The sequence below is a fragment of the Mustelus asterias genome, chromosome 4 (assembly GCF_964213995.1).
Source record: "Mustelus asterias chromosome 4, sMusAst1.hap1.1, whole genome shotgun sequence".
In the NCBI taxonomy this organism is placed as follows: Eukaryota; Metazoa; Chordata; class Chondrichthyes; order Carcharhiniformes; family Triakidae; genus Mustelus; species Mustelus asterias.
Genome location: NC_135804.1, coordinates 79118602 through 79695317, shown reverse-complemented (window position 1 = coordinate 79695317; position 576716 = coordinate 79118602). Strand labels below are relative to the sequence as shown.

The 576716-nt window shown below is 45.2% G+C and overlaps 3 protein-coding genes across 7 annotated transcripts; 1 reads left to right on the top strand and 2 right to left on the bottom strand.

Moving 5' to 3' along the window:
• Window positions 1–100642: 100642 nt before the first annotated feature.
• LOC144492805 (interleukin-13 receptor subunit alpha-1-like) lies at window positions 100643–140188 on the bottom strand. Of its 5 annotated transcripts, none has more exons than XM_078211261.1 (11): window positions 139959–140188; window positions 130139–130290; window positions 126349–126496; window positions 120348–120468; window positions 120069–120256; window positions 113786–113937; window positions 109859–110003; window positions 107992–108094; window positions 106261–106345; window positions 102962–103159; window positions 100643–101538 (listed from the first exon to the last, which is right to left on the bottom strand). In XM_078211261.1, the coding sequence occupies exons 1-11, from the start codon at window positions 140047–140049 to the stop codon at window positions 101506–101508; spliced, it is 1416 nt and encodes a 471-aa protein (XP_078067387.1). In that variant the 5' UTR covers window positions 140050–140188; the 3' UTR covers window positions 100643–101505. The 5 variants fall into 5 exon arrangements, with proteins under 5 accessions (XP_078067387.1, XP_078067388.1, XP_078067389.1 ...); XM_078211262.1 differs by having other exon boundaries at window positions 102962–103162; window positions 109859–109988; XM_078211263.1 differs by having other exon boundaries at window positions 109859–109988.
• Window positions 140189–168768: 28580 nt separating this feature from the next.
• Window positions 168769–467640, bottom strand: LOC144492799 (dedicator of cytokinesis protein 11-like). The gene is given in 54 exon segments (XM_078211239.1): window positions 168769–170131; window positions 189567–189705; window positions 190313–190413; window positions 195102–195292; window positions 196187–196397; window positions 206728–206874; window positions 209400–209513; window positions 212476–212598; window positions 226907–227013; window positions 243688–243745; window positions 252532–252747; window positions 255397–255510; window positions 257338–257520; window positions 261313–261447; window positions 261676–261791; window positions 264987–265129; window positions 266376–266423; window positions 268230–268296; window positions 270786–270903; window positions 271976–272094; window positions 274060–274156; window positions 277074–277190; window positions 287004–287182; window positions 290074–290185; window positions 290933–291016; window positions 292752–292898; window positions 300024–300095; window positions 303193–303318; window positions 309250–309319; window positions 309741–309856; window positions 331564–331653; window positions 333953–334039; window positions 342675–342689; window positions 342691–342797; window positions 344454–344577; window positions 344684–344776; window positions 346916–346981; window positions 347223–347410; window positions 347512–347591; window positions 358675–358797; window positions 359725–359807; window positions 363943–364065; window positions 364911–365132; window positions 372320–372460; window positions 378439–378522; window positions 379528–379607; window positions 383952–384135; window positions 386891–387025; window positions 389433–389528; window positions 392714–392783; window positions 395857–395939; window positions 404929–405018; window positions 407016–407132; window positions 467501–467640. Coding segments are annotated over 54 exon segments (6264 nt in total). The 5' UTR covers window positions 467603–467640; the 3' UTR covers window positions 168769–170020.
• Window positions 467641–548528: 80888 nt separating this feature from the next.
• Window positions 548529–571158, top strand: LOC144492337 (regulator of cell cycle RGCC-like). The gene is made up of 5 exons (XM_078210331.1): window positions 548529–548620; window positions 551540–551704; window positions 563547–563624; window positions 568018–568080; window positions 570770–571158. The coding sequence occupies exons 1-5, from the start codon at window positions 548593–548595 to the stop codon at window positions 570778–570780; spliced, it is 345 nt and encodes a 114-aa protein (XP_078066457.1). The 5' UTR covers window positions 548529–548592; the 3' UTR covers window positions 570781–571158.
• Window positions 571159–576716: the final 5558 nt, after the last annotated feature.

The following is a 576716-nucleotide window of genomic DNA, read 5'->3' as shown; positions in this document are numbered from 1 at the left end:
AGGTAGAACACCCCAACCCTAACCCCAACAGTAACAACAGTAACATATGTACAAGTACCCATAGTGCTAACCATCTATGGTTCAGTACCCATAGTGGTAACCATCTATGGTTCACCACACCGATTATGAATCCACCTTATCAGATCACCCTGTATCCCATGTACATTTGCCTCCTTAATAAGTCTCCCATGTGGAACTTTGTCAAAGGCTTTGCTGAAATCCATGTAAACTACATCAACCACACTACCCTCATCCACACACATGGTTACATGCTCAAAAAAATTCAACCAAATTTGTTAGGCATGACCTTCCTCTGACAAAACCATGCTGACTATCTCTGATCAAACCTTGCCTCTCCAAATGGAGATATATTCTCTCCTTCAGATTCTTCTCCAGTAGTTTCCCAACCATAGACGTGAGACTCACTGGTCTGTAGTTTCCTGGCCTGTCTCTACAACATTTAAAAAATATTGGGACCACATCTGCTGTTCTCCAGTCATCTGGCACCTTCTCAGTGGCCAGCGAAGAATTAAAAATTTGGGTCGGAGCCCCTGCAATTTCCTCCCTTGCCTCCCACAACTGCCTGGGATACAATTCATCCGGATCTGGAGATTTGTCCACTTTTAAGCCCACCAATACCTTGTCACTTCCTATGACAATTTGCTCTAGGACCTCACGGTCTCTCTCCCCGAGTTCCATAACTACCTTCTCATTCTCCTGGGTGAAATATTTATTTAACACCCTACCAATGTCCTCTGCCTCCACCCACAGATTTCCCCTTTGGTCCTTAATGGGCCCTACTCTTTTCCTGGTTATCCTCTTCCCATTGATATACTTACAGAATATCTTAGGATTTTCCCTACTTCTACCAGCCAGAGCTTTCTCAAATCCCCTCTTTGCTCTCTTAATTGATTTCTTAAGCTCCACCCTGCACTTTCTGTACTCCACTAATACCTACGTAGACTTACTACCCTTATGCTTGTTAAAAGCCACTCTTTTCCTTCTCATAGTATTCTGAATGTCTCTGGTCATCCATGGTTCTCTGGGTTTGTTGCACCTTCCTATTACCCTAGAGGGAACATGTTGGATCTGTACCCTTTCCATTTCATCTTTGAATGCCACCCATAAGTAACTCGTCCCAGTCTACCTTGGCCAGATCCTGTCTTACTTTGTTAAAGTCTGCTCTCCCCCAATCCAAAACCTTTTTCTGCAACATGTCTATTTCTTTGTCCATAACAAATTTGAATTGAACCATGTTGTGGTCGCTATCATCAAAATGATCCCCACCAACTCATCACCCATCTGTCCGGCTTCATTCCCCAGAATTAGGTCCAGCATTGCGCCATCCCTTGTTGGATCCTCTACATATTGACCTAAACATTTTCCTGTATATATTTTAAGAACTCTACTCTCAACCCTTAACATGATGACTATCCCAATTAATGTTGGGAAAGTTGAAATCACCTAATATAATTACCTTCTTATTATTTTTACACCCCTCTGTGAATTGCGCACATATTTACTCTTCAATTTCCCGTTGACTATCTGGGGGTCTATAATAAACACCTAGCAACGTAGCTGTCCCTTTTTTATTCCTAAGCTCTACGCGCAAAGCTTCATTTGATGCTCCCTCCAAGATATCATCCCTCCTTACCACAGTAACTACCTCCTTAAGTAATGATGCAATGCCTCCTCCTCTTTTACCCCCCCCCCCCCCCCCCCCCCCGTCTTGCCTGAAGATTCCATATCCCAGGATGTTGAGCTTCCAATCCTGCCCCTCACTCAACCATGCCTCTGTGATGGCTATTATATCATAATTAAATGTGCCAATCCTCGCCCTTTACTCATCCATTTTACCTTTAATACTCCTGGCATTGAAGTAGAGGCCCTCCAGCCTTGTCTTACTCCCTTGAAACGTACTACTGCTGTATTCCCTTTGACCTGATCGCTTTTCTATGTTATACTGTGTCCCGATTCTGCTAACCCCTCCCCCTATTAAACTAGTTTAAACGCTTCCCAACAAACCTACCAGCAAGGATGTTAGTCCCGCTCTGGTTCAGATGTAGACCATCCTGCTTGTACAGGTCCCACCTTCCCCAAAAATGGTCCCAGTCGTCCAGGAATCTAAAACCCTCCCTCCTGCACCAACTCTTAAGCCACGTATTCATCTTTGCTATTCTCCTATTTCTGTGCTCACCAGCTCATGGCATGGAGTAATCCAGAGATTACAACCCGAGAGGTCTTGCTCCTTAGTCTATTGCCTAACTCGTTGGACTGGGGTTGGACAAAGTCTAACATTTAGCTTCTAAATGAAATTATAACATCACATTTGAGAGATAGTGCAGAACTCTCTCAGACCTACGCTGGAATCTCAACACTCAATATATACAACATGATCTAGTGTCTGGTGCAATCCTTCAATATCTAGTCTGCTGAGGTGTGAGTGAGTCATAGAAAGTTTATGGCAGAGAAAGAGGCCACTTGGCCCATCAGGTCAGTGCTGGCTCAAAAATGAGCCACCCAGACTAATCCCACTTTGGTCTGTAGCCCTGCAGGTTACTGCATTCAAGGTGCATCTTTTAAATAGTTGAGGGTTTGTGCCTCTATTCCCCTTCCACGTAGTGAGTTCCAGACCCCCACAACTCTCTGGGTGAAAAAAAACTTTCCTCATTTCTCCTCTAATCTTTCTACCAATCACTGCCAATCCAAGCCCACTTTTCACTGACCTCTCTGCTAAAGTAAACAGGCCCTTCCCATTCATCCTATCCAAGCCACTCACAATTTTGTACATTTCAATCTAATCTCCCCTCAGCCTCCCCTGATCCAAGGAGAACACCCCCAGCCTATCCAATCTTTCCTCATAGCTGCAGCTTTCCAGTTATGGCTGAGTGTGACCACAAAACTGGTATTGACAAACAGAAATGCACTCATAATGGTCATTTTAATGGAAAATTGAGGGAATCACAAAATTTTGACAAGACCCACAAATCCTCCTTGGAAAAACAGTTAGAAATCCTCAAATCCCTCATAATAAAAGAAACGACTTTGAATTATTCAATTGCTAAACCAGTGGGCTTGATTACAGATGAATGGGAATATGGAATGTAATCCTCAAAATAACAGCTAAAATTCCTGGAATGCCACATAACTAAAAAGGATTTCCCTTTACAAAAGGAAAATCCTGTGGATATTTGGAATTTGCTCCCCTTTCCCTCCCTCGATCCTTTTTCAAAACCTGTTAGATTTCTGACTTTCCTCAGTTCTGGTGAAAGGTCACAATCTGAAATGTTAACTCTGTTTCTCTCTCCGCAGATGCTGCCAGGCCTGCTGAGTGATTTTTGTATGTTCAGTCTTTGCTTTAACTTTCAGATTAGGAATTTCTTTGACCTAAAATTGACTCAGCTGCCCTGCTAATAACATAACTATTTGCTGATTGAATGGAATACGTTATCAAGGCATTGAGGAGAATTACAGCCATAGGCTGGAATTTTACTGCCTCGCCCATCACGGGAATTGGAGCGGGCAAGGGGCGGACAATAGGAAGGTCCGTTCACCTCGGGCGGGATTTTACTGTTTCAGGATGAGTGAGGCAGTAAAATCCTGCCCATTTATAGTGTAATCCTGCCCATTTATAGGATAAATGCATAAACATATAACTATTATAAATGTTGCAAGTATTTAATGCTTCATCCAGTTCAATGCAGTCATCATGCCATAGCTATACCATTTCTTAATGGAAAAAAAATCTGTGTAGCTAAATATCAGAGGTGTAAATGTTAAAAATGTAGAACATCTGAAATCAAAGTGTTTGCCTTTAAGCGAGACAGGAGATATATAACTTCTCACTTACTTTACTGCCCTGTTAATGTATGGAACATAAAGCAGTGTCATAAAACAAGAAAAGGGCGCTATCATTTTCATTAACTACGACAACAACCTGTATTTATACAGCACGCTCAGCACAGTAAAATGTCTGCAGACACTTCACAAGAACACAATCAGACAGATGCCAATTAAGATGTTAGGATAAATTACAAGCTTGGTGAAAGAGGTTTTACGCAGTAGCTTAAGGGAGGTGTGAGGTGAGCAGGTGAAAGAGGTTTTGAGGAATAAATTCTGAAAATTAGGGCCCAGACCACTGAAGGCATGGCTGCTGAAGGTGGGACAATGGAAGGGGCGGCTGCATGAAAGGTCAGAATGACAGGAGTGCGATGATCTGGGAGCTGGAGAAGACCACAGTAACAGGGGGATGGTTAATATTAAAAGATTTACATTTGTCGGTTCTGGAGTACATACACCTAAACCATACTGACACAAATACTGATTCCATCCTTAGCTTTTGCTGAGTTGATTGTTCTTTAGCCACTATATCACCATGAATTGGATCAGGGAGAAGAAAAATTAGGGTGGAAAAAGGCAAATTATATGGCTCCTTATCACATCTCTAAGAAGCAGAACATCAGTGAACTTTACATACAGAAAATGAATCACTTTCAAGGGCAGTGACTGGTCTTATCAGCAACAATAACAACAGTTTGCATTTATACAGCGCCTTTGATGTAGTAAAACGTCCTGGGACATTTCAAAGGAATGTGATCAGAGCAGAACTGACTGAGAGCCAAAGAGGGTGACATCAGGTCAGCTTGCCAAATACTTGGTGAAAGAGTCAGGTTACAAGAAGATTTTTTTGAGGAGAGATGGCTGCTGAAATGAAAAGGTTCAGGAAGAACATTCCAGAATTTGAGCTGAGACTGCTGAATGCAGGTGTTTTGTGTAGAGCAAGATCACACACATCAGCAAGGAGATGCATGGCCAAATAGTTAGCCCTTTGGTGAGAATTGAGAACAGTATTTAACTCTCCTCGGTGAGATGGCTTGGCAGATGAGTGAGGGATTGGGAGATGCTTGGAGTGGGGGGTGGTAAAATTGGGTATGATGCCAATGGTGACTTTCCTAGAACCTACCCACACAACCTAACCACAATTTTTCACAAAGCAAGGGAGACGTGGGCCAACAGATGCCCTTATCTGGAATTACAATTTTCCCCACTATGGCCAAAAGAAGGAGCCCAGTTTGAAGCCCACCAGGGCACACTCTCAGGCTATTGGCAGGAAAGTGGGGGAGTACTTCAAATACAGCCCACTGGGCCAATTGGAAATCCTCCACAAAATCTGCCCACAACCCCCAAGATTCCATGGCCTATGCATTCTGGCTCCCACACGTCCTCTCGCACCAGTTTCCTAGCCTAACCTCGCTGAGGAGCCCTACTAGCTTACCACTCCATCTGCCTCCAGCAATGATCTATTTTGGGGCCAGCCGCAGTCTCAGAAGTAGCTACCACACCAGGTGGCGCCCTTGGAACCAGAGATCTGCTGCGCCATTTTATTGGCTGGCAGCTCTCAGAGGCAGGACTTCCTCCAGAAGGGGGCAGAAGTCTCAGCCTGTGCCAATTAACGCCCCTCTGAGCGGGTCCAACATCGAAGTTTCCATTAGGGTTGGGGGATGGGGGCAGGAAACCCAGCAACATGTAAAGTTCTGCCCCAGGAGAATACCCTACACAAAGCTGGTGTCATGGAATCAGGAATATGTAAGTAGAACATGCTACCTAATGGATATAGCTCAAACATGTGGTGCTCCCTCAATGTCTTAGAGTCAGAGTTATTGGCAAGGATTTTCCCAAAACAACTCTAAGTGCCGAATTCACGTAAAAACTAGAGTAACTCCTGCTGTTTTTTTTAGCAGGATTTTCAAAATGTATCTCCCATACTCTGCACACTGCAGAGTGCCTCAGAGATTCATGCTGAAAATCCGGGGGCGGGGAGTTAGGAAGGCAAATGCAATGTTAGCATTCATGTCGAGAGGGCTAGAATACAAGAGCAGGGATGTACCTCTGAGGCTGTACAAGGCTCTGGTCAGACACCATTTGGAGTACTGTGAGCAGTTTTGGGCCCTGTATCTAAGGAAGGATGTGCTGGCCTTGGAAAGGGTCCAGAGGAGGTTCACAAGCATGATCCCTGGAATGAAGAGCCTGTCGTATGAGGAATGGTTGAGGATTCTGGGTCTGTGCTCATTGGAGTTTAGAAGGATGAGGGGGGATCTTATTAAAGCTTACAGGATACTGCGAGGCCTGGATAGAGTGGATGTGGAGAGAATGTTTCCACTAGTAGGAAAAACTAAAACCAGAGGGCACAACCTCAGGCTAAAGGGACAATTCTTTAAAATAGAGATGAGAAGGAATTTCTTCAGCCAGAGAGTGGTGAATCTGTGGAACTCTTTGGCACAGAAGGCTGTGGAGGCCAGGTTATTGAGTGTTTTTAAGACAGCGATAGATAGGTTCTTGATTAATAAGGGACCAAGGGTTATGGGGAAAAGGCAGGAGCAGACACAATGGGCCGAGTGGCCTAATTCTGCTCCTATGTCCTATGGTCTTATGGTCTTATGGGGCCTATTCCCGTTGGAGGGGCCGGCAGCATAGTGCTGACCAGGCCACAGTGCATGCACCGATTTGTCAGCGCAGAGACCGGCATATATGCAGTAGCTCCACATTGCCGGCCTCCCGATCGCTGGCCAGTTCAATCTCTGGCCAGCACAGCAACCCTCCATCGCTGACTTGTAGAGTCCCCCATCTCCTAATTGCTGGCCTCCCGGACGTCTCTAGTCTAGCCCCGACATTCCCCACTCCAGCCTGCCTCGATCTCCCCGACCTTCTCCCCACACCCTCCGGCAGTCCTGATCTTCCTGATCCTGCCCCCCCCTCCCTCCACCCACCGCCCCCCAACATGGCCAGCCTTAATCAGCCCCTCCCCTCCCTCTGCCACTGTTCCTGATCCAGAGTGGCAGCGGGACCCCCCCACCACTACCAATCACACCCCCATAGGCCCTGCCTCCAATAAGCCCCGCCCTCCTCTGGACACATCCCTTTAGCGCTGCCCGATGCCCGATGGGCAGTGCCAAGGTATTTTGCCCCTTGGGCAGTGCTAGGGGGCCAAGCGAGCACTGCCAGGCTGGCAATGCCCAGGGGGCACCCCCCTTTACCCCTGACCTCCTGGAGAGCCTCTATGGCCTCCCCTTCACTCCAGCGGGGTCAAGCTGCCAGCTCTCCATTAGTGGGGTGCTGTTGTAAACCCTACTGAATTGAACCACTCCTGGTGGGGAGGGGAGAGGCTCACAGGCCTGGAGATTTCAATCCCAGGCCCACTAATAAAATTTAAATAGGGATTTACATATTCAATTCAGCTCCATGCCAACTTCCAATTTTGAATATGGAAATCTCTAGTTAAATCGCCCGGAGATGCGTGGAGGCCGTGGCACCCAGCATGGAATCCGCTAAACAGCCTCCGCTGGTGTTTTCTGGCTGGGGGAATCGCCCCCATTATGGTACATAAGGAGGCCATTTGGCCCACCAAATCCATGCTGGCTTTCTTTAGAGCAATTCAATCAGTTCAATTTCCCTGCTCTATTCCATTCCCCTGCAAGTTTATCTCATCCAGATAAACTTGGATGTTGCCATCCAGTTGCCTTTTGAAATTATTGATTACCTTCGCTTCCACCACCCTCATAGACAGTGAGTGAGCTCCAGATCATTACCACTCACTGTGTAAAAAGGATTCTTTCTCACACCACGCCTGTACCAAGTGCCCAAAACCTTAAACCCGGGTTGCCTACTCCTTCATTGCACCACCAGCTAATGGGAACATTTTTTCAATGACAACCTTATCCAGGCCTGTTGGTCTAGATCACATGCTGAAGTCCCTGGGTGGGCCTCAAATTCATGCCTGCCTGAAATGACATGCTACAAACTCAGCCAAGCTCGTACCTTAAATCCATTATTTGCTCCTCAGACAACCAAACCCAACCCCTCTGCTCCATACAAGCCCTCTACCAGAACCACTGGAAAATGCACGGGGTGAATGTTGGCCAAGGACTGAATAACACAGAATCTACTTCACAGATACAAACCATTTGGCCACATAGCTTATACATGAGCCTCCTGCCAATCCCAAGGCAACATGAATTGAAGCCCAGAAGAGTGGTGGGGAAAGCTCAGTAAAGGAAAAGCACAGGGCTCCACACATTAATATTAAAGTCGATAGCTTGGAATATATCTAAGTGCCCAACATCATTCAGGTTAGGCTCCCGTTCATAAGACCCTTAAGCTTCAGTGGCACTATTCAAAGAACTGAGTTCTATCCTAGCCATTATAATGTGTCCTGTGCAATGAATGATAATGTTAATCATACTAAGTAGGCCTATGCGTTTATACTTGGGAGATCAATTCTGATACAATTGCTTTGCAACCTTGAGAATTGTCCAGTCAGTACATATAAGAAACCTCTAATTAGCAGGGCAGATCTTGTTTCGTGCTTCAGATTACAGTTACAAACAGCAATATCAGTGTGTTTCTCTCAGTTGTCCAACCCATGGTCACACCACGTGGTTGGTCTCGGGTGACCGGGGACTGCAGCTGTGAATGACTGACTCCTCCTCATTTATGTTGATGTGGAGATGCCGGCGTTAGACTGGTGCTACTCCTTTTCCTGATGAAGGAGCAGTGTGTCAAAAGCTCATGATTCCAAATAAACATGTTGGACTTTAACCTGGTGTTATGAGACTTCTTACTGTGTTCATTTATGTCGTGAGGTTCTCACATAAATGCATGATTCATCACAGCAGGCACTGAATGGCAAAATAGCAGCAGGATCCCCCATTAATATTTCTTTTCATTTTCTTCACCCAACAAGACTGAGGTCAGTTGGAGTATCCATGTAGTCTTTTGGGGAGACATCAGATAATTTACCATCAGCCCAAGAACAGAATCATAGAAGATAGGAGCAGGAGTAGGCTATTTAGCCCTCCCAGCCTGCCCATTCAACATGATCATGGCTGATCCTCTATCTCTATGTCATACTCTAGCTCTCTCCCTATACTCCTCAACACCTTTAGAGTCTTAAAATCTATTTGTTTCCTTCTTAAATATATTCTGTGGATGTAGGGCTTGTGACTACATTAGGGGGGATTCTCTGGCCTCTCCATGATATGCATGGCGGAAGGCAGCGCGCCTCTTGCTAGTGGCAGTATCTTCTGGTCCCACTGCTGTCAATGGGATTTCTCAATGATTCCACACCATGCTGCTGAGAAACCCACAGCGGAAGTGCACCATTGTGAACGGCTGGAGAATTCGTTATTGTCTCATTCATTGACCTTCAGGATATCCAACAAGGACATTTGAGGACCCATTACAAATAATTATAAGATCTCCCTGTTTTTCATGCAAAGAGCAGTGGAAATCTGAATCTATGCCCCAGTAGACTGTGGATCCATTAGAACTTTCAACAGATCAATCGATTTTTGTAAGGTAAGAGAATCACAGGATAGGGAGCGAATGTGGAATTTAGCCACTATCTAATTGAATGGTGAACCCAGCCCTGAGGGGCTGAATGGCCTCCTCCTGTTCTTTCTTTTTCTCTGTAGTTATTCTAAAGAATGGGAATATGAAAGTTCTCATTTTGAATTAGCTGGACCAGCTCCCTCGATCCATACCAAATAAATTCCACTGCTTTGGTACAATTGCATTCTGAGAATTTCATTCGGATGTTGTGCCTGGAATCGGGAGCTAACTGCCATTGTATGAAAGCAGGGCATTTCCTCTCTCAGCTATTTTAACAAAGCTATTAAACCCATTTGTAATTGAATTGGCAGTAAGAGAAGGCATTTGATACAAGCCTGTAAACATTGTGAGTTGTCGTGGCCAACATTTCTGCCCCAGTGAGTGTGCAGAATTTTAACTCAAGCCCATCTCATTTATAGTGAAGGGCAGAGAAGTGGACGTTGCAAAAACAATAAAGGAGCTGCCTGTTAGCCACTCAAAGAAGCTGTAAGTGATTGAAGCAAACACTTTTATTTTGAGTTTTGTGCATTTCAGGTCAACAGGCACATGGACATCCAGTAATCCCACCTGAAACAGACAGCAGCCAGTGCATAACTGTGAACCCCACCATCTCCCATTGCAATGTACCGTACTGTACCAATGACTGGTATACCTTCTAAGCACACCTCACCCCTTGGGTTTGACCTCGAGCTATGTAACCAGAGCTTTCAAAAGAGAGGTCACTCACTAAACAGGCATTAAAAACAATTCTGTATGTTTATGTGGGTTGAGAAGGAGTGCAAATGCTCCCTTTGTCTCAGACATTCCTTGACTGGGAGCAATGGCACTATGAATAGGAAGGATGCTCATATCAGGAGCAAATGTGACACCATGGATGCAAACAGAATGGTTTACTCTCAGACTGTCACCACAGAGAGGAATGGTGCATCGGAACAGGTACAGAACATGGTTTATTGCTAGGGAATGGAGTTTGGAACAGGTACAGAAAATAGTGGCTGCAATCATCCAAATAGTTAACTGGAGGAAATTGCTGCTCATCCACAACTGGGTGTCGGATAAGCAGTCAATTAATATAGTACCAGTGGAAGAGTTGAAAGAGGTAGTGCTGACGTAGAGGTTGGTGTCAAAATTCTCATGCTTCCTTTTAAATCCCTCCGTAGCCTTGCCGCTTCCCATCTCAGTAATCTCCTTCAGCCCCACAACTACCTGAGATATGTGCCCCCCCTCTCATTTTGCATCTTTCTCCTCTCACTTTCCCCCTTAAGAGAATCTGTAAAACTGACCTTGTTAACCAAACTTTTAGTCACCTGACCTAATATCTCCTAATGTGGCTCTGTATCATTCTTCATTTTATAATGTTCCTGTGAATGTTTCATTACGTTAGAGGTGCTATATGAGTTGTTACTATTGTCTCCAAAATGCACTTTCAATGGAATGTTCCCTTTGGAGTGTTTTCCTTCTCTCCCAATATTCTATCCAAGGCTGCACTGACTGGCTGATTACCAGCACCCCACCACTGCCTCCCAACATTTGTGACACTAAATTGTGGAGCTGTCTGTCACTTGATTGCATTAATGGATAGAGTAGACAGAAACGATTTCCCTCGGTGGGGACCCCTAAATAAGTGGGCATGATCTTTAAATTAACACTGTGCCACCTAGGGGTGCTGTCCGGAAGCAATCCTTCCCACAAAAAAATGTGGAAATCTGGAACTCGCTCCCCTAAAACACTATTGAGCCTGGAAATCAATTGAAAATTTCAAATCAAGTTTGATCATTATTTTTGATATTACTGATTACAGAGCTAAAATGGGCTGGTGAAATCAAGACACAGATCAGTCATGGGGTGCCATAGGGTACAGTCCTCGGGCCCCAGTTATTTACAATCTATATTAATGGCATAGATGCAGGGATTGTAGGTAGCAAAGCCAAATTTGCAGATGACACTAAAATAGGCAGGATAGTAAGTTACGATAATGAAATAAACAATTTACAAAGGGTTATGGATAGGTTAAGTGAATGGGGCAAAACTTGGCAGATGGCTTTTAATGTGGGAAAGAAGTGTGAGGTTATCCATTTTGGTAGGAAAAATACAAAGGCAAATTATTATCTAAATGGAGAGAAAATTTGGAGTACTGCGGTGCAGAGAGATCTGAGTGTCTTTGTACATGAATCGCAGAGAGCTAGCATGAAGGTCCAGCAGATAATAAGGATGGCAAATGGAATCTTGGCATTTATTGCTGAAGGAATAGAATATAAAAGCAGTGAAGCTACTGCTATACAAAGCATTAGTGAGACTACACTTAGAATATTAGTTTAGGTTCCCTTACTTGAAGAGGTATGTAGTTGTATTTACCATTTATATAGACGATCTGGAGGAGGGGACTGAATGGAGGGTAACAAAGTTTGCAGACGACACAAAGATAAGTGGAAAAGTGAATCGTGTGGAGGGCGTAGAAGGTCTGCAGAGAGATTTGGACAGGCTGAGTGAGTGGGCGAGGATCTGGCAGATGGAGTATAACGTTAACAAATGCAAGGTTATTCACTTTGGAAGAAATAATAGCAAATTGGATGATTATCTAAATGGAAAGAAATTACAACATGCTGCTGTGCAGAGGGACCTGGGGGTCCTTGTGCATGAGACGCAAAAACCCAGTCTGCAGGTGCAACAGGTGATCAAGAAGGCAAATGGGATGTTGGCCTATATCGCAAGGGGGATAGAATATGAAAGCAGAGATGTCTTGCTGCATCTGTACAAGGCATTGGTGAGGCCGCAGCTGGAATACTGTGTGCAGTATTGGTCCCCTTATTTGCGGAAGGATGTATTGGCCTTGGAGGGAGTGCAGAGAAGGTTCACCAGGTTGATACCAGAGATGAGGGGTGTTGATTTTGAGGAGAGACTGAGCAGATTGGGTTTGTATTCGTTGGAATTTAGAAGGCTGAGGGGGGATCTTATAGAGACCTATAAGATAATGAAGGGGCTGGATAGGGTAGAGATGGAGAGATTCTTTCCACTTAGAAAGGAAACTAGAACTAGAGGGCACAGCCTCAAAATAAAGGGGGGTCAGTTTAGGACAGAGTTGAGGAGGAACTTCTTCTCTCAGAGGGTGGTGAATCTCTGGAATTCTCTGCCCACTGAAGTGGTGGAGGCTACCTTGTTGAATATGTTTAAATCACGGATAGATGGATTCCTGATCGGTAAGGGAATTAGGGGTTATAGGGATCAGGCGGGTAAGTGGAACTGATCCACTTCAGATCAGCCATGATCTTATTGAATGGCGGGGCAGGCTCAAGGGGCTAGATGGCCTACTCCTGCTCCTATTTCTTATGTTCTTATGTTCTTATGTATTGGAGGCAGTTCAGAGGAGGTTCACGAGATTGATTCCGGGGATGAGCGGTTTGCCTCATGAAGAGAGATTGGGCATTTCAGGCTATACTCCCTGTAGTTTAGAAGAATGAGAAGAGATCTAATTGAGGTGTGCAAGAGGATAAGGGATTGACAAAGTAGATGTAAAAAGGATGTTTCTTCTTGTAGGACAAGCTAGAACAAGAGGTTACAGTTTTAGGATAAGGGGTGGCAGATTTAAAACAGAGATGAGGAAAAATTACTTCTCTCAAATGGTGGTGAGTCTGTAGAATTCACTACCCCAGACCATGGTGGGTGCCAAGACTTTGAGTAAATTTAAGGAAGAGGTGGAAAGATTTTTAATTAGTAATGAGTTGAAGGGCTATGGTGAACGGGTAGGATAGTGATGTTGGAGCCGAGATGAGATCCGTCATGATTATTGAATGGTGGAGCAGGCTCGAGGGGCTGAATTGCTGACTCCTGCTCCTAGTTCTTATGATTCTTATGATCTTATTGAATGATGGAACAAGCTCGAGGGGCTAAATAGTCTCCTCCTGTTCCGATCTTCCTAAGCTAGCACTCACTGAAAGTTTGCCAACTGATGGTTCTAAAGCAATTAAAACTTCCAATGTTTCATTGTTGGTAATAGATGAGTAACAAGTTATTTTCACCCATTGCCTTCCCTCCTTCCTGACCACCCATCCAATATGCTCAAAAATCATCTCCATGGTTTTAGTAAACAAAGGAGAAATTCCAAAGTCAGTTCTGAGTTTCCAAGGAAGGCTTCATAGGAAATGCTTTTTTAAAATTCATGAGTGGGACATGGGCATCACTGGCTGGCCAGCATTTGAGAAGGTGGTGGTGAGCTGCCTTCTTGAATCGCTGCAGTCCATGTGGTGTGGGTTGACCCACAATGCCGTTAGGGAGGGAATTCCAGGATTTTGACCCAGCGAGTGCGAAGGAATGGCGATATACTTCCAAGTCAGTGGCTTGGAAGGGAACCTGCAGGCGGTGGTGTTCCCATGTATCTGCTGCCCTTGTCCTCCTAGAGGGAAGTGGTCGTGGTTTGGAAGGTGCTGTCTAAGGATCTTTGGTGAATTGCTACAGTGCATCTTGCAGTACACACTGCTGCTACTGAGCGTTAGTAGTGGAGGAATTGAATGTTTGTAGATGTGGTGCCAATCAAGCGGGCCGCTTTGTGTTGGATGATGTCAAGCTTCTTGAGTGTTGTTGGAGCTGCATGCATCCAGGCAAGTGGGGAGTATTCCATCACACTCCTGACTTGTGCCTTGTAGATGGTGGATAGGCTTTGGGGAGTCAGGAGGTGAGTTACTCGCAGCAGTATTCCTAGCCTCTGATCTGCTCTTGCAGCCACTGTGTTTATGTGGTGAGTCCAATTGAATGGTAACCCCAAGGATGTTGACAGTGGGGGATTCAATGATGGTTACACCATTAAATGTCAAGGGATGGTGGTTCGAGTGTCTCTTATTTGTGATGCTCATTGCCTGGCATTGTGTGGCACGAATGTTACTTGTCACTTGTCAGCCCAACCCTGGATATTGCATTTGAATATGTACTGCTTCACTAACTGAGGAGTCACGAATAGTGCGGAACATTGTGCAATCATTGGCGAACATCCCCACTTCTGACCTTATGACAGAGGGAAGGTCATTGATGAAGCAGCTGAAGATTGTTGGGCCTGGGACACTACCCTGAGGGACTCCTACAGAGATGCCCTGGAGCTAAGATGACTGAACCTCCACAACCACAACCATTTTCATATGTACCAGGTATGACTCCAACTAGTGGAGAGTTTGCCTCCTGATAGCTATTGATTCCAGTTTCAATCAGTCGAATGCGGCCTTGATGTCAATTGCTATCACTCTCACCTCAGCCCTGGAATTCAGCTCTTTTGTCAATGTTTGAATCAAAGCTGTAATGAAGTCAGGAGCTCAGTGACCCTGGCAAAACCCAAACAGGTTATTGCTGAACAGGTGCTGCTTGATAACACTGTCGATGACTCCTTCCATCACTTTACTAATGATCGAGAGTAGACTGATTGGGTGATAATTGGCTGGGTTGGATTTGTCCTAGCCTGTGATTTTCCATGGATTGCTCACTGGGAATCTAGAATTGGATTTTTATTGTCTCAATGTCAAACCAGAACATACTTAAATTCAGTGACAAGATTGCTATCAAAATAATCATTGAAAAGCTAGACTGCTTTACCACAGACAGATTGCATGCTCAGTGAACAATCCGCACTATCACATCTTTTGAATCTCTGTGTTAAACCCAGGGCACATTGCCTGTTTGGTGGTAGATTTAGACATTAAAGATCCCATGGCACTATTTCAACTTGACTATGATGATCTTCTGGAGTTCTGGCTCATATTCTCTCCTTCAACAACATAAAAAAATAGATTATCTCATCACTTATCTCTTTGCTGTTTGTGGGATAATACTGTGGGCAAATTGGCCACCACCTTTGCCCACATGGCAACAGTGACCACACTTCAAAGTAAATTAATTGGTTGTGAAGTATTTCTGACATCTGGAAGTTGTGATAAGGGGCTAAATAAATACAGGTGCTTCCTCATGATAACACTGTGGAACCTTTAACTAAGATGAGTGACTCAAATTATCTTGCTGAACCTTGAGCATCCAAGAAGAAAGCAACATCATTGTAGGCCTAACTAGGCCAATTGGAGTCTGTTGGAAATAAATCAGGTGACTAGGCAAAGGAACAGGAGTCAACCATTCAGCCCCTTGAACTGATCGCTCATTCATGGCTGATGTATATCTTAACTCCATTTTCCAGATTCTCTGTATCTGCCCTATCAAATTCTGTTATCAATTTATACATAATTAGATCATATTTAACATTCTATGTTCAGAGAATACAAAAAGATCTGACAGGCATCATCATATTTTAACCCTTTAAGAGCTGTTATATTGATGAATCTGCTCATTCCCCCCCAAAGCCAATATCTTCTCCCTGAGGTGCAGTATCCAAAAGTGATTGTTTTTAAGTTAATTCATGAGAGGTGGACGTTGCTGGCTGCTCAGAATTTATTGCCCATCCCGAATCGCCCTCAAACTGAGGGCATTTACAAGTCAACGACATTGCTATGAGTCTGGAGTCACATATAGACCAGACCAGGTAAGGACACCAGGTAGCCATTCCTAAAGGACATCAGTGAACCAGATGGGTTTTAAGAACAATCAACAATGGTTCATCATCATCAATAGACTTTGAATTCCAGATTTTTTATTGAATACAAAAGTCATCAGTTGTTGTGGTGAGACTTGAAGCCGGGTCCCAGAGCATTCCACTGGGGCCTGAATTTTCCAGCCCTTCCCACTGGCAGGACCTTCCGGTGATGGTGACCCCCCTGTGGTGGATTCTCAGTGGTGCAATTGGCGAACAACACAAAACATCTGTGACACCAGCAGGACCGGGAGATCCCACCACCAGCCAATTGCATGTCACCTGCGCCACCAGAAAACACGCCATTGGGGAAGGGGGTGTCTAGAAAATGTCACCCTGAGTCTCTGACTTATTAGTCCAGTGACAACGCCACAGCCTCCCCAATACAGAATTGCAGATAAGATCTGACCAATGCCTCCAAATGCCTTCACCAGCCACAAGGCCAAAGTCAAGAGTATGATGAAATACCCATCATTCATTTGGATGGGTATAGCTGGAACAGCAATTGAGAAACTCAAACTCTGTCCAGGGCGCTTCACTCGATTGCTCCCTCTGTCTCTAAGTCTTCTACTCATCCCTCCAGTGGTGGGCAACCTGTCTCCCAGGGACCACATTTGGCCCATCTGGGTTCTAAATGTGATCCACAAGACAGCTCGCGCCCTATTTTACCATTTTTATTCTAATTGCTGGGCGGACTTGAAACTGGGAGTGTTTCTGTGGTGAACCATAGATGGTTACCACTATGGGTACTGAACCATAGATGGTTACCACTATGGGTACTTGTACATATGTTACTCTTGTTACTGTTGGGGTTAGGGTTGGGGTGTTCCACCTGTTATTATTGTTCTGTGGTACACTCCGGTTGGCTCCGCCTTCCTATAGGAGTATAAAGGTCACTGCACTTCCTAGTGACCCTTTAGTCTGGGATTGTATTGTTAAGCAGTATGCTCTATTCTTGTTGCGAATAAAAGCCTTTATTCCCGGGTACGATCTAGCCTCCCGAGTGGATTAATCGCGCATCAATTTTATTCGCAACAAATTTTGTTCTGAAAAAAATATGGAGCAGATGCTGAAACCCGATCGGCTAACCTTAGATCCGCGTGCCGCTGGAGCATCGAACACTTTCGACCATTGGTTGAAGTGTTTCCAGGATTATATCGACGCCTCAACAGCAGTCCAAAACGACGCTGACAGATTGCGGGTCCTCCACGCAAAGGTAAGCGACACTGTGTATGCAACAATCCGTGATTCCCAAGACTACAAAGAGGCCATCGAATTACTCAAGAAGCTATACCATAAACCGCCAAACGAGATTCATGCTCATCACCTACTAGCCACTCGACGGCGGCAGCCCAGCGAAACGACGGGACAGTACCTGCGCGAACTTCAGCAGCTAGCCAGAGCCTGCAATTGCAAGCCAGTGTCGGCTACTCAATACACTAACGATCTGATCCGAGATGCGTTCGTGGTGGGAATCGGCTCATCCTATATTCGCCTGCGGCTGCTAGAGCAAGGTAACTTGGACCTAGCTAAGACGGTAGAATTGGCTGATGCGATGGAAACGGCCTCCAGGAGTCTTGAAACTTACCCCACCAACCACGTGGGAACATCGTGGCAAGTCCAGCCACCGACTCAACTCTACCCAGCGGCTCCTAGGAACTGCGCGATCGTGCTTTCAACCTCGGACCTGACAGCTGCGGCAGCTCCAGGTGGCCCACGGTGCTATTTCTGTGGATTGGCAAAGCACCCTCGCCAGAGATGTCCGGCCAGGATGGTATTTTGCTCCGCTTGTGGGAAGAAAGGGCACTATGCTAAAGTGTGCCGAGCAAAGCCCCCTTCGAAGCCAAGCAGTGCTGCGTGTGACTCCCCAGGATCCGTCTCCTCGTCTCCAGCTTCGTCGATGTCTTCAACCACATGCGACCTGCGGGTGCCGCCATTTTTAACACCATTGACCACGTGCGATCCATGGGCGCAGCCATTTTGGTCAACACCGGCCGCAGACGACCAGCAGGGGTCCTCATCGTCGACCATCTCAGCTGCCTGCAGTTGCACTCGGGATCCAACAGTGGCATCAATCATCCTGGACCAGGCCAAGCCTCACAGACTCGACAAGTCCATGATGGACATAGAGGTAAACGGATGCCTGATACATTGCCTGTTTGACAGCGGGAGCACGGAGAGTTTCATTCATCCTGACACCGTGAAACGGTGCGTACTCCGCGTAAAAACTGTCAGGCAGACAATCTCTATGGTGTCGAGGTCCCGATCTGGTACCGTTCTTGGGAGCTGCGTGGTAACTCTAACGGTGCGGGGCACAGTTTATGAGAACTTCAGGCTCCTCGTGTTACCGCACCTTTGCGCTCCGGTACTCCTGGGGCTAGACTTTATGGTCCACCTGAGGAGTGTGACCCTGCAGTGCGATGGGCCACTCCCTCCACTTTCAGTGGGAGAACAGCAGCCTCCAAATTGCCCAGCGCGCTCCACGTGCAGTCTCTCGACACTCAAAGTTACCCCGCCTTCCTTATTTGAAAATCTCGTGCCAGGCTGCAAGCCCATCGCAACTAAGAGCAGGCGTTACAGCGCTGAGGATCGGATCTTTATTCGATCTGAGGTTCAGCGGCTCCTCAGGGAAGGGATCATTCAACCTAGCACTAGCCCATGGAGAGCACAAGTCGTGGTGGTCAAGACTGGAGACAAGCCCCGGATGGTCATAGACTATAGTCAGACCATTAATAGGTACACGCAGCTGGACGCGTACCCTCTCCCGTGCATATCTGACATGGTCAACCAGATTGCGCAGTACTGGGTGTTCTCCACCATCGACTTGAAGTCAGCCTACCACCAGCTCCCCATTCCCCCAGAGGACCGAAAATACACGGCCTTTGAGGCGGATGGCCATCTCTACCACTTCTTAAGGGTCCCTTTTGTCGTCACTAATGGGGTCTCGGTCTTCCAGCGTGAGATGGACCGAATGGTGGACCAAAATGGGCTACGGGCTACCTTCCCGTACCTGAACAACGTCATTATCTGCGGCCATGACCAGCAGGACCACGACGCCAACCTCCTGAAGTTTTTATGCACTGCGTCTCGCCTGAATCTGACCTATAACAGGGAGAAGTGTGTATTCAGCAAGCACCGCCTAGCAATCCTCGGATACGTGGTGGAAAACGGGGTCATCGGCCCCGATCCAGACCGTATGCGTCCCCTCCTTGAACTTCCCATACCCACTAGCATCAAAGCACTGAGAAGATGCTTAGGCTTCTTTTCGTATTACGCACAGTGGGTTCCCAATTATGCGGACAATGCCCGTCCGCTCATAAAATCTACCTCTTTTCCCCTGGCAGCAGAGGCTCGCTTAGCCTTTGAAGGGATAAAAGCTGACATCGCGAAAGCCACGATGCACGCTGTCGATGAGTCCATCCCCTTCCAGGTGGAGAGTGATGCATCTGATTTCGCCCTGGCCGCCACACTTAACCAGGCGGGCAGGCCCGTCGCCTTTTTCTCTCGCACCCTCCAAGGCCCTGAAATTCGGCACTCCGCTGTGGAAAAAGAGGCTCAGGCCATTGTGGAGGCCGTCCGGTATTGGCGCCATTACTTGGCTGGAAAACGATTCACCCTGCTCACGGACCAGCGGTCCGTGGCGTTCATGTTCAACAACACGTTAAGGGGTAAGATCAAAAATGATAAAATCTTGAGGTGGAGAATCGAACTCTCCACCTACAACTATGATATCATGTACCGTCCGGGGAAGCTCAATGAGCCCTCAGATGCCCTGTCGCGTGGAACATGTGCCAGTGTGCAGGAGGAATGGCTACAGGCCCTCCACAATGATCTCTGCCATCCGGGGATCACTCGGCTCTTCCATTTTGTAAAGGCCCGGAATCTGCCCTACTCCATAGAGGATGTCAGGTCGATAACTCGAAGCTGCCAGGTATGTGCTGAATGCAAGCCGCACTTCTAACGACCTGACAGGGCACACCTCATTCAGGCCACTCGCCCTTTTGAACGACTGAGTGTTGATTTCAAGGGCCCCCTTCCTTCGACAGATCGGAATGTGTACTTCCTCAACGTGGTTGACGAGTACTCCTGATTCCCTTTTGCCATTCCCTGTTCAGACATGTCCGCTGCCACGGTCATCAAAGCCCTGCGGAGTCCTTTTACCCTGTTCGGCTACCCCAGTTATATCCACAGTGATAGGGGTTCGTCGTTTATGAGCGACGACTTGAGGCAATACCTGCTCTCTAAAGGAATTGCCTCAAGTAGGACTATGAGTTACAACCCCAGGGGTAACGGGCAGGTCGAAAGAGAAAACGCTACAGTCTGGAAGGCTGTCTTACTGGCGTTAAGGTCGAGGAGTCTTCCAGTCTCCCGTTGGCAAGAGGTACTTTCTGATGCGCTCCATTCAATCCGGTCCCTCCTGTGTACGGCAACCAATGCTACCCCACATGAGCGGATGTTTACCTTCCCTAGGAAGTCTTCCTCTGGGACCTCACTGCCGTCTTGGTTGACGTACTCAGGACCTGTCCTCCTGCGGCGGCATGTTAGGACCCGCAAGTCCGACCCTTTGGTTGAACAGGTCCATCTCCTCCATGCCAACCCTCAATATGCCTATGTGGCATATCCTGACGGGCGAGAGGACACGGTCTCTATCCGAGATCTGGCGCCTGCAGGAGACCTGGAAACCCCCGTCGCTCCCGCACCCCTGGTTAGGGTTCCTTTGCCCATTCTCTCCCCTCCTGACACGGCGCGGGCAGTATCGGGACCTCCACTTAATCCTCTTACTCCCGTGTACAGCTTGCCTAAGTCCAGGAGATTGTCGCCACCTCGAGGTCCACAGGTGTGTGAGGAACTGGAGGAGTCACTGGACACCACCTTGGAGAGAGGGTCACCACGGTCACCAGAACCGGCACTACCGCCAGTGCTGCGGAGGTCGCAGAGACGGTGCGGCCCTCCGATACGACTGAACTTGTGAATATATGGACAGTTCGTACTGTTTTTTTGCCCCACCGGCCTTTGTTTTTAAAGGAGGGGTGAATGTGGTGAACCATAGATGGTTACCACTATGGGTACTGAACCATAGATGGTTATCACTATGGGTACTTGTACATATGTTACTCTTGTTACTGTTGGGGTTAGGGTTGGGGTGTTCCACCTGTTATTATTGTTCTGTGGTACACTCCGGTTGGCTCCGCCTTCCTATAGGAGTATAAAGGTCACTGCACTTCCTAGTGACCCTTTAGTCTGGGATTGTATTGTTAAGCAGTATGCTCTATTCTTGTTGCGAATAAAAGCCTTTATTCCCGGGTACGATCTAGCCTCCCGAGTGGATTAATCGCGCATCAGTTTCAGATCCGACTTTTACACCCATTCTCAGGCGCCCCATACACACTCTGCCTGCAAAAATATCAACGATTCTGAATCGCGCTGCACAAGCCTGTGGGTGGGGCTTAACGCACCCAAAACCCTGCATCTCTGATCGGCGTCTCTAACACCACATGCGCAGAAAAAAAAAGATAGAATGCTGCTCCCCTGCCACATCCCTCCCAGGCCGGATAATGCCTCCCCCTGGCCCCCACAGATATTGCACCACAACCACAACATTACTGACCTCCTTATCCCCCCATCCCCTCACTACCGAGACCAATCGCGGGCCCCTCCCCCTTCCCCGCACCAATCTCAGGCAGAGTGGCAGTGGATCCCCCCTTTTCCCCCACCAATCTCAGACAGAGTGGCAGCAGAACCCCCTTCTCCCACTGATCTCAGGCAAAGTGGCAGTGGACCCACCTCCCCCACCCCCCCACCCCAACTATCTCAAGCAGATAGCTGTCGGATGCTAGGCACCTACTCCTCATTAACTGGAGTGCCTGAATTGGACTTCTAGGGAGTCGCGCTAATTCTGGATGAGCGAACGTAAAGAGGGAAGTGCCGGTAAAGTTGGACATGCAGCCCATTAAGTCAATTTAAATGCAGACCTTGGTAAAGAGGGACCCAGCGTGGAGGCAAGCGCGGATCGCGCTACTCGCCCCACGCCTGACTTTACCAAGTTTTTGCGCCCGAAAAGGGGCGCAATGCAATGGTAAAATCAGGCCCCTTATTGACTGTTGCCCATACGTGGGGTTGCCACATGCCGCTGATTTCCATTCACTTAGTTTTTTTCCTACTTGTATGGCTGAACTGATATGCATGTAGAGCAAGGGCCAGTGAAGTGAGGTGCATGCTGGTTGCTCACAAGATTGACTGTGAGAGCTGTGCGCTCCCTCTGCATCCAACGTGTCAATATTGCTTTTGGTTTTACCATTTGAAGTTGATGATACTTCTATCAATATATAAATGATTGAGCATGTTCAATAAATTGTGATGAAATATTCAGTCTATATTAAATACATTTAATCTTATTCATGAGTTCATGGTTAGTGAACAAGACTGATTTCAATCTTGCAACACACTGAGATGAATGAGGGACCACTCATGTCGCCCACTCGCTGGTCTTGGTTGCCTGTCATTGCACTCTTTCCATCGCTGGCACACTGTGGCAGCAGTAAGTACACTGAACGGACCATTTGGTGGCAACTCCCCAGAGCTACTGGGGCAGAACCTCCCAGAACTGAGACCCCTCCAATATCACCTTAATATCAGTACTTAAAGTTTCTCCTTTAAGTCGCACGCAGTCTAACTTGAAAATGTTTATCCTCCATTGTGGGCGGGACAATTTTCTGGAGTTTTCTACTTAGCACATTCACTATGATTGAAATGCCCACCTTCACCACTTTAGGGACATAGGTATATTTTTCCTTGCTCTCTTTCCTCCTTGCAAGTTCCTCCAGTTGCCTGCCACTGTTGCGACCGTACCTACCGTCATATCTCATAGGCTTGACTTTCGATAAGGCAGACATGAAAGTCTAGAAATTTCTTGATCCCACTTATACCAAAATTATGCTAAATATATGTTTATCTGGCGGAATGAAACATTCCAGTAGAGGCAAAACATTTCTGTAACTACGTGACAAGTACAACTGCAGCACCATCAAGAAGTAAAGTTAATTTATTAGTTTCACAAGTAGGTTTACATTAACGCTGCAATGAAGTTACTGAGAAAATCCCCGAGTCACCATACTTCAACACCTGTTCGGATACACTGAGGGAGAATTTAACATGGCCAATGCACCTAACCAGCTTGTCTTTTGGACTGTGGGAGGAAACTGAAGAACCCGGAGGAAACCCATGCAGACACGGAGAGATCATGCAGACTCTGCACAGACAGTGACCCAAACCGGGAATCAAATCCCGGGCCCCTGACGCTGTGAGGCAGCAGCGCTAACCACTGTGCCATCGTGCCAGTGCAAGTGGATTGCTGCCTTTTGTTGTGGTGCTTCACTCTTGGCCATGATTTCACCTTTGGCCAGTGTTCCCGCACTCCAGCTCACCATAAATGTTGGGGTTGATCTCACCCCCGCTTTGGTGGTTTGCCCCATAGCAACTTAACGGTTGGCAGGTGATTAGGTGGCTAAAGGCGAGACTTCCATCTGAGAAGGAAGTCCTGTCTCTGAGAGCTAATTGGCTAATTAAATAGCTGACAACTCCCTGGTCCCAGCAGTGCTACCAGAGCAGTGGTCGCTACTTAGACTGCATCCAGTCCCCGATGGTGGTTGTCAATGGAACTGGATGCTGAGTAGAGTGAGGGATTATTTATGGGATCAAACCAGCAGGCCCTTTCTAAGCAAGTCAGGGAGGAAGGGAAATGAGGGAGGGGGGGAAAAAGACCTTGGGTGGCTTCGATTGGGCCCAAGTGGCCAATAAAGGAAGTATCCTCTCCTTGCCTGCCACCAGCCACGAATGATGTGGTAGGGCAGAAATCGGCCCTCTAGTCACCATTAATTAGCAACTATTGGCCTCAGTTGACCCACAAGTGGGATGGTCACCCTATGTCTCCACTACTGTATGTAGACCTTCAGCAGGGTAAGGGTGCGGGTTGGAGCAGCTGGGTGACTTGGTGCCAAACCACCTCCCAGAGAAGGGTAAGATTCAGCCCCTTCTTTCTAATGCCCCTCTTTGATTCTTACACAGCACAAGGAAATTCCACTGGGAAGCCGTTTGGAATGTCATATCCCAGAAAGCCAGACAATGAAGGAAAGTGGCATTAATTGTAGTACCTTTTATCATAGGAGGATGATCACACAACACAGAAGGCAATTTGGGACTAATGAAAATAAGGCTATATCCTTGCACCATCTGGATTGAACTCTTGATCTAAACCGCCCATGTCAAGACAATTGCTAACTTACAGTTTGGTTGATTAGCTAAATTTTTACATAGCATTTTATCGATCATCACATGAATGTGTTATTTGCTGAAAGAACGTTCAGCGGCAATATTCATCACCATAATATTAACAGCACGGTGGCACAGTGTTCAGCACTGCTGCATCACAGTGCCAGGGACCCGGGTTGAATTCCTGGCTTGGGTCACTGTCTGTGCGGAATTTGCACGTTCTTCTCGTGTCCCTGTGCACTCCCTCCGGGTGCTCCGGTTTCCTCCCACAGTCCAAAAGACGTGCTTGTTAGGTGGCCATGCTAAATTCACCCTCAGTGTACCCGAACAGGCACTGGAGTGTGGCGACTCGGGGATTTTCACTGCAGTGTTAATGTAAGCCTACTTGTGACACTAATAAATAAATAAATATGCTTTCACACATTGTCTGAACTCATGATTATCAAATTTCCCTCCACTATTAATCAGAAACTTCAGTGGTCATCAAAATCTAGTCCCTATTCATTTCTCTGGGATTTTTTCTGCAATAACCCTTTTGTCTTTAGAATCTATAGAATTTCCATAGAATCCCTACCATGCAGAAAGAAGTCATTTGGCCCATCAAGTCTGTACCGACTCTCTGAAAGACCATTACCCAGGTCCGCCCCTTCGCCCTATCCCCCTAACCCCATGCATTTGCAGTGGCTAATCCACCTAACCTGTACATCTTTGGACTGTTGGAGGAAACTGGAGGAAACCCATGCAGACACAGGGAGAATGTGAAAAATCCACACAGGCAGTCACCCAAGGCCGCAATTGAACCCGACTCCCTGGTACTCTGAGGCGGCAGTGTTAACCACTGTGCCAGCATGGCTTCCTGAGAATGTATTATTGCTGAAGGACTTAACCTGATAGTCAGGTTAATAAAATGTAGAAGGAAAATATTTCTGTCTTTGCCCCATTCCTTCAGATCCATGGTAACTAGCTTATTAATGTCACATGCTGATGGAATGTTTACAATCGGACACAATAGCACACAATGATAATTTTTACAGATTTTACCATTCTCACTAATTTCTTCTATAAGTCTTGGATAGTCTTTATGAACCACACAGAAAGCTTTCAAAATGATTTTTAACCATTGACAAATGTGAGGAAATCATCATTGTATCTTAAAGACATCTTCCTATTTTCCCACCTTGGACTGGAGCTCTATGTTTCTTGGCCAGACCTCCGACCCGCACCTCCTGGGAAATGTGCAGTGTGCCTGCTCTTGGAGTCCTTCAGTGCAGCATAGGAGCACGGGGGCAACAAAGCCAAGCTCCTTTTTACAGCACTAGCCGCTATATACCAGTAATTTTAAATGTCCCACCCATTTTGACAGGGGAGAGTGTGTAAGTGTGTAAGGGAAATGGGTGAGGGGGTAGTGTATGTCAAGGATGGGTAAGATAGTTGGGGGAAAGGTTGTGATCGGATGGTCAGATTGTCAGTAAGATGATCGGGTGGCCAGTGGGGGGAAGGGAGAGGATTGGGTGGTCAGGATTGGGTGGTCAGTAGATCAAGTGGTTGGGTAGCTGATTGAGGGAAGAAAGGGGATTGGGTGGTCGGAGGGGAGGGGTGGTCAAGTGATGGGGGGGAATATTGGGTGGCCGGGGTGGGGTGGTTTCTGGAAGGTGGGGGATATAGTCAAGGGGTACAGAAGGGAATCCAGTGGGCAATTGGAGGTCAGTAGTATAGTTACCCAGGAGTTAGAACTGGTTATAGTCCTTCTATTGTTTCCTAGTTAGCCATTCTGCTAAGTTATTCGGAACCATCTGAAATCTCTAACTTTATATTGGACATTTGGAGGATTCTAAATACAGTGTAATTGCCGAATGGAAGTTGAAGCTTCCTAGGCAATTACCATGTAGCCCTTGTGTGGGGACCTTTGAAGAGTCGCCTCGTGCATCTTCCATGGTACCTGTGAGGTACGACCCTCAGAGAATGGACAATCTGGGCCCATTTGTTTATTTCCTTTCTGATTCTTATCACCTGATGCCATTAATACTTGTCTAACATTCCGGTAAGAAACATCAGGTTTTATTAAGGAGACAAATAATCACTTGGTCATATAGAGCCTGAGTATTACAGAATGAAGAAACATGCTGTCAAAGGTTTTCCTCTTGCGCTCATCAGCATAGATTTGCAAGACTACAAATTGTAATCTGTACTGCATGGGAAAAGAGTGTTGGTTCGTTAGCAAGTGGTAGGGGCGTTGCCATGGAGAATGCACCAGGGAACAAACTGCAAAGATTTGTTTAAATTCAAACAAAACAGATCAACTCTGATTGGTCAAGACATTGCATGGGGCATGGCTGTCACCCAAGCTTTGTTTAGGTGAAAAAGGTGCAATGTATGGTCATGCTCCTTTCTGAAAAGGACAGGGCCCTATGTGTGTGTGTGAATATATTTTGCTTATAGCATGCATAAGGCTTGACCTCTTTGACAGCATGACACTTTTTTCAACAATACGTAGGGGATTAAATGATATCCTGACTGGGAAAACTGCAGATCAGCTGACTTCTGAAAAATAATTGCTTTATCGTTCTTCATATCAAGCTTCATTTGTGCCTTCTTTCATGGAAGGCTTACTTGACAACATCGGTATTTCACTAGGGACTTCATCAGTGCCTAGAAAATGGATTACTCCAGCTATTTTACATGGAATTGCATTTCTTTTTAGTAACCACAATGTGTTGTCATCACTAAACCTAAAGCAAGTAGTACTTAACCATTCATTGATCCTCATTACAGAGTGAATCAAGATAACATTGAAATCACTCTGTCCTGCATACTCCTGTCCTGCATGCTACCTGGGACTGCACAGTTAAATGAGTCAGGTGAACACACTTATCACAGGACTAAAACTCCTTGTGGTCAATACAATTTTCTCAGATTCATCATTATCTTCAACATCTTCCTCAGAATCCCTTTGGTCATGTCTCATTTATAGGGCCATGCCTCTCCGCTTAGAGCAATTCACCACAGAATTATACTTTGAGTCACACCTGTTAATTGCTCAATGGACATTCCTGGGATCCATTCACCTATTATTGCTGTTCCAATTTGTGTTGTGCTGTAATAGCCAGATCCACGAGAGGTGCTTTCATCCTCATTCTGTCTTTCTTTATGCCTTCTATTGTATTGTCATCTGGTCTGGTATCTGGACTATTTGAAATCTGGCAATCATTGTATCCTCTATTCTTTGTGCCACAACAGAATGTCACAATGAAGTCTGCAAGAACTTACTGTTCCCCTCAGAATTTTTTGAAGGCAGCAGGTATTTAATCCACTGGGTCTCCTTCTCTGAGAATGCACCACGAGTGAGAACCAGTTGCCTGTCCATATGAGACACCTTAATCCAATCTCGTAACTTAAATGCTAAGACCAATTCAGGGATACTCAAATTGAATGATTAATCATCTATACAACCTTCAAGGTCCATGATATATTCTTTCATGGGATGACCATCTGGCATCTTCCTTGAAAGATTAATCCAAGAACTCTAATGTAAGATCCCCACCAAATCTTCAGTCCTATCCAACTGATGGGCCTCTAATTCAAATACTTTCCCTCAATTTTACTTCTTATAGAAAGTGACAATGTCAAGGCCATATTTTATTTCCTCTTTGATAGGGACAATACACATGTCCACATATCCACTTCATTCTTTCACTAGTCAGTTGGCACTAGCATGACTTTGGTTGCAAAAAGTGCAGGTCCCAGTAATATGAAATCCTGGCAGTGAACATTGCCGGCAGGAAGTACACAGTGGGAATCTCAGCCAGTGATGGGTGAGGCTCTGGCATATATACTTGCACTTTGAATCTCTTTTGTTGTTATTCAACCAAAAAATGCCAGTCAGCCAGACTCACGTAAATAAAATAAATATGCTGCTGTCATGCAGTTGTGAAATAGTAGACTTTGATCTCATTTATATTGTGATATAGATAAAATGCAAATTAATGTTACTGTATTGTAACTTGGCTCAAATAATATATGTTAAAAACACTATTGCCTTAAACAACCTTATCACAGCAATGTCAATTGAAATTCTCTTCCTCTTCATTTACCAGAATTTAAGCCAATTGCAGGTAACGTATAAAAGTCTATCAATAAGAACAAACAAAGAACAATGAACAAAAAACAATACAGCACAGGAACAGGCCCTTCGGCCCTCCAAGCCCGCGCCGCTCCCTGGTCCAAACTAGACCATTCTTTTGTATCCCTCCATTCCCACTCCGTTCATATGGCTGTCTAGATAAGTCTTAAACATTCCCAGTGTGTCCGCCTCCACCACCTTGCCTGGCAGCGCATTCCAGGCCCCCACCACCCTCTGTGTAAAATATGTCCTTCTGATATCTGTGTTAAACCTCCCCCCCTTCACCTTGAACCTATGACCCCTCGTGAACGTCACCACCGACCTGGGGAAAAGCTTCCCACCGTTCACCCTATCTATGCCTTTCATAATTTTATACACCTCTATTAAGTCTCCCCTCATCCTCCGTCTTTCCAGTGAGAACAACCCCAGTTTACCCAATCTCTCCTCATAACTAAGCCCCTCCATACCAGGCAACATCCTGGTAAACCTCCTCTGTACTCTCTCCAAAGCCTCCACGTCCTTCTGGTAGTGTGGCGACCAGAACTGGACGCAGTATTCCAAATGCAGCCAAACCAACGTTCTATTCATCTGCAACATCAGACCCCAACTTTTATACTCTATGCCCCGTCCTATAAAGGCAAGCATGCCATATGCCTTCTTCACCACCTTCTCCACCTGTGATGTCACTTTCAAGGATCTGTGGACTTGCACACTCAGGTCCCTCTGCATATCTACACCCTTTATGGTTCTGCCATTTATCGTATAGCTCCTCCCTACATTATTTCTACCAAAATGCATCACTTCGCATTTATCAGGATTGAACTCCATCTGCCATTTCTTTGCCCAAATTTCCAGCCTATCTATCTCCTTCTGTAGCTTCTGACAATGCTCCTCACTATCTGCAAGTCCTGGCAATTTTGTGTCGTCCGCAAACTTACTGATCACCCCAGTTACACCTTCTTCCAGATCATTTATATAAATCACAAACAGCAGAGGTCCCAATACAGAGCCCTGCGGAACACCACTAGTCACAGGCATCCAGCCGGAAAAAGACCCTTCCACTACCACCCTCTGTCTTCTGTGACCAAGCCAGTTCTCCACCCATCTAGCCACCTCCCCCTTTATCCCATGAGATCCAACCTTTTTCACCAGCCTACCATGAGGGACTTTGTCAAACGCTTTACTAAAGTCCATTTAGACGACATCCACGGCCCTTCCCTCGTCAACCATTTTGGTCACTTCTTCAAAAAACTCCACCAGGTTAGTGAGGCATGACCTCCCTCTCACAAAACCATGCTGACTATCGTTAATGAGTTTATTCCTTTCTAAATGTGCATACATCCTATCTCTAAGAATCTTCTCCAACAACTTCCCCACCACGGACGTCAAGCTGACCGGCCTATAATTACCCGGGTTATCCATCCTACCCTTCTTAAATAACGGGACCACATTAGCTATCCTCCAATCCTCTGGGACCTCACCTGCGTCCAGTGACGAGACAAAGATTTGCGTCAGAGGCCCAGCGAGTTATCAGATCATCAAGCAGTGAGTCACAAACACAATGGCTTGGGCTGCTGATGTGGAATGCATGTATTTGCACATTTGCACGTTCAAATAGACAAAGCAAAAGCTATGAGTTTGGGGCCCAGACATTATTCTGTTCAAAGTGTGTACTGCCATTTTATTCAGATCACAAGAGGCTAATTTTTGATGAAGCATTGTCACTCCCAAATCTCCTGCTCACTTAATTCACTTGCGCAAAATATTCTCCCCACATTTACAAAGCTGACTCCATGCCCAAAAGAATAGCTCTCGCGAGTTTCCTGAATTAACTAACACAATTACTCAGCTGGTATAGATCTATGCCCAGAGCTATCTGATAGCAGTTTAACTGAGATGTTTGAAGTTTGACACTGATTTTGTTTGCTGTTTTGTTCTGGATTTACTCACCAGGATTTCCTCAAATCCTTTTACCATTTTCAATCCAAGCAGAAATGTGTGGCAGGATATATGGTGCAACATGAAGAGTTCATAGAATCATAGAATCCCTACAGTGCAGAAGGAGACCATTCAGCCCATCAAGTCTGCACCGACTCTCTGACAGAGTATCTTACCCGGATCCCAAAACCCTGTAACCCCACACATTTACTATTCCATCTCACCTACACATCTTTGGACACAGAGGGGAAATTTAGCATGGCCAATCCACCTAGCCAGCACATCTTTGGAGTGTGGGAAGAAACCGGAGCACCTAGAGGAAACCCACGCAGACACGGGGATAATGTGCAAACTCCACACAGTCACCTGAGGCCGGAATCGAACCTGGGTCCCTGGCTCTGTGAGGTGGCAGTGCTAAGCCCTGTGCCACCTGTTTCAGACACTTGGAGCACTGGGGACAGTTCCTGGGGAAGGGGCACCTGTAAAAGATAAGCAAGTTGCACCTGCACTGCCACATTTATCTCAACTGCTTGGCAGGGGAGCAAGGAGCCCATCTCCAGCCCAGCTGAATACACAGGGCTGTACCATGAAGGTTTAAGTTTATTTATTAGTCTCACAAGTATTCTTACATTAATACTGCAATGAAGTTACTGTGAAAATCCTCTAGTCGTCACATTTCGCCGCCTATTCAGATACACTGAGGGAGAATTTACCATGGCCAATGCACCTAACCAGCCCGTCTTTTGGACTGTGGGAGCAAACCGGAGCACCTGGAGGAAACCCATGCAGACACAAGGAGAATGTGCAGACCCCGCGTGGACAGAGACCCAAGCCAGAATTGAACCTCTGTCCCTGGTGCTATGAGGCAGCAGTGCTAACCATTGTGCCACCTTGCAATCCAGAGCCTAGTGCAGACAGATTAGAAAGGCATAGCAGTCGTTCACAGTGATTCAACATGGGTTTTGTCAGAGTGTGCCCCTTTAAGGGATGAGCTCTCAGAGGTCATGTGCCCTGGTCAGCCAATTGGGTTGGTGCGTGTAATTCCTGGGGCTAAGAGCAGGGTTTCCCTGGCTGCTAGGAGTCTGGAGTTGTGGAGTATGAAATCATAGAAATCATAGAAACCCTACAGTGCAGAAGGAGGCCATTCGGCCCATCGAGTCTGCACCGACCACAATCCCACCCAGGCCCTACCCCCACATATTTTACCCACTAATCCCTCTAACCTACGCATCTCAGGGCTCTAAGGGGCAATTTTTTTTTTTAACCTGGCCAATCAACCTAACCCGCACATCTTTGGAGTATGGTAGCCTTTATCTCACGATCTATAAATAGGTACTTTAGCAAACTGTTTATTCCTTGATCTATCTGGTGGTTGCCTGTATTCAGAAATACTACAGGTTTTACAACAATGTTCATGGCGTTAGTATATTCTTGTATCAATGAATCAAACACTTGATTAGAATAAACGTAAAATACTGCGGATGCTGGAATCTGAAACAAAAACAGAAAATGCTGGTAAATCTCAGCAGGTCAGACAGCATCTGTAGAGAGAGAATAGAGATACAGATCTCTCTCCACAGATTCTGTCAAACCTGCTGAGATTTTCCAGCATTTTCTGTTTTTGACTTGATGAGAATTCTTCATTTAGATGAGAGGTCACAAACGTCTTGGTCACATCTGGCTCCTCCTCCTCTTCTCCCTCCTCCTCCTCCTTGGAGGATTGCGATTGGTCTGTACTTTCTTTTTCCTGCAGCTATACCCCACTCTGCTGTGCAATGTTATACAAGATGCAGCAATCTACAACCATTCTGGAAATCCTGGTTTGGACATACTGAAGGTGACCCCAGATCTGTCCATGAACCTGAATCGCTTATGCAGCTACTCAAAGATTTGTCCTTTCTTTTGCCATCTGGCCCTGGTTTGACCTTTCCTCTGCAACAGTAGTAAGGCTCCTCACAGGATTCATGAGCCAGAGAGTTGTCCGAATCTCCACCAGATCATCTTGTGTGGAGATGCAAAAACCTGTGGGAGATGCGACTGTCACAGAATGAATGATCCATGTCAGCTCCCAGGATATCTTACACATCACGTTCCTGATAACCTTCCAGTGTATGAACTGAACACTAAAAGAATGGAATTCCATGCGAATAATTTTTTTGCAAAAATATTCTTTATTCATAAAATATCTGAAAGAACAAAACATTTCAAAATGATCATTACAGAAAATGCAATGATATCTAGGTTTTCTACCTAGATTTTGCACCCTGAGGTGCTTCAGTACAATTGTGATACATGCAATATACAGCCTGAACAGCACTCCAAGAAACTCCACTCAGTCCAGGACATTCCACTAGCATCCTGTGGCTTCAGTAAGTGCACTGTCCCCAGAACTACTTGGACAGCACCTCCCAACCCTGAGATCCCAACAACTGAGATATGAGCAGCAGGTTCTCCTTCAACATTTGGCTTGATTTGGAAATATATTGGCCGGAATTTTACCCTTCTGCCCGCCACAGGAATTGGAGTAGGTGAGGGGCAGACAATGGGAAAGTCCGTTGATGGGTGGCAGTTTACGGTTTCGGGATGTGCGAGGCCACAAAATCTCGCCTATTAAGTTTTTTTAAAGTTTATTTATTAATGTCACAATTAGGCTTACATTAACACTGCAATGAAGTTACTGTGAAAATCCCCTAGTCGCCACACTCCAGCACTTGTTCTGGTACATTGTGGAAGAATTAAGCATGGCCAAAGTGCCTAACCAGCACATCTTTCGATTGTGTGAGGAAACCAGGACACCTGGAGGAAACCCATGCAAACATGCAGAGGGCGTGCAGACTCCACACAGTGACCTAAACCAGGGACCTGGCGCTGTGAGGCAGCAGTGCTAAATATTGTGCCACCATGCTGCCCATTCAGGAATTTCTGACTTCGTAAGATGACCATATGGACTGTAATGATTGAAGGGTTCACCTCATTATACAGGAAAGCAGATGTTCATTGACAATTACACAGCATTGAGATTCATTCACAATTCTTTCAACAATACAGCAGCTCCAAAATCACCCATAGCAAGACTGAATACAGGTTTGGAATGACATTTGTAGCTGTTAAGTCTCAGACAATGACTGCACCACCCACAGCAGATGGTGAAATTTGAGTTCAGTAAAAATTTGGAATTATGAGTTTAATGATGATCATGAAACTATTGTCGATTGTCATAAAAACCCATTTGTTACACTAATGTCCTTTAGGGAAGGATTTTACCTACTGTCCTTACCTGGTCTGGCCTAGCTATGACTTCACAGCAATATGGTTGTCTCTTAAAAAAAATACACTCGATTCAAGGGCAAATAGGAATGGGCAATAAATGCTGGCCCAGTCAGAGATGCCCATATCCCATGAATGAATTCACAAACAGCGATGAAAATAAATAAAAACCGAAGATGCTGGAAATAATCAGCAAGTTAAGAAACATCTGTAGAGACAGAGAAAAAAGCAGAGGCCCATAACTTCTGAGCTCTGTAACAGGGGGATTCCCCAAAGATGCACTGGGGAATCCCCCCTAGAATTCCCAGCTAGGGATTACATGGCAATTGCACAGGAAATTCGAACTTCCGTTGGGCGGTACAATACAAATCACAAACTTCAGATGGTTCCCACTGTCTTACAGTAAAGATTACCTGGAAAAGGTTTGAAAAACTAAAACTAGTTCTAACTTTTGGGCAGCTACAGTATTGGTAACCACCCCACCAACCCCACACCGCCACTAACCACCCCTCTTGACCACTCAATGTCCCCAATGTCCATCCAACCCCAACCCAAATGAAATAACTGCCACGAGGCCAATGTCCCTTCACCAAATTCAGCCTTATTTACTAAGTTAGCAATACTCAGATGAGTATTTCCCAGTACAGAGTATACATCCTGAGTGCCAGTAACCTGGACACTCCACATTATAAACCTCTGAAAGGCTCCCAGATTGGGCAGCATTAACTGCATCAATCAGGGAGCTCATATTCTAACAGGTCCACCCCATTATTTCACCACCTTCCCCCATCCCCCCATTCATACTCATCTACCCTACAAACATATCTTCTCCCGAGCTTACCAAAGTGGCTCGACATTTAAACTTACCTGCTTTACGGCAGCTAGTGCCATAAGAAAGGAAGCATGGCTTTCTCACCTCTGATTCAATAGGCCTTGGGAACCAGCTGCCCTGCAACTTTCTCATCCACCCTGAGTCAGAGGTTTGGGTAAGTCTTTTGGCTAAGATGAAGTATAAGATCAAACCCAGGATGGGGTGTATCATCTTGTCAGATTGCATGTTGTTTGTTCCTCTCATGGGGGGACCATGAATTGGATTCAATTTGAATTTGGTGTTTTGTATGGAATAAAAAAATTTTTTAATTAAAAAAAGATTGGGTAAGAAAGAAGCCTCTCAGCCTTTTGGCCAAGATCAAGCCCAAGATGGGGTGTGATGCTTTATCTTGTCAGCTTGGATCTTGTATGTCTCTCATGGAGGGACAATGAATTGGATTCAATTGGATTTTGAATTTGGGTCTTTGGAACTAAGAAGGAATGGGTTTGGGTTTTCCCGGTCCACTCTGAGCATTGGCTTTGGAACTTTAAAGATGGAGTAATAAGACCATAAGACATAGGAGCAGAATTAGGCCACTCGGCCCATCGAGCCTGCTCTGCCATTCAATCATGGCTGATATTTTTCTCATCCCCATTCTCCTGCCTTTTCCCCATAACCCCTGATTCCCTTATTAATCAAGAACCTACCTATCTCTGTCTTAAAGACACTCTATGACCTGGCCACCACAGTCTTCTGTGGCAAAGAGTTCCACAGATTCACCACTCTCAGGCTGAAGAAATTCCTCCTCATCTCTGTTTTAAAGGATCGTCACTTTAGCCTGAGGTTGTGCCCTCTGGTTCTAGTTTTTCCTACTAGTGGAAGCATCCTCTCCATGTCCACTCTTTCCAGGCCTCGCAGTATCCTATAAGTTTCAATAAGATCCCTCCTCATCCTTTTAAACTCCAAAGAGTACAGACCCAGAGTCCTCAACCGTTCCTCATCTGACAAGCGCTTCATTCCAGGGATTATTCTTGTGAACCTCCTCTGGACCCTTTCCAAGGCAGCACATCCTTCCTTAAATACGGGGCCCAAAACTGTTCACAATACTCCAAATGGGATCTGACCTGAGCCTTATACAGCCTCAGAAGTACATCCCTGCTTTTGTATTCTAGCCTTCTGGACATGAATGCTAACATTGCATTTGCCTTCCTAACTGCCAACTGAACCTGCATGTTAACCTTAAGAGAATCTTGAACAAGGACTCCCATAATAATAATAATAATAATAATAATAATAACAATAATAAAGAAAGAAGCAGCTTAATTTCTCAGGAAGCATGTGGGAGTGGAGTAGCAATCTGACTCTGATTACCACTCCACGGAAGTTACAGACCAGAGTTGATGTTTAAGGTCAATGATCTTCTGTCAGGACCGGGAAAAATTTGAGATATTTATGGAGAGGTTTAAGCAAGTAGAGAAAGGGTGGGAGTAAAATAATAGAAAGTCTATGATGCAGTGGGAAACAGAAGAGATTGAATAAGAAGAGATTACAGTGCAAGGGAAAAAGGGAACCAGAGAGATTTTGAGGCAACGGCCAGACCAATCTGTAATACTGCAATCTGTCTCGTGTTGCACAGCTCAGCTAGGATAGATTGGCTTTGGAGAAATTGGAGTGTGGATTTCCCACACGACCAAGTCTTAAGGGTTAAGTTATAAAGATATTATATAAACTTTGCTTGTATTCTCTGAGTTTAGAAGCTTGACAGATGATCATAGATTCATAGAAACCTGCAGCACCACAGAAGAATGTCATTCAGGGCATTGGGTTTGTGCTAGTTCTTTGAAAGAGGAGTTGTGTTCAATCCCATGTCGCCATGTTTTATTTGTCATTCTGTAAATTGCTCATTCTCAAATACTTGTCTAACTTATTTCTGACACCAGCTTCTACCATTTTTGGGGGAGACTGTGGTGTAGTGGTAATGTCACTGGACTAGTAATCCAGCAGACCCAGACTCACCCTCTGGGGCACAGGTTCAAATCCCACAGCAGTTGGTGGGATTTTAAGTTAAATTAATATATCTGGAATGATAAATCTGGTCTCAGTAATAGTGACCCCGAGAGCCAAAACAATCATCAACTGTTTTAAAAGTTCATTTGATCCTTTAGGGAAGGAAATCTGCCATCCATTTCTAGTTTGGACTACATGTGACTCCAGACCCACAGCAACAAATGCACACCTTGCCAGCAATGCATCTCATGAAAGAGTAAAGGGAAAAATGAGTTCCCACTTCCATGTATCCTTTCTCCATCATAGATCTCATGACCCCAAAGCACATCTCTGCTAACCAAGAGCTGGATGGCACATTACTGCATACCAGTGAGATGCTGAGTCACCAAGGCGAGGCTTTGTTCCATCCTGTGTGAAGTAGTAGACATTATTTGCACGCTATTAGTCTGGAACAGCAGGAACTCAGATCCAATTCTCCATGCATGGCCACACTTTCTACAGAGATGCACAACAGCACAAATACCTGAATCATCATGGCACTCAAGCTAGAGATGGACTTCTCCAATCTTTCTGCAGGAGCTGAAAGAGGGGCATAGATTTCCATCGGTTCCCTATTTTAGGGATATCCCTCAAGGGTTAGGATTTACATCTTAGCTGATCTTGGAATGTTCCTTGCCCTCTGATGTTGTCTCCCATTGTTGGTTATGTCTCCAGTACTTGCTTCTGTTCAGATGTCATATACATGGATTTTAGTGTTGATGTCATATACGTGGATTTTAGTAAGGCGTTTGATAAGGTCCCCCATGGTCGGCTTATGATGAAAGTGAGGAGGTGTGGGATAGAGGGAAAGTTGGCCGATTGGATAGGTAACTGGCTGTCTGATTGAAGACAGAGGGTGGTGGTGGATGGAAAATTTTCGGATTGGAGGCAGGTTGCTAGCGGAGTGCCACAGGGATCAGTGCTTGGTCCTCTGCTTTTTGTGATTTTTATTAATGACTTAGAGGAGGGGGCTGAAGGGTGGATCAGTAAATTTGCTGATGACACCAAGATTGGTGGAGTAGTGGATGAGGTGGAGGGCTGTTGTAGGCTGCAAAGAGACATAGATAGGATGCAAGGCTGGGCTGAAAAATGGCAAATGGAGTTTAACCCTGATAAATGTGAGGTGATTCATTTTGGTAGGACTAATTTAAATGTGGATTACAGGGTCAAAGGTAGGGTTCTGAAGACTGTGGAGGAACAGAGAGATCTTGGGGTCCATATCCACAGATCTCTAAAGGTTGCCACTCAAGTGGATAGAGCTGTGAAGAAGGCCTATAGTGTGTTAGCTTTTATTAACAGGGGGGTTGGAGTTTAAGAGCCGTGGGGTTATGCTGCAACTGTACAGGACCTTGGTGAGACCACATTTGGAATATTGTGTGCAGTTCTGGTCACCTCACTATAAGAAGGATGTGGAAGCGCTGGAAAGAGTGCAGAGGAGATTTACCAGGATGCTGCCTGGTTTGTAGGGTAGGTCTTATGAGGAAAGGTTGAGGGAGCTAGGGCTGTTCTCTCTGGAGCGGAGGAGGCTGAGGGGAGACTTAATAGAGGTTTATAAAATGATGAAGGGGATAGATAGAGTGAACGTTCAAAGACTATTTCCTCGGGTGGATGGAGCTATTACAAGGGGGCATAACTATAAGGTTCATGGTGGGAGATATAGGAAGGATATCAGAGGTAGGTTCTTTACGCAGAGAGTGGTTGGGGTGTGGAATGGACTGCCTGCAGTGATAGTGGAGTCAGACACTTTAGGAACATTTAAGCGGTTATTGGATAGGCACATGGAGCACACCAGGATGATAGGGATAGCTTGATCTTGGTTTCAGATAAAGCTCGGCACAACATCGTGGGCCGAAGGGCCTGTTCTGTGCTGTACTGTTCTATGTTCTATGTGATGTGTACCTCATCTTGTGATGATCTAGCTATCTCTATCACCAAGGGTGTGTTTATGTTTTATTTATCCATTCATGGAATGTGGGCATTGCTAGCTGGGCTAACATTTATTGTTCATCCCTATTTGCCTTTGAGAAGGTAGGGATGGTGAGCAGCCTTCTCGATGCCTGCTGTCCATGTAGTGTAGGTACATCCATAGTGTTGTTAGGGAGGGAGTTCCAGGATTTTGACCCAGTGACCATGAAGGAACGGGAATATATTTCTAGGTCAGGATGGTGAGTGATTTGGAAGGGAACTTGCAGGTGCTGTAGGGAGCAGATGGGCAGTCCTAAGGGGGAGGTGTTTCTTGATAACGCATTGTGTACATATTATAAAAAGTGTAAATAAACCAGTTTTTAACGAGATAGCCTGATTTGCTGACAGCTCCTCCTTGCTAGAATCCTGACCGAGCACATTCTACAACATCACTCACCTTTCCTGCCTCATTAAGTCATTGAAACTTTTGCACTACAATCTGAGGTAGTATACTCCTACTGCTCATTATCTCAGTCATCTCCAGGCCAGTTTGGCTTGATTGTCTGATGGTTTCCTTCCTTTCCCTGGAAATGTACCTCCCTCCAATCCCTCTACAGTTTTTTCAGCCCTGTGTTTCTAGATGGTAGCGATTGTCTGTTTGGAAGGTGCTGTTGAAGGAGCTGTGGTAAGTTGCTGCTGTACATTTTGTAGATGACACACACTGCTACCACTGTATGCTGGCAGTGAAGGGACTGAATGTTTAAGGTGATGGATGAGGTGCCAATCAAGTGGGACGCTTTGTCCTGGGTGGTGTCGAGCTTTTGCAGTGGTGGAGGGTGCATCCGCAGACTGCTTGCCCTTCTCCATAGACACCTTGGCCTCCTCCTAATGTTTCTTCTCTATCACCTTGAAGGATCTAAGGGAGATAAAAGAGATGAGTTATTGCTGACATTGGGAAAAGATTCAAACACCATAATATGCACATAATGCCATCTCAGTTAGTGCCGACATTAATTCAGCATGAGTGACTGTTAGATGCCAAGTAGCGATATGATATCTAATGCTGTCACCAGGTATGTGGGAACCTCCGTCTCCGATCACCCACACCCATGAACTGCACCACGATGCCAATTTCCAGAGCAATGCTCAAATGTGCCAAGGACTCTTGGTCCATCCCCAGCTCTCTGTCTTTCCCTGGAGTTTTGTGCTCTCTTCCCCTGTAATGAGAGACAGCAGAGAATTCCGAGGTTGAGAGTGGATGATCTGGAAAGGATGGAATGAGAACATTTGTGGAGGGCTCGGAATGAGATGATGATGGGATTAGGGTGAATGTTCAGTTGGCTGTTCAGATGCGAAAGCTGGGCAGTGCCTGGAGAGAGGGTGGAATGAGCGGAGCTGCAAAGTGCATTGCACAGAGGAGTGCTGCAGAGGAGAATGTTGGGGGTGTCAGAGTGTGGGGATTGGAACATGAAAAGCATTGTGTCGCTTGGAGTATAAAGGGTTAACAGAATGGATGTGCTGATCTATGGGGTACATGATGGTGTGACATTGACATCAGGCAGCTGTGTGTACTAGATGCTGTAGGGAGCAGATGGGCAGTCCTAAGGGGGAGGTGTTTCTTGATAACTCATTGTGTACATATTATAAAAAGTGTAAATAAACCAGTTTTTAAATAGATAGCCTGATTTGCTGACAGCTCCTCCTTGCTAGAATCCTGACCGAGCACATTCTACAACATCACTCACCTTTCCTGCCTCATTAAGTCATTGAAACTTTTGCACTACAATCTGAGGTAGTATACACCTACTGCTCATTATCTCAGTCATCTCCAGGCCAATTTGGCTTGATTGTCTGATTGTTTCCTTCCTTACCCTGGAAATGTACCTCCCTCCAATCCCTCAACAGTTCAAGCATCCAAAGATGAGACAGAGAACCCCAGGGCAGCATTTCTATGTCTTTCTGTCATATTTCCTCTAGATTCTGCCTTCACAAAGCACGTTGATTGCATCCATCAGATCCCTGGTGGCGTTTCCTTAAATACAGAGCCTTCCATTGACAGTGTGTGGGTAACATCCTGCTAGCATTCTGACATTGGCTGAGAAACTGGGTGCTTCATTGACATGCTGAGTGAAGTGGAAACTGTAGAACTGGTTCCCAAGTCCCCACCCCACCCTTGCTAGTGCGAGTCTATTTCAATAAAATTTCATTATTGCGGCTGTGGATTGCACTTCCTGAGCAAGTGATTGAAAAAGAAATCATGACAACATTCATGAATAGATTGGATAGGTGGATGAAGGAAAAGAGATTGAAGGGCCAATGTGAAAAGAATGACTGGCCCCCTTAAGGAGTCAATGAAAGGTCGTCAATCTAAAACATCGGCCAAAAATCTCCCGTCTTGCCCACAGGACAGAAAATTTGGCGGACCATTTAAAGGTCCGTTGAGCTCAGGTGCGAATTTCTGGTCTTGGGGCACGCGTGGCCAGAGAATCCCGCCCATTAAGTCTGTTTCTCTCCCTACAGATGCTACCCGACCAGTTGAATATTTCCAGCAGTTATAGTTTTTATTTCAGCAGGAGGTCATGGGGCTGTACTATCGGTGCTGAAATGTTCCATGTAAATGGAAGAACAAATTGACAGGGATCATTGGTCTTTTCCTGCGTTATATTTTCTCTTTGTTTTTGTACTTAGCAACTTCTAATTTCCAGGTTTATCTGTTTGGTTAATGATCCACCCGAACTAACTTATATATGGGATGTTTTCAGGAAAAACACAAGATGGTTTTAGGTAAGGCAACTTTTGGTCCGGTTGATCTCATTATCTTATCTGTGTTTCTTTAGTGGGTCCAGCGTTCAACACATGTTGTTCTGATCGCAAGCTGTGCCAAAATATCATTTAATGGTGTCGCTGATAAACTTTCCCTTCACAACAATGAACCTATTCATTCTTCTTGGCCTGTTGCCTGAATGTCCCTGAAAGACCCACCTCCTCTATCTCATTAAATACCTTTATTACCTCAAGAATGTCTTTCCATAGGCTTGAAGTGGTGTGTTTACAAACTTATTTCTCAAAACTAATCCTTCTAATACTAGGCCTCAGGCTCCTCCAACTCGTCTATAGCTCCTGCATGATCTGAAATGCCCATTAATACCATGATAGCGAGGACACAATACTACGGCTGTCATGATGCTTGTAGATACTGGTAACTTTTTTAAAAGATATTTGAATTTCCAGTGGCTGACTGGAAGGATCACAGAACATGATTTCAAGTTTTATGACTTTACTGTGTTAAACAAACAAAAGGCAAGAATGCATAAGTATTATTATATTGTAAACTACAAAAAAATCCCTCATTGAACGTTTAAACCACAGAAAATCTCCCTCAGTACTTTACTTTGTGACCTAAATAGATACTTCATTTTCCAAGAGTGGCACAATGGTTAGCACTCCTGCCTCACAGCGCCAAGGACCTGGATTCAATTCCTGGCTTGGATCACTGTCTGTGTGGAGTCTGAATGTTCTCCCCGTATCTGCATGCATTTCCTCCAGGTGCTCTGGTTTCCTCCCATAGTTCAAAAGACATGCTGGTTAGATGCTTTGGCCGTGCTAAATTCTCCCTGAGTGTCCCTGTTGGAGTGAAATCGAAGTAAAGGACACATAATGGTTACCTGGCACAAAATGGACTCTGGGAAAGGACATTAAGAGGCACTGACTTTAGGCACAGACATTACACAAAGAGCTAAAACCTGTAGTGTTTAAATTACTGCAGGAAACAGGTCAGACCTTGTGGCACCTTAAACTTGAGATAAAAGCAGACCCAAAACAATGAGTTTGATAACGAGATCAGCCACTGATGGGGGACATAAATGCATAGATGTATATAACAACATCACTGTAAGAAGTCTCACAACACCAGGTTAAAGTCCAACAGGTTTATTTGGTAGCAAACGCCAGTAGCTTTTGGAGTGCTGCTCCTTCGTCAGGTGAGTGGGAGATCTGTTCACAAACAGGGCACATAAAGACACAAATTCAATTTACAGAATAATGATTGGAATGCGAGTCTTTACAACTAATCAAGTCTTAAAGGTACAGACAATGTGAGTGGAGAGAGCATTAAGCGTGTGTCGTGAAGGTTCAGCGGTCACGGGCATTCGGCCTCTGATCTTCGGGTAAGCGTTCTCCAAGGCAGCCTTCACGACAACGCAGAGTCGCTGAGCAGAGACTGACAGCCAAGTTCCGCACACATGAGGACGGCCTCAACCGGGATCTTGGGTTCATGTCACACTATCTGTAACCCCCACGACTTGCCTGGACTTGCAAAATCTCACTAACTGTCCTGTCTGGAGACAATGCACATCTCTTTAACCTGTGCTTAATGCTCTCTCCACTCACATTGTTCGTACCTTTAAGACTTGATTCCCTGTAAAGATCGCATTCCAATCATTATTCTGTAAATTGAGTTTGTGTCTTTATATGCCCTGTTTGTGAACAGATCTCCCACTCACCTGACGAAGGAGCAGCGCTCCGAAAGCTAGTGGCATTTGCTACCAAATAAACCTGTTGGACTTTAACCTGGTGTTGTGAGACTTCTTACTGTGTTTACCCCAGTCCAACGCCGGCATCTCCACATTATAACAAGATCAGCCATTGATAGAGGACATAACTGCATAAATGTATCTACTCTATGTACAATGATGTGTTAACTGTCGATGTCCGTACCTGTTTACTCAACTTGTAATGATGTGCTAACGGCTAATGTCCGCACTGTCTATTATCTAAAAAGTACAAAAGATGCTCAACTACCATTGTGTAGTTGAGAAGGTGACTGCCTGCACTGCAGAGTGCCAGCGCTTCTCCCAAAGCTTTGTCCGAATAAAACTGTTCGTTGATCCTCCAAGTCTGACTCCGAAGTGGTGAATTTCCCACAACAAAGGATCTCACTGCTGGTAAGTTCGATCGGTTGGCCTCGATCGGCGAACCGGGGTAGAGATCATTGGATCTGTGGGAGTCAGACTGAGTCAACAATACAGTTTAAAAGGGGTAAAAATTAAGGGGAATTTATGGTATAGATGGTATAGTAATAAGTATTGATTGACTGTTGCTTGTGCTGACTGACTAGAGGACAAGGAAGTGCCTGTCTCAAACGCGCAGCCTTAGACCGGTTGTTAAGAGGGGAAATCCCCCACGCGAAGGTCAGGACCCTGAAGTGGGTGCGGAGGCACAAGGGCACTTAGGATCATGAAGCACAAGTGGCAAAGGTCAGTTAACATCAAACTCTGTAGTGGCGAACAAATGCAGAGTTTGCCACCTGTTTGCATGAAAGTTTGTATAGTTGGGTACTGGATTGTCATGTTGTAAAGCGGTGCAGAAAAGGAGCTGATCAACTCTGATCTAGAGCCGGACTCTGGTGGAGAAACACATTGCCAAGGAGGCAATAGTGGCTGTGGGTATAAATAGAAACCCTTAATGGTGGAGAAACACGATGCGAGGGTAGTAATTGTGGCCGGGGGTAGTGAAGTCCCGAACGGTGGAGAAACACGTTGCTAGGAAGTAACCGTGGCCGTACGGTGGATAAAACACGTTGCCAAGGAGGCAATAGTGGCTGGGGGTAGTGAAGTCTGCGAGATGGCAGATAAAGAAATTAAGTGGGGACCTGCAGGATCTCTCATTGAAAAGTACATGACAGACAGACACGCGTTGATAAAGAGGATGCAAAGGGATGGCTGGGATGTTTCTCTGACCTGAGAACAGCAGAGAAAGTGGATAGATGGGGAAAAGAGAGACAAAACAAAGAAGGCAGGGGTATTATTAGTACATCAATTAGCGGGACTAATTGAACAAGTAGTCGCTTCCACTAAAAAATGGAGCGAAGACAAGGAGAAGATTAGAAAGTTAGAATCCAGAGTAAGGGAACTGGAGAAACGGAACCGAGTGTTAGAAGAGAATCAATGGGGAGGGGAAACTGGTCCTCTGCCCCCTTATTAGTCCACACGACAGGGACCAACCGCCCCTCCAGAGGAATGGGAAGCGCTAGAACACAACTTAGCGCCAGTAACCCGAGAGGGAACAGATGCGCAGCCAACAGCAAATTATAAACCATTCACCCCAGGCGAAAGACAGCAGATAATGGCTTCCCTGGGTAAACTACAACCTAGAAGCGCGAACACTAAATTCTGGGAAGAATTAGATACAGTATGGATAGGACACCAACTGCACCTGAGGGACATACGCCAACTGGTCAGGGCAGCATCTCCAGCGGATAAATGGAGGCAGGTAGCAGGAGGACCCGCCACTCCCCCAGCACAAGATTATAGTGGGGGACATTGGACACATGTAGTCACCCTAACAGCAGTAATAGATGCCCAACAGGCACCCTTCACCCAGTTTAAAACAGAAGTCCAGAGAGTTTTAGGAAATGCTCCAACTAACTGGAGCAGAATTACAATGACCAAGCAGCTAAAGGGGGAAGGAGCTTCTGAATACAGGGAATGGTTGTTCCTAGTATAGGAATGCTCAGGGCAAGGGAACCCAGACCGTGGGGATCGAGCCTTCATCCAGGCTTTCAAGGATGGGCTCTCTGGTGCTCACCAAACCATCCTAAAAATGGGAGTGATTATGTCCCAGGATTATGATGAACTAGTGGAATGGGCTAGAGGCGTACCAGGAGGCAGAGAGGAGAAATCCCAGAGAAGAGTAAGGCAAGAAAGAGTAGCCGCTTACAGTAGTGGGAGCAGAACTAAGTCCAAACTGACCTGCCACAATTGTGGCCGACAAGGGCACTTTGCGAGGGATTGCAGGGTCCCAAGGAAAGGAAACAAATTTGGAAGCAGTGGGAAACATTGTAATCACTGTAATAAAAATGGACACACAGAAGCAGTGTTTTGGGACAAACATGGGAGACCCCCGACCCGATCCATGACCACAGCGGAATCGGTGGAACTAAGGAACATCCGATCTCAGCAAGATTGACGGTCTGCAGCCCCCATTCATAAGGGTAAGAAGGAGGGAAGGATTTATGTGTCTGCACTGGTAGGGGGCAGACAATGTGAGATGCTGGTGGACACAGGAGCATCCATATCTGTCACCGACCTACCCTTACCCACTACAAGTAGGATGATTTACCGAACCGGGATAGGAGGGAACAAAACACCCGCCTACCTGAGTGAGACCACATTAGTAGAAATAAATAATTTGTATATACCTATGAAATTCTATGTGTGTATAAATAACGAGGGTACAATAATGGGAAATGATTCAATGAAAGAATATGAGATTTTGATAGACTGTGGAAAGGGAGAATTAATCTGGCCAAAACGGGACGGTTGGAAAACTAGAATAGGGAAACTCACAAGTCACCTCAAAACTATCAAGGTGGCCACAGCCACCACCAGAGATTGGGAATTAGAGACAGGAGGGTTCGGAGCCATCTGTGCCTCCGTCCCCGGAGTATGGGCTAAAACAAAATTAGATACTGGCTTAACTAAAATGGACCCGATAAAGGTACCTGTACCAGATCATAAGCCCCACAGACAATGCCCAATAAAACCAGAAGCAGAGGCAGCTGTTGTGGAGATAGTTAAAGGGTTAGTGGAAAAAGGAATTCTGAGGGAAACTATGAGCACCACTAACTCCCCAACCTGGCTGGTGAGCTAACCCGATGGAAGCTACAGGCTCACGATAGATTACACCGGTCTGAATAAAGTCACGTCCAGGTTGCACTCCATTGTAGCAAGCCCCTCGACAATCCTGAATGGACTGTCACCGGAGCACAAAATATTCACAGTATTGGATATAGCCAACGGATTCTGGTCCCTACCCTTGGATCCCAAATCCCAAGACAAATTCGCCTTTACAGTGGGAGACAAACAGTACACTTGGACTCGCCTACCGCAGGGATTCCACAACAGCCCCGCTATCTTCCATCGAGTAATGAGTGACATCCTGAACAGGGTAGAACTGCCAGAGGGCAGCACGATCCTACAATATGTAGATGACATCTTAATAGCTTCAGAATCCAAGTCAGGACATCAGGAAGCACTATATCTAGTATTAAACGAACTAAAAACCGCAGGGTTAAAGGTGAGCCCCAAAAAGGCACAAATCAGGAAAATGCCAACAGACCGAAAGAAGGCGGTACAACAAATGCCGCGGCCCGTCACCGTAAGAGGGGTCAGGAAGGTGCTGGGACTGTTTAACTATAGCCGAAGTTTTATCACGGGATTCGCAAAATTGGCAGAACCTATACAAAGTCTAGTCGAAGGGGGAAAACCAGCTTTAAACCCCGTAGAATGGGGACCTGAGCAGGAAGAGGCTTATAACAAATTAAAAACAGAACTGATGTCAATCCCTGGTTACTATTCAACCGCAGAAGGGCCGGTAGTCACCGGACTGCCAAGGTGCAGAGCCGCCTTGGATTGCGCCGCCTGGGCCGTAAAGGTTAGCGAGCCAATAATAATGACAGGGAATGTAATCCTTCACCAAACACACCTTGGTGGAAATGCTGAATACGGGAAAGTTAAGGTCCGTCTCAAACATGAGAAGGGCTAAGTGGGAAGCCGTCCTCCTACCTCCAAGCAAATCAGTTATAATAGTAAGGGAAACAGGAGATAACCCAGCAGAAGGAATTTTAGATACAGGAGAGCCACATAATTGTGGAGAAATAGACATGCATGTAGAAGAAGGTAGGATAAAGGATGTACCTTTAACAACAGCTGAAGAGACACACTTTGTAGATGGTTCATGCAAATATGTGGAAGGATCACCCCGGACAGGGTGGGCAGTAGTAAATGACAAATTAGAAACAGTAAGGTCAGGAAGGATTGACGGAGGTCTATCCGCACACGTGGCAGAACTAGTGGCACTCACAAAGGCACTAAAATTATCTGAAGGCAAGACGGTAAACATATATACCGATAGTCGGTACGCATTCGGGGTAATACACGATTATATGACAGCATGGGGTAGAAGGGGGTTCGTAACCACGGGAGGAACTCCTATTAAACACCAACAAAGGATCGAGGCATCACTAAAAGATAGTGAGAAACCCCGAGAAGCCGCAGTAATAAAAATTAAAGCGCACCAGAAAGAACCAGTAAGAGATAGCCCAGATTGGTTAAATTTCAAAAGGAACCAAGCCGCAGATAGAGCAGCACAGTTAGCCTTAGAGCAGGAGGCAGTTGGTGAGCTGCCAATGGCAGTAACGGACAGACAAGAGACGAAATAGATATTCGGGACTTACACGAAGATACCTCGAAAGAGGAAAAGGGGAAGTGGGAAGCACAGGGAGCGAGCAGAGGGACTGATAACGTTTGGAGACAAGATGATAAGGTAATGGCACCGGAATGCATACAAAACACCCTCTTGGAACTACACCATGGACTCTCGCATGCGGGAAGAGAGGCCATGGCAACTAGTATAGGAAAGGAATGGTGGTGGAAAGGAATGGGGAGAGACATAGCCCGACTTGTCACCGATGCGTGACATGCGCACAACACAACCCTGGTAGACCCACAAAAATTAAGATGGGACACCAGCCTCGACCAAAGGGGCCCTGGGAACATCTGCAAATAGATTTCACAGGGCCACTACCACAATCCCATGGCCAAACCTATTGTCTGGTTATGTTCATCAGGTGGGTAGAAGCGTTCCCTACTAAAAATTGTACTGCTACCACGGTGGCTAGAATATTGGCAGAGGAGGTAATCCCTCGATGGGGAGTACCCCTACAAATCGATTCAGATCAAGGGACGCACTTCTCCGGAAAGGTGGTAAAAACAGTGTGCCAACTGATGGGAGTAAAACAAAAGTTCCACATCCCTTACCACCCACAGAGTTCTGGAATGGTGGAACGTATGAACAGAACCCTTAAGAATGCCCTGGCTAAAGCCACACAAATGTCAGGAAAAATGTGGACAGAAGTATTGCCCACTATATCAATGAGGTTAAGAGTCACCACAAACCAGACAACCGGATTAACCCCTTGTGAGCTAATGACAGGACGGGAATGCAATTACCAGAAAGCATCATAACAGGTGGGACCGATGTAGGTCCACTAAAAGACAAAATCAAAAGATATGATTTGGAACTAAGCGCCGAACTAAAAGGGATGCGCAAATTAGTAAAAGATAATCAGGAAGAAAGAGACGCACAGAGAGAGCTTGAAATGCTCCCTGATGTTCCAACAGCGGGAAGTCGTGTCCTAGTAAAAACATTACCCGAAAAACCAGGGTTTGCACCAAAATGGAATGGGTCATATGAAGTTACAATTAGTGGAGACACCTGTGCCTGCCTAGACATAAGAGGGAAAGGTGTAGGGAAACATTGGACCCAGCTGAAATTACACAAAGAAATGAATGAATGAATTAAAGTGACCAGGGTGCTTTCCCCAAAACAGGTGATGACTGCAAGCAAGAGTAACTTATGCGTTCGGGTTGGCAATATAACCTTTGGAAAATTGTTAACATAAAGTAATAAGATTGATACTTGCCTGTTGCGGACATGTATGAAATCGCGTATGTAACTGCATTACTCTGTGTTGTCGGGATTGTAAAATTGACAGGGCTAGAGGATAACTTATTCTACAAGGCTCATGTACATTTACATGGGAATCGAACTGTATGTTACCCGTTAGCCCAATCTGTAGAAGCCCTATTTGTGGCCACCCCTGGGTGGACCCCCCATGATTTATATATGGCAGATGCCTCAGACGCACCCTGTAAAGGACAAATTGGCAGATATAAAAGGGGTATACAGGGAAGATGTGTGGATCTTATAAATCCCACATATCCTGTGTGCAGGGGGCTCCGGGGAGTGAAAGGGGGACTATGCACAATAATAGGAGACAAATGTATAACATATGCTACAGATGAATCTTACAATATCACCCAAGTCATTAATAACATAAGAAAGCAGCTTGATGACTTTAGACAGGGACCCAAGAAGGGGAGTAGCTGGTTTGAATGGCTTGTAGCGGGATCTTTCTTTTTACTCCACTTGCGGGCCGGTATTTGGGGGTCTGCCAAAATCTGTGAGAGTCTCTCTCCTACAAATTTCAAAGGATCGGGGAATGCCGCACTGGGGCAACTCCGCAGGAGAGAGTGCTGAACCAGGCTCACCGTTTATACCTGACCGGTAGCCTGATACTTATATCACACAGCTATACCAGAACGACCACCAAGGCCCGAGTGATTCTCTCCCTTGTCGGTGGGACAATAGCCACCCTGTACCCACTCCACTCAAGTGGGTTCCCAAGAGAGAGAAACAGAGAGACTCTGATCCTTTATCTCCTGACCAGCAGTCTCCCTGGAGTGAGCGGGTTCGAATCGCTCAGATCACCCTCGGTTCTAGACTCCGGATTTATGGTAATGGATATTGAAACTGTGACCTCGCCAGAGTGCGCTGATGAGAGAACAAGAGGCAAGACGACTCCAAAACGAGTTTCAAACTTACAGTGATTTATTTAACAATAGAATCAACCTCTCCAATGCCACACCACACATGAATAAAATTTATGCTTTATGCTATCACTATGGGAGAAATGCTAACGGACACAAGTAAAATCTTACTTTACACAGTTCAAACAAGATTACTGAACTTTAAAATTACAATACACCACCCCTCCCCTTTCCCTCAACCTCTATCCTATCTTTGGGAACTTCACAAGGTTGGCTGGGATACTCACAATCCAAAAAGGATTGTGGAGAGCTCGAACGTCTTAGTGCAGGGAGTTTGCGATTCTGGAAGAGGAGCTTGGCCTTGTTTGTCTGCTTTCTTAATCTTGACTTCTGCCCATTCGAACAGCCACGCTCTCCAGCTAACTTTTCCAAAACGGCTTTCAAGCACCACGACTCTGAAAACAACTCTGCAGTACCTGTGAGACCTGAAGCACTGAAGCACTCCTTCTGCCTTGAACCTGTATCTTTTAAGTCTTGACTTTTCAAAAGGGTCCGATCGACTCCGCCCCCGTAGATGCTTTCAAAGACAATGGGCTTTCGATCACCCACAGTCTTGGTTTAAATTGAGTCAAGTCCAAACACAAAAGGCTGAAGCTGCCTTGATTGATATTTTAATGTCCTTTTGATGTCCCTCCGGAGCTTCCTGAATGGTATCCCATTAGTGGGATGGGTCTTCTTGTCTTCTGGGGATGGGCCGATTTCCATGGCCATTGCCCCCCGCTGATTTGTTTACTTATTCATCTGCTGGTCTCCATCTGCCTTTGCTCCAATGATTAGATCACAGGTGTGTCTGCCTTTCTACTTCCACTGGCCGCTTGCATATTCAAGGCTGGCTCACACCTTTCCTTATCCCAGTCCGAGGCCGGCTATGCTTGTCCTGCCGAGCCTTCTGGGAAGCTTTCCATCAGGCAGCAGCCAGAGTTGGTCACTTTTAAACTGTCAAGATTTCTTCTGAGTCCTTTAACGTATGGAGGATCGCCCTGAAACTTACAGGCTAGTGGGGGGATCCTGGGGATCCTATATAATAAGAAGTCTCACAACACCAGGTTAAAGTCCAACAGGTTTATTTGGTAGCAAATACCATAAGCTTTCGGAGCAATGCTCCTTCATCAGATGGAGTCCTATATAATACATGGACTGATCATTCTCGTTGCAATAATAATTGTCCGTTGCCTAATTGTCGGATGTCTTAATGTCTGTTGCCAAGTAATGATGACTCAGATTGTGCCAGGAGCTAGTGTAATCATCAAAGAAGAATACCTGATGGGAACTCCCGAAGATATCAAGGACTACGAGGAAGGAAAAGGCGAGAAGGTGGACATCTACCTGTGAACGATGCTACTGTTGTTGGTCTGTGGATTATTAAATCATATTCCTGACCAAAAGGGAGAGTTGTTGGAGTGAAATCGAAGTAAAGGACACATAATGGTTACCTGGCACAAAATGGACTCTGGGAAAGGACATTAAGAGGCACTGACTTTGGGCACAGACATTACACAAAGAGCTAAAACCTGTAGTGTTTAAATTACTGCAGGAAACAGGTCAGACCTTGAGGCACCTTAAACTTGAGATAAAAGCAGACCCAAAACAATGAGTTTGATAACGAGATCAGCCACTGATGGGGGACATAAATGCATAGATGTATATAACAAGATCAGCCATTGTTAGAGGACATAACTGCATAAATGTATCTACTCTATGTACAATGATGTGATAACTGTCGATGTCCGTACTTGTCTATGTATAAGGATGTGTTAACTGTCGATGTCCGTACCTGTTTACTCAACTTGTAATGATGTGCTAACGGCTAATGTCCGCACTGTCTATTATCTAAAAAGTATAAAAGATGCTCAACTACCATTGTGTAGTTGAGAAGGTGACTGCCTGCACTGCGGAGTGCCAGCGCTTCTCCCAAAGCTTTGTCCGAATAAAACTGTTCGTTGATCCTCCAAGTCTGACTCTGAAGTGGTGAATTTCTCACAACAGTCCCCAAACAGGTGCCGGAGTGTGATGACTAGGGGATTTTCACAGTAGCTTCATTGCAGTGTTCGTGTAAGCCTACTTGCAACACTAATAAATAAACTTTAAAGCTATTCTTAGCTCCTGATGGTGAACTTTGTCTTTTTCCAGTGGGTAACTCTACTTCACCAAACTGACACTGGAGATCCCTCCCTCGAGCCAAAACAAGGCAAATCTTCAAAATCTTCTTCCTTAAATCCTCAGGGACACTGTCTCTTCAATCTGAGCATGAGCATCCACCTGTATTTCACATGGTGACAAACAGGGCTCAAATTATCTCACCTAAGGTATCGGACTAATGGTATCTATCTTTCACTGTTCTCTCTCTCTCTCTCTCTCTTTTGCACTCCCTCTCAGATTCTTGCAGACTGACCATGTCTGTATGGTTTAGGCATCTTTTAAGAAAAATTTTCTTCCCGAAGCTGCAATGGCTTCCTATGGAACTTTCCCCTCTCAAAGTCCATCTCTAAAGAAACATGAATAACATGGGTCTGTATCTTGATAGAAATGCTAATTAGTTATCCCCTAGATCCCCACTTCATTCTATCTTGGAATTAAATGGACAGTTTAAAATCTAACCATTTATAAAACCTGACACTCCTAACACCTTCCTGTAACTGAGACTAAGGCCAGAATTTTCACAGACTTGTGGATATGTCATTCCTTATTGAAAATGGTACTGCATCCCAGATCCAAAAGTCTTGTCCCCATTTCTGACAGATTCTATTCTTGCCAGTAGGGGAAAGGAGGCCAGATGTGATTCATGCATGTGGAAATTCAAACTCTGCAGAGTCATTGGAAATCAATGCTATATTCAAACAGACCCATTTTCACTTGATTGAGGCCAATATCTCATATGTTTGATTTTTAGCAGTAGACATGAATGCTCATAAAAGTTAGATAAGGTCTTGTAGAATTGTCAAGTCATCAAATTATATGAATAGCCAGCCCTTTACATTTTGGGAAAAAATAGTTTCTGTGTCAGTCAAATTGCCACTCATTCCTCTTATACCCAAGGTACAGCTCTGAATCTAAATGAGACTGAAGATACCCTCACGCCCTTAAAAGTGAATTAAAACATTGAGTGCTTGTGGTTACAAGAGCTGTTTGTTGACATGCCCATAAGGACTTTCATTAAAGTGACATTCTTGTTTGACTGCTTTCACAACCTATCATTATCATAGTGGGGGGTGTAAAATTCATAATTTAACATCTCTCAAAAGGTTGTAGTCTTACAAATACAAACTTTTGTTTTTATAAAGGATGAAGTTATTCAGTGGTTTTAAACATATTGAATCAGATTTTATCAATGAATGTATTTATATACGTAGTGATAGATACTTAGAGCTTTATTTTATTTCATCTCAGGATGGCTCCTGATGTCTGCACATAATGGATACTGGGTGAGTTGGCATAGAGGATGTAAGTGCAAAGGGTGACGGGTTTGGGCATGTATTGGTGCTAAGTTGACATAGAGGTTATAAGGGGTCAGAAGGATGAGTGGAGGTAATGGGTTGACATGCAGGGAATGAGGGGCCATTGGGGGGGTGTGGGGGAATGGGTTGGCATGGAATGTGAGTGGGAGTTTGGGGGGCTGAGAAAGTATGAGAGTTGAGGACTAAAGAGCCCAATATTGCGAGATGGTGGCGTAGTGGTAAGGTCACTGAACCAATCACCCAGAGACCCAGGCTAATAGTCTGTGAACATGGGTTCAAATCACACCATGGCAACTGGTGGAAATTAACTTCATTTAACAAATCTGGAATTGGAAGCTAGTCTCAGTAATAGTAACGATTGTTGGAAAAATCATCTGGTTCACTAATCTTCTTTCGGGAAGGAAATCTGCCATCCTTTCCTGGTCTGACCTGCATGTGACTCCAGATCCGCAGCAATCTGGTTGACTCTCTAAAATAATCTAGCAAGCCACTCAGTTTAAGGGCAATTAGGAATGACCTTAACAGCAATGTCCACATTATGTGGAAGACTACATTTTTAAAATATCAAATAAAACAACTGGGATGAAGTCGAGAGCCCTGGTGCAGGACTTCTAAACATCCAACCTTGGCACTTGGCAGCCTCTGAGGTTGGCTCCAAACTATTTCAGGAAACACCCTCACTCCATGAACTAAGATGCCGTTACAGGGGCAATTTTCCTCAAGGCAGATTTGGTGAGTGGGTAAATTCTCAGCTTTGGGAGTGAAGGTCTGAACCTAACATTCCCTCCACCAATTGCACAATTGCCCTGCTCATTGTTTACACGTATGAATATCTTGCACCTTCTTTGAATCAACCTGCCCCTCATGGCAAACAAGCCACCCAAGCTTATTGTCAAGCAGAATTAAGAACAGGTCACATAAATTCCCTTAATTCCTCCATTTTACCATAATTAATATGACAGTCCCAATCCCAAAACAACAATTTTACAATCTTGCGCTTGCAACGCGCACGTGTGTGTGTGTGTGTGTGTGTCAGAGGGGGATGGCGGTACCGGGGGGGGGGGGGCGGTGGGGGGGGGGGGGTGCGGGGGCAGTCTGTGATTCTCCCAAAAGAAACCTAAGTGCCCAACAGGCAGGAAAACAGGAGTTTCTCCCACCCGTTTTTTGGGCATACTTAGTTGAATGCAGTTCCGGCACTCTGTGGAGGTGGGGGTGGCTAATCTTATCTGAGAGGCGGGCATCAACTTGCTGAGTGGGCCACTGTGCATGCACCGATCTGTCAATGGGGAGAGTGGCGCATGCACATTGCCTCCCCACAGCCAGCCTCCCGATCACCGGCCTTCTGATTGCTTCCCAGGCCCTCCCATCCTGAACACTGGCTTCCCGACCTTCCCTCGCGATCGCTGGCCTCCACAACCCCCCCGAAACTCTGGGCCAGTCCTGACCGCCCCTCCCCACCCCATCCCACTCACCCTCATCAGCAGCTTTCCTGATTCCCCCTTCACCCAGGCCATCCCCAATTGCCAGCCCCAATCACCAGTCCCCCTGGCCAGCCCGACCATCAGCTACGTGCAGCCCCAATCCACCCACCCCATGTGCAAACCCAATCGCCCTCCTCCCTCTTCCAAGTTTCCCTAATGCAGTTTGTGCAGTTGGTCCCCCCCCCCCCGCCCCCCCCCCCCCCCCCCCCCCCCCCCCCACCACGACTGATCAGCCCTACCCCTCTGTAGACCCCACCCCTCTGGCTCTGCCCCCTTAACGCTGTCCAGTGCCTGGTGGGCAGTGCCAGGGTACCAGGCTGGCACTGCCAGGATATCAGGCTAGCACTGCCAGGCTGGCACTGCCCAAGGGGCGTTATCCATGATCTTGACCTCCCAGTGGAGCCTCAATGGCCCAGCAGGGTAATTATGTCAGGTAATTACATCAAGAAAATGGCCTGGGAAATTTGCGGTTGGCCGGACGCCGGCCGCGAGCCCCGTTACAGACCCCCTACTGATGTCTCCCGGCCCGCTGCGCTACTCAAGCAGCATAGCAGGCCGGGAGAATTGCACCGCGGTGCCTGATAATATCACAGGGCAGCTTCAGCATGACTTAGCAGATTTGATTGAATAAGCAACATTTTATATAGTTCCAGCATAACTCCTCTGCTCTTAAACTCTAGGAATTCTCTGGCTGTTCATGCCAATGGGATTCTCTAGTCCCACTGCAGTGAATAGAGATTTGGCTGAGCACCAAATTCTTTGTTCTTGCTTGCAGCGGTGGCAGGACATGAACAGCAGAGATTCCAGCCTATGTCTCGGCTAAAAAGGTGTATACGATATGCCTTCTTAACCACTTTATCCACCTGTCCTGCTACCTTATGGATTGGTGTTCATCCACACCAAGTTCCCACTGATCTTTGGTGCTGCCCAGGGTCTTGCCATTCATCGTGTATCCCCTTGCCTTGTTTGTCCTGCCCAAGTGCATCATCTCACACTTATCCAGATTGAATTCCACTTGCCACTGATCAGCCCTCTGACCAGCCCATTGATATCTTCCTGTAATCTAAAGCTACCCTCCTCACTGCTTATCACCCCACCAATTTTCACATTATCCACAAACTCACTGTGTGCTTCTGCATTATATATCATTGAGATTCGGATATTAATGTGTCAGTGGACCCTGTGCTTTAATGGTTTAATTGATGGACAGTACAGCCATCTGTTTAGCTTTTAAAATATGTGAACGGATGGCTAGCTTATTTGACTGACATCCCAGCCATCTGTTCAACCTTTGATGCATTGGAATGGAGAACCATCTGTTCATACTGGTTAAAATGTTTTAATAAGTTCAGTTCTTTGAGGTTTAGTTGATAGATTTATGCAATGGAATTTCATGGCTGAATGCTAATTGTGCTCAGTAGGAATTATTGAAACAATTGTCATAGAGACTGTGATCTTGATTTTGTGAGGACCTTTTTTATGAGGCAGTTTTATGAGGACCAATGAGGATTGTGTTTTTGAAATGGTTTTTGAATATTTATTTGTTCATTTTGACAGCTTGATCACCACGGCGGCATGGTAGCACAGTGGTTAGCACTGCTGTTTCACAGCTCCAGGGTCCCGGGTTCGATTCCCGGCTCGGGTCACTGTCTGTGTGGAGTTTGCACATTCTCCTCGTGTCTGCGTGGGTTTCCTCCGGGTGCTCTGGTTTCCTCCCACAGTCCAAAGATGTGTGGGTTAGGTTGATTGGCCAGGTTAAAAATTGCCCCTTAGAGTCCTGAGATGTGTAGGTTAGTGGGATTAGCAGGTAAATATGTGGGGGTAGGGTCTGGGTGGTATTGTGGTCGGTGCAGACTCGATGGGCCGAATGGCCTCCTTCTGCACTGTAGGGTTTCTATGATTCTATGACTTGATTGGATTAAAGATTATTCAACTGGACTTTGAATGGCAATATGTTTTGCTGCCTGATTTATGAGCTTAGATGAGAAGAAAGGATGTGAAGTTTTTTGTAGTATGTAGAGTTGAGATTTATTGGGACTTGTTCCAGAAATGGAGGGAATTACAGTTATGTGAACTGACTAGAGAAGCTGGAGTTGTTCTCCTTTGGGCAGTGAAGACTGAGGAGATTTAATCAAGGTTTTTAAAATCATAAAGGGTTCAGATGGAGTAAATAAAGAGAAACCATTTTGAAAGTCTGAAGGATCAATAACATTTGGGCCCAGAATTGGGAGGATTGGAATGGACTGCTTGATAGGGTGTTGGATACAAAAATCAATAGTAGCTTTGAATAGGGAGTTAGAAAAATACTTGATAGAGAAATATTGCAGGGACATGGGAAAGGGTGAGGAAGTGGGACTAAATGGATTGTTTTTTGAAGAGCTTCATTGGTATAGATCACAGCAGATTAGAGAAGCTTGAATTTACCCTGCATTCACAAATTTGTTTGTCTCAGTGTGTCACTTCAAGCTCTCTTTATTTATTCAATGTTAGGATCAGTGTAAATATCTGTCTCAGTGATTGTAAACTTCACCATTCTGAATAAAACCTTTCCCTTGATAAATTTGTTTCTGCATTTCCCATTTTCAGTTGTCCCTTTGAACTTTAAACAACTTAAGGGGCCTCGTACGCCAATCACATTAGACAGACCTCTCAAGGTCTTTTATAATGAGGAGTTAGTGTCATGATAACAACCAAGTCAGGCAAACCAACTGGAGTCAATGGGTTTTATGGAGAATTCTTGAAGAATTTTGGATCACAGGATGGAAGTGGCCAGACTGAACTCCAAACTCCTGGCGCCAATCCAAGATAATAGCCAAACCAGCAAAACCACTTGAATATCCACACAACCACTGCCTCATCAGCCTTCCCTCAACAACATAGAAGGTTCTGGAATACCTCCTGCTAAGCAAACTAACTCACAGCCTGCAAAAAGCTTTCTCTGGAAGCTTACTTCAGAAAACTTCAGGGCGGCACGGTAGCACAGTGGTTAGCACTGCTGCTTCACAGCTCCAGGGACCTGGGATCGATTCCCGGCTTGGGTCACTGTCTGTGTGGAGTTTGCACATTCTCCTCGTGTCTGCGTGGGTTTCCTCCGGGTGCTCCGGTTTCCTCCCACACTCCAAAGATGTGCGGGTTAGGTTGATTGGCCATGCTAAAAAATTGCCCCTTGGTGTCCTGGGATGCGTAGATTAGAGGGATTAGCGGGTAAAGTATGTAGGGATATGGGGGTGGGGCCTGGGTGGGATTGTGGTCGGTGCAGACTCAATGGGCCGAATGGCCTCTTTCTGTACTGTAGGGTTTCTATGATTCTCTGAAAATGGAGATTTCGACCAAGCATGCTAAGGCTGTTGTTTTGGCCTTCCATCTGAATGACTGAAAGGCCAGGGAAGAACTTCAAGTCCAGTTCTGTGGCTAAATACTCACTCATGAATCAATGTCAAAATATCTTGACATCACTCCTGACGATATGCCAACCTACCAGCAATACCTCCCAACATTGGAGCCAAGGACAAGATGAGAGTGGCTCTCATACAGAAACTGGTGAGTACTACCTGGAGCAGCAGAGCTAATGTACTGAACATTGCTTCACCTGCCCTGGCCTACCCAATGGCGGAGTGGCTCAGGAGCTGCCACATAAACACAGTGATGTCTATCCTTGGGAAGTCATAAGGATTATTTCTGGAATATTGCGACCAGCACAGCTTGAGTGGCTTCCTGCATTAGCATTTATTGAATCTCCTGATATCCACAAGGAAAACATCCTCCTCAAATGCACTCAACCTGCCGACAGTTAACAAAGCATTCTCATTCACACAGGACCTCAGAAAATTCAACTCAGCCAGCTGAAATCCCATACGGCTCATGGAATATACTCTACCAACTAACAATAGTCCCATCTCCCAATGGTACATGTCCTGGTTAACTAATAACGTCACCGACCACGACATTGCAACTGACCCAAGTGATAGAGTCCCAGGTTTCCACCTCCCACAGAAAATCTATACAGTCCTCAATTGCTTGAGGGGGGCCAGAAAATATGCTCCCACGTGTCACATGTGGAAAATGAGGAATAGTTCAACCTGTGACTGTGGACATTCAAGTCAGACCATTGCCCATATACTGAACTCCTTTCATATTAGATCCATGTCTGGTGGCATCACAGCCATTCACACTGCACCAGCTGGAGCTGTTGAATGGATTGTTAATCTTGACGTCAAACTGTAACTGCTTCCCCAGACATATGTATAAAATATACATTCACTGACAATCAGTCACTTTGCACCCTATTACATCCTGAAGACCTTCTGAAACAATTCAAATTTCACACTAAATTCTGTAAAGTTAAAACAATGCCCTCTGAAATAGTCCAACAAGCTGTTCAGTTGTATCAAATTGTTATGAAAAAGACAAAGAAGAATAAAACTGGATGCAGCAAAGGTACAATCCGACCAGGCAATCCTACAAAGTCCTCCCCATGATCACCTTGGGACTGGTATTAAAATTGGGAGAGCTATCCCACAGAGTAGTCAATGAGCCCGACATGTTCCTGCTCATTGAATCAAGCCTAACAGCCAGTGCCCAAGACTCCTCCAGCATCCACCCTGGCATGTCCTGTCCCAGAGATAAGACAGACCCACCAGAGGTGGCAGCAGCGCAGTGGTTATATAGTCAGGAAGGAATGGCCCTCAGAGTCCTCAAGTTCGGACTCCATGAAATCTCCTGACATCAGTCAAATATGCAGCAGAGTGTCCATTGTTCTTTACACACACTTAAAGCCATGAAAGGTGCTATGTAAGTGCAAATATTCCTTTTTTTCTGACATCCCAACACACTTTACAGCCAATTAATTACTTTTTAAGTGTAATCACAATAATGATGTGGAAAATGTGGCAGCCATTTTGTTTGAAAGTCAGTTGGCCTAATTCCTTTGCAATCTACATGTAAAGGGTTAAGCACGGGCAGTGAGTGACTGTTGTTCTTCTAAGTTCACAAAAACCCCTGTAATGGTCAGATTTGGTATTATAGGGGAATCAAATTTTATCCTTCCTCATGTAGCTGCATTGGACAGTTTATAGTTCTGTATCTGGTGTGTTACTACTGTCTGAGACATGACTGTTCACAGTATAGGGAGCTAATGAACACCATGGTAACAGTTGGGAGGTGGTCAGGAACCAGTCAAGGTTGGAAAAAAGGCCAATGTTTGTCATGTATTTTGTAACTGACATCTTGAAAATTTTAGAAAGTGAAACTACAGCTCGTCTGAATTGGAATGTTAAAGTTCATCCCTCCCAAACTACTGCAACTCACTTCCCACACCAGCCCCTTCTTCCCACTTCACTTTCCCATTTCATTGTATCCTCCTCTTCCTAATACATCCCACTCACTATGTAATGCTGAGCGGGTTTTCTGGTCCTGACTGCCGGTGGGATTTACCAATGCCACCGAAGTCTTAAGAACTTTTGGCTGGATCGCTGCATCAACCACAGGGGAACACACAGGTGAGACAGGGGGTGGAATATCCCACCCACTGTCTCAGACTGAACCAGACTTTAGTGACCTCAGTGCCTCTCAGCTGAACTTTTGATTCCAGGTCCACTCCATCACCATGATCCTTTATTTTCACCTCAAATATTGACATCGACTAGTCCCTGAATCTGAAATCCTTATCTGTGCCTTTGATACCTCTAGCACTGTCTATTCCAATGCTGTCTTGGCCGCGCTCTCACCTTGCATGTTCTGTGAACTTAATCTCATCCAAACCCTTTCATCTGTATGCAAACTTGCACCCAGCCCTGCTTACCCATCAATCTGTGATCACAGAGCCACACTGGCTCCCAGTCCATCACTGCCTTAGGTGTAATCTTCTTGCTTTCAAATCCCTCCCTGGTCCCGTTCTTCTCTATCTCCGTAACTAGCCCCGCCACACTCCCAAATCTCGGCATTTCCCCCAACCATAGACTTTTGAGGATTCCCCACTTACTTTGCTCCACTATTGGTGGCCATGCCTTCAGTTGCCCGAGCTGTAGATTCTGGAATTCCCTTCCAGAAACTTCTCCATCATTCTTTCCTCTTCTTCTTAAAATCTACCTCTTTGTCCAAGCTTTAGGTCACCTGTCCTAACAGCAGTTTATGTGGCCCAGTGTCTGGTTTTGTCTGATTACACCCTTTGAAACATTTTACTTTCTTCAATCTGCCACATCAATACGAGTTGTTGGTACAATCTTCCTCAGCGAGAAAGGAGCTCTGAGTGACCGCCCACTCTTGGGCACCTCGCCCACGGAAAGCTGCTCTCTGCTGCCACGACAGCAAATCAACCAATTATAAAAACTCATCTGCTTCATATGTTTGGCTTTATGCAGTCAGGCATCACCACATGACAACTTTATGTAACTAACCACAACATTTTCTCAGCAAAAAGGCATTCAGCTAATTGCCCTTGAATGTTGTCCAATTTGACCAGCCTTATAGAGTTTAAATAGAACGTTTGTCATTCATTCTCTGAACTCTATCCCTGGCCTAGAGTCATGGCACCATCTTATTGCATTGAAAGAAACTATTATTTTTTAGCTACCCACCGTGTTCACTGTGCAATGAAATCATTTAATTCTGTCCAGTTAAGTTACCGTCATCTTGTTGCTTGACTCTGAATTGTATTGCTTCACAAAAAAACACCCATTGCCCAAGGAAAAGAATATTCTTTGTCCAGTATCTGCTGGTATTACAGTAAATCTGGTCCAAAGTGATTCGCTTGATTTCCCTCTAAATGGAGGCTTTGACCCTGGTCCTGTGACGGTAGTCTCTTTGGTCACAGTGGGCTCTTTGATCTGCCCAATATGAATGACATTGACCAGATCATGCTGTACTAAGATTAAAAGAATAAAATCGACAGATTCCTAAAGAGGAAAGTGCAAACAATTGCTGCGTGGATCTATTCTATTGCACTCCATTGGACCTTTGTGTCTTTTAGAATATGCAATATATCCACTGCAAATTGATGGCTGGATCACTACACATGTCAGAAAAGACAGCAAATAAACGGCTCTGAGTATGCCAGCTAAACAGTTCAGAAAACATCCTTCCTCTGTTAATAATGGCATCTGACAGAGTTAAAAGCAGATCAGTCATGATCTTATTGAATGGTAGGACAGGCTTAAGGGGCTGAATGGCCTACACCCATTCTTAATGTGTTGCTGCATAGCAAAACCCACCAGAGCAGCATGGTAGCATAATGGTTAGCACTGCTGCCTCACAGGTTCGATTCCCAGCTTGGGAAGCATAGTGGTTAGCACTGCTGCCTCACAGGACCCGGGTTCGATTCCCAGCTTGGGTCACTATCTATGTGGAGTCTGCAGGTTCTCCCTGTGACTGTGTGGATTTCCTCCGGGTGTTGCAGTTTCCTCCCACAGTCCAAAAGTGCTGGTTAGGTGCATTGGCCATGTTAAATTTTCCCTCCGTGTACCCAAACAGACACTGGAGTGTGGCGACTAGGGGATTTTACACAGTAACTTCATTGCAGTATTAATGTAAGCCCATTTGTGATTAATAAATAAACTTAAGGTTAAACTTAGAACCTCTCTGATGCAGTCTCCTACTTTGAGTGATAGCTTTATGTGTTCATGTTAGGTAACTAGTTGCCTGGCATCTAGCAGAGCACTTTGGACTGAACAGAAATTCACATTAATACTCCAAGTGTGGGCGGAGTCTGAGAATCAGCTTCACACCAGAAGCAGAAATCCACAACTGAGGTCAACACTGACCTTTCCTTGGGAGATTCTCACTTAACTCCTTCCTAGGATCAGGCGTCCAGGCCTGATTTGGACTCCATTCCTGCTCTAGATCACCATTAGCTGAAATGGTTTTGTGCCCACATGACTATTGGAACATCAGCAGCCTCTGATGGCTTGAGAAGCTGCAGGAATATACACAATCTTTCTGAGCTCAAGCATGCTTCTGCCTCCCTTTTTGATCTCATTGTTCGGTATCCTTGGCCCTCATCTGCCATCCATACTGCCTCAGTTATCAGGTTATGTGTTTCACACAGTTTATCCGCTCTCCTTTTATTCTCTCACTTTAATATTTAAATATTATTCAGTTTTCTTTTGTCAATTCAATCCAGTTAAACAGTACCAACTTTCCATTACAGACTACCCAAGCACCGGATTGTTCAAAGACAAACATTGCTAAAGCTCCGCTTTTATTGTCACAGAGAGTAGGGATTGAGGCTTACGTTATGTTTAAAATTTCTCCCAGTCAAAGAGAACTATCTGCCCTCCTCACAATGGGCTGTGTTCCTCTGAATATTTTGAATAGGTGACCCGCGGCCTGGAAATTCAAGCACTCGAGGGTTCCATTTCCAAAGGTGAGGTTTGAAGTTCAGGGTGAGGTACTGCTTCATGGTGGGGTGGTGAGAAGACTAGTTCAGTTGGGAGGGATTGGCTCGAGGGGGGCTGGTCAGACAGGCTTCACATGGCAAAAAAAATGACAGGGATCAATGATTAGGCAGCATTAGTTCAAAGAGATGGATCGATTTGAAGAGGGGAGTGGAGTGAATGGTTTTCAGGAAGATGACCAATTCAGCGGGGTAGAAGGTTGATTATGTGGGGCGGGGGGGGGGGGGGGGGGGGGGGGGAGGAAGTGGAGAATCGGTCAAGAATTTTGGAGGACTGGTTAAGGGGGGTGAAAGACTTGTTAAAGGGCAGGTTAAAGGACTGGTTAAGAGGGATAGAGGACTGGTTAAAGGGGTTAGATGAGCGGTTAAAGGGAAAGGACTAGTTAAGACAGGAGGAAGAGTGGAGGAGGGGGTGCCAGGATTGCTTTGGGAAATATATGGGGTGACAGCTTTGGGGAAGGGGGAGGGAGGCGTTGTGCGTGTGGTAACTGAGTTGGGGAGAAAACCATTTTGGGTGATGGTGAGTCAGGATTGGGGATGTGAATGTTCCGGGTGGGACAGGGATCAGCAATTGAAGGGATGGGGTATGTAGTGCAAAGATGGTCAGGGGCATGTGCAGGTGACCTTTATTCTGGGTCATGAACTACATTCTTGTCTGAGGTCAAACCAATCTCAGACAGGCGACAGGCGTTGTCAAACAAATATTAGCCCTAGAATGCACATGGGAAGGAGCCTAATGCCTGAGCTTGGGAATAGTGGTGCTAAATTTTTGGCCTTTGTTAAATATGCAGTTCACATTCCTGGCATTGCCCTTTGTTTCGTTAACATTGTCTCTGCAGGTGTTCATTTGTCTTTGATCGCAAGACAAAATGGTGGTGTGGGTGCGGCTGGGGAGGGAGGGAGAGGGGGGAGGGCAGGGGGAGGTGTGGAGGGGGCGGGGTGGAGGCAGATTGCTGAACAAGAGAGTGAATGGGTAAATTACTGTTCCTCTGTTCCTATTACATTGATTTCAGGTCAGGCATCCAGCATCAGATTAACAGTGACAAATTAATCTCAGTAAACTCCAATTGACAACCATCCTGGATTGATTGCCTGGGTGTACACACTGAAAATTGTGGAAATATTCAGCAAGCCAGACAGGGTCTTTGTGACAAGTTAAATGTTCAGGTTGATGGGTTTTTTTAACGTCACAAATGGAAATTGTTAGAGATGTAATAGAGCCAGAGAAAGGGAGTGGGAGAAAGAAGAAATGGGAAGGTGTGAGATAGGGTAGAAGATAGAAAATATTAAATAACGAAAGGGATGATTGTAGAAGTTAACCAAAACAAGAGCTGTATCTGGAGGATGTGAAAATGGGTAAGGCAGAAACATCACCAACAGCTTCTGTCCAAAAGAAATAAAAGCAATGGTTCTGATCTGAAATCATTAAACTCATTGTTGAGCCCAGAAGGTTGTAAAGTGCTATTCTTCATGTCTATTGTCATAATTGAGTTATTTATGTTGCTGTGGTCATGTCTGATTGATGAGATCTTGCGGCTTGTAAGTTTAACTATAAACACCTTCATTAGTAGGCTTTAATTATTTATAGTTCCAAGTATGGTCTTGCGTGGTGTTGCTCCCACCATGCAGGCTACCTGCTTACAGGATGTTCTTCTGACTGTTCTTTGACTATGCGACCATATGCATCACACTGTGAGGGGCTCCACTGTCCAGTCCCATGTTAACTCTTGCTGTGATGAAGACCTTTACCTTATAATGCATGCAGGCACTTATCATCACACCCTCCTTTCTTTTTCAAAAAGTTTCCTCCCTTCTAATAGACAATACAATGTTTACTTCTGATCACAATACAACACGATCTTATGTCTTGTCAAAATTTCACATTTTGGTGTGTCCATGCGAAAGAATGGTAGTCCTCTGTTATTTGTGATTTTTATTAATGACTTAGAGGAGGGGGCTGAAGGGTGGATCAGTAAATTTGCTGATGACACCAAGATTGGTGGAGTAGTGGATGAGGTGGAGGGCTGTTGTAGGCTGCAAAGAGACATAGATAGGATGCAAAGCTGGGCTGAAAAATGGCAGATGGAGTTTAACCCTGATAAATGTGAGGTGATTCATTTTGGTAGGACAAATTTAAATGTGGATTATAGGGTCAAAGATAGGGTTCTGAAGGCTGTGGAGGAACAGAGAGATCTTGGGGTCCATATCCACAGATCTCTGAAGGTTACCACTCAAGTAGATAGAGCTGTGAAGAAGGCCTATAGTGTGTTAGCTTTTATTAACAGGGGGTTGGAGTTTAAGAGCCGTGGGGTTATGCTGCAACTGTACAGGACCTTGGTGAGACCACATTTGGAATATTGTGCGCAGTTCTGGTCACCTCACTATAAGAAGGATGTGGAAGCGCTGGAAAGAGTGCAAAGGAGATTTACCAGGATGCTGCCTGGTTTGGAGGGTAGGTCTTATGAGGAAAGGTTGAGGGAGCGAGGGCTGTTCTCTCTGGAGCAGAGGAGGTTGAGGGGAGGCTTAATAGAGGTTTATAAAATGATGAAGGGGATAGATAGAGTGAACGTTCAAAGACTATTTCCTCGGGTGGATGGAGCTATTACAAGGGGGCATAACTATAGGGTTCATGGTGGGAGATATAGGAAGGATGTCCGAGGTAGGTTCTTTACTCAGAGAGTGGTTGGGGTGTGGAATGGACTGCCTGCAGTGATAGTGGAGTCAGACACTTTAGGAACATTTAAGCGGTTATTGGATAGGCACATGGAGCACACCAGGATGATAGGGAGTGGGATAGCTTGATCTTGTTTTCAGATAAAGCTCGGCACAACATCATGGGCCGAAGGGCCTGTTCTATGTTCTATGTTCTAGTAGTACACGGTATTTCAGGTACATAGGTAATGTGATAAAGTTTATTTCTCTGTTAGCAGGATATTGTAATCTGAATATAACTTTTCATGCTTTTCTTTAACTCATCTTTCAAAGATTTGACTGTGCATTGTTTTAGTTTGCCCATCAAAAACTTTCTTTTCCTCAACTACTTTCTTAAATTCTTGTTTTATACATGAGAGTTCATCCCTGACAGACAATAGCTCAATTTCCAAAGAACTTTTTAGATAAGTTGATATTCAGTTCCTTTTCTTTCCAGCATTTCATTTCAGCAACTTTCTCATCAACATTTTTATCATAGTGTTCTTGTGCTTTTCTATTAGTGTGACCTTTTCAGCAATCTTGATCTGGCATGTAATCTTAGTTTCCTTCTCTGTCTGAATTGCTGATTCTGCTGTTAATTTCAATGCTTTTCCCACTTCAGTTAATATTTCATTGTCAAGATCCCCCCCATCTCCCCCCCCACACTTCCTTCTGAAGGCTCTGAATAATTTCTTCAGATTCCTTGTTGAGATTTGACAGTTCCAAATTCAATTGTTCTATTGCAGTTTTACAAGCACAGTGTTATTTAGTTTCTTCTATGAACTTCTTCTTCAACCTCTTATTCTTCTGATTCAAATCTTCACTTGATGTGTTCTTATTTTCTAGTTGCTTTTTCATGAAGTTCAGTTTGTTCTTCTCTGTCTTCATTGAATTCGTCTTCTTCTTAACTTCATTTTGTAGACTTTTGGAACTTCTCTTTTCTCCAAGTTTGCAGTCAGTCATTTCATCGTGTTGTTTTAATGTTTTCTCTTGAGTTTTCATTCTTTTTACTGATTATTTTGTGGTTTTTTTTAGTACTTCTATCTCTTCCATTGTTGATTCCTCTTTATGTCCAATAATTTCTAATTTCGTCTGGAAATCATTTGGTGTCCTCCCACTGGGTTCATTTGTTGCCCTTCCTTTGGGGTCTTTTGTTGCCCTCTCTCAGTGGTCTGCCATTGCTCTCCTTCTGAGGTCTTTCATTGCTCTCTTTCTGAGACCTCCTGTCTGGAGTCATTTGTTCCCTCTTCTTTGAGGTCTACACCATAGTTGCCTATAAACATTTTTTGACAGTTGTCCTCTTTTCTCCAATATTCCTGTCCATAGATATTCATTTATTTTTGCGGTTGCCACTTTAAGTGTATTACTTCTTTAAGGGTATTGCCAACTTAAGGATATTGCCGCTTTAAGTGTATTAACTCTTTAAGGCTTTTGCTGCTTTAAGTATATTAACTCCTTAAGGATATTGCCGCTTTAAGTGTATTAACTCTTTAAGGGTATTGCTGCTTTAAGTGTATTAACTCTTTGAATGTATTGCCGTTTTAAGTGTATTAAGTCTTTAAGGGTATTACTGCTTTAAAGGTATTGCTGCTATAAGTGCATTAACTTTTTAAGCGTCATATTGTTGCTTTAAGGGTATTGTTGCTTCAAGTGCATTACCTGTTTATGGATATTGCTGCTTTAAGGGTATTGCTGCTTTAAATGTATTACCTCTTTAAGGGTATTACCTCTTTAAGGATATTGTTGCTTTAAGTGTATTAACTCTTTAAGGGTATTGCTGCTTTAAGTGTATTAACTCTTTGAATGTATTGCCGTTTTAAGTGTATTAACTCTTTGAGGGTATTGCCTCTTTAACTGTATTAACTCTTTAAGGGTATTGCTGCTTTAAGTGTATTACCTCTTTAAGGGTATTGCTGATTTAAGTGTATTAACTCTTTGAGGATATTGCTGCTTTAAGACTGTCACCTTTTTTTTCATTCAATTGCCAGCAGCTGCCATTTTTTTCTATTATTTTCCATACTTTTTCAGGAGACCAGTAATCATGGCTGCTGTTTTCAAATTTTTTTAAATTGCCTATTGTTTCAAACCACTGCCTTTTTTAAAAATGTCCTATGCTGTGGGAGTTTGAGTAGGTGCACTTCCTTTTGAGATCGTGAGTATTGGTTTCTTCATGTCTTTGATCTTCCTGGCATTTGGTACTGTTCGTTTCGTATTTTGCTTATTCTTCTTGTGGATTCTGAGCCGAGGTCTTACAATGTTCCCTATGTTGCTCACCCATCTTGTAACTGCCCATGTTCTCTGACTTTACATTACTCAGAGTCTGAGAATATCACTTCTTAGGTGTATGTCTCTTCAGTGTTCCAGATCTTGGGATACTGTTCTGTGTTTCTGCATTTAGTTGCCACCTTCCTTATTGCTGTTGGTCACTATTGTTGATCAGCCTGGTACTGTCACCAAATCTTGGTCCAACACCATATCAGAATTGGGTTCTTTATGTTGCTGTGATGGTATCTCATTGATGAGATCTTGAGGCTTGTGTGATTAAACATAAACACTTTTAATGGTAGACTTGAACTATTTACAGTTCCACGTATGGTCTTGCATGCTGTTGCTTCCACCATGCAGGCTAACTGCTCACAAACTGTTCTTCTAGACTGTTCTCTGACCTTGTAACTACACACATCATGCCGTGGGTGGTGCCACCCTGCAGTCCCATGTTAACTCTTGCTCTGCACCTTTATATTACAATGCATACAGGCACGTGTCATCACAGTTATGTTGAGCTTCATTGAGACAATGCAGCACGTTGAGGACAGAGAGGTGAGAGTGGGTGTGGGTGGAGAATGGTTAGTCACTGAAAGGTTGGAGTCATGCTTATGGACTGAATGGAGATGTTCCACTCTGCCCACTGGAGAGGAGACTGCATTGTGAGCAGCAACTACAGAGTAGACTAGATTGAAAAAAGTACCTGTAAATTGTTGCTTCACCTAGAAGGAATGTTTGGGAGCTTGGATGGTGAAGAGATAAAATGGCAGATGTTGCATCTCTTGCACTTGCATGAAAAGGTGCTGTGGAAAGGGCGGGGGTGTTGGAGTTGATTGAGGATAAGTCTGTCATGGGAGGAAAAGTGCCTTCAAAATGCTGAAAGGGCAGGGGAGGTAAAGACATGTTTGGTGGTGGCATTGTGCTGGAGACGATGGAAATGCCATAGGATGATTTTTAAATACAGCAGATGATGGGTGGAAGGTGAGGGCAAGGGGAACTGTGGTAGCCTGGCCCCTTTATGGGGTGGTTGTTTGTGGCTCACATGACCTTCCTGGGCCTATCAGAAGGAAGCACGTGAATCGCCACCTATCAGGCATTCAGACATGTGCCCTGATAGGAGGGAATCTTCAGTGTGAGTCCTGAAGTTGGTGGGACTAGACCTGTATCTGTACTGAGCTCGTCTGTATATAGTTTTATCTTTCCTTCAATAAATCACTGTTGTGATTCAAGACTTCCTCGTTGTGATGCCTAACACTACAACAGGAACCATATCAAGTGGGAGGGGAAAGGGTGAGACAAGAAGTGTGGAAAATAGAATAGGCACAGTGTTCTTGGTTGAGGACAAAGGAAGATACAGGTTCCGGACCCTGTATCTGGCCTGCCAAAATCCGGAAACACCCGAAAGATGCGTTAATTCCTGAAAACCATAAATCCCATCAGACATTGCTGTCCAATATATCTGGGTCAGGGCACGCTGATCGCCTGCTGTTTGGCTCCAGGATTAACAGAAGAAGTCGGTCTGGTCCACCTCTCATCCCTTCCTTTTCCCATCCTGGCTGGATTCACATTGATGGAGAAATCAGCCTGGATTTAAATGATCCTATTCCCTCCACCCCAACACACAAAATCACACGAAGTCCCTATATCTGGCACGGGAATATCCGCTACCTGTACATCGAAGCATTGGTATGGAAGATTGTATCATCAAGTTGTTGACCTTTCCATAACATGAAACAATACAGGACTGGGCCAAGAAGGCAAGTTTTAGACAGGTTTCATTTTTCAATGAAAAAGAATTAGCCCGACAGGGGAAATCCTTGGAAATCAGTATCAACGTTAATTCAAACATTTTGAAATACTATGAGTTTGTGCCATCCCTATATTAAGTTCCCTGTTCAATCGGGAAAGACATCACCTTCCCAGAAGGAAAATACAGTTCAGGCTAGTATTCTTATTTCCCCATTTTACTGGTGTTCCATTTTAAAATATACATGACCAATATTCTTATTTCAGTGTTTTACAGGTGTTCCATTTTGAAGTATACAAGACCAGTATTCTTACTTCCACATTTTATTGTTTCTTGGGTTGCAAAATTTTAAAGCTGAATCTATTTTTAAATTTTGACCCCGTGTGTTTATTGTGGGATTTCAGAACTCGCTTCTTCTTCCTCTTCTTGTAATCCCTATAGATGACAGGAGATGGTGCTGCTGTAAACGGCAAGACTGAGACCCTGCTCTTGTTTATAATGAGGACACCTTCTGGTGTTTAATCTCAGATAGGTTCACTCCTCAATCCATTCAGTAGAGGGACACCCGTTAATTCTTTTCAGCTTGCCGACTTGTCACAGCATGCAACTGTCTGTTCAATTAATTCTCAAAGTAAGGGACTTGCTAACATTCCTAGCTTCATTCCTATTTCCCCTTGAGGAGGTGGTTGTGAGTTGTGTGGTGTAGGCACACCCACAGTGTTGTTAGGGACAGCATTTGAGAGTGCATTTGCTGCAGTGGTGGAGGTTGGGGCTTGGAAGATGCCAAGGACACTTGATCATTGACTGCAGTGTGTCTTGTAGATGGTACAAGATAGTGCTGCCACTGAGTGAATGTTTCCATTGACTCACTTGGCTCACTAGTAATACCTTTGCTTTGGAATAGTACAGATATGAGACATCATTGAACATGTCGTCCATTGGTTGAGATGCCAAACCAAGAATGTTGAATGAATGGTCATGAAGGCCATTCTGCCTGTCATGTTATTCTGCCTTATCGAATGGTTCTGAAAGATCCCATGAAAGGTTTGCATTTCTGTAGCACCTTTCACCACTTCAGAATGTCCCAAAGTGCTTTACAGCTGGAATCATATAGCGCAGAAGAGGCCATTGAGTCCACACCGACACATTGGAAACACCTAATCCCATCTGCCAACACCTAATCCCATCTGCCAACACTTGGCCCATAGCCCTGAATGTTATGATGTGCCAAGTGCTTATCCAGATACTTATTAAAGGATGTGTGGCAACCCGCCTCTACCACCCGCCCAGGCAGCACATTCCAGACCGTCACTACCCTCTGGGTAAAAAGGTTTTTCCTCATATCCCCCTGAAACCTCCTGCCCCTCACCTTGAACCTATGTCCTGTTGTGAATGACCCTTCAAATAAGATGAACAGCTGCCCCTTATCCACTCTGTCCATGTCTCTCATAATCTTGTACACCTTGATTAGGTCACCCCTCAGTCTTCTCTGCTCCAACGAAAACAACCCAAGTCTATCCAATCTCTCTTCATAACTTAAATGTTCTACCCAAAGCAGCATCCTGGTGAATCTGCACCCCCTCCAGTGCAATCACATCTTTCCAATAATATGGCGACAACAGTGGAACCATGGTTAGCACTGCTGCCTCACAGCACCAGGGACCTGGGTTCAATTCTCAGCTTGGGTCACTGTCTGTGGAGTCTGCGCGTTCTTCCCGTGTCTGCCACGGTTTCCTCCGGGTGCTCCGGTTTCCTCACATAGTCCGAAAGACGTGCTGGTTAGGTGCAATGGCCATGGTAAATTCTCCCTCAGTTTACGCGAACAGGCACCAGAGTGTGGTGACTCAGGGATTTTCACAGTAACTCTGTTACAGTGTTAATGTAAGCCTACTTGTGACTAATAAATAAACTTTAAAATCTTTTAACTTTAAAAACTCTATACGACGCCAACATGACTTCCCTGCTTTTGTAACCAATGCCTCAATTGATAAAGGCAAGTGTCCCATATGTCTTTTTCTCCACCCTGCTAACATGCCCTTCTGCTTTCAGAGATCTGTGGACAAACAGACCAATGTCCCTTTGTTCCACAGAACTCCCTAGTGTCATGCCATTCATTGAATACTTTCTTGTCAAATTACTCACACTTTTCAGGATTAAATTCTGTCTGCCACTTATCTGCCCATTTGATCATTCTGTCTATATCTTCTTGTAGCCCAAGACACTCCGCCTCATTGTTAACCACCCATCCAAGCTTTGTGTCATCTGCAAACTTACTAATCTTATTCCCCACATAGTCATCATTGTCATTTATATAAATGATGAATAATAGGGGGCAGGTACGCCACTGGACACTGGCTTCCAGTCACTAAAGCAGCCTTCTGTCATCACCTTCTGTCTCCTACAACTGAGCCAATTTTGAATGCATTTTATCAAATTACCCTGTAGCCAATTTGAATTTACATTCTTAACAAATCTCCCATGTGGGACCTTGTCAAAGGCTTTGCTGAAATCCATATAAACTACATCTGATGAAGTATATTGGTTATGCAGTCAATGGGCTCAAAGCCAGCAATGTGGCAGACAATGTGCGCACAGCAAGTTCCCACAAACCATAATTCTACTTTCTCAGTAGAAAATTTGGCATGTCCGCTACAATTCTCACCAATTTTTACAGGCACACCATAGCAAGCAACCTTTCCAGATGGATCATAGCTTGGTATGACTCCTGTTTTTCACTGGTTTGAACCCGTGTTCCTTGTTCTTAAATACTTCAGAATTGTATTCCTTTCAAAGGTCTGTATAAATGCAAATTATGCTCTTGCAATGTTGTTGGGAGTGATAGCCTGCACATATCTTTCCTGTACTATTAACTAGGCCTTGTACATTCCACTCATTCTCCACTCCCTTCAGGTGTCTGCATTCCTTCCTCATTCTGATCTTTTTTTTCTGAGTTTCCTGTTGCCTACAACTGGAAATCTGTCATCGGTTTCGGTATGAATCTCAGAAACCTTTGAACAAAAAACTGTCGGCAAATCCTTGACTCTAAGAAAATGAGAACACTTCCCTTTTTCCTTTCCCTATATGTTGAAAGAACTTTCTCCACAAAATCGCAGCCCCCTCCTCCCAAATCCCTACCCCTCCAAGTACACAATATGCTTGCTGCCTAGATTGTTCACCCTATCTGTCAACTCCGCCCTCAACCAGAATCAGCAGTCAATCTTTTCCACCATGGACTGATTTGCATGTGCCAAGGGTCACTCCTGGTTCACTGAGATAGAGCGGCAGTTTTTCATTGGTGACATGAAGTGTAGACATTGATCATGATGAATTTTATTGCAGAACGAAGGATCATAAACACACTGACAGATCAGCTAAAGTATTTAAGGTTGCTATTTTACCATTTCCTTTCCAAACGTATCAAAGCTTCGTATGACTCCTGCTCTGACCAAGACCGAAAAAAACTACAAAACGTTGTGAACATAGCCCAGTCCATCACGCACCAGCCTCCCATCCATTGACTCTGTCTTCATTTCCAGCTGCCTCTGAAAAGCAACTGGCATAATAAAGGATCCCACACACCCTGGATATACTCTCATCCACCTTCTTCCACCTGGAAAAAGATACAAAAGCTCGAGAGCACATGCGATTGGTGGGGGAAGGGGTGGGGCTGCTGCCACTCTGCCTGCGATCGGTTGGGGAGGGGGAAGGGGGGCCGCTGCCACTCTACCTGTAATCTGTGGGTGGGGGTGGGGGTGAAGGGGGGCCACTGCCACTCTGCCTGCGATCGGTTGGGGAGGGGGAAGATGGGCTGCTGCCACTCTACCTGTAATCAGTAGGGGGGGGGGGCGAAGGGGGTTCTGTTTCTGTGTGTGAGTGTGATGGAGCAGTGTGTGTGTGTGTGTCCACTCTGATGGAGCAGAGTGTGTGTGTGTGTGTGTGATGGAGCAGAGTGTGTGTGTGATGGAGCAGAGTGTGTGTGTGATGGAGCAGAGTGTGTGTGTGATGGAGCAGAGTGTGTGTGTGATGGAGCAGAGTGTGTGTGTGATGGAGCAGAGTGTGTGTGTGATGGAGCAGAGTGTGTGTGTGTGTGATGGAGCAGAGTGTGTGTGTGATGGAGCAGAGTGTGTGTGTGTGTGATGGAGCAGAGTGTGTGTGTGTGATGGAGCAGTGTGTGTGTGTGTGTGATGGAGCAGTGTGTGTGTGTGTGTGATGGAGCAGTGTGTGTGTGTGTGATGGAGCAGAGTGTGTGTGTGTGTGTGATGGAGCAGAGTGTGTGTGTGTGTGATGGAGCAGTGTGTGTGTGTGATGGAGCAGAGTGTGTGTGTGATGGAGCAGAGAGTGTGTGAGTGTGATGGAGCAGAGTGTGTGTGTGATGGAGCAGAGTGTGTGTGTGTGTTTGTGTGTGTGTGATGGAGCAGAGTGTGTGTGTGTGTGTTTGTGTGTGTGTGGTGACGGAGCAGTGTGTATGTGTGTGTCCACTCTGATAGAACAGAGTGTGTGTGTGTGTGTGTGTTTGTGATGGAGCAGAATGTTTGTCTGTGTGTGCTGCCACTCTGCCTGCGATCTAAGTGCTGGGCAGACTTGAAACGGGGAGTGTTTCAGATCCATTTTCTGGGCCCGTATTGAGGCCCTCCCCTTACGCACTCTGCCTGCAAAAATCCAGTCTGTGATTCCAAATCTTGCTGCACAAGCCTGTGGGCGGGGCTTAATGTGCCCAAAACCCTGCAGCTCTGATCGGAGTCACCAACTGCGCATGCGCAGAAAAAATATATAATAGAATGGTGCCTCTTGGCCACATCCCTCCCGGGCCAGATAGTGCCTCACGCTGGCCCCCAAGGACATTGCCCCCCTCAACATTACTGACCCCTATCCCCCCCTGCCACTCAGTCCAATCGTGGCCCCCTCCCATCCACCAATTACAGGAGAGTGGCAGCGGCCCCCCTTTTCCGCCCTCCCACTGATAGATTACAGAGTGGCAGCGGCGCCCCTTCCCCCTCCCCAACTGATTGCAGGCAAAATGACAATGCCCCCCCCCCCTTCCCCCTCCCCCACCAATTGCAGGCAGTGGAAGCGGCTCCCCATCAATCGCAGGTAGAGTGATCCCACCCCATTCCACCACCCATCTCAGGCAGAGTGAACTCTCCCTCCCCGCCAACCCCAGACCTTCCTGCACAAAGCCCCCATCTCCTACTGACTCCGATGGCTGTATGACACCTTCCTGTCTCTCCCTTGTCCCTAATCATAGAGGCACTGATCCACCCCGCCCCTTCCCCTCAATGCTAACAAGCAAACTGCATGTAACTTGCTGGAATTCTCTGCCAAACTGCCTGCAGCTGATCTGCCATAACAAGGGTCGGCTCCATAAAAACATGGACAGGCAGTCAGGAAGTACAGGAACAAATGACAAAACAGCCAGCACCGAGATTCATGGAAGGCAACCTTCGGGCACTCCCTTCCCCCCAGCAGGACACAGACCCAGGAGGGCTGATGACAATGCGGCCTGGGAGGCAGTTGCTGCCTCAGTTAGTGCCATGGCACTGGACCCCAGAACAGGGAAGCAGTGCCGCAAGAAGGTCAATGACCTCATCCATACAGCAAGGGTGAGTGCTTAACCTCATCTGGCACCTTCTTCCAGCACCCTGCATGTTTCCAGCCCCTGACACCCAAGGACCTCCTTCCCCCCCCCCACCCCTCCCCAAGAGTAGCACTGCACTTGCCCTCTGAGGGCCATCCCGATACTCTGCAGGAGTCACACCATCATTTCTTTCATCACTCCTTCAGTTCCCACAGGAGAAGATCAGCCATAGCACCTGAGTGAGGGTGAAGATGGGGTGGTGAGCCAAACCTCTGAGTCCTCACCCCCTTTGAGGAGTGAGCGCTGAAGCTGTACAGGGAAGGGAAGATGCGGGGTATCAGCGACAGCATTGTGCGGCTGGAGCCAAGAAGTCGGCACCTGTCAATCTTCCACTCAATTTGAGATCATTTCTAGGGGGCATGGGTTTTAGATACAAGGGCAAGGTTTAAAGGAGATGTACAAGGCATGGTTATTTATACAGATAGTGGTGGGTGCTTGGAACTCGCTGCCGGGGGGGTTGTGTACGGAGATATGAGAGTGACCTTTAAGGGGCGTCTTTACAGATATGTGAATGGGATGGAGATAGAGGCACATGGTCCCCAGAAGGGTAGGGGGTTACAATTCAGTTGGGCAGCTTGACCGCTGCAGGCTTGAAGGGCCGAAGGACCTGTTCCTGTGATGTAATCTTCTTTGTGCTTTGTTCTATGTTCAATGGAGAAATGTGAATCAACTTTTTTGCATCTCGGATTCCTCTCCCTCCCTTGCACTTAACCTTGTGTCCTGTGTTGTAGGAACAGATCCGAATACCCCAGGATCATCTGGCATCGCGGTCCCCACTGCAGCTTCTGCCTATCCTGCCCCAGACAGCTCGGACGGATCCTCGGAGGATATGGGTGAAGGAATCTCCGAGGATGGCATCCATTTTGGCGTCAGCTTCCACCTCACAGCTCACCATCCTAGATATCTCACATCGGTGGGTCCAGTTAGTGGTGAGGCTTCTGGGTCACCCTCTGAGCACGACACATCCAATAATGTACATTGGTGAAGGAGAGAACGTCCAAGGCCTCTGGCACGCGGGGTCCTGCCGGAGGTGAAGACTCAGCTGGTCCCAGGGTACATGTTGGTCCTCTGAGATCACTTCTCCCTCAGCTGCTGGAGATGCAGCAACAGAGCCAGGGAATGCAGGAGGGGCTGATGGCCAAACTGATCCGACTGCAAGGCTGTTGGGAGGAGTCCCAAAGCTTTCAGATGGACCAGCTATTACCAACCTTGCGTGGTTCCCAAGCCAACACTGCAAGGGTGGCATCCGCGGTGGAATCCTCCACATGAGTGGCAGGCTCCAAGCGATGGCTAAGTCACAGCAGACCACAGCGGAGTCCCAGAGGGCCAAGGCCAAGTCACAGCAGGCCATGGCTGAGGGACTCAACATGCTTCTTGAGGTTCTGTGGCCCATGGCTGAGAGCTTGCACAAGACCCAGCGGGACAGCGCTGAGATGCTGCAGCTTCTGGCACCTGGGCTGAGATGCTGCACCCATCTCAGGGCCCTGTATGGGGGTTTCAGATCCCTTACTCACTGCACAGATATTAGCCCAGGACAGCGCTGAGATGCTGCAGCTTCTGGAGCTCACTGCGGGGCAGCGGGATGAAGAGGGTGTCATGGAAATGTACCAGACACCTGGAAGCCGGCCAGGGCCCTCAAGGTCCAGGGCCTCCAGAAGATGCCCCCCACACGCATCACAGTGGGCTACGGCAGCAGCCCTTGAGAACGTGGCCCAGTCACAGAGGGTCATGGCTGATGGGCTACAGAGCGTGGCCCAGTGTCAGAGGGCACTTGCTGCTGCCATTGACAGGTGGCCATCATTGAGGGCTTGAGCACCATTGGTAGGACACAGGTGGTCCTCCAGGACTGGCAGGGCCAGGTGATGCTGCAGCTTCTGGAGCTCACTACAGGGGCAGCGGGATGAAGAGGGTGTCATGGAAATGTACCAGACACCTGGAAGCCGGCCAGGGCCCTCAAGGTCCAGGGCCTCCAGAAGATGCCCCCCACACGCATCACAGGCAACGGGGGGTGGTAGGCAGCTAGCCCCCTCTACCTCCGATGTACATTCTGGGGAGATAATGAGACGTAATGGTAGGCCACTAAGCTTAGGAAGTTGTAGTTGCAGGAAGTTGTAAGTGAAGGGCTGCACTAATTAGGTAGATTTTTAAGCACCTTAACGTTTTCTGTTCACACGTTTTTATGTTAGAACTTATTATTTAAACCCCTTAATCGTAATCATTAAATGTTTTTTCATCACCCACCTGTGACTACTTTGTCTCAGATTTGCCTCGAACAGGAATCCTCTTCCCTTGACGGTCGCTAGAGGGATGCTTCATGTTGATGTCAGTTGGGAGGCCCCTCAACGCTGTGTCACTGAGAAAATGAGGCCATTGCTTCCCCAGAATCCACGGGCGATTCCCTCCCCTCCCCCATCCCACCCATCTCAGGGCCCTGTATGGGGGTTTCAGATCCCTTACTCACTGCACAGACATTAGCCCAGGTGCCAGCATGCATGCGGAGCTCAGGTAGGAGTCAGACTAGTTTGCTTAGCAAGTTGTCACAGAGTACGCAGGCCCACTGCTCTGGTGTGATGATGTTGCAGGAGATAGAAAGACTTTGGGAGAGGAGGGGTGGAAGTGGAACCCACGTGCACAGATACAGGCCCCAAGTTAGCCGAGTGCCTGGTGATCAGGGCCTCCCCAGCCGCCCTCGCATGCCTCATTCAAGCTGCCAGCCTTCCAGCGCCTGGGTGGTGTCGCTCGGCGTGCTCCTCCTCCTCTTCTTCCTGCTGGGCAGCCTCCTCCCCAGCGATGCCCGGCTGGTCAGCCTCCACATCCTCCTCCTCCCCCTCCTCCAATAGGTCACCTCTCTGCTGTGCTAGGTTGTGTAGAGCACAGCACACTACCACAATGCAGGAAGAGATCAGAGGGCTGTACTGTTGGGCCCCACCAGAGCAGTCCAGGCACCAGAACTGCATTTTCAGGAGCCCTATGCACCTTTCCACTATAGAGGGGCCGCTACATGGGCCTCATTGTAGCGGGTTTCCGCCTCAGCCACAGGCCTCCACACAGGCGTCATCAGCCATGTCCGAAGCGGGTAACCCATGTCACCCATGAACCCTGCAGCCTGGACCCCTCCTCTGAGGGGTCAGAGGAGCTCCTCAGAATGAAGCTGTCATGCACGCTGCTTGGGTGTCTCAAGCAGATGTGCATAATGTACAGATTGTGGTCGCAAGCCAGTTGACATTTAGGAACCCCTTGCTATTGATGAATCTTCATGGATTCTGCAGCAGGGCCTTGAGTGCAATGTGGGTGCAGTCGATTAGGCATCCCGCAATGGCCGCAAACCCTGCAGCCCAACCTTCCTGATGGGCCTGGTCCAGGTGAAATTTGATGTATTGGCAACACCGACTCCCCCATTCCTGACCCACATGCCCCTCCGCAGCACAGACACCCGATTCCCCACCCACATGCCCCCAGCTAAGCCGACACCCACATTCTTCCCAGAAAAGCAGCTCCTTGAAAAATTCTGAGGCTGCAGCAGTGCAATTTGTAAGGGCTTTGTGCACATCCTTCAGCTGGAAAAGTGCTGAATGCACTAGGACCAAGCAGTATCCACAAGACCCGACATCAGTGCAGAGACCTGGATCCGTGCTGAGAATTGGACATTGGACACTCTGCTGTGCAACAGCCCCCCACCTCCCCACACACTTGCAGAGCTCCCCGACCTGAAAAATAACATGGCCACCACGAAATGAGCGCACGTAAGTAGCACAGAGCCATCCGATGGTTGGCACTTACCTCCTCACTAATCCTCACTGAGGGAGCGTCCAAATTGGACTTTTATGGAGCGCATCTGTTCCAGGCCGATTCTGGATTGGCGAACGCGGTGACAAAGGCAGACATGCTGGTAAAGTGGGGCGTGTAGCTCATTAAGTGGATTGAAATATGTGCAAATACATTTAAATGGCCGGCACGTCTGTTTTGGGCGGTTTCCCGATCTCGACCATTTTCAGGCCTTGATAAAGTGGGAACTGGCGTGGAGGTGGACACGCTTCACGCTCGACTTTACCAAATTTTCGCGACTGAAAATGGTCGCAACTTGATGCTAAAATTGCTCCCCAAAGGATTTCCTCTACATAGAGAGTGGTGAGAATAGGGAACTTGTTGTGGTACATTTTCCAGTGGGTGTAATGATGTTTTCTGCACTGAGATGGAAAATGATGTAATGTATCTTGTGATTCAGATTTAGCCTCTGTTTGCTCTGAGGAAATTACCAATTTAGATTGTCCAAAGGTCAAATTAAAAGTCTAATGATGACCATGAAACCGTTATCAATTGTTGTAAAATCCTGGCTGGTTTATTAATGTCCTTTAGGGAAGGACATCTAGGATGGTTTATTAATGTCCTTTAGGGTCAAAGAAGACAGAGGGTAGCAGTGGAAGGGTGCGTTTCTGAATGGAGGGCTGTGACAAGTGGTGTTCCTCAGGGATCAGTACTGGGGCCTTTGCTGTTTGTAATATATATAAATGATTTGGAGGAAAATGTAACTGGTTTGATTAGTAAGTTTGCGGACGACAAAGATTGGTGGATTTGCGGAAAGCGATGAGGACCATCAGAGGACACAGCAGGATATAGGTCAGTTGGAGACTTGGGCGGAGAGATGGCAGATGGAGTTTAATCCGGACAAATGTGAGGTAATGCATTTTGGGAGGTCTAATACAGATAGGAAATATGCAGTAAATGGCAGAACCCTTAAGAGTATTGATAGGCAAAGGGATCTGGGTGTACAGATACACAGGTCACTGAAAGTGGCAATGCAGGTGGAGAAGGTAGTCAAGAAGGCATACGACATGCTTGCCTTCATTGGCCAGGGCATTGAGTTTAAAAATTGGCAAGTCATGTTGCAGCTTTATAGAACCTTAGTTAGGCTGCACTTGGAATATAGTGTTCAATTCTGGTCGCCACCCTACCGGAAGAATGTGGAGGCTTTGGAGGGGGTACAGAAAAGATTTACCAGGATGTTGCCTGGTATGGAGGGCATTAGCTATGAGGAGAGGTTGGAGAAACTTGGTTTGTTCTCACTGGAACAACGGAGTTTGAGGGGAGACCTGATAGAAGTCTACAAGATTATGAGAGGCATGGACAGAGTGGATAGTCAGAAGCTTTTTCCCAGGGTGGAAGAGTCAATTACTAGGGGGCACAGGTTTAAGGTGCAAGGGACAAGGTTTAAAGGAGATGTACGAGGCAGATTTTTTACACAGAGTAGTGGGTGCCTGGAACCCGTTGCCGGGAGAGGTAGTGGAAGCGGATACGGTAGTGACTTTTATGGGGCGTCTTGACAAATACAGGATTGGATCATAGGATGGGAATAGAGGGATATGGTCTCCGGAAGGGTAGGGGGTTTTAGTTCAGTCGGGCAGCATGGTCGGTGCAGGCTTGGAGGGCTGAAGGGCCTGTTCCTGTGCTGTAATTTTCTTTGTTCTTAGTTTGTTCTTTGTTCTTTGAAATCTGCTATCCTTACCTGGTCTGGCTTACATGTGACTCCTGACCCACAGAAATATGGTTGACTCTTAACTCTCTGAAATAACCTGACAAGCCACTTACTTAGTTCAAGAGCAATTGGGGATGGGCAACAAATGCTGACCTTGCCAATGACGCCCACATCCCATGAAAGAATAAGATGTGTGTGTGCAAGATCTCCAACTGTGTAAGATCACCAGTAATTATTCAAATCCTTAATACATGTACCTACATATTTGTGTGTTCACCAATCCCTTATGCGCGGTCAGTGCTTTGAGGTTTACCTAAGCACAAGGTGAACTCTCTTTCTCAAATGACAGTGGAAGCAGTCTTTGAATATTTTTAAGGCAGAGCTAGATAGATTCTTGATGAACGAAAGGTTAGCAGGGATGGACAGGAATATGGAGTTGAGGTTAAAATTAGATCAGCCATGATCTCATTGAATAGCAAGCAGGCTCAAGAGGCTATGTGGCCTACTCCTGCCCCTAATTTGCATGTTCCTATGTAAAAATATAACAGAGCTCATTATATACTCCAGTACTTCAAGTAGCAATGTTGATGCATTTATGTTGATGCTAATACATAGATAAATGAGAGTGGGATTAGTTGCATTGGGGTAATTAGAGTTGGAAGAGGCTCATGTGGAGTATAAACATTGACATAAACCAATTGTGCCAAGTGACCAATCTGTGTTTGAAAGCTATACCCCCAGAGGCTGGTCACCCTCTCGCCTCAATCCAGCTATACACCCAGAGGCTGGCCACCAACAGGCCTCAATCCAGCTATACTCCCAGAGGCTGGCCACCAACAGGCCTCAATCCAGCTATACCCCAAGAGGCTGGTCACCCACTGGCTTCAACCCAGCTATACCCCATGAGGCCGGTCACCCTCTAGCCTTAACCCAGCTATACCCCCCAGAGGCTGGTCACCAACAGGCCTCAATCCAGCTATACCCCCAGAAACTTGTCATCCTCTCGCCTCAATCCAGCTATACTTCCAGAGGCTGGTCGCTAACAGGCCTCAATCCAGCTATATCCTCAGAGGCTGCTCATCCTCTCTCCTCAATCCACCTATACTCCCAGAGGCTGGTCACCAACAGGCTTCAATCCAGCTATACTCTGAAGATGCTGGTTACTAGTCTGAGTCCCAGAATTCAACCTGTGGGTCCCATTGGTCCTCTTCTCTCTGCCAATGGAGCTGTAATAGTTGTGTGAGCAACGACAGCTTGCAATCTTCATCGTGAACGGGAACGTCCACATATACTTTGTGTGGTTGATACTCCAGCCAGCCATGTTCATGCAGCAACATTCAGTGACTGTATGCTACATTTATATCCACCATCTTTACGTCGAACAACAATGGGTGAGAATTTCTTCACTAAGGTGTCGTATTCTCCCCAGAAATGCCTCAGAAACTTCATTTTTTATGCAATAATGGAGTTTCAGCCATATCTCCAATAAAGTATCAGGAAAAGATAGAGGTGCAGTTCGAAGGGAATTCGTAAACAGTCTGCTTACTGTGGAAAAAATAACTGATGAGGGATAGAGAATGTGTGTGTATTGTGGACTCTATACGACAGTCTACTCATAACCAATTAAGTGCTTATGAAGTTCAGTCACTTTTTTGTAATGTAGAAAACACCACTGCCACTTAATTTTTGTAATGATAATTGTATGTAGGTAAATTAACAATCGATTTGTGTACATCTTGAAATTAAGTGGTGTCTTTTTAGGGAAGTATGTTGACCAGGATATTAAAAGACATCCTTTCTCTTCCTGAATGGTGCCATCTGATTAGAAACTAGATCCGCCAGGACCCTGTAACTATGTTATAGTGACCATGAGATTAAAACTCCTATTTGTAACAGACTGGTTAAGGTTTCCAAACAGAGCTCCATAATGGCTGCAAAATCTTTTGGCCCCCTTAATTTTTAATTTATTTATTTAATATCACAAGTAGGCTTACATTAACACCGCAATGAAGTTACTGTGAAAATCCCCTAGTCGCCACACTCCGGCACCAGTTCAGGTACACTGAGGGAGAATTTAGCATGGCCGATGCACCTAACCAGCACATCTTTCAGGCTGTGGGAGGAAATTGGAGCACCCAGAGGAAACCCACGCAGACACGCGGAGAATGTGCAGACTCCGCACGGACAGTGACCCAAGCCGGGAATTGAATCCGGGTCCCTGGCGCTATGAGGCAGCAGTGCTAACCACTATACCAGCCACCCCCACCCCCCACCCCCTCCCCCCCCTCCCCTCCTTCCCGATTTTATTAAATAAATTTTTAAGTTCCACCTGCGACCATGGAATTTGAACTTGTGCCCCTAAAACTTCGGCCTCCAGGTAACCAGCATTCTGACATTATGCAACTACCTCACTGTAACATGATACCCACAAAGTCCAGATTACCCATTGCCCATAGCCTCTGTGCTCACTGACTAATTGGTTCCTGGTCTTGGAATAACCTGGTTTTACGGTTCCAATTCCCTCATATCTCTCTATCTCCCTAGCTCCTTCCAGCTGTAGAACTCTCTGAGACCTTTATAATGCTTCAGGTTTTACTTCTTGAACATGCCAAACTTCCATTAGCCATCATGCATTTGGCTGGCTAGATCCTAACCTCTGGAATTCCCTCTCCAAATCTCTCCCCCTCTACCTTCCTTACTCCCTTTAATTTGCTCCTTAAAAATAACGTCTTCGTCCTGCCCTAATATCTCCGTATGTCACTCGATGTCAAATGTTAACTTATACTCCAGTGAATTGTGACATTTTACTATGTTGAGCATTCAAAATAAAGGCAAGCTGTTGAGGGGTCTGCACAATTCTGATTCCCCCCCCCCACTCCCCTCCCCTCCCCTCCCCAAATGTCTGGGTCTCAAGCCACTGATGGCATCATCAAAGAGAAAGTTCCAGATTCTCTGAATGAGGTGGTGATAAATCTTAATCTAGGGTCTGATTTTTAAAAGAAAAGTGGTTTGTGAGAGGGAGGTATGGTGGGTGTTTAGAAAAAAGAGAGTCTCTACTTCAATAACTGTGAATCACAATGCAAAGGTGGATTCCTGGCACTGGGTTTTTTTGAACTGTAAAATGTTCCTGAAAGAAGTGATTATTTATTTTAGAGTTTGCTTTCAGATTACCACATTCAAGGTTGGTGAGTCACAAGTAAAGTTGCCAATGAGTAACTTAACTTCCTCGAATCTGATTGAGTCATAATGCTACTTGTTTTCTCTGTCGCACCCATCCAGTTTTTCCCATTGTTAGCTTTTATTGGCACACATTAAATAAAGCTATCAAAGAAAACCTACAGTGCAGAAACAGGCCATTCGGCCCATCAAGTCTGCACCGATCACAATCCCACCCAGGCCCTACTCCCATATCCCTACACATATTACCCGCTAATCCCTCTAACCTACACATCTCAGGACACTAAGGGGCAATTTTAGCACGGCCAATCAACCTAACCCGCACATCTTTGGACAGTGGGAGGAAACAGGAGCACCCGGAGGAAACCCACGCAGACACGAGGAGAATGTGCAAACTCCACACAGACAGTGACCCAAGCCAGGAATCGAACCCAGGTCCCTGGAGCTGTGAAGCAGCAGTGCTAACCACTGTGCTACCGTGCCGCTCATGTAATCAGATTTAGACAATAGGAAACAAACTTTGGAATGAAAAATCCTGATCATAGAATTTTACTGGCCTGCCTGCCACGGGAATCGGAGCAGGCGAGGGGCAGACCATGGGAAGGTCCGTTGACCTCGGGCGGGATTTTATGGTTTCAGGACAAGCGAAAGTAAAATCCCACTCATAGGGCCCGATTTTACCAACAATGTGCGCCCATTTTCGGGTGCGAAATCACGGTAAAATCAGGCATGAGGCCTTTATCACGATCTGCACCCATGTCCGAGCAAATCGTGACTTTACCGACACCCGATTCGGGCGCGGATCTGTTCTGTGCCCGAATCGGGCGGCCTGATGATTTAAATGCATTAACATGCATTTAAATCGATTTAATGAACCGCCAGCCCAACTCTACCATCAAATCCCATTTTATCTTCTTCTGTTCTGTTCTGGATCCGCGCTTTTAGCGACCTGCAAAATACAAATCCGAAGCCGATTTTTATTTTGCAGGGGAACCTCCGAAGCAGGTTCAGAGCCTGCAACGGCTCTCTGACCCAGATCATCCTCTGGGGGGGGGGAGCAGGTCAGATCATCCTCTAGGAGGGAGGCAGGTCGGATGGATCTCTGGCGGGGGGGGAGGAGGGAGGTGGGTCAGATGGATCTCTGGGGGGGCAGGGGGTATATAGTGGTTAGGACGTGCAGCCACTCCGGGAGGAGGGATTCGTTCCTCCGATGTGGAGGAGGGATCGTCCGCAGAGTGGCAGCGGACCTCCCTGCCCCCCCCCCCCCCCCCCCCCCGCAGAGATCCATCCGACCTGCCTCCCTCCTCCCCACCCCCCCCAGAGGATGATCCGACTTGCCCCCCCTCCTCCTCCCCCCCCTCCTCCTCCCCCCCCCGCAACCAGAGATACATCTGAGCCGTCCCTGTCCTCCTCCATCCCCTCCCCAGAGGATGATCTGTGTCAGAGAGCTGCTCTCTCTGCTTCCTGCTTTTTTTTTCCTGCAACTGGTTTTAATGATACATCACACAAACAACTAAATATATGCAAGTCAAATCTACACAAATGTAGTCAGGAACAGGAGGCACAGAATTAATGTGAATGGGTATTGTCTAATTAACATTCAAAGCATTTTCTCCTTGCGTTTAAGCCATATAATAGTAGAAATAAAAACATGAATCTGCTTTTTCATTCCCTATATCCTTCCTGTAGAAATACATTTTAATAAAATAAATGGATTAGATCATAAATAAAAAACACAACTTATTAATGACATCACAATAATATGTGCATTTGTCAAAGTTCCACTGATGTCAACACCAGTCAAGCAGTCCAGTGATGGTTTTTTCGAAAATCCAAAATTCTGAAGACTACTTTTTCTTCCAGAATTTGCTATAATTGTCAACTTTAAATTCATCTTCAAATTGCTTCAAATTATGGGCGGCACGGTAGCACAGTGGTTAGCACTGCTGCTTCAGAGCTCCAGGGTCCTGGGTTCGATTCCCGGCTCGGGTCACTGTCTGTGTGGAGTTTGCACATTCTCCTCGTGTTTGCGTGGGTTTCCTCCGGGTGCTCCGGTTTCCTCCCACAGTCCAAAGATGTGCGGGTTAGGTTGATTGGCCAGGTTAAAATTGCCCCTGAGATGCGTAGGTTAGAGGGATTAGCGGGTAAAATATGTGGGGGGTAGGGCCTGGGTGGGATTGTGGTCGGTGCAGACTCGATGGGCCGAATGGCCTCCTTCTGCACTGTAGGGTTTCTATGATTCTATGCTCCTCTTTCATTCCAGCTCTTTTGGGAACACGTTTGCGCATTCTTGCTTTCCTTTCAGCTTCTGGCAGAAGGGAAACATCAACTGGCATCATCATCATTTTTTTAGGCTCCTTGTATCGGGTATTGATAGTGGACCCATCAGGTCGAACCAGGAAAGCAGGATACAGCCTGGCATAGACCTGCCTTCCAAAGTGGACTACTGATGTTCTATTCGGATTGTTCTGCCTGGGTACGCTGGACACAGGATACACAGCAGGAAGCAATCTTTCAGAAACATTTAGCTGGAAAGAAGGCACAAACCGCCACAGCCGCGCGCTCCAGCCCAGCGCCCGGGCGCGCTTTTTCAATTTTTTTTCGAACTGTGCATGCGCAGTTCAGAACTCCAATCATTCCAGCAATGCTAAGCCCCGCCCACAGCGCGGATCGGACTGGAGCCGGCTGAAAGCGTATGGGCGCGCTGGAAAGCGAATTTCGAGGTCGGATCTGTACTTCGCCCAGATTCGGCACTTAGAATCAAAATGGTAAAATCGGGCCTATAGAGTCATATACTGCAGAAAGGCCCTTTAGCCCATCGAGTCTGCATTGACAATAACCACCATTAAAGGTGTGTTAATCCCATTTTCCAGCACTTGTCATAACATAAGAACATAAGAAATAGGAGCAGGAGTAGGCCATCTAGCCCCTCAAGCCTGCTCCACCATTCAATAAGATCATGGCTGATCTGATAGTGGGTTCAGTTCCACTTACCCGCCCGCTCCCCATAACCCTTAATTCCCTTAATGGTTAAAAATCTATCTATCTGTGACTTAAACACATTTAACGAGGTAGCCTCTACTGCTTCATTGGGCAGAGAATTCCAAACATTCACTACCCTCTGGGAGAAGAAGTTCCTCCTCAACTCTGTTCTAAATTGACTCCCCCGTATTTTGAGGCTATTCCCCCGGTTCTTGTTTCCATTGTAAGTGGAAATAACCTCGCTGCTTCTACCCTGTCTCGCCCCTTCATTATCTTATATGTCTCTATAAGATCTCCCCCCAACCTTCTAAACTCCAATGAGTACAGGCCCAGTCCACTCAATCTCTCCTCATAAGCTGACCCCCTCATCTCCGGAATCATCCTGGTAAACCTTCTCTGTACCCCCTCCAAAGCTAATATATCCTTTCTTAAATAAGGGGACCAAAATTGTACACAGTACTCTAGGTCCAGCCTCACCAGTACCCTGTACAGTTGCAGCATGACCTCCCTGCTTTTATACTCCATCCCTCTCGCGATAAAGGCCAACATTCCATTTGCCTTCTTGATTACCTGCTGCACCTGCAAACTGAGTTTTTGTGATTCATGCACAAGGACCCCCAGTAGCACAGTACTGCACAGTAGCGTGTTGTAATTTTTCACCGTTTAAATAATAGTCCATTTTACTATTATTCCTTCCAAAGTGGATAACCTCACACTTACTAATGTTATACTCCATCTGCCAGATCTTTGCCCACTCATTTAGCCTTTCCAAATCTCTCTGCAGACTCTCTGTGTCCTCCACGCAATTTGCTTTCCCACTCATCTTTGTGTCATCCGCAAACTTTGTTACCCTACACTCGGTCCCTTCCTCCAGATCGTCTATGTATATGGTAAATAGTTGAGGCCCCAGCACCGATCCCTGCGGCATGCCACTAGTCACTGATTGTCAACCGGAAAAGCACCCATTTCTTCCGACTCTCTGCTTTCTGTTAGATAGCCAATCCTCAATCCACGCTAACACTTTACCCCCAACTCCGTGTACCTTTATCTTATGCAGCAACCTTTTGTGAGGCACCTTATCGAATGCCTTCTGGAAATCTAAATACATCACATCCACCGGTTCCCCTCTGTCAACCGCATTCGTTATGTCCTCAAAAAATTCCAGTAAATTAGTCAAACATGACTTTCCCTTCTTGAATCCATGCTGCGTCTGCTTGATTGAACCATTCTTTTCCAGGTGTCCTGCTATTTCTTCCTTAATGATAGATTCCAGCATTTTCCCAACTACGGATGCTAAGCCAACCGGTTAATAGTTACCTGCCTTTTGTCAACCTCCTTTTTTAAACAGTGGTGTTACATTAGCTGTTTTCCAATCAGCTGGCACCTCCCCAGAGTCCAGTGAATTTTGATAAATTACAACTAATGCATTTGCTATTTCTTCTGCCGTTTCTTTTCGTACCCTGGGATGCATTGTCCCAATGTCATTGCTGACAAGGTTGCCATTTATTTTCCACCCTAAGTAGCCCTGAGAGTGCAATGGGCCTCTTGTGGTCAATTTACAACTCCAGTGGTCCTCTTGGTCACTTTGAGGAATTAAAAACTGGCATTTATAATGCTCATTTCATTTCCTCAGGATGTCGCAAAGTCTTCACAGCTAATGTTGTAATGGGATGGAAGCTGGTCTCCAATATGAGCACAGATAAGAGTTGATTGAGGGATAAATAACAGTCCTGAGCAGCTCCACCTCTGGTTCAGTGGCTAGCACTCTTACCTTTGAATTTCCTGTATTTGTTCCTGGCGTTTTAATGACATATATCGATGAACACCCAAGTATCTTTGGACCTTCACTCTTTCCAGCTTTATACCATTTAGCAAGTGTCCTATTCTATTCATTTAAATCTAAAGTGGATGACTTCACATTTTCCTGTAAGGAGATCCATTTGTCACAGTTTTGTCCATTCACTTACTCTGTAAGTGTAGAAACATAGAAACATAGAAAAACTACAGCACAATACAGGCCCTTCAGCCCACAAAGTTGTGCCGAACATGTCCCTACCTTAGCGATTACTAGGCTTACCTATAACCCTCTATCTTACTACATTCCATGTACTTATCTAAAAGTCTCTTAAAAGACTCTATCGAATCCGCCTCCACCACCGTTGCTGGCAGCCCATTCCACGCACCCACCACCCTCTGAGTGAAAAACTTACCCCTGACATCTCCTCTGTACCTACTCCCCAGCATCTTAAACCTGTGTCCTCTTGTGGCAACCATTTCAGCCCTGGGAAAAAGCCTCTGACTATCCACTCGATCAATACATCTCAACATCTTATACACCTTTATCAGGTCACCCCTCATCCTTCGTCTCTCCAAGGAGAAAAGGCTGAGCTCAGTCAACCTATCCTCATAAGGCATGCTCCCCAATCCAGGCGACATCCTTGTAAATCTCCTCTGCACCCTTTCTATGGCTTCCACATCCTTCCTGTAATGAGGGGACCAGAACTGAGCACAGTAGTCCAAGTGTGGTCTGACCAGGTCTTATATAGCTGCAACATTATCTCACGACTCCTAAACTCAATTCCTCGATTGATGAAGGCCAGTACACCATATGCCTTCCTAACCACAGCCTCAACCTGCACAGCTGTTTTGAGCGTCCTATGAACTCGGACCCCAAGATCCTTCTGATCTTCCACTCTGCCAAGAGTCCTACCATTAATACTATATTCCGCCATCCTATTTGACCTGCCAAAATGAACCACCTCACATTTATCTGGGTTGATTATCTGGGTTGATTCTCCACCCAGTCTTGCGTCCTATCAATGTCTCGCTGCAACTTCTGACATCCCTCCACACTATCCACAACACCTCCAACCTTTGTGTCATCAGCAAACTTACCAACCCATCTCTCAACTTCCTCATCCAGGTCATTTATAGAAATCACAAAGAGTAAGGGTCCAGAACAGATCCCTGGGGCACTCCACTGGTGACCAACCTCCATTCAGAATATGATCCATCTACAGACACTCTTTGCCTTCTGTGGGCAAGCCAGTTCCGGATCCACAAAGCAATGTCCCCTTGGATCCCATGCCCCCTCACTTTCTCAATAAGCCTTGCATGGGGCACCTTATCAAATGCCTTGCTGAAGTCCATATATACTACATCTACTGCTCTTCCTTCATCAATGTGTTTAGTCACATCCTCAAAAAATTCAATCAGGCTCGTAAGGCATGATCTGCCTTTGACAAAGCCATGCTGACTATTCTTAATCATATTATACCTCTCCAAATGTTCAAAAATCCTGCCTCTCAGGATCTTCCCCATCAAGTTACCAACCACTGAGGTTAGACTCACTGGTCTATAATTTCTAGGGCGATCTCTACTCCCTTTCTTGAATAAAGGAACAACATCCGCAATCCTCCAATCCTCTGGAACCTCTCCCGTCTCCATTGATGATGCAAAGATCATCGCCAGAGGCTTAGCAATCTCTTCCCTCGCCTCCCACAGTAGCCTGGGGTACATCTCATCTGGTCCCGGCGACTTATCTAACTTGATGCTTTTCAAAAGTTCCAACACATCCTCTTTCTTAATATCTACATGCTCAAGCTTTTCAGTCCACTGCAAGTCTGCACTACAACCACCAAGATCCTTTTCCATAGTGAATACTGAAGTAAAGTATTCATTAAGTACCTCTGCTATTTCTTCCGGTTCCGTACAAACTTTCCCACCGTCACACTTGATAGGTCCTATTCTTTCATGTCTTATCCTCTTGCTCTTCACATACTTGTAGAATGCCTTGGGGTTTTCCTTAATCCTGCCTGCCAAAGCCTTCTGATGACCCCTTCTGGCTCTCCTAATTACCTTCTTAAGATCCTTCCTATTTGCCGTATACTCTTCAAGATCTCTACCATTACCTAGCTCCCTGAACCTTTTGGAAGCTTTTCTTTTCTTCTTGACTAGATTCATTACAGCCTTTAGAACATAGAACATAGAACATTACAGCGCAGTACAGGCCCTTTGGCCCTCGATGTTGCGCCGACCAGTGAAACCAATCTAAAGCCCATCTAACCTACACTATTCCAATATCATCCATATGTTTATCCAATAACCATTTGAATGCTCTTAATGTTGACGAGTCTACTACTGCTGCAGGCAGGGCATTCCACGCCCTTACTACTCTCTGAGTAAAGAACCTACCTCTAACATCTGTCCTATATCTATCACCCCTCAATTTAAAGCTATGTCCCCTAGTGTTAGCCAGCACCATCCGAGGAAAAAGGCTCTCACTATCCACCCTATCTAATCCTCTGATCATCTTGTATGCCTCTATTAAGTCACCTCTTAACCTTCTCTCAAACGAAAACAACCTCAAGCCCCTCAGCCTTTCCTCATATGATTTTCCCACCATACCAGGCAACATCCTGGTAAATCTCCTCTGCACCCTTTCCAACACTTCCACATCCTTCCTATAATGCGGCGACCAGAACTGTACGCAATACTCCAAGTGCGGCTGCACCAGAGTTTTGTACAGTTGCAACATGACCTCCTGGCTCCGAAACTCAATCCCTCTACCAATAAAGGCTAACACACCGTACGCCTTCTTAACAACCCTATCAACCTGGGTGCCAACTTTCAGGGATCTATGCACATGGACACCCAGATCCCTCTGTTCACCCACACTACCAAGTATCTTACCATTAGCCCAGTACTCTGTATTCCTGTTACTCCTTCCAAAGTGAATCACTTCACACTTTTCGGCATTAAACTCCATTTGCCACCTCTCAGCCCAGCTCTGCAGCTTATCTATGTCCCTCTGTAACCTGCCACTTCCCTCCGCACTGTCTACAACTCCACCGACTTTAGTGTCATCCGCAAATTTACTAACCCATACTTCTACGCCCCCATCCAGGTCATTAATAAAAATGACAAACAGCAGTGGCCCTAAAACAGATCCTTGCGGTACACCACTGGTAACTGAACTCCAGGATGAATATTTCCCATCAACCACCACCCTCTGTTTTCTTCCAGCTAGCCAATTCCTGATCCAAACCACTAAATCACCCTCAATCCCATGTGTCCGTATTTTCTGCAAAAGCTTACCATGGGTACCACGGTTCCTGTAACCTACCATAACTTCCCTATCTCATTGGAACGTTGCTATGCAGAACTCCAGACAAATATTCCCTGAAAATCTGCCACATTTCTTCCATACATTTTCCCTGAGAAAACCTCTTTCCAATTTAAGCCTCCAATTTCCTGCCTGATAGCCTCATAATTCCCCTTACTCCAATTAAACACTTTTCTAACTTGTCTGATCCTATCTCTCTCCAATGCTATTTTGCAATTTTATGCTTCCATCTACACAGTTTACAATGCCACCTATCTCTGTGTCAGTTGTAAACATGAAAATGTGGCTTTTTGTCCCATCATCTAAATCATTAATGAACGTGGTGAATAGTTGAGGCCTCAACACAGATCCTTGTGGGACATCATGAGTCACATTCTGCCCCTAAGAGTGCCTGCCCATCAGTCCAAATCTATCTTCAGCCACTCGACCAATTTTCTAATTGGGCGAGAATTTGAATTCAATTGCATGAGTTTCAAATTTAACTAACAGTCTCTTAGGGAGGATGCTATCAAGTAGAATTATCTTCTATAGATAATCCCCTGACCTCGACTTTAATCGTTGCTTCAAAAATTCAATTAGATTTGTCAGAGCTGACTTACCCTTCACAAATCCATGCTGCCTCTTTCTGATCAACAGAAAATTTTTAAGTGTTTAGATAACCAGATCAATCATGATCTCATTGAATGGCAGAGCAGACTCAATGGGCCTCATGGCCTACTTCTACTCTTACATCTTATGGTCTTGTGGTCTTATACTCTGTAATTAATTAAAGATTCTAGTAGTATTTTCTGACAACAGCTGTTAGGTCCATAATTCACTGTTTTCTCTCTCTCAACTAAAAAGAAATGTAGAACCATCAATAACCTACAATGCAGAAAGTGGCCATTCGGCCCATCAGGTCTGCACCAACTCTCTAAAAGAGCATCTTACCCAGGCCCTCCTCTTAATCCCCGTACCCCCATGCATTTACACTGGCCAATCAACCTAACCTGCACATCTTTGGACTGTGGAGAGGAAACCAGAGCACCCGGAGGAAACCCACGCAGACACAGGGAGAACGTGCAAACTCCACACAGAAACTCACCCAAGGCCAGAATCAAACCTGGGTCTCTGGCGCTGTGAGGCAGCAGTGCTCACCACTGTGCCAGCATCCCATTGTAATAGTGAAAATTATAATTAGAAGGATTTTAACTAATCTCTGCAGCTGAGATCATGAATCCTGAAGGCTGTGTTGCTTGCCCAGTGCCATGGTTAAGGATATGTCTTCAGAGCTGGAGTGGGTGGGGAAGGATCCAGTTGTTATCATAGAATAGATCATAGAATCCCTACAGTGCAGAAGGAGGCCATTCGGCCCATATTTACCCTGCTAATTCCCCTGACATTAGGGTCAATTTAGCAAAGCCAATCAACCTAACTTGCACATCTTTGGACTGTGGGAGGAAACCGGAGCACCCGGAGGAAACCCACATAGACATGGGGAGAATGTACAAACTCCACATAGTGACCCGAGGCTGGAATTGAACCCAGGTCCCTGGCGCTGTGCTAAACACTGTGCCACCCTGCCGTCCCGGTCTTATAGTCCACATATATACCAAATACATAGGTAGGATGAAGCAAGATGTTCCATTGAGTGAGCATGAACAGTTAGGGGGTAAATAAAAAAGAATCACAAAAATAATAATTTCTGTATTACTACCTGAACTACAAGCAATTTGGCATAGGATGAATATGGCCAAATAGATCAAGCATGACACTAAAATTGGCATGGGAGAAATGGACTTTGATTTACAGAGCACCGGTACCAGTACTCAGGAAGGAGATAGCTATTCCTCTGGGATAGGTTTCACTTTAACTACGCTGGGACTCGATGGGCCGAATGGCCTCCTTCTGCACTGTAGGGATTCTATGATTCTATGACTTACCAGAGAATGTCACTAGCATCAAGTTCCCAACTTTTGCCTTTTGTCTATGATGAGAAATGTTTACTACTAGTCCTTGATTCTTGAATGTTGACTGCCTACTTCCATGATAGACAGCAGAAAACTCAAACCTTATTACCTTTCTATCTTTCTTCAGTTCTGATGAAAGATAATTGACCGGAATTGTTGTCGCTTCTCTCCCCAGATGCTGCCTGACCTGCTGAGATATTCCAGCATTTTCTGTTTTTATTTCAGATTCCCACTATCCTTTTATTTTTGTTTAATTATGAGATGTGGGAATAGCTGGCTAGGTAATTATTTTGATTGACTATCCCCAAGTTGCCCTTGAGAAAGTGGTGGTGAGCTGGCTTCTTGAACTGCTGCATTCCATGTGGTGTAGGTACACCCATAGTGCTGCTAGGGAGTTCCAGGATTTTGACTCAACGACAGTGAAGGAATGGTGGGGTCTGGACAGAGTAGAGAGGGAGAAACTATTCTCATTGACAGAAGGATCAAGAACCAGAGGGCATAGATTTAAGTTTATTGGCAAAAGAAGCAACAGTGACACGAGGGAAATGTTTTTACACACTGGATGCTCAGGACCTAGAATGCATTGCCTGAGCATGTGGTGGAGGGAGATGCAACTGTGGCTTTCAAAAGAGATCCGGATATGGGGGCTCGGGGTAAAGATTGAGGAGTGGGGATACATAAGTTACTCTTACAGAGAGCAGGCATAAAGTCAATAGGCTCCTTCTGTACTGTAACCATTCTATAAAATTCCTGATCAAGGAATCTGAAACCACACATATGCCAAAACCAAAAATAAATCTCACAATATAAAGTTGTTATCAATAAACATGTACCTTAGAGATATTGGATTATCATTAAAAATTGAAGTGCTTTGTGAATGTCTTTTGGGGAAGGAGGTTGTATCAAAACTTAGACAAATGTACATGGAGTGTTAAGGCTAGCCTCTCCACCTCCTGACAATAAATGCAAACAAAGACACAACCAAAACGCAGTGGGTTAGGTCAACTTGGGTAAATAAGAAGGACTTTTAAGAAGATATCAAAGGGGAGATCCAGGTTGGGGAGGCCGGGCACCATCAATCTAGGGTTCCATAGGCAGGGACAGTTGGATACAGTGATGGGCTCGTGCTTATGGTATACATGGGGTGACCGGGACCTTCCATCGGTGTTGGACGGTGTTCTCTCTTGTACCTAGGAGCTGTCCTAACTGTTGGAGCGGTGGTCCTGCTAGTCTCGGGGACCATGTATATGGTGGCGGGGGTCTCCTACAATCTCGGGCGAAGTGTCCTGGCTGCCCACAATTAAAACATGTCCCTCTCTCTCCCCGGGGCTGCTGTGTAAGGTGGAGCTGTACCTCTCTGGTATTGGTGATCCCCTCTACCCTCGTTTCTCCATACTGGACCCTGGCTAACCCTCATCGGAAGCATTCTCGCCTCCCTTTCTGAGCGTGACATTGAGGCTCCCTGAACTTCCTGTTCCCAGACTCGAGCTAAGCGTCGGAGAACCCATGCTTCATTGTGTGTGTCTCTGCGGGGTCAAAATTAGCGCAGGCGTTCTTGCCTTCCTCTGTGTTGTGCAAGACTAATGTCCGAGCCCATTTGGATGAATCAGCCTCATTTAATCTAGCCTGATCTAATTCCCCATGTGCTCCCGTGAAGTGGATCCACAAACGACCGGCAAAGGAAGTAGGATGTCCCCCTTTCCTCTGTCTACATTTATTTAACCGATCTACAGGATCCCCTTTATTAAATCCTACCGCCGTCAATATCGCTTCCTTAATTTCATTCAAGGTTTCTTCCTCGACATTTTGAGGTACTGACAGGGCAGACCGTACAGACTTGCTTAATCACATGACTATCAGCTTCACCACTTCCCTTTCATCTAGCCCATGCATTATCTTCTGCTGCTTAACATCCTCAAAGAAACTGTGTGGATTGGCCGATGGCTCAAAGGTTGTGATTTTATTTGTGATTTCGGCCAATTGTGCCACCGTAAACGGGGTCATGTATGTAACAGCTGGGCCCTGAGACTCTCCTACCCAACGTTCAGTCGTCACTGGGTGCATCGGTACCGGAGATGAAGCTGGGGGCGCAGTGGGTATGACTTCCCCTGGGAAAGATGGCGGTGGACCCCAATCCTCGATTCGCATAACGTACAGCTTAGCATTCTCTTTTAACTCTCCCCAATCCGCATTCTCTATCTCCTCTTCCTCTCCTGCCCCGAAGGTTCACATAAATCCGTTTTGAATCGATAATAGGGATTCCAGCCGTGAAATTTCTTGCTGGCATTTGGAGTGGTCAGCGGTTGCCTGTCTCTGTCTTCACTGGCTTGATATAATGCCTTTATTGCTGCCTGCAGATCAGTGCACTTAGCTTCCAATTGTGCTACTGCCTGCTCGGCTTCACCTTTGGCCAAGACAGTGCACTGGGCGTCTTCGTAAGCTCTCTCATACTGGGTTTGAAAATTGCCCAGATGTAATAAATTTGCCTGGTTGGTTCTCCTTAATTCATCTACCTCTCTGTCGTTTTCGGCTCTTATTTGCTCTATCCTCTCCTGCTTTTTTCCTTTAGTTTCTTAATTTCCTCCTCCTTTTCCTCCTGTGCCTGCTTCAATTCCTCCAGTTCCTTACGAACTGTGTTTAATTCCTTTTCTGTTACTAGCAGCTGTCCTAAGCAGCTCACAATGGCAGTCGCTTTCTCACATTTGTCTGCCCGTTTTCCATGAACTTTCCTCAGATCGTCCCAATACTTCTGCCCTAGGGATCCCGGTCCCGTCTCAGTATTGGCACAAGATTCTGCCCATAGGGGCCACCCTTTCTTCTTAATATATTCCCTGATTTTTGTTTCCCATATGGGACACTTCTCTGTCTCTGTGCTGTTTCCTGCCATTCTATATTCAACGACTGCGGGTACGGCTTTGGGCTATGTTCCGGTCCTAATCCCTCCGGATTCTAATGTAAATCTACAGAGTTTACCCTATCCTCCAATGCATGCACAATAAACAATTTCACGAAAGCAGTTGCCCAATAAGGAGTTTACACCTGCTGGCTCTGAGTTTTAAATAATCGTTTAATATAAATTCTGTGGGATTCGATATCGGAGCAACAAAGTTACTTCTTGTTGATGTCCCGGTGGACTCGCTAATTGTTGTGCCTGCCGCACAGTCTGTTTTAACGCTTATACGGTGGACAAATAACTGCGAGTAGATGTCTGGTTAGTTCAATCAATATTTATTTTAAGACACACAATCAATAATCACCCACCCAACCAACAATAAGTTATCTTACAGAAAATACTAGAGTTCAAGTCCAATTCAAGACCTTGACTTAACTTTGCGTGACTGGCAAGTATCCAAGCAGATATTGGCCTTTATTTGTGCATTGGTCTCGGTCGTCCTCTGTGTAGTCTGGTCCTCTGGTCTGGTCTGGCACTCTGGCTCTGGTCTTTCTTCCTTCTCAGGTGTGGTAGCTCTCCTCGTGCTGGTCGTCGCTGGCGATGGTCACCGTTGTTGTAGCTCATTCGTGGGGTCAGAGAGAGAGAGAGATTCTTGATTGTGCAGCAGCCTTTATACCCCGTTGGGTTTCGCGCTCCTTTTGGCCTTTGCTAATCAATCGATCAGGCCTTGATCACCCTAAGCGATAAAGTCCAATCGGGTGCTGCCACACCAATCTCTGGGTGTGTGTCCAATGGCCATGTCTGCAGGTGCTGGGGGCACATAGAGTTCACACCTCCCTCCCAAATAAGGGGTTATGTCTGGCAAACAACCCAGTTTGACCAGAAAGTCTCTTTTGCCCTGGAGATGACCCATATCCTGTGTATTCACTCATCTGGGTTGCAGCCTGTTTATCTCTGTCTTTTAGGCTGCAGCCTGTCATTTTAGTTCTTCCCCAATTGTCCCAGAGTGCTTTACAAATCACCATTTTAGATGGCCCGTTTGGCCACAAGTTATAAGGAGAGGCTGGATAGACTGGGACTTTTTTCTCTGGAGCGTAGAAGGCTTAGTGGTGATCTTCATAGAAACCCTACAGCACAGAAAGAGGCCATTCGGCCCATTGAGTCTGCACCAATCACAATCCCACCCAGGCCCTACCCCCATACCCCTACATATTTTACCCACTAATCCCTCTAACCTATGCATCTCAGGACACTGAGGGCAATTTTTTAGCATGGCCAAGCAACCTAACCTGCACATCTTTGGACTGTGGGAGGAAACCGGAATACCCGGAGGAAACCCACGCAGACACGAGGAGAATGTGCAAACTCCACACAGAGTGACCCAAGCCGGGAATCGAACCCAGGTCCTTGGAGCTGTGAAGCAGCAGTGCTAACCACTGTGCTACCGTGCCGCCCTATAGAGGTCTATAAAATAATGAGGGGCACAGATCAGCTAGATAGTCAATATCTTTTCCCAAAGGTAGTCTAAAACTAGAGGGCATAGGTTTAAAGTGAGAGGGGAGATACAAAAGTGTCCAGAGGGGTAATTTTTTCACACAGAGGGTAGTGAGTGTCTGGAACAAGCTGCCAGAAGTAGTAGTAGAGGCGGGTACAATTTTCTCTTTTAAAAAGCAGTTAGTTACATGGGTAAGATGGGTATAGAGGGATATGGGCCAAATGCGGGCAATTGGGATTAGCTTTGGGGTTTTAAAAAAGAAAGGGCGGCATGGACAAGTTGGGCCGAAGGACCTGTTTCCGTGCTGTAAACCTCTATGACTCTGAGGCGATGGCCTAGTGGTATTATCGTTTTGACTATTAATCCAGTAACTCAGCTAACATTCTGGGGACCCAGGTTCGTATCCCACCTCAGCAGATGGTGGAATTTGAATTCAATATAAAAGATCTAGAATAAAGAATCTAATTTCATAGAATCCCTACAGTGCAGAAGGAGGTCATTCGGCCCATCGAGCCTGCACCGACAACAATCCCACCCAGCCCCTATCCCCGCAACTCTGTGTATTTACCCTGCTTGTTCCTCCGACACAGTGGATGTCGTCTATATGGACTTTAGTAAAGCGTTTGACAAAGTCCCTCATGGTAGACTGGTGAAAAAGGTTGGATCTCATGGGATAAAGGGGGAGGTGGCTAGATGGGTGGAGAACTGGCTTGGTCACAGAAGACAGAGGGTGGTAGTGGGTCTTTTTCTGGCTGGAGGTCTGTGCTAGTGGTGTTCCACAGAGATCTGTATTGGGACCTCTGCTGTTTGTGATTTATATAAACGATCTGGAAGAAGGGGTAACTGGGGTGATCAGTAAGTTTGCGGACGACACAAAATTGGCACGACTTGCAGATAGTGAGGAGCATTGTCAGAGGCTACAGAAGGATGTAGATAGGCTGGAAATTTGGGCAAAGAAATGGCAGATGGAGTTCAATCCTGATAAATGCGAAGTGATGCATTTTGGTAGAAATAATGTAGGGAGGAGCTATACGATAAATGGCAGAACCATAAAGGGTGTAGATATGCAGAGGGACCTGGGTGTGCAAGTCCACAGAGCCTTGAAGGTGACGTCACAGGTGGAGAAGAAGGCATATGGCATGCTTGCCTTTATAGGACAGGGCATAGAGTATAAAAGTTGGGGTCTGATGTTGCAGATGTATAGAACGTTGGTTCAGCCGCATTTGGAATACTGCGTCTAGTTCTGGTCGCCACACTACCAGAAAGACGTGGAGGCTTTGGAGAGAGTACAGAGGAGGTTTACCAGGATGTTGTCTGGTATGGAGGGGCTTAGTTATGAGGAGAGATTGGGTAAACTGGGGTTGTTCTCCCTGGAAAGATGGAGGATGAGGGGAGACTTAATAGAGGTGTATAAAATTATGAAAGGCATAGATAGGGTGGGAAGCTTTTCCCCAGGTCGGTGGTGACGTTCACGAGGGGTCATAGGTTCAAGGTGAAGGGGGGGAGGTTTAACACAGATATCAGAAGGACATATTTTACACAGAGGGTGGTGGGGGCCTGGAATGCGCTGCCAAGCAAGGTGGTGGAGGCGGACACACTGGGAACGTTTAAGACTTATCTAGATAGCCAAATGAACGGAGTGGGAATGGAGGGATACAAAAGAATGGTCTAGTTTGGACCAGGGAGCGGCGCGGGCTTGGAGGGCCGAAGGGTCTGTTCCTGTGCTGTATTGTTCTTTGTTACTAAGGGGCAATTTAACATTGCCTATCAACCTAACCTGCACTTCTTTGGACTTTGGGAGAAAATTGGAGCACCTGGAGGAAACCCACGCAGACACGTGGAGAATGTGCAAACTCCTGAGGCTGGACTGAACCCATATCCCTGGTGCTGTGAGGCAGCAGTGCTAACCACTATGCCACCGTTACTATCTCATTGCTGTGTGTGGGAGCTCTCTGCGTACAAATTAACTGTCACATTGCTAAAACAACAGCAATGACAACACTTTGAAAGTACTGGACTGGCTGTAAAATCCTAGGGACTCGAAATGTACTATGTAAGTAGAAGTCCTTCTTTCTTTGTTCTTTCAATCCAGTAAACTCCCAAGGAGCAACTGCATTTGGAAATGAAAACAGTCAGCAGTGGTATATTTTTTATTAAAGATTTAACTGGTGTTGACTCGCACAATATATACAGTAAACATAAAGGTCAGTTGATCTGAATCATCAACTCATTGGAAAGTAAGATGTTTGGCACCATATTGTGCTCAAAGGTAAACAGGCCGAGTGTGAACACATCAATATAATGAGTGTGGTTCCTCCTGAGTATAGTAGCAATCTATAGCACACAAAGCCAGTTAATGCATGCACACAGAATTACATAACGCCTTTCAAAAATGAACACGAAAGTACACATTGCCAAAAGTACACTAGGGAGCCACATACATCGAACAGTCATCCTGACCTGTTTCTCTCCACAGATGCTGCCTGACCTGCTGAGCATTTCCAGCAATTTTTGTTTTCATTTTGTATATTCAGCATCTGCAGTATTTAACATTTGCTTTATTGAATGGGGCTCTGATTCACGAGGTAGAATTGTAGAATATTCCATTCAGTTTGAGTTGGAGGGATGTTCAAGCTGTGGAAACAACCCTCCCTTTGCTTTCCTCCCCTACCCCCAAAATGTTTACTCTGTTTTTGGTTGTTCCATTCAATCACTCAGTACAAACATGATGTTTTCTCCAGAACAAAGCAGCTTTCCCAATTCAGCCAGGTAAACAAATCAATTGGGCTTGTACTTTCGGTGTTCACTGGGATATTGCAGTGAATCATAGCAAAGTTATCAACAGATTAGTGGTACATTATCAAGGCTTGGTCTTAATACCTTGTGCTTTGGTCTGAGTACACAATTTCCTTTCATTTTCTTTATCTGAATTGTCAGGATCCTGGGAGTATTGATCTGTCTGTGATTTTTTTTTTGAAAATTGGACATTGTGAAGTGGCTTTACCATTCTGGCAAATTTTCATCCAGATAACTCTGAAAAAAACAATTCCATTTTACAGCATAGTTTAGAAGTTTAGTTTAGTTAATGCGTTTGAAGAAACATAAAGGGAGACTCTTATCTCCATCAAACTTGTTCAAACAAGTTGGAAAATCCCAAATTATATCTATCGACTGTTTGAGTGTGCACATGTATCTGCATGTTGGTGTGTGTCTCATATGCGAGCCTGTATCTGTGTGTGTGTTATTATGTTTTACCTATGTGTGTATGCTGATGCTTGCAGTGTGTTTGTGTCTGCTGTATGTATGTGCATGTGTGTGTGTGTCCCTTACTCTGTTTGCTTTCTGCATTTGTGTGTGTGCGATGTGTATGTGTGTATCATAGAATCATAGAAACCCTACAGTGCAGAAGGAGGCCATTCGGCCCATCGAGCCTGCACCGACCACAATCCCACCCAGGCCCTACCCCCACATATTTTACCCGCTAATCCCTCTAACCTACACATCTCAGGATTCTAAGGGGCAATTTTTAACCTGGCCAATCAACCTAACCCGCACATCTTTGGACTGTGTGTCTATGTGTCTGCTGTATGCATATGTCTGGTGTATGTATATGTTTCTTCTATTGTTGTATGTGTCTGCTATATGTATATGTTTCTTCTATATGTATCTGTGTGTGCACGTGTCTGCTGTGTGTGCACACATATGTGTGGTGCTACTGAACATATGGCTAGAACTCTACCACCTTGCTTGCCCAGAATTGGAGTGGGCAAGGGTCTGACAATGGAAATCTACGTTGACCTCGGTTGGGAATTTCCGGTCTCATATGAGCAAGGCCGTAAAGTCCCGCCCTGTGTGTTGGCTGTGGGTTTATGTCAACTAGAATGTTGATTTCTGATACATGAAGCTCTGTCATCCACAAATGGCAGTAAATGGTAATTAATGATCAGGTGAGATAACACACACATGAAAATCCTGTACCACAGGTGACAGTACTGCTATCTGACAGACTTGAATGACCTCAAAGTGCATAGTTTACACTCAATTGGCCAGTTCTTCTCAGGTGTCCATGGATGTCTGCTACGCAGGCAATTATTTAATGGAAAACTCTTAGCAGCTCACTCCTTTGGACTGGCAAACAAGAACACTGACTGGAGGGCAATTCATTGACTGACAGCCAACTACAACGTTTGGTGTGCAGGAGGTAAGTGGACTTGCAGTGATCTGTACTATATTGTTGGCATGCTTAATTGGAGTGGCCAGGATGGGGAACTGTTGGAAAATGCCAAAATCTGACAGCTCTATCAGTCATTGCTGGAATCCACCAACAAGCCACTGTCATGATTAGCTGAATATGAACATTTGTGAATGAGAATTTCCTATTTGTATGTGAGAAAAGTCACAAAGCTTCATCCATATCAGAACATAATGCTGAAAAAGGCTCCGCTCATGACATCACCAGGTCATAATGTAGGTCATCAGCTTCCTTTCCATCCATCACTACAATGAGACTGTCCTTTTCCACTGATCCCTCGTTCTCATCCAGCTTCTCCTCTTCTTGGGCCGGATACTTCAGTTGTTCCACAGTTGTCACTTTGCAGGTTATTTCTTCTTCTGCTTTGTAAATCAGGTTCCCTTTGGGTTGTTTATTCCACATCTGCTAAAAAAAACACGGGTTCAGTCTATTAACCTTGCTCGGTCCTTTTCCATTTCATCACAAGAGTTATACCATTCAGTCTCATCTCTTAAAAGCCCGCATGACATTACTTTGTAGATGAAAACAATGGGTCAAGGTGACTCCCACCAAATCTAAGTTTCAAAAGAAATGCTTGCATTTCTATAGCACCTTTCAAAAATCAAAGGGCTTTGCAGCCAATGGAGCACTTTTGAAATGCAGCTACTGTTGTAATACAGGAAACGCAGCAGCCATTCTGCACACAGCATGCTTCCACAAAGAGCATCTGATTGGAGCATCTGTTTTGGTAGTATTAGCTGAGTGTGAAATGTTGGCAGGGAACTCAGGGGAATTCTCAAGGTCTATAGAGCTTTTGTCTGAGACTAGAGGGCAGGCAGAGCTTCAGTTTCAGCTAAAAGATAGCACCATCAACAATGCAGCACTCCCTTAGAACTGTACTGAAGTATCAACCTGGACTCGGCCTTCAAGTCTGTCGTGAGATTGGAACCCATAACCTTACAATTCAAAAGTATAGTCTTACCCACTTTAGCCATTGCTGACACTTCTGCATTAAAAGGGAGAATACATGTTGAGAGACAATTTAGTTCATGCTCTTCTTGAATTCAATGGGTGGGATTTTCCACCTCCCTGCTGCATGTTTTGCAGCGACAAAGGTGGCCTGCCATTGGCTGGCGGTGGGATCGGCTGTCAACAGGGCTTTTCGTTGTTCAAACCCTCCACCTCTGGAGAACCCATGGTTTTACATTTGTCAGTGCAGAAGAGTCTGCATTGACAAAACTACACTAAATCTACACTAATCCCACTTTCCAGCACTTGGCTCAGAGCCTTCAATATTATAACGTTTCAAGTGCCCATAAAAGTACATTTTAAAGGTTGTGAGGTTTCCCGCCTCTACTACCCTACCAGGCAGTGCATTCTAGACTCTCCCACCCTCTGGGTGAAAAAATGTTTTCTCAAATACCCTCTAAACCTTCTGTCTCTCACCTTAAAATTATGCCCCCTCTTTACTGACCCTTAAAGGGAACAGCTGCTTCCTATCACTTCGACCAAACCCCTCATTATCTTATGTTCCCCTTCAACCTTCTTTGCTTTAAAGAAAATAATGATGTGGAGATGCCGGCGTTGGGCTGGGGTAAACACAGTAAGAAGTCTCACAACACCAGGTTAAAGTCCAACAGGTTTATTTGGTAGCAAATACCATAAGCTTTCGGAGCACTGCTCCTTCGTCAGATGGTGTGGAAATGTCGAAGGAGCAGTGCTCCGAAAGCTTATGGTATTTGCTACCAAATAAACCTGTTGGACTTTAACCTGGTGTTGTGAGACTTCTTACTAAAGAAAATAATCCAAGGTTTTCCAGCCTCTCTTCATGGATCAAATGCTCCAATATAGGCAGCATCCTGGTGAATCTCCTCTGCACCACCTCCAGTGAAATCATATCCTTCTTATAGTGAGGTGACCAGAACTGCACACAGTACCTCAGCTGTGGCCTAGTTTTATACAGCTCCAACATAACCTCCTTGCTCTTATAATCTAAATCACGACTGATAAAGGCAATTGTCCCGTATGCCTTCTTTAACTATCCTATTAACCTATTCTGCCACCTTCAGGGATCTGTGGACAAGCCTAAGATCCCTCTGTTTCTCTGAACTTCCTGGTGCCGTGCCATTCATTGAGTACTCCCTTGTCTTGTTACTTCTTCCAAAGATAAATTTCATCTGCCACTGATCCGCCCATCTGATCAACCCGTCTATATCTTCCTGCAACCTAAGACATTCCTCACTATTAACCACCTGCCAATCTTCATCCGCAAACATACTTCTCATTTGCCCCACCCCCACCCGCAATATTCTCATCTATATTGTTTATATATATCACGAGTTATAAGGGACCGAGCACTGATGCCTGTATACGCCACTGGACACTCGCCTCCTGTCACACAAACAGCCTTCTACCACCACAGACTGTCTCCTACCACTAAGCCAGTTTTGGATCCATCTTGACAAGTTACCCTCGATCCCATGTGCTTTTACTTTCTTTATCAGTCTCCAAAATGGGACCCTGCCAGAGGATTTGCTGAGCTCCATATAGACTACATCAACTGCACTACCTGCATCCACACGCCCGATCACCTCCTCGAAAAATTCAATTAAATTTGTTAGGCATGACCTCCCTCTGACGTTGATTATCCCTGATCAAATCTTGCTTCTCCAAGTGAAGATTCATTTGCTCCTTCAGAATTTTTTCCAATAGTTTCCCTACACTGACAGGAGATTCACTAGTCTGGACATCCTGGTTATCTCTACAACCCATCTTGAAAAGTGGAATCACGTTAGCTGTTCTCCAGTCCTCTGTCACCTCCCCTGTGCAGTAAGACGTCTCACAACACCAGGTTAAAGTCCCAACAGGTTTATTTGGTAGCACAAGCCACAAGCTTTCGGAGCACGGCCCCTTCATCGGGTGAGTGGGAGTTCTGTTCACAAACAGGGCATATATAGATACAAACTCAATTTACAAGATAATGGTTGGAATGCGAGTCTTTACAGGTAATCATGTCTTAAAGGTCACACCTCCTCTGTGGCCAGAGAGGAATTAAAAATTTGGGTCAGAGTCCCTGTAATCTCCTCCCTTACCTCCCACAGCAGCCTGGGACACAATTTATCCAGACCTGGACATTTGTCTACTTTTAAGCCCGCCAACACCTCCTCATTCCCTATGTCAAACTGTTTTGGAGGTCGACGTTGGCAGGACTCGATGACCTTCCTGCCGGGAACGGCCGGAAAATCCCTCCCAATCCATTTTGTCATTTATTACTGACTGACAGCTACACTGTGTTGTCGCCAGTGAGCTGAGTGGCTCACCTCACACAGCGCGTCAAGTCAATGGGCAAGCAAAGAATCAGTCAACTGCAAAATGGAACATTCATTCCTTCCCATCTCTGTCACCTCCTTCAGTCTTAGAACCCTCAGAGATCTCTGTACTCCTCTAATTAGGGCCTCTTGTGCACTGCTGATTTCCTATCCCATGGCACTGTTAAAGACTGAAACAACATATGTTGAACCTACTGTGTAATCTCCATTCGAGTCTCCAAACATGCCTTTAAAAAGTTTCCCCGGATCAGGAATTGGTGGAAGGATCAATATCTGAAGCCTTAAAAGTGAAAAATCAATTAACTGATTGGAAAGGAGACATTCAGCACACTAATCGGTCACAAATTGTCAAAGCTACTTCAGTAATATAATCCAACACAACATATGGTTAGTAAAGCTAACCAAAATAATTAGACTATTTTGTTTGTTTGTGTTCAATTAGTCCATTACATCAATTACAGCACAAAATGTGACACAGGATGAGGGTGTTCAACTCCCTGTTCAAATGATTAAATCACAGTTGCTCTAATCTCAGCCCTGCTGCTATCTGCTCTAATCTCAGCCCTGCTGCTATCTGCTCTAATCTCAGCCCTGCTGCTATCTGCTCTAATCTCAGTCCTGCTGCTATCTGCTCTAATCTCAGCCCTGCTGCTATCTGCTCTAATCTCATTCTTGTGGCTATGTGCTCTAATCTCAGCCCTGCTGCTATCTGCTCTAACCTCAGCCCTGCTGCTATCTGTTCTAATCTCAGCCCTGCTGCTATCTACTCTAATCTCAGCCCTGCTGCTATCTGCTCTAATCTCATTCCTGTGGCTATGTGCTCTAATCTCAGCCCTGCTGCTATCTGCTCTAATCTCAGCCCTGCTGCTATCTGCTCTAACCTCAGCCCTGCTGCTATCTGCTCTAATCTCAGCCCTGCTGCTATCTGTTCTAATCTCAGCCTTGCTGTTATCTTCTCTAATCTCAGCCCTGCTGTTATCTGCTCTAATCTCATTCCTGTGGCTATGTGCTCCAATCTCAGCCCTGTTGCTATCTGCTCTAATCTCAGCCCTGCTGCTATCTGCTCTAATCTCATTCCTGTGGCTATGTGCTCTAATCTCAGCCCTGCTGCTATCTGCTCTAATCTCAGCCCTGCTGCTATCTACTCTAATCTCAGCCCTGCTGCTATCTGCTCTAATCTCATTCCTGTGGCTATGTGCTCTAATCTCAACCCTGCTGCTATCTGCTCTAATCTCAGCCCTGCTGCTATCTGCTCTAACCTCAGCCCTGCTGCTATCTGCTCTAATCTCAGCCTTGCTGTTATCTTCTCTAATCTCAGCCCTGCTGTTATCTGCTCTAATCTCATCCCTGTGGCTATGTGCTCTAATCTCAGCCCTACTGCTATCTACTCTAATCTCAGCCCTACTGCTATCTGCTCTAATCTCAGTCCTGCTGCTATCTGCTTTAATATCTGCTCTGCTGTTATCTGCTCTAATCTCATTCCTGTGGCTATGTGCTCTAATCTCAGCCTGCTCCTATCTGCTCTAATATCAGCCCTGCTACTATCTGCTCTAATATCAGCCCTGTTGCTATCTGCTCTAATTTTAACCCTGCTGTTTTCAGATCTACTCTCAGCCCTGTTACTATCTGCTCTAATCTCAGTCCTGCTGCTTTCAGCTCTGATTTCAGCCCTGCTGCTATCTGCTCTAATCTCAGCCCTGCTGGTATCTGCTCTAACCTCGGTCCTGTTGCTTTCAGCTCTAATCTCAGCCTTGCTGCTATCTGCTCTAATATTCCACCTGTTGCTTCAGGAGGTCCCACATGGTGACCTTAGGCACAGTTGAGTATTCTTTCCCTTCGCACTTGGAGGCCCTTCTAGCAAAATAGGCTAATATTGTACAAAGGAAGTTAAAGAGATGTGTATGAACTGGAACATAAAGCTCTTACTGTTTCAAGTAAGTAAGGAGCGTGATTGCAGCTGCTGCCACCAGCATTGGGACAATGATTAGCAAAGTAATTTTCCAATTCCAACCTTTTCCAATGTCTTCCCCTGTGAATAATATCATTTTAGTTATGGAGAAACAAATATGTATTGCTGTCTTCAAAACTGCCGACACACACTATTAAATGTGTCAGTAATAAATCTTTATTCCACAATAAACCAGTGTCTGGAAGTTTGATTGCAATTTTTCGGGTACTAAATGAATGCCCAAACTTACAATATGGCAACAGGAAACACGGACACATTTCTAGTTAGAAGTGCACCTCTCCTCATGTTGAAATGGACATCTCCCCAGGTATCAGGACTATTTAAAGCAATGGAAAATGCATTTGAATAGGGAGTCCTGTGACACTTGGAGGATCCCTTTCTGATTTTAGTTTATTCCAGTGCCTGATTCAGCATGTGGTGAGTTCATTCAGCATATAATTTACATACCTATGGAAACTTTTACAGTCAGTTTTTATGTTCCTGCTAGTTTATTTTCATATTCTATTTTCCTCTTCTTAATCAATTCCTTGTTCCTCCTTTGCTGAATTTTAAACTGCTCCTAATCCTCAGGTCAAGAGCTTTTTCTTGCCAAGCTCAGAGCTTTATCAGGCAGGATGCATTTTTCCACAAAATTATTTAAAGGCATTGTGTGAAACATACAGGTTTGTCACACTGATTGACTATGACTTTGAAAAACTCAGATTGACTACTGAGGTGGTTTTACTAGTCCAGGACTGTTTGTGTCATCCACTAAAATCATTATATTGTAGTCATGCATGGTCTGCCTTTTATCCTGAAGCAGGAGGAGGAGCAGCAATGGGGGAACCACTGGAAGAAGAGGAAGGCTCTGTCCAGGAGGCTCAAATGCACTGAGGGTCTTCAGGGAGCTTTACTGAGGAGAAGTGCCTCAGACACTCCATTAAGGAGACTGTCACTGAGCTCTGTCACCTGCTGCAGTCACAGCTCCAGCCTCCAAAATGGATATTACTCCCTGTGGCTTTCAATGTTACTGTGGCTCTTAACCTTCACGCCACAGGCTCCATCCAGGCTGCTGTGGATGACAGTAGCAACATCTCTCCGTTTGCACTCCTGCGCAGTTTCAGGGAGGTCACAGGGTCTCTCCACACCAGGAGCAACTCCGACAACTTACTCTCCATCAACAGAGTGAAACACGACAAGGGAGGACTAAACTTAACTCACAAGTGCTGGTTTAAAGACTTGCATTTGTACAGCACCATTCACAATCACTGCACATCCCAAAGTGGTTTAGGACACAGGGGCAGACAATTGGCATACAGCAAATTCCCCTAGTAGCCACACTCCGGCGCTTTTTTCAGGTACACTGAGGGAGAATTCTGCAAGGCCAATGCACCTAACCAGCACGTCTTTGGGACTGTGGGAGGAAACCGGAGCACCCAGAAGAAATCCACGCAGACACGGAGAGAACGTGCAGATGCTGCACAGACAGTTACCCAAGCTGGGAATCCAACCTGGGCCCCTGGTGCCTTTTGAAGAAGTGCAAGGGAGTTCTCCCCCTTGTTCTAGCTGTCAGCCCCTTTAAGGGGGCGATCAGCAGATACCCTATCGGTATAGCACACTGGCCAGTGTTTACCTCTCACACAGCCTCACCAAAACACATGATCTGGCATTTATTTCATTGCTGCTTGTGGGAGTTTGGCATGCGATGATTTGCTGTCACATTTTCATGTTTTGTTTCAGAAAACCACGAAGGGAGGTCTTCTTTGACGATTTAAATTTTGGTTTTTATTTTTCCCTTGCTCTGCTGTTGTCAGTTAGCTGGATGTATGGTACTGTTTCTCTTACCAAAGTACACCTCTTCACTCCACTCACTCCAAATTGGATCGTCTCCGCAAAATTTGTACACGGCTCGCACTTGGATTATGTTCTTGACATTCGGATCGGCATCAGGAATCTGCCATTCTGGGTTTCTGTTCTTGAAGGAAGAAAGCTTCAAGTGGTGACAAAGAAATCCAGGACATGACTATTCATTAAACAAGTTACATGGAACACGAGAGAAATCTGAGTCTTTAGATTGTCAGTAAATTGAAGCTCTCTCAGTGATGTTCAGTGAGTATTTGGACAGGTTAAAAGGGCAATACTGAGACTAATACTGAGACTCTGTCACTTTTTGTCATTGTGACTCCACTTGGAATATAGTTCCGGTCACCACAGAACAAAAAGGACATTATAGTTCTTTAAAGGATAGAGAAACTGGAAAAATTGAGTGGATGAGGAGGGATTGGGTTATGAGAAACGATGATTTAAATTGGTCATGATCTTGTTGGAAAACTGAAGGTTAAGGAGTGATGAATGCTGTTTTTTTATGATTCAAAATGGAATAGGTTATGATGACCACAACAAATTGTTTTGCCTTCTCCAGAACAGGAGAATGAGAGAAAACAACCTGCGTTTAAAGGAAGTAAATTCAAAACTAATGTATGGAAAACGCTGGGCAGAATCTTCATTCCGAGGTAGAGCCAGGTTGGAAGGTGGGCGCGGGACAATTGTCTTGGTAGCGGCTGATGTGTTGGTGTGATAATCTGTCAGTGCTTTGGTCTGTCAATCTGCCAGTGTGTCGGTCTGCCGGTGCATCGGTCTGTCGGTGTGATGTCGCCTCTGGCCTACTTTCAGGAAGATGGTTCCAGCAGGGTGATGGCTGCCTGCCCCCATTGGCAGGTAGTCAATTAGGGGAATGGAAATGTCAATTGAGGGCATTCTTTACAAATGGCAGATGGGTCCCCCAATACGGCTAGAGGCTGCAGATAGAATGGTGATGGTCTCCTAGTGTCAGTCTCGGAGGGGGTGGGGGTTAAAGGCACATCCTATGAAGTAACCCAGAATGATCCAGGGGTTTAGGAGGGATACAGCCGTGATCACAGGCCATCTTGTGGCGGAGCTCCCTCTTCGTAACGATGGCCTGGCAACTATGGCCACAGTTTGATTTGTTTCAATGCCAAATCCTCAGAGAGTGTCTCCATCTTGAGGTATCCTTTCGGTCCCGTACCTACAAACGAGGTGAAGGTTAGCCAGTGCCAGCCAGAGCTTTGAGCACTCCTGCTGTCCCCCTCCCAGTTGTGGAACCCCACTCTCTGGCAGGCTCCACCCTGCCAACTTTGAGTGGACAGGGTTCTGAGATGCAGCGCTATTGACTGTCACCTCAAATATCTCCTTTAACGTCTTGTCTGGGCCACCTCTCTACCCTGAATTCAGCCTGATGTCGGAATCGGGACTCTCAAGTTAAGATTCAGTCGCTATTTACATGAACAAGTGATCAATCTATGGAACAGACTCTCTGAGTAGAAGATGGAAGCATTGATTCAATCAAATGTAAATTAGATAGACAGCTTTCAGTAAGTAGTCATCTGAGGCATGACATGGACTAAGTGCAGACTTAGAAGGAATGTGTCACTTTGAATCAATAGTTCCTAATGCTCTTCAACACTTGGGTTTAGTTGACATAATTTGTCTGAATATTGTAGATTAATGAATAGAGATGGATTGGCAGTGTTACCATTATATCACATGACTAGATGACTAAACTTTTTAAGAATGTTTGAAAAGAACTTCTAAGACTTTAAAAGTTTTGCGGCAACCTCATAATTCACCAGACATTGGGTTCCCTGGGGGTTTTTTTCTGGATGGCAGAACCATTTAAGGGTTGCAAAGAATCTTCTAGAAGGTGTCTAGCTAAGAACGAGCTCCCAGGATCACCATCCAGTTAGGGACATGGAGACATAGTGGTATACAGCATAGAAAAAGACCCTTTGGCCCATCATGGCTGTGTCAGTCAAAGACAAACCACCTAACTATTCTAATTCTATTTTCCAGCACTTGGTCCATAGCCTTCTATGCCTTGGCATCACAAGTGCACATCTAAGTATTTCTTAAATGGTATGAGGGTCTCTGCCTCCATCAGCCTTTCAGGTAGTGAGTTCCAGACTTCCAGCGCCCTCTGGGTGAAGAACTTTTTCCTCACATCCCCTCTCAACCTGCTGCCCCTAAACTGAAATCTATGCCCCCTGGTCATTGATCCCTCCACCAAGGGGAAAAGTTTCTCCATATCTACTCTACTCAACAGTCAGTGACTGAGGAGGTGGGAGTTCATTTGTGCAGATGGCCAGCAGCCCTCACTGTGTCTGCACTGAGTGCACTTCTGGGTGGAATGGGAGAGAGTGAGTGAGAGAGAGAGAGAGAGAGACTGAGGGGGATGAAATGCAGGCAGGAAATAGCTGGAAAGAAACGGGAGCCACTTCTTCACCACCACTATTGTTAACCTCTGCCTGCCTATTGTGTCTTTAGCAGACAGATTGCATATTATCATGATGCCCCCCACCACCCCCTCGCTGTGCGCTCACCTCCTGTGGGGGTATCGAGCTTCTGACACTATGAGATGCTTCATGCATAGCTGGTAAAATTCCATTGCCCTCACTAAACCTCCTAATGTACACATTTTTGGACACTAAGGGACAATTCAGCATGGCCAATCTACTTAATCTGCACAATTTTGGAGTGTGGGAGGAAACTGGAGCATCCAGATGAAACACACGCAAACACAGGGAGAATGTATAAACTCCACACAGAGTCACCCAAGACTGGAATTGAACCCAAGCCCCTGGCACTGTGGAACAACAGTGCTAATCACTGTGCCATCATTCCACTCCTGTGCCATGGGGCTTCAATTCCATTTTTCCACCCACTTCCCATATCCTTTGATTCCCTAAGAGACCAAAAATCTGTCCATCCCAGCTTTAAATGGATTCAACGGTGGAGCATCCACAATTCTCTGGAATAGAGAATTCCAAACATTCAGAATCCTTTGAGTTAGGTAATTTCTCAGCAAATCAGTCTAAATGATCAGTCCCTTATCCTGAGACTGTACCCCATGCTTTAGATTCAGCAACTAGGGGAAACCATGTCTCAACATCTAATCTATCGAACCTCAAAAGAATCTTGTATGTTTCAATGAGATCACCTCTCATTCTACTGAGCTCCAGAGAATATAATTCCAAATTGCTTAACACCTTATCATAGGACAACCCCCTCATCCCAGGGACCAATTTAGTGAAGCTTTGCTGTACTGCCTCCAATGCAGGGAGGCCATTCAAATATTATACTCCTTGCAATGTCTCCATACCCCAAAATTATCTTCCCTCCATTGCTTTACCCCATGCTCCTCCTTTCAAAAGGCATAAATAATCAAAAGCCAATCAGTCATCTGATTGTTCAGATTATTATCAGATATTACTATCATTATTACTACTATCAGGGCTTCATGGTGGCACAGTGGTTAGCACTGCTGCCTAACAGCGCCAGGGACCCAGCTTCAATTCCCGGCTTGGGTCACTGTCTGTGTAGAGTTTGCACATTCTCCCCGTGTCTGTGTGGGTTTCTTCCAGGTGCTCTGGTTTCTTCCCACAAAAATGTGCAGGTTAGGTTGATAGGCCGTGCTAAATTGCCCCTTAGTTATAAAAATGTGTGGGTCAGGTGGATTAGCCATGGTAAATGTGCAGGGTTACAGGAATACGGCGAGGGAATGGGCCTGTTAAGATACTCTTTCGGAGAGTTAGTGCACACACAATAGGCCGAATGGCCACCTTCTGCACTGTAGGGATTCTACATTTCTCTAAAATCACTTGAAAAAAGGTATAATACACAAGCATTTCCTGTTTATTAAAGTTCTGCTTCTGTTACAAAGATAACCCGTCACATATCTATTGTAGAGATACTTACTTCATAGACTATCCAGTCACTGCTTATGCTGCTTCGCCTTCGTATCTGATACATCATACACTGTTCGTACCAATGGACTGGTAAACCCCATTTTATGTCAAACACGTTTCTTGTTTTTGAAATATTTATTCCCCAAGGAGGAGACAGTTTCACTGCAAAAAGTGGAACATACAAAATGAGGTTCAATGTTACTCACCCACTGAAGACAAATATTACCAGAATTTCATGATGCTGCTGAAACACAAGACTCCCATAATTGGACTATTGTTTAAGGAAAGTCAAATGTTGTGCTTTATTCCATTGGATATTTACTGGAGGTTTGGAACTGGCATTGCTCAATTTCACCCTTAAATTCACACCAATTGGTCATCTTGAACTGGGTGCCAGTCAGGCTGCATGTCAGCATGGATAATACCGCTTGCCCTCATTAAATCATGCCACTGCACTTGTGCCAGCTGACATCTGCTCATTGTGAACTGCTTGCAGTGACTGGAAACACTCCAACTCATTGGTTTAATCTCAGAGGTGAACCCGTCCACTGGATTCGATTTTGTTATTGATGTTCAGGATGTGAGCGTCATTGCCAAGTCTAGCACTTATTGTCCATCCATAGTTGCCCTCAGAAGGTGGTGGTGATCCTTCTTTCTGGCAGTTTTGTTAGAATTGAGTTTCTTGCTAGGCTAATTCAGAGACCTGCTAGAAGTCAACCACATTGGTATGGGATTGGAGTCACATTGGCCAAACCTGTTTAAAATGGCAGATTTTCTTCTACAAAGAGCATGAGTGAATGAATTGCATTGACAATCTGACAGGTTCATGGTTATTTTTACTTATAATGAACTGTTTTCTTTCTTCGAATTCACATTCTGGATTACTAGTCCAGTAACATAATGATTACATGACCATACATGGCTCTTGCACTGTTGTACAATGACAATAAGAGGGACAGTGGGTAAAAACACAAACTGTTTGGAAGACGTAAGGACGCCACGGCATTATTTGAAAAGCAGGGTTTCCTGACCAATATTCATCACTCAACCAAAATCTCCAAAATATATTGGCTGGGATTCTCCAACTTCGTCCATGATTATGATTCTCCAGTCCCGCTGCTGTGAATGGAGATTTGGCTGAGCACCAGATTCTCCGTTCTCGCTGGCAGTAGGGTGATGCCCATGTTGTTTAGTTGCCAAGAGCACTACTAACTAGAATATCAATTCTCAAGTATTTACAGGTACAGTGGAAATGTCAGTAGACTAGTAACCCAGAGGCCCAGGCCCCATTTTGGGGTGCAAATCCCACCATGGCAAATGGTGGAATTTAAATTCAATTTAAAAATCTGGAATATAAAGCTAGCCTAGTCTCATGGTCAGCCCAGTGATGCTGACCATGAAAACTATCATCAATTGTTTTAAAAACCTACCTGGTTCACTGCTATGCCCTTTAGGGAAGGAAATCTGCCGTCCTCACCTGATCTAACCTACATGTGACTCCAGACCCATAGCAATGTCATTTACTCTTAATGGCCGAAAAAAAACATTCAGTTCACGGGGGATGAGGGATGGGTAACAAATGCTGGCCTAGCCAGCGATACCCACATCCCATTAAAGAATAAAATAAAAAATAGCAACGGCTGGTATTTCTGAGAATTACCATTGCCCAGTCTATCGGGGTTATCTGGTTTCTGTACAACTCTTCTATGTTTGCCCAGTGCGATTATTATAAGAGTAAACTCCACTCAACCCACAGTTTTGATGTTGAAATATTGGTACAATAATAATTACCAACAGAGATATTGAATGTCAGAGCAGGCTCAAAGGCCAAAAGGTCAACTCACACTGCTAGGTATTACATTCCTATTTCACCACAGTCTTCCTGTAAATGTTATTCGTACAGTAAATGCTCCACTTGATGTGATGCAATTGACATTTCGTAATCATGTTGGACAACAATCAACTGATTTCACAATACTAAAGACAGGTTCCATCAACTGCATCAGTTCAGCACCATCTGATTTTCGAGGTTGTTTTGTGTTATGGAAAGGGATTCATGGCTGACGTAACTCAATTTACACAGAATATTTAAAAATCATACACAGATACCCTCTACCCCATCAGTCCAAGTTGGGTTTGACATCAAAGTCCTGGAGATGAATAGGCAGTGAGTTGACTATTTAATCTCCCAGATAAATGCAACTTACTGTCCAAAGACACAAACATTTTCTATTGCAGACTGGCAGTAACACTAGAGTAAGGAGTCTAACAACACCATTAACACTGGAGACCAGTTACTTGAAGCTGCTAACAGAGATAGCTCATCGTAGCATTCTCACCACTGAACTGAGGCTGACAGTCTCAGAGCAGTGCTGAGGAAGTTCTGCACTCTCAGATGGTCAGAACTGAGGGAGCGCTGCACTGTCAGAGGGTCAGTACTGAGGGAGTGCTGCACTGTCAGAGGGTCAGGACTGAGGGAGTGCTGCACTCTCAGATGGTCAGTACCAAGGGAGTGCTGCGCTGTCAGAGGGTCAGGACTGAGGGAGTGCTGCACTGTCAGAAGGACAGAATTAAGGGAGCTCTGCAGTGTTGGAGAGGCAGTATTGAGGGAGTGCTGCATTGCTAGAGGGGCAGTTTTGAGGGAGTTCTGCAGTATTAGAAGGACAGTACTGAATGAGTTGTGCACTGTTAGAGCGGTAGTATTGAGAGAATTCTGCACTGTTAGAGGGGCAGTAGAGAGGGAAGGCGGCACCATTGGAGGGTCAGTACTGAGGAAGTGTTGCACCATTGGAGGGTCAGTACTGAGGGAGTGTTGCACTGTCAGAAGGACAGTACTAATGGAGTTCTGCACTGTTAGAGGTGCAGTATTCAGGGAGCGCTGATCTGTTAGAGGGGTAGTTTTAAGGGAGTTCTGCACTGTCAGAAGGTCAGTACTGAGAGAGATCTGCACTGTTAGAATGGCTATATTGAGGGAGTTCTGCACTGTTTGTGGGGCAGTGTTGAGGGAAGGCTGCACCGATAGAGGGTCAATACTGAAGGAGTGCTTCACTGTTAGAGAGGTAGTAATGAGGGAGAGCTACAGCATCAGAAGGTCAGTACTGAGGAAGTGCTGTACTGTTAGAGAGGCAGTATTGATGGAGGGCTGCACTGTTAGAAGGGCAGTATTGAGAGGGTTCTGCACTGTTAGAGGGGCAGTATTGAGGGAGTTGTGCACTGTTAGAGGGGCAGTATTGAGGGAGTTGTGCACTGTTAGAGGGGCAGTATTGAGGGAGTTGTGCACTGTTAGAGGAGCAGTATTGAGGGAAGGCTACACTGTTAGAGAGGCAGTATTGATGGAGGGCTGCACTGTTAGAAGGGCAGTATTGAGAGGGTTCTGCACTGTTAGAGGGGTAGCATTGAGTGAGTGCTGCACTGTCAGAGGGGCAGTATTGAGGGAGGGGTACACTGTTAGAGAGGCAATATTGAGGGAAGGCTGCACTGTTAGAGAGGTAGCATTGAGGGAGTGCTGCACTGTCAGAGGGGCTGTATCGATGGAAGGCTACACCCGTTACAGGGTCAGTATTGAGGGAGTGCTGCACTGTTAGAGGAACAGTATTGAGGGAGTTCTGCATTGTTAGAAGTGCAGTATTGAGAGAGTGCTGCACTGTTAGAGGGCAGTATTGAGGGAGTGCTGCACTGTTAGAAGGACAGCTAGAAGGACAGTACTGAGGGAGTGCTGCACTGTCAGAGGTGTAGTATTGGGGGATTTCTGCACTGTTCGAGGTGCAGTACTAATGGAGTTCTACAGTGTTGAAGGGGCAGTATTGAGGAAATTCTGCAGTGTTAGAGAGCCCGTACTGAGGGAATGTTAGAGGGGCAGTTTTGAGGGCATTCTGCACTGTCAAAAGGTCAGTATTGGGGGATTTCTGCACTGTTAGAGGTGCAGAATTAACGCAGTTCTGCAGTGTTAGAGGGACAACACTGAGGGAGCGCTGCATTGTTAGAGGAGCAGTTTTGAGGGCGTTCTGCACTCTCAGAAGGTCAGTACTGAGGCAGTGCTGCAGTGTCAGAGAGACAGTATTGAGGAAGCGCTGCACTGTTAGAGGGGCAGTATAGAGGGAAGGCTGCACCGTTAAAGGGTCAGTACTGAGTGAGTGCTGCACTGTCAGATGGGCAGTATTGAGGGAAGGCTGCACCCTTAGAGGGTCAGCACTGAGGGAGTGCTTCACTGTTGGAGGGATAGTGATGGGGGAGTGCTGCACTGTCAGAGGGTCAGTTCTGAGGGATCATTCCACTGTTAGAGCCACAGAATTGAGGGAGTCCTGCACTGTTCGAGGGGCAGTATTGAGGGAGTGCTTCACTGTCAGAGGTGCTGTAATGGGGGATTTCTGCACTGTTAGAGGTGCAGTATTAACGGATTTCTGCAGTGTTAGAGGTGCAGTATTGAGGGAGTGCTGCAATCTCAGAGGGACTGTACTGAGGGAGTTCTGCAGTGTTAGAGGTGCAGTATTGAGGCAGTGCTGCACTGTCAGAGGGACAGTATTCAGGGAGTGCTGCACTGTTAGATGGGCAGTATTGAGGGAGTGCTGCACCCTGAGAGCTTCAGTACTGAGGGAGTGCTGCACTGTTAGAGGGGCAGCATTGAGGGAAGACTGCACCGTTTGAGGGTGAGCACTGAGGGTGTGCTTCACGTGTTAGAGGGGTAATATAGAGGGAGTTCTGCACTGTTAGATGGGCAGTACTGAGGGAGTGCTGCACTGTCAGAGGGTCAGTACTGAGGGAGTGCCTCAATGTTAGAGGGGCAGTATTGACGGAAGGCTGCACCGTTAGAGGGTCAGCACTGAGGGAGTGCTTCATTGTTAGAGGGGTAGTATTGAGGGAGGGTTGCAGTGTCAGAAGGTCAGTACAGAGGGAGTGCTGCACTGTCAGAGGGAGAGTACTGAGGGAGTGCTGCACTGTTAAGGGTGACAGTATTGAGGGAGTTCTGCACTGTTAGAGGAGCAGTATTGAGGGAGTCCTGCACTGTTAGAGGAGCAGTATTGAGGGAGTCCTGCACTGTTAGAGGGGCAGTTTTGGGGGAGTTCTGCAGTGTTAGAGGGACAGGAATTCTGCACTGTCAGAGGGTCAGTACTGAGGGAGTGCTTCACTGTTAGAGGGGCAGTATTGAGGGAGTGCTGCACTGTTAGAGGGGCAGTAGTCAGGAATTCTGCACTGTTAGAGGGGCAGTACTGAGGGAGTGTTGCACTATCAGAGGTGCTGTATTGGGAGATTTCTGCACTGTTAGAGGGACAGTATTAACAGAGTTCTGCAGTGTTAGAGTGGCAGTATTGAGGGAGTGCTGCAATCTCAGAGGGATTGTACTGAGGGTGTTCTGCAGTGTTACAGGTGCAGTATTGAGGGAGTGCTGCACTGTCAGAGGGTCAGTACTGAGGGAGTGCTGCACTGTTACAGAAACAGTATTGAGGGAGGGCTGTACTGTCAGAGGGAGAGTATTGAGGGAGTTCTGCACTGTTAGAGGGTCAGTACTGAGAGAGCGCTGCACTGTCAGAGGTCAGTACTGAGGGAGTTCTTCATTGTTCGAGGAGAAGTATTGAGGGAGGGCTGCACTGTTAAAGGGGCAGTATTGAGGGAGGGCTGCACTATTAGATGGGTAGTATTGAGGGAGTTCTGCAGTATTGGAGGGACAGTACTGAATGAATTCTGCACTGTTAAAGTGACAGTATTAAGGGAGTTCTGCACTGTCAGAGGGACAGCATTGCGGGAAGACTGCACCGTTAGAGTGTCACTACTGAGGGAGTTCTGCGCTGTTAGAGGGACAGCATTGCGGGAAGACTGCACCGTTAGAGTGTCACTACTGAGGGAGTTCTGCGCTGTTAGAGGTGCAGTATTGATGGAGTGCTGCATGTCAGACAGTATTGAGGGAGTGCTGCATAGTCAGAGAGACAATATTGAGGGTGTGCCTCACTGTTAGAGGAGCAGTATGGAGGGAATCTTGCATTGTCAGAGGGACAGTATTGAGGGAGCGCTGCGCTGTTAGAGGAGCAGTTTTGAGAGACAGCTACACTATCAGAGGGTAAGTACTGAGGGAGTGCTGCACTTTTAGAGAGGCAGTATTGAGGGGATTTTGCACTGTAAGAGGTGTAGTATTGAGGGAATGCAACTCTGTCAGAGATGCTGCTGTATATTTGGGCTATGGGTTAAAAATTGTTCCCTAGATTCCTCAATTATGACCTTGCTGGTATGAACAGCAGTGACTGAGAAAATTGTTGACATTCTGTTTACTTCTATTTGATAATAAAACTTGTGTAACTTACCGAAGCTTGCTGCTTCTAGATTGTAGAAGAATGGCTTTATCTTGGCACTTGCACTTATTCCTGTGACACAAATATTCAAATCCCTTTGAGACTTGAACTGATCACGTTGAAGGTGGCAGCCAGCATCCAACCTGCCATCTTTTGATATATAACTGGTACAGTTCTGAATGACATTTATTGCATCTTGCCTGTGTGATCACAAATCAGATTTAGTCTGTATATGTATAGGATCACCAAGTGAATTCACCCTCACCGTTTAAAGACTTAATACTACATTACCAGTATCTGAAGTTATAGACTGTGTCAGATGGTGTTTCACTTCCAATGTCCCAAGTGCAATTTATGTATTCAAAGTTGTAGTGAATACATTTGAAGTTTCTGACAGCAGTACCTGCATCACCTACAAAAGGGAAATAACAGAAAGAATGTCAAGGAGACTAACATCACAGAGTGGAATCGTAACAGAATAGGAAATTAGTCCAAAATGACAGCCTTGGGGTTGGGCTGCAGGGTTGTAATTCCGTCTCTGTCCGGAATCTTATCACCATTTGCGCTGGCGAGATTTTCCCATCCCGCTGCAGCGAATGGAGATTTGGCTGGCCGCCAAATTCTCCGATCTTGCTCAGAGGGAGCAGGGCTTGAAGGGCAGGTAAGATTGCACCCTAAGTCTTTCTCGTGCTTTCTTTCTAAGATACATATCAAATATATATAGATAAACATCATCTGTTGCACATCTTGCAAACTCTCAGTGCCAAACTTTGCTGCAAACGCAACACAAGTTTTGAAAAAACAATGCTTGTTATGTCACCCTGAAATCTGTTAGTCATTGACCAATTTTTAATTGGTGTCAGAAATTTGCTGGCGCAAATGGTTTCTTACTGGGGGCCAGATTATCAGTTAAACGGCCGAACCATACTCCAAACCTCAGACTCATCACGAGGGGATGGCTGGGGAGGCAAAGATCCTCCATCCAATGTAGAGGGGACTATTTTGCTGAATTAAAGTCGCAACAAGGGGCATGTCACATTAGATTTAGTAATGAGTAATGAAGCTGATTTGGTTAAGAGCCTAACAGTTAGTGATCATTTATCCAATAGTGATCATAATATGATTGCGTTCAACAGAGTGCTTGAAAGGGAGAAATTTGAAACCACTACTAGGATTCTGGATTTAGTTATTATTTTGGGCCACCTTCTTCAGCTCCACTTCCCCTTTCTAACATGGATATGCACACCATTTGACTCAAAACTGCTGTGATGAAGTTGCTAAATCACATTTTTTAATCACTAAGTTCCCACTTTTAGTTGCTGAATGTAAATGATTTAAACAACTGAATTATTGGAACTAGATGGCACTCTATTTTTAATTTTCAATACACAGAGCAATGAGAATGAAAGATTTTCATTTCACCCAATCTTTATAGAATCTCATATATAATGGGACCACAATTCTAAAGATCCTGGCCGGAATTCTCTGTCCACTCACACCCTACTGCTGCTGCCACTGAGAATGGAGAATTTAGCGTTCAGCCAAATCTCCATTCTTTGTGGTGGGACTGGAGAATCCCAGACACGGCCGAGGTCGGAGAATCCAGCCCTTTGCTTTTCGTGGACCATTGCAATTTGAGATATCAATGTATGTCACGTGATCGGGAACCCCGTTATAAACTACTGTAACCGATAGGATTTCAGACGTCTGGTGGGGGGAAGGGGCGGGTGGGGGGGGGTAGAATTCTCCCATTCCGCTGCGCTAATAGTCCAACGCCGGCATCTCCACATCATGACTAATTCTTTAATGCAGCGGGCCAGGAGATTCAAGCAGGGCCCGATGCGTAGGGTCCGTGCTGGGCATCGTACCCCAATAGCATCGCCCAGCCCACTAGCCGCTCTCCCCCGCCCCCGGCCAGGAGTGTTTCACTCCAGCGGGGTTTACAGTAGCTCCCCACTTTCGGGGAGCTGGCGGCCCCACTCCGCTGGAGTGAGGGGGGGGGGGGCAATTGGGGCTCCCCAGAGGGTTGGGTGCTGGTGGGGGGGGGGGGGGGTTGCCTGCTAGGTGGGTTGGAACTTGTGGTGGAGGAGTTCTGCATTGTCAGGGGGAGGGGGAGATTGGGGCTGTGTGGGTGGGTGGGTGGGGATGGGGTCGAGGCTGGGCCCGGACATGCAATTGGGCCATGTAGGGGGTGGAGGGCCGCAGGGCTGGCCAGTGATCGAGCTGGCCAGCAATTGGGAGGTTGGCAGTTCGGAGCCACTGCGCATGCGCAGATCTCGGCGCTGACAGACCAGCGCATGCGCAGTGGCCCACTCAGCGCTATGCTGCCGGCCTCTCCAGCTGGCCTAGGCCCCACCCCCCGAATTTTAGCGTGATTCATGCTGTGACACTGCAGTGCACTGATGTGAGAGACTCTTTTTGAGACTGCCACTGAGAAAACCAACGGGATTCACTTCAGTTTTCACATGAATTCAGCACTTTGAATTTTTTTGGGTGAATCCCAGCCCTGATTGTTTCGCTGGGAATTTCCCTTTACGTTCTCGCAAACAACCACTGATATTTCAGCCGAAACTGTGTATCGAGATTTTGTCGAACATTTTCAAAGATGTGGCCGTCAATTGAGGACGGCCACTGAAATACTCGGCCTTTATGAATTAAGTCCTGCTAGCTATTGCTGTGCCTTTGGTGTCTGTATATATTTTAAAATGTACATAAATTTGTGGATTTAGTTGCTGAATGTGAATGATTTAAACAACTGAATTATTGGAACTAGATGACACTCTTTTTTTAAATTTTCAATACACAGAGCAATGAGAATGAAAGATTTTCATTTCACCCAATCTTTATATAATCTCATATATAATGGGACCACAATTCTAAAGATCCTGGCCGGAATTCTCTGTCCACTCACACCCTACTGCTGCTGCCACTGAGACTGGAGAATTTAGCGTTCAGCCAAATCTCCATTCTTTGTGGTGAGACTGGAGAATCCCAGCCGCGGTCGAGGTCGGAGAATCCAGCCCTTTGCTTTTCATGGCTTTTGCGACCAAATAAACCTGTTGGACTTTAACCTGGTGTTGTTAGACTTCTTACTGTGTTTACCCCAGTCCAACGCTGGCATCTCCACATCATAAATCTATCACCAGGATTCATAGCTTTCTGGGTGGATGGGAGAAGATTGTGGACAGATTACAAAACTCTGGTGTGGAATATCACTGTGAAAGAGTAACTATTAACCTTGTGGAGCACCATCTCATTCACATTTTTAAAGAAATACTTAGGAGAGGCAATGCAAATTAAATGCTACAATTTTAATGGGCTGTAGGAACAGACGTGGGTTCAGACGTAGAAATCTTTAAAACCTTTCAGAACAAGCTGAGACAGCTGTTTAAAAACATACATGGTCTGGGGCTTTATAATTGGAGGCCCAGAGAACAAAAGCAAAGAAGTCATGCTGAACCTTCATGACCCACTAAGTTAAGCCTCAAATGGAGTATTGTATTCAATTCACACTTTAGAAAGATCTCAAGGCCTGGGAGAAATGATGCAGAGGTGATTTTACTGGAAGGGGATATTAAGAGGAATATTAAGACTCTATGGAGAGATTAGAGAAGTTTAGACTGTTCTCGTTAGAGCAGAGAGGCTACGGTAGATTTGGTAGAGATATTCAAAATCACAAAGGTCTTTGAGAGAGTAATTAAGGAGAAATTAAGGAGGGTTGATAACAATATACATATACAGTTGTTGGTTAAAATAAAATTAGAGGGAGAAATAAATATAATATTTTAAGCAGTGCATTATTCTGATCTGTAATCTATTGCCTGAAAGGGTGGTGGAAGCAGATTCAACTTTTTGAATGGGAATTGAATAAATAATTGAAAGGGGTAAAAAAAAGATTATTGGAAAGGATAGGGGAAAGGGGCATATTGGATAGCTCTTTCAAATGGCCAGCGTGATGGCCCAAATACCCTCCTTCTGTGCTGTAAGATTACACAGGAGCTCAAGTTTCAGTTTATAGTAGAGTCAATCTGCTTCTGCAAACTGCCTCTTTGGCACCAATTCATGAGGTTTGGGAGAATTCCAGTTTTGTGTCAGAGCTTTCACAGATGAATCTCACAGTAATAAATGGCCTAGGGACAAAACCCATGATGTTTTCATGGTCATCAAGCGGAAGTCAATGAAGACAGGGGAGGCCCCATTGGTTTGGAAGCAAGCCCAGTGGCAATATATGTTGTAAAGCCCATCTGGTTCACTATGCCCTTTTGGGATGGAAATACCTAATCCGGCCTACATGTGACTCCAGACCCACAATGGTGTAGTTGACTCTTAACCATCCCCTGAAATGGCCTCACAGGCTACCAAATTCAAGGACAAGTAGGGATGGGCAACAAATGCTGGCCCTGCCAGCGATGCCCATATCCCATGAAAGAATTTTTTAAAAACTGATGATGCAGACAGTACATCAGTTTAACATCTCATCTAAAAGGCAGTGCTCCCAACAGTGCAGCATTCTCTTCACTAGGAATGTCAGCCTGAATTATTATGCATTCAAATTGCCAGGCCTCCTGATTCAGAGGCAGAAATACTATCCATGTATCCACAGCTGAAACCATGTTGTATAATATACTGAACTTAGAGTTCCAGATAGCCTTCCAAAAGGTTTCACTTGAGAATCCGTTGCACAACTGAAGGCAGTGGATATCTGTGGTATAACATTGGGAATGGATAAGCGAGAGGTCAAAGGTGCTAGTTCAGAGTGCACGGGTAAGGAAGTATCCTGAGTGCAAGACCCCAACAACATAGGCCTTAATGCTTCTGACTGACATAATCAAGATGGATTTAATAACAACTTGCATTTTTATAGCCTTTACATAGTAAGGAGCTTCACAGAAGCATAATCAGATTAAATTTAACATTGAATCACACAAGGAGATATAAGCACAGATGACCAAAAAGCACCAAAAGTCAGAGTCAGAAGTTTTAAAGAATATCTTAAAGAAAGAGTGAGAGGTTTAGAGGGGGAAATTCCAGAGCTTAGGGCTTAAGACAGTCGAAGCAAGTGGTGGAGTGACTAAAATTGGGGGTCCTCATGAAGCCAGAATTAATGGACTGCAAATAACTCTCAGGTTTTTAGGACTGGAGGAGATCACAGAGATAGGGAGGAGTGAGGCCATGGAGGAATTTGAAAACAAGAATGTTTTCAAAACCAAGATGCTGTTTGAAGGGGAGCAATTTACAATATTGGTTAATGCAGGGAACAGGAGGGGATGTTTAAATGAGAATAGGATCGAGGAATCAGGAGGTTGGTCTCAAAGACAAGCTAAGCTCAGAGAGGGCATGAGGGAAATAGGAGAGAAACTAGAGAAAGAGGTCAGGGCCTGGGTAGGAGGGATAATTAGAGGAAGTTTGGCCTCATAGCTGGGGGAAGGAGGGAATGCAGGAGGCGCAGCTGATTGCCTTATCTTGATCTTAGTAATAAAGAAGTCCATGAGTTCCTCATACTTATTGCTGGAGGTGAGGGTGAAGTCGATGGGGGGAAGAGGGGTTCAGGAAGTCAGCCTGCAGCAGAGAAAAGCATCTGGGCTTATCTTTGCATTCCAGAATGATGCTGGAACAGTGAGCAATTTCAGCAGATGACAGCAGGACCTGATAGTAATTTATGTGGTTTGGCCAAGTGTAGTAGTGGATTGCTAAACTAGTATTCTGCCATATCCTTTCAAGTTTGCATTCCATCGATTCAATGGAGTGGAGATGAAGGCTGTAGCAGGGACCGATGGTAGATGTTGGAATTTAATTTTGATCAATAGATCTGGAAAAAAGTTAGTCTCAGTAATAGTAACCATGGCAACTATCATCAGTAGCAACCCATCGGTTCACTAATGTCCTGTAGGGAAGGGAATCTGCCATTCTTACCTGGTCTGGCTTACATGTGACTCCAGGCCCACCACAATGTGGATGACTCTTAGCTGCCCTCTGAAATGGCCTTGCAAGCCACTCAGTTCAAGGGCAGTTCGAGTTGGGCAACGAATTCTAGCCTTGCCAGTGATACCCACATCCCATGAAACAGTAAAGAAAAACATAAGATAGAAGGGAGGCCAGTTATATAAGAACTATTCCGATGATATGTTGATAGAAGTCCACCCCCTATCCACTTTAGAAACCAGTTTGTGTCATTTGTGTGTCTTCGAGATGATAACTATTTTCAGATGAATTTTACAACTTTGTGCTGAACACACTCAATGGGCCGAAGGGCCTTTTCTGCATTGTGTAATCTATGACAATATTGCATTACCTTCTGCTGGAGGGATATACAACTCAGTCCAGTTGCTTTCTTGACATGCACAGCTCTCAGTCATCATTAATGCCTTCACTCTGAAAGTGATGCCTCGATTAAGAAACACCTTATCTTCACGGGTCAAATATGGATTTATTTTTCTTTGCTAAATAAACAACATATAAACAAGTCTCTGTATTACAACGCCAGACCAATTCAGTTCAAATCTACCGGTAACACACAGAGAAACTGCACAAAAACCTGGTCAGAATACACCTGGAGTACTGGATCAGGTTTTAGCCAGGACACACCTGGAGTATTGGATCCAGTTTTAGCCAGGACACACCTGAATAAACTGAGTCAAGTTCTAGCTAAACCCCACCAGGAGTATTGTATCTATTTCTGGTCAGACCATAATAGGAGTACTGGATCCAGACCATACCTGGAATACTAATCCAGTTCTGGTCAGACCACACCTGGATTACTGGCTCCACATCTGGCAAGCTCGTATTGGATCCACATCTAGTTGTCACTATATAGTCTCCCAGACTATAACTAAAAATTTAATCAGACTTTCTTGAAGTCTGCTAATGCTATCCTTCTAGAATCAAAACAGAAAATGCTGTCAGCCTCAGCAGGTCTGGCAGCACCTGTGGAGAGAGAAACAGAGTTGAAATTGAGTCGAATGTCTCTTCTTCAGAACAGTTCAGTGAAAGAGTTCTATCTTCAGAATCTGCAGTGTTTTGCTTTTAGTTTAATGCTATCCTGTGGTTTATCTTCGTCTAACGGTAACAGTAATCGTCAGCTTGTCAAATGGGGAAGAGTAATCCCATTTTAGATGCAGTGACTACTGAACTGTTGATTTACGCCATATTTAAACCAATGGTCAATTTAGACAATTACCCTAATTAGTCAGGATAAAACTGTGAGTACATTACCCTCTTTAGGAAGCAGGCCATTGCTTAGGAATGGTTTAGATCTGTAATCAATAATTTCACTTAGTGGAATAGTAACAATTGTGAAACTATTATAACAAATTAGGGAACTTTTATTGGTCTATAGAAAAATTATCAAAACTCAAATTATTGATAAGGGACAAATCTCATTCAAATTCATGAGGTGCTGAACTGTCACAGAGCTGAAACCCTAACTCTCCTTTTCATAAATACTGCCAGATCTGCTAAGTATTTCCAGCATTTTCTCTTTTTATTTTCTGTATGGAACTATATTATTTAATTTGTATGGATTGGCACACAGTAGAGGTACAAAACAGGGTAAGAGGTGGTGTTGGGAAAAAGACTTAAGATTGCAAAGTCTGCAGCCTGCATGCTGAGCTCAGAACTGAAAGACTTGTGTGCCCCCTAAGGAAGACACGCAAGACTTAGTCATAACTCCGACTGTTAGATCTATATTTCATTAAATGTGTGTACATAAATCTGTGGTGTCTGGCATTCAATGTTATGGATTCCGTTCATTTGGGGAGTAAGTTGTAAGTAAGAATGTGCACTCAATTACCCACCCACCAACACTAACTTTACAGGCAGCAGGAGGAGAGCAACAAGTCCACTAAGTGAGAAGGGAGAGTTGCAGGGAATTGAATTGAGAAACCAGGATGACTCAGCCTTGAAAAGAGGATGTCTGATAGGATTGCTCACAAAGGCACAGGAGCTACTAAAAGACAACTATTTTGCTACAGTTGTACAGGACATTGGTGAGTGTATAGTTTTGGTCTCATTTAAGAAAGGATTTTAATCCAAATAATCATTCATGAGATGTGGGTGTCTCAGGCTGGGCCAGCATTTGTTGCCCACCCCTAATTGCCCTTAAACTGAAAGGCTTGCTAGGCCATTTTCAAGGGCATTCAGAGTCAACCATGTTGCTGTGGGTTGGATTCTCAGGTAGGCCAGAGCAGGTAAGGACAACAGATTTCCTTCTCTAAAGGACATTAGGAAAACAGATGGGTTTTTTACGACAATTGACAATGGTTTCATGGTCATCGTTACTCTTAATTCCAGGTTTTTATTGAATTCAAATTTCACCATCTATCATGGTGGCATTCGAACCCAGGTGTCCAGGGCATTACCCTAAGTCTCTGGATTACGAATCCAGTGGCAATACCACCACCATAACCCCATCTCTAAATGTGTTAGAAGCAGTTCAGAGGAGGTTCATTTGACTGATTCCTGGGATGGGGCAACTGGGGAGATATTGGTTATTTTACAACAAAAGGTTGGGTAGGTTAGGCCTGCATTCGCTGCAGTCAAGAAGTTTGAAAGGTGATCTTATTCAAACATAAAATATACTGAAGGGACGTATGGGCTTCTATTTGGGATAAACTAGAAGACACAGTTTAAAAAGAAGTCTCTCATTCATGATGGAAATGAGAAGAAAAAATATTTTTTCAGAGGGTTGTGAATCTTTGGAACGCTGTTACCCGAGCATGGTGGAGGCAGGGACATTGAATATTTTTAAGGCAGAGCTCAATAGGTTCTTGACTAACAAGTGGGTCAAAGGTTAATCAGGGGTAGGCAGAATGTGGTGTTGAGCTTACAATCATAGAACATAGAACATAGAAACCCTACAGTGCAGGAAGAGGCCATTCGGCCCATCGAGTCTGCACCGACCACAATCCCACCCAGGCCCTACCCCCATATCCCTACATATTTTACCCGCTAATCCCTCTAACCTACACATCTCAGGACACTAAGGGGCAATTTTAGCATGGCCAATCAACCTAACCCGCACATCTTTGGACTGTGGGAGGAAACCGGAGCACCCGGAGAAAACCCACACAGACACGAGGAGAATGTGCAAACTCCACACAGACAGTGATCCGAGCCGGGAATCGAACCCAGGTCCCTGGAGCTGTGAAGCAGCAGTGCTAACTACTGTGCTACCGTGCCGCCCATCAGATCAGCCATGATCTTATTGAGAGGCAGAGTAGTCTCGGGGAGCAGAATGGCTTGCTGCTGCTCCGAATTTGTATGTTTTTATGTTCATAACTGAGACAATTAGCTCCAATACGGCAACACCAGTGGGCACAGGTCTACTGTTGTGGAAGGGAAGTTTAAAGGGAGTGATCAGAAGAATTTATTTTCAAAGAAGGGTCTGCTTGGACTCACAACATTAACTCTGTTTCTCTCTCCACATATGCTGCCAGATCGGCTGGGTTTCTGTTTTTATTTCAGATCTCCAGCATCAAGAGTATTTTGCTTTGACACAGAAAAATTTCTTTATTCAGAGTGTGGTCTGGATGCCAGGTTGAGATCAAAACATTGTGTTCCTCTAGAAACAGCAAGGTGACATTCTAGTGAGATGTCACCTAATGGATTGAGAGGAGCTTTATCACCCAAATCCACCAAGTGGATACCCAATTGAAATAATATTCACTACACACCTTGAAAAAAGCAGACATCCAGAGTGTAGAAAGTTATGAAATTCGGTTCTGGAGAAGGATGGGTCAGTTAGAGAGAACATCAGAGCAATGAAGAAGTTCTGAGGATGGTGATGAGGAAAGATTGTTAGTAAATATCATCAAGGCAACAGGGTTGGATTGGCCACATCCTAAAGTATGCGGAACTTGCTGAAGGAGGTGACTGAAGGAAGATGAAGAGAGATGTACATCAAGTGAGAGAAAGAGAATGATGATGTTAGACAAGTTCAAACCGAAAGTGGGAGACTCCTACCAGCAATCAGGAAGGTGCAAGATTGAGAGAAGAAATGAAGAGAGACCCTGTCCTTAGGTAGAAGAGTGTTGCTGCTATACACCGCACACCTGGAAAAGATGACAATAAACATTTCAACATACCTCCCAATCAGCACCGTCATACTTAAATGAGCTTTCAAATTTGAAGGAATAGTTGGTGAAATTTTCGAGATCACTTGGTGCATCCCAAGCCCAGGTGGAATAAATGAAACTGATCTCCTTCAGAGTCAAGTTAATTGGAGACGGGAGAGTCACTGCAATGCAATCACAATCAGCACTGAGTATTCCCTCTTTTCACGCAACACTAGACACAAAATTAGCAGTCAGAAGAACACAGCAGAGTTGAATGATTGCTGAGCTGCCTTTGGGAGTGATATCCATGGTGCCTCAGCTCTGGCCTAATGAGACTTATATATGCTCTGTTTGTGAACAGAATTCCCACTCACCTGAAGAAGGGGCTTGGAGCTCCGAAAGCTTGTGTGGCTTTTGCTACCAAATAAACCTGTTGGACTTTAACCTGGTGCTGTTAAACTTCTTACTAATGAGACAGCAGGAGAGGCAGATTCAAAGATGTCAGTGGTAACACACATGCATCCAAAGCACAAAATAAAAAGCTGCCCACACATCAGTGCTGTACTGAGGGAGTGCTGCACTACTGACAGAACATTAAAAACCCAGGGGCCATTCTGCTCTCTCAGGTGACGGATTATTTGCAATATCTGTGTTAGTTTGAAGACAAGTAGTGTCTGGTGGTCTCGCCAATATTTATCCCTCAATCAAAATCATGGTTAAAAACAGAGATTATGAACTCTCGAGTGCTGGACAACCACATGTACAGGAAGTGGTGTCAGCTGGAGCAGCTCCCGCTTTGGGTTTCAGAATCTAGCTGGTGTAAGAGCGCTGCACCGAGGAGCTGAGGTAACCCATAGATAGCATGCTTCTGGACGTGGTCACCCCATAGCCAAAAGATATACAGGCAGAGAGAAGATAAGCGACCGCCAGGTAGTCAAGAAGGATCGGGAAGGTGGTGCAGGAGTCCTATGAGTGCATTGCACTCTCCGACCAGTGTTCCATCCTGAATGGATGAGGGTTATAGCACTTCTAAGGAGAGCAGCCAGAAGTAAGCCGACTGTGCCAGTTTTACAGGGCTGGAGAAGCGGGAAGATCGGGAAAGCAATGATGATTCAACATTTAAGGAAACAGTAATTTCTGCAGCCTCATATGTAATTCTTGGATGCTGCATTGTCTCCCTGGGGCTAGGGTCAAGGATATCAGTGAGCAGCTAAAGAGCACTCTGAGGGGGAAAAGTGAACAGTCAGAGGGCATGGCCCACCTCAATACAATGACATGGGCAGAAAGAGGGATGGGGTCCTGCTGGCAGATTTCAGGGAGGTAGAAAGCAAGGGGATCACCGGATTACATCCAGCACCACTTGCTAGTGGGTGCAGGATATAGAAGGAAGGAGCAAATGACCAGGTGGCTGGAAAGATGGCAAAAAAGGGAAGGCATTAGATTCCTGGGACATCAGGACAGGTTCTGGGGGAGATGGGGCCAGCACAGCTGGAAGGGTTGCATGTGAACAGAGCGGGGTCCCAGGAGTGGGGTTTTAGCAGGGGCTTGGGAACCAGGATGTAGCATTTGAAAGTTTGAACAAGGTTTATAAAGGAGAGACAGATATCAACAAAAATAAGGTATTGGCTGGAGTCAGAGTAAGAGGGAATGTAATGAGATCTACATAAGGCAGGACTGGGATCTTGGGTTTTACAAATAGAAGCAAAGTGTACAAACACAAGGAGATTATGATGATTTTTAAAATAAAACTTTGGTTCATTCTCAACTTGAAAATTGGGCCCAATCATGAGCATCACACTAAGGAAGGATGTGAAGGCTTTTGAGACAGTGCAGAAAAAATCCACTCGAATGGTTCACAGTTACCTGGATAGATTAAAGAAACTCTTCAGAGGAGTGAAGGTCCAGAAAGGGTTTGACAGTAATGTTCCAAATCATGATGGATCTAAACAAAGTAGACAGTGGCTGGCGGAAGGGTCAAAACCTAAAGGACGGCAGTGTAAGGTGACTGGCAAAATAACTAATGGCGACATGAGGATAAACGTTTTGTGTGAGAGGTCAGGAACTGGAATCACACTGGCTGAGAGTGTGGTAGAGGAAGGCCTTTTAAATAGAGTTGGATAAGCAGCTGAAGATCAAAAGGGAAAGGTTGGGAATGGGACTAGCTGAATTGCTCTTGCAAGGAGCTGGTATGGATATGATGGACTGAATGGCCTCCTCCTGTGTTGTGACCATTCTATTTGGTCATTATCACTTTTATTTGTGGGACTTTGCTGAGTATAAAATGGTTGCTGTGGCTCCCTGCATTACAAATCAATAGGCAACACTGGAGGGGAGAGCGGCAGTGTGGGTGGTGCCTGAGTTCCTGAAAAATGGTGTACAAATGTAATTCCTTCTTCGCTGTGTGCACAAACACAGATAACAGCATCATTATTCATTCTGTACATAATTTACTTCCTCAACAATGTTCACAGATCGAATGCATCTGAGGTCCCCATCTGCTTCAAGAAGATGACCATTATGTACCAAAGGAAAGCCACGCAGCCTGCCTTAATGACTACCGCCTGGTAGCTCTGACATCCATCATTATGAAGTGCGTTGAAAGGTTAGTCTTGTCATGCATCAACTCCGGTCTCCCAGATTACCTGGACCCACTATAGCTCACCTATCACCGCAACAGGTCCACAGCAGACGCCATCTGCCCGGCCCTGCAGATAGAAATATTTGTGGGAATAGTTTATGGGCCCCCTTAACATGATTATACTGTTGGACAGAGTACACAAGAAGAAATAATTGTGACATGTAAGAAAGGTACCACAATAAACATGAGTGACTTTAATCTTCATGTAGATTGAGTAAACCAAATAAGTAAAGCTAGCCTGGAAAATGAGTCCATTGTGTGTATTCAGGACAATTTCTTAGAGCAGTATGCCTCCCGAGTCAACCAGGGAGCAGGCTATTCTAGACTTGGTAATGTGCAGTAAACACAGTAAGAGTTTTAATAACACCAGGTTAAAGTCCAACAGGTTTATTTGGTAGCAAATGCCATTTGCTTTCGGATGGAGCAGCGCTCCGAAAGCTAATGGCATTTGCTACCAAATAAGCCTGTTGGACTTTAACCTGGTGTTGTTAAAACTCTTACTGTGTTCACCCCAGTCCAACACCGGCATCTCCACATAATGTGCAGTAAGACAGGAATAATCAATAAAATCATAATAAAGGAGCATTTATATGACAGCAATCGGAACATGATATTTTTCACGTTCAGTTTGATGGAGTGAAGGGTAGCTTTAAGACTCGTATTTTAAATCTAAATAAAGGTAATTGTGAGGGTATGAAGGCAGAGCTAGCAAAAGTGAAATGGGAAACTAGGCTAAAAAGTAGTCCAGTTGAGGTGCAGTGGTAGACTTTTAAGCTGAAATTAATTAATTCTCAGCCAAGATTTATCCTAGTGAGAAAGAAAGACTCTTTGAGAAGAATGCATCATCCATGGCTAAATAAGGAAGTTAAGGGGTATTTTAATTGGAAGAAACACTGTGCAAATCTGCAAAGTTTAGTGGGAGATCAGAAGATTAGTCAGATTTTAAGAACCAGCAAAAAATAACTAAAGAAAAGAGGGAGAAAGTAAAGTATGACAGAAAGATGGCCAGTGATTTAAAATCAGACAGCAAGAGTTTCGACAAGTTTTTAAACAGGAAAACCTTTCAAACAGCAAAGCTAGTGTTGGTCCTTTCGAGATTGCATCTGGGAAATGTAGATAATGGAAAACAAGGAAATGATGGAGGTCTTGAACAGGTATTTTGTGTCTGAACATCAGAGATTTTCCCAAAGATATTTGAAAATCAGGAGGGCAGAGGGAGGAAAGAACTTAAAACAATCATAGTGACCAGGGAAAATGTGCTGGAAAAACAATTAGCCCAAAGGCTGCCATATCCCCAAGACAAGACGGCCTGCATTCACGGGTTTTAAAAGACATAGCTGCCAGAGAAAGTTATTGATTATAATCTTCCAAAACTTTTTAAATCTGGAACAGTCCCAGTGGATTCAAAAATAGCAAATGAAACATTTTCATTCAAGAAAGGAGAGAGGCAGAAAGCAGTTAGACTAATGTCTGTCATACAAACATACATTAAGAATTTTAAGAATAAGATATCTCTCTTTTAAGACTGAGATGAGGAGAATTTTTTTCTCCCTCAGAAGGTTATTAGTTTGTGGAGTTCTTTTTCCCAGAGAGAGTGAAGGCTGACTCTTGGACTTATTCAAGGCTGAGTTAGATAGATTTTTGATCAAAAAGGAGTCAGTCAAAGGTTATTTTGGCTAGTGAAAGGAGACAGGAAAGTTGAGTCGAGGCTGCAACCAGATCAGCCATGATCTTGTCGAATAGCAGAGCAGGCTTGAAGGGCCAAATAGCCGATACAAGCTCCTAAATCCAACATTCCAATTCACACTCACCACTGCTGGTGCACAGTAGTAGGAGCATATCCTATATGCAAGTCACTCAACAAGCCTCCTTCAACAGCACCTTTCATATCTGTGACCTCTACCACATAGAAAGACAAGGGCAACAGATGCATGGGAACCATTTTCTGGTTCCCCTCCAAACCACACACCATCCTGACTTGGAACCGTTCCTTTGCCACAACTGGATCAAATCCTGAAACACCCACCCTAAAAGCACAGTGGGTATACCTGCACCAGATATACTGAAGCGATTCAAAAAGGTGGCTTAACACCACCTTCTCAAGGGAAATTAGTAATGGGCAACAAATTGCTTAAGAAAAGACAGAGGATCATAGAATCCCTACAGTGCAGAAGGAGGCCATTCAGTCCATCGAGTCTGCACCGACCACGATCCCACCCAGGCCCTACCCCTGTAACCCCACATATTTACCCTGCTAACCACCTGACACTAAGGGGCAATTTAACATGGCCAATCAACCTGACCCGCACATCTTTGAACTGTGGGAGGAAACTAGAGCACCCGGAGGAAACTCACGCAGACATGGGGAGAATGTACAAACTCCACACAGATAATGACCCCAGCCAGGAATCGAACCCAGGTCTCTAGTGCTGTGAGGCAGCAGTGCTAACCACTGTGCCGCTGTGCCGTCCTATGTAATAGACTTTTTGTAATAACCAATAGGTTGAAGCCTCTTGTGAGGCCTGCTCACTTTTAAAGGAGGTTTCTTGAGGCCTCTGGTAATGGAAAGGGTTATTGAGTTGCCAGCTCTGATTGAATGTAATTCATTACATGACCTCCCACCCTCAGGCACCCCTTTCCCATTTGTCTTTGCAAAGTAGCGTCTCCCTACTCCAAACAGATAGTCGACCGGTCCGTCATTACTCATCAGATGATTCATGATTGTCAGTCAAACCACCTTCTTCCACAATCTCAAATATATTTTACTGCCCTTCTGATCAGTCTCCTGATAACTGCGTGGGAAATTATTCTTTCATCCATGGACTCACCAGGAAGTTATGCGGCCGTTGTCAATCATAAAGGATAGAGAGATATAGGGATGTGGGAGCGAGCACATGGTCAATCCTTCTCACTCAGACTATGTTCATTTCAAAAACAATATAAAAGTGGAGGTCACTCTAGTTTTGGAGGACTGCAGCCTATTCCCTCCAGGAGTGAATGATCAAAACAATGTTTGGCAACCTGCGATTCAGGGGCACAGGGGCCCCTGGGTTTGGGGTACAGCCCACGGGATATCTTGTTGACCGTTGCCCCATGCAGGGTTGCCACATTCCACATATTGATATACAAATGATTAAGCATTTTCTATAACTTGTTATGAACTATTCAGGATGTATTACATGTATTTAATCTTATTCATGGCGTCATGGTTAATGAACAAGCCTGATTTCAATCTTGCAGCCCACTGTGATGAAGGAGGGGGCCACCCATGTGGTCCGCTCACTGGCCTAGGTTGCCCATCACTGGACTTAAAGCTTGATGAAACCTAACGCAAGATAAGAATGTATGAAGTGGTTAAATGAGCTGTGAGGAGTTGCATATAGTGCACACTGCTGAGGGAGAAATTTTCCATATTTGGTTCAGTGTGGGACTGAGAAAGAAGAGAGAGCTCTCAAACACCCTTTTCATTTCCACGTGTTTGAATTTTTCCTATAATAATCACCAACAATAACTTGCACTGAATTAGCCTCTGCAATAACAATAACTTATGTTCATCTAACACCTTTAACATAATACAACATGCCAAGGTGTTCACTGGAGCATTTTGAAACAAGATATGACACTGAACCACTTAAGAAGATATTAGTTCAAGGATCTAACAACTTGATCAAAAACAGATTTTAAGAAAGGTATTAAAGGAGGAAGGAAAAGTGGAGACAATGGAGTAGAGCAACTAACATTGGGGATTCTTCCTGTCGGGAAACACTTCAGCGGTCGTGGGCATTCGGCCTCTGATCTTCGGGTAAGCATTCTCCAAGGCAGCCTTCATGACACACGACAACGCAGAGTCGTTGAGCAGAGACTGATAGCCAAGTTCCGCACACATGAGGACGGCCTCAACCGGGATCTTGGGTTCATGTCACACTATCTGTAACCCCCACGACTTGCTGGGCTTGCAAAATCTCACTAACTGATCTGGCTGGAGACAATACACATCTCTTTAACCTGTGCTTAACCCTCTCTCCACTCACATTGTCTGTACCTTTAAGACTTGATTACCTGTAAACACTCCCATTCCAACCATTATTTTGTAAATTGAGTTTGTGTCTTTATATGCCCTGTTTGTGAACAGAACTCCCACTTACCTGACGAAGGAGCAGTGCTCCGAAAGCTAGTGGCTTTTGCTACCAAATAAACCTGTTGGACTTTAACCTGGTGTTGTGAGACTTCTTACTGTGTTTACCCCAGTCCAACGCCGGCATCTCCACACACTGATTCTAAATAGACCAGAATTAGATAAGTCCAGATACCTTGGCAAGTTGTGGAGCAGGAAGAGATTACAGAAGCAGAAGAGGTGAAGCTAATGAAGGATTTGAAAATAATTAAGGACAGGAATTTTAAAATGAGCTGAAAATGCTTATTCCAGTTACTACTGAATCCAGAGAGTTATCAAATGCAGATTGATATTGCATTCATTTATGGGAAAGTCATTTCTGTGCAGAGTCAGCTGTAATTCTGCTAGTTTTTCCTTCTCGAAATCTGAAGATAACAGATTTGAGCTCCGTTCTGGTCACAGTGAGTGAGTCTCTGAATATTGGGGTGAGATCTGGGAAGGTACTTGATTCTAATTGGGATGGAAGGATAATCCTCCCCTCCCTTATTATGGATTTAGCAGGCTACCTGGAAGGGAGGAGTTGTAAATCAAATAATCCATTCAGGGAAGGAAGGTAATGCTACAGGTAAAAGCCAGGCTGTAAGGTCAGTCGAAGAAATGAGTGATCTCAGGTGCTGTGCTGTGCAGCAGAAGAAATATCTGCGTGCTGGTCAAGTCTTGTTACTACATTTACAAGGAATATTCTTCCACTATGGCTTGTTAACCTTGTCAATGCCACACCATGCTTATTTTAAACTTATGTAGTAGCGTATAGTGGTAATAAAAATATATTTTATGAAAATATAAAGACATGAAGTATGAGACCGTAAGAGAGAAAATGCTGGAAAATCTAAGCAGGTCTGGCAGCATCTGTAAGGAGAGATAAGAGCTGACGTTTCGAGTCCAGACGACCCTTTGTCAAAGCTATGACAAAGGGTCGTCTGGACTCGAAACCCCAGCTCTTTTCTCACCTTACAGATGCTGCCAGACCTGCTTAGATTTTCCAGCATTTTCTCTTTTGGTATTCCCCCCCCCACCAAGTATGACACCGTATTGGCTCAATCATTGTTAAATACTTTTAAGTCCAAAGATTTGGAGGTTAGGTGGATTGGCCATGGGAAATTCCTTAGTTTGCTAAGATGTGTAGGTTAGATGGATTAGCCATGGGAAATGTGTGGGGTTAAGGAGATAGGGCAGAGAAGACGGCCCTGTAAGATACTTGGTACCAGTAAAAGAGTCAGTGCAGACACAATGGGCCGAATAGCCTCTTCTGCACTGTAGGGATTCGATAAGTCTATGATTCTAACATGGGGAGTCAGATGCAGGGGGACACATTCAACTTTGTTTTTACTATGTGACTCCCCAAGATGTAACAGAGTAGGGCCAGCAGCCCACATTTACAGAGCGGATTCATATAAACTGATATTTCTTTGGAACATAAATGTGATTCACTTTTAGAGCCTGGGCTTGTTCAGAGTCGAGAATACAGAGGGCAGGTGAGAACATGTTGACAGTGGTTAGCTGCATGCTTTTAGGCTTGTATACCTGAAGGGAATTCTACCCAGGCATTAGCTGCAACCAAAGACCATAAAAAATAGGGATAGAAGTTGTCCATTTGACCCTGTGAGCCAGCTTGCTCACTCTACAAAATCATGGCTGACCTTCGACCTCAACTTCACTTTCCCATATTCCTCGATTCTCTTCACCTCCAAAATTCTATCAACCTCTGTCTTGCATTCGCAGCTTTCTGGGGTAGAGAATGCCAAAGATTCACAGATCTGAATGAAGACATTGCTCCTGATCTCAGTCCTAAACAGCTGACTGCTTCTCCTGATGAGTGTGCACCAGGCAAGGAAAACAGCCTTTCACCACCTACCGTGCCAATCACTCTTGGAATCTGATATGCTTCAGTAACACAAGCAAGTACCAAAAGACCACGGCCGGAATTCTCCGACTTTGCTTGCATTTTCCGGTCCCGCTGCAGTGAACAGAGATTTGGCTGAGTGCCAAGTTCTTTGTTCTCGCTTCTGACCCATATCTCTGGGATTCCCTACATATTCCTGAGATTGTGCTCACGAGTCTGTGCCCTTTATCACTCTGATTCTGTAAGGTTGGATTATTTGAAATAGATTAAACGGTGGGTACTGTCTTTTTTCCCTGTGAGAACTTTAAACCTGAACAAAATCAGAAAAGTACCAGAGGTGTACGACACGCATCCGCAAAGACAAGAATCTTTCTGAGGTGCCAGCGTAGCTCTTTTTGCCATACTCCTGCCCCGAAGTCAGACACTCGTTGGTTAAAGTCCCATTCCAGAGACTTGGGTACGTGCAGCACTGCGGGTGCTGCATGGCTACCATCAAATTGAGACATTGGATGGGATTTTGCAGCTTCGCTGGTCCCAAAATGGTCCGGCCTGAGGTTAATGGACCTTTCCAATGGTCCGTCCCTCGACCGTTCTTATTCCTGTAGTGGGCGGGGCGGTAAAATTCCGGCGATTGTCAGAGAGACAGATTCCATGGCACGTTTCAAAAGACGGAGACACCATTTCCCATCTCAGTAACAGATTATCCAGTCACTATCAGATCGCCACATTGGCTGCCAGACTTCCCACATTACAACAATGATTACACTCCAAACGATTGTAAAAGCTGCTGCTGTGTTATATAAACGCATATTTTCCTTTTTATTTGCCATGTGGCTAGATGCACAATGTTATCTCATTTAGCTCGGGGGGGGGGGGGAGGGGGAGGAATTTAGGGGCGCTATGTAAATGAAAATTGTAACTGTTAAGAGACCTGTCCCCAGAATCTATGAAACGCCTGTCGAGTTGGCCGTGGGTCGACAGCAGTCTGGATCAATAATTAATGTAATAATTGCCGGCATCTCCACATCAATAATTAATAGCAGCCACACAGTTTGACTGGGAGGGTGCTCCCATCTGGTCCTGTGAAGACTGAGGACTCCCAAAAACAGAAGCTCGTGATGATAAAGCCAAGTTAAAAAAGGAGTTTAATATAAATTTTAAAAGTTCAGGCGGTTTGAGGAGAGAGCTCACTTACCTGACCAGGTACAGCAGCTATTGCCCCCGGTCCGGGCGATCAGTGAGCAGGACAGTGAGAGCAATATGAGTCGGGATAGTGGGGCTGGCATCGCGCCACCTTGGTCACCAGCGGGCAGCCAGCACTCTCCTTAGACGGGCTCTGTGGATCAGTCTGTCCCTCGACGGGCAGACAGGGTGGCTCGGTGTGGCTGTCCCAGGGTCACTCCCTGATCGCTCTCAGCCTTCGCACTGGAAGCGGAAGAAATGTTTCCAAACATTAAGTCACTCAGCAACGTCACCCTGGCTGTGGGAGGTTTTGTTACAATCCTTATTAATTGCTTTACTGTCACGCTCCAGCACCCCGACTGTTTCAACGCGAACAGTGAAAGAAAAATAGACACACAAGTTAATCTGCTTTTCATTAAAGAAGGTTCGTTTTAAAACCAGCAAAACTTGCCTGAAATGGTCTTGTACAGCTTAAAATGCAACTCCAGTATGACTCATTTTTACTGGCATTTGACAATTTTGAACGGGTTTTTCCTTCTGTGGCCCACACAATGTAATGAAGTCAAATTTGCCAACGTACCTCCACAGGGTGGTATCCAGGATCTTCGAAAGATGGCCCACAGAATGCCAGGATGAAAAACTGACCAATCTAAATATGTATCCAAATATATTAAAGGAAGCTAAAACCTGACTTTTCCCCTCAGACAATGCAGTCAGACCTGCTGTGCATCTTTTTTTAAAAAACTTTATTCTTCAGACTTAGCAATGCCCAGGCTGACACGTATTGCCCGTGACTACGACTTGGAAGTTGTTTTGATACAAAGGAAGCCATCCAGGAATTGTTAACAGTCAAAGTGCAGGATTGGAGTCACATATCTGCCGGCTTATAAGGACAACGCGTTTCGTTCTCCTAAGAACACATATTAACGTGTTTTTTGTAATGTTGCAACAGCTCCGTGGTCCAGCTCTTGCCTTCCAGATTTAATAAAGAACAACTCCATTCAAATTCTCAAACTGCTACAGTGGGAGTTAAACTCTCGTGTTCTGGGTTGCTAGTCCAGTGACATAACCATTTCAACGCCATATAGCCACCCCACTCCACCCAAACAGATAACAATGTCTGTCACCTCCGCTGGCTGATAAAGGGAGTAAGAGTTTTAACACCAGGTTAAAGTCCAACAGGTTTATTTGGCAGCAAATACCATTAGTTTTTGGAGCGCTGCTCCTTCGTCAGATGGAGTGGAAATCTGCTCTCAAACAGGGCACAGAGACACAAAATCAAGTTACAGAATACTGATTAGAATGCGAATCTCTACAGCCAACCAGGTCTTAAAGATAGAGACAATGTGAGTGGAGGGAGCATTAAGCACAGGTTAAAGAGATGTGTATTGTCTCCAGACAGCACAGATTCTGCAAGTCCAGAAGGCAAGCTGTGGGGGTTACTGATAGTGTGACATAAACCCAACATCCCGGTTTAGGCTGTCCTCATGTGTGCGGAACTTGGCTATCAGTTTCTGCTCAGCGACTCTGTGCTGTTGTGTGTCGTGAAGGCTGCCTTGGAGAACGCTTACCCGAAGATCAGAGGCTGAATGCCCGTGACCGCTGAAGTGCTCCCCCACAGGAAGAGAACAGTCTCGCCTGGTGATTGTCGAGCGGTGTTCATTCATCCATTGTCGTAGCGTCTGCATGGTTTCCCCAATGTACCATGCCTCAGGACATCCTTTCCTGCAGCGTATCAGGTAGACAACGTTGGCCGAGTTGCAAGAGTAGGTACTGTGTACCTGGTAGATGGTGTTCTCACGTGAGATGATGGCATCCGTGTCGATGATCCGGCATGTCTTGCAGAGGTTGCTGTGGCAGGGTTGTGTGGTGTCGTGGTCACTGTTCTCCTGAAGGCTGGGTCGTTTGCTGTGGACAATGGTCTGTTTGAGGTTGTGCGGCTGTTTGAAGGCAAGAAGTGGGGGTGTGGGGATGGCCTTGGCGAGATGTTCGTCTTCATCAATGATATATTGAAGGCTCCGGAGGAGATGCCATAGCTTCTCCGCTCCGGGAAAGTACTGGACGACGAAGGGTACTCTGTCCACCGTGTCCCGTGTTTGTCTTCTGAGGAGGTCGGTGTGGTTTTTCGTTCTGGCGCGTCGGAACTGTTGATCGATCAGTCGAGTGCCATATCCTGTTCTTTTGAGGGCATCTTTCAGCGTCTGGAGGTGTCTGTTGCGATCCTCCTCATCTGAGCAGATCCTGTGTATATGGAGGGCTTGTCCGTAGGGGATGGCTTCTTTAACGTGTTTAGGGTGGAAGCTGGAGAAGTGGGGCATCGTGAGGTTATCCGTGGGCTTGCGGTACAGTGAGGTGCTGAGGTGACCGTCCTTAATGGAGATGCGTGTGTCCAAGAATGCAACCGATTCTGGAGAGTAGTCCATGAGGAGTCTGATGGTGGGATGGAACTTGTTGATGTCATCATATAGTTGTTTCAGTGATTGTTCACCATGAGTCCAAAGGAAGAAAATGTCATCGATGTATCTAGTGTATAGCATCGGTTGAAGGTCCTGTGCAGTGAAGAAGTCTTGTTTGAACCTGTGCATGAACTCCACGCAGTCACCCAAGGCTGGAATTGAACCCGGATCCCTGGTACTATGAGGCCATGATGTGGAGACCCCGGCGTTGGAAAGGGGTAAGCACAGTAAGAAGTCTCACAACACCAGGTTAAAGTCCAACAGGTTTATTTGGTAGCAAAAGCTTTCGGAGTGTCGCTCCTTCTTCAGGTGAGTGAGGAGTTGTGTTCACAAACAGGGCATATACAGACACAAACTCAATTTACAAGATAATGTTTGGAATGCGAGTCTTTACAGGTAATCAAGTCTTAAAGGTACAGACAATGTGAGTGGAGAGAGGGTTAAGCACAGGTTAAAGAGATGTGTATTGTCTCCAGCCAGATCAGTTCGTGAGATTTTGCAAACCCAAGTTGTGGGAGTTACAGATAGTGTGACATGAACCCAAGATCCCGGTTGAGGCCGTCCTCATGTGTGCGGAACTTGGCTATCAGTTTTTGCTCAACGATACTGCGTTGTCGTGTGTCGTGAAGGCCGCCTTGGAGAACACTTACCCGAAGATCAGGGGCTGAATGTCCGTGACTGCTGAAGTGTTCCCCGACAGGAAGAGAACACTCCTGCCGGGTGATTGTCGAGCGATGTTCATTCATCCGTTGTCATAGCGTCTGCATAGTCTCCCCAATGTACCATGCCTCGGGACATCCTTTTCTGCAGCGTATCAGGCAGACAACGTTGACCGAGTTGCAAGAGCGTACCTGGTGGATGGTGTTCTCACGTGAGATGATGGCATCTGTGTCGATGATCCGGCACGTTTGCAGAGGTTGCTGTGGCAGGGTTGTGTGGTGTCGTGGTCACTGTTCTCCTGAAAGCTGGGTAGTTTGCTCTCTAACTATTGCATTCCTATACTTTTTACTCCTCTCCTGTGCAGCAGATTCAACCACGGTGCCATGAATTGGGCAGTTGCTGCTTTCCATTGAGGGGCCATTCCCCCAGCATCCAAAGTGGTACATCAGTTCTACAGGGGAATGGTCACAGGGGATTCTTGCGCTACCTGCCCAGTCCTCTTACTCTGCCTGGTGGTTACTCATTCCCTTTTTGCTGTGGAGTCTTAGCCTGTGGTCTGACCATCTCTCCTAACATGCTATCCACAGACTCTCAGCTTCCTGGATGCTCTACAGTGATCCCAGCCGCTACTCCAGCTCTGAAACCTAGGCTTTCAGGGACTGCTGGAGACACTTCCTGAACGTATGCTGCCCCCGGGCATTGGCAATGCTCCCAGCTTCCTACGTGAAGCACGAAGAGATCATCATAGCCTTGAGTTCTTCTGCCATGACTTAGTCCTTTAAATTAAACCTTTTAAATCAATTAGTCTAGGGTCCCTCTTTCCTGATACTTGTTACTACAGAATATACAAACTATAAACCACAAAATGACGCTAGTAAACATTTATCTGACCTTACCCTCTACTCTTGCTGATAGCCTCCACTGCTGCAGCAGGGCAAAATGACTCTCTGAAGATTTAAGAAGTTAGAAAGCAAAGCAAAAAAAATCAAAAATCACCTATTTCCCCTCTGCTCCAAATTCCCACTGTGCTCCAAATTCCTGATACCCACACTCACTCTGGCTGTGTCACACTCAGAATATGTTCTCTCCCACCGCTCATGTGCAAACTCACTGATCTGAACACTTTTCTGGCCAGCTTCCTATTTCCCATCCTGCATAAACTTCCTCAAACTTTTTTTCCAAAACTTCCCTTCCATGTTAAAAAAAATCCACAGGCCCTCCCGTAACACTGCAAGTACTTTTCAATTACACAATGAGGCATATTTGTTATTATTGTTTTACTTCATATGAAATCTGTTACTGTTGTTCAGGAACAATTCTGTCAAGGGACGGAAGCATGTTAGACATGTGTACACCTATGTCATGGTCAATATTCACCCTAGCTTAGTACTCTGTTTCCATTGCTGTATTTGCTGAAAACCCAGCTTCATATGAATAGAGTTTATTAAATGCACCAAAAGTGTTGATGCTGCAGAGGAATCAATGCTGTATTCAGTGGCACCACAGACCACACAATCTTGCTGGTGTGATGAGTGCACACTTGCACTTTCCTGCAGGGCGGGTCACAGTATGGCAGTTAGGAGTGGGAGTCTGGCTGGCTTTATTTTATCCTTCCAATAGGTGTTGGAGGAACTCTTATTGCCATTTGACACAGGAGCTCAGCCCAGGGACCTGTAAGTCACTCTTGTAGTAATTCTTCAGTGGTGGTGTATAAATTTACAATATTACCAGATCGAATCATACAATGATCACAGAAGGAGGCCATTTAGCCTATCTTATCTGGGCTGGCTCTCAGCCAGAGAAAATCAGCTGGTCCCACTCTTCTGCCTTTCCCAATAGTCCTTCATTAAAAAAAAAATCCCTTCAGGTAATGATCTAATTCCCTTTTGGATGTCGCAGTGAAATCTGTTTCCACAACACTCTCAGACAGTGTATTCCAGAGGCTCAGCACCCACTGTGGAAAAGGCTTTTCTTCATATCATCATGTGTTCCTTTGCCAATCATCTTGTATCACAGTCCTCTAAGGTTCTCGACACTTCCACCAATCCAAACAATTTCTCTCTATCTATTCTGTCTAGATACCTCATGGCATTGAACACCTCTATCAAATCTCCTTTCAATTCTCTTTAAGGAGGGCAGCCCCAGTTTCTCCAATCTATCCATGTAACTGAAGTCCCTCACCCCTGGAACCGTTCTCATAAATCATCTTCGCAGCCCCTCTACAGTTTTCACATCCTTTCTAAAGTGTGGCCTTCAGGTCTGGCACAATATTCCAGTTGAGGCCAAAATGGTATTTTGCAAAGGGTCACAGTCCTTTCCTTGCTTTTGTAATTAATGCCTGATGTGTACAAAATTATGAGGGACATAGATGTGTGAAGGGGGTGACCTTTATGCTTAAGACGACTTTTATGCTTAATATCATGGGCATTTTTACACGTGTATATCAAATTTATTTTAAAATATTGTCAACAGTTAACAGCAATGTGATGACTCATGGAGAGGCTCCTTGCACCCCCTAATCACTCCAGACAGCCTTAATCACGTTAGACTCCAAGCAGGGAAACACAGAGCTCAACTGATTAGCTCAATAGCTCAACTGATTAGATTATGCAAGAAGCTCAAATCACAAAGGGAGCCCTCCAGAAAGAGATCAGCCCAGGGGAAATGGGATCAGCTCCACCTATCGAAAATGGCTGTTTTAATATCTTGCTATTGTGCCACTGCTTTGTGTTATTAGCAGGCACTGATCATGTAACTGGGAGTAAATGATGAGCCTATTACCATATGTTTGGCACGAAGTTCAAAACCCGATAAATTGTAAAGCGCACAATGGCCAGACAGAGCAGTTGACGAGCAGCTGTCTCTCCCCAGGCCTGCGGTTTTGTTATTTTAAACAGAGAATAAAGTTTGTGTTGCCTTTTTGCACTGTCCTCATGTCTGCCTGTCTTTTATGCTGGTCGGAAGCGAGAAAACTTCCCCTTACAGTTTGGTGCCGAAACCCGGGAGGAAGCGACCACTCACTGGACCCACGGTGACAAGGATCAAGTGGCTGAGAAGTCAATTTCAGACTGCCAGATTCCGGAAGGATCCGAGCACCGTCGGGACCACGAGGGGACTTCCTCCAACCTGGATACCAGCTGTAGACTGAGTGGGTACAAAAAGTGCACTTACACTGATTGGCTACTGCACAAATTTCACTGATTGAGAACTTTAAATTTGTAACACGGTTAGGTACACTGCTGTCGGCTACCTATTGGGAGAGGGACTTGTAAGCGTCCACAAGGGGTGGACCATTGTCACGGCAGGCCTTCATGTCCCTGCTGACCACCCGGTGCGTCAACCGGGTGGTCAGCAGGGACATGAAGGCCTGCCGTGACAATGGTCCACCCCTTGTGGACGCTTACAAGGGGGATAAAGAAAAAGGCCTTATTGGATGGGCGGGTAGGTTAGGCATACCTCTGCGAGCCAGGAACTTAGGGAACCGAAGGGGTTGACAGATTCCAGAAGCACTCACAATAGGAGCGGGGTATGGGCTAAGAGGGAATGCGAAAGGTACAGAAAGGCAAGAGAGAGAGAGACAGAATGCCCCATGAAGGAGAGCCCGAGGAAAGATTACCCCAGGACAGAGATTCCGAAGTAGGTTGCTCATACGTAGGGGGAGGAAGGGAGCAAGAGGATAGCCTCTCCCGAGAATGGGGGCCAGAAGGATCTCTTAGCCGAGCATTTGGGATGCAACAGCAGAAACTAATCAGGAAAATGTGCACGGAGGGATGGGACCCCTGTGCGTCCTTCCCCCTACAAAGGGAACGGTGGAATAGCCACCAGCGGGACGCTTCTAAAAAGGCTGCAGTAATTTTAGTTAAACAGTTAGTGATAGTGGTGCGTATGAACCAGGTTTACCAGAAAAAGATAGAGGAAAAGAACAAGAGTATTGCAAGTTTAGAGGCTCAGATCACAGAGTTACGAGCCGAACCCCATAAAATTAGCACCCTGGAGACCACCATGTCTTCGGTGTACCCCGCACTTCCCAGTGCACCACCCGAGTATGAACCCGGCAGCGTCCAGAAATGTGCCCCGGTACAGAGGACATCTAATGGCCAGGATCGCTATAAAGCATTCACTCCCTTAGAAAAGCAGACTATCCTGAAGGAGTTAGGTACTCTGCGCACCCGAAGTAAAAATACAGAGTTCTGGAGGACTCTTGAGGAGATGTGGGATGTCCACGATCTTCACTCCCGTGATATCCACCAGATAGTCAGAGAGAAGTGCCCCTCAGATAAATGGAGGACTCTAACCAGCACTGACCCGGAGAACCCTGCCACCTCCACCATCCAGGATGGGGCATGGGCGAACGGAGTCCCTAACAATGCCTCCAGGGCGATCCAAAGGGAAGCATACAATGCCTTTAAACCCGCAGTCTGTACAGCTCTGGGAAACCCTACCACCAACTGGGGAAAAATCCAATCCTGTAGGCAGGAAAAGGGAGAATCCAGCAGCAACTCTGCTGCTCGCCTGTATGAGGCTTATTGTGAGTCGTCCGGCAGGAAAACCCCGACCCTAACGATGCCCCGTATATCCAAATGTTTTTAGACGGGCTTTCCCCGACACATCAGGAAGTTTTAAAATGAGGTATTGTCACTGCGGACACCTACGATACCGCAGTGCAGTGGGCAAGCCGGGTAGATGCGAGGGCCGGGGCAGGGAGCAACCGAACCGCACCCAGGTCCCTCTGCAAAAATAGATGCCCCTAACTTTAAACCAACAGCTAAGTGCTTCCGCTGCGGAAGACCCGGGCACATAGCTAGGCACTGTCGATCAGAACCTGGACAAACTTGTGGGACCTGTGGCAGAACAGGTCACTCAGCTGAGCAGTGCAGGCTAAAGCCCAAGCCCAAGCCCGAAACCCACATAGACATGCAGGAAGCCTTCCTGAACTGGCTGAGGGACCTGGAGAAGGCATGAGCACAGGCGGCTCCCATAGACACGGAGGGAGACAACCGTGTCTACGTGCCTGCCCTCCTGGGGGGCCTGCCTTGCGAAATGTTAGTAGACACAGGAGCCTCTGTATCCCTGACCGACCTACCCCTTCCCGTGACCAAGGATTACATCCACGTAGTAGGGGTGGGGGGAACAAGAGCAAGACGGTAATCTTAGAGGTAGCAGGGCGACTGGTGCCGGCCCAGTTCTTTGTGCCAGAATAACGAGGGAACCATGCTAGGAATGGATATTTTAGAGGAATTAAGCATACTCATAGACCCAAGGAATCATAAGATTCATTGGCCCCACAGTAACGGGAACAAATGTAAGCTCCACCAACCCTGACAAAACATCGCAACGATCGTGAGTGTTAAAAGGTTTCAGAGAGACTGGGACACAGAGCCCCAGCCTTTTGGGATAATTTGTAAAGTACTGACAGGAGTATGAGCCAGGGAAAAGCAGGACACAGGAAAGGTCCCTATGGACCCGGTCCATGTCCCCGGCCCAGACCACAACCCCCACAGACAGTATCCCATAAAGCCGGAGGCATACCAAGCCGTGCGGGCTATTGTACAGGACCTAGATGAGAGGGGGATAATACTCCGCTACTAGTACCACGAACTCCCCAGTATGGCCAGTAGCAAAGCCCGATAAAACCTTCCGCTTAACACTCGATTATAAGGAGCTAAACAAAGTCACCCCAAAGGTACATCCCATAGTGGCAAGCCCCTCCACAATCCTGAATGGATTGGGCCCTAAGTATAGTATTTTCACAGTGTTAGACATAGCAAACGGCTTATGGTCGGTGCCGTTAGACACAGAGTCTCAGGACAAATTTGCACTCACTTTGGGCGAAAAGCAATATACCTGGACGAGCCTCCCTCGGGGTTCCATAACAGCCCCGCCATCTTCCACCAGGTTATGAATAAGATATTAGAAGGAGTAGATCTCACCCCCTACCGCTGCACTGTCCTTCAGTATGTGGACGACATCTTAATTGCCTCAGAAGACAGGCGAGGACATGCTGCAGCCTTGATTGAGGTGCTGCGAGCCGAGAAAGGGGCGGGTTGAAGGTGAACCCCAAAAAGGCCCAGATAGGAAGAGACACTGTACTGTACTTAGGACAGGAGATATCCCAGGGTACTCGGACCATGCCTCACGAGAGAAGGGTTGCCATCCAGGTCATGCCCAGGCCAGTCTCCCTGAGGGGAGTCCGCAAGGTTTTGGGACTGTTCAACTACAGCCGAACCTTTATCCCCAATTTTGCAACCTTAGCCGAGCCCATACAGCGGCTAGTAAAGGAAGGAGGCCCGGGGGGCAAACTGATAGAATGGGGACCCGAACAGGAGGAAGCTTATGCAAGGTTAAAACAAGCCCTTACATCAGCTCCGAGCCTCGGTTTACCTGACCCGAGGAAGCCCTTCCCATATCTTTTGTGAGAATGAGGAGGGATCTATGCTGCAGTAATAGCCCAAACACATGGGGACACCCTGCGACCCGTAGCTTACTACTCCACACAGCAGTCACCAGTGGCAGCCGGCTTGTCCCGCTGCGTTGCAGCACTTGACTGTGCTGCATGGGCAGTTAGTATTAGCGAGCCCACGGTCATGACGGGGGAAATCATCCTCCACACCAGGCATACCATCGTTGAAATGCTTAACAATAGTAAGCTCAGAGCAGTCTCTAATGTAAGGAGAGCTAAGTGGGAATCAGTTCGGCTCCCCAAAGATCGATCAGTCACCATAATAAGGGACACAGGAGTAAACCCCGCTGCAGGGATTTTAGCCATTGGCGAATCACATGTGTGTGCTGAAATCGACCTAGAGGTAGACGCAGCCCCAGTAGAAGAGCTCCCCTTAGGACAGGCAGATTTAACATTCTATGTAGATGGGTCCAAGAAATATATTGACGGTACCCCCAAAACAGGGTGGGCAGTAGTTAACGACAAGTTAGAAGTGGTAGCCTCAGGACGATTAGACAGCTGTCCTGTCAGCTCAAGTCACAGAATTAGAGGCTTTAACACAGGTCCTGACTCTGGCAGAGGGCAAAACCGTGAATGTATATACCGACAGCCAATACGCGTTCGGAGTCATACACGACTATATGACCAACTGGGATCGCAGGGGGTTTGTCACATCGGGAAGGGACAGGATAAAGCACGAGGAAAGGATTGAAGCTCTATCCCGCGCCTCAAAGCTGCCCAAAGAAGCAGCAGTAATTAAAATCAAAGCGCATAAGAAAATAGAAACTCCAGAACAAGCAGCTGCAGCTGATAAGGCAGCGCAGCAGGTTTTAAGTCACGCTCTCCCAATAGCTAGTATCACCACAGATAGTGTGGACATAGTCCAGTTACACCGGGACACCCCCGAGGCAGAGAAGCAGGTCTGGGAAGAAAGGGGTGGGAAACCAGATGCCCGGGGCGTCTGGAGGAAGGAAAGAAAGGTAATAGCCCCAGACTGCATCAGGCACACCCTGCTGCAGTTAAACCATGGCCGTGATCACACCGGCAGAAACACCATGAACCATCTCCTGAGTAGGGATTGGTGGTGGCCGGGGATGGGAAGAGACAAAGCTAAATACTGTCAGCGAGGTCTCACATGCGCGCAGCACAACCCCGGGCGACCCATAAAGATCCGAATGGCTCACCAGCCAAGACCCCGGGGGCTGTGGGAAAATCTCCAGATAGATTTCACGGGACCACTTCCTGCTTCAGGGGGCAAGAGATATTGTTTAGTCATAATTGACCAACTCACCCGCTGGGTGGAAGCATTCCCCACCCGGGATTGCACCGCTTCCACTGTGACAAAAATCCTAGCGAGTGAAGTAATTCCCAGATGGGGGGTCCCTTTGCAGATCGACTCCGATCAGGGCACCCACTTCACGGGAACAGTTATGAAAAAGACGTGGTGAGTGGATGGGAATAAAGCAGAAGTTCCACATCCCCTACCATCCGCAGAGTTCAGGTATGGTAGAGAGGATGAATCGGACCCTGAAGTCTGCACTCGCAAAGGCTTTACATGGAAGACACAGCAGGTGGACAGAGGTCCTACCCACTGTGCTTATGAAACTCAGGGCATCCCCAAATCGCGTTACGGGATTAACCCCTTACGAACTGATGACCGGGCGGGCCATGCAATTGCCCCAAGGCATAATTACCGGAGGGAAAGATTTGGGACCCTTAAAAGACAAAATCAGCAAATATGTCTTAGAACTGAGTGAGCAGCTAAAAGAAATGAGACAGCAGGCGAGAGAATAGCAGGAACTTAAAGATAAAGAAAGGCAGTACCCTGAACAGGCCACGGTGCCAAAAGCAGGATCCCAAGTAATGGTTAAATTAATCCCTGAAAGGCCTGGTCTAGCGCCCCGGTGGTCGAGGCCACACCGAGTCCTCATTAGTGGGGATACCTGCGCCTGCGTCGAAATCAGGGGAAAGGGGCAATGGAAGCATTGGACACAACTAAAAAGATGCGAGAACAGCAATGATCCGGTAACGCGAGTCTAATAATAATAATTGTACCTCCAAGCTCATTGTACCTGTTTTTCAGGCAGGTCACAGCACCGGACAAGAAGATGTCCCTTTGACAGCCCAAGAGACTGTAGAGTGGGTTATACAGGAAGCAGGCAGGAGCCTCACGCACCACCTTAAATCTATATAGGAGAAACTACAGTCTGCTGGGTGCAAGGCAGGGACACTCGGTAAATGGCGACTGCCAGGTTACGACCGCACACACCAGCCACCCTCCCTGACCCTGACAAACACCACTGGGATAGGGCGCCCAATCAGGCCAGTCTGTATATCCAAAACAGGGACAGACAGGGCCCTCAGAGTAGGGAAGAGCGACTGTAACCAGGCCTTCGACATTACGCCAGCAGCACCTGATAGTTCCCTTAGAGTCCAGTGTGCACCAAACAGCACGGTGCAGATCCTTCTGCAGCCAGGAATTTTAAACAGCCCTGCTGCTTATAATGGAACTTACTTTGTCTGCGGTCACAGGGCATACCCTTGGTTACCCCATGACTGGACAGGGACTGCTATCTAGGCTATGCTATTCCCTACATACAGCACATCCTCACCCTAAAGGACCATCCCCGATGGAAGGGGGAAGGCAGAGGAGGGGGGTCTTTCCGTACCTGGGATTCCTTTTCCCTTCCCTGGGAGGGCTAGGATTACAGATGGGCGAACTCACAGCACGAGTACAAAAAGAAGCTCGCTTTCTGGAAGAAGTTGTTAATGCTACTGCGGAGGCTGTGGCAGAGGTAAACAGCGAGCTGATAGCCCTTAGGACAGAACCGCCTGGCCTTAGATTATCTCCTTGCGAGTAAGGGAGGTACCTGCGCCTTAATAGGAACAGAATGCTGTACATACATCCCTGACGCCTCAGAGAACCTCACGAATTTAGTGGAACACATTCACAACGAAGTGACAAAACTATATGAGATCCCCAACAGCAGCTGGATGGATTGGCTGATGGGGGGCTCATGGGGGACATTTTTAATGCAGGGAGCCATGGTTCTAATTGGCATAATCATTGCTTGCTGTGTGCTGACAGTCTGTATAAGTGTAATTTGTAAAGGTTTTGTGCCCAGGCTAACTGCTGTCGCTGCGTATCGCACCGAGACTCCTTCTCCACTGCAGCTCCGCGGCCACACTGCCCAGGCAGCAACAACATTTATTTAAAGACCGCCATGGAGACACCCCCAGCTGACACCCATCATTGGAGCTCGGAGGAGCAATGATCACACCAGGTCTGTCAACTGAGAAAAAGCAAAGACTCTTTGACGAACTATTGAACATCTTTTAAACACTCCGGAATCTCAACTAAGAAATCATCGGACTATTCAATCAAGATGGTGTGTTCACTGGGGCACAAGGACGGCACCCAGGAGCAAGAGGAGGGGTTGAAGGGGGCAACCTTTATGCTTGAGACGACTTTTATGCTTAATATCATGGGCATTTTTACACGTGTATATCAAATTTATTTTAAAATATTGTCAACAGTTCACAGCAATGCGATGACTCATGGAGAGGCTCCTTGCACCCCCTAATCACTTTAGACTCCAAGCAGGGAAACACAGACAATAGCTCAACTGATTTAGATTATGCAAGAAGCTCAAATCACAAAGGGAGCCCTCCAGAAAGAGATCAGCCCAGGGGAAATGGGATCAGCTCCACCTATCAATAATGGTTGTTTTAATATCTTGCTATTGTGCCACTGCTTTGTGTTATTAGCAGGCGCTGATCATGTAACTTGTAGTAAATGATGAGCCTATTACCATATGTTTGGCGCGAAGTTCAAAACCCTATAAATTGTAAAGCGCACAATGGCCAGGCAGAGCAGTTGACGAGCAACTGTCTCTCCCCAGGCCTGCGGTTTTGTTATTTTAAACAGAGAATAAAGTTTGTGTTGCCTTTTTGTACTGTACTCACGTCTGCTTGTCTTTTATGCTGGTAGGAAGCGAGAAAACTTCCCCTTACAATGTGTATATAGGAAGAAACCTTTCCCCTTAGTCAAGGGGTCAATAACTAGGGGTCGTAGATTTAAAGAAAGTGGCAGGGAATTTGAGGAAAAACGTTTGCACCCAGAGAGTGGTGGGAACTTGGAACTCACTACCTGAAAGGGTGGTAGAGGCGGGAACCGTCACAACATTTAAGAAGCATTTAGATGACCACTTGAACTGCCATAGCAGACACAGCTACAGACCAAGTGTTGGAAAACGGGATTGGAATAAATAGGTGCTTGATGACCAGCACAGACACAGTGGGCTGAAGGACCTCTTTTTGTGCTGTAAAATGCAATGACTCTAGGACTATGACTCTATATATATATATACACACACACACACACACACACACCGGAGGATCCCATAGGCATTTTAATCATTTTCTCAACCTTTCCAGCCACATTCAACTATTTTGCACATATATCTCAGATCCTTCTGCTCCTGCAGCCCTCTAGATTTGTACTCTATTAATATTGTCTCTCATTCTTCCCATCAAAATCTATCACTTCCAACCTCTCAATTAAATTTCATTTATAATGGGTCTGTTCATTCCATCAGTCTAAGTCCTGAAATCTATCTTCCTCATGGTTCTCAATACTTCCAAGTTTTCTATCATCTCAAATTTTGAAACAGTGTCCTTTACACCCAAGACTAGGAGTTGGATTTTATAGGAGGGTGGACTGTTCACACCCCATCCCCCCTGAATCCCGGAATGAAAATCTACTGGCAGCCACGCACTGGAAAGAAGCAGGCTAACCTAGCTGAGAGTGGGACTCAGTGAGAGCAAGTCCTCTCCTCAAGCAGTGCTGGCAGTGCCAGAGCAGAGTGGGCATTATTGGGTATGCAAGGTGCAGCAGGAAGAAGAGTGATAGCTGCCAGAGTCTGGCACCCTGGGCTTCTAGGACAGGAGTGATCCCAGAACCCACAGAGGGGGGGGGAGTGGGGAGGGCTGGGTTTTGGAGGAATAAAGAGGGGGGGAATTCCCTCCCCCCACACTGAATGATGTGCCCACACCCCCTCCTAAACACCCTTTTCAATCTGGCCCAAAATAACATACTGGCAACTCCCTCCTGCCTGCCAACACCAATTGCATTATGTTGTGGGCAACTTAATATCCTGGTCAATTGACTTGGTAACAAAATCAATGGACCTTTATTTATATAAATATCATGGGTGGGTTGCACCCACTTGTGCCCACCTAGCATACAATGAGGAGAGCTCAGGGTGGGCTGGGCACCCTTGTATTTTATGTACCCCTCGCCCCAGTGAAAATACACACAGCAAGGGTGCTGTAAAATTTAGCCCTCTGTCATATTAAAGCTATGTGTTTTACAGAATAAACGGTCAATGCAATGTTTAACAGGATGTATTACTACACATTTCTTTGGTTCAGTTGTCAGAACACATTAATTTTGATTTTTACTGTTAAAATTATGCAACAATATATGTTTATAAACAGGGCCTAGTTTTAAGGCTGATAAAATTGGATATCCTAAATTAAAGAATTGGGCATATTAAAATCAAACAGTCAAACGTCAGGCAGGCCAATTGTACAAATACACAAACGTGACTGCACCTGACCCATCAAAGGTCGTTACAATCTATCGAGACTTAGCAGGAGATCATTGCACCTCATTGAAATGCACCGGCCTATTGTTAGAAGCCCAGATCGGGCCAGACTTTCTGTCACCAAGAGTTCCTGTAGATCCTTATCTGATAAGTTATACCTGAGCAACAGCATGGAGATGGGACACCTGGGGGCGGACCCTGGTGTCCTGTCAGGCAGACATCAAGAAACCCACTGGGTATTGGAACCCCCTCCAAATCAAAGACTTTATTTTGGATTTCCATTTTCAAATAAGGCTATATATTCTGTTAACATTTTTTGTGAAGCCTTTGAAAAGTTTGTGTAGACCTCTAAGGGTCACAGACCCAAGGTTGAGAATCCCCAAACTAGAGTTCATTCAGAACCCTGCTGCGTGTCCTCAAACCTGCACCAAATGCCGTTCACTCATCTCCCCGTGCTTGCTAATCTACATCCAGCAGAGCCTCAAACTTAAACTTCTCACCACCTCGTTTAAATCTCTGAATGGTCATACCCTTTCCTAGTTCTGTACATTCCTGCAATCGAACAACTCCCTGAGATATCTGCACTCCTCCAGTTATGGCATCTTGCCCATCCCCAAATTTTATCTCTGTATCATTGGTGGCCATGTCTTAAGCTGGCTAGCATCCAAGCTCTGATATTGCTTCTTTAAACAGCTCTAGTGCTTTACTGTACTCTCCTCCCTTAAGAAAAACCTTATAACCTTGCAGCCACAGTATTTATATGGCTGGTCTAATTAAGTTTCTGGTCAATGCTAGCCCCCAGGATGTAAAATTTTAAAGTTTAAACTTTTTGTAAAGTTTATTTATTAGTGTCACAAGTAGGCTTACATTAACATTGCAGTGAAGTTACTGTGAAAATCCCCTAGCTGCTACACTCCAGCGCCCATTTGGGTACACTGAGGGAGAATTTAGCATAGCCAATGCACCTAAACAGCACGTCTTTCAGACTGCGGAAGGAAACTGGAGCACCCGGAGGAAACCCACACAGACATGTGGAGAACTTGCAGACTCCGCACCAACAATGACCTAAGTGGGAATCGAACCGGGTCCCTGGTACTGTGAGGCAGCAGTGCTAACCACTTGCCATCATGCTGCCCAGTTGATGGTGGGGGATTCACTGAGGTGATTAGGCTGCCTCTTACTGGAGATGGTCATGGTCTGGATTAATGTGCCATGAATGTTGCTTAGCACTTACAGGTCCAAGTCTAGGTGCTTTCCAACTCTTGCTGCATGCGGACATGGAGGGCTTCAAAATTTCTTGATTTTATTTATTTCTTAGTGTCACAAGTAGGCTTACATTAACACTGTAATGAAGTTACTGTGAAAAATTTGATGAATTGTGAAGAAGCTCAGTGCCATCAGCAACAAAAATGTCCATTTCTGGTCTTACGATGGAGGGAAGGTTAATGTCGCACCCCATCATTTACAGAGCATGGGTTAATAGTGTGACAGAGTACTTGCCTAAATGAAGCAGCTATAGATAATGGGAATCATGTGCTGTTCGGAGGAGCTCCTGGGGCTGGAATCATTAGCCTCCAACCACTACAACCATCTTCCTTTGTGCTGGGTATTTCCAGCAGGTGGAGACTTTTCTTGGGGTTCAGGGGTCAGTTGGTGGGGTCTAAGTCAGGTCAGGAAGGGTGAGTGTTGAGAAGTTGTGGGTGTTGGGGTGGTTGTTAAAGATATCAATTACCCAGGAATTAGAGTAGTATTTTCCTAATATTTCCTGGGTAACTATGCAGTAATCATGTGGAGATGCCGGCATTGGACTGGGGTAAACACAGTAAGAAGTCTCACAACATCAGGTTAAAGTCCAACAGGTTTATTTGGTAGCAAAAGCCACTAGCTTTCGGAGCACTGCCCCTTCATCAGGTGAGTGGGAGTTCTGTTCACAAACAGGGCATATAAAGACACAAACTCAATTTACAAAATAATGGTTGGAATGGGAGTGTTTACAGGTAATCAAGTCTTAAAGGTACTGACAATGTGAGTGGAGAGAGCGTTAAGCACAGGTTAAAGAGATGTGTATACATCTCTTTAACTATGCAGTAAGTCAGAGATGACTGTCCAAACTTTGACTTTACCTCAGATATAGAGATTTTTCAGAGGGTCTCGGGAAATTGTCCATCAGAATTCAAATATCCCAGACAATTCCCATGGAGCTAGTGTGGCTGAATGTCTGCAGGATCCAAAGATGTGCAGATTAGGTGGATTGGCCATACTAAATTGTCCCTTAGTGTCTCAAAATGTGCATGTTAGGGGGAATTAACAAGTAAATACATGGGATTACGGGGATAAGAGCCTGGGTGAGATGGACTTTCAGAGAGACTCTGCACTGTAGGGATTCTATGATTCTGAAGTGCTTTTTGCCAGGGTGGGGGGGGTTATGCTGGTGGAAGTGCATCCAATCGTTGATGATCTGGAGACTGGAAGATGTGAACCAAAGGCAGTCATTGTCACCTCACCTTGAGATTTTAGCTCGTGTGTCAATATTTGAAGCAAAGCTGCAGTGAGGCATTGAGCCCAGACCCCAGACAGAACCCAAACTCAGCATCGATGAGCAGCTTATTGCTAAGTGCCCTGCATAACACTCATGGCAATAATTGATAGAGACTAGTCGGAGTGTAATTGGCCGGATTGGATTTGTCCTGTTTTATGTGGAAGGTACTTACCTGAATACTTTTCAACATTATCAGATAGGTGCCTAATGTTTTGCTGCATGGGAACAGCTTGACTTAAGGGCATAGCTAGTTCTGGAGTGAAAGGTCCTCTACTCTAGAGGCAAGAAACAGGATGGATGATGGGATAATGGTACTTTGGCTGATAGTCATTCTTACAGTCATACTGATGGTAGGTTTCAATGGTCTGTGGAAAAACTCTTCCAACTTAGTACCAGCACAGAGATGATAGGAAGGATTTTGTTGGGTCAACTGGTCTGATTGTGGCTTCATTTGAGACCTAGTTGACAACTGAGTGGCCCATTTGGTTTTATATTTCTAATGTTGTGCAGCCGTTTAAAACAGCTAATTGGCTAGTGGACCACTTAAGGGAGAGCAGAGAAGAGTCAACCACGCTGGGAAGCCACATATAGTAAGAAGTCTAACAACACCAGGTTAAAGGTTGGACTTTAACTTGGTGGTGTTAGACTTCTTACTGTGTTTACCCCAGTCCAACGCCGGCATCTCCACATCATGACTACCATCGAGTCACATATAGGCCAGACCAGTTCAGGATGACAGATTTCCTATCTCAAAGGACATTAGTGAACGAGGTAAGTCACTGGGCTCATAATCCAGAGGCCCAGGCTAATGGACTAAAGATACAGATTCAAACCCCACCACAGCAGCTGGTGGAATTTAAATTCCAGAAACAAATCTGGAACTATCATCAATTGTCATCTAGTTCGCTAATGTCTTTTAGTGAAGGAAATCTGCCATCCTCATCTGGTTTGGCCTACCTGTGATTCCAGTTACCCTGCAGTGCAGTTGACTCTTAACTGTTCTCTGAAATGGCTCAGCAAGTTACTCAGCTCAAGGGAATGGGCAACAAATGTTGTCCTTACCAGTGACACCCACATCCTGTGGATTTAAAAAAAGTCACTTTTCCTGACACCATCTTTCTATTCTAGATATAGTATTCAGAATTCAAATTCTGAAACTGTACAGTACTTGGAACAACTCACCAAGGCTCTTTTGACAGCACCTGCCAAACTTGTGACATCTATCACCCGGAAGGTCAAGGGTAGCAGATGCCAGGGAACACCACCACCTTCAAGGTCCCCCACCATCCTGACTTGGAAATAAATTGCCATTTGCTCACTGTCATGGAGTCAAAATCCTGAATCTCCATCCCTAACAGAACTGTGGGTGTAAAGGGACTGCAGCGGTTCTAGAAGGCAGTTCACTATCACCTTCTCAAGAGCAACTAGAGAAAGGCAATGAATGTTGGCTTAGTCAGCAATGCCCACATCCTTAGAATCTTAGAAACCCTACAGCACATAAAGAGGCCATTCGGCCCATCGAGTCTGCACCGACCACAATCCCACCCAGGCCCTACCACCATATCCCTACATATTTACCCACTACTCCCTCTAACCTACGGACACTAAGGGCAATTTTAGCATGGCCAATCAACCTAACCCGCACATCTTTGGACTGTGGGAGGAAACCGGAGCACCCGGAGGAAACCCACGCAGACACGAGGAGAATGTGCAAACTCCACACAGACAGTGACCCAAGCCGGGAATCGAACCCAGGTCCTTGGAGCTGTGAAGCAGCAGTGCTAACCACTGCGCTACCGTGCCGCCATCCCATTAAAGATTTTTTGAAAAATTGGATTAGTAATTCAGTAATATAACCACTGCACTGCCAGAATTTCTGGGTTGAGCAGCTAAAGTCTGGTACTTGATTTTTTTAATAGTGTAAACTAAAGCTAGAATGAGAGGAGACAGCTGTAGCTGACATGGTTGTGGGTTCCATAGAGTCCAATGGTTGTTTCTGGAGCAGCAAGCTTGTTTGAGCATGAGTTATCCATTGCCATTGACAGAAGACATGTTTTGCATTTGGTATTAGTGTGGATCAGACTGTGCAATACTTAGACTGCTGATTGACACAAAAGGTGATGGCAGTGCAGATGAAAATGTGAAAATAAGAATGGGAATAGATTCTGTGAACAGAAAGTAGAAGAGGAACCAGTTCCCAGTGAGCAGCTGTGGGCATTACTGAGGAAGTGGTCAGTGACTAAACCTAATCTTTCAAAGGGACTTCTGTTTGGCTCAGGAAATTGTCAACTTCACTGAGCACATTCAGCAAAGTGCCATCACAGGTTATTTAAGGGAATGGCAAATGATGCAGCCTCTACTGAAATATGGGGCATGCGTTGTTTTCAGCAATCACCAGTCTTTCTCTTGAAAACTTGACACAAGAAAACCAACTTATAATAACAATGGGAAGTCTTGAAATGCAAGTTTTAAAAAATCCCAGAAAGCTGCTTTGAAAAAAACTGCTGCTCTTACAACCCTATAAAAGTGACTTTCAGACAAAGCTGTTATATCAATAATATAAGCTATATCTCAGTTCTCACCTCTTGATCTTGTCCAAATAAACATACACACATTTTTAAAAAGTTTGATGAAAGAATTATGAAGGCATCAAACAAGGCATCAAAGCAAATGCTTCAGTTCCACCTGTGAACACAGACTCCCACTGTCAATTCAGAGTCTTGGAGCTCAGCCAAACATTCATAATAAGGCATCTGGAGAAACAGGTATCTGACGTCTGTTTCACAGATGGCCTCATTATGTGAGCTTGGCTGAGACCCAAGACTAATAAATGGATTAGTTCTGTAGGGGCCTGGAGTGGGAACAGGGGCATAGAGGGACCATGGGGAATGGATAGAGTGTGTGAGTGATGAGGGCTCTAATAGGTTGTGGGAGTGCTGCTCGGGCTGCAGTAGAGAGTGACAGTTGGTGTCTCAGTGAGGGAGTGCTGCTCGGGCTGCAGTGGAGAGTGACAGTTGGGGAAGTGTGGGGAAGTTTTTTGTTTTCTTTTTTTCTTGCTGGTAATGGCTTCAGGGATGGCAGTTCAGGCAGTATGCTGCATCTCCTGTGGGATGTATGTGGTGAGGAAATCCAGTAGTGTTTCAGGAGATTTTAGTTGTAAGAAGTGCATTAGATTGCAGCTTCTGGAGGAGCGTGTAAAGGAGCTGGAGGGGGAGGTAGAGGAACTCCGCATAATTCGGGAGGCGGAGGTGGAAGTTGATAGGAGTTATAGAGAAATAGTAACTCCTAGAAATGAGGCTTGGGTCAATGCCAGGAGGAGGGGTAAGAAGCAATCGGGAAGACAATCCCCTGGGGCGGTTCCCCTCCATAATAGGTTTTCGGTGCTGGAGGCTACAGTTGAGGAGGAATCAACTGAGCATAGAGAGCAGATCTCTGGGGGTGAGCCGAGTGAGAAAGCTCAGGTGGTTAGGGGCTGTAAAAGACTGGGCCTTGTGATTGGGGACTCCACAATTAAGGAGACAGATAGGAGGGTCGGAAGTAAAGGTAGGGACTCAGGGTTGGTGTGTTGCCTACCAGGGGCTGGGGTCCGGGATGTGTCTGACAGGGTATTCAGGACTCTTAGGGGGGAGGGAGATAAACCACAAGTTATTGTACATGTGGGGACACACGACATAGGGAGGATAGGGGAAGGGGATATTAGGCAGGGATTTATGGAGTTGGGGTGGAAACTAAAGGCCAAGACTGACAGAGTGGTTATCTCTGGACTCTTGCCTGTACCACGGGATAGTTTAGAGAGGAATAGGGAGAGGGAAGGTTTGAATTCATGGCTGAGGGGATGGTGCAGGAGGGAGGGGTTCAGGTACTTAAGCAATTGGGGCTCGTACTGGGGAAGGTGTGACCTCTATGAGAAGGATGGTCTACACCTTAATCAGAAGGGGACCAATATCCTGGGGGGTAAATTTGCTAAGGCCATGCAGGGAGGTTTAAACTGATTCGGGGGGGGGGAGGGATCCTGAGTAGTGGGGCTGAAAGTGAGGGATGCATGGATGGGGACTGCAATGCACGGCATTGCAGAGGTGGGGTGGAGCAGGGTTTGAAATGTGTATACTTCAATGCCAGGAGTATTCGCAATAAAGTGGGTGAACTTGCAGCGTGGATCAGTACCTGGGACTTCGATGTTGTGGCTATTTCAGAGACATGGATAGAGCAGGGGCAGGAATGGATGCTGCAGGTCCCGGGGTTCAAATGTTTTAGTCGAAGTAGGGAAGGAGGTAGAAGAGGGGGAGGGGTAGCATTATTGGTCAGAGATTGTATCACAGTGTCAGAGAGGAGGTTTGATGAGGACTTATCTGTTGAGGTAGTATGGGCGGAGATTAGAAATAGGAGAGGAGAGGTCACCCTGTTGGGAGTCTTTTATAGACCTCCTAAAAGTTCTAGAGAGGTTGAGGAAAGGATTGCGGAGTCAATCCTGCTTAGGAGTGAAAGTAATAGGGCAATTGTTATGGGGGATTTTAACTTGACTAATATTGACTGGAATTGTTATAGCTCTAGCTCGTTAGAGGGGTCAGTTTTTGTTCAAAGCGTGCAGGAAGGTTTTTTGACTCAGTATGTAGACAGGCCAACTAGAGGTGAGGCTATATTGGATCTGGTGCTGGGAAATGAGCCAGACCAGGTGCTAGACTTGGAAGTTGGTGTGCATTTTGGTGATAGTGACCACAATTCGGTTACGTTCACCTTAGTGATGGAAAGGGATAGGCATGAACCTCGGGCCAATGGTTTTAGCTGGGGGAAGGGTAATTATGAGGCTATTAGGAGAGAATTAGGAAACATAGGTTGGACTAGGAGATTACAGGGACTGGGAACGTCCGACATGTGGAGTTTTTTCAAGGAGCAGCTACTGCGAGTCTGTGATAGGTATGTCCCTGTCAGGCAAGGAGGAATTGGTAGGGCTAGGGAACCGTGGTGCACCAAAAAAGTTTCTTTGTTGGTTAAAAAGAAAAAGGAGGCTTATGTTCGGATGAGACGTGAGCACTCGGGTAGTGCACTAGAAAGCTTTAGATTGGCTAAGAGGGAGTTGAAGAGCGAGCTTAGAAGGGCTAAAAGGGGACATGAGAAGACTTTGGCGGATAGGGTTAAAGAGAATCCTAAGGCGTTCTATAGGTATGTCAAGAACAGAAGGTTGGTTAGGGCAAGTTTAGGGCCAGTTATAGATGGCAGAGGGAAGTTATGTGTGGAACCGGAGGAGATTGGTGAAGCATTGAACCAATATTTCTCTTCGGTGTTCACGCAAGGGGACATGAATATAGCTGAGGAGGACACTGGGTTGCAAGGGAGTAGAATAGACAGTATTACAGTTGATAAGGAGGATGTGCAGGATATTCTGGAGGGTCTGAAAATAGATAAATCCCCTGGTCCGGATGGGATTTATCCAAGGATTCTCTGGGAGGCAAGAGAAGTGATTGCAGAGCCTCTGGCTCTGATCTTCAGGTCGTCGTTGGCCTCTGGTATAGTACCAGAAGATTGGAGGTTAGCGAATGTTGTCCCATTGTTTAAGAAGGGGAACAGAGACTTCCCCGGGAATTATAGACCGGTGAGTCTCACTTCTGTTGTCGGCAAGATGTTGGAAAAAATTATAAGGGATAGGATTTATAGTTATTTGGAGAGTAATGAATTGATAGGTGATAGTCAGCATGGTTTTGTGGCAGGTAGGTCGTGCCTTACTAACCTTATTGAGTTTTTTGAGAAAGTGACCAAGGAGGTGGATGGGGGCAAGGCAGTGGACGTGGTATATATGGATTTTAGTAAGGCGTTTGATAAGGTTCACCATGGTAGGCTTCTGCAGAAAATGCAGATGTATGGGATTGGGGGTGATCTAGGAAATTGGATCAGGAATTGGCTAGCGGATAGGAAACAGAGGGTGGTGGTTGATAGTAAATATTCATCATGGAGTGCGGTTACAAGTGGTGTACCTCAGGGATCTGTTTTGGGGCCACTGCTGTTTGTAATATTTATTAATGATCTGGATGAGGGTATAGTTGGGTGGATTAGCAAATTTGCTGATGACACCAAAGTCGGTGGTGTGGTAGACAGTGAGGAAGGGTGTCGTAGTTTGCAGGAAGACTTAGACAGGTTGCAAAGTTGGGCCGAGAGGTGGCGGATGGAGTTTAATGCGGAGAAGTGTGAGGTAATTCACTTTGGTAGGAATAACAGATGTGTTGAGTATAGGGCTAACGGGAGGACTTTGAATAGTGTGGAGGAGCAGAGGGATCTAGGTGTATGTGTGCATAGATCCCTGAAAGTTGGGAATCAAGTAGATAAGGTTGTTAAGAAGGCATATGGTGTCTTGGCGTTTATTGGTAGGGGGATTGAATTTAGGAGTCGTAGCGTTATGTTGCAACTGTACACAACTCTGGTGCGGCCGCACTTGGAGTACTGTGTGCAGTTCTGGTCCCCACATTACAGGAAGGATGTGGAGGCTTTGGAGAGGGTGCAGAGGAGGTTTACCAGGATGTTGCCTGGTATGGAGGGGAGATCCTATGAGGAGAGGCTGAGGGATTTGGGATTGTTTTCGCTGGAAAGGCGGCGGCTAAGAGGGGATCTTATTGAAACATATAAGATGATTAGAGGTTTAGATAGGGTGGATAGTGATAGCCTTTTTCCTCTGATGGAGAAATCCAGCACGAGGGGGCATGGCTTTAAATTGAGGGGGGGTAGTTATAGAACCGATGTCAGGGGTAGGTTCTTTACCCAGAGGGTGGTGAGGGATTGGAATGCCCTGCCAGCATCAGTAGTAAATGCGCCTAGTTTGGGGGCGTTTAAGAGATCCGTAGATAGGTTCATGGACGAAAAGAAATTGGTTTAGGTTGGAGGGTCACAGTTTTTTTTTTTTTTTTTAACTGGTCGGTGCAACATCGTGGGCCGAAGGGCCTGTTCTGCGCTGTAATGTTCTATGTTCTATGTTCTAATAATGAACACAGTCCCAGAGAACCGAGTCGATCATTCTAACCAGCCCGCCTTGGCATTCACCTGCTTCTGAAGGTGGTGGGCTTAACTCCATCCTTCCCAGCCTCTTTGGGAACAAAAATATGGCAGGCAGAGGTCCTTTTAGGAGATGGACCTGCCAAGTTGGGAAATTTCCTGACCAGAGCTTCCTGCCTTGATGGCAAAAATCCAGCCTCCACCTCCATTTTGCACAGCTGCTGCCTTGTGCTGAGGACAACAGCCTGGCAGTTTTGCTGATCTTGCAAAATCTCAAAGGCCCACAGTACTAAATACCAACAAAGACAGACATTATGGCTTCTCAATCTGTGCCATGTAGAGCAGAAGGCCCCAAGCATAACTCTTGGTATCAGGTCCTCTCTGAAGCAGTAACAGGCTAGCTATGATTGGTCTTAGTGTGCTGGGCCCAGGAAAGAATGGTAGAAACAAGAACAATAACCAGAATCAGCCAGGTTGCACAGAATTAGCCATGGCTCTATGGTTCCAGAATTGCCTCTGAATCAGAAGGTTTAAGTTTCACACTGGTGACTTGAAGGATATTTTCTCTGCTGACATTCCAATACAGTACTGAAGGAGTACAGCACTGTCAGGGGTACCACTTCCAGATGAGACGGAGACCCCACTTGCCCCCTCAAGTAGACAAAAGTCATCTCATGGCACAATTCAAAGAGAGGGGAGCTCTCCCTGTGTCCCTGGAAACCACCCAGATGTTAATATCGATCACACTGTAATTTCACCACTTCTGTTCCTTATTTTCTCTGGGGAAATGGTCAATACTGTGGACATGTTTTTCCCAAGAATCAGGGATGTGCCAAGTTATTTTATAGACTGGGAAGATGTGCCTGGGACACTTTGTGACTGCTTCTTCCAAATGGCAGTTTGAAGAGTAACATTGACATCCATGTTTTTCCTCCGCTTGACAGTTTCAAGTGAAACAGAGGGAAATGGACTGCGAAAATGATGCCACGTGGATTGAATAACCTTCAACAGGAAGTAAACACTTGGGCAATTTTTGAACACCATTGATATCAGCTGGGTCAACTTAGCGAGCAGCACGCTCAACATTCAACCTTACCTGGGGCTTAATCTTGAAAACAATCTTCAATGGGAATTTCACATTCAGCAGACAACATTCAAAACAAACAAGGTTCTTGGATTGCCGAGGAGGAATCTTTGGAATAGCAACTAAAATATCAGCATTTTAGCTTAGCAAACATGTTTTTGTCCAGTCCTGTAGTATGTAAGTTGTCTGTGGGATCATTATATAGTGAAAGATAAAAATCTGAAGCAATCCAAAGACATGTTGTACAACTCCGCATGAATCAGTGTGGAAAATACAGCATTTTTTAAAAAAAATTGTGGGATGGGGCTTCACTGGCTAGGTCAGTACTCATGGCCCATCCATAATGCCCTTGAGAAGGTGGTGGGGAGCTGCCATGTTGAATTGCTGCAATTCATGAGGTATGGGTACACATACAGTGCCCTTAGGGAGGGTGTTCTGGGATTTTGACCCAGTGACACTGAAGGAATGGCAATATATTTCCAAGTAAGAAGTCTCACAACACCAGATTAAAGTCCAATGTTGCTGTTGGACTTTAACCTGGCGTTGTGAGACTTCTTACTGTGCTTACCCCAGTTCAACGCCGGCATCTCCACATCAATATATTTCCAAGTCAGGATGGTGAATGGCTTGTGGAGGAACCTCCAGGTGGTGGTGCTTCCATGTATCTGCTGCTCTTGTCCTTCTAGATATAAGTGGTTGAGGATTTGGATAGTGCTGTCATTGGTGAGTTCCTGCAGTGTATCTTGTAGATGGTACACATGGCTGTTCCTATGTGTCGGTGATGGCGGGAGTGAATGTTTATGGAAGGGGTACCAATCAAGCGGCTGCTTTGACCTGGATGGTGTCAAGCTTACATGTTATTGGAGCTGCACACATCCAGGCAAGTGGAGAGTATTCCATTGTGGTCCTGACTTGTGTCTTGTAGATGGTGGACAGGCTTAGGGAGTCAGGAGGTGAGCCTTGGACCTGATCTTGCAGCCATAGTTTTTAAATGGCTAGTCCAATTCAGTTTCTTGTCAATAGTAACCCCCAGGATGTTGATAGTGGATGTCAACAGGAAATGGTTTGATTCTCTCTTGTTGGAGTTGGTCATTGCCTGGCAATTGTGTGGCACAAATATTACTTGCCACTTGTCAGTCCAAGCCTGGATATTGTCCAGGTTTTGCTGCATTTGGACCTGAAGTGCTTCGGTATCTGAAGTCACAAATGGTGCTGAACATTGCGCAGCCATCACTGAACTTCCCCACTTGTGACCTTATGATGGAAGGAAGTTCATTGCTGAAGTAGCTGAAGATGGTTGGGCTAAGGTCTCTGGAGAACTCTGGAGAACTCCTGCAGTGCTGTCCTGGAGCTGAGATGACTGATATCCAACAATCACAACCATCTTCATTTGTGCCAGGAATGACTCCAACCAGTGGAGAGTTTTCCCCCTGTTACTCCATGGGGGGCAATTTTACCATTTTGATTCTAAGTGCTGAATCTGGGCGCAATTCAGATCCGACTTGGAAAACTATTCTCAGGCGCCCCCATACGCACTCAGCCTGAAAAATACAATTGCAAATCTGAATTGCACTGTGGGTGGGGCTTATCGCGCCTGAAACACTGCTGGTCTGATCGGAGCTTTCAACTGCACATGCGCAGTAAAGAAAATTTGAAAAATGCTCCCGTCACATCACTCCCGGGCCGCTTTATCCGCTTTTTGCGGCCGGGAGCGATGGCCCCCACAGACATCGCCCCACCCCCACTACATAACTGTTCCCCTTATCCACCCAGCCCCCCCCACTACCCAGACCGATCGCGACCCCCTGCCCCACTTCCTCCCCACCGATCACCCGCAGAGTGGCAACAGATCCCTCTGTCCGCCCACTGATCGCCCACAGAGTGGCAGCAGATTCCCACCTGCCCCCCCACCCCACCAGAGAACGATCTGGCCTTCCTCCTCCCCCCATCACCAGAGAACCATCTGGCCTGCCTCCTTCCCTCCCATCACCACCGATCTGAGTTAGAGAGCCGCTGGAAGCTCTGAACTTACCTCTTCAGAAGCTGGAACACCCGAAATAGACCTTTGCAAGCATGTCTGTTTCATGCCGAATCTGGACAGGCGAATGCGATGGTAAAGGGGGAAATGCCGGTAAGTTTGGGTGTCCAGCTGATTAAGTCAATTTAAATGCATGCAAATGCTTTTAAGTTGACGTCGCGCCCGTTTCAGGTGCGGTGCTGATTTTCGGGCAAATTTTCAGGCCTTGATAAAGTGGGAATCTGCGTGGACGCAGATTGCGCTATTCACCTCACGCCCGACTTTACCACATTTTTGCGCCCGAAAACAGGCGTAATGCAATGGTAAAATCGCCCCCATTGACTCCAGTTTTGCTCGGGCGCCTTGATGCCATATTTGGTCAAATGGAACCTTGATATGAAGGAATGTCACTCTCACCTCACCTGGAATGGGAATCACTGCAGCAAAGAATGGAGAAAAACACACTGACCATGTCTATAAAATATGGAATGAACTGGTGGGAATTGATTGAAACAAGCATCTGATGCTCTCTGGCAATGAAAGTACACAAGGTTGACATCCACACAACACACAAAGGTAAAATACCATTTGTTTCCTAGACAGCTTCAGGGTAACAAACTCTTGTGGAGAAATTAAGGGACAGCTTGATAAGTGGGTCTATTTGGGGGATGAGGGTTGGTTGGTGCTGCCAGAGCTGAGAGAATTTGACTCAGGGGGTTTTTTGGAGGCGGCGGGGGGAGGGGGGGGACAGCATGCCAGAATTCCTAAAGCATGTAAACAAGAAGAGGGCGGATTTTGCAAGATTTAAAGTTCTAAATCATAGGACAAACTGCAATTTGGGACCCGGGAATCAAACTTGGAATGATGCTGTAAAATAAAGGATGGTCAGTCATCCAGGATAGTGTATACCGTGAGAATCTTTTCTTCCAAAAACAATCCCACAATGGAACAAGCTACCAAAGGAATTAATCACAGTCCCGTCATTGCAAATCTTCGAGACCTGTCCTCAGATTATTTCCATTTAAATATTTTCATTATCAGGACTGCTCTCAGCAGGTCATGTCTGGTTTAGCAAACACTATCCATATTTAATTTTTTTTTATTCCAATTTAAAGTTACAAAGACAATATGCAGTGAACATGGAAAGCCCTTAATGCATTTCCTTGCTTGCTCCAAAAACCAAATCATAGAATCCCTACAGTGTAGAAAAAGGCCATTTGGCCCACTGAGTCTGCACTGGTCACAATCCCACCCTGGCTCTATCCTCATAACCCCCACTTATTTACACTACTAACCCCCTGACACTGAGGAGCAATTTAGCAATTTCAACCTAACCCGCACATCTGTGGACTGTGGTAGGAAACCGGTACATTCGGAGGAAATCAATGCAGTCATGGGGAGAATGTGCAAATTCCACACAATCGAACCCGGGCCCCTGGTGCTGTGAGGCAGCAGTGCTAACCACTGTGCCGCCTTGCAATTCATGATCTCCACAAGAGAGAGGCATTGCACCCCATCTTGATCCGATGCTTGTTCTCAGTCAAAAGGCTGAGGAGCTTGCCTTTATCCATACAAACACTGTGATACTGACACAACTAAATGAGGAAGAGGTTTGTGACTCATGCATATTGACTCAATGGTATGCACTTTCATCTGTATAAGGCTACCCAGCTCTCTCCCTAGACAAGATGCTCCTCCCCCAAAAAAGCTCCATTTGAAAGAAGTCCAATATATTTAAGGATGTTTTTGTATACAAGCGGTCGCAGTGTAACACTACTTGGAGTTACAATTTAAATGTACAACACTTTGAGATGACAATCTGATGCATAGAGCTAAGATGAACTATTCCTATTTATATTGTACAACTGGAGAAGAATTGGCAATATTGAAGCACAGTTTTAACATCCCATTTGTGAAAACAATACTTGGCTTTGCAAGTCAGTCAATGTTTTTCAAATCCAGAATTCTGAGTGAAACATCCTTCATAGGCAGCCACGCTGGTGATAATCACACTCTTCAGAATGCAAGAATTGCACCGTGAGCCTCAGTTTCACCAAAGAAGTGCTTTTCCCCCCCAAAGTGACTGCGAGAATAAGCTTCCTCCAGAAGATGATTGAACAGTTGCTGTAATCAGACAGTGGCCAGTTCCCTCAGCACAGCTGGATGGAATACATTGTCCTGCGTTACGATAGCCATCAACTTGAGCTAAAGGTAGCCCTACTCCCCGGGGATAAACAAACCTTCCTGAGAACCAACTAAAAACAAATGTTCATGTGCCCCCCAGCATGAGCTGTCAAAGTGTCGAGGGGAAGGCAGAGGGACCTCTGGCAGTTCCACTAATGGCGCTGAAAACATGCAACGAACTCCTCAGCTGGGACCTCATCAAGTCGTCCTCTGTCAAAATCTTGAGAAACAGAATAGAGAAAGAAGGAAAATGGTTGAAGTCACCAGGAATGCAGCAAGCAACATTTCAAACTAAACAAAATACAGATTGCATTATAAAAAATTATATCACACATTTAGAGCAGCTTTCAGCTCCGGCATACCAAACTATTTGTACCCATCGGGCAAGAACTAGAATTATACTGAGATTTGGCTGTCACTTGATCCAAATTATGAAATGAGGCCCAAGGCTTATTTGGGGATTGTGTTGGCCTGAAAAAAGAGGGCTCATAGCCCAATCCAACTTTCACATAGTGCAACTAGGAGGTACTGAACATACTCTGTAACTACAGAGACTTCCATGCGACTTGTTAACACTCAGAAGTATTTCATTCCAAGAGGGAATACTGAAGTGGTTCGAGTCAGGTGGGAGGGGAGTGCAGCTACACATTTGAAGGGGGATTTGACAAACTCTCAACAATTTTAGGAGCTGAATTGGTCTGCACCATCCATCTGTCAGGAAATCAGGTGCACACAGCCCAAAGCTGTTCCATCTGTTGATGTGTGGGACACACGGGGCGATTTTACCATTTCTTTTCTAAGTGCTGGGCAGACTTAAAACTGGGAGAGTTTCAGATCTGTCTTTTGGGCGTGTTTCCAGCGCCACCAACCCCATACGCAGTCTGCCTGCAAAAATATCAGCAAGCTTGTTGCTCGCTGCAGAACCCTGTGGGTGGGGCTTAACGCACCCGAAAGCCTGTAAAGGGAGGTAGTGCACATGTGCAGGACTCCGATGCTGCACATGCGCATTAGCAGTAGCAGGAGTCTGACAGAAAAGAGAAAGCTGTCAGGCCCCTGCTCGTGCAGGCTGCCTGAAGCAGCTCCCTCCCTCCCCCCCGCAACAATCGCGGTGGCCTGCGGTGCAACATATAGCCCCTGCCAACTGTTGGGAAGCCCTGTTACCCAGGCCGATTGTGGACCCCCCCTCCCCCATTAATTGCAGACCTGCCGCCCTAGCCCCATTGATTGCAGATCCGCCGCCCTCCCCCAACTGTTCACGGAACCCCCGCCATCCTCCCACCATTCGCGGACGCGCCATCCTCCCCCACTGATGCCTGCAGAGTGGCAGCGGGCCCCCTCTCCCTCCCTCCCCCCACCGATCCCTGCAGAATGGCAGCGGGCCTTCTCTCTCTCTTCTCCCCCCCCCCCCCCCCACTGATAGTTCCAGAGAGGCCGGTGAGAACCTTTCACGGTGAGATCATAAAGACAGGCGAGCCCGGACGATTGAGCGCCAGGCTCGCTAAGCAAATGTAAAATAGCATTATAATAAATTTCCATATATTAACCTGCCCCCTGCCCATTCCTGGAGAGAGGCTGACCGCACCGGAAATCCGGCGCTCGTAAAATGGCGCTGGTCGCGTAAACCGGCGCCAATCATGCTAAGCGCTTTATGAACGACTTTACCACTGTGTCGTACCCAAAAACGGGCGCAACACGATGGTTAAATCGCTCCCTCAGTGTCCGTCCAAATCTCCTCCCATCCAGATCGAGGCTTTCACAGAGTTACATTCAGTTTGAAGCATAGATTGTGGAGTGCATTTACCCATTAAAGTCTTCAGCACTTCGTAATAAGCAAGCATGTTTGAAGTAAAAGGAGAGAGCAAATGGTTAATAAACATCACACTGCAAACAGTTGAACAAATAATGGAAAATATATTCATTACACGAGTGAGGTGGATGGGGGCAAGGCAGTGGACGTGGTATATATGGATTTTAGTAAGGCGTTTGATAAGGTTCACCATGGTAGGCTTCTGCAGAAAATGCAGATGTATGGGATTGGGGGTGATCTAGGAAATTGGATCAGGAATTGGCTAGCGGATAGGAAACAGAGGGTGGTGGTTGATAGTAAATATTCATCATGGAGTGCGGTTACAAGTGGTGTACCTCAGGGATCTGTTTTGGGGCCACTGCTGTTTGTAATATTTATTAATGATCTGGATGAGGGTATAGTTGGGTGGATTAGCAAATTTGCTGATGACACCAAAGTCGGTGGTGTGGTAGACAGTGAGGAAGGGTGTCGTAGTTTGCAGGAAGACTTAGACAGGTTGCAAAGTTGGGCCGAGAGGTGGCGGATGGAGTTTAATGCGGAGAAGTGTGAGGTAATTCACTTTGGTAGGAATAACAGATGTGTTGAGTATAGGGCTAACGGGAGGACTTTGAATAGTGTGGAGGAGCAGAGGGATCTAGGTGTATGTGTGCATAGATCCCTGAAAGTTGGGAATCAAGTAGATAAGGTTGTTAAGAAGGCATATGGTGTCTTGGCGTTTATTGGTAGGGGGATTGAATTTAGGAGTCGTAGCGTTATGTTGCAACTGTACACAACTCTGGTGCGGCCGCACTTGGAGTACTGTGTGCAGTTCTGGTCCCCACATTACAGGAAGGATGTGGAGGCTTTGGAGAGGGTGCAGAGGAGGTTTACCAGGATGTTGCCTGGTATGGAGGGGAGATCCTATGAGGAGAGGCTGAGGGATTTGGGATTGTTTTCGCTGGAAAGGCGGCGGCTAAGAGGGGATCTTATTGAAACATATAAGATGATTAGAGGTTTAGATAGGGTGGATAGTGATAGCCTTTTTCCTCTGATGGAGAAATCCAGCACGAGGGGGCATGGCTTTAAATTGAGGGGGGGTAGTTATAGAACCGATGTCAGGGGTAGGTTCTTTACCCAGAGGGTGGTGAGGGATTGGAATGCCCTGCCAGCATCAGTAGTAAATGCGCCTAGTTTGGGGGCGTTTAAGAGATCCGTAGATAGGTTCATGGACGAAAAGAAATTGGTTTAGGTTGGAGGGTCACAGTTTTTTTTTTAACTGGTCGGTGCAACATCGTGGGCCGAAGGGCCTGTTCTGCGCTGTAATGTTCTATGTTCTATGTTCTATGATCAGCGAAAATGCTTTGTGTAAATGTAAGATTCTCAGAATGGGAGCAGATCATTCAGCCCCTCAATCATCTTCCACCATTCATATAGATCATGGTTCATCTCTATCTCAACATCATCTTTGCACCATGCAATATTCTCATGTAGTTTGTCTTCAACTCTCTTTTCCCCCATCTCCCTGAAAGTGTTTCAATCAGAACCTATTCAAAATTTTCAAGTGATCCTTACCAAGTAAATGTTGTGTTAAGTCATAAGGAGCTTCGTGACACATTGCCAGCTGGTGCCACAAGAATATTGACATTTCTGTGAACGCACAGAGGAAATGAATTCTTGGTATTTCAGCCATTTAATACTCTGTACCGCCCACACACAAAAATTGCAGCACTGCAAATCTGAGACTGCCAATGCTTGGAAATAGAAACCACAAGCAGTTTCTCCATTTCTGATCAAAAGCATTTCCAACTTTTCCCAGCCCCAACAAACTTTTGTTTCATGTTAGTTTGGGGGCAGGAAAAAAAAACAAGGTTTTGACCTGAAAACATTAACTTTGTTTCTTTCTGCACAAATGCTGCCAGATGTACTGAGTACTTCCAGCAAGTTTTGTTGCACGCTCTTGACCTCTCTCTCTTCAGCAGGTCTGATTCACTCTGTCACAAAGCTATAAAATCACAGAATCCCTACAGTGTAGAAGGAGGCCATTTGGCCCATTGAGCCTGTGCCGACAATGATCCCACCCAGACTCTATCCCTGTAACCCCATGTATTGACCCTGCTAGCCCCCTTGACACTAATAGACAATTTAGCATGGCCAATTCTCCCAACCCGCACATCTTAGAATCTTAGAACCCTGCAGCACAGAAAGAGGCCATTCGGCCCATCGAGTCTGCACCGACCACAATCCCAACCAGGCCCTATCCCCATATCCCTACATATTTACCCACTAATCCCTCTAACCTACGCATCCCAGGACACTAAGGGCAATTTTAGCATGGCCAATCAACCTAACCCGCACATCTTTGGACTGCGGGAGGAAACCGGAGCACCCGGAGGAAAGACACGGGACGAACACACAAACACCACACAGACAGCGACCTGAGGCCGAAATTGAACCCGGGTCCCTGGCACTGTGAGGCATGATGTGGAGATGCCGGCGTTGGACTGGGGTAAACACAGTAAGAAGTTTAACAACACCAGGTTAAAGTCCAACAGGTTTATTTGGTAGCAAAAGCCACACAAGCTTTCGAGGCTCTGAGCCCCTTCTTCAGGTGAGTGTGTGAGGCAGCAGGGTTAATCACTGTGTCATCATCCCGCCTATACTACTCTGCCATTTGATTTCCACTGCATCTGACACCTTAACAAAAAAAGTTTTTCTTGCTTTCAGGTGAGAAGGATTGCAAACTCCTGACAAGTTGTGGATACCAACACCACACCAATATTTCTTTCACTTCCCTCTGACCCTGTCCCTTCTTTTGATCACATCTCTTGCTAGGTATTCACGATACCCTCCAACCTTCCCCTCCCTGTCACTGAACAATCTATCCTCAGCAAAGGCTTCAAGTGTTTTTTATTTATGTAAGAAGGCATTTTCTCTCACTTTAAATTTCACGGCCATTATGGCCTCCAAAGACTTGGATTTGTAAGATATTCTATTAATTCTACAATGGAGCAACAAGAATTGTTTTGGGATCACACCAGTGACTTCAGAAATGGCATTGTGAGGGGGTCAATTTAAAACTGCACTCAGGCGTTCAAACCTTTGATGGCCCCAACCTATTGCTGTAACCTCCTCTAATCCTCCCAAAGTTCTTGGTGTCCCTTCAATTCTGCCTTTTGCCCATCCGTGATTTCCATCACTCCACCATTAGCCACCACCCCCTCCACTGTCTTGGCTTCAAAAACTCTGGAATTCCCTCCCTCCCCTCGCAATCTTTCCCCCTCCTCCTTGAAGGCACTCCTTTTGGTCATCTGTCCTAGCATTTCAGATGCCATGGGGGGTCGGGGATGGATTGCTTCACAGCCTCTGTCCCCGCCCTTCCCTCGCCCCTGGTGGCAGGTTTTGCAGGGGTGGAGACAGCTCGTCATTGGCCAGCAGCAGGATTCTCTGGTCCCACTGCTGTCAAAAGTTTCCCATTGTTTGCACCCTCTGGAACTGGTGTGAACAACTGGAAAATCCTGCCTGTAGTATCAAACGTTATCTGGGTTCGATTATTGAGACCACATTACTTTTTATTACATTCGGGCGCTATGTAAATGTAAGTTGTTGTGGTTGCTGAGTTGAGGATGAGTTCCAGTTCTGTGTCAAAATTACAGGACATTAATTTTTACTGACAACTGAAGCCAGGATCCGAAACTGGGCCTTGGAAACATGAGGAAGCATTGGAATAAGTAAAGGAAACCACGAGAGCCCTTCCTTCCACAGGCCATGTCCTTCTGAACAATCCCTGAATGACAATCCAGTAACACACTACCAGGTTTACCAGGTGCTTCACTTTGGAATTTCCCAGTAAAGGTGGTGGAGAGAAGAGGCGTGTGAATTAGAGAGCTGGTGGTATTGGTGGTGGAGGAGGGGGTGTGTAAACTAGAGAGTAGTTGAAGTGGAGCTGTCTCATCTCCTGGGATATATCCCAAATATGGACGCTGAGGCAGTTTCACTGCACGCTCCAAGGAGGTGGCCAGCCAATTAGCATAATTAAAGGGCCTGTTAAGGACCATTTTCTGGGAAGGCAGTCATTTTGTCAACAGTCACACTGGGAGGCTGAGAGCTTCATGTAGGTGCCCCTCTTGCCAACCCATGGATGTCATTGGAACTGGATGTTCTATGCCTACAGATGTTCTACAGAGGAAGCCCTGGCAGTCCGCTTGTTGCCTCCAGAGGAGTTTGTCCTGCAATTGGTGAAGCACCCTCCCTCAGACATCCTGAAATTTAATTGGTGCTTACTTCTACAAGGGCAACTCCATGTTGAGGAATCTAGCGGTTTCTTATCTATTGGCCTCAGCAGTGACACGTCTATCCTGGTCATAGATGGGACTCTACAGCTGTCATTCTCTGACTGGGCTGGTGCCTATCCACCATTCTTAACTGGGTAATAGCCTTTCTCACGGCTAATCAGGAGGCCATGCCGAGACTGAGCTGTCGCTCACAAATGAGGGCTCAGGGCTCGTATTTTGGTTCGATAGCGGGGTCCCGAAATCCAAAGGAAATTTCAGCTTCTCAGTTCCATTATCTTCATGTGCATTAGCAATGACCTTCCCTCCATCATTATGTCAGCAGCAGTTACTGTTCATTGATGTGGTTCCAATAATAACCTCTGATGATGAAGCTCAGCCAGCAGGACTAGCACAAGTTTCACAGCTGGCTGGTAACATTTGCCCCATATAAGTTGAGGCAATAACCACCTTCAATTATGCTACATCACTGAGTCCCACAACAACAACAAGCTGGGAGGTGGGGGAGAATTAACATACAGCAGTGATCAGCTAGATCAACACTGTGACTCAAAGTACACAGAAGAGGATGAATAATTCACCTCCTGATCTCTCAAAGCCTCTCCCAGCATTTTAATTTTTTTTTATGGCATGTGGATGTCACTGGCTAGGCCAGTGTTTATTGCCTATTCCTAATTGCCCCTTGGGAAAGTGGTGGTGAGCTGCCTTCTTCAACTGCTGCAGTCCCTGCAGTGTAGATACACCCACAGTGCTGTTAGAGAGGGAGCTCCAAGATCTTGACCTAGCAGAAACGGCCGATATATTTCTAAGTCAGGATGATGTGTGGCTTGGAGAGAAATTTTCATTTGGTGGTGTTCCCCATTAATCTGCTGCCCTTATCCTTCGAGGTGTAGAGGTTGTGGATTTGGAAGGTTCTGTCGAAAGTACCTTGGTGAGTTGCTGCAGTGCATCTTGCAGATGGTACACACAACTGCCACTGTGTGTTAGTGGTGGAGGGAGTGAATGTTGAAGGTGGTGGATGAGGTGCCAATCAAGTGGGCTGCTTCGTCCTGGGTGGTGTCAGGTTTCTTTGCATTTACAAGATCTAGTTTAGGAATGCGGCAAAATATTCACTCTTTCCCTGGATGAATGCAGCTAGAGCACTCAGCAAATTCTACACCATCCTGAACAGACCAGTCTGGTTGGCATCACTGATAGTGAACCCAACTACATTCACCAGCAGTGTAACTGCAGCAATTTATTGCCACAGCATCTCTCTCCTATGTGGGCAAGACCACTAATGTCATGGGGTGGCCATCAACTCCAAATTTCCTTCCAAGTTACATACTATCCTGACTTGTACATATATCTTTCGTCCTTCCTCATCATTGCTTAACTTTCTTGCAACTCCCTTCCTAACAGTACTATGGTTATACCTACATCACATGGATAGTAGCCGCTTGATGAAAGTGACTTTCTAGTAGAATGGTCTGTTATATAAAGAGTTAATGTCAGACTGAGTACAATATCACCCATACAATGGTGTAAGATGACACCTGACCCAGAACCAGGGTCACTATACAGATGGACAGAGTAGGGTTGAGACCTAGGCTGGATTCATCTCCATATATGTACTCAATATGTTCATAGTTAGGAGTCGTTAATAGAGACTTGCCGTTAGCATATTCTAGACTGTGAAGCTGACTTCATTGTGTTTGAAGCAGGATTTTCAACCCCCACCTTCTCACAGCAACGAGAGATGAACTGCACTGTTTAGAACCCCATCTCAAGATCCAATTAAAAAATTATTTCGCACAACCGCAAGTAAATCATTGACCAATTCAGACCAAGGACCAACATCCTTGCCCTCCTCATTCAGATCTCTTCTTTTTGTTTCCTAGTAAATAAACCTTGTCTGAGATTCAAGTGTTTTGAACATATGTTGAACACAGTTTTTCTTGAAACATTCAATACACATTTTAAAAATGGGCCTTGCAAATGTTTGGCAATAAATTTTTGCATAGTATTCAGTTTCACTAAACAACAGTGCGTGGAGAGAGCCAGATGCAAAACACAGTGTGCACTTCATTACTGAGGCTATTGTTCAGGGAAAGGGGCAGTTCCTGGAGCTCAATATATCATGAGCTGCTTTGCATGACCACAGATCCATTATTAACAGCTCTTACCTGTTGGTGTAAGATGACACCTGACCCAGAACCAGGGTCACTATACAGATGGACAGAGTAGGGTTGAGACCTAGGCTGGATTCATCTCCATATCTGTACTCAATATGTACATAGTTAGGAGTTGGTAATACAGACTTGCTGTTAGCATATTCTAGAACTGGAAAACAATCACAAGTCATGACCCTGCTCTACTTCATCTCTGTTAAATTCTGTTTGATTGCGTTCCTGCAAAACGCTTTAGAAAATTTTCACAACAACAACTTGCATTTGCAAAGCACCTTTAACAGAGTAAAACTGTCCAGGGTGCTTCATAGAAGCATCATCAAGACAAAATTTGGTGACGGGATGTGAAGGCAGATGATCAAAAACCCTGTCAGAGAGGCAGGTAAAAAGAAGCTTCTTACAGGCAGAATGATGATAAGAGAGACAGAGAGAATTAGGGAGAGAATTTCATAGGTTAGGACCTTGGTAAATGAATGCACAGCCACTAATGGTAGAGCAATTATAATCTCAGTGCTCAGGAAGTGGAGGAGCACAGATATCTTCAAGGGTAGCGAGGCTGGAAGAGATCACAAAGATAGGGAAGGACAATGTCAAAGAGGGTTCAAAATCATTTTTTTTTTTTTAAATGAGGTATTGCTTGAATGTGGACCAATGAGCACAGGGGTGATGGGTGAATGGGACTTGGTATGAGCTAGGTTTTGGGCAGCAGAGATTTGGGTGAACTCACATTTACAATGGGTAGAATGTAACAGATGAGCCAGGAGAACATTGGAATAGTCAAGATTGGAGGTAACAGACAGGAGTGAGGGTTTGAACAGATGAGGTAAGACAGTCTAATGAAGATATTGACAAGAAAGTTGGCAGTCTTAGCGAGGTCACAGATATATGGTCCGAAGCTCAACTTGGGGTCAAATGTGACACTGAGGTTGCAAAGAATCTGGGTCAGGGTCAGGGAGGGGGATGGTGTGGGTGACTGAGGAACAGAGATTGGAGCACAGACTGAAGACAATGGCTTTGGTTTCTCAATATTTTATTGGAAGGCATTCCTGTTCATCCAATATCGGAAGTTAGACTGAGGTTAGAAACAATGGACATGTTGAGGGAGGTGATGGTGAGGTAGATCTGGCAGTGTTTTAAGAGGGGGGGATAAAGAGATTATCAGACGCAATGCTGTAGAAAGAGGAAGAGAAGCCATTGCATGTAATTCTCTGGCTATGGCTGAATAGATAAGAGTGGAAGCAGGTGAGTGCAGTCCCACCCAGCTGGAGGGCAATGGGGTGACATTGGAGAAAGAAAGATGCCAAATATTAAAAAAGTGGAGGAGGGATAGTTGACCACGGTCAGAGTTATATTTGTGACTTTGATAAGAACTATTTCGGTACTTTGAAAGGGAAAGAAAGGAAGAGTAAACCTGAATGGAGGGATTCAATGGAGCTTTGGAACAGATGGACATCGGCTTTGTGGGTAACAGCCTGGATCTTTGCACCTGGTTGGGGAATTTCCTGGCTCACTGCCTTGGGCAGAAGTGCCCTGAGTCGCGGGATAGGGTTAGGTCTATTATCCCAGCTGCAGAATGGAGGTTGACACAGGGGCTGTTGAGTTCCAAAGCAGGCAATTTAAAAAGGCCCCTCTGATCTCTGAGACATTAGACCCTCTAGCACTTACTCAGTTTCTACAAATGCCATTGCATGCCAAACTATGCCCCGCATCCACCCCCAATGGCTCCTTATCGGCCGCCACTCTTTGCCCTCACACCATTCATGCCAACTCACCTGGCATCCACCATGGGCAGAGATCCAGAGCCATGTTGAGATAAAATAAAATAAAGTTCTAAATATCTATCACAGAGTTCACTGTGTAAGAAAAACACTCCCATTCATGAAAGCCAATTAAAAGTATTTAAACCCCCTCAGTACTTACTCCCTTATCAACACAAACTGACTTGTATCCATAACCCCACATCAAAGACAACTAATCCTTTAATAACCTCTGGAACTGTTAATCAAGCTGCAAACATAAAATCACCACTGTGATAATAATAGTTCGTGGAAATCAGACAAATTTTAATGAAAGCACTTCGAGCTATGTCAAAATTGAAATTGTTGGTACATTTCTTTTCCCCAGATCACACCTACAGGCATTCAGTTTTTTCTCCAATTTTTGAAGCGTTGGCCAGTTACACAACTGCAGCTTGACATTTCTACAGATCCTAACTGCACTTCAAGAGCATCTACAGCTTCTCTAAAGATTCATATCTCTCGCACTGTGGGATAAGGCCCTCAAAAATGGACTTTGTTTTGAATGCAGCCCTGCTGAGTTTCAGATCACCACATGGGGAATCATGTACTGCCTCCATTCCCCAAGCTCTGGCAAAGATAGAATCTGTTGAAAATGCTGATAGAGCATTGATTTTGGGGCCCACCCACAATTTTGAAAGGTTCCCGGAGTCATCACGTCTCTGCGAAGATTCAGGCCAGCACGGTCAAGGACTCTGGAGAGTAAAAGGAGGTTGGAAATGGGGTAGTGCTTTGCAATGATGGCGAGTTGGAGTCTTCTTTTTGATGACAAGGACCATGATGGGAGATTTGTAGATGGAGAACTGTCAACGATATTGTCTGGGGCCAGAAAGAGAACTTGAGTGGTCAGCAGTTTGGAGGGGCTATGATCGAGGAAACAGGAGGCGTACATGATAAGGCCAAAGAGGTGTAAGGAGAGATAGGGGGAAAACTAGAGGAAGATGCAAATTCAGGGCTAAGGGAGGGGGGACGTTGGAGATTAGAGCAAGTTTATCGTAGTAGGTGGGTGGGAGGGAAGGAGGGAAGAGGCAGAAGCAGCTGATCAGATTATTTTGGTTTTAGTAATAAAGAAGTCCATGAACTCCACATTTCAGGATCTTAGTAGAATAATGAGCAATTTTGGCAGACATGGGAAGGATCTCTTGGTCTGTGGTCCAGCCAGTGGTCACCATTCACGCTCGCATCCATGTCACTTGGCCTGAGGGGCATCCCCGTGAGAACAACCAGAGTGAAAGTGAACAGTGATTTAATGAGGGCTATAACATCAAAATGGAGATAAAGGCATACGGTTCAGCAGATCAATAGTTGCAGAAATATTGTTGGGGGTCAAAGGCTAAACAGTCGAATTTGAAAAGTGGGGACAATCTTTTCCAGGGAATAAATAGAAGTTCAACAATTTCTGACTGTGATATTACTACACATTTACTTTTTTTTCCTTGGCTGGTTTGGTTTGACTCTTGTTTTTCTCTTTTTTTTTGCTTTCAGATGGCAACTGTCCATCATTCTGCCATCCACGTCTTTTGCTTCTTTACTTGTCCCATTACCATTCCCTTTGGCCCTGCACCTCATCTAATTTCTCATTTAATCCCTGTTGTCCTTGTACCTTTAAGACCTGGCTGGTTGTAGAGATTCGCATTCTAATTAGTATTCTGTAACTTGATTTCTGTGTCTGTGCACTGTTTGAGAGCAGATATCCACTCCATCTGACGAAGGAGCAGTGCTCCAAAAGCTTATGGTATTTGCTACCAAATAAACCTGTTGGACTTTAACCTGGTGTTGTGAGACTTCTTACTGTCCTTCACCTTATCATAGACTATTCCTTTGGATCCAATTCCCACCCTCGCCCTCTCACTTGATTCAAACTTATTACATCTCTCGGTTTTTCCAGCTCTGAGGAAAGTTCACTGACCAGAAATATCAACTCTCATTCTCTCTGCCTAATCTGCTAAGTGTTTCCAGCATTTACTGGTTTTATTACAGAGAGAAGTAGGATTGGGTTGTAGAAGGGGGAATATGGGTGCGGATTGATAGGATGAGAGTAGTGAGGTCACATGGGATGCCAATGTCAATGCGATGGCTGAGAATAAGGGTTGGAGAATTTCCACAGAAGATGAGATTAAGAGAGGCTATGAGGGCAGCAATCTCAGCAAGAGAGCAAGCTGGGTTGAGATGGTGGCTGGAATCATTGCTCAGTGGAGGAAAATGGAAAAAAGTAGGGAAGATATTTTGGTTCGAATTTTTTATGAAACTTGGATGGGTGTTGGAAAGCAAGGATTTTGAAGGAGAGGTGAGAGAGGCGGAACAAGGCGAGATGCTCAAAGTAGGAGAATGTACCAGTGGAGTACATAGGGCAGTGGTTCCCAAACTTTTTTCACTGGGCTGCAATTTCAGAATAAAAATTTGTTCGCACCACACCAAATTTTTTATTGATAAGAAATACATTCAAAAACAACAAAAAAAACAACTCCTAGCAGTGCTTGATTCATTGTTCGAACGGTGATTCTGGATCACAACGTGGACTCGGATTGTCCTCAGCATCACTTGATGCTCTTGCTCTCACTTTGGAAAAATATCTATCCATGTTTAAATGTTTCTTTGATTGTCCTTGAATCTTCCCGCCACACTTGCCATCCTCTCTCGCCGCACCAGTGTGGCGCGCTGCACCCTTTGGGAACCACTGACATAGGAAGACAAACCAAGGTGCGTTTTGGTAAAATGAGCTATACCACCACTTCAATCATCTCCATGGAGCAAAGGTCATAAAGTATAGCCAAATGGGGAGGGCCCATTTTGGGGGAAGATGAATATATTTAAAGCTGAGTTGGAGAGATGCTGGTCTCTCAGGGAATCAAGGGATATAGGGAGCAGTAGAGATACGGCAGAGGATTGGCTATGATCTCACTGAAGGGCTGAAGGTTTCCTATGGTCCACTCCTGTTCATACTTCTTCTCAGCCAGGTTATTTTTATTTTATTTATCTGAGGCATGTGCACATTGCTGGCAAGGCCAGCATTCATTGCCCATCTCCAACGGCCCTTGAGAAGGTGAGCTGCCTTCTTGAATCGCTGCAGCCCATCTGTCAGGGTTGCAATGTTGATGCAAGCATCCACAATAAGCTCATGCACGGTAAGGGCCTTTTTTTCCAGTAAAGAGACATTTCATAGGCAGAGGGGGGCACTGAGAGCTAATCCATGGGTCAGCAGGGCAACAAGTGAATGGGATGGGAAGAAGATAAGGCTAGTTAGCCTCCAGTAGGCATGCTGGCGGGAAGGTTGGCAAGAGAGGTGATGAGGCAGTTAGGGCTAGCTACTCTGAAGAATCTGTAACTTCATGGCCTGTCATATCCCTCCCTCATATCCAGGAACAACCTGGATCAATGGAAAGTGTTGGGGATAACACAAGACTACATGCATGCTAACCAGCAAAGGCATCATGCTATAGGCAGATGTTACAGTGATACGTTGATGGCAATTATTAATTTTCAATTTCATCAGCCGGACTTACATGTGGAACATTTAAAAAAAGTCAATTTCAATTGCGAAAAAAAATACACTGACTTTAGATGACTGCCAGAGGTCACCCGACATGTCTGCAAATGCAAGTTGGTCATATTTATGTAAGTTTCTAATGTGGCTTACAGCTTAGACATTCCCAGGCTATCCACCTTGCTGGTGTCAAGAATTACTTCAAGCGTGGAGACACTTACAATGGCTGCCACTATTTGCATCTTTATAATTACATTCCATTCTGCCAGGCTAGAGATGGAGAGTCTATGGAGTCAGTAGCTTCCTTGAAGATGTTGATGTGCTCATCCTAGCTCATTACATGGAAGAATGAGTCTATCAGAACTACCAGCTTGGATACTAAAAACAGATACTGTGAATAGCAGACTTATAAAATTCTAAATTCAAAATACTTCAAATTCCGAAGCAGAGCTTCCAGGGGAAAAAAAAACAAGGACTACCACTTCCAAAGATGTGCGAGTTAGGTTGATTGGCCATGCTAAATTGCCCCTCAATGTCAGGGGACGAGCTAGGGTAAATATATGGGGTTATAGAGATAGGGTCTGGTGGGATTGTGGTTGCTGCAGACTCGATGGGCCAAATGGCCTCCTTCTGCACTGTAGGATTCTATGGTTCAAGAAATGCCACAGCCATGAACAGTGATGGACTCAATCAGTAAACTCTTTATATTATCTACTTTATTAAAGAATCATAATTTGACCAAAAGTTAACCTCCACTACCGAGTAACATGGTTCTTTTCATGTGTGTGTGCATGTGCATATTTGTGGATGGTTTTAAGCACAATAATAACTAACCCCTTGCTTAAACTCAAGAAAGCCTGTTGGAACAAGTTCTTTGGAATCAGCAAGTAAAAAGTTAAGTACATACACTGAATTGACACATTCATCTTTATAAATTAAAAAAAACTGTGATAATTAACTGAGGAAATGGGGGAAAAAAGGGGGAAATCGTTGCACCTTTCCACACCTGATTGTAACAAAGAGTTTAGCAATCCCAGAACCAATGGGTCAGATCTAGGCCCTGTAGTCCTGCCACATCCAGTCGTGAATGGTAGTGGACAATTAAACAACTCACTGGAGGAGGAGGCTCCACAAGCATTCCCATCCTCAATGATAGAGGAGCCCAGCACATCTGTGCAAAAGATAAGGCTGAAGCATTCATAACAATCTTCAGCCAGAAATTCCAAGTGGATGATCCATCTCTGCCTCCTCCAGTGGCCCCCAGCATCACAGATGTCAGTCTTCAGCCAATTCGATCACTCTATGTGATATGAAGATTCGGCTGAAGGTGCTGGTTCCTGCAAAAGGTATTGGCCCTGTCTGTAGTACTGAAGGCTTTGCACTCCAGAACTAGTCACACCCCTAGCCAAGCTGTTCCAGGACAGCTACTATACTGGCATCTGCCCGACAATGTGAAAATTGACCAGGTATTTCCTCTCCACACAAAGCAGGACAAATTCGACCCACACAGCTACTGCCCATTAGTCTACTCTTGATTATTAGCAACGTGATGGAAGGTGTCATTGACAGTGCAATCAAGGAGCACTTACTCAGCAATAACCTGCTCACCAATGTTCACCTTTGGCTTTGTCAGGATCACTCAGTTGCTGGCCTCATTATAGCTTTGATCAAACATGGACAAAAGAGCCGAATGCTGAATGGCGAGAGTGAGTGGCCTTGAAATCAAGGCAGCAGTTGGCCATCTGTGGCATCAAGTAACCCTAGTAAATTTGAAGTCAGTGGGAATTGGAGAAAACTCTCCACTGGTTGGTGCCAAACCTTGCACGAAGGACAAAGCCTATGGTTGCTAGAGGCCACCGAACACAGTTCCAGGACATCACTGCAGGAGTTCCTCTGGGTAATGTTATATCAATAACCATTGTTGAATAAGGTCAGAAGTGGGGATGATTCACAATTCCTCAGATACTGAAGCAGTCCATGCATGCATACAACATGAACTGGACAACATTCAGGCTGGGTTGAGAAATGACAAATGGCAGAGCAGGCTCGAAGGGCCGAATAGCCTCCCTCTGCCTCTAGTTTCTATGTTATACGCCACACAAATGCCAGGCAATGACCATTTCCAATAAGAGAGAAGCTAATCAACTCCATTTGGCATTCAATGGCATCTCCATCACCGAATCCTCCATCTTCAACATCCTGAGGGTTACCATTGATCAGAAACTGAACTAGACTAGGCATATAAATTCTTGGCCACCAGAGCAGGTCTGGGGATTCTGTGAGTAACTCACTTCCTGATTCCCCAAAGATTCCTCAAATCAAGAGTGTGATGGAATACTCTCCACTTGCCTGGATGAGTGCAGCTCCAACAACACTCAAGAAACTTGACACCATCCAGCTCTTTAGATTGACACCTCATCCACCACCTTCATCATTCACTCCCCCTTCACTGACGCAGAGTGGCAGCAATGTGCACCATTTACATGATGCACTGCAGCAACTCACCAAGGCCCCTTCAACTGCACCTTTCAAACCTACGACGCCTATCAACAAGAAAGGCAAGGGAAGTCACCATGGGAACACCACCACCTGCAAGTTCCTCTCAATAACACACATTAACCTGAATTGCAACAATATCGTCATTCATTCACTGTTGCCCGGTCAAAATCCAGAAACTCCTCTGGTAACAGCAAATACTAAGCACTTGCTGCATAAAAAACCTTTCCTCATGTTGCCATTGGTTCTTGTCAGTAATGTGCATATGTCATGAACTAATGAAAAATCTTTTTACTGGGAGGACAGAACATAAATTCAAGCTGATTTTTTCACATGTCAATGAAATCTATCAGGTCAGCTTTATACTGAGCTGGCAGTAACTGAATACAGTGGGCTAAGACCTAACTGAAGGTTATAAAATCATCTGTGGCATCTTTTCCTCCCAGCAGTCAACTCAGCATCTCCAATGGCTACCTAGGAACACAGCTATGTGTTCTTCGCAAACTTGGAGAAGTAGATTTAGCCATCTTGAGGAGGGAGAGGAAAGTGGAGTCTTCTTTGATTTCAAGGTAACCTAAAACTCTATGATAAGAATGAAAAATCAAAATAAGGATTTAAAAAGTTACACTCAGATAAAGCTTCTTAGCTGAAATGATCCAACATGAGTTGAATTCAACCGATTGGCTGCAGTGTACAAAGTACATAGTTTGTATATTTAAATATTGGAAAATGCACTGTCTAAAGGCAATGTGTTACTTTCATTTTGCCAATAAACACAGTGGACGGGATTTCACGGACTTGCTCGACCCAAAACCATAAAATTTCGCCAGAGGTCAACAGACATTTCCATTTTCAGCCCCATGCTTGCTCCGATTCCATGGCAGGTGGGGTGGTCGAATTCCACACCATATGTTGCAGATCATGGTGTGTGTACAGGGGAGATTGGCTACAATGTGGAGATTCAGTTATATGGAAGCTGGGATTGTTCTCCATAAGGGCAGAGAAACGTAAAGGTAGGTTCATTCGAGGTGTTCAAAATTGAGGAGTTTGATAAGACTAGACAGTGTGCACTTGTTTCCAGTGGCAGCTGGTTTGATAACCAGGGGACACAGATTGAAGATAATTGGCAGAAGGATTAGGGAGAGTTGTAGCAAGTTGCTGCGATTGGGCATACACTGTTTGACAGTGTAGTGGAAGCTGACTGAATTGCAAGGAATTAGATATAAGCTTTATAAAACAAAAATTGCACAGCAGGACTAGCAGCCCTTAAAGGTGAAAGATGGAAAGCATGTCCTAGAAATGTCCAGATAGTGTCAGGCTAGCAGAGCCTATCGTGAAGAACCAACAAGGGCACACTTGAACAAACCTGGCTGCTGCCTTTTTCCACACATTTCCTGTGTACATTTGGACTTGTTCTCAAATTCAGACTGTCCCATAGCATCAACTTCACTTTTTGTGGCTTACAACACTACCTGTTCTGTCAGCTGCATCCTTAAAATACCTTTCAATTCTTTCACTTCCTGCTTTACCAGTTAATCATCACACTATGCATTCATACAGGCTCCTAAAGCACAATTTTTTATTTCACTTAATCTGCTTTGATTTCTCCTTCCTAACTCTCAGCATTAATTTCTCCCCTTCACTCTTTCTCTCACTGCTTGAGCTCACTTTCGATCTCTCTCTCTTTCTCTGCCCTGCGTTCACTTTCGATTTCTCTCTTTGCCCTGAGATCACTTTCTACCTCACTCATTCTCTCTCTGCCCTGAGTGCACTTTCATTCTCTCTCGGCTCACTTTCTGCCTCGCTCTCTACCCTGATCCTAAATTAATCACCCACTATTATCATTGGAAACACCAATTAAAACATTAAGCTTTGCCCAAGCGAGAGTAACTGAGTTTTAAATATCACACAAAGCAAGAATTACATCTGAACAACCTATCTGCAACTTAAAAAAAAGTTTTAGAAGTCTGCAGTCTCATCCTTGCTGAAGAAAACTATGGGCCTGATTTTACCATTTTGAGTCTAAGTGGCGAATCTGGGCGTCAAATAGATCCGAGCCTGGAATCCTCTTTGCAGCGCGCCTATAGGCGTTTTGCCGGCTCCAGTCCGATTCGTGCTGCCGGAACGATCGGAGCTCTGAACTGCGCATGCGCAGTTCGAAAAGAAATCTGAAGCAGCGCGGCCGGGCGGGAAAGAAAAAAGCAGAGAGAGTGGATCTCTGACCCAGATCACCCTCTGGGGGGGTGGGAGGAGGAGAGGGGGTGTGACGGGTCCATTTGGCTCACCAAGTCAGTTACAATACTGCGTTCAGCATCTTTGAACCATCTTGGATACAAAGGATAATGGCATTAGGGTTCTGCATGTAAGCCTTGCTTATGCTAAAAATTATATCCTTGGTGTCGGCAGCCATTCCTGATGTTACACTACTGATAACACCAGGACGATCGACCAGTGCCATTCATTATCCTTTGTATCCAAGATGGTTCAGTAGATGCTGAACGCAGTATTGTAACTGACTTGGTGAGCCAGATGGACCCACAAGGCAGAAGGACCATCTTTGCGTTGACCAAAGTGGATCGAGCTGAGGAACATACAGCTTATCTTGCTAACGGAAGGATGGTGGAGGGAGACCAGCGATCGAGGTAGGTTGGGGCTGTGCTCTGCCGGGGGGGGCCTGCCTCCCAGGGGGGTCTGATCCTGGGGGCTGGGGGGGGGGGGTCTGCCGAGGGGGCCTGATCCGGGTGGGGGGGGGGGGGGGGGGGGGTCTGCGACGGATGGTCGAGGAGGATGACTTCACAAGGGCAGAGAGGGCTTTGGAGGTTCCCCTGCAGAATAGAAATCCGCTTCGGACATTTATTCTGCAGGTCGCTAAAAGCATGGGTTCGGAATGGGCCAGAAGATGGTAAAGTGGGATTTGGCGGTAGGGTTGGGCGCGCGGTTCATTAAGTCGATTTAAATGCATGCTAATGCATTTAAATCGTCGGGCCGCCTGATCCGGGCGCGGGCCCGACGCCCAACTTTACCACGAGTTCGCGCCCGTTTCGGGCCCTATGTTGCAGGACTTTTAAAAGGATCACATTTTTTGGATGTTTATATTCTGTTATTTAAAGCTACACCCACATGTACGTGTCCCAATCCTTATTCCACTTTCTGTATTGTTATGTAAATGTGATATGCATTTCCCACTTTGCTGTCTGTGAGAGTTATTTAATCTGAATAGTTGATCAGTCTGCCTGCTGCTGGGCGCCGCAGATCCTCTGTAGAAGATGCAAAATTCAAACTGACACCAGAAAGAGAAAAAGTCTACACTCCAGAGCCTGCTGAAACCTTGTGATCAGCTTTATGCAAAGTCAACAGTGAGTGCTGCTCAATGATTCTAAAATCCAGACCAGTGTAAAGACTAGAGGTCTTTGGTGATAAGGTAAAGAGTGTCAGCCTGGGACATAGAGTGAGGTAAGCTCCTCTGATAGCTTTGCTAACATACCCTCTTAACACTTTAAAATTTGTTAAGGCCAGCTGGGCAAAAAATTCATCCTAGAAAATATTAATGATTAAAGTAGGTGCAAATAATACAAAAGGGATACAGACATTCAGTAAACTTGTTTGGCCTGCTCTCGGCAGTCATGTGCCACTGACCTGTTCATGGATGATTTCAGATAATTCCTTCACCATGTCTTTGAAATTTGCTTTTAATCCTTCATGATACTCCACCTGATCCTCCTTAATCAGTTTCTCGTTTAAATCAAGAGCCAGGCTGCAGGCTGAAACAAATTCCCTGTGTGCAATTTGAGAACAAGACCCAGTTTAGTTTTCTACCAATATACACAACGTGGGATGCCATTGGTGTTTACAGTACAGGAGGAGGCCATTTTGATTAGGCCTGGTTATTGCCAGAGCAATCTGAGCTAATCACACTGAGCAGCTCTTTCTCCAAATCTGCCTCAAATACAAATACAAAGATTAAATGTTTCTTTAAAAGGTGCAATGGGTTCTGTCTCCAATACACTCTGTGGTAAAACATTCCATGCTCCAAGAAGTGTATATGTTTTTCCTCGCCATGCTCCTCACTCTCAGTAAATTGATGATCCCATGTCACCTGCTATGTAACAGGAAGAAAATGAGTGGACAGGAGGCGATGGGCTTGGGCAAGATACTCTGTCAGAGAGTGCAGATTTGATGGGCTAAATGGCCTCCTTCTGCACTGTAGGGATTCTAAGATTGACCAGGCAGCATTGACAGGCTTCATCAATGAGGTATTCAGTGACAATTCACTTATTTTTAATTATCTTAGTGGACGCGAGTGTCTTTACTCCAATGAGTTGCTTGTCAACTCTATAAATGCAATGAATCAAGCCGATAACTAATCCTTTCAATTCACTCACCGAAATATTTCCTTCAGCCGCTTCACTTTCTTGGTCGGAAGCTTACTTGATTTATTATCATCAAGGAATGCTCTTGCATAGGCTAATGGACCAGCATTTACCTAATTGGAAGTCAAAAGCACATATCTTTATACTTCAGGATAAACAGATAGCAAAGCATCAATTCAGGGCACGAGGTCAGGCTAAATGATTTATCAGACTTAGTGAGGTTAAGCAAATGTTTTTGACAAAGGCATAGAAGGAATGTGTTCAAATATGAGAATGGAGATTGTGTTGACAGGCTTGTTTCATGTGCAGTCATTAAAATTGTGGTGTTTTGTAATTCTGCTTCTGCAAGATCACTACTTACATTCGATCTTCTGTAATTATAGGTGTAACAAGTTAGAGGTGTGACTAATGTGACAAGGAAATACAGCTTTTACATTGCAATCAGGCAGCAGTATGGACACCCTTGAGTTTGGGTCAGGCTGGTGCAGTATATCTTAGTTTGAATACAGTGAGGATTTGGGGAGAATATAACTTCATCGTTAGAGTATTTTCACACCTCTGGATGTTCCAAGTGCTTTACATCCAATGAAGTACTTTTGGAGTGTATGACTGATGTATCGGAAACACAGCTGCCAATTTGTGCACAGAAATCTCCCACGAACAGCAAGAAAATAAGTGAGTAGACAATGATGTTGGTTGAGGGGTAAATGTTGGTTAGGCCACCTGGGAAAGCTCTCCTACTCTTTTTTTGAATATTTTCAGGGATCTATTACATTCACCTGAGAGGATAGATAGGGATTTGACTTGCCCAAGTTGAGGAATGGCACCTTAGACAGTGCAGCATTCCCTTAATTTTTCACTGCCTTGAATTTGTAAGTTTCTGGAGTTGGTCATGAATTTTCAACCTTCTAACTCAGAAGTGAGAATGTTACCAGTGAGCCAAGGGTGACACTATTGAGAGGATTTTTAAAAAATCATGCCTGAACTCTCAAAGCATTAAAAAAATTATTCCATGTGATGTGGGTGTCACTGGCTAGGCCAGCATTTATTGCCCATCCCTAGTTGCCCTCATGAAGGTGGTGGTGAGCAGCCTTCTCAAACCACTGCAGTCCCTGTGGTGTAGGTACACTCACAGTGCTGTTAGGGAGGGAATTCCAGGATTTTGACCCAGCAACAGTGAAGGAACGGTGATATATTTCCAAGTCAGGATGCTGAGTGGCTTGGAAGGGAACCTCCAGGTGGTGGTGTTCCTTGTCCTTGTTCTTCTAGATGGTAGCGGTGGTGGATTTGGAAGGTGCTGCTTAAGAAACCTTGGTGAGTTCCTGCAGTATATCTTGCAAGTGGTACACACTGCTGCCACTGTTTGCAGTGGTGGAGGGAGTGTAGGTTTGAGGAAGGGGTAGCAATCAAGTGGGCTACTTTGTCCTAGATGGTGTCAAGCTACTTGGGTTTTGTTGGAGTAGCACTCATTCAGGCAAGTGGAGAGCACTCTATTTCACTGACTTCTGCCTTGTAGATGATTGAGAGGCTTTTGGGAGTCAGGAGACGAGTTACTTGCCATGGGATTCCTAATCTAAGGAATTTAGGGCGGCACGGTAGCACAGTGGTTAGCACTGCTGCTTCACAGCTCCAGGGTCCTGGGTTCGATTCCCGGCTCGGGTCACTGTCTGTGTGGAGTTTGCACATTTTCCTCGTGTCTGCGTGGGTTTCCTCCGGGTGCTCCGGTTTCCTCCCACAGTCCAAAGATGTGCAGGTTAGGTTGATTGGCCAGGTTAAAAAAATTGCCCCTTAGAGTCCTGGGATGCGTAGGTTAGAGGGATTAGCGGGTAAAATATGTGGGGGTAGGGCCTGGGTGGGATTGTGGTCGGTGCAGACTCGATGGGCCGAATGGCTTCCTTCTGCACTGTAGGGATTCTATGATTTCTATGATCTTTGACCTGGATGAGACTGTACTGGCAGCATAGGAGGAATTCAGGTTATAGGGCTAAATATCGATAAAGATGTTTCCTGGAATATAACTGGCTAAATGCTGCATGGATATTGGAAGAGAAAACAACAAGTGAAGACTGAATGACAGAGGCTGGTACAAGCAGATATTTCAGGGATTTACCTCTGGGAGTGATAGAACATAGAACATAGAACATAGAACATTACAGCGCAGAACAGGCCCTTCGGCCCACGATGTTGCACCGACCAGTTAAAAAAAAACTGTGACCCTCCAACCTAAACCAATTTCTTTTCGTCCATGAACCTATCTACGGATCTCTTAAACGCCCCCAAACTAGGCGCATTTACTACTGATGCTGGCAGGGCATTCCAATCCCTCACCACCCTCTGGGTAAAGAACCTACCCCTGACATCGGTTCTATAACTACCCCCCCTCAATTTAAAGCCATGCCCCCTCGTGCTGGATTTCGTGATGGAACCACTTTGGTAGAACCTCTTTAATTATTTGTGTAGAATTTGCAACATGGTAGCTGATACACGGTTCCTTTTAACAAATGGCCTTTCCTTATTCCTCATTTAAATATTTTTTCCACAAAGTTCCATGGAACTTCCCAGATTTTTTGAAACCAATTGTAAATATGTCCAATGTTGGCAGTACAAAGAAATTTAATAATTCACCAATCCTATTCGATCTAAATGCGCCATTTGTTGTAGTAATGCCTTTTTCTTAAAGTGGAGATGCCGGCGTTGGACTGGGGTAAACACAGTAAGAAGTTTAACAACACCAGGTTAAAGTCCAACAGGTTTATTTGGTAGCAAAAGCCACACAAGCTTTCGAGGCTCTGAGCCCCTTCTTCAGGTGAGTGGGAATTCTGTTCACAAACAGAACTTATAAAGACACAGACTCAATTTACATGAATAATGGTTGGAATGCGAATACTTACAACTAATCCAGTCTTTAAGAAACAAAACAATGGGAGTGGAGAGAGCATCAAGACAGGCTAAAAAGATGTGTATTGTCTCCAGACAAGACAGCCAGTGAAACTCTGCAGGTCCACGCAACTGTGGGAGTTACAAATAGTGTGACATAAACCCAATATCCCGGTTGAGGCCGTCCTTGTGTGTGCGGAACTTGGCTATCAGTTTCTGCTCAGCGACTCTGCGCTGTCGTGTGTCGTGAACGCCGCTCGACAATCACCAGGCAAGACTGTTCTCTTCCTGTTGGGGAGCACTTCAGCGGTCACGGGCATTCGGCCTCTGATATTCGGGTAAGCGTTCTCCAAGGCGGCCTTCGCGACACACGACAGCGCAGAGTCGCTGAGCAGAAACTGATAGCCAAGTTCCGCACACACAAGGACGGCCTCAACCGGGATATTGGGTTTATGTCACACTATTTGTAACTCCCACAGTTGCGTGGACCTGCAGAGTTTCACTGGCTGTCTTGTCTGGAGACAATACACATCTTTTTAGCCTGTCTTGATGCTCTCTCCACTCCCATTGTTTTGTTTCTTAAAGACTGGATTAGTTGTAAGTATTCGCATTCCAACCATTATTCATGTAAATTGAGTCTGTGTCTTTATAAGTTCTGTTTGTGAACAGAATTCCCACTCACCTGAAGAAGGGGCTCAGAGCCTCGAAAGCTTGTGTGGCTTTTGCTACCAAATAAACCTGTTGGACTTTAACCTGGTGTTGTTAAACTTCTTACTGTTTTTCTTAAAGGACAGGAATCAGAAAAAGACGCCTGACAGCAAAACTTTGTAAACGCAAGACTCAACTGCACACAATGAACTTCAAGCCAGTTCACCTCCATTACATCTGTGACATTGTCCACCAACCAACCTTCATCAGCCCCTCCAGCATTTTTGTCACCACAAGACTCCGTTTCTCCAGTGTCTTCATTATCACAGAAACAGAATTGTTATGGCGCAGAAGGCGACCATTTGGCCCATCGTGTCTGCACAAGTTCTCCAAATGAGCATTATGACTTAGTGCCATTCACTTGCCTTTTCCCCGGCACCTGCACATTGTTTCTATTCAAGTAATCATCTAATGCCTTCTTGAATGCTTAGATTGATCCTGTCTCCACCACACTCCCAGGCACTGCATTCCAGACCCAAACCACTCATTGTGTGAAAAAGGTTTTTCTCCCATCACATTTGCTTCTTTTGAAAATCACTTTAAATCTGTGCCCTCTCATTCTCGATCCTTTTACGAGGGGGGAACAGTTTCTCCCTATTTACTCTGTCCAGCCCTCTCATGATTTTGAGCATCTCTATCAAATCTCCTCTCAGCCTTCTTCTCTCCAGGGAGAACAGTCCCAACTTCTCCATTCTATCCTCATAACTGAAGTTTCTCATCCCTGGATACATTCTTGTACACCTCTTTCACAGTCTCTCCAATGTGTTCACATCCTTCCTAATAGTGTGGCAACGAAAATCTAACGAGTGTCTTGTTTAAGCTCAGTCCAACCTGCTTGCTCTTGTACTCTATGGACCTATTAACAAAGCCCAGAATATTATATGCTTTAATCACTCCTCTGTCCAACTGTCCTGCCACCTTCAATGATCTATACATTTGCACACCCAGGTACCTCTGCTCCCGTACCCCCTTAAGAATTGTATCTCTTATTTTATATTGTCTCTCCATGTTCTCCCTACCAAAATGCATCACCTCACATGTCTCAGCATTGAACTCCATCTGTTATCCATCTGCCCCCTCCACCAACTTGTCTGTGCCCTTTTGAAGTCCTACACTGTCCTCCTCATACTTTGCAATGTTTGAGTTTTGTATCATCTGTAAACTGTGAAATTTTTCCCTGCACACTTTCCAAACATCATCAGCAATCGGTTCTCACCTGCACTGAAACACAGCCTTGGAGTTTCAGCTGAAGTTGGATCATGTCCAGGCCGTTCGAGGTGCACAGCTTTCGCAGCTCACTCGTTCGATCATTCATTTCATCGATGGCAACGTCGATGGGCTTCAATTCGACCTGGTGCTCATACATAACAGCAATCCTCTTCTTCACATATGGGAAGGAGTGCGTTGCTGGAGGCAATTATTGACAGGTTACTGAGCTGCACAAGTTAGCAATCATCCAATAGAATAAAAGAGCCCATATCCTCCCTGACCCACATTTGAATTGGGTGGAATGAAAATAAGATGGGTTTCAAAATGAGCAGGCTTCCTATTCCATCTGATTCATAGAGTCCCTACAGTGCAAGAGGAGGCCATTAAATCCAGGAGTGGGGATGCAGTAATATGCTGATTGACAGTGGCCTACAATCAAGTAATGCTTGTGTATGGAACTTGTATAAAATACTGGTTCAGCTGGAATGTTAAGTTCAGTTCTGGGCACCACGCTTTCAGAAAGATGTAAAGACATTGGTGAAAGTGCAGAAAAGAATTCACAACAGCAGTTCCATGGATGAGGAATCTCAGTTACGTAGACAGATTGGAGAAGTTGGGACTGTTTCTCCTGGTGTGGAGAGGAGATTTGACAGAGATATTCACAATCATGAGGCACCTGGACAAAGTAGGTAGGGAGAATCTGTTCCCACTGAGGGGAGGATGAAGAACCAGAGGGCATAGATTTAACATTAATGGCAAAAGAAGCAATGGAGGCAGGAGGGAAAACCTTTTTACACAGTGAGTGATTAGGATTTTGAATGTGCTGCCTGAGAGTGTAGCAGTGGTTAGTTCAATCAAGGCATTGAAGAGAAAATTGGGCTATTATCTGTAAAAGGTAGGAAATGGCACAAAATAAATTGTTCTTTCAGAGGGCTTGCACAGACACCATGGGCTGAATGACCATTTTCTGTGTTGGAATCATTCTATGAAAGTTGACAAGTGTGATTATTTGATCTTTGAAACATGCACCATCCTGATAGATTTGTCTTTCCGTTTATTGTTATTCAATTACTTACATAAACCTGGCCTTACTTGTTAAAATCGTTCGCCTTTTGCACTGCTCCTCGACCCCTCCTTGCTTTTTCCCAGAGTGTGTGTACGGAGTCTCAAAGACGAATCGTGTGATGTTGTGGTTTCTCTCAAAATGTGTCTTCCTTTCAGATAATTCTTTTTCATCAAAGTAAGGATTGACAAAAGTGACCTGAATATATGCAAATTTCTGGTCCAAGTTTTTTGCATTTACCTAAAGAGTAAAAGAAAAATAAAAAAACAAATCAAGTCTTATAAACGTAGTCAGACCCTAAACCAAAAAATAAAGACCTTTCTAGTGAGCCTACTGCAGCTTTGTTCTTTGTAAGCTGCTACTTCGGGACAGGAATGTTACAAGAATAAAGCACAATATATTGTTCTGCTGCTAAGGTGAATATATATTCCATTAAACTTATAAGGTCTAGCTAATAAACCAACAGAGCTTTATAATGATTAGGGATTGTTTGCTGGAAAAACTATGCAGATTACAAAGAGCAGGAGCCTGATCCATCATCCTCTACAAAACTCCACTTACTCTCCATTTTCTTATATAGCTCAATTTCCTGTGCAGAAGAATCTATCAATCTCAGCATTGAGCATATAGTTTGGAGAATGCTTATCCTTACATCAGCACGATGCACCTTAAGCACTTAAATATGGGAATGACTTACACAATCTGACCACTTTCTGGGCATAAACGTTTTTACTGAATTTCCTGTTGTATTGGTTAGTATCTTATATTTATGGGCTCTAGCTTTGGATATTCCCACACAGAAATATTTTCTCTACGCCTACCCAATCAAACCTCCTTCATAATTATAGAGGCATCGGTGATGGCGGGTGTTATTTTTAAAAATATTTTTTGAATTCTCTGTGTGTTTATCTATGATTAACTGAACTGGGAAAAGATTGAGAGAGAGACAGCTTGTCTGTGAAAGCTGAGAGATAAGAGTAAAGACATCCGGTTCATGCATTTGTAATGAGAGGCTATGGTGAGGTTGGATTTAAAATGTGCATTGCGAGATAAATAGGGACTTCTCAACCAAGGGAAGATCTGAAGTGACAAGGAACTTCTCCAACTTAAAGGTTTCACAGGTAAGCAGGGGAAAGTATATTACATTTTACTGACCCAAAATTGGAAGCAATAGGAAAACACGAAAATCTTTCCAAAATGTAAAAATCTGAGTTCAAGTTAGGAATTTGAATCAGCCATCCGGTCAAGCCAGAAAAATATTTGTTTTCAGAAAGCAGTCAGTTCTGAACTTATCTGTTGTATTTCCACATCAGAGTGAATGTGTTTGAGGAGTTGTGTGGTATATCTTTATTAAAGTGACACCAGCTCTTTACTTTGGGTAATATTTCCAAAGTTTCATAGGATTTTCATAGTGAGAAATCTATAAGGCAGTTATTGCCAAGTAGGTAATACTTGGGGCGGCACGGTAGCACAGTGGTTAGCACTGCTGCTTCACAGCTCCAGGGACCTGGGTTCGATTCCCGGCTTAGGTCACTGTCTGTGTGGAGTTTGCATGTTCTCCTCGTGTCTGCGTGGGTTTCCTCCGGGTGCTCTGGTTTCCTCCCACATTCCAAAGATGTGCGGGTTAGGTTGATTGGCCATGCTTAAATTGCCCCTTAGTGTGTAGGTTAGAGGGATTAGTGGGTAAAATATGTAGGGATATAGGGGTAGGGCCTGGGTGGGATTGTGGTCGGTGCAGACTCGATGGGCCGAATGGCCTCTTTCTGTACTGTAGGCTTTCTATGATTTCTAGGTAGTTGGCTTGTGTCTTCTGACCAAGTGGGATTTTTTGGGATTGTTCTGTGAGACTAGTATAACTTTAATCTCAAGTGCTTAAGTGTTTTTCTTGTTAATAAATCTTTTAATTTTAAAAATCCTAAATGTGTTATTGGAGTTCCATGCTTCTAGGATCGGTAGCTTTTCCTCATTTTCAAAATACAAAAAAAGGTTATGATCAGTAAGACAGGTTTCCTTCTCGGATCTAGCTTGCTCAGCAAATAATATCTACTGTGGTTGTAACAGATCTATTAGGTCAACCCTCAGCTTTCTCTTTTCTAGAAGTCAAGTGGCTTCAGGTCAAACATGGGCAAGGAAACCGCCTGCTGATCACCACCCATTGCCCTCCCTAAGCAATTGAATCAGTACTCCTCCAAGTTGAACACCTGTTGGAGGATACACTGAGTATGGCAAGGGCTCAGAATAATTTGGGTGGACTTAAATGTCCATCACCAAGAATGGGTCAGTAGCACCATTATTGACTGACATGGCCAGTTCTGATGGACATATCTTCCAGACTGGGCCTGTATTGAGAGAGAGAGAAAGGCGAGGGCATTCCTCACAAATCACCCTGGTGCAAATGTATCTGTCCATGATGGTATTAATAGGAATGTTCACTGCACAGTCGTTATAGAGATTAAGTTTCATCCTCATATGGCGGCACGGTGGCACAGTGGTTAGCACTGCTGTCTCACAGCGCCTGGGACCCGAGTTCAATTCCGACCTTGGGTCACTATCCATGTGGAGTTTGCACATTCTTCCTGTGTCTGCGTGGGTTTCCTCCGGGTGCTCCGGTTTCCCCCCACACTCCAAAGATGTGCGGGTTAGTTCGATTGGCCGTGCTAAATTGACCCTAGTGTCAGGGGGATTAGCAGGATAAATATGTGGGGTTAGAGAAATAGAGTCTGGGATTGTAGTTGGTGCAGACTTGATGGGCCAAATGGCCTCCTTCTGCACCATTGGGATTCTATGATTCTATACTAATGACGCCTTTGTGTGGCACTACCTCTGTGCTGAATTGGTTAGATTTCAAACTGACCTAGCAGCTAAAAATTGGGCATTCACGAGGACATCAGCATCACCAGAATTACATACAACAATCTGTTATCTCATGGTCTAGCATATCCCCACTCGACCACTGCCATCAAGCCAAGGATTCAACATTGATTTATTAGAGAGTACAGTGGAACATGCCAGGAGCAGCATCAGACATACCTATAAATGAGGTGTCAAGCTGGTGAAGCTACAATGAGTGCCTGAAGCCAAACAGCACAAGCAGCAAGTAATGGAACAAAGCAATCCCAAAAATCAGCAGATCAGATAAAAGCTCTACAGTCCTACTATTTCAATTGTGAACTGGTGGATAATTAAACAACTCACCAGAGGAGGACACTCCATAAATATCCCCACCCTCGATGACGGAAGAACGCAGCACATCAATACAAAAGATAAGGCTGAAGCATTTGCAGCAATTTTCAGTCAGAAATGCCGAGTAGATAATCCAACTTGGACTCTTCCAGTGGTCACCAGCATCACAGATGTCAGTCTTCAGCCAATTCGATTCACTCGACGTGACATCAAGAAACAACTGAAGGCATTGGATACTGCAAAGGCTATGGGCCCTGGCAACATTGCAACAATGGTACTGCAGACTTGTGCCCCAGAATTAGCCGCTTCTTTATCCAAGCTGTTCCAGTAGCTACAACACTGACATCTACCCGGCAATGTGAAATATTTTACAGGGGTGTCCTGTCCAGAAAAAACAGAAGGTATCCAAACTGGCCAATTTCTGCCTCATCAGTCCCATCTCGACCATCAGTAAATTGATTGAAAGTGCTATCAAGTGATGCTTACACAGCAATAATCTGCTCACTGACTCCCACTTTGTGTTCTACTAGCACTACTCAGCTCCTGACCTTGCCAAAGAGCTGAACTCAAGAGGTGAGGTAAGGCTGGCTGCCTTTGACATAGAGACAGTATTTGACCGAGTGTGGCAGAAAGGAGCCCTCATAAAACTAAAGTAAATAGGAATTGGGGGAAAACTCTCTGCTGCTTGGATTCATACCTAACACAAAGGGAGATGGTTATGGTGGTTGGAGGTCAATCATCTCAGTCCCAGGACATTACTGTAGGAGTTCCTCAGGCTACTCTCCAATCTTCAGATGCTTCATCAATTGCCTTCATCCATCATAAGGACAAAATGGCGATGCTCGCTGATAATTACACCAGATTCAGCACCAATCCTCAGATACCAAAACAATCCATGTCCACATGCAGCAGCACCTGGACAATACTCGGGCTTTGGCTGATAAGTGGAAAGTAACATTCCCCACACAAGAGGAAGTGATATAATGGTATCGTCACTGAACTAGTAATCTAGAGACCCAGGGTAATGCTCTGGGGACCCGAGTTTGAATCTCACCAGGGCAGATGATGAAATTTGAATTCAATAAAAATCTTGAATTAAAATCTAATTGGGGTGGCATAGTGGCACAGTGGTTAGCATTGCTGCCTCACAGCTCCAGGGACCTGGGTTCAATTCCTGCCTCGGGTCACTGTCTGTGTGGAGTTCCCATTTCTGCTGAGTTTCCTCCAGGTACTCCGGTTTCTTCCCACAGTCGAAAGATGTGCGGGTTAAGTTGATTGGCCATGCTAAATTGCCTCTTAGTGTCCCGGGATGCGTAGTTAGAGGGATTAGTGGGGTAAATACGTGCGGTTAAGGAGATAGGGCCTGGGATTGTTGTTGGTGCAGACTCGGTGGGCCAAATGCACTGTAGGGATTCTATGATGACCATGAAACCATTGTCGATGGTTGTAAAAATCTATCTGATTCACTAATGTCCTTTAGGGAAGGAAATTTGCCGTCCGTACCTGGTCTGACCTACATGTGACAACAGACCCACAGCAATGTGGCTGGCCCTAACTGAGGCCCTCAAGCGGCCAATTCTTGACCACGTAAAGGCTGTTTCCTGCCCAGCTTTAACTTTCAAGTTGATGGGAGGGGAACAGTGAGTGGAGTAACCCAAAAACGAATCATATTCATGCCGTGCTGGGAAGGTGGATGGAGTTTGGGAAGGAGTGCCTCCTTTTAACACTGAGCACCACCCCAAAAACATCTGGCTGTCAGCAGGTGCTCCCTCCTCCCTATCCTTTCCACCAATACTCCTAACCCCCACTGCCCTCTCCCCTAGGCCTCATCCTCCCATCCTGCATTGAGACCACCCCTGTACTTACCACATCCTGGACTGCTGGGGCTCAGGCTCTGGGAACTGCTTGCAGTCCCAGTACTGTCCACTGCAGCTTCTCGCGCTGCAGGGTCTAATGAGCTGCAGGCCAATCAGGTAGGCCGGGCCTCCACCCGAGTGAGGGACAGAAGTCCCTCCCGAAGTCCAATAATGCTTGTTGGAATGTTAAATAGTTGCAGGGCAAGTAGTCACAGCAGGGATGTGTTCTTCGTTGATTGGGGTGGCATGGTGGCACAGTGGTTAGCACTGCTGCACCACAGCGCGAGTGACCCTGGTTCACTTCCGGCTTTGGGTGACGCTGTAGTGTTTGCATGTTCTCCCCATGTCTGCGTGGGTTTACTCTGGGTGCTCCAGTTTCCTCCCAAAGTCAAAAAATGTTCAGGTTAGGTGGATTGGCCATGGTAAATTGCCCCTTAGTGTCAGGGGATTAGCAAGGTAAATATATGGGGATACAGGGATAGGGCCTAGGTAGGATTGTTATTGGTGCAGATTTGATGGGCTGAATGGTCTCTTTCTACACTGTAGGGATTCTATGACTCTTTAGAGAAAGGAAATCCAGCCATCCTAAAAATCCCTATATCCCTTTCATAATATGGAGACCAGGAATGAACACAAATGTGGACTAACTAAAGTTTTATTTAAGTTTAACATAATTTCTCTGCCTGTTGAATTCGACTCCTCTAGAAATGGGCTGCAGTGCCTCGCTTGCATCTTGTTAACCTGCATTGCTACCTTTCAATGATTGTGAAACTATTCCGATTGTTCGATTTAGAACATAGAACATAGAACAGTATAGCACAGTACAGGCCCTTTGGCCCTCAATGTTGGGCCGAGCTTAGTCCGAAACCAAGATCAAACTATCCCACTCCCTATCATTCTGGTGTGCTCCATGTGCCTATGCAATAACCACTTGAAAGTTCCTAAAGTGTCCGACTCCACTATCACAGCAGGCAGTCCAATCCACATCCCAACCACTCTCTGAGTAAAGAACCAACCTCGGACATCCCTCCTATATCTCCCACCATGAACCTTACAGTTATGCCCCCTAGTAACAGCTACATCCACCTGAGGAAATAGTCTCTGAACGTCCACTCTATCTATCCCCCTCATCATCTTATAATCCTCTATTAAGTCACCTCTCATCCTCCTCCACTCTAAAGAGAACAGCCCCAGCTCCCTCAACCTTTCCTCATAAGACCTACCCTCCAAACCAAGCAGCATCCTGGTAAATCTCCTCAGCACTCTCTCCAATGCTTCCACATCCTTCTTATAGTGAGGTGACCAGAACTGTACACAATATTCCAAATGTGGTCTCACCAAGGTCCTGTACAGTTGCAGCATAACCCCACGGCTCTTAAACTCAAACACCCCTGTTAATAAAAGCTAACACACTATAGGCCTTCTTTTCTTTTCTTCTTTTAATAGGGCAATGATAGTGTTTGTTTCATGCTGCTACCCTCTGCTCTGTGAAGCATCCTGTTCAACCCTGTTCTGAGTATGACTTATATCTTGATGTAGTCACTTCAAACAGAATGGAAACTGTGGGGGAAAATAAGTTGATTCTGTCCACCCACAGATGATCTGAGTTATAACTCCGAGCCATCAGTGAAAATTTTTCACCTTGATTCAAAAGAAAAGGAGAGCGAGAGTCAACAGTGCCCACTTGGGGCAGGTGTCTAGACTTGTACTTTCCATGAGTCAATAATCATGTTTACTGACCACTCTTAAAATCAGCAGAAAATCTCCAGAGGGAGCAGGGAGCTGATTAGATTCAGAGAATATTTGAATATACCAGTCATGATCCCAAAGTGCTTTTGAAGTGTACTCCTTGTTGTTTTGTTGGAAGGTGGCAGCCAGTATTATGTACAGCAAACTTCCACAAATAGCAATGAGATAATGCCCCGATTACCTATTTTTTTAATGATACTGCTTGAGGGCTAAATGTTGGCCAGGGCCTGGGAGAACCACTCTGCTCCTCTTGAAAATATTATTAAGGAATGTTTTACATCCACCCGAGGGGACAAACCTGGAATATCTTCCCAAGTCTCTGGAGTGAACTCACAATCTTCTGACTTAAAAGTTTTTTTGAGTGTCCAAATCACTGCACATGGCCGATAGTGGCCCAACATAACAAATGGTATGGCAACATATTCTGGGTTACTGAACTGATGTGATAGTGACGGTACAAGTCTCTTTCTGTATTCTACTCTTATGTCTGTCAGTAAATATTTGTCTCAACCTGCATTTAAGCTTGGTGCCCTTCTGATTTCTGCATCATAGCTGTAGTTCCTTCAAATACGACTCCCCATTTATTGAGCAATTATCCCATGTCAAAGAGCTCCCTGCAGTGCCAGCCTATGCACCATTTGACCCTTCCAACTCAGACATGTTATCAAGATTGCACTCAAGGTTGAACAACTGCCAACAGTTTTTAGAATGACATTGACCATGCTTATGGACATGAATCAAGACCAGGACATCATCACAGGTCAATAACCCAATAGGAAAAAACAGTTCTTATTTCCCAGTTTTTACTGGTGTTCCATTTTAAGGTATACAAGACCAGTTTGGACCAATGTTCTTACTTCTCCATTTTTACTGTTTTTTCCTTCTGGGAATGATGGTTGGAGACACTCAGAGGGCCTAAAGGGAACAGACATTGGACCATTGATCTAAGTGCATGAATCTTTTCACTTTTGTACCTTCGGGGGACAGATGCTGGTTGTGACAACAAAGACGGCAATTGAACACTTCCAATCTGTCAAAGCACCATCCCTTTACAAACACTTAAAAAAAAGCTTTTATCTGCTTGTATTCAATCTCCTGATGTCTGAAAGCCTGTCCAGGCAGATGGAAATTATGGCACAGTAACAGGTCGTTCCACCCAGTCAATGTTGGTCTTTATAATCCACATGAACAGTATCCTAATGCCCTGATCTCACCCTGTTTCTATCTCTCGCTCTCTCTTCCCCTTTATTTTAAAAAGAAAAGGTATCCCTGACCTTAGCCCTGAATTGCCTCAATGGCCATTGGTGTGCAGATTGGGTTGTGTAGGTTGGGTTGATTGGCCATGCTAAATTGCCCCTTAATGTCACAAGATGTGTAGGTTAGGGGAATTGGGGTAAATATGTTGGATTGTGGTGAGAGCCTGGGTCAGATGCTTTGTTGAAGAGTCAGTGCAGATTCAGTGTGTTGAATGGCCTCCTGCACTGTAGGGATTCCATGATCAGCACACAAGCTTTTTGGCTAAGTTCCAAACAAAGTAGTGAAAATTTTGATGTGATTGCACTCACAAAGTACAATGAGCAACCTAAGTTCCAGGGAACCTCAGACAGAAGTGGTACAGTCTTCATAAAACCTGCATTTTTATTCAAAGCACCGGTGAAGGAGGGCTGCAGAGATTTCTTCGCAGACCTAGTGCATTTCACCCACTTTTGGACATCTCCCATCCTCCCCTACAGTGTCTTTCAGCAGAAGCATGAAGCAATCACTGGCCAGCCATGATGATGACACACTATGATAGGGCAGCATCCTGCCAAAGTGCGGTGAACCTTCCCACAGAGAGACCTGGAATTCCACTTGGGGAAGAAAAAATGACAGTGGGTGTTCTGGGCAACAAGTTGTCCATGAGTGCCAGCTTGGCGGACAGGTGGGTTTGGGGGATGGTGGTCAGTCATGGCACTCACTGCTAATATTTTCTGTCAAGTTGCCTTATTTCCCTTGCATTCATGGGCTGGTTGTGTGATATGCCCATGGGAATGCAACACTATAGGTTTAGAGACATTAACATCAATTGGAATGTGATTTTTGGAGAATGCAGGGAGAAGGATTTGGGTCCACCTGGTCCGCTCTGCACATTGGCTTTGGAACTTTAAAAATGGAGTAAATATTTAAAAAAAGGAAATGGTTTTGTCTGCTTTAACCACGATAGACTGAAGCAAATGAGTAATAGAGCAGATTAGATTATAAATATTTATCTCCTCAGTGATGGGGCAAACCCAGCACATCCTTGCAAAAGGCATGGCTGAAGCATTTGCAACAATCTTCAGCCAGATGTACCTAGTGGATGATCCAACTCGGCTTCCTCTGGAGGTCTCCAGCATCGCAGATGGCAGTCTTCAGTCAGTTAGATTCACTCCATGTGGTAGCAAGAAATGGCTGAAGGCACTGGATGTGCAAAGGCTCTGGGCCCTGATAATATTCCGGCTATGATACTGAAGATCTGTGCTCCAGAACTTGCCGCGCTCCTAGCCAAGCTGTTCCAGTTCAGCCACAACACTGGCATCTACCCAGCTATGTGAATAATTGCCCAGGTATGTTCTGTGCAGTTCCTGACCTTCATAAAATCTTGGTTCAAACATGGACAAAAGAGCTGAACTCCGGAGATGAGGTGAAAGTGCCTGCTCTTGACATCAAGGCAGCATTTGAGCGAATGTTGTATCAAGGAGTCCTCGCAAAGCAGGAATCAATGGGAATCAAGGGGAAAACTATCCACTGATTGGAGTCATATCTACTGCACATTCACAGACCTCATTAGAAACACAAAAATTATTTATTTATAATAAAAACTGTGCAGAGACAGCAGTTTACACAGTTGCCCTCATCTCCTACATGTCTTCTGACCCAGAGAGGAGTCCACTCTTGGGGACTCAGACTCATTTGGTCCCCAAGCCAGGTATTCTTCCTTCTATCATAAGTTCAGAAGTGGGGATGTTTGCTGATGCTTGCACAATGTTCAGCATCAGTCACAACTCCTCAGATACTAATGCAGTCCATGTCCAAATCAGCAAGACCTGGACAACACTCAGACTTGGATTGATAAGTTGCATGTTACATTTGCGCCACACAAATACCAGTGAGTGATCATCTCCAACAAGAGAGAATCTAACCATCTCCCCATGACATTCAATGGTATTACCATCATTGAATACCCCACTATCAATATCCTAGGGTTACCATTGACGAGAAACTAAACTGGGCTAGCCAGATAGATATTGTGGCTATTACAGAGGCTAGGAATTCTGAGGCAATTAACTCACCTCTTGATTCCCCAAAGCCCGTCCACCATCTACAAGTCACAAGTCAGGAGTGTGAAGGAATACTCTCCACTTGCCTGGATGAGTGCAGCTCCAACAACACTCAAGAAGCTCGACACCATCCAGGACAAAGCATCACAATTGATTGGCATCCCATCCATCACTTGCAACATTTACTCCCTCCACCACCAATTCAGTGTCAGCAGTGTGCACCATCTACAAGATGCACTGCAGGAACTCACCGAGGCTCCTTTAACAGCATCTTACAAACTGTGACCTCTACCACCTAGAAGGACAATGGCAGCGGATGCATGGGAACAGCATCACCTGTAAATTTCCCTCCAAGGCACATATCATCCCGACTTGAAGCTGACCCTTCACTGTCACTGGGTCAAAATCCTGGAACTCCCTTCCTAATAGTACCCTGCCAGATGAAAAGCTGGACCCCAGTTCCTTATCAAAGGAATACATTACCTTGTTTGAATCCTGGATGATTTTCACATTCTCAGCTCCAAACTTGTCACTGTATAGCTTGAGGAGCCTCTCAGATATTTCTGGCAGCCTAGTCAGCTTGGGTTCCTTGTAAATGTATTCTTTTCCATCTTCCTCTTCAAAGAAGCTCTATTAATGAAAATACATGCAATAAGTTCAAGAGTTTATACTTGTAGTCTCCTTACCTAAGGAAAGGTACACTTGCCTTACAGGAGGTATAATGAAGAATCGTTGAACAGGGATGAGAGGGTTGAGGAAAGATTGGATGGCAAGGCTTATCTTATCTACTGTTTAGAAGAATGAGAGATGAAGAAAGACATTCTGAGGAGGCTTGACAGGATAAATACTAGGAAGTTGTTACCAGAACATGGTGGCACATTCAGGTAAAGTGGTCAATCATTTCGGACTGAGATGAGCAGAAATGTTTCTCTATGGGGTTGTGAATTTCAAATTCTCTGCTCCACAGATTTGGATACAAAGGGAATCAAGGGATGGTGGAATTGATGTAGAAGACCAGCCATGATCGTATGAGCCACCTGCGCTCTTATTCTTATGGCCCTGCACCTTCCTTCACAGAATTATCCAGTGCAGAACAGGCCCTTCGGCCCATCAACACATTAGAAACACCTGAACTCCCACGTAATCCCTCTGCCAGCATTTGACCCATAGCCCTGAATGTTATGATGTCCCAAGTGCTCACCCAGATACTTCTTAAAGGATGTGAGGCTTCCTGCCTCTACCACCCTCCCAGGCAACGTATTCCAGACCTTCATCACTTCCTGTGGTATGCCACTGGACACTGGCTTCTTAAAAGTCACTAAAGTAGCCTTCTGTCATCACCCTCTGTCTCCTACAATGGAGCCAATTTTGAATCCACTTTATTAAATTACTCTATATCCCATGTGAATTTACCTTCTTTACAAGTCTCCCATGTGGGAGATTGATTTCTAATTTTAATTAACAATGGAATTGGCACATCCCATACATTTATCATTGGGTTCCAAATGGTAAATACATCAGTGGACACCTTTGACATTCCTTTCCCATCACGTAGCTTAGTGAAGACTTAGTGAGCGTTACACATTGACTTTCTAGTTAAACATTGCAGAAAGCCAAATTCACAAGCATGTTCACATAGCAAGGGACTGGAGAATGAAGTTCCCAGATTGGACATTTTCTACTTATTTTGGGTGTATATGCAAGATATTTACTTGTAGGGGCAGCCGAGAGTTACAGGTTTAAATATCACTGCAGAGATTTGCTGACACACAAACTAAGTTGGCACAGCAGTACGATACTGAGGGATTGCTGCATTACCAAAGGTGCTGTCTTTTGGATGAGACTTAAAACCGAGACTCCATCTGTCCATTCAGATGAATCCACAAGACACCAATGCACTGATTGAAGAATGCTGGGCGAGTCCTTTCAGTGCTCAATCACAAAAACAGTCTGCTCATTATAGCATTGCTGTTGTGTGAACTTGCTGTGCGGTTGGCCACTGCATTTGCTACATTACAGCAGTGACTATTTCAAAAGTACTTCATCGGCTGTAAAGCTAATTGACCTACATTGCTGGCTGGCTAAAAAATGCCTCAATTTTAAAATTCTCATCTTTGTATTCAAAAACATCCATTGCCTCACCCTTCTCTACCTCTGTAATCACCAGCCCCATATCCTTTTGTGATATATGCACTTGTCTTATTCCAGACCCTAGAGCAATCCCAATTTTAATTGTCCCAACATTGGGACAATTGCCTTCAATTGACTGATCTCAAGCTCTGAAATTCCCTCTCAAAATCTCTCCACCTCACTTTTCTCCATTAAGAAATCCTTAAAACCTATCCTATTGAACAGTTTCTGGTCATTTGTCCTAACATCTCCTTATGAGGCTTGACGCATGGTGTAATAGTTTCTCATAATAATCCTGTGAAGCAGCTTGGATGGCATAGTGGCACACTGGTTAGCACTGTTACTTCACAGCCCCAGAGACCTGGGTTCAAAAAAGTTTATCTATTGTCACAAGTAGGCTTACATTAACACTGCAATGAAGTTACTGTGAAAAGCCCTTAGTCGCCACACTCCAGCGCCTGTTCAGGTACACTGAGGGAGAATTTAGTATGGCCAATGCATCTAACCAGCACGTCTTTTGGACTATGGGAGGAAACTGGAGCACCTGGAGGAAATCCACGCAAACACGGGGAGAACGTGCAGACTCTGCAAGCTGGGAATCGAACCTGGGTCCCTGGCGCTGTGAGGAAGCAGTGCTTGCCAATTCTGGCTTTGGGTGACTGTGTGTAGTTTGCGCATTTTCCTCGTGTCTGCATGGGTTTCCTCCGGGTGCTCCAGTCCAAAGATGTGCATGGTAGGTTGATTGGCCATGATAAATTGCCTCCTTGAGTCAGGGGGAATAGCAGGGTAAATACGTGGGGTTATGGAGATAGAGCCTGGGTGGGATTACTGTCGGTGCAGACTCGATGGGCCAAATGGCCTTCTTGTGCACTCTAAGGATTCTATGATTCTGTGATGTTTTTGATACATTAAGGGTGCTGTATAAATGTAGGCTATTTTGTAAAGCACTTTGAACACTAAGGTTGAGAAAGATCCCACAGTTGGGTACAATTGTGCAGGCATCCATCTCGCACTAGGTTACTTACCTGACCATAAAAAGCGACTCGGAAAAACGTCCCCAGCAGTCTCCGGCCAGTGTGAAGGACATGAATGATTTTCTTATAAGCTTCATTCAGTGTGTTATATATGAAAGCAAGTTTCTAAAATATAGACAGACAAGAACTTATGGACAGGTTTATACAAGTCATTGGATTATAAAGGTTTATAAATGTGGCTCTGAGACATACCACAAATCACGCTGTATAGATGCAAGTCAAAAGTTTTATGTAAAAGATGGGAATGTTAAAGGGCAGAATTTTATCAAAACTTGTCAGAGTGTCAAGGTTCAGAGTGAAAACTGATTTCTTTCTCTCCAGATGCATAAGTGAGTTTTCGGATCAAGTTTTCTGCCACTCAGTGCACAGAAGCAGTGCACCAGGAGGCCTGGTTTCTGTCCTCACTCTTCCAGGCAGAACCCGATCGAGCCGGGAAGGTCAGTTCCACAGAGATCTGGGTGCCATCCGGGTGCCATCAGACACTCTGATCAATAATGGAATTAAACTTCCCCCACCCTCCTCAAAAGACATGGAGGAACCACCCCCCCCCCCCCCCCCCCGCCCAAGCATTGAGGCATTTCCCCACCCCACCCCACCCCACAGGTATCAGGGGATGTCTACACCCCCCCCACCCTCTCCACCCCACCACAACCATACAAGTATCGAGGCTCTCTTCCTTCTCCTCCCCCACAATCACACGAGTGTTGGGGTGCATGCTCCCCCCTCTCCCCCACACCACTGTGGCTGTATTGCAAGCACTCTTTCCATTCTCCCTCCCCCCATTCTCAGCCATCATCCCCCTCCACCCTTACTGTGTCAGGCTTCATTGCCTCCGCCCCCCCCCCGTTCTCAGGCATTGGCCCTCCCCCCACCTCAACCATACATAATGGGGAACCCTCCCAATGGTGCTCCACACAACCCCCAAACTCAGGGCCAAACCTACCTTGGAACCTGTGTTCTGTTCCTCTTGGCTGATTTCCGTTCTTACCTAGCAGTTGTAAACCTCACCAACGTGACGTGACGTTGGCGTGGTATGAATATTTAATGATGGGGGACCAGGTGGCTCGGAAGTCCTTTAATAACATGCTAATGTATTAAAATATATGGTAGGAAACTAGTTACATCACCTCCGAGGGGCGGGGCAACCCGGGAAACCAGATCTCGCCAGTGAGAATCTTGTTTCCCGACTCTCACAGGATTTTGCACCCACATCAGCTTATGCTCGTGGAGAACACAGGCGCAAAATCCAACTCCCAAAGAGTCTTACTTGCTAGGTCTTGATTTTCCTGATCTGACTGGAGTTAATCTTTAAAAATGGTGAGCAGGTCCAGGAACCAAGACTTTTGCCCCATTCCCAGCACTAGCAATCTTCACCAGTGGCACAGTGGTTAGCACTGCTGCCTCAGAGCGCCAGTGACCTGGGTTTGATTCCCGGCTTGGATCAATGGCTGTGCAGAGTTTGCACCGTCTGCATGGGTTTCCTCTGAGTGTTCTGGTTTCTTCCCACATTCCAAAAGACGTGCTGGTTAGGTGCATTGGCCATGCTAGATTCTTCCTCAGTGTATCCGAACAGGTGCCGGAGTGTAGTGATTCGGGGATTTTCACAGTAACTTAATTGGAATGTTAATGTAAGCTACTTGTGACTAATAAATAAACTTTTAACTTTAAGAAACAGGAGGGTTGGGAGTCAGCGCACTAATGTTCCAACATTGACAGCACCGTTATACAAGTGGGCATTTCAAACCGTTCTTGGAGTTGGATCAGTTTTGGTAGGTGATATGAATTACACTAGCTCAGAGTTGTCATGAACCTTGGGTGAACCATGTTTTAGAGATAGGAACTGGGTCCCCAGGGGATGGGTCCCATACCTGGCTCTCCTAAGATTCAGCCCTATTCTTGCTGGATCCTTGGAGAACATGCTTATGTTTGGTTGGAATCTGTTGTCAATTGTAGATCAGTTGTACTTAATTAGATGCAGGCAGAGAATATTAATGAGAGTTTAATTTGAACGGGTATAAAAATACACTCTGTGAAATTGTGTGGTTGAGTTAGGACGTGTATGCTTGCAATGTTTTACCTTATAAATAAATTTTAATTTGAGTAAAGATTTGTTCCAGTTCTGTCATTCATCAACAGGCTTTCTTGAATATTGCTGCCCTGGGAAGAGGGATTATATTAGGGCTACATTTAGCTCTTACCCCATGATCATTACAGGTTAATTTGGACTTGAACAAAATGGGTCAAATATTTGAGGAAACATGAAGCAGGAGTCAGTGAAGTTCCCAATACAGCAAACACTTTGCTTTGAAGGAGGCCCCTCCCCTCCATATTTTGAATCTGGAATGATTAGACTAAGGCCATCTGGAACCCATATCCAATAAAAGAGATGACCTAATTATGAAAGCTTGGCTGAGTTCCAAGAATGTCATGACCGTAGCTTAGCAGGCAAAGCTAATACAGCTACAGAGAGCGGTGCAAGATTGTTCAACTGACATTTCTATTGGAATAAATAATTTGTTTTGATGTGTTTTGTTCAATGCTTGTATGATTATTTGCTCAAGATTAAGTGGCATGCAGGGGTATAAGCATCTGAATTTGATACTATGAATGCCTCTGATTGATTAAAAGTTTTATGATGAGAGGGGGAATTTCTTTCAATGGTTGCTGACTTGTTACTGGGCTCTCCCATGGCCCACGACACCTCTGAGCTGCAAACTATGTCTCTTAGCAGAACTGTCCTGATTCCATCAAAATTATGGGTGTTTGAATTGCCCACCTCTGCAATGGGGGGGGCAAGGGCAGGGGTGTTATGCGCAGGTTATTTGTACCCTTATCCCACATCAGTGAAAACTGCTTGAGTGGGGAATGAGAGCGGACATCCCAGAATCAGGCCCCGCCTGCCATCTCCCCAAGGCCTCTACTTCACAAAGTCTAAATCAATGACTTCCCACATCTTGTTGCCAGGATGGGAACAAATTTAAATGCATTGGCAGTGTTGTACATCAGCAGAAAACCCTGTTACCAGGACTCTCTCAGGTTCAGCCCTTCTCAACAAAACAATGCATACCTCAAATTCTCTCCGTTTCTCGTAGATAGGGATGATGAACTTGTAAATTACTGCCATTAACTCATAGCGCTCTGCATTCCACAGCCCGTCTGTACACTTCTCCAATAATTCCACAAGCACATCCTGCAAAGAACACAGAATATTCACCATGCAACCACAGAGGCAGCCAGAGTATTTCAACAAAACCAAGCCTGGATTGCATCCAACTGTATCCAAAACGAACTAAATTAGTTTTGCTGACATTTTGGGAACAGCAGGGTTAGATCTTTTAATGCTCACTAAACTGAAAAGAACTCATATCTTTCATGACCTCGGGATGTCCAAAATTGCTTTACAGCTAATGAAATACTTTTGAATTAGATCATCGTTGTCCCATTACCACAACCAACTTGTGCTCAACCAGGTTCCGCAAACAGCAATGGCCAAAAAATCTGCTTTTCACGATATGATTGAGGGAAAAATATTGGTGAAGGCATTAGGAGAACACTGCTACTCCTGAAATACAACTGAGGGATCTTTTCTGTCCACACAAGAAAGCAGACGAACCTTTGGTTCAACATCTAATTTGACAGACAACACCTCTGATAGTGCTACACTCCTTTAGTACTGCACTAGAGTATTAGCCTGGGCTTAATATCTTCTGCTGCAGTTCCAGCAGGAATTGAAGCATTCAATGGGAGGATAGGATTGATGGTCAGCTGTCCATGTCTCAGCATTGCTCAGTCCTCTGTTCCCAAAACCAATTCAATCTAGTTGACTGATTATTGGCACCATGCTCATTTACTGTTAAATTCAAACAAAAATTACACTAACTCCAAACTTATTACTTGACCTCAGAACCTGTGCCTCTCTATCCTGATGCCCCCATCCCAATCTGAAATATTTATTTTAAATAAACCTCCCTTGACACTTTATTAACAGGGATATTTGTGATCATGTATTTGGAGCCCAGATGTCATCACCATGCGCATCATGCATTCACAATGACTCTGGTATCCTATAACATTGGCAATGGATGTACAGTTCTTCACTGCTTGTGGTTTAAGTTTGTACTCTTTCCCTAGTCTTAATGTTAACAGTGATAAAGGCAGTTTGTACAAGCAGACTGGATCTCTGAGGCACTATTAAGTCTAATGTGCTGCAAGTAACAAGTGATTAACATCACGGTGAAGCAAAAGGCAAGAAAAATCACAGTCAGAATCTTGACGGTCAAATATGACACCAAGATTACAAACAACCTGATTCAGCCTCAAGCTGGGGGAGAATGGAGTCAGTGGCTACAGGATGCCTAAGGCAATAGTTTCCATCTTAGCAATATTAACTTGGAGGAGGGCTACAGCTCAGATGAAGTTGGGCAATGTTTGGGAGGTGTGGAAGACACAGCCACTTGAAGGCAAATTTTAAACACAATTGCCCTATTTAGTTAGAATCACACATCGGAAAAATGACTTGTCATCTAGAAGACTGACTAAGCTGATAAGAGAACGGAAACCCTCCTTCCATCACAGTAGGAACCGATATCATAGTTCGTGGCCACAAGATAGAGCTGATGAGATTCACTGACAAAATAGGTGCATTGAATGTTAAAAATAGAAAAGGAGTGAAGCTTTGATTTAGTTTATTTAAATAAGCTAAATCTTACCCACATAGTTAAGCTCGGCTACATGCATCTATAAAGACTGACATCCATTGAGTATTAATAAGAAATGCAGTAATCAATGATAGGATGCTTTTGAATTATTTGTGGGGCTTTAAAACAAACATTGAATTAGGCACCCTATTAATCGAGCACTCCCTGGCAAAATGTAGGTACAACAAAACTTCCTCCATACTGTCCTAGCAACATGCCTCACTTTCACACCCTTCTTCAAACAAGTAGGAAGTGTAGACATGATGGCCAAATGGCCTCCTTCTGTAACAATTCTGTAAGTCCGGGCAGCGAGGTGGCCAACTATGCCAAATTAAGGGCAATTGTGTGCTGTGAACTCAGCTTCTCCAGTACGAGCAGAATGGGGACTGCCTAACCCCAAAACACAGTATCTTGGCAGCCAGCACAGTGCAGGCCTTGAATGTAGGTGTCAGAAGTGAAAGGTCAGAGTCTAACGTGTTGTGCCACCCAAGTTCCCATTTGTGGTTCTACATCTTGAAGTTCCTTAAACTATCATACTATCAGTTCACCCATCAGGATAGGGTCCTGAAAACTGGCCTGAAACAGTGCACTATATAACTTGATACATTTCCATTGTGAGATGGAATTGAAGAGTCACGCATGAATACTGATCAGAGTGGCACTGCATCTCTGAGCTGGAAAATTTAAAACATTACCAAATCAGAATGGTAAATTTCAGCTCAACCACAATTCAAACCTTGGTTAATTTAAAGAAGACAGAGTGGAAGCTTCTGTGAATGGAGTAATCTGAGGCTTTCAGCATTGTGGCTGAAAGGGACTCAGCTAGGCAACAGAATGCTTACACTGATTAAAGAACAAGTGTAAATCGGAATCACAGAATCCCTACAGTGCAGAATGAGGCCATTCGGCTCATCAAGTCTGCACCGACTCTCCGAAAGAGCATCTTATCCAGGCCCACCCCCTTGCCCTATCCCATAACCCCAAACATTTACCATGGCAAATCAACTTAACCTACACATCTTTGGACACTAAGGGACAATTTAAGATGGCCAATGCAACTAAATGCACATCTTTGGACTGTGAGAGGAAACCAGAGCACCAAGAGGAAACCCACGTAGACATGGGGAGAACATGCAAACTCCACACAGTCACCCGAACTGGGTCCCTGTTGCTGTGAGATAGCAGTGCTAACCGCTGTGCCACCCATACCATATTTTTAAATACATATCTATGCTTGTCTTTAGATATAGATATGGGTTAGGTTGATTGGCCATGCTAAATTGCCCCTTAGTGTCTGGGGGACCAGCAGGGTAAATATGTCGGTTTATGCGGATAGGACCTGGGTGATCTTGTTGTCGGTGCAGGTTTGATGGGTTGAATGGCCTCCTTCTGTACTGTAGAGATTCTATGATTCTATATGTTGCATTAGAAATACGAACAAACACATTTGCGTTTATATAGCATCTTTCTATCTCACATCTCCACAAAATTTCATAGTCATTTATTGCCTCGATGAAATACTGTCACTGTTCTAAGGTAGGAAACACAAAGCAAGTTTTCACAAACAGCAATGCAAAAATAATCAGACAATCAGTCTTATCAATAATGTTGGTTGAGGGAGAAATGTTGCCCAGGACCCAAGAAATGCTTCTTCTTTTTTCAAGTAATATCATGGGATCTTTTACACCCCGAGAGGGCAAATGCAACCTCATTTCAACATCTCACCCCAAAGGTGGCAGCCTCAACAGTACAGCACTCCCTGAGTACTGCCCATCTTGATCAGGTGCTCAAGCCTCTGGACTGGGACATGTACCCATAACCATCTAACTTAGATTAGAGGCAACTTGATTGAAACGTATAGGATCCCAAGGGTTCTTGACAAGGCGGATTTGGAGAGGATGTTTCTCTTTGTGGGGGAATCTAGAATGGAGGTCAATGTTGAACAATAAGAAATTGTCCATTTAAAATGGAGAGAAGGCAGAATTCTTTCTCTCAAAGAGTCTGAGTCTTTGGGACTCTCTTCCTGAAAAGGTGGTAGAGTCTTTGGGTGGGATTCTCCGATCCTGTCCATTCCCACCTCATTGTAAGTGAGAACAGAGAATTTGGCATTGCAGCTAAAAATCCATTCGCTCTCAGCAGCACTGGAGAATCCAGCCACAAATGAAGATGGAGATTTTTTGCATTTAAATATTTTGAAGGCAGAGTTGGATAGATTCTTGGTAAGTAAGTGGGTAATAGGTTAGTGAGGTAGCGGGATGCAGATTCCAGGTTACCATCAGTTCAGCCATGATCTTACTAAATGGCGGAGCAGGCTCAAGGGGCTGAATGGCCTACTCCTGCTCCTTGTTCATATGTTCATAAGGCTGACCCTGGACTTAAAAATGCTGGCAACCATGTCCCCTCGACGCCATACGCACTTTATGGGATGGGTACAGGCAGTAACTTCTGAAAAGAACCTGTAAAGGGAACTCAAATAACCACAAGAAATCAAAGATTTTGGAACTAAGTGTACATTAGTCAGTGAGTTTCAAACCACTGCTAAGGTAAGAGGTTTAGCCAGACCACAGATATGGAGAACTCTGCTGTGGGAAAGTATGTAGAAAGCAAACTTCATATCAGATGAGCTATTGACCAAGGCAGTGGTTTGAGCTAGGAGAATAGAATTTAAAGATCTTGAGGTCTGCTTGGAGAGCCAACCCACTTTGGTATTAACCTAAGGTCTAGCCTATTTGGCAGCAGCATTGGGATGGAATATTTCTAATTTGGAGTATCTAAGAGATTAGCTGAAGGTTATAAAGGGAAGTTCTTACATTTGTATAGTGCCTTTCATGATCTGAAACACCCCACAGTTTTTCACAGTCAATGAAATTATTTTTGAAATGCAAGCACTGTTTCGATGTAGCAGATGCAGCAATCTGTGCACAGCAAGCTCCCACAAACAGCAAAAAAAAAATCAGCATATAATTTGTTTTCTTGATGTCGGTTGAGGGAAGAACACCAGCAGTATACCACTCTCCTGAGCTTTTTCGAAGAGTTCAGTGGGATAACTGATTTAATGCCTCATCTGAAAGACTGCACCTCCAATAATGGAGAACATCCTCAGAGTGCTGTGCTGGAGTGCACGCAGCTTTCTGAAGAGAAACTAGAACCCACGAAGTTCTGACTCAGAGGTGAAAGTAACGCACTGAGACGTGGTTACACACTCCACATGGTTCCCAAAGCCATCATCACCACACTGCTAGAATAGTACCTATACTACATCAGTGTTATAGTTATTCATGCCAAATCATGAGTTACGGACTCAGATCAAACTGGATCTGGAGAGGAAGCACTCAAACCTCTTTCAGCAAACATGACCCGATTCCTTTTGTTGCTCTAATTGACATGGAACTTTCCCTTAATTGAAAAAATTCAACCACTGGAGGGACAGGTATTATTCTGCAAAAAGAGAAAAAACTTGTTTGCACAGCGAGTGGTTGGGATCCTGAATGCACTGCCTGGAAATGGGGTGGAGGCAGGTTCAGTCGAGGTATTCGAGAGGGCATTAGAAGATGTGCAAGGCTACAGGGAAAAGGCACTAAGCCATGATGCTTGTTTGGAAAGCCAGTGCAAACATGATGGGCCAAATGTTCTGTCACAATTCTGTGAACTCCGATTCCCCCACCCCAGCATCACAGTCTTCTGTGGGAGGGATTTTCATACTTGCACTACAGGTTGTGTCAAAAATGCTTCCCGATTTCACTCACGGTCTGGCTCTAATTTTAAGATTATGTTTCCCTTTGTTCTTAATACTCTCACCAGAGGAAATAGGTTCTCTGCATCTACCTCAATGACCTCGCTTAACATTTTAAACACCTCGGTTAGAATGACGATGGTTGATATATTAGGACAGAAAACAACTGGTGAGACGGTGCAAAGTTTTGTTTCAAAGGATTATAAATGGGACGAAAGATTCAGTGAAGCCAGCAGCCCAGAGAAGGTGAGGAAATAGCCCGGAAAAGGCAGCAATAGCCTACGGAGGGGGAGGAGGAAGCAACTTGGGGTGGAGGGGGCAGCAAGCTGAGTAAGCGGGGGGGGGGGCGGTAAACTAGCAGCTGCAGGGAGGCGAGAAATGCCATCATAAGAACTAGGAGCAGGAATAGGCCATCAGGCCCCTCGAGCCTGATCCGCCATTCAATAAGATCATGGCTGATCTTTTTGTGGACTCAGCTCCACTTACCCGCCCTGCTCACCATAACCCTTAATTCCTTTACTGTTCAAAAATGTATCTATCCTTGTCTTAAGAACATTCAATGAGGTAGCCTCAACTGCTTCACTGGGCAGGGAATTCCACAGATTCACAAACCTTTGTGTGAAGAAGTTCCTCCTCAACTCAGTCCTAAATCTGCTTCCCCTTATTTTGAGGCTATGCCCCCGAGTTCTAGTTTCACCTGCCAGTGGAAACAACTTCCCTGCTTCTATCTTATCTATTCCCTTCATAATCTTATATGTTTGTATAAGATCTCCCCTCATTCTTCTGAATTCCAGTGAGTATAGCCCCAGTCTACTCAGTCTCTCCTCATAAGCCAACCCTCTCAACTCCGGAATCAACCTCGTGAATCTCCTCTGCACCCCCTCCAGTGCCAGTATATCCTTTCTCAAGTAAGAAGACCAAAACTGTACACAGTACTCCAGGTGTGGCCTCACCAGCACCTTAAGCAGCTGCAACATAATCTCGCTGTTTTTACCAATGGGACCCATGCTGCGTCTTACCAATGGGACAATTTGTATCCAGATGTCTCGCTATTTCTTCCTTGATGATAGATTCAAGCATTTTCCCGACTACCAAAGTTAAGCTAACCGGCCTATAGTTACCTGCCTTTTGTCTACCTCCTTTTTTAAACAGTGGCGCCACATTTGCTGTTTTCCAATCTGCAGGAATCATTTAAGGTTTAGAGGGTGTAAAGCTACACTGGAGGATGTTACGATAAGTTAAGATTTTGACACTGAGGAGGAAGAACATTTCGAAGTAAATGTTAACAAACAGGATCTGAAACCAGTTGCAGAACAGATAGAAATTTAAACCACAAATGTCAAAAATCCCCAAATAAAAGCGCAAAGGACTGGAACTTCACCGTGGTCTGGGCAGTTATCAGAATGAGAAATACAGTTCGACATTTCAGGGATCCCCATTGTTCTGTCAAAAGATCCTTTTCCAAAATGTGTTTTTTTCTCTTCGACACTGGCTGTTTTATGCATTTCTTGCTATTAACAATGCCTTAGGATCTGACCATATGGAAGGAGTCCATCATGCCTGTGCCAGCATTTTGAAGGAGTTATCCAACTAATCCCACATCCATTGCTCATTTCCAAGAGCTCTGAAATCACAGGCTGAAAGTTTTCCTTTTCTCTGTGACCTTTGCACTGACTTTCACTGGGATAACAAGGGAATTCTGTTGAGCGTAGAAGCCATGAGTGCACAATTTACTTGACTGCTCTTTATTTGTGCAGCTGAAGTGGGGCTGTGCAATCTAAAGAAGTTGTTATTACCTTGTTCTGAGGCAGAGGAAGCCCCAGGAACCAAAACTGACCGCTAATGGACACCATTTCATAGTATCATAGAATCCCTACAGTGCAGAAGGAGGCCATTCGGCCCATCGAGTCTGCACAGACTCTCTGACAGAGCATCTTACCCGACCCACTCCCACCCTGTCCCCGTAACCCCAAGCATTTAGCCCCCACATCCCCCTAACCGACACATCTTGGGACACCAAGTGACAATTTAGCATGGTCAATCCAACCAAACCGGCACATCTTTGGACTGTGGGAGGAAACTGGAGCATCCAGAAATAACCCATGCAGGCACGTGAAAAATGTGCAAACTCCACACAGGTAGTCATCCAAGGCTGGCATCGAACCTGGGCCCCTGGCGCTGTGAATCAGTATTGCTAACCACTGCCACCATGCTGTCTGTAAGACTTGTCCATTTTATTTCCACGACCTTTTGGATTATAAGACACTAAGTGAGAGATCCAAATGGCACAACACCCTGCACATACAGAATACCTGGAATCAGAAACCGAGTGCCACCTCAATTGACCAGATTGAAAAAAAAATTAAAGGAAGGGGTAGGAAGTGTCAGTCAAAATGAGTAAGGTCTAATCATAGAACATAGAACAGTACAGCACAGTACAGGCCCTTCGGCCCTCGGTGCTGTGCCGAGCTTTGTCCGAAACCAAGATCAAGCTATTCCACTCTCTATCATTCTGGTGTGCTCCATGTGCCAATCCAATAACCGCTTGAAAGTTCCTAAAGTGTCCGACTCCACTATCACTGCAGGCAGTCCATTCCACACCCCAACCACTCACTGAGTAAAGAACCTACCTCGGACATCCCTCCTATATCTCCCACCATGAACCTTATAGTTATGCCCCCTAGTAACAGCTACATTCACCCGAGGAAATAGTCTCTGAATGTCCACTCTATCTATCCCCCTCATCATCTTATAAACCTCTATTAAGTCGCCTCTCATCCTCCTCCGCTCTAAAGAGAAAAGCCCTAGCTCCCTCAACCTTTCCTCATAAGACCTACCCTCCAAACCAGGCAGCATCCTGGTAAATCTCCTTTGCACTCTCTCCAATGCTTCCACATCCTGCTTATAGTGAGGTAACCAGAACTGCACACAATATGCCAAATGTGTTCTCACCAAGGTCCTGTACAGTTGCAGCATAACCCAACAGCTCTTAAACTCAAACCCCCTGTTAATAAACACTAACACACTATAGGCCTTCTTCACGGCTCTATCCACTTGAGTGGCAACCTTCAGAGATCTGTGGATATGAACCCCAAGATCTCTCTGTTCCTCCACATTCCTCAGAACCCTGCCGTTGACCCTGTAATTCGCATTCAAATTTGTCCTACCAAAATGAATCACCTCACATTTATCAGTGTTAAACTCCATCTGCCATTTTTCGGCCCAGCTCTGCATCCTATCAATGTCTCTTTGCAGCCTACAACAGCCCTCCACCTCATCCACTACTCCACCAATCTTGGTGTCATCAACAAATTTCCTGACCCACCCTTCAGTCCCCTCCTCCAAGTCATTGATAAAAACCACAAATAGCAGAGGACCCAGCACTGATCCCTGTGGTACACCGCTGGTAACTGGTCTCCAGTCTGAAAATTTTCCATCCACCACCACCCTCTGTCTTCTATGAGATGGCCAATTACTTATCCAATTGGCCAGATTTCCCTCTGTCCCACACCTCCTTACTTTCTTCATGAGCCTACCATGGGGAACCTTATCAAACGCCTTACTAAAATCCATGTATACGACATCAACTGCTCTATCTTCATCTACACACTTAGTTACCTCCTCAAAGAATTCAATCAAATTCGTGAGGCAAGACTTACCCTTCACAAATCCGTGCTGACTATCACGGGTTAAGCTGCATCTTTCCAAATGGTCATAAATCCTATCCCTCAGGACCATTTCCATCAACTTACCGACCACCGAAGTAAGACTAACCGGCCTATAATTACCAGGGTCATTCCTATTTCCTTTCTTGAACATAGGAACAACATTCACTACTCTCCAGTCCTCTGGCACAATCCCCGTGGAAAGTGAGGACCCAAAGATCAAAGCCAAAGGCTCTGCAATCTCATCCCTTGCCTCCCAAAGAATCCTAGGATATATCCCATCTGGCTCAGGGGACTGATCGAACCTCAGGGTTTTCAAAATTGCTAACACACCTTCCCTCAGAACATCTATCTCCTCCAGCCTATCAGCCTGTATCACACTCTCATCCTCAAAAATGTGGTCCCTCTCCTTAGTGAACACTGAAGAAAAGTATTCATTCATCACCTCTCCTATTTCTTCTGACTCCATGCACAAGTTCCCACTACTATCCTTGACTGGCCCTAACCTCAACCTGGTCATTCTTTTATTTCTCACATAAGAGTAAAAAGCCTTGGGGTTTTCCTTGATCCGACCCGCCAAGGACTTCTTATGCCCCCTCCTAGCTCTCCTGATTCCTTTTTTCAGCTCATTCCTTGCTAACTTGTAACCCTCAAGCGACCCAACTGAGCCTTGTTTTCTCATCCTTAGATATGCTTCCTTTTTCCTCTTGACAAGACATTCAACCTCTTTTGTGAACCATGGTTCCCTCACTCGGTCATTTCCTCCCTGCCTGACAGGGACATGCCTATCAAGGATACGCAGTATTTGTTCCTTGAACAAGCTCCACTTTTCATTTGTGCCTTTCCCTGACAGTTTCTGTTCCCATCTTATGCTCCCTAATTCTTGCCTAATCGCATCATAATTACCCCTCCCCCAATTATAAACCTTGCCCTGCCGTAAGGCCCTATCCCTCTCCATTGCAATAATGAAAGACATCGAATTGTGGTCACTATCTCCAAAGTGCTCTCCCACAACCAAATCTAACACTTGGCCCGGTTCATTTCCCAGTACCAAATCCAATGTGGCCCCACCTCTTGTCAGCCTATCCACATATTGTGTCAGGAAACCCTCCTGCACACACTGTACAAAAACTGCCCCATCCGAACTATTCGACCTATAAAGGTTCCAATCAATATTTGGAAAGTTAAAGTCACCCATGACAACTACCCTGTGCCCTCCACACCTATCCATAATCTGCTTTGCAATTTCCTCCTCCACATCTCTATTACTATTTGGGGGCCTATAGAAAACCCCCAACAACGTGACCGCTCCTTTCCTATTTCTAACTTTGGCCCATATTACCTCAGTAGGCAGATCGCCCTCGAACTGCCTTTCAGCAGCCGTTAAACTATCCTTAATTAACAATGCTACTCCTCCACCTCTTTTACCACCTTCCCTACTCTTACTGAAACATCTATATCCTGGGATTTCCAACAATCATTCCTGTCCCTGTTCTAACCATGTCTCCGTAATGGCCACAACATCGTAGTCCCAAGTACCAATCCACGCTCCAAGTTCACCTACCTTATTCCGGATGCTCCTTGCATTGAAATAGACACACTCCAACCCACCTTCCTGTCTGCCAGTACACTCCTGCGACGTTGATACCCTCCTCAGTACCTCACCACACTCACTGACTTCTGGACTACAGCTCCTTTTCCCATCCCCCTGACAAATTAGTTAAAACCCCCACGAAGAGCCGTAGCAAATTTCCCTCCCAGGATATTGTGCCCTTCTGGTTCAGGTGCAACCCGTCCTGTTTGTACAGGTCCCACTTCCCCAGAATGTGCTCCAATTATCCATGTAACTGAAACTCTCCCTCCTACACCATCCCTGCTGCCACGTGTTTATCTGCACTCTCTCCCTGTCCCTCAACTCGCTATCACGTGGCACCGGCAACAAACCAGAGATGACAACATGGTTTGTCCTGGCTCTCAGCTTCCACCCGAGCTCCCTAAATTCCTGTTTTAAATCCCCGTCCCTTCTCTTACCTATGTCGTTGGTACCGATGTACCACGACTTGTGACTGTTCCCCCTCCCCCGTAAAGATCCTGAAAACATGGTCCGAGACGTCACGGACCCGGATTCATTTTTAATCAGGTACAGAAAGCAAAATAAAGAGAAGGAAAGAAAGATTGGGTTAAGTAACATCTGAAGGCATGATTCTCCAGACTTTTAAAGTTGAGTTTCAGTGTCCCAGAGGTCATTGGACAGTAATGAATACTTATTACATTGTTAAAAACAATAATTATACTGAACCGGTTAAGTCAAAACTTCCTTTGGTGATTTTAGCCCATATCTTTGCAGTGCAAGTACAGCAAGTTCACACTGATCAATGCTTTTGAATAGGCAGTCATGCAACCAGATTCTACTTTTGTGTCGCTGACAAGAGAGGCAGCACAGCTTTGTCAGCTGTCACTGGATTAACCATAATTACAGGGAGTGCTGTTAGTCTCACCACCCAGAGGGAAAAACCAGTAAATAAGAATACTGGTCTAAACTGTTTTTTCCTTCTGTGTATTATTCTGTTTAAAATCAGAGCAGGGTAATTTGATGTTATTTTAGTAACGTGATTCAGTCAAAGTGAAAAAGCACAAGAATGACACGTAACTTCATGGCACTTTCGAATGTGACATGATAAACTCCTTCTAAGTACAAGTTCCAAAGAACTGTTTTCCTCTCTCCACAGATGCTGCCAGACGTGCTGAGTTGTTTCTAGCATTGTTTTTATTTCTATGTACAGTTCGACAGACACTCAAATCGTGAGTGTTTAGTCAGTTCTAGACTGAAAATGACACAAGCACCTTAAACAAAACCTCAGCTTGCATTTCATATTCACTCAAAGTTACATCTGGACTGGGTTTATCATTTTTCATTAGAAATAGCATTACAGGGTAAACATAGAAAATAGGAGCAGGAGGAGGTCATTCGGCCCTTTGAGCCTGCTCCACCATTCATTATGATCATGGCTAATCATCCAACTCAATAGCCTGATCCCACCTTTCTCCCATATCCTTTGATCCCCCTCACCCCAAGAGCTACATCAAACTCCTTCTTGAAAACCAGAGTGTTACCACTGTGCAGAAAGAGGCCATTCGGCCCATCCAGCCTGTACCGACAACAATCCCACCCAGGCCCCATCACTGTAACCCCACATATTTATCCTGTTAATCTCTTTTACACTAAGGGGCAACCTAGCATGGCCAATCCATCTTTGGACTGTGGGAGGAAACCCACGCAGACACGGGGAGAATATGTAAACATAAAAAACAAATGTTTTAGCATCAACTACTTGCTGTGTTAGAGAATTACCAGTCCCTGGGTGAAGAAATATTTCCTCATCTCAGTCCTAAAAGGTTTAACTTGCATCCTTAGACTATGTTCTCTGGTTCTGGGCACTCCCACTATTGGAAATATCCTTCCTGCATCTACCCTATCTAGTCCTCTTACAATTTATAGGTTTCAATGAGATCTTCCTCATTCTCTTAAACTCCAGTGAATATAATCCTAACCGACTCAATCGCTCCTCATATGTCATTCTGGCCATCCAGGAATCAGTCTGGTAAACCTTTGATGCTCTCCCTCTATAGTAAGAACATCCTTCCTCAGATAAGGAGAGCAAAACTGCACACAATACTCCAGGTGTGTGGTCTCAGCTAGGCATCCTGCTCCAGTATTTGAATTGAATAGGAGTGTTTAAAATTATGAAAGCAAGGGACAGGCTGGATAGAAGCCCAGTCTATCCAGCAGTTATGTTCTGATAGTGAAAGTAATGTATAATAAATCCATTTGCATGAGATTATGCTGTGTTCTGAAAAGAGGGGGAGGAACTTTATTGGTCACATTGTCATGTGGAATAAATAGATGTCTTCAAATTGACAAAGGCTGAACCAAATCTCTTACATTTTCATTCCTGACTGATGTTCGGCTGTCTTTCTGGAAGTACGTGCCTGGACCCACCATCCAGGCCCATCCTTGAAGCATAGTTTTGTACTGGATATCCAAGGCACAGCACCCTGGAATTAATTCCCAGCCCATGGAAAATATGGATAATTATAAAGGCAAGAAAATAAAATCATTTAGTCTGTGGTTATGAGTAAATGTTTTAGTAAAAAGGGACTGCTGCTGGCACTCACTGCCCTATCATTCCAGGAATTGGGCACATAATATCAGCTGAAACCATAACATAGGTAAGAGAAAAATGCTCTAATCCTGACCAGTCATCTTCCTTAATTTGCGGATTGATCTCTGTTCTAGTGATTCAGATGAAGGTTGGAGAGCCAATGATACTACTTGAAGATAAATTGTTCTGACTAACATTTGTCCCTCAGTTATTACATCACAATGGTCACCGCACATGGAAATAATCCATTCGGCATGAAGTACAGAAATAGTTGAGGGCTAATGGTGTGTTAATTATGTTAAAATGCACTGATAAAGGGCAGAGTTTAAGTACTTAGAGCATTTATAAACAGTATTGCTGGGACACTGGGTTGATAGATGAAGAAACAGGCATGTATTACGCTGCATTCTGTGGATAAACCTAGTATCAAGAAAATTTTTATTGTCCAGTTTCATACTTCATCAACTGGCTTGGGATTGAGAAAACCGAGTGTGGTGGTAAAGCATTAGATAAATACAAGACTTCCTTTCAGATCTTTTTCACTGAACTTTCAAGAAATGCAATGGTCTTTCCACAAACAAAGTAACTCAGAGGCTGTCGGGTGATCCCTTTATACCATGTTCACAACTTTTGGGAATAACGCAGGCAAAAGAATAACAAGGAATGTCTATTTATATCAGATCACAAGATAATTCTGTACAAAGGTGGCCATTTGGCCCACCTTGGTTCAGTTTTTCCAGAGACAATCTATGATCACATTCTATCTGTGCCACACAGTCAGCCTCTGCCATATAATCAAAAGCTACAACTAATTTGCATACATTAGCATCCCAGGAACAGTAATGGAACAAACGAGCAGTTAATTTGTTTTATTGGTGTTAATGATGGGAACAAAGTTGGTTGGGTCATTGGGAAAGTTCCCCGTTCCCTCTTCCAAGTGTGGTTTGGGATCCACCCGAGTAGACAAGAGTTTTATGGTCATATTGAAATACAATGGATCAGATAGCGTGTAGCATTCCCTGTGTACTTCAGTGAAGTGAGACTTGGGATTCTACTCTCCAGTTGGGTTTGAACCTGAAACTCAAGCCCAAGAGGCAAGGGTGCCACCAGCATACATGATGGTAAGGTGATGAAGAAGGAATAAGCAAGCCATCCACACGAGATTTCACACTAGAGCTGCTTTTCACGGGGAGGCAACTACAGGAATGGATAAAATAGCAAGCCAATGTTGAAACTTTACCTCAGTGTCATGGACATCCTGCATTCCGGCATCCTCTTTCATTGCAGCCTCTTCCTCAATGTTGGGAGTGATTGCTTTGAAAGCTACGCAGCCTTTCGAAAACAATTCTGAGAGGAGGAAAAATAAGACCTTTAAGCATAGGCACATTGAATATGCATTATATCTGAACATCTCTTACTCGTTGAAACCTGTTCCAGACAGCTAGCACACTGTGTTTATGACAAAACATGAAATGTTAACTCTTTTCACTTCAATGCTGGCTGACCTGTTTGTTTTCTAGCATGTACTGTTTCTATGTAAGATTTTCGGCAGTTTTGCTTTTGAGAGGGTGGAGCAGAGTGTACTCCCATCAATCGAAATCTGCAGTGCTCTGCAGAGAAACTGTGGTGGGGTGAAATCAGTCTTCACTAGATGGGTACATCAGGCTCGTAGTTCCCTCACAGCCTGTTTTACTCCACGAGCCCTTTCCTTTTCCATTCACATCATGTTGCCTTATTGACTTACTTGCTAAACGTCTGGAGCCAGTCATTGCAGATTTTGTTTGCAAACAAGACTCTATACTCCTCAGCTAATTGTGCTCTGAAGTAAAGTATTGTGATCAGAAGGTCACAAAGCAACCAACAACTTGCCCTGGGCATGAAGAGTTCAAGATGAAGTGCTTATGACAAGGGTAGGGCACTCAAACTTTAAAATAAACATGGGTGGAATTTTCCAGCTCTTCCCACCAACGGGAAGGTGGTGCCGAAGGCGGCCCCAATGACAGAACAGGTAAGCCACGCAAAGCATTGTAGATATCGGCGAGACCAGAGGATCCTGCCGGCAGCCAATGGCGAGCCATCTCCACTGCCAGAAAGAATGTTGCAAACATTTCAAAATGGCCATCACACAAAGTGCAATAAGCTTCAGGTTGTCTATATACATCAAGTTGCACTCTAAGGTGCTTCCATACACCGTATACATTCATTGTGAGTCATGCAGCTCAAGGGGGTTCTATACAATCCCTCTCCTCTCAGTTCACTATGGTTGAAAGGCCTTAGATGTGACCTTTCCCCCCTGTGCCTCTGCAGTGGCAGTCCCAAACTTTAGTACATCCCTCGATGCTTAGTCCTGGGCTTTGAAATATGCCAGTCTGCAACACGTGGGGCCTGATTTTACCAAAACCTTGCGCCCGTTTTCGGGCGCAAAATCGGGGTAAAGTTGAGCGTCGGGCCTATACCACGATCTGCACCCGATTCCGAACAGACCGTGGCTTTACCGACACCCGATTCGGGCGCGGGTCCGGCCTGTTCCCGAATCGGGTGGCCCGACGATTTAAATGCATTTGCATGCATTTAAATCGACTTAATGAACCGCGCGCCCAACTCTACCGCCAAATCCCAATTTACTGTCTTCTGGCCATTCCACATCCACGCTCTAATCGACCTGCAAAATAAAAGTCTGAAGTCGATGCTGCAGCTTCCGAAGAGCGGGGTCAGAGACTCCAATGGCTCTCTGACCCAGGTCATCCTCTGGGTGGGGGGGGGGGGGGGGGAACCAGATCATCCTCTGGTCGGGGGGGGGGGGCTGCCAGTCTGCAGCTGATCGGTGGGGAGGGAGGGGCCAGGGGGGGGTCTGCCGCCACACTGCGGGCGATCCCTCCTCCCCACCGGAGGGACGGATCCCTCCTGCCGGAGTGGACGTGTGGCCATGCCATCCCACAAAACTTTCAGGATGAAGCGATTCCTCGCTAAGATGAAGCAGCAGAACCGGCCGATTCCACAGTGGATCCGCATGAAAACCGGCTACAAGATCAGTACAAGTCCAAGAGGAGACACTGGAGAAGGACCAATCTGGGCCTGTAAAGGGGTACACCATCACTGGTACACTACCAGCCACAGCCATCTCTCCCGCTCTCTTGCCCCTGCAGGGAAGAGTAATCTGTGGCTGGTAGTGTACCAGTGATGGTGTATCCCTTGGAAATCCATGGAAATGCTCACTATCCCTGACAAATGAGGGTTGCCAATTCCTTTTAGAATATCTCAGCAGTTTCTATGAATTTACGTTTCGTTTCCTGGATGTTGCTGTGAGCAAACAAAATTAAAATAAATACACAAATAGGGAGGTTAAAAATGCTCTTTTAATTGTGGACAGGGGTTGGAGGTGACAGGGAAAGGGAGGGATGAGGCTACAGAGGCATCTGCAAAAAGGATGAGGAATTTAAAATCAAGGCATTGCTTGACTAGGAGCCAACGTGGCTGAGTAAGCACAGGCCTGCTCGGGAATTCTAAAAATACTGAACAAACAGTGAAAGACAGTGGTAGGAGGTGGGGCAGAATTGGAAGTCTAAATATCATTCTGACTGGCTGTGTATGTGTTTGGCAGCCACAGAAGCTGGGTAGATGACTTGAAGAGTGAGATTTTAAACTCAGCGTTCTGTCATGTCCATAAGAAAAGGATCACTAACACCAGGAAGTTGAGTTGATGGAAGAGAGTATTATCAATCATTGACTTATTGTCAACAGAAAGTCACTGGATGCTTGCCTAACTTCCTTAAACCCTGCACCACCCCCTCCCCCCACACCCTGAGGCAGCTGTCGTTACATTTACAAAAACCTTGAACATTCACATTTTAGAAAGTATGCCAAGGCCTTGGAACGGGTAGAGAGAAGATTTATTAGAACAGGAGAAATGTGAGAGATTTTAGCTTTGTTGTGAGGCTGGGGACATTGGGGTTAATCTCCTTACTGCCAGGGGAGATAAGTAATCATGTTCAAAATGAAGAATGGTTTTGACAACGGTAATATGGAGAAACAATTTGTACTGGAGGGGGGGGGGGGGGGGGGGGCGGTGTCAGTAACCATTGTTACCATCCTTCCATGTATGAAAGATGAAGGACAGGCAGCAACCAATTCATCTTTGACACCGGGGAGGCGGGGGTGGGGGGGCAGGATGGTGGTGGTGGAGGTGGGGGAAGCTCTTGATATGGAGCAGCTTTGCTGAAGGCTGAAGAGACCATTCCTTGAGAGGCAGACTCTGCTAGAAAAGCCACACATGGAGCTATCGAGTGTCATTGTGGGTACTTATTTCCAGCATTGACATCTGTTGCCAAGCTGCTGTAGTCATCATGAGGGTGCACGCCGGCCCACAAGAGGAGTCGCCTTTCTCTGTCATCAGTGATAAACGATGTCTCCGGCCTTCATGCCATGCTTGCAAACATCCCAGCTCTGGTTGCTTCGGCTACCTCACTAGACAGAATGTCCTTGCCTACATGACCATCTTCCATCCTCTGATGTACCCACTCCACCAAAGGTGCCGTGATTTGATGACTGCTAACGAATCTGGGAGCTCTGCCTTTGAGAAGATTGCTACATCCACGATTTTGACCTGTCAGGATACACTCAGCAAAGACGGTCATTGCTGAGTTTCTTTTCTCGATAGCTGTAAATCGTCCGTGTTTTACAGACGTACAACAAGGTGTGGAGAACACAGGCCTTATAAACTATCAGCTCGGTCCTAAGGATCAGCCTGTTTTTATCCCATGCACGATTTGAGAGTTGGCTAGCTGTTTTCACTATATATGTATCAAATTCTGCAACAGGGAACAGATTGTTACTGTGAACCTGAGGTAGCAGCATTTGCTAATCGCTTCCAGTTATTTAGTGTTATCAGGTGTGGAAATGCAACACTTTGCCAGTAATCGGAGGATACAGATTAAAGATAATTGGTAAATGACTCTGAGCGGTAACATGAAAAAATACTTTTTAAACAGGGAGCTGTGATCTGGAATGCGCTGCCCAAAAGGTGATTCAGTAGTAACTTTCAAAAGGATACATTTTTGAAAAGGAAATAAAATTGAGGGGTTTTGGGGAAAGAGTGGGACAAACTGGATAGATCTTTCAAAGAGCCAGCACAGACATGATGGACCAAATGGCCACCTTCTGCATCATTCTACGATTTTTAAAAAATAGAATATGTTGCACTGTGAAAGAGAATCTTAGGCACTAACTAACCAAGCTTAGTTTCACACTGGGCCAGAGTCTGATTATGTTGCACTATCATTGGGCCTGTTACGATTCCAGTTGATGTTATAACTGGACGGGAAAGTCCCAGAATGGAACCCTGGCTCAAAAGACCATAACTTATATATTTTTAAAAAATCAAACGTGGAGGAACAGATTCAGTTAGTTTTAACAAGGAAAATACATTGATAAAACATGAAAAAAATGGATTATAATACGATGTTCCTTTACCTCCCCCTTAGCTTAACAAATACACACAGTTAACACTGATGCCAAAGTACACTTGAAGCTACAAAGGTCTCATTGACACACAATGCCCCTTTGGTCAAATACACACACTCCTCTTTGAACCCAAGGTATTGTCTGTGGATTTCTCCACAGAATCCCCCAAGACGATTGTCACATAAGAAACACGTTTGAAAATCTTCTCTCATAATCATGCTTCCCACTAGCGGTTTGCATTCCAAAATCCAGTCCACGTTTTTCAAAGGACACTTGTGAACAGAGCTTCTGCTCTGATTCTTGGCTCGTACTTTACACCAACCCTTCAGGATTCCTTTGCCTTGACTGACTTCCACTATTACACAAACTCTGATATCCAGCTATTACTGTGGTCCACTCTAGTTTCTCTTGATCCTATAAATATTTACTGTGGTCCTAATTACTTTAAAAATTGTTTCACAAACAATGTCTCACAAATCTTGACACCACTGCAGATCTTTCTGGCCTCTAACCATCCAATGCCTTTTCAACTCTCTGTGACTTTACTGAACAATGATCAATTCTTGTTTCGACTTTCCTCTGTTCTAGTTAACTCTAGTCTTTTTAAGAAACTCTTTCTATCCCAATTCCTGGTTATCTGGACTGTAACGTGTGCTTTGGGAAACTTGCTTCGTTGCAATTCCCATGCCATTTCCAGCTTCTCCTGGCAGAGTTTAGATTTGTTCATTCCTCAGTGAATTGGCTCCAACTGCACTCAAATTAGCTAAACTAAAACTTAAAAGCTTTTTAAACACAAGGACCTCCAGTTGCTAAGCAACACATACCTCTGCTGGCTGATATTTACTCCTCATCTCGTAGCCCTCTAAGCACAAAGCCAATTGAAACATGACTAACCCCCAAACATACAAACACCTTTGTCCAGCATGAACCTAACTATGGGTCTCTTGCAGGCACAGAAGCATTAAATTAAACCCACCTACAGCAAATCCTTACTTCTAATGTTTATCCCTACAAATATGAATCCCTTAAAACTGCTCTTATTTTCCTGACAATTAAGTGTCTGATTACACTGGGCTGTCACTGGGTCAGTGTCTGATTACACTGGGCTGTCACTGGGTCAGTGTCAGATTACACTGGGCTGTCACTGGGTCAGTGTCTGATTACACTGGGCTGTCACTGGGTCAGTGTCTGATTACACTGGGCTTTCACTGGGTCAGTGTCAGATTACACTGGGCTTTCACTGGGTCAGTGTCTGATTACACTGGGCTGTCACTGGGTCAGTGTCTGATTACACTGGGCTGTCACTGGGTCAGTGTCTGATCACACTGGGCTGTCACTGGGTCAGTGTCTGATTACACTGGGCTGTCACTGGGTCAGTGTCTGATTACACTGGGCTGTCACTGGGTCAGTGTCTGATTACACTGGGCTGTCACTGGGTCAGTGTCTGATTGCACTGGGCTGTCACTGGGTCGGTGTCTGATCACACTGAGCTGTCACTGGGCCGGTGTCTGATCACACTGGGCTGGTGTCTGGTTACACTGTGTGGCTTTTGCTACCAAATAAACCTGTTGGACTTAAATCTGGTGTTGTTAAATTTCTTACTGGGCTGTCACAGGGTCAGGGTCTGATTACACTGGGCAGTCATTGGGTTGGTGTCTGATCACACTGGGCTGTCACTGGGTCGGTGTCTGATTACACTGCGCTGTCTCAGGGTCAGTGTCTGATAACACTGCGCTGTCACTGGGTCGGTGTCTGATTACACTGCGCTGTCTCAGGGTCAGTCTGATTACACTGCGCTGTCTGGGGGTCAGTCTGATTACACTGCGCTGTCTGGGGGTCGGTGTCTGATTTCACTGGGCTTTCACTGGGTCAGTGTCTGACTACACTGCGCTGTCACAGGGTCAGGGTCTGATTACACTGAGCTGTCACTGGGTCAGTGTCTGATCACACTGGGTTGCCACTGGGTCAGTGTCTGATCACACTGGGCTGTCACTGGGTCAGTGTCTGATTACACTGAGCTGTCACTGGGTCAGTGTCTGATCACACTGGGCTGTCACTGGGTCAGTGTCTGATCACACTGGGTTGCCACTGGGTCAGTGTCTGATCACACTGGGCTGTCACTGGGTCAGTGTCTGATTACACTGGGCTGTCACTGGGTCAGTGTCTGATTACACTGAGCTGTCACTGGGTCAGTGTCTGATCACACTGGGTTGCCACTGGGTCAGTGTCTGATCACACTGGGCTGTCACTGGGTCAGTGTCTGATTACACTGAGCTGTCACTGGGTCAGTGTCTGATTACACTGAGCTGTCACTGGGTCAGTGTCTGATTACACTGAGCTGTCACTGGTTCAGTGTCTGTTCACACTGCGCTGTCACTGGGTCGGCGTCTGATTACACTGCGCTGTCACTGGGTCAGTGTCTGATTACACTGAGCTGTCACTGGGTCAGTGTCTGATTACACTGAGCTGTCACTGGTTCAGTGTCTGTTCACACTGCGCTGTCACTGGGTCGGCGTCTGATTACACTGCGCTGTCACTGGGTCAGTGTCTGATCACACTGGGCTGTCACTGGGTCAGTGTCTGATCACACCGCTGTCTCAGGGTCAGTGTCTGATTACACTGGCTGTCATTGGGTCGGCGTCTGATTACACTGCGCTGTCACTGGGTCAGTGTCTGATCACACTGGGCTGTCACTGGGTCAGTGTCTAATCACACTGGGCTGTCACTGGGTCAGCGTCTGATTACACTGAGCTGTCACTGGGTCAGTGTCTGATCACACGGGCTGTCACTGGGTCAGTATCTGATCACACTGGGCTGTCACTGGGTCAGTGTCTGATCACACTGGGCTATCACTGGGTCAGTGTCTGATCACACGGGCTGTCACTGGGTCAGTGTCTGATCACACGGGCTGTCACTGGGTCAGTGTCTGATCACACTGAGCTGTCACTGGGTCAGTGTCTGATCACACTGGGCTGTCACTGGGTCAGTGTCTGATCACACCGCTGTCACTGGATCAGTGTCTGATTACACTGAGCTGTCACTGGGTCAGTGTCTGATTACACTGGGCTGTCACTGGGTCAGTGTCTGTTTACACTGCGCTGTCACTGGGTCGGTGTCTGATCACACTGCGCTGTCTCAGGGTCGGTGTCTGATTACACTGCGCTGTCTCTGGGTCAGTGTCTGATTACACTGGGCTGTCACTGGGTCAGTGTCTGATTACACTGCGCTGTCTCAGGGTCAGTGTCTGAAGTCAAGTTTATTTTTTAGTCACAAGTAAGGCTTACATTAACACCGTAATGAAGTTTTGTGATATTCCCCTAGTCACCACATTCTGGCGTCTCCTCGGGTCAGTGAACCTAATCAGCACATCTTTTGGAGTGTGGGAGGAAACCGGAGCACCCGGCGGAAACCTACACAAACACGGGGAGAATGTGGAAAGTCTGCATGGACAGTGACCCAAGCCAGGAATCGAACCTGGGTCCCTGGCGCTTTGAGGCAGCAGTGCTAACCACTGTGCCACCATGCTCCCCCTGAGTCAGTGTCTGATTACACTGGGCTGTCACTGGGTCAGTGTCTGATTACACAGAGCTATCTTTGCATGCAGACGACATGGTGGGTAATTGTGAAATTAGGATGTGATAATCGGTGTTGCGCAGAACTGCAGAAGTTTACAGCATATGAGGTCACCTTTCGCCCATTATGTCTGCACTGTTGATTTGCTACAGTAAGGCCAACTTAAACCCACTGTCCATAACTCCAACATCCTGGTATGAATCCTAAACTGAACAGACCAACTTGCACTCTCCCATGCCCCTGTATTACTCCACTCTTCTGCGTTTTCCCACAACCCAATATCAATTCCAAACTAATCCCAGTATCCCACTCTCTCCTCGTAGCCCTCTAACAATCCCATACTAATCCCTGTTTCCCACTCTGTCCTCACAGCCTTGTAACAATCCCAAACTAATCCCAAGCATTTGCCTTTCTCCAAAGTAAGGAAGTTAAGCTAAGGAGCTGGAAAAGTACATGTTTACTGACTACAAAATACTGGTTAAATAAAACATTCACTTAGCTCCCCTACATTTAAAGGATATTAACAGAAGGGAAGGTGTAGCTGGTTAGTTTTTTTTTAAATTAAGGTTTAGTAAAAGTGTTAAAGTTTATTGTTTAATAGATAGAGGAATGGCTATAAAGTACACATCCAATGTTTTCTGGATCTCTCGGATGCTTCCCACATCCTGGATAACCACTCGTGCAGGAATCATTGTCAGTTGCAGCAGATTTTGCTCTGGGTTTTGGAGCTTGAGTAGGAGGTCATCACTGCGATGAATCCATGAGGTTGAGGTTTGTGGATAGCGTATGGTCACCCCGCAGCAAGAAAGGGAATGGGTGACCACATGGCAGCCGAGAAGAAATAGGCTGATACTGCTAGAGCCCCTTCAGGTCATCTCACTCTCCAACAAATATTCAAACTGTTACCCGACTAATCCCCCTTACCTACACATCTTTGGACATTAAGGGGCAATTTAGCATGGTCAATCCACCTAACCTACATATCTTTGGACGAATAACTTATACAAAATACTGGTGTGCCCCAGGATGTCCTGTTCACCACACTTTAGGAAGGATGTAAAATAATTAGAGAAAAAAGAATAAAGAGAATGATTCTAGTGGATAGAGTAGAGAAGTTGGGACTCTTTTTGGAGAAGGGAAGGTTGAGAGGAGATTCAATAAGGTATTTAAGATCATGAGGGGATGGACTGAGTGGATAGGGAGAAACAGTTCACATTGGTGCAAGGATTAAAAGAAGCCAAAGCAGCAATGGTGGGCATAAGAACATAGAACATAGAACAGTACAGCACAGAACAGGCCCTTCGGCCCACGATGTTGTGCCGATCTTTATCTGAAACCAAGATCAAGCTATCCCACTCCCTATCATCCTGGTGTGCTCCATGTGCCTATCCAATAACCGCTTAAATGTTCCTAAAGTGTCTGACTCCACTATCACCGCAGGCAGTCCATTCCACACCCCAACCACTCTCTGCGTAAAGATACCTCTGATATCCTTCCTGTATCTCCCACCACGAACCCTATAGTTATGCCCCCTTGTAATAGCTCCATCCACCCGAGGAAATAGTCTTTCAACGTTCACTCTATCTATCCCCTTCATCATTTTATAAACCTCTATTAAGTCTCCCCTCAGCCTCCTCCGCTCCAGAGAGAACAGCCCTAGCTCCCGCAACCTTTCCTCATAAGACCAACCCTCCAAACCAGGCAGCATCCTGGTAAATCTCCTCTGCACTCTTTCCAGCGCTTCCACATCCTTCCTATAGTGAGGTGACCAGAACTGCACACAATACTCCAAATGTGGTCTCACCAAGGTCCTGTACAGTTGCAGCATAACCCCACGGCTCTTAAACTCCAACCCCCTGTTAATAAAAGCTAACACACTATAGGCCTTCTTCACAGCTCTATCCACTTGAGTGGCAACCTTTAGAGATCTGTGGATATGAACCCCAAGATCTCTCTGTTCCTCCACAGTCTTCAGAACCCTACCTTTGACCCTGTAATCCACATTTAAATTAGTCCTACCAAAATGAATCACCTCACATTTATCAGGGTTAAACTCCATTTGCCATTTTTCAGCCCAGCTTTGCATCCTATCTATGTCTCTTTGCAGCCTACAACAGCCCTCCACCTCATCCACTACTCCACCAATCTTGGTGTCATCAACAAATTTACTGATCCACCCTTCAGCCCCCTCCTCTAAGTCATTAATAAAAATCACAAAGAGCAGAGGACCAAGCACTGATCCCTGCGGCACTCCGCTAGCAACCTGACTCCAATCCGAAAATTTTCCATCGACCACCACCCTCTGTCTTCGATCAGACAGCCAGTTACCTATCCAATCGGCCAACTTTCCCTCTATCCCACACTTCCTCACTTTCATCATAAGCCGACCATGGGGGACTTTATCAAACGCCTTACTAAAATCCATGTATATGACATCAACTGCCCTACCTTCATCAACACACTTAGTTACCTCCTCAAAAAATTCTACCAAATTTGTGAGGCACGACTTGCCCTTCACGAATCCATGCTGACTATCCCGGATTAATCCGCATCTTTCTAAATGGTCGTAAATCCCATCTCTCAGGACCTTTTCCATCAATTTACCAACCACCGAAGTAAGACTAACCGTCTATAATTACCAGGGTCATTTCAATTCCCTTTCTTAAACAGAGGAACAACATTCGCCATTCTCCAGTCCTCTGGCACCATCCCCGTGGACAGTGAGGACCCAAAGATCAAAGCCAAAGGCTCTGCAATCTCATCCCTTGCATCCCAAAGAATCCTAGGATACATTTCATCAGGCCCAGGGGACTTATCGACCTTCAGTTTATTCAAAACTGCCAGGACATCCTCCCTCCGAACATCTATTTCCTTCAGCCTATTAGCCTGTAACACCTTCTCTTCCTCAAAAACATGGCCCCTCTCCTTGGTGAACACTGAAGAAAAGTATTCATTCATCACCTCGCCTATCTCTACTGACTCCATACACAAGTTCCCACTACTGTCCTTGACCGGCCCTAACCTCACCCTGGTCATTCTTTTATTCCTCACATAAGAGTAAAAAGCCTTGGGGTTTTCCTTGATCCGACCCGCCAAGGACTTCTCGTGTCCCCTCCTAGCTCTCCTAAGCCCCTTTTTCAGCTCATTCCTTGCTAACTTGTAACCCTCAATCGAGCCATCTGAACCTTGTTTCCTCATCCCTACATAAGCTTCCCTCTTCCTTTTCACAAGACATTCCACCTCTTTCGTGAACCATGGTTCCCTCACTCGGCCATTTCCTCCCTGCCTGACAGGGACATACCTATCAAGGACATCCAGTATTTGTTCCTTGAAAAAGTTCCACTTTTCATTAGTTCCTTTCCCTGACAGTTTCTGTTCCAAACTTATGCCCCCTAATTCTTGCCTAATCGCATCATAATTACCTCTCCCCCAATTGTAAACCTTGCCCTGCCGTACGGCCCTATCCCTCGCCATTGCAATAACAAAAGACACAGAATTGTGGTCACTATCTCCAAAGTGCTCTCCCACAACCAAATCTAACACTTGGCCCGGTTCATTTCCCAGTACCAAATCCAATGTGGCCTCACCTCTTGTCGGCCTATCCACATATTGTGTCAGGAAACCCTCCTGCACACACTGCACAAAAACTGCCCCATCCGAACTATTTGACCTACAAAGGTTCCAATCAATATTTGGAAAGTTAAAGTCCCCCATGACAACTACCCTGTGACCCCCACACATATCCATAATCTGCTTAGCAATTTCTTCCTCCACATCTCTATTACTATTTGGGGGCCTATAGTAAACTCCTAACAATGTAACCGCTCCTTTCCTATTTCTAACCTCAGCCCATATTACCTCAGTGTGCAGATCCCCCTCGAAGTGCCTTTCCGCAGCCGTTAAACTATCCTTGATTAACAATGCCACTCCTCCACCTCTTTTACCAGCTTCCCTACACTTAGTGAAACATCTATACCCCGGAACGTCCAACAACCATTCCTGTCCTTGTTCTACCCACGTCTCCGTAATGGCCACAACATCGTAGTCCCAAGTACCAATCCACGCCCCAAGTTCATCTACCTTGTTCCAGATGCTCCTTGCATTGAAGTAGCCCCATTCAACCCACCTTCCTGTCTACCGGTACCCACCCTTGACCCTGATACCTTCCCCAATACCTCACCACCCTCACTGACTTCTGGACTACAACTCCTTTTCCCACTCCCCTGACAAATTAGTTTAAACCCCCCTGAAGAGCCGTAACAAATTTCCCTCCTAGGATATTGGTGCCCCTCTGGTTCAGGTGCACCCCGTCCTGTTTGTACAGGTCCCACCTTCCCCAGAATGTGTTCCAATTATCCACGTATCTGAAACCCTCCCTCCTACACCACCCCTGCAACCACATGTTTAACTGCACTCTCTCCCTGTTCCTCAACTCGCTATCACGTGGCACCGGCAACGTACCAGAGATGACCACATGTTTTGTCTTGGCTCTCAGCTTCCAGCCAAGCTCCAGAAATTCCTGCTTTAAATCCCTGTCCCTTCTCTTACCTATGTCATTGGTACCAATGTGTACCACGACTTGTGACTGTTTCCCCTCCCCCTTCAGAATCCGGAATAAGGATAAAATTCTTCACATAGCGAATGGTTAGGGTCGGGGAAGTGCTGTCTCTGAGTGTGGTGGAGGCAGGTTCAATTGAGGCTTTCAAGAGTGAATTGGATTGTTACCTGACAAGGAAGAATGTGCAGGGTTACTGGCAAAAGATGGGGGAGTGGGACTTGGTCAGAGAGCCAATACAGACAGATGGGCCGAATGGCTTCCTTCTGTGCTGTAGCCATTCTATGATTACATGGGAGATACAAGGGGGTACAAGTAGTTTGGAAACAGGAGAAAATGACCTTTGATTTCAACTTTGGGGGAGTTTTGAACGGAGAGTGGAATGGTGCAGCAAATGCTTTTGGAAACTCATATTGCTTCAGAAAAGGAGCCTGAAATATTTTAACTTGTGGATATCATTTCAATCCTGCTGGCCAACCGCAGGAGCAGCTGGAATAGAGGGCATGGGATGGTTGTGCTAAGGCACAGAGTCTAAGTTCATATGTTCAGCCTTCATTTTGATGCTTGTATTTCAAATTCCTGTATCTGAACTGCTGAGGAATAATTATTCTACATCCGAGTTTTGATGATCAGTTTCCACGATAAATGTGAATTTAGAAATTGATTTTAGTAAATGATCTGAGGGGAAATATGTGCAGAACTCAGAACATTGAACTAGAATTCGGATGGGGGCATTTGCATTAATGTGGAAGTAGGTTTGCAGCTTCACATTAAGAAACAGGAAGACAACACCAACCACAGTCCTGTGGGATCAGATCTGCCTTAGCTCCTCCTGTCCCACTGCCTGCCTTTCATGTCCTGTGCAAGTGAGGGGACGTGGAACATTAAAGGAAGGCACTGAGATCCTGTTTATCATTCAGATCTAGTCTAAACTGCGATATTAGTTGGATGCCTGAGTTGGGATGCTGATGTCCCCTCCCTCTGCCCCACACCCCACGTTGGGAGGGATGGGGGTGAAGAATAGACCCAGGCAGACAAGTAATTCCATTTTATTTCAAGCTTCCTTGTGGATCAGGAGCGGCAGAAATGCTCATCCAACTCTCACAATGGAGCTTCAAGACTCTCTTTTTCGTTTTCCCAATCCCCCTTTGGCCGAGTGCATCGAGACCATTAAACAAAGAGGCTGACTCATGAAGAGGGAGAGATTGGCTGTTCAACCTGTGCCACAATCTGCAAACCAGGTTCCCAGCAATTCCTCATTGAGCGAACTGTTTGCCTAATATAGAGTGCATGCTGCTGCTCTGAGAGCACATCTGACCTACCAATGGCCTAGGACCTTTAAGTGCAAGTTGACAATAACAAATTGGGAATCCTCCACACCACCCAGTATGTGCAGGATTGGGTTACAGTTAAACTTGCTAAAGATTGTACAGTTCGTCAGCTCTGACGAAGGGTCATCCAGACTCAAAATCTATTCTCTCCCCACAGATGCTGTCAGACCTGCTGAGATTTTCCAGCATTTTCTGTTTTTGTTTAAGGACTATGTATGTCATTCAATCGAATCCTTCTTTCCTGCTCATTTCCTGTACTCTTAAATGATCCCTCCTGCCCAGCAACTAGTCTAATCCCATTTCCAAGGTCACTCCCACATCATTCGCTATTCCTCTTTTTCACCGCATTCCTTTTCATAAAATTATTTATGGGGTTGGCTTCAATGTTGGTTTGTAGCTGAGAATGCCACATTCGAACTTTTAGATGCGAAAAACTGTTTTTCAACTTCCCTTTTCAGCACAAGGGTTGCATTCTCAGGAGGCACATCCTTTCACTCCCATTAGTCATCATCATCTCACCTGAGAAACATTTGCTGAAAGATGTGTAGATACAAGTTGAGGCAGGTTTACATCCTTTCAAAATGCAACTTCTTGAGACAGATTTTGTGATTTCTCCTTATCTTATCTGGATATTCAAACAGTCTGAGCATTCTGATTTACAACATGGACAAACCAATTTTCAAAATAAGAAGTTGGTTATAAACAAGTTAAAGTTATATAATTTATGGTGTGTAACAATTGTAAATGAAACCCTGATAAAAGGTTTCACTTTTAGTCAATGATACTTAAATGATAAATAGCTCTCACAGTTGAAGCATAAGGACTGCATTTACAATGTTGCTTGATGGGTAACCGGTCGGTCTGAATCGGGCCATAAGATCTGACCTGCGATTAGCAGTCCTCATTTCTCAGCCTTTCATTGCTCATGTTCAGATACTTTCATTTACATGCTGCCGCATGTCTGCTTATTCTCACACCCTGGCTCACTTGCATGCATACAATCTCACTCACATTCATATATTCATATCCACATTCACAGACAGAGACAGACAATTACACACACCAAGACAAATATAACACTGATAGGCACATACAGATATCCAGACCGACTCCCCCAACTACACCACCAACTATCACATGCACGTGCACCCACGTATACACATGCACACACTTCATTCAAAAAAACTTTTACTTCTTGCTGAAAAAGAGACATGCTGTCGAAACTTTTCATCTTGCACTCAACAGGGCAGACTTGCAAGAATATCAAATCTCAAAAGAAACAACAATTTATGAGGTACACTGGAAGCAAAAGTGGCAGCCTTCGGCCCAATCATGAGTTAGCACGAGACACAGCAAAGAATGAGATTTGGCATTCTTGTGAATTGTGTGCAGGATGAAAGGTTTTGAATCTCCTTTTTTAGCAGTACTCAAGTTCTGTACTATTTATACAGCATCATTAATGTCATGAAATGTCCCAAGGCCTTGGATGTTTCTTTATGCTAAAGACACTTCACAGAATTATTATAAAACAAGCTCTGACACTGAGCCAAATACGGATATATTAATCGCAGTTGACCAAAAGCAGTACGAAGTGGCGCTCTGATCTTTACTGGGATACTTCCCACTTGGCTCGAAGTGAGTCTCTGAGTCAGCAGCAGCATTTACTGTGAAAAACTACTGTCACAACAACAAAATAAAATACCACGGATGTTGGAAACCTAAACCAAAAACTCAAAATGCTGGAAAACACTCAGCAAGTTCGGTAGCAACAGTAAACAATGAGAGAGTTAACGATGGATTTCATAAGGACGTAAAAAGGCCAGTGGAATGGGCAATCACATGAGAGTTGGAATTTAAAGCAGAGAAAATGCACTTTGATAGGAAGAATTAGGAAGAAAAAAAAAGCTAAACGCTATGATTTTACAGCGGGTGTTAGAACAGAGAATGTGGAGGCGTTTGCACATAAAAGCTTTGAAGGAGGTAGGACAAGAGAACAAAGTAGTCAATAAAGCCTTATAGATAAACACACAGAGCACAAAACCTGGGAAACTATGCTAAGCCTGTATAAGACACTAGTTCAGCTCCAACTAGAACACTGTGTCCAATACTGGGCATGACTCCTTAGGAAGGACCTACAGAAGATACAATGGAGATTTACTCGAATGGTCCCAGGTGATTACAGTTATATAGATGGACTGCAGACTGCTAGGTTGACTGGCCATGCTAAATTGATCCTAAATGGGCTGAATGGCCTCCGTCTGCACTGTAGGGATTCTATGAAACTGGAGTTGTCCTCCATAGAAGGCCAAGAAGTGATTTGAAAGAGGTATTAAAATCGTGACGGGTTTAGTTTGAGTAAATAAGAGTTTCCAATCACTGAAGGTTAATTTGGTTGTCAAAAGAGCACGAAGAAAAATATTTTGATGCAGTGAGTGGTTAGGATTTGGAATGTGCTGCCTGATAGGGTGGCAGATACAGATTCAATCGTGTCTTTCAATAGGAAATTTGATAACTACTTGAAGTGGAAAAAAAATTCCAGGATATGGGAAAAGAGCTGGGGAATGAGATAACTTGATTGCTCTTCAAAAGAGCCAATGCAGACTCAATGGGCTGAATAGCCTCCTCCCTTGTTGTAGTATTCTCTGTTGAGGTTCTGACATCTGTTTCTCTCCCCACAGATGTTTCCTGATCTGAGAGTTTCCAGCATTTTCTTTGTTTACTACAGTTGGAATAAACTGGCAAGCACCTGGGATATTTATATGCCACTCCTCTATTCAGTGTTCCAGCAGAGCCACTGACCCATTTAAGACAAATAAGTTAAGTCCTGACTTACAGTCACAAAGAAACATTTTCAGAATGCGTTGTGTCCAATCGTGACTTCCTATCTACACTGAACAGCTTTCCTGTATTAATGAAGATACCACACATGTTTAGTAAACTAGATACAGAAAGGGCTGGTAAACTAAATAACAACCTGCATCTATATAGTAGGTTTAATATATAAAACATCCCAAGGCATTAAAGGCTCTTATATTCAACTAATATCTTATTTTAATTTGTTCATAACAAGCCACTGAATTTAGTACAAAATATCTCACTTACTCTTTTTGTACAAGTATTCTGCAACCAAGGCTGCCACATGAACATAACACATCACTGCCTGCAATGGAAAACGGGTATGTTACAGAGACTCATTCACAGCTTGCCCAACAGGCAAATATTTAACAAAAGATACAGTAACATTTGATGCAGTTCAGAGAGGGTTCACTTGGCTAATTAATGGGTTAGGGTTCTTCATGTGATACCTTTTTATGAGGAAAGGTGGACAGGTTGGGCCTGTATCCATTGGAGCTTTGAAGATTGCGAGGTGGCCTTATTGAAACATATAAGATCCTGAGTGAAGCACTGCTGCTTCATAGCGCCAGGGACCAGGGTTCAATTCCTGGTTTGGGTCTGTGTGGAGTTTACACGTTCTCCCAGTGTCTGCATGGGTTTCCTCTGGTTCCCTCCCACACTCCAAAGATGTGCGGGTTGGGTTGACTGGCCATGCTAAATTGCCCCTTAGTGTCAGGGGGATTAGTGGGTAAAATACTTAGGGTTACGGGGATAGGGCTTGGGTGGGATTGTTGTTGGTGCAGGCTCAGTGGGCCGAATGGCCTCCTCCTGCACTGTGGAGATTCTATGACTTGGCAGGGTAGATAATTTAAGGATGTTTCCTTGTGAGAGAGACTACAACAAGGGGATACAACTTAAGAATAAGGGGTCTCTCATTTAAGATGGAGATGAGGAGAATATTTTTTCTTTCAGAGGGTTGTTAATCAGTGGAATCCTTTAACCCAGATAGTGGGCGGCACGGTAGCACAGTGGTTAGCACTGCTGCCTCACAGCTCCAGGGTCCCGGGTTCGATTCCCGGCTCGGGTCACTGTCTGTGGGGAGTTTGCACATTCTCCTCGTGTCTGCGTGGGTTTCCTCCGGGTGCTCCGGTTTCCTCCCACAGTCCAAAGATGTGCGGGTTAGGTTGATTGGCCAGGTTAAAAATTGTCCCTTAGAGTCCTGGGATGCATAGGTTAGAGGGATTAGCGGGTAAATATGTGGGGGTAGGGCCTGGGTGGGATTGTGGTCGGTGCAGACTCGATGGGCCGAATGGCCTCCTTCTGCACTGTAGGGTTTCTATGATTTCTATGAGTGGAGGAGGCTGAGTCACTGTATCTATTCAAGGCAGAGATAGTCAGATTTTCGATAGACAAGGGAGTCAAGTGTTATGGAGGGCAGACAGGAAAGTGGAGCTAAGGCAGCAACTAGATCACCCATGATCTTATCCAATGGCAGAGCAGGCTCAAGGAACTGAATGGCCTATTCCTGTTTCTAATTCGAATGTTCATATGTAGCTGTGGCTGAGTTGGTCACATTCCAGCATCTGATCCAGGAGGCTGTGGGTTCAAGCAGCAGGGGACGTGAGCACATGGTCCAGGCTGGCACACCGACACAGGATTGAGGAAGTGCCTTATTATCAAATGTGCCCATCTGTTGGATGAGATGTTAGAGGCCATTTTTGGGGAGAGGTGTTGGAGAGAGTCCCGTCTGCTCCCTCTCATGCAACTGATGGTACTATTTGCAGAGAGAAGTGAAGCTCTGCTGCGCAACATTTATCCCACAAATAATATCACGAAAACAGGGTATTTGGTCATTGCTGTTTGTGGGATTTTGCTTTGTGAAAATTAGCTGCCACATTCCCTACATTACAAACAGTGACTACACTTCAAAGGTACTTTGGTGACCGTGAGGTATTTCGGGACATCCTAAAGCCATGGAGTGGGCTAGAGAAAAACAAATTTCCTTCAGAAAGGTACCCAGCTGATACACTCTGACATAATCATAATCTGCAGGGATGAAAAGATTTGCATTGTTGGCTGGTACCAACCAGACCAGAAGTGAAACTGGAAAGTTTATGGAGATTCAGTTTGTTTAAGCCTCGATGCAATAGGGTCACTCAGGTTATCTAAGTATAGATTTTGTCAAACAGCAATAAAAAAAAAACCTCTTGCGTAAAGGAATGAATCAATGGAATGATGTCAGTGTACCTGCTGATTGGGTCTAGATAAATGTTTTGGTTATCAGTTTAATAAGAACTAAATGGAGGTATATACAAAGCTTGACATGTGTAATTGGTTTTGACATGATCAGCTGCTGCAAACACATTGGCACAATCTATATTGACATAAAGTGTCCAGTATGAGTGTGAAACCAGTGTGTTGTTCCCAGTGTAGGATGTGGGAGGTCCTGGAGGCATCTGGCCTCCCGGACATCCACATCTGTGAGGGGTGTGTCGAGCTGCGGTTCCTGAGGGACCGTGTTAGGGAGCTGGAACTGCAGCTCGAGGATCTTAGGCTGATGAGGGAGAATGAGGAGGTGATAGACAAGAGCTATCATCAGGTGGTCACACCAGGGCAACGGGAGGAGGCCAAGTGGGTGATGGCCAGGAAGGGTAAGGCTAGGGTGGTTGAGAGCACCCCAGTGGATTTGCCCCTGCACAACAAGTACTCCTGCTTGAGTACTGCTGGGGGGGACAGCCCGCCTGGGGGAAGCAGCAGTGGCCGTGTCTCCGCAGTGGAGTCCAGCCCTGTAACTCAGAGGGCTAAGGAAAAGAGGAGGAAGGCGGTATTAATCGGGGACTCGATGGTGAAGGGGACAGACAGGCGTTTCTGCGGAGGTAGGCGGGATTCTCGCATGGTGGTCTGCCTCCCTGGGGCCGGGATCCAGGATGTCGCTAGTCGCGTCCCGGAAATCCTGAGGTGGGAGGGAGAGGAGCCTGAGGTAGCGGTACATATTGGTACCGCTGATGTGGGTAGGAAGGGAGAAGGGGTCATGAAAAGGGAGTACAGGGAATTAGGGAGACAGCTGAGAAAGAGGAAAGCAAAGGTAGTAATCTCAGGATTACTGCCTGTGCCACGGGAAGGTGAGGGCAGGAATGGAGTGAGGTGGAAGATGAATGTGTGGCTGAGGGACTGGTGCAGGGGGCAGGGATTCAGGTTCCTGGACCATTGGGACCTCTTTAGGGGCAGGGGTGATCTGTATACAAAAAACGGGTGGAACTTGAATCACACGGGGACCAATATCCTGGCCGGTAGGTTGGCTAAGGTTACTGGGGAGAATTTAAACTAGATAGGTTGGGGGGAGGGGAGCTAGAAGAGTTGACTAGGATCAAGGAACTAATTGATGGGGTGGAGGATGCAGGGGTAAGGGGAATTACAAAATTAATGGTAGAGGAGAGGGTGCAAGTGAATGAAGGCGGTAATTTAGATAAGGGAGTAGAGGGAGAGGGTGTTCGCGACTCATCAAAGCGGGTCCAGATAAAAGCTGGAATAAGGACACTTTGCCTGAATGCACGAAGCATTCGGAACAAGGTAAATGAGTTGATGGTGCAAATCAGCACGAGTGGGTACGATCTAGTGGCCATTACAGAAACGTGGCTGAAAGGTGACCAGGACTGGGAGATGAATATCCAGGGGTATCAGGCGTTTAGGAAGAATAGACAGGAAGGAAAAGGTGGTGGGGTCGCGCTATTAATAAGAGATAATATCAGGGTAGTACTGAGGGATGACATAGGCTCTGAGGAACAAAACGTGGAATCATTATGGGTAGAGATGAGGAATAGTAGAGGGAGAAAGACACTAGTAGGTGTGGTATATAGGCCCCCAAATAATAATGTTGAGGTAGGGAGGGCTATAAACAAGCAGATAAGGGATGCGTGTAAAAACGGAACGGCAATAATCATGGGGGACTTCAACATGCACATTGACTGGCAGACTCAAGTCGGTAAGGGTGGAATGGAGGAAGAGTTCTTAGAATGCTGTCGGGATAGTTTCCTTGAACAGCATGTTACGGAACCGACGAGGGAACGAGCTATTTTGGATCTGGTATTGTGTAACGAGGTAGGTAGAATTAAGGATCTTATTGTGAAGGACCCTCTTGGGTCTAGTGACCACAATATGGTCGAATTTCTGATTCAGATGGAAGAGGAGAAAGTTTGGTCCCAAACCAGTGTCCTCTGTTTGAACAGAGGGAAATATGATAGGATGAGGGATGAATTGGCTAAGGTAGACTGGGAGAGCAGGCTGGCAGGTAGGATAGCTGAGGAACAGTGGAGGATTTTTAAGGAGATCCTTTTCAGTTCTCAGCAAAATATATTCCAGCAAAAAACAAGGATTGTAAGAAAAGGGAGAACCAGCCGTGGATAACGAAGGAAATAAAGGAGAGTATTAAAATAAAAACAGCTGCGTACAGAGTGGCCAAAAATAGTGGAGAAACAAGTGATTGGGAAAAATTTAAGAAACAACAAAGAGAGACTAAGAAAGCGATAAAGAAAGGAAGGATAGACTATGAAGCTAGGCTAGCAATTAATATAAAAAATGATAGTAAAAGTTTTTATAAATATATAAAAAGGAATAGAGTGGCTAGAGTGAATGTTGGACCCTTGGAGGACGAGAGGGGGGAGTTAATAGTGGGAAATGAGGATATGGCTGAGTCTTTAAATAAGTTTTTTGTGTCGGTCTTCACGGTGGAGGACACAAATAGTTTGCCAAATATTAACGATAGAGGGTTGGCAGCAGGAGAAATACTTAATACAATTAATGTTACCAGAGAGGCAGTGCTGGGTAGACTAATGGGACTGAAGGTGGATAAGTCCCCGGGTCCGGATGGAATGCATCCCAGGGTATTGAAAGAAATGTCAGAGGTAATAGTGGATGCGTTAGTGATTATTTATCAAAACTCGTTGCATTCTGGGGTAGTGCCGGTTGATTGGAAAACGGCTAATGTTACGCCGCTGTTTAAAAAAGGAAGGAGACAAAAGGCGGGTAACTATAGGCCGGTCAGCTTAACGTCTGTAGTAGGGAAAATGCTGGAATCCATTATTAAAGAGGAGATAGCAGGGCATCTGGATAGAAATGGTTCGATCAATCAGACGCAGCATGGATTCATGAGGGGAAAGTCGTGCTTGACGAACATGTTGGATTTTTATGAAGATGTGACTAGGGCGGTTGATGGAGGAGAACTGGTGGATGCGGTGTTTTTGGATTTCCAAAAGGCGTTTGATAAGGTGCCCCATAAAAGGCTACTGAAGAAGATTAGGGCACACGGAGTTGGGGGTAGTGTGTTAAAGTGGATTGGGGACTGGCTATCCGACAGGAAGCAAAGAGTCGGAATAAATGGGTGTTTTTCCGGTTGGAGGAAGGTAACTAGTGGCGTGCCACAGGGATCGGTACTCGGGCCGCAACTATTTACCATTTATATAGATGATCTGGAGGAGGGGACGGAGTGTAGGGTAACGAAGTTTGCAGACGACACAAAGATAAGTGGAAAAGTGAATCGTGTGGAGGACGGAGAAGATCTGCAGAGAGATTTGGACAGGCTGAGTGAGTGGGCGAGGATATGGCAAATGGAGTATAACGTTGAGAAATGCGAGGTTATACACTTTGGAGGAAATAATAACAAATGGGATTACTATCTCAATGGAAACAAATTAAAACATGCTACCGTGCAAAGGGACCTGGGGGTCCTTGTGCATGAGACGCAAAAGCCCAGTCTGCAGGTACAACAGGTGATCAAGAAGGCAAATGGGATGTTGGCCTATATTGCGAAGGGGATAGAATATAAAAGCAGGGATGTCTTGATGCACCTGTACAGGGCATTGGTGAGGCCGCAGCTGGAATACTGTGTGCAGTATTGGTCCCCTTATATGAGGAAGGATATATTGGCATTGGAGGGAGTGCAGAGAAGGTTCACCAGGTTGATACCGGAGATGAGGGGTTTGGATTATGAGGAGAGGCTGAGGAGATTGGGTTTGTACTCGTTGGAGTTTAGAAGGATGAGGGGGGATCTTATGGAGACTTATAAGATAATGCGGGGGCTGGATAGGGTGGAGGCGGAGAGATTCTTTCCACTTAGTAAGGAAGTTAAAACTAGAGGACACAGCCTCAAAATAAAGGGGGGTCGGTTTAAGACAGAGTTGAGGAGGAACTTCTTCTCCCAGAGGGTGGTGAATCTCTGGAATTCTCTGCCCACTGAGGTGGTGGAGGCTACCTCGCTGAATATGTTTAAAGCGCGGATGGATGGATTCCTGATCGGTAAGGGAATTAAGGGTTATGGGGATCAGGCGGGTAAGTGGTACTGATCCACGTCAGATCAGCCATGATCTTATTGAATGGCGGGGCAGGCTCGAGGGGCTAGATGGCCTACTCCTGCTCCTATTTCTTATGTTCTTATGTTCTTATATGTAGTATCTTGAATATCTAAGAGCCAGGGCTAATTAATTGAGGTATTTAAGATGATGGAAGGATTTAACAGGGTAAACAGAGAGATATTTCTGTTGATGGGAGTGTCCAGAGCAAGGAAATCCACGTTGACAATTAGAGCTAGGCTATTCAGGGGGGATATCAGAGACATTTCTTCACACAAAGGGCAATGGAACTCGCTCCTACAAGTGTCAGGGATCAACTGAACATTTCAAAACTATTGATAGATCTTTGTTAGGCAATGATGATGGATTCTCCTATCTCTTCGACATATATGTATCCAGCAAAGAAAAAAGACTGATTTACAGTCTAGGTTGGAGTTGTCGGAGGATGTGTTCTCAATGCCAGGTACACAGCACTTTGCAAGGACAAAGCTGTTGGGGATTTGATCCTCCCATCTCAACGTGCAAATAGCAGAGATGGAATGCCTCCACTTTCTTCATGTGATACCTTTTTAAGTTTATTTATTAGTGTCACAAGTAGACTTACATTAACACTGCAATGAAGTGAAACTCTGCTAGTCATCACACTCCAACGCCTGTTTGGGCACACTGAGGGAGAATTTACGGTGGCTAATGCACCTAAACCAGCACATAGAAATCATAGAAACCCTACAGTGCAGAAAGAGGCCATTCGGCCCATCGAGTCTGCACCGACCACAATCCCACCCAGGCCCTACCCCCCACGTATTTTACCCACTAATCCCTCTAACCTACACATCCCAGGACTCTAAGGGGCAATTTTTTTAACCTGGCCAATTAACCTAACCCGCACATCTTTGGACTGTGGGAGGAAACCAGAGCACCTGGAGGAAACCCACGCAGACACGAGGAGAATGTGCAAACTCCACACAGACAGTGACCGAGCCGGGAATCGAACCCGGGACCCTGGAGCTGTGAAGCAGCAGTGCTAACCACTGTGCTACCGTGCCGCCCCTTGAATCTTTAAGACCTGGTTGTCTGTAGAGATTCGCATTCTAACCAGTATTCTGTAACTTGATTTTGTGTCTCTGTGCCCTGTTTGAGAGCAGATTTCCACTCCATCTTACGAAGGAGCATCTTACATCTTTCGGACTGTGGGAGGAAACCAGAGCATCTGGAGGAAACCCACGCAGACATGGGGAGAACGTGCAGACACCGCCCAGACAGTGACCAAAGCTGGGAATCGAACCCGGGTCCTAGCGCTGTGAGGCAGCAGTGCTAACCACTGTGCCACCTTGGCGCCCAGAATTACACTTATAAAGAGCTGATGTAAGCACTGCCTGGTAGACTTTGAGCTTTGTTCTGAGACAAACTTCATGCTCCATGCAAAACTTCTATCTATTCAAAACAGAGGGTGTCTTTTTGGTTGTGGCTCTGGGGTCTTGGAGTATGTGGCAAGGGGCAGGTTGATAAAAATCTCTAATTTTCAGGCTTATTGTCAGGCCAAACTGTCCTAAGGCCAGTGGTGGATTTAGAACTACTTGGGGGTCCCGTGCCAAGCACTGTTTGTTTCACAGGAAATGCGTTGTTGCTATAGCTTTGGAAAAATGATCAACAAGCAGCTGAATGTTCTCGAGAGTATGTGCTATGACAGCATAGCAGTCTGCGAACAAGAGTTCACTCAGCAGCTGTTCAACAAACTTTGTGCAAGTCTTGAGGCTTTTCAAGTTGAAGAGGTCAGCATGGTGGCACAGCGGTTAGCACTGCTGCTTCACAGTGCCAGGAACCCAGATCCGATTCCCGGCTTGGGTCACTGGTTGCGTGGAGTTTGCATGTGCTCCCCGTGTCTGCGTGGGTTTCCTCCCACAGTCCACAGATGTGCAGGTTAGGTGGATTGGCCATACTAAGTTGCCCCAGTCAGGGGGACTAGCTAGGGTAAATACATGGGGTTATGGGGATAGGGATTGTATTTGGTGCAGACTCGATGAGCCAAATGGCCTCATTCTGCACTGTAGGATTGTCTCAATACACATCTCTTTAACACATCTCTTTAACCTGTGCTTAATGCTCCCTCCACTCACATTGTCTGTATCTTTAAGACCTGGTTGGCTGTAGAGATTCGCATTCTAACCAGTATTCTGTAACTTGGTTTTGTGTCTCTGTGCCCTGTTTGAGAGCAGATTTCCACTCCATCTTACGAAGGAGCAACGCTCCGAAAGCTAGTCATAGAATCATAGAAACCCTACAGTGCAGAAGGAGGCCATTCGGCCCATCGAGTCTGCACCGACCACAATCCCACCCAGGCCCTACCCCCACATATTTACCCGCTAATCCCTCCAACCTACGCATCTCAGGACTCCAAGGGGCAATTTTTAACCTGGCCAATCAACCTAACCCGCACATCTTTGGACTGTGGGAGGAAACCGGAGCACCCGGAGGAAACCCACGCAGACACGAGGAGAATGTGCAAACTCCACACAGACAGTGACCCGAGACGGGAATCGAACCCAGGACCCTGGAGCTGTGAAGCAGCAGTGCTAACCACTGTACTACCGTGCCGCCAATGGCTAATGGCATTTGCTACCAAATAAACCTGTTGGACTTTAACCTGGTGTTGTTAAAACTCTTACTCTTTTACTGACACCAGCTTCCTATTTCTAAGTGTTGTGCACATGTCCTGGTGAGGATCAAACTCATTCATATGCGCTGTTTAAACGTGTGGAATATTCACCTCGGACAGATCTCCGTTTTTCAAGTGGATTTTGGCCATGCTGCCGAGCCAAGTCTTCCGGAGTTCAGGTGTGCTGGCGTAGGACTTGGCTAAACTGTACTGAAGGTCCACAAGCATCTCGGGGTCCTTCTCATGTTCCTTCATCTGAGCAGTGGCCATAAGTACCGTGCGAATTCTCTTCGTCAGATCTTTCACCTCACCTGGGAAAGCAGTTGCCTGTGTAAGGATGGAAGAAATGGTTCAATAGTTTCAAAGGTAAATCCAGCTTTTCATCTTTCTTTGGGACCAGGCCTATTCACACACAGGATAAATAATTATATTGTACCTTCATGTTCCAAGGCATTTCACAGGAGTGTTAGAAAGCTTAATTTTAAATTGAACCACATAAGGAGGTATTAGATAACACAAAGCTTGGTCAAAGAAGCTTTGTCTTAAGGAAGGAAAGAGGCAGAGAGATTTAAAGATAAACTTCTGGAGGTTAAGGTCCAAGTAGCTAAAGGCACAACCCTCAAATATAGACAGGCTGATGGATGTGGTAAATGCTCAAGAGGCCAGTTGGAGGAGGGTAGATATTGCAGTGAACTGGTGGCCTGGAGGACACCACAGAGATAGGGACAGGAGAGGTCATAGAGGGATCTGAAAGTGATTATATAAATTTTAATTATGAGACATTGCAGGACTGAGGGTCCAAGCAGGTCAGCGAGCACTGGAGGCTGGGTGAAAAGGATTTCGTGCAAGTTGGTATACTGGCAGTAGAATTTTCGATGAGCTCAGGTTTATGGAAGGAGGATGGTGAGAAGCTGCCCAGGAGAACATTGGAATCATCCAGTCAGGAAGAAGCAAAAACCCGGGTGAGGGGTTCAGCAGCAGAGAACTTGAAACAGGAAGTGGGTCAGGCGATGTTACAGATAGTGTTGGACAATCACCCATGGCACTGCTCACATAAAGTCAAAGTGCATGCTGATTTTCAAGGGCAGCAATGATGCTACATAGGGAAAGGCTTTTGGGTCTAAGGAACCTCCCCTTTTCCGAAGTTCTTATGTTCTACTTAAAATGAAGAGCTCCAGGATTTGCCATTGGGGAAAAATTTGAATTCAATGCCCATGCATTTAAAACAAATGTATTCTCAGGATACGGGTGACACTGGCAAGTCTGACATTTAATTATCCTGAGAAGGTAATGGTGACTGTGGTGGGACTTTCAAGCAGACTGAGAGATGAAATGTGTAGTTCTGGTTGTTACATCATACAAAAGATAGAGAGATACTGGAGAGGGTGCAGAGAAGATTTACAAGGAAGATATCAGAAATGTGTGGGCTTACATATTGGGATTGACAGGCTGGGTCTCTTTTTTCTTGAGAAAAGAAGCCTGTGCAGTACAATCTAATAAAGATCTTTAAACTGATGGAGTGGATGCAGAGAGAGAGAGCAAAAAAGGCTATCAATTAAGATAGTCACCAAGAAATCCAATAGGGAATTCAGAAAGAACTTTTGCATCCAGAGAAAGGTGAGAATGTGGAACTCACTAACACAGGGAGTGGTTGATGCCAGTTTTACAGATCTGTTTTATTCATTCACGGGACATGGACATCGCTGGCTGGCCAGCATTTATTGCCCATCCCTAGTTACACTTGGAACGCAGTTCCGAGTCAACCACATTGCTGTGGCTCTGGAGTCACATGTAGGCCAGACCGGGCAAGAATGACAGACTTCCTTCCCTAAAGGGCATTAGTGAATCAGATGGGTTTTTCCGACAATCGACAATGGTTTCATGGTCATCAGTAGATTCTTAATTCCAGATTTTTTTTATTGAACTCAAATTCCACCATCTGCCATGGCGGGATTCGAACCCAGGTCTGCAGAACATTAGCTGAGTTTCTGGATTAATAGTCTAGCGGTAATACCACTAGGCCATTGCCTCCCCACGATATATTTTAGGGGAGGCTAAACAAGCATATGATGAAGAAGGGAATAGAGGGTTATGATGGTAGATTTAGTTGAGGAAAGATGGGACGGGGATCAAGTGGAACATATAAATACTGGCATGGATTGGTAAGGCTGAAGGAACTGTTTCTGTGTTGTATATCCGATGTAATCCTATGTTATGAAAATAGAAGTCTTTTTTTTAAATGATCTCTCCTGCTGCATTCGCTCCCTCATCATTGCTCCCCTTACCAATCTGTTCCTCGCCATGTGATCTCTTCCACAACCATGCTATCTCAGACCCTTACCATCTCTTCCCCCTCCCTCTTCTCCATCTTACTTCAAGCACCACACCCCGCTTCACTGACCCACAAACATCTTGATCGCAAACTGTGACACAGCTGGAAAATAAATAATCCAACGGGTATAGAATCAGATGCAAATCATGCAAAACAGCTGTGGAACTATGCCAAATTGCACTTATCTCTCAGTATAACAACAACATGCTGTGCTGATAGATAAGAGTGTTCTCACGGTTAACAACTGTCTATAAGTTTACACAAGAATTTCTCTTTTCACTGAAGCATAATTACATTAAAAATGCATCCTCAGCATCATTGCATGTTACCTATTTCAGGCATGGAAGAGGGAAAGTGTGGGGACAGCTTAACTTGAATCACTTCATGCAAATTTTAAACTGGCCAGGGAGGGAAATGGTGTTGAAAATTCATGGCAGAATTGAATAGATAATTGAGAGAGATCCAATTTGAATGGACTGTGGAATATTAATTCACTTCAAAGTTTCTTTTATATTTGTGAGCAAAAGCATGAAGGGTCAGGCTTTACTTGCACTGATAGCAGATACACAGGAACCGAGGGAATGCTACTTTCTACATTGCACAGCACACCGTGTTACATGTAAAGCAGAGAAGCCCACACATACCTTCAGAGCTCTGTCACTATTGGCAAAGTTATTGATAATTGAGAGTGAGTCCTGGAACCGAGAATCTCCAGTTAGAACCACATCAGCTATCAGCCGGCTCACTGCGATTATAATCTGAAAAAGAAATGAAACTACACATTGCACATCATTTATGTATAAAATTATTGACAATTTAAAACTCTTCAACAGAAAGCTGATTATTTTCAATCTTTGGCCAGCTGCCTTGCTGTTCCTGTTACCTGTAGCTGCTCCCACTGGCAATCTGCTGTCACAGTATGTCACACTGGCCTGTTTAGCAGCATCCTCACATGTTCATCTCAGTTGTCTGCAACCGCCCAATGACATCCGTCAACCAACTACACCCAGGTCAACCCCTCTTTCTGTTACCCTTCACTTTGCTCACTGGAAGAGATCTGTGCAGCTTTTCAGCTCTGATCAAATGGCTGAAACACTGACATTTTCTTTTCTGGATGTCATTTTCAGAGTTCTTTTTGTTCTTGCAATTTTTCTTTTTCGTGGGATTGGGTCATCACTGGCAAAAATCAGCATTTATTGCCCATTCCTAATCACCCTTGAGCTGCAGCAGGTGGTGAAGAAGGCAAATGGTATGTTGGCATTCATAGCGAGAGGATTCGAGTGCAGGAGCAGGGATGTCTTGCTGCAATTATACAAGGCCTAGTTGAGGCCACATCTGGAATATTACGTGCGGTTTTGGTCTCCTTATCTCATGAAGGATGTTCTTGCCAAGGAGGGAAGGCAGAGAGGTTTACCAGACTAATTCCTGGGATGGGAGAACTGATGTATGAAGAGAGATTGAGTCGGTTAGGCTTATATTCGCTTGAGTTTAAAGAGGCGGGAACTCATAGAAACCTGTAAAGTTCGAACAGGACTAGACAGAGTAAATGCAGGAAGGATGTTCCTGATGGTGGGGGAGTCTGAAACTGGGGGTCACAGTCTGAAGATGCAGGGTGAACCTTTTCGGACTGAGATGAAGAGAAATTTCTGTACTCAGAGTGGTGAGCATGTGGAATTCAATACCACAGAAAGCAGTTGAGGCCAAAACACAGTGGGCCCGATTTTACCATTTGGAGTCTAAGGGCTGGATCTGGGCGTAATGCAGATCCGAGCCCGGAATCCTCTTTGCAGCGCGCCCATACGCTTTTTGCCGGCTCCAGTCCGATCCGCGCAGTGGACGGGGCTTAGCACTGCCGGAACGATCGGAGCTCTGAACTGCACATGTGCAGTTCGAAAAAAAATCTGAAGCAGCATGCTCGGGCACGAAAGAAAAAAACAGCAGAGAGAGCAGAGGGTGGGGTGGGTGGGGTGGGGGGGGGGGGGGGGGGGGGGGTGGTGGTGGTGCGTGGAAATGGATTTGGGAGAACCTTGCAAACTGAAAATAACATAGCATCTTCTTTGTGCTGCCTAATTATATATGGGAAAGGTAATTAAACTACAGTGTCCTAGTGAGCAATTAGTAACCTGTATAAAGGAGCGGTCACGTTGTTAGGAGTTTACTATAGGCCTCCAAATAGTAATAGAGATGTGGAGCAAGAAATTGCTAAGCAGATTATGGATAGGTGTGGGGGTCACAGGATAGTTGTCATGGGGGACTTTAACTTTCCAAATATTGATTGGAGCCTTTATAGGTCGAATAGTTCGGATGGGGCAGTTTTTGTGCAGTGTGTGCAGGAGGGGTTCCTGACACAATATGTGGATAAGGCGACAAGAGGTGGGGCCACATTGGATTTGGTACTGGGAAATGAACCGGGCCAAGTGTTGGATTTGGTTGTGGGAGAGCATTTTGGAGGTAAATTACGACATGACTGTTTTCACATAACAATGCCTACGTCAGTCTGGAAGGATCTTTCACAGTAGATCTCAGGGCCAGGGATTCTGGGTACAAGACTTGCATGTTTGACCTGGCTTTAGTCAGGGACTGACCTGTAGGTGGGTTCTCAGGAAGTTCCTCTTCTTGGTGTACTCAAAGTTATTCCTCATCAGCAAGTAGAGGAGTGCGGAGGCCTCGCTTCGGGTCGAGCTCAGTTTTGCGGTGCAACTTTTCAGGATTTCATAGCAGAAGGTGGCGCAGATACTGTCTCGCCCTTTAAAAAACGTGGTCGGAAACTGGAGCGGAAGTGGTAGGGGTGAAAAAGAAAAAGAAATATCAAAGCATAACTCTACATTTCAAAAGAGGGAAGAGACAAACTCCTTTAACCTTTGACATTTACGCCGCAGTGAATTTGAACTTTGGGTTGAAAACTCCCCAGGATTGTCCCAGAGTGTTGAGGAATTGAAGATTAATCCCCAGGACACTATTGTGAGTAAAATTCCAGAGAAGATACATCTGGGCATTGAACATAATTTCATTTTCCTTCAATATTTTAATCTATTATTTATAATCATATTGGCAATGGGGAGAAAAGTTTGTTTCACAAACAGCACAAATTAATCTAATTGGATAATAACGGGCTCTCTAATTGGCTGCGGAAAAGGGGTGCACCCAGAGAATTGGCCAATGGTGAGAGTGTGGAGGTGGGGCAGTTTGAGGTGGAATGAGGGGGGTGGAGGGAGGATGCGTGATATAACTTGCTGAAATAAACCCAAGCAGAACTGACAAACCCACTCAATCAGGGCTGGAGCCGTGTAACATACTGTTTACAGTGCTGAATAGAGTGTTGATCAGCATGGACTTTGAAGAAGCTTCACTTGGCTGCTGACAGGCCCTCAACATCCAGCAGGATGTTACCATGCGTATCATTACCGGGACACTACACTTAACATCACTCCTTTGATTCCCTGTCCTGGCAAACATCATTCCTCCACATTTCTGCTGAATTGCAATAACCCACAAAATGATAGAAAAAGTTTGCAATGCCCCACCTGCCACTTTATGCTGATCTAACCAACCCACCCAAGATATGACTGTCATCAAGGTCAATTTGGAAAAAACCTCCCACACAGGACTGCAACGCAAATTCCACCTGGACGAATTAATGGGGGTCATTGGACATGACAATTAAGTACCTGGTCCTCAACCCAAGCCTGGTTTCAGACTTCCAAGGAAAGAGAGTCCAACCTCAACAGGTTCAGGACTGACCATAGCCCCTGCTTGGTCAATCTCCACAGATGGGGTATTAGTGCCAGCCCTGTATGTGCCTGTGGGAGAGCAAACTGTGCACCACATCATAGAAGAGTGTCCAAGCCACAGACTCAGTGGAGGCCTATCCGCACTCAATACAGCAGAACCAGAAGCACCTGCTTGGCTTAGGGACTTTGCTAAATAAGTAAACAGTGCTTGATTGCTCTATCTGACAGACAGGCAGAGATATCTCCCAATAGTTAGATTGTTAATTGCTTGAGAGATAAAGAGAGAAGAGACAAAATACTCTAAAACTGCAAGGAGCAAAAACGTAAGCAAGGAAACAAAACTGTACACTGTCATCCAGATGTGGTCTCACCAATGTCCTGTACAACTGTAGCAATTCAGCCCATTAAGCCTACTCTGCCATTTAATACGATCATTGGCTGATCAGACACTTCAATGCCTTTTACATCCACTACGCCAATGACCCTTTACGTTATTGTCAATCAGAAATCTATCAATCTGCTTTAAACATACACAATGACTGAGCTTCCACTGCCTTCCAGGGTAGAGGATTCCAAAGATCCACAACCGTCTGTGTAAAGAATTTTCACCTCAGCTCAGTTCTAAATAGCATCCCCCTTATTTTGAAATTGTGTCCCCTGGTTCTTGACTCCCCAACCATCTACCCTGTCGATTCCTTTGATTAATTTGTATGTTTCAGTGAGATCACCTCTCATTCTTCAAAACTCTAGGGGATATGGGCTCAGTTTCTCCAATCTCTCTTCATAAATCAATCCCACCATCTCCGAAACAAGCCTGGTGAACTTGCATTGTATTTCCTCTATGCCAAGAATATCCTTTCAGGTAATGTGTCCAAAACTGCACCCAGAACTTTAGGTGCAGTCTAACCAAGCTTCTATACAATTGAAAGAAGACCTCACTACTCCTGTACTCAAATATTCTTATGATAGAGAGTAACGTTCCATTAGCCTTCCTAATAGCTTGCTGCACCTGCATGTTAGCCTTCAGGGACTCAAAGTTCCTACAGTGCAGATATAGGCTACGAGGCCCATCAAGCCTGCACTGACAACAATCTGACCCAGGTCCTATCTCCGTAACCCCACGCATTCACCCAGCTAGTCTCCCTGACACTAAAGGGCAATTTAGCATGGCCAATCAATCTAACCCGCACATCTTTGGGCTGTGGGAGGAAACCAGAGCACCTTGGAGGAAACCCATACAGACACGGAGAGAATGTAATGTGCAAAATCCACACAGTCACCCAAGGCTGGAATTGAACCCAGGTCTCTGACTCTGTGAGGCAGCAGTGCTAACCACTGTGCCACCATGCCCCCACTTATGGGCAAGGACACCCAGATCTCTTTGTATGTCTACAATTTCTTACCATTTAGGAAATACTCTGCACATCTGTTCCTTCTACCAAAGTGGATTACCTCACATTTTCCAACATTTAATTCCTAAATTCTATCTGCCATGTTCTTTCCCACTCGCTGGACAGAATTCTCCGGCTGTGCTTGTCTGAAAACCAGAAATTCCTGCCCGACTTAAATGAACTAGTCCGTTCCTCGCCCACTAGAATTCCAGTGGCGGGCAGGATGGAGAATTCCGGCCACTAAGTCTGTCTAAATCCTCCTGTAGCTGCTTTACATCTTACTCACTATGCAGATTTCCACCATGCATTGCATCATCCACAAACTTCGATATGTTATATTTGACCCCCACATTCAAATCATTTATATATATTGTGAACATCTGTGGTCCAAGTACTGATCCTTGCTGTACCCCACTAGCCACAGCCTGTTAATGTGAGAATGACCCATTTATTCCTACTCTGTCCGTTTTCCAACTCTGTCCATTAGCCAATGCTTAATCCATGACAGGTCTGGGTGCTAGCACCAATCCTCAGCAGCTTGTTTCTTTTCAAAACCATCTCCAGTGCCCTTCAATGGTGGTGATCCTGGCATCAAAATTAAATATTGAAAGGACAAGAAGTTGCCCAATTTGATTTGAGTAATTGAATTTAAATTCCTTCAGCATGCCATGATGAGATTTGTACCCATGTTGTCAGAGTGGGATGCAGTGGTGTAATTGTATTGTCACTGGACGAGTAATCCAGGGTAATGCTCTGGGGACCTCAGGTGTGAATCCCAGATGGTGAAACTTGAATTCAATAAAAACCTGGAATGACCATGAAACCATTGTCAATTGTCGTAAAAACCCATCTGGTTCACTTATGTACTTTAGGGAAGGAAATCTACCATCCTTACCTGGTCTGGTCTACATCTGTCTCTTAAACTTCCCCTTGAAATGGCCGAACAAGCCACTTAGTTCAAGGGCAACAAATGTTGGCCCAGCCAGCAATGCCTATATCCTATGAATAAATTAAAACTAACCTGTCATTGGATTACTAGTCCATTGAGATCACCAATACACTGACATCTCCACTAGCAACTGCAGTATTTTGGAGAAAGTGTCCATTACTCCTTGTGCATAGACATGATTCTTCAATCACTTCTGAATGGCCTGGTTCTAAGTTTAAGATTATATTCCTTTGTTTTAGGCATCTCCACCAGAGGAAATAATTTCTCCATATCTAGGATATCAAATCTTTTCAACATGTTTAGCACATCAGTCATAAACCTTCCATTGGGAATAAATGAGCCCAGCTCTGCTAAAATAGACTAATGCGGTTAAGATTTGTATGTGACAATCTCTATGTCATTTGAGGCGCTCATTAGCGTGAGTGGATATTTTCACAAACTCTGCTCAGTTTATACAGCTGTAAATGGAACAAGGGCCTAAGTCATTACCTTGGTGATGAAGGCTCGTAAAGATGCAAATGCATGCTTCATGGCTGTCTCAGACTGGCCATTTGTCAACAAGAGAAGGATGTCAAACACTTTCTTCATCAGAGGGTTGTGCCCATCATCTTCCAGGAGTTGATTCTGAGCGAGGAACAAATTTCAAAATGGTGGATAAACTGCAATATTCACAGGCCCGCAGCCCATTCAAATAACTTATACAAACAGGATTTTAGTGGACGATGTCTTGTGTTGCTATCCAGTATTGTGACACATGAGGCCATCTCTGACTTTTCTATATGACACTGAAAGAACACACACGGTAGCTGGTCAAGGATTTTCAAAGCAATCAGAAAATGACCTGGTGCTAACCTTGAAATTTTGAATGAAGTACGACACTGTGTCCAAAACTGTGAGACACGCTTCAGTGGCCAAGTTACCTTCCAACAAAGATTGGTGGCTAATATCTGCTTCACCTGTTCCGAAATCTATTTAGAAATACAGGGGAGGAAAAAAAACATTTCAAGTCCAAGGAAACATTTCACTAAACACCTTCAAATAACATCCTGACCAATTGCTTCTATCTTACAGCATCAGGGACCCGGGTTTGATTCCGGCTTTGGGTGACTGTGTGGAGTTTGCACATTCTTCCCGTGTCTGCATGGGTTTCCTCTGGGTGCTCCAGTTTCTTCCCACAATCCAAAGATGTGTAGTTTAGGTGGATTGGCCATGATGAATGAGCGGAGTAATGGGGAGAGGGCGGGGAGTGAGCCTAGGTAGAATGCTTCTCTGGAGGTTTGGTGCAGGCTCGATGGGCTGAATGGCTTCCTTGTGCAATGTAGGGATTCTATGGATAACATGCATGCATTATCAATGAGAATGAGTGGCTTGGGTTTTGGAGATCTAGGGTTGAAGCATGTGCTAGTTACGTTACAACATGAACAATTGCTTAAATCAAATTTTAAAATCCTTCATTCAAATGTGAGTATTCATGGGAGTAAAATTCTGCATCTTGAATTGCAGCAGTTAATAGGTTCTCTGTTCTGAAATGGATGGTTATTCCAGTGGGAGGTGTTGTATAATGAGTCTGCATATTATCAGTCAATCTGGGGAATCATCCAATAGGATACATGGGTGGAGGAGGATTTCTGCTGCAGATAAGATCAAGGATTTGTAACTTTGACATTCTCAAGGATATCAACTGTGAGGACTGTCAGATTGTTGGGTTTGACTGGAAACAGTTGGTACCACTTTCTTTCCTTTGTTATGGACCAAATCATAAACTCCCAGGTATATTATGAAGTTAGCCTAGACCTCAACTGTTTTTGATTTTGGCATTAGGGTGAGTATAAGGTGTTCTGCTCCAGATATGATTTGATTGATCCACTAGGAAACTTTTATTAAAACAAAATTTATTTAACAACAAAGAAAAAGAATTAACGTAACTTTTACCAATTGTAATATTTAAACATGCAAGGTATAATTCTTAACAGCTAACTGTCACTATAGTTCCAATATAAACAAAATACTCTCAGATGTAAAGCCCCTCCTCAGAATCAGTTAGAAAAAAACACACAGGCACACGTGAATTGCTAGACTTTCAGCCTTTTAACACCTCTGGACAGATACAGAAAGACACCTGTCTTCTGACTCTCATACAACATCTCCAGAGAAAAAGCCAACTTCAACCAGCAGAACTTCAGAGAAAGAGACCTGTTTTCTGGCAGGTCCCAGTTTCCAATCTTCAGAAAGAGGAAGAGCTACTTCACTCTACAGCTCCCAAGCAGCAACTGACTTGGTTTCTCTGTCTAAGGCTATTCCCGACCAGTCACATGATGTTTCCTGTCAAATCAACTTAATCAAGCCCTGCTATTAAGCTTCTTGAATGTTGTTGAAGTTGCACACATCCAGGCAAGTGCAGAGTATTCAATCGCAAACTGTAAATTGTGCCCAGGCTTTGGGGGTGTCAACTGGTGAATTACTCTCCACAGGATTCCTAGCCTCTGACCTGCTCTGGTAGCCACAGTATTTATATGACTAGTCCAGTTCAGTTCCTGGTCAATAATAACTCCCATGATGTTGAAAGTGGGGGATTCAGTGATGGTAATGCCCTTGAATGTCAAGGGGTGATTGTTAGATCATTAGATTGTTAGATAGAATTCTTCTATTCTATTCTAGATCCTCTCTTGTTAGAGCTGGTCATTGACTGGTACTTGTGTGGCATGAATGTTACTTGCCACTTGTTAGCCCAAGCCTTATACTTACAAAATTCTAGCAAGATTAGGCAGGGTAGATTCAGAAAGAATGTTCCTGATGTTGGAGGAGTCCAGAACTAGGGATCATAGTTTGAGGAGAAATTTCTTCACCCAGAGTGGTGAATCTGTGGAATTCACTACCAAAGTAGTTGAGGCCAAAATGTTGTGTGATTTCAAGAAGAAATTAGATATCGCCCTTGGAGCTAAAGGGATCAAGGGATATGGGAGGAAGGCTGGATCAGGGTATTGAATTTGATAATCAGCCATGATCATAATGAATGGTGGAACAGGCTCGGAGGGCCGAATGGTCTACTCCTGTGACTATTTTCCATGTTTCTATGCGTGGATATTGTCCTATTCTTGCTGCATTTGGACATAAACTGCTTCAGCATCTGAGAAGTTGCCAATGGTGCGGAACATTGTGCAGTCATAAGCTAACATCTTCACTTCTGACCTTACGATGGAAGGAAGGTTATTGATGAAGCAGCTGAAGATGGTTGGGCCGAGGACACTACCCTGAGGGACTCTGCAGTGCAGTTCTGGAACTGAGATGATTGACCTCCAACCACCATAATCATCTTTCTTTCTGTCAGATATGACTCCAACCAGTGGAGAGTTTTCCTTCTAGTTCCCATTGACTCCAGTTTTGCAGGTCTCCTTGGTGCCACACTCAGTCAAATGCTGCCTTGCTGTCAAGGACAGTCATTCTCACCGCATTTCTGGAGTTTAGCCCTTTTGTCCATATTTGAACCAAGGCTATCATGGGGATCAGGAGCTGAATGACCCTGGCAGAACCCAAACTGAGCTTCTGTGAGCAGATTATTGTGAAACAAGTGCCGCTTGATAGCATTGATGGTGATTCCTTCCATCGCTTTACTGAAGATCGAAAATAAACTGATGGGACAGTCTTCATTAGACTCCTCCGTTGGACACTTGAATTTTTGGGGGAAAATCACCCCCATATTCTCTGCAGAGTACAAAAATTGAAATTAAAAGCAGGAGCCTGTGAAACATCCCAATGACATCACCATTAAATCATGTGACCTCCTCTTGAAGCAATCATGCAACTACTTAGATATATAACATAGGGGAAGACTTTTCTTCCAATATTTTGAATTTTCTACATTCCCTGCCCCCCACTTTAATTTTCACAGATTCTTTGAGAGGTTTTGGGGGTAAATTTGCTTGCCTCTTCCACGTATTTTGATATTGCAGTGTTGAGGATGGGAATTATATTTGAAGGAGTGTCTCAGTTGATGAACAACTGTCTACAATGGCCAGGGGGAAGTGCTTCATCAATAGAATGTCATTACTTGCCCAATTTGTTCATGAACAACATGGCTGGGACTTAATCTTTGCCCAGTGTCACTTTACTGAATAAACACAAAGGATAAGGAGGGTTGTGTGTGCGTGTGTGCTTGGACTTACTGTGGTTAAGGGTGAATGAGCTGTCCATATGGCCAAGTTGCTGAAGTCGGACGTGCATTGCTCCTGCTCGGCTCCGAAGAGCTGGCATTGTCTGGGACCTCCTCTCAGATGCACTGTGTCTGGAGCCCAATCCTTCTTGTGTCCTGAGAAGAGAAATACAAGTATAAACTCCTTCAAAATGTAACAAATCCTTAAAGTCCAATGCATGCATTAGATTAGACACTGCAGTTTTACAGTTTATGCATTCAAGCGAAAACTGCTTGGGGTAAAGCTAAATGTATCAGAATAATATTTTGAATTGCGGCCAAACAATACATTTACAAGTATGAATAATGCTGGTTATTGATTAAGGGGAAAGGCTGCGGTTCTCTTAGACAAAATGTACTTAGGGTGGGCATACGGGGGGGACAATGGGGTGGAAGCTATAGACAGATGTGGCTTTAGAACTAGAAGTGGCTGCAATAGTGGCCAGGGTGCTATGGTCAAAAGAAGGGCTGGCTCTCAATCCTGTCAAAATCCATAATGTCCTCATGCCTCCTGCTGGAGTGAGAGTGGAGGGGATGATGCAAGATTAGTGGGCAATGATGTAATCCAGCAGGTTCTGGTAATGGATGGCAAATTTAGTTGCATGTAAAGCCATGCTCTATTGTACATCCACTGGATGTGAGGAAGTGAAGCAGGAACAACTTACCGGGGTAAGAACAGGGATGGGAGAGAGCAAGAAGTTTGATGTAACATGGATATCAAAGGTAGAGGTGAGGTAGTGGTTAAGCTGAAGTATTGACCACAAAAGCCTTGTGCTGAATGGAAGGCCAAAGATTGAGCTGTTGGGAGTTTGAAAGTTCAGTTCTAAGTGGGCTGGGGAAAGTTTTATCTATGCAGGGTGGATTCTGAAGGAAGAGGGATCAGGAGACACAAATAATGAGAGATATAAAAAAACAGTTGGAGACAGTTGTGTCTGTGATTGAACATTGGAACAGAATATTTGAAGGGTTGCCATTAAAGTGAGATAGAGGATGAACTTCGCCAGCGGCTGGGATTTTCCCGTGCTGCTGCAGTGAATGGAGTGTTGGCTGAACATCAAATTCTCCATTGTCACTTGCAGCGGGGTGGTCACGGATGAAATCGGAGAATCCCACCCAGAGCATTTATATGGAAGGAGAATTGCAGGGAGAATGATTTCACTTCCCCATATCGTTTTACATCTTTATTTGATAAGCAACTATCGAAGCAACTGTGCATTAGGAATTGACAGCACATCCAATCACATGGAGATAGTGACAGATGGAGCAAAACAGCCTTTTTATTTTGTTTTAATTTGATAGAACACTATATAAACACACTTGTGGCTGGGGACTCAGATGCTCTTATTTAAACAGTTATCTGTACCTTACAATGTATCTCCGGCCCATGTATCTGAACTGATGGAGACACACCCTGAAACAAGAAAACAGTCAATGATTCGTGTTTTGTGCTTTACTTTGTTTGTCACGCTACATAATTGTAGAATTAATTCAAAGAATTTAAGTTATATATATATTTTTATATATATTTTATATGCCCCAAAACAGTTCAGAAAAAATTGATAATCATTAATGTCACTATCTGAGTAATCTCAACAATTTGTAAGTCAGACAAGTAACAGACCTCGTTAACTCCTAGATCTCAACAGAGATGACACCACATCAGGGGACTGAAATCATTCCATGGGCCATTAACAGAATGTATGAAATAGGAAATAATTGTGGCCAATGGAGGTACAGGAGTGATTCACTTTATTTACACCAGAGACTGCATTGTGTGACACAGTCAAAACTTAACATAAGAAATAGGAGTAAGAGTAGCTCATGAGGCCCATCAAGCCTGCTCCACCATTCAATGTGATCATGGCTGATCTCAGGCTTCAACTCAACTTTGCTGCCTGCTCCCCTTTTCCCTTCATTATTTGAGTGATGAAAAATCAATCTCATCCTTAAATATATCCAATGATGGAGACCCACAACCGGCCCGGGTAGAGAATTCCAAAGATTCACAACTCTGGTTGAAGAGATCTCTCCTCATCTCAGTCCAAAACAATTGGCCCTTTATCCTGAGACTGTGTCCCTTGCTCGAGGTTCCCCAGCCTGGGGAAACAAGCTCTCAGTACCTAGCTTGTCAATTTCAATGAGATCACATCACAGTCCTAACTCCAGAGGCTGCACTGAGTCACAATTCTGAAGAGAGATGTTGGTTTATTCGACAATGTCAGATTAAGTTTAAGTTTATCTATTATTGTCATAAGTAGGCTTACATTAACACTGCAATGAAATTATTGTGAAAATCCTCTAGTTTGGGTACACTGGGGGAGAATTTAGCAAGGCCAATGTACCTAACCAGCGCGTCTTTCAGACCTTGGGAGGAAACCGGAGCACCCGAAGGAAACCCACACAGACACGGGGAGAACGTGCAGACTCCGCACAGACAGTGACCCAAGGTGGGATTCGAATCCGGGTCCCTGGCGCCGTGAGGCAGAAGTGCTAATCACTGTGCCACTACTGCGTCACTAATCACTGTGACAGTAACTGCAGCTGTTTTTAGTCATTCTACCCATTGATTCAATCATCTTGCATTCCAGATCAGTGGTTGGGATGCCTCACTGTTCCGTGACATGTTTGGCATCAGAGTGGTACCACCTCCAGTGTTGCATTTAACAACAGTTATCCCAAGGTTCGTGCTGCAGTGGGTGTGAGTCGATTACCAATATGTTGAAGTTACCACACAGAAACAAGCCATCTTTTTTTTTACAGCATGTGCTGGCCGGGCCAGCATTTATTGCCCATTCCTAATTGCCGTCCATTTCAAATGGGATTTGAGAGTCAACCACAATGCTGTGGGTCTGGAGTCACACGTAGGCCAGGTAAGGATGGCAGATTTCCCCTCAAGGACATTAGGAACCAGATGGGTTTTTATGACAATTGACAATGGTTTCACGACCATCATTAGACTTTTAATTCCAGATTTTTATTGAATTTAAATTGCACCATCTGCCATAGTGGGATTCGTACCTGGGTCCCCAGAGCATTACCCTGGGTCTCTGGATTACTAGTACAGTGATAATTTCGCTGAGCCACTGCCTGCCCTTGTGTCACTGATTACCCTCCATGCGAGCAAATATTCCTACACAGCTCTTATTTTGACCTGGAAATTGGAAAAATGTTAAACATTAAGCCACTTTGCTTGTATCACCACCAATATAGTACTTACTCCAAAATTGTGAGGTAGTCCATGAGTTCTTGAGAGGACATTTTGTTCCAATAGCTCAACAGAGCATCTTCAAAAGAAAACACAAAAGCAGGTTTACAACTTGTTGAAGGTTAAAATGCAATGTCACATATTCTCCATAAATGTGCAGCACATAGAATATTGGAGTTATAGGTAAAAACTGAAATATTACATTAAGAGGATGCAGATCTATTTCAATTATAAAGCAAATAGTAATAACGCAATATTAAAATCTATTGTTCCAATACAAATGACCCTCACTTAAATTTACTAGTTGGATAGATTATTGCACAGCATTCTGTCATACCTCACCTTCACTGTTTGTCCAGTTCTTTTTGTGGACACATTCTCAAGGATATTACTGACATGGCTGGTATTGTTGTTCATCCTTAATTTCCTTTGAAAGAAGTTAATAGTCAATCACATTGGAGAGTGATTGGAGTCAGATATCGACTTTCTGAATGATATAGGTGAACCTATGCTGAAAACCTCCGGCTGCGTCCATGACTGGGATTCTCCAGTGCCACTGAAGTGAATGGAGTTTTGACTGAGTGCCAAATTTTCCATTTTCACTGGCAGGGGAGTAGGAAAAGATGAGATTAGAGAATCCCGCCCATGATCTCTGCTTTCCCTCAGCCCCAATCGCAGTTTACTACAATTTAATTTCCTTGCTGCCAATATTATGTGTTTCCAATACAACATGCCTCTGTGCTTCATCCACTGCTATATTCCCCAAGTAAACCAGTGGTACGATGCATACCAGTGAACTTTAACCTTGCTTTCCCTAATTTACAAGATCCCTTGCCTTAACTGTCTACTGATATGTTTTGGATGAGTGTTAGTTACAGGATGGTATGACTTAAAGTAGTCTTCATAGTATTCAGTAGATTAAATGTCAGTCTTTATTAACATGTCAAACTATTTATACATGTACAGCAAAGGGTACAGGCTATTTCTGTATTGAAATTTTAACCCATCTCTGCTCAACACCACACTGCTTCCTGGATCTGAACTTCTCGGCCTTTGGGCGAAGATCAAGCATCAGGTCAAGGCCAAGATGGGGTGCAATAACTTATCTTGTCAGCTTGGATCTTGTAAGTCTCTCCTGTGAGCATCATGAATTGGATTCAATTGGAATTTGGTTTTTGGAGCAAGCAAGGAGATGGATGGTCTGTTTGAGGTTGTGCAGTTGTTTGAAGGTAAGAAGTTGGAGTACGCATTGTACGCAGCAAACTACCCAGCCTTCAGGAGAACAGTGACCACGATACCACACAACCCTTCCACAGCAACCTCTGCAAGACACGCCAGATCATCAACACGGATGCCATCATCTCATGTGAGAACACCATCCACCAGATACATGGTACACACTCTTGCAATTCGGCCAACGTTGTCTACCTGATACGCTGCAGGAAAGGATGTCCCGAGGCATGGTACATTGGGGAAACCATGCAGACGCTATGACAACGGATGAATGAACACTGCTCGACAATCACCAGGCAGGAGTGTTCTCTTCCTGTTGGGGAACACTTCAGCGGTCACGGGCATTCAGCCTCTGACCATCGGGTAAGCGTTCTCCAAGGCGGCCTTCACGACACATAACAACGCAGAATCGCTGAGCAGAAACTGATTTTTAAAAAAATACTTTTCCAATTCAATCAAATCAAATCCAATTCAGAGTCTCAACAAGTTGAGACATTTCAGATCCAGGCTGACAAGACAGGGCGAGCGACCAAAATCACCCTGTCCTGGGCCTGATCTACATGAGCCAAGCTGATTGGAGAAGGGGGAGGTTCCTCCTCCAAGACTTGAGCTCATTTGCATCTTAGCCAAAAGGCCGAGATGCCGCTTTTAAAAATTGCTTCATATGAAAGATATGAAGCTTCAATGTAAACTAATGACCTCAACCAAGTGCAGCATCCTCTCCATACTACACTTGATCTTAGCCAAAAGGCCGAGAAGCTGAGCAGAAACTGATAGCCAAGTTCCACACACATGAGGATGGCCTCAACCAGGATCTTGGGTTCATGTCACACTATCTATAACCCCCACGACTTGCCTGGGCTTGCAAAATCTCACGAACTATCCTGGCTGGAGACAATTCACACCTCTTTAACCTGTGCATAACCCTCTCTCCACTCGCATTGTCTGAACCTGTAAAGACTTGATTACCTGTAAAAACTCGCATTCCAACCATTGTCTTGTAATTGAGTTTGTGTCTATATGTGCCCTGTTTGTGAACACAACTCCCACTCACCTGATGAAAGGGCAGTGCTCCGAAAGCTTGTGGCTTGTACTACCAAATAAACCTGTTAGACTTTAACCTGGTGTTGTGAAACCTCTTACTATAGGGATGGAGTCAGAGGTCAGAGAGAGGGATGATGACATGGGTCGGGGAGGGAAGAGTCTACAGTCACCTTGAAGTGCTGGGTTTTGATGGACCAGTTGGGTATTCCCTGCCTCTACATTTCATTCGCTGACACCACATTGGAAATCAGCACTCTCTCAGAATACTTTGCAAAGCGGAACATGACATACCTTCCGAGATGGTTTTAACAATATGAAGGAAACACATCAGGAGACTCCTGGCTTCGTACTGATCCAGCTTGCTGTATTGGGATATGTTGCTTTCAGTTGAGCTCCTTCTTTGGTGACTCTAAGAAACATGTTCAGGAACAAATGAAAAGAGGATAAGATTCAGAATACAACAACATTCAGGCCTGTTTTGTTATAATGCACTGGGCATCATCCAGGATAAATCTGCAGTGGCTCACATAGAGCAATCTTGGCGACATTTAAAAAAAAATCATTTTTACAGGATGGGCCAGCATTTATTGCCTGTCCTTAACTGCCCTCCATTTCAGAGGACACTTGAGAGTCAACCACATTGCTGTGGGTCTGGAGTCACATGTAGGCCAGACCATTGAATCACTTTTTGTTTCGCTTCAACTCATCATCAAGAAGCTCAGAATACGATTATTAAATCGAATACCAATTGGCACTGAACTCAAAGAACCTTGCAGCACAGGAGGTGGCTATTTGGCCCACGTACCTGTGCTAGCTCTTTGAAAGAATTCTCCAATCAATCATTCTGTTATCACATTGATTTTATATTGGATCCATACAGTCAGCCAAGGGAGGAGGATCTCATCTGTTGAACTTTGGATAGATTTGAACCTGGACCCCACAAGTAACTGTAAATGGTGCAGCACAGAGGATGACACTTACATACGAACATATGAATTCAGAGCAGGAGTAGGCCACTTAGCCCCTCGAGCCTGGTCCACCATTCAATAAGATCATAGATGACCTAATTGTAACCTTGACTCTACATTTCTACCTCCCCCCCACCCGCCCAACGATAAGCTTTCTGGATAAGCTAGGGGGTGAAAGGTTATCACCTGGTCCTTGTTCCTGCATCAGGGCTTTGCGAGAATAATTCAGAACTAATTCATTGCCCCACTCTCTTCACTACACCAATTGGACTGCTTCCAAACTTGTACCAACTCCCGCCACCCTGTTTTAACCAAATTCCAATGACTCCCAGACCCTCAGAGAAATTATTTCAAGATCCTTGCACTGTTTTTCAAATTGGTCTGAAATCCCTTGCCTTGGTTTCCAGTGTATGCAGACAAATAAAAGATGTGACACACACGACTAAACTTTTGAAATCAGAAGTAGATGTAAAAAATTAAATGTCATCGAAGAGTTGAAAGAGTTTCTATTACATAGTCCACGGAATGCCGTCTTTCATCAGCCCTCTCGGCTGGGTATGTGTTAAATTCAAGGCTCAAGGAGTTTTTGGAATCATCTCGTTTCAGTCCTGGAATACAAGATGTACCATAACCTGTGGATACAAAAAAGAAGGGGTTTGCCAGCCAGCGCACGTCTTATCAATCCTTTTTTTACTATTTGTTGAGGGGATGTGGGCATCGCTGGTTGAGTCAGCATTTATTGCCTATCCCTAATTACCTTTCAACTGAGGCCACTTCAGAGGGCAGTCAACAACACTGGAGTCACATGTAGGCCAGACCAGGTAAAGTTGTCAGATTTCCTTCCCTAAAGGGCATTAGTAAACCAGATGGGTTTTTACAATGGTCCAACAATGGTTTCATGGTCACCATTTGACTTTTAACTCCAGATTTTGCCCTGGTAGGATTCGAACCCAGGTCCCCAGGGCATGACCCTGGGTCTCTGAGTTACTAGTCCAGTGACAATATCACTATGCCACTGCCTCACCATGTAAGTGAGCTAGATTCAGAAAACCAATGGAATGCATCAAATTTGCAGCTGATACCAACCTAGTGGGTAAAGTGGAACTAGAGGAGACAGCTCAGAAATTACCAAATGAGTTGGAAAAGTTTATTAAGTGGCCAAAACATCATTACAACGACATATCAGAAGCTTGATGCAGGTGAGTGGAAAACGCTGCACAGAGGGAAAAAAAATTAAGTGACATGCGTTCCATAGCTGGTGCTGAAACAACTACAAATGAAACTAAAGGAGGCTTTGTAGATTAACATTCCAAAATTTATAGTGCAGCAACTAACAAGGTCAATGGAACATTGAACCACATCGCTCAACCAGGAGAATAGATGTCAGTGAAGTCATAGTCAAACTGCACTAAGACCTCATCTTGACAACGCTATCCAATTCTTGTCACCAAGGCAGGTATTCAGCAAAAGCCTGCATTTATATAGCAGGTGTGGTAAAATGTCCCAAGGTGCTGCGCAGGAGCATTAACCAACAAAATTTGACATTGAGCCATATATGAAAATATGATGGAAGATAACCAAAAGCTTGGCCAGCTATCACCTTCTGCCACTGAGGCCTGAAGTTCTGGAATTCCCACCCTAAACTGCAGCATCTCTGTGGCTCTATCTTCGCACTTAAAAGAGGAGATGGAGGCAGGGAGATGAAGAAGTTTGGGGTGGGAATTCCAGAACTTATGGTCTTAGCAGCTGAAGGTATAGCTGTCAGAGGTGGAGGATTAAAATTTGAGGATGTGCAAGAGGTTAAAATCAGATATCCCAGAGGGTTGTGGGGTTGGAAGAAATTACGGAGACAGGGAAACCATGGAGAGATTCAAAAGTGTGACAGGAGCACAGCGATAATGTTACTCGGCCAGCAACTCTAGGGAGATTAGTTTAAATACCGTCACAGCAGCTGGAGGGTTTGGGAAATCAAATTCAATTAAATAATAATTTGTCCAGTGGTATCACTCTACTCTCAAGCCAGGAAGGCGTGGGTTCTAACTCTATTGTGGGGATTTGAACACAAAATCTAGGCTGACACTCTAGTTCTGAGGAGGTTCCTTCTGGCTGGATCTTTCAGATCAGATTTTAAACCAAATCCCCATTTGACTTCTCAGGTGAATATAAAAGTTTTCATGGCACCATTTCAAAGAAGATTAGGGAAGTTCTTCCCAGTGTCTTGGTCAATATGTATCCCTCATCCAACAATTAGAAAACAGATCATCTGGCCTCACTTCCTATTGCTGTGTGTGGGGGCTGTGTGTCAGTTGGCTGCTGGGTTTCCTGCATTACAATAGTGGCTACATTTCCAAAGGGCCTCAGGAGCTGGAAGATGTTTTGGAGCATCCTGGGGTTGGGAACGGTGCTATATAAATGCTTTTCATTTCCCTTTGTGAACACATTTGTTGCACTTGAAGAGGCAGGTTCAACAATGGTTTGCCATATTAAATGATACTGTCGATTATTTATAACACTCTTACATCTGTGGAAAATTCACTGACATAAAAATATCATATTTTTCAACTTTTTCAAAGAATCAAGTAAAAAAGAGGTTTTACCAGAAAGGCTTTCCTTGTCGATAAAGCTGCCTGACTTGTGTGGGGTTGAAGTGCCACTTGTTGGTGAGAAGTTAAATGCTAAGTCATCACGAACACTCTGTTTTTTTTAAAAGGAACCAAGAAATTATTTATCATGGATTCTCAACATGTGCTGCTAATTTACAAAATTTGTGCACAGAATTTACAATTGTAAATGCAGCACAGCAGATGCCTTTCAGCCATTGTGAAAGAACTATCCCATTAGTCCCGCTCCTCTTCTCTCCCCTTAACCTTTGAATTATTTCCCCAATTCCCTTTGGAAAGTTGAATGGAACCTGCTTCCATTGACTTTCCAGGCAGTGCATTTCCCAACTATTGCAACTCATTCCATAAAATAAATTATTCTCATTTCTCCTGGTTTCTTTACCAATTAATTTAACCGGAAGAGATAGATTTATCCAAACATCCTGACAATTGACAACATTTTTAAATGGGTTATTGACATTTAGCAAAGTCTTTTTGAAATTAAGGTGCTGAATAGTGAGATGGTCAGCTGCTGAACACCAAATGATGATAACCGGACGTCATTGAAGCTATCATTCGTATTTACCAGAGACAATTATTCTTTAACTTTCGAAAACTATCACTCTCGGGATGTGGGTCTCACTGGAAAGGTTGGCATTTATTGCCCCGTGCCTCATTGGCTTGTAAAGATGGCAGTGAGTGACCTTCTTGCTTCACTGCAGTCCTTTGGTGTTCAACATCGAAGGTGCTAAATGTAGAATTTGGTCCTTCAAATATACATGTGAAGCACCACAGAACGTAAAGCGAATTAGCAGCCCCTCTGTGGCATTGTTCATCGTAAGAGGTATTGGATGCGCTGTTTTACTCAAATGCTGCATTGTAACATGGGTTCAGGAACAGGACATTCATCCTGTCAATCCTGTTCTGCTACTCAATTAAGTCACCTATAACTTAACTCCATTTATTCACCTTTGCTCCCTAAGCCTTTCTTAACAGAAATTCATCAATCTCGGTGTCCATTTGACCCTTAATCTCAGTGACTTTTCGAAGGAGTCAGGTTCAGATTCCCACTCCTCTCTGTGTGAAGAAGAGTTTCTTGACATTACTCCTGAAGGACCTGGCAATTTAGCCCTTTGATCTAGGGTCCCCACTAAAGGAAACCATTTCTTTCTCTTTACCCTATCAAAACCTTTACTCATCTCAATTAGATTACACTGAATCTTCTGTATCCAATAGAATACTAGTCTATGCAACAGGTCATAAATTAACCCCATTCGTCTCGGTATCATTCTGAGGCAGGGTAATATATGCTATTTGCAGTCTCATTTACTGCCCCTATCATCAAACAATCTTATCTGGGGTTTGAGATAGATTTACATCATTTTTTTGGTAATGGAATTGTGCGATTGAATCTCTTCCACCAGCAAGCTGTCAAGACAATAGGCAGCAAGAATCGGACTGACAAAGAAGGCCTTCGCTGAAACCTGCTGAGATCATTGACTTTAGTAAAGCTGGGTGGGGCAAAGTCCGGAATCTTTGCACACAAGCACACACAAGAGGATAAGAGATGACAATTATGGGGAAAGGTCCAAGCATGCTTTCTTCCACAGGAATGGAAAAGGTTAAGGATGAACTGAAGAAGTTGACAAAACAAGGAGAGTTTCTGAATGAGTGGGGAAGGAAGAATCATTTGAAAATGCAAAGAATGAATTCGGGCAATGGTTCCCACCTTTTCCTTTATGTGGACCGCTAGATCCCGAATTATTAGGGAAATAGAAAAAGTATGTTTACATACAGTTGATTTCTTTTACAGTTGGTTCATTGTCAAAACATTGAATATAGGAGTTGGGACGTCTTGCTGAAGTTGTACAAGACATTGGTAAGGCCACACTTGGAATACTGTGTACAGTTCTGGTCACCCTCTTATAGAAAGGATATTATTAAACTAGAAAGAGTGCAGAAAAGACTTACTAGGATGCTACTGCTTTTTGATGGTTTGAGTTATAAGGATGGGCTGGATAAATTGGGACATTTTCCCTGGATCGCAAGAGATTTATGGGTGATCTTATAGAAGTCTATAAAATAATGAGGGGCATAGATCAGCAGATAGTCAATATTTTTTCCCAAAGGTAGTGGAGTCAAAAACTAGAGGGCATAGGTTTAAGGTGAGAGGGAGAGATACAAAAGGGTCCAGAAGGACAAATTGTTTCACACAGAGGGTGGTGAGTGTCTGGAACAAGCTGCCAGAGATAGTAGTAAAGGCGGTTACAATTTTGTCTTTTAAAAAGCATTTAGACAGTTACATGGGTAAGATGGACATAGAGGGATTTGGGCCAAACGCGAGCAATTGGGACGAGCTTAGTTGTTTAAAAAAAAAGGGTGGCATGGACAAGTTGGGACAAAGAACTTGTTTCCATACTCTGTGACCTGGAAATGCTTAGGAAATGGCAACTGAGATAGAGATTATATAATTTGAATAGATACATATTCCAAAACAAAGAATCTAGGATGATACAAATTAAGGGGAAAGAAATGGGAGTAGATTTGAAAAGTTAGTGCTGTTGACAACCACTAGGGATACTCAGGTTGGATAGGGTGAGGGTGGGGCACTTCACTTTTGCTCTTCCTCATTGCTCGGGTTGTGTGAGGGGATGAAAGTCTCCTGTGGTAAAGTGGTTAGTGATGGCCATGGAAAGAGAGCTCATGTCACTGTGTGCCAGAACGTTAATCACCCTGTGAATCCTTTTGTTTTCTATGAGAGTGTGAAGAAAACTTTGCTTTAATACTCAGGATAATTTGTTTCAATTCAGATCAATGATTCCCTTTACTTTTCAAGTTTTCCTCCTACAAACAAAATGCCACTAGATGGCACACCGACCCCGGGCGACGGCGCCGCGACCCCGGGCAATCCCACTCTGACCCTAGGCGACCCCACTGTGACCCCAGAAGATTACACTATGACTCCTGGTGACCTCACGGCGACTCCAGGTGATCATGAACTGGATACTCACATTGTTGGAGAAGTTCATGCTGGTAGACAACAGATTCTTTCCAATCAGACGCTGCACATTTTCAAACAACAGTTTCAGCAACGGCAGGTACAGGAGACTTATCCTTGCTTGCAAGTTCTGAAACAAAAGTGCATTTAATTAGCATTTCAGAAAACTTTGACACATCCGGGTAGTGGAGAAAAATTAAAAAGAACTTGCATTTGCCTTTCACACCCTCAGATTATCGCCGGCTATTTAATTGCTGATGGAAATGTTGTCCCTTTCTAAATGTAGGAAACGCAATTCAATCTGGACAGCAAGATCCCACAACCAATAATCTGATAAAGACAAAATAATCTGTTTTACTGATATCAGGTGAGGAACAAATATTGACCAGGACATTGGGAGAATTCTGCTCTTCAAATTAGAAAGAAAGAAAGAAACCCTACAGTACAGAAAGAGGCCATTCGGCCCATCGAGTCTGCACCGACCACAATCCCACCCAGGCCCTATCCCCATATCCCTACATATTTTACCCACTAATCCCTCTAATCTACGCATCTCAGGACACTAAGGGGCAATTTTTAACCTGGCCAATCAACCTAACCCGCACATCTTTGGACTGTGGGAGGAAACCGGAGCACCCGGAGGAAACCCATGCAAACACGAGGAGAATGTGCAAACTCCACACAGACAGTGACCCAAGCCGGGAATCGAACCCAGGTCCCTGGAGCTGTGAAGCAGCAGTGCTAACCACTGTGCTACCGTGCCAGGAGATCATTCCTGCCTGAATGGGACTCAGTTCCACAGTTTCTTGTCTTATTCAGAAGGTTGCTCCTGCAACAGTGCCGCACTCTCTGAGTACTGCATTAGAGTGTTAGTCTGCATCCTGGAGCGGGGTTTGAACCATAACCAGAGGATTAGATAGGGTGGATAGTGAGAGCCTTTTTCCTCGGATGGTGATGGCTAGCACGAGGGGACATAGCGTTAAATTGAGGGGTGAGAGATATAGACAGATGTTAGAAGTAGGTTCTTTACTCAGAGAGTAGTAAGGGCGTGGAATGTCCTGTCTGCAGCAGTAGTGGACTCGTCAACATTAAGAGCATTCAAATGGTTATTGGATAAACATATGGATGATATTGGAATAGTGTAGATTAGAGGGGCTTTAGATTGGTTCCACTGGTTGCCGAAGGGCCTGTACTGCGCTGTAATGTTCTATGTTCTATAACTGAGAGGTGAGAGTGCTACCATCCATATCATGGCTGTCAGAGAACTGGGACTGCCTCCATTAACATTATCCACATTTGTGAACGTAGATTGAATTATCTTCTGCTGATTGAGGCTTCCACAGTAATATTAATTTTAAATTGTTTAGGGATTGAACGCAGTGTGCGCGCAATGTGTTACAGGCAATATCACAGTGAGGAGCTAATCACTCACATACACTGGCCATTGTGAGTCTGTTTGTGTGTGTGTGAGAGAGAGAGTGTGAATGAATGAATGTGTGTGTGAGAGTACATGTGAGTACGTGTGAGTGAGTGAGAGAGAGTAAGAGTGAGTATATGTGAGCCTGTGAGGGCGAATACCCTGAGGGTGAGTGAGCTGGATTCCCATGCTGCCTTCCTTCTCACCCCACCCCCACCCTGTGATGGACGTATCCACACACTGGGCTGGGAGAGGGGGCAAGCCCAGGCTGACAGGCGTCCACCTCCCGACCCCCACTTTTATTTGAATTCCGTTGAGGTTTATAATGGAGTGTAGTCACCAGAGGTAAATGCACCGTCTGTGTTTGTCAACCCCACCTCCTTAGCTCAGGCCTGGTCCCCACCTTCCCCCGGGCAACCATACCGGTCTCTCTCCAGCTCTGTTTCTTAAGCAAAAAGATTTTCTTGGTGAATATTGCAGAATTTGAAAACAAGAGTAATTAATAAAATTAACAAGAGCTGAGCAGCAATGTATTAGTTTGATATTGATCTTTTTAAGTTAATGTTTAGTGTTGTGTGAAATCTTACAGCAATTTATCATTGGTCTTTGGAGTGAGAAAATAAATGTACACTCCCCACAACCCCACTCTCCCCATATGAACAAGCCTGCTTTAGATCAACTTCATTCAAAGAAAACTGAATTCTGTGGAACAGTGTTACCCACTTTCATTTACATGGAGAAAAGAAAATCTGGCCTTAACTCCTATTCCTTGTTTACATCTTTTGAATCAGTTTCTAATACACTTTGCTACCTCCTGCTAATTCCATAGGCCTTGATCTGCTGTGTGGAACCTTATCAAATTCTTTCTGCGATCTTCCTCTGACAAAATTGCTTCTAATCCCCCCAGTTTATTTCCTGTAATCTGAACTTCATCCTTTTTGTTCATATTTAACTCCAGTTTTCCCTTGATGTTTTTGCCCAGTATCACTTCTTTTCCTTTTATACATTCTCCTACTCGCAACTGAAATTACAATTGAGCAAGACTCGCTGTATCAGTAATCCCCAATTATCCGCTTTGCGGATTATAAATTGATCTGAATCGCAGTGTCCAAGGCTCTTCTAAGCTGCTGACAGTTTGTTTACATTCCCTGCAGAACAGGCAAGTTATCCACATGGTTCACACAGATGATGCGGGTATAAAAGGGGTCATGTGTCAGGAACGCGGGAGTTCTCACCTGGGAGCGGGCAGACACACAGCATGTTAGAGCTGCTCAGTATTCTCAATAAATCTTGATTGTTGTTCGTCCCTGGTCACCAGTTTTTAAAACCCAGTAATTTTTACAGATAATAAGTCGCAAGGAGTTGGATTAATTCACCCTTTTCTTCATGTGAATCAGGAACACCTCTTTCTGAACTGATGAAAGGGAACAGCTTAGCCTCTTCCGGCCAAGCCTCAGGGAGTGTGTGAGTGATGGACCTGGAGCCACATTTGTGAATTCCTTGTTTCCCCCTAAATTCAAAATGTTCCGGCAGCTCTGATTGGATTCGTCATTTTCGGGAAAGGCTCTCATACCTTTGAGTGGTGCCACTAATATCTGAGTTAATGATGAAGACTAAACCATGGTCAAAGGAATTCATAAACATATTCCTGATTTATAGTCTGAATTTGGCATAAAAGGGACATTCACTCTAAATGGAGGTTGGTAGTGTTATATGTGGTGACCCACTGTAACTACGTATTATATGCCTGGACACAGCCCTGCTGCGCCTGACCCGAGACTCCTCCCTTTCCACCTGATCGAGGTATAAAGGTAACGGTTCCTCCCCTCTGCCTCAGTCTGGACTAGGCTAGCTACAAGAGTGTGTTCCAGTTCTTTGTGATTAAAAGCCTGTTTTATTTCACACTCGCTATAGTCCTCGTGAATTGATGGTGCATCAATTTTAATCACAAAGAAAACAAAAATCATAGGATGGAACAAATTTTGAAGCCTGACAAATTAGACCTGGACCCTCAAGCTGTGGGAGCTTCCAACAGCTTCGACCACTGGCTGAAGTGCTTTGAAGCCTTCCTCGAAGCCTCCGCTGTCGTCCAGTCCGAAACAGACAAGCTACACGTGCTCCATGCCCGGGTAAGCGACGTGGTATATTCCACCATCCGCGACGCTGAGACGTACAGGGACACGCTCGAGCTCCTAAAGAGCCAGTATAGCAAACAGATGAACGAAGTCTATGCCAGACACCTTCTGGCTATCGAGGCCGGGAGAATCGAGTGCACAGTTTCTCCGCGAACTACGGGTACTCGGCAGGGCCTGTAATTGCAAGGCTGTATCCGCCGCGCAGTACACGGAGGACTTAGTCCGCGATGCCTATGTTACGGGCATCGCGTCCAACTACATTCGGCAGCGACTGCTGGAGCAGGATGGGCTGGACCTACCGAAAACAGTGGCGCTCGCAGAATCTTTAGAGGTGGCCTCCCGTAACCTCGAGGCTTACGCACCTGACCACGCGGTTGCATCGTGGGCACCACGGCCGCTGCCACCCCAGTATCTAGGGGGGCTGCAGACTTACGCCACACCACGCCTCACCAACGACTCAACTGCTGCAGCTGTTGCAGGTCCGAAATGTTATTTGTGCGGCCTGGGGAAGCACCCCCGACACGCTGCCCGGTGAGGGAGGTATTCTGCTCTGGGTGCGGGAAGAATGGCCACTATGCCAAGGTCTGCAGGGCAAAGTCATCCTCGAAGCCCAACAGTGCCGCGTGCGACCCGCAGGAGCCGCCATTTTGGACGTCATCGGCCGTGTGTGAGACAAGGGAGCCGCCATTTTGGACGCCATCAGCCATGTGTGGGACAAGGGGGCCGCCATTTTGGACGCCGACAACTGCGGTCGACCACCCACTAGGATCAACAGCAGCATCCAGCCAGCTGGATCAATCTTGTCCTCATCAACTCGCCAGGTCTATGATGGACATTAAGGTAAACGGCCACATAGGAAATTGTTTGTTCGACTGCGGGAGTACGGACAGCTTTATTCACTCCGATACGGTGAGCCGCTACGCCCTTTCCATGCGGCCAGTTAAACAAACAATTTCCTTAGCCTCAAAGTCCCGCTCGGTGGATGTCCTCGGGTGCTGCGTGGTGACCCTGACGGTTCGGGGCACTGAGTACGAGAATTTCAGGCTCCTGGTGCTGCCACACCTCTGCGCTCCTGCACTCCTAGGGCTCGATTTCCTGACCCATCTCAGGAGCGTCACGTTGCAGTACAACGGGCCTCTTCCCCCACTCTCCGTCTGCAACCCGCAGTTCCTAGACTGCCCACCTGTAGCCTCTCGACCCTTCAAGTCACCCCTCCCTCGCTGTTCGAACACCTCACTCCCGTGTGTAAGCCTATTGCCACCAAGAGCAGACGGTACAGTGCGGGGGACAGGATCTTCATCAGGTCCGAGGTACAGTGGCTCCTGAAAGAGGGGATCATTGAGGCTCGTACTAGCCCCTGGAGAGCACAAGTGGTGGTGGTCAAAACTGGAGAGAAACACCGCATGGTCATCTATTATAGTTAGACCATTAACCAGTACATGCAGCTGGACGCATACCCACTTTCTCACATATCTGACATGGTTAATCAGATTGCGCAATACCGGGTGTTCTCCACCATTGACCTTAAATCGGCTTACCACCAGCTCCCCATCCGCCTGGAGGACCGCCAATATACTGCCTTCGAGGCGGATGGCCACCTCTATCACTTCCTTGGGGTCCCCTTCGGCGTCACCAACAGGGTCTCGGTTTTCCAGCATGAGATGGACCGAATGGTGGACCAGAATGGGCTGCGGGCAACCTTCCTGTACCTGGATAACGTCACCATCTGCGACCACGATCAGCAGGACCACGACGCAAACCTCAATAAATTCCTCCACACAGCCACTCTCCTTAATCTGACCTACAATAAGGAGAAGTGCATTTTCCACACACGCCGCCTTGCCATCCTTGGGTATGTGGTGGAAAACGGGGTCATCGGTCCCAATCCTGACCGCATGCATCCCCTCCTGGAACTCCCCCTTCCCGCCAGCCTCAAAGCACTGAGATGCCTGGGCTGCTTCTTGTACTACGCCCAGTGGGTCCCTAATTACGTGGATAAGGCCCGTCTGCTCACTAAATCCACCTCTTTTCCCCTGTCGGGAGAGGCCCACCTGGCCTTCGACCGCATCTAAGCGGACATCGCAAAGGCCACGATGCACGCCGTGGATGAGTCCATCCCATTTCAGGTGGAGAGTGATGCGTCTGACTTCGCCCTGGCCGCCACCCTTAACCAGGCGGGCAGACCCATGGCCTTCTTCTCACGAACCCTCCAAGGCTCGGAAATTCGACACTCCTCTGTCGAGAAGGAGGCTCAGGCCATCGTCGAAGCGGTGTGACACTGGCACCACTACCTAGCTGGCCGACGGATCACTTTGCTCACGGACCAACGTTCGGTGGCTTTTATGTTCAACAACGCGCAGAGGGGCAAGATTAAGATACTGAGGTGAAGGATTGAGCTCTCCACCTACAATTATGATATCTTATACCGGCCCGGGAAGCTCAATGAGCCTCCAGACGCTCTGTCTCGCGGAACATGTGCCAGCGCAGAAGTGAACCAGCTACAGACTCTCCACGATGACCTCTGTCACCCGGGAGTCACCAGGCTCTACCATTTTGTTAAAGCCCGTAACCTGCCCTATTCCATTGAGGACGTCAGGTCTATAACCAGACACTGCCCGGTCTGCGCAGAGTGTAAGCCGCACTTCTATCGGCCGGATGGGGCACACCTCATAAAAGCCACCTGCCCCTTTGAATGCCTCAGCATTGATTTCAAAGGGCCCCTCCCCTCTTCTGACCGCAACATCTATTTCCTCAACGTTATAGATGAGTATTCCCGATTCCCTTTTGCCATTCCCTGCCCGGATGTGACTTCGGCCACAGTTGTCAGGGCCCTGCACAGCCTCTTCACCCTGTTCGGTTTCCCTAGCTACATCCATAGCGACCGGGGATCCTCCTTCATGAGTGATGAGCTGCGTCAGTACCTGCTCTCTAAAGGCATAGCCTCGAGTAGGACTACCAGCTACAACCCCAGGGGAAACGGACAGGTAGAGGGAGAGAATGCGACAGTCTGGAAGGCCGTTTTACTAGCGCTACGGTCTAAAGGTCTTCCAGTCACCCGCTGGCAAGAGGTCCTCCCTGATGCACTGCACTTAATTAGGTCACTCCTGTGTACGGCTACCAATGCCACCCCTCATGAGTGGATGTTTGTTTTCCCCAGGAAGTCCTCCTTGGGGATCTCACTACCGTCGTGGCTGACGTACCCAGGCCCCGTTCTGCTCCGGAGGCATGTGCAGCCTCATAAGTCAAACCCCCTGGTCGAAAGGGTCCAGCTCCTCCACGCCAACCCCCAATATGCCTAAGTGGCGTATCCTGATGGGCGGGAGGACACGGTCTCTATCCGGGACCTGGCGCCTGCGGGTGCCCCGGAGCCCACTATGACCCTCCACCCCACACCCCTAGACCCCTCTGTTGTTCAGGTAGCACCAGGTCCGCTTACTTCTCTGTCCCCCATGTGCAGCTCGCCTGAGCCCCCGGAGTCACCACGCAGTACCCGATCGGAAGGGACGATGGCGGACTCGAGCGGATTCACCCTGCCACCTGAAACAACACCACAACCGGTACTACGGCGGTCGCAGCGACGGATCAAACCGCCCGACAGGCTGAACCTGTGAGGTGTTGACGTCTTGCTTCAGCCGTGACTTTTGTATATATTCTGTGACTTTGTATATATTGTTCCATCCATCTCACCCCCGCCGGACTCTTTTTTAAAACAGGGGGTGAATGTGGTGACCCACTGTAACTACGTATTATATGCCTGGACACACCCCTGTTGCGCCTGACCCGAGACTCCTCCCTTTCCACCTGATCGAGGTATAAAGGTAACGGTTCCACCCCTTTGCCTCAGTCTGGGCCAGGCTAGCTACAAGGGTGCGTTCCAGTTCTTTGTGATTAAAAGCCTGTTTTATTTCACACTCGCTATAGCCCTCGTGAATTGAACAGTTCGATCAGGCAGGATCCAACACTGCCCTAGATGGGAATGTAAGTTCTGTGCTGAGGAATTGTATCTGACTGTTGAGGCTTCCTGGCTATCAATCCCAGTCTTCTTCTCTCGCAAACATGGCCATTGTGTATGATCTCACAGTGTAAGGAGCTTTGAGGGTCCTATCTGAATTCAATCGCTGACCACATGGAATTTGTTTTTGGGCGAAAATGATCCTGAATATCAGTGATTTTGAAGCAGAATATCAGGTGTGGCTCAGAGGGGGGGGAGCACTCTCCTCTGAGTCAGATGGTTGTAGGTTCAAGTCCCACTCCAGGACTTGGGGATGGAATTCCAGGCTAACACTCCAGTTGTAGCACTGAGGAAATGCTGCCCTGTCAGAGGTGCCATTCACTCTTGGCCCTGTTGAGGTTCAGTCTGTACAGCTCCCCCAGAACCTGTCCCGATGCTTCAGGAATCTAAATTCTCCATCCCACAACATCTCCCTGGCCACACACTCATCTGCTCTACCCTCCTGTTGGAGTAATACCTTTGGGGGACTATTTTTTGATTTTTTTCCTAGCTCTGCCTGCGTTACTTCATTCCTCTCTCTGTCTTTGTTATTGGTGCTAATATGGATAACAACCATTAACTTGTCACCCTCCTCTCTCAGGGTGCTCTGCAAGGACTCAGTGAAATCCTGCACCGTGGCACCAGGGAGGCAACGTACAATTCTCGATTTACATCTATCCCCATAATTATTGGCTCTCCCATCAGTATTGCTTTTCTTAGCTTCCCCTATACCTTGTGCCATCCCTGAAGCTGTGGACTTGGCTTTGGCTGTACCTTCCGGACATATCACCACCCATACCAGTATTGAGAACTGAATACCAGTTAGAATGTGAGATGCATTTTAGAGACTCCTGCATTGCCTGCCTTCTCCTCTCCTGTCCTGTCTATCAGTCACTCATTCCCCTCTCACTGCATCTCTTAACCTATGGGTGGTAGTCCATGTGCTAAGCTGCAGTTGAGCTCCTCCAGCTGATGACACCTCCTGCTCCTGTGGCACAGGGTGTGCACTTCAGGGGACTGAGGTGCCCTGCCATGCCTTTATTTACAACATGTCTAACTGAATTTATGACTTGTCCCAGATCCGGACAAAAGGATCTCAATAATTAACTCCTTCCCTCGTGCTAATGTTAGGAATTATTTAACCACCCTGATGCCCCAGTTTCCTTACTTCTGGGTTCTCCCACATGCTAGACTCAACTATCATCACTGAAACAGTTGATCAGGTCCTTATCACATTGTGTTTGTGGGATCTTCCTATGTACAAATTGTCTGTTGTCTGTCACACTTGCTGCATTACGACCACTATGCCGATAAGGCATTTGGGGGTGCACTGAGGTGGTGAAAGATGCAATATAAATTCAAGTTCTTTTTGAAAACGCTTGACCTTCAAAGGTTTGTCCATAATGAACAAACCTTAGTCACCTAACACCAGACAGATGTCAATTTAACAATAGAATATTATGGAAGGTGTTTCATAATTTACAATTTAGCATGTAGAAATGAAGACTGTCCTAATTAGACATATTATCATACCAATAAACAATGCTAGAAGAAATATCTCTTTATTCCTTATCGCATTCAGATGTGTGTTAGATTTTAGTTAATGGTTCTGCAGTGACACTTAGTGGTCACAAAGCGCAACTGCATCATGACAGTTGATAGCAAAATTATGGAATCCCTACAGTGCAGAAGGAGGCCATTCAGCCCATCGAGTCTGCACCAACAACAATCCCACTCAGGCCCTATCCCCGTAACCCCACATATTTACCTTGCTAGCTCCCCTGACACTAAGGGGCAATTTAGCATGGCCAATCCACCCAACCCGCACATCTTTGGAGTGTGGGAGGAAACCGGAGCACCCGGAGGAAATCCACGCAGACACGGGAGTGCAAACTCCGCACAGACAGTGACCCAAGCCAGGAATTAAACCCAGGTCCCTGCCGCTGTGAGGCAGCAGTGCTAACCATTCCGCCACCGTGCCACCAAATAAATGGGAAATGTCAACATAGCATTTTACAATGATAACTACTGACTGAAAGACATAACACTAAAAAGTTGTGCTCGGTGGACAGGAAGAGCACACCCTGCAAGTGATAATATTTTAGATAGTTAAATAAAAATGCCATAGTATTTAGTGTAATTGTCACATATTGTTCATACCCAGGAGTTGTCGTACATTTTTGTAACCAACTAACTGCTGCACTAAGTCAGCACATTGGCAGAGTTAGAAAGTGAATTAATCCACATTATATCTGCAGTTTGAAAGGCGAGAACTGTAGCTTCCCTTGCACAGTTCTCACCTGTGCCAACTTGAGAGTGACTTTCTCTCTATGTGCTGCTCACAGGATAAACGTCCCTTAAATGCACCTTGATCAGTGAAAATAACCGGTACCCTCGTACCTTGTGTAGGTATCGATCATCAAATGCATGTTTGATCATCAGGTTCTTCACAATAGCAATAGCCCCATATCGAATGTCCCGAGACTCATTCAGTGCAATGGCCAATTCCCTCAGGAGAAGTCCCACCAGGAAATGGTTCTTGCAAAATTCATCAGTGAGCGTGCACTCCAACTGCAGATCTATACAGGAGAGAAATGGACAAGTCTTGCTTTAAAAATAGGGGCAGGAAAGGGTGGATGACTGTTGGGTTAGGAGGTGTATGCTTGTAATGTTACACTCAGTAAATAAACGTTAAACTGAATAAAGATTTTCTCCACTTTTATCTTTCACCAACTGCCTTTGTTGTAGAAAGCACTTTGTGCTCAAATAAAAAAACAATTGCCACTGAGCAAATATTGAGTCATTTTCACCGTATCACTGTTGATGGAATGGCCGCTCTACAGTACGATGGATGCTGCATTATCTGAGCATCCAAGTACCACTTTAGAATAACAACTAGACTGGGAGTGTAATCTTAAGAGTTCCAGATCTTGGGATCCCAATTATTTTAACATTTCCAAAGCCCTGAGATCCTCAATCTCAAAATCACAGGAATTTGGGGCTGTGGAAAGAGACACAACAGCTAAGCAAGTTTCGTAAACTTGCCAGGAGCAGTGAATTAACCCAATGTTAACATGTGCGTGGAGAGCTGTTCCCTCAAATTGTCCCTTTCCCTCGCTATCCAATCCAGTGATCCTGCCCTGTGAAAGTTAACAATTGGACAAACTTAACACAGTTTTATGAGTTTGCGCTAAGTTTCACTGTCGATGCAAACCTATCTTCAGAAAAAATCTACCTCCATCTTTGTCATTACCACACAGGCTGATGAGTGTGATTCCCTGAGAATAGCTTAGAACTTTAGAAAATCTATGGTGCACCCTCCTGAAATATTGTCCATTCATCTCTCACTACACCAGACCAGCATCCTACATATTATTTACACTTCACTTCACTTCTCAGTTGCCTGGACTGGTCTGTTATGATTAATAAGATTCTTCTCTCTGACTGAAAGCTGAATAGATTCATCAGGAGTTTTAATCCTAGCCTGTAAATGGGAGAAAAAACATCGGGGGCGATTCTCCCCAAAAAATTCTAAGTGTCGAATTTGCGTAAAAACTGGAGTAAATCATGTTGGTTTTTTCAGCGGGAGTTTCAAAATGAATCTGCAACACTCTGTGCCCTGCTGAGTGCACTAGTGTAAATCACGCTGAAAAGCTGGGGACGGGGCCTATCCCTGCTGGAGAGGCCAGCAGCATAGCGCTAAGCAGGCCACTGTGCATGAGTTAACGTTGGGTTTATTCACTGCTCCCGATTGCCCTGTCTGCTGGTCTCCTGATTGCTTGCCAGCTTGATTGCTGGCTAGCCCCACGATCCCCGCATCGCTGGTCGTGCGACCCCTCACAGCCCGTTCGCTGGCTCCCGAACATGTCCAGGACTAGCCCCTCTCCACCCTTCTTCCACCTTCCCCAGAAGTCCTGACACCCACCCCCTCCCTGACCCTCCTCACAATCGCTGGCCTCCTTCCCTTTGTCACTCAGCCCAAATGCATATTGGCAGCTGGACCCCCCAGCCCCACCAATCACCCCTCAGAGGCCCCGCCCCATTCGGCCCTACCCTCTTGGCACTGCCCCATGCCCAATAGGCAGTGCCAAGGTGCCCCCTAGGCATTACCACTTTGCACCTTGGGCAGTGTCAAGGGTCCAGGCTGGCACTGCCAAGGTGGCAACGCCCAGGGGGCAACCCCGGCACCCAACCCTCTGTGGGGCCTCGATTGCATCCCCCCTTCACTCCAGTAGTATCAGGCTGCCAGCTCCCTACAAGTGGGGAGCTATATGAAACCCATTGGAGTGAAACACACTTGGCGGGGTGGGTTGACAGCGTGGGGAATCCGATGCTGGGAGCTTCATGGCGGATCAAAAACAGCGCAGCGGGATGTGAGAATCGCCCCTATCATCTCCACTCATTTCCTCGGTGATGTCTTCAAGATTCAGGACTCCCGCTAAATTTTTTCAACTATTCTAGGCCACCATCATCAGTCCCGAAACCATTGATTCTCTCCATGGGATTGAGTCTCTTTCTACTATCCAGAGCCAGGAATATTTGGAAAATGAAGAAGTGGGAAATGAAAAAGAAGAGGATAGATTGAGATCTGATAGCAGAATGAAAGGCATGGCTAACAGAAGTAACAGTCCAACCTGGACATTATTAAACTACATTCCAATATCTCAGGGTCACAATTGTCCACACACAAAATGATTTTTTATATATATATATATATATTATATTATATACACATATCATTCACACTTGATATACATACTTGCATCAACACACACACACACACACTTAAGATATATATATATATGATATGTGCGAAAACATACACACTTGATATATATATATATATATATATATACTACACGAACATACACTCTATATATGTGCGTGAACACATGAACACTTGATATATACACACACATGCACAAACACATTTGATATATATACTGGAATACACACACTATATATAATATATATATATATATATCACACACACACAAACACACTTGATATATATACATACATGCACAAACACACGGCATATATAAACCGGAACACACACACTCTTGATGTATATACATGACCATTTACCATAGTCAATCCACCTAACCTACACATCTTTGGACTATGGAGGAAACCAGAGCACCCAGAGAAAACCCACGCAGACACGGGGAGAATGTGCAAACTCCACACAGACAGCCACCCACAAATGCATTGAACGTGGGTCCCTGGCTCTGTGAGGCATTAGTGCTAACCACTGTGTCACCGCACCAACCCTATGCACACATATTTTATATATACAATTCATTAATTATACACAGAGACACACTCAATATTCCCACCCACTCTGTTCTAACAGACAGGTGCTAAAAGGTTAAACCCAAATTATTTCCTTGAAACAAACAGCTGATGGAAATCACATTAATAAAGAATTAATAAAGAGCTAATTCTGTTGCGTTGCATATTAATGTACCTTGGATCCGCATAAGTCTGCTCCTCACAAAAGAAATCGGCAAATTCAGAGGGATGAAGTGCTCATGATTGCAGACTATTTGCAGGAATTCCAGTTTGTATTCAGTGAGTGCCTGTTGGGAGTGAGATGGTGACAAATGAATATTAAAGAGTGAATGAATCCATTAATAGCCTGGTTTTAAAAGATGACACAGTTGGTTAAAGTTAACAGCCCTGCATTTATCGAGTGGATAAAATGATTCATTCAACAGAAAGGGGGCAGAGAGAGGAAAAGACGGGAATACAAAAAGAAAAAGAAGTGTGTATGCTGCCTGAGCAGCGATTTTGGCTGCAGTTGCTGTGTAAATGTTCTCTTGTCTCAGGGTTGAGAATGAGGGGATTGAGCTAGAAAGACCCTGGTCAGGATTTTCCGACTGCGGTTGCCTTAAAACCAGAAAATCCCACCCGAAGTCAACGGACCTTTGAATGGTCTGCCTCCTCTCCGCTACGATTCCCATGAGGGGCAGGACAGGAAAGTCCCCCCTCCCCCCATCTTGTCTCTCGGGCAGAGAGAAAAGAATCAAGGGCACTGTTCAGAAAGGGGTAGGGAAACTACTCCTGGTGTTGTGGCCAATATTCATCCCTCAATCATCACAAAAAACAGGTGACCTGATCCATTATCACTGTTTGTGGAATCTTGTGTCTATAAATTGGGTGGTATGTTTCCTACATTACAATGCTAATCATATTTTAAAAATGCTTCATTGAATGTAGAGCACATTGAAGAGGCAAAACTTTTTTCTTTTAATGGACTGAATGCAAAAACGGCTTGACTTACTATTTTATTGATAAAGATAATGGAAATGAAGGGAACGTTTCACCTTTGCGTCTTTGGGTGAGAAACAGCTGATGTAGTCATTTATTAGGTTGAAGATAAATCCTCTGTTCATCAATGTTAAACTTCGCTGTTGAATTAAGAACATATAAATCAGCAAGACATGTGAACATCTACTTAGATTTGCACTATCTGATTTACTACTTCGCATGAACCTTGGACCAATAGCGTTGAGATGTGGCAGCAGGTGGACCCACCATGCTCATGTTTCCTCTGAGCTCTCTGTACTTCCTTGCTGGCCCTGTGAAGGGACTCTACTTCAAAGGATCAAGCAGCCCAAGGCTAAACTTGCAGCATCGCTTCAACATTTTGTTATTTTGGACATTTAACAACTTTGCAAAACCATCCAGAATTGGACTTGCTAGTCTACATGTGCTCAACAAAGAGACACAGGATCAAACCTGTCGGACCGATGTCACAAGGTCAAATCAGGCCAGCAGCCATTGAGACATGGAATGGGCACTCAGCGATAGAGGCCGAGGAGAAAACACTAGAAACATTCCAAATCTGCGACCTCTACCACCTCAAAGGCCAAGGAGAGCAGATGCATGGAACACCAACAATCTCAAGTTCCTCTCCATCCTGACTTGGAATTATATCGTCATTTCTTTACTGTTGCTGGGTCCTGGAACCCTGGAGCTCCCTCCCAAGCAGCATTGTGGGTATGCCTACATCACAAGGGTTGCAGTCGTTCAAGAAGACAGCTAACCACAAGCTTCTCAAGGGCAATAAATGATGGGAAATAAAAGTGCGGGCCTAGCCAGTGATGCTCACATCCCATGAAATAATAAAAATAAAGAATTCAATGAATCAACGGGGAAAAGGAGTGATGAGCATAATATTGATCCAGATGGATCAATGAAGATGGGCTGAAATTTATTTATTTCTCTAAGTATCTTCGGATTTTGTAGCAAGTAAGCGGAGATAACGAACTAGCCAGCATGCAAGTTCAGCAGGTAATAGGGAAGGCGAATGGAATATTGGCCTTTATTTCAAAGGGAATGGAGTATAAAAATAGGGAAGCCTTGATAAAACTATACAAGGCACTAGTTATATCACACCTGTAAAGCTGTGAACAGTTTTGTTCCCCTTATCTAAGGAAAAATAGACTGGCATTGGAGGCCATCCAGAGGCTGACTAGGTTGATCCTGGGTTTGGAGGGATTTCCTTGTGAGGACAGGTTGAGTAGGTTACTCATGTTAACCTACTCATTGGAGTTTAGAAGAATGAGAGCTGACCTTATTGAGACATATTGGATTCTCAGGGGGCTTGACAGGGTAGATGCTGAGAGGTTGTTTCCCCTTGTGGGAGAGTCTCGGACCAGAGGGCATAATCTGAGAGTAAAGGGTAACTCATTTAAGACAGAGATGAGGAGGAATTTCTGCTCTGAGGGTAGTGAATCTGTGGAATTCTTTACTGCAGAGCGCTGTAGATGCTGGCTCATTAAGTATGTTCAAGGCAGAGATAGACAGATTTTTAATCAGGAAGGGAATCAAGAATTATAGGGATAAGGCGGGAAAGTGGGGTTGAGGATTATATCATATCCCATTGCATGGCAGAGCAAACTTGATGGGCCAAATGGGCTACTGATGTTTCTATGTATAATGGTCTTAACAAATGATGATATATTCAAACAAAAGTGTACTCAACGGTACAAAGTGGAAACCTATTAGTAGTGCCAATATTAAAGAAAGGACAGTGTAAGCTTTAGTTCCAGGAACATCTTCATTGACAGGCACTTGTATACAGTTCAGTTATGTTCAATGTTAGTCAGCTACAACTAAAACAAGTTTCTCTCTACTGACCTTCATGAAATGAGCCCAGCTGATGTTCACACTCCTGGATTCCTCGGGAATTTCAGCATACCTCAGGTTAACATGAGGAATTATTGCAAGGAGCAGCGAATACACAGTGTGCTGGTAGCAATCCGGGAATCTCTGGGCTCTGGGGAGCTGTAAACAGATCACACGATTTGCAGCGAGACAATAGAACACCCATGGGCAAAGGAAGGCAACCAAAGCTTGGTTCGCGGGAAACAGAAAGAATTAAAGATAAATTACTCAGACATTTAAAATTATTCCTTCATCTATTTTTAATCACACAAAAGTATTGTTACACTTATGGGGTTTTATAAGATTATATTTTGGGACTATACTATTAAATTTAGAGTAAAATAAAGGGGAATCATGAGAACTGTTGTGAATTCTGAAGTGTTGGTGTTTTGATTGTTAAAGATTATAAGGGCCCAAGTAATTTTACTGGGAGGAAGATGCAAGGCGTTCCACACTTGTGGACAATGGCAAAAGCATCCATGCTAACAGTAGATCGACTGTTAGTCTCCAAGTCCCAGAGAAGTGTTGCGAATGTCATGTTGCAAATAGCTATACTTTAAACTAGGTACTTAAATCCAAGATAGAATCAGAGTCCAAAGGTTAGCAAATCAGCATTTCTACCTGGATACATGAACCATGTGATTCACAGTGCCATAGAGATGGGCTTTGAAAGGAGAAGTGTTCATAGAAAATCATTTGTGGCTTGGGTTACATGCTTTCCAGATGAACATACAGACATTCAAATTAGGAACAGGGTTCCTCAAGCTTGCTCTGCCATTCGATAAGATCTTGGCTGACTGGATTGCAACCTCAACTACAAATTCCCACCTTCCCCCGGTTACCTATCACCCCCTTGCTCATCAAGAAACTATCTAGCTCAGCCTTAAAAATGTTCACCACCTATTGAGGAAGAGAGTTCCAAAGACTCACTACTTTCTGAGAGAAAAATAAATCTCATCTCTGTCCTGAATGGGTGGCCCCTTATTTTTAGTGACATCTAGTTCTGAATTCTCCAACAAGAGGAATCACCTTCTTCACATCCACCCAGTCAAGACACCTCAGGATTTAATATGTTTCAATCAAGTTACCGCTTACTCTACATAGCTCCAGCGGATACAAACCTAACCAACCTTTCCTCAAAAGACAGCCACCCATTCCAGGTATTAGCCGAGTAAACCTTCTCTCAACTGCTTCCACATATTTAAATCCTTCTTTAAATAAGGAGATGAGTACTGTACACAATACTCCAGATGTGGTCTCCAAAAGATATTTTTTAAGAGCTGACCCTGAAACACATACAAGACAGCCAGCAAGGATTTGAGAGCGAGTGAGCAAGGGGGCGGGAGAGAGAGGGGAGAGGGGAAGGGAGGGAGTGAGCGAGCGGGAGAGGGGGGTGGTGCGAGCGAAGGCGAGGGCGAGGGCGAGGGCGAGGGGGAGGAGGGCGAGGGCGAGGGCGAGGGGGAGGGGGAGGGGGAGGGGGAGGGCGAGGGGGGAGGGGGGAGGGGGAGGGGGAGGGCGAGGGGAGGGCGAGGGCGAGGGCGAGGGCGAGGGGGAGGGGAGGGGGAGGGGGGAGGGGGGAGGGGGGAGGGGGAGGGGGAGGGGGAGGGGGAGGGGGAGGGGGAGGGGGAGGGGGAGGGGGGAGGGGGGAGGGGGGAGGGGGAGGGGGAGGGGGAGGGCGAGGGCGAGGGCGAGGGCGAGGGCGAGGGGGAGGGCGAGGGGGAGGGCGAGGGGGAGGGGGAGGGCGAGGGGGAGGGGGAGGGGGAGGGGGAGGGGGAGGGCGAGGGCGAGGGGGAGGGCGAGGGCGAGGGCGAGGGCGAGGGCGAGGGGGAGGGCGAGGGGGAGGGCGAGGGGGAGGGGGAGGGGGAGGGGGAGGGGGAGGGCGAGGGGGAGGGCGAGGGGGAGGGCGAGGGGGAGGGCGAGGGGGAGGGCGAGGGGGAGGGCGAGGGGGAGGGCGAGGGGGAGGGCGAGGGGGAGGGCGAGGGGGAGGGCGAGGGGGAGGGCGAGGGGGAGGGCGAGGGGGAGGGCGAGGGGGAGGGGGAGGGGGAGGGGGAGGGCGAGGGGGAGGGCGAGGGGGAGGGCGAGGGGGGGAGCGAGGGGGGGAGGGCGAGGGGGAGGGCGAGGGCGAGGGCGAGGGCGAGGGCGAGGGGGAGGGCGAGGGGGAGGGCGAGGGGGAGGGCGAGGGGGAGGGCGAGGGAGAGGGCGAGGGGGAGGGGGAGGGCGAGGGGTAGGGCGAGGGCGAGGGCGAGGGCGAGGGCGAGGGCGAGGGCGAGGGCGAGGGGGAGGGCGAGGGGGAGGGCGAGGGGAAGGGCGAGGGGAAGGGCGAGGGGGAGGGCGAGGGGGAGGGCGAGGGGGAGGGCGAGGGGGAGGGCGAGGGGGAGGGCGAGGGGGAGGGCGAGGGGGAGGGCGAGGGGGAGGGCGAGGGGGAGGGCGAGGGGGAGGGCGAGGGGGAGGGCGAGGGGGAGGGCGAGGGGGAGGGCGAGGGGGAGGGCGAGGGGGAGGGCGAGGGGGAGGGCGAGGGGGAGGGCGAGGGGGAGGGCGAGGGGGAGGGCGAGGGGGAGGGCGAGGGGGAGGGCGAGGGGGAGGGCGAGGGGGAGGGCGAGGGGGAGGGCGAGGGGGAGGGCGAGGGGGAGGGCGAGGGGGAGGGCGAGGGGGAGGGCGAGGGCGAGGGGAGGGCGAGGGGGAGGGCGAGGGGGAGGGCGAGGGGGAGGGCGAGGGGGAGGGCGAGGGGGAGGGCGAGGGGGAGGGCGAGGGGGAGGGCGAGGGGGAGGGCGAGGGGGAGGGCGAGGGGGAGGGCGAGGGGGAGGGCGAGGGGGAGGGCGAGGGGGAGGGCGAGGGGGAGGGCGAGGGGGAGGGCGAGGGGGAGGGCGAGGGGGAGGGCGAGGGGGAGGGCGAGGGGGAGGGCGAGGGGGAGGGGGAGGGCGAGGGGGAGGGCGAGGGGGAGGGCGAGGGGGAGGGCGAGGGGGAGGGCGAGGGGGAGGGCGAGGGGGAGGGCGAGGGGGAGGGCGAGGGGGAGGGCGAGGGGGAGGGCGAGGGGGAGGGCGAGGGGGAGGGCGAGGGGGAGGGCGAGGGGGAGGGCGAGGGGGAGGGCGAGGGGAGGGCGAGGGGGAGGGCGAGGGGGAGGGCGAGGGGGAGGGCGAGGGGGAGGGCGAGGGGGAGGGCGAGGGGGAGGGCGAGGGGGAGGGCGAGGGGGAGGGCGAGGGGGAGGGCGAGGGGGAGGGCGAGGGGGAGGGCGAGGGGGAGGGCGAGGGGGAGGGGAGCGAGCCGGAGGGGAGCGAGCCGGAGGGGGAGGGCGAGGGCGAGGGCGAGGGGAACGAGCCGGAGGGGGGAGGGCGAGCCGGAGGGGGAGTGCGAGGGCGAGCCAGAGGGGGAGTGCGAGGGCGAGCCAGAGGGGGAGTGCGAGGGCGAGCCAGAGGGGGAGAGCAAGCGAGCCGGAGGGGGACAGCGAGGGGGAGGGGGAGGAGGGGGAGGGCGAGCGAGGTCGAGGGGGAGAGGGAGGGGGAGGGGGAGGGGAGCGAGCCGGAGGCTGAGGGCGAGGGCAAGGGGGAGGGGGTGGGTGAGCCGGAGGGAGAGGGCAAGGGGGAGGGGGAGGAAGAGCGAGCCGGAGCCGGAGGGGGGGGGGAGCGGGCCGGAGAGGGGGCGGGCCGGAGAGGGGGCGGGCCGGGCCGGACGGGGCGGCCCGCAGGGGGGGGGCGGGGCGGGCCGGAGGGGGGGGGGGACGGGGCGGGCCGGAGGGGGGGGGGCAGGGCGGGCGGAGGGGGGGGGGGGCGGGGCGGGCCGGGGCGGGCCGGAGGGGGGGGGGGCGGGGCGGGCAGGGGGGGGGGGGCGCGGCGGGTCGGAGGGGGGGGGGGCGGGGCGGGCCGGAGGGGGGGGGGGCGGGGCGGGCCGGAGGGGGGGGGGGCGGGGCGGGCCGGAGGGGGGGGGCGGGGCGGGCCGGAGGGGGGGGGGGGGGCGGGGCGGGCCGGAGGGGTGGGGCGGGGCGGGCCAGAGGGGGGGGGGCGGGGCGGGCCAGAGGGGGGGGGGCGGGGCGGGCCAGAGGGGGGGGGGGGGGCGGGGCGGGCCAGAGGGGAGGAGGGGCGGGGCGGGCCAGAGGGGGGGGGGGCGGGGCGGGCCAGAGGGGGGGGGGGGCGGGGCGGGCCAGAGGGGGTGGGCGCGGGGCGGGCCAGAGGGGGGGGGGGGGGGGCGGGCCAGAGGGGGGGGGGGGGGCGGGCCAGAGGGGGGGGCGGGGCGGGCCAGAGGGGGGGGGGCGGGGCGGGCCAGGGGGGGGGGCGGGGCGGGCCAGAGGGGGGGGCGGGGCGGGCCAGAGGGGGGGGGCGGGGCGGGCCAGAGGGGGGGGGCGGGGCGGGCCAGAGGGGGGGGCGGGGCGGGCCAGAGGGGGGGGGCGGGGCGGGCCAGAGGGGGGGGGGGGCGGGGCGGGCCAGAGGGGGGGGGGGGGCGGGGCGGGCCAGAGGGGGGGGGGCGGGGCGGGCCAGAGGGGGGGGGGGCGGGGCGGGCCAGAGGGGGGGGGGGCGGGGCGGGCCAGAGGGGGGGGGGGCGGGCCAGAGGGGGGGGGGGGCGGGCCAGAGGGGGGGGGGGCGGGGCGGGCCAGAGGGGGGGGGGCGGGCGAGCCGGGGGGGGGGGCGGGGCGGGCCAGAGGGGGGGGGCGGGGCGGGCCAGAGGGGGGGGCGGGGCGGGCCAGAGGGGGGGGCGGGGCGGGCCAGAGGGGGGGGCGGGGCGGGCCAGGGGGGGGGGCGGGGCGGGCCAGAGGGGGGGGGGGCGGGGCGGGCCAGAGGGGGGGGGGGCGGGGTGGGCCAGAGGGGGGGGGGGGCGGGGTGGGCCAGAGGGGGGGGGGGCGGGCCAGAGGGGGGAGGGGCGGGCCAGGGGGGGGGGGCGGGCCAGAGGGGGGGGGGGCGGGCCAGAGGGGGGGGGCGGGCCAGAGGGGGGGGGGGGCGGGCCAGAGGGGGGGGGCGGGCCAGAGGGGGGGGGAGGCGGGCCAGAGGGGGGGGGGGGCGGGCCAGAGGGGGGGGGGCGGGCCAGAGGAGGGGGGGCGGGCCAGAGGGGGGGGGCGGGCCAGAGGAGGGGAGGGCGGGCCAGAGGGGGGGAGGGCGGGCCAGAGGGGGGGGGCGGGCCAGAGGGGGAGGGGGCGGGCCAGAGGGGGAGGGGGCGGGCCAGAGGGGGAGGGGGCGGGCCAGAGGGGGGGGGCGGGCCAGAGGGGGTGGGCGGGCCAGAGGGAGGGGGCCCCGGGCCAGAGTGGGGGGGGCGCGGGCCAGAGGGGGGGGCGGGCCAGAGGGGGGGGCGGGCCAGAGGGGGGGCGGGCCAGAGGGGGGGGCGGGCAGAGGGGGGGCGGGCCAGAGGGGGGGCGGGCCAGAGGGGGGGGCGGGCCAGAGGGGGGGGCGGGCCAGAGGGGGGGCGGGCCAGAGGGGGGGGCGGGCCAGAGGGGGGGGCGGGCCAGAGGGGGGGCGGGCCAGAGGGGGGGGCGGGCCAGAGGGGGGGGCGGGCCAGAGGGGGGGGCGGGCCAGAGGGGTGGGCGGGCCAGAGGGGGGGGCGGGCCAGAGGGGGGGGCGGGCCAGAGGGGGGGGCGGGCCAGAGGGGGGGGCGGGCCAGAGGGGGGGGCGGGCCAGAGGGGGGGGCGGGCCAGAGGGGAGGGGGGCGGGCCAGAGGGGGGGGCGGGCCAGAGGGGGGGGCGGGCCAGAGGGGGGGGCGGGCCAGAGGGGGGGGCGGGCCAGAGGGGGGGGCGGGCCAGAGGGGGGGCGGGCCAGAGGGGGGGGCGGGCCAGAGGGGGGGCGGGCCAGAGGGGGGGGCGGGCCAGAGGGGGGGGCGGGCCAGAGGGGGGGGCGGGCCAGAGGGGGGGCGGGCCAGAGGGGGGGGCGGGCCAGAGGGGGGGCGGGCCAGAGGGGGGGGCGGGCCAGAGGGGGGGGCGGGCCAGAGGGGGGGGCGGGCCAGAGGGGGGGGCGGGCCAGAGGGGGGGCGGGCCAGAGGGGGGGCGGGCCAGAGGGGGGGCGGGCCAGAGGGCCAAGGGGGGGGCGGGCCAGAGGGGGGGGCGGGCCAGAGGGGGGGGGCGGGCCAGAGGGGGGGGGGCGGGCCAGAGGGGGGGGGCGGGCCAGAGGGGGGGGGCGGGCCAGAGGGGGGGGGCGGGCCAGAGGGGGGGGGGCGGGCCAGAGGGGGGGGCGGGCCAGAGGGGGGGGCGGGCCAGAGGGGGGGGCGGGCCAGAGGGGGGGGCGGGCCAGAGGGGGGGGCGGGCCAGAGGGGGGGGCGGGCCAGAGGGGGGGGTGGGCCAGAGGGGGGGTGGGCCAGAGGGGGGGCGAGGAAGAGAGTGCGCGAGGAAGGGAGAGAGAGAGAGATAGGAAAGTAACGAAATGGAAGTAATCCCTCAGGAGCTAACAGTGACTTTAGACTAGTTCTGGGAAAATTAAGGTACCAGTGTAAAGTGTAACTGCAAATTCAAATTTTCAGCTATGTCAAATCAAAAAATTGAACGTTCTGATCTGTAGTTTAAAACATAAGTTGTCTATAAAAGCATTGTTTCATCAATGTTGCTTTTGATTTGTTTGTTACAATAAAAGTGAATCTTGTTACAGCATCCTTTCTGCTATTCCTTGGTAGTTCAAAATTTTTTTCAGTTATTGGTCTCTCTCGCGGTTCATAATATCTCAGATGATCAACATCTCTTGCTGCCAATTTCCTTTATTATACCAGTGCCAACATTCAGAAGTACTTCACAGTGCTTTTGGATGTCCTGAAAGTTGTTATAGAAATGGAAGCCTTTCTCTTCTGTACTTTACCTATTTATGTACAAAATCTCTTTTTGGCAGTAAATCCTACTTATCTCCAGTATCTCCTTGTAAATCTACATTGTGCCTCTTCATTGGTTCCAATATCAATGCAATTATGAGACGTCTCAAAAATGTACATCAGTACTCCAACTGACTTATTCAAAATCTCGTATAAATTCATACTTCATTGTATTTATTGCTCCTTTATATTAAACCCAAACTCTCCTTGGCCCCCTTCAGTTGTAACCCAAGTTCATGAATGTATCAAAATGCACTTTCTGTACCACAAAACACAATTTCCTCAAAGTGGGAGTTACTGATATTAACAGGAAAACATGCAACATTAGAATGTTACAATTATCATAAGAACATTTCCAACATTATATTTTCCATCATTTGAGGAAACAGCTGAGGATCCCAAATATCTCTCTTGCCTCAAGATATGAGGCAATGTGTCATTAACTTTAGAGTGAAAAACTGAAGAGACCTGACTCACCTTCATTTTGTTCTTCTCAATCAGATACTGGACCATTGACTTGATCAACATTTCAAAGAAAAACCACGAATGCTGGAAGTTAAAACAAAAAAGTAAAATAAATACTCAGCAAAGTGTTCTCTCCAATTGGAGATCTGATTTCACACATCATTTCCTCCCTCTCTCAACCCATCCTAGTCCCACGTCATGTGGTTGATCCTTGGCATCTTGGGGGACCTGAGGTTGGGCAATAAATGAGGTCCTGCCAGTGTTACCGTGCATTCTGAGAATGAATACAAAGGGTACAGAGATCCTTCATATTGCTTGAAAAGATCATTAACTGGGCAATCTTTGCAACTAAAGCACACAAGGAAAGGAGTTTTGAAACATTGCAATACTGTAGTTGTTACAAGTGATCAAGAAATGCAGCAAGAAAATGGCAGTTGACATGGTTTCCAAAAGATAAGCAAGAATAGAAAAAAAGTGTTAAGAATATTTCAGAATGTACTCTCAGAGTGATGCCATTGCATTAATATTTCAGAATCACTGATGTTTTCCATCCAAGTGGTTATTTTTCATCTCGACTATATTCTAAATTAGCTGTGTTACTATTTGCTTCAAAACAATGAAAAAAATCATTTAGGTTGCGTCCTTCCTGTTCGACATTCCAGAAAAAAATTACAATGCGACAGAAACGTTGTCAAATTCATCAGCAAGGCCAACCAAGTCAGGTTTCACTGTTTCCCGACAACGCAAGTATTACGGATTGCCAGAATGTCCCACAGAGTCACAATTGATTGTAACCATATCAATCTTGGGCTAAGTAGTAGTTTCATGCCTCTGAGTGAGAAGGTCATGGGTTTAACTCTGACTCCACAGAGCACTAAATCCACTCTCAGGGCTCTCACTGCAAGAGTGCTACACCACGGATGCTATCATTTGATGAAGTACAAACTTAGCTTCTGTTTTCCCATGTAGATAGATGTAAAATATCGCACTCCCACAGGTGGCACAGTGGTTAGCACTGCTGCCTCACAGTGCCAGGGACCCGGGTTCGATTCCCGGCTTGGGTCACTGTCTGTGTGGAGTTTACACATTCTCCCCGTGTCTACGTGGGTTTCCTCCGGGTGCTCCAGTTTCCTCCAACAGTCCAAAGTTGTGTGGGTTAGGTGGATTGGCCATGCTAAATTGCCCCTTAGGTGTCAGGGGACAACCTCGGGTAAATGCAGGAGGTTATGGGGATAGGACCTAGGTGGGAATGTGGTCAGTGCAGACCCGATGGACCAAATGGCCTCCTTTTGCACTGTAGGATTCTATGATTCTATGTGAAGAACCGCAGGTGAATTCTGGTAGCTTATCTCCCTGCTTTATGTGGGATCTTGCTGTGCACTGCTTGGTTGCCAGATTAAACAGTGCCTGTACTTCAAAAGTACTTCAATGACTGTGATGTGCTTCGTGATCTCCTGAGGTTGGGACAGGTGCTATATAAATGCAATCTCATATTATTGGGAGGAAACAGGATAGCAAATGGGAATCTTTACTCTGCTTGAATTGGACCATAGAATGTACTCAACTGTACCATCATGACGTACACGACAGACATTTGTGAAAGGAGGATGGAAGAAACATTGCCTGTGAGCCAATAGAGGGTGCAGGAGAGACTGGCACTACTACCTAAACCAAACAGGCCATTCAGCCCCTTTGTTAGGGACCAGATCAGAAACTCCATGGTATATTATGAAGTTAGACTAGAGGATAAGGTGTTTCATTCCAGGTGTGATTCTACTTACCTACTAGGAAGCTTTTATTAAAACAAATTTTATCTAACAATATAGTTTAACATAACAAGACTTAGTGTAACTTGTACTAATTCAAATATTTAAACATGACAAAACACAATTCTTAACTGCTCATCTATCTCTATTAGTTCCAATTTAAACAATAGTCCTCTTAGCCTGAAACTCCTCTTCAGAATCAGTTGGCAAAAACATGCAGGCTTACGTAGGTTGCCAGCCCTCAAGTCTTTTAACGCCTCTGGAGAGCGGCACCTATTTTCTAGTAGGTCATATACTTCAGTCTCCAGAGAGAGAATGAGAAGAGCTGCTGCTCCTTGTAAAATCCAAATACTGAATTGAATACAGGAGTTAGGACGTCTTGCTGAAGTTGTACAAGACATTGGTAAGGCCACACTTGGAATACGGTGTACAGTTCTGGTCACCCTATTATAGAAAGGGTATTATTAAACTAGAAAGAGTGCAGAAAAGATTTACTAGGATGCTACCGGTTCTTGATGGTCTGAATTATAAGGAGAGGCTGAATAGACTGGGACTTTTTTCTCTCGAGCGTAGAAGGCTGAGGGGTGACCTGATAGAGGCCTATAAAATAATGAGGGGCATAGATCAGCCAGATAGTCAATATCTTTTCCCAAAGGTAGGAGAATCTAAAACTAGAGGGCATAGATGTAAGGTGAGAGGGGAGAGATCAAAAGGGTCCAGAGGGTGGCAAGTGTCTGGAACAAGCTGCCAGAGGTAGTAGTAGAGGCGGGTACAATTTTGTCTTTTAAAAAGCATTTAGACAGTTACATGGGTAAAATGGGTATAGAGGGATATGGGCCAAATGAGGGCAATTGGGACTAGCTTAGGGATTTTAAAAAAAAAGGCGGCATGGACAAGTTGGGCCGAAGGGCCTATTCCCATGCTGTAAAACTCTGACTCTAAATAGAAACTGCCTGCTTTTTTCCCTCTGTGAGCCTAGCTCCTCCCTTTAGCACATGATGCACTCATGTTAATCAACCTAGTTAAACTCTACTCTGAAACCCCAGGGGACAACCCAAAAAAACTACATTAATTCAGGTTAAATCAAACACCCCAATAACTAAGAGCAATTATTCTTCTGCATTCTCAGCAGGTGGGCTGCCTGGAGCAGACAAATTGGCACAGTAATCAGAGCTAAAGTTTAAAATATTCGCTTCACAAAAAATATGATGTAAATCCAGTTCTTAAAGGCACAGTATTGTCACACTTTAAAGGGGTAACATGACAAAGGCCCCTTCTCAACCACTGCTCAGCAATGAATAAATTACACCATATGATAATTGTTAATTTTGGACATTATTTATTTCTTTGTTTAAAGGAAGGCAATAAAATGGCTGAAAGGCTGTATCTGCAGTTCTGACAAAGACAGCACTAACCTTCAGCAGTTTGTTGATGGTGAGAAAATCTGCAGATTGTTTCAGGATTACAATAATAGACTTTGCGAGCTCTTCATGTGTTGTCTTGTTTTCTGCAGTCGTGTATTGGCCCATCCTGAAAACATACTGAAGTGCAGAATAAGTCAGTGGAAAGATTCAGTTAGCCCTCTGAGACCCTCGAACCTGCCGTGGAATAACTTAGTCAACAGTGCAAAGTCATCAACCCAAGATATTGGGCAGAATTTGATCCAGCTAATCATGGAAGGAAACATCATGGCTGGGCTCAACCAGATGCGGCACGTCAGTCTAGTGGTTGGTGGAAACATTAATGGACTAGCAATTAGATGGCCTGGGCTGATGCTCTAGGGACATGGGTTCAAATCCCACCACAGCAGCTAATGGAATTTAAATTCAACTAATAATTATGGAATTAAAAGCTAGTCAAAGATAGGGGAGTCTAAAACTAGAGGGCATAGGTTTAAGGTGAGAGATACAAAAGTGTCCAGAGGGGCAATATTTTCACACAGAGGGTGGTGAGTGTCTGGAATAAGCTGCCAGAGGTAGAAGTGGAGGTGGGTACAATTTTGTCTTTTAAAAAGCATTTAGATAGTTACATGGGTAAGATGGGTATAGAGAAATATGGGCCAAATGCAGGCAATTGGGATTAGCTTTGGGGTTTTAAAAAAAAGGGCGGCATGGACAAGTTGGGCAGAGGGCCTGTTTCCATGCTGTAAACCTCTATGACTCATGGTGACCATGAAACCCTTGTCCATTGTCAATTGTCATAAATACCCATCCAGTTCCATCTGGTTAAGGAAGGAAATCTAGTGTCCTAACTTGGTCTGGCCTAGTGTGACTCCAGGCCTACAGCAATGTGGTTCATAGAGTCATAGAGGTTTACAGCATGGCCCAACTTGTCCAAGCCACCCTTTTTTTTTTAAACCCCTAAGCTAGTCCCAATTGTCTGCATTTGGCCCATATCCCTGTATACCCATCTTACCCATGTAACTGTCTAAATGCTTTTTAAAAGACAAAATTGTACCCGCCTCTACTACTACATCTGGCAGCTTGTTCCAGACACTCACCACCCTCTGCGTGAAAAAATTGCCCCTCTGGACCCTTTTGTATCTCTCCCCTCTCACCTAAACCTATGCCCTCTAGTTTTAGACTCCCCTACCTTTAGGAAAAGATATTGACTATCTAGCTGATTTATGCCCGTCATTATTTTGTAGACCTCTATAAGATCACCCCTCAGCCTTCTACGCTCGAGAGAAGAAAGTCCCAGTCTATCCAGCCTCTCCTTATAACTCAAACCATCAAGTCCCGGTAACATCCTAGTAAATCTCTTCTGCACTTTTTCTACTTTAAGAATATCCTGGTCCCCTGGTTGTGTCTTTAATGCTCTCTAAAATAGCCCAGCAAACCACTTGATGTATCAAACCAGTACAAAGACAAAAAGGTATGAAACTAGATGGACCACCCACTGTCAACCTAAGCATCGGAAATGACACCGGCAAATCCAGCCCTGTTGACCCCGAAAAGACCTCTTTCGAACCTCTGGGAGCTTGTTCCAGAATTGGGAGAGCTGTCTCACAGGTTAGTTAAGCAACAGCCTCACATAGTCATATTCACAGAAACCGATTTTACAGATAATGTCCCAGATGCCACCATCATCTTCCCTGGGTATGTCCACTAGCAGGATAGACCCATCAGAGGTGGAGGCACTGTGGTATAGCGTCAAGAGGGAGTTGCCAACATGCAACTCTATACCCGGTTGTGCCTCATAGCATCATGTCAATTATAGAATCATTGAATTATAGAATACCTACAATGCAGAAGGGGGCCATTTGGCCCATCGAGCTTGCACCAACAACAATCCCACCCAGGCCTAATCCTCGTAACCCCACGTATTTACCCCCTGCTAATCCTCTGACACTAAGGGTCAATTTAGCATGGCCAATCCACCTAACCTGCACATCTTTGGAGTGTGGAAGGAAACTGGAGCACCTGGAGGAAACCCACGCAGGCACAGGGAGAACAAGGAAATTTCGCACAGTCAACCGGAGCCGGAATTGAATCCAGGTCCCTGGCGCTGTGGGGCAGCAGTGCTAACCACTGTGCAAACATGCCACCCCAAATATAGGAAAGGAAACCACTTGATGACTGCCAACTACCAGCGCAGATGAGTTATTACAGGAGGGAGGATATTAGATTCCTGGATCACTGGGACTGTTTCTGGGGAAGGTGGGGACTGTACAAGTAGGATGATCTTCATCTGAACCAGAGCAGGACTAACATCCTTACAGGACATTTTACTAGTGCTGTTGGGAGGAGTTTAAACTAATTTGGAAGGAGGAAGGGACACAGACTGTTAGCAGAATACATAATACATTAAACATAATACATTAAAAGAATCAAGTCAGAGGGAGTACAGCTATATTAAGTTTCAAGGGAGTATGGCCAGCCTGGATGGCCTCTATTTTAATACCAGGAATATTGCAGGTAAAACGGATGAGTTAAGGGTGATGATTGATATGTGGAAGTGTGATATAGTAGCCATCACAAACACATGGCTGAGGGAGGAACAGGACTGGCAACTCAATATTCCAGGATATAGAATCTTCAGTCAAAACAGGGGAGGGGGTAAAAGAAAAGGAAGCATTACATTATTAGTTAAGGAGTTAGTTACTGCAGTGAGAAAAGATGAAATCTTGGAGGAGCATCAAATGAAGCTCTGTGGTAGAGCTTAAGAATAAGAAAGGTGCAACCACATTGCTAGGTATTTATTATAAAGCCCCAGATAGTCAGCAGGAAATTGCAGAATATGTGCACAATTCACGGAGATGTGTAAAATCAATAAAAATATTAGGTGATTTCAACTTTCCCAACATTAATTGGAATAGACATAATGTTAAGGGCTTGGATGGAGTGGATTTTTCGAAATGTGAAAAGGAGAACCTTTTAAGCCAGTATGTAGAGGGTCCAACAAAGGAAACAGCGGTGCTGGACCAAATTCTGGGGCATGAAACTGGACAGGTAGTTGAGTTGGTGGTGAGGGAGCATTTTAGTGATAGTGATCACAACATGGTACAATTTAAGTTTGTTATGGATGAAGAAATAGACAAGTTGCAAAAAAATGTTTTGGATAAGGAGAGAGCAGATTTTGGGTGGAGCCAGAGGACATCGGTAGAGTGTTGAACGAATACTTCACACCTGCCTTTACCCAATAGAATGAGGATGAAGGTATTGAACTCAGTGAGAGAGATTGCAAGGTTCTTGAGCAAATTGGCATAGGGAGTGACAAGGTATTTGAGGGGTTGGCAGGCTTAAAAGTGGACAAATCTCTAGGTCCGAATGAAATTGTCCCAGGCTGTTGTGGGGGCAAGGAAGGAATTTGTAGGGGCTCTGCCCCAAATTTCTAATTCCTCTCTGGCCATAGGGTTGTCACAGTAAGAAGTCTCACAACACCAGGTTAAAGTCCAACAGGTTTATTTGGTAGTCCAACGCCGGCATCTCCACATCATAGGGGTGGTGCCAGAGGACTGAAGAACAGCTAATGTGGTTCCACTATTTAAGAAAGGTTGTAGAGACAAGCCAGGGAACTACTGACCAGTGAGTTTCACATCAATGGTAGGGAAGCTCTTGGAGAAAATTCTGAAGGAGAGAATCTATCTCCACTCAGAGTGGCAAGGCTTGATCAGGGATAGTCAGCATAGCTTCAGCAGAGGGAGGTTATGCATAACAAATTTGACTGATTTGTTTTGAGGAGGTGAGCAGCTGTGTGGTTGAGAGTAGTGCAGTTGATGACGTTTATATGGATTTTAGCAAAGCCTTTGACAAGGTCCCACAGAGGATACTTATAAAGAAGGTAAATGCACATGAGAAAGAGGGTAATTTGATACAATGGATTCAAATTTGGCTTCATTGTAGGAGCTTGAGAATGATGACAGAAGGCTCTTTCAGGACTGGAAGCCAGGGTCCAGTTGTGTTCTGCATGGGTCTGTGCTGGGTCCCCTATTATCCATCATTTATATAACGACATAGATGACTATGTGGTGGATGGGATTAATAAGCTTGCAGGTGACACAAAGATTGGTTGGGTGATTAACAGTGAAGTTATAGGAAGATATAGATGGGATGGTCAAATGGGCAGATAAATGGCAGATGGAACTTAACCTGATAAGTCTAAGGTGATAGATACACATTGGAAAGAATAATTTGACAAGGAAGTACTCAATGTACTCAACACTGAGATGTTCTGAGGGACAAAGGGATCTTGGCATGTTTGTCCACAGATCTCTGCAAGTGGAAGGGCATGTTAGTAGGGTGGTGATAAAGGCATATGGGACACTTGCCTTTATCAATCAAGGCACAGATTACAAAAGCGGAGAAGTCCTGTTGGCGTTGTCTAGAACTTTGGTAAGGCCACAGCTGGTCCCAATGCTATCAGGAGGATGTGATTGTACTGGAGGGGGTGCAGAGGAGATTCACCAGGATTCTGCCTGGGATGGAACATTTAAGTTATGAAGAAAGACGTGGGTTGTTTTCGTTGGAGCAGAGAAGACTGAAGCGCGACCTGATTAAAGTGTACAAGGTAATGAGGGTCATGGGCAGGGTGGATAGGGTACAGCTGTTCCCCTTACAAGTTCAAGATGAGAGGCAGGAGGTTTAGTGGGGATATGAGGAAAAACCTTTTTAACCCAGACGGTGGTGCCATTCTGGAATGTGCTGCCTGGGAGGGTGGTGGAAGCAGGTTGCCTCACATCCTTTAAAAAGTACCTGGATGAGCACTTGGCATGTCATAACATTCAAAGCTATGGTCCAAGTGCTGGTAAATGGGATTAGGTGGGTAGGTTAGGTGGTTCTCATGTATTGGTGCAGACTTGATGAGCTGAAGGACCTCTTCTGCACTGCATGATTCTGTGATTGTGATACTGCCAACCCCATCCCACGGCTGATGAATCATTAGTTCTCTATCTTGAACATCAATTGGAGGAAACACTGAGGGTGACAACAATATACTCTGTGTGGGGCACTTCAAAGTCCATTTTGAACAAGAACAAAGAACAATAGAGCACAGGAACAGGCCCTTTGGCCCTCCAAGCCCGCACCGCTCCCTGGTCCAAACTAGACCATTCTTTTGTATCCCTCCATTCCCACTCCATTCATGTGGCTATCTAGATAAGTCTTAAACGTACCCAGTGTACCCGCCTCCACCACCTTGCCCGGCAGCACATTCCAGGCCCCCACCACCCTCTGTGTAAAATACGTCCTTCTGATATCCATGTTAAACCTCCCCCCCCTCACCTTGAACCTATGACCGCTCGTGAACGTCACCACCGACCTGGGAAAAAGCTTCCCACCGTTCACCCTATCTATGCCTTTCATAATTTTATACACCTCTGTTAGGTCACCCCTCATCCTCTGTCTTTCCAGTGAGAACAACCCTAGTTTACCTAATCTCTCCTCATAACTAAGCCCTTCCATACCAGGCAGCATCCTGGTAAACCTCCTTTGCACTCTCTCCAAAGCCTTCACGTCCTTCTGGCAGTGTGGCAACCAGAACTGGACACAGTATCCCAAATGCGGCCGAACCAACGTTCTATACATCTGCAACATCAGACCCCAACTGAAGAGTGGCTCAGTAGCAACAAGACTGACTGAGATGCTCGTGTCCTGAAAGGTATATCTGCCAGACTGGGCCTACTACAGGTGGTGAGGAAAACAACAAATGGTCAATAGCAATGCATCAACCAGAGTCCACTTGCCAATCAATCAGCACCCTCATGCAATAGAAATTGATGTTCCCTTTGAAATTTGGTATTCTTGCATCTGTCTTGATGAGTGCATGATCAAAAACTTCAACAGAATATCTCCTTCTCCCTATGTACCCTATGAATGGTGTGCTTTGTCTGTATAGCGCACAAGAAACAATACTTTTCACTGTATCCCAATACATGTGACGATAATAAATCAAATCAAAATAAATTCTAGTGTCCACAATTACAGCAATGCCAATCTCTGAAAAACTTGATGCCTCCTTAAGAAATAAAATACCTTGATATACGATCGAGGATAATGGTCCAGACCCTCTTCATGACATCTGGACACAATATGTATTATTACCCTGAAAGAGAAACATGGAAAACAGTGTTCACGGATTGCACAGGTTAAAACATGAGCCCTGTAAACAAATCAGCAGGAGCTGGCCCTCTGCCAGTGGAGGCTCATTACTCAAAACAGACACAAAACTTAATATTTCACTTTTTACCAGTACTTCACACACACAGGCACACCTCATACACAGGCAGATAGTAGCATAACACACACTCAGAAATACACAAAACCACAGAACAACACACACACACACACAGATGACAACACACACTTGTACAAAGCAATACACACACTGCTAAAGTCACTGAAATCTTCACTTCACAAGTAACCTTTCCTTTCTGATTGGATGGGGTAATGGAGAATTGAAATAGAAAGGGAGGGAGAGGGACTGATAGGGCAATGGACAGAAAGGATGCATGGAAATGATTTACCTGGTAGAATTTACTGCAACATCACTCTGGCTGGTTTTGGTGAGGATTGTGAGAAGCTGGTTTAGGATTGTTGGAAGGAAATTGACCATCACACAGGTGTCCATGGCATGCAAGCACTGCAAGAAAATGTTAACTCAAGTTACTCTCATTTAAAGATGAGCACTCTGCTTTCCGATCTAGGACTCATCTGAAAATGTACTAGTTTGCATAATAAACACAACACTTCACACAGTAATGGAACTGCACAGAACCCCCTCGAGTTGTATGACTCACAATGAATGTATACAGCAAATATTACACGTATCACAATTGTATGGAAGCACCTCAGAGTGCAACTTGATCAACGTCGACAACTGAAATACCTTTGCACTGTTTGTAATGACCATTTTGAAATGTCTGTAACATTTCTTTGACTGAACTGAAGCACCTCAGAGAGTAAAGTTGTATAGAAGGACCTCAGACTGTATTGAAGCACCTCAGAGAGTAAAATGGTGTATGTAAAGATCATGAATATTATTGCATTTTGTGTGATGGCCATTTTGAAATGTTTATAACATTCTTTCAGATATTTTATGAATAAAGAGTATTTTTGCAAAAAAAAAGACCCTGGCTGAGAAGCCAAGTGTTGCTACTCTAGCAGGACTGATTGGTTGCTTTAGTTCACAATTAGTTTAAGTTCATTGTGAAACTCAAGTTTCAAAATGCACAAGCTTAATTTTGCCGATTTGAAAAAAATATAAAAATTGCCTTCAGTAAATATCTGCAAAATCAAACACACCCAAAATCCTGTAAACATCGACACAGCCCTGAGAATTTCCTGTAATTACTGACACACTTCCCTGGACTCCTCATAAATACTAACACACTCCCAGAGACCTCCTGTAAACAGTGATATATCCGCAGGTATGCCATAGAAATAATGACACTTTCCTCAGGATATTCTGTTAGACAGTGACACATTCCATGGAACTGCCATCAACTGTGACATATTAATGACTACCTACGATTCAGATCTTCATATTATTAACAGAATAAAAAGGCATAGGAGAGGATGCAATCAGACATCCATGCACATGACTATCAGGAGAAAATGAACAGGCAGGGTGTCCTCTCTCTCGCAAAAAGATTGAGGGGCGATCTAGTAGTGACCTTTAAAATAATGAACGGTTTTGATGGAGTGGGTACAGAGAGAATGTTTCCTCTTGCGGGGAAGAGCAAAACTGGAGACCATCAATATAAGATAGTCACCGAGAAATCAAGTCGCGAATTGAGAAGAAATCTTTTACCCAAGGAGTGGCAACACTGTGGAACACACTAACCACAGGTAGTGGTTGAAGTGAATTGTATAGATGCATTTCAGGGGAGGTTAGGTAAGCACAGGAGGGAGAAGGGAATAGAGTGTCATGATGATAAATTCAAATGAGGAAAGATGGAAGGAGGTCCAAGTGGAATCCAAGCGGGAAATAATTTCAGCCACCAACAAAACAAAAAGGTACAGCAGATGCAATCAGACAGTGATGGTTAAAAGGAAATGTTACCAATGTGGAGGTAACCACACTCTTGAATCATGTTGGTTAAGGAGGCTGAGAGTTCTTATCACAAAACAGGACACTGGATAAAGTAGTGCAGAGATCAATCAAGATGGCTAAGCAATCGATCAACCAAAGATGTTACTGCTGCAATGTGAGAAACATGGTAGCAAATGTGATAATAGCCAGATAAATCTGTTTTATTAATGTTGGTGAAGGATAAATATTGGCCTAGGACACTGGCGAGGTTCTCTCTACTTCTTTGACATAAAACTGCAGGGATCTTTTAAATCTTGAGAGGCCTGATGGATCCTCGGTTTAATGTCTTATCAGAAAGATGGCTCCTCTGGCAGTGCAGCACTCCTTCAGCAGCAGTCCGAGAATGTCAGTGCAAATTTTGTGCTCAAGTCTCTGCAGTGGGACTTGAATCCATGACCGGAGGAAAAGATTCAGGAAGATTTATACTTGGTCTCCACTGTGCCAACTTGTTCTGAACTGTGCAAGCTATTGCCAAAACCCAGTGTTTCTCCTTACACAATCCCTCTAAGCTCAATCTTGTTATTTATAACTCGGGTTAAGACAGCTCTATGCAATTAGACAGAATCTAAGCGGCAGTTTCTTTATAGTCTGATAGTGTACATTAGAGGGCAGCAGAACAGAAGCTGAAACTTAGAGCTCGCCCATTCAGGAGTAATGTCAGGCAGCACCTCTTCACACGCAGTGCTTTGTTGAAAGCAGTTTTATAGCAGGACAGCTACTATAACCTACTTGCATAGTCTTTTAGTTTTCAGTTTTATTTGAATTAGATATGAGACATAGTGACTTACATGAGCAAGCATGAGCTGAATTTTGTTGCTGCATCTGTACGAACTTTCTCTTCACAAATTTCCACTCCAAATTTGGGCAGAATCTCTGGTGTGCAATGTTCTCAGGCAGATTTTATTTTAAGCTCACATTCACTCACTGAAAACCCCAATGATCCATTGGAAAACAGGGATCAGAGGGAGTTTGGGAGTTTGAAAGAATTTCTGTGGACAAATTCCATAAGGTTTTTCGAATGTGGTCCCCCGAGACGGTGGATGATCTATAAGAGGGTTACAACTCTTCCAGGTTGTTCTGGAATTCAAGATTAATCTCCCAGACACTTGCAAATTAACCTGAGAGATTAATGTGTCTAATAACATCGTGCGGCAGGTGGGGATTTGGAAGTCTCCTGCCTGTTGAGGTGGGAAGGTCACAAGGTGAAAGTGTCAGGATACAACTTGCTGCCCTATTTTTGCTGACACCATCATCTCCAAGGCCTACCTCCAGGTGGCTGCAGTGTTGCCTGAATCAGGCGTAGGCCTTCTCAATGCACAAATTAGAGATCTAAGATGTACAGAGGACCTGCGTGCTATCTTCACTTAATTGCTTCAACCAACCCACTGAGACTGGGATTTTTCACTCCTTTCACATTGGGTCGGCTTACCAAACGGGATGTGCAAAGTCATGTTGTACGTCAGCGTAAAAGCTTGCTGAAACCGTCCCCTCTGCCCCTTCAGTGGCAGGCCACCTTTACCACCGTTGAATGTCAGGAACCTCTTTGGAACACATTCGTATCTCATTATCGGGACCAGATGTCGGAATCACACCCCCATGTCAAATAATCCATCCACGGCAATGTGGTGTCAGGACAGCGCGAACCACGCCTGACTTCATAAAGTGTGCACCTGGTGATTAGACCTCCAAGGGGAGCTTGGGTGTGAATGCAGCACTCGTGAAGTGGCTCCGCGCATTCAGGAGGGGGAGGGGTATTGGAGTTTGACTCAGGGGTCACCAGGCTTGACTCTGAGGGAGGCTGGGGCAAGGCTCGAGGGAGTCTGGGGGCATTGACTGCAGGGTTCCGGGGTGTTGGGGTGGGGGGGTGGGGGGTGTTGGCTGCAGGGTTCCAGGGCAGGTAGTCAGGTGAGATTAGTGTGGGGGTGTGGTGGTGGGTGACTGTCAAGTGTGAACAGCTCCATTCGTGAAAATGCTTTCTGTTGCTGACCCATGAGTTTCTCAGAAGGGCGTCGCAGAGGGAAGATAAGTGGCTGAACTGTTGCCTGAATGGATAAGCTACAATACTCCTTTAGAAAGTTAGCAATGGCACACTGCCCGAGGAAAGTGCTCCTAATCCTTGTCAATATGAACCTCAGCACACAACCAAGTGCCCCCTAGAGACCAGGTTGAACACAAGGTGTTCGAGTGAAGCTCTGGACAGTGACCAAAGCTGTGGTCACACGGTCATGTGGTATGCAGCAAGGTTAGTGTGGGGTTCCCAAAGCAGAAGTGAAGTCAAGACTGGGTGTCAATGTGATGATTGGAATGTGAGTCAGTGGGCTTTGAGAAGTTGCTTCAGATGATGAATGAGCAAAGAGAGGTCCATAGAAGACGAATGCTAACCATCAAGCCTCTGAGGACAATGTACAGAACATGGAGCCTGATTTCACTTAGATAAAAGCAAAATGCTGCGGATGCTAGAATCTGAAACAAAAACAGAAAATGCTGGAAAGTCTCAGTAGATCTGACAGCATCTGTGGAGAGAGAATAGAGCCAATGCTTCAAGACTGGATACCCCTTGTCAGAGCTCAAAGGATCATCCAGAATCAAAACGTTAGCTCTATTCTCTCTCCACAGATGAGATTTTCCAGCATTTTCTGGTTTTGTTGCTGCCGATTTCACTGTCATTCTTCTCACTCATAGGCAGGAGAGAAGATGATTTTGACAGAGTCACCTAGCTTGCCAAAGGCAGGAGCAGAACCGTGATGAGGAAAGGGTGGCAGGACCTGTTCCGCATGCAGAGGATGAACTCCCCGGAACTGTCGCTCCAAGGCACCTCGCTAGACCCAGGGTCTACAGACGGCATCTAACATACCGACAGATATCCGAGAACCAGTGTCGCCAAAGACTACATAAGTTCAAGAAAATGATTGGTCACATCTGCCACCTTCTGCAGGATTTGGCACCATAGGGATTTGGAAGGAAAAATGAAAGAGATCATTCATCTTCTTGTAGCACTGAATGGCTATCCTCTCCTGCAAGGTGTTAGCACTCATCACTGATGCTACCACTTCCTGTGCTGGATTGGTGATCTTGCTGACAGGTCTTTGCCCAGAGCACAGGTATAGCACATCGCGGGGAGCCTCCACTGCATCCAGTAGCTGTTCCAGTGAGATGCCAGTGAATTTCAAGGCAATATGCTTCTTCACTTTCACAGCTGTGGCTTCCCATCAGCAAGTGTGCTGGCTGTTTGCAGGGACAACTATTAAATGTGGTGCACTGATCACCAAAGCATGAGGTGATTGCAGGGTGGGTGAATCAGAGGCTACCCATCAGCAAACGGGTGTGGAACTCATGCCCGCAATCTGTTTCTTCAAAGTACCGCACTTAGAAAAAGTGCCCATTGCTGATAGCACGCTCAACACCACTTCTCTTGCCTGACGTTGATCTTTGCCAACATCAGAGAAAATCTCACCTTAAGTATTTTAAGCACGACTTAAGCCCACCTATTTTCTGATCTCCCACATCCATATATCCAGCAGGAAATAAAGAATGCAAATAAGGCAACAGAAACAGAGTGGAGGAAGGCAAGAGCGAGAATCATAGCCAGGGACAAGGATTTTCAATTCACCAGACAGAGGGCGATGGCATCATTGAAATAACAAATCATTAAAATGTCTAATTACTTTGGACCATTGACTGGATGTAGTGGTCACAACAAAATCAAAGCGTGCATTGAGGAAGCAGCAGACACATCTGCTGACTGTGCTGAGGTTCACCCTGAAGCAGCCATTGACCAATGTTAGCTTCTGTAGAATAAAACAGGGAGAGGGCAGTGCTGAGTGACACTAATCATTCTGTCTGGGTGAGCGAGCCAGGCAGATAGAACTCTCAAATATGGTCGACAGAATACTCAAAATGCCCACTCTCTAAGTTCAGATGAAAGGGCAAACAATCAATCCTATTAAACACCATATATGAATTTTAACCAGTCGTCTTTGTCATCTAATGCTGAATTTCATATTCACTTCTTTTCAGAACCACCAAAACCACACAGTTGGTCCATTCATGTGAGTCAGCTGGAAATGTTTATTTCTGCTGTGTGTTGCATGTTGGGTGGTGGTTGTGTGAATTTATATGAGTGAGCGTACTGGGGTCTTCAACTGCTGGGATGTGCACTTTTATTGTGTGTGTCTGTAACAATGCTTGCCTGAGTGCGTGCATGTGTAACGTTTGCCTGAGTGTGCGTGTGTGTAACAATGCTTGCCTGGGTGTGTAGCAATGCTTGCCTGGGTGTGTAGCAATGCTTGCCTGGGTGTGTAGCAATGCTTGCCTGGGTGTGTGTGTGTGTAACAATGCATGCCTGTGTGCGCACATGTGTAACAATGCTTGCCTGACTGTATGCGTGTGTGTGCAGCAGTGCTTGCCTGAGTGTGCGCATGTGTAAGAATACTTGCCTGAGTGTGTGCATGTGCAACAATACTTTCCTGTGTACATGAGTAACAATGCTTGTCTGAGTGTATACGTGTGTAACAATGTTTGCCTCTGTGTGCATGTGTAACAATTATTGCCTGAGTGTGCTTGTGTGTAACAATGCTTGCCTGTGTGTGCGTAGCAATGCTTGCGTGTGTGTCGCAATGCTTGCCTGTGTGTGTATGTAACAATGCTTGCCTGAAAGTGCGCATGTGTAACAATGCTTGCATTTGTGCGCACGTGTGTCACAGTGCTTGCCTGTGCGCGTATGTCGCAATACTTGCCTGTGTGCGTGTGCAGCAATGCTTGCCTGAGTATTTGCATGTGTAACAATGCCTGCCTGTGGGTGCGTGGCAATGCTTGTCTGAGTGTGTGCGTGTTTAACAATGCTTACCTATGTGCGCATGTCTAACAATGCTTGCCTCAGTGTGTGCGTGTAACAATGCTTGCCTCAGTGTGTGCGTGTAACAATGCTTGCCTCAGTGTGTGCGTGTAACAATGCTTGCCTGACTGTATTTGTGTTAGCAATGCTTGCCTGAGTCTATGCGTGCGTTTGTAACAATACTTTCCTGTGTGCTTGTGTGTAACAGTGCTTGCCTTTGTGCGCATGTGTGTAACAATGCTTGCCTGAGTGTATGTGCATGTGTAACAATGTCTGCCTGTGTGCACGTGTGTTACAGTGCTTGCCCTTGTGCACGTGTGTAACAATACTTCCCTGAGTGTATGTGTGTTTAACAATGCTTGCCTGAGTGTGTTCATTTGTAACAATGCTTGCCGGTGTTGTGTCTGTAACAATGCTTGCCTGTATGTGCGTGTGTAACAATGCTTGCCTGTGTGTGCATGTATAACAATGTTTGCCTGAGTGTGCGCATGAGTAACAACGCTTGCCTGAGTGAGTGCACGTGTAACATTGCTTGTCTGTGTGCGCATGTGTAACAGTGCTTGCCTTTGTGCGCGCGTGCCACAGTGCTTGCCTGCGCGCGTGTGTGTGCAGCAATGCTTGCCTGAGTATTTGTGTATGTAACAATGCTTGCCTGTGTGTGTGTAACAATGCTTGCCTGTGTGTGTGTGTGCGTGTGTGTGTAAAACAATGCATGCCTGAGTGTGTGCATGTGTATCAATGGGTGCCTTAGTGTGTGTGTGTGTGTGTAACAGTGCTTACCTGTGTGTGCGCAGGTGTAGCAATGCTTGCCTGAGTGTGTGCATGAGTAACAACGTTGCCCGAGTGTGTGTGTGTGTAACAATGCTTGCCTGTGTGTGTGTGTGCGCGTGTGTGTATGTAACAGTGCTTGCCTGCGTGTATGTTATAATGCTTGCCTGAGTGTGCGCATGTGTAACAATGCTTGCCTGAGTTATGGGCGTGTGTGACAATGAACAAAGAACAAAGAACAGTACAGCACAGGAAACAGGCCCTTCAGCCCTCCAAGCCTGTGCCGCTCCTTGGTCCAACTATACCAATCGTTTGTATCCCTCCATTCCCAGGCTGCTCATGTGACTATCCAGGTGAGTCTTAAACGATGTCAGCGTGCCTGCCTCCACCACCCTACTTGGCAGCGCATTCCAGGCCCCCACCACCCTCTGTGTAAAAAACATCCCTCTAATATCTGAGTTATACTTCGCCCCTCTCACCTTGAGCCCGTGACCCCTCGTGAACGTCACTTCTGATCTGGGAAAAAGCTTCCCACCGTCCACCCTATCTATCCCCTTCATAATCTTGTACACTTCTATTAGATCTCCCCTCATTCTCCGTCTTTCCAGGGAGAACAACCCCAGTTTACCCAATCTCTCCTCATAGCTAAGACCCTCCATACCAGGCAACATCCTGGTAAACCTTCTCTGCACTCTCTCTAACGCCTCCACGTCCTTCTGGTAGTGCGGCGACCAGAACTGGACGCAGTACTTCAAATGTGGCCTAACCAGCGTTCTATACAGCTGCATCATCAGACTCCAGCTTTTATACTCTATACCCCGTCCTATAAAGGCAAGCATACCATATGCCTTCTTCACCACCTTCTTCACCTGTGTTGCCACCTTCAAGGATTTGTGGACTTGCACACCTAGGTCCCTCTGTGTTTCTATACTCCTGATGACTCTGCCATTTATTGTATAACTCCCTACATTATTTCTTCCAAAATGCATCACTTCGCATTTATCCGGATTAAACTCCATCTGCCACCTCTCCGCCCAATTTTCCAGCCTATCTATATCCTGCTGTATTGCCCGACAATGCTCTTCGCTATCCGCAAGTCCAGCCTGTATGTGCTTGTTTAACAATGCTTGCCTGAGTGTGTGCGTGAGTAACAATGTTTGTCTGCGTGTATGCATGATTAACAATGTTTGTCTGCGTGTGTGTGTGTGTTTAACAATGCTTGACTGTGTGTGCATGGGTAACATTGCTTGCTTGAGTGTGTGCATGTAACAATGCTTGCCTGTGTGTGTGTAACAGTGCTTGTCTGTGTGTGTGTGTGCGTGTGCAACAATGCATGCCTGAGTGTGTGCATGTGTATCAATGGTTGCCTGAGTGTGTGCGTGTGTAACAATGCTTGCCTGTGTGTGTGTGTATGTAATAATGCTTGCCTGTGTGTGTGTCTGTGTGCATAACAATGCTTGCCTTTGTGTGTGTGTGTGTATGCAACAATGCTTGCCTGCGTGTATGTAATAATGCTTGCCTGAGTGTGTGTGTGTGTAACAATGCTTGCCTGAGTGTGTGTGTGTGTGTGTAACAATGCTTGCCTGAGTGTGCGCATGTGTAACAATGCTTGCCTGAGTTATGGGCGTGTGCGACAATGCTTGCCTGTATGTGCATGTTTAACAATGCTTGCCTGAGAGTGTGTGCGCGTGTAACAATGATTCCCTGTGTGTATGCATGATTAACAATGATTCCCTGTGTGTGTGTGTGTGTTTAACAATGCTTGACTGTGTGCGCGTGGGGAACAATTGCTTGCCTATGTGTGTGAGTGTGTGAGAGTGTGTGTGTGTGTGTGTGTGTAACAATGCATGCCTGAGTGTGTGCATGTGTATCAATGGTTGCCTTAGTGTGTGTGTGTAACAGTGCTTGCCAGTGTGCGCGCAGGTGTAGCAAAGGTTGCCTGAGTGTATGCATGTGTAACAATGCTTTCTTGAGTGCGTGTGTAACAATGCTTGCCTGAGTGTGAGCGAGTGCGACAATGCTTGCCTGTATGTGCGTGTGTAACAATGCTTGCCTGAGAGTGTGTGTGTGTGTAACAATGCTTGCTTGAGTGCATGTGTAATAATGCTTGCCTGAGTGTGTGCGTGGGTAACATTGCTTACCGAGTGTGTGCGTGTGTAACAATGCTTGTCTGTGTGCGCGTGTGTAACAGTGCTTGCCTTTGTGCGTGCGTGTGTCACAGTGCTTGCCTGTGCACATGTCGCAATGCTTGCCAGTGTGCGTGTGTGTGTGCAGCAATGATTGCCTGACTATTTGCATGTGTAACAATGCTTGCCTGTGTGTGTGTCGCAATGCTTGCCTGTGTGTGTGTGTGTAACAATGCTTGCCTGAGTGTGTGTGTAACAATGCTTGCCTGTGTGTGTGTGTGTATGTAATAATGCTTGCCTGTGTGTGTGTCTGTGTGCATAACAATGCTTGCCTTTGTGTGTGTGTGTGTGTATGCAACAATGCTTGCCTGCGTGTATGTAATAATGCTTGCCTGAGTGTATGTGTGTGTAACAATGCTTGCCTGAGTGTGTGTGTGTGTAACAATGCTTGCCTGAGTGTGCGCATGCGTAACAATGCTTGCCTGAGTTATGGGCGTGTGCGACAATGCTTGCCTGTATGTGCATGTTTAACAATGCTTGCCTGAGAGTGTGTGCGTGTGTAACAATGATTCCCTGTGTGTATGCATGATTAACAATGATTCCCTGTGTGTGTGTGTGTGTGTTTAACAATGCTTGACTGTGTGCGCGTGGGGAACAATTGCTTGCCTGTGTGTGAGTGTGTGAGAGTGTGTGTGTGTGTGTGTAACAATGCATGCCTGAGTGTGTGCATGTGTATCAATGGTTGCCTTAGTGTGTGTGTGTAACAGTGCTTGCCAGTGTGCGCGCAGGTGTAGCAAAGCTTGCCTGAGTGTATGCATGTGTAACAATGCTTTCCTGAGTGCGTGTGTAACAATGCTTGCCTGAGTGTGAGCGAGTGCGACAATGCTTGCCTGTATGTGCGTGTGTAACAATGCTTGCCTGAGTATTTGCATCTGTCACAATGCTTGCCTGTGTGTGCGTAGCAATGCTTGCGTGTGTGTGTGTGTAACAATGCTTGCCTGAGTTTGTGCGAGTGCAACAATGCTTTCCTGAGTGTGTGTGTGTGTGTGTGTGTGTAACATTGCTTGCCTGAGTGTGTGCGTGGGTAACAATGTTTGCCTGTGTGTACCTGTGTAACATTGCCTGCCTGTGTGTGTGTAACAATGCTTGCCTGAGTTTGCATATGTGTAGCAATGCTTGCCTGAGTGCGTGTGCAACAATGCTTGCCTGTGTGTGCGTGTGCAACAATGCTTGCCTGTGTGCATGTGTGTGCAACAATGCTTGCCTGTGTGCACGTGTGTGACAATGCTTGCCTGTGTGTGTGTGCGTGCGTGTGTAACAATGCATGCCTGAGTGTGTGCATGTGTATCAATGGTTGCCTTAGTGTGTGCGTGTGTGTAACATTGCTTGCCTGTGTGTGCTTGTGTAACAATGTTTGCCTGAATGTGCGCAGGTGTAGCAATGCTTGCCTGAGTGTGTGCGTGTGTGTAACAATGCTTGCTGTGTGTGCGTGTGTAACAATGCTTGCTGTGTGTGCGTGTGTAACAATGCTTGCTGTGTGTGCGTGTGTAACAATGCTTGCCTGTGTGTGCATGTGTAACAATGCTTGCCTGTGTGCGCGTGTGTAACAATGCTTGCTGTGTGTGCGTGTGTAACAATGCTTGCCTGTGTGCGCGTGTGTAACAATGCTTGCTGTGTGTGCGTGTGTAACAATGCTTGCCCGTGTGTGCGTTGTAACAATGCTTGCCTGTGTGCGCGTTGTAACAATGCTTGCCTGTGTGTGTGTTGTAACATTGCTTGCCTGTGTGTGCCTGTGCAACAATGCTTGCCTGTGTGTGCGTGTGCAACAATGCTTGCCTGTGTGTGCGTGTGTGACAATGCTTGCCTGTGTGTGTGTGTATATGTGTGTGTGTGTGCATGTGTAACAATGCATGCCTGAGTGTGTGCATGTGTATCAATGGTTGCCTTAGTGTGTGCGTGTGTGTAACATTGCTTGCCTGTGTGTGCGTGTGTAACAATGTTTGCCTGAATGTGCGCAGGTGTAGCAATGCTTGCCTGAGTGTGTGCGTGTGTAACAATGCTTGCCTGAGTGTACCCGTGTGTAGCAATGCTTGCCTGAGTGTGTGCGTGTGTAACAATGCTAGCCTGTGTGTGCAAGTGTGTAATGCTTGCCTGAGTGTGTGCGTGTGTAGCAATGCTTGCCTGAGTGTGTGCGTGTGTAACAATGCTAGCCTGTGTGTGCCAGTGTGTAATGCTTGCCTGAGTGTGTGCATGTGTAACAATGCTTGCCTGAGTGTGTGCGTGTGTAACAATGCTAGCCTGTGTGTGCCAGTGTGTAATGCTTGCCTGAGTGTGTGCGTGTGTAGCAATGCTTGCCTGAGTGTGTGCGTGTGTAACAATGCTAGCCTGTGTGTGCAAGTGTGTAATGCTTGCCTGAGTGTGTGCGTGTGTAGCAATGCTTGCCTGAGTGTGTGCGTGTGTAACAATGCTAGCCTGTGTGTGCAAGTGTGTAATGCTTGCCTGAGTGTGTGCGTGTGTAGCAATGCTTGCCTGAGTGTGTGCGTGTGTAACAATGCTTGCCTGAGTGTGTGCGTGTGTAACAATGCTTGCCTGAGTGTGTGCATGTGTAACAATGTTTGTTTGCGTGTGTAACAATGATTCCCTTTGTGTGTGTAACAATGCATGCCTGAGTATGTGCATGTGTAATAATGCTTGCCTGTGTGGTGTGTGTATGTGTGTGTGTAACAATGCTTGCTTGAGTGTAAGCATTTGCAACAATGCTTTCCTGAGTGCATGCGTGTGTAACAATGTTTTTCTAGTGTGTGCGTGTGTAACAATGTTTTTCTAGTGTGTGCGTGTGTAACATTGCTTGCCTGAGTGCGTGTATAACAATGCTTGCCTATGTGTGTGTGTAACAATGCTTGCCTGAGTGTGTGCGTGTATAACAACGCTTGCCTTAATCTGTGTGTATGTAACCATGCTTGCCTGTGTGTGTGTAATAATGCCTGCCTGTGTGCACACATGTGTAACAATGCTTGCCTGAGTATGTGCATGTGACAATGCTTGTCTGTGTGTGCATGTGTAACAATGCTTGCCTCGGTGTGCGTCTGTAACAATGCTTGCCTGAGTGTGTGCATGTGTAACAATGTTTGTCTGCCTGTGTAACAATGATTCAATGTGTGTGTGTGTATATAACAATGCTTGACTGTGTGTGCTTGTGTAACAATGCTTGCCTGTGTGTGTGCGTGTGCATGTAGCAATGCATGCCTGAGTGTGTGCATGTGTAACAATGCTTGCCTGTGTGTGGGTAACAATGCTTGCCTGAGTGTGTTCATGTGTAGCAATGTTTGCTGAGTGTATGCATGTGTAACAATGCTTTCCTGAGGGTGTGTGTGTAACAATGTTTGCCTGAGTGTATGCATGTTCAACAATGCTTTCCTGAGTGCATGCGTGCGTAACAATGTTTTTCTGTGTGTGTGCGTGTGTAACAATGTTTGCCTGAGTGTGTGCATGTGTAACAATGCTTGCCTGTGTGCGTGTAACAATGCTTGCCTGAGTTTGCATATGTGTAGCAATGCTTGCCTGAGTGTATGCATGTGCAACAATGCTTGCCTGTGTGTGCGTGTGCAACAATGCTTGCCTGTGTGCATGTGTGTGCAACAATGCTTGCCTGTGTGCACGTGTGTGACAATGCTTGCCTGTGTGTGTGTGTGTGTGTGCGTGCGTGTGTAACAATGCATGCCTGAGTGTGTGCATGTGTATCAATGGTTGCCTGAGTGTGTGCGTGTGGGTAACAATGCTTGCCTGTGTGTGCGTGTGTAACAATGCTTGCTGTGTGTGCGTGTGTAACAATGCTTGCTGTGTGTGCGTGTGTAACAATGCTTGCCTGTGTGTGCATGTGTAACAATGCTTGCCTGTGTGCGCGTGTGTAACAATGCTTGCTGTGTGTGCGTGTGTAACAATGCTTGCCTGTGTATGCGTGTGTAACAATGCTTGCCCGTGTGTGCGTTGTAACAATGCTTGCCTGTGTGTGTGTTGTAACATTGCTTGCCTGTGTGTGCCTGTGCAACAATGCTTGCCTGTGTGTGCGTGTGCAACAATGCTTGCCTGTGTGTGCCAATGCTTGCCTGTGTGTGTGTGTATATGTGTGTGTGTGCATGTGTAACAATGGTTGCCTGAGTATGTGCGTGTGTAACATTGCTTGCCTGTGTGTGCATGTGTAACAATGTTTGCCTGAATGTGCGCAGGTGTAGCAATGCTTGCCTGAGTGTATGCATGTGTAACAATGCTTGCCTGTGTGCGTGGGTATATAGCAATGCTTGCCTGTGTGTGTGCGTGTGTAACAATGCTAGCCTGTGTGTGCAAGTGTGTAATGCTTGCCTGAGTGTGTGCGTGTGTAGCAATGCTTGCCTGAGTGTGTGCGTGTGTATATAGCAATGCTTGCCTGAGTGTGTGCGTGTGTAACAATGCTAGCCTGTGTGTGCAAGTGTGTAATGCTTGCCTGAGTGTGTGCGTGTGTAGCAATGCTTGCCTGAGTGTGTGCATGTGTAACAATGCTAGCCTGTGTGTGCAAGTGTGTAATGCTTGCCTGAGTGTGTGCATGTGTAGCAATGCTTGCCTGAGTGTGTGCGTGTGTAACAATGCTAGCCTGTGTGTGCAAGTGTGTAATGCTTGCCTGAGTGTGTGCGTGTGTAGCAATGCTTGCCTGAGTAACAATGCTAGCCTGTGTGTGCAAGTGTGTAATGCTTGCCTGAGTGTGTGCGTGTGTAACAATGCTAGAGTGTGTGTGCAAGTGTGTAATGCTTGCCTGAGTGTGTGCATGTGTATCAATGCTTGCCTGAGTGTGTGCGTGTGTAACAATGCTAGCCTGTGTGTGCAAGTGTGTAATGCTTGCCTGAGTGTGTGCGTGTGTAACAGTGCTTGCCTGAGTGTGTGCGTGTGTTGCAATGCTTGCCTGAGTGCATGTGTAACAATGTTTGTTTGCGTGTGTGCGTGTGTAACAATGATTCCCTGTGTGTGTAACAATGCATGCCTGAGTATGTGCATGTGTAATAATGCTTGCCTGTGTGGTGTGTGTATGTGTGTGTGTGTGTGTAACAATGCTTGCTTGAGTGTAAGCATTTGCAACAATGCTTTCCTGAGTGCATGCGTGTGTAACAATGTTTTTCTAGTGTGTGCGTGTGTAACATTGCTTGCCTGAGTGCGTGTATAACAATGCTTGCCTATGTGTGTGTGTAACAATGCTTGCCTGAGTGTGTGTGTGTATAACAACGCTTGCCTTAATCTGTGTGTATGTAACCATGCTTGCCTGTGTGTGTGTAATAATGCCTGCCTGTGTGCACGCATGTGTAACAATGCTTGTCTGAGTATGTGCATGTGACAATGTTTGTCTGTGTGTGCATGTGTAACAATGCTTGCCTCGGTGTGCGTCTGTAACAATGCTTGCCTCGGTGTGCGTCTGTAACAATGCTTGCCTCGGTGTGCGTCTGTAACAATGCTTGCCTCGGTGTGCGTCTGTAACAATGCTTGCCTGAGTGTGTGCATGTGTAACAATGTTTGTCTGCCTGCGTAACAATGATTCAATGTGTGTGTGTGTATATAACAATGCTTGACTGTGTGTGCTTGTGTAACAATGCTTGCCTGTGTGTGTGCGTGTGCATGTAGCAATGCATGCCTGAGCGTGTGCATGTGTAACAATGCTTGCCTGTGTGTGGGTAACAATGCTTGCCTGAGTGTGTTCATGTGTAGCAATGTTTGCTGAGTGTATGCATGTGTAACAATGCTTTCCTGAGGGTGTGTGTGTAACAATGTTTGCCTGAGTGTATGCATGTTCAACAATGCTTTCCTGAGTGCATGCATGCGTAACAATGTTTTTCTGAGTGTGTGCGTGTGTAACAATGTTTGCCTGAGTGTGTGCATGTGTAACAATGCTTGCCTGTGTGCGTGTAACAATGCTTGCCTGAGTTTGCATATGTGTAGCAATGCTTGCCTGAGTGTATGCATGTGTAACAATGCTTTCCTGAGTGTGCATGTGTAACAATGCTTGCCTGTGTGTGCGTGTGCAACAATGCTTGCCTGTGTGCATGTGTGTGCAACAATGCTTGCCTGTGTGCACGTGTGTGACAATGCTTGCCTGTGTGTGTGTGTGTGTGTGTGTGTGTGTGTGCGTGTGCAACAATGCTTGCCTGTGTGCAACAATGCTTGCCTGTGTGCACGTGTGTGACAATGCTTGCCTGTGTGTGTGTGTGTGTGTGTGTGTGCGTGTGCAACAATGCTTGCCTGTGTGCAACAATGCTTGCCTGTGTGCACGTGTGTGACAATGCTTGCCTGTGTGTGTGTGTGTGTGTGTGCGCGTGTGCAACAATGCTTGCCTGTGTGCAACAATGCTTGCCTGTGTGCACCTGTGTGACAATGCTTGCCTGTGTGTGTGTGTGTGTGTGTGCGTGCGTGTGTAACAATGCATGCCTGAGTGTGTGCATGTGTATCAATGGTTGCCTTAGTGTGTGCGTGTGTGTAACATTGCTTGCCTGTGTGTGCGTGTGTAACAATGTTTGCCTGAATGTGCGCAGGTGTAGCAATGCTTGCCTGAGTGTGTGCGTGTGGGTAACAATGCTTGCCTGAGTGTGTGCATGTGTAGCAATGTTTGCTGAGTGTATGCATGTTCAACAATGCTTTCCTGAGTGCATGCGTGCGTAACAATGTTTTTCTGAGTGTGTGCGTGTGTAACAATGTTTGCCTGAGTGTGTGCATGTGTAACAATGCTTGCCTGTGTGCGTGTAACAATGCTTGCCTGAGTTTGCATATGTGTAGCAATGCTTGCCTGAGTGTATGCATGTTCAACAATGCTTTCCTGAGTGCATGCGTGCGTAACAATGTTTTTCTGAGTGTGTGCGTGTGTAACAATGTTTGCCTGAGTGTGTGCATGTGTAACAATGCTTGCCTGTGTGCGTGTAACAATGCTTGCCTGAGTTTGCATATGTGTAGCAATGCTTGCCTGAGGGTGTGTGTGTAACAATGTTTGCCTGAGTGTATGCATGTTCAACAATGCTTTCCTGAGTGCATGCGTGCGTAACAATGTTTTTCTGAGTGTGTGCGTGTGTAACAATGTTTGCCTGAGTGTGTGCATGTGTAACAATGCTTGCCTGTGTGCGTGTAACAATGCTTGCCTGAGTTTGCATATGTGTAGCAATGCTTGCCTGAGTGTATGCATGTGTAACAATGCTTGCCTGTGTGTGCGTGTGCAACAATGCTTGCCTGTGTGCAACAATGCTTGCCTGTGTGCACGTGTGAGACAATGCTTGCCTGTGTGTGTGTGTGTGTGTGTGTGTGTGCGTGCGTGTGTAACAATGCATGCCTGAGTGTGTGCGTGTGTAACAATGCATGCCTGAGTGTGTGCATGTGTATCAATGGTTGCCTTAGTGTGTGCGTGTGTGTAACATTGCTTGCCTGTGTGTGCATGTGTAACAATGTTTGCCTGAATGTGCGCAGGTGTAGCAATGCTTGCCTGAGTGTGTGCGTGTGGGTAACAATGCTTGCCTGTGTGTGCGTGTGTAACAATGCTTGCTGTGTGTGCGTGTGTAACAATGCTTGCTGTGTGTGCGTGTGTAACAATGCTTGCCTGTGTGTGCATGTGTAACAATGCTTGCCTGTGTGTGCATGTGTAACAATGCTTGCTGTGTGCGCGTGTGTAACAATGCTTGCCTGTGTGTGCGTGTGTAACAATGCTTGCCTGTGTATGCGTGTGTAACAATGCTTGCCCGTGTGTGCGTTGTAACAATGCTTGCCTGTGTGTGTGTTGTAACATTGCTTGCTTGTGTGTGCCTGTGCAACAATGCTTGCCTGTGTGTGCGTGTGCAACAATGCTTGCCTGTGTGTGCGTGTGTGACAATGCTTGCCTATGTGTGTGTGTATATGTGTGTGTGTGTGTGCATGTGTAACAATGCATGCCTGAGTGTGTGCATGTGTATCAATGGTTGCCTGAGTATGTGCGTGTGTAACATTGCTTGCCTGTGTGTGCGTGTGTAACAATGTTTGCCTGAATGTGCGCAGGTGTAGCAATGCTTGCCTGAGTGTGTGCGTGTGGGTAACAATGCTTGCCTGAGTGTGTGCGTGTGGGTAACAATGCTTGCCTGAGTGTGTGCATGTGTAGCAATGTTTGCTGAGTGTATGCATGTGTAACAATGCTTTCCTGAGGGTGTGTGTGTAACAGTGTTTGCCTGAGTGTATGCATGCTCAACAATGCTTTCCTGAGTGCATGCGTGCGTAACAATGTTTTTCTGAGTGTGTGCGTGTGTAACAATGCTTGCCTGAGTGTGTGCATGTGTAACAATGCTTGCCTGACTGTGTGTGTAACAATGCTTGCCTGAGTTTGCATATGTGTAGCAATGCTTTCCTGAGTGCGTGCGTGGGTAACAATGCTTTCCTCAGTGTGTGCGTGTGTAAAATTGCTTGCCTGAGTGTGTGCGTGTGTAGCAATGCTTACCTGAGTGTATGGGCCTGAGTTTACCATTTCGAGACCAAGTGCCGGGTGCGGGTGCCAAATAGATCCGAGCCCGGAGGCCACGCTCCAGCGCGCCCATACGCGTTTTTCCGGCGCCGGTCCAGTGGGCGGGACTTAGTGCTGCCTGAACAATGCTTGCCTGTGTGGGCGTGTGTGTAGCAATGCTTGCCTTTGTGTGAGTGTAACGATGCATGCCTGTGTGGATGTAACAATACTTGCGTGAGTGCGCACGTGTGTAGCAATGCTTGCCTGAGTGTGTGCATGTGTAACAATGCTTGCCTGAGTGTGCGCGTGTTTGATAATGCTTGCCTGTGCGTGTGTGTAGCAATGCTTGCCTGAGTATTTGCATGTGTGACAATGCTTGTCTGAGTGCGTGCATGTGTAATAATGATTCAGTGTGTGTGTGTAACAATATTTGACCGTGTGTAACAATATTTGACCGTGTGTGCGTGTATAACAATGCTTGCCTGTCTGTGCGTGTGCAACAATGCTTGCCTGTGTGCATGTGTGTAACAATGTTTGCCTGTGTATGTGTAACAATGCATGCCTGAGTGTGTGCATGTGTAGCAATGCATGGCTGAATATGTGCATGTGTAACAATGCTTGCCTGACTGTGTGTGTGTAACAATGCTTGCCTGAGTGTGTACCTGTGTAACATTGCCTGCCTGTGTGCATGTGTGTGACAATGCTTGCCTGAGTGTGCATGTGTAGCAATGCTTGCCTCAGTGTATGCATAACAATGCTTTCCTGAGTGTGCATGTGTAACAATGCTTTCCTGTGTGTGCATGTGTAGCAATGCTTTCCTGTGTGTGCATGTGTAGCAATGCTTGCCTCAGTGTATGCATAACAATGCTTTCCTGAGTGCATGCGTGTGTAACAATGCTAGCCTGTGTGTGCATGTGTATTGTAATGCTTGCCTGAGTGTGTGCATGTGTAACAATGCTTGCCTGAGTGTATGTGTGTGTAACAATGCTTGCCTGAGTGTATGTGTGTGTAACAATGCTTGCCTGAGTGTATGTGTGTGTGCAGCAATGCTTGCCTGAGTGTGTGCGTATGTAACAATGCTTGCCTGTGTCTGTAATAATGTTTGCATGTGTGTGTGTGTGTGTGTGTGTGTGTATAACAATGCTTGTCTGAGTGTGTCCGTGTGTAACAATGCTTGCCTGAGTGTGTGTGTGTGTGTAACAATGCTTGCCTGTGTGTGCATGTGCTACATTGCTTGCCTGTGTGTGTGCGTGTAACAATGCTTGCCTGAGTCTGCATGTGTGTAACAATGCTTGCCTTTGTTTGTGCATGTGTAACAATCCTTGCCTTAGTGTGTGTGTATGTGTAGCAATCCTTGTGTGTGTGTGTGTGTGTGTAAGAATGCTTGCCTGTGTGTGTGTAACAATGCTTGCCTTAGTGTGTGTGTATGTGTAGCAATCCTTGTTTGTGTGTGTGTGTGTGTGTGTGTGTGTAACAATGCTTGCCTGAGTGTGCGCATGTAGTGCATGTTGACACGTGTGGAAGAACACATTTGGATTTTTTTGTGCTTTTCACAATGTCCCAATTCACTTCACAACCAATGAAATACTAACAGAATAGTTCAGTCGGTATGTGTTGGAATGGCTGCCTGTTGGGCATGGTGGGCTCGCAAAGTGTTCTCCATTGGGTGGTCCACCAGAGTTGGGGTTTAACTCTTGACCCCTTGCATGCTAACCCAGATAGGGTGACAAATGAAGTCAGAGCTTTCTTTCAAACAAAAACTGGTTGTAACGATGAGTGAAATCATCATAGATGCATAGAATATGCCCACAGAGAAGCAATGGCCTAGTGGTATTGTCGCTAGACTATTAATCCAGAAACTCAGGTAATATTAGGAACCTGGGTTTGAATCCCACCGCAGCAGATGGTGGTATTTGAATTCAATAAAAATTATCCGGAATTAAAAATCTACTGATGATCATGAAACCATTGTCAACTGTCGGAAAAATCCATCTCGTTCACTAATGTCCTTTTGGGAAGTAAATCTGCTCCTTAACTGGTCTGGCCTATATGTGACTCCAGAGCCATAGCAATGGGGTTGACTCTCAACTGCTCTCTGAAATGGCCTAACAATCCCCTCAGTTCAATGGGCAACTAGAGATGGGCAATAAATGCTGGCCAGCCAGCGATGCCTATGTCCCATGAATGAATTTTTAAAAATTATAAAGAATCACTACTATGCACATTCTCCTCGTGTCTGCGTGGGTTTCCTCCGGGTGCTCCGGTTTCCTCCCACAGTCCAAAGATATGTAGGTTAGGTTGATTGGCCATGCTAAAATTGCCCATTAGTGTCCTGAGATGCGTAGGTTAGAGGGATTAGTGGGTAAATATGTAGGGATATGGGGGTAGGGCCAGGGTGGAATTGTGGTCGGTGCAGACTTGATGGGCCAAATGGCCTCTTTCTGCACTGTAGGGTTTCTATAATTTCTATGCCGAAGGAGGCCATTCAGCCCGTTGCACCCACACTGACAACAATCCCACCCAGGCACTATCCGCATAACCCCACATATTTACCCTGTTAATCTGGTTTCCTCCCAGTCCAAAGATGTGCAGGTTAGGTTCTTCGGTCATGCTAAATTGACCTGAGTGTCAGGGGGATTAGCAGAGTAAATGCGTAGGGTTGTGGGAATAGGGCCTGGGTGGGATTGTGTTCGGTGCAGGCTTTATGGGCCGAATGGCCTCTTTCTGCACTGAAGGGATTCTATGGATTCTATGCGAGTGACTTGGAGGGGGACCTCCAGGTGGTCATTGCCAGATATCTGCTGCTCTTGTCCTTCTAGATGGTAGTGGTCATGGGTTTGGAAGATGCTGCCTAACGAACGTTTGAGTTCCTGCAGCAAATTTTGTAGATAGTACACATGGCTGTCAGTTAGCTCAGTTGGCTAGGCAGCTGGTTAGTAATGCAGAGCGGCGCCAACAGCACAGGTTCAATTCCGCTACCGGCTGAGGTTCTTCATGAAGGCCTCATCTTCTCAACTTTGCCCCTTGCCTGAGGTGGGGTGACCCTCAGATCAAATCATTGCTAGTCAGCTTTCCCTCTCAAAGGGGAGAGCAGCCAATGGTCATCTGGGACTATGGCAACTACCTTGTAAACATGGCTGCCACTGTTCATCGTGGTGGAGGGATTGAATGTTTGTGGAATGGGTAGCAAACAAATGGGCTGTTTTGTTCTGGATAATGTCAAAGTTCTTGAGTATTGTTGGAGCTGCACTCATCCAGGCAAGTGGAGAATATTCCATCACACTCCTGACTTGTGCCTTGTAGATGGTGGACAGGCTTTGGGGAGTAGGGAGGTGAGTTACTCACCGCAAGATTCCCCGCCTTTGACCTGATCTGGTAGCCACAGTATTTATATGGCTAGCACAGTTAAATTTCTGGTCAATGGTAACCCCGAGGATGTTAATAGTTGGGGATTCAGCAATGGCAATGCAATTAAACATCAAGAGGTTGAGGTAGACCTTACTGAATGATGGAGCAGAATGGTGTACACCTTTCGCTTATGTTATGCTGCAGGCAATTTGCACACATCAAGTTGCCACAAACAGTAATGAGATGAATTAGAAGAGTAAGTGAGTGCATGAAGCCAACTTGAAACCAGTCAACAATCACATAATTCCTGAGACTGGACTGGTCCCATTGCAGCATGTCGTGACTGATCTTCACCTTCCTCCAAGACACCTTTCATTATTTGTTCTTCGAGAAAAATAGTTTTACATTTTAAAAATAGAACAACATTTTCTTGAATGGAGCAAGATTATGTGGAACATCTGCAATTCTCTGACAAGTTAAAAATGTTTCACCTTCCAAGGAATATATGTAGTGGAGGGGCATTCCGTTTTACAACAAGCGTACAAAAGAATCGAATGGCTTACTGCTTTCCATTAGCAACATAATCTGAGTGATGCCTTAACCCGTTTCGAGTCACATTGTTTCACATCAATATTCTGGACTTAACCAGCTTCACATCTAACTGACAGAGATCAGTTTACTACATATTAACCCCATAGAGCAGAGGATCAGCTACCTTCAGGTATTTCACAAGGTCACCACTCATCTCTGGTGTTGCTGATTGACTAGTCTGGCAATGGTGGAAGAAACTGTGTAAGTACTGGTCCTGAGAACAAAGCAGAAATCACACAAGTAGTGATAGAACATAGAACAGTAGATCACAGTACAGGCCCTTTGGCCCTCGATGTTGTGCCGAGCTTTGTCCGAAACCAAATCAAGCTATCCCACTCCCTATCATTCTGGTGTGCTCCATGTGCCTATCCAATAACCGCTTGAAAGTTCCTAAAGTGTCCAGCTCCACTATCACAGCAGGCAGTCCATTCCACACCCCAACCACTCTCTGAGTAAAGAACCTACCTCGGACATCCCTCCTATATCTCCCACCATGAAACTTATAGTTATGCCCCCTAGTAACAGCTACATCCACCCGAGGAAATAGTCTCTGAACGTCCACTCTATCTATCCCCCTCATCATCTTATAAACCTCTATTAAGTCGCCTCTCATCCTCCTCCGCTCCAAAGAGAAAAGCCCCAGCTCCCTCAACCTTTCCTCATAAGACTTACCCTCCAAACCAGGCAGCATCCTGGTAAATCTCCTCTGCACTCTCTCCAATGCTTCCACATCCTTCTTATAGTGAGGTGACCATAACTGCATACAATATTCCAAATGTGGTCTCACCAAGGTCCTGTACAGTTGCAGCATAATCCCACGGCTCTTAAACTCAAACCCTTTGTTAATAAACGCTAACACACTATAGGCCTTCTTCACGGCTCTATCCACTTGAGTGGCAACCTTCAGAGATCTGTGGATATGAACCCCAAGATCTCTCTGTTCCTCCACATTCCTCAGAACCCTGCCATTGACCCTGTAATCCGCATTCAAATTTGTTCTACCAAAATGAATCACCTCGCACTTATCAGGGTTAAACTCCATTTGCCATTTTTCGGCCCAGCTCTGCATCCTATCAATGTTGCTTTGCAGCCTACAACAGCCCTCCACCTCATCCACTACTCCACCAATCTTGGTGTCATCAGCAAATTTACTGACCCACCCTTCAGCCCCCTCCTCCAAGTCATTGATAAAGATCACAAATAGCAGAGGGACCAGCACTGATCGCTGTGGTACACCGCTGGTGACTGGTCTCCAGTCTGAAAATTTTCCATCCACCACCACCCTCTGTCTTCTATGCGATAGCCAATTACTTATCCAATCAGCCAAATTTCCCTCTATCCCACACCTCCTTACTTTCTTCATGAGCCGACCATGGGGAACCTTATCAAACGCCTTACTAAAATCCATGTATACGACATCAACTGCTCTACCTTCATCTTCACACTTAGTTACCTCCTCAAAGAATTCAATCAAATTTGTGAGGCAAGACTTACCCTTCACGAATCCATGTTGACTATCCCGGATTAAGCTGTATCTTTCCAAATGGTCATAAATCCTATCCCTCAAGACCTTTTCCAGTAACTTACCGACCACCAAAGTAAGACTTACCGGCCTATAATTACCAGGGTCATTCCTATTTCCTTTCTTGAACAGAGGAACAACATTCGCCACTCTCCTGTCCTCTGGCACTATCCCCGTGGACAGTGAGGACCCAAAGATCAAAGCCAAAGGCTCTGCAATCTCATCCCTTGCCTCCCAAAGAATCCTAGGATATATCCCATCCGGCCCAGGGGACTTATTGACCCTTAGGTTCTTCAAAATTGCTAATACATCTTCCCTCAGAACATCTACCTCCTCCAGCCTATCAGCCTGTATCACACTCTCATCCTCAAAAACATGGCCCCTCTCCTTGGTGAACACTGAAGAAAAGTATTCATTCACCGCCTCTCATTAGAATCATGTGATCATTAGAATTGAACAGATTGTCACTGGAACAGCACATGACAGTACGTAATCTTTACGTGTAGACACACGCAATCTTTACAATGCAGAAGGGGGCCATTTGTCCCATCCTGTCTGCACTGGTTCTCTGAAAGCGCATTCCTGACTTACCTCCCTTGTAAATTCTTTTTAATATAATATTTCATTCCTTTTCAATATCTTGATCAATCCCGCCTTCACCACTCTTTCAGGAAGATCATTCCAAAATCCAACCACCCTCTGGGTTAAAACTATTTTCCTTACATTACCCCTACTCCTTTTGCCCCTTATTGTGAATCTGTGCCCTCAAGTTCTTGATCAAGAGATTCTGCCACTCTTTCATTCCCTTTTGAATGTCGCCATTAAGTCTCCCCTCAGCCTTCTTTGCTCCAAGGAAAACAACCCGACCTCTCTAATCTTTCGTCATGATTGTGCACAATATTTATATGCCAACAGATGTTGGTATATGACATTTATATGCTTACACAGGGATCTGTATTTTGAAATATACTTTCACACTGAAGTGACTTACCTCAGTGTAAATTGTGGATACCAAGTGATTTTTAACTTTCAGTAATGGCTTTCCTCCATCTACCCATTTAATATCGGGAATTGTATGCTGCAGAATTAAAGAAAAACATAGTGAGATAAATATTTGAATAGTGCCTTAGAACATTCCAAGTGCATTGAGTACAATGGATTAGGATAAAGTTGCAGGCACTATTGCTATCTGGGAATGACAGTCACTCTGCACAGAAATAGTTGCCCTACCAGTAGTGAGATGAATGATCAACTCATCTGTTTTTATTGGTAGTACTTGAGGGAAGAATGTTGGTCAGGATGCAGGAATCCAAACACACAAGCCAGAGGGCAAATTTGCCCTCGAGAGTCCCAAAGCAATCCACAAAAGACCAAAGAAAAAGTTCAGAGAGTTGGGAGGGACAGAAGGAGAGATTCCCTGACTTCCCTGCAGTGTGGTTCTTGGTGGTTCGAGGTGACACACCATTGATGGCGACTGGATCTTCTGTTTTTCCCATTAAGTTCACCGCACGCTGCTGGGAAACCAACAGCAGCAGCGCGCCGTGAACAGCCGGAAGATTTTGCCCAGAGTCTGAAGACTTGTCCCATCAATCACAGGTCTGTCTCTCCTATGGCCGCTGCTCCAGCTCCTCCAATCACAGGCTCTCTCCATCCCGCTCTTGCTGCTCTATGATTCTGACTGGGGGTCGAGGACTGGTTTCACTGTCACCGTAAGAAGTTTAACAACACCAGGTTAAAGTCCAACAGGTTTATTTGGTAGCAAAAGCCACACAAGCTTTCAGAGCTGCAAGCCCCTTCTTCAGGTGAGTGGGAATTCTGTTCACAAACAGAACATGTAAAGACACAAACTCAATTTACATGAATAATGGTTGGAATGCGAATACTTACAACTAATCAAGTCTTTAAGAAACAAAACAATGTGAGTGGAGAGAGCATCAAGACAGGCTAAAAAGATGTGTATTGTCTCCAGACAAGACAGCCAGTGAAACTCTGTGGGGGTTACAAATAGTGTGCCATGAACCCAATATCCCGGTTGAGGCCATCCTCGTGTGTGCGGAACTTGGCTATCAGTTTCTGCTCAGCGACTCTGCGCCGTCGTGTGTCGCGAAGGCCGCCTTGGAGAACGCTTACCCGAATATCAGAGGCCGAATGCCCGTGACCGCTGAAGTGCTCCCCAACAGGAAGAGAACAGTCTTGCCTGGTGATTGTCGAGCGATGTTCATTCATCCGTTGTCGCAGCGTCTGCATAGTTTCCCCAATGTACCATGCCTCGGGACATCCTTTCTTGCAGCGTATCAGGTAGACAACGTTGGCCAACATTTTGTTTCTTAAAGACTTGATTAGCTGTAAGTATTCGCATTCCAACCATTATTCATGTAAATTGAGTCTGTGTCTTTATATGCCCTGTTTGTGAACAGAATTCCCACTCACCTGAAGAAGGGGCTTGCAGCTCCGAAAGCTTGTGTGGCTTTTGCTACCAAATAAACCTGTTGGACTTTAACCTGGTGTTGTTAAACTTCTTACTGTGTTTACCCCAGTCCAACGCCGGCATCTCCACATCTTCACTGTCACCATGCAGGAGACTTGCAGCTTTGAAATCGCCATTCCAGGAAACCAAGCAGGACAAACAGAGGAAGAAAATAAAAGGCTGGAAATGCAGTGACATGGCCAAGAGCAGGTCAAGGGAGTCACCTGTACTGAGAAAGTTTTCATGGGCTGTGCAGCCAGCTTCGATTCCCAACCCTGCCAATTTAGTTGCACAGATGAAAGATATTTTACAAATGGCTTCAGTGCTACTGGATCCAAGAACTGACAGAAAAAAAACACTGGCAGTTCAACCCCGTTGGAGTGAGGGGAAGCCCCCCGAGGGGTTTGGGGATAAGGAGGGTGCCCCCTGGTCATTGCCAGCCTCGCAGTCCCAGATTGGTGCCCTGGCACTGCCCAAGGGGCAAAATGGTAATGCCAAAAGAGCACGGTGGCACTGCCCACCAGGCATGGGCAGTGCCAAGGGGCGAGATCTTTTAGGGGGGGCGCTGTCTGTCGGGGGAGGGAAATCGGTGAGGGTGGGGTGTCTTGCTGCCACTCTGCAGTCGGGCCCGCGGGCAGAGGGAGGGAAGGGGCTGATTGGGCTGACCATCGGGGTAGGGACTGCTGGGAGGAGGCGCTGCAAGTCAGTGATGCCATGTTGGTCAGCAGCCGGTAACCTTTCACCCCTTGTTCATCAAGAATCTATTGAGCTCTGCCTTAAAAATATTAAAAGACTTTGCTTTCACTGTCATTTGAGGAAGACAGTCCCAAAGAGTCACATTCCTCAGAGAGAAAAATTCTCCTCATATCTGTCTTAATTTAGCAACTCATTTTTTAAATGACCCCTAGTTCTAGATTATCTGACAAGAGGAAACATCCTCTCCACATCCATCCAGTTTTCAATCAAGGCACCTCTTACTCTTCACCACAGTTCACCTCTCCAAATTTTCATTGTCAGATAGCCCGTCCATTCCTGGTATTAGTTCATAAATCCATGAGTTATTCTGGCTAAGATTTCCACACTTAGCCCCAGTCGGAAATTGCCCAGGAGACACTCACTGGCCATGAATAATGAACCCCTTGATAAGGAGCCACAGGAAAAGCTCAATCTAAACTTGAGAAGGACTTGTCCTTTTTGGGATGACAGACAAGGCAACAGAATTGGTGAGCAGAAAGAAACAGAACACCATTACGCTGCAGAGTGGCATTCCAGCTGAAAAGGGGTATGCCCGTTTTACTCTGCTGATTAGAGCTAGACAAATCATTCTTGCCCTGGGCACCAAAGCTAACAGCCGCAATCTGATCATATCTGAACTGGCACACGCTGCAGACCCCAGCTCCATGGGGCAACAACCACATCAACTGAGCAAGATGACTCATACACCCTGGACAGAAGCCATGCCAAACCCACATGGTGTGAATACAGGTCTGTGACTTAATACTAGATGTTTACTGTTACATTCGATGGTAAAAAGTTATACTTCTGCTACTCTGAGTACAAACACAGGTGTCTGAGAAGCAGTTGATTTCAGTAATCTGCCAGGTCTCAGATCAGCAGCGGTTTATGCAATAACTGATGTGAATCTTGAGTTTAGAGTTCTTCTCATCGAGTCTGCAGTTTGAGAAATTGAGGCTCCTGAAAAAGGCAAAGCCAGGTTTCAAACAGCACAGAAAGAACTGCACAACTTTGGAACTGTTTAACTTGTATGTATAATCAAATTATCATCATTAGTCAATGGAGTATCAGTGCTCTCTGGGAACAGCAAAATTGAGAAAGGCACTATTTTTCGTGATAGCCAAACTAATGATGACCTTGGCTGATTTCATCACAAGCTTGTACAATTGTTCCTTTTTCACATGACACAATAATGACTGTAAGATTGGCAATAAAAGTCAACCTGAAACTCAAGGAAGAAAACTGACTAGGAATATGAACACTCAGTGGAGATGCACTTGGAACAATTAAAGACTAATTTGGGATTAGGTGTGGTCTGCTGATGCTGCACTTGGTAGTGGTCATTGGGTCAGATTATAAGCTTCATATGAAGCAATTTTCAAAAGCGGTATCTCGGCCTTTTGGCTAAGATGCAAATGAGATCAAGTCTTGGAGGAGGAATTCTCCGCCTGCTCCAATCAGCTTGGCTCATGTAGATCAGGCCCAAGACAGGGTAGAGGATTGCATGCCCTGTCTTGTCAGCCTGGATCGGAAATGTCTCAACTTGTTGAGACTCTCAATTGGGCTTGGTTGAATTGGAAAAGTATAAAAAGAAAATTAAAGACTAGCTCACAAACAAGCACCAAGACCTGGCTTGGCTGGTGGTGAGAAGGGCACTCCCCGTCAGATCCTTTATGCACGCCCGAGGGCTCGACCTCACCGCACGCTGCCCTCGAAGCGGCTGCGGGGCTGATGAGACGGTCACACACCTCCTTGTGGAATGTGCCTTTGCAAAGAAGGTCTGGAGTGAGATGCAGTGGTATTTGTTGCGGTTCGTCCCGGGCAGCTCGGTGATGCAGGACTCTGTGCTCTACGGGCTGTTTCCGGGGACGCACACCGAGACAAATATCAACTGCTGCTGGAGGGTCATCAACTCGGTGAAGGACGTGCTTTGGTCCGCCCGAAACTTGCTGATCTCCCAGCTGAAAGAATTGTCCTCAACCAAGTGTTGCAGACTGGCACATTCCAAGGTCCAGGACTACGTGCTCAGGGACGCGCTCAAGCTTGGGGCAGCCGCCGCCAAGGCACAATGGGGAAAGGCCACCGTGTAAAGCATCTCAACTGAGGCAGACCGAGGGCCGGGTAACTGCAGAATACCCTCGGCCTGCGTAACTGTGTGCCAATCTGATGAATACTCTGATGATGTACATAGTTTTAAGGAATGAAATGTAATGAATGTAATGTTTTGTAAATAAGCACTGTGTTGTAGGGTAAAAATGATTCATTTTTTGCACTGTTTGTAACTTTTGGATCGGTCGTTTGCAATGTCTTATTTGAGAGTTTTTTTTAATGAATAAAGTATATTTTTGAAATTAAAAAAAATTAAAGACTAACTCGGCCTTTTGGCTAAGATCAAGTGTGGTCTGGACTTGGTTGAGGCCATTGGGTTGCAGTTAAGCTTCATTTTCATATGAAGCAATTTTTAAAAGCGGCATCTCAGCCTTTTGGCTAAGATGCAAATGAGATCAAGCCTTGGGGGCGGAGACGTCTGCCTACTCCAATCAGCTTGGCTCATGTAGATCAGGCCCAAGACAGGGTAAATGGTCGCATACCCTGTCTTGTCAGCCTGGATCGGAAATGCCTCAACTTGTTGAGACTCTGAATTGGACTTGATTTGATTGAATTGGAAAAGTATTTTAAAAAAATTAAAGACTAACATGGTCCCTGGCTTTTACAGCATGAATGAAATACTGGAACATTGCTATCGTGTGACAGAAGTCAGCAAGAGCTTTGGGTCATTTACTGGACGAGAAAGATTTAATACATCCAACCACTACAATTCAATTTACAACAGTACAGCCTTTCAATTCCACTGCCTGTGAGACTAAACAATGTTGCTTGATGAATACTCACTGTTTGCACACAGCAAGGTCTCCCAAACTAGTGGGCAGTTACCTAGGAACATAGAAAATAGGAGGAGAAGTAGGCCATTTGGCCCTTCGAGCCTGCTCCGCCATTCATTATGATCATGGCTGATTATCCAACTCAATAACTCTCCTTTGATCCCCTTCATCCCAAGAGCTATATCTAACTCCTTCTTAAAAACATATATTTTGGCCTCAATTGCTTGCTATGCTAGTGAATTCCAGACTTACCATTCTGGTTGAAGAAATTTCTCCTCATCTCAGCCCTAAAAGGTTTACCCTGTATCCTTAGACTGTGACCGTGATTCTAGGCACTGACACCATCAGGAGCATCCTTCCTGCATCTACCCTGCCTGGTCCTGATAGAATTTTATAGGTTTCGATGAGACCTCCCCTCATTCTTGTGAACTCCAGCAAATATAATCCTAATCGACTCAATCTTTCTTCATCCATCAGTCCCGCGATCTCAGAATCAGTACTTATTTAGCAGCAGTATTGATTGAGGGATGAACATTGAGCAGAAACCTTCCTTAGTTTTATTTGACCTAAATAGATAGGGTGCTAGCTTTATACCTCACTCAAAAAAAGGATACCTCTACAATGTAGTGGAGATGCCGGCGTTGGACTGGGGTAGGCACAGTAAGTAGTCTCACAACACCAGGTTAAAGTCCAACAGGTTTATTTGGTAGCACAAGCTTTCAGAACATTGCCCCTTCATCAGGTGAGTGAAGAGTTCGGTTCACAAACAGGGCATCTATAGACACAAACTCAATTACAAGATAATGGTTAAAATGCGAGTCTTAACGGGTAATCAAGTTTTTACCGGTGCAGACAATGTGAGTGGTGAGAGGGTTAAGCACAGGTTAAAGAGGTGTGAATTGTCTCCAGCCAGCCAGTTAGTGAGATTTTGCAAGCCCAGGCAAGTCGTGGGGGTTACAGATAGTGTGACATGAACCCAAGATCCCGGTTGAGGCCGTCCTCGTGTGCGGAACTTGGCTATCAATTTCTGCTCAGCGATTCTGCGTTATCATCATGTGTTGTGAAGGCTGCCTTGGAGAACGCTTACCTGAAGATCAGAGGCTGAATGCCCTTGACTGCTGAAGTGTTCCCCAACAGGAAGGGAACATTCCTACGGCCAAGCTCTCCGTATACACAGGATCTGTTCAGGTGAGGAGGAATGCAACAGATACCTACAGACGCTGAAAGACACCCTCGTAAGAACAGAAATTGGCGCTCAATTCATCAATCGACAGTTCTGATGCACCACAGTGAAAAACCGCACCAACCTTCTCAGAAGACAAACACGGGACACGGCGGACAGAGTATCCTTCATCATCCAGTACTTCCCCGGAGCGGAGAAGCTACGACATCTTCTCCGGAGCATTCAACATGTCATCGATGAAGATGAACATCTCGCCAAGGCCATCCTCACATCTCCACTACTTGCTTTCAAACAACTGCCCAACCTCAAACAGACCATTGTCCGCAGCAAACTATCCAGCCTTCAGAAGAAGTGACCACGACACACAACCCTGCCACAGCAACCTCTGCAAGACATGCCAGATCATCGACATGAATGCCATCATCTCACTTTAGAACACCATCTACCAGGTACACGGTACATACTCTTGTGACTTGGCCAACGTTGTCTACCTGATACGCTGCAGGAAAGGATGTCCCGAGGCATGGTACATTGGTGAGACCATGCAGATGCTACGATAATGGATGAATGGACACCGCTCGACAATCACCAGGCAGGACTGTTCCCTTCCTGTCGGGAAACACTTCAGCAGTCATGGGCATTCAGCCTCTGATCTTCGGGTAAGTGTTCTCCAAGGCGGCCTTCACGACACATGACAATGCAGAATCGCTGAGCAGAAACTGATAGCCAAGTTCCGCACACATGAGGACAGCCTCAACCGGGATCTTGGGTTCCTGTCACTCTATCTGTAACCCCCATGACTTGCCTGGGCTTGCAAAATCTCACTAACTGTCCTGGCTGGAGACAATTCACACCTCTAACCTGTGCTTAACCCTCTCTCCACTCACATTGTCTGCACCTGTAAAGACTTGATTACCTGTTAAGACTTGCATTCCAACAATTATCTTGTAATTGAGTTTGTGTTCATATATGCCCTGTTTGTGAACCGAACTCCTCACTCATCTGATGAAGGGGCAATGCTCCGAAAGCTTGTGCTACCAAATAAACCTGTTGGACTTTAGCCTGGTGTTGTGAGGCTACTTACTGTGCCTACTCTCGGTGCTTCAACAGAGGGCCTGATTTTACCAAAGCTTCGCACCGTTTTTGGGTGCGAAATCGCGGTAAAGTTGGGCGTCGGACCTATACCGCGATCTGCAACTGATTCCAAGCAGATCGCGGCTTTACCGACACCCGATTCGGGCGTGGGTCCAGCCCGCACCCGAATCGGGCGGCCCGACGATTTAAATCGACTTAATGAACCACACCCCCAACTCTACCGCCAAATCCCACTTTACCGTCTTCTGGCCCGATCTGCGTCCGCGCTGTTACCGACCTGCAAAATAAAAGTCTGAAGTCGCCGCTGCAGCCTCCGAAGAGCGCGGTCAGAGACTGCAACGGCTCTCTGACCCAGGTCATCCTCTGGTCGGGGCTGGAGGGGGGTGGGAGGGGAGGGGGTGTGACCTATCATCCCCTGGGGGTGAGGGGGGGGGGGGGCGGGGTGGAGAGGGGGTGCGACCGATCATCCCCTGAAGGGGGGGTGCGGTGGAGAGGGGGTGTGACGTCTCACCCTCTGGTCGGGGGGGGTTCCGCTGCCTGTCTGCGGCCGATCCCTCTTGGCACCATCACTGGTTCACTACCAGCCACAGATTACTCTTCCCTGCAGGTGCGAGAGAGTGGGAGAGATGGCTGTGGCTGGTAGTGTACCAGTGATGGTGCCGGGAGGGATCGGCCACAGACAGGCAGCGGAACCCCCCCAACCAGAGGATGAGACGTCACACCCCCTCTCCACCGCCCCCCCCCCCCCCCCCCCACCCCCAGGGTATGATCGGTCCACACCCCCCCCCACCCCCGCAACCAGAGGATGAACGTCAGAGAGCCACTCTCTCCGCTTTCTGCTTTTTTTTTCGCGCCTGGGCGCGCTGTCAGATTTTTTTCAAACTGCGCATGCGCAGTTCAGAGCTCCGATCGGTCCGCCAGCGCTAAGCCCCGCCCACAGCGCGGATCGGACCGGAGCCGGCAAAACGCGTATGGGCGCGCTGCAAAGAGGATTCCAGGCGCGGCTCTATTTGACCCCCAGATCCGGCACTTAGACTCAAAATGGTAAAATTCCCCCAGACTGTCATCTCAGACTAGATGCTCCATACAAATATTACACAGTGGGGCCATTGATGTCGATTGACCCATGTATCTCATGGATCTCCGTGAGCTAAAAATATACGTAGAAATATAATATTATACTGTACATAGTGAGATGAATGGCACAAAACGTCAATGTTTCACATTTGAACTTATTTGCTGGTGTTGCTCAAGTAGACTATTGAAGTCAAAAGCAACATCGTAAAGTTAAAACAGTGTCAATTTATAAATGTCATAAATCGTAAAGTGACTACATCTCTCCGCATCTCACCTTCTTGTTGTCTGAAATCATGATGGCCTAGGTATCCGGGAGGAAGGTTCGACGATACAAGCAACTGCTGCTCAGATGTAACCACTCGATTATCTTTCATCAATGGCTGCCAAGCATAGCCGACTAAACAGGATACAAAAGAGCTTGATCACAAGGAACACGGCATTCAGACACTGGATTTTATGTTATAATGTACTAAAATCGATACACTACAAAATCTAAATCACCCTCTTACACTGGGCTCTGATTGAAAACCAAATGTCAAAAATCACTTGATAACATCCACGTGGCCAAAATAAAATATGAGTATGTGGACTTTCCCTTCATTTTCAGACTATTGAGCAGTGTAAATATTACAGAGCAGTTTCGTAGAACTGAGCCAATCTGATTACCCTAGAATAAAGATGATGCAAAGTCTTTAGTTATGCTGCAGGCCTGAAGGTTAGATTTGAAACTGTAAATGGTAATGAATTTGCAAAGAAAATAAAATGTAAAAATTGCATCCCTCTTTCCCAATCTGTGGGTTAATATTGACTGCACAAATGTAACCTCATTCTGAATTTGTAAAACCTCTATTTATTTCCCACTATCAGCTTCATTTGTATGAGTCTTACTGAAAAAATGTACAAGAAAGAAAAAGGACAACTTAGACCATTCTAAAACTTTGCTCACTTGTTCCAAACCCCAGGGGACCTATAACACTGTACAATCAGCAACTAGTAAGCATAATGAGCAACAATGAATGGACAATAAATTACTGCCTTCCCATGAACAAATAAAACAAAGTCTACATTAAATTACAACAAAATAACCCAAAACATTAAGTAGTAGCAAAATCACTGATTTACAGAGAGGTGTACTGAACTCTACGATCCCTCAGAGGATCACTGTGCTTCAGTTCTTTATTTACTTCATTGGATGGTGTTTTCAAATTATGTTTTGGACTCATTGCATTTCTATAGTGCCTTTCCCAATCTCAGGATGCCTCAAAGCATCTTTCAGTCAATTAAATAATTTTGAAGCAAAAACAGAAAATGCTGGAGAAACTCAGCAGGTCTGGCAGCATCTGTGGAGAGAGAATAGAGCCAACATTTCAAGTCAGGATGACCCTTCCCTGTAGCCCTGTAAATGTTTTCACTAATTATCAGATTACCCAGGGAAGGGTAACTACTGTCAGCCAGTAGTGAGCACATTGTGTTTTAAACAACACCACAGTAGTTTTGAGGATCAATGCCAGATTCACCGGTCCAGATGTTACCCGATTTCCCTGAATTACAATTTCACTACTCAAGCTCAATCTCTGGCCCAATGAGCTAACAAAACCGTAGTATATAAAACAAAGTTAGTAACACCCTTAATATGGTGGTGGGGGGGGGGGGGGGGGGGGGGGTGGGGGGGAGGGGGTGGAATTCTCATTGTGGGTTTCTCCAGTGACAGGATGGGGGGTGGCGGTGGATTCTCCATGCGTGTTTCCCAGTGGCAGGAGGGGACTCACTCTTGGTCGGTGGTGGGATCTATTGGTCCTGCCATTGTCAAATGGATTTCCCATGATTCCACCCTCACCTCTCTCTTCCACTCCCCCCCCCCCCCCCCCCCCCCCCCCCCCGCCCCCCTTCCGCCACCAGGAAACCCGCAGCAAGGGTTTGCCATGGGTGGGGCCAGGAAGATCCTGCCAGCGGGAAGAGCCAGAAAACCATCTCCACAGTTACATTGCTCAGGAGAATGTGGCCACTATGCATCAGTCTGTTACTTGTGTCTAATGATTGCCTGCACACTTACCCTGTGACTCAATATTTTCACGTTTCTTGGTTGTGCCTTTGGTGTTTATGTCACAGCTGATGTGGTAAAATGTGAACAATAGGTGATGCTTCTCATGGAGATGTACAGGCAGCTCAATTTTAATCTATAAGAATATCAAAATACCAAACAATAGGAAATGCAACATTAAAAGTTATGGTGAAGCTACTAACTCACTTTCTAAGCAGAAAATAAAGCCTGAGTTGATTTACCTCATTGTAGAATTCTGGACACTGTTGATGATGTAAAACTGTGGCACAAGCTTTGGTCGTGAACACATGATCGCCTGGCTTTCCATAGATACACTGAGAGGAATTGTTAACTGGTTAGTGCTCCAATTCCCAGTTTGGGTCTTTTTAATACATACTACAACAATAAACACCCCAAACAACATGTGGCACGTTAAGAATTGATTGAATGCACGCCAACAATATAATACATTCAATCAACAATTCAACTTGAAATGTTCTCGGTGTGGGATTCAAAACTGAAATAGTAAACCTTGTTCTGTCCCACACTGCCAACTCAGGGGACAGTATAAACTACCCAAAATACCAGCAGCGGGGGAGGCCATTCAGCCCCTGGAGTCTGTTCCATCATTTAATTAGATCATGGTTGTTCTGTACCCTCAATTTCATTTACTCATATTACCTTTATAATCACTGAAACCCTTTTCCAACAACAATCTATTTGATCTTAATCTTGAAAGCCCCAAATGTCCTCCAGAAATCACAGTCTTTTGGAAGAAGAACATTCTATATTTCTCTGACTGTTTGAAAAAATGTTTCCCAATTTCATGCCTACATGAATTAGCTCCAATTTCAGGGTCAGTCCCCTTGTTCTAGATTTGTTCATCAACTGAAAAACAATCAAAACCTAAAATATTTCTCTTTTGTAAGCCAGGATCTTGCACTAGTTTGGCATTTGAGGCAGTATTTATTGAAAGTGATGAGGGTCTCGTTTGTCAGCTGGAGAACTGGCTTTTAGATCAGTCTGCGCATTAAGTGCCACTTTGGAACCCAACTGGGCAGCAGCATGCCTTCCCTGGGATTGAGGACCATGAGGTCAGAGTTCCTGCCTGCTGAGAGCTGTGGCCAACCAGCAGCTCTATTGAAGAGAACCACCACTGGGCAGGAAGTGGGTGCTGTCAATACGATACCCACGAGGCCTAGGGTCATCATGGACCTAAGCCAGAAGGTAAGTAATGCTGGGGTGGAAGTCACAAAGGAAATTCTGGGAGGCCATTTAAACGGGCGCGAAGTTTTGGTAAAGTCTGGCCCTATGTGAAGGGCATGGACAGATTGGATAGTCAGAAGCTTTTTCAGAGAGTGGAAGAGTCAATTACTAGGGGGCATAGCTTTAAGGTGCAAGGGGCAAGGTTTAAAGGAGATGTATGAGGCAAGTTTTTTTTTACACAAGGGTGGTGGGTGCCTGGAACTCGCTGCTGAGGGAGGTAGTGGAAGCAGATATGATAGTGGCTTTTAAGGGGCGCCTGGAAAAATACAAATACAGGGCGGCACGGTAGCACAGTGGTTAACACCGCTGCTTCACAGCTCCAGGGACCTGGGTTCGATTCCCGGCTTGGGGGTCACTATCTGTGTGGAGTTTGCACATTCTCCTCGTGTCTGCGTGGGTTTCCTCCGGGTGCTCCGGTTTCCTCCCACAGTCCAAAGATGTGCGGGTTAGGTTGATTGGCTATGCTAAAATTGCCCGTTAGTGTCCTGAGATGCGTAGGTTAGAGGGATTAGTGGGTAAATATGGGGGTAGGGCCTGGGTGGGATTGTGGTCGGTGCAGACTCGATGGGCCGAATGGCCTCTTTCTGTACAGTAGGGTTTCTATGAATGAATAGGATGGGTATACAGGGATATGGTCCCCAGAAGGCTAGGGGGTTTTAGTTGAGACGGGCAGCATGGTCGGTGCAAGCTTGGCAGGCCGAAGGGCCAGTTCCTGTGCTGTAATTTCCTTTGTTCTAAAGCATATTCATTGTCATACATTAATGAGCTCAGGGAAACAGGTTTTACTGGACATTCAGTCATGGTATTAATATATGTAGAGTAGAACAGATTTGGAGCACCTGACAATTATTTGGTCAAATGTGGAGCAAAAGCTTTGAAAAATAATTAATGTATTTGATTTGTTCCAAATTTAGGATGTTACAGAACCAGAGTTTTGCTGATCATACTCCACAGTTCTATCCATTTAGTTAGTGAATTATCATAAGCTAATAATGGGCTCCAAAAAGCAAACTTCATCCTTATTGCCTGGTGCTGACAGGACTGGTGTTTTGGAGATCAACATTCCTTAATCCCATTTGCTACCATCAGCGATCTCCTTTAATCTGACTCACCCACTCCGTCCACAAAGCCTCTGATTCAGCCACCTGAATCAGAGGCTTTGAATATGACAAACTTGTACAGTGCTTAGTAGCCACAGACTCACTTACCTTCAATGGACGTGATTTTTCTCCATCTGAATCTCTGACCTCCACATAGACAGCAATGTTCCTTGCCTGGATAGAGAGAGAGGAACATCGACAGTCAGCTGAGTACATTGGTATTTCCCTACCCGAAAATGTTGACATCATTTGTTCTCGAATATTCATTTGTATTCATTTGGAATTAATTGTGCTCAAAAGCAATCACTTCGTTATTAGTTGACATATTAGTATACTCAAAAGCAATTATTTGGACATTAGTGAGAAGGCTTTGGTCTTTAAATAAAAAAGCTAAGAATTGTTTGTCCCACAGTACCTTAGCAAAAGTCTTTTGGTTGTCATATTTCAGCTGAAGGGGATAAACATACAGGTGGTTCTTGAAGCTTGTGAAGGGATACATATATTTTGCGATATCTGGAACAAATTCTTCAACTTCAAATGATACACAGCTGCAGCTGCTCTCCTCAAATGGTTTCACAGGGATGTAGGACGATGTTACACAATCTAAATAAGCCAAGAGAGTTGGATTTTATCACTACATGGCTTTCAGAAGTTGTCAAAGGTTTGGTCCCACAGTTCAAAATGGAACCAGGCACAATACTCACTGGAAATGTCTGGAGGAACACATTCAATAGTAGCGTCAAAATTTCCTGGAATGACCTGAAGTTTGGACATCTTCTCTGCCCTATGTCAATAAAGAGCAACATATAAATGTATGTAACTACAACTACATATTATCCATAAATAATCCAAATTGATAGCAACTGATCACAACTGAGTGACAGGAAAGGCCATTTCAGAGGGCAACAACAGTGTGGGGTATTTAGGTCAGTGTTGGTAGGGTGACAGCTTCTCTTCCTGAAGTATATACATACTGAACCCAATATGTTTTAAACAATTAAACAATCATTTACAAAGTCATTGACAGGTTCCTCAGGGTAACTAGGCCCAACCATCTTCAGCTGTGCCATTAATGACCTTCTTGCCATTATGAAGTCAGAAGTAGGCATGTTCACTGATGATTTTTCAATTTTTTAGCACCATTCACAACTTCTCAGATACTGAAGCAGTCCATGTCCAAATGCAGTGAGACCTGGACAATATCCAAGCTTGGGCTGACAAGTGGCAAGTAACATACAAGCCACACAAATGCCAGGCAATGACCATCTCCAACAAGAGAGAATCTAACCATCATTCCTTGATATTCAATAGCATTAATTTGCTGAATCCCCCACTATCAACATCCTGGGGGTTACCATTGATCAGAAACTGAACTGGATTCTCCATATAAATACTGTGGCTATAAGAGTCGGTCAAAGGCTAAGAATCCTGCAGCGAGTAATGCACCTCTGACATCCCAAAGTCTGTCCACCAAGGCACAAGTCAGGCGTGTGATGGAATCCTCTGTACTTGTCTAGTGAGTACACCTCCAACACTCAAGAAACTTGACACCATCCAGGGTAAAGCAGCCCACTTAATTGGCAGTCCATCCATGATTTTCAACATATTTGCACAGTGGTAGCCGTGTGTACCATCTACAAGATGCACTGCGGGAACTCACCAAGGCTCCTGAGACAGCACCTTCCAAACCCATGACCACCACCATCTAGAAGAACAGGGGCAGCAAATACATGGGAGCACCACCACCTGGAAGTTTCCTTCCCAGCCACTCATCCTGACTTGGAAATATATCGCCGTACCTTCACTGTTGCTGGGATAAAATCCTGGAACTCCCTCCCTAACAGCTCTGTGGATGTACCTACACCACAGAGGCCATAGCGGTTCAAGAAAAGACAGCTCACCACTACCTTCCCAAGGGCAAGTAGGGATGGGCAATAAATACTGGCCTAGCCAGCATCACCCACATCCCAAGAATGAATAATTAAAAAAATGCTGTTTTTGGAAGCAGTTGTGCTTCCTACATTACAACAGCGAATACATTTTAAAAGTATTTTGTTGGCTGCAAACACCTTGAGGTACTCTGTGGGCATGTTCTGTGCTGCAGAAAGTCAATTTGATTCTTCATCGAATTTGATATGAGAAATGCCGTGAGATTCGAACTTCCAGCCATTGGTTTCCTAGTCCGACACCATAAACACATTTCTGTATATTTTGCCAAATAAAACAGCATCTCGCTAACAGCTGCATCTTCAATGAAAGTAAATGCTATATGTTATTAAAATCAATTCCTCTTTGAAGGCTTCAGTAAATCTGAATAGGTTGATGCCTGACTGCAAACATCTCTGAGATCTCAGTCAGTTTAATACATGTGCCTGGGGGGGACGATATGACTTGCCCAGCTGGAACTGGCCTCTCATTGTGTGTTTGATGTGAGTTGTGAAGAAGTCACCCACTTAAAGAAAGGAGAATGTGAGGCAGTGAGTTGTCAGAAAGATTATAGAAGGTAGAATTGGCCTGTGCCTGGAGGATGATGTTGATAAAGGTAGTCTATCATGCAAGTGGTTAGGGCCAATATGAGACAGAAAGCTCTGAATGAAGTCTGTTGAACAGGAAACGGACCAAGAGGCCAGTGCATAAGTCACCCGCTCAATGTTCATGATCAATGCCACAGAACGGTCACAGTGCAGGCTAGAGTATAGCTAGATCATTCCAATATAAAAGTATGTCCAGTTTTGGTCACGTTTTTGATATAGAACCCTCGGAATAGGTTTCAAAGGTAAAAAAGTGTCACATCTCTTAGAAACACCCTTAGTTATTACAATGGGCTCAGAGAGCTTTATCTTTTCATCTGGAAAAGGGTAGAATATAGAGAAATTTGATTGAGATAGTTAAAATAATGAAGAATTTTTAAAGTATTTGTTCCTGTGATGAGTGTCACTGGCATGTTCCAGACTTTTTTGCCCATCCCTAATTGTCCTTGAGAAGGTGGTGGTGAGCTCCTTTCTTAATCCGCTGTAGTCCATGGGGTGTAGGTACACCCACAGTGCTGCTAGTGAGCAAGTCCACAATTTTGACCCAACGGTGATATATTTCCAAGTCAGGATTGTCAGCGACTTGCAGATGGCAGTGTTCCCATGTGTCTGCTGCCTTGTCTTTCTAGATGGTTGTGGTCGTAGGTTTTGAAGATGCTGTCTGAGGAACCTTAGTGAGTTGTTGCAGAGTGACTGTGCGTGTAGACAAACTGTAGAATGAGAGGGTTTAGGTGAACGAAGGGCCAGGCATATAAGTTGCATAAGAATGGAAGTGGGATGGATGCTGTAAGGTTCTTTCTCTACAAAGGGTCATCCACCTTTGTGCCAAGTTGCTGACTCGTGCAATGGGTGATAGCCCACGAGTCAGATAAGAGACTGAACCGATTCCTGGTTGAGGCTAACATCAGTGTGGAAAAGATGGGACACCCTGTAATTTGCCTCATGGTCAGAAATTTCCTTCTGAGATCAGAGAGAACTTTCATAAATTCTTTGCTTATGTATCAACCCTGTTTTCTTTTTTGCCTCATTCAGTGTGGCTGTTGGCATATGAGGACTATTGCAGATGGGAGGGAAATGGTGATGATGCTTGATTGCAAAATAACTCTTGGATACATTCCATGGACTAGCTGATCTTTCCCTCTTTGCCATGTTAATATACGATACACACAAGGCATTAATATATTTCAGAGGCTTATTTCACTGATCTGCCAGATATTGTTAAGCTTTATGAAGACACTTATCTTTGTACTCTTCAGTGTCTACCAACAATTACCATTTTGCTCTTACATACTGCAGGATGGATGCTGTCTGGAAAATTAAACACATCGCAAACCATTCATATTCACATTATCACTGAAGCTAATGATACAGAATTACAACAAGGGATAAGAGACTATCATTGTAGAGTAAAGGGTAATGGTTTACGTTAATGATAATATAAACATGACATCAAGTCAGATGACCAAAAGGCTTCAGGAGAGCAAGATATAGAATAAACCGTTTCCATGTCTGAAAGGCCATGCACTTACTATGAGATCTTTGTAAGTAATTCTAAGAAAAAACATATGCTGACTGTCTCAAGTTACTTGTAGAATAAGCAAAAATTCATCCAAGCAACTCAAAACACTACCTAAGTGTAAAACAGTGACCAGAGCTGACAGACACATCAACAGCAGTACTAAGATAAAAAGGATCCCATCCTGCTTCTGGGATGGAGGGGAGAGGGTGAGAGCAGTGGCGGGGGAGATGGTCGGACACAGTTGAGAGCCCTGTCAATCACAGTGGATGGAAAACCATGATTTAAGGAAGACATATCAGCAGCGCCATTACAGCAGTACTAATGTTATGTGCTATGATATTTTAACATAGTAACCACTGGTGAAGTAGCCAGAGGTCACATCAATATCACCAACATAACAATGTTCAGATATTTCTACACACCTTAAGCTAGATAAAACATTCCAAGAATCTTTGCAGAGGTGTGGAGAAAACCAGGCAAGTAACAAAACATCAAAAGGAACAATCTGCAGTAAAATATTTCACCTGAAAAACCACTTAAGAGTTAACTAAATTGGTTAACGTGGGCAAGAAAGCAAATATAATCGACTTAGATTTTCAGCAGATATTTGATCAGGGGCCAGAAGGGTGGTTCAAAGAAGATTAAAACTCAAGTAATTAGTGGCAAACAAACTAATTGGTTTTGGGAACATTCGGACTTAGCAGTGGAAAGGAATTGAGAAAAAAAATTGAAATGCTTTGCCAGGATTGAGCAGTCCCTAGGCTGCTTCCAGAAGAATCTATTCCACATCAATTTACTGTTATTACTTATTATGAGATAAATAAGATTGAGAGGAGACATGACCTGAGTCTGTTCATTCCTTTCAGTGATTTATAGAGAAAATGTAGCCGATTTACTTGAATTGTCTGTGTGTGGACTTTCAAATGGACAGACTTCAGTTTGGAAAGAACTCCTTTCTCAGACCTCTGTTTAATTCTGGGTCAATAAGTTCATTTGAAAAACAAGACCAGCAGTTGGGTTGAAAACTAAAGGACATGGATTTAAAATAAGGCATAAAAAATACAGGGAAGGATGAGGAGAAATTTGTATACACAGCAAGTTAGAATGGTTTGGAATGCACTGCCTAAAAGAATCAGGAGGATCTTTTGAAGGAGAACTGGGTACACACTCAAAAAGAAATAAAAGTACAGGGCTATGGGGGAAGAGCAGGTAAGTTGGACAATGAGAAAGTTCTTCAAAAAAGCTGGTGTAGGCACAATGGGCCATGCGTTACTTATAATTCCATTAATCAAAGAACTGGACAAATGAAAGGCTACCTTTCCTCAAAAGATTCTATGAGTTAGTCCAAGAAAAACCTTAGGGTGAAATTCCTAGGGCAGCACGGTGGCACAGTGGTTAGCACTGCTGCCTCACAGCTCCAGGGACCTGGGTTCGATTCCTGACTTGGGTCACTGTTTATGGAGCTTGCACATTCTCCCCGTGTCTGCGTGGGTTTCCCCGGGTGCTCCGGTTTCCTCCCACAGTCCAAAGATGTGACGGTTAGGTTGATTGGCCATACTAAATTGCCCCGAGTGTTCGGAGGATTAGCAGGGTAAATGAGTGGGGTGACAGGAATAGGGTGGGATTGTGGTCTATACAGACTCGATGGGCTGAATGGCCTCCTTCTGTACTGTAGGGATTCTATGATTCTCCCAATTTAAAACTAGATCCCGTGCTGGGTGTGGGAACATGGAGTGTTTCCTGCTGCAGCGGCCGGCGGGAAAAGGTGCCAAACCTTCTGGCCTTGACTTCAGTAATTACGCACCCAGGTGTTTCACACTGTATTCTGTAGCGGTGGAGGCCGGGATGGCGCATAATCCTTGAAAAGGCACCCAACACCACTGATGCACTATTGAAGAAAGAAGATTGACCTCCTTAGAATGAAGGTGAATCTCCAGGTTCACTCCCGTCAGACCAGTGCAAGTATCGCCCTAACAGAGTCATTGGCACCACTAGCTGTCCCCCAGTTTGATGATGCCAATTCAGGGTCACAAATCTCTGTCATGGGTCTTCTCCACGATCATCTTCAACACCAGTGCCCCACAAGGCTGTGTCCTCAGCCCTCTACTATACTCCTTATACACCTATGACTGTGTGATCAAATTCCACACAAACTCGATTTTCAAGTTTGCTGATGACAACACCATGGTGGATCGGATCTCATACAATGATTACACGGAGTACAGGAAAGAGATAAAGAATCTGGTGAAATGGTCGAGAGCTTCAAGTTTCCAGATGTTCAAATCACCAACAACCTGTCCTGGTCCCTCCATGCCGACGCTATAGTTAAGAAAGCCCACCAATTACTTTACTTCCTCAGGAGGCTAAGGAAATTCGACATGTCCGCTTCAACTCACACCAACTTTTACAGATGCACCATAGAAAGCATTCTTTCTGGTTGCATCACAGCTTGTTATGGCTCCTGTTCTGCCCGAGACTGCAAGAAACTGCAAAGGGTCGTGAATGAAGCCCAGTCCATCCCACAAAACAGCTTCCCACCCATTGACTCTGTCTATACTTTCTGCTGCCTCGGAAAAGCAGCCAGCATAATCAAGGACACCATGCACCCCAGACATACTCTCTTCCACTTTCTTCCATTGGGAAAAAGATACAAAACTCTGAGGTCACGTACCAACTGACTCAAGAACAGCTTCTTCCCTGCTGCCATCAGACTTTTGAACGGACCTACCTCACAGTATGTTGATCTTTCTCTACACCCTCGCTGTGACTGTAACACTATATTCTGCATCCTCTCCTTTTCTTCTGTATGTACAGTATGCTTTGTCTGTATACCACGCAAGAAACAATACTTTTCCCTGTATATTAATTCATGTGGCAATAATAAATCAAATCATATCATGTGACTGAGCAGACCTAATTTCAGATCTTTGAACACATGATGCAGGACATCCCATGAGGTAGTGGAACCCAGAGTTCAGGATTACATAAGAACATAAGAACATAAGAAATAGGAGCAGGAGTAGGCCATCTAGCCCCTCGAGCCTGCCCCGCCATTCAATAAGATCATGGCTGATCTGACGTGGATCAGTACCACTTACCCGCCTGATCCCCATAACCCTTAATTCCCTTACCGCTCAGGAATCCATCCATCCGCGCTTTAAACATATTCAGCGAGGTAGCCTCCACCACCTCAGTGGGCAGAGAATTCCAGAGATTCACCACCCTCTGGGAGAAGAAGTTCCTCCTCAACTCTGTCTTAAACCGACCCCCCTTTATTTTGAGGCTGTGTCCTCTAGTTTTAACTTCCTTACTAAGTGGAAAGAATCTCTCCGCCTCCACCCTATCCAGCCCCCGCATTATCTTATAAGTCTCCATAAGATCCCCCCTCATCCTTCTAAACTCCAACGAGTACAAACCCAATCTCCTCAGCCTCTCCTCATAATCCAAACCCCTCATCTCCGGTATCAACCTGGTGAACCTTCTCTGCACTCCCTCCAATGCCAATATATCCTTCCTCATATAAGGGGACCAATACTGCACACAGTATTCCAGCTGCGGCCTCACCAATGCCCTGTACAGGTGCATCAAGACATCCCTGCTTTTATATTCTATCCCCCTCGCAATATAGGCCAACATCCCATTTGCCTTCTTGATCACCTGTTGTACCTGCAGACTGGGCTTTTGCGTCTCATGCACAAGGACCCCCAGGTCCCTTTGTACGGTAGCATGTTTTAATTTGTTTCCATTGAGATAGTAATCCCATTTGTTATTATTTCCTCCAAAGTGTATAACCTCGCATTTCTCAACGTTACACTCCATTTGCCATATCCTCGCCCACTCACTCAGCCTGTCCAAATCTCTCTGCAGATCTTCTCCGTCCTCCACACGATTCACTTTTCCACTTATCTTTGTGTCGTCTGCAAACTTCGTTACCCTACACTCCGTCCCCTCCTCCAGATCATCTATATAAATGGTAAACAGTTGCGGCCCGAGTACCGACCCCTGCGGCACGCCACTAGTTACCTTCCTCCAACCAGAAAAACACCCATTTATTCCGACTCTTTGCTTCCTGTCGGATAGCCAGTCCCCAATCCACTTTAACACACTACCCCCAACTCCGTGTGCCCTAATCTTCTTCAGCAGCCTTTTATGGGGCACCTTATCAAACGCCTTTTGGAAATCCAAAAACACCGCATCCACCGGTTCTCCTCCATCAACCGCCCTCGTCACATCTTCATAAAAATCCAACATGTTCGTCAAGCACGACTTTCCCCTCATGAATCCATGCTGCGTCTGATTGATCGAACCATTTCTATCCAGATGCCCTGCTATCTCCTCTTTAATAATGGATTCCAGCATTTTCCCTACTACAGACGTTAAGCTGACCGGCCTATAGTTACCCGCCTTTTGTCTCCTTCCTTTTTTAAACAGCGGCGTAACATTAGCCGTTTTCCAATCAACCGGCACTACCCCAGAATGCAACGAGTTTTGATAAATAATCACTAACGCATCCACTATTACCTCTGACATTTCTTTCAATACCCTGGGATGCATTCCATCCGGACCCGGGGACTTGTCCACCTTCAGTCCCATTAGTCTACCCAGCACTGCCTCTCTGGTAACATTAATTGTATTAAGTATTTCTCCTGCTGCCAACCCTCTATCGTTAATATTTGGCAAACTATTTGTGTCCTCCACCGTGAAGACCGACACAAAAAACTTATTTAAAGACTCAGCCATATCCTCATTTCCCACTATTATCTCCCCCCTCTCGTCCTCCAAGGGTCCAACATTCACTCTAGCCACTCTATTCCTTTTTATATATTTATAAAAACTTTTACTATCATTTTTTATATTAATTGCTAGCCTAGCTTCATAGTCTATCCTTCCTTTCTTTATCACTTTCTTAGTCTCTCTTTGTTGTTTCTTAAATTTTTCCCAATCACTTGTTTCTCCACTATTTTTGGCCACTCTGTACGCAGCTGTTTTTATTTTAATACTCTCCTTTATTTCCTTCGTTATCCACGGCTGGTTCTCCCTTTTCTTACAATCCTTGTTTTTTGCTGGAATATATTTTTGCTGAGAACTGAAAAGGATCTCCTTAAAAATCCTCCACTGTTCCTCAGCTATCCTACCTGCCAGCCTACTCTCCCAGTCTACCTTAGCCAATTCATCCCTCATCCTATCATATTTCCCTCTGTTCAAACAGAGGACACTGGTTTGAGACCAAACTTTCTCCTCTTCCATGTTGGATTTGCTTGCCTTTTTTCCTTCTCTGCCATCGCTCTGTTTAATCATTATGACGTCATGACTCAAAGCATGATGCAGTTCACACCAAGTGTGGAAACACACCAGCTTTATCAGCCAGTCATCAATTCATAGAATCATAGGATCCCTACAATGCAGATGGAGGCCATTTAGCCCATCGAGCCTGCACCAACAACAATCCCACCCAGGCCTTATCCCCGTAACTCCACATATTTACCCTACAAATCTCCCTGACACTAAGGAGCAATTTAGGGTGGCCAATCAACCAAACCCGCACATTTTTGGACAAATTCTGAGCATCAAAATTAGCTTTACAGGAAACGATGGGTGGCACAGTGGTTAGCACTGCTGCCTCACAGCACCAGAGTTCGATTCCCAGCTTGGGTCACTGTCTGTGTGGAGTTTGCACATTCTCCCCGTGTCTGCGTGGGTTTCCTCCGGGTGCTCCAATTTCCTCCCACAGTCCAAAGATGTGCGGGTTAGGTGCACTGGCCATCCTAAATTGTTTTTTTGGTAGCAAACGCCACCAGCTTTCGGAGCGCTGCTCCTTCGTCAGGTGAGTGGGAGTTCTGTTCACAAACAGGGCATATAAAGACACAAACTCAATTTACAGAATAATGATTGGAATGTGAGTCTTTACACCTGATCAAGTCTTAAAGGTACAGACAATGTGAGTGGAGAGAGCGTTAAGCACAGGTTAAAGAGATGTGTATTGTCTCCAGACAGGACAGTTAGTGAGATTTTGCAAGTCCAGGCAAGTTGTGGGGGTTACAGATAGTGTGACATGAACCCAAGATCCCGGCTGAGGCCGTCCTCATGTGTGCGGAACAGTGTGTGGAATGTGTTTGTGAACAGATCTCCCACTCACCTGACGAAGGAGCAGCGCTCAGAAAGCTAGTGGCGTTTGCTACCAAATAAACCTGTTGGACTTTAACCTGGTGTTGTGAGACTTCTTACTGTGTTTACCCCAGTCCAACGCCGGCATCTCCACATCATCCTAAATTGCCCATTGATGTCTCGAGATGCGTAGGTTAGAGGGATTAGTGGGGTAAATATGTGAGGTTACGGGGATAGGGTCTAGGTGGGATTGTTGTTGGTGCAGGCTTGATGGGCTCAATGACCTCCTTCTGCACTATAGGGTTTCCATGATTAGTTAAAATATATCTCCTCCCATGTGCTTAAAATGTTACCAGATTGCTCTCGTTTTAGAATGCTTGGTAGAATATTGCCGTTTACATCCTACGCAGCAACCAATAACCTAGCAACAGCTCCTCGGCTTTCACCATTTGATTTTCCACGTGACAGGAAGCAACCAATGCCTGAAGGAAATTTCTCCATTTAGTGCATGTGCAGTTTGTCAGAACGTTGTCTGAGAGCAGAGATACAAAGCTCGTGTTCTCAAAGAACCTATGCCAACATCCTGCAGGAAAATCAGTGCTCTGTCAAAAGCTACAACGTGACCCGACCTAATCCAGTGTCAGTAGATTAATGCTTTAACAGATTGCAAACTAGGTTCCAAAATACAATATCCCACAGTTATCAAATGGTTTTAAAAGGTACATTCTATTTAAAAACTGGCATTATAGACTAGGTCCCTTAGTAACATGATACCCTTCATATCAACATAAATTTCTCCCTCGGTACAGCATCATCTTTTATATTCGTACTGCTTTGAGCTTGGCAATGGCTTCACTATTTCCACTTCGTGCAATTTCATATTTTGCAGTCATAAAATTAATTCACTTAGCCTGTGAAAACCTCAATCAGTCACACATCACCAAAAAACAACCACTCCTGACATCTCTCAACTCTCAAAGTGCAGATCTATCTACTTTCACAAAGTCTACATGGATCAATAATGAGTGGAATCACAGCCAGATCAGACAATCACTATCTCAGTGGCTCTAAAAACAGACACTCTCCTAAGCTGCCAGTGTAAATATTCTACACCATAACCTACACAGGCTGCGAGAAATCATAGTGCACATCCCCCATCCAGCAAGCAAAACTCACCTCCCACATTTCTCACCGTATTTCGTAAACGCAGCAACGAGCTAAGCAGGGACAACAGCTCGGAAACTCTGCCCGTTTGCAGAGAAGGTGAGATTAAATGCGTCATTGCATGGATAATTGCAGGGATGGGTTAGAGATAGAGGTAAAATCCTGCAGCCTCCCGACCAAAACCTCCCCCCCCACCCCCACTTTCCTCCCATACAAATATACCCCCATCTATCGCCCCGCAGAGGAAAAAGCTAACGTGAGTAATAAAAGAAAGGAAAAGGCCCAGGAGACAAGACGACAATAAGCCACAATATAACGGCAAGGCATCACAAGGAGCAACAAGGGTTGGACATGAGCCGAACGAAAAGAGGCAGAGCAAGAAGAAAATGGGATATGTCCTCTCTCTGTCTGATCCCAAAACCCTCACTCCTTTACTGCTCTGGAGAGCTGCACAGTAAATTTACCCTCAAAGTACCTCTTCAGAATAATGAGAAGTTTCACATTCAGACACAATTCCGTTTGGCATTCTGAAAGGACTAAATACTCACTTTCTGAAATCTGCCAGCATTTTCAGTAGATCTTCATTCGATAGCTTATTGCTGTCCTGTTTGTAAAAAGGTGAAAACTTTCCATTTGTATCAATGGAGCCTTCCTTGTCCTTAAACACAGGTCTGTGAGAATGAAAAACCATACTTAAGAGCCAATTCTAGCTTTAATTTTACGTGAAACTTAAACTTAAAATATCAGATATTTACAACAATGATTATATTTCAAAAGTACTTTGTTGGTTCTGGGTAAGATGCTCTTTTGGAGAGTCGGTGCAGAATCGATGGGCCAAATGGCCTCTTTCTGCACTGTGGGGATTCTACGGAGGTTCATGATCCAAAAGGGACTTTAAGAGAGTAATTTTTCGTAATCACTAGTCAATAGCCATTTCAGAAAAAAATGTGACTGTTGTGGGAAAAATCCACTAGTAGTCAGACTTCGAGATTCAGAAAATACGATTTATTAAACGGAGCTCCGTGGAGACAAGGCACATGTCTGTAGCAAGCCTTCTCTCACTCGAATGTCAGGAGCGGTTCATTTTTATACCCTTTACATAATGGGTAAACCGGTGATTCGAACATTATCACATCGTTTAAGTGAGTACAAGCAGATATAGACATTTAACATAATATGAATGGGTACATTTCCTCATGTCTGTATCTGTCAATGGTCAGTTTCGTCTCATTCAGGTGCTAATTGGTTTCCTCGCATTCATATTTTCAAACGTTTCCCTAATGTTAATCTAAGCTCTTTGTTTCAGGTTTTCCTTATCTTAAAAGATGTTTTGACCCTTGGCTTGGCTTCCTGAGGTGTTTGTTTGCTATGAGCTACTGTCTGTGATTTGGAAATGGCTTGTCTGTTAGGTTTTAATTTAAAGTGATTTCTGAACAGCAGGAGCCTGTGTCTGCTCTTTTGGCTTCTTTCCCAGTTAACCCTTTATGTGCCAGGCAGCCATTTTAAAGTGTGCTTTCTTGTATTGCCATTTTAAAGTGTGCTCCCTTGTATTTTTCCCCTTACATGACTACATTTGAATCCAATGCATAAACACTGACCTTGCAGCCCAAGCAAAGGCCATCTTGTATCCTCCAAGTCTGCTGCATATCTGCTTGGCAGCTTTAAGCACTTTCTGAGCAACCTGTACATTGAGTAGATGGAGAGGAATATATCAATGCAATGTGATAAACTCGTCAAACTCAGGTAACCACTTGAACTCCTATAATATCTTGGACAATTTGTCCATCTCAAAGTTCTGCATCATTTGTACTTGCCTGTAATACACAGTTCATTCTAACAGACCATCAATTGCATTGCTCAGAAGTCCAATGATCAGGAGGTACCTGAGCTCAGTTGCATTCTGCTATGTAACACACAATACAAGATTGTGGAGTGAGGTCTTTCAGAGTTACATTCCTCTTCAGTCACTTCGTTTATGATGAAAGCTTCTGACAAGTTTCCAGTTGCTGGTCTGAATGCAGCATAAAATGCTTGGCTCACTGAAATTTTGCTTTCCAAAGAAATGCATGATTGCTGAAGTCGAACGGAGGCTGTCAATATTCCAAATCCTGGATCCGTGAAAGACTTTCTTGGTGGAGGGAGGGATCAATTTGATGAATGGATGTGGCTGATAGGAAGCCTCACCCCGACAGCCTTTATACTGAGAATAGCAGACAGCAAGCATCTATTCCTCCCACGTACAAGGATGGCTGTGAAGTTCTCAGATGGTGAATACTTTCTATTGATCTCAGTGTTGAACATATTCAATGACTGAGCCCACAGCCCTCTTCAGTAAAGAATTCTGAAGTTTCACACCCATTGAGTGAAGAAATTCCTCCTCATCTTAGTCCTAAATGGCCTTTCCTTATTCTGAGACTGTGCCACCTGGTTCAAGACTCCGTCAGCCAGGAGAAACATCCTTCCTACATCCACTCTGTTGAGCCCTGTAAGAATTTTTTATGTTTGAATGAGATCACCTCTCATTCTTTTAAACTTCAGAGAATAAAGGCCCAGTCTATTTACTTTTTCCTCCTAGGACAATCCCTCCATCCCAGGAATTAATCAAGTAAACCTCGCTGTATGACACGTATATCTTTGCTTAGATAAAGGAGACCAAAACTGCACACAATACTCCAGTTGTGGTCTCATCAAGGCTCTATATAATTGCAACAAGACTCCCTTACTCTCACACTCAAATCCTCTTGTGACAAAGGCCAAATTTGTCTTCTGAATTGCTTTTTTTTAAAAATAGCATTTTTAACTTAGAAAAACACCCCTAAGAATTGGCACCAAAGATATTAGTGAAAATGACCAATGTCTTGGTCAAAGAATTAAGTTTTAAGGAGCATCTTAAAGCGAGAGAGAGAGAAAAAGAGAGAGAGAGAAAGCATGAGAGAGGTAGCCAGGTGGAGAGGTTTACGGAGGGAATTCCAGAGCTTTGGGCCTTTGCAAGCAACTGAACCTGGGTTCGATTCCTGCCTTGGATCACTGTCTGTGTGGAGTTTGCACATTGTCCGGATGTCTGCGTGGGTTTCCTCCGGGTGCTCCCGTTTCCTCCCACAGTCCAAAAATATGCGGGCCAGGTTGATTGGCTATGCTAAAAATTGCCCTTAGTGTCCTGAGATGCATAGGTTAGAGGGATTAGTGGGTAAATATGTAGGGATATGGGGGTAAGGCTTGGGTGGGATTATGGTCGGTGCAAGTTTGCGGACGACACAAAGGTTGGTGGATTTGCAGACAGCGATGAGGACCATCAGAGGATACAGCAGGATAAGATGGGTAGCAAGAATAATCCAGGTAATTACAGGCCGGTGAGCCTTACATCAGTGGTAGGGAAATTATTGGAGAGGATTCTTCGAGACAGAATTTATTCCCACGTGGAAATAAGTGGACGTATTCGTGAGAAGCAACATGGTTTTGTGAAGGGGAGGTCGTGTCTCACGAACTTGATTGAGTTTTTCGAGGAAGTGACGAAGATGATGGATGAGGGTAGGGCAGTGGATGTTGTCTACATGGACTTCAGTAAGGCCTTTGAGAAGGTTCCTCATGGCAGACTGGTGCAGAAGGTGAAGTCGCTTGGGATCAGAGGTGAGCTGGCAAGGTGGATACAAAACTGGCTCGGTCAAAGAAGGCAGAGGGTAGCAGTGGAAGGGTGCATTTCTGAATGGAGGGCTGTGACAAGTGGTGTTCCTCAGGGATCAGTGCTGGGACCTTTGCTGTTTGTAATATATATATATATATATATATATATTAAATAAATGATTGAGGAAAATGTAACTGGATTCATTAGTAAGTTTGCGGACAACACAAAGGTTGGTGGATTTGCGGATAGCGATGAGGACCATCAGAGGATACAGCAGGATATAGATCAGTTGGAGACTTGGGCGGAGAGATGGCAGATGGAGTTTAATCTGGACAAATGTGAGGTAATGCATTTTGGAAGGTCTAATACAGATAGGAAATATACAGTAAGTGGCAGAACCCTTAAGAACATTGATAGGCAAAGGGATCTGGGTGCTCAGGTACACAGGTCACTGAAAGTGGCAATGCAGGTGGAGAAGGTAGTCAGGAAGGCATACGGCATGCTTGCCTTCATCAGCCGGGGTATTGAGTTTAAACATTGGCAAGTCATGTTGCAGCTTTATAGAACCTTAGTTAGGCCGGACTTGGAATATAGTGTTCAATTCTGGTCGCCACTCTACCAGAAGGATGTGGAGGCCTTGGAGAAGGTACAGAAAAGATTTACCAGGATGTTGCCTGGTATGGAGGGCATTAGCTATGAGGAGAGGTTGGAGAAGCTTGGTTTGTTCTCACTGGAGCGACGGAGGTTGAGGGGAGACCTGATAGAAGTTTCCAAGATTATGAGAGGCATGGACAGAGTGGATAGTCAGAAGCTTTTTCCCAGGGTGGAAGAGTCAATTACTAGGGGGCGTAGGTTTAAGGTGCGAGTGGCAAGTTTTAAAAGAGATGTACGAGGCAGATCTTTTACACAGAGAGTGGTGGGTGCCTGGAACTCGTTGCCGGGGGAGGTAGTGGAAGTGGTAGCGACTTGACAAGTACATGAATGAGATGGGAATAGAGGGATATGCTCCCCGGAAGCGTAGTGGGTTTTAGTTAAGTCGGGCAGCATGGTTGGTGCAGGCTTGGAGGGCCAAAGGGCCTGTTCCTGTGCTGTAATTTTCTTTGTTCTTTGACTCATTGGGCCGAATGGCCTCTTTCTGTACTGTAGGGTTTCTATGATTCTATGAACTGAAACATGACCATCAATGGTGCTGCAATTTAAACTGAGGATGCTGCAGAAGCTAGAATTGGAGGATCATGGATATTTCAGAGAAGATGACAGAGATAAACAGTGGTGAGCCTTCAGAGCGGTGAAAATTCAGATAAAAACTTGAATCACAACAATTCTCCCAGCATCCAACCTATTTGTCAGCAATGCCATGGAGCAGGCTTACTAGCTTCTTGATATATTAGATTTCCTATACTATGCCAGTGATTACATTTCAGATTTACTTAATTGGTTGTAAAGCACTTTGGGATATTCCAACATCATAAAGGGAGCTATAAAAATTAAAATCTTTCTATATCAAGGCAACATTTATAGAGCCATGTTCCAGATATGCAGATAACAACAACTTTAAACACCCAAGCAATATTAAGTGCATACTTTCCATTTAATATTTCATTCTTTTTGCTAATGTGTTCATAAAACAAGTTCAGGACATAACTAGCTCAGTCGCATCTCTGCACACATTGTGAATTTGCACAGGTTGTGAATAAACGATTGGGACACTTTACAATCCCTGAGTTAAGCACATTCCATATCAAGACCTAAAGAGACAGAAATTAGAGCAACAAGGTAACAGGCTGAGGCCATTCAGCCCCTCAAGTATCCTCTGTCTTTCAATAGGATCATGGCTGATCTGTATCTCAGCTCTATATTCCACAATATCCTTATCAAACCAAAATTCATCAAACTGAATCCTGAGAGTTACTATTGACCCATGCCATCCACAGCCTTTAGGGGAGAGAACTCCAGATTTCCGCTATCCATTGTGTAAAACTGCTCCCTGATTTCGCTGTTTCCAATTAGAAAATCTTGCTCTCAACTTTGCCCACTAGAGTAAATCATTTCTCATTACGATAGCATTAAACCCTTTTAACATTTGAAACTGTGCACTGTCTCATGGGAGGGTGAATAAATTAAGAATTAAACAATGAGCAAAAGATTTGCCTGTCTGTGGGAGGAATCAGGAACATGCAGTCTTTATAAATACCTTGCTTGCGTCCGAACTTTTTATATATGGTTCAGCACACTGAGCGATCCCTCCTTGCAACACCTTCTCCACTCGCACAACCAGAAAGATATCTGGATGAGGGGCAGTCACTGAAAAAATCCCCTGCAAAAAACACACACACACACAAAAACATTAGAACCAAAATGATGAATGGTTTCTCACTTGATTGAAATGGGAGTGCACCTCCATCATATTCAACCAGCAGATTTATTTTGTAGAATCACACAGCATAGGAGGGGGCCATTTGGTCCATGGTATCTGAACTGCATTTTGAAAGAGCTAGCCAATGAACCCGAATTCTCCATAGCCCTGCAAACAGTCCAAACATTACTGAGGTGAAGAATACAACCAATTGGGATGAATAATGCACAATGTCAACAGGGCAACTTTGTGACCAGTGGTGACACAAGGCTCTTTTCCAGTCATGTTTTAGCATTGTCTTATTCTGTGCTGTAAACTCTTGGGCAGATATTTATTTCACTTCATCGCCTATCGGTACGTCATACATCGATGGGATTGTATTCCGGGGAATAACAGAAATCCTTATATGGCTCCTGTTAGTTTACCGGTAAAATACATAAAGGCCATAACTTCACAAATAAAAATTCACTTGGTATGCTTTCTCTGATTTTTTTCAATAATTAAGTGTCGTAAATAAAAATGATTGCCAATTGCTACGGATATTGAAATAGATAGCCCACGCCCACCAACTTTCAGAAAGTTTTTCCAAGAATCCAGAGTGAATATTAATTAATTCAGCGCACATTCCCAATGTTTCCTCATCGAGTACAGGATAGGTCTGGTCCTGAATGTCCTCCCTCGGCATGGATGTTCAGAAGAAAAATGAGAAATGCATCATTAGTGGTAAAATAATTCAAGAAGTTGACAAGCTGAAAAACCAATCAGTATTTTGGATAATAAACCTGACGCCAGCGCAGGAACTCTACCTGTTTTGGGTAGCGAAGAAGTTTTTCGGCTACTCCTTTAAGTCGACTGTCATTACCGGCGACAGAGTTTGCATTTGTTGTTCCATTTCCCACTCCGTCCTCGCAGCTTCCCAACAACATTTGCCAGACAACTTGGGGATTCAAGTCCACATGAAAATCTTCCGAGATCTTGCAGTTATTTTTTGTGTCAAACAACCCGAGGGTCACAAAGAAAGGTTCAACCTGGTAATCGGACACAAGGTCACGGTGAAATCAGGAATGTGTCCTGTGAGCAACGTAAATTAATCTTTTTGATAGATTCTTTCAACAGTGTACCGTATTTTCATAAAGATAGTCTAACACTGTCCCTAGTCGAACATTACTGTACATAGACTCTTGTTCTAAAGCATCTATGGTGCAGCTAGGATTATGTTGCCTTCAATCCGTTCGTGCCTACAAGATATTGCATATCACCTGCAGGCTGTTGCCCATTACAAACTATACCAACAAACATCCACTTGCATTTATACAACTTATGTCATCTCAGGACACCACAAAAGTGCCTCACAGACAATGAAGTATATTTAAAGTGTGCGAGTATAGGGAATGAGGCAGCTATTTTGAGCACACAAAGCCATGTGATGGTGAGCAGATAATCGAATTGGCAATGTTGGTTGAGGGCTAAATAATGGCCAAGACACCAGGGAGAAGTTTCTGTTCTTCTTCTAAGCAGCTTCATGGGATCACTCAAGAAGAAAAATAGTGTCGAAATTTAATGTCTTATTGCAAGGACAATGGGCAGTATTCTCCGATGTCGGATGCCCCACCACCACTGCCAGTGAGAATGGGGAATTTGGCATTCAATCAAATTCACTGCAGTGGGACTGGAGAATCCCAGCCGCAAGCAAAGTCGGAGAATTCTGGCCAATACCTCTAACAGTGCAGCACTGCTCCTGTACTACACATGTTTTGCGTTGGCAAAGGTGGCCCACCATTAGAAAATCGCGGGATCTTCTTGTCCTGCTGCTGTCAACGAGGTTTCCCGTTGTTCATGACCTCTGCTGCCAGGGAACCCATAGCAAGGGATCACCGTCGGCGGGCCAGGAAGATCCTGCTGCATTGGAACGGCTGGAAAATCCCTCCCCTCGATCTTCTCACTCAGAGATGAAGGAGTTACCATTGAAGGCCGGGTAGGTGGACAGTACCCAATCTCCAAGATGGAAGAAACTAAAATATACCAGAAAAAGTGGGTGGGCCTGGATAAGATGGTCTTTCGGAGACTCAGTGCAACTCGATGGGTTGAATGGCCTCCTTCTGCACTGTAGGGAATGCATGATTCTATGGATCAGGTGCCACATGGGTTATTTACACAAAATTAGGACTTATAGGATATCCTCATCTACACAACTTTTTCTCAGAGTTTAATTCTTTTATCCCTAGAAAGACGAGATGGTCTGCTTTATTGTTTTAACCTCCATCTTCAGCAATCAGTTGAAAGACATTTGAAACCAAGTGTGGCTTAACCTCTCTAACATCAGCCTATGTACCTCCCCAGCCAACTGCAAAACCATTTGCTGGCTTTGAATAAGATTGCAGAATTACTATATAAAAATGGACAGTTAGTCTCAAAAACTGAAAGGTGTGCGAGTGTGAGAGAATAAAAGGGAAATGGAAATGATACAGACTGCTTGGTTTTATATTAATCCGCCTTCTCATGCAGGCAGTCATTCTTAAAATTAATGCCACCAACACAGTGGTCCTATTCTACTCAAAATTAATTGTGACGGTCTTGAAATAGTTTTCCCAACAAATGATATTGGGGGCGATTCTCCCAGCTCACTGCACTGCTCTAGCAGCACAACAGGCCAGCAGACATCAACGGATGCTGTTTAGTAGGCTCACCGATGGGCGCCACGGCCTCCCATATCCTTTGATCCCTTTCGCCCCAGAGCTATACCTAACTCCTTCTTGAAAACATACAATGTTTTGGCCTCAACTACTTTCTGTGGTAGAGAATTCCACAGGCTGACCACTCTCTGGCTAAAGAAATTTCTCCTCATTTCAGTCCTAAATGGTTTGCTCTATATCTTTAAACTGTAACCCCTGGTTCTGGACTCCCCTGCCATTGGAACATCTTTCCTGCATCGACCCTATCCAGTCCTGTTAGAATTGTATATGTTTTTATGAGATCCCCCCTCATTCTTCAGAACTCCAGTGATTACTCGGGATGGGCCAGCTCATGTCCCACGAATGAATAAATATAATCCTAACCAACTCAATCTCTCCTCATACGTCAGTCCTGCCATCCCAGGGATCAGTCTGGTAAACCTTTTCTGCACTCCTCCTTGAGCAAGAACATCCTTCCTCAGATAAGGAGCCCAAAACTGTGTGATCTCATCAAAGCCCTGTATAACAGCAGCAATACATCCCTGCTCCTGTACTCGAATCCTCTCATTATGAAGGCCAACAAGCATTTGCCTTCAAGGCACAGTCAAATGTTACCAGATTCCCCTCCTGAATGGCCTAGATCAGATCTCCAAAAGAGAAAATGCTGGAAAATCTCAGCAGGTCTGGCAACATCTGTAAGGAGAGAAAAGAGCTGACATTTTGAGTCCAGACGATCCTTTGTCAAAGCTAAAAGGCATAGAAAGTGGGAGATATTTATACTGTAGCGAGAGGGAATGAAAGATGAGTCATAGCCACAAAAACAAGGGGAAAAGCTGCTAATGGCAGTCCATAGAGAGAATAAAAGGTGTGAATGGCCAAACAGCAGAGAAGCTGAAATCAGAGGGGAAGCTGTTACAGATGAAGATGTGGGGAGAGATGGGTGGGAGAGAGGTAAAATTGACAAAAAGGGGGAGAAAGGATAGGAAAGGGGGGATAAAATAGGGGGAAAGAGTGGGGGGGAAAGAAAAATAAAGACAATAAAGAAATAAAAAGTAGAAAACAGTTAAAAATTAAAGAAATGGGAAATAAAGTGGTTGAGTTGAGGTAGAGCTAATGATCTGAAGTTGTTGACCAGAAGGCTGTAATAGGTGAGATGCTGTTCCTCCAGTTTGCATTGAGCTTCACTGGAACATCGCAGCAGACCAAGGGCAGGCATGTGGGCATGGGAGCAGGATCGTGTGTTAAAATGACAAGCAACGGGAAGGTCAGAGTCCTGATTGCGCACAGACCGAAGGTGCTCAGCAAAGCGATCACCCAGTCTATGTTTGGTCTCTCTGATATAGAGGAGACCACATTGGGAGCAGCGAATGCCATAGACCAAATTCAAAGATATGCAAGTGAAACACTGCTTAACCTGGAATGAGTGTTTTGAACCTTGGATGGTGAACATGGAAGAGGTAAAAGGGACAGGTGTTACACCTGCGATTGCATGGGAAGGTGCCATGGGTGATGGGAATGTGTTGGGTATAGTGGAGGAGTGGACTAGGTTATCCCGGAGGAAGCGTTCACTGCGGAATGCTGACAGAGGAAGTGAAGGGAAGATGGGTTTGGTGGTGGTATCACGCTGGAGAAAATGGCGGAGGATTATACTTTGCATGTGGAGGCTGGTGGGGTGAAATGTGAGAACAAGGGGGACTCTATCCTTGTTCTGGGAGGGAGGGGAGGAGGTGAGGGTCGTGGCGCGGGAGATGGACCGCACGCTGTTGAGGACCCTGTCAACAACTGTAGGTGGGAAACCACAGTTGGGGAAGAAGGAGCACATATTAGAAGCACCACTTTGGAAAGTGGCATCATCAGAACAAATATAACAGAGGTAAAGAAGCTGAGAGAAATTGATGGAATCTTTACAGGATGTAGGATGCGAAGAGCTGTAGTCCAGATAGCTGTGGGAATCAGTGGGCTTGTACTGGATATTAGTACATAGTCTATAGCCGGAAATGGAGACAGAAAGGTCAAGGAAGGGAAGGGAAGTGTCTGAGATAGACACGGTGAAGGTGATGGAAGGGTGGAATCTGGAAGCAATCTGAACTCCCTTTGTCCAGGATTTCTCCACCAGTGGAAAGAGATCCTCGATAGCCTGTTAACTGAATTCTATTATCAGTGTATTTCCCTTGAGTACTGGCCTTTTTTGATCAAGACATGAGAGAAACATTCAAAGTATGGAGGGATGAAGGAGAACAGCCACTGAGATGACGCCGGAGTTAAATAGATAGCATCTTAGCTTTGAGCAGAGGCAATGGAATGTAACAATCACTCTCAGCCTCACTAGCAGCATAAAGCAGTGTCTGACTGCTGGCAATCAGCAGTCAGCTTGGGATCCCTAACTGTCTTCATCATTGCTTACCATCACCGATTTGGAAGGGGGAGAATGAGGGAGAGGAGAACTAATTGAAGTAAATAAGGTATTTCATGGCAGTACAAGGCAGATCTTTCACATATCCTCAGCAAAATATCAAAGAGCTTGGGTTAAAACCGGTGAATGGACAATATAAGATGGTTGTCAGGATCCTAACTTGGAAAAGTCAGTCATAGAGCTCCAAAACTAAAAACCATTTGTTCATGATGCTTTCAGGTGACCTGACAGAAGGGAACTAAGATGTCATTCTAGCAGCCATTCTCAGTGACGAGACAATGCCTGCAGGATGGGGAATACATCTCAATAGGCCAGGAAAACTTTGTGATTGTATTTCTGCAGCGTTGCCAGCCTGAGTAGCTACAGGAACAAAATCTTCACAAAACAGGAGAGAGAGTAGGCCCTCTTAAGGATCAACAAGGTCATCTATGTGCGGATCCACAAGAGATGGGTGAGATCCTAAATGAATATTTCTCATCAGTATTTACTGTTGAGAAAAGCATGGATGTTAGGAAACTTGGGAAATAAATAGTATTACAGAGAAGGAGGTGCTGGAAGTCTTAAAGCGCATCAAGGTAGATAAATCTGCGGGACCTGATGAGGTATATCCCAGGACGTTGTGGGAGGCTAGGGAGGAAATTGCGGGTCCCCTAGCCGAGATATTTGAATCATCGATAGTCACGGGTGAGGTGCCTGAAGATTGGAGAGTGGCAAATGTTGTGCCTTTGTTTAAGAAGGGCTGCAGGGAAAAGCCTGGGAACTACAGGCCAGTGAGCCTCACATCTGTGGTGGGTAAATTGTTGGAAGGTATTTTGAGAGACAGGATCTACAGGCATTTAGAGATGCAAAGACTGATTACGGACAGTCAGCATGGCTTTGTGAGTGGAAAATCATGTCTCACAAATTTAATAGAGTATTTTGAAGGGGTAACCAAGAAGGTAGATGAGGGCAGTGCAGTTGATGTTGTCTACATGGACTTTAGCAAGGCTTTTGACAAGGTACCGCATGGTAGGTTGTTGCATAAAGTTAAATCTCACGGGGTCCAGGGTGAGGTATCTAAATGGATACAAAATTGGCTTCTTGACAGAAGCCAGAGGGTGGTTGTAGAGAGTTGTTTTTCAAACTGGAGACCTGTGACCAGCGGTGTGCCTCAGGGATCAGTGCTGGGCCCATTGTTATTTGTCATTTATATTAATGATTTGGATGAGAATATAGGGAGCATGGTTAGTAAGTTTGCAGATGACACCAAGATTGGTGGCATAGTGGACAGTGAAGAAAGTTATCTCCAATTGCAACAGGATCTTGATCAATTGGGCCAGTGGGCTGACGAATGGCAGATGGAGTTTAATTTAGACAAATGTGAGGTGATGCATTTTGGTAGATTGAACCAGGGCAGGACTTACTCAGTTAATGGTAGGGCGTTGGGGAGAGTTACAGAACAAAGAGATCTAGGGGTACATGTTCATAGCTCCTTGAAAGTGGAGTCACAGCTGGACAGAATGGTGAAGAAGGCATTTGGCATGCTTGGTTTCATCAGTTAGAACATTGAATACAGGAGTTGGGACGTCTTGTTAAAGTTGTACAAGACATTGGTAAGGCCGCACTTGGAATACTGTATGCAATTCTGGTCACCCTATTATAGAAAGGATATTATTAAACTAGAAAGAGTGCAGAAAAGATTTACTAGGATGCTACCGGGACTTGATGGATTGAGTTATAAGGAGAGGTTGAATAGACTGGGACTTTTTTCTCTGGAGCGTAGGAGGCTGTGGGGTGACCTTATAGAGGTCTATAAAATAATGAGGTAGATAGTCAATATCTTTTCCCAAAGGTAGGGGAGTCTAAAACTAGAGGGCATAGGTTTAAGGTGAGAGGGGAAAGATGCAAAAGTGTCCAGAGGGGCAATTTTTTCACACAGAGGGTTGTCAGTGTCTGGAACAAGCTGCCAGAGGTAGTAGTAGAGGTGGGTACAATTTTATCTTTTAAAAAGCATTTAGATAGTTACATGGGTATAGAGGGATATGGGCCAAATGCGGGCAATTGGGATTAGCTTAGGCATTTTACAAAAAAGGGCGGCATTGACAAGTTGGGCCAAAGGGCCTGTTTCCATGCTGTAAACATTTATGACTCTTATGATTCTATGATCGAATCCACCCAAAACATCACTGGCTGAAAATGGGAGTCAAATATGTTAAAACTATAATAGTTTGCAAGTATAAGTTGATACCACTGATAGAAATCCAATTGCAGCGAGGCCATCGGAATTGCTACCACACCAAACATGATAAAGCTACCCATCCTAGAATGCACAGAATCCCTACAATGCAGAAGGAGGCCATTTGGCCCATCGAGCCTGCACCAACTCTCTGAAATTTACTAGAATTCTACCAAGAATGTTGAATTTTGGTTAAGTGGAAAGACTAGGAAAGTTGCGATCAGAGAATGTAAAGGGGAGATTTTTACAATTGTAAGGATTTTTGATTATTAGTAAATCAGGAGGACTCCCAACTCTAGCAACCAATAAAAGGGTCAGTGGCCAGAGAACATAGATTTCAGAACCAGAGCGGGAGATAAGGATGTTTATTTTTAAAAGCAGTGCGTTGTAACAATTGGGAATGCTCAGCCTGAAAGGGGGGTGGAAACAAATTCAACTACTTCCAAAGGGAATTGGATTGATGGTCCTCGAAAAGGGAATATTTCCTGGTCTATTGGGTAAGAGCAGGGAAGTGAAGCTAAGTGGATAGCCCTGTCAAAGAGCATGATGGGCTGATAGGCCTCTTTATGTGCTGTAAGATTTTATAGCAGTGAAAAAAGCAGACGTTGATTATTCATCAAGTAGCTGCTAGTGGGATCTTGCTGTCTTTTCATCTACATAACAAGACTGGCAGCAGTTCAAAAGCAATCACGAGCTAAAAGGCATTCTGATGTGACAAGAAGTTACTATTTGAAAGTTATTTCTTCCAGTTATGCCCATTTACTTAAATAAGAACATTTTATATCATCACAAACTGCAATCCGCTATACATAAATAGAACTTGATATTTCTTACGTAGGAGTCCCACGTTAAGCTAAATTTTATCGACTGAAAGAGATTGATGTAAACAGGGGTACAATTCTGAAGACAACTTACATTTGTCAGTGCGCCATCTGCCTGCTCATTCACACAGCCTTGAAGAGCGAAGGTCAAGTTGTTGCATTTTACCATAAAGCGTTTGCCAAACTTTTCCTCAAATGGCCTCACATCTGGCTCAATGCCTGAAAAATCCAGCTTCTTAAAAAAAACACAAAAAAAGGTAGCTGACTTTTGCATGGAGACACTCAATCATCAAGTTAGAATGTCCCACAGTTGATTTCTTTAAAACCATGGTGCCGGTGAAATCTACTTTTCTCTTTCAGTTTAAGGCAGTACAGTTGATTTGTCACGGCTTTCCCTAAGCTGGTGTTCATACAGATGTTGGGTATAATGTAACAGACATCCTTTTCATCTTTTCTATTCTCTTGACAGTAATGACTCTTGTTGCCATGTCTACATCAACTGACATCTTAACCAGTCCAAGCCATTTACTCATCTCCAGTGCACAGCAACAATCAACTAAAGAGCTCATGTAAGAGGGGCTATTTCAAACTCTGTAGCCATGACATGAGGCATGAAGATGCTCATTAAGTGAGACACAGTTCTGGCATCGCTGGCCCTTTCTCCTCAGGATATAAACACATGGGCTGGAATTTTCAAGCCATTCCTTCTGGCGGGACCTTCCCGTCCCACCGATGGTGAACACCCGCTGCTCATTCCCTGGCAGCAGGCATGTGCAAACAACTGGAAACCCCATTGACAGCAGTGGGACCGGAAGATCTGTTGCTGTGAAACATATTGTGGAAGGTGCAGAATATCCCACCCATGGTTTTATTTTGAACTTTAATTGAGGAGTTGTTGCTTATTATGGAGCCTACCTGCACAACAATTATCAAATTCGAATAGTGAATGCAAAACACGCACAACCTCTGCTGAGTAACAAATTTTTGATTTCTTTCAATAAATTATTTTTCACATGAAGAATCGATTTCATACTTTTTCATCCTTTCCCAATCAGACCGATAGAAAATTACAGCTCAGAAACAGGCCTTTTGGCCCTTCTTGCCTGTGCCGAACCATTTTTTGCCTAGTCCCACTGACCTGCACTTGGACCATAACCCTCCACACCCCTCTCATCCATGAACCCGTCCAAGTTTTTCTTAAATGTTAAAAGTGACCCTGCATTTACCACTTTATCCGGTAGCTCATTCCACACTTCCACCACTTTCTGCGTGAAGAAGCCCCCCCTAATATTCCCTTTAAACTTTTCTCCTTTCACCCTTAACCCATGCCCTCTGGTTTTTTTCTCCCCAAGCCTCAGCAGAAAAAGCCTGCTTGCATTCACTCTATCTATACCCATCAAATCTTATACACCTCTATCAAATCTCCCCTCAATCTTCTACGCTCCAGGGAATAAAGTCCCAACCTATTCAATCTCTCTGTAACTCAGCTTCTCAAGTCCCGGCAACATCCTTGTGAACCTTCTCTGCACTCTTTCAATCTTATTTACATCCTTCCTGTAACTAGGTGACCAAAACTGTACACAATACTCCAAATTCGGCCTCACCAATGCCTTATACAACCTTACCATAACACTCCAACTTTTATACTCGATACTCCGATTTATAAAGGTCAATGTACCAAAGGCACTCTTTACGACCCTATCCACCTGTGACGTCACTTTTAGGGAATTCTGTACCTGTATTCCCAGATCCCTCTGTTCAACTGCACTCTTCAGAGTCCTACCATTTACCCTGTACATTCGTCTTTGGTTTGTCCTTCCAAAGTGCAATATCTCACACTTGTCTGCGTTAAATTCCATTTGCCATTTTTTAGTCCATTTTTCTAGTTGGTCCAAATCCCTCTGCAAGCTTTAAAGTCCACTACACCTCCAATCTTTGTATCATCAGCAAACTTGCTGATCCAATTTACCACATTATCATCCAGATCATTGATATAGATGACAAACAACAATGGACCCAACACTGATCCCTGCGGCACACCACTAGTCACAGGCCTCCACTCAGAGATGCAATCTTCCACAACTACTCTCTGGCTTCTTCCATTGATGTGGAGATGCCGGTGTTGGACTGGGGTAAACACAGTAAGAAGTTTAACAACACCAGGTTAAAGTCCAACAGGTTTATTTGGTAGCAAAAGCCACACAAGCTTTCGGAGCTCCAAGCCCCTTCTTCAGGTGAGTCCTGATCCCTTATCACACCTTCCAATAACTTGCCCACCACCGACGTCAAACTTACTGGCCGATAATTTCCCGGATTTCTTTTGGAACCTTTTTTAAACAACGGAACAACATGAGCCACCCTCCAATCATCCCGCACCTCCCCCGTGAATACTGACATTTTAAATGTGTCAGTCAGGGCCCCTGCAAGTTCAACACTAGCTTCCCTCAAGGTCCGTGGGAATACCCTGTCTGGTCCTGGGGATTTATCCACTCTGATTTGCCTCAAGACAGCGAGCACCTCTTCCCCTTTAATCCATGACCTCCCTACCTGTTTGCTCTATTTCCGTAGACTCCATGCCCATTTCCTCAGTAAATATGGATGCAAAAAAACCATTTAGTATCTCCCCCATCTCTTTTGGTTCCATACACAGTCTACCACTCTGGTCTTCAAGAGGACCAATTTTATCCCTCACTATCCTTTTGCTCCTAACATACCTATAGAAGTTCTTTGGATTTTCCTTCACTCTGTCCGCCAAAGCAACCTCATGTCTTCTTTTAGCCCTCCTGATTTCCCTCTCAAGTAGCTTCTTGCACTTTTTATACTCCTCGAGCATCTGATCTGTTCCTTGCTGCCTGTACATTTCATACAACTCTCTCTTCCTCTTAATCAGTGTTACAATCTCCCTTGAGAACCAAGGTTCCTTATTCCTATTTACTTTGCCTTTAATCCTGACAGGAACATACAAACTCTGCACTCTCAAAATTTCTCCTTTGAAGGCCTCCCACTTTCCATTTACATCCTTACCAGAGAACAGCCTGTGCCACTCCACACTTCCCAGATCCCTTCTCATTTCATCAAATTTGGCCTTTTTCCAGTTCAGAACTTCAACCCAAGGACCAGATCATTCCTTATCCATGATCAGGTTGAAACTAATGGCATTATGATCACTGGATCCAAAGTGTTCCCTCACACTCACATCCATCACCTTCCCTAACTCATTTCCCAATAGGAGATCCAATATCGCATCCTCTCTAGTTGGCACCTCTATATACTGATGTAGAAAATTCTCCTGAACACATTTTACAAACTCTACCCTGTCTAAACCTTTAACAGTATGCGAGTCCCAATCTATATGTGGAAAAATATATTTGGAAAATAGCTCATAGCACAAATGGGCTAGAATGGAAAACATTAATAAATAAATTGAATTAGCTCAATCAACAAAGACCTAATTCTTAAAAGCCTCCAGACACCCAAGTTGTGTTTCTAAAGTGGAACTTTTTCAAGGAACAAATACTGGGTGCCCTTGATAGGTATGTCCCTGTCAGGTGTTTCTAAAGTGGAACTTTTTCAAGGAACAAATACTATGTGTCCTTGATAGGTATGTTCCTGTCAGGCAGGGAGGAAATGGCAGAGTGAGGGAACCATGGTTCACGAAAGAGGTGGAATGTCTTGTGAAAAGGAAGAGGGAAGCTTATGTAGGGATGGGGAAACAAGGTTCAGATGGCTCGATTGAGGGTTACAAGTTAGCAAGGAACGAGCTGAAAAAGGGGCTTAGGAGAGCTAGGAGGGGACATGAGAAGTCCTTGGCGGGTCGGATCAAGGAAAACCCCAATGCTTTTTACTCTTATGTGAGGAATAAAAGAATGACCAGGGTGAGGTTAGGGCCGGTCAAGGACAGTAGTGGGAACTTGTGTATGGAGTCAGTAGAGATAGGCAAGGTGATGAATGAATACTTTTCTTCAGTGTTCACCAAGGAGAGGGACCATGTTTTTGAGGAAGAGAAGGTGTTACAGGCTAAAAGGCTGGAGGAAATAGATGTTCGGAGGGAGGATGTCCTGGCAGTTTTGAATAAACTGAAGGTCGATAAGTCCCCTGGGCCTGATGAAATATATCCTAGGATTCTTTGGGAGGCAAGGGATGAGATTGCAGAGCCTTTGGCTTTGATCTTTGGGTCCTCGCTGTCCACGGGGATGGTGCCACAGGACTGGAGAATGGCGAATGTTGTTCCTCTGTTTAAGAAAGGGAATAGAAATGACCCTGGTAATTATAGACCGGTTAGTCTTACTTCGGTGGTTGGTAAATTGATGGAAAAGGTCCTGAGGGATGGGATTTACGACCATTTAGAAAGATGCGGATTAATCCGGGATAGTCAGCACGGATTCGTGAAGGGCAAGTCGTGCCTCACAAAGTTGATTGAATTTTTTGAGGAGGTAACTAAGTGTGTTGATGAAGGTAGGGCAGTTGATGTCATATACATGGATTTTAGTAAGGCGTTTGATAAGGTCCCCCATGGTCGGCTTATGATGAAACTGAGGAGGTGTGGGATAGAGGGAAAGTTGGCCGATTGGATAGGTAACTGGCTGTCTGATCGAAGACAGAGGGTGGTGGTGGATGGAAAATTTTTGGATTAGAGGCAGGTTGCTAGTGGAGTGCCACAGGGATCAGTGCTTGGTCCTCTGCTCTTTGTGATTTTTATTAATGACTTAGAGGAGGGGGCTGAAGGGTGGTTCAGTAAATTTGCTGTTGACACCAACATTGGTGGAGTAGTGGATGAGGTGGAGGGCTGTTGTAGGCTGCAAAGAGACATGGATAGGATGCAAAGCTGGGCTGAAAAATGGCAAATGGAGTTTAACCCTGATAAATGTGAGGTGATTCATTTTGGTAGGACTAATTTAAATGTGGATTACAGGGTCAAAGGTAGGGTTCTGAAGACTGTGGAGGAACAGAGACTAATGTGGATTACAGGGTCAAAGGTAGAGTTCTGAAGACTGTGGAGGAACAGAGAGATCTTGGGGTCCATATCCACAGATCTCTAAAGGTTGCCACTCAAGTGGATAGAGCTGTGAAGAAGGCCTGTAGTGTGTTAGCTTTTATTAACAGGGGGTTGGAGTTTAAGAGCCGTGGGGTTATGCTGCAACTGTACAGGACCTTGGTGAGACCACATTTGGAATATTGTATGCAGTTCTGGTCACCTCACTATAAGAAGGATGTGGAAGCACTGGAAAGAGCGCAGAGGAGATTTACCAGGATGCTGCCTGGTTTGGAGGGTAGGTCTTATGAGGAAAGGTTGAGGGAGCTAGGGCTGTTCTCTCTGGAGCGGAGGAGGCGGAGGGGAGACTTAATAGAGGTTTATAAAATGATGAAGGGGATAGATAGAGTGAACGTTCAAAGACTATTTCCTCGGGTGGATGGAGCTATTACAAGGGGGCATAACTATACGGTTCGTGGTGGGAGATATAGGAAGGATATCAGAGGTAGGTTCTTTACGCAGAGAGTGGTTGGGGTGTGGAATGGACTGCCTGCAGTGATAGTGGAGTCAGACACTTTAGGAACATTTAAGCGGTTATTGGATAGGCACATGGAGCACACCAGGATGATAGGGAGTGGGATAGCTTGATCTTGGTTTCAGATAAAGCTCGGCATAACATCGTGGGCCGAAGGGCCTGTTCTGTGATCTACTGTTCTATGTTCTATGTTCTAAAAGTGTGAAGCAGATCCATTCAAATTCACTGATTTTATTTTTGTGAAACCTCACTGCAGAAAAAAAATGTTCAACTGTCAGCAAGGAATCGAAACGCGCAGCAAGAAATCACATTTCTCAAAGCTAGGATTCTAACAGAATTTCAGCAAAGGAATTGGAGAATTACAAAGCCCTCACAAATTACATGCAAATCCACTCAGCATCACTTATCCAAACAATCTTTATATGTCTCTTGCACTGGAGCAACTAAGTTGATCTAATCTTGCACAATAAAGAGCTGGATAAACCAGTTAAGCCATTATTACTTTCTCCCCTATGGGTGTGTTAAATTATGTCGAGTCCAACAATAAACACTGGAAAATTATGTGTCATAATAACAAACTAATTCTTATAAACAAAAAGATAAACCCCATCAATCAATAAACCCAAGCAAAAAAAAAAACATGCAAGCTGGTCTAGTACATTTAAACCCTACATTTTACATATTGATGATATGTGCCTTACTCTACCTGTGCCTCTGGATCTATCGCAAACAGTTTGCATCGGTCTTCACTTCTGCTGACTTTGTTGAGGTAATCCGATTCTCGGGCGTACTAAAAACAAACAAGGTGCAAAATGTTACCCTACTTGTTTATAATTAAATTCACCTCATTTCAAGGCCTTTACTTAAAGACTGTATTGGGAACGGTCAGTAATTCTTAGTGAAAAATCCTCAGACAAAGTTAAAACAAGAGAATGGTATACAAATAGATGTTGTGTTTAAAGATGGAGGAATGTTGCATTGGATGATCAGTTGACAGAATCTCTGCCATTATAACAGTCTTCGATTGGGGCTATTAGAACTACCTTTTTTAAGAGAATGATATATTCTGCCCAATGGACACCAGCTAATAAAATCTCCATTGAGTTTGATGTGTCAGCATCTTTAAAAGTATTTAATTCTGACACCCAAGCTCTTCCAAGGGCCGATGACAGTGTAAAGGGTCAATAATCATGTGACTTATTAGCTCCTTTCAATTCACCCAAACTCCCAGTGACTTTTGCTGTGACTATTGTTTGAACATTTTCCCTCCCTCCTTCACTATCTTCAAACCCACCAATAAATACGCTTTTCATTCTGTCGTGTGCTTCAATGAAGAGCAACTCCCAGATTGTCCCTAACCTGCTTATTTTCCTGAAGAAGGTAGCCAACCTGCTGTATGATGCCACCATTTTCTGACCCAAATTCAGATTCTCAATGCTTTTCAGTTACACCAATGTAAAATCTACACTGCGACAGGGAGAAAGTTCAAATTTGGCAGCAGTGCAAATTGGCAGTGGCAGATTGGCAAGTTGCTGTAAACCCACCTATTCACAGGGAGAAGAATCAGGTGGCACAGGCACGATGCCCCCTCCCCCCTCCCGACTCCCTCCCGTAGAGATTCCTTTACTGGTTCCCTTCTCCAACCAATTTGTATGGGGAGCTATGATCTGATAATGTAGCTTCAACCTGAAGATCTACCCCAACAATTCTTGGCAGCACAAGGTGATCATTTGCACCAGTAATAATCAGAGCACATTCCTGATGGAACCAGGTAAAGGATTAAAACTGAGAATACCTTCATTAACTCAGGATGCATGCTTTTCTCTAAACTCTCCATCATACTTTCGGACTTCCCTTGGCTGAAGGACTCTTCATCTGGAAATCAAACACAAGTTTTTAGGAGACCCAATATCCAGCAAATTCCTATACTGAGCAAGAGCTCTTTGACATTTGGATCACACCTACCATGTTGTTTCATAGAATCCCTATAGTGCAGAAGGAGGCCATTCGGCCTATTGAGTCTGCACCGACTCTCTGAAAGAGCATCTTACCCAGGCCTATCTGCTGTCCTACCCCGGTAACCCCACACATTTACCCCATTAATTCCCCGAATCTACACATTTTGGGACACTAAAGGGCAGTTTAGAATAACCAATCCACCTAATCTGCACATCTTTGGACTGTGGGAGGAAACTGGAGCACCCGAAGGAAACCCACACAGACACGGGGGAACATGCAAACCTGCTCTCTGGGGAAGAAAATTCCACTGACTCAGAGAAAAAATTTGCCTGAACTCAGACTTAAATAGGAAAACACTTATTTTTAAATGGAGTCCATTAGTTCTGATCTCTCCTACAAGGGGAAACCATCCTGTCAGTATCCACCTCTGGATGTTTGAGTAAGGCAATCTTTTATTCTTTTAAACCCAAATGGATACAGGCCCAACCTGTTCAACCTTTCATCATAAGATCACCCCCTCAACTCAGGAATCAGTGGAGTGAACCTTCTCTGAACTTCTTCTAATTGTCATCTCACCAAGGTCCTCGAGAACTCCAACAAAACTTCACTACTTTTATATTCCATTTCCCTTTACAATAAATACTAACATTCCATTTGCCTTCCTAATCACTTACTGTACATAAAAACATAGAAAGGTTACAGCACAGAAGAAGGACATTCGGCCCACGCCAGCGCAAGGTTACCCACTTGCCCTTTTTATCTTTCTGCAGACCAACTTTCAGTGATTCATGTACCAGGACACCCAGATGCCTCTGTACCACAGAGTTTTTCAATCTCTTTATTTAGATAATGAGACTCGTGGTAAAGTTGGGCGTCGGGCCTATACCGCGATCTGCACCCGATTCCGAGCAGATCGCGGCTTTACCGACACCCGATTCGAGCGCGGGTCCGGCCCACATCCGAATCGGGCGGCCCGATGATTTAAATGCATTAGCATGCATTTAAATCGACTTAATGAACCACGCGCCCAACTCTACCACCATATCCCACTTTACCGTCTTCTGGCCCGATCCAGATCCGCGCTTTTAACGACCTGGTAAATAAAAGTCTGAAGTCGTCGCTGCAGCTTCCGAAGAGCGGGCTCAGAGGAGACACTGGAGAAGGACCAAGCTGGGCCTGTAAAGGGATACACCATCACTGGTACACTACCAGCCACAGACTACTCTTCCCTGCAGGGGCAAGAGAGCGGCAGAGATGGCTGTGGCTGGTAGTGTATCAGTGATGGTGTATCCCTTTACAGGCCCAGCTTGGTCCTTCTCCAGTGTCTCCTCTTGGACTTGTACTGATCTTGTAGCCGGTTTTCATGCGGATCCACTGTGGAGTCGGCCGGTTCTGCTTCATCTTCTTAGCGAGGAATCGCTTCATCCTGAAGGTTTTGTGGGATGGCATGGCCGCACGTCCACTCCGGCAGGAGGGATTCGTTCCTCCGGTGGGGAGGAGGGATTGCCCGCAGAGTGGTAGCAGACCCCCGTACCCCCTCCCTTCCCACAGATCGGCCGCAGACTGGCAGCGGACCCCCCCCCCCACCCCCAACCAGAGGGTGATCTGGGTCCTGCACCCCTCCTCCTCCTCCCCCACGCCCCCCAGCCGACCAGAGGATGATCGTCAGAGAGCCGCTCTCTCCGCTTTCTGTTTTTTTTTCTTTCTCACCCGGGCGCACTCTGTCAGATTTTTTTCGAACTGCGCATGCGCAGTTCAGAGCTCTGATCGGTCCGCCAGCGCTAAGCCCCGCCCACAGCGTGAATCTGACTGGAGCCAGCAAAACGTGTATGGGCGCGCTGGAAAGAGGATTCCAGGCTCGGATCTCTTTGACGCCCGGATTCGGCACTTAGACTCAAAATGATAAAATCAGGCCCAATATGTTGCTTTTACACACGCCTGTTCTTCCCTGGATTTATCCCCTTCCCCTTTCTTGAATAATGGTCTAAAATTAGGAATCCATCAGTCCTCTGACACAACTCCTGGATCCAAAGAGAATTAGAAGATTATAACCAATGCCTTTGCTACTTCTACATTTGCTTCTTTCAGTAACAACATAACTCATCGACTCTCAATAATGATAATCCCCAGGCCTTTAGTACACTTTCTGTATTTCCATGCTGACTATAACCTCCCTCTCTTAGTGTAACCTTCACACCATCCAGTTACAGTTTGAAGACAGAAGACAGTGGCCATTTCCCACTTTAGCTACCTCCTCTGCCCCGACCTGAAGATTTCCCTCTGGGTTCTTAACAGACTCAACATTTTCCCCAAATTGCTTACACTTCATACATTTCTGAAATGCTTTATGGTTCAACTTTCCTACTAATCTTGTCTTGTAACCTCTTTTTGCTTCTTGTATTAACTTTTACAATTTTCCCTGGTTACTAACTGCCAGGAATGGAGAATTTTAACAAAGAGAAAGGATAGGATAAGCCGGGGTTGTTTTCTTTGGAAGCAGAGGAGGCTAAGGGGAGCCACACAAAGGGGCCAAGATAGAGTGGATAAGGAGGGCCAATTTCCTTTAACAGAGAGGTCAATATCCAAGGGGCCTAAACTGAAAGTAATTGATGGAAGAATTAGAGGGGATTTGAAGAAAACCTTTCCTACCCAGAGGGTGGTGGGCTCTGGAACTCTAAGCCTGAAAGGGTGGCAAAGGCAGAAATCTTTGTAACATGTAAAAATATTTGAATATACACTTGAAGTGTCATAACCTACAAGACTATGGACCAAGAACTGGAAAATGGGATTAGGTTAGATCGCTATTTTTCACCCCACAAAGATTGAAATGGGCCAAATACAAACATATGAGGATTCAGGGTAGACGATTTAGGATGGAGGTGAGGAGACATTTCTTCACCCAAAGAGTGGTGAGCCTGTGGAATTCATTACCACAGGAAGTAGTTGATGCCAAAACATTGAATGCATTCAAGAGGCGGCTAAATATAGCACTTGGAGCAAATGGGATCAAAGGTTATGGGGAAAACGCAGGATTAGGCTATTGAGTTGGATGATTAGCCATGATCTTAATGAATGGCGGAGCAGGCTTGAAGGGCCAAATGGCCTCCTCCTGCTCCTATCTTCTATGTTTCTATATTTCTATATGAATAACCTCTCCCTCAATGTCAACAAATGAAGGAGATTGTCATCGATTTCAGGAAGCGTAAAGGAGAACATGCCCCTGTCTACATCAACGGGGACAAAGTAGAAAGGGTCGAGAGCTTCAAGTTTTTAGGTGTCCAGATCACCGACAACCTGTCCTGGTCCACCCATGCCGACACTATAGTTAAGAAAGCCCACCAACGCCTCTACTTTCTCAGAAGACTAACGAAATTTGGCATGTCAGCAACTTTTACAGATGCACCATAGAAAGCATTCTTTCTGGTTGTATCAAAGCTTGACATGACTCCTGCTCTGCCCAAGACCGCAAGGAACTACAAAAGGTCGTGAAGGTCGGCAAAGCAGCCAGCATAATTAAGGACCTCACGCACACCGGACATTCTCTCTTCCATCTTCTTCAAAGGTCTGAGGTCACATACCAACCGAGTCAAGAACAGCTTCTTCCCTGCTGCTGTCAGATTTTTGAATGGATTTACCTTGCATTAAGTTGATCTTTCTATATACCCTAGCTATGACTGTAACACTACATTCTGCACTCTCTCGTTTCCTTCTCTTATGAACAGTATGCTTTGTCTGTATAGCGTGCAGGAAACAATACTTGTCACTGTATGTTAATACATGTGACAATAATAAATCAAATCAATTCGGAGCAGAATTAGACCATTCGGCCCCTCAAGCCTGCACCGCCATTTGATATAATAGCTGATCAAGTCCTGGCCTCAACTCTACTTTCCTATCTACTCCCTATACACTTTGACTCCCTTATCAATCAAGAATCTATCCAACTCATCCATGAAAATATTCATCGGGCCTGCCACTGAATATGGCGCAAAACAGTGGGTTGCATAATAATGAGGTTGGAGCCAGAAGATTTGGTGTGTTTTCCCACTGTCCTCTGCAGCGGGAAACGCTCCACGTTCCTGCCCCGCCATGGGACTTAGTCCACAGAGGGGAGAATTCCACCCTCTCCATAAGTGCTGCTTGACTTGCTCATCTTTGCCAGTATTTTCTGTTTTCGTTACATAATTGTGCTTTCCCACTTGCTTGTTTGCACACTCAAGCAATTAGCTCATTGAATGGGATATTTTAAGATTTAGTTACCCAGTCCTGCCTCAGAGGATTCACCATTCCGTTTCTCAGACAGCACACTGTCAATGTTGCTCTGAATGATCTTTTTCAGAGTTACTATCCACTCTTCCATCTCCTGCTCGCTCTCCGCTGCCAAATGGCAGCTGCACTTCTCTTGCATTCGCAGTTCAAAGCCATAACGGCGCATCTTCGAACACTAGGAATGGAAACGGCAATTGTACAGGTTACCTATTCTTCCACCAGATTTAGCACACATTGATTAAATAAATACAAAGCAGAAATGGGGTTGGCACAGTCTGTGGTGAGAGTAATAAGAACTTTAGTTTGGTCTCTGCTAAATACCCAATGTAATCCAGTGTTTATTTAATAGAAGGAGATCCACCTGTTCCCATTACGAGTTTCTGTATTGACCACCTGCCCAGACATGTTGTTCATTCAACCAATTCGTAAGCCCAAATATTGCAGTATTTACTTAGATAGGGACATGTTGGCCATCACCAAATTATTTCAATTAAACATAACAAATTAGTTCATCTAGAAAGGAAACTTTATTTTAAAAAGAGGTAGAATTTAAAAGCAGAGAAGTGAATTAAACCTATATAATACCTTGATTAGGCCTTATGTAGAATACCATGCACATTTCTGACCTCCAAATTACAAATAGGTCAGAAAGATGCAAAATAGATTTCCAAGGATGATGCTAACATTGATAGGATACTGGTCCTCTGTCCAAAATCCAGTATCCTTGGGATCACGACTCCGGATTTCAGATTGTCACAGCCGGCAGTTTTGTGTCTGGTGAATAGGGAATTCCAAGGGGGAGGTAGATTGTAAAGTGTTGTAATGGACTCATGTCTTGTGTGTGTGCACATCACTCACTCATTCTGTCCTCTGGGATCAGCCCAAGAACAGTCCTTTCATTCCCACTCTTAATTCTGTTCCGGGAGCAGCGCCCAGATCACCCGAGAGAGAAATGTGTTGGGCCGAATGGCCTGTTTTATGTGCTGTAAAGTCTATGAAATTCCAAATGCCTCCAAATTGCTGCAGCTTTCATTTTATGGGATCTCTTAAGTTTCATTATTAAATTTACCATCATTGACTGAAAATGGATTTGGAAAGTTTCATTCCCGTCCAGCCGCCACACCATGCCCCACCCCACCATCTTTAGTGACCGATGGCCTTTAATTTTAAACCAGCTATTAGCTATTCCAAGTCTGTCATGAGTTTTGGAGAGAACTGGTCAAAATCGCTGCCGGCGAGAACAGAGAATTTGGCACTCAGCCAAATCAACATTCATAGCAGTTGGAGCAGAGACTTCAGCCTTCAACACCATTATTCCAACAAAACCCATCTCCAACCTCTGTGGCCTAGGCCTTGGCTCATCCCTCTGCGACTGGACCCTGAACTTCCTAACCCACAGATCACAATCAGTAAGGGTAGGCAACAACAATACCTCCACGAACATCCTCAACATCAGTGCCCCACAAGGCTGTGTTCTCAGCCCCCTACTACACTTCTTATACACCTATGACTGTGTGGCCAAATTCCCCTCCAACTCGATTTTCAAGTTTGCTGATGACACCATTGTAGTGGGTCGGATCTTAAACAATGATGGGACAGAGTACAGGAATGAGAGAGAATCTGGTGAATTGGTGCAGCGAGAATGATCTCTCCCTCAATGTCAACAAAAAGGAGATTGTCATCGACTTCAGGAAGCGTAGTGGAGAACATGCCCCTATCTACATCAACAGGGATGAAGTAGGAATGTCGAGAGCTTCAGGTTTTTATGGTGTCCAGATCACCAAAAACCTGTCCTGGTCCGCCCATGCCGACACTATAGTTAAGAAAGCCCACCAACGTCTCTACTTTCTCAGAAGACTAAGGTAATTTGGCATGTCAGCTACGACTCTCACCAACTTTTACAGATGCACCATAGAAAGCATTCTCTCTGGTTGTATCACAGTCTGGTATTGCTCCTGCTCTGCCCAAGACCGCAAGAAACTACAAAAGGTCGTGAATGTAGCCCAATCCATCACGCAAACCAGCCTCCCATCCACTGACTCGGTCTACATTTCCCGCTGCCTCGGCAAAGCAGCCAGCATAATTAAGGACCCCACGCACCCTCCGACATTCTTTCTTCCACCTTCTTCCGTCGGGTAAAAGAAACAAAAGTCTGAGGTCACGTACAAACCAACTCAAGAACAGCTTCTTCCCTCCTGCCATCAGACTTTTGAATGGACTTACCTTGCATTAAGTTGACCTTTCTCTACACCCTGGCTATGACTGTAACACTACATTCTGCACTCTCTCGTTTCCTTCTCTATGAATGATATGCTTTGTCTGTATAGCGCGTAAGAAACAATACTTTTCACTGTATGTTAATACATGTGACAATAATAAATCAAATCAAAGAGAATCCCAGCCACGGGAGAAGTTGGAAATTCCAAACTTCATCTCAGGAAGTATTTATTGGTCTCAGAGGGGCTGCAACAAACTTTCACCAGCGCGATACCAGGACTTTGAGTTCAATTATGATATAGTTTATATAAAACTGGCTTGTATTCACTTGAGCTAGAAGATTAAGGCATGATCTCACTCAGGGGTTTAAAGTGATTAATACTTCAAGAGGGTAGGTGGAGATAAACCATTTCCTCTGGTGGGTGAATCATAGGGGGCTGCAATCCCTTTTAGATCAAAAGTAACAATGGGATATAATGGCGAGTGGAAGATTAATCTGATTTCCACAACCCAAATGAAGACAAGTATTAACAACAAAGGATAAAAGTGTCACAGGGTGAGGGTCACACTCTCTGCACAAGAGCCTTTAAACCAGTTGAAGATGGAAATCGTTAAATGTTCTGAATTTTGACCTGTTGCAGGTGAGGGTCTTGTATGCTTTCATTTTATGTATTAGATGGATTCAAATACCGACCAGCACAAACATGTTATACCTGTACAACATCGATGCACGAGTCCAGGAAAATAGATCCTTTGGACTCCTTTCCGACCTTCTCGTCTTTACAAAAATTAAGTATGTAGGAGCCATCAGAAAGCTGGGTCAGGTAACAGAATCTCCGCTTGAATACCTGGAAAAGGAAACATTCGTGAAATGTCCCATTCTGCTGGGATAACAGTACTCCTGCCTCTCACAGCTATTCAACAATTTAAAGAGACCACTCATTATAGTATCATTGTATCAATTAAAATCCTGTAGTATGGGCTTGCTTTAACTCCTACCAAAGACTTCAGGTCCCAGATTAGGCAAGATTTTTGTGATCGAGGTACAACAGTTGCAGCCAAATTAAGATGAAATATTTTGTGTGTCTGAATCAATGCATTTTACATCCTTATAATTTAATCCTCTGTGACTGTATAGACTAAAATAAATAGACAGATTCACTGCATCTCCACTGGAGCTAACTCTCCAATGGCATCGCACTCTCTATTTACAAAGAGGACAAATATTCAGATAAAAGTTGAACGTTTGCTCAGTCAGTCACTTTCCTAGCTTTTCTCTCCCTCCCCCATTTCTACGCTGTGGACCAGGCTGTTTGTAATACTGCTGTTGCAGATAAGATTTACAAAATGAGTTTCCCAGACTCAGCAGGAGACTGGAATTCAGGATGGGAATCCAGGATCGGTGCTGAGTTTCCTGTTTATCTTTCTTTTCTTGCATTTTGTGATTTACCAGCACATTATTTCATATACTGTAACTCATTTGGAGAAGCAGAGCACTCTGTGGTGATAATGTCACTCCCATTGGTCAGCTGACCACTATCCTTGTGACATGAGGACAAATCAGAGGTGGATCTTTCAGATATATATTTAACCCTTCAGACAGAGCAGGGGAATGGGACTAACTGTTCTACAGCGAGATGGCATGAGCTGGATGGGCCAAATGGCCTCCATCTGTGCTCTAATGACTTCGGCAAGTTCAAACCTTCGCCCCAGGTGCATAAAACTGGCCGAAAATTAATTTTGCATTAACATTACAGTTCACTGGCTTAGAGCACAATAGCAAAGCAATTATGTTACTGGACTGGTAACGCAGAGATTCAATAAGAAAGAACATCTGGTATCAGTGAAAGTGATCGTGAAGCTGCTGGATTTTCATAAAAGCCTAACTGATTAATTAGTGTCCTTTCGGGAAGGAGGTCCACTACTGACATGCCCACTTAGTCTGGATTATAGGTGACTCCAGTCCCACACGAATGCAAGTTAACTTTTAGCTGCCCTTCGAAGTTACGCATGGGTGATCAATGCTGGCCTTGCCAGCAACGCCCACATCTCAAGAATGAATAAAAATAAAATTAGTGCAAATGTGATGGGAGATTGTCCTAGACTGCTTAAAAAATGCAACTGAAGAAACACCTCAAGTATTTAATCTTTTGGCTTCAATGTTATCATCATTCTTTCAGTTATCTTCATGGTCTTGCACCAACTTATACCTTGCGCATGTCTGCCTATGCACATGCGTGTGGTGTGCGGTGAGGGCGGCACGCTGGCGTGGGTGGTGCATGCTGCCCTTTGCCACCAGGTAATCACTATTCTCAATTCCAGCACTGCCGATTGTTAGGCCTTGTTCTGTACCCTCATACTCCTGAACCTTCTCCTGCCCATCCTCCTCCCTCCAGGCTTCACAAAAGTTCTCCTTATGGGCTGTATATTCAGCTGCCTGTCCTAAGTCTCTGCTTCCCTTTATCCCTTCTCACTTGGCAAACAATCAGTGACATTGCCTCACATGAGGAACAGTGTAGAAATGTAAGTTGCTGCTGATGCGCTGCAGGTCTCTACTTTGAATCATGAACAAACCCAAATATTTTCTACTGTTGACAAGAAAAGAAAACAATTCAAATTCACGGAGCAATTGGGACGTTTAAACATAAACTTCATGCACCAATTTGTTTCCCTCAGGTCTCCAGCATCTCAGTTGGAACAGCAATATTTCAGTTAAGTCAAGAGTAATGTAGGAATGAATAAATCAATCCAGCCGTTGTAACCCCAGTAAATAATACCAGGAGGTCAAACAAAGCCACTGTTACAGACCTTGCATGAAAGAAAAGCCCATTATCCAACCACCAAAGTTTACAGTTTCCAATGCTTAAAATGATCGAAAATTACTGCAGCCCACACCCTCCGATTAAATACATGCTCATTCTAGATTAATCTCATTTCCTCTTTTGAACCAGTTCATTTTGGGTGATACAGTGGCTGCTGTTTTTAAGTGGTTTTTAGACGTAAACAATCTCTCTACTGATGTGGCAGCAAAGTTAATCACATGCACCACATAAAATACCAGAGTTCACTGGCAGAATCTGTTCTGCTGCAAGAGGATGAAAACAGAAACCGTACATTATTAAACAAGTCCGTCGCCACCCCCCTCAGCTTAGTCGGAAGTTGATCTAATTGTACATCAGCCCTGTGAAGAGATTGAAACAATTTCTGGTCTTTACCACTTGCGGTTTCTGTCTCTCATCTCTGACATCATCTTACCCTCATTGTAACACTGATGGTGCTGTTCATATTGGCTTTGTACAGCCACCCTTCCTTAATATTCCCTCCCTTCTGTGAGCATATTGATGCGGCATCCTGGAAAGGAAGCATTAAGAATAAACAAATATCCAGCGTGTCCGAATAGCCTGAATATCAAGCTGAGAACTCCACTGTGTCCACTTGACACAGACGCGCACACGCAGACATGCACAGAGACACAGACATGCACAGAGACACAGACACGCACCCACAGACATGCACAGAGACACAGACACGCACCCACAGACATGCACAGAGGCACAGACACGCACCCACAGACATGCACAGAGGCACAGACACGAACACACTTATCCTAATCTTAGAAATGCCCCACAGAAAATGAATCCTCTTGATCCAATTCATGTTTTATCTTTTAAACTATAGAACAACTGGCCTCTTTCATCCAGCTTCCCGTCTTACTATAGAAACCATGAGATCCACGAAGCTGCCTCTTCCATACAGTCCCTTCAGCCTTGCCTCTCAATCTTTTCATTTTAACAGAAAGGAACTAATCTTTTTCAGCCAGGAATTCAGGTTTTAACCCCACTTCCCCTCCAGCTTTAATTCAACCTGAAGAATAAAAGGTTACACTTTCCCTGAATAATCAACTTGGCTGGTCCCAGTTCATACCTCAATTGCTGATCAGATGCCCAGGGGAAAACATGTAACTTCTGATGTGTTGGCCAACATCCAGCTGTACAGCGAGTAACAAAGTTGTTTTAAAATGTCCTCTTTGATTGTTATAGGACAGAAGCTGAGCATTCCACATGGTTGATAAGCATTACCCAAATGTACAAACTTTCACACTGCTTCATCTGACCACAATGATGATTCCATGAAACCAGAAGTTTCAAAATTCCTTTAACTGTCAGTCTCTTGATAATTCTAGCTATTTGTATCATTGGAATGTCTCCTGACCTCTTATAATTAGAGGATTTTGTTTCTTTTACTGCCAATATCATGCCTTAAGAATTTCACACACTGGATATAAGACATTTCATACTGAAATCTATTCAGGTCCTTGTTTGCACAGGTAAATTGACCAATACTCTTTTCCACTCACTAAACTCTCGTGTTTCCATGCAGATCAAACTAGCAAACTCAACTGATTCAACGTAATATATCATGCTTTATACACACTCTCACAACATAACAAGCATAACCAGAGTCATGATCTGCAGGTAAAAATTAATCAGTTACATTGTTATTTTCAGTCCATTTCAGAGGAGGCAGGAATGAATAGAATTGTGCACTTCAGCATCAAACTAGCAACTAAATTATGATTTACCCCCTTTGGAGAAGGTCACCAGTGTGGCACAGAATCCAAGCTGCAAAATCATGGCTGGGGTCTTTTAAAAGCTCAACTTCTGTCCCTGCTGGGACCCTTAGGAGGAACAGGATATATCAGAGACAGAGATGCTCTGAAGAGAAGGGGCATCAATTAGGTGGAAGCTAACATAAACACAATGATTTGTTCATTGGTAAGTGGTTTTAGTCCAACATATCCAGATAGTAAGGAAGGGGTGGCCATTAATGGGGTCATGATGTGGAGATGCCGGCGTTGGACTGGGGTAAACACAGTAAGAAGTTTAACAACACCAGGTTAAAGTCCAACAGGTTTATTTGGTAGCAAAAGCCACACAAGCTTTCGAGGCTCTGAGCCCCTTCTTCAGGTGAGTGGGAATTCTGTTCACAAACAGAACTTATAAGACACAGACTCAATTTACATGAATAATGGTTGGAATGCGAATACTTACAACTAATCCAGTCTTTAAGAAACAAAACAATGGGAGTGGAGAGAGCATCAAGACAGGCTAAAAAGATGTGTATTGTCTCCAGACAAGACAGCCAGTGAAACTCTGCAGGTCCACGCAACTGTGGGAGTTACAAATAGTGTGACATAAATTCTGATTCTAGGATCGCATGATAAAGACTCAGGAGGAAAAAAGCAGAAATATTTATGTGAAATAGTGTGACATAAACCCAATATCCCGGTTGAGGCCGTCCTTGTGTGTGCGGAACCTGGCTATCAGTTTCTGCTCAGCGACTCTGCGCTGTCGTGTGTCGTGAAGGCCGCCTTGGAGAACGCTTACCCGAATATCAGAGGCCGAATGCCCGTGACCGCTGAAGTGCTCCCCAACAGGAAGAGAACAGTCTTGCCTGGTGATTGTCGAGCGGTGTTCATTCATCCGTTGTCGCAGCGTCTGCATAGTTTCCCCAATGTACCATGCCTCGGGACATCCTTTCTTGCAGCGTATCAGGTAGACAACGTTGGCCGAGTTGCAAGAGTATGTACCGTGTACCTGGTGGATGGTGTTCTCACGTGAGATGATGGCATCTGTGTCGATGATCCGGCACGTCTTGCAGAGGTTGCTGTGGCAGGGTTGTGTGGTGTCTTGGTCACTGTTCTCCTGAAGGCTGGGTAGTTTGCTGCGGACAATGGTCTGTTTGAGGTTGTGCGGTTGTTTGAAGGCAAGAAGTGGGGGTGTGGGGATGGCCTTGGCGAGATGTTCGTCTTCATCAATGACATGTTGAAGGCTCCGGAGGAGATGCCGTAGCTTCTCCGCTCCGGGGAAGTACTGGACAACGAAGGGTACTCTGTCCACTGTGTCCCGTGTTTGTCTTCTGAGGAGGTCGGTGCGGTTTTTCGCTGTGGCGCGTTGGAACTGTTGATCAATGAGTCTAGCGCCATATCCTGTTCTTATGAGGTGGCCAGTGAGGTAGGGGGAGATCTCACTGTGAATAGTAACATAGGGTGTGGGGAATGAGAACTAGGAGGCACAAGGCCTCCAATACAGAGAGCAGAAATCAAAGGATAAATGCTGGGAAAATGGAAAGATTCACCTGCTCCCTTCATGTTCTCAATCCGCAACACTCTTCACTTCAATAGACCAAATAATGCATTTTTAATTCATTTCTGCCATTCCATGTTATCTGATATCTCACTACAATGTGCTGGAGTCTTAATTTATTGTCTCTGGTCTATCCAGAAGTCTCTGCTCCACAAACTCACACCACTACTTAACCCTATTTCCCATTCCAGGCTCCACTCAGCTGAGGGCTGCTCCCTGCAGCTTGCCCTCTAAGTTGTTTGCACATCATAGAGAGTTAACAGGACCTTGAGGTTCATAAATTGCACAGATTGCACAAGTTTAACTCTACCGTGTACTTAGCAAGCAGCTCATCAAATTAACTAATTGATTAAATACATTGCAGCCTGTTGTAGAAACATAGACACCTACCTCATCTTTATCCACATCTTCATCAACTTCAAACAGCTGTACAGGTAACTTTTCTGGTTGGTGCACTCTGCTATACGGGAATCCAAACATAGAAACCTTGTTTTACAGAGGAAATACTTTCAAAAATACAGCAGAATTACATTGGAGAGTTAAATCCTGTTGAACAATATTCTTGCTAATAGTTCCCGCCCTCAATAAGGAAGTCTAGGAGTTGAAACTGAGAGAGACTAGGAAAAGTCTGGAGTATAGGGGATTTTCTGTTCCCCAAGATTAGAGACACTCTGGAATATATTACTGGGTGGATGCTGATAAGAGGCAGCTCAACCAGTTCCTGACTCGGGCACAAAATGCATCTCATAGGAAGTAAGGGTCACTCCTTAAACTGGTTTTGATCACCCGAGAGGAGATGTCGGAGAAAAGTTTTCCAGAGTAGCCTCTTCCCTTTCTGTCCCCGAGTTTTATTTTCTTTCTTTGCCTCTCCCGGGAGATGACATGGTTATGTCTGGTTTTGGTGGTGGGGTTGTTGCGGGAGTAGGAAATGCCTAACCCTGATTCTTTGGATATCGAGAATGTAAAATAGGCTTGATGGCGCACCAATCACTTTTGTCTGGTCCTTTCAATTACATGTTACACATTGCTACAGAAATGCAGCAATTCCTCGGCACACGCATCTCCAAAACAAAAGGATAAGGGTGGCCTAACCTTCCTCAACAATCAATGGAAGGATAGTGGAAAGTTGACCAGGTATGTCCTGTCTACAAAAAGCAGGACAAATCTAACCCGGCTAATTGTCGCCGCATCAATCCACTTTTGATCATCAGCAAAGTGATGGAAAGTGTTGTTGACAGTACTATTAAGCAGAACCTGCTCAGCTTGGGTTCCATCAGGGCCATTCAGTTCCTGACCCTATTACAGCCTTGGTCCAAATGGGCAAAAGCGTGAAAGTCAAGTGGTGAGGTGAGAGTGTCTGTCCTTGACATCAAGGCAGCAAGTGACTGAGTATGACATCATGGAGCCCTGGCGAAACTAGAGTTAATGGAAAATCTCCACAGGATGGAGTCATACCTGCCACATGCTTATGGTGGTTGGAGGTCAATTATCTCAGTTCCAGTACATTACTGCAGGAGTTCCTCAGGATAGTGTCTTAGGCCTAACTATCTTCAACTGCTTCATCAATGGCCTTTCTTCCATCCTAATGTCAGTGCGGGTGTTTGCTGATGGCTGCACAATGTTCAGCACCATTCACAACTCCTCAGATACTGAAATCGTTCATGTCCAAATGCAGCAAGACCTGGGTAGTGTCCAGGCTTGGTGGCAAATAACATCCATGCCACACAAGTACCAGACAATGACCATCTCCAACAAGAGAGAATCTAAGCATCATCATCCCTTGAAATTCAATGGTACTATAATTGCTGAATTCTCACTATCAAAATCCTGGAGGTTACTATTGACGAAAAACTGAAATCATAGAATCCCTAAGTGCAGAATGAGGCCATTCGGCCCATTGAGTCTGCACCGACTCTCCCAAAGAGCATCTTACCCAGATCTACTCCATCCCTGTAACCCCACATATTTACTCCATTAATTCCCCCGAATTTACACATTTTTAGACACCAAGGGGAAATTTAGCATGGTCAATCTACCTAATCTGCACATCTTTGGACTCTGAGGAAATCGGAGCAGCTGGAAGAAACCCACACAGACATGGGCAGAATGTGCAAACTCCACATAGACAGTCTCCCAAGACTGGAATGGAACCCCGGTCCCATGTACTGTCAGACTGCAGTGCTAACCACTGTGCCAGCGTGCTGCCCGTGGACTAGCCATTAGAGCTGGTCAGAGTTAGGAATCTCACAGCAAGTAACTAACTTCCAGACTCCCCAAACGCTCTCAACCATCTAAAAGGCAGCTGTCAATGAAATGGAATACTGTCCACTTGCCTGGATGAGTGCAGCTTCAACAACACTCAAGAAGCTCGACACAATCCAGGACAAAACAACCCGCTTAAATGCTACCCCATCCACAAACATTCACCATTAATGCACAGTGGCAGCAGTGTGTGCCATTTACAAGTTGTACTGCAAGAACTTACTAAAGGCTCCTTTGACAACACCTTTCTTACCTATGACCTCTACTACCTCGAAGGCCAAAGGCAACAGGTGCACAGGAACACCACCACCTGCAAGATCTGCTCGAAGTCACACACTACCCTGACTTGGAACTATATCACTGTTCCTTCACTGTCGCTGAGTCACAATCCTGGAATTCTCTCCCTAACAGCACTGTGGCAGCACTTACAAAACAGGGACTGCAGTGATTCAAGAAGACAGCTTGCCACCAACTTAGGGGTGGGCAATCAATGTTGACCTGGCCAGCAATGCCGACCTGGCCAGCAATGCCAACATCCCATGAAATAATTTTTTAAAAAGTGAGCAAGACACAATGATTGAGAATGAGAGTGAGAGAATGAAGTAAGGGAGAGAAGGGGAGTGAGAGAGGGAAAGAGAGAACAATGGAAAAGACAGGCAAGACAGAGTAATGAATAAAGAGAGACAAACCTGCGTATATGTCTATATACAAATATATATGCCTGCATACATAAGCACATACATATCTCAAGTTGCTTAAACCCAAAAATTCCTGCAGATCTAGTGAGTATTTATTTACCAATAATGTAACAGCCATTTACAAATGCTTACCCATGTATTTCAAACAAGACAAAAAAATACAAACAGATTTCCCAAGGGGCAGATTACAGAGTTCCAGATATGTTTTGAGGGCATCACAGTGGCACAGTGATTAGCACTGCTGCCTCAGTGCCAGGGATCTGGGTTCAATTCTGGTCTTGGGTGACTGCCTGTGTGCAGGCTGCACATTCTCCCTGTGTCAGTGTAGGTTTCCTCCCACAGTCCAAAGATGTGCAGGTTAGGTGGATTGCCATGTTAAATTGTCCCTTACCCAAGATGTGTAGGTTAGATGGATCAGTGTGGGGTTACAGGGATAGGGTGGGGGAGATGGCCTGGGTAAGAGAGTCAGTGCAGATTGATGGACCGAATGACCTACTTCTGCACTGTAAGGATTCTGTGCTTTGGCCACCTTTGGAAGAGCTTAACTACAACAATCCAAAGTAAAACTCTTACCTTGGCAATGATCTGAAATCCCCTGCATAAGCTTCGTATTTGTAGTTTACCAGGTGCCAGTCTGAATGATAGGTCCTGATGCACTGTAAATAAATGACTAAATCAAGCATAATCACTCAAATCAAGCATAATCACACACATCAAGCATAATTACACAATCAGCAAAAACAACATGGAGAAATCCCCTGAGATTTCACAATTCCTGCAAAGGTGATAGTTCACTTAAGCAGTCATCTTTTTGCAAACAAGTACTGCTTACTAATTTAATTTTCCTTAAAATCATTTTATAGGATCAATTCCAAATTAACGCTTTCGGAGAACTTTATAAAGTGTCATTCTGATGTGATGTGATTGTACTTTGTGAATAACAAGATTAGTTTGTTCATGCCTGTGTGTTCGGCGCAAGACAGGTCCTCAGCTCATTGTCTGCCGGTATTTCAAGCTGAATATTAAAATCATGCCAGCAAGAGTAGAAAAGGAGGGGGCAAAAGAGAGGGAGGAATGTAAAAAAAATCAAGGGAAAAAGTATTAGGAAAACTAAATGGGACTAAATGCCAACAAATTCTCTGAACTGAATTGTCTGCATCCTATGGTCTTAAAAGTGGCTGCAGATGCTCTGGCTGTAATGGTCCAAAATTCCCAAGATCCTGGAAAAGTCCCGGTGGAATGGAAAGCCTTCGAGTCCAATGTTGGGACTTGTTGGCCAGAGATCGTTTTACAGTCTGATAATTAGCTCGGAAATCCTTCCCCCACTTCCCCAAAGGGTAAAGAAAAGGATGGGTGTGAAGATACGTGGGGGAAAAAAGGAATGCCGCAAATGTAACAACAGTGTTGCTGAAAGGAGGAAGTCAGAAAGCAGGAAACCATTGTTTGATTAGTCCACTATTAAGAAGTCTGTAGCAGAATGTTTGGGCCTAAATCCTCCGGTCCCACTTACCGCAGGAATCATCGTAGCTGGGATACAGAATTTGCCGGACAAGCAAAGGGCACATTGACCTCAGGTGGGTCACAGGGCGGAAAATCCCACCCTTAGAAAATCATAATACAATCAGGCAGAGTCAACATGGCTTTTGAACTCAATACGTCCTCCTATGTCAAGATCTTTGACTCCATACCAGAAAGTGGTCGATAAGCAGATGCCAAACAGAACGGGAGCCATTACATAGCCTTGCTTGGTGTCACTTGTGACAATACTGTGCCTTTAAGAAATGTATTTTAATCATATTCCTTTGCAAGATGTTTCTAGCAGGCCTTGGAAATTGCTGGCACCGAGATGTCTGTAACCGGTGTCCTCTAATTGGTATTGAAGCAGTATAATTGATATCGTGTTGATTTTAATTGGACTAATGCAGGGTCCTGTGGTTTTGTAATTGGTAAAAGTTATGCTAATTCTTTTCATTATATTTTAATTGTGTTCTTAAATAAACTTTGTTTGATAAAATCTTCCTAATGGGTCGCTGGAATCATACCTAGAGTGAAACACTTATGCACACCAATGCTAAAATTAACTTAGGATCTAGGCTAACTTCATCAAGCATGTTAGAGTTTCTGGCTTGGGTCTTAACACACTGGTGACAGGAAAAGCATCGAATAAAGCAGCATTGTACATCACACTGGCCATCATGCTATTGTGAAATGAGTGACTGACCCTGATCACTTTGTCAAAGTACCCATATTTGTATATCAGCTTCAAAAGGCCTTCACAGTTTTTCTAGGTTGAAGGCCTTGGTCAAGTTGACCTTGTTCTTGGGGTCTTTGTTCTATTTAGAAACAGAGTACAGAATACAGAAGGTAATGCTAAATCCAACCAAATCAATGGCTGGCCTGCAATTAAAATAGTGAATATTGCAGTTAAAATAGTGACTTTATAGAAGGATGACAGTGCCATGGGGAATCATAGAAACCCTACAGTACAGAAAGAGGCCATTCGGCCCATCAAGTCTGTACTGACCACAATCCCATCCAGGCCCTACCTCCATATCCCTACATATTTACCCACTAATCCCTCTAACCTACGCATCTCAGGACACTAAGGGCAATTTTTTTAGCATGGACAATCAACCTAACCCGCACATCTTTGGACTGTGGGAGGAAACTGGAGCACCCGGAGGAAACCCAAAGAAGATTCCCCATGACAACACCAGGTACAAGAAGCTTTCATTAAGGGGCAGACTCGAGTAACAGAGAAAAGCAAGAACATTAAGTAATGTGATCAAAATAACATATTACCAGGGGTTTAATGAAGTATAGGTGGACGTAGAATCCATGAAAGCTCTTAAAAAGAGGTTAATTTCTTGAAAAATTAACACTTAAAAAATCAAGTCACATAAAGATGTTTTTAAGTTTTGCTGCATGTGAGCAAGCCCCGCAACAAATATAAATCATTCTGTAGTGTGGCACAGCCTATTTATATGAGCTTTTCAATTGGACCTATTATTTCCCACTAAGCCTGCAAAACATCCAACTCCCTTTGACCCGGGAATAGGAACGGAGGAAAAAGGGGTAGAAGTAGGTCACTCAGCTTGTGAAGCCTTTCCACCATTCAATTAGATAATTGTTGATCATCCATCTAAACACCACTTTCTCCAACTATCTCCACATGCATTGATGTCATTAGTATCCTGAAATCTATCTTTTTTTGTCCTCAAAATGCTCAATAATTGAACTTTCCAAGCTCTCTGGGATAGATAATTCCAAAGATTCACCACCCTCAGAAGAAATTCCTCCTCATTTCAGTCTTAAATGGCCCACACCTTATCCTGAGATTATGTCCCCTGGTTTTAGACTCACCAGACAGGGGGAGCACCTACCCTGTTACGCACTGGGCAAATTTTTAAGTTTCAATGAGATTGCCTCTTATTCTTTGAAATTCTCTTGACGCAATGGTTGGCACTGCTACCTCACAGTTTCAGGGACCCACGTTCGATTCTGGCCTTGGGTGGAATTTGTACATTCTCCCTGTGTCTGTGTGGGTTTCCTCTGGATGCTCTGATTTCCTCCCACAGTCCAAAGATGTGCAGGTTAGGTGGATTGGCCATGCAAAATTGCCCCTTAGTGTCCAAAGATTTGTAGGTTAGGTGGATTTCCCATGATAAATGTGTGGGGTTACAGGGATAGGGCAGAGGGATAATGCTGACTCAGTTCTTCTGCACTGCAAGGATTCTATGATTCTATGAATACAAGCCCAGTTTTCTCAATCTCTCCTCATAAGACAATCCTGCCATCCCAAGGGATCAGTCTGATGAAACCCCGTTGCATTCCCTCCATGGCAAGTATATCTTTCCTTTGATAAGGGGACCAAAACTGTACACAATACTTCAGGTACTGTCTCACCAAGGCTTTGTATAACTGCAGCCAAATGCGGGCAATTGGAACTAGCTGGGAGGGCACAGTGATCAGCATGGACTGGTTGGTCTGAGTGATCTGTTTCTGCGCTGTATTGCTCTATGACTCTGACTCCAGGTCAGTGGCAAACATTAAAACCTCATTCGGCATTGGATTTTAAAAGGACAAAGAAGCTGCAAGTTGTGAATTAAACTCAGAAAATGCTCAAAAATAACTCATTCACAAGTGTCTCAAATATTTACTGGATATGGGAGTTTTAGATTCTGACTGAATCTGCAATCAGCACTTCATCAAAGTAGCTTCATCCAATTGATCACACCCAAAGTAACATCTAATCTTTGCAGGCTTCAGTTAAGACAAACCTTCATCATTCTGACAGTCAGTTAAAAGATTTATTCGCTCTTACCGCTGTTAGTCAATTGTCAGCTTTAACTCATTGGGAGCACTGTTATCTCTGGGTCAGGAGGTAATGGCTTCAAATCCAGCACATCATCCAGGCTGACATTCCTGTCCTTTTCACTGGAATGTTGCCAGGGCTGGAAAATTGCAGCAATGGGTTGCTCTCCATGGATTAGAGGAGGCTGCGGGGAGGTTTGATTGAAATGTACAAAATTGTAAGGGACCTGGATAGAGTAGATGGGAAGAACCTATTTATTTTAGCAGAGCGGTCAGTGACTAGGCAACATAGATCTAAAGTGATTGATAGAAAGGTTAGAGGGGAGATGAAGGAAGTGTTTTTCACCTAGAGGGTTGTGGGGGTCTGGAACTCACTGCTTGGGAGGGTATTAGAGACACAAACATTCAGTTCATTTACAAGGTGTCTGGATCTGTACCTCAAGTTCTGTAACCTTCAGAGTTACTGACCAAATGCTGGAAAGTGAGATTAGGTTGGGGGAGCTCGTTTCTTGGCTGGTGCAGACATAATGGGCCAAGCGGCCTCTTTCTGTGCTGTAAACATTCTATGATTCAGCATTTCATCTCTAGGCATTTTCTCAATGTTTCTTATGGATTTTGCTGTGCACAGATCATTTCCTGTGTGATGACAGGGTTGTAAAGGTCTAGGTCATCCTGAGGAGGTGAACTGCACTGAATAATTCTGTGTGTCCAACAATGAAGCAAGATTTTTGTCAGTTTAATTGTAGAAGTTGAACAGATAATCAAAACTGAGACATTTAAAATACTTTTAACATTAACATAAATATTGCCTCTCATAACATTCAGGCAACAGGAAATGGTCTGTTAATCTCTGCTTGTCAAATCAATATCCTGCGTGACTACCATGGAGAAAGGCACATTATATTAAGTATGGAATCATAGAAGAAATCATAGAAACCATACAGTGCAGAAACAGGCCATTCGGCCCATCAAGTCTGCACCGACCACAATCCCACCCAGGCCCTACTCCCATATCCCTACATATATTACCCACCAATCCCTCTAACCTACGCACACTAAGGGGCAATTTTAGCATGGCCAATCAACCTAACCCGCACATCTTTGGACTGTGGGAGGAAACCGGAGCACCCGGAGGAAACCCACGCAGACACGAGGAGAATGTGCAAACTCCACACAGACAGTGACCCAGCCGGGAATTGAACCCAGGACCCTGGAGCTGTGAAGCAGCAGTGCTAACCACTGTGCTACCGCGCCGCCCCAAGATAGAGGATCTGCAATGATAGAGAGCAGGTCACCAACTGGGAGGACTGTGATGTGCTTTATACAAAGCACGTATTATACTGAAAATATTCCCTCGTAGTTTATTTTCAATAAAACAGTCATGGAAAGAATGCTGGCAAAGACAATTCTATTCTTGACAGTGTGATTCAATAGATTTTAAGTTAAAAAAATTTGGAACATTATTTCCCCAAAGGGAAATCTAAAAATTACTAATCGAATGTGTTATGCAAGATGTCTCCAGCTGGCTCACTGGGCAACAATGTCGCCTCTGAGTCAGAAGGTCAAAGGCTCAAGGTTCAAACCTCCTCCCCCACCACCCCTTCGGGCCCACCCTGCACCACCCAGAGACTTGAGCCCATAATCCAAGCTGACACTCCAGCGCAGTATGATGGAGGGAGTTCTGAACTGTTGGATGAGATACAAAAAGCTTTGCTCTCTCGAAAGGCACACTAGTTCTTCAATGAGCAACACCAAAGTACATCAGTGGCTAATGATCTTATTTGCTGTTTGTGGGATTTGCTGTTTGTGGGATCTTGCTGAGTTTAAATTTGTTGTCTCACTTGCCTACAAAGAGTCAGAATCTAAAATAACTATACAAAGGTAAAGTCTTCCTTGGGCTACATAGGAGCTTTCATTCCTCCTCTTCTGAAGCACTCACTTTAATTCTGTGGCTTCCCTCAGTAACTGTCACAACTGTTTCCTCACGCCATTTATGGAGGTCTCGCAATACCAGTTATTGAACAAGAATTGTTCAACTGCAGTAAAACACCGTGTTATAAATGTGTCGGAACACAGTGAGAGCGGGCAACAGAGAGGAAGGGTGACAAGGCCAGAGGATGACATAGGGTGAGGACAGTGTGTGCTGGTGCTAACTACAGAAAGACAGATATCTATATCACATTTATTTCACCTCAAGGTGTTTTCCTAAAGCCTTCTGTATCATTGACCGGATTTTTCAAATGGCTGAGGAGTTAGGACACGATGCGGGCAGACTTTGAAAATTATAGCCTGGGATGGTTAAAACTTCTTCATTCATTTGAGGGATGTGGGTGTCACTGGACCAGCATTCATTGCCCATGCCTAATTCCCTTGAACTGAGCAGTTTCCTAGGCCATTTCTGAAGGCATTTAAGAATCAAGCACATTGTTGTGGGTCTACAGTCACATGTAGGCAAAACCAGGCAAAGACGGCAGATTTCCTTCTCTAAAGGACATTAACGATGGTCTGGCAGTGAGAGAGATTGGGGAAAGTCGCTCATCTACAACTAATGGCGCCTTAAGGAACATAAAGGGCCAGTCTGGAACAGAATGAACTTTGCTCGCCATAATGCTGGTGCAGGTATCCCCATGCCATGGAGATCCCCATGTTCATGGGAATGGTGGGGTTATTTTCAGTTCAGATTGTGAACCCCTTTAAAGATGGTGCCCCGAACTCTGTGGAGTTAGCCTTCCTGGCTCTATCAGGTCCCGCCCTGCCAAAGTGACACCGCAAACCACGTCCCCAGATTTTCTGTGCACTGAGTGGCAAAAAATCTGGAATGAAAACTCAGCTGTACACTTGGAGAGATACACGTCAGTTTTTAGTCAGAGGCTGATGCTCTGACAAATTTTGGGAAAATTCTGCCCATAATTTTTAAACTTAGATTACATTTCTTGGAGAGGGGCGGAGGGTTGATAGCAATCAATACTGAGAAGGACTACTAGAAATTACACAATATTACTAAACTTACAGAATGGGCATATAATTGGTAAATGAATTTCTGCATAAATAAATGTGAGGAATTGCATTCTGGCAAGAAAAATAAGGATATCACATTTTATACATTAAAAGGCGCAACAGGTTAACAGGGCATGACAAAGCAAACCAAGGTCTAAGGTTTAATTCTGAAGCAATAGAATTAAATCATAATAAGTTATGCGAAACTTGTATTGAACCTTGGTTGGACAATACTGGAATTACAGTGTAGAGTTCCATTGCCATTCATTGAAAAAAGAGTGATACTGGACAATGCAGAGAATATTTACATGGATGATACTAAAATATGTGGGTACTCCTATCAGGAAAGAATTGACAGGCTGGATCTCTTTTCTCTTGAATGTAATAGACCGAGGAGTGACCTAATAGAGGTTTTTAAAATTCAGAACGGTTTTGCTACAGTGGATACAGAGAGAATGTTTCCTCTTGTGGGAAAGAATAAAGCTAAACAACATTCATAAAAGATAGACACCAATCGAGAACTCAGGAGAAACGTCTTTACCCAGAGAGTGGGGAGAATGTGGAACTTACGACTGCAGGGAGTTTTGAAGCGAACACAGATACATTATCGGTAAAGCTTGGCAAGCGTTTGAGGGAAAAGGGAATAGAGGGTCTTATTAATAGAGTTAGATGAGGAATGGTGGCGGGGGAGACTCAAGTGGAGTGTAAATGTTGGGCAGGACTGGATGGATAAAATGGCCTGTATCAATGCGATAGATCATATGCAGGATAAATAGTCTGGACCCAGGCATAGAAGGCATGTTTACAAAGTCTATAATGATACAAATCTCAAAAAATATAAATAATGAGGATGACAGTAACAGACTTCAGGAGAGAATGGCAAAATGGACAGACACACTGCAGATGAAATTTGTGGCAGGGAACTTTAAAGTGATACTTTGTTTTTTATTAATAGGAAACTGGGTCCAAAAGCAAGAATAGTTTACGAAACCCCAAGAGAACATTGGTTATACAACAGCTGGAGTAATGTGCTCCATTCTGGGCACCACACTTTAGGAGAGATGTCATGGCTTTGGAAATGGTGTGCAAGAGATTTACTAGAATGGTATCAGGGCTGAGGGACTCCAATTACATGGAGAAGCTAACACTGTTCAATATTAAGGGAAGAGAAGGTTAAAGAGAGATTTGATAAATGTGTGCAAAATTGTGATAGGTTTTGATAGTGTAAATAAGCAGAACTGTTTCCACTGGCAGAAAGGTTTGCTTCCTCTTCGGTGTGGTAATTAATAACAAACAAATTTAATGTCAGTACGTCAGATAGCCAGGCCACAGCTTCCTGTGTAAAAGAGCTGATATCTTATCGGCTACCTGTGAATTTCCTCTGGATTCATTAACCTATCCCTTGCAAGCCTGAAATTTGCTTGCTGTCACTCATTGTGCTTTGTTACAATCATTAGTGTGAAGTGAAAGATGCAACTCAACATTTCATCCATCATACTAAATATTCACTCCCTCCACCACTGGCACACAGTGGCAGCAGTGTGCACCATGTATACAATGCACTGTGGGAACTCACCAAGGCTCCATTGTCAGCACCTCTTAAACCAGAAACCTCAGTCACCTCGAAGATCAAAGTATGGGAACACCACCAGCTGCAAATTCCCCTCCGAACTCACACACCATCCTGACATGGAATTATATTGCTGTTCCTTCATCAAAATCTTGGAACTCCCTCCCTCACAGTATCGTGGGTGTATCTACATCACTGGGACTGCAGAGTTCAAGAAGGCATCTCACTGCCATCTTCTCAAGGGCAATTGAGAGTGGGCAATAAATGCTTGCCTAGCCAATGATGTCCACATCCCATGAATTATCTTTCTTCCAAAGTATTTTTTTTAAACTTGGAAAAGAAAGATTGAATTCAACATCTAATGGAACATTCTTTATACCAATTTCATGATTGCTCCACAAATCACTGCAAATAGTCATGTTTTCCCATGCTTAAGGTTCAGAAGCAACCTCATTGCAGTCTGTCACTGTGAAGAGAGTGTACCGTAACCAGCTAATCTACAGTCCCCAGTTTTGAAAAATGCTCACCAAAGAAGCATTTATATAGTGCTTTGAATACAGTAAAAGGTCCAAAGGTATTTTACTTGGTCTAATCAAAGAAATACTGACACCAAACCAATGAGAGAGAGATTAAACAGGGAACAAAAGCTTGGCCAAAGCTGCAGGTTCTAAGCAGCACCTTAGAGGAGCAGAAAAGAATAGAGAGATGATTTTAGAGCAAGAATTAATAAACATGCACTCATTGGGTCACACTTCCATGTGTACCTCTTTAACCAGCAAGTTGTGGGCCAGCTTTTCAGCATCTGAAGGCAGTGTAGATTGGGTGGTTCTTCTCTGGCGTGGAATTGTAGAGATCTGTTCAAGAAAAGAAGAATATAATGCTCAAAATGATTGTTTGCGAGGAATAGACATTTATGCCGGAACTTTACTGCCCCACCCGCACGGGAATCGGAGCAGGTGAGGGGTGGACAATGGGAGGGTCCATTGACCTGTGCGGTATTTAACAGTTTTGGGATGAGTGAGGCCATAAAATTCTGTCTATACTTTCGAAACAGTTATGACTTTGATTTGGTGTCTAACTGGATCTCAAAGAAATTTCAGAGTCACTTCTCACATTCATTCACAGTAATTTTGGAATTAAATTGTCCATTGCCCACAAAATACATTCTAGAACATTGCCATTCTGAAGAAGGCCATCCAGCCCATCATGCCTTTATAAGTTTTCTGGAAGTGCTACAGCACATTGTCCATTTGTATATTTGTTTAAATAGACTTTTATTCAAACATTTATTCATTTCCTCTTTCAATAATTCCACAATTTCACCTTTCTGTCTCTGCACTCACCTCTAAACTGACCTATCAGCCAATGCCACCCATTCTGGCCTCCCTTCCTCCTCTCAGTCACAGTTTTGCTTGGTAGACCCCCTTCAACTGGGTTCACTCCCCTCTCCACAATACCCTGTCTAACCCTCTTCACCTCCTTCATAAACTCCATCTCAGCCATGCCTTTGCTCTCCTCCCTTAGCCTGCAGTTGTCATTTCCCTGTAGCACTTTGGGATCGTTTATTATGCTAAAGGCACAAGTTCTTCTCTCAATCACACAGAACCCTCTATTTTTCACCCAGCATCTCCTGCAGGTTCTTTATCATAGAATCGCTACAGTGCAGAAGGATGCCATTTAGCTCATCAAGGCTGCAGTGACTCTCTGACAGAGTGTCTGACCGAGTATAGGACAACGCGGTGGCACAGTGGTTGGCACTGCTGCCTCACAATGCCAGGGACCTGGGTTCGATTCCCGGCTTGGGTCACTGTGTGGAGTCTACACGTTCTCTCAGTGTCTGCGGCTCCACTTTCCTCCCACAGTCTGAAAAGATGTGCTCGTTAGGTGCATTGGCCATGCTAAATTCTCCCTTAGTGTACCCGAACAGGAGCTGGAGTGTGGTAACTAGGGGATTTTCACAGAAACTTCATTGCAGTGTTAATGTAAGCCTATTTGTGACACTAATAGATAAACCTTCACTTTAAAACTTTTTAAACTTTAAACTTGCCCGGTCCTCTCCCCCACCCTATCCCCATAGCCAGTGTAAATGTGTGGTGTTAAGTCCATCGAATCTATGCATCTTAGGACACTAAAGGGCAATTTAGCATGACCAATCCACCTAACCTGCACATCTTTGGACTGTGGGAGGAAATCGGAGCACCTGAAGGAAACCCACACAGGCACAGGAACAATGTGCAAACTCCACACAGTCACTCGAGGCTGGAATTGAACCCGGGTTCCTGACGCTATGAGGCAGCAATGCTAACCACTGTGCAACCATGTTGTTCATGTGGCAATAACTTTCATTGAGCAGCAACTTAGCTTGTATTTCACTTGCCTGGAGAGGTCTGAGGGATGATCTAATTAAGATATTTAATAGGTTAAAATGATTTGATAAGGTGGATAGAGAGAACCTATGCTGAGAGGGTCAAGAACAAGGGGATATAATGTTAAAATTAGAGCCAAGACATTCAGGAGAGAAACCAGAATACATTTCTTTCATTCAAATTTAGTGAAAGTCTGAAATTCCCTCCCCCAAAGGTTGTTGATGCTGGGGGACATATGAAGCTTTTAGAATGAGGAATGATGGATTTTTGTTGAGTAAAGGAATTGGCGGGTATAGAGACAAATTGGGCAAAAGGGATTCAGGTACGTAACAGCCCAAATTTGAGGGACCGACTAACCCGTTTCTGTTCCGGCTTTCAATCATGTGTCGCCGAGTGCCTCACCCACAACTACTCCTCATGGTGAAAGGCTGGAAATACCATGAGAATTTGTTCACCACACAAGCAGTTTGAATGAGCTTACTTACTGAGACCTCGTCCAACGGGAATTGCAGAAGGTCCCGCAGAGGATCATTCTGAATCTGTGCTTTCCGCTGCGCAATGACATTCTCATAATCCAATGGCTCGACAATTTTTGTTTTTTCCTGCAGAGAGACAAATGGTAAAGGTTCATTGCAGGTCGTTCGATCAGAACACAGACACTGGATTGGGCACCTTGCTTCAGTTTGCAACATTATAAAAGGATGTCTGAAGAACCAACTGCCAGGAATCAGAGGGAGTGATTTATATGGTTTCAGAATGACAGAACCATTCCTTACAGATCCACTGGAATCTTTTAAGGACGCAACTGAGTTAATGAAAGGAAACAAGAAGGACAATATGATGGTGTGGTCCTTTTATTAAAGGCATAAACAAGTTAATAGGTAGCTAACTAAATGGTCAATAAGCACAGGATTAGATAACAGCCAGGTTGGTGGTTAGCAAGATTTTCATTTTCTCACAAGATTAGTGAACATGTAGAATATACTCCTCAAAGGACTGATTCAAGATAATTTTAAAACGAATGCATTCGTTATCAAAAAGACTCAACAGTAATGAATTCATTAAAATACAGACCAGTGCTAACTTTCCATTTTGTGCTTTGGTCAACCCTTTTAGATCCGCAACATGCAACATAAAATATACAGGAGATGCTGGATCTTCACCGGACAGAACATCCAAGAGGTCAATCCAGTGATGGGCAACCTAAGCTATTGAGCTGCCACATGAGTGCCCCCCCCCCACCCCCCCCGCCCCCCACCTTTCATCTCAGTGGGCCACAAGATTGAAATCAGGCTTGTTCACTAACCCCATGAATAAGGTTAAATACATTTAATCCATGCTGAATATTTCATATTGAGTTATAGAAAATGCGAAATCATTTATATTTAATAGAACTATCATCAACTTCAAATGGTATAAACAAAATAAATATTGACCCTTTGGACACAGAGAGAGAGAGCACGGCTCTCATAGTCAATGTTGTGAGCAATCAATACACATCTCACTTCACTTGCCCTTGCTTTACGTGTGTATCAGTTCAGTCATACTGGTAGGAAAAAGAACCTACACGGATGGAAATCAGCAGAATCTGACAGCCCAGTGCATGGGCAACAGTCAACAAAATGTCTTATGGGTCGCAGTTGGAACCCAGAGAGGCCACATGTGGCTCCCAGGTTGCAGGTTGCCCTGCCACTGAGTTGGGGCCTTTCTTAAGAGGCATGTGTGGTTTGTTTCTATGGCAAAATGATGGAATTGTTAACATTACCAAGACGAGCTGCCTCACTCACACTCTGTATAACCACAAAAAAAATTATAACCTGCAAATATGCATTACAATGCAACTATTGATGTGAGGTAGACTTGCTCTGGGTTAAGCACAGTCCATTGTGATTTCAATTCTGGGTTAGGGTTCAAATTCTACCTGGATTGAAGGATAAAGATCTCCTTGCTCTTCTTGTCAGATAAATTTGGACTGGCCCAACCAGGTTCCTGAGACATGTAACTCTACTGTGCAAAAATGATCCACAACTTGTTGTCAAGTTAACAAAACCACTCAGTAAGACCAGAAGAATGGTTGGTAACGCATTGGACACTGCTATTCTATAGTTCGTGTGAGATGGCAGAAGTTTTAATCTGCCAAGCTCTGTGATGCACTTGAACTGAGAGAGCCTGTTGCTGACACTATGTCCAAAAGTGCTCCATTCACAAGAATAACGTCCTTAATCTCAATGAAGCAGAACAATTCATTAACATTTGAAAATTGAGTCAGCTGTTCCTCTGTCTATAAAAGCCACCACAAGTGGCAGAAATCGGAGCGTCTTCTTTATGATATTTTTTCTTATCTATGATGAGACCCTGGGAGTTCTCTGGAATTCAGATTGAAACATTCAAAATTCTGAAGCGCGCAAGGAAGTGGAGTGGAGACTGAAGATTAGCATGATTGAATTGAACGGGCTGAATCATCTCCTGTCCTGATTTCTTGTTATGAATTGCTGTTTAGCACAACTACATTGTGTAATTATGTTTTGGACCATCTGGATCTTATTCATGTCTGTCTTGCTTGAATTTATTCAACTGGTGCTGTAACATTCACCAAACTCAAAGGGACAATTCGAGATCAAGATCAAAAAGTTGTGACTCAATATCATAAAGGTTTATGGGTGGAATTTTCCATTCTGGAGATGAAGTTCAGTGGTGATTGGAGAAAGTCACCCACCCTCTCTTTACTTCATAAGGTCCAAGGGCCTGGCACCATATTTAAACAGCACCCAGATACATATTGTAAGCAAAGACACTGCACTACTCCTTGCCATCACAGCTCGTACTGGAGAAGCCAGCAGAGCAACCACATCCTGTAATGTACTGGATGCCTCTGGATTGACTGCTTCCAACTAGCCAGCAGAATTTCCAATATCAGGGAGGGGGGGCAAAAACACTCTTGGCAATCTGGAGTCCAACACCTTCTAACTAGCCAGCAGCCAAAATTCAAAATAAAGAACTCTGTGAGAAACAAAAACTGTCCCACCTGACCTGTCAATCATTCATCCCCCCAACAATTCTAAAAGATCATAAACTCCAGGAGAGTGCATTAGGTCCAGATGCAAAATAAACAAAAGGCCTAATATGTGACCCTAGCAAAATATGCCATTACAGACCTCGTGGTGCCAATAATAAAAAAAACACAGGCTTGGTTACAAACTGCAGAGAAGATGATTAAAAGTACACTTCTTAAAGGTACAGTATTGTTACACTATGCAGTGGTCAGTGTTTATCAGCATATTGTCCTTACAGACGGCCCATTGCCTCTTACTGCTTGGGCCCTTTCTCCTCCTGGCGCTGTGCCAACCAGCAGTGGGTGCCCTCTTTCTCTCCATCTGAATGAAAGTCATTACCAAGGCAGGGTTGCCTGCAGTCTACGTCCTCCATGCTTCAGTGGATGTGTGAACAAATTGAATTGATATATATAGTGAGCTTGTACTTTACAGGTTTCTCTCCATCTCAAAGCTAGCAGGCCAATGCTAAATCCTGCCCTCTGTCTAGACATGGCATCCCACCCCACTTCTAGGTAAGGGACATCCTGGAGAATGTGACAGAGATGGATGACCTTTTTGTTCACACAGGAATGTGTAGGGAGACATTTCCCGTTGACCATGGTCTCCGTCTCCCTTCATCCCTGCCTCTGATGCAACCAGTGGAAAATGGCACAGTTTCAACAGCAGCCCCACATCTTGTTGGGATCCCAAAATGAGAGCCATGAGTCAGCAACAAACCGGCTGCAATGGAGGGTTTACCAGAGCAAGGAGAACACAAGTGAGAATCGTTGACATCCAATTGTCTCATGATAATCAGGATATTCCTTTAATTGGTTATTTGTGCTAACCTAGATGGAGTTTAATCCGGATAAATGCGAAGTGATGCATTTTGGAAGAAATAATGTAGGGAGGAGTTATACAATAAATGGCAGAGTCATAAGGAGTATAGAAACACAGAGGGACCTAGGTGTGCAAGTCCACAAATCCTTGAAGGTGGCAACTCAGGTGGAGAAGGTGGTGAAGAAGGCATATGGTATGCTTGCCTTTATAGGACGGGGCATAGAGTATAAAAGCTGGAGTCTGATGATGCAGCTGTATAGAACGCTGGTTAGGCCACATTTGGAGTACTGCGTCCAGTTCTGGTCGCCGCACTACCAGAAGGACGTGGAGGCGTTAGAGAGAGTGCAGAGAAGGTTTACCAGGATGTTGCCTGGTATGGAGGGTCTTAGCTATGAGGAGAGATTGGGTAGACTGGGGTTGTTCTCCTTGGAAAGACGGAGAATGAGGGGAGATCTAATAGAGGTGTACAAGATTATGAAGGGTATAGATAGGGTGAACAGTGGGAAGCTTTTTCCCAGGTCGGAGGTGACGATCACGAGGGGTCACGGGCTCAAGCTGAAAGGGGCGAAGTATAACTCAGATATCAGAGGGACGTTTTTTACACAGAGGGTGGTGGGGGCCTGGAATGCACTGCCAAGTAGGGTGGTGGAGGCAGGCACGCTGACATCGTTTAAGACTTACCTGGATAGTCACATGAGCAGCCTGGGAATGGAGGGATACAAACGATTGGTCTAGTTGGACCAAGGAGCGGCACAGGCTTGGAGGGCCGAAGGGCCTGTTTCCTGTGCTGTACTGTTCTTTGTTCTAACTCCACCCACTTCTCAGGATCTCACTAACTGCGTGGTCAAGGTCAGCTTGAAAGAATGGTACACAGCACTTTTCAAACTTGCTCTATCAACTTCTATTCTCCCCGTCACCCACAAACTTCCCCCGTCATCACAGACCCACCTAATATCACTATTCCTCTCACTTCAGTCACTCTTGAACCTTCTCCCGTTACCCTAGACCGTATAATGATCCTCCCCCACATCCATACCTCCCTTCAGGGCTGACACCCATCACCATCTCCATACCCACCCTGATCCGATCCCCTCCTATCATCAGAGCCACCTGCCTTATCACCTTTTGTGACCCACCCGATGAGATCTTCACCCAGTAGACTCTGACCCTGGACCTGCCACTCGACCGCATTTTACTCCTCCTTTTGACAGTGACTGTTCCCAACTATCACCAGAACCCTGAGTTCTCCCCCTCATACCCCACCATCAATATCACTGACCTTGCCCTCTAAGACATTTCCTTCAGCCCTACACCCCACTGCAAGACACATTCCCTACTCCCCTTCCCCAAACACACTACGCACCCCCTATCTCCACCCTTCTCCGTGCAGCATTTGCGAACGGCAATCAATATCAATGAGTTAATTTTGATTTGATTTGATTTATTATTGCCACATGTATTAGTATGCAGTGGAAAATATTGTTTCTTACGCACTATACAGACAAAGCATATTGTTCATAGAGAAGGAAACGAGAGAGTGCAGGATGCAGTGTTACTGTCATATCTAGGGTGAATGAAGCTATGTGAGGTCCTCAATAAGGAGAATGCAATATTTATGTACCTCCAAGTCATTGATGAACTGAATCTCAGTTTGTGTACACCATTCACACACAGTCAGGAATCAGACTATTTAATTATCCACTGAGGGGCACTTAATTTGGACGGGGATTGTAATTCCAGTGAGCTGGCCTTTTAATGAGCATTCATGAGATGTAAACAAATGCAAATGTGGTTCCCAATATAAATCAGCGAGAAACTCAACTGCCCTTTAACCTGCCAAAGTCGGGAGAATAAAATTCCCAAGTGATTTCCGGCCAGTGGGGAACTGATTTTTTCTATCACCCCAAATTTTGCGTCATTGCCCACCACGATTCCTGCCATTGGCAGGAGTGGAAAATCCCACTCTTTGTTAGCGATAGCATTGGGGGAAAGTCAATATAACCCCCTGGGGCACACCTAGGGTACACAACACATGTGGCCCAATGCAGGCAGGAGGCCAAGACGGAAGTCTTAAGATATGTTGGCGAAACAAGCTGGTAGTCATTATCCCTGTGACAGAAATGAGAGGTCCAGAATCTTTCACTTATAGATTTATTAGATAGAATGGCATTAGGCCGGAATGGTCTGGCCATTCACGCTGGCAGGCGGGACTCTCTGGTCACGCCAGTGGCGCAACACCTGCTGTGGGGTTTCCCAGTGGTGTGGGGTGCCTTCAATGGGAATTCCCATTGACAGCAGCAGGACCAGAAGATTCTGCCACCAGCAAATGGCACGCCACCTTCCGTCACCGAGAGCAACATTGAGGGGAGGCTAGAGAATCTCACACTTAGATAGTGATTTGAAGGCTGTGGGAGCCCTCACCTTAGAGCTGCTGTACTCAATAGCGAGGTGGCCAACCCTTGTTATAGTGGTCTAGTTATTATATTCAGCTTCCCATCATTACATTTTACCATTTCCATGATCTTTACCTTTAGCTTACATGAACCTCCACTAGCTCAGCCTTCCAAACACGCACTGTTCCTGTGATAGAGATCCACAGTTCTTACTCAAGTGTCTGCCTAGCTATTTCTAGAATTAACAATAATCTGATGAGGTGGATTGAGGATTAGCTGACTGCCTGTAGCCAAAAAGTGGTTATTAATGAATTTGGATCTGCTTGGAGATGTTACTTGTGATGTTCTGATGGGACTGATATTAAGAGCGTTGCCTTTTACTCTTTTCATTAATGATTTAGAAATAGATGTTGGGAAGAAGGACGGGTCACAACTAAATTGGAAGGGCCTGAATATCCTGGCTGGGAGTTTTGCTAGTGCAGTTCGGGTGGGTTTAAACTAATATGGCAGGGGGGCTGGGGATCAAAAAATTATGTCTACAAGTGTGGAGGCTGGGGACGAGCTTGGGGCCAGGACAAGGCTGGCAAAGAAGAAGAGCACTCTGGGGGAGGATGACCTCACTGGGCCTGGAGGTCTGGAGTGCATCTACTTCAATGCAAGGAGCGTAGCAGGTAAGACAGATGAACTTAGGGCCTTAATACTTACGAAGAATTTGGATGTGGTTGCGGTGACAGAGACTTGGTTGAAAGAGGGACAGGACTGGCAGCTGAATATTCCGGGGTACAAGTGTTTTAGGTGAGACAGAGGAGGGGCCAAAAGAGGTGGGGGAGTAGCAGTATTAGTTAGAGAGCATATTACAGCGGTGCAGAGGGAGGACAATTCAGAGGGGCCGTGTAACGATTCACTGTGGGTGGAGCTCAGAAACAGGAAGGGCGCAGTCAGTATGTTGGGGGTATACTACAGGCCCCCCCAACAGCCCAAGGGAAGTGGGAGAACGGATATGTCAGGAGATAATGGATAGGTGCAGGAAAAATAGGGTTGTTGTAGTGGGAGACTTCAATTTCCCTGGTATAGACTGGAAATCGCTGAGAGCTGGGACTCTGAATGGGGAGGAATTTGTAAAATGTGTACAGGAGGGTTCTTTGGAACAATATGTAGACAGCCTGACGAGAGGGGGGGCTATACTGGACCTAGTACTGGGGAATGAGCCCGGTCAGGTCTTCAAAGTTTCGGAAGGGGAACATGTGGCAAATAGTGACCACAATTCTGTTAGCTTTAGGATAGTGGTGGAAAAGGATGAGTGATGTCCCAAGGGTAAGGTGTTGGATTGGGGGAAGGCTCACTTTAGTGGGATTAGGCAGAAATTGGCAGCTGTTGATTGGGAGAGGCTGTTTGAGGGTAAATCCACATCTGGCATGTGGGAGTCTTTTAAGGAACAGTTGTTAGGGCTGCAGGATAGGCATGTGCCTGTAAAAAAGAAGGATAGGAAGGGTAGGATTCGAGAACTGTGGATAACCAGGGAAATTGAGGGATTGGTCAAAAAGAAAAGAGAGGCGTATGTTAGGTCCAGGCGGCTAAAAATGGAGGGCGCTCTGGAGGAATACAAAGAAAGTAGGAAAGAACTCAAACGAGGAATTCGAAGGGCAAAAAGGGGTCACGAAACGTCCTTGGCAGACAGGATTAAGGAGAATCCCAAGGCATTTTATTCATACGTTAGGAACAAAAGGGTTGTCAGGGAAAAAAATCAGACCTCTCAGGGATAAAAGTGGGGAATTATGCTTAGAGCCCAAAGTAGGGGAGATCCTAAATGAATACTTTGCGTCGGTATTCACAAAGGAGAGGGATGTGTTGACTGGGAGTGTCTCGGAGGGGAGTGTTGACCTGTTAGAGAAAATCTCCATTACAAGGGAGGAAGTGTTAGGTTTTTTAGGGAATATAAAGACTGACAAATCCCCAGGGCCTGATGGAATCTATCCAAGGCTGCTCAGGGAGATGAGAGATGAAATCGCTGGGCCTCTGATGCAAATCTTTGTCTTGTCATTGGACACAGGTGAGGTCCCAGAGGATTGGAGGATAGCTAATGTGGTCCCGTTAGTTAAGAAGGGTAGGAAGGATAACCCGGGAAATTATAGGCCAGTGAGCTTGACGTCCGTGGTAGGGAAGTTGTTTGAGAGGATTCTTAGAGATAGGATGTATGCGCATTTAGAAAGGAATAAACTCACTGATAGCATGGTTTTGTGAGAGGGAGGTCATGCCTCACTAACCTGGTGGAGTTTTTTGAAGAAGTGACTAGAATGGTTGACGAGGGAAGGGCCATGGATGTCATCTATATGGACTTTAGTAAAGCGTTTGACAAAGTCCCTCATGGTAGGTTGGTGCAAAAGGTTGGATCTCATGGGATAAAGGCGGAGGTGGCTAGATGGGTGGAGAACTGGCTTGGTCACAGAAGACAAAGGGTGGTAGTGGAAGGGTCTTTTTCCGGCTGGATGCCTGTGACTAGTGGTGTTCCGCAGGGCTCTGTATTGGGACCTCTGCTGTTTGTGATTTATATAAACGATCTGGAAGAAGGTGTAACTGGGGTGATCAGTAAATTTGCGGACGACACGAAAATGGCTGGACTTGCAGATAGTGAGGAACATTGTCAGAGGCTACAGAAGGATATAGATAGGCTGGAAATTTGGGCAAAGAAATGGCAGATGGAGTTCAATCCAGATAAATGCGAAGTGATGCATTTTGGTAGAACTAATGTAGGGGGGAGCTATACGATAAATGGCAGAACCATAAAGCGTGTAGATACGCAGAGGGACCTGGGTGTGCAAGTCCACAGATCCTTGAAGGTGACATCACAGGTGGAGAAGGTAGTGAATAAGGCACATGGCATGCTTGCCTTTATAGGATGGGGCATAGAGTATAAAAGTTGGGGTCTGATGTTGCAGTTGTATAGAACATTGGTTCAGCCGCATTTGGAATACTGCATCCAATTCTGGTCGCCACACTACCAGAAGGACGTGGAGGCTTTAGAGAGAGTGCAGAGGAGGTTTACCAGGATGTTGTCTGGTATGGAGGGGCTTAGTTATGAGGAGAGATTGGGTAAACTGGGGTTGTTCTCACTGGAAAGATGGAGGATGAGGGGTGACCTAATAGAGGTGTATAAAATTATGAAAGGCATAGATAGGGTGAATGGTGGGAAGCTTTTTCCCAGGTCGGTGGTGACGTTCGCGAGGGGTCATAGGTTCAAGGTGAGGGGGGGGGGCGGGGGGAGGTTTAACACGGATATCAGAAGGACGTTTTTTTTACAGAGGGTGGTGGGGGCCTGGAATGCGCTGCCGGGCAAGATGGTGGAGGCGGACACACTGGGAACGTTTAAGACTTATCTGGATAGCCACATGAACGGAGTGGGAATGGAGGGATACAAAAGAATGGTCTAGTTTGGACCAGGGAGCGGCGCGGGCTTGGAGGGCTGAAGGGCCTGTTCCTATGCTGTATTGTTCTTTGTTCTTTGAATGATCTGCAAGTTTACGGACAAGACTAAGTCATCTTTAAGAGTTGGAAGTCTAGAGGGCACAGACCTACCAAAAGCAAATCTCGATCTGCTGGGAGAATTCCACATTGTACATTCAAGACAGAGACTGATAGATTTTTGGATACTTAAAGAAGGAAGAGATAAGGGGATAATATGGGCAATTAGAGTTAAGGTACAAGATTAGACACAATCTTAGTCAATGGCAGAACAAGCATGAAGGGACAAATGGCTTAATCTGGCGCTTATTCCTGATATAAAGGCCCATTTGGCCAATGAAACATATTAAGTTGTAATGTCATACACATGGGCAGATCAAATACTGAAGATACATGCACACTAAGGGGAACATAATTAAAGTCAGTGGTGAAAAGATCTGACTGTTGTCAAGATAAATAATTCAAAATAAACTGGCTTCTTGGATGCAATTACAGCACAATTGCGTCAAAATATTCTTGTATATGTCAGAATACTATGTCCAGTTCTGGTCTCCACTCATGTAAGGGTGTGCAGCAGGCTAACAAGAATAATTCCCCATTTAAAATACCTTAGATACCCACATACCCTCAGTGTGTGGAATCCATGTACTACAAATAACATAGGGGCCTAGTTAAATTTATGTGGACCAATTAGTTCAACTGATTATCATAGAATCATAGAAACCCTACAGTGCAGAAAGAGGCCATCTGGCCCATTGAGTCTGCACCGACCACAATCCCACCCAGGCCCTACCCCCATATCCCTACACATTTACCTGCTAATCCCTCTAACCTCTGCATCTCAGGACACTAAGGGGCAATTTTAGCATGGCCAATCAACCTAACCCGCACATCTTTGGATTAGGTTAGGGAGGGCCAGGGATTTCACTTCAAAGATATGTTAGGATATATATTTAAGGTTGTAAGGAGACAAGGTATAGGTGCTAGGTAGTTCTTCTGTTCCAGAGAACAGTGAACCAAGCAAGCGAGAAGTTTGTGTGAACATTGATTCAATAAATTCCTTCAAAAAAGAGTTAGACATGTTTTTAGTTGGGGCAGACATCACCTCAAATAGGAAGCAGGAATTAGGGCTTATAATCATCTCCAAGAATAATTGTGACCATCTAATGAGATTAGTGTGGAATTTTCCAGATCCTTTTTCCTCTCCCAGTAGATGACACAGCTCAAGGTCAGGTGGGATTGTCTTGTGATGCACATGACATCAAAATGTGAATGGGACAGGCCAGTAGGATCAGTGGATCTTTTCTTGAGTTATCTTTGTAAGTTCTTCAGGGCCAAACAGATCTATTTGTGGGAGGATAATGAGTTTTAATATTTCTTTTTTGCAATATCACGGCCATTTGGTCATATACAAGGAAACAAGCTTGTGTGTGACTGGTTTAAATGAATTGGAGACAGATAGACTGCAAAGGTCAAACATAAACAAAGGATGTGTAAAGACAAGTGGTTTGAAATGGTAATGAAGAGGGAGCCAGGAGAGCTCAAATAAGAATTTACAACAGGCAAATAAAAGAAGGGGTTTAAATTGGCTGTCATATTTCAAAAGGAACATATACAATTGGAAGATTGTAAATGGATGTGGCAAAACAGTATAAGTTTACTTTTAAAATATTGTTGCCATAAGTCTGAGAAAGTTGATGAAGTCTGAGAAAGAACTTGAGAAAACAATGGAGTGTAAGATCAAAGGGTTGAATCCAGACCTATGAACAGCAGCTTGCTGCCATCCTCACAGAGCACCCGAAGAGCCGTAGGAAATTGTGTGGTAAAGTTACTGGAATTTTTTGCAGAGTAAAAAATCTATGAGGACTGATGCCATCAAAAGGAAATTAAGCTCCGAGTTTATTATAGCCCAAATCTTTGAAATGTTTGAAAAACACTGTTAATTGTATAAGTGTGTTCTTGTATTGTATTTATTTTCCTTTATATTCTTTATCCTAATAAATGTTTAAATTTAATAAAATATAAAACCATCATAATTAGTCTGACAGTTACTTATCTTGACTTCAGAAAATTCCTCATAATACATAAATTGCAAAACCATTCGGGCAGCTGATTCATTTTTCACTTTGGGATTTGGAAGCCTGGCACTTACCATCTACCGTGCCATAACATCTGTCAAAAGGTCAAAATGACACAAAATAACAATAATTATCATAATTAGATGTCAGCCATTGGTCAGTCACATACTCAGTTCAGAGTCTGAAAGTTTTGTTCACATGTCCCACTCCTGAGACTTGAGCACATAATTCAGGCTGATATCCCAGCATAATATTGAGCGAGTGCTACATTGTCAGAGCTGGGGTCTTCCAGACAAAATGTTAAACGTGAAAGCCCATCTTCCTCTCAGGTGAACGTACAATATCCTGTCCAATATTTACTACTCAAGCAACATTAGCAATAAAAAAATTATCTGGTCATGATCACATTCCAGTTTATGGGACTGTGTGCGTGCAGTCCATATTAATTGACAATTAATTGGCTGTCAGATGAAAAAAATGGACAAATAAATGAAAGCCAGTATGGATTTGTTCACTTTGGGGGAAATTTTGCACCTGCTTTTGCCGCAAACATAAATGGCAACTTAGATGCAAAATCCTGCGAGAGTCGGGAAACGAGATTCTCAGCAGCAAAATCTCATTTCGTGATTTCCCCCAACTCCTTGCCAGTGATGTAATGAAGTTCCCACCCATTGTAAATGCATTTCATGAATATTATTGAAAGGCCTCCCTTTCACATGATCCGCCCATATTCACAACAACTTCAGAAGAACAAATTGAGCCAAGGGGATCCCGCTGGGGGGGGCACCAAGCTAAGTACAACCCCCGGGGGAGAGCAGACATGTCTGGGTAGTGTCCTTGCACTGCTCCAGCATTGCCAACCTGTGCTGGGACAGGCCCACTGGGGAGGCCCATTGGTGGGTTTCTTTTGGGGGGGGGGGGGGGGGGGCGAGTGGGAAGGTGCTAATGCATGTGATGAAGGGGGGCTTTCCTGTGAAGGAGAGGGGGACTTGGAAGTAAGGAGGAGAGTGCCTGTGATACTGCCATGGTGGGTGGGGGGGATGGAGGTTTAAAAGAGGTGAAGAGATCAACAGATGTTTCAGGCGGGATAGAGGGGGATGTAAAAGGGATGGGGGAGTTGCACTACTGGTTAAGGAATATCACAGCTGTACTCCGGGAGGACACCTCGGAGGGCTCATACAGCGAGACAATATGGGTAGAGCTCAGGAAAAGGAAAGGTGTAGTCACAATGTTGGGGGTTTACTATAGGCCACCCAACTGTCAGTGGGAGATTGAGGAACAGATATGTAGGCAGATTTTGGCAAGGTGTAAAAGTAACAGGGTTGTTGTGGTGGGAGATTTTAATTTCCCCTATATTGACTGGGACTCACTTAGTGCTAGGGGTGTGGATGGGGCAGAGTTTGTAAGGAACATCCAGGAGGGCTTCCTGAAACAATATGTAGATAGTCCAACTAGGGAATGGGCCATACTGGACCTGGTATTGGGGAATGAGCCCAGCCAGGTGGTCGATGTTTCAGTAGGGGAGCAGTTCAGGAAAAGTCACCACAATTCAGTAAGCTTTAAGGTTCTGATGCATAAAGGTAAGAGTAGTCCTCAAGTTAGGGTGCTAAATTGGGGGAAGGCTAATTACAACAATATTAGGCAGGAACTGAAGAATGTAGGTTGGGGGCAGATGTTTGAGGGCAAATCAACATCTGGCATGTGGAGGCTTTCAAGTGTAAGTTGATAGGGATTCAGGACCGGCACATTCCTGTAAGGATGAAGGATAAGTATGGCAAGTTTTGGGAACCTTGGATAACGAGAGATATTGTGAGCCGAGTCAAAGAGAAAAAGGAAGCATTTGTCAAAGCTAGGAGGCTGGAAACACACGAAGCAAGTGTGGAATACAAGGAAAGTAGAAAGAAACTGAAGCAAGGAGTAAGAAAGGCTAAAAGGGGTCATGAAAAAGCATTGGCCAGCAGGATTAAGGAAAATTCCAAGGCTTTTTATACATATATAAAGAGCAAAAGGGTAGTCAGGGAGAGGGTTGGCCCACTAAAGGACAAGGGAGGGAATCTACGCGTGGTGTCAGAGGAAATGGGCGAGGTATTAAATGAGTACTTTGCGTCAGTATTCACCAAAGAGAAGGATTTGGTGGATGATGAGTCTGGGAAAGGATGAGTAGATAGTTTGAGTCATGTTGAGATCAAAAAGCAGGTGGTATTGGGGTTCTTGAGAAACATTAAGGTAGACGAGTCCCCAAGGCCTGATGGGATATACCCCAGAATACTGAGAGAGGCAAGGGAGGAAATTGCTGGGGCCTTTAGAGAAATCTTTGTATCCTCACTGGCTACAGGAGAGATGATGTGGAGATGCCGGTGTTGGACTGGGGTAAACACAGTAAGAAGTTTAACAACACCAGGTTAAACTCCAACAGGTTTATTTGGTCGCAAAAGCCACACAAGCTTTCGGAGCTCTAAGCCCCTTCTTCAGGTGAGTGGGAATTCTGTTCACAAACAGAGCATAACTGGTGCGGAACTGGTGGCCAAGTTCCGCACACACGAGGACGGCCTCAACCCGAGATATTGGGTTCGTGTCACGCTATTTGTAACCCCCACAGTTGCCTAGACCTGCAGAGTTTCACTGGCTGTCTTGTCTGGAGACAATACACATCTTTTTAGCCTGTCTTGATGCTCTCTCCACTCACATTGTTTTGTTTCTTAAAGACTTGATTAGTTGTAAGTATTCGCATTCCAACCATTATTCATGTAAATTGAGTTTGTGTCTTTATATGCTCTGTTTGTGAACAGAATTCCCACTCACCTGAAGAAGGGGCTTAGAGCTCCGAAAGCTTGTGTGGCTTTTGCTACCAAATAAACCTGTTGGACTTTAATCTGGTGTTGTTAAACTTCTTACAGGAGAGATCCCAGAGGATTGGAGAATAGCCAATGTTGTTCCTTTGTTTAAGAAGAGTAGCAAGAATAACCCAGATAATTACAAGCCGGTGAGCCTTACATCAGTCGTAGGGAAATTATTGGAGAGAATCCTTCGAGACAGGATTTATTCCCACTTGGAAATAAGTGGACGTATTAGTGAGAGGCAACATAGTTTTGTAAAGGGGAGGTCGTGTCTCACGAACTTGATCGAGTTTTTCGAGGAAGTGACGAAGATGATTGATGAGGGTAGGGCAGTGGATGTTGTCTACATGGACTTCAGTAAAGCCTTTGACAAGGTCCCTCATGGCCCACTGGTGCAGAAAGTGACGTCGCATGGGATCAGAGGTGAGCTGGCAAGGTGGATACAAAACTGGCTCGGTCAAAGAAGGCAGAGGGTAGCAGTAGAAGTGTGCGTTTCTGAATGGAGGGCTGTGACAAGTGGTGTTCCTCAGGGATCAGTGCTGGGACCTTTGCTGTTTGTAATATATATATATATATAAATGATTTGGAGGAAAATGTAACTGGATTGATTAGTAAGTTTGCGGATGACGCAAAGGTTGGTGGATTTGCAGATAGCGATGAGGACCATCAGAGAATACAACAGGATATAGATCAGTTGGAGACTTGGGCGGAGAGATGGCAGATGGATTTTAGTCCGGACAAATGTGAGGTAATGCATTTTGGAAGGTCTAATACAGATAGGAAATATACAGTAAATGGCAGAACCCTTAAGAGTATTGATAGGCAAAGGGATCTGGGTGTACAGTACACAGGTCACTGAAAGTGGCAAAGCAGGTGGAGAAGGTAGTCAAGAAGGCATACGGCATGCTTGCCTTCATCGGCCGGGGTATTGAGCTTAAAAATTGGCAAGTCATATTGCAGCTTTATAGAATCTTAGTTAGGCCGCACTTGGAATATAGTGTTCAATTCTGGTCGCCACACAGAAGGATGGGGAGGCTTTGGAGAGGGTACAGAAAAGATTTACCAGGATGTTGCATGGTATGGAGGGCATTAGCTATGAGGACAGGTTGGAGAAACTTGGTTTGTTCTCACTGGAGCGACGAAGGTTGAGGGGAGACCTGATAGAAGTCTACAAGATTATGAGAGGCATGGACAGAGTGGATAGTCGGAGGTTTTTTCCCAGGGTGGAGGAGTCATTTCCTAGGGGGCATAGGTTTAAGGTGCGAGGGGCAAGGTGTAAAGGAGATGTACAAGGCAGACTTTTTACACAGAGAGTAGTGGGTGCCTGGAACTCGTTGCCGGGGGAGGTAGTGGAAGTGGATACAGTCATGACTTTTAAGGGGAATCTTGACAAGTATATGAATAGGATGGGAATAGAGGGATATGGTCCTCGGAAGGGTAGGGGGTTTTAGTTATGTCAGGCAGCATGGTCGGTGCAGGCTTGGAGGGCCGAAGGGCATGTTCCTGCGCTGTAATTTTCTTTGTTCTTTGATACTTGTGTGCTTGGGTGCCAGGAAGCCCCTGATATCTTTGTGTTTGCCCCAATGCTTGCGGGAGGTTGGTCCTCCCTGTCCCTGTGGGGTTCTGGGCAGTGGGCAGGAGGAAACGTTGTTGGGGAGTTTAATTTCAATGCTGATCAAGGCGTCCTTTAAAGATGGTTCCCCTATCTCTGTGGAGCCGGCAGCTCTATCAGGCCCTGCTCCACTAGATTATTGGATTAAACCATAGTTTCTTCTCTCCAGTAGCTCAAAATCTGTTTTCGAAACTCAGCAGTGCATCTGGAGAGATACGCACCAGTTTTCAGTCACAGCCTGACACTCAAAACAAGTTGAGGGAAAACTCCACCCTTTGTGTTTCATTAAGTAGTGTTTTTTTTTTGATGAGGTATCAGAGGGTTGAAGGTAGTGCAGTCAATGTTATGAGTGTGGACTTCAAAATGCATTCAACAAAGCACTAGGTAATAGACTTATTAGCAAAACTGAAACCCCTACAATTAAAGAAGTGGAAGCATGAATTCAAAATTAACCAAGGGATAGAAAGCAAGGATAAATGATTGTTTTTTTCAGCAATGTAGTGTCCCCAGGGCGAGTATTAGGTCCAATGCTCTTTTTGATATTTATTAACAAACAGGATTTGGACAGACAGAGGCACAATTTCAAAATTTGCGACAGGAAACTCTGAACTTCAGTAAACAATGATGTGAATAGTAACTAGGGTTACCAAGCCTTGAGGATTGGCCTAGAGTGTCCATGGATTGAAGATCAATCTCCAGGACACTGCTGTGTGCAACACTGGAGAAAAATCAGAGGGACATTTTAACAAGGTAGTTGTTTTTTTTGTTTTCCTTTGAAAGGGTGGGAGAGGTGGATGACGGGAGGTTCTCCAGCTGACAGTCAAGCATCATCCAATCGGGTAATGAGTCTTCTTTCTCATTCTTGGTGTAGGATGGCAGTGAGTCATAAGGGTGGATGTGTTGACCCACTGATGGCTGGAGAATGGGGGCAAGTCATGTGATGAAATCTCCAGGAATATACTTAATCATAGTTGGCAACCCCAATAGTAACAGACTTTGAGAGAGCATCGACAAATTGGCCAATGCATAGCAGCTGCCATTTATCACTAGAAATATAAACTGAACAATACAACTTTGAAGGGAACAGAGCCAATTCAGGGTGTATTATGTACACATCTTTGAAGGGAGCAGGCCAGACTGAGAAGGCTGTTAAAAAAGCCTATGGAATCCTGAGCATCATAAGGATGTTTCAGATGACAAGAGAATGCAGAGGAGATTTACAAGAATGGCAGCAGGCATGTGGGAGCTCCGTTATGTAGGAGGGGTTGTTCTCTTTTGAACAGAAAGTTAATGGGTGATTTAATTTGGTGTTCAAAATCCTGAAAGACTTTGGAAGAGTTAATAAAACACACTGTTTCCAGTGGCAGAGGGGTTAGCTAACTAGAGAACCAAGATGCAAGGTAGTTGAAAATAAAGCAGAGGGTGAGAGGGGGAGAAATTGCTTTTACACAGCTAACTTCTGATATGAAATGCTTCATGATGGAAGCAGATTCAATAACAACTTTCAGATGGGGATAACATTGTAAACCTTTAGGGATAGGACGGGGGAGTGGTATTATAGCTCTTTCAAAGAGCCATAGAACCATAGAATCCCTACAGTGCAGAAGGAGGCCATTCGGTCCATCGAGTCTGCACCGACTCTCCGAAAGAGTATCTTACCCAGGTCCAACACTGCCCTATCCTCATAACCCTGTGAATTTACCATGGCTAATCCATTTAACCTACATATCTTGGGACTCTAAGGGGCAATTTACCATGATCTATTTACCCAACCTTCACATTTTTGGATATTCAGGGCAATTTAGCATGGATAACCCACCTAAACTGCACACTTTGGACTGTGGGAGGAAACTGGAGCACCCGGAGGAAATCCATACAGGCAAGGGGAGAATGCGCAAACTCCACATAGCCAGTCACCCAAGGCCAGAATCGAACCCGGGTCCCTGGTGCTGTGAGGCAGCAGTGCTAACCACTTTGCCACACAGCAGTTTGGCCAAATGGCCTCATTCTGTGTTGTATCATTCAATGACTACAATAGCAGCCAGACTTTCTAAGTACTTTACTTTGTGTAAAACACTTTGTGATGGTTATGACAGGTGTCATTCAAGGTTAATCTTTTTTTCTCGGACTGTGTTTGATTCCTTTACAAAAAAAGGACAAGTGGAACAGGACACCATCAAAGTGACTAAATAAGACAAGAAGAGCAATGGAAACTTTACAAAAACGTAACAACAGATTGGAAGAAAGGGTTGCTTTGAGAGCCTGAGTAGATCTGGATATAATCCAGATACTGTCTGTTGCAGCAGTCATCGACAGAATCTGTTGATTAATCACTGCATGTGAATGGAACACAATCTCATTTAATAGTCTTTTGCTGAAAGGAAAGATTGAGGGGCAACAAGCTCCTCACTACCCTTATGCACCATCCCATTGACTTCGCTTGTGACCAACACAAGCAGAAGCCTGTGAGCATCTGACCGTCAAAAGGTAGACACTAGAAGCAGGTACCACTTGGTGAAAAGGTGAGGAATAAAATGACACAAGCAGCGCTCATCAAAAACACTTTGATGGTAGAAAGAAACTAAGAAAATTATAGCCTCAGTGTTCTAATTTCTTCTACAGAAAAATCTAATTGATTTTTACAGAGTATTCCCAGACATTTGACATTATAAGTGTCAGTAATTTATTAGATCAGTGATTCTCACTGAGTTAAAAAAAAGTCAGCTGCTGATTTGATAGAATCATTTTTAATCCAAATCTTACTTTCAGTTTGTACCACCACAGGAAGTGAATGTTCAATTCTATTTTAAGAAACGTGAACATTACTTTTATTTAACCCTTGAATTATCAGAGATTTCCTGGGCCAAGCCCATGAACTGTTCTGGAAGACAAGGGAATGTATACACTGTTAGTTCATTTTTCATGTTTCATGCTTCATGCTTCATTGTAAAGGGTGTGGCCATTAACAACATTCAATGAACCTCCTGGTTGATCATAGATTACATATAATCATCAGGATGATGCTGCGAGAAAGAGTCAATTAACAGAGTTAGCATCTCCTGGTCCTTTTGGCATTAATAATACGTTGGTAAGTGGTAAGTCATTCAGAGGAGAACTTTGTGCAAAGTAACCACTTCTGTCATCATTTGGACTGGACACAACAGCCTCCATTTATATATCACCTTTAACAAATTAACATTCCCAGGGGCTTTGCAGGAATGTAACCAGACAAAAAACCGACACCAGGTCAAAGAAGGAAAGAGATCAGGGTAAGTGGCCACCTTTTGGTTGAAGAGGTATGTTTTGTGGGATATTTTAAAAGAGAGAGAAAAATGGGAAGGGGAGAGGTTGGGGGGGAATTCCAGAGCTTACAGGCTATGCAGCTATAGGTATGGCAGCCAATGAAATGGCAAGGAAAATTGAGACGGCACAAGATGAATGGAGAAGCAGAAAGATCTCAGAGCTGAAAGGCTGGAGGATATGACAGATATTAAGAGGCCATGGGGAGAAGGAATTTGAACACAAAGAGAACAATTTTAAATTTGCGGGGTTTCAAAGCCTCAGTCAGTGTAGACCAACACACACACAGAACTGATAGGTGAAAGGAATCTAGATTGAGGTAGGATATGGACAGCAATATTTTGGACAAGTCATAGAAGGTGGAGTTTGGGCGACAGGGCAGGAGAGTAATGAATAGTTCAGTCTACAAGTTTCAGAAGCATGGATGAGCATTTCAGCAGCAGATTGAGCAGTTTAGACCTATACTCTCTAGAGTGTAGAAGAATGGGGGGAGGGGGAGATCTAAATGGGGTATACAAGATGCTAAAGGGGGTTAACAGGGTAGACATAGAGAGAATGTTTCCTCTTGTGAGGTAATCTAGAATGAGAGATCATAGTTTTAAGATAAGAGGTAGCAGAGTTAAAACAGATGAGCAGAAATTACTTTTCTCAAAAGGCTCGTGAATCTTGGAATTCACTGCGCCAGAGTGTGGTGGATGCTGGGACGTTGAGTAAATTTGAGGAGATAGGCAGAGTTTTAATTAGTAATGGATTGAAAGGTTATTGAGAACGGACAATACATATTAACAATGAAGTTACTATTGTTCATCTTGGACCTGGTGATGAAGTATTTTAACTTGAGTAACCTTGTTTTTTTCTATATAGTGAATTTATTATTACATGTTTTTAATTAACAAGGCATATTGCTACGTAATACTGTGAACTATGAACCGAGATGAGATCAGCCATGATCATATTGAATGGCGAAGTAGACTTGAGGGGATGAATTGACTATTGCTGCTCCTAGCTCTTATATTCCTATGAACTGAGGTACAGTGGAGACAGGCAATGTTACAGAGGTGGGAATAGGTAACCTTGGTGATAGAGGCCCGTACAGAGGCAAAGATTATTCAAGGGAAAGTGTTTGGATACGAGTTTTTTCCCCACAGCAAAAAAACCAACTTCAAGAGCTCCATTTTGAAATTGGACTTTTACAATAAAGTCCAAACATAAACATCAATACTTTATTAATTTAGCTTTTCAAATAAATCAAATAAAAAGAAAACCGATCTATCAGTCCAAAACTCAATGCACAACATCCAAGGCTCATTTTATGTGCTGCTAATCTATCAATGAATTTATGATTCACTGCAATATCCCAGTGAACAGCGGGAAAGATCAATAAAAATAAATTGTTGGTATTTTCAGGAAACACTGAGCCCTGATCCAGTTTACCCTCCTCCCACAATGTAAGCGACTGGCAACAGCAGTCATGTCTGCCTTGGCAGCCTCAGCACTCCAGATTAGAGGTTGCTGTTGAACTTGACCAGCACTGATCTCCCCAGTGGAAATTCTCAAATGATGCTCGCCAACTACACAAAAAGTAACTTTGCAGTCCACAAAATGCAATCCCTCAGAGTTGGTGCCAGAATGGCTGAAAGCATCACTCATTTCTGAATTTAGTTAAACTTATGCCAAGAAGTTTGTTCCACTCTGCTTTCTTCAGACTTTGAATGAGCTTTGCATGATCGCTGAGTCTTTTCGCCCCATTCACAGCCGCTACATCAGCTCCATGGGTAAGCAATTGTTACATATTTGCTGTGTTTCCTTTCCTCTCCTTGCTTCATTTACTTAATGATCTTTGGTACAGAAGCACTGTGATTATGTTATTCGTCTAGTAATCCAGAGGTCCAGACTAATGATCTGAGGACATGAAATCAAATTCTCCAACTGGAGAATTTATATCCAGTTAATTAAATAACCCTGGAATAAAAACTTAGTACCAGCAGTGGGAACTATTGGATTCTTGTCAGAAACCTATCCAGTTTAATAATGTCCTTACCAGGTCTGACCATGTGCGACTCCAAAGACGTGCAGGTTAGGTGGATTGGCCACACTAAACTCGTGGGGTTATGGGGATAGGGTGGGGGTTGGGCACTCTTTTGGAGAGTTGGTGCAGACATGATGGGCCAAATGGCCTCCTCTGCACGGTAGGAATTCTATGGACTCCAGACCCACAGCAATGGATGACTTTTAACTGCCCATAGAAAACCTTTGCAAGCTATTCAGTTGTTTTCAGGGAGGAGGCTCACCACCACCTTCTCTAAGGCAGTTAGTGCTAATATTAGCTCTATTGCCAGGGTTAAGGATGCACAAGTGAAGGGCTTTGATTTATTAAATATCTTGAATACTTATAAAGAAAGACTGCTGGTACACAGGGACCGGAATTCTCTAGCTGTTTACAGCAACGGGATATAGGTGGCGCACTCCCTGCTGTGAGTTTCCCAGCAGCATGGGGTGGCTTCAATGGAAACTCCCATTGACAGTGGCAGGACAAGATGATCTCACTGCCAGTGAACAGCACGCTGTCTCCCACCAAAAAACGCTGAGAGGAGGGCTTGAGAATCTCGCCCAAGTTATTAATAAGTAAGGAGGCGCACAAACGTAATGTTGCATTCCATAAATAAGCCAACTATCAAGAACGCAATTTGCATCTAGTTTCATATTTCACCATTTGGCTTAGGATCCAATTAACAATTAGTGAATAACGGCCCAATAAATGTTCGTCTTGCCAGCAGTCCCATATTTTTGTAAAAAGCCAGCTTTGTTATTCTTTTAAAGGCATGCAGAAGGATATTCTAACATGAGAAAGATTTTGACTGGAGAAACCTTTGCTTAATGAATCCTTTATACTGGAGATCATCAGAACATCATTTGGATAGAAACAACACAACAGTCCAGCAAGCAAGTTTCAAAGGTGTCAAACCACCTCAACCTTTCAACAAATACTATTACTATCTTCTCTGCCATCTAGGGTTACCTTTAGCCAAACCTCCTTACAGAACATATCAAAAAATAAACGTACACTCACAAAAATCAAGAATGCAAGTATTTGATGTGTTGATCATAGTGAAAGCTTCCAAAAGCCCTGCTCTTGTCTGACAGGACTATTACCATAGACTGATCCCAATATATTTAAGAAAGTGGAAAGGTGGAAAGTTGTAACGGAAGCCTTTAACCTGCTAATATTGAGAAGCGAACAGCAGCATTTTATACCCCGTTATAAATTCCATTCTTCGATTTTGAAGTGCACCTGGCCTGTTATTGCCTGTCTGATGACTTGGTGAAGAGTTGGAGTTCTACTGTCATTCCTTCAGCCTGGCCTGAGAGAAGCAGCGAGATACATCAGGATGGGAACAATGTGGACAGCAACCTACAGTTATTACTAAGACAGCAGAAGATTGGTGGGATTAGGGGTTGTGGGTATTTAATCTGAATGTACCCTATGCTGAGTTTATTTGGTCGGTATAAAAAGAAATACCCTGTGCTGAGATGATAACTGAGAGGCCAAGCTGAAATTAACACCAGTGATTTTTTTGTGACATGTTAAGGTTTGCACTTTGTGTTCCATTTTAACCTTCACTGGACTTTCATAACATAAATAGCTGATCCAAATGTCAAAAAACGTCCTACTCAGATAGGTCTAACATCAGGGAGGTTATGTAACAAATGCCCTACACTCCAGAAGCAGCACAGTGGTTAGCACTGCTGCCTCACAGCGCCAGGGACCCAGGTTCCATTCCTGGCTTGGGTCAGTGTCTGTGCGAGTCTGCATGTTCTCCCAGTGTCTGCGTGGGTTTCCTCCAGGTGCTCCGGTTTCCTCCCACAGTCCGAAAGACATGCTGGTTAGATGCATGGACCATGCTAAATTCCCCCTCGGTATATCTAACAGGCGTTGGAGTGTGGTGACGAGGGGATTTTCACAGTAACTTCGCTGCAGTGTTAATGTAAGCCTACTTGTGACACTAATAAATAAACTTTAAAAACTTAAACTTTAAAGCCCTCTGTTCCAAACTCGTCCGTAAATCCCACCTCTTTTTACTTTTCCATCAATCACTGCCACGACCTCCACACCTACTGCTGCTCAACTTCTGGCTTGTGAGGCAGTTTGATATAGTCTATTTTGTTAAAGGTGATACACAGGACACATTTGATATTCCGCAGATATTAAATAGTCTCAAACCATGACTTAGAATCATAGAATCCCTACAGTACAGAAAGAGGCCATTCGGCCCATCGAGTCTGCACCGACCACAATCTCACCCAGGCCCTACCCCCATATCCCTACACATTTACCCACTAATCCCTCTAACCTACGCATCTCAGGACACTAAGAGCAATTTTAGCATGGCCAATCAACCTAACCTGCACATCTTTGGACTGTGGGAGGAAACCGGAGCACCCGGAGGAAACCCACGCAGACACAAGGAGAATGTGCAAACTCCACACAGACAGTGACCCAAGCCGGGAATCAAACCCAGGTCCCTGGAGCTGTGAAGCAGCAGTGCTAACCACTGTGCTACCGTGCCGCCACTTGTGATTAATTATTCCAGGATTGAAAGGTCTTCATATAAGAAGAAATGATTAAAAGGGGATTTTTTGTGAAGCAGAAAATTATATTCAGGTGAGCAACATATTATCACAGCTTGTTCAGCTCTGCCAGAAAACAATATTAAAATAATACTTTCTACACAAAAAGAGCAATAGAAATTCCACAAACATTAATTGATACTAGATCAATCGTTAATGTTAATCCTGTGACTGACAAATACTTTTTTTTCCAAAGCTATTAGGGGAAATGGGGCAAAGGCGGGCATATGGAGTTAGGTTGCAGATCAGCCAAGATCTCACTGAATTGTGGAACAGGCTCAAGGGGTTAAAGGGCATATTCCTGTTCCTATGCTCCTTTCTGGTCAATAAGTGCAAGCGAGAACCATACTCATCAATTCGGAGCTGCAGCACTAACAAAGTAATACTGAGCATGAGGCGATTAAGTGTCCTGTTTTCCATTTTAACAGACGCAGCATATATAATTACTTGATTACCCCACTGACAAAATGATTTAGTGCCCAGCCGACTACAAAGTATGGCAAATTACAAACTTGTATTGATTTGCTGCACTCTGTGGCTAGATGAAGGGCATACAAAGTGAAGTACTCATTTTACCTAAAGAAATAGAACTGCCTTTATTATGCAACTGCAAAATACACAGACAATGCCTTTTCCAGTCAGGTCGTTACTGGAATATGAGGATTATTTCTTTAAAAATTGTTTTCAGAATGTGGTCATCCCTGGTTGCTCAGAGAAGCTGGTAATGTGAATTTGATTAATGTGGAGTGGGTAAGGACAGTAGCTTTCCTTCCCTAAGCGACTTAAGACATACAGGCGTTTTTTTTTTGAAGAATGATTACTTCATGGCATATTTACTGACACCAGTAAATTTTTAAAATTATGATTTTTTTTTTAAGAAGTGAAGTTGAAATCTCAAACTACAATGGTGGGATTTGAAGCCATCGCCATCTCCAAGAAAATCCATTCAGGCCATTTGATCGCATCTTTTTAAGAGGCGACTAATGGAAAGGTCAGAGTCATTGCGGTATTTTGCACAGAGAAAGGCCCTTTGGCCCATCATTTAGCGCAGGAAGAAAACCATCTAACAATGCTAATCCCATTTCTCAGCACTTGGTCATTAGCCTTGTATGCCTTGGTGTCGCAAGTGCTCATCCAAATATTTCTTAAATGTTGTGAGGCAGTGAGTTCCAGACTCCCACCATCCTCTGGGTGAAAAGATTTTAACTTACATTCCCTCTAAATCCCCTGCCACTGACCTTAAATCTATGCCTCCTGGTCATTGATCCCTCCACCAAGAGGAAACGTTTCTTTTTGTCTATTCTATCAATGCCCCTCATCATTTTATACATCTCAATCATGTCCACCTCAGTCTCCTCTGTTTCAAGGAAAACAACCTCTCTTTATAACTAAAATTTTACAGCCCAGGTAACATCCTCGTAAATCTCCTCTGCACTCTTGCCAGTGATATGGCATCCCTCCTATAATGTTGATTCCATAGCTGTACACAAATGTGGCCTAACCAATGTTTTATGTAGTTGCAACACAACTTCCCATAAAGTACAGAAACTTTTTGTAGGAACAGGGAAGGCAGATGGAATTATATTATACATGACTGACATTCCATTTGGTGGATAAATACTGATGGGGACTGATTGGTAAGAGTTTTAACAACACCAGGCTAAAGTCCAACAGGTTTATTTGGTAGCAAATGCCATTAGCTTTCGGAGCCCTGCTCCTTCGTCAGATGGAGTGGATATCTGCTCCTAAACAAGGCACAGAGACACAAAATCAATTTACAGAATACTGATTAGAATGCGAATCTTTACAGCTAATCAAGTCTTTAAGAAAAAATCCTGCGGCTCTATTTCATTAATGCAAATGAGTCTTTCTGCTGTCCTGACCAATATTTGTCCCTCAAACAACATCACTAAAAGCAGACTATTTTGAGCCATGATCACACTCGATTGTGAAGGAGCTAATTGGCCACCACATTTCTGATATTACAAGTGGTTATATTTCAAAGAAGTAGCTTATAGAGTAGTTACGGAATGTCCAGAGGTTGTGCAAGGTGCTATAGTAATTTAAGTTTATTATTGCGATGGAACACACTTTTTCACAGTACAAATTTGCACAATGTTGCAAAACAGCTCATCGGGTTCAAAGACAAAATTACAACATATCATCTGCAGAGTATATTACAATCTGTGGGCTAATATTACCATTGAAACAACAGAGTATTAAATAATTTCTGAAGAAGATAATGCAATAATCCACAAATCTTCAGTCCTTAAGATTCCATGATGAACGCAATTGTTATTGTCTAACTGGAACACTGAACACTCTCTGTACTGTGCTCAGCATAACACTCATCCACAATACAGCACTTTGTACTGCGCTCAGTATGAAACTCATCCACAATACTGTACAATGTACTGCGCTCAGTATAACACTCATCCATATCACTGCACTCTGCTCTGTGCTCAGTATACTACATCCATGATACTGCCCTCTGTACTGTGTTCAGTATAACATTCATACACAGTACTGCACTCTGTACTGTGCTCAGTATAACACATCCACAATACCGCATATTGTACTGTGCTCAGTGTAACACATCCACAATACTGCACTCTGTACTGTGCGAAGTATAACACATCCACAATGCTGCACTCTGTACCGTGCGGAGTTTAACACTCATCCACAATACTGCACTCTGTACTATGCTCAGTACAACAGCCACGGTACTGCACTTGGTACTATGCTCAGTAAAACAAATCCACAATACATCACGCTGTACTGTGCTCAGTAAAACAAATCCACAATACTGCACTCTGCATTGCGCTCAGTATAACACACCCACATTACTGCATGCTGTACTGTGCTCCGTATAACACTCATCCACAATACTGCACTCTGTACTATATTCAGTATAACATATCTACAATACTGCACACAGTACTGTGCTCAGTATGACAAATCCACACTACTGCACTTTGTGCTGTGCTCAGTATAACAGGTCCAAAATACTTCTCTCTGGACTGTGCTCAGTAAAACATATCCACAATTCTGCACATCTACTGTGCTCAGTATATCACATCCACAATACTGCACTCAGTACAGAGTGCAGTACTATGGATGTGTTGTACTGTGCATAGTACGGAGTGCAGTATTGTGGATGTGATATAGAGCACAGTAGATGTGTAGATTTGTGCACCTCTACAAATACTGCACACTGTACCGTGCTCAGTGTAACACATCTAAAATACTGCACTCTTTCCCACGCACAGAACAACACTCATCCAAAATACGAAACACGACTGTGCTCAATGTAACACTCATCCACAATTCTGCACTCTGTACTGTGCTCTGTATAACACATTCACAATACTGCACTCTGTCCTGTATTCAGTATAATGCAACCACAATCCTACACTCTGTACTGAGCTCAGTCTAACACAACCACAACACTGCACTCTGTACTGTGCTCAGTATAACAGCCATCCAGAATACTGCACTCTGTACTGTGCTCAGTATAACACATCCACAATACTGCACATTATACTGTGCTCAGCACAACACATCCACAAGATTACACTCTGTACTGTGCACAGCATAACACTCATCCAGAATACTGCACTCTGTACTGTGTACAGTATAACACATTCACAATACTGCACTCTGCACTGTGTTCAGTATAACGCATCCGAAATACTGCACTCTGTCCTGTGCTCAGTATAACACTCATCCACAATACTGCAGTCTGTCCTGTGCACAGTTTCACACATTCACAATACTGCACTCTGTACTGTATTCAGTATAACGCAACCACAATACTGCACCCTGTACTGTGTTCAGTATAACACAACCACAATACTGCACTCTGTACTGAACTCAGTAAAACACACCCACAATACTGCACACTGTACCGTGCTCAGTGTAACACATCCATAATACTGCACTCTTTCCCATGCACAGTATAACACTCATCCAAAATACTGGACACTACTGTGCTCAGTATAACACATCCAGAATATTGCGCTCTGGACTGTGCTCAGTATAACACTCATCCAGAATACCGCACTCTGTACTGTGCCCAGTATAACACATTCACAATACCGCAATCTGTCCCGTGCTCAGTATAACACATCCACAATACTGCACTGTGTATTGTGCACAGTATCATACCCGTCCACAATACTGCACTGTGTATTGTGCACAGTATCATACCCATCCACAATACTGCACTCCGTGCTGTGCTCAGTATGACCCACCTACAATATTGCACTCTGTACTGTGTTCTGTATATCGTGTCCACAATACTGCACTCTGTACTGTGCCCAGTATAATACATCCACAATACCGCACTCTGTCCCATGCTCAGTGTAACACATCCACAATACTGCATTCTATACTATGCTCAGTATAATACATCCACAATACCGCACTCTATACTGTGCTCAGTGTAACACTTCCACAATACTGTCCACTGTACTGTGCTCAGTATAACACATCCAAAATACTCCACTCTTGGACTGTGGTCAGTATAACACTCATCCAGAATACTGCTCTCTGTACTGTGCTCAGTATAACATATCCACAATACTGCACTCTGTACGGTATCAGTAAAACACATCCACAATACTGCACCATGCCCAGTATAACGCTCATCCAAAATACCGCACTGTGTACTGTGCTCAGTATAACACTCATCCACAATACTAGACACGACTGTGCTCAGTGTGACACATCCACAATACTGCACTCTGTACTGTGGTCAGTACAACACATACACAATGCTGCACTCTTACTGTGCTCAGTATAACACTCATCCACAATACTGCAGTTTGTACTGTACTCAGTATAACACACATGCACAACACTGCACCATTATTGTGCTCAGTAAAACACATCCACAATACCGCACTCTGTACTGTGCTTAGTATAACAATCATACACAATACTGCACTCTGTACTGTGCTCAGCATACCACATCCACAAGAGTGCACTCTATACTATGCACAGTATGACACTCATCCACAATACTGCATTCTGTACAGTACCCAGTATAACTCATCCACAATACTGCACTCTGTACTGTGCTCAGAATGACACATTCATAATACTGCACTCTGTACTGTGCTCAGTACAAAACATCCACAATACTGCACACTGCTGTGCTCAGTAAAACACATCCACAAGGCTGCACCCTGTAATATGCACAGTATAACTCTCATCCACAATACTGCACTCTGTACTGTGCTTAGTATAACACGCATCCAAAATACTGCACACTACTGTGCTGAATATAACACATTGACAATAATGCACTCTGTATAGTGCTCAGTATAACACTCATCCACAATGCTGCACTCCGTACTGTGCTCAGTACAACACATCCACAATACTGCACACTGTACTGTGCTCAGTATAACACTCATCCAAAATACTGGCCACTACTGTGTTCAGTGTAACACATTCACAATACTGCATTCTGTATTGTGCTCAGTATGACACATCCACAAAACTGCACACTGTATCATGCTCAGTATAACACATCCACAAGACTGCACAATGTATTATGCCCAGTACAACACATCCACAATACTGCACTCTGTATCATGCTCAGTATAACACATCCGCATTACTTCACTCTGTACTGTGTTCAGTATAACACATCCACAATACTGCACTCTATACTGTGCTCAGTATAACACATCCGCATTACTTCATTCTGTGCTGTGTTCAGTATAACGCATCCACAATACTGCACTCTGTGCTGTGCACAGTATAACGCATCCACAACAGTGCATACTGTACTGTGCACAGTATACCACTCATCCACAATACTATACACCACTGTGCTCAGGATAACACATCCACAATATTTCACTCTGTACTGTGCTCATTATGACACATCCACAATACTGCACACTGTATTATGCTCAGTACAACATGTCCACAATACTGCACTCTGTACTGTGTTCAGTACAAGTCATGCACAATACTGCACTCTGTACCATGCTCAGTATAACACATCCACAATGCTGCATGCTGTACTGTGCTCAGTATAACATATCCACAATACTGCACTCTGTACTATTCAGTAGAACGCATCCAAAATACTACACACTGTAATGTACTCAGTGTAACATTCATCAACAATATTGCACTCTGTACTGTGCTCAGCGTAACACTCACCCACAATACTGCACTCTGTACTGTGCTCAGTATAACACTGAAGCACAAGAGTCTCAGGAGAAAGATTTCCCCATTGTTTTACAAGTCCAAGGCGATTGCTACTGGCATTTCTAATCCTGCCCAAGATTCCAGCAATTTAGAAAGTTTTCCCACATTCCAGCCAGTTTGCTAAACTGCAATGACCTGCCCTCTACAGTGTGATTTCACAGCCATTCAGGCATTTAACATTTCCGACAGTTTTCTGACAGGCTCTTGAACCACTTCAGTTAACAGTTAAGGATTGCGACCAGGCCTCTGGATGTCTTCAGCAACAACATTACGAAGGGTTGAATTTTAAGATGGCTACTTTTTTTAAGTCATCACTAGCATCTGCTTTTAAAGCAATGCCCGTACATGCCAAAAACCACAACTTCTTCTACCCAGGGCATGACGGTTCAAGGTAAGTTAGTCATCCAGGCGTTATCCAAATAATAAATTCTTCACAGTGACTCAATGCACATTTCAGGAGAGAGAAAATTTGGCCTGTGTTAGTCAGGAGGATATTTCTACATAGTGTGTAGTAAGTTTCTGAACTCGCAGCAACAGAATGGAGCCAGTTTACAATGAAGCAGGTTTGAGTCCCCCACAGGGTCAGGTTGGAGTGAAGATGAATAGAAATATTTTCCTTGTCTGTAACCTAGTGAGAATTACGAGTGTGGTGGCCATACTAAGCCAGGGGCAAGCTCATACACTCTGAATGAACCAATATTGTTCAGCTATTTCTTCTATACTTCAGTGGAAAACTAAACTGAATATAAACTGACAAGAAGTGAAAGCAGAAATAAGAAGGGTTAAGACGATAAGAATAGATTAGCAGCTGATGTAAAAGGAAATCCAAAGATCTTTTATAAACACATATGTAGTAAAAGGGTAGACAGAGGGAGGGTGGGATCTATTAGGGAGCAGAAAGCTTATTTTCTGAGTACAGTGAAGAAGGCTAAATGAGGACTTAGAATCCCTACAGCACAGAAGGAGACCTTTTAGCCCATTGAGTCTGTACTGACTCTCCAAAAGAGCATCTTACCCACCTCCCATCCTATCCCCGTAACCCTGCACATTTTCCATGGCAAATCCACCTATTGTATACATCTTTGGACTGTGGGAGAGAACCCGAGCACCCGAAGGAAACCCACAGACACAAGGAGAATATGCGAACTCCACGTAGACAGTCACCCAAGGCCAGAATTGAACCCAGGTCCTTGGCACTGTGAGGCAGAAGTACTAACCACTGTGCCACCTTTCTTTCGCTGAAGAAGGGACTGCTGGAAATGTGCCAGTCAAGGCAGACGAAGCAGAAGACCAGGATGGGATACAAATAGATAAAAATTAGATACTTAAGACGTTGGCAGTGCTCAAAGTAGACAATCCACCTATTGTGGAAGAGATGTGCCTTTGGTATGGTATCTGAGGCTGAGGCTCTGGCGACAATCTCCTTCGACATGGGAATGATACAAGAGGACGAGGATTGCAAATGATTACACCCTTGTTCAAAACAGGGAGGAGGAATAAAAACAACTACTGCAAGCCAATCAACCTGTCAGAGTTTGGGTAACATCTAAAGATAATAACTGGGGACAAAATTAATTGTCACTTTAATGGTTGCAAACATGTATATAAGACAAATCATGTTTGACTAATTTTATTTCATGAAATAACAGGAAGGGTCAGTGTAGTTGATGTTGTATGTGTGAACTTTCAAAAGGCATTTAACAAATAATTATGGAATAAACTTGTTAATAGAACTGAAGGGCATGGGATTAAAGGGCCAGAGGCAGCATGGATAGAAAATTGGCGAGGAGACAGAAAGCAAAGAGCAGTGGTAAACTGCAGTTTTCATCTATTAGTGATCATGTCTTAGATGTAAAGACACTTCATTTCAAAGCTTGTAGATGACGCAAACGCCCTGAAATGTAACAAAGGTGAGGAAGATAGTCACAAATTTAAGAGCAATTGATACGCTGGTGAAATGCGGCAGGTGAAGTTTAACAGAGAAGCTTGAAGTGATGCATTTTGGGAGGAAAATTGAGGAGAGGCAATTAAACCAAGTGGTACAATTGTAAAAGAAGGTGCAGGAACAGAGTGACTTGGGAGTACGTGTACACAGATTTGTAAAGGTAACAGGACTACTTGATGAACAAAAACACAAAATGCTGGAAAATCTCAGCAGGTCTGACAGCATCTGTGGGGAGAGAATAGAGCCAACATTTCGAGTCTAGCTGACCCTTCGTCAGAGTTGTGAAGGCTGTTAAAGAGCATGGAATATATTAATGGAGGCAAAGACTACAACAGCAAATCAGTCATAGTAATCATTTTGAAAACATTGTCCTGAGTATTCTAGTATCCCTACAGTGTAGAAGGCAGCCATTCGGCCCATCGAGCCGACAATAATTCCACCCAGGCCTTATTCCCGTAACCCCATGTATTTACCCTGCTAATCCCCTGACACTAAGGGTCAATTTAGCATGGCCAATCAACTTAACCCGCACATCTTTGGACTGTGGGAGGAAACTGGAGCATCTGGAGGAAATCCACGCAGTATTATGTCCGATTCTGGACACCACACTTTAGGAATGATGAAAAAACTTCAGATCGGGTGTAGAGGGGGTTTTATTTTTTTTAATGGTGTGTAGCTATTATTGGCAAGGCCAGCCCTTAGTGTCCATCTCTAGTTGTTCTTGAAAAGGTCCCTGAAAGACTTAGTCAACAATTTGCAGTTTTAACAATCTGGTAACGTTGATGATCACTTGTCTATAATTACTACTTCTGTTTTAAAGCTTGCTGTGCTGGGAACTGACCACTGGCACGCTGTTCCGAAAATCCAATAACTACTCTTCCTGACCCACAACCCTGACTAGCCAGACCCCGAACCCCCAGCCCCCGGACCCCCAGTGACCCCCCCGCCCCACTCCCCCAGAACCCCAGTCCCCCAGACACCCAGCCCCCACTCCCCCGTACTCCCAGACCCCCATCCCCCCCCAGCCTCCACTCCCTGCTCCCCCAGACCCACCGATCCCCAACACCCCCACCCCCCCCCCGGACCCCTCTCCCCTGGACACCCAACCCCCACTCCCATGGACCCCCTGCTCCCTGGACCCACCGACCATCAACCCCCCCGAACCCCCAACCTCCATTCCCATGGAACACAATAACCCATTCCCCCGGCACCCAGACCCACCGACCCCAACACCACCCCCCCGGACCCCTCTCCCCCGGACACCCAACCCCCACTTCCATGGACCCCTGCTCCCTGGACCCACCAACCATCAACCCCCCACTTCCCTGGACCCCCAACCTCCATTCCCATGGAACACCAAAACCCATTCCCCCGGACCCCTAAGCCCTGCTTCCCCGGATCCCCAACCCCTGCTCTCCCGGACTGCCAACCCCCGTTCCCCCTGACACTCAACTCCTGATGCCCCAGACTGCCGACCCCCGCACCGCTGACCCCCGCTCCCCTGACCCCCACCAGACCCCGGGTCCCCCCACTCCCGGACCCCCAACCCCTCTCTCCCAGACCCCCAAACCCCTTCCCCTGGATCTGCAACCCCCACTCCCTCGGACCCCCAACCTCCACACCTCCAACCCCCACTCCCCCAGACCCCCAACCCTCCTCCCCCGGACCCCAACCTCCACTCCCCCAGGCCCCCGGCCCCCATTCCACTGGACTCTCCAGCTGTTGCCCATATAGCCAGCAGCCATTTCCAGATTATAAATCACTAACTTTCAGATGGCTTTTCAGTCTTTAATTTTAACAAGATAGATCTTATCACCACCTTCAAGAAGGGCAATACAAGCACTTGACCGTTTGAGTTGTTCAGGTCTGCCGTGTGTGAGGCAGCATATCCGGCAGGTTCCTGTCACATGCCAGTGTAAGGAACTTTCAACAAAGCACATGTGGGTAAACTTCCCCTTACCAGACAGTTGCATCAGCCCTTCAGAGCCCCACAGCTACTCCTCGTACAGGAAGTTGAGAACCGCAAGCGTGTGGTTGGGCGCACGTCACTTTAAATTACTTCTTTATTAATATAGAAATCCATCACGTAAGAGTGTTTAACTTTGCATTGTCAGTCTTTATACTGTTTCCCTTCTGGTTCTATTTGCCAGAATTAGCTTTCTTTGGGTGTTCCCATCCTTGTTTTTGCTAAATATCCTCTGCTATTGTTTGATACAAAGCATAATAAGGTGAGTAAGAAAACACAAAGCATGAACAACACTGCACAGAATTAGTAGTTTCAAATCATACATGCCTACCCTTTCTCTAGCCGCACCAGTTCACCATCTGGTGTGGCTCACCGGTAACACTCTCGTCTCAGTCAGAGGGTTGTGGGTTTAAGTTCCACTCCGGAGACTTGAGCACATAATCCAGTGCAGTGTTGTGGGAGTGCTACACTGCCAGGGGTGCTGGCGAGATGCAAAGCTGAGGCCCTGTCTGCACTCTCAGATGAATATAAAAGATTCCATAGCATTATTCAAAGAAGCACATGAGAGTTCTTCCCCAGTGTCTTGGCCAATTAACCAATATTAAATAAAACAGAATGTCTGATTGTTAATACACGATGTTTGTGGGAGTTTGTTGTGTGCAAATTGGCTCCTACTTCACAACACAGTGGCTAACACTTCAAAAGCACTTCATGTCTGTATTAAATGTTGTTCTAAAGTTGCAAAAGCATCTATTTAACTCCAAGCTCTTTCTATCTGACACTGAGTACCAACCCCATGAATACTTCTGTTGAACTGAAGCAGTGACATTAAATAACCAGCCTATTCAACTTTCTGCATGGCTAGACTATGATCTTAAATGGCTTTAAGGGCAGGTGCCTAGACTGAACAACACACAGCTAGTTAAAAAGCAATATTGATCAGTGCCTGGGAGCAAGACACTTGTCCAATTCTGTTTGAGTATGGAACAGGATATCTGAAAACAAAAGCAAATTGAGAGAGAAAGAGAGAAAGACAATTGGACACAGTTGAGTGTCCAAGATTATTTCTGAGAACATTGCTACAACATCCAATTAAAATGGTAGCACGACAGAATTAACAAGATCCTTCAAAACGAAGAGAGCCTCTGGAGGACACTTGAGCAAAAACTACATTTCACCCTTTGGGTCTTGAATGTTTTGGATGGTGAGGTTGTTTGGCCAGTTCCCTTTTCACTCAAATGTTTGTCCAGATTCACCTTAAATGTATCTATACCCTGTGCTTCAACCACTCGCAGTGGTAATGAATTCCACATTCTTCTGGGCGGCACGGTAGCACAGTGGTTGGGCGGCACGGTAGCACAGTGGTTGGGCGGCACGGTAGCACAGTGGTTAGCACTCTGCTTCACAGCTCCAGGGACCTGGGTTCGATTCCCGGCTTGGGTCACTGTCTGTGTGGAGTTTGCACATTCTCCTCGTGTCTGCGTGGGTTTCCTCCGGGTGCTCCGGTTTCCTCCCACAGTCCAAAGATGTGCGGGTTCGGTTGATTGGCTATGCTAAAATTGCCCCTTAGTGTCCTAGGATGCGTAGATTAGAGGGATTAGTGGGTAAAATATGTAGGGATATGGGGGTAGGGCCTGGGTGGGATTGTGGTCGGTGCAGACTCGATGGGCCGAATGGCCTCTTTCTGTACTGTAGGGTTTCTATGATTCTCACCATCTCTGAGTTCCTCCTCAATTCCCTGTTGGATTTCCTGATGACTATCTTATGTTAATGGCATTGGCTCTTCCCCCACAAAAGGAAACATTGTCTCTTTATCCATCAAACAACGGTTTCATCGTCATCATTAGACTTTTAATTCCGGGTTTTCATTGAATTCAAATTTCACCATCTGGCATGGTGGGATTTGAACCCTGGTCCCCAGAGCATTACCCTGGACCTCTGGATTACTAGTACCTCGATGCCACCACCTCCCTACATGTCACAGCTTGTAAGACTGGCATTTATTGCCCATCATTGGTTGCTTTGATGATGGTGGTGCTGAACCTTCTGCTTGAACCACTGCAGTTCTTTGTAACAGATTAATATAGAAGGGCTTGTTAGGTTATCTCAGAGGACAGCTAAAAGTCAACCACAGTGGTGTGGGACTGGAAGCACACATGGGCCAGGTCGAGTAAGGACAGCAAGTTTGCTTTTCTATCAGGTATTGTTGAACCAGTTGGGTCTTTTTTTAACGTCATGGTCACTTTTACCGACACCAGCTTTTTATTTCCAGATTTCAAACACTGAATTTGAACTCCCAAACCACCATGGTGTGATTTCAACCTGAACTAGTTAAGGTTGCCAATTTACATTCTCTATCAGCCACTAAACCTCATCAAGATGATTGTAAATGTGAGACGGTGGGCTTGTCCAGTTGTGGGCTGAATCTGAATCACTTTTTGTGTCTCAAACATCTGTTTTACATCATTATCACCAGTCACGATTACCGGTGAACTGTGCTCTACAACTGACTCTCCATCCTAGTCATGTTATAAAATCAAAGTCAGAATCACCAATTCCAAATCAAATAAACTCAAATCAATTGGGGAAAACAAAATCCTTCCTGAAAGAGACACCAAAAATTCACCAATCTATGAGGCAGGCTTACTTGATTGGATCTCCATGTTCACAAGGAATCAAGGCAACACTTTTAGTTCAATGAAACAGATGGCATTATGTAGTAAACTCTCCAATAACTTGGGGGCAGGCAACACTTCAGCGAATACATATTGTTTCAATGATTGTTCATTCAGTACAACATGAAGCAATCTAGAAAGTACATCCCCAAAAGGCTGCATTCCCATCAGCCATATAATCTAACACATTTTTTCTGGTCAGGTAAAATTTGTAATAATCACAAACATCATTTTATGTAGGTCCTGGGAGTTGTGTCATCTGCTGTTTTTGATTTGTATTCAGTGTTAGGATAGCTATGATTGAAGTTCAGTGATTTAAGAGATATATCATCTCAACATTCGATATCTCGTCAACCTGGAGGACCAATCAATACAAAGCAGAACCTTGAACTCTCTCACCAAAACAACACAGTCCGAGTCAGAGGAAGTCACGAAAAAAATATGCAGTAGACTTGGCCAGTACAGGATATCTTATAGGCCATGAAGATATTTGAAAACAAGGATAGGAATTTTAAAGTCAAGAAATTGCTGGTCAGTGAGCACAGGCTGAATGGCTGAACAAAAGCCCACTTGAGTAACAGTTCTAGAAGAACAAGGGCAGCAGATATCCCGGGAAAACCACCACCTGAATGTTCCCCTCCAAGTCACTCATCATCCTGAGTTGAAAATATATTGCCGTTCCTTCATTGGACCAAAATCCTCGGACTCCCTCACTAACAGCACTGTGGGTGTATCTACACCACATGGACAGCAGCGGTTCAAAAAGGCAGCTCACCACCATCTCGAGGGTAATTAGAGATGGACAATAAATGCTGACCTAGCCGGTGACGCCTGCATCCCATGAATGAATATAAAAACAAGTTCAATGGCATGTTTAGGGAGGGGACTGCAAAATCTTTCTGAATGAATGAGACGGCTGGGATGGGTCAAGTGGTCTCTCTCTTTTCTCATGAAAGGATTTTAATTGTCCATTTAATCTCTCACTTGTTGGAGGCTCTCTGAACAGAGCTGCGTGTAAAAGTATGGGTTAGTGTGAACTGTACTCAGTACAGTGGAACATTGTTTTACAAAGTGAATCATTTGCTGTTTGAATGGTGATGGGGAAGGAACCATGAATGAAGTTAACGCATTTCATCCCCAAAGCCACAATGCTTAAATATGCATCCATGTGTTTATTCATATGATGCACTTCATCTATTTTAAGAACAACTTGTTCGAACATAGCGGCTTCAACGCTTACACAGGTGTGCAATCAGACCTAACTGCATGCTGAGGTAAAGAAGATGATATTAGGATGTGTACAAACATTTGGTTAAAGAAAACCAAGGAGGTTCTTTCAGGAAAGAATGAAAATTTCATTTATATAGTGTTTTTCACATCAAATCTCTAAGCCCTTTACAGTCAATGAAGTAATTCTGAAAGTTGTAAGGCAGGAAATGCAGCAGCCAATTTACACATAGCAAACTCCTGCAAACAGCAATGTGAGAAGGACCGGATATCTCTTTCGCTTGTGAAGAATGTGGGGTGCATGTTGATCATGACACCAGGAGAACTACTGTTCTTCAAAATATTGACGTGGAGATGCTGGCGTTGGACTGGGGTAAACACAGTAAGAGGTGTGGAGATGCCGGCATTGGACTGGGGTAAGTGTAACTTCAAAATATTGTCATGGGATCTTTTGCGTCCACCTTGGGGGGGGCAGACACAACCTCAGTTTAACATCTCATTGAAAGGCAGCAACTGTGACAGAGCAGCACTTCCTCAGTGCCACATTGGAATGTCAACCTTGATGTTTGGACTCAAGACCTGGAGTGGGACTTGGACATGCAAACTTCTGACTCAGCAATGAGAATGTATTAAGTCACAGCTGACTCCAGAAAGGGAGGCAGAGAGAGGTTTTGGGAGAGAATTCCAAAGCTTAGGGCCCAGACAGCTGGTAGAGCAAAGAGACCAGGAGAGTCTATTGTCACAGGAATGGAGAGTTTAGGAGGGGCAGAGGTTTGGAGGAGTTAGAGAGATAGAAGGGAATAACATCACAACAGATTTCAAACAAGGCTAAGTGCAGCAAAATACTGCAGAAAGTGAAGTTCATTCAATGCTAAATATACACAGCAGAAACGTCACTCGGTAATTAATCAGCATCGTTGTGTTAAATAAACAGAAGCTAATTAAGAACTAAATACTGTCAATATTTTGAATATTATGCTAACAGCAGCATGTACCTTGTGTAATTTTCTTAAAACAGTTACAATGTTTGGCATTAAACCATGCTAATTAATCAGATTCAAATTTCCTTATCAGACACAGTTTCTAAAAACAATGCTAGCAGTCACTGGGTCTGTTTACTCTGGTCCAATCGCTTTACATATTAACACCAAAGTAGCACAACTAATATACTGAGTGCATGCATCCATTCAGTGAGTTAAACTTAAGGTAAAGCAATGGCACGATGTCAAAGGGCAGAAACTCAAGGGACAGAAAAGGCTGCCACCATTTCTGAGTGGATAGTGATCTTGCCCAAGTCAAGAGATTGTTGGTTTAAATCCCACTCCAGAAATTTGGGGCCGGGCTTTCCAGACTCTCCAACTGGCAGGATCTTTCAGTCCCGCTGAAGTCAATGGAGATTTGAACAACTCGTCACATCTGCCAAAAGAAAACGCACACTAGGGTGGAGAGAATATCCCAGCACTCAGCACACAACCCAAGCTGACACACCAATGCAGCACTGAGACAGTGCTGCACTGTCAGAGGTGCTGTCTTTCAGATGGGGGGGGGGGGGGGGGGGGAGTTAAACTGATGGCATATCTGCCCTCTCAGGTGGGGAGATGCCACAACATCAGTTTGAAGAAGAGACGGGTTATTCAGGGTGTCCTTAGCCCCCAAGCAATGCTTTACAAACAGATTATCTGGCCATTTTCTCATTGTTGTTTGTGGATCTTGCTGCATGCAAAACCCTGCTGCATTTCTGACATGACAAAGTGGCAACACCTCAAATGAACTCCATGGGCTGTAAAGCTCTCTGGGATGTCTACAACTCATGAAAGGCACTATAAAAATGCATGCTCTTTCTTTTTCTCACAAGAAATGCAAAGCAAAACAACTGTTCCGGGTATCATTGTGTTTAGTAATAATTTTCTCTTCATTTTGTTCCTCTCCCTTCCTCATGTCAACATGCACAGCTCACAGGGACAGACAGCTCATTACTTCACCCAATTTATCATTCTGTACTCAGCAGCCCTCAGTATAAGAACACTGCCAAACTATTTGGCTGGTCACATTCCTCCCTCAACCCTGCCCACTCACCCAACACTCCTTCAGGCAAAATGTCCAACAGACCCACACAGGCCTGTCACCAGTAGTCGGACACAAAGATAATGTTTCCTTCCCAAGCACAAAAAGGATCGAAATGCCAACTTATTGAGCCCCTGCTCACTGTAGCAGGTCTGGAATGAGGCCTGTGGCCTCGCTGACCTGTACAGCTCAACATCTCACAATTCACCCACTCGGCCAATTAGGAGCCGGACTTTAACTGTTGCATTCCCCTATCAATGATGTTAAATGTAATTTTGTGTTGTTGCGACATTTGCTCAGTTGTTGTGGAATTCGAGTTAGGGAATTCAAAAGCGAATTAGAAAAGGAAGAATCCGAAAAGGAAGAATGTGCAGAGTTACGGAAAGAAGGCCAGGGATTGGCACTGGGCGCTCATTTGGAGATTTGAATGGCTCGTCGCATCTACTGCAAGAAAACCCACACTGAGGTGGAGAGAATATCCCAGCACTCAGCACACAACCCAGGCTGACACACCAATGCAGCACTGAGACAGTGCTGCACTGTCAGAGGTGCCAACACAAAGGACCAAATGGCCTCCTTCTGCACCACAGCTGTGAAGTTTGCGTCTACAGATTATGCTTTTGAAAATTATATTTTAATTATAAAGAAGTGCTATATAAAAACCTCCTGCTGGAAGTGGAGTGCCTTATGTATTTCTCTTTTGCGCAGGAAAGATTAAAAGGAACCTTCCTGTTTTTGTGCGCAGTTCAGTTCAGAAACTGATATGTGTGTTTGTACTTTTAATTGTTTGGAAGTGACAAATAGTTTAGCAACAATTCTGTACATTTAATCACTAATCTATCCCTATCCCGAGATGTTTCTGAAATAGAGAATGTAATAATCTGCACTGATATAGAAACTTTAATATAACTGGAACACCCGCAAAGTACTTTTAAGAGGCAAAAGACAACATAACAGCCAGAACGGAGAGGGGCTCAGGATACTGACTGATGCTCAGATCAAAGAGGAAGCTTTTGAAAGAGGGGAATTTGGAGGAAATGAGGAGTTCCAGCTCACTTGAAGGACCTTCACCAAGGCCAGCAGAGATGGAGGACTGGGATGTAGAGGGGCCCATGGGGGGCAGAGTCAGAAAAGAAGAAAATGGAATGTTCTAGAACACAGCTGGAGGAGTTGGTGAAAGGGTCAGAGTTGAGAGGCCATGGAAGGACTTATAAATAAGAGCATTAATTTTGATATGATTGAGCAGGGAGCCAGTGAATCATAGAATTGTTACAGCACAGCAGGCCATACAGCCCATTGTGTCTGCACCAGCTCCTTAAATGAGCATTATGATTTAGTGCCATTCTCCTGCCGTTTCCCTGTAACCTTGCACATTGACAGAAAAGATTGGTGATGCTGGGTACAATGGGTGAGTGAGGTTTAGTATGGGACAGGGACAGTTGGATTCTCAGAACCAAGGGACCTGTTCAAGGAAGCAGGAGAGACAATTCCTCCTTCAGGGAGTAGTATTTACCCCTGTTGGCCAAGCAAAGTTCACCTGCTTTCTTCTGCAAACATGCAATACAACCCCCAGGTCAAAGCCCCTCATCCAACCTGCACAAACAACAAGTTTGCATTATTCAAAGCAGCATAACCTGCATTGGAATGGCACCCACAAAACAATGATAACTTACATCTGGAGAGGGTGAAGAGATCTACTGGAATAGTATATGGATGAGAGACTTTAGTTATATGGAAAGACTGGAGAAGATGGCATCCTTCTCCTTAGAGCATGGAGCATTAAAGGCAAGGTTTAATAGGTGTTCAAATTATTAAAAGCTTTCATAGAGCAAATAAATAGAAATGTCAGGTACATAGGCCGTATGTCACTCTGACTGATACATCAAAAGCACAACCCTTCCTGTGTTTGTAACAGACAAAGTACAGACCCAACCAGCCCGTGCTTGCAAAACTCAAGACAAAGTGTCCAATATCAGATGTATTTCTGCAATTGGACAACATTTGCTAAACAATCCTGAGTATGTTCAGAATTACACTGAAAACCAATTTAAGATTATCAGTCGGGCTTTACTCACACATGCTAAAAGCAACATACATATGGTCCTGCCCTTTGCAGACAGAAAGAGCATCCTTTTCAACTAAACATAAACTTGACAGACAGCCATGCCCTGGTTCATGCCCCATGATAATGCCTTGACCAATCAGATTTGACCTGCCAACCAATCAGCACACTCTTCTCATGCAGTATAAATTGGTCTTCTCTCACTATTGGTATTCTTACAAATTGTCCTGATGAGTGCAATACAAAAAACTTCAACAAAATGTCTTTTTTTTCAGCAATACTAAAGTAACTGTTCCCATGGGTAGGAAGGACAGGGACTAGAGAACAATGAGTGAAAATAATTTGGAAAAGATTCAGAGTAGAGATGTGGACAAACATTTTACACAATGTTATGATCTGGAATGAGTGTGATTGAAGCAGATTCAACAGTAATTTTTAAAAGGGAATTGGGTATATAGTGGAACCTGTAAATTACTGTTACCTTAGGCATTGGCTGTGTTTTTTTAGCGATATTCTGCTTTTTAAATTGGTCAGCGTATATTCAATAGAATGGAGAATTTATTACCCAGAATTCATAGCAACTGGGAAAACCACTCTATTGGAGATAAAACCTTACAAGTACTCAGTGCCAGAGCTAATGGGATTTCTCTGTTCTTTTAGATATTGGACAAAGAACCTCCCATTCCACAAAAAAAACGTTCATTTCACAAAATCCATTGATGCTTCGTACGGATTCTATGTTCCATGTTGTCAAAGGGTTTGATGTATTGAATGTTGGCCATAGTTCATCATTTGTAAATATCAGTAGTGACAGAATGCCAAATATATATTTTATCACATAAGTAGTTTAAGTGCTGTTTTTGATACAGCCTTTTATACTGTTTTGATTGTATGATTGAAGTGAAAAGAATTGCAGAGCAGGAAAAGAGAAGTGTTAGGACACGTTCGACAGATCTTTCAAACAACCAGAATAGGCTCAAATCCTTCAGTGCCATAAGATTCTAAGAATTCATTTCCTTCACAATTCTAGGAACACCTTAGCTTCAGCATGAGGAAGATATTAGTGCAGGTAAGTAAGCAGGAGAATGGGGAAATGGAGAAGGTTTGAGTGGCGTTAACTTTAGCTTTTAGGAGGGTTTCTGTTAGCAATGTCAAGTTAGTGAAGAGATTCTGTTTGAGCTAGAAAGGAGTTTCAGCATAGGGCACAAACTGTCTTTGTTTACTCAGCCTTGTGAACCTCCATAGGTCTCCTAGCAGTGAGTACCGATGCACACATTTTGACCTTGCTGGGAAATTATGGGTAATTCCTCTGAGGACAGCTGTGTAACATCCTTGCAGGGGGCCTGCATTCTTTACAACTGTCTCCAGTTGAGCAGCTTGACAGAGAGTTCAGTCAGGTGAAGGGTTGGGAGTTATTCTTGTTAACCCTGAAGACCAGCTAATTGGATGATCTAATATTTTGAAACATGTATTTCCCCTTGTGAGAGAGTCAAGGGCCAGAGGACATTAGGGGTTGTTACGAGAAGAGATTAGACAAATTAAGCCTTTATTCTCTCAAATTCAGAAGGCTGAAAGGTGATCTGATAGAAGTCTATAAAATATGTGCAGGGAAGGATAGGGTGGATAAGGATAAACTGTTTCCACTAGTTGAAGGTTTTAGAACCAGGGGCCATAATCTAAAAAATGAGGACCAAGCAATTCAGGAGAGATGTGAGAAAACACTTCTACACGCAGAAATTGGTGGAGGTTTGGAACTCTCTTCCTCAAATGACGGTGGTCCAATTGTTAGGTTTAAGTCTGAGATAGGCAAATTTTTATTGAGCGGGAGTATCAAAGGATATGGACCCTAGGTCAGGTACATGGAGTTAAGCTACAGATCAGCCATGATCTTATTGAATGGCGGAGTGGGCTAGAGGGGCTGAGTGGCCTACTCATTTTTCTACGTTCCTAATCTCAGAGTAAGTGGGTCGCCCATTTCAGAGATAGTGAATCTGTGAAATTCTTTACCACAGAGGGCTGTGGAGGTTGGGTTGTTAAGTATGTTGAAGGCTGAGGTAGCCAGATTTTTAATCAGTAAAGGAATCAAGGATAATGAGGATAAGGCGGGAAAGCGGAGTATATCAGATCGGGCAGGGTGTGGGATTCTCCAAAAAAAATTCTAAGTGTCGAATTCACGTAAAAACTGAAGTAAATCCCCCTGGTTTATTCAGCGGGGCTTTCAAAGTGCATCACAGAGTGCCTTAACGTGAATCACGATGCAAATCTGGGAGTGGGGCCTATTCCCGCTGAAGAGCTGGCAGCATAGCACTGAGCGGGCCACTGCGTATGTGCTGATCTGTCAGCGCCGTGATCGGCACCCGCACTGCCAGTCTCTCAATCACTGGCCAGAACAGCAAGCCTTATCGCTGCCACACAGACCCCATCCCCCCCAAACCCGATCACTGGCCAGCCCCGACCTGATCCCCCTCCCCTCCTACCCCTCCCCCACCCACTCCCCCCACCCCTCCCCCACCCACCCACCCACTCCCCCCACCCCTCCCCCACCCACCCACTCCCCCCACCCCTCCCCCACCCACCCACCCACTCCCCCCACCCCTCCCCCACCCACCCACTCCCCCCACCCCTCCCCCACCCACCCACCCACTCCCCCCACCCCTCCCTACCCGCCGGCCTGCCTCGATCTCCTCCCCCTCCACCACCGGCAATCTTGACCTCCCCTAAACCCCTCCCCTACAGTCCCAACCTTCCCCCCCCCCACCCCACCCCAGTAGGCCCAACCGCCCATGCCCCCCCCCACCCCGATGGCCATCCCCAGATCGCTGACCTCCCTCCCTCTGTCACCGAGCCCGACTTCAGAGTGGCAGCGGGACCCCCGTCCCCACCGATCACTCCCAGAGGCCCTACCCCCTCAGGGCCCACCCCTTATCACTGCCCAACGGGAAGCCATTCCCTCTTTCAATGAACTTGAAACGTCAGCTTTTTTTTTCCTCCTTACAGATGCTGCCAGACCTGCTGAGATTTTCCAGCATTTTCTCTTTTGGTTTCAGATTCCAGCATCCGCAGTAATTTGCTTTTATTTAGGCTGAAGAGCCTAGTTCTGCTCCCATGTTTTGTGGTCTTATGTGGATTCTCACACAGCCAGAGTAAGTGCAAGGTATTAAAAACAAGAGTTAGGAGAGATACAGCAATATTTGGTTTAGCCAATCCATTCCCTTAAACTCAAAATCCATGACCCAGTGAATCCACCATTACCTGGTATGATTGGCAACTCAACCACATGTCTAATCATTAATAATTGTTATCATCTATATGTGACATTGTTAGTGATGATTATCATTGTGTCCACAATTCCAATGAATGCCAATAGATGCCTTTGAAACTTCTTAACCTGTAGGATAATTTACAAGTTTCAAGAACATCGATTCCCTAACACAAGAGTGAAGAAGCAGCTTGATGAATAAGGGGATAAGCCAATGTGGGATTGAGGAGTCTCATGGCATCATTATGGAGGTGTCAACAGAGAACATGCCCAAAGTCAGGTGTCCATGAGGGTTTACCAAGGAATGACAGTCAATGAGCCCTCTCCCCAGCTGAATCTGTGTCTCTGTTTATTTCTTACTGATGAAAAGCTAAATCCTCCCATTTGACGTGCTTGTTAATAAGAGAAGGAATGAGAGACGCATACAAAGCAGACAGGTCAGAATTCTCAATTTCTTAAGGAAAATACACCCGCACAAGATACTGCTTGTCTTGCACTAAACACTACTGATGATAGAGGTATTTATAGTTAAAACATTTGGGTGAAATCCCTTTATCCAGTTTAGGTATTAATCCATTGCAAATGATCAACACTGCTTTAAGATAGCAAGTGCCAACATAAGTGAACACATTTAACCATTCTTCATCAATATTACAACACTGATTCCAGGACATTATACAGAACAAACAATCTCCCATGGCATTGCTCACAGTAATTTGAGGAAAACGCTCAAGACTAATGGCTCCAGTGTGACAGTAAGTCTAATATTTACAGGAACTGCCTGCTGGAACACTCAAAGCACTTATTATGAACTAGATTATGCAAACTCCCTCTTAATAAATGGGGAAATGTTACAGAGAAAGAGTTCCTTCATTGGAAGTGCCATAGCAATTTAAAAACCACTCTACTCTAAAGACTATGAGGTGGTGACTGCTCTGAACTTTGCAGTCATTTCTCTGCAGAACCCTTCCTGAGATGGGACATCCTGTCTAACAACTCGATGACTAACAAACCTCAGAATACATATTGGTTAGTGCGATGGACCAAAACCCAAAATTGACGAGAATCGCTTTAACAGAAAACACTCTTAAAAGCAGAAAATCAGTAACTGTGCTAACATGTTAGCAGCAGCAACATATCGGCTCAGCTGCCCTAAAGAATAGGCCAGACTGCATATGTGTTTCATTCATGAAAACAATGCTGTTACTGAAAAGTTGATATGGGCCCCTTCTTGGCAGGCTTCACATGGAAATTGTGCACACCATATTAGGGAGGCCGTGGCCTAATGGTATTATCACTGGACAAATAATCCAGAGACCCAGGGTGATGCTCTGGGGACGTGGGTTCAAATCCCATCATGGCAGATGGTGAAATCTGAATTCAATAAAAATATGGAATTAGAAGTCTAATGGCAACCATGAAACCATTGTCAATTGTGGCAAAAACCCATCTGGCTCACTAATGTCCCTTTAGGGAAGGAAATCTACCTGGTCTGGCCTACATGTGATTCCAGACCCACAGTGTTTGATTGACTCTTAACTGTCCTCTGAAGTGGATGAGGAAGTCACTCAGTTCAAGGGGCAATTAGGGATGGGCAACAAATACTGGCCCAACCCAGTGACGCCCTGTTCCATGAATGAATAGAATCCATAGAATCCGTCCAATGTAGAAGGAGACCATTCAACCCATCAAGTCTGCACTGACTGTCCAAAAGAGCATTTTACCCAACCCCCCCACCCTATCCCCATAACCCCATGCATTTACCCCGCTAATCTCTCTAACCTACACATCTTGAGACACTAAGGGGCAATTTAACATGGCCAATCCACCTAACCTGCACATATTTGGACTGTGGGAGGAAACTGGAGCACCTGGAGGAAACCGCACAGACACAAGGCGAATGTGCAAATTCCACACAGTCACCCAAGGACGGAATTGAACCCAGGTCCCTGGCGCTGTGAGGCAAGCAGTGCTAGCCACTATGTCACCATGTCAGCCAGAAAGTGGAAAAACTGCTTGGATTGTTTGTGAAACTCAACACCCCACCCTCCAAAAAGTGAAAACTGAAACAAATTGTCAAGAGTGGTCACTACCCAGAATACCTGACCGTGTCATCTCCAAGTTAGACCATAGAGAGCATCAAATTACGAAGCTATTCTGAAACTGAAGTCTGCAGGCTAACATTAACCCCACCTTTGAAACCAACTACCCTGAGATCGAGCTCCTAAAATAGATAAATGGCTATACTAACCTAAGGTTGACCAAAGAGATTCACCAAGAAGTGAAATTGCTTCCAACAAGACTCCATGAATGGATTTATTCTACTCCAAATCGAGGAGAATACACAATCCCTCCCAACAATCCATTCAAGCAGCATCCTTGCCAATCTGGCCAAGAATTTAACTTGTCCAAATACAGGTAACACATTCTTAATACAGCAAAACTTCTGAATTTGTTTAATGGACAAAGGGGAATGGGGTAGAGGTGGTGAGTAAGACTTGAGGAAATTGAAGAAGTGGTAGTTTTTAGGGGGCTTTTAAAGGGAGGAGCCTGAACAAGAAAGTGCAATTTCAGAAGAAAACAATATGGTTTAGGGACTTAGTGGCTGAAATCTGCCACTGATAGGGGGTGGTAGATGCACAGCCAGACAAAGGCAGACAAGCAGTGACTACAAGCAGCATCATGGGATTAGAAGATGTTCCAGAGGTGCAATAGAATGACATTTGTGAATAAAAACCAATGCTTCAGGTGGAGTGAAGTCGTAAATAATCAGGGTTTAATACAATATTCACAGCAGAATTTTGGATGAGTTGATGTTGGAATGGAGTGGAGCGGAGCTCTGAGAGAAATGTTGGAGTTGGAGTAAATGAAGCAATAAATGATAATGGAATGGATGCAAGTTTAAGCAATTATATGTATAAACTACGAATGGAGCTAGGCAATGCTATAGAAACAGCTAATTTTGGTAACACAGAAGTTCCGAGGTTTGAACGACAGTTGAGGATCAAAACAGGAGAACAGACAGAAAAAGGAAAGAAGGAACAACACAGGCATGCCTTTCTATAGTGCCTTTCACAACCTCACATATTGTAGTGTTTTAGAAGCAATGAAGTTTAAAAAAGGAAATAGCCAAAAGGCAGGTAACTACAGGCCGGTTAGCTTAATGTCTGTAGTTGGGAAAATGCTGGAATCCATTATTAAAGAAGAAATAGCAGGCTATCTGGATAAGAATGGTTCGATTAAGCAGACTCAGCATGGATTCATGAGGGGAAAGTCGTGCTTGACAAACTTGTTGGATTTTTATGAAGATGTGACGAGTGCGGTTGACGGAGGGGAACAGGTGGATGCGGTGTTTTTGGATTTCCAAAAGGCGTTTGATAAGGTGCCTCACAAAAGGTTGCTGAAGAAGATTGGGTCACACGGAGTTGGGGGTAGGGTGTTAGCGTGGATTGGGGATTGGCTATCCGACAGGAAGCAGAGAGTCAGAATAAATGGGTGCTTTTCTGGTTGGCGGATGGTAACTAGTGGCATCCGCAGGGATCGGTACTGGGGCCTCAACTATTTACCATTTATATAGATGATCTGGAGGAGGGGACTGAGTGTAGGGTAACAAAGTTTGCAGACGACACAAAGATAAGTGGAAAAGTGAATCGTGTGGAGGGCGTAGAAGGTCTGCAGAGAGATTTGGACAGGCTGAGTGAATGGGCGAGGTTCTGGCAGATGGAGTATAACGTTAACAAATGCAAGGTTATTCACTTTGGAAGAAATAATAGCAAATCGGATTATTATCTAAATGGAAAGAAATTACAACATGCTGCTGTGTAGAGGGACCTGGGGGTCCTTGTGCATGAGACGCAAAAACCCAGTCTGCAGGTGCAACAGGTGATCAAGAAGGCAAATGGGATGTTGGCCTATATCGCAAGGGGGATAGAATATAAAAGCAGAGATGTCTTGCTGCATCTGTACAGGGCATTGGTGAGGCCGCAGCTGGAATACTGTGTGCAGTATTGCTCCCCTTATTTGCGGAAGGATATATTGGCCTTGGAGGGAGTGCAGAGAAGGTTCACCAGGTTGATACCAGAGATGAGGGGTGTTGACTATGAGGAGAGACTGAGCAGATTGGGTTTGTACTCGTTGGAATTTAGAAGGCTGAGGGGTGATCTTATAGAGACCTATAAGATAATGAAGGGGCTGGATAGGGTAGAGATGGAAAGATTCTTTCCACTTAGAAAGGAAACTAGAACTAGAGGGCACAGCCTCAAAATAAAGGGGGGTCAGTTTCGGACAGAGTTGAGGAGGAACTTCTTCTCTCAGAGGGTGGTGAATCTCTGGAATTCTCTGCCCACTGAAGTGGTGGAGGCTACCTCGTTGAATATGTTTAAATCACGGATAGATGGATTCCTGATCGGTAAGGGAATTAGGGGTTATAGGGATCAGGCGGGTAAGTGGAACTGATCCATTTCAGATCAGCCATGATCTTATTGAATGGCGGGGCAGGCTCGAGGGGCTAGATGGCCTACTCCTGCTCCTATTTCTTATGTTCTTAAGTACTGTATGAGGCAAGATCATTGTTGTAATGTAGAAAATGCTGCAGACAATTGAACGCAGCAAGCTCCCACAAACAAGAAATTTGATGAGAACGAGATAAATTTGTTTCAGTGGTGCTGATGGAGATAAATATTGGCCGGGACACCCTGAAAACCTCCCCCCCCCCCTCTTCTTTAAAGTGCTGTCAGGTTATCTTATCCACCCACCCGACAAGGCAGACTCAGTTTAACTTCTGATCTGAAAGGCAGCATCTCCAACAGTGCTGGGGTATTTTTGGCCTGAACTTTGTGCTCAAGCCTCTGGAGTGAGACTTGAGCACATGACCTTGTGACCCAGAGGAGTGAGTGTTACGACTGAGCCAAAGTTGACATGATGATACTTCCCAATGTAGATCAAGTAGACAAAGGTTAAACTCATTTTGCTGATCTCAAAAGGCTGGCCCCAAAAGTTAAGTGGCTATGCATGAACACACTGCTCGAATCAGTCCCTCTGTGCAACCAACCCAGTGGGAAACACTAACACTCAACTGGTTTCACGGTGTTAGATCGCTGGAGCCCCTGATTCATCTACACTTCAAGGCCGGCCCAAGCCTCTTTTCTCCTTGATAGTAAACAGCTCATAATAACATTATCTGATAGGAGGGAGGATTTAAAGCCAGTTATGACAGAAGTACTCTTGGTACCAATGCTGAGAATCCACTGTTACCTAATATTTTCCACAGAACAAAGTAACAGACTGCATTTTAGTTTGTTCTGTCTGTGAAGGTATCAGATAACTATCTCTCTAAAAATATGGTGCAAAATCATCCCTCTCTAAAAGATGCAGACTTTCAGTCCTGCAATTACTATCTGAATACCATCAGAGGAAGTCAATTTGTTAATAAGCAAATACATTTTCTGTCGATAAAGGGTATCCTCAATGGGACTCAATGGAAAGAGAACTTATTAATCCCTCTGGAGAAAAGGTCATGCAGCCAAGCATTACCCAGTCACACCGCAGAGGTCGATGCATATTAGAGGGCCCACTCGGGAGCCTCAGCGCACTAAGTGCAATTCTAAAGCCTAATTTGTGATACTCTTGCAGTTACTTTCCTGGCAACAGTTAATGTCCAGCCCAGCCGTCAGGGTAATCAAGCACCGTAAGAATGGCCAAAAGTCAGAGATAAAACTTGCAGCCAAAACTAAATCTTTCATCAACTCCTGACGTTACATGTGCTGGTCCCCTGAGCATTCTAGCTGTTAAGTCATTGTGGAGAGATCTGTAAAATCTGAGGATTCACTGAAGGGGAAACTCAACAGAAGACCCCTCAGCTAACCAATTTTTCTGAATGCATACATACAAATTATTAAAGGACCAACATCTCTTGCAGATATTCAAGAAGAACAGAGCTACTCCACTGGAGTCTAAATTCATCTCAGGATAGCTCCTTACTCTCATCACGGTGAAGCTCCAGCTGAAAATAATATGGACAGAGATATTTCTATTAAATTAAAACCTAATTCTGAAGGCTAATTAGCCGAGCCCACTGCACACATGGGCTCAGTCACTACTCTGCCACGAGTCTTCAGTTCAACTCAAAGCCACGCAGGAGTTATTTGCTTTCACTGAAAGGTCACAAGTTTAAACAAAAAATTGGCAGTCGCTACTTCAGACCAAAACCTACAATAACAATTTTTTTTTTTAAATTTGGCAATCGCTGCCTACTGCCTGACGTTAGCCTGGAAAGAAAAAAATGTTCTGAATTCAAAACTTCCTTTCAAAGGGAGTGATCACGGACGGCCAAAACTAGAAAGAATTTATTTTTATATTCTTTCATGAGACATGGGCGTTTCTGGCTAATAGCCCATCCTTTTAATTGCCCTTGAGGTGGTGGTGCTGAGCTCCCTACTTAAACCGCTACAGTCCATTTGGTGCAGGTAAATCTACAGTGCTGTCAAGGGAGGGAGTTCCAGTACTCTGAAACAGCAACAGTAAAGGAACAGGGATATATTTCCAAGTCAGGATGGTGCGTGGCTTGGAGGGGAATTTGCAGGTGTATCCACATGTCTGTTGCCCTTGTCCTTCTAGATATGAACATATGAATTAGGAGTAGGCTGCTTGGCGCCTCGAGCATGCTCCACCATTCTATAAGATCATGGCTGATCTGATTGTAACCTCAACCCCACATTCCTGCCTACCCCAATAACCTTTCACCCTCTTGTTAATCAAGAATATCTAACTCTGCCTTAAAAATAATCAAAGACTCTGTCTCCACTGCCTCCCAAAGACTCACTACCCTTTGAGGAAAAAAAGTCTCCTCATCTCTGCCTTAAATAGACTACGCCTTATTTTTAACCAGTGACCACTAGCTTCAGATTCTCCCACAAGAGGAAACATCCTCTCAACAACCATCCTGCAAAAACTCCTCGGGATCTTATACGTTTCAATTATGTCGCTTCTTACTCTTCTAAACTCCAATGGATACAAGCCTAGCCTGTCCAACCTTTCCTCATGAGGCAACCCACTCATTCCAGGTATTGGTCTAGTAAACCATCTCTGAACTGCTTCCAAAGTATTTACATCCTTCCTTAAATGAGAACAAGTGCACAGTACTCCAGATATGGTCTCACCAGTGCCTTTTTAAACTGAAGCATAATCTCCCTACTTTGTATTCAATTTCCTTTGCAATAAACAGTTACATTTCATTAACTTTCCTAATTACGTGCTGTACATGCACACTAGTCTTTTGTGATTCGTGCACTAGGACACCCAGATCCCTCTGCATCTCAGAACTCACCAATTAGATAAAAGCCTTTTATATTCTTCATGCCAAAATGGACAACTTCGCATTTACCCATGTTATACTCCATTTGTCAGATTTTTGCCCACTCACTTAAACTATGTGCTTTTTTTAGTATCATTTTGTCCTCTTCACAGCTTAATTTTCTACCTATCATTGTGTTATCGACAATTTTGGCAACCATACGATTGGTCCTTTCACCAATTAATTTATATAAATTGTAAAATGTTGAGGCCCAGCACTAACAATGCAATAACAGTGACAATTAGTAAATGGACCCATTTATTCCTCTTCTCTGTTTCCTGTTAGCCGGCCAATCTTCCATGTCGAGATATTACGGCCTACATCATGAGCTTTTATTTTACGCAATAACCTTTGATGTAGCACTTTATCAAATGCCTTCTGGAAATCGAAGTACAGCACATCCACTCGTTCCTCTTCATCCACAGCACATGTAACTTCTTCAAATAACTCCAATAAATTAGTTAAACATGGGGTGAGATTTTCTGGCCTCCCCTCAGCGTTTTTCACAATTGCAGGAGGCAATGTGCCCTTTGCTGGTGGCGGGATCCTGTGGTCTCACCGTTGTTAATGGAATTCTCATTGAAGCCACCCCACACCACTGAGAATTCTGCCAATGTGAACAGCCGGAGAATTCCGGCCATGATTTCTCCTTCACAAAACCAAGTTGACTCTGCCTGATTACCTTGAATTTATTTAAAGTTTATAGTTTATTTATTCATCACAAGTAGGCTTACATTAATACACAATAAAATTACTGTGAAAATCCCCTAGTCGCCACACTCCGGCGCCTGTCCGGGTACACTGAGGGAGAATTTAGCATGGCCAATGCACCTAACCTGCACATCTTTGGACTGTGGGAGGACACCAGAGCACCCGGAGGAAACCCACACAGACACAGGGAGAATGTGCAAACTCCACACAGGCAGTGACCCAAGCTGGGAATTGAACCTGGGTCCCTAGTGCTGTGAGGCAGCAGTGCTAACCACTGTGCCACCATGTCGCCCCTAAGTGTCCTGCTGTAACATCTTTAATAATAACTTTCAACATTGATCAAAGAAACCCTACAGTGCAGAGTGAAGCCATTTGGCCCATCGAATCTGCACTGACCACAATCTTACCCAGGTCCTATTCCCGTAACCCCACATATTTACCCTGCTAATCCACCTGACACTATGGTCAATTTAGCATGGCCAATCCACCTAATCCACACATCTTCGGACTGTGGGAGGAAACCGGAGCACCCAGAGAAAACCCATGCAGACATGGGGAGAATGTGCAAACTCCACACAGACAGTGACCCAAGCCAGGAATCGAACCCAGGTCCCTGGCGCTGTGAGGCAGCAGTGCTAACCACGGCCACCGTGCCGCCCCATTTTTCGTGTGACAGATGTTAGGCTATAGTTTTCTGCTTTCTGGCTCGCTTCCTTTTTCAACAAAGTATATTCACTATTTTCCAATCTAATGCAACCTTTCTCGAATCTAGGGAATTTTGAAAAATTCATATCAACGCATCAACTATCTCACTAACCATTTCTTGTTGGCCCCTAGCATGAAGTCCATTAGAACCAGGGGAATTGTCAGCCTGCAGCTCCAACAATTCACTCAGTACCACTTCCCTGGTGATTATAATTATCTTGAGTTCCTTCTTCTCTTCCATTTCCTGACTTACAGCTCGATGTAGAGGCTGTGAGTTTGAAGGGTGCTGCCAGAGGAGCCTTGGTGAGTTTCTGCAGTGCATGTTGTAGATGGTACACATTGCTACCACTATCCATCAGTGTTGAAAGTGCCAAATGTGCTGCTTTGACCTCGATGGTGTTGAACTTCTTGAGTGTTATAGGAGCTGCAGTCATCCGGGAAAGTGGAGAGTATCCCATCACACTCCTGACTGTCCCTTGCAGATGGTGCAGCAGGCTTTGGCAAGTCAGGAGATGAGTTAATTGTTGTAAAATTCCCCACCTCTGTTCCTGCTTCTGACTAAGCCAGTTAAGATATAGCTCTTGGCACTAAAGGGATCAAGGGAAATGGGAGGGAAGGCAGGATCAGCCATGATCCTAATGAATGGCGGAGCAAGTTCCCTGTCTTCTACTTTCTATGTATGTTTAAGAGTCGCAAATGATACTGAACATTGTGCAATTATCAGCAAACGTCCCCATTTTTGACCTTATGGTGGAAGGAAGGTTATTGATGAAGGGGCTGAAGATGGTTGGGTCAAGGACACCATCCTGAGGAACTCCTGCAGCGATGTCCTGGAACTGAGATGCTTGACCTCCAACAAACACAACCATCTTTGTGCCAGGTGCCAAGTATGACTCCAACCAGTGAAAAGTTTTTTCCCCGATTCCTACTGACTCCAGCATTGCCAGGGCTTATTGGTGCCACACTTGAACAAGTGTGGTCTTGATGTCAAGGGCAGTCACTTGGACCTCACCTCTTGAGTCCAGCTCTTCTGTCCATGTTTGGACCAAGGCTGTAACAAAGTCCGCAACTGAGTAGCCCTGGCGGAATCCAAACTGAGTGTCAGTGAGCAGTTTGCTTCTGAGTAAATGCTGCTTGAGAGCACTGTCGATGACACCTTCTAATCAGTTTGCTGATGTTCTCATAGTGACTAGGTATATGTACTTGCTGGTGCCAGTACAGAGCGAGACTGCGGATAGTTGGGAACCTGTCTCGGAGGCAGGGAATTCATATGGTGTTCGTGGAAGTGGAAATGACTAGGGTTGGGAAGCATTTTCCGATCAGGGCCATTGTGATCTCCTGGACTCGTTTCGATCGCCTCAGGGGGTCGGAGAGGAATTTCCCAGATTTTTTTTCCCCATATTGGCCCTGGGGTTTTCACTCTGGGTTTTCGCCTCTCCCTGGAGATCACATGGTCTGGAATGGGGGGGTGGGGGTGAGTTAATAGGTTGTGGTGAACAAAGCATCGTGTCTGTGAGGGACAGCTCGGTGGATAGGATTGGTATGTAGATAGGCTGGAAAATTGGGCGGGGATCCTGGATTCAGGATTCAATCCTGGACCGGGGAGCGGCGCGGGCTTGGAGGGCCGAAGGGCCTGTTCCTGTGCTGTATTGTTCTTTGTTCTTTGTTCTATGTCTTTCACTGTGTTATGGTATTTAGTGATTTACTGCTCAATACTGCTATTTAGAATATTGTGAAGACATTTGGAGTACTTTGTATGGTTCTGGTTTCCATATTATGGAAAAGGATTGAAGACCTCTGGAATAGGTACAAATACATTTGTCGTGGATGATACCAAAACTGGGAGGTTATAATTATGAAGGAAGACTGAAGGGGCTAGAGCCCTTTTCTCTAGAAAAGAGAAAGCTAAGGGATGTTTTAATACAGTTCTTTACAATTATGACAGGTTTGATAGGGTAGACACAGAAAAGATGTTTCCACTTCTGGGAAGACTAGAACTAGGGGACATAAATATAAAGTAGTCACTCGGAAATTCAAATTCAGGAGAAACTTATCCAGAAACTGGTGAGAATGTGCAACTTGCTACCACAGGAAGCAATTGAAGCAATAATACTGATACATTTAAGGGGCTAAGCACATGAAAGACAAAGGCCGAGAAAGATTTGGGATTAGGGGAAATAGAGAAGAAGGATATACAGGGAGGTTTTTGAGCATGTCAGGATTTACAGCAGACTGGGAGGCTGGGGGGGGGGGGGGGGGGGCAGGCGGGGGAGGGGGGCTGGGGCACTAGTCAGAGGGCAGTGGGGGGAATCTGGACCTTGGGAGTGTGAAAGGATTTACAGAGTGGGGGGGCTGGTTCCCGGGAGCGTGTCAGGATTTGCAGAGTGGGGAGCGGGGGGGCTGGTTCCCAGGAATGTGTCAGGATTTACCGAGTGGGGGGTGGGGAGTGTGGGGGGTGGGTTGCTGGTTCCTGGAAGTGTGTCAGGATTTACAGAGTGGGGGGGCGCTGGTTCCTGGAAGTGTGTCATGATTTACAGAGTGGGGGGGATGCCTGTTCTCTAGTAGCATGTCAGGATTTCCAAATTGGGGTTTTGGGTTGGGGGGGAGGAATTTGTCCCTGAGGGTGTGTCAGGATTTACAGAGTGAGTGGGATTGTTTGGTTTCTGGGAGAGTGTTAGGGGCTTGGGGTGGGGGGAGGAATTTGTCCCGTGGGTGTGACAGGATTTACAGAGTGGGGGTGGGGGGGATGGTCCTCAATCTATACATGCTTGGCATCCTAGATTATGTGTCAATCCAGGATATTTTCCTATTCACGAAGCTCCAGAACACAAATTTAAATCATCGATACCTAACCTCAGTAAGAAGTCTTACTATCTTGAATGTAGTCACTTTATTTTAATTTACTGTAATGTATATACCAGATGCCACACATTAAGCACTCTCCTTAGTCTATTCTGAAATTCTTTCCCTGAAAATCATCATATCTCTATATTGTTTGGGGGATGTGTTTGGGAATTTACCAATTTCAAGGTTCATTAGTTCAACATGTGGCACAGGTTAAAAAACACTCAATGTGTCGCCGCTGTCTCAGCCCCGAATCTCATTTCTGGAACTCCAAGATAAAATCCTCCTGGCACTGTACTGAAGCCAGTGCCCCGTATATTGACTACTCCTCAGTGAGCTGAGGGACCAAACTAACAGCGAGAACTGAGAATTACTTCCCTGCCTTCGATATAGAGTCTGCTCTGGAGAACTGGTTCCATTTCAACCTTCCAGTACCAGGTGAGCCAACTCAAAAATCAGTCCAAGCCCGTAGTGTACTCAACTTTAGACAACTAACCCCAGCACAGCTTGTACTTTTCTAATGTGACAACCAAAAGTGATGAATGGAATTCATTTGCAATATTCACTATTCTGTCTGGTTTTTAATCATTTGATGGTGTACTTTCCAATGAAGGTAGAAATAGAGCTTTCCCCAATTGAGGATGTCCCAAAGAATTTGACAGTGGATAAAGAGGCAACCAACTCCCCTCCTGAATCCACACATATATACTTATTGCACCTTAACTTCCATTCTAACAACGTATTTTTCCTTATACCCCCTAGCTATAAGCATAGGATCAGTTTCCACATCCATGCTGACAACGCCCCTTTGTGTTGCTCCAAGTCATGAATGAACCAGAAATACATTCCATCTAGAGGGCAGGACAGCAACGCTCCTCATTTTCTGTTCCTGCCAAGAACTTCATCCATCCCCAGAAACACTCTCTCCATCTCCCGGTACGGGAAGGTGGGTGGCACAGTGGTTAGCACTGCTGCCTCACAGTGCCAGGGACCCGAGTTTGATTCCCGGCCTGGGTCACTGTCTGTGTGGAGTTTGCACATTCTCCTCGTATCTGTGTGGGTTTCCTCGGGTGCTCCGGTTTCCTCCCACAGTCCAAAGATGTGCGGGTTAGGTTGATTGGCCATGCTAATTTGCCACGTAATGTCAGGGTGAGTAGCTGGGTTGCGGGGATAGGGGCTGAGAGGAATTGTGGTCAGTGCAGACTTGATGGGCTGAATTGCCTCTTTCTGCACTGTAGGGATTCTATGATTCTATGATCTCCCCTGCTCACCTGACTGCTTGCTCTGCTGATATCAGCCAGTTAAAATTCCCAGTGTCTTACTCAACCTGGAGCTAAGCTTCATACGCTATATCCTCATCGCTATCTAAACGACTTCCAAAAGATCTTCCTGCACTTATCTCATTCCTGTCATTACCAAAACCTTAATTCACACTGTCATCACCACTGGAACTGAAATTTGCCACACACCCACACTGGCCTCACAGTCCCTCCCTTCACCATCCTTGACTCACTGCTTGCATCTGAGTCAGGAGGTTTGCTCATTCAAGCCCCAATCCAGAGACCAGATTCTACCCTGACAGCCAAGTGAAGTAGTGACAGGGTGCTGCACTGCTGAAGGTGGTGCCATCTTTTGGATGACATGTTAAACCGTCTGCCCTCAGGTGGACGTAACAGATCCCATGGCACAACTTTGAAGAGGAGCTGCCAAGTTCTTTTCACTTCTTGGCTAATAGGTATCCCTCAACAAAAAAAACCAAAAGAGATTACCTGTTCATTACAATCTGTGAAATCTTGCTGTGTACAATGTGGCTGTCTCAATTTTCTACATTAAGAAGTCTCACAACACCAGGTTAAAGTCCAACAGGTTTATTTGGTAGCACGAGCTTTCAGAGCACAGCTCCTTCATCAGGTGAGTGGCCACTCACCTGATGAAGGGGCAGTGCTCCGAAAGCTAGTGGCTTGTGTTACCAAATAAACCTGTTGGACTTTAACCTGGTGTTATGAGACTTCTTACTGTGTATACCCCAGCCCAATGCTGGGATCTCCACATCAATTTTCTACAACAGTGATTATACTTCAGAGGTGTGTCATTGGCTGCAAAGCACTTTGGGACACTCAAGATAGCTGAAGGCACGACCACCAATGAAGCAGCAATAGACTCAGGGAAAAACAACAGGCCTGAATTGGAGGAGGGCAGATATTTTCGAGGGTTGGTGGGGCAGGAAGGGATTAAGGAGATAGGGTGAAGGTCATGCAGGAACCTGAAAACAAGATTGAGGTTCTTCAAATTTGAATGTTGCTTAACCAGGAACCAGTTTCAGTCACTAAGCATAGGAATGAGGGGCAGATGGGAACTTCATATGAGTAAGGCCACAAGCAGCAGAGTTTTGGATGATCTTGAGTTTAGAGAGGGTACAGAATGTGGTAGGCCAGCCAGAAGTGTGTAGGAAGAGTCAAATCTGGACTTAAGAAAGATATGAGAGTTTTGGGGGAATGAGCATGCGCAATGTTATAGGGGTGAAAATAAGCATTTCCAGTGATGCTGTGGATATGTGCTCAGAAGTTCATCTCTAAGTCACACATGACACTGAGGTTGCAAACTGTCTGATTCAGCCAGTTGCCAGGGTGAGGGATGGGTAGTTAGGGAATGGAGTTTTTAAGCACTGCATCATTAGACTCATTTTTAAACCACTTACTGAGAAACTATTTTCAACTGGATCAAACTTTCAAAGATCTGGAGCAATTTTATTGGTCAACTAGGAAAGGCATTCTGTGCAAGTGGTTTACCAGCTGTGTGAGGTGAAAATTACACCGCTGCACTGTTTCAGCAAAGCACAGAACTGCTGGGACTTGTCTGAGCACAGGGCAGAGCTGCCCTCCTGGTACACATCCCACTGGCAGTAGCGTATCTCATTAGCTTAATGCAATGTTGATTTATAACCACACTCTCTTCATCACATTTTTCCTTCATATTAAGAAGGGTCACAGCACAATTATGGAAAACCCTTCTAAGTGAAACTGAAACAAAAGAAGTGATCTATTTCTATTACAACAAGCAACAATTCTTAAGATGATTTATGCCTTTAAAGCTAGATTTTAAAAAAAACATTGGCCAATTTCCTTGGGTCTGATGAAATATGAGTGAAAGAATAGCACTCCACACTACACACAGCTCCCATTGCTGACAGTCAGCTGGATGTGCACACATTCCTTTCACATGGAAAGCATTTGATTTTTAGTGCATACAAAAAACATTTCAAAAACTCCATCTGGGCTGTTACAGCAGGTAGAAATAAAAGTGCTGCAGTCAATTCCTTCCGCCCCATCCACAGAGGTACTGAGAGGGTGACAGATAGACACACGCACAGCACAGAGAGGGTGACAGATAGACACATGCACAGGAACAGAGAGGGTGACAGGGAGAGATACACACACAGGCATAGAGAGGGTGACAGATAGACACACACAGCTGGGGAGACAGAGGGAAAATGGTACTCAGAAAGACAAAGAGGCAGCAAGAGAAACACAAAGACAGCCACAGATACACAGAGGGAATCACTGAGACAAAGACATGAGAGAAAGGTACACAGAGAGAGAGACAGAGACGCACAGGCACAGAAAGAGATAAGGACAGGGAGACAGACAGAGATATACACAGAGAGACAGAGACCTAACCAGAGAGCCCCTCAGCCCTGGTGGAGGGTGGATATTCTCAGCCCGGTGGATGGCAGCGAGACTGTGGGACACTCACCGCCAGCAGCGAGTTGCGAACAGCCTCGGAGGCGCTCTGCCGGAGCTCGGCGGCTGTGCCCGGTTTACTGAGCCGCTTGGTGAACTTCCGAACCTCGGCCATGGAGCGGAGATAATCCCGGGGAGACAGAGAGAAGCACTGAGACAGCGCGCACACACAGATCCGCAATAGAGACAGGGAGCTCCACCCAAATCCCCGCCCAGAAACAAACACTCCCAGGAGAGAGAGGCGGAGAAATAGAGATACACACACATAGAATCGGAGAGAAACAGGCAGTGGGGAGGAAGTGAGGGTGGGGCTCGGGGGGGTGAGGGTGGGGCTCGGGGGGGTGAGGGTGGGGCTCGGGGGGGTGAGGGTGGGGCTCCGGGGGGGTGAGGGTGGGGCTCGGGGGGGGTGAGGGTGGGGCTCGGGGGGGGGTGAGGGTGGGGCTCGGGGGGGGGTGAGGGTGGGGCTCGGGGGGGGGTGAGGGTGGGGCTCGGGGGGGGGTGAGGGTCGGGGGGGGTGAGGGTGGGGTGGGGTGAGGGGGGGGTGAGGGGGGGGTGAGGGTGGGGCTCGGGGGGGTGAGGGGGGTGAGGGTGGGGCTCGGGGGGGTGAGGGGGGTGAGGGTGGGGCTCGGGGGGGTGAGGGTGGGGTGAGGGGGGGGTGAGGGTGGGGCTCGGGGGGGGTGAGGGTGGGGCTCGGGGGGGGTGAGGGTGGGGCTCGGGGGGGGTGAGGGGGGGTGAGGGTGGGACTCGGGGGGGGTGAGGGTGGGGCTCGGGTGGTGGGGGGGTGGGGCTCGGGTGGTGGGGGGGTGGGGCTCGGGTGGTGGGGGCGTGGGGCTCGGGGGTGAGGGTGTGGCTTTGGGGGGGTGAGAGAGGTACGGGGGAGATAGGTACGGGAGTGGGGGGGGGAGATAGGTACGGGAGTGGGGGGGGGAGATAGGTACGGGAGTGGGGGGGGGAGATAGGTACGGGAGTGGGGGGGGGAGATAGGTACGGGAGTGGGGGGGGGAGATAGGTACGGGAGTGGGGGGGGAGATAGGTACGGGAGTGGGGGGGGAGATAGGTACGGGTGTGGGGGGGGGAGATAGGTACGGGTGTGGGGGGGGGAGATAGGTACGGGAGTGGGGGGGGGAGATAGGTACGGGAGTAGGGGGGGGAGATAGGTACGGGAGTGGGGGGGGGGAGATAGGTACGGGAGTGGGGGGGGAGATAGGTACGGGAGTGGGGGGGGGGAGATAGGTACGGGAGTGGGGGGGGGGAGATAGGTACGGGAGTGGGGGGGAGGGAGATAGGTACGGGAGTGGGGGGGGGGAGATAGGTACGGGAGTGGGGGGGGGGGAGATAGGTACGGGAGTGGGGGGGAGGAGATAGGTACGGGAGTGGGGGGGGGGAGATAGGTACGGGAGTGGGGGGGGGGGAGATAGGTACGGGAGTGGGGGGGGGGAGATAGGTACGGGAGTGGGGGGGGGGAGATAGGTACGGGAGTGGGGGGGGGCGAGATAGGTACGGGGGGGAGATAGGTACGGGAGTGGGGGGGGGGGGAGATAGGTACGGGAGTGGGGGGGGGAGATAGGTACGGGAGTGGGGGGGGAGATAGGTACGGGAGTGGGGGGGGGAGATAGGTACGGGAGTGGGGGGGGGAGATAGGTCCGGGAGTGGGGGGGGGGGAGATAGGTACGGGAGTGGGGGGGGGAGATAGGTACGGGAGTGGGGGGGGGGAGATAGGTACGGGAGTGGGGGGGGAGATAGGTACGGGAGTGGGGGGGGAGAGAGGTACGGGAGTGGGGGGGGAAGAGAGGTACGGGAGTGGGGGGGGAAGAGAGGTACGGGAGTGGGGGGGGAGAGAGGTACGGGAGTGGGGGGGGAGAGAGGTACGGGAGTGGGGGGGGAGAGAGGTACGGGAGTGGGGGGGGAGAGAGGTACGGGAGTGGGGGGGGAGAGAAGTACGGGAGTGGGGGGGGGGAGATAGGTACGGGAGTGGGGGGGGGGGAGATAGGTATGGGAATGGGGGGGGAGATAGGTACGGGAGTCGGGGGGGGAGATAGGTGGGCGGGGGGGAGATAGTTACGGGAGTGGGGGGGGTGCGATAGGTACGGGAGTGGGGGGGGAGATAGGTACGGGAGTGGGGTGGGGGAGATAGGTACGGGAGTGGGGGGGGGGAGATAGGTACGGGAGTGGGGGGGGGGAGATAGATACGGGAGTGGGGGGGGGGAGATAGGTACGGGGTTTGGGGGGGGTGGGAGATAGGTACGGGAGTAGGGGGGGGAGATAGGTACGGGAGTAGGGGGGGGGGAGATAGGTACGGGAGTGGGGGGGGGGAGATAGGTACGGGAGTGGGGGGGAGATAGGTACGGGAGTGGGGGGGGAGATAGGTACGGGAGTGGGGGGGGGGAGAGAGGTGTGGGGGGGAGGGAGAGAGAGCTACGGGGGGCGGGGAGACAGATGGTGGGGGGAGGGCGAGAGAGATACAGTTTTAAAGTTTATTATTAGTGTCGCAAGTAGGCTTACATTAACACTGCAGTAAAGTTACTGTGAAAATCCCGTTCAGGTACACTAAGGAGCAATAGAGGTTTACAGCATGGAAACAGGCCCTTCGGCCCAACATGTCCATGCTGCCCTTTTTTTAAACCGCTCACATCCCAATTGCCCGCATTTGGCCCATATCCCTCTATACCCATTTTACCCATATAACTATCTAAATGCTTTTTAAAAGGCAAAATTATACCCGCCTCTACTACTACCTCTGGCAGCTTGTTCCAGACACTCATCACTCTCTGTGTGAAAAAATTGCCCCTCTGGACACTTGTGTATCTCTCACCTCTCACCTTAAACATATGCCCTCTAGTTTTAGTCTCCCCTACCTTTGGGAAAAGATATCGACTATCTAGCTGATCTATGCCCCTCATTATTTTATAGCTCTCCATAAGATCACCCCTCAACCTTCTACATTCCAGAGAAAAAAGGCCCAGTCTATCCAGCCTCTCTTTATAACTCAAACTATCAAGTCCCGGTAGCATCCTAGTAAATCTTTTCTGCACCCTTTCTAGTTTAATGATATCTTTTCTATAATAGGGTGATCAGAACTGTACACTGTACTCCAAGTGTGGCCTTAACAAAGTCTTGTACAAATTCAACAAGACGTCCCAACTCCTGTATTCAATTTAGCATGGTCAATGCACCTAACCAGCATGCCTTTGGACTGTGGTTGGAAACTGGCGCACCCAAAGGAAACCCACAGAAACACAGGGAGAACTTGCAGAGTCCGCACAGACAGTGACACAAGCTGGGAATTGAACCAGGGTCCCTGGCACTGAGGTAGCAGTGTTAACCACTGTGCCACCATGCCGCCCAGGGGTGGGGTGAGAGGAGAGAGAGATATTGTGGGGGGGGGGGTAATAAAGATAGAGAAATACAGGGGTGGGAAAGAGGTAGAGAGATACAGGGGGTGGAGAGAGAGATAGAGCCAGAGAGAGAGATACATGGGATGGGGACAGAGATAGAGACTGAGAGGGAGAGATATGGGGGATGGGGAGAAACATAGAGCCAGAGCGATAGGTACATACAAATACATGCATACATAGATACTGGGTGGGTGATGAGAGACAGAGACCCGGGGAGATATAGATAGACAAACTAGGGCTGAGGGAGAGAAAGACATAGACCCAGAGACTAAATTGTCCATTTTGGCAAGAGCAATAAAAGAAAAGCACATTAAATTGTGAGCGATTGCAGAGCTCTGACATATCGCGGGATCTGGGTGTCTCAGTACATGAATCACAAAAGGTTAGTGTTCAGGTACAGCAAGTGATTAGGAAAGCTGATAGAATGTTATCATTTATTGCGAGGGGAATAGAATGTAGACCAGGTGGTCACGTGAGAATTGGGGTGACATGGGTACATAAGGGGTCACGTGTATGTTGTACGGATGTTCTCCCCAGAGCGCGGCAGGCACACAACATGTAAAAGCTGCTGTCTTACAGTGCCAGGGACTTTGGTTCAATTCCCAGCTTGTGTCACTGTTTGTGCGCAGTCTGCACGTTCTCCCCGTGTCTCTGTGGGTTTCCTTTGGGTGCTCCGGTTTCCACCCACAGTCCAAAGATGTGCTGGTTAGGTGCATTGACCATGCTAAATTGCTCCTTAGTGTACCCAAATGACTAGGGGATTTTCACTCTAACTTCATTGCAGTGTTAATGTAAGCCTACTTGTATATTCAATAAACTGTTACTGTTCTAGTGGGTGGTCACTAGTCATTGGAACCCTGCACATTTACATGGTAAGAAGTTTAACAACACCAGGTTAAAGTCCAACAGGTTTATTTGGTAGCAAAAGCCACACAAGCTTTCGGAGCTCCAAGCCCCTTCTTCAGGTGAGTGGGAATTCTGTTCACAAACAGGGCATATAAAGACACAAACTCAATTTACATGAATAATGGTTGGAATGCGAATACTTACAACTAATCAAGTCTTTAAGAAACAAAACAACGTGAGTGGAGAGAGCATCAAGACAGGCTAGACACTTTTACATGGTGTCAGGAGTTGGCAGAATGACCCAAGGACTTCGCCACATTGACTTGCTCGTGTTTGACAAAAACATTGAGGTCAACTGGGCAAAGTTTGAATAAAAGTGGCACATTCACTGCGATGCCAAGTTATTGGACAAATCCAAGAAGGTATAAGCTTACTAAATCTGTGGATCATGAGGCTATCGAGAAATTTGAATCTTTTGTTTTCCAGACGGACGAGGAGAATGAGATCATGAGATAGTATTAAAAAGTTTGAGAATGCTTGCATTCCCGTAAAGAACATCATAATCGATAGACACATGTTTAATACCACCAATCAAAAATCTGACAAACTGATTCAATCCTAAACCACAAATCTAAAAATTCTAGCAAAGAAATGTACATTCTGTACATACATTCTGTACAAATCTAAAAATTCTCGCAAAGAAATGTACATTCTTTACTTACTGACCATCTCGTCAGGGATTGCATTGCATGTAGAGTGCACAGTGGTCTTGTCCACAAGCATCTTCTTCATGAGAAAGATCTGACATTGCAATCTGCCATCAGTATCTGTATGCTAAATGAGCAGTCAAAAAGAAGCAGCAAAGAGTTCAGGTGGGAAACAGAAGTTTTAGCGGTACAGGGCATGCTTTGCCTCAACTATGGCAGCCATTACTCACAGAATCGAACTGCATGTTTGACATTTGGTAAATGCTGCAACAAATGTGGCAAATGGAACTATTTTGACAAATGCTGCGGATCTTAATCACAGTAAGAAGTCTCACAACACCAGGTTAAAGTCCAACAGGTTTATTTGGCACTAGCTTTCGGAGTCTCAGGCTCCTTCATCAGGTGAGTGAGGACTTCTGTTCACAAACAGGTCATATACAGACACAAACTCAATTTACAAGATAATGATTGGAATGCGAGTCTTTACAGGTAATCAAGGTACAGACAATGTGAGTGGAGAGAGGGCCAAGCACAGGTTAAAGAGATGTGTATTGTCTCCAGCCAGGACAGTTAGTGAGATTTTGCAAGCCCAGGCAAGTCGTGGGGGTTACAGATAGTGTGACATGAACCCAAGATCCCGGTTGAGGCCGTCCTCATGTGTGCGTAACTTGGCTATCAGTTTTTGCTCAGCAATTCTGCGTTGTCATGTGTTTTGAAGGAGAATGCTTACCCGAAGATCTGAATGCCCATGACTGCTGAAGTGTTCGCCGATTGGAAGGGAACACTCCTGCCTGGTGATTGATCTTAATCACAGCAGCCTTCCTATGCCACCAGCCACATTACTCAATCAGAGCAAGAAAGCCACTGAGCCTCCAACAACACTCTACTGCAACAGTGTTGATGCCATCACGGAGAAGGGTGAGATTTTCACCACCTTGAACACTGCCTGCAAACAAAACAAAACACAAAACAATAAGTAAAGATTGACACCAGAGCAAAGTGAAATGTCCTGCACAGGCAGTTGCTGTGGGAAATAATCTATATGCTGCACCAGATCCTAACACCCTGGTGGACCTCGTCACATATGGCAGACAAACCACCCTAACAGAAGGTATGGCTACTCTCCACCCTGCTCAGATCTCATTACCCTATGAAGACATTGGAACAGGTACTGGCTGACATGCCCAATGCCAAGGTATTCAGCATCTTGGATGCGAAGTGCTGGTTCTCGCAAATCCCACTGGATGAAGAATCTTTGAAACTTACTACATTCATATCTCCGGGAGGCAGATACAATTTCTTCTGCATTTCCTATGGGATATCCACTGGCAGTGAAGTATTCTCAGTAAGAAGTCTCACAACACCAAGTTAAAGTCCAACAGGTTTATTTGGTAGCAAAAGCCACTAGCTTTCGGAGCGCTTGCTGCTTCTTCGTCAGGTGAGGTGTCAGGTGGAGTCAGTGAAGGATTCTAACAGCAACTCTTTGCAAACTAAACCTGCAAAATCATCATTGTTGACATCCTGGTTTGGGATCGTACTATACAATAACATGATGCACATCTTTGTTTAGTCCTCAATACAATCAGTATAATACAACTGAAACTTAGCCCAGCTAAATGCAGATTCAGGGCTAACTGGGTACCCTACGTGAGTCATTTACTCACAGCTAATGGTGTAAGTCCTGAGCCAGACAAGACAACGGCTATACAACAGATGGCCATCCCCTGTGGACAAGCATGCTTTACAGAACTTCTTTGATATGATTAATTATATTTCTAAGTTCATTCCTTGCTACAATGAGGTTACTGAACCCCTTCGTTAGCTCCTCCACCAGGATGTCGATTGGTGTTGGCAGGAGTACCACATTGCTGTGTTCAACAGACTCAAACAGGGGCATTCTCAATCCCCACAGTCCTACAACGCTTTAAGCAACATTCGAGCACCAGTACTCCTATCAGCTGACACATCCCAGCGCAAACTTGGTGCAGTCTGTATCCAGAATGACAGACCAATAGCCTTTGCTTCAAGGGTCCTCACCGACATTGAGACTCGTTATGCTCAGATTGGGAAGCAACGACTCGCTCTGGTCTTTGCCTGTCAGAAATTCCATGATTTCCTTTAAGTGTTGAAACTAATCATCAGCCCCTCATAACTGTTGTAAAAATTGCTCTTCACACTGCGTCTACACAACTGTAGTGCATGATGCTGAAGGTGCAACTCTACAATCTCCGTGTTGTCTACAAACACAGTAAGGAGATGTACTTATCTGATGCCCTTTCCAGAGCCTTCCTACCCACCACTCACCAAGCAGATTGTGAGGAAGACATAGACATCATGACCATAGCAATGCTTTCCTCTCATAGAATCCAGAAACTCAAAGATGCTTTACAGACGGACATCACAAGCAGAAAGCTTCATGATGTCATCATGAAAGGTTGGGCCAGCTCAGCCTTTCGGCTAAGATCAAGAATCAAATCAAGCCCAAGATGGGGTGCAGTGCCTTATCTTGTCAGCTTGGATCTGTTTGCCTCTCTTGAGGGGGCCATGAATTAGATTCAAATGGAATTTGAATTTGGTTTTTGGAGCAAGCAAGATATGGATTTAGGTTTGCTCTGAACCATTCTGAACATTAGCTTTGGAACTTTAAGGATAGAGTAAAAATTTTAAAAATATCATGAAAGGATGGCCCGCGTCCTCATGGGAGCTTCCCCTCAAGCTCCGCACAGACTTCACCATCAGAGATGAAGTAATTGTGCAGGATGGACTGATACTGAGTGGCCTGCGATTTGGCACCCCTACCTCTCTGCAGAGGTACTACACCCAGCAACTCCAGCAAGGAAACCCAGGGCTGGAGGCAACTAGATACAGGGTAAAGGAATCACTATACCGGCCCTCCATGCATGCCGACATGGAGAGGGAAGTATCAAGATGTGCACCATGCAATGCACTCAAACCGCATCAAACCAAAGAACGACTGCATTAACATGAGGTCCCGTACATTCCATGACCACTCACAGCAGCTGACATTTTCAAATGGGATGCTAAACAGCACTTGGTCCCAATCGATTTGTAATCTGAGTGGTTTGAATTCAACCACCTGCCAGACATGAAAAGCAACACAGTCATAATCAAGCTGATCAATTGAGTTTGGGCGGCACGGTAGCACAGTGGTTAGCACTGCTGCTTCACAGCTCCAGGGACCTGGGTTTGATTCCCGGCTTGGGTCACTGTCTGTGTGGAGTTTGCACATTCTCCTCGTGTCTGCGTGGGTTTCCTCCGGGTGCTCCAGTTTCCTCCCACAGTCCAAAGATGTGCGGGTTAGGTTGATTGGCCATGCTAAAAATTGCCCCTTAGTGTCCTGGGATGCGTAGATTAGAGGGATTAGCGGGTAAAATATGTAGGGATATGGGGGTAGGGCCTGGGTGGGATTGTGGTCGGTGCAGACTCGATGGGCCGAATGGCCTCTTTCTGTACTGTAGGATTTCTATGATTTCTATGAAGCTCAAGAGACACTTTGCCACACATGGCATCTCCCAGAGGATAATGATAGACAGCACTCGTCAGTTCCTCTCCAGTGAGTTTAGGAACTTCGCACACACATGGGACTTTGAGCACATCATGAGTAGCCCCCTAAACCCATAGTTCAATGGCCTGGTGGAGTGGACGGTTTGCTCAGCCAAACACCTATGAGAGAAATGCATACAGGATTACACAGACTACTATGCTGAACTCTTCAGCCTGTGAAATGTGCCATGACAGGGTCTAACTTGATGAACACAGTGACTGCTCTCCATGCAAACAGAATTGCGAGCCTCACTGCCAAAGCCTCTTGCAGCTGAATATTGAAACCAACATGGAGGATTGACTAAAGGGAAAAAGGTACTATGATCGAAATGCACATAGTTCCAGCCCTCGACACAGCATGGCATGGATGGCACGGTGGCACAGTGGTTAGCACTGCTGCCTCACAGTGCCAGGGATTCAATTCTGGCTTCGGGTTACTGTCTGTGTGGAGTTTGTGCATTCTCCCTGTGTCTGCGTGGGTTTCCTCCGGGTGCTCCGGTTTCCTCCCACACTCCAAAGGGGTGTGGGTTAGGTTGATTGGTCATGCCAAATTGACCCTACTGTTAGGGGATTAGCAGTTTAAATATGTGAGGGCATGGGAATTGGGCCTGGGTGGGATTGTGGTTGATGCAGACTCAATGGGCCGAATAGCCTCCTTCTGAACTGTAGGGACTCTATGATTCTATGGTTCTATGATTCTATGATTGATTTATGATTCTAACACCTTGTCAAATGGTCGGGATCCAGACCTCATATGGCCATGACAAATTGGCGTTGTACAGGACCATGCCCAGTGGTGGCTCACCACATATGAAGCTGGCATTACCTACTGCAGGTATTGGAACTAACACCATCAACCACCACAGTACCCCAGCCATCCAGACCAGAATCCAAGCCCCCTATCCAGTGGAAATGGAGGCTCCTCCAGAGGCGAGTACAGCAAGCCCTGCAGTTACTGCGTACATCGCACGGAAGCCTGATACCACCCACACTGAGGACAGCAACCCAAAAGCACAGCCAACTGGCACAATCACACATTCAGGACATATGAGTAAACTAAATAAAAGGCTCCAGGACTATATAACAGATTAGTTAACAACAGTGGGGGAGTGGAAAGGAGATGTGATGGGCTGTGCATCAGCTGCAGCAGCCCAAGCCATGTTTCACACAATGTAAATAGTTACGTGTCTTTAGTCTGTTCAATTTGCATGTTGTAAATCAATTGCATCCAGTGACTGTTCTCGCACACTGTTACATCACAGTACTATTGGTTGTTCCAACTTAAATGGGGAAGATGTAGGCCGAGTGGTCACATGGACCGATAATGCAGTTACAAAAGGGGGTCACATGTTCATAGTGCGGGAGTTGTCCCCAAACGCAGGCAGACGTACAACGTTTAAGAACTGGTCAGGGTATTCAATAAACCGTTATTGTTCTAAGTCATTGGTCACCAGTCACTGGAACCCAGCACTTCTACATTAAATACAAAAGTAGGGAGGTTATGCTTCAATTATACAGGGCACTAGTCAGACCACATTTGGATTACTGTGCAGTTTTGGCCACCTTTTTAAGGAAGAATGTGAAAGCAATGGAAACAGTTCAGAGAATGTTTACCAGACAAATACCTGGAATCAGCAGTTTGTCTTATAAGGAATAGTTGGACAGGCTAAGTTTGCATCCATTGGAGTTTAGAAGAGTAAGAGACAACTGAGTTGAAACCTATAAGATCCTATGGGATCTTGACAGGGTGGATGGGAGAGGTTGTTTCCTCTTGTTGGAGAATCTAGATCTAGGGGGTTACTGTTTAAAATATGTGGTCATCCATTTAAAATGGAGATGAGAATTTATTCTCTCAGAGGGTCGTGAGTCTTTGGAACTCTCTTCCTGAAAAGGTGGTGGAAGCAGAGTCTTTGCATGTTTTGAAGGCAGATGTGGATAGATTCTTTGTAAGCAAGTGGGTGATAGGTTATTGGGGGTAGGCGGGATGCAGATGTGAGGTTACTATCAGATCAGCTATGATCTTATTAAATGACAGATCAGGCTCGAGGGGACAAATGGCTGTGAACTACAGGGAAGGGGCTTGGGAGAGGGACTGACTGATTTATTCTTGCTAACACAGACACAGACAGGCTGAATGGCTTCATCCTGCTCTGTAAACCATTCGATGATTCCAGCAGATTTGAATCCATTGATAAGAATTCAAATCTTGGTGAAACTTGAATTCTTGCGTGACTTCTTCCTATCTTGCCTTTTTTCCCTCCCTTTTTCCGGTCTCCTCCTGTCTGCATTTGTCGCTCTTCCAACGACCTCTGTGATTTTAACAGTTTCCAATTGTTTCTTGGTACTTCTGATCACCTCTTCACTGTGGATGTCCAATCTCCCTATACCTCCACCCCACCAGGTCAGTCTGACAGCTCTCCACTTCTTAAACAGAGACCCAACTATCCTCCATCTAGCATCATCCTTCTTGTGTTCTCACATTTAACAATTTCCCCTTTAACTCCACTCACTTCTTCCAACAGTTAAGTGTTGCTATGGATACCCATATGGGTCACAGCTATAATAAAAGCAAAACACTGCAGATGCTGGAATCTGAAACAAAAACAGAAAATGCAGGAAAAACTCAGCAGGTCTGGCAGCCTTTGTGGGGAAAGAATAGAGCCAACGTTTCGAGTCTAGATGACTCTTTGCCAGAACTCTGAAGGGTCATCTAGACTCGAAACATTGGCTCTATTCTCTCCCCACAGGTGCTGTCAGACCTGCTGAGATTTTCCTGCATTTTCTGTTTATGTTTGGGTCTCAGCTATACCTACTTTAGTGTAGGATATGCAGACCATTTCTTTTCCCAGTTCTAACCCAGGCCAACTGCCTCAACTTTTTCTCTGGTTCATTGCTGACTGTATCAATGTTGCTTCCTACTCTCGCCCTGCACTGTAGCATTCAATCAATTTTCCTTCCAATTTCAACATCTCTGACACATCCCAGCTCTTCCTTGACTTCCATTTCTCCATTTCTGGAAATAGGCTATCAACAAATATTCATTACAATCCCTCTATTTCCAACTCTGGATTACACAAAATGCTTTATTCTCTCTTTAGATTGCACCAGGTGCTCGATCTGTCTCAGGATTATGCTAAGTGTTCCCTTTGCTCAGTTTTCTCTCTCACACACTCTCTGTGCAATACAATAGGTGTTTTTCCTCACTGGATTACACTGAGTGTTGTGTTCTTTCACATTCTATGCACTATATGGAATGCTACCGTTTCATCCCACATGTGTGCTTTTTCTGCATTCCCCCTGTGAGTTCCTCATCCCTGAGCAGCTGTTCAACTTCCTTTTAAAATTAGTTAAGGAATCAGCTTCCAGCATCTTTTCAGGTCAAGCGTTTCAATTCCTAACAACTCTCGGAGTGAAATCATTTCTCTTCATCTCCCCTCTAGTTTTTTGTCAATAATTTTAAACATATGACCTTGGGTTTTTGGCTCAGTTAGCAATGGGATCACTTTTTCTCCCTGTATACAAACATCTAATCGTCCTATAAACCTTACTTCTTAACTTTTACTATTCCAATGAATTGTTCACATTTCTAAGATAAACACAAAATACTGTGGATGCTGGAATCTGAAACAAAACAGCTCTGACAACGGGTCATCTAGACTTGAAACGTTGGCTCTATTCTCTCTCCACAGATGCTGTCAGACCTGCTGAGATTTTCCAGCTTTTTTGTGTTTTTGCTGTTTTTGTCTCACATTTCTAACCTCTCATTATACTGAAGTGCCTCATTCCTGGTAACACACTGACAATCCTCCTCCTGTTACAACCTCACTGTAGGGGCTGGTTAGCTCAGATGGTTCAGCATGATGCTAACAAAACCAAGGTCATGGGTTCACTCCCTGTGCGGGGCCAATGACACTCATGTCGATGGCCCTGCTTTTCTTTAAGTTGTCAGGATGGCCGAGTGGTCAAAGGTGCCAGATTCTTTGCCTTGTGGACTTCTGATGAGTTCTGGTCCCTTTCTAGGGTTGTGGTTGAAATTCCACTCCTGGGTGGGTTAGCTCATTTGGCTGGATGGCAGGTTTTGTGATGCAGAGCAATGCCAACAGTTCGGGTTCAATTCCCATACTGGCTGAGGTTATTCATGAAGGCCTGCCTTCTCAACCATGCCCCTCGCCTGAGGTATGGTGATTCCCGGGTTAAATCACCACCAGTCAGCTCTCCCCCTCAAAGGGGAAAGCAGCTGATGGTTTTCTAGGAAAATGGTGACTTGACCTTTTACATCATTTCAGTGTGGTGCCCAGAATTGTCCACAGTGCTCCACTTAGACCTACTAGTGAAGGGCTGAGTGGCCTCCTTCTGTACTGTAATAACTCAATAAAATTTAGCATAATCTCTGCTTTGGAGAGAGTACAGAGGAGGTTTACCAGGATGTTGCCTGGTATGGAGGGGCTTGGTTATGAGGAGAGATTGGGGAAACTGGGGTTGTTCTCCTTGGAAAGACGGAGGATGAGGGGAGACTTAATAGAGGTGTATAAAATTATGAAAGGCATAGATAGGGTGAACGGTGGGAAGCTTTTCCCCAGGTCGGTGGTGACGTTCACGAGGGGTCATAGGTTCAAGGTGAAGGGGGGGAGGTTTAACACAGATATCAGAAGGACATATTTCACACAGAGGGTCGTGGGGGCCTGGAATGTGTTGCCGGGCAAGGTGGTGGAGGCGGACACACTGGGAACGTTTAAGACTTATCTAGACAGCTATATGAACGGAGTGGGAATGGAGGGATACAAAAGAGTGGTCTAGTTTGGACCAGGGAGCGGCGCGGGCTAATTGTTCCTTGTTTCTCGTTTCAAGGCTTCATTCTATGATCATCTTGCTGGTGCCAGTACAGAGCGAGACTGCGGATAGTTGGGAACCTGTCTCGGGGGCAGGGAATTCATATGGTGTTCGTGGAAGTGGAAATGACTAGGGTTGGGAAGCATTTTCCGATCAGGGCCATTGTGATCTCCTGGACTCGTTTCGATTGCCTCAGGGGGTCGGAGAGGAATTTCCCAGATTTTTTTTTCCCCATATTGGCCCTGGGGTTTTTCACTCTGGGTTTTTGCCTCTCCCTGGAGATCACATGGTCTGGAATGGGGGGGTGGGGGTGAGTTAATAGGTTGTAATGAACAAAGCATCGTAGCTGTGAGGGACAGCTCGGTGGATAGGATATTGGTATGTAGATAGGCTGGAAAATTGGGCGGGGATCCTGGATTCAGGATTCAATCCTGGACCGGGGAGCGGCGCGGGCTTGGAGGGCCGAAGGGCCTGTTCCTGTGCTGTATTGTTCTTTGTTCTTTGTTCTTATATTTTACATGGGGCAGCATGGTGGTACAGTGGCGAGCACTGCTGCCTCACAGCTCCAGGGATCCTGATTCAATTCCAGCTTTGGGTGACTATGTGTAGTTTGCACATTCTCCCCGTGTCTGCATGGGTTTCCTCCACGTTCTCCAGTTTCCCCCCACAGTCCAAAGATGTGTAGATTAGATGGATCGGTCACGCTAAATTGCCCCTTAGTGGCCCAAAATGTGTAGGTTAGACGGATTAGTCATGGGAAATTTGTGGGTTAAGGAGATAGGGTGAGGGAGAGTGCCTGGGTAAATTACTCTGTCAGAGAGTCAGTACAGTCCTGATGGGCTGAATGGCCTCTTCTACACTGTAAGCATTCTGTGATTCTTTATTGAATGGCTCGCCAAATCCAAGACCCCCACATGCATTTATAAACCCCTTATCAACTTGCCATGCCCCTGTAAGGATTTGTGCTTTTGGATACCAAGGTCACACTTGCTTCTTTGCACTTTCAGAACTGTGCCATTCATAGTATATTGCTTTTCCAGATTAATACTCCAAGTGCATCTCTTTACACTTCTTCACATTAAACTCCATCTGACAATTTACCATCTTGTCTACATCATCCCAAAGTCTACAAATACCCCTCATCACTATCTACTACTTGGCTAAGTTTCCACATTTCTGCAATGTTTTAATACCAACCTCCCCACCACATGCTCCTGCCCCCTCCAACGCTTCTGCCCCGTACCCCCTGTTTCCCCCACCCCGACCCCAGTCGAGATTGAGTTGAGATTATTTATCAAAATTCGAAAGGAGTATGGACCCAAAAGTGATGTTTGGGAACACCTTTGCAAACTAGCCCTCTACCAAGTCTGAAAGACGCCCATTCCACCACCAGCCTTTACTTATTGTCTCTGAGCCATATCCAGATCCATACCAGCACTTTCCCCTTAATTCTATGGGCTTGCATTTTCTTTTCAATCATCTTGTGTGACACTCTATTGAATGCACCCCAAATGCTTATAAATACATCTGCATTGATTAAGCTTCTCTGTTACCTCATTAAAAAATTCATTGAAATAAGACACGATTTACCTTTAACAAATCCATGCTGGTGCTCCATGATTAACCCTTACCTTTCCAAATAAATGTTAATTTTGTTCCTGATAAAGGTTTTCTCTTTTATTTTGTCCCTGTCACTGGTTATAGGCAGACTAATCTGTAGTTTCCAGGTTTCTATTTTACGCTTTAACTGGGGTTATAAAATTAGCAGTTTGTTGACCAGTAGAACCCAGACTGAGAATTGTTATCAGCCTTAGAGAGTAGGGTCACACAAGGCTCTGTTTTCAAACCTATTTTATTTAATCTCAGCATAAAAGCCCAGACTCACAAACACAATGGCTAAATCTGAAGATGATCCTAATTGGGAATTAGGCAAATGGCTGATGTGATTCAATATAGATCAATGCAAATGTAAGGGAATCAAGGGTTCTGGGATAGGCAGGAAAGTGGAGTTGTGGGTTCTATTAGATTTTTTATTAGGTTATATTAGATCAGTCATGATCTCATTGAATGACGGAGCAGACTTGATGTGTTGAATGGCCTTCTTCTGCCCCTACATTTAACAGTCTTAAGGTAAAGTGTTTCATGTTAGAACTAGAAAACCCAGGAAGGCTTAAATGGAATGAAAACATGGAAAATGAAGGAGATTCTGATGGGCCGATAATAAATTGTGGCAATGCTCTATAGAACCATAGCAAGGTTATGGTGCAGAAAGAAACCATTGTGCCCATCATGTCTGCACTGGTCAACAAATAAACTAGCCGCTCATTTAAATCTCATTTTCCAACACCTGGTCTGTAGCCTTGCCGGTTACAATTTTTCAGATGCAGATCCAGATACCTTTTAAATGAGTTAAGCATTTCAGCCCCAATCATCTACTTAGGCAGTGAATTCCAGATGCCCACCACCCTCTGGGTGAAAAAGATTTTCCTCATGTCCACTCTGATCCTCTGTGGCTAGGAATAAATTAAATCAGATGTTGGGATGCGTTATAAGGTCAATGCTAAGCTGAAACAGTGAGATAACCCTACCACTTTACAAATGATTGGTGTGATTACACTTGGAATGCTTTGTGCAGTACTGGTCAGAATGACACAGAAAGGATGTTGCAGCTACGATGAGCTACCTCGGAGAGGAACCACAACATGGGATGGAAGGATTGGATTAGGTAAATCAAGCATGTTTTCACTAGAAAGGAGAAGGCTAAGAGATGATTTGATTGTGTTTTTTAGGACTCACGAGAACTGGTGCCCAGAACTGATCAGATGGGGTACAAATTTATATAATTGGAACATAACTTCTACTTTGCTTTATCCCTGAGATAAAACCAACATTCCATTATTTTTTAAATTATTGTACCCATTTCCCAGCCTATTACCAGTAATAAAATACTCTTATCTATCTCTCATAGGTGATTGATCTCACACTTTCCCATATTAAACTTCATCTGTCACAGTTTTGGCCACTCACTTAATCTGTCGTGTCGCTTTGCAACATTCTGCTCCCAACTGCATTTTATTTATTTGCTCAGGGGATGTGGGTATCATTGACTGGGCCAGCACTTATGCCCATCCCTAATTACTCTTGAACTGAGTGGCTTGCTAGACCATTTCAGAGGGCATTTAAGAGTCAATGACATTGTTGTGGATCTGGAATCACAAGTAGGCCAGACCAGGTAAGGATGACAGATTTCCTTCCCTAAAGGACATTACTGAACCAGATGGGTTTTTATGGCAATCAACCATGATTTCATAGTCATCGTAGACTTTTAATTCCAGATTTTTATTGAATTCAAATTTCACCATCTGCCGTAGTAGGAACTGAACACGGGTCCCCAGAGCATTATCCTGGGTCTCTGGATTACTAGTCCAGCAACAATACCACGACACCTCCGCATCCCAAATTGATTGCACCACCTAATTCATTGTCATTAGAGAAAATGGCTATATGACTCGCTATTCTTTTGTCTAAATCATTTATAAATAAAATGAAACGCTGAGGCTCCAATCTCTAAGGGACACCACTAGACACATGCTACCAGTCTGACACACGCCCACATAATTCCTATTCTCTGTCTCCTACCTCGTGATGAATTCCCTGATTTTGTTAATAAGTTATTTCTATCTCCAGGCACTCTCATTATTGTTAACAATCTCTTCTGTGGAACCTTGATCAATGCCTCCTGGAAGTTCATCTAAATAATATTTAGACACTTATTGATCCAGGACATTAGTTACCTGCTCAAAGCATTCAATTAGTTTGTTAGCTATAACTTACCCTTTCCAATTCCATGTTTGTACTCCCTGATCAGCTAACATTTCTTTAAGTGCTCAGTTACTCTAACCCAAATAACACATTCTGGTAACTTTTCCACACTAACAGGCTTATAATTCTGTTGTTTATGTCTGTTACCTTTCTTTAAAAGTGGAGTGACATTGCCAGTGTTCCAATCCAAGGGACAATTCCTGAATTAAGAGTGTTTTGGGCAATCAGTTCTGGAACATCTATAATTTCCTCCCCTCCTTCGTTTGAAGATTTATCTATCTTGAATCTCATTACCATTTTGTTTGCTTGCACTGCATCAAGTTAGTCCTTCTCATGTCTTTACTTTTAGCTTTTTGTATATCACTGGTAGATTATGATCACCGTTTACTCTGAAGACCAATACCAGGTAAGTTCCATTACTTTGGTATTCCATTACTTTGGTATTTTTTGATCTTCAATTACAATATTACACATGCCTGTCTTTAAAAAGTCTACATTAACTTTAGGCATCCTCCTTCTCTTAATATATTTGTGTAGTGTCCTTGAGATCTCTGGCAAGTTGTTTTGTTTTCATTTTTCATTTTTACAGCTCTAACTTCGACCTCCATATCCTTTGGCTAGAGATGATGATGGACTACCCCTGCTCCTATTCCTTATGTTCCTATCTCCTTGCTGTCTTTTTATCTCTCCCAATCTGTGAGATCTCTATTGTTCTTTGCACTGCTGTAAGCCCTTTCCTTTTGTTTTATATTATCTAACCTCTGGAAAACAGTTGTAGCGCGATAAAGATTTCAAACATTTTCACAATGTAAATATTTTGACAATCAATTTCAGTGCATATTTCACCCCATTCTTCAACTCTTCTCTGAATTTCCTTTGGGTTGCTGCATAGATACACGTGTTGGTGCAGCAGCTCAGGAGCTGAAGCAAGAAAGCTACCTCTTGGGCAATATACAAAGGGTCATTGGAACCTGAGATAGAATAATGGTTTGCAATCTGCACGTAGAGGAAAACTATCAGATACATCATCCACAACAAGATGAAACTCCCACTGATAGCAAAGAGTAAGATGATGGATTTCCTTCGGCTCTCCCATTCTGCATCATGATGAGTCTTCTTACTACCATGACCATGGAATCTCCGACGAATTCGACTGGCTACTAAAATGTATTTTCCAGTCAAGGCATTGAGTAGCAAAATCATGCCAAATGCAACAAATGAGCTTAACATTGTATCAATTAAGTCAAAAGCTCTCCATACCTGTGAAATATAATAGTTTGGTATTAAGTTACAATACCAAGGTGTACCATCCACGATGTAGCTCGGTGTATATGCAAAGTACCAGGGGATATTTTTCAAACAGAATACCACACAGACAATTGTTATAACAGCATTAGCACATTTTTCGGTGCAGTATTGTTTTTTCAGCTTCTGACAACAAATAGCAATACAACGATCAAATGTGAAAGCCACAGTTAACCAGACTGAACTGTCCCTGGCTGCGAATAGCAAGACGGCCCTGAGGCTACATAATGGAGTAATGTACAGGAAACTGGACGGGAAAAAAAGCCCATTGATCCGATTCAGTATCACACCCATGATGGTGACCAATAGATCTGACACTGCCATGGCCACCAGGTAACGAGAAATGCATTTGGAGAGACCACATTTTCCTCGGGACAGGACCACTATCGCTGCCACATTAACTGTAGAAAAAAAAAGAATTCAGCAAACAGACCACTCTGTTAGTTTGATAAGAGTTTGTGGGAGAATTACAGCTTTCTCACATCTTTCTGGAGATTGATCTCTGTACTGATGTGGAACAGAAACATCGGCATTGACCAGTTGGGCCAGCGGTCTAATTCTATTCCGTTATACAGCGTAATTTTCTAAACCCGCGACAGTTCATTGTGGGCTAAGAAATAACTAGGTATGCTATTCTATACATGAGGTAGAGTTTGTGCTAGATATCAGAACAATGCAGGTGGAATCGATCTAACCCGAAAAAAGATCGGGAGATTTTAATTGCAAATGAGTTATACCGTAAAATAATTTATACTTGTGTTTTCTTTTATGCAGGTTCAAGATTCAAATCAATAGGGCAGGTCCTGCTCACAAACTGGACCCGACCCCATTGAGAGATTACGCTGATGGCACAGGTTCAGGCTGTTGCATTCATTCTTTTAGGGCCAGAGGTGCATGATGATGTCAAAACGCATTATATTTATAAAACAACTGACTAGTATACAACAAATAAACTATTAAATGGTTCATCTTTTTCTTTTCATTTTTAGTTGTATTAAATTGGGTTACTGACTGGATACTCTTATTTAAATATTTACTTTTGCTGATAAACTATTTTCAGCTGTACTAAAAAAAGTCATCAGATCACCACTCTTAAATAGATTAAGGAAAACTTTTTAATGGGAAGCGAGAAATGATGATGTTATGTGACACAGCTCGGATTGTGATGCTGCATGGAAGATTTTTCATGTTCGTGAATCTTAACTTGAAGAGTAATTTAATCAGTACAGCTTCAAATGCAATGTTCCCATTGTGTTCAAAGTGGGAACTCTTCCCCCAGCTTCAATGAATTGGGATGGAAGAGAAAATGGGAACTTGTTTCAATGCAAGCAAATCAAAAATAGCAAACAAAATTAAACACCGCCAAAAGATTGCATTTTCTAGAATTATCTTCTAAGTTAATTCACATTTTCAATGATTAATTGTAGAACTAGAATGAAGCCATTTTTGAGGAACTTTTTGGATACGAAATGTTTATTTATTCATGCTTATTAAGAAGGTAACTGTTAAGAGATAGACTCTTCCCATTTAGGTAATTCTATGGAGTCCTGTACACATTGTAGGAACTCTATGCCCTTACCCTTATTCTACGACTCTGGCCAAATAACTCTGGTATTGAAATCAGCAATTATGATAATTTTATGATTTTCTTTCCTTAGTTCTATAATTTGTTTATATATTTTTTCCTCCGCAACCACCTCCCCTTATTCCCCGCCCCCCCCCCCCCCCCCGCACCCCCACCCCCACCCCCAACCCCTCCTCCACTATTAGGTGGTCTGTAAACTACCCCAACAGAATTGGAAAGAAGAGAAGTTATGCTAAACTTTTGGAGAATGTGGTGAGACCACACACACCCCTGGTCTCCATCATACAAAAGGGAGTTGACGGCACTGGAGAAGGTGCAAAGCTATTTACAAAGATTATAGCAGAACTGAACACTTATGATTTTCAGGAACAACTGAACAAGCTTTCTCAAGAGAAACAGCTGAGGGGTGAACTGATAGAGGTCTTTAAAACTATGAGGAAAGTCAGTCAGTTAAACAGAGAAAAGATGCTTCCACTTGTGAAGAAATCCAAAACTAAGGAACAGAATTTTAACATTCACCAATAAATCCAACAAGGAGCTCCAGAGAAATATCTTTGGTCAGCGTGTAGTTAGAATGTGGTACCCTTTACCCCACAAGGAGTAGTTGAGAGGAACAACATAGAAGCATTTAAAGGGCAGTTAGATAAGCACATGAATGTTAACAACATTTTAAAAATAGTGTTAAAAAGTGCTGTTAGCAATAAGATCAGAGGAGACTCGTGTAGAGTATAACCATTAGCAGAGAACATTTGTACTGAATGATTTGTTTCTGTGTTGCAAGTGCTGTGAACAAAATAACCAGAACATATGAAAGAAAGCTCCAGAAGTCATGATTCATTGAACTGGTAGGAAATGCCAAGGAAACTTGATGGGGCGAAGGGTCACTTCTGCACTGTCTGATTATATGGTTCTATGCTTTGAAAAAAGTAAAACATTGAATATATTGGAAATCTCAAAATAAAAACAGACAATAATGGACACACATCAGCATTGGTGAAGAGAGAAACAGACCTAACATTGCAGGTTGGTGATCTTTCAATAAGCCTATATTCATAGCTGTGAATAAAATGATATTATAATGAATAGACACAGCAGGCAGCAAGAATGGTGAAGAATTAAACACCAAATTACACAAGCAACAGCCAACTCAGGGACTTACCAGGGACACCAATGGCTGCAAGTATAGGGTAGCAGATAACAAATGCCAGGCCAGTTATTCGACCGTGCATTTCCTGGGAGAAGTCTTGATGCTTCTTTGGGTTAGAGATGACAGCTGTAACTGGCCTATTGGTAGGAGTGCTTATTTATATCAGATGCTTGGCATCATTAACATTAGTTACAGGTGTTTGAACAAACAACATTCTCATTAGCAAGTCTTTTGAGAAATATTACCTCACGGGCAGCATGGTGGCACAGTGGTTAGCACTGCTGCCTCACAGCGCTAGGGACCCAGGTTCAATTCCCACTTCGGGTCACTGTCTGTGTGGGGTTTGTACATTTTCCTCGTGTCTGCGTGGGTTTCCTCAGGGTGCTCTGGTTTCCTCCCACAGTCCAAAGGTGTGCCGGTCAGGTGGATTGGCCATGCTAAATTGACCCTAGTGTCAGGGGGTTTAGCAGGGTAAATATGTGGGGTTAGACAAATAGGGCCTGGATGGAATTGTGGTCAGTGCAAACTCGATGGGCCGAATGGCCTCCTTCTGCACTGTAGGGATTCTATAATAATTCTATGATTAAATGTATTTAAATGGCACTGCTGTGCAACAATAACTTGCATTATATTACACCTTTCATGTAGAAGAATGTGCAAAGAAATTTCACAGGAGTGTTACCGAACAACATTTGACATTGAGCTGCATCCTAGAGTACAGGGATAGAAACAAAGGTAGGAAGATTTAATTATACATTCCAGAATAGTCAGTAAATTGTATGGCTCTGAATCATCAAGTTCCATCAATGATTTGCACATTACTGATATAAGTTGGGGTTTCCCATCATTTCAGCAATTAAACCCAAGCGTCAGTGCATAGTTTGTAAAGGCACAAACTGACTCATTTAATTACAGATGATTTCAAGCACTATTGATGAAACACAAGCTCAGCTTTGCAATGAAAGCAAGGGGAGGACATTACCTGTCTACACCAAAGGTGATGAGGTGTAGATGATTGAGAGCTTCAAGTTTCTAGGTGTCCAGATCACCATCAATCTGTCCTGGTCCCTCCACGCTGATGCTATAGTTAAGAAAGCCCACCAACACCTCTATTTTCTCAGAAGGTTAAGGAAATTTGACATGTCCACTTTGACTCTCACCAATTTTTACAGATGCACCATAGAAAGCATCCTTTCCGGATATATCACAGCTTGGTATGGCTCCTGCTCTGACCAAGACTGCAAGAAACTACAAAGAATTGTGAGCATAGCCCAGTCTATCATGCAAATCAGCCTCCCATGTATTGGCTCCATCTACACTTTCTACTGCCTCAGAAAAGCAGCCAGCGTAACCAAGGACCCTACACACCCCGGACATACTCTCTTCCACATTCTTCTGTCATGAAAAAGATACAAAAGTCTGAGAAGACGTACCAACCGACTCATGAACAACTTCTTCCCTGCTGCCGTCAGAATTTTGAATGGTCCTATCACAAATTAAGCTGATCCTTCGCTTCACCCTACCTGTAACTGCAACACTATATTCTATATTTTATAGAGTAGTCCCCTATCTACTCTATGAAAGGTACGTTTTGTCTGTATAGCACAAGAAACAATTCTTAGCAAAAAAAAATTCACTGTATCCCAATACATGTGACAATAATAAATCAATCAAACAATAAATAACTCAATTGGTTCAGAATGTGACTGGGGTGTTTGGTTTCCCCATTCTAGTGAGATACTGAGGTGCTGTGTTCAACTCTCACACAGTCCAAACACTTTGCTCCCCCAACCCCCTGCCTAGCTGCCTCTGTCCCCTGCATGATGTTCTGTGATTCTCATACCTCCGATCACATAAGTTGAACAGGAGACTTTTCCTGACTTACAACATGTTTGAGTTTGGAACTATTTTCCACCCACAGTCACATAACTTTGTGTAACCACAATGCTAACTTCACATCTCAATCATAATTCATCTCACATTAATGAACAGACCACTCCTATAATGCATTCACCCAACTGAAACAGATAGCGCCATGGAATCAGGATTCCTTCCTCTGATGGTGCAGTGCATTGCATTAATTATTTTAGATTATTGATTTGAAGTCCATCTCAAAAGCAAGAACGTACATTTTTAAAACACCTTCCATGACCTCAGCAAAGCGATTTATGAAATTTAAGTACTTTTTGAAGTACAGTCACTGTTATAATGTAGGAAATGCAGCAGCCAATTTGTGCATAGCAAGCTCCCACTAAAAGGTAAAAGATAAATTACGAGATAATCTGTTTCTAGTGATGCTGGGTTGGGAGATAAATGATAATCAGAACAATGGGGCAGACCTGCCTGCTCTCCTTCAAAATAGAGCCAAGGGATCTTTCACATCCATCCAAAAGGGCAGATAGGAAATCTATTTAATGTCTCATCTGAAAGATGGCACTATTGACAGTGCAACATTTCCCCAGTACTGTAACCTGGATTTTAATAGTGGGTAGCTCTGGAATCCTCTCCCTAAACCTTTCCCTCTCTCCCCACTTTTCGGACGCTGCTTAAAACCATCTCTTTGACAAAGCTTTCAGTCCTTTGTCCTCGTATTTCCTGATGCGCTCACCATCAAATGTTGTCTTACAAAGCTCCTGTGAAGCATCATGGGATGTTTCACTACATTAAAGGGCTATGTAAATGCATGTTATTGCTGCACTGGGCTGTCAGCCTGGATCATGAGCTCTGGTCTGTGCAGAGGGTGTTATCATATGAAAGACAAACAATGTAGAAAGTGGGCTATCCAGTGTGATCGATCTTTCACAATAAACTCAAAGGGGGCTGCTTGTTAAGGCATTGCCTTGTGTTGGAACAAACAGGTGGTTGTAATGTGCTAATAACTAATGATTATGAAGATTTTGGTTGAAACCTGTTTTGAAGCATCTTTTAATTGCTAAATGGACAAAACATCATGTTATATTTAGCCATAATATATACCACCTAATGGATAAACAAGGGATCCCTTCCCAGCTTTTAGGAATCCAAGACTTTTCTTGGCAGTTTGTTCAGACATTTCCTCTCAGCATCATGGGAACTGGTCAAAGTAACTGACATGGATCAAAAAATCAAAAAGTGGGCAGCACAGTGGCATGGGCAGCATGGTGGCACAGTGGTTAGTACTGCTGCCTCACAGCTCCAGGGACCCAGGTTTGATTCCCGGTTTGGATCACTGTCTGTGTGGAGTTTGCACATTCTCCCCGTGTCTGCGTGGGTTTCCTCTGGGTGCTCCAGTTTCCTCCCACAGTCTGAAAGATGTGCTGGTTAGGTGCATTGACCCGAAAAGGCGCCAGAGTGTGGCGAATAGGGGAATTTCATAGTAACTTCATTGCAGTGTTAATGTAAGTCTTACTTGTGACTAATAAATAAACTTTTTTAAAAATCCATCTACAAAAGGTGGCAGTTTTGATTGACAGTTAAGGTCATGATCTGCTCAAAAATGCATGTGTGGGGGCACTGATTGTCTGCAGTCTTTATAGACGGACAGTCCTGTTGCCAGAGTCATTCAAATTATGGAATGTTATGGGGCTAGTTGCACTTATCTCATCAGTCAGTCTTCAGATAATCAGTCTTGTTAGGAGAAATGAATGACTTTCAGCACTTAAGAAATGAACATCGATATTCAAGTACTAATACTTTTACTTGGAGATAACCCGGGCTGCAGCATCTTCACTGAGCTGGAGGGGGTAAATCCAAGAAAACAGCAAAGTGTGGGAACTTTTCCAAATGCACGGCCTTTTTTTCACTGTTTTATATGAATTACCTGTTACTATCAGTCAGAGTGATGCATATTGAATGCATGCACTGAGATTGAGGAAAATTTTATGTCTATCGTATATTATATATTATATGTACACACATTCTGATAAAGTGAAAGTGTTCTTGGTCCAATTCCTGCATCCTGCTATCTGTCAACCAGCTATTGGGTGGCAAATAAGGCACCCCAGATCATATGATCAAAGACCCTGAGGACCAAGCACAGGAGTGTTAGGTGGTGCCAGGCCTGAGTGACTCATCTAATGCCAGAAATATGACAACATTCTTTCCGTTGATGTATATAGTACTAGTAAGAAGGTCTTGTGATTCAGTGGGTAGTGTCCCTGCTTCTGAGCTAGAAGTTTGGGGTTCAAGTCCCACTCCAGTGCTTGATGGCCAAACAGATAATGACCAAACAGGATGGTATCAACTTGTAAATCTTCCCAATGGACACCAATGGTAGGCAATATGAATGGGGGGCTCCTGTTAACCATGTGATGGAAAGAAATTGAAGCCTCTACCATCACTATCCATAGTGTCAGGACCTGATCCAACAGGGATGGATTCAGGACCTGCTTCCTTGCCCTACATGTCGTGGAGGTGATGGTGCTGTGGGTTCAGACCAGTCTTGGGCAGAAAATCCAATAAGTTGATTGGGTATTACAATTGCAGATGGTTCATATCTCCTGTGACTGATGATCTAACACCAGCTATGGGCATGTAAATGTAAGTGTACGTCTTGCATCTTAAGAACGTACTTGTTGGCAGCCTTGACTCAATCGTTGTGCTCTTGCCTTGGCGTCAGCAGCTCATGAGTTGAAGTCTCACTCTCGGCACTCGAGCACAAAACTGGTTGACACTCCAGTGCAGTCCTGAGGGAGTTCTTGCGTCTTCAAATGTGCTGTCTTTTGAAGAGATGTTGAACTGAAGGCTTGGGAATTGTATGACTCCATAGGACTCCACAGAAAAGCAAATAAGCCTTGTTATCCTGGCCAATATTTATCCCTGAATAGCATTGCTAAAAGCAAATGATCTGATCATTATCATATTGCTTTTTGTGGGAGCTTATTGGTTGTAAGTTGGCTGCTGCATTTCCTACATTACAACCGGACCTGCACTTCAAAGTACTTGATTGACTGCAAAGAATGCTGGACCATCCTGAGGTTTATAGGTCTTTCCTTTTACATATGAACAGGATGTGGTGAGCAGGTGTGGTAAATGCTTCATGTTCTGCAGGATTGGGATCGCACTGATTATGATCATCATTGGTTGTTTGCCAGTTGCTAGGAAGTTACTGATTGATGTGATAGAGGCAAACAGCATGAAGGATGGAGAGATGATAGTGAGAAATAGGAAAGGATATGATTGGGGAGAGGGAGAAAGAATGCGGAATTGGGCAAAGTCGTGGGATGGGAAAGGGTTAGGGAAAAGGAGGGAATGATAGGAGAGGAGATAATGCGATGAAGGGATAGAGAAGAGATGGAAAGGGTGAAAGGGCATAAGGAACAGGAATGGGTTGGAGAAGAAGCAGAAGACATTGTGGGAAGTGGATAGAGTCCTACTGGGCAACATAGGTAGTTAAACTCCAGGTTCGGGCTCAGTATTACCCACACCGAAGCTCTCAGGGTGGATATCCAGTTAAAGCTCATAAGTGGTTCTGGGTAGGGAGGGCAGGCAGGACAAGGGGAGGGATGGTTGAGAAATGGAAGAAGCAAGGAAAAAGAGTAAGCAGGGGAAGATGGAAGCAAACTGGAGCAGGTGGATTGAAATAGGAATGGGAGAAGAGATAAAAATGTTGCAGAAGCAAAGGAGGGAAAGGTAGGTAAGTAGGGGAGAGATATTAATGGGAAATATGGATAGAAGGTTCACTCAACTCATCCCTGTGATGAGGGGCTTATCCTATGAAGAAAAATTGAACAGGATGGGCCATTGGAGTTTAGAAGAATATGAGGTAATATGATAGAAATGTTTTCGATCCTGAGGGGATTTGAGAGGGTAGGCACCAGGAGAATGTTTCCACTAGTGGGAGAGACTGGAACCAGAGCACACAGTTTAAGAATAAGAGGTCTGATGTTTAAGATGGAGATGAAGAGAAATTGTTTCTCTCAAAGGGTGATTAGTCTTGTGCAATTCTCTTCCCCGGCAAGCAGTGGAGTCTGGACTCCACTGGAGTCTTTCAAGGAAGAATTAGACAGATTTTTGATGGACAAGGGAGTCAAAGGTTATTAGGGACAGATGGCAAAGTGGAGTTGAGACCACAACCAGATCACCCCATTAAATGGCAGAGCAGGCTTGAAGGGATGAATGGTCTCTTCCTGCCCTTAAATCTGATATTTGCATAGAGAAAAACAGGATGGAAAATTGGAGATGCGGTAAGGATTAAGGAAGGATGGAAGAAGATGAGAGGAGGAGAATAGAATAAGTGAAGGGACAGGGAGGAGAGAGAAAAGAATGAGAGAAGGATAGACAGAAGAAGAAGTTAAAGGAGGATGCAGCTGCAAAGTGTTCATGTGACTGCTCTAAGATACAGAGGAATGGCTATATGTACAGATTGGAAATTTGGATTAAATGTCAGTGTGGGAAATACACCAGTGTCACATCCTGGAACAAATACTTGGAATGGGAATCACTACAGCAAATTGGGGAGACAAATAGAGTGACCATGTGCTATGAAATATGAAATCGATTGGTGGGAATTGACAAAATGACCAAATGTTAGGGACCAGACCAGAAAGTCCAAGGTATATTATGCAGTTAACCTAGACCTCAACTTTTACATTTGATTTTTGCATTAGGATGAGCATAAGATGTTTCACTCCAGGTATGATTCAATTGACCCATCAGGAAGCTTGTATCAAAACAGCATTTGTTTAAGAACACAGAATATAGCAAAAAGAATTAACGTAACTTATATCAATCAAAATATTTAAACATATTTTCCAATTTAAAGGAATATCGCCACAGACATACACCCTTCCCCAGAATTAGTTAGCACAAAAACAAGTATGCTCATGTGGTGCCAGATTTCCAATCTTTTAACACTTCTGGACAGAGATCCAGATAGCAGTTTCCAGAGAAGGATATATCCTCAAACAGCAGCTCTCTTTGAGTTGATTTGATTTGAATCATTATTGTCACATGTATTGGGATACAGTGAAAAATATTGTTTCTTGCGCACTATACAGACAAAACATACTCTTTCTAGAATACATAGGGGAGAAGAAAAGGAAAGGGTGCAGAATATAGTGTTACAGTCATAGCTAGGGTGAAAGATCAACTTAATATATGGCAGGTCCATTCAAAAGTCTTATGGCAGCAGTTGTTGTTCTTGAGTCAGTTGGTACATGATCTCAGACTTTTGTATCTTCCTCCTGACGGAAGAAGGTGGAAGAGAATATGTCCAGGGTGTGTGGCCAAACGGGCCATCTAAAATGGCAATGTGTAAAGCACTCTGGGACAATTGGGCAAGAACTAAAACGACAGGCCGCAGCCTAAAAGACAGAGATAAACAGGCTGCAACTCAGACGGGTGAATACACAGGATATGGGTCATCTCCAGGACAAAAGAGACTTCCTGGCCACACTGGGTTGTTTACCAGACATAAGAGCGCCGTAACCCCTTACTTGGGAGGGAGGTGTGAACTCTACGTGCCCCCAGCACCTGCAGACATGGCCGTTGGGGACACATCCTGAGATTGGTGTGGCAGCACCCGATTGGACTTTATCAATCAGGGTGATCAAGTCCTGATCGATTGATTGGCAATGGCCAAATGGAGTGCGAAACCCAACAGGGTATAAAGGGTGCTGCACAACCAAGAATCTCTCTCTCTCTCTGTGACCCCACGAACGAGCTACAGCACCGGTGACCATCGCCAGCGACGACCAGCACGAGGAGAGCCACCACACCTGAGAAGGAAGGAAGACCAGAGCCAGAGTGCCAGACCAGACCAAAGGACCAGACTATGCAGAGGACGACCGAGACCAACGCACAGATAAAGGCCAATATCTGCTTGGGTACTTGCCAGTCACGCAAAGTTGAGTCCAGGTCTTGTATTGGACTTGAACTCTAGTATTTTCTGTAAGATTAAGTTATTGTTGGTTGGGTGGGTGATTATTGATTGTGTGTCTTAAATAAATATTGATTGAACTAACCAGACATCTACTCGCAGTTATTTGTCCACCGTATAAGGATTAAAACAGACTGTGCGGCAGGCACAACAATTGGCAACTCCGCCGGGACATCAACAAGAAGTAACTTTGTTGCTCCGATATCAAATCCCGCAGAATCTATATTAAACGATTATTTAAAACTCAGAGCCAACAGGTGTGAACTCCTTATTGGACAAATAACTGCTTTCAGGAAATTGTTTATTGTGCATGCATTGTTACTAACAAGGAGGATAGGGTAAACTCTGTAGGTTTACATTAGAATCCGGAGGGATTAGGACCGGAACATAGCCCAAAGCCGTACCCGCAGTCCGATCAACTCCCTACCCCTTGTCGTTGAATATAGAATGGCAGGAAACAGCACAGCGACAGAGAAGTGTCCCACATGGGAAACAAAAATCAGGGAATTTATTAAGAAGAAAGGCAGAATCTTGTGCCAATACTGAGGCGGGACTGGGATCCCGAGGGCAGAAGTATTGGGACGATCTAAGGAAAGTTCAGGGAAAACGGGCAGACAAATGTGAGAAAGAAATTGCCATTGTGAGCTGCTTAGGACAGCTGCTAGGAACAAAAAAGGAATTAAACACAGTTCGTAAGGAACTGGAGGAATCGAAGCAAACACAGGAGGAAAAGGAGGAGGAGATTAAGAAATTAAGGGAACAGCAGCAGGAGAGGATAGAGCAGATAAGAGCCGTAAAGGACAGAGAGGTAGATGAATTAAGGAGAACCAACCAGGCAAATTTATTACATCTGGGCAATTTTCAAACCCAGTATGAGAGAGCTTACCAAGACGCCCAGCGCGCTGTCTTGGCCAAAGGTGAAGCTGAGCAGGCAGTAGCACAATTGGAAGCTAAGTGCACTGATCTGCAGGTGGCAATAAAAGCGCTACATCAAGCCAGTAAAGAACAGAGACAGGCAACCGCTGACCACTCCAAATGCCAGTGAGACATTTCATGGCTGGAATCCCTATTATCGGTTCAAAACGGATTTATGTGAACCTTCGGGACAGGAGAGGAAGAGAAAATAGAGAATGTGGATTGGGGAGAGTTAAAGGAGAATGCTAGACTTTACGTTACGCGAACTGAGGATTGGGGTCCACCACCATCTTTCCCAGGGGAAGTCATACCCACTGCGTTCCCAGATTCATCTCCGGTACCAATGCACCCGGCGACGACTGAACGTCGGACAGGAGAGTCTCAGGGCCCAGCTGTTACATACACAACCCCGTTTACAGTGGCACAATTGGTCGAAATCACAAATAAAATCACAACCTTGAGCCACCGGCTGATCCACACAGTTTCTTTGAGGAAGTTAGGCAGCAGAAGATAATGCATGGGCTAGATGAAAGGGAAGAAGTGAAGCTGATAGTCATGTTCTTAAGCAAGTCTGTACGGTCTGCCCTGCCAGCCCCTCAAAATGTCGGGGAAGGAACCTTAAACGAAATTAAGGAAGCGATATCGACCGCGGTAGGATTTAATAAAGGGGATCCTGTAGATCGGTTAAATAAATGTAGACAAAGGAAAGGGAAACATCCGACTGCCTTTGCCGGTCGTTTGTGGATTCACTTCACGGGAGTATATGGGGAATTAGATCGGGCTAGATTAAATGAGGCTGATTCATCCAAATGGGCTCGGACATTAGTCTCGCACACCACAGAGGAAGGCAAGAAAGCCTGCGCTAATTTTGACCCTGCAGAGACCACACACAATGAAGCATGGGTTCTCCGACGCTTAGCTCGAGTCTGGGAACAGGAAGTTCAGGGAGCCCCAATGTTATGGTCAGAAAGGGAGGCGAGAATGCTTCCGATGAGGGTTAGCCAGGGTCCAGTATGGAGAAACGAGGGTCGAGGGGATCACCAATACCAGAGAGGTACAGCTCCACCTTACACAGCAGCCCCGGGAGAGATAGAGGGACATGTTTTAATTGCGGGCAGCCAGGACACTTCGCCCGAGATTGTAGGAGACCCCCGCCACCATATACACGGTCCCTGAGACTAGCAGGACCACCGGCTCCACCAGTTAGGGCAGCTCCTAGGTACGAGAGAGAACACCGCCCACCACCGATGGAAGGTCCCGGTCACCCCATGTATACCGTAAGCACGAGCCCATCACTGTATCCAACTGTCCCCGCCTATGGAACCCTAGATTGATGGTGCCCAGCCTCCCCAACCTGGGTCTGAAGCACCAGGTGGGATAGCGTAGGGAGACCTCTAGTTAACGGCGAGGTAAGAGGCCACCTCGTAGAATTCCCTTGGGATACCGGAGACTCCCGAACTACCCTGAATGTATCAAAATTAAAAACCGACATCCCTTGGCCAACTACAGGCACAATTACACTCAGAGGATTCACAGGACACATGCAGGAGGGACGCATTACAAGCCCTGTACAGGTCTGTCTAGGTAGCATGGTGTGTGGCCATCCAGTAGTGTTGGTTGACCTTCCCCCAAGCGCTGAACACATCCTGGGGTCCGATTATATGAATAAATGTAATCTTTCATTCGATCCAGCGAATCGATGCATTTGGCAGATGGCTACGATTTGCAGAGCGCCATCAATCATTCCAGTCGGGACATATGCTAATAGGGTTAGCACAATAGGGGAATTCTGGTTTGATCCCTTAATGATTAGCAGTGATCCAGCCATCAGGGAGGTGCTTCAAAGAAACAATGGGGTGTTTGCGCGGCATAAACATGATTGTGGCCAGATACCTGGGGAGGTGTTAATTGAAGGGCTGGCCCCGAAACCACAGAGACAATACGGTTTCCCCAGACAGGCAGAGGGGGAGGTGGCCAAAGTAATTGATAGTCTATTACAGCAGGGGGTGTTGAGACGAGTGGCATCCACAAATAATGCGCCGATATGGCCTGTGAAGAAGGTCGATGGATCATGGAGGTTAACGGTCGATTATCGGGAATTAAATAAGGTTACCCCACTCACGGCCCCCACAGTAGCCACAAGCCCCATCACCATGGTGAGACAGGGAGCCCAGGCAAAGTTTTTCCACGGTACTAGATATTAGTAACGGCTTCTGGTCCATCCCTTTAAATCGGTCTTGCCAGTACAAGTTTGCCTTTACCTTCCAGGGACAGCAATACACTTGGACTTGCCCACCACAGGGTTTCGATAATTCCCCGTCCATCATTCACAGGCGACTAGCTACCGGACTAGAAAAGTTTTCCCGACCCGAGTGCTTGGTCCAATATGTAGACGATTTATTATTACAGACAAACACCAAAGAGAAACATATAACATTGCTGGATGAATTACTCGCACTGCTCCACTCATTAGGCTGCAAAGTCAACCCAAAAAAGACCCAAATTTTGCAACCCAAGGTTATATACCTGGGTACAGTGATTACCCATGGGAAGAGGGAGATCGAACAGAAAAGGACAGATTCCATAGTGCACCTCCCACTGCCCCGGGATGTGAGTGCCCTCCGATCTTTCCTCGGTCTAGTAGGGTACTGTCGGAACCAGAGACGGCTTCGTCACCAAGGCAGCCCCACTTTCCGAATTGATAAAGAAAAACGCAACCTGGAAGTGGACTGAGCAGCACACAGCTGCAGTAACCGATTTAAAGCATGCCCTCGCCGCAGCGCCAGCCTTACTAGTCCCCGACCCAGATCTACCATACGCCTTAGAAGTTGCAGCCACCAACCACACACTTTCAGCAGTATTATTACAAGAAAGACATGGTCGACCAGGCCCAGTAGCCTATGCCTCACGAGTATTGGACCCAGTCGAACAAGGCTTCTCCGGGTGTGAACGATACCTGCTCGCAGTATTTTGGGCTGTGCAGCATTTCACCGATATCACCGGACTGAACCCAATAACCGTCCTCACTGAACACACCCCAACCCAGCTTCTGCTGGATGGCCGCCTTAAAGACGGCTCAGTAAGCCAGGTCCGCACTGCCCGTTGGACACGACTACTGCAGGGTAGGGACATCACTGTGAAGCGAACCAAAGTGCCCACATTCCTGGCAGATAATTTAAATTATGGGGGGATCCGCATGCGTGTCAGGTTATCGCCACAAAGGACCCCACAGGTCAGTTCATCCCGAAACAACAGGAGAGACGATCAGGGACAAAACAGACAGCCACCCAACGGACAGACTCAGCCATGAGAATTTATGTAGGCGGTTCATCCACCACAGAGAATGGGACCAGAATCACAGGATGTGGTATTTATGTAGAAAATCAACAGGGACAGCCACTAATAGAACTCGCCCTCAAACTACCCAGACATTTGAGTGCTCAAGCTGCAGAATTAGCAGCAGTTGCATACATAGTGTATCCTCCTAAAGTTTGGGAGCTGAAACCTTACATAACACACCAGATATGGTCTGACTTGCACCAAAACCTTTTCCCTTTTATATTATAGTCCTCTAGTTGTAGAAAAACTAACAGTCTTCTCGCAGTTTTGATTTTTTTTGTATCTGACTATTACATTTTAATGATCTGTGTACATGGATCCCTAAATTTCTTTGGACTTTCACTGTTCAATGTCTGTTTGTAATTTTATGCTTGTCAGCAATCTTTGTGTCATCGACTACAGAATGCTATGGTATAGAGTGTACAGAAATACAGAGGCGGTGGCATCGTCGTATTGTCACTAGACAAGTAATGCAGAGACCCAGGGTAATGCTCTGGGGACCCGAGTGTGCATCTCACCATAGCAGATGGTGAAATTTGAATTAGATAAAAATCTGGAATTAAACACCTATTGATAACTGTTAAACCATTGTCGTTTGTCATAAAATTCCATCCGGTTCACTAATATCTTTAGGGGAGGAAATCTGCAATCTTTACTTGGTCTGGCCTACATGTGATTCCAGACCCACAGCAATGTGGTTGACCCTTAACTGCCCTCAGGGATGGACAATAAATGCCGGCCCTGCAACGCTCACATCCCATGAATGAATTTAAAAAATGGAATTCACAGCACAACTGGTCTTTGCAAGATTTATGTTCCATATGAGCCTCGTCCCTTCCTTCCTCATTTAACTCTATGAGCACAACTTATATCCTTTTCTCCCTCTTATGCAAAAACAAAAACAAATGTGAATGCTATAATCCTGAAATTTAAAAAAAACAGATCATGTTGGAATTGCTCAGAAGGTTATGCAGCATCTGTGGTGAGAATACGAAGAGAGTTTGCATTCTGTCAAATGACTCTCTAGACTCACTTTCATATATCCATACTAGTCACATCAACAACTTAAGGTTGTGACCCCCTACTCCCCTCCCCACACACAGGCAATGGAATTTACCTCTGTTAGCTAGATGGCTAACACATGGATCAGATTAATGCCAACAGCACAGGATTGAATTCCTGTTTTGCCTGAGGTAAACTCAGGGTCTGCCTCCTTGCCCTACCTGCTGTAAAAAGTTTGGTAAATAATGCCTAAGGACCTGCTTTTGGGCAGAGAACTAAAGGGGAAGATCATATATTAATGGTCTCTATTTTTGACCTTCCTTACAAGTGTGAATATACCTCCTCTTGTCTACTTTATCAAAACTTATAACCATTTTAAAGAATTCTATCAATATTCTATTAAGTCTTCTATTCAAATCCCAAAGGCATCTTTGACCTTGGTGCAGTTGCCCACCTTATTGATGTACCTGGCAAGGAAGGTGAGCAGTTCTATGACTGAAACATGAGGGTTGTGAAGATGCACAGTCACCACATGGCCCCGGTAAGACCATAGAGTAAGGAGAGGTTCTGCTTTGAGGATTCTCAGATGTGGCGGGTCTCTCTTCTCCTCAAACACTTTCAGGAACTTGATGCAGACAGCGGTGTTCTCGAAGGTCACATCAAAATATCCAAAACTGGGAAATCCTGCAGACAGTAGACGTCAGCAACTTGGAATCTACTGGAATCGAGAAGGATTCTCTTAATGAAGAATGTACAGTCAATGGCTGTAGCTCCCAGCTGTCTTTCACCGCAACCCTAACAGTGTTACATACCCCCTGGTTTGGGACTTGATTGGTTGTAGCCATCACCTCTTTAAGCTCCTGATGTTAGGCATGAGAGCCCCTTCAAAGAGAACAAACAGCCACTGAAGATCTTCCAACAAAAAAGGGCAAGAGACAAAAAGACCTCAGCTGAGCCCCCCCCCCCCCCCCCCCGCCCCCCCCATACCCCCATAAAAGAAATTAAACCCACAGAAATCAACACACAATGCAAAGGGAGCCATGATCCTGGATGAACCAGCTTCATGATCATGATTTCACCCCGCCAGTAAGTCTGTCCATCTTTTTAAAGCATATTATTCCTTTCTCAATTACAACGTCAATGTGAAGAGTGGACAGGGCAAGCCCTTAATCCATCTCCTTGCTTGCTCCAAAAACCAATTCAAATTCAAATTGAATCCAATTCATGATTTCCACAAGTGAGACAGACAAGATCCAAGCTGACAAGATAAGGCACCCCATCTTGGGCCTGATTTGATACATGATCTTAACCAAAAGGCCAACAAGCAATTTCCCATTTTCATTTTGATAGGTGTAACCCCCCACAATCCTGGTAAGATCTTTATAAATCTCTATTTCACCTTCTCCAGTGCCTCTATACCCCTCTTACAATGTGGTGTTCAGATTTTTACACTGTAATCCAGGTGTTGTCTAGCCAAGGATTGATAAAGGTTTAGCATAACTTCTCTACTTTTTAATTTTATTCCTCAAGAAGTATATCCCCATGCTTGTATTGCTAATGTTTATGAGCTCATTAATTTGTGTCAATACATTTAGTCTCTCTTTTCATGTATCAGAACTCTCAGAATCCTTTGTTCCTCTATCCCATTGAGATGCTTATTTTCCAAGTAACACAGGATCCCTGTAGTTTTCTGATTAAAGTGCACTACCTCACATGTATCTATGTTGAAATTAATTTGCCTATTATATGCCCATTCTGAAAATGTATTTCATTTAATGTATTCTTCTGCCTATACCACACGTTTATAAATGTCTTCTTGATGTAACAAATAGTTCAAGCTTCAGCACAGATCCTTGTGACAAGGGTCAGTCACTTCTTTCAATTCAAGAACCTACTCATTATCGCTACTTTGTCCTCTAGTATCTTACCAACCTCCTAATAAGGTTAATATTTGCTTTAAATTCCAGTAGGTTTAATTTTAGTTTGCAGTCTCTTATATGGAAACCTATTTAATGCCTTCTGGAAGTCTATGTAAACTGCATCCATTGACGGTGCTCTGTGTACTACTTGAGTCACTTCATCAAAACTTCAGTTAGGTTTGTTAGACATGATCTATCCTTTACAAATTCATGCTGTCTCCACCTAATCAGCTTAAGTTTCTCTACGTGCTCAATAACGCTGTCCTGTAACTAAACCCCAATAAGTTACCGCAGCAGATGTTCAGGCCTCACCACTGCTGCAAGCAAGGATGGAGAATTTGGCACTCAGCCAAATCTCCGTTCACTGCAGTGGGACCAGAAAATCCCGCCGACGTGAATGGCTGGAAAATTCCTGCCAGTATCCTGTTCTTTTCTTTCTTGCTCACCTTTCTTACATAACTGAGCTAAGGCTACAATTCTTAAATCTAAAGGCACAAATACTGAATTGAAATGTTTTATGAAGACTTATAGCTTCACTGTAATTTCCTTACACACTTCCTTTCAGACTCTGGGTTAGATACCGCTCCTTCCTGAGAATTTGTCAAGTCTTCAGTGGCATTATTTTTTGCAAAATTGTTTTCTTCTTGTTTATTGAAGTTTAGTTCAGTTTCCGTCTTATTCTTATTAATTTGCCTGGAATTTCAGATGTATTATCCTCTCCTTCTACTGTGAATGCATTGTCATTATTCAACAAATCCGCCATTTCTTTATTTTCACTTATAATTTTTTAAAAAAGCATTTATGGGATGTGGGTGTTGCTGGCTAGGTCAGCATTCACTGCCCATTTCCAGTTGCCTTTCAGAAGGGGGTGATGAACTGCCTTTTTGAACCACTGCAGTTCCTGAGGTGTAGGTACACTCTCACAAGCTGTTAGGAAAGGAGTTCCAGGATTTTTACTCAGTGACAGTGAAGGAATGGTGACATATTTCCAAATCAGGATGTTGAGTGGCTTAAATGGGAACTTCCAGGTGGTGGTGTTCCCATGTGTTTGCTGCCCTTGTCCCTCTAGATGGTAGCAATTGTAGGTTTAGAAGATGCTGTCTGAGGAGCCTTGGTGAGTTCCTGCGGTGCATCTTGTAGATGGTATTTATTGCTGCAACTGTGAATCGGTAGTGAAGGGAGTAAAAGTTTGTGGAAGGAGTGCCAATCAAGCAGGCTGCTTTTTTCTGGATGGTGTTGAGTTTCTTGAGTTTTGCTGGAGCAGCCCTCAGCCAGGCAAGTGGAGAGTTTTCCATCACATTGCTTGCTTGTGCCTTGTAGATGGTTGATAGCTTTGGGGAGTCTGGAGGTGAGTTATTCATCGTATGATTCCAAGCCTTGACATGCTGTTGTAGCCACAGTATTTATATGAATAATCCAGTTACGTTTCTGAACAATAGTAACCTCCAGGATGTTGATAGTGGGGGATTCAATGATGGTAAAGTCATTGACCGTCAAGGGGTGATAGTTAGATCCTCTCTTGTTGGTGATGATAATGGCCTAGCACTTTTGTGGCATGAACATATTACTTGACACTTGTCAGCCCAAGCCTGAATGTTGCTCAGGATTTGCTGCATTTTGACATGGACTGCTTCAGTATCTTAGGAGTCACGAATGGTGCTGAACATTGTGCAGTCATCAGTGAACATCCCCATTTCTGAACTTATAATGGAAAGAAGGTCATTGAAGAAGCAGCTGAAGATGGTTGGCCTTAAGACATGTGTGGTGAACCATTGTTGGTTACCACCAGGAGTGCTGAGCCATGGTTTGGCCAGTACTATGAGTCTGTAGATATGTTACTGTTGGGGTTAGGGTTGGGCTGTTCTACCTGTTAATATAGTCCTATGGTACACCCCAGTTGGCTCCGCCTTCTGGGAGAGGTATAAAGGTCACTGCTCTGCCTGGTGACCCTTTAGTCTGGGATTGTATATTGTATATAGTAGCTCCGTTATTGTTGGCAATAAAAGCCTTTATTTCCCGGGTACATCCAGCCTCCCGTGTGATTTATCGCGCATCAACATGCACCTGATGAACTCTTGCAGTGAAGTCCCTGAACTGAGATGACTGACCTCCAACCACCACAATCATTTTCCTTTGTGCTCGTGATGAGTTGACTCCAGGTTACACACAACTTTATTTAAAAGTCCCTCATTGCCCTAGAGTAACCATTGTTTTTTTAATTGTAAAGGCATTTTGTATTATTCTTGATGGCCCTCTCAAGTTTATTTTTATATTCCTCACTGTTAATTGTGACTAAGGGGTCGATCTTACCAAAAAAGAGCTCAGATGTGATTCTCGCCAGCAGGTGCAGGGAATGGAGCATATTATCGCCAGGAAGCTAGCTGCTGAGCTTTAGGGGTACAATTGTGCAGATGCCCCGATCACTGAGAGATCTGTCACTACCCCCCAAACCCTCCAGACACCCCCCCAATTGCTCCCCAATTGCCCCCCGGACATATCCTCTCCCACCCCGATTGCTGCTCCTGTTAAATTCCATCCCCACTTGATCGCTGCCCTGCTGATTCCCACCATTCCTGATCACTGTCCTGGCTGATCACCGTCCTCACCACCTGATTGCTGCCCTGGCTGATCGCTGACCCCACCCCCCTCAATCGCCACCATTGACGATCACCTCTGGCATTACCAGGGTGCCAGGCTGTCCATGCCAGGCTGACACTGCCCAAGGGGAAAGCCACAGCCCTGCCCTTGACTAGCCGGGAGGGTTTCAATGGCCTCCAGTCCCACCAGCAAGGCCATCATGTCACTTCCCTGTTGGTGGGGCCATATATGATCTTTGCCGGTGAATACCTCAACCGGCGAGCAGGTAAGGACAAATGAGCCTGGACAATAGCATCCGGGACTTACTCATTATATTTAAATTTGCCACTGAATATTGAAATCGGCTTTGCACCCTTTATGGATGCTGGGCTGATTTTGCCGGCAAAATGGAGCCAGTAACATTGTGAGAGGCAGCAAACTGGGCGAAACCCTCTTGTTCAAAATTACCAGCTCACCATATCAAACCAACGTGACGAGCCACTAAGATCGCCTCTGAAGTGTTTTGAGCAATACAGAGAGATACCAGCAGAGGGAGTTAGATAGAGTTGTGAATACTGTACAGTCAATTATATTAGCCGTGGTTGAGTGTTGTACAGGGAATGATGCAGAGAGACACCAGCAGGTAAAGGAATATAGAAAGAGGAATAGATCAAATACCCTCTGGATTATGCTCAGCCAATGAATGAGATCATGCCTAATTTTCTACTTATAGACTATGTTTGTCCCTGATATCCCTTACTCCCTTCATTTTACAAAAATGTTAAATCTCAGATAGAAATATATCAGTTGATCTGGTATCAGTTGCCATTTGTGAAAGGTGGTGGTGTGATGGTAATGTCTCTGCACTATTCCAGATGCCCAGGCTGATGCTTTGGGGATATGAAAAGAAATCCTTCCAGCTTTAAAATTGAACTAATAAGTCTGGAATTGACGCTTGGTAAGGTTTCCCTCCGTAATCTTGCACCAAGGAATTCTCACAGATGAGTGCAGGTGATGTTCGTGTTAATTAAAAAGTGTTCAGCTGATTTCCCTTAAATGAATCCTCCGAGGGCCTGGAGATTAAGGTTTGTGAAGATTGTTGAAGTCCTTGGGGAAAAGGAGTTAGCAAAGGAAGCATGTTGGGATGTGTAGAGTTGGAGCTGTTGGTTTTGAACTCTTCAGGTTTGGTCACTTTTAGGCTTAATGTACTGCTTAGAAATATTAAATTATCCTTTCAAAATGTCATAGAGGCACAACAATCTGTGAGCTTTGCTTTGTTTCTGGAGACTGTGCCAGCCTAGCAACGTGGTCAACTGTGAGGCACGAGAATCTGGCGAGTAATTGCCTGTAACGCCCAACATTGAACTTTCTCAAGGAGGCTAATGTTCTGAGCAGCATGTTAATCCCAAATGACTATGCTAAGTGCGGTCTAACCAATTGAATCTAGTCTCAGTAATGGTGACCATGAAACTATCGATTGCCATAAAAACCCAGTTCACTAATGTCCTTTATGAAAGGGAATCTGCTATGCTTACCCGGCTAGGCCGACACGTAACTCCTAACCCACAGCAATGTGGTTAATTCTTTACTGCTCCCTGTAAGGGCCCAGTAAACCACTCAGTTGTACAAAAGTGCTACTGATGGACTGCAGTGGTTCCAGAAAGTTGCTCACCACCACCAATGGAAAGTCAGGATGGGCAACAAATGTTGGCCTCGTCAGCGATGTCCACAGCCCTTGAAAGAATGAATAAAAAGAGTTCCAAGCTTCTACCACCCTTTGTTTGAAGAATTGTTTTCTAATTTCACTCATGAGAGGTCTTGAATTTTTGGTGTGGAGATGCCGGCATTGGACTGGGGTAAGCACAGTAAGGAGTCTCACAACACCGGGTTGAAGTCCAACTTTAACCTGGTGTTGTGAGACTTCTTATTGAATTTTTGGACAACTCCCCTAATCTTAGACTCCCCCAGCAGTGGGAATACTTTCTCTCCATTTAATACATCCGTTCCCCTTAACATCTTGAACGTTTTGATCAAGGGCCATACCCTCCGTACCAAATGCCAGCATATGGCAATTATGCCTGACATGTGCATCAGGATAATACGGAAATCCCGATGCACATACATGTACACTTGCAGTGCGTCAAGTTCAAACCTCTGACTGTGCTTTTACCTGCAACTGCTGCGCTGAAGCAGCTGAATATAGTAAATGAGACAGCGCTAGCTTGGCCTGCTCATCCCGATGTTGGGTAAGTATTTACGTCTGATTATTTGCACATTTGTTCCTTCCAGAATCAGTGAACAGAGGCAGGAGATAGATCTGAGAGGATTTTTTAGGCAGGCTACTCTTTTGTAGTCATGTTTATCATCTTTATAAAGCACAAAAAGAAAGAAAGATGTATTTTTGTTTTTTTAAAACTTTGGTTTGTCATGAGGCATTTAGGAACTATATTGGATAGAGTGTGTTTGCAGTGTATGTAATAAGTTTCAGTTAAAGTACATTTGGTTTTTGCAATCTATTTTAAGCTGTGTTGTTTAAGAGTTTCCCTGATGTAATATTGATCCTTGCAAGCCTCAGTGATTACTTCAAATGCTTTAGCAAAGTTTAGTGCCTTAGTTGACGTATGCAAGTCTCCTGTATGCTGATGTGAACTATCTCTCTGACTAAGTATTACAGAATCCAGTGCAAATTGAAAATCTGGAGTCACCTTCCATTACTCCTGGTACATTACACTTTTAGCTTGGCTTCTTCAAATCACTGAAGATCTTTAGAGGCTTTGACATAGGTGCAAAGATCATGAGAGATGAGTCAGGCGACATGTGAAATGAACAATTAATATGTCCAAACTCTCTCCTTCCTTTCTCTTCCCTCCCCTCCGTTCCCCTCTCTTCCCCTCCTCCTTACATCCCTCCGTCCCTTATCTGATAACCCCCACAAGGTCCATGGGGAATCAATGATTGATCTCCCTGTGGGGTTTATTGAGTATGAGCTCTCCTGGTAAGAGGCAGTGGCCCATCCAGCTAGAACTCATTATCTGAGCCTTTTATAAGGCAAGCCCAGAACTGGGATCTCAGTAGGGGTTTTACTTTGCATTCTGTAATAAATTATGTTCCTTTCCAGTCGGATTTCTTGAGTTATTACACCTTAGCTCATTGTTTACAGAAAGACAATAGAACAGTTGTGTTAAAGTAAAGATATATTTTATTGATTGTTGTGTTAAAATAAAAATATATTCTATTGCAAGAAATTTATAAAAGTTGAAGTAGCTATTAAATGAAATGTCATACTGGAGCTGCTAAAGTTAAACGTTTAGTCAAATGTTAACATGGTATCAAAGTTTTGTTTTTATAACATGTTTGTTAATAAATGGTTTCCGTTAAACTTTACAAAATTCTACAAATGCTTTACTGAAACATAAAAACACAACATTTAAATATGAGATAATTATAAATCAATAATATAATTGAAGAAGAATGCTGATGATAAATACTCGGTGGTTTAGATTTTCCAAAGCTCAAAATGTGAATTCTCAATTGTTCAACCTCATGCAATAAGGTATCTAAATCGTGGTCCGAGAAGTTCTGACCTCTCTTCTGCCCAGTTACATTTTCAGTTTTCCATACTCTCAATTAAAACAATTCCACATGTAAAGTTACATCATAATATAATCCAGATTTAAATAGTAGTTTCACAGATTTAAAACAAATAACAAAACTGATGTTAATTTGTATATATTAAATAATATTCATCTTCAATCATAAAATTAAAAATTACACTTTAAATGAACCAATAACAGTAGGATTAACTGCTTAAAAGAAAATAACAAAAAGAATTTTTAAATTTCAATGCACCTTTATAATAGCAGGGAGAGCAGGGAATCCTTTTGGCCTCTCTGCCTTCACTTTAAAACTGTTGTTTTAAAGCAAGACAAGACAAAGCAAGACTCAATGAACATTCCAAATCTGGCCCCATCATAAGGGGGCATGGCTAGTATACTCCTATACTGCATTAGGTGATCTGGCCCTGGTGACTTGTCATTTTTTAGTGCATTACATTCTTTATTACTGTTACTTGGCTATGTTAATCTTGATGAGTTCTTCTACTTGGCTCAGCAACAGTTTCCTTGGGACGTCAGGCATGCTGGCATGATCCTCTACTGTAAAAATTATCAATAAACATCTGATGATATAGAACTTGAGTATTGCTGAAAAAGAGACATGCTGTTGAAGCTTTTCATCTTACACTCATCAGGACAAATGTGCAAGGGAACAACACTGCGTGAAAAGAGGGTGTTGACTGGTTGGCAAGTGGTCCCTGATTGGTAGAGGTGTTGCTATGGAGCTAGTGTCTTAACCAATCAGAGTCCACTTGCCAAACAATCAGCGTCCCTTCTCATACAGAATATTAGAAATTGTTCAACGTGCCTGCCATTGGCAATATCCGATATAGCAGTTATCAAGGATTTCATTTTGTGCCTAATCAGCCCATTTTCCCAATATGGTAATAACATTTATTTGGGGGTTGATTTTGATATTCCTTTCAGGTTTGATTTCATATTCCCCTTTCGTAGCTTTTATCACCTATTGATCTTTTTCATATTCTACCTATTTGCCAGAGTTGTGGGAAATTTACCACTTCAGAGTCAGACTTGGAGGTTCAACAAAACAGTTTTATTTTGGACAAAGCTTTGGGAGAAAGCACTGGTACTCCACAGTACTTGGCAGCTACCTTCTCAACTACACAATGCTAGTTGAGCATCTCTTATACTTTTTAGACAATAGGCAGTACGGACATTAGCCATTAACACATCGTTACAAGTTGAGTAGATCAACAGTTAACACATCGTTACAAGCAGACAGGTACGGACATGGACAGTTAACACATCATTGTACATAGAATAGATACATTCATGCAGTTATGTCCTCTATCAATGACTGGTTTTGACATATATACGTTTATGTATTTATGTCCCTATCAGTGGTTGATCTCGTTACATTTATGTATTTATGTCCCCATCAGTGGCTGATCTTGTTATCAAACTCATTGTTCTGGGTCTGCTCTTTACCTCACGTCGAAAGTGCCCCAGGTCTGACCAGTTTCCTGCAGCAATTCAGATACTGCAGGTTTTAACTCTTTGTGTAATGTCTATGCCCAAAGTCAGTGCCATTTAATGTCCCTTCCCAGAGTCCATTTTGTGTGCCAGGGAACCATTTTGTGTCCATCACTTTAATTTCACCATAACAGCTCCCCCTTTTTGGTCAGGATTATTATTTAATAATCCTCAGACCAACAACAGCATCTTCACAGGTAGATGTTCATCTTCTTCTTTCCTTCCTTGTAGCTCTCAACGTCTTCAGGGGTTCCCATCATGTATTCGTCCTCGATGGTTACACTGGCTCTTGGCACAATTCGTGTCACCATTACTTTGCAACAGACTTTAAGGCATCCAACAATTAGGCAACAGACAATTACTATTGCAATGAGTATGATCAGTCCATGCATTAAATAGGATCCCCAGGATCCCCCCACTAGCCATTCCAGCCAGCTACTCCCTTTCTTGGGTCCCTGGCTGAAATCATCAAGCTGTTTTCTGATGTTATTAATGACTTGGGTGATGTTATAGGATTCGTCTGTGACATGGGTTATACATTTGTCTCCTATGATTGTACATACTTCCCCCTGTTGTGCTAACTGGTAGTCTATTGCATATCGGGTCTGCTGTGCATATAATCTCAATTCAGCCATTTCTTGGTTGACAGCCTTCAGTGCTTTTGATGTGCTGTTTCCCAGGATTGTTAGTCCACAGACAATATGATTTCTATTTTTTGCACCAATTACTCCTGCTGCTCCCCCCCCCCCCCCCCCCCCCCCCAGAGATAGGGCTCCAAGGAACCCGTATCCCAGTGATGATCCCATTGTGCCCGGGGTTTCCCAATCAGCACAGAATTCTTTGCTGATAGCCCGGGTTACTATCCTTCTCCGGATATGCCCCTTCTGAGGGCATGGAACAGTGAGTGGTCCTATTGTTCCTACTGCAAAAAGGATTGGGAGGGTTGGTGTGGCTGTCGTGGAAGTACCATTGAAGAGGAATACAATTCCCTTCTTAGCCCGGTAGCATTTAGTGTCCTGATTATTGGTTTGTGTATACCACCAATTGCTCGGTTTACTTGACTCCCTGTTTGATACCACCACTTGGTAAGTATCAAATGGGTATGTCCACTCGGCTGAGCTGACATGAGTCCCATTACACTGTCCACAAATGAGCTGCCTCCCCGCGGTTACATTGAAGTATTTCTGCTCATCACAGGTGCAAGTAAACTGACCCCTATTTACCCGACAGTGCTGATGGACACACTGCGTCCGTACGCAGGAATCATTCTTGAGGACCAAGGCATATGCACATCCCCATCCCTGCCCCGTAAAACAAAGCGGATAGCTTGCATTATCCGAGCAAGCTCTTCCTCCCACCTGTTGGAGCCCCCTGCACACAGGATCTGTGGGATTTACAAGTTCCACACATCTGCCCTGTATACCCCTTTTATATTTGCCAATTTGTCCCTTATACGGTGCGTCTGATGTATCTACTGTATATAAGTCATGGGGGGGTCCACCCAGGGGTGGCCACAAATAGGGCTTCTACCGATTGGGCTAACGGGTAACATACAGTTCGATTCCCGTGCAAACGTATATGAGCCTTGTAAAATAGGTTATCCTCCAGCCCAGTCAAGTTTACAGTCGCGACAACGCAAAGTAATACAGTTACATACGCGATTTCACACATGTCCGCAATGAACAAGTATCAATCCTAATACTTTAAGTTATACAATTTTCAAAAGTTATACTGTCAACCCGAACGTGTCAGTTACTCTTGCTTGCGGTCTTCACCTGTGTTGGGGAAAGCAATCTGGTCACTTTAATTCATTCATTCATTTCTTTGTGTAATTTCAGCTGGGTCCAATGTTTCCATAGACCTTTCCCTCTTATGTCTAGACAGCACAGTTGTCTCCACTAATTATAACTTCATATGGCCCATTCCATTTTGGTGCAAACCCTGATTTTTCGGGTAATGTTTTTACTAGGACGCGACTTCCCGCTGTTGGGACGTTAGGGAGCATTTCAAGTTCTCTCTGTGCGTCTCTTTCTTCTTGATTATCTTTTACCAATTTGCGCATCCCTTTTAGTTGGGCACTTAGTTCCAAAACATATCTTCTGATTTTGTTTTTTAGTGGACCGACATCGGTCCCACCTGTTATGATGCTTTCTGGTAATTGCATCGCCCGTCCTGTCATCGGTTCATAAGGGGTTGTCCGGTTTGTGGTAGCTCTTAGCCTCATTAATATAGTGGGCAATACTTCTGTCCACATTTTTCCCGATGTTTGTATGGCTTTAGCCAGTGCATTCTTAAGTGTTCTATTCATATGTTCCACCATTCCAGAACTCTGTGGGTGGTAAGGGATGCGGAATTTTTGTTTTATCCCCATTAATTGGCACACTGTTTTTACCACCTTTGCGGTGAAGTGCGTCCCTTGGTCCGAATCGATTTGTAGGGGTACTCCCCATCTAAGGATTACCTCTTCTGCCAATATTCTAGCCACTGTGGTAGCAGTACAATTTGTAGTAGGGAACGTTTCTACCCACCTGGTGAACTGGTCTATAATAACCAGACAATAGGTTTTGCCATGGGAATGTGGTTGTGGCTTTGTGAAATCTATTTGAAGATGTTCCCAGGGTCCCTTTGGTTGGGGCTGGTGTCCCATCTTAATTTTTATGGGTTGACCAGGGTTGTGTTGCGCACACGTCACGCATCGGTGACAATGCCGGGCTCTGTCTCTTCCCATTCCTTTCCACCACCATTCCTTTCCTATACTAGTTATCATGGCCTCTCTACCTATGTGTGAGAGTCCATGGTGTAGTTCCAATAGGGTGTTTTGTATGCACTCTGGTGCCATTACCTTATCTTCTCGTCTCCAAACGTTATCAGTCCCTTTGCTTGCTCCCTGTGCTTCCCACTTCCCCTTTTCCTCTTTCGAGGTATCTTCGTGTAAGTCCCGAATATCTATTTTGTCTCCTGGCTGTTCCATTACTGCTATTGGCAGCTCACCAACTGTCTCCTGTTCTAAGGCTAACTGTGCTGCTCTATCTGCGGCTTGGTTCCCTTTGAAATTTAACCAGTCCGGGTTATCTCTTCCTGGTTCTTTCTGGTGCGCTTTAATTTTTATTACTGCGGCTGCTCGATGTTTCTCACTAGCTTTTAGCAATGCCTCAATTCTTTGTTGGTGTTTAATAGGAGTTCCTCCCATGGTTATGAACGCCCCTTCTACCCCATGCTGTCATATTCGTGTATTACCCTGAATGCGTACCGACTATCTGTATATATGTTTACCATTTTGCCTTCAGATAACTCTAGTGCCTTTGTGAGTGCCACTAGTTCTGCCACTTGCGCGGATAGACCTCCGTCAATCCTTCCTGACCTTACTATTTCTAATTTGTCATTTACTACTGCCCACCCTGTCCGGGGTGATCCTTCCACATATTTGCGTGAACCATCTACAAAATGGGTCTCCTCAGCTGTTGTTAAAGGTACATCCTTTATCCTACCTTCTTCTACGTCCATATCTATATCCCCACAATTATGTGGCTCTCCTGTGTCTAAAATCCCTTCTGCTGGGTTATTTCCTGTGTCCCTTATTATTATTATGGATTTGCTTGGAGGTAGGACATCTTCCCACTTAGCCCTTCTCATGTTTGAGATGGAGCTTAGCTTTCCCGTGTTCAACATTTCCACCAAGGTGTGTTTGGTGAAGGATTACATTCCCTGCCATGATTACTGGCTCACTAACCTTTACGGTCCAGGCGGCGCAATCCAAGGCGGCGATGCACCTTGGCAGTCCGGTGACTACCGGCCCTTCTGCTGTTGAATAGTAACCTACGGGTCTCCTTTTGTTGCCATGGTCCTGTGTTACCACTGCGGAATAGAACCCTCCTTCGTTACTACAATGGATGTGGAAGTATTTATTGGAATTTGGTAATCCGAGTCCAGGGGCTGATATCAGTTCTGTTTTTAGTTTAGTGTAAGCCTCTTCCTGCTCGGGTCCCCATTCTACAGGATTTAAAGCTGGTTTTCCGCCTTTGACTAGTCTTTGGATAGGTTCTGCCAATTTTGCAAATCCCAGGATAAAACTTCGGCTATAGTTCAACAGTCCCAGCACCTTTCTGACCCCTCTTACGGTGACGGGCCGCGACATTTGTTGTACCGCCTTCTTTCGGTCTGTTGGCATTTCTTTAAACCCTTGGGATATTAGGTGTCCTAGGTACAGGACTTGTGTTTTCCCGATTTGTGCCTTTTTGAGCTCACCTTTAACCTGCGGTTTTTAGTTCGTTTAATACTAGATATAGTGCTTCTTGATGTCCTGACTTGGATTCTGAAGCTATTAAGATATCATCTACATATTGTAGGATCGTGCTGCCCTCTGGCAGTTCTACCCTGTTCAGGATGTCACTCATTACTCGATGGAAGATAGCGGGGCTGTTGTGGAATCCCTGCGGTAGGCGAGTCCAAGTGTACTGTTTGTCTCCCACTGTAAAGGCGAATTTATCTTGGGATTCGGGGTCCAAGGGTAGGGACCAGAATCCGTTGACTATATCCAATACTGTGAATATTTTGTGCTCCTGTGACAGTCCATTCAGGATTGTCGAGGGGCTTGCTACAATGGGGTGCAACTTGTACGTGATTTTATTGAGTCCGGTGTAATCTATCATGAGCCTGTAGCTTCCGTCAGGTTTACTCACCGGCCAGGTTGGGGAGTTAGTGGTACTTGTGGTTTCCCTCAGAATTCCTTTTTCCACTAACCCTTTAACTATCTCCACTACAGCTTTCTCTGCCTCTGGTTTTATTGGGCATTGTCGGTGGGGCTTATGATCCGGTCCAGGTACCTTTGTTGGGTCTGTTTTAGTTAAGCCGGTATCTAATTTTGTTTTAGCCCATACTCCGGGGACGGAGGCACAGATGGCTCTGAACACTCCTGTCTCTAATTCCCAATTTCTGGTGGTGGCTGTGGCCACCTTAATAGTTTTGAGGTGACTTGTGAGTTTCCCTATTCTAGTTTTCCGACCGTCCAGTCTTGACCAGATTAATTCTCCCTTTCCACAGTCTATCAGAATCTCACCTTCTTTCATTAAATAATTTCCCATTATTGTACCCTCGTTATTTTTACACACATAGAACCTCATTGGTATATACAAATTATTTATTTCTACTACCGTGGTCTTGCTCAGGTAGGCAGGTGTTTTGTTCCCTCCTATCCCGGTTCGGTAAATCATTCTACTTGTAGTGGGTAAGGGTAGGTCGGTGACAGATATGGATGCTCCTGTGTCCACCAGCATCTTACATTGCCTGCCTCCTACTAGTGCAGACACATAAATCCTTCCCTCCTACTTACCCTTGTGAATGGGGGCTGCAGACCGTCAATCTTGCTGACCTCGGAGGTTCCTTGGTTCCTCCGATTCCGCTGTGGTCATGGATCGGGTCGGGGGTCTCCCATGTTTGTCCCAACACACTGCTTCTGTGTGTCCATGTTTATTACAGTGGCTGCAATGTTTCCCACTGCTTCCAAATTTGTTTCCTTTCCTTGGGACCCTGCAATCCCTCGCAAAGTGCCCTTGCCGGCCACAATTGTGACAAGTCAGTTTGGACTAAATTCCGTTCCCGTTACTGTAAGCGGCTACGTTTTCTTGCCTTACTCTTGTCTGGGATTTCTCCTCTCCGCCTCCCGGTACGCCACTAGCCCATTCTACCAATTCATCGTAATCCTGGGACATAATCATTCCCATTTTTAGGATGGTTTGGTGAGGACTAGAGAGCCCATCCTTGAAAGCCTGGATGAACGCTCGATCCCCACGACCTGTGTTTCCTTGCCCTGAGCATTCCTGGTATACTTGGAACAACCGTTCCCCATACTCAGAAGCTCTTTCCCCCTTTAGCTGGTTGGTTGTGGTAATTCTGCTCCAGTTAGTAGGAGCATTTCCTAAAACTCTCTGAATTTCTGTTTTAAACTGGGTGAAAGGTGCCTGTTGGGCATTTATTTCTGCTATTAAGGCAACTACATGTGTCCAACGTCCCCCACTATAATCTTGTGCTGGAGGAGTGGTGGGTCCACCTGCTACCTGTCTCCACTTATCCGCTGGACAGGCTGCCCTGACCAGTTGGTGTATGTCTCTCAGGTGTAATTGGTGTCCTACCCAAATTGTATCTAATTCTTCCCAGAATTTAGTGTTTGCGCTTCTAGGTTGTAATTTACCCAGGGAAGCCATTATCTGTTGCCTTTCACCTGGGGTGAATGGTTTATAATTTGCTTTTGGGTCCGCATCTGTTCCCCCTCGGGTAACTGGCGCTAAGTTGTGTTCTAGCGCTTCCCACTCCTCTGGAGGAGCGGTTGGTCCCTGTCGTGTGAACTCATAAGGAGGTAGAGGAACAGTTTCCCCTCCCTATCGATTCTCTTCTCACACTTGGTTTCATTTCTCCAGTTCCCTTACTCGAGACTCTAACTCTCTAATCTTCTCTTTATCTTCACTCCACTTTTTAGTAGAGGCGACTACTTGCTCAATTAGTCCAGCTAACTGATGTACTAATAATACCCCTGTCTTCTTTGTCTTGTTTCTCTTTTCCCCATCTATCCACTTTCTCTGCTGTTCTAAGGTCTGAGGAGCATCCCAGCCATCCCTTTGCATCCTCTTTATTAACGCTTGTCTGTCTGTCATGTACACTTCAATGAGAGAACCTGCAGGTCCTCTCTTAACTTCTTTGTCTGCTATCTCGCAGACTTCACTACCCCTGGTCACTATTGCCTCCTTGGCAACATGTTTTAGGCACCGTACGGCCACAATTACTTCCTAGTAAAGTGTGCTCTCTACCGTAGGGACTTCACTACCCCCGGCTACTATTACTACTCTAGCACCGTGTTTCACTACCGTCTCAGGGTTTCAATTTATACTCACAGCTTCCACTATTGCCACCTCAGCAATGTGCTTCTCCACCGGAGTCCGGCTCTAGGTCAGAGTTGATCAGCTCCTTTTCCGCACCGTTTTACAACATTGACAGTCCAGTACCCAACTATACAAACTTTCATGCAAACAGTTGGCAAACTCTGCGTTTGTTCGTCACTACAGAGTTTGATGTTAACCAACCTTTGCCACTTGTGCTTCACAATCCTAGGTGCCCTTGGTGCCTCTACGCCCACTTCAGTGTCCTGACCTTCATGTGGGGGATTTCCCCTCTTAACAACCGGTCTAAGGCTGCACGTTTGAGACATGCACTTCCTTGTCCTCTAGTCGGTCAGCACAAGTAACAGTCAATCAATACTTATCACTATATCATCAGCAGTTAGTACTTATCACTATAATACCATATACAATCAATACTTATCACTATAAATACCCCTTAATTTTACCCCTTTTAAACTGTATTGTTGACCTCGTCTGACTCCCACAGATTCAGTGATCTCTACCCTGGCTCCGATCGTGGCCAATCGATCGAACTTACCAGCAATGAGATCCTTGCCGACTACGCTAATTGTTGTGGGAAATTTACCACTTCGGAATCAGACTTGGAGGTTCAACAAAACAGTTTTATTTTGGACAAAGCTTAGGGAGAAAGCACTGGTACTCCACAGTACTTGGCAGCTACCTTCTCAACTGCACAATGGTAGTTGAGCATCTCTTATACTTTTTAGACAATAGGCAGTACGGACATTAGCCGTTAACACATCGTTACAAGTTGAGTAGATCGACAGTTAACACATCGTTACAAGCAGACAGGTACAGACATGGACAGTTAACACATCATTGTGCATAGAATGGATACATTCATGAAGTTATGTCCTCTATCAATGACTGGTTTCGACATATATACATTTATGTATTTATGTCCCCATCAGTGGCTGATCTCGTTACGTTTATGTATTTATGTCCCCATCCTAAAGGGGGACATAAATTTGATGAAATGAGAAGGGATCTGGGAAGTGTGGATTGGCACAGGCTGTTCTCTGGTAAGGATGTAAATGGAAAGTGGGAGGCCTTCAAAGGAGAAATTTTGAGTGTGGAGATTTTTTATGTTCCTGTCAGGATTAAAGGCAAAGTAAATAGGAATAAGGAACCTTGGTTCTCGAGGGAGATTGTAGCACTGATTAAGAGGAAGGGAGAGTTGTATGAAATGTACAGGCAGCAAGGAACACATCAGATGCTCGAGGAGTATAAAAAGTGCAAGAAGCTACTTAAGAGGGAAATCAGGAGGGCTAAAAGAAGACATGAGGTTGCTTTGGCAGATAGAGTGAAGGAAAATCCAAAGAGCTTCTATAGGTATGTTAGGAGCAAAAGGATAGTGAGGGATAAAATTGGTCCTCTTGAAGACCAGAGTGGTAGACTGTGTATGGAACCAAAAGAGATGGGGGAGATACTAAATGGTTTTTTTGCATCCGAATTTACTGAGGAAACAGGCATGGAGTCTACGGAAATAGGGCAAACTGGTAGGGAGGCCATGGAACCTTTACAGATCAAAGGGGAGGAGGCGCTCGCTGTCTTGAGGCAAATCAGGGTGGATAAATCCCCAGGACCGGACAGGGTATTCCCTCGGACCTTGAGGGAAGCTAGTGTTGAACTTGCAGGGGCCCTGGCAGACATATTTAAAATGTCAGTATTCACGGGGGAGGTGCCGGATGATTGGAGGGTGGCTCATGTTGTTCCGTTGTTTAAAAAAGGTTCCAAAAGAAATCCGGGAAATTATCGGCCAGTAAGTTTGACGTCAGTGGTGGGCAAGTTATTGGAAGGTGTGATAAGGGATAGGATCTACAAATATTTGGATAGACAGGGACTTATTAGTGAGAGTCAACATGGCTTTGTGCGTGGTAGGTCATGTTTGACCAATCTATTAGAGTTTTTCGAGAAGGTTACCAGGAAAGTGGATGAAGGGAAGGCGGTGGATGTTGTCTACCTGGATTTCAGCAAGGCCTTTGACAAGGACCCTCATGGGAGGTTAGTTAGGAAGGTTCAGTCGCTAGGTATACATGGGGAGGTAGTAAATTGGATTAGACACTGGCTCAATGGAAGAAGCCAGAGAGTGGTTGTGGAGGATTGCTTCTCTGAGTGGAGGCCTGTGACTAGTGGTGTGCCACAGGGATCGGTGTTGGGTCCATTGTTGTTTGTCATCTATATCAATGATCTGGATGATAATGTGGTAAATTGGATCAGCAAGTTTGCTGATGATACAAAGATTGGAGGTGTAGTGGACAGTGAGGAAGGTTTTCAAAGCTTGCAGAGGGATTTGGACCAACTAGAAAAATGGGCTGAAAAATGGCAAATGGAATTTAACGCAGACAAGTGTGAGATATTGCACTTTGGAAGGACAAACCAAAGACGAATGTACAGGGTAAATGGTAGGACTCTGAAGAGTGCAGTTGAACAGAGGGATCTGGAATACAGGTACAGAATTCCCTAAAAGTGACGTCACAGGTGGATAGGGTCGTAAAGAGTGCCTTTGGTACATTGGCCTTTATAAATCGGAGTATCGAGTATAAAAGTAGGAGTGTTATGGTAAGGTTATATAAGGCATTGGTGAGGCCGAATTTGGAGTATTGTGTACAGTTTTGGTCACCTAGTTACAGGAAGGATGTAAATAAGATTGAAAGAGTGCAGAGAAGGTTCACAAGGATGTTGCCGGGACTTGAGAAGCTGAGTTACAGAGAGAGATTGAATACGTTGGGACTTTATTCCCTGGAGCGTAGAAGATTGAGGAGAGATTTGATAGAGGTGTATAAGATTTTGATGGGTATAGATAGAGTGAATGCAAGCAGGCTTTTTCTGCTGAGGCTAGGGGAGAAAAAAACCAGAGGGCATGGGTTAAGGGTGAAAGGAGAAAAATTTAAAGGGAATATTAGGGGGGGCTTCTTCACGCAGAGAGTGGTGGGAGTGTGGAATGAGCTGCCGGATAAAGTGGTAAATGCTTTTAACACTTTTAACATTTAAGAAAAACTTGGACGGGTTCATGGATGAGAGGGGTGTGGGGGGATATGGTCCAAGTGCAGGTCAGTGGGACTAGGCATAAAATGGTTCGGCACAGACAAGAAGGGCCAAAGGGCCTGTTTCTGAGCTGTAATTTTCTATGGTTCAATAGTTCTATGAGTGGCTGATCTTGTTATCAAACTCATTGTTCTGGGTCTGCTCTTTATCTCACATCTTAAAGTGCCCCAGGTCTGACCAGTTTCCTGCAGCAATTCAGATACTGCAGGTTTTAACTCTTTGTGTATTGTCTGTGCCCAAAGTCAGTGCCTTTTAATGTCCCTTCCCAGAGTCCATTTTGTGTGCCAGGTAACCATTTTGTGTCCATCACTTTAATTTCACCATAACAGCCGGGATCTGTGTAATGTTTTCCATTTTGATTATTCTTTTTCTTTTAATTTTATGTTGTCCCGTATCTCTTTGGCCATCCATGGGTTGTTTTCTTGGCAATTAGGATTGTCTCTCAGGGCTATAAACACACTCACATCATTTTACATTCTTTTTGGAATATCTCCACTGATTTTCTGCCACTTTACCCATGGACAGATTTGTCCAGTTTATTGCAATTGTCTCTATCTCAGACCATTGAAGTCAGCTTTAACTAAATCGAAAAACTTTGTTCTCTTGTGTTTCTCCCTTTCAAACACACATATTCAAATGAGTATGGCTGATAAAAGAGATTTTTCTGTTTAAGCATTTTGTGTTGCCCTCATCAAGACAATTTGCAAGAATACCAAATGCAAAGGGAACAACAATTTATGCTATACGAGGAGAGAGTACCAATTGGCAAGTGGACTCTGATTGGTAGAGGCTTTTCAAGAAGAATGCACCAGTTGATGGTAACTGACAGTTATCTGTCAAGCATTTGAAATTTAAACCAGACAGCTTGAGGTAAGTATTCCCATCCCACCCATGACGATTCCCATTTCCCCAATATGGTAATAACATTTATTTGGGGGTTGATTTTGATAATCCTTTCAAAAGGAATATCATGGAAACGTACATGGACCATTGAGAGATCCATTGACCTTGGGTAGGAATTTCCGATCCCTGGGCAGGTGCAACCAGAAAATCCCACCCCTTGACTCTAATTGGTCATGGCATTGCCCTGAAGAATAAACCAATGAATGGCTGTCACTTATTTTGTTTAGCTGAAACAGGTGCAATGTGTATACCTGTTCTTACCATCTGCAAAGAACAGGGCCCTGTGTATTAATATGTGTAGCTTCCAATACATGCAAAAGCACTACACTGGGAGCCCAACTGACAATCTTGTGACAAATTTGTGTGATAGACAGAACATCCTTTTGGCTTGATGGCAGCATCCTCTTAGTGACAGATTTCACTTTTCTTCTGTCTATCACACAATTGAGTAATATGGTATATGGTTTTGGGTGCCAAATGATGCTCGGTATATAGGCCATATGTGCCAATTACTAGCGAATTGTATCAAACAGCATGTCCTTTTCATTGTTCACAATGGGCAAGGTACAGACTGTATTAAACCAGCCCATTCTTACAAAACACAATGTTCAACATTAGATGTGATTCAGCAATTGGAAAACATTTGCTGAATAATCCTCAGTGTGTGAAGAATTGTAAATTGGCCTGTTTGCGCCTGTTTTGTCTAAACAAAGTAAATGACAGACATTTGCTGGTTCATTCCTCGGGTCAATGCCTTGACTAATCAGAGACAAGCATCTTGGTTTAATTTTCCAACAACGCTTTGTAGTTACCTGTCAATCACCATCAACTGGTGCCAATCAGAGTACACTTGCCAATCAGCGCTCTCTTATTGTTCAGTATAAATGTTTGGTCACTTTACATTCAGTATTCTTCCAAATTGGCCTGATGAATGCAAAGTGAAAAGCTTCAACAAACAAGTCACTTTTATCAGCAATACTTTAAATTTTGTATTACCAAATGACTACATTCAAATGAATTGAACATGTTAGTGAATTTTGTGTTACTCGGCATTCAGCAAATCAGAATTTTCCAGTAGTCAGAATTTCTGACAGCTCAACTTTTCTTTTGAAAGCAGGTGACTCTCGATGTTCTGATAATGCATTCATAGAAACATAGAAAATTACAGCACAAAACAGGCCCTTCGGCCCCACAAGTTGTGCCGAACATATCCCTACCTTTTAGGCCTACCTATAACCCTCCATCCTATTAATAGAAACATTCCTTCAAAAAAAGCTAATAATGATATCTGTAAATCTATAGAAGCTGTTGTTAGGTTTTACTGTCCTTTCCAGAAAACAGGAAGAAAAATATATATCTGCTTCAACCTGACTACTTCATAAAATTATAGGATTTGAAAACATAGATAAAGATATACCTGATCAGCCATGGCTCATACCAGAGGAATTTCTCACTTTCAGAAACCAACAAGGACCCCATTATCTTTAAAGAGGTACTAATAGCCTCCTGTTGCTACAGAAAATCAAACTCCAAAGAAATGCGTCAACACCATTTACATTTCTAAAGCAGAGCTCTGACCAATGGAGACAATTCTTTGACTTTGCCAGTGGCTGGTATTCTCCAGTTCTACTGCAGTGGATGGAGTTTCGGCTGAGTGCCAAATTCTCTGTTCTTGCTGGCAGTGGTGGCGGGGTGAATGAGATGGGAGAATCTTGGCCTGTATGTCTACAAGGATATAAAGGACCCTGACTCCTCTATTAAGGAGAACCTCAAGATTCCAGACCTGTCCAAGACCCAGGGAGAAGAGTGAGAGGTGTGTCACATGAGCTCTTCCAAGCTGCTAGAACCTGTAATATTGCCATGTGGAGCTGAACCCAGGCAGTTTACCATTTGCCACCTGACAGATAGCAACAGAAAGAGATGTAAATTGCCGTGTCTTCATCTACATTATGTGCTATGTGCTCTTTCATCTGTGCCTATGAGACTAATTCATCTCTGCGTATCATCTCCCACCATGGAAATTCTCACTTCTGGAAATATGGGTCACCCTGCAGTGGTTTCAGCCTGCTACCCTCTGAAGGAATACTCCATTGGGCTTTTGATTCTGGACTCTGGACTCATATGAAACCATAATTCTTATTTTTTCATGGTCTCACCCTGTACCCCTTTCTGTCCCTTATCTCTCTTTTATTGTCTGAGTGTAAAAGGGATAGACGTTGCAAAATCCCTTCCCACATTTTGTGTGTGTGTAAAATAAACCAACTATCTTATTTTACCTCATTCGAGTTTGCTGTGGGGTTATTAATAGAAGATGGATCATGCCAAACTGAAGTGTTTGGTAAAACATGCCACCACTTATAAAGGGAGAAATCAGAAATCAAAAATACCTTTCTGTTTACCAACAGGTAGTGAGGGGGGAAATCAATGCTGTTTAAATTAAAACACCCCCCCCCCCCCCCCCGCCCCCCGTCCATAACATTACATTGAAATTATGAAACTTTTTGGATTAGCTTTGGTTATTGCACCTGAACACAGATATATCACTCAGAGCAACTGGCAGTGAACCTGATAGCGTGATTCTTTTCAAAAGCTGGTCAGTGGTGATGGTTTTACTGTGATGCCGCTGCTGCGCCGGGGCCCTTGACTCCCCACCTTCTTCCACACTCCCTCAAACACAGAGCAATACCTTGTCCTGTGACCGGAAGAAAGGAGAGGGAGATGGGGGTGAAGGAGGGAGAGATGGGGCAGTAAAAGAGAGGGATAAGGGGTGGAGGAATGTGAGATTGAGGTAAAGGAGGGAAGATGGGACTAAAGAGGGGGAAATGGGAGAAAGGAGAGGAAAATTGGGGTGATGGATAGGGTATAAGGGTAAAGGAGGGGGAATGGGGGTGGAGGAGAGGGAGGTGAAAGGAGATGACAAGGTGAAGGAGGGTGAAAGAGTTGTGAAGGAGGGGAAGTTGAGGGTGAAGGGGAGGGAAGTGGCAGGGTGAAGAAGGGTAAAAGAGTGGGTGAAGGAGGGGAAGTCGGGGATGAAGGAGAGGGAGGTGTGAATTATAATCAAATTCAATGAGCTGGAGAGGATGGAAATGGAGACATTAACTGCTGATGAGGTTTACACGGAACAATCCTGCCAAACACAAATCCCCACATTGTGCAATCCAAACCTGCTCCACTATATCATAGTCTGGAGTATTTACATCTACTTTTCAGTTTGCAAGTTTTTTTTACATGCTAATTTTTACTAAGCACCAACATTTTTAAATATGTATTGCCTCAAGCTTACTCGAAACAATACAAATGATGCAGGCAGAAGTTGCAACTCCTTCCCACTCTCACTAGATAGTCGATTTTTACACTGTTTACAATGCACTCTGTTCAAATGTCTGTGTGTCAGCAGCTACTGTTTAATTTGTACACCTTATTGAATAACATCCCAGTTACCAGCGCTGCCTCAGCTTCCTGCTCACAGTGATTAACATCTATTCAGGCAGTCACTTATAAGTGACTAATAACTGGCACTGACAAGCACTTTCTCTTAACCAGTGTGCAGTTTCTTTGACCACTTCCAAAGTTCTAATTTAAGTTCACAATGTTAAATTAAGTTTCAGTTTGAAATATGTTTAGCAGGGAATTTCCACTCTCACTAATTTCCCAACTTTGGCGCTCTTTTTATGACCTCTCTCTACATCAAGAAATAGAGAGAATTGGACTCAGTAAAGACCTGCAGAGAGAGATAAATGTGTGGCTGAATATAGTGTGTGACACAGAGATGATAGCAGAGGACGAAAGATGAATGTGTGACTGAGTTATTGTTAGGGACCAGATCAGAAACACCAAGGTATGTTTTGCAGTTAACCAAGACTCCAACCGTTGCATTTGTTATTGGCATTCGGGTGAACATAAGCTGTTTCACTCCAGGTATAATTCAAGTGACCGATCAGGAAGCTTTTATCAAAACAAACTTTATTTAAGAACACAATTAGAATATAGCAAAAAGTATTAGCATAACATTTACCAATTAAAATACTTAAACATGACAAACTATAATTCTTAACAATTTAGCAATCTTTATAGTTCCAATTTAAAGCAAAACCCCATAAACATACATCCTTCTTCAGAATTAGTTATATAAAAAACACGTATGCTCATGTGGTGCTAGATTTCCAGCCTTTTAACACTTCTGGACAGAGATCCAGATATCAGTTTCCAGAGAAGGATATATCTTCAAACAGCACGATTTCAGAAAAGTCAAGTCTCTGGCAATTCCCAGGGCAGAAATTTCCCATCCTGCGGACCACGGGAATCCTAATGGGCAGGACATGGACCCTGTAAAGGTCGGAAAATCCCGCCTCCAGTCTTCAGAGAGGGGAAAAGAGATGCACTGCTCTCTCTCAACTCAAAAGTAGCATCTAAGCTTGAAATCTAAGTGTAAGCCTAGCTCCATCCAGTCACATGACCTTACCTGTGATAGAAACATAGAAAATAGAAGCAAGAGCAGGCCATTCAGCCCTTTGAGTCTGCTCCACCATTTATTTTGATCATGGTTGATCAACAAAATCAATATCTTGATCCAGCCTTCCCCCATTGATGCCTTTAGTCCCAAGATCTATATCTAATTTCTTCCTGAAATCACAAAATGTTTTGGCCTCAACTACTTTTTGTGGTAGTGAATTCCATAGATTCACCACTCTCTGGATAGAAAATCAATTAACCTAATCAAGCCCTACTTTGCAAAATCCCAGGAGAACACTCAAAACAACAGAACAGCATTAGTACAGATTAAAACAAACATTCTAGCAATTAAAAGCAACTCACTCATAGTATCATAGAACCCCGACCGTGCAGAAGAGGCCATTTGGCCCATCTAATCTGCACCAGTTGCTGCAGTAACAATACAGGATGTCAGTTAAAGACAGAATGACACTGATTTTAAAAAACTGCTAAAACAGATCCTCCACAAGGAACATGACAAAAATACATTTCTTAAAGGTACAGTATCATTACATTATAGAGAAACTTTAGTGGAGAGAGATAAAGATATGACTGAATACAGTGAGTGTCTGATTAGACTGATAGAGTTATTTGCACGAAGTAACAGAAAGGACTGATAAAGGTCATATAGAAGATGTTGTATATTTTAAGATATAATACATTTGATAAAATTTGATTTGATTTGACAAAATACCTTACAATAGATTTATTTAAAAGTCAGAAGCACATCAGCTAAAGGGTTGGTTGTAACTTGGATATGAACAGACTAAGGAATAAGAGACAGAATGGTAGAAAGCAAGTATCTCTCTGGGGCCCCAGGATCAGTGTTAAGATCATATCCTATATATATAGGACCTGACTTTGGTACAGGGAGTATAATTGTTTGTGAACAATATGGTAATACAGGAAACAGTGAAAGTGTAGAAAACGTGAGGAGAACATGGATAGATGGGTGTAATAGACAGACACATGGCAGTTATAATTAAGTGTGGATAAGTGTGAAGAGCTGCACTTTGCAAGAAACCCTAACAAGAGGCAATACAATCTAAATGGTGTTATTTTCAGTGGGTGGAAGGATAGAGGGACCAAGGGTACACATTCACAAATCCTTGAAGGTAGCAGGGAAGTAGCAAGGGAGAAAATCATGAATGAAGCAGTTCTCTAAAAGGCAAATCTCCCAAATATGTCAGCACTCATCAAGCAGAGGTGGCTTTACTGGTGCGGGCATGTTCGCAGACGGAAAGACAGGATTTTCGGAATGGCGAGATTGGCAGAGCTGAATGCCAAATTCTCTGTTCTCACTGGCAGCGGTGGTGGGGCTTGTGAGACTGGAGAATTCGGGCCACTATCTGATGACAGAGGGAAATAGTGACGTTGCCTGTGCACTGACGGATCTCACCATGACGATTAGTGGTGAGAGTGTCTAGGCCATAGGCATCAACACCACAAATAACAACCCACAGCAGCACCCACTAACCACCATGCTGCACTTGTACCAGAATTGTCTTCTCGCAGATTCAGCCATTGGCAAAGATACACCGTATGAAATGATCCTATTACCAATGGATTTGATTTGCTGTATGCCCATCATCTTCTGGAGTTGGAAGGATTCCACCCGTGATGATGAGCAGGGTAAAGTAATGAGAGCTTACAAACATTTATGAGACACTTGGCTTCTTAAATAAAAGCAAAATATTGTAGATGGTGGAGATAGGAAAGAAAAACAGAAAATGCTGGAAAAACTCAGCAGGTCAGGTAGCATCTTCAGAGAGAATTGTTGGTTTGAGTGCAATACAGCCCTTCATTGGAATTGAAATCATGCTAAAACTTTACACATTGCTAGTTTAGGCTGCAGTTATGCATACAATCCAAGAAACCATACTTTTGAAAGGACATGAAAGGCTTGAAGAGATTACAGGGGAGGGTTACCAAAATGATGTCAGAGATCAAAGGTTATAGCACAAGGTTAAGAGCTCAGTTATGTGGAGAAATTGTCGTAATTAGGATTGTTCGCTTTAGAGCACAGAAGATCAAGGAGAAACCTAACAAAATTACGATGGATTTTTATGGTGAGCAGTAAATAACCAGATCATAGAATTGGCAAATAATTTACAAAAAAACTATCGGGAAATGAGGAGAATTTAACATCTGGAAGGTGTTATCTGAAAGTGTGGTGGAAGCAGATTCAATGGGGAGAGAGAAAGACACCAGCAGAGGGAGATAGATGAAGGTATGATTGAGTACAGTGGGCCTTTTGGCTAAGATCAAGTGTGGTCTGCTGATGCTGCACTTGGTCGTGGCCATTGGGTTGTATTTAAGCTTCATTTTCATATGAAGCAATTTTTAAAAGCAGCATCTCGGCCTTTTGGCTAAGATGCAAGTGAGATCAAGCCTTGGAGGTAGAGACATCTGCCTACTCCAATCAGCTTGGCTCATGTAGATCAGGCCCAAGACAGGGTAAAGGGTCGCATACCCTGTCTTGTCAGCCTGGATCGGAAATGTCAACTTGTTGAGACTCTGAATTGGACTTGATTTGGTTGAATTGGAAAAGTATATAAAAAAAAAGAATGATAGAGAGAGAGATGGGTCTGGCCACATTGCCGCGGAATACTCCAAGTAGTTGGACCGTACCGCAGCACCTGTCCTTCGTGGAGAAGTGTTTCCAGAAACACACCTTTGACCACATGGCGATCAAGCAGTGGTCAGCACGTAATGTCCTTGAGGCCCTGAGAGAAATGGAGATGGTGGATCCTGTCGGATGGCTCCCTGAACAGACTGTCAGTGTCATCTGGCACAATGCCTTATCACCAGAACTCGCAAACAAGCACCAAGACCTGGCTTGGCTGGTGGTGAGAAGGGCACTCCCCGTCAGATCCTTTATGCACGACCGAGGGCTCAACACCACCGGAGCGGCTGCGGGGGTGATGAGGTGGTTGCACACCTCCTTGTGGAATGTGCCTTTGCAAAGAAGGTCTGGAGTGAGATGCAGTGGTATTTGTCGAGGTTTATCCCGAGCAGCTCGGTGATGCAGGACTCTGTGCTCTACGGGCTGTTTCCAGGGACGCACACCGAGACAAATATCAACTGCTGTTGGAAGGTCATCAACTCGGTGAAGGACGCTTTTAGTCCGCCCGAAACTTGCTGATCTTCCAGTGCAAAGATTTGTCCTCGACTGAGTGTTGCAGACTGGCACATTCCAAGGTCCAGGACTACATGCTGAGAGACACTCTCAAGCTTGGGGCAGCTGCTGCAAAGGCACAATGGGGAAAGGCCACCATTTAAAGCCTTTCAACCAAGGCAGACCGAGGGGCCAGTAACTGTAGAACACCCTCGGGCTGAGTAACTGTGTGCTCATCTGTAAAAACAACAGCGCACAGTCAATGTGATGAATGTATATAGTTTCAAGAACTGAACTGTGATGAATGTAATGTCTTGTAACTGAGCATCATTAAGTATTGTAAAAATAACTGGTCTTTTTTGCACTGTTTATAATTATCGGAAATGTCACTTTGCAATGGCTTATTTCAGAGTTTTTATGAATAAAATATATTTTTGGAAAAAAAATGATAGAGAGGCACCAGCAGAGGGCGATAGATAAAGATATGATTGAGTACAGTGAATGTAGAAAGAGAGACGTTGTGGCTTGTGCTACCAAATAAACCTGTTGGACTTTAACCTGGTGTTGTGAGACTTCTTACAGAGAGAGAGAGAGACACCAGCAGAGGGCGATAAAGAGAGATGTGTTTGAGTGCAATGAATAATAGAGAGAGAGAGATACCAGCAGAGGGAGATGAAGAGAGATGTGTTTGAGTACAATGAATGATAGAGAGAGAGAGAGATCTTTCGGCGAAGGCCAGGCAAGGATCTGATGTAATACCTGTTCTTGTCAGCTTGGATCTAGTATGTCGCTTTTGTGGGAATGATATGGAGATGCCGGCGTTGGACTGGGTAAGCACAGTAAGAAGTCTCACAACACCAGGTTAAAGTCCAACAGGTTTTTTGGTAGCACAAGCTTTCGGACTGTCGCTCCTTCTTCAGGTGAGTGAGGAGTTGTGTTCACAAACAGGGCATACATAGACACAAACTCAATTTACAAGATAATGGTTGGAATGCGAGTCTTTACAGGGAAACAAGTCTTAAAGATACAGACTTTTTTTTTATTTCAAAAATATACTTTATTCACAAAAAAAAACTCTCCAATAAAACATTGCAAAGTGACAGATCCAAAAGTCATAAACAGTGCAAAAAAGAATCATTTTTACAGTACAATACAGTGCTTATTTACAAAAACATTACATTTCGTTACATTTCATTTCTTAAAACTATATACATGTGTCAGAGTTTACTGTGTGCCGTTATTTTTCAGATTGGCACACAGTTACGCAGGCCGAGGGTATTCTGCAGTTACCCGGCCCTCGGTCTGCCTCGGTTGAGACGCTTTACACGGTGGCCTTTCCCCATTGTGCCTTGGCGGCGGCTGCCCCAAGCTTGAGCGCGTCCCTGAGCACGTAGTCCTGGACCTTGGAATGTGCCAGTCTGCAACACTCGGTCGAGGACAATTCTTTCAGCTGGAAGATCAGCAAGTTTCGGGCGGACCAAAGCGCGTCCTTCACCGAGTTGATGACCCTCCAGCAGCAGTTGATATTTGTCTCGGTGTGCGTCCCCGGAAACAGCCCGTAGAGCACAGAGTCCTGCGTCACCGAGCTGCTCGGGACGAACCGCGACAAATACCACTGCATCTCACTCCAGACCTTCTTTGCAAAGGCACATTCCACAAGGAGGTGTGCGACCGTCTCATCAGTTTCGCAGCCGCTTCGAGGGCAGCGTGCGGTGAGGTTGAGCCCTCGGGCGTGCATAAAGGATCTGACGGGGAGTGCCCTTCTCACCACCAGCCAAGCCAGGTCTTGGTGCTTGTTTGTGAGTTCTGGTGATGAGGCATTCTGCCAAATGACATTGACAGTCCGCTCAGGGAACCATCCGACAGGATCTGTCGTCTCCTTTTCTCTCAGGGCCTCAAGGACATTACGTGCTGATCACTGCTTGATAGCCATGTGGTCAAAGGTGTGTTTCCGGAAGAATTTCTCCACGAAGGACAGGTGCTGTGGTACGGTCCAACTACTTGGAGCGTTCCGCGGCAATGTGGCCAGACCCATCCTCCGCAACACTTGGGACAGGTAGAACCTCAAAAAATAGTGGCACTTGTTGTTAGTGTACCGAGGATCTACACACACCTTGATGCAGCCGCACACAAAGGTGGCCCAGTGTGAGTGCAGAGGGGGTTAAGCGCAGGTTAAAGAGGTGTGTATGCTGCAACTGGATAGGACCTTGGTGAGACCACATTTGGAATATTGCGTGCAGTTCTGGTCACCTCACTATAAGAAGGATGTGGAGACACTGGAAAGAGTGCAAAGGAGATTTACCAGGATGCTGCCTGGTTTGGACGGTAGGTCTTATGAAGAAAGGTTGAGGGAACTTGGGCTTTTCTCTTTGGAGCGGAGGAGGTTGAGAGGAGACTTGATAGAGGTTTATAAGATGATGAGGGGAATAGATAGAGTGAACGTTCAAAGACTATTTCCTCGGGTGAATGGAGCAGTAACTAGGGGGCATAACTATAGGGTTCATGGTGGGAGATATAGGAAGGATGTCCGAGGTAGGTTTTTTACTCAGAGAGTGGTAGGGGTGTGGAATGGACTGCCTGCAGGGATAGTGGAGTCAGAAACTTTAGGAACATTTAAGAAGCTATTGGATAGGCACATGGAGTACTTCGGGATGATAGGGAGGAAATAGCTTGATCTGGGTTTCAGACAAAGCTCGGCACAACATCATGGGCCAAAGGGCCTGTTCTGTGCTGTACTGTTCTATGTTCTATTGTCTCCAGTCAGGACAGTTAGTGAGATTTTGCAAGCCCAGGCAAGTCGTGGGGGTTACAGATAGTGTGACATGAACCCAAGATCCCGGTTGAGGCTGTCCTCATGTGTGCGGAACTTGGCTATCAGTTTCTGCTCAGCGATTCTGCGTTGTCGTGTGACGTGAAGGCCGCCTTGGAGAACGCTTACCTGAAGATCAGAGGCTGAATGCCCGTGACTGCTCAAGTGTTCCCCGACAGGGAGAGAACACTCCTGCCTGGTGAATGTCGAGCGGTGTTCATTCATCCGTTGTCGTAGCCTCTGCATGGTCTCCCCAATGTACCATGCCTCGGGACATCTTTTCCTGCACCATATCAGGTAGACAACGTTGGCCGAGTTGCAAGAGTATGTACCGTGAAGCCGGTGGATGGTGTTCTCACTTGAGATGATGGCATCCGTGTCGATGATCCGGCACATCTTGCAGAGGTTACTGTGGCAGGGTTGTGTGGTGTCGTGGTCACTGTTCCCTTGAAGGCTGGGTAGTTTGCTGCGGACAATGGTCTGTTTGAGGTTGTGGGGTTGTTTGAAGGCAAGAAGTGGGGGTGTGGGGATGGCCTTGATGAGATGTTCGTCTTCATCGATGACATGTTGAAGGCTCCAGAGAAGATGTTGTAGCTTCTCCGCTCCGGGGAAGTACTGGACGATGAAGGGTACTCTGTCCACCGTGTCCTGTGTTTGACTACTGAGGAGGTCAGTGCAGTTTTTTGCTGTGGCGCGTCGGAACTGTCGATTGATGAGTCAAGTGCCTTATCCTGTTCTTATGAGGGCGTCTTTCAGCGTCTGGAGGTGTCTGTTGTGATCCTCCTCATCTGAGCAGATCCTGTGTATACGGAGGGCTTGTCCGTAGGGGATGGCTTCTGTAACGTGTTTAGGGTGGAAGCTGGAGAAGTGGAGCATCGTGCTGGACAGGACCTTTATCCGACGCTATACACTAGATACATCGATGACATCCTTGATGGAGATGCATGTGTCCAAGAATGCAACTGATTCCGGAGAATAGTCCATGGTGAGTTCTGATGGTGAGTTGGAACTTGTTGATGTCATCATATAGTTGTTTCAGTGATTGTTCGCCATGAGTCCAAAGGAAGAAAATGTCATCGATGTATCTAGTGTATAGCATCGGTTAAAAGTCCTGTTATTCAAAGACGGTCACCTCAGCACTTCACTGTACCGGAAGCCCATGGATAACCTCACGATGCTCCACTTCTCCAGCTTCCACCCTAAACACATTAAAGAAGACATTCCCTGCAGACAAGCCTCCCGTATACACAGGATCTGCTCAGATGAGGAGGATCACAACAGACACCTACAGATGCTGAAAGCCGCCCTCATAAGAACAGGATATGGCGCTTGACTCATCGATCGACAGTTCCGACGCGCCACAGCAAAAAACCACATCAACCTCTTCAGAAGACAAATACGGAACACGATGGACAGAGTACCCTTCGTCGTCCAGTACTTCCCCGGAGCAGAGAAGCTACGACATCATCTCCGGAACCTTCAACATGTCATCAATGAAGTCGAACATCTCGCCAAGGCCATCCCCACATCCCCACTTCTTGCCTTCAGACAACTGCACAACCTCAAACAGACCATTGTCCACAGCAAACTACCCAGCCTTCAGGAGAACAGTGGCCACGACACCACACAACCCTGCCTCAGCAACCTCTGCAAGATGGGCTGGATCATTGACACGGATGCCATCATCTCAAGTGAGAACACCATCCACCAGCTTTTACGGTACATACTCTTGCGACTCGGCCAACGTTGTCTACCTGATACGCTGCAGGAAAGGATGTACCGAGGCATGGTACACTGGGGAGACCATGCAGACGCTACGGATGAATGAACACCGCTCGACAATCACCAGGCAGGAGTGTTCTCTTCCTTTCGGGGAACACTTCAGCAGTCACAGGCATTCAGCCTCTGATCTTTGAGTAAGCATTCTCCAAGGCGGCCTTCACGTCACACGACAACGTGGCATCACTGAGCAGAAACTGATAGCCAAGTTTCACACACATGAGGACGGCCTCAACCGGGATCTTGGGTTCATGTCACACTATCTGTAAACCCCCATGACTTGCCTGGGCTTGCAAAATCTCACTAACTGTCCTGGCTGGAGACAGTGCACACCTGTTTAACCTGTGCTTAACCCTCTCTCCACTCACATTGTCTGTACCTTTAAGACTTGATTATCTGTAAAGACTCGCATTCCAACCATTATCTTGTAAATTGAGTTTGGGTCTATATATGTCCTGTTTGTGAAAACAACTCCTCACTCCACCCGAAGAAGGAGCAACACTCCGAAAGCTTGTGCTACCAAATAAACCTGTTGGACTTTAACCTGGTGTTGTGAGACTTCTTACTGTGTTTACTCCTGTCCAACACCGGCATCTCCACATCATGAGCATGAAATCTACATAGAAGGAAATTGACAAAAACTGGGTGCGAATTTCCCAAAGAGAAACTAATTATGAAATGATCCCATTACCAATGGATTTACCAATGGAATACGGGAGTTATTCTTGCCCGTTTTTTTGGGAGAGTTTAGTGAAATGAATTGACTGTGCACTATGTGGTCTGTCAGAGAATTTACACCAGTTGAGGGGCAGCTAATCCTGCTGGAGAGGCCGGCATTGGACTGCAGAGGGGGCTAGTGTGCATGTGTTGATCTCCCGTATTTAATTTTTTAGTGTCACAAGTGTGCTTACATTAACACTGCAATGAAAATCCCCTAGTCGGGGTATACTGAGAGAGAATTTAGCATGGCTGATGCACCTAGCCAGCATATCTTTCAGACTGTGGAAGGAAACCGGAGTTCCTGGAGGAAACCCACGCAGCCATGGGGGGAACGTACAGACTCCGCACAGACAGTGACCCAGGTTAGGAACTGAACCCAGGTCCCAGCGCTATGAGGCAGCAGTGCTAACCACTATGCCACCGTACCGCCCAGTATACTGGGATATTGGTTGTCAAGTGCCTCCACCATCTCCCCCTCTCATTGCTGGCCTCCCGATAGCCAGCCTCCCAATGTTGGCCTTCTATTTGCCTGCTTCTCAGTTATTGGCCTCCCGATTGCCAGCCCCGACCACCACGCCGACCCCCCCCCCCCCACCCCCCCCTCCCCACGATCACCGGCCCAGACACACACCCCGCTCCAATGTCCGGTCTCCTGATTGCCGGACCCAGCCTCCAATTCCCAACCCCACCATCAGCCCCCAACGCAGAGTTCCCACTATTCCCTCCCCTCCTACCTTCCCATGCCCCCCCTCCCCCCAGTCTGGCTCCACCCCTCTCTGGTCCCACCCTATCTGGCCCCACCCTCTTGACACTGTCTAGTGCCTGATGGGCAGTGCCGGAGTGACCAGTGGGCAGTGCCAGGCTGGCTGTTACCATGGGGCAGCCCCCCCAACCCTGACCTCCCAGGGTGCCTCAATGTCCTCTAGTCCCACCAACGAGGCCATCGGACCTGGTCCCCATTGATGGGGACCATATGTGATCCCCGTTGTTGTGAACCTCCACCAGCAGGGGTAGAAACCTTTGTGAGCCCGGACAATTGAGTCCCGGGTTCACTAAGTAGACGCAGAGCAGTTTCTGCATATGGTAATCAGCCCCGTGCTGATCCCTAGCATATCAAAAAAATGGACCGGCTGGTTGCGAATCCCATTTTTTCTCCCCCGCTGACGTTCCCTCCTGCTGCGCTACTTGAGCAGAGTAGCGGGCTGGGAAAATCGTGCCCACTGAGTTGAAACACACGGTATGAAGCACAGGGACATTGTGACTCAAAAACCATGATGTCACTTGGATTATCTCAGGAGGACAGGAGATGGGAAGCCAGGAAGGAGAATTGGAAACAGTGAAAGGTGAACCAGATAACAGACACAAACCTGATGGTAACAGGAAAACAAAAAATAGGGGGAATCAAACCAGCGGATGAAATGGAGAGTGCAACGGATTTGAATGAAATGCTGAGCATTGTCTCTTTGCAGGTTAAAGTCCAACAGGTTTATTTGGTAGCAAAAGGTGTGGCTTTTGCTACCAAATAAACCTGTTGGACTTTAACCTGGTGTTGTTAAACTTCTTACTGTGTTTACCCCAGTCCAACGCCGGCATCTCCACATCTTTGCAGGTGTGCAGGTCTGAACACAAGAAGTACAGCAAGAAGCTTATGGTGGTGATGTACAGCACGCAACCTCCCCATGGCTCCGGATGGTTGTACGTTCAAGTTCCACTCTGGAGTTTGAGTACAAAAATCTAACGCTGACACTTCAGTGCAGTACTGAGGGAGCACTGCAGTGTTGGATGTGCTATCTCTTGGAATGACGTTAAGGTCTATGTGGCACCCTATGTGAAAAATTCCATGGCAGTTTTGAAGGATGTGGAGATGCTGGCGTTGGACTGGGGGAAACACAGTAAGAAGTCTTACAACACCAGGTTAAAGTCCAACAGGTTTATTTGGTAGCAAACGCCACTAGCTTTCGGAGCGTGCTGCTCCTTCGTCAGGTGGAGTGGGAGATCTCCCACTCCACCTGAGGAAGGAGCAGCATGCTCCGAAAGCTAGTGGCGTTTGCTACCAAATAAACCTGTTGGACTTTAACCTGGTGTTGTTAGACTTATTACTGAGTTTTGAAGGAGAGCAGGGGAGTTCTCCTGATAGTTAAAAGCTTCTATTATCACAGCTCCATAGTGCTAGCACCTCTCTGTAATTTCCCTGTACGTTGCTCCTCTATCTGGTTCCCATTATTTGGTGACCTGTAAAATTTGCCAACTACTGTAATCACGCCCTTATCTTTAATCAGTAGATTCTATCTTTGACCCTTCAAGGACACTTTCTATTTGTGGCACTGCAATATTTCCTTTAATCTACATTACTGCCCCACCTCCTTTTTCCAGCCTTTTCAATCTTCCTGGATATCTTGTAGCCTGAATATTATAACATCCAATCCTCCTCTCTTTTGAGCCAGATCTTATTTGTTGTCATTCCATCATTTCCCATTGTGTGTGTGAGTTTTCTCCTTCTTCATCTTTTTGAATGTTTTTGTATCAGATTGGCAGAGGAATCTGGCAGATCAGGTGTAAAGAATATAACAGCCTCACAAGGGCAATGGAGGAATCTGCTGGTGCAATGACAAATGCAAAGGATACAGTTCCACATTGGTCAATGAGGGATGAAGAGAAAGGGCAGGTGAGGAAGACCAGAGTTTGTAGGAGCTGCACCTACAAACTATCCGAAACAGCCCAGAACGAACGAACTGAGATTCAGAGAGCAACACAGGGAGATAACAGCTCATTCAGGAGGTTGATCGGAGTAGATTTTTTATCCCAATGTAGCACTGTAGCCTAAAATAGTGAAGCGATAGATAGAAGATGTCTTTTAGAGGACCTTCACTGATTGATGGAATTGTTGCTTTGCAGAGGCTTAACCTAGTCGATAGTGACTTGAGATAGTCAGTATATGGGTTTTCTGGAAACTAGTTATTTACACAATTGACAATACTTTGTAGTAAGTACATAATGGTTTCTGAGAGACAGACTTGCTTGCTTGGAGCCTCTTGGTCATTGGTCTTCTGACTGTTTCATTAACACAACTATATTATTCTACAAATGTAACCATGTAAATAGAGGGATAGATGGGTATAGAAAAGTGATTAGGGGTAAATCAGATTGACAACATTGTGAAGTAGAAAATGTATATTTTAAGTATTTACGTGGTATTCTATGAAGCAGGATTTAGGAGGCTGTGTGTGTGTGACTAATTTATTAAACTATAGTCAGATGGTCTATAAGGTTTGAAGCATCAAAGAAGCTAGGTGTAAAAGCAACTATTTAAAGTGATGCTGTGCTACACGTAAACGCAACAAGGGTAGAAATTTGTATGAGGAGATAAGGAAGGTTTGTTTCTACTTAGTTGTTAAAGATCAAAGAGAAGTTAAATTGAGCTTTACAACTGACAAAGATTATAACTGAATAAAGCAGTTATTAAATTTTGTTTGACCTAAGAATGCGGACACGAGTAGAGAAGATGAGAGATCTTCATATTTTGAAGACAGTTAAGTTCAGAGAAATGTTGCAAACAGCGGTTTTAAAGATGAAAAAGAAAAATCATACTCAAGGAAAGGTGGAAATCTGTTTTGAGAGGAGTGGCCATGTAAGAGCCTGAAGTATGATCTATGCTGGGAGAGAGCTGTGACAAAGAGCAACCTTGAATAGTACATGTTGTTTTCAAACACAGGATTTTGTTCGAAAGCTATTGGAATCCTCTACAGTTGAGTGAGAGAGTGAGAGAAGGGAAATCTGTGACATATCTTTTCTATAGCAACAATGTGGTAAATTTATTGGTATTTTTGTCTGTCCATAAGTATTGTTGACGAAAAGGAGTGTTGGTTTGTGAGTCTAACCCAGTAAAATATTTTGGGGAAATTTTTGTCAGACTAATTTTAACTGTGTAGATGTAATATTGTGTGTTTAAGCTATCTTTTCTTCATAAATGTTTTCATTTACTATTTAAAATCTCCAAAAGTGATCTTGGAATTTTGACTTCTACATCAGTTGGCATATCTGGTCATAATAAAATACAAATTGAAAATTGTTCTGATAGCTTGCCAAGTTTCCCTTTGGGATTTGGTTGGCATGCTGCATACCACCTGCCACAGCATAACAGCATATTGTTAATAATGTAGGCTCAGGTAAATGTGAGGAAGGTTGCAAGTGAGGGGACATGTGCCCCAGACTAGCAGCATGAACAGGTAGGACCAATTCAATGAAGAGAAACTTGAATTATTACAGCAGATTAAAAGAGTTTCTTGGTCTTTTGGCTAAGATCAAGCATCAGATCCAGATGGGGTATAATGTCTTATCTTGTCAGCTTGGATCTTATTTGTCTCTCTTGTGGGGACCATGAATCGGATTCAATTGGATTTTGAATTTGGTTTTTGGAGCAAGCAAGGAATGGACTTGGGCTTGCCCGATCTATTCTCAGCATTGGTGTTGTAACTTTAAGGATGGAGTAAATTTTTTTAAAAATTACACCAAATAAAAAAGCAGAGAAAAGCAAAATACCCTAAATAGTAAGATTCCTAACAGAGGAAAAGGTCAATGGGTTTTAGGTAATCAGTAAACAAACTTTAAATATAGAAGAAAGAAATTAAAGGCCATAAATGGGTTAATGCATTAATAGAAGGGATTTCTTACAACCTCATCGCCCCCATTTTTCGGTGAGGCGAGGTCATAAAATTGGGAGTAAGTGGACGAGTGGGAATGGCGCCCAATTTTGTGCCGATTCCCATCGTACCAAAAAAAACAGGCACAATCTGGAACTCGCTCAAAATGGGTGAAATGTCAGTTGGCATGTTTTTGTATATATCTCAATATAATTAGCGTTATAACTCATAATTATCCCACCTCACTTACCTTAATTACCTTGTTCGTGGCAGCTGCAACCATACAACAAGTATCATACAACTCATACAGTGCAGAAGGAGGCCATTCGGCCCATCGGGTCTGCACCAACCACAATCCCACCAAGGCCCTATTCTCAGAACCCCGCTAATCCCCCTGATACTAGGGTTGATTTAGCATGGCCAATCCACCTAACCCGCACATCTTTGGACTGTGGGAGGAAACTGGAGCACCCAGAGGAAACCCACTCAGATACAGGGAGAATGTGCAACCTCCACACAGACAGTCAGCTGAGGCCGGAATTGAATCTGCGTCCCTGACGCTGTGAGGCAGCAGTGCTAACCATTGTGCCATCATGCCAACCGGCGAGTAAAACACCTGCTCTATAAAAGTCTGCTGCAGGTGCAGCAGCACTGAGGGTGATTGAGGAGGTAGGGTTGCTGTGTTTACAGGGCTCCATGCTGCAGCGGGGAGGGGGGCTCACAGAAGCAGCCATGTTATGTTTCGGGTCGGGGAGCTGCATGTGTACTGGAGGGGGCAAGTTGCCTCTCCATAGAGTCTGACCTCGGGCGTGATCTCAGGTCCCAGCGCTGACCTCGGATCCTAATGCTGCCAGCAACCAGCAATGGTGTGAGTGAGTTGATGGTGATGGAAGGGTTGGGGAAGAAGCAGCGTAGTGGCAGTGCTGCTTCCCTTGGGGCACGTGAGGAGGCTGGGGTTCTATGGGGGGGGCAGGAGGGAGGGGGCTGGGGGAGGAGAAATAGTAGGGGTAGCTGGTTGGGGACCCGAGTGATCTAATCTCTCAATATCTCCCCTTCCTCCAACCAAACCCACATCCCCCCTTCCAGATTGTAGAATGGTATTTACGATGGCACCAATTGACATGGCAGTCCTTCTTGTGGCAGCTGGTGCTGCTGCTGTGGAGGAGAAGGAATTGCAGGCACGGCAAAAGCAGCCCAAAACACAGGCTGCAGCAGGAGGAGAGGGAGTTGGCCATCGGAGGCAGGAGCTGGCCGCCAATCCGCCCGAGGGTGTGTCCAGGCATGTGGGGATCCAGAGACCCCGACTATTCAGGACATGCATGTCCTTCAAACAACTTTTGGACTTTTGGAGCTGGCTCCGGCTTTGCAAGGAAATAGTGTTGCATCTGAGCCATGTCCTGTGGGACTTGGCACCTTGGGGCACAGGGGGGCACTCACTCCCGGTGGTGATGAAGATCATGGTGGTTTTTTGTTTTTACGCCACCGGGTACTTCCAGGCCACCTGCGGGGATCTCTGTGGGATCTTACAGCCCTCTGTCCACAAGTATGTACGAGAGGTGATGGAGGCTCTGTTTGCCTGAGCTGACCAGTACATCAATTCAACCTGGGCCAGCCCCAGCAGGAAGTCTGGGCTGCAGGATTTTCCACCATTGCGGGAATGCCCAATGTACAGGGGGCTAATGACCGCGTACACATTGCCCTGAGGTCCCCCGACCAGGACTCACAGCAGTTTGTGAAGAGGAAGGGGTTCCATGCGTTGAATGTGCAGTTGGTGTGTGACTACTGGATGCAGATCATGCTCGTGTATGCCCGACACCCACGCAGCATGCATGACAGCTTCATCCTGAGGAGCTCCGACATCCCCAAAGTATTCCAGGAGCAGCCCAGGCTGCAGAGATGGCTCATGGGGGACATGGGATACCGGCTCAGGACTTTACTGATGATGCCAGTGCAGAAGCCAATGACTGAGGTGGAGACCCATTACAATGAGGCCCATGCTGCCACCCGGTCAATCTTTGAATGGTGCATTGGGCTCCTCAAGATGCGCTTCCAGTGCCTGGACCACTCTAGTGGGGGCCTCAAGTATAGCCCCCTGAAAGATGGGTGGGGGGGGCAGTATCCAGTATCTACTTGGTTCTGGGGATGCCATGGCAGCTTCAGTAACTTGGTGGCCCTGTATGGTACCCAAAACTGGCAGGGATGGTTCTGAGCTCCTCGATTGTAAGTGCAGTGACAGGTAAGAAACATGTACCTCGATTTGGGGATCGTAGTAGCTAGGCACCAAAGGCCCTCCCCGTGTACAACGACATTCAGAGCCCCTCTGGCTAAAGTCAGGTATGGTCATCTCTGCTGGAGGATAATCAGAAACATATTAGTAACAGTTGTGGGGTGCAATTACATTTATTTTTATCATTAACTGTGCAATAACTCAAAGTACTCATACTTAATATATGCTTGTGAAACCTGACTATGCCTAATTCCCTCAACCTTCACCTGTGCCCTCTTGGTGACCCTACAACTTCTTAACCTTATGTGGCCTACCACTACATCTAGGTGATGTACAAGATGTACATTGGAGGTGGAGGCAGTCAGTTGCCATCCATGCCCCATGGCCTGTGATGCCCTTGGCGGGCATCCCCTTGAGGGCTGGGACCTTTAGGGCCCTGGCTGGCTTTCTGATGTCACAGATGTATCCGTGCCACCCTGTTCATCCCGCTGTCTTTGAGACGCACCAGTGTCAGGAAGGAGAGAGTCAAAAGGCATAGTGATGGCCACAGTCTACTGGGTGGAAGGCCCCGGCATGGGCTGCAGCCCTTTCTCCTCCCTTGGGACCCTGGGTAACTCCACGGGACAGCGGAGCTTCTGGACTGAGCTCTGAAAGCTCCTGTGTCACCTGGCCCTGCCAGTCCTGGAGGCCCACCTGCATTCGCGCCATGATGTGTGACCCCTCACCGATGGCCCTAAGTCTGAGGCCACTTGTTGATGGCAGCAGCAAGTTCCCTCTGAAACTGCGCCATGCTCTGCAGCCTCTCAGTCATGCCCTGCACTGGGTGGGCCATACTCTCAAGTGCTGTAGCCATAGCCCGCTATGTCTTGGAGTTGACCAGCTGGGTCTCCTGCAAGCTCTCGAGCCTCTCGGCCATGGAACACAGAATGTCAATAAGGCTCCCGAGTGTCTCAGTTGTGGCCCTCCGAGACTCCGCCATGGCCTGCTCAACCATGACTCAACCATGGCTTGGATCCTGCCACTCATGGTGATAATTTCCTACTCCAGGCTTTCCACCATGGACACCACCCTTGCAGTGTTGGCCTGGGGGCTATGCAATACGACAATAGTTGCTCCACCTAAAAGCTTTGGGGCTCCTCCCAACAGTTGCTGCAGTGTGGCTGACACCCCCTCCTGTATTCCACGGCTCTGCTGCTGCATCTCCAGGTGAAGGAGTATGAAAGCATAAAATAGTGATCATAATATCACAAGCTTTAGGTGAGGTAGGGAAAGGTGTAATCCAGAAGAAAAATAATAATTGACTGAGGGCCAATTTCAATGATGGTAAGAATCTGTCTGGCCCAGGTAAATTGTAATTAAAAATTGGTAGTCAAAACCATAACAGAACATAGGACATGTTCAAAGAGGAAATGGGTCATGTGCAGTTGAGGTACATGCCCCAAATGGGGACAGGTAGGACAAACAGTGAAACCTTCCAGGGTGAGAAAAAAGATAGAGACTAAGTTGAAGCAGAAAATGGGTGCATATGCCAGATACGAGGTTGATAATATAAGTGAGAACCAGATTGATGTTTAGAAATTCATTCATCGAAACTTGCTGGCAAGCCTGGTATTTGTTGTCCATCCTTAATTGTTTTTTTTATTCATTTGTGGGACATGGGTGTTGCTGGCTGGCCAGCATTTATTGCCCATCCCTAGATACCCAAGGGCAGTTGAGAGTCAACCACATTGCTGTGGGTTTGGAGTCACATGTAGACCAGCTAAGGATGGCAGATTTCCTTCCCTAAAGGACATTAGTGAACCAAGTGGGATTTTCTGACAATCAACAATGGTTTCATGGTCATCAGTGGATTCTTAATTCCAGATTTTTTAAATTGAATCCAAATTCCACCATCTGCCATGGCGGGATTTGAACCGAGGTCCTCCAGAAAATTAGCTGAGTTTCTGGATTAATAGTCTAGCGCTAATACTACTAGGCCATCACTGTGCTTGTGCTTGAGAAGGCAGCAGTGAAGGATAAGTGAAAACGAAGCAAGAGAAACAAAAAGAGTATGAGAAGACACTGGCATTTAACATAAAGGAGAATCCATAAGTCTTCTCTCGGCACATAAATAGTAAAATGGCGGTAAATGGAAGAGTGGGGCTGGTTAGGGTTAAAAAGGAGATTTAATGCTTGGAAGCAGTGGGCAGAGGTGAGTATTTTGAACCTGTCTATACCAAGGAAGAAGATGCTTCAAAAAGAGGAAGGTAGTTGAGACGCTGGATGGGTTAAAACAGAATTGATAAAAATAAGTTAATGTTAATGTTGACAACTTGCCAGGACCAGATGAGATGCATCCAAAAGTATTGAGGAAGGTGAGAGTGGAAATTGCAGAGACACTAGTCATAATTTTCCTCCTTAGATACAGGACAGTACCAGAGGACTGGAGAATTGCAAATGTTCAAAAAGGTGTTATGATAAACTCAGAAACAACAGGTGAGTCAGTTTAATCTTGATGGTGAAAAGGTTTAAGAAATGATAATCCAGAACAAATTGACTTCTCGATGGCCGCGGGGCCTGCAGGATTTAGTAAAGTGTATTCCTGTACCTTTTTAGATTTGTCTGATAAACTGGTACCACAGTAGATGCACCAATCTTGTTCAAACTTTGCCCAGTTGTCTGCAATGTTTTCGAGTGGACACTGGACAAATGTGAATCAAATAAGGAAAATCAGCACAGATTAGCCAAGTGCAAATCATGCATAACTAATCTGATTGAGAAGAGAAAACATAAAATAAAAATTATTTTTCTGTAAGCCAAGTGGTCATGCAATGCTGTGAAGATGCAGCTATATAAACGGTCACGTGTGGGGAGCATGGTAGTTCTCCCGAGAGATGCAGCCTGTAAGAGCTCCTCAGTGTATTTAATAAACTGATGTTGTTATAAGTCCTTGGTTACCAGTCATTGGAACCCAACACTGCTTCATGGTGTCAGGATTTGGCAGTATAGTACAAGTACTTTGCAGCATCAAACCACTCGAAAAAATTGCAGACAACTGGGCAAAGTTTGAAAAAGATTGGTGCATCTACTGTGGTACCAGTTTATCAGACAAATCTAAAAAGGTACAGGAATACACTTTACTAAATCTTGCAGGCCCCGAGGCCATCGAGAAGTTTGAACCTTTTGTCTTCCAATTGGAGGAGCAGCAAGTGTTAAAAAAAGTTTGAAAACATTTTGAGAACATAATACTCAACAGGCACACGCTTAACATTATAAACCAAAGATTTGATGAATCAATACAGCTTGATCCTGCGATTTTTAAAATCTGAGCAAAAAATATGTATTTGGCAGCCATACAATGTGATAGTCGGGAGTCACATAGTCTTTGGGATCCACAGTGATCTTTTCTGCAAGCACCTGCTTCGAGTGAAAGACTTAACATTGCCAACAGCCCCCATCAGCATCTGAAAACTGAATGAACAATCAGAAAATAGCAGCCAGGAATTTAGGTGCAAAACAGAAGTTTTCATGGTTCAGGTCACGCCCAGCCCCAACTGTGGCAGCCCTTACCCTCAGAAGAGCATATTTGGCATTTAGTAAATGCTGCAATAAATGTGACAAATGGAACCATTATGCGAAATGCTGCAGATTGAAACCACAGCAGCTTTCCTTTGCCACCAGCCACATTGCAGCCAGCTGTTCAGAGCACGAGAAAGGTGAACGAAGTGGAGCTCAATTAGGGCAACCAAACTACTGAGCCTCCAACAACAGTCTACTGTGAGAGGGTCGGCAGTGTCACAGAACAGGGTGAGATCTTCATCACCCTCAACATAATTCGCAGCAACACAAAACTGAAGGTTTAACACTGGAGCAAAGTGCAACGTATTGCCCAGTCAAATGCCATGGGAACTAGACTTTTATGTAGCTCCAGACCCCAGCACCCAGGTGGACCTTCTGGTCTATGACAGACAAATTATCCACATGGAAGGTGTGGCCACTCTACATTGGACACAGAGCAGTTTCAAGTTTCATATAGTTGACCAGAACATTAGGCCAGTATTAGGTCTTTGGGACAGCATTACATTGGGGTCCAATGGTGCATGGAGCAACTCTTTGCAGGACAAACTTGTAAAATCATCATCGATGATATCCTGGATTGGGGTTGTACTGTGCAAGTACATGATACCCGTCTTTGTCTCATCCTCGACAGAATCAGGACCAGACAGCTGAAGCTGAACACTGTTAAATGCAGATTCAGGGCCAACCAGGCTCCCTATATGGGTCACTAACTCACAGCTGATGGTGTGAAGCCAGATCCAGACAAGGCAATGGCTTAACAACAGATGTCCATCCCCATGACAAGCACACTTTACAGTGTTTTCTTGGTATAACAAATTTTCTTTCCAAATTTATTCCTTATTACATTGAGGTCACTGGACTGCTTTGTCAGCTCCTCCACCAGGATGTCAAATGATGTTGGTAGGAACACCACACAGCGGGTCTTTAACAGACTCAAACAGGCACTCAGAACCCATTGATGCTACAATATTTTGGCATTCAAGAACCCGCACTCTTACTAGCAGAGAACTCCCAGCACAGTGCAATCTGTATCCAGAATGAGAGACCAATAGCCTTTGCTTCAAGGGCCCTCACTGACACTGAGACTGGTTATGCTCAGACTGAAAAGGAACTCCTTGCTCAAGTCTTCGCCTGTCGGAAATTTCATCATTTCATGGTTGTTGATCATCGGTCACTCTTAACTATTTTAATTATGTTCTTCACACTGTGTCTGCACAACTGCAGTGCAATGATGCTAAAGCTACAATGTTACAACATCAGCATCTTCTACAAGCACAGTAAGGAGCTGTACTTGGCTGATGTCCTTTCCAGAACCTTCCTATTCACTACAGGCCAGGCAGACCATGAGGAAGACATAGACATCATGACAATAGAGGTGCTGTCCTCTTGTAGAATCTAGGAATTCAAAGATGCCTTATAGACGGACATCATATGCAGACAACTTCATGATGTCATCATGAGGGGCTGGCTAGAATCCTCACAAGAGCTTCTCCACAAGCTCTACACATTCTTCTCCATCAGATATGAACTAATTGTACAGGATAGATCACTACTGTGTGGTCGGCGATTCATCATCTCCACTGCCCTCCACAGGTACTACACCCAGCAACTTCACCAAGGGCACCCTGGGTTGGAAGCAACTAGATACAGGGCAAAGGAATCACAGTACTGACCCTCCTATGTATGCAGAGATTTGATAGATATTCAAAATCATGAGAGGTCTGGACAGAATAAATAGGGTCAATCTGCTCCCATTGATGTAAGCAGAGGGCACAGGTTAAAGGTGACTGGCAGTGACATGAGGACAGTGTTTCACATTCTGGATTTAGATGTGGAATAGACCAAAAGACCATAAGTGATAGGAGCAGAATTAGGCCATTTGGCCCATTGAGTCTGCAACGCAATTCAATCATGGCTGATAAATTTCTCAACTTCATTCTCCTGCCTTTCCCCTGTAATCTTTGATCACCTTACTAATCAAGAACCTATCTATCTCTGTCTTAAATACACTCAATAACTTGGCCTTCACAGCCTTCTGTTGCAATGAATTCCAAAGATTTACCACCCTTTAGCTGAAGAAATTCCTCATCTCTGTTCTAAAGGGTCGTCCTTTTATCCTGAGATGGTGCCCTCAGATCCCAGTCTCTTCTACTAATGGAAACATCTTCCCCATGTCCACTCTATCCAGGCCTTTCAGTATTCTGTACGTTTCAATGAGATCCCCCCTCATCCTTCTAAACTCTATTGAGTACAGACCCAGAGTCTTCAAATGCTCCTCCTACATCAAATTTTTCATTCCTAGAATCATTCTCGTGAGCCTCCTCTGGACCATGGCCAGCACATCCTTCCTTAGATACAGGGCCAAAATTGCTCACTATATTCCAAATGTGATCTGACCAGAACCTTATAAAGCCTCATTAGTACATTCCTGCTTTTGTATTCTAGTCCTTGTGAAATGGATGCACTGCCTGTGAATTATACAAATTCAATTATGGCTTTCAAAAAAATTGGATGAGGGCTGAAGAGAGAAAAAAAATACAGGGAAAGGGTAGGGGAATGCGGTTAGGTGAGTTACTCTTGCTTCGAGCCAGCACTGACAGGATAGGCCGAATGACCTTTTCCTGTGCATTAGGCAGTCTGTGATTCTATGATATTTGAAGTGGGACATAGAAACAAAAAGAGAGGAGGGACGTTCATCCTCTGCAAACTCCAAAACTTCATATTCAGGCTGAAAGTTTATTCATTCAGGAACTTCGCTGGGGATTCCGTGACGTCACGGGATTCCTTGTTCTAAATTCCAATGACGTCAGCTAGTTTCCGCCTCCTTCCGGGGTTCTTGCTGATTGGCTGAAGTGCCCGTCGTTCACATACACTCTGCGATTATGATTGGTTAGTCAAGGCTATGGGGGCGGGAAGGTGAGATGGATAAAAAGACACGTCCCGTTTTAGAAAGTTAGAGAGAAGCCGAGTGGAGCTATCAGCATGAGTTCAAATGATGCAGTCAATTCCGGTAAGAGACTTGAACCGACAGAGGGGCTGGCACTGGGACTGGCACTGAGTGTGGCAAGGACTGGCATTGAGCCTGCCTGGGGCACTGAGTGTGGCGGAGATTGGTAATGATCCTGACTGAGACTGGCATTGAGACTGGGACTGGCATTATGTCTGTCTGGGACTGGCACTGAATCTGGCTGCGACTGTTTGAAACTGGCATTGAGATAGGGACTGGCACGGAGTCTGTCTGGGACTGGAATTGAGTCTTTCTGGGACTGGCACTGAGTCTGAGACAGGCATTGACACTGGCCGAATTTAACACTGAAACTTGCTCAGTCACATCTCGCTTTTGTCTGTTCTTTAACCCAGTGTCACAGGTGTTCAATGTTTCACTGTGAACAGCGAGAAAGTTATTTAAAGTCACTCAGACAGCGGTGAAACTGCAGCTGCTGTACCGAGCATCGCTGTGTGCTCGATACGCTTGTATCTCGATCATAAACCGCACATGCTGCAAACTCTCAGCAAGTCTGTGGGAGAGAGAAACTAAATTGATGTTTGGAGTCTGTTATCTTTCACCAAAAATGCTTTCCAATTCGAATGTAGATTTGAAACGTTGACTCTGTTTCTGTCTTCACGGATACTGCCTGAACTAGTGAGCATTTCCTGTTTATATTCCAGATTTCCAGCAGCCGCTGTATTTTCGGATAGAGCTGTCCAAGCTCTGGGTTATATTCTGTGAGGTCTGAAACTTTAAGATAAATTAACTGTTTCTGATCACCCTCCCTGATAACATAATGATCACTCCCGCTTAAAATGCCTTTGAAAATTTGTTCTTGGGGTGTGGCTGGCAATCGCAAGGCACCGACACAACGCCCACTCCTTGTTACCATGAAGGCATGAAGTTAAAACTGAGAGTATAGAACTGGAGTCACATGTGGAGCAGACTGGGTAAGAGCTGGCAGGGCCCTTCCCTGAAACCAGATTTTTTTCCCCTTTCGATTATCTTTCAGTTTTTCATGTTATTTGTCAGCACAAGTTACCAGATTTATTAAGCACACCTTATTATTGGTGTCATCACAAGGCATGATCGTAACCATTACACCCAATCACAGGAGAGGTGTTTGGACTGTGAAACCCCTCCAAGTGCTCCAGACAGTCAAAGATCTCCAGTGGACCCAGTGGTGGAAAGACACCATCTTTTAGGAGCAGATATTTGTGGATGTGCTCCCCAGTTAAAAAATGCTGCCCCTGATTGCAAGAGGCCCCAGGAAAACTGGGACACCAATTGGATCTAATGACAGGTCACATAAGGGCATTGGACATTTGGACAGGATCTATATAGAGATTATCACTGTCCAGGAACAAATAGCATGCTTGATCGACACCCTATCCATCAATTTAAACATTCACTCCTCCACTACTGACAAACAGTAGCAGCAGTGTGTACCATCTACAAGATACACTGTGGCAACTTTGATCTCCCAAGCCTGTGACCTCTACCACTTAGAAGCAAAAGTGTGACATCGGACCAGCACCAGCTGCAAGTTCCCCTCCAAGTCACTCAGCATCCTGACTTGGAAACATATTGCCATTCCTTCACTGTCACTAGGTCAAAATCCTGGAACTCCCTCCCTAACGGCACTGTGAATTAACATGCAGTTCAAGAAGGCAACTTAACCACCACCTTCTCAGGAACCAGGGGATTTTCACAGTAATTTCGTTGTAGTGTCAATGTAAGCCTACTTGTGACACTGATAAATGCACTTGGGAAAGGACAATAAATGTTGGCCCAGCCAGTGACTTCTTCCTCTTGAGAATGAATTGTTAAAAATCCATAATAAAACCTTCCTTCCTCAGCATTAAATTCTAGAGCTGACTGCTGCATCTTGCCTGGACACTCTGAGGTTAAGATTAAGGACTGCATATTAAGTGTTGCTGAGTATTCACAGGTCTTGCTGAGAACCTATTCAAGATGTGAGGATAAAAAACTCAAACTCATTTTAAAATCCTCATGGATCTCATCTACAAATTCTGATTAGGTGAAGCGAGCATGGGCAGATGTAGCCAGGTTGAAAGAATTTATTGTTCCTGGCTAAATGGGGTGAGGTAATCCCGTTTTAATCTGGATTGTATTCTGGAATGGAGTCATTTTAATGATTTTATTAAGGCTTTATATTATGCACCATACTTGGAATAAAATATATCTGCCGATTAACTGCAGGTCTCTGTTGGTAGGTTTAATTAATACTGGGAAGTTTAGTCATTGCTTTCCACCTGAGATTGTGACAGAGATCAAAATTCAAGTCTTGTTCTGATTGCATGATCTTTCATGATGTCAGGGCGTTCAAAACTACTTTATAGTAAACTAAATCAATTTACACACAGTCCCAAAGGCAGCATTGAGGTAATGATCAAATAATCTATTTTTTTAGTGATGATCTTGGTTGAAAGTTAATGATTGGATGGGACAATCGGGAGAACATCCATGTTCTTTGAATTCATGTCTTGGGATCTTGTATGGCCACCTGAGAAAGCAAATGGGACATCAGAAAGGCAGCACCTCTGAGGATGCAGCACTTCTCAGAACTGCACTGAGTGCCAACCTGGATGATGTAGTCGTGTGTCTGGAGTAGAATTGAACCCCTGTGTTTCTGACTCAGATATGAGAGTCACACTAAGCCACAATTGCTAACCTTCTGTTTGTTTTTATTCTATCATGGGATGTTGGTATCACTGGCAAGACTAAGATTTGCTGCCCAACCCTAATGAAATGTGTTGTGAAATGACGGTATAAATGGAAACTCTAAACCTATAGTACAGTTGGATTGTTTGATATTGGATGACAAAGGTTATTATATTTTAAGCCAGTCTGAGCATGTTTACAATGTTACATTTTATAAAGCAACTTGGCTAAATGTGACTTTTGAAAATCTTTCAGTGTGGCGAGAGGATGAATTTGATGCTGCCCTGAATGAATTCAATACAGTCATGGAAGACCTCTCCTGCTCCACAAACAATGGTGTTCAGTACAAGGAGCACTTGAATCAAATGAAGAAGATGAGTATGACCAGTGCTGCTGACAGTGGAATCGATGACACGGAGAGTGAGTTTGTGTGCCTATTAGCCCTGGGAATGGGGGGGGGGGGGGGGGATGTTTGTTTAAAATTCAAAATGGTCCAAATGGCATAAGCTTGACATTCTAAAGCATGAAGGTCTTGGGATTTGCTCACGGGGTGCTGTGGACTCACTGCTGACAAAACATGAATGCAGGGCAGTCTTTGTACAGAAGTTCATGGTGATGCTTGTTTCTGGGAATGCCAGCGCAGAATGGTGTGGTCACAGAACTCTTGACATGTTGGTTTGGGAATACATTTTTCAATGCTCATATTTGTAAAATGTGACTGAGCTCATGGGGGAGATAGAATTAGGTGAAAGGGTTACTGCTGGGGGTAGATGAAGGAAGATGGGAAGAGAGCCCTTGTGAAGCATAAACACTGGCACTGAGCTGTTGGGACATATGGCCTGTTTCTGTGGTGTATACAGTATGCTTGTTCTATGTTATTGGCTTTGGAAGCAAATGCCATTTTTAAAAAAAATCTTGAAGTAGATGTGGCTAGCAAGGTCAACATTTATTTCCCATAAGACATGGGAGCAGAATTAGGCCACTCGGCCTTATATAGCCACAGAGGTACATCTCTGCTCTTGTATTCTAGCCCTCTCGACTTGAATGCTAGCATTGCATTTGCCTTCCTAACTGCCAACTGAACCTGCACGTTAACCTTAAGAAAATCTTGAAGAAGGACTCTCAAGCCCCTTTGTGTTTCTGATTTTGTAGAAAACTACAGCACAAAACAGGCCCTATGGCCCCACAAGTTGTGCCGAACATATCCTTACCTTTTAGGCTTACCTATAACCCTCCATCCTAGTAAGTCCCATGTACTCATCCAGGAGTCTCTTAAAAGACCCTATTGAGTTTGCCTCCACCACCACTGACGGCAGCCGATTCCACTCGCCCACCACCCTCTGCGTGAAAAATTTCCCCTGTACCTACACCCCAGCACCTTAAACCTGTGTCCTCTCGTAGCAGCCATTTCCACCCTGGGAAAAAGCCTCTGAGAGTCCACCCGATCTATGCCTCTCAACATCTTATATACCTCTATTAGGTCTCCTCTCATCCTACGTCTCGCCAAGGAGAAAAGACCAAGCTCCCTCAGCCTATCCTCATAAGGCATGCCACTCAATCCAGGCAACATCCTTGTAAATCGCCTCTGCACCCTTTCAATCTTTTCCACATCCTTCCTGTAATGAAGCGACCAGAACTGAGCACAGTACTCCAAGTGGGGTCTGACAAGGGTCTTATACAGCTGCATCATTATCCCCGGACTCCTAAACTCAATCCCTCGATTGATAAAGGCCAGCACACCATATGCCTTCTTAACCACCTCCTCCACCTGCGGGGCCGATTTTAGAGTCCTATGGACCCGGACCCCAAGGTCCTTCTGATCCTCTACAGTACTAAGAGTCTTTCCCTTTATATTGTACTCCTTCATCCCATTTGACCTGCCAAAATGGACCACTACGCATTTATCTGTGTTGAAGTCCATCTGCCACTTCTCTGCCCAGTCTTGCATCCTATCTATGTCCTTCTGTAACTTCTGACATCCCTCCAGACTATCCACAACCCCACCAACCTTCGTGTCGTCGGCAAACTTACCAACCCATCCCTCCACTTCCTCATCCAGGTCATTTATGAAAATGACAAACAGCAAGGGTCCCAGAACAGATCCCTGGGGCACACCACTGGTGACCGACCTCCAATTAGAAAAAGACCCATCTATACACACTCTCTGCCTCCTTTGGGCAAGCCAGTTCTGGATCCACAGGGCAGCAGCCCCTTGGATCCCATGCCCTCTCTCTTTTTCTAGAAGCCTTGCATGGGGGACCTTATCGAACGCCTTGCTAAAATCCATATAAACCGCATCTACCGCTTTCCCTTCGTCAATGTGTTTAGTCACATTTTCGAAGAACTCCACCAGGCTCGTAAGGCACGATCTGCCTTTGACAAAGCCATGCTGAGTATTTCCTAAGCATTTCCCCATTTAGAAAATAGTCTATGCCATCATTCCACCTTTCAAAGTGCATAACCTCACTTTTCCACATGGCATTCCATCTGCCACTTCTTTGCCCACTCTCCTAACCTGTCCAAGTCCTTCTGCAGCCCCCCCTGCTTCCTCAATGCTACCTGTCCCATTACCTATCTTTGTATCAACCGCAAACTTAGCAACAGTGCCTTCAGTTCCTTCTTCCAAATTGTTAATGTATATTATGAAAAGTTGTGGTCCCAGCACCGACCTGAGGCACACCACTAGTCACCGGCTGCCATCCTGAAAAAGACCCCTTTATCCCCACTCTCTACCGTCAGCCAGTCCTCTATCATGCCAGGATCTTACCATTAACACTATGGGCTCTTAACTTATTTAACAGTTTCCTATGTGGCGCCTCGCCAAAGGCTTTTGGAAATCTAAATAAATCACATTCACTGGTTCTCCTTTATTTAACATCCTTGTTACCTCCTCAAAGAACTCTAACAGATTTGTCAGACATGACCTCCCCTTGACAAAGCCGTGCTAACTCAGTCCTATTTTATCATGCACTTGCAAGTATTCCGCGATCTCATCTTTAATAATGGACTCTCAAATCTTGCCAATGACTGAAGTCAGGCTAACTGGCCTAGAATTTCCTGTTTGCTGCCTCCCTCCTTTCTTAAACAGCGGTGTTACATTAGCTACTTTCCAGTCCTCTGGGACCCTCCCTGCCTCCAGTAATTGCTGAAAGATCACCAGCAATGCCTCCACAACTTCCTGAGCTATCTCTTTTAGAACGCTGGGGTGTATTCCATCCGGTCCAGGTTCCTTATCCACCTTCAGAGCTTTCAGTTTCCCCAGAACTTTCTCCTTAGTGATGGCCACTACACTCACCTGTGCCCCCTGATTCTGCTGGAGCTCTGGTATCCCACTGGTGTCTTCCACCGTGAAGACTGATGCAAAGTAACTATTCAGTTCCTCTGCCATTCCTTTGTTTCCTTACTTCTCCAGCCCCATTTTCCAGTGGTCCAATGTCTATTTTTGCCTCTCTCTTGCCTTTTATATATTGAAAAAAAACTCTTCCTATTTTCTTTTATATTACTAGCTAGCTTACACTCATATTTCATCTTCTCCCCCCTTATTGCTTTTTTAGTTGTCCTCTGCTCACTTTTAAAGGCTTCCCAATTCTCTAGCTTACCACTAATCCCTGCCACTTTGTATGCTTTTTCTTTTGCTTTTATGCTGTCCTTGACTTCCCTCGCCAGCCTTGGATGCCTCATCCTCCTTCTTGGGGTGAATTTCTGTTGTGCCTCCCGAATAACCTTCAAAAGCTCCTGCCATTGCTGTTCCACTGTCTTCCCTGCTAGGCTCCCTTCCATCAACTCTGGCCAGTTCCTCCCTCTTGTCTTTGTAGTTAGCTTTATTTAATTATAATACCGTGGCTCAGAAGGGAAAGGGGGAGAGTAGGAGAGCAATAGTTATTGGGGACTCGACAGTTAGAGGGATAGATAGGAGGTTCTGTGGCAGCGAAAGAGACTCACGGATGGTATGTTGCCTCCCGGATGCCAGGGTCCGTGATGTCTCGGACCGTGTTTTCAGGATTCTTAAGGGGGAGGGGGAACAGTCACAAGTCATGGTACACATCGGTACCAACGACATAGGTACGAGAAGGGACGGGGAATTAAAACGGGAATTTAAGGAGCGAGGGTGGAAGCTGAGAGCCAAGACAAATCATGTTGTCATCTCTGGTTTGTTGCCGGTGCCACATGATAGCCTGTTGAGGGACAGGGAGAGTGCAGATAAACACGTGGCTGCAGGGGTGGTGCAGGAGAGAGGGTTTCAGCTACATGGATAATTGGAACACATTCTGGGGAAGGTGGGACCTGTACAAACAGGACGGGTTGCACCTGAACCAGAGGGCACAATATCCTGGGAGGAAAATTTGCTACGGCTCTTCGGGGGGGTTTAAACTAATTTGTCAGGGGGATGGGAAAAGGAGCTGTAGTCCAGAAGTCAGTGAGTGTAGTGAGGTACTGAGGAGGGTATCAACGTCGCAGGAGTGTACCGGCAGACAGGAAGGTGGGTTGGAGTGTGTCTATTTCAATGCAAGGAGCATCCGAAATAAGGTAGGTGAACTTGGAGCATGGATTGGTACTTGGGACTACGGTGTTGTGGCCATTATGGAGACATGGTTAGAACAGGGACAGGAATGGTTGTTGGAAGTTCTGGGGTATAGATGTTTCAGTAAGAGTAGGGAAGGTGGTAAAAGAGGTGGCGGCGTAGCATTGTTAATCAAGGATAGTTTAACAGCTGCAGAAAGGCAGTTCGAGGGGGATCTGCCTACTGGGGTAATATGGGCCGAAGTTAGAAATAGGAAAGGAGCGGTCACATTGTTAGCAGTTTTCTATAGGCCCCCAAATAGTAATAGAGATGTGGAGGAAGAAATAGCAAAGCAGATTATGGATAGGTGTGGAGGGCACAGGGTAGTTGTCATGGGTGACTTTAACTTTCCAAATATTGATTGGAACCTTTATAGGTTGAATAGTTCCGATGGGGCAGTTTTTGTACAGTGTGTGCAGGAGGGTTTCCTGACACAATATGTGGATAGGCCGACAAGAGGTGGGGCCACATTGGATTTAGTACTGGGAAAAGAACCGGGCCAAGTGTTAGATTTGGTTGTGGGAGAGCACTTTGGAGATAGCAACCACAATTTGGTGTCTTTCGTTATTGCAATGGAGGGATAGGGCTGTACGGCAGGGCAAGGTTTATAATTGGGGGAGGGGTAATTATGATGCGATTAGGGAGCATAAGATGGGAACAGAAACTGTCAGGGAAAGTCACAAATGAAAAGTGGAGCGTGTTCAAGGAACAAATACTGTGTGTCCTTGATAGGTATGTCCCTTCCAGGCAGTGAGGAAATGGCCAAGTGAGGGAACCATGGTTCACAAAAGAGGTTGAATGTCTTGTCAAGAGGAAGAAGGAAGCGTATGTAAGGATGAGAAAACAAGGTTCAGTTGGGTCCATTGAGGGTTACAAGTTAGCAAGGAATGAGCTGAAAAAAGGACTTGGGAGAGCTAGGAGGGGGCATGAGAAGTCCTTGGCGGTTCGGATCAAGGAAAACCCCAAGGCTTTTTACTCTTATGTGAGAAATAAAAGAATGACCAGGGTGAGGTTAGGGCCGGTCAAGGACAGGAGTGAGAACTTGTGCATAGAGTCAGAAGAGATAGGAGAGGCGATGAGTGAATACTTTTCTTCAGTGTTCACCAAGGAGAGGGGCCATGTTTTTGAGGATGAGAGTGTGATATAGGCTGGAGGAGGCAGATGTTCTGAGGGAAGATGTATTAACAATTCTGAAAAACCTGAAGGTCGATAATTCCCCTGGGCCAGATTAGATATATCTTCGGATTCTTTGGGAGGCAAGGGATGAGATTGCAGAGCCTTTGGCTTTGATCTTTGGGTCCTCACTGTCCACAGGGATAGTGCCAGAGGACTAGAGAGTGGCGAATGTTGTTCGTCTGTTCAAGAAAGGAAATAGGAATGACCCTGGTAATTATAGGCCGGTTAGTCTTACTTCGGTGGTCGGTAAGTTAATGGAAAAGGTCCTGAGGGATAGGATTTACGACCATTTAGAAAGATGCAGCTTAATCCGGGATAGTCAACACGGATTCGTGAAGGGTAAGTCTTGCCTCACAAATTTGATTGAATTCTTTGAGGAGGTAACGAAGTGTGTAGGTGAATATAGAGCAGTTACTGTCATATACATGGATTTTAGTAAGGCGTTTGATAAGGTCCCCCATGGTAGGCTCATGAAGAAAGTAAGGAGGTGTGGGATAGAGGGAAATTTGGCCAATTGGATAAGTAACTGGCTATCTCATAGAAAGGGTTTTAACAACACCAGGTTTATATGGTAGCAAATGCCATTAGCTTTCGGAGCGCTGATCCTTCGTCAGATGGACTGGAAATCTGCTCTCAAACAGGGCACAGAGACACAAAATCAAGTTACAGAATACTGATTAGAATGCAAATCTCTACAGCCAACCAGGTCTTACAGATACAGACAATGTGAGTGGGGGGAGCATTAAGCACAGGTTAAAGAGATGTGTATTGTCTCCAGACAGGACAGCCAGTGAGATTCTGCAAGTCCAGAAGGCAAGCTGTGGGGGGTTACTGATAGAATCATAGAATAGAATCATAGAATCCCTACAGTGCAGAAGGAGGCCATTCGGCCCATCGAGTCTGCACCGACCACAATCCCACCCAGGCCCTACCCCCACATATTTTACCCACTAATCCCTCTAACCTACGCATCTCAGGACTCTAAGGGGCAATTTTTAACCTGGCCAATCAACCTAACCCGCACATCTTTGGACTGTGGGAGGAAACCGGAGCACCCGGAGGAAACCCACGCAGACACGAGGAGAATGTGCAAACTCCACACAGACAGTGACCCGAGCCGGGAATCGAACCCGGGACCCTGGAGCTGTGAAGCAGCAGTGCTAACCACTGTGCTACCGTGCCGCCCATAGTGTGACATAAACCCAACATCCTGGTTTAGGCCGTCCTCATGTGTGCGGAACTTGGCTATCAGTTTCTGCTCAGCGACTCTGCGCTGTCATGTGTCGTGAAGGCCGCCTTGGAGAATACTTACCCGAAGATCAGAGGCTGAATGCCCGTGACCACTGAAGTGCTCCCCCACAGGAAGAGAACAGTCTTGCCTGGTGATTGTCAAGCGGTGTTCATTCATCCATTGTCGTAGCGTCTGCATGGTTTCCCCAATGTACCGTGCCTCGGGACATCCTTTCCTGCAGCGTATCAGGTAGACAACGTTGGCCGAGTTGCAAGAGTAGGTACCGTGTACCTGGTAGATGGTGTTCTCACGTGAGATGATGGCATCCATGTCGATGATCCGGCACGTCTTGCAGAGGTTGCTGTGGCAGGGTTGTGTGGTGTCGTGGTCACTGTTTTCCTGAAGGCTGAGTAGTTTGCTGCGGACAATGGTCTGTTTGAGGTTGTGCGGTTGTTTGAAGGCAAGAAGTGGGGGTGCGGGGATAGCCTTGGCAAGATGTTCGTCTTCATCAATGACATGTTGAAGGCTCTGGAGGAGATGCTGTAGCTTCTCCGCTCCGGGGAACGACTGGACGACAAAGGGTACTCTGTCCACCGTGTCCCGTGTTTGTCTTCTAAAGAGGTTGGTGCGGTTTTTCGCTGTGGCGCGTCAGAACTGTGGATCGATGAGTCGAGTGCCATATCCTGTTCTTATGAGGGCATCTTTCAGCGTCTGGAGACGTCTGTTGCGATCCTCCTCATCCGAGCAGACCCTGTGTATACGGAGGGCTTGTCCGTAGGGGATGGCTTCTTTAACGTGTTTAGGGTGGAAGCTGGAGAAGTGGAGCATCGTGAGGTTATCCGTGGGCTTGCGCTACAGTGAGGTGCTGAGGTGACCGTCCTTAATGGAGATGCATGTGTCCAAGAATGCAACCGATTCCGGAGAGTAGTCCATGGTGAGTCTGATGGTGGGATGGAACTTGTTGATGTCATCATATAGTTGTTTCAGTGATTGTTCACCATGACCCCAAAGGAAGAAAATGTCATCGATGTATCTAGTGTATAGCATCAGTTGAAGGTCCTGTGCGGTGAAGAAGTCTTGTTCGAACCTGTGCATGAAGATGTTGGCATATTGAGGTGCGAATTTGGTCCCCATGGCTGGTCCGTGTGTCTGGATGAAGAACTGGTTGTTGAAGGTGAAGATATTGTGGTCCAGGATGAAGTGGATGAGTTGTAAAATTGCATCTGGAAACTGGCAGTTGCCCGCGCTGAGCACTGAGGCAGTTGCAGCAATGCCATCGTTGCCGGGGATGCTGGTGTAGAGTGCCGAGACATCCATTGTGGCGAGGAGTGCTCCTGGTTCAACTGCTCCATGTGCGTTGAGTTTCTGTACGAAGTCCGTTGTGTCGCGACAAAAGCTGGGGGTTCTTTGTACAATGGGTTTCAGGATGCCCTCGACATAGCCGGAGAGGTTCTCGCACAGGGTCCCATTGCCCAATACGATGGGACGGCCGGGTATGTTTGCGTTGTGTATCTCCGGGAGGCAGTAGAGATCTCCAACACGGGGAGTACGTGGGATGAGAGCACGGAGGGTGCTCTGAAGGTCCGGATCAAAGGTCTTGATCAGAGTGTTGAGTTGACGGGTGTGTTCTTTGGTCGGATCTGTGGGTAACTGTCTGTCGTGTTCCTCGTTGTTGAGTTGTCGGTACACTTCTTTGCAGTAATCCGTTCTGTTCAGTATGACGATGGCCCCTCCTTTGTCTGCTGGTTTGATGACAATGTTGCGGTTGATCTTGAGAGTGTGGGATGGCGTTGCGTTGTGCTTGGGTGATGTTCGGGGTTGTCTTGAGTGCAGCTGATGAATTTGGTGTTGACGCACCTCCTGATGGCTTGGGCATACATGTCAAGTCGAGGGCAGCGGCCTTCCGGAGGAGTCCAATTCGACTCTTTTCCCTTCGGTTGCATTGCAGATCTCTGTCGGTTGTCCAGTTCGTTGGCTGTCTCATTGTGTTTGCTGTTGGCCTCTTGGGGTTTGTGGAAGAACTCCCGCAGCCTCATTCGCCTGATGAATTCCTCTGTCTGCTGCCAGACTTCTACCCTCTCCTTTAACTTTCTAATTCTCCATACAACTGAACCTGCAAAGATGGTGATTATTTTCTCGAATGATTAACCGCAGGGTTTAATAAATTATTATGGAAGGTTGTTAAGAGTCAAGGACACTGGGATTGGGGTCCAGTATAAACCTGGCTGGATAAAGAATCAGGAATACATTCTTTGATGTTCATGCTTGTAAAATGTAACTGAGGTCATTGGGGAGAAAGGATTAAGAGGATTTATTAATGAGGATGGGTAGAGACCCATTTGGAGCGTAAACACTGGCACGGAGCTGTTGGTACGCATAGTTTCAGTCCCTGAAAGAAAATAGTGAACTAGTTGAGTTTTTACTACAATCCAACAGCTTCCTGGTGGGATACCAGATTTTGTTTTCCCAAATTTAAGGAAAGAAATACTCTGAATTCCATTTCTAAAATTGCCCAGGTTTAAAAAAAATGTATTTACGGGATGTGAGCATCTCTAGCTAGGCCAGTATTTTTATTGCTCATCCCTAATTATCCTTGAGAAGGTGGTGGTGAGCTGTCTTCTTAAACCAATGCAATCCCAGTGCTGTAGGTACACCCACAGTGCTGTTTGAGAGAGAGTTCCAGGATTTTGACCCAGCGACAATGACAGAACGGTGATATATTTCCAAGTCTGGATGGTGAGTGGCGTGGAGGGGAATTTCCAGGTGGCGGTGTTTTCTTGTGTCTGCTGCCCTTGTCCTTCTAGGTAGTAAAGGTCACAGGTTTGGAAGATGCTGCTTGAGGAGCCTTGGTGAGTTCCTGCACTGCATCTTGTAGATGGTACACACGGCTGCCACTATGCATTGGTGGTGGAGAAATTGAATGTTTAAGATGAGGGATTGGAGTGCCAATCAAATGGGCTGCATTGTCCTGGATGGTGTCAAGCTTCTTGAGGTGTTTTTGAACCTGCACTCATCCAGGAAAGTGGAGAGTATTCCATCACACTCCTGACTTGTGCCTTGTAGATGGTGGAGTCAGGAGGTAAGTTACTTGCTGCAGGATCCCCAGCCTTTGACCTCTTGTAGCCACTGTATTTATATGGCTCGTGCATTTCAGTTTCTGACCGATGGTAATACCAGGATGTTGATAGTGTGGGATTCAGTGATGCCATTGAACCGTTTAAGGTGAGGCTTAAACTCGCATCTTAATTTCTATTGGTGTTTAAAATCTATGCCAGGCTATTCTCGGCCTTTTGACTAAGATCAAGTGTCAGATCAGGCCCAAGATGAGGTGTAATGCCTTATCTTGTCAACTTGGATCCTGTTTGTCTCTCTTGTGGGGACCACAAATTGGATTTTGTATTTGATTTTTGGAATGGATTTGGGTTTGCCTGTTCATTCTGAGCACTGGCTTTGTAACTTCAAGAATGGAGTAAAACATTTATGAGCTCCACTCTGCCTCAATTTTTTTCACTCCATTGAAGCATTAATCTCCTTTTTTATAGAACAAAACTTTTTTTTATCGGAATGCATTTTACCTATTGGTGAATAATTTTCAAGTTAAGTGCAGTTGGTATACTGCACTCTCGGAAGTTCTGTCCAATGAACAGGACATTAAAACCATGTTTCAGCTGGCCTCAGGTACACGTAAAAGATTTTGTGGTACTTTTTAAATAAGAGTAGGATGTTTATCCTGATATCCTGGTCATTATTTATATCTCATGGGTGTGATGCCATGCTCCTGCTGCATCAAGGTCAGTGAATTTGGCGGCCAGACAGATCGCCATTCACTGTAGTGGGATGGGAAAATCCTGCCGGTGTGAACAGTGGGAAGATTCCGGCCAACATCTCAAACAGATTATCTGCCCAATATCATATCACTAATTGTGGGACTGTGTGTACAAAATGCTTGCTATGTTTTCTAAATTACAAAAGTGACTGCACTTCATCAAGTAGCTAATTGGTCGGAAACAAATTTGGAATGTTTTGAGGTTTTGTGAAGTGCAATATTAAAGCAAGTTTTTTTTTCTTGGGATTAATGCTAACACGGATTAGGGTAGAGTAGTAACTGCCCCACTTTTGATAAAAAGAAAACTGCAATATAGGAGAGGAAGAAGAAAAAACTTTTTAAATTTAATTTTTTTTTGCTGTTCTTATGGGCTGTCACAGCCCATCATAGCCCAAAGAAGGCTAGAAACTTTCCTTCCATTGGGAGTGTCTGATTAAACTTGCTGGAAGAATGAAGTTGCCCCTCGATCCTACAATACAATGGACTGGCAATTTTAATCCCACTTGCCCATTGGGAAACTGACAGGTTTGGGTGCAACATTGGCTTTATTTTACTCCCTCGTGGATTCATTGTGTTGAGTATAAAAACAGCAAACCACGCAATCCCATGGGTTTCCCTTCTGAATTAGATTAAAATTACCCTATGCATGTAATTTTGTTTTGTTTATGACCCTAACCAATTGTATCAGTCTTTAGTTAGTGTTGCTGCTTAGACCTTCTTCTGAATCTGCAATCTGTTAAATAAAACTTATTATAATCTGTTTAATGCATAGAATTCTACTATCAACTTGCTCTGAAATTGGATTGTAAAATGTACACCAGGGTTAGTGCCAGCTCATTAGTTTCATTTGCCTGAGCTGAAATATCCTGACAATCAGACTGGTTCTTAAGCATGTTACTTTGTTTCTCTTTCGCCTCAGGAAAGGGGGGGGGAAAAACGTTTGCAAATTTGGCCTGCTTTAAGTGTACTTCTTTGCAGTATCACTTCTTACATGTGGTCACTATGCATTAGTCAAGAATGACTCACATTCATTTTCAATCCAGACATGAAAGATACTATTCATATCGGATCTTTCATGACCACAAGAGATCCCAAAACACTTTGCAGGCAGTGAGGTACAATTGAAGTGCAGTCACTGTTGTAATGCAGGGACACACGATATTTAATATATGCACAGTAAGATCCCACAAATAGCAATGAGATGCATCACTGGTTAAATTGAGATAAACATCCTGTTTGTGTTGTAGGATTGAGGATTTAAAAAATCCTTGATGAATGAAAATATAATACATAATCTTAAACTGTTCTGATTCTGGACTTTGACAGAATTGACTGCAGCACTGTTGCAATCATTTCTGTGAAATAGGTGCTGACCTAGATATTGATTATTCATCTAAAAGGTGTAAGATTCTGGGTAAATAGCGGAACAAAGCAGCACTCTCAGATCTTTGACTTTTATCACTGACAGGTACAGCCTCATCTGCTGGAAGCAGCTTAAACTGTAGTATTGAGAGACTGAACTCTGTGGACACAACAGCATCCAAAGGTAGGAAATAAAATAATTTGCATTATTAAAGGCTCCTAGCCTTGCTCTTAGTACTCCTACAGTGGTGGCAGTATTGGCCTAGATAGCTGTGATGGTAAGTAACTATAAGTACTGATTGATGTTACCTTTCACCACCCCGTGTTGAAGTGACACTATCCTGACTGGAATTCTACATTGGGGAATTGAAGAAGGTATGTTTCACTCACTGTGATGCCAATTATTCGTCCAGAAACTTCAGTTATTTCAGTGGTATCCGGCAAATGACGTGAAGTTGGTTACTTTCAATGGATTCCCCAGCTGCAGGAGTTACTTAATACTCCGTTGGGAGTTGAGTCATAGAATAATGTAAGGCCAGTAAATCTAAATTACAACTGTCCCTTCCTGAACTCAAGATCTGCGCCCCACAGTGAGGTTTCCCTCCTTGCCTTTCTCATTCAGCAGGGGTGTATGCATCTTGCTTTCATTTATTCCCCCATCTCAGCTGGTCTTTTGGTCTTCCCCGCCTTGTTCCCAACAGAATGCTCTCTCTCGGTCTCCTCAAAGATTCCCTCTTTTTCCAAATGTCCACATGTTATATTACAAAGCTCTCTCCATTTCTTCACAAGGCCACCCTTTTCATCCCCTACCAAGAGGCAGGATCTCATTCAAACTTTCCCTCCCTCAAAGATTTTGTTCGTTTTTAAAACTTATTTTCACCTTCATTGTGTGGTAATGTTGAGACACCACAGCTAGAGATTTATTCCGAGGTGTTAGGTCTTTGTGTATCTGATTGTCGTATCTGCATTTCGGGCCCATTTCCTGTTATAATTGACGATCTAAGGCATTCTTGTCTGAATGCCTTAGATCGTGGGCAGCATGGTCTCTCCTATCAGTGGTGGTTAATTATGTAAGCAGCATGTATATTTGGTACCTTTACAGTTGGCCTCCCATTAAGAGGTACAGTGTTGAGGATTGGGGGCCAGGTCGAGTTTGCCCAGCACTGAAGAGAGATGTAACTGAGTTCAAAGCATTTGGAAGTCTGTATGGGTGTGTTGTGTTATTTGGCCAGAAATGGTGGTGACATGATGTGAGGGAGGCATGTTAATGGTGAAATTTAAATTTCTGGATTGTCATATTGATATGTCCATTGTTTTACAAATATACTTTTTGCATATCTTGGTAAAGAACAAGGGATTTATTACCCAGTATATATATTTTTGCTACCATGATTAAGATCTGATTGGCTTACTGGCAATCTCTAAGATCAGATTGGTCAAAGTTCTAGGCTGTGATTGGTTAAGGGGCTCTCCAATCACTCTTCAAAGTGGTGTCAGGATATTGCAGCATTAGTTTCATATACTTACAGACACAAATTTTCATAGTTACTGAATCAATGAACTCCAACATAATGTTCCAGTCTCCTCCTCACTTGGCTGGAGGGGACCATTTCCTGTTGACTCATGGTTACACTCAAGCATGAGCTTGGACAGTGGGGTAAGCTTTTGACTGTGGTGATATCATGGCTGAGCTTGATCTTGTCCGTGGGTTGTTCCAGTAGGGACATGGCTAATCACAGCAGAAATCCTGCCTTTCCTCACTCAACAGCTATGGGCTTTGTACCAATGGTATCTTCCTGATCACAGCCTGGGTGAGATCAGAACCTACTCAAGATTCTCCTGACCCTCAGTCCTGCTCAGTCACTCTGTCAAGCTAACATGATTAAATTGCTTCCCAGAATTTGAATGCAGAAATGACCTGGATGTTAAAATGAATCTCCTGTGGGAATGGAGGGGAGACTGAAAGTTCAACTAAGGGACTTTAGATTAATTCTACAGTAGGGCATGGAAATGTCAAGTTAAAACCTGAGAAAGATCAAATAATAATAAGCAAAATAAGAGATGACTTGTTCATATAGAAACAATTAAGATAGCATAGGGAGACTGTGAATAATTGCTTCAAATGCCTCAGCAATTTGGCAAAGTAATTAGCAAGTGATAGAATATACTGGGTGAAAAGAATTGATGGTAAGCTTTAATATTTGTGGAACACCCCATGCTTCAATAATTACTTATTCACTAACTAAATAATTTTACTCATTAACACCTTTATAGAGTATAGAGAAGAACAAAACTGATTCAAACTGTTTGCTGGAATGGGGATTATGGGGTGTTGTTTAAAAATAAAGCAATCAGATTGAGGAGGTGAAAGCAGACTGTTTCAATGGTTAAGGCGCAAGGAACAAATTAGGGACAGGGATGTTTTTTTAATTTGTAAGATGAAAATATTAACTGGTTCAACCTTTAGTTCTCTTAATTAAAATTACATGCCGATTGGAGATAATTGCTATGGTATAGACGGGAGCTCACACACAGTAGAGATTCTCAGGGATTAACACAAAACTGTCATCATTTAGATGGGCTGCCCATATACAGCCCCTGATATTCAATTCCATATTTTTATTTCTTTATATATGACAAAATGAAGGTCTTGTGGCGCAATGGGTAGTGTCCCTGCCTCTGAGCCAGAAGCTCTGGGTTTGAGTCCCACTCCATGATCAAGGTCAATGGGGCCAAACAGACTGAGAATCAACCTGCAAAATCCTGCTAATGGCAGGTAGTAAGAGTGGGAGGGATTCCTGGTCAGCCATGTTTGATGAGGGGTGGCGCACTTCAAGCTATAACCCTCTGGCGACAGGCTAGTGCTCAATTACAGGAAAACCCTGCAGTGGGAACAGATGGAAGTCTGCCTTGCGCATCACTAGGTTCAGGTCCTGAAGCAACAGCAGCATGACAAAATGCAGTAAGTTACACATAGTGTATTATGACCTTGTTTCACTTCAGACGCAGTGTGCAAAATTCTACAGGCCTATTTCTCCATGCTTCTTGCTAAAACCTTGTCTTTTAATGGCTTGGAGAAGGTTATAAAATAGTCTGGGCATCCCAGGCCCTGAGAACTCTAAATTGACTTCTAGGCGGAACAGGAACAGATCTGAGGAAATTCCTGTGTCTGATATCAGCAAGTACATCTTCGCTCACAATGTTTGGAACAACCTGCCAGACAGTGTGGAGATTAAACACAATAGAATCATTGAGATAAGCAAAATACTGCGGATGCTGGAATCTGAAACATAAACAGAGAATGCTGGAAAAACTCAGCAGGTCTGACAGCATCTCTAAGGAGAGAGAACAAATTTCATGTTTTGAGTCCATTTGGCTCTTCTTCAGAACTGAGGGTAAATCTGTTAGATACTATACTGTAACTGGAAAAGATTGCAACAAAAATGTAGCAAACTTGAGAACAAGAGATGGATGATCCTATGCATAGTTACATTACAAATTTCAAATCCCTCCAAGGTTGTATTCTCCTCCAGCTATGCCACCCTCCAAGAACTCTGCACTGCTTCAACTCTAACCCCTTATGTATCCCTTGCTTCCATTTGAGGGCCATGCCATCAGCCACCTAGGCAGTAAGGAATTCCCTCCCTAAATCTTTCCATCTCTCCATCACTCTCTCCTTTAAGATATTCCTCTAAGCCTATCCTTTTGACCAAGCTTTTGGTTGCTGTTTTCCATATGTGACTCAGTGTCAGTTTTTTATAAAATATCCATTTGCATGATGTAGGTATCACAGGCAAGACCCGCATTTTCTGTCCACCCTACTTGCCCCTGAGAAATTGGAGGGTACCAATTTCTTGATCCATTGTTCTTCTTGTGGTAAAGACTCTACCAGGATTTCAGCCAGTGCTGCCGAAGGGATGGCGATATAATTCCAAGTCAGGATGGTGCGTGACCTGCAGCAAAACCTGGAATCTTAGAAACCCTACAGCACAGAAAGAGGCCATTTGGCCCATCAAGTCTGCACCGACCACAATCCCACCCAGGCCCTACCCCCCATATCCCTACATATTTACCCACTAATCCTGCTAACCTACGCATCCCAGGACACTAAGGGCAATTTTAGCATGGCCAATCAACCGAACCCACACATCTTTGGACTGTGGGAGGAAACCGGAGCACCCGGAGAAAACCCACGCAGACACGAGGAGAATGTGCAAACTCCACACAGACCGTGACCCATGCTGGGAATCGAACCCAGGTCCGTGGAGCTGTGAAGCAGCAGTGCTAACCACTGTGCTACCATGCTGCCTGTAATTGGAGATAGTGGTGCTTCCATGCACTTGCTGCCCTTGTTCTTCTAGGTGGCAGAGGTTGAGGATTTGGGAGGTGCTGCCAAAGGAACCTTAGAGAGTTGCTGCAGTACATCTTTTATCAGGTTGCTCTTGTGGAGAACCTTGAGATGCTTTAGCACATTAAAGGCTTGTTGTTGTTATGAGTTAAGAGGGTCTTCAAAGTTCGGCTGAATTATTTGTGTTCTCAACTTGTAGATTAAATACTTTGTTTATTTTCCCCTTAAGCCAAACTTGGAGACACAAGGGATTTGGAGGATTTTATTGCAGACCTCGACCAGACATTAGCAGGTACATAATTATTTAAACATTTTTTGGTAACTCTAATAGGTTGTACTTACAATCTGCATTTCCACTTGTTTCATTCTCTCCCTGGAAAAATAGAATAATTATTTTCTCAGGAAGCAATAGGTGACCATGACTGGACTAAATTGCCCCTTGGTTGCCTCCTAGATTCTTCTTCTACTCTCAGGTATGGATCTATTGTCCTGTTATCTCCTAAAATCTGATTTAAAGCTACTCCTCACTGGTAAATTTGCTGTACATCTGGGATGATGTTCCACACCCTGCTCCCCGCTAGTTTAGTTCACTTCAGCTTCAGTTGGTTCCAGGTTCATTGTAACCTTGATTCAGATGTGTTTTAAAGAGTTGAATATCCAAAGGGAAGAGAACTGCTGGCTTCTACATTTCAATTAAGCTGACCATGTGAGTTATTGGTGACAGAGGCTAATTTGCACATCCCCAGGACAAAACAGCAGGAAGTATCTGAGGTCCAGTCACCTTCCCTCCGTCATAGTGCCCAATTGGGACAGTTCTCTGATATTTGCATATTGTCAATTAAATTCAACAGGCAGCCTCCAATAACCAGCTCACAGAAAGATTTGGACAACGCCTCAGGTCTGTTAGGTAAACAGCTAGAAACAGTTGTGCTGTGTTTGCCATGTAGTTACCATCCTGAAAAAGCAAAAAAACCTAACCTCCTCTCACTAAGAACCGACATTGCCAAACTTCTCACCATCAAAATGTTGCCATTGACTTCAACATTAACTGCATTTGTCTTTTTAAAACCAGAGTAGGGAACCTTAAAACCCAAGAACAAATACTTAAAATTACAGGGGAGATGTTGGCATAATGGCAATGTCACTGGACAGGAATCCAGAAACCCAAGCAAATTTTCTGGTGTTATGGTTCAAATAGCAGCACGTGGAATTTAAATTCAATTCATAAAATCTGGAATTGGAAGCTAGTTTCAATAATGGTGAGCCAACTGCTTCAATAATGTTCTTTCGGGAAGGGAATTTGTCGTCTTTACCTGGTTTAGCATATGTGTGACTTCAGATCCACAGCAAGGTGGTTGACTCTTAACTACCCTCAGAAATGGCTGAGGTTCGGGGGCAATTGGGGATGGGCACTAAATGCTGGCCCAGCCCAGTGATACCCACATCCATTGAAAGAATAAGGAAAATTAAAACCTGATGAGCTTTGCAGCAGCGGAGGCAGCCCACCAATGACTGGCAGTGGAATCCTAATGTCAATGGCTTTCTTCGTTGCTTGCACTCTCCCCTCCTCCCCTGTTGAGGAACCCGCAGTGGGTAAGGGGAGGGATGCTGCTCTTTATTTTTTTTAAAAGTGAGCATTCATATACAACCACAGGGCATTCTAAAGCATTTTCCAGCTAATGAAGTACTTTATGAAGTGAACTTGATGTTGTAATATGGGAAACATGGTAGCCAATTTATGTACAGCAAGCTCCCACAAAGAGCAGTGAGATACTGACCAGACAATCTCTCTTGACGATGTTGGTTGAGGGATAAATATTTACCACGACACTGGGAAGAACTCTCTTCCTTTTCTTCACCATGGGATATTTTACATCCACCTGAGACGAGAAGGGGGGGTTTGGCTTAAGTCCTATCCAAAAGACGGCACCTCCAACATTGCAGCACACCTCAATCAAGTATCAGTTTGGCACCAATCTGAGTAGAGTAGGGGAGTTCTCCCTGGTGTCCAGGCCAATATTTACACCTCAACCAGCTTCTTAAGATTTATGATCATATAATCCGTCTTATCTCAGTTTGGGGGCAGCCCGCTTTCCTGCGTTACAACACTGATCACACTTCAAAACTGCTGCAATGGTTCTAAAATACTTTGAGATATCCTAAGCTAATGAAAGGTGCTACTTATTTGTTAGGGCAGAATTCTCCTGCACTTCCCACTGGTGAGATTTTCTGGTCCCGCTTAAGATGACCCAGCCCATAGCGGCATGGGTGAGGAATGTAAATCACCGCCGTCTTCGCTGAGGCCCAAAGATCCTGCCGGCGGCCAATAGTGAGTTGCTTCCGCAACCAGGAAATCGACCACAGGTGGGGGCGGGCTTGGGGACAGGATGGTTTTGGGGAGGCTGTAGCATTCCGCCCAAAGCCTCTGTTTCTACCATCTGCAGTTTGCAGGTGCAATAATGAACAGTTTTGGTTGAAGTTTTGTTGTATCTCCCTCCTTCCCCTCGCTCATATCTTCCCAATCTAAAACGTAACTTCAAGTGTCAGGTTAAGCTAGCAGGCCTCTAAAAAATTTCACCTGTGGGCTGGAATACTGTCACTAATTTGTGATTTTAAAATAATGATCTTGGGGGATAACCACATTTGCTGTTTGCATATATATCTCGGAGGATTTGCGGAATACTGAACAACGACTCATTATCTCCACAGCCTCACCACACAGATCAACCAAATTATTGGGTGGGGCTGCAACAGTTTGACTTCTGATATGTCAAAACCTTGCCCTGGATAAATGCTTCAATTACCCTGTAGGCTGAGGCAACTTCTAGACGGGGATTGTAATGTAGATTTGCAGAGTCTTTTCCAAACCCTGTCATTATTTATGTGATGGTTTTACACTGCAATTAACAAACACTGTCTTCCTTCCCCACTTTGAATTTGCCTGGAACAATGTAGAGTAAACATTCTTTCCCTTGTTGCAGAGATGATGTAACTGGAGAAGAGGCACATTCGCAAGGAACCGCAGCGCTTGAAGAGATTTTTCTGACCGGATGCAGCCTCGGACAAGCTTAGCCTCTCATGCTCCAACACTTTCTTGCAACGCTGACACAGAGCATGCTGACGGAACTGTATGAAGGATTGTCGCTGCTTTGTGCAGGCAACCGAGCTGCACAGGAAGGAGATTGCATTGCAAATTGATTCAGTTTTCTTTATTGTTGTAGCAAACTTCCTATATGTCATCTTGAAAGCAGTATCAAGTTCTTTAGCACACTAGAGGCAACTAGCAATCAAAACTGGAGACCTACTTACCTGTACATTTTGTAAAGTAAATATTTATCTATTTGAAACCAATAAAATACTTGAGCTCTGTATATTTTGCTTTCTGAATTAATTCTCCTCTAAGCTCTGAAATATATTTACCTTATGCAGTAGCACGAAGACGTGATCGCAAAATGAATTTTTCATTCCCTATCTCTGTCCCAGGATATTCAGATAGGGGTCACGGTGCTGGTTCTTCATGGGTTCAAACACCACTTCGAGACTTGAGCACATAATCCAGTCTGACATGCTGGTACAGTACTGAGGGAGTGCAGCACTGTCAGAAGTTCAGGCCAACAGGGAATGTTTCCTGATATGGAGGTCAGTGGGAAATTGTGCATTATCGCACAATGATGAGCTAATTAATTATGCATTTGGAAGTTTCTTGATGTTTTGTATGGTGGGGCTGGTTGGGTGGTTCGCCATCATATCTGGGTGCCATATTTAAAAGTTGCCCGCACATCACCTTACTCACCACTGAAAGAGAGGATCCACCGACTGGAAGATCCCGTACAGAAAACCCACGCAGTAGGTTATTCACCCAGCCACTGCTGCATGGAACTTTGGAACTGTGTCCCAGGGTATGGTCACTGCAGGCCTCCATCTTCGACTCAGATCTCCGCAGGCTGCCTCAGGCCTCCTTGCAGGTAAGTTCAACATGTGCACACCACGTTGGTCTGGACATGATATCCCGCTGGCGGTGTGGAAGACTAGTTGGGGACATTTCCAGTTGAGCCTTCATCTTCCTCCCATTAATGGAATGTAAATTGGTTTCACACTGGCTGCTGGAGAGAATAGTGACTCCGCCATAGAGAGTGGAAGTGCACATTCCTGCCATCATTTTATGCCAACATTAAACCTCCTGCCACATTGTTGACCACCACTCCCTTGCTACCATCACCCACCATTAAACCTGCCATGGAGAGGACTGGAGAATTTCACCACAGTCTTTAAATATAAAATATTATAATAAGGCCTCATCTTCCCTCTCGGGTGGATGTAAAAATAGAGCTGGAAGAGAAATTGTCCCACTTTGCTATCCAACATATGACCCTCAACCAACATTGCAACTGGATTATCTGATCATTTAATTCATTTGTGATTGTGAAATCTTAATGTACACAAATTTGATGTTGCATTTTTCCATGAAGTAACTACTCTTGTTTGCTTCGCAATTCTTTGACACATCCTGAGGTTATGAAGTGTGCTACACAGACTTGTTAATTTGTTTGTGATTTCACTCTATTTTGAAGAGTGGATCTAACACTTCAATTTCTTCACATTCACACTGCCGTCAAATGGCCTCTTCCGCATTTGAGGATACTTGGGTCCACCGTCAAGCATCTTTTTAACTAGATGGGAAATAAAGGGTGGATGCTCACAGTTCCATGTCGATGATTGCTGAGGCTCAAAGTCCATGGTAAAAGCTCAGAAAACTGGTTCTCTTCACCCTCCATCAGTACTGGATTGTTCAGAGCCAGTGGGCAGGTCTGACAATGGCTCCATTTTGTTTGGGACCAATGATTTTAGCTCTATCTCTAATAAATATTTACTTTCCAATCAAAATCCTTTGTAATACAAATAGGGAAATCAGACATTAATGTCACTGAGTTGGTAAGGGTGAATAATTTTTCAAGTGTGAATTAGCACAGCATGCTTCCCAGAAGATTACCCCACAACATTATTTGTTGGAATACAAATTAAGATTCCTTTCATAATTTGCTATGATTTGCCAAGTCTGTGTGAAGAGACAATAATGGGCACATTGCAATACCATGCAGGTCTCTCATTTTGAGCATTAGTTGCATACCAAATAAAAAGTAACATTAAAGGCATAAAGAGGCATAGCTTGTGGAATAACAGAGAGGAAAGGCACCAAAGGTTAGATGGAGACAGATTGTCTAAATGGACAGGATGGCTACTTAGAGCTGTTTATATTCCTCTATTGTGCTGGAGGTTTCATGAATTGAAGATTAATCCGTTTAGTATTCCTGTGTGAAATCTGGAGACAAAAGACAATCACAAGGACATTATTGATCAAACAGTGTGAAGGTGACTAATGGTGGGAGAATAGCGGGTGGGAATGTTGGGAATGAGAGGTCATATATTAGATCTCTCTGATTACAATGCAGCCAAAGTTGATATTCAGTGCCATTTTAGTTGGAGGAAGGGGAAGGGAGGGAATGGTTGCCCAGGGAGATTCTGGTGCAGCATTGACTGTTGCCTTATTCCTCAATAAGAATTGCAGGACTATGCAACAGAAAAGCTGACATGTTGTATATTATCCAAAATGTTTGAAAACAGCAACTAATGGGGTATTGGCTTAGATTTAGAAGCTGTTAGCTAACCGCACAAATAAATATTGTTTGAAACATCACTGACTGCTGTCTAAAGCTATTTGCAGCCTTATGAATTTTAGGTGAAAACTGTGTTCTGTTCTATTTTGAGATCTGGAAGCCAGTGGCCAATAGGTGCAGAACAGATGGTGAGTGAGGGAGCTGATGGCTGTCAGTGCTGAGGGAGTTCATAGAATCATAGAAGCATATAATCCTACAGTGCAGAAGGAGGCTTTCGGCCCATCGAGTCTGCACTGACCACAATCCCATTCAGGCCCTATCCCCATAACCAATGCATTTACCCTAGCTAGTCCCCCTGACGCTAAAGGGCAATTTAGCATGGCCAATCCACCTAACCCGCACATCTTTGGATTTTGGGAAGAAACTAGAGCACCCAGAGGAAACCCATGCAGACACAGGGAGAATGTGCAAACTGCACATAGACAGTGACCCAGGCCAGGAATTGAACCTGGGTCCTTGGCACTGTGAGACAGCAGTGCTAATCACTGTGTCACTGTGCCACCCCAGTTGATGGTTGAAGAGAGATGATGATTGGGAGAAGAAGATTCTGGTGGGGAGTGGAGCAGGCAGGTTGTGAGGACGGTGGAGGATAAGTGGTTATTTGGTAGATTGTTAGGTCTGGAGGAAACACACCTGCTTCTCCTGGCTCACAAGGGGTGCTCTAAAAGTATTTACCTCATGAATTCAACCTCCTTTCAGCTCTCAGATTTCCTGAGATCTGGGGAACCCAACCAATAGGAATTAAAAATAGCATGTCCATTAAAGTGAAGATGGGCAGCCTCACTATAATATCTAAACGAACAATTTGGTATCTGTGAATGGATTGGTTGCCCCCTCTGCCCCCTCCTCCACCCCCCGCTATCTCCAACAGAAATCATTCTCACTTCTGCTCCCTCAAATGAACTTAGGGTGGGGTTTTCCCAGTGAAGATGACCCCCAGTGGCGGCTTCTCCAGCATCAGGTTGGGTGAGACACACACAGCACTGTAGACCTCGGCGGGACTGGAAAATACAACCGGTGGCCAATGGTGAGCTGCCTCCATCGCCAGAAAACACACTGCTGGGGTCAGTGGGGGACTGGAAAATACCCCCGAGTCTCCAGAATGAATGATTCCAGCCTCCTGTTTCTGATCTTATTTATTTCAACCTGACCCCAAACCATCTGATCATGGAAAAAATGATTCCATCAAAAGCTGTTGTCGGGTCCTGTACGAGACACATAACAATGTCAGCCACTATATTCAGCTCTCACGATACAGGCTGGAGTGGAAAGAATCGCAGGAAGCTTTTGTGCTTAGCTTTGCCTTTCTTCCAAAGATCAAACAATTTCTTTGTAAGTGCAGCAGGTGTGTGACCTTGTGTGAATATGTGTTTCTCATCTCCTTTGGGCCCACACCCTGTCTACTTTTATCATCTAGTGGGTAACCCACTGTTTGCTCACTCCTTCTGTATACGTTTGGGAGAAGATCTACATGGCGACAACATTTCTCAATGCCCATTTGGCTGAAAACACAATCCATTTCTTAAATAATTTAGACTCATTTACACTTCACAGTAACTTTATTGCAGTGTTAATGTAAGTCTTACTTGTGACTAATAAATAAACTTAAACTTTAACTTTATTTGAAAGCTGCACATTTTAACTTCTCACCTTCTCCAAATAAGCTGAGTGTGGACTCTGGCATTAATATCCTACTGACACTTCCTCCTGCCTCAGTGAACAAGATCTTTCAACGCAAATTCTAACAGCTATAATAGATATGCCAGAAAAACGGCTTAAACAGGAAAGATTTTTTAAAAATGAAAACCTTTTTAAGAAGTATGGTTGTTATTGTTTGGGTAAAAGCCATTGGCCCGTTATTTTTCTGTTCTTAGAGATCACTTTGTACAAACCTTTCTTGCATTCATTTCCTCGGGTGTGCTGATAACCCAGGTGTAGTAGGTGGCCCCTTTAAGGAGCATACACCGGGATGGTCATGTGACCAATCACCCACCAGGGAATGAGTGTGGGGACCTTGGTACAGTGCGTGGGCTTTTGCAGCGAGAATAGATCATAGAGCTGTAAGTGTAAACGTCGTGAAAGTACTCCATATATTTATCTGTTTGTAAATAAACCGATATGTTTCATTACACTAACTGATGGTCACCAATCCTTGAAATTACTACATTGGCGATGAGGTAAATCAGAGCGACTTTATTTGCAGCAAGGAATTTGAAGAAAACGTCATTGCAAAACTGCAGAGTGAATCAGATTAATCCCAGCCTGAAAAAGAGGGAACAGGCATGCTTCTCATTAGGAAGCTAGAAGCCTTCAATGCAAGCATTGAGAACTAATTACAGTGTGTGAAATGGTTGGAGTATTTTTTCAGGGCAATGGAATAGTGGGGGGAGGACAAGAAAGTAATTTTACTCACTGTTTGTAGGGCAGGTGCTCCCAGATGCTCCCGGCATAAAGACATTTGCAGAGCTTGTTGAGCTTGCAAAGGGGCCTTACCACACTAAAGCCTCAGTAACACTGCAAAGATGTAAGTTCAACTCAATGGGAAGGGCCCCAGGGGAGATCATTACAGCCTTCATAGCAAGGTCAGCTTTAAATGACATGTTAAGAGATCGATTGGTATGAGATGTATGTAATGCAGCTATATAAAGGAAACTGTTGGCTGAGTCTGAGTTGACTTTTCACAAAGCGATGGAAATGTTGACAGAAATAGAGATAGCTGAGAAGGGCACCCAGGAGTTACAAAATGAGCAAAACAGTAAATAGGCCATCCCAAAGACAATGGACACTTTGGTCAAACATACTTGTTTACCAGACAAAGGGGAGCCTTAACCCCTTATTTGGGAGGGAGGTCTCTGATCTATGTGCCTCCAGCACCTACAGGCATGGCCGTTAAGTACACATGACGCGGAGATGCCGGCGTTGGACTGGGGTGAACACAGTAAGAGTTTTAACAACACCAGGTTAAAGTCCAACAGGTGTATTTGGTAGCAAATACCACCAGCTTTCGGAGCGCTGCTCCTTCGTCAGATGGAGTGGAAATGTGCTCTCAAACAGTGCACAGAGACACAAAATCAAGTTACAGAATACTGATTAGAATGCGAATCCCTACAACCAACCAGATCTTAAAGATACAGACAATGTGCATGGAGGGAGCATTAAGCACAGGTTAAAGAGATGTGTATTGTCTCCAGACAGGACAGCCTGTGAGATTCCGCAAGTCCAGGAGGCAAGCTGTGGGTGAACCTGCCTCTTA

Bases quoted from the DNA above. Each gene is read 5' to 3' on its own strand.
- LOC144492805 (XM_078211261.1), bottom strand. From the start codon at position 140,049: ATGCCAGCCCCACTATCCCGACTCATATTGCTCTCACTGTCCTGCTCA. The intron at 103,160-106,260 runs GTAGGTTCAACA...TTTTTTTAGCAG, and splicing joins ACTCGAATGGAGATTACACA to ATGTGGAATAAACAACCCAA. The intron at 101,539-102,961 runs GTGATGTCATGA...TGTTTTTTTCAG, and splicing joins ATGACCTACATTATGACCTG to AGTTATCTGGATGAAAATTT.
- LOC144492337 (XM_078210331.1), top strand. From the start codon at position 548,593: ATGAGTTCAAATGATGCAGTCAATTCCG. The intron at 551,705-563,546 runs GTGAGTTTGTGT...TATCACTGACAG, and splicing joins TGGAATCGATGACACGGAGA to GTACAGCCTCATCTGCTGGA. The intron at 563,625-568,017 runs GTAGGAAATAAA...TTTCCCCTTAAG, and splicing joins GGACACAACAGCATCCAAAG to CCAAACTTGGAGACACAAGG.